Source organism: Scatophagus argus, chromosome 8 (genome assembly GCF_020382885.2).
Source record: "Scatophagus argus isolate fScaArg1 chromosome 8, fScaArg1.pri, whole genome shotgun sequence".
Lineage (NCBI taxonomy): Eukaryota > Metazoa > Chordata > Actinopteri > Scatophagidae > Scatophagus > Scatophagus argus.
In genome coordinates this window covers 6,677,618-7,242,971 of record NC_058500.1, presented here as the reverse complement: position 1 = coordinate 7,242,971, position 565,354 = coordinate 6,677,618, and the positions used below count along the sequence as shown (strand labels likewise).

The following is a 565,354-nucleotide window of genomic DNA, read 5'->3' as shown; positions in this document are numbered from 1 at the left end:
ATTACAGCTACACTTCTATATACAGTTATGGTTGATTTCACCCACCGGAGGCTAACAGAGAACAGTCTGAACTGCTGAGAGCTGAGCCAAGTCTGACAGGGTAAAGGCGGACTGAGGTGTGTGTCTGAGATGTACTAAAATGGCCAGTACAAATGATGAACCACATGCACGTTGGTAAAAATGTCTTTCTCGTTCTGGCGCTGCCCTCAGGCCAAACTTTACATTTTATGCCCCAGCAGAGTAGCAAAGTTCTTTCAGCATTTTTTCATGCAGGAAACCAATTTCATTTTCCGGTGTGTAATGAACATGCTGCCTCATGAGACTGATAGCATTGTTATGTTGTGAAGTGTGTTTTTTCTCATGCTGTTTCTGTTTCACAGCCATGATTTTATAACAGTACCAGATCACTTTTCATCATGTCGTGGCCCCTAGCATCCTGTCTGTCCTGTCATCTCCCCCAGGTGGGTGTCGACTACCCTCCTATCACCAGTTTGTGTGTACACTGAACTCCGCAGCCACCCCTCCGTGTCGGTCACTGTGCCGAAACCTAGACACCCTCTAGACCCCGGGAGCCTCTGTACACCCTCTGTACAGTTGTGAGAGGTCAGTCCACCATCACCACCCTCCGTCCGTCTCTACCGTCTCTTCCCCTTCCCCTACCCTCAAACCAACCCCCCCGCCTTCATCCTCCTAGCTTCCACACCCTTCCTCACCCACCAACCCCCATCCTCACCATGCAGCTATCCCACTGCCCTGCCATCTCGCAGCATTCCGCAGGCCGTGCACACACAGAGCCCTATTGTGTGTGCTGGGACACGGTGGAAGGCAGTATACAGTCAGAGCACCAGAGAAAAGGGATGTGTAGAGATGAAGTGGGCTCAGTATTCCTGCTGTACATTGATACAGATCTGTAGGTGAAGTTGCTCCGGTATTCAGCAACATAATTTTAAAGAGAGCCGTGGCAGCTGAATGTTGAATGTTTGTTCCGCAGCTTTCGGCTTGTTGTGTGATTAAGCGGCCTCAGCTACTTGTAGGATGATATAAATGGTGACAATGATTTCTTCAGTGTCTCTTCAGTATCAGTGTTGCCTCTACAGACAAGGCACAACCAACTGGTCTTCGTAGTCTCTTTTCTATCTTGCGCGTACCTATATATGATTTCAAGGTGGTTTGGCTTTCTTTCGCTATCTTTAGCATTTTTCTGTACCCAAGTCTCGCCATTTTTGAAGAGGAGCGATTATAGCCCACCTATTTCAACATCGGTACTATAACAGACTCTCAGTCATTCCCCAAGTTAAAGCCCCGTCCAACAGAACTGCAACTTGTCTTGTCTTTTCCCTTATGTGACACAGCAACAATGACTTGACCTGACACAGCAAACTAGACTCAGTGTAAGAGCAGAATGGCACTGTGTACTCCCTCCATTGTCTGAAGACCACAGATTGCCGGTTGTTTAAATTCCCGAAATGGTTTTGTTGCTGGACTCATCAGCGTCAGCAACGCTCCTTTTGGTGTCCTTTTAAAGTTGAAATATCTAAAACCAGACTGAAGACTGAAAACCAGGATCAACTAATTTCACTGTGCCAACCTGAGCTATGATGATCACTCCCTCAAGTCAAAAAGACACCGTGCAAAAGACGAGATGCCTGTTTGTTTCGGAGATCTGATTTGAGCCGATGCTGAGATCTGATCTGATTTCATGTTGGTCCTCAAACTTCCAACCCCTGCATTTAACATCACTCCAATACATCAGACAGCTCACAGAGCTGGTGGAAGAGGGCCAAGATGGTTGGTTCAAATCTTTCTTTCCTGTATGTGGAATGAGGAGGGGGGCTCTCTAGAAGGTCATGACCCTGGAATTACTGTGCCTCTCCTCGTGACAAAGACTCCTTTTCAAACTCACTCACCTGGGCTATCTAAAGAGAGCTACATGACAAAATAACACAGACGTTTCATCGCCCCTCTGGCTCAGCTTCACAATAGATAATTCTGGCATATTTGTGCTATTTTGTCAGGAATGTTGGCGGGAAGGTAAATACATCCTGCTACAGACCTACCGGACAATCAAACTGCAGGAGAGCACGTGATGTGCTGGCATGGACATAACATTAAACAGAATGCAGAAAGTTTAGTTCTTTCTCAGGGGAATTTCCTTTTTAGTCAGCCGTAGCAGGATTGTTCTGCTAACTGGATCTCACAGCCTGTTGCCAATGGTCTTTATCCAAACAGACAAGGTCCCAGAAAGTTTGACTGCAATGTGAACATGACATAACTGCACTGTTGATTGGTCAGCTCAACACTTTAAGGTTGTCCAAGGTCTGCAGATTAATCCCTAATCCAAGAGATTAGACTGAAACAACCCCACTGACCCAGTGTTGAGTTCCCATAACTTGAGAGTTTAACTGCAAGTGCCACTCAATTATTCTGGATTTACACTAGAATATTTTAGACATCTCATTTGCCAGTGCACACACGCTCTCTAAAAGCTCTGTCTAGCTCTATCTGCCAGGTGGGTAAAACTTAATAGACACAATGACAGGCTGACAACCAAAGCTGTACTTTTTCTAGAGTTTTTAACAGAGTTCCAACTTAGTTTAAGGATAAATCTGAATACTTGATAAATACTTGAAAATTTCCAGGGTTTAAATTTTCAAGCATTCTGACCCACACCATTGTTCACATATCTGAAGAAGGCAGTAGTATGGTTGGTCTGCAATCTGTTTCCAGAGGCTCAAGACATAGAATTTAATTTCCAGAATATAACATATTTTTAACTTATGTGTGAACAGCATAACATATTTGACTTTCAGTATGTACCACAAGTAATGTCTACTTAGGTTTTTAGGCTTGCCCACAGCAGAGCTTTTACTTATACCGTTATACTTATAATTCATCTGAAAGTTCTTCTACCAGTTTTAATTCATTCACACAATGGCATGTGGTTGAGTGAGAGCCAAGACCTGAGCTCAGCTGCTTGCAGCTCCTCTTTGAAAGTGAAGGTGCATCCTTTGGCCCGGCCAGGCCAAGCAGGTCACGGGAGGAAGGAGGGCTTGAGTTAAAAAAAAAATCCCTGGGAGTGTAGATGCTGCTAGATTGAGGGGAGGGAGATGAGGTTCAGGTTTCAGCCTGACAGGGGGTCTGGGGGAAGGACTGGTATTTTGGAATATACGAAGATCCATACAAGGCTCAGTGGACATAAAACCGCGGTGCTTGCCCTGACGCGGTGGGTGCAGAGTGCCAGCTGGGGCCCCGCGTTGGATTCCACTTAGATTTTGGAGGGTTTGACTGCATGGTGCCATAAGTCTCTGGGAACACACACTTTAACACACCACTGAGAGAAAGCCGGGTCTCGTCTGTCCCTTCACTTCTCACCCAAGCTCCTGCATGTCTAATATTTAGACATGTTCAGCTTTGTGGACTCAAGGACTGTTCTGCTACTTGTAGCATCCCAAGTTGTTTTACTATCCGTGGTCAGATGTCAGGAAGAGGATGACCGTAAGTTGCACAGTTTTTCTTGACTTTTTGAATTGTTACTCTGATGAAATTATCAAATTTTTGTCACCTTCTCAATCTTCTCTACCTGATGTTTTAGAAGAATAATGTCAAAATAAATCAGTGCCAGTGGTGTGATGTCGAATTGTCAAACAAAGAGGGTGAAGAGCACAACTGTGTTTTTTGCTATGGCCAGTTACATTACATGTTATTTACAGTGATGCAGTTGTTATTGTTTCCGATGATATGAGTGCATAATGTCAAACAGACTCGATCAGTGCTCATTCCAAGTAAGTTGGTCCATTTCTTTCTTAAGAGTAGGCGAGGCTGTCAAGGCACATCTGTGTGGGATGGAGGACCAGGTGAACAAGTGTCCGTTTGTCCTCACCTGGGTCCTGCTCCTCAGTCCTTCCTGCTGAATTTGCTCATATTGTGTCGTTAGTTTCAGGAGAAAATCTGAAATCCGCTTAATGAAGCTTAATGATGACTCAAATGCCTTAAATTACCTTTTTCCTGCCAAAATGCAGCAGAAATTTTCTTAAAAGGTTAGACTTGAGAAAAGCCGCAGTTTACCCACTTTTGAAGACATTAGAACATATAAAAACCTCCCCAAAAGGATTAGGCTTCAGGGCTCTCATGATGTGAAGTGACAGGGTCAGACTGCGCTTGACCCCCAGACTAGCAGGCTCAAAGGGTAGCAGGAAGGGTGCGGGACAGAGGACAGTTTGCACAGCAGGGAGTCAACAGATGAAGGACATATAGTTGTATTTATAGCAAAATAGACTCGACTATTTAACTTTTCCTGCTTCCGCTTCCCTCATTAAGTGAGCTTTTACCATAAAGCCACATATTGCAATAAAAGGAGAAATGGAGAAAATATTTCAGTTTTAAGTAGCCAAAGTCATTTCTGATCAGTAACTAAACTGCCCTGTAACATGTATGCGCTAAATACCACTTTCACAAATATGCTTAAAAAACAAATAACAACAGTTAGTAGGCCCAGCCCTAAGCTGCATTCATTAAACAAATCACTCATTCTTAATTCCCCAACGTGTTTGCACTGGCGCTTGACACAGCTATGGGATCCAGATGGAGAAATTTAGAAGGTCCCTGTGTTTACTTAAGGCAGCAGCTTGTCAATTGGGCACAGTATCCCTGTAAGAGAGGTTCATTCATACGAGCCGGGGAGCAGGCCTGCAGGTTAAATATACTCAGCCAACAACGTGAAATACCTCAGCTAGAGCTTCAGACACAACTGTTAACTGTGGCTGTTGTTGACATTACATTTTGTACTGCTGTAAAAAATGTGCACATGATGAGTTATTTTTTAAAGCTTGTAAATTATAACTGTAATCCACAGCTACTGATCTGACCAGTGTTTTGTTGTGTCAAACCAGCACCTGTTCATCAGCATCAAAGGAACAGAGCCACTAGAATTACACTCATATTACTTGTTCCTGTGCTGTTTATTTTTATTTTACATCCTGTAATACTTTGCATTACGTTGTAAAGTGTTCACAGCTTTTGTCTGAAACAGGATAACTTTTATCTTTCTCCGTCTTCTTTCTATGTTCCTCCCTTGCTTTGACTAATCACTCCTCTTCTTACCTCCATGCTGCTATTACTCCTCCTACTTCCTTACCTACTTCCCCCTTTCATCCCCTTCCTCCCTTAACCCAACTGTTTTTTCCAACAACAACTGCCATACCAACCCATAACAAACCGCAATACATCTCCCTGTCTAATTCTCCATCAAACCAACCTTTCTGTCTTCTCATTGCACTTATTTCTCCTCTGTCCACCTGCCACTTGCCCCCTGCTGGACCGCCACAGAGGAGGCAGGTGGCTGCATCCAGGACGGCCAGCAGTATAATGATAAGGATGTGTGGAAGCCCGAGCCGTGTCGTATCTGTGTGTGCGACAGCGGATCGGTTCTGTGTGATGAGATAATCTGCGAGGAGATCAAAGAGTGTGCCAACCCTATCATCCCATCTGGAGAGTGCTGTCCCATCTGCCCCGCTGATGCCAGTGCCCCCATTGGTTGTAATTTATTTATTCAGATACCCATAAATAAATTACTCTTCTAGCTTGCATTTATCTCACCCTGACAAACACTTTTGAATGGGGAACTGCCTCAGCATCCAAGTATTCTACCTGATCACAGCTGCTATAGTCACTGCTGATAGTCTCTAGATGCGATTTTAACAGTATTGGCTGCATTTTTAGTTTTAAGATTTGAGATTTATAAATGTTATTTTACTCAATCAGTTCCTGATGTTCCCTATTCCAAAGTGGCCCTCTACATGCTTGGTTTGGATGGAGACCAGATTAGCAACATTACCAGGAGGATCTCATTCCCATGTGGAACTGAATGGATCCTGAGATGTGTTGTCTGGATCTCACCCAAACCTGATGCTTCTGCTCATTTTAACTCATGACTAAGATGAAGCCGATGTTTATACTGAGCCTCAGCTCAATTATTTATTTGACCCATTTGGAGGTCTTCTACAAATTTAAGGCGTCTTCAGAGAGCTTTCTTAACGTTTTATGCATGAGGCCTTATGGCAAGACTCTACAGATGGACCTATCAGGGGTTCAGGGCTTGCAAGGACCCACTGTATTCCTGTGGTGCCCCCAGAGACCCCCTGGGATATGACAATTACAATTTGACTTTTTTTTTTTGTATTTGTAAAAGAGCATTTTTCAATCAAAATTACAACTTGACCAAAATACTTTTCCTGACATTTGAGTTCTTGCTCAGTATATTGACCAGGCCAAGAACAGCTTAGCGCAAAATCACTTCAACAATATTGGTGTGTAAAAAACACAACTTTAAAAGAAGAAGAAAATAAACTTAAGCTAATCTTTCTGATGTCAGTCGGACACAGTTTACTTTCCTTTGACTTAGATTCAGATTTTGCTGTAACGATTGGATCTGAACCAGCCCATGCTCGTTTCTGCTTCACCCCTTACGTCTCACCATTAATATAATCTGGATGGGTTCTCTGTCTGTTGGTTTGGCGAATGGTATTTTGATCACTTCAGCATTATTAGACTTCCATGCAAGAATCACAGGCTAGAATCAAATCAGTTAATTGTCTGATAAGATTGTCTGATATGTTTACATCTTTTAACATTTTGTTCTGTCCCCACCACCACCACCACCACACATGTCCATCTGCAACATCAGAGACGATTGGCGCTAAGGTGAGGCAGTGGGTTGTGGGAATATACTGCTATCCATTCACTCAACATGCAGCGATACAAAAGACATCAAAAAAATAACTTTTCCTGTTAAATTTGTAGCAATAAGTAAAGTGTTTCGGGCCTCTGGTGTAACTTCTTTCTTTTATCAATCAGGGCCAGAAAGGAGAACCAGGAGACATTGCCGATGTAAGTATGAATCCTGTGCACGCACTGACACTCCATCACTGTACAAAAAACGTCCACTCTAAACTTCTTACCCAGAACTTTGCCTTCATTTTCTTTTATTTAGACTGAATAATTACAGAATTTTATTCCAATGCTGTGCCCTTTTATGCCCATAATAATCATCTACTGACCACACATATTTCTCAAGATCTCGTTGAATTTGAAATTTCTGTTTCCACCTAGAGCTGGCCCAAGACCCTGAAACATATCACTTGTTTTGTTATCTTTAAATATTTATCAACTTTCACAATTCCTTTTCCCCTGATACATTTTTCATGATTACAGTAGTAATTACTCACTGATAAGAGACTAAGTGCAATGTCCAACACTTCCTCGTTAAACTTTCTGTTACATGAGGAAAAGCCCTGCATTCCTCGGGCATAATGAACCCCATCAAATCCTCTTAGATCCTCTCAGCAACTTTGCTTGCAAGTGCACATGTCAGGTGAACAAAGTAAGCCAAAGCAGAGGTTAAGAGGAGGTGATGTTGTTAGCAAAACTTGTCCTGTCAAATGAAATCCTCATCAGACAGGTGTTTTGTTTTTTTTTAACTTGATGTCTGACTCCTGCAAAGTTGGAATGTTCTCCTGTAATTCCAGCTGTTCAGAAACTAGTACAACTGGACACAACATGGAGGAGCTGTATCGTAATAAACAAACATTTATGACAACAACAACACTGAAACCTAAACAGCTTTTTTTTAATTTCACCTTTGTGCAGGTTGTAGGACCAAAAGGACCACCAGGCCCTATGGTAAATACTACACATTTTTATTCATTTTATTGAGATTTTTCATATATATATTATGTAGCATATTGGTTTTTTATATATCCAAGTACAGTTTGATGAAGTTGTTTATTGTTCTCTGATAATATTATTCCATCCTTGAATATGAGTCTCAACCATCCTGAATGTCTTCGTCACACAAGTATTTTTTGTTTTTGCAGGGCCCGCCAGGTGAGCAGGGACCACGTGGGGAAGCTGGCCTTAAGGGCGATAAGGTGAGACAAAAATCTGCGTCCGAAAAAAACACTCCCGCACTAATCTACTCAGAACATTAGTCAAAAGAAACTGTCTCATGTTTAATGTTGTAATGTGATTTCACTATTGGGCCATCTAATCTTCTTCTGGGTAGTCTGAGATTTCAGTGTTACTGCTGCTCAGGTGTAGGAATACATTCACTATGGAGCATCAGTAAAAATGTTTGTTGTGACAGACAATGGAAACAACAAACCAGTGCAGTGGTTGTAATGCAGTGGAAAGTGCTCTCATGCCTCTCTGTGTAATGCAGCTATCATTTCTGACTTTAAACTTCTTTAGTACTCCTGGTGACTTAGAGGAAATAATCTTCTCTCTTTTTCCCTAGGGAAATCCTGGACCTCGAGGAAGAGATGGTGAGCCTGGCACCCCTGGAAACCCTGGACCCCCCGGACCACCTGGACCACCAGGGCTTGGAGGAGTGAGTCTAACAGCACTTTTGCATGAACAGCATGAACAAGAGCTGATCAAATTAATTTGTCCTGCTCAGATTTAAGTCCCAACACCACAGTTTCACTACCACATCACACATCACTCAGTGATAAAAATCCCAGGTAAAACAAGAAGACTGATGTATAAATATATGGAGATGGAGATGACTTTATGGTAAAATGTTGATATAAATCACAAGCACTATCTGTGTCTTTCACCATCACGTTATCTCTCATTTGCTCTGATTGCAAAGCTCAGGATGAAGTGAACTGATGAATGAAAGTTTGAGCACTGAGACTTTACTGTAGCTATATTTGACTGGATCCATACAGCTCACAACAGCTTGAAATGAATCCTTAAAATTATTCATTTTTTAATCAAAGAAGAGGGAAGAAGGCGCTGAAGGCACACTTCAGATCTTCACTACAATATTCTTGTACTGCTCACCGTCATGGAAATGTAAAATGTGAAAAAGGCGCTTTAGCAGGGAGCAGGTGCAGGTAGTTTTTCCCTTTATGTTTGAATGTTGTTTACTTGCTGCTGTGTGTGATGGCCCCTTAGCTCAGGCACCTCAGTCAGGATAAACGACATAAACTGACCCTCAGTCTCTGCCTGTTTTGTGTTTGGACAGAACTTTGCTGCTCAGATGGCTGGAGGTTTTGACGAGAAGGCCGGAGGCGCTCAGATGGGTGTGATGCAAGGACCAATGGTAAGAAGTACCATGAACACTAATTAAATCTTACAGGAAGAGTGTGTGTGTGTTTGGTAAATCATTAATCTCTCACCATGACTCTATCACTGACATTTCGTTTGTCTCAAAGTTGCTGCTGAAGATCAGTGGTAAAAAATAAATTGTGAACACTCAGGGAGATGATCACAATGCTGCCACCTTGTGGTTCAGTAGTTTCACTCCAACACTGAGATTTTAGCTGACTTTAAAAAAAAAAAAAAAAAAAAAAAAAATTCAAGCTTGTTGCTGACACTAAATTGAGGAATGTTATGTTTTCTTTCTTTAAAAAGACTCTGTTGGAATAAGCCATATTAAAATATACCTTAAAAATGTTCGAACTTTAAAAAAATAATAATGATAATAATTACATTCTAGATATGAATGGTTTTGCAAATGCTTTGTAGTTATAGCAAGTATAAATATAAGATGTGTTTTTAATCTTCTGAGCACACAATGAGGTTTGCTTTTTTAGTTGCTTCATAATTTCATATTCTTCATAATTGTAATAGTTTTGAATGTTGAAGTTTTTTATTCAAGGCAATTATTTGATTAATTTGTCACATTATGCAGTAAAAACAGAACTGGTTCACTTATGTCTTGCATTTCTCTTGCAGGGTCCCATGGGTCCTCGTGGTCCCCCTGGACCTTCTGGAGCTCCTGTAAGTACCTTCATCACAGCACTGCATCACTATGTGACTGATCAGTGTAATCAGAGATGAATTGCTGGCATAAATAAAATAAATCCCAAAATAAACACTTTGCTCTGTCATTTGTACCTGTAGGGGCCACAGGGTTTCCAAGGTGGCCCTGGAGAGCCTGGCGAGCCTGGTCCATCTGTAAGTATTCTTATGTACCACAATGCACCTGTGTACCTGAAAGACTGACTTCATACTGTACCATTTGCATTTGCTGCAATGTGTAGGGCTTACTGAAGTCTACAGAAACACAAATATGCTGATTAAAAATAATATCCTAAGAATACTTGAGTTAAGTCTCTCACGCAGTGGAAATCATTGGAATAATCACCAAATGTTAGCACAGCAGCTACAAATTTAGTTCAGCTGCTGGACAGTCACCAATAACTTATCTGTCTTTGTATTTATAACAGGGACCAATGGGACCTCGTGGACCACCTGGACCTTCTGGAAAACCTGGAAGCGATGTAAGTGTCAAGACTTCATCCTCATGTGAAGCCCATAAATCATTCAAACATAAGCACAAAACTGACACTAAGCCGAGGTCGAAGGTCAAAGCAAACCACAATTCTGAGTGACACATGATAAAAACAAACAAACAAACAAACAAACAAAAAACAGTAACGACTATTTCACTTTATTGCATTAGTATTAATTCCTGAATACTTAGTCAGTCAATAAAGCGCATTGTATCATATGTACCACCAGGGGGCACTGTTTGTCTCCTAACAACACCTGAAAATGATGACTGCATTAAACACCAGGCTGCACCTGCATGCAGAGCAGCTCCTGTCCACTGCTCTGGCAAACAATCATGACACTTCTTGACTGTTTTTAGGGGGAGGCTGGCAAACCTGGAAAATCTGGCGAGCGTGGACCTGCAGGGCCTCAGGTAATTCCTCACTGATTATTTCATATTCAGATATACGATCATTTCATCTGCTGCTAAACCTAGAGACGGAAATCAGAGATGAGTTAAATATTCCTCGTTTATATATTTTGTCTTTGTACTTCAGGGAGCTCGTGGATTCCCGGGAACTCCTGGACTTCCTGGAATCAAAGGACACAGAGTGAGTTTTTAACAGCCCTCAAACAGAAGAAGCAGGAAAACTATTCTTTAACACACACTCACTTTTATCTTAAGTCTGACTTAGTCTTGAGGAGTCCTGTCATGTTTCTCTGTAGGGTCATTCTGGTCTAGATGGAGCTAAGGGAGAAACTGGAGCTGCAGGAGCCAAGGTAAAACATTTTAACCAAAGATAATCCAGATTATTCTTTGTTGTTGTTGTTGTTGTTTAGTAACTGTTTCCTTTGTTTGCTGATTACTTTCTCTAAATTTTCTGACCTCCGTCTCTCCTGTCAGGGTGAGGCTGGTGCTGCTGGAGAGAGCGGTGCACCTGGACCCATGGTGAGGAATACTGCATTAATCTGGGGGGTTTTTTAGCATAAAAGTATAATAATGACACTATAATAATTACAGCATAATATTAACAAAAAGGGATGACAGAAAAAATAAATGATAATAAGTTTATAAATTAAGGCTATATGTTTCACAGTGATCAAGATAAGCTGACCAACTGTATCTGCTGTTTACAGGGTCCACGTGGTCTGCCTGGTGAGAGGGGGCGTCCCGGAGCTGCTGGAGCTGCAGTGAGTCTCAACAGTCCTCTATATGCTTCAGTCCACTACGCATCAGCGCTTTTAGTTTGCTGCACTTCGTTTTGTTAGAACTTCAAATCCTTTAGAAATATATCAAGTCTTCAGTATGCTGTCTTTATTCCTCTTCAGGGTGCCCGTGGAAATGATGGTTTACCCGGTCCTGCTGGTCCACCTGTGCGTATCGTAGCCCTCACTTTGCATCCAATTCATCTAAATGATTTATTTTATTGCCTTTGATGACACAGTGACAAAGTGATGAGACACAAAGCCTAACTTGCAGATTTTTGTTCTGTCTACAGGGACCCGTTGGTCCTGCTGGAGCTCCCGGTTTCCCAGGATCCCCAGGATCTAAGGTTTGTACTGACCAACCTATCAAAATCCAGTATTTTCTTATGCAGTAAAATAAAGCATTCAAAACCTGGTGATCCAGTGAATTCTTCCTAAAGTATTTTTAGACAGTTCACTCATTATTCAGTAAGTTTAGATGGACTCAATACCCATAAACTCCTACATTCCTGGTTCTTTGAGTTACTTGGAGTTTTGCCATGATTGAATTCATTATTATATTCTACAAACTACTCTATAATCTTATCAAGAAAGAAAAGAAATGCATTCAAATATCCATGTCATATTCAGTTGACTTACTTAGGATAAAGACATAGATGAACTTGTGTAACAGAACAGACAGAACAGGTGCAAAACACACCATCATCTCCAGCTTTGCTGTATGGAGGTACACATGTTTGATTCACCGGTAAAAGAAATGGATGAATAAATTACTGCTTTCCTATCTGTTAATCATACATTTATTGTGTTCTGTCAGGGAGAAGCTGGACCTACTGGAGCTCGTGGAGCTGAAGGACCACAGGGACCCCGTGGAGAGGGCGGTACTCCAGGATCTCCTGGACCTGCTGGAGCATCGGTTCGTTTGTCACCTGAGTGATTTTGATTTACTGATAAACAGGACTTAACTGTTCTTACAATGTGTTTGTCAATTCATTGTCTACACAGTGTGACCCTTTGCTTCCTCTCTCTCTGTGTAGGGTAACCCTGGTACTGATGGTATTCCTGGAGCTAAAGGATCTGCTGTAAGTGCACCCACTGTATTAGAATACAACTTTACACTGTGTGTCTTTAGAACTCATAATAAGAATATGAGTTTATGCTGATATTCTGTTGTTATCTTTCTTCCATGAAGGGTGCTCCTGGTATTGCTGGTGCTCCCGGATTCCCCGGCCCTCGTGGCCCACCTGGACCACAGGGAGCTACAGGACCTTTGGGACCAAAGGGACAGTCTGTAAGTTGTGTTGAATTACTCTAAAACTCTGTGAAACCTTAATACTTGTTAGTGATGTGATTATTGTTGATTTATATTGTATGATTTATTGTTGTGACTCTCTTCCTTATTGCCACATTTAGGGTGACCCTGGTCTTCCTGGATTCAAAGGTGAAGCTGGACCCAAGGGAGAGCTTGTGAGTTACTCTGTTTTGACTAGATCATACACGCCGTAACCACTGTGAAACATCCTTTGTAATTACACTACAGAGGAGATTTACTTATTATGTATCTGAATTTCTCCAGGGTCCCGCTGGTCCTCAAGGTCCCAACGGCCCTGCTGGTGAAGAAGGAAAGAGAGGTGCCAGAGGAGAGCCCGGAGCTGCTGGACCAATTGGACCTCCAGGAGAGAGAGTGCGTAACCAAGATGAACAATAATACTGGCAACAAATGACATTGTGGATTTCTTGTCGCTGTTTAATGCACAATCTAATCACATGTATCTCTGTGATTCCCTGCAGGGAGCTCCTGGTAACCGTGGTTTCCCTGGTCAGGATGGTCTTGCTGGTGCTAAGGTGGGTCCTGTGTAAAATGGCACTTCTTTAACAGTCAGAACTGATTCCAGATCATGAACATATTGACTTAATCTGATCACTGCTGCACAAGAAAGATTCTTTTAAGTTCAAATTGATCTGCCACATTTGCACCAGATCGATATTTAACTTGGCTCATTTTGTCTCACCTTCTTCAGGGCGCCCCCGGTGAGCGTGGTGTTCCTGGTGCTGCTGGACCTAAAGGTGCTACTGGAGACCCTGGACGCACAGGAGAATCTGGTCTCCCTGGAGCCAGAGTGAGTCCTGCTTCTTCACTTAATCCAGAAACAGTCAGACCATGTTTCTTACATGTAACCCTCTTAATCTCAAACCAGATGGATATTTAGTGTGGTTAGTTTGGTCTGACTGACTTTACTGATTCTGTGCATTGCAAAGATTCGTGATGCTGACTGTTTCTAAATTTTGTGTGCCTTTCATAGGGTCTTACCGGTCGTCCTGGAGATGCTGGTCCTCAAGGCAAAGTTGGAGCTCCAGTAAGTACAATATTAATCCTTGGGCATTGCTTCCTGTTATGCCTGTGCCAGTATGCAGTTTTTCAGTTGTTAAATAATAGATGGCATTTTAAAAGATGCCAAGGAAGAATACACATTATTACCAGCAGAAGGAAAATCAGAAAATCACCACTGGAAGATACGCTGATGTCACAGTTTAATACATTTTCATCTCAGCAAAACGCACGAAAAGTGAGAATGAAAACATAGTAGCCATCAAAGTGGCTTAACGGCAGCCTTTGGTCCTACAAACAGCATTCTGAGATATAACAAAACTACTGTATGTGTGCTTACAACAACACAAAACGTCAATCACAACACTTAATTCACCACAGGTTCCAAGCCAGAGACAGACATTACAGTGTTACTCACATTTAACAGCTGTCATGATGTCCATTTAGACTTGAGAAGCCCTTTTTTTTTGCAGGTATGATAATCCTAATGTATGTGAGCACAGCATCACAATGACCACCCACAAGTTTCAACTCCCAAATGAACATCTGTTTTTACCTTGTGCCTTTGACAGGGTGCAGCCGGTGAGGACGGTCGCCCCGGCCCACCTGGTCCTCTGGGTGCCCGCGGACAGCCAGGAGTGATGGGATTCCCTGGACCAAAAGGAGCCAATGTGAGGTTTTTTTAATAAGATTTGAGTAGGAACACTAACGGTGTCTTCACTGTAACACACATGTTGCCAAAACCTGACGACATGCAGTCTAAATACATTCATGGGACAGGTCCGATACATTACAGAAGGGTAAATATCACTTTTAGCACTCTCTCTAACCATCATTTACTGTCATTTCTCTTCAACAGGGTGAACCTGGCAAGCCAGGAGAGAAGGGTCTTGTGGGTCGTCCTGGTCTGAGAGTGAGTGCATTTTCTTTTTCATTCAACCCTCATGCAAAACTCACAAACAGATTCATCATTTTCTGTCCCCAGATCATTTTGTAATAATTTAAATACTCCACTCTGAACAGGGTCTGCCTGGAAAAGACGGTGAGACTGGTGCTTCTGGACCTCCTGGGCCTTCTGTGAGTATTTCAGTGTACTCACATGTCATGAGAGATGTGTTACACTCACCTGATATGATATTTTCATGTTCTCTTTGTACCTGACTGACCACCTGTGTTTGACCCTATCACAGGGACCTGCTGGAGAGAGAGGAGAACAAGGACAACCTGGACCCTCTGGCTTCCAGGTGAGTTTACTTTCTCATCAAACCACAGATACACCAGTCTGGATAACAAAACGCTAAATTCAACATCCATTCCTCTGAGCTTGAACATTAGTGGGATTCATTTTCACTACAGAATCACCAGACGTATTGGTAATTACCTTGTTTATACAGACATCATATAATTCATCTCTTTGATGTTGTTGGACAGGGTTTGCCTGGACCAACTGGTGCACCTGGAGAGGCTGGAAAACCTGGAGACCAGGTGAGAGTTTACTCAGGATTTGGTGCTTTGGATTTGGGGTTCCATCAACCCTCTGGATCCAAACTAGGGCTTGTCACTTACATGCCAAGGGGTGTTATATCTGAATATCCAAACATTTCCTGCAAATGACAGCATGTGAAATAAGAAATAAAGAGTGTGAAAGACAAGTTAAAACTCTCTGGTTCTTGACAACATTGCTAACTTATTAGACAGCAATCACTTTTATTCTCCGCAGCAACAAGAAGGACCTATTTAAATATCCCAGTGCTAATGCTTAATGTTAACTGGCTGCTGCACACAGTCCTCAATATTACAATCTTTTTCTTATGACATTTTAAGTTAAAATGACTTTACACTGCAAATATATGTTAGGAATCAACGAGTCCTCTAGCAGTTCAGTATTACAGCTTAAGTCACATGGTCCCGTGTTCTGTATATTTAATTCCTCTCAGTTGTTTTTATATTAATCCGTTACATATTTTATTTCAGTCACTGTAAATCATATGGGTGTCACAATATACCCGTGATAATATCGTGTAAATCCCCAGCTCAGATCTTACACCTTGTGGAACTTTTGTTTATCAGCTCACTTGATTGTCTTTTCACTATCATTAAGTGTAAATATTATCTTTTCTCTCTGTGCAGGGTGTTCCTGGTGAGGGTGGAGCTTCTGGCCCTGTTGGACCCAGAGTGAGTTTCCATGTTAACATTCCATGTCCTCATTTCTAATGATTTCAAAGCAAAGAGTAATATATATGTAGCCTGCCACATGCGACTCATATGTGACTCACGCATACAACAAGACGCTGATTTTGTCATCTTGGTACTACATCTGACCCAACAAGCAGTCTTACTTTCCCACATCACATAACTGAGCAATTTCTGCAATTTCTCATTCCTCCTATTGATTCAGTGTCTTTTTGTCTGCTAACAGGGTGAGCGTGGTTTCCCTGGTGAGAGGGGAGGTGCTGGACCTCAGGGCCTCCAGGGACCTCGTGGACTTCCCGGAACACCCGGAAGTGATGGACCCAAGGTCAGTGCGTGACTTTGAAACAGATTTTATGTTTGTTGATGCTTTGCTGCCTTTCTTACTGCTTAATGAGTATCATCCTTGCTAGACTTTAGAGCAGGTGCTTTAATCACTCACTATCTCCACTGTGCCGATTGAAAGAACTTACAAGTGGCTCTGAGTTGGCCAGATTTATATTTGTGATTCCATCTAATTGTCTAGTTCTAATTCGTGAAAGGCTGAAATCTAAATTTTGCCACATGGTCATTATATATATATATTTCTTTTTTAAATTCAAGAACGAACAGGATGATTATTAATATTTTCTTGGCCACTAAGGATTTTCTCAGGATTCCTCGACTGGCTGACTTCCTGGAGTCTCTGTTGGTTGCCTGGCAACCTCATAGTGACAACAAAGAAGTTAGTCCAGGATGTTACTGTACCCAGCCAAGAAATAGAGTCTGGCACATAACCTGTAAAACAATGTGTCATTTTAAAACTTTGGGTTTTGTTCAGATTAAACAAACAAGACAAATAATAGCAAATAATGAACTTTAGAGGTGTTGGCAGGCCAATTTTATTATCCACTGACAGAGCCAAACTAGCTGCTTCTCCTGTTTCCAGTGCTGTGACCTTTGTTAAGTTCTTGTTTTCTGTGAAATTATCATGTAGTTTATATGAATAATTAATTATAATATTTAGGAATAATACATGCACATCAGACAGCTTATGCCGTGCCAGTAAAAAGAGGAGCAGCATGTCCTCACTCAGACTCAGTTAGTTCGTAGGAAATTAGTAAACATAAAAGACTTTGACTGATGACTTCTTTTGTAATTCTAAATCAGGGCGCCATTGGACCAGCTGGTGCTCCTGGCTCCCAGGGACCTCCCGGCCTGCAGGGTATGCCTGGAGAGAGAGGAACCGGTGGTATCCCAGGACCCAAGGGAGACAGAGTCAGTATTATTTTAGAAGTTCTCAAAATCTGGTTTTATTTTAATATTATGGATTATTTAATGAGCGAAACGATACATTTAAGAAACCAAATGTCATGACCAGGGGCCTCGCAGTTTCATGTATGATTAACTGCCAGTCTCCATCCAACAGGGTGACAATGGACAGAAGGGACTTGAGGGAGCTCCTGGAAAGGATGGTGCTAGAGTGAGTTCAAAACAAATCCTTTTTTCTTATTTTGCTATTACAGGATCTCAATGTTTTGACAGCCACCAAACAAAACATCAAATCACATTCAAACTCCATTCTCTATAAGTTGTTTCCTCCTCTTATCTGCTTATCTGTTTTTGTTTTTCTTCTCAGGGTTTGACTGGTCCCATTGGTCCTCCTGGTCCATCTGGACCCAACGGCGCCAAGGTGAGAATAACAATGTTGCCCTTAGGGTTTGTTGATGGGTAAAATTGTTTTAATTGATTCTGAATGAACAGAACACCAATTCACTTATTCGTTTAACACATTTGTTACTTTGGTTGGCTTGACTGATGGGTTCTCTCCTATCCAGGGTGAGACTGGACCCAGTGGCCCTACTGGTGCTCCTGGTACTCGCGGTGCTCCTGTGAGTACTTCCTTTTTGTCATATGCACATCATGCAGTATACACCAGAACTGATCAGCTGAGCTCTAAATGTCTAAGACCAATAGTAGGCTTTAGCCAGGAGTGTGATGCTGCTGCTGCTCATAAAATTACAACAACATAACAGGGAGGGTTAATAAGATGAATTTGTACAGTGTAGAGACTTGTGACAGCTTCTGTTAAAAAGCTTTTTGCATTCACAATTTTGATCCAAAAGATCCAAAACGTCTTGTTGTTTGGCCTTCTAAAAACTGACTTATATAATGAGCTAAAGTCGCCAGTTTTTATTAGGCTTGAATTTGTTGGTGCTTCTGGCCTGGAGGGAGAATAGAGTGATGACAAGGTTGCACTAAATTAATTGTCTGATTTGGTCATTCTTCTGAAATGTGCATATTTCTTTTTCATTTTATCTGTTTTTATCATAATCGTTATCAATACACAAAGTATGACAGACTCATTTGTAAAAGAGAAATATCTAATTGTGAAACCATCATCAATATCTCAACTGACAGCCTCTTCTGTCCTCTTGCAGGGTGACCGTGGTGAGCTTGGTCCTCCTGGTCCTGCTGGCTTTGCTGGACCTCCTGTAAGTAACCACAATGCATTTTGTTCAAGTGATTTTCTTTTAAAAAAATAAATCTGTTTGTCAACATTTTGCCAATACTACTGCTCCGTTTAAAATATCCAGGGTGCAGATGGTCAGCCTGGTGCCAAGGGAGAGCTTGGTGAGGCTGGACAGAAGGGAGAAAGTGGTGCTCCTGGACCTCAGGGACCATCTGGAGCTCCTGGACCTGTGGTGGGTATTTGAACTCAAAATAACGTCTTGGAAACCAGCTCAATGTATCTTGGGTCAGGTTTTTGGATCATCATATATAAAGTCATGATTAACTGTGGTTCCTCTTTTTCAGGGACCTACTGGTGTACCTGGACCTAAAGGAGCACGTGGTGCTCAGGGAGCTCCCGTAAGTATCTTTGATTATTGAATGTAGATACAGCTTATACATGACACACAGATTCATTCATCCATTCACTCACTGGTTCATTCATTAAAGAATGATTTAACACTGCAACAAGATCAAAAACACTTAACACATAAGGAAGATAAAGAGTGTAGAGCTGAAATAAGTTGTCGATTAATTGATCGATTAATTAACAGGACATTAATTGCCAAATATTTTGATCGTCCATTAATAATTTAAATAAGTTTCAAGAATACAGAAAACAATAAGCAGATTATAGATGATAGAAGCATTTGTTAGTTGCAGCCCAGAGGGAATGTACACTATATAGACAAAAGTATCAGGACAGTTTTGAGAGTTCATCTCCCCTTTAAAGCTATAATAGCTTCCACTCTTCTGGGAAGGCTTTCCTCAAGATTTTGGAGTAATCACAGTGGGAATTTTTGCTCATTCATGATAGGCCCCTTACCTCAACCCCTGAAAAACAGCCCCACACCCCACCTGAATTCAATAATAAAGAGGTGTGTCTGAATACTTCTGTCCACATAGTGTACAAGAATATACAGACATGTAGCCTACAGTGTGCACACGCATGAATGTTTTCACCTAACATACACAATATAGAGTTTACTGAACTCTTATTCTCTTTGACAGGGTACTACTGGTTTCCCTGGTGCTGCTGGCAGAGTTGGACCTCCTGGCCCTAATGTGAGTGTTTAATCTATAACAAATTCCAAGAAGGGAAATTAATTTGTGCAGTCAATCTCACATGATTTGTGAGTGTATTTCTGCTCTCTGCTCCCACTAAAATTCTTTCTCTTTCCATCACAGGGTAACCCTGGTTCTGCTGGCCCCGCTGGTCCTGCTGGTAAAGACGGACCAAAGGGTATTCGTGGTGATCCTGGTCTCCCAGGAAGACAGGGAGACGCTGGACTCCGTGGACCTCCTGGCCAACAAGGAGAGAAGGGAGAGCCTGGAGAGGATGGACCCCCTGTGAGTTTGATTTTGCACCTGACAAGAACTCCTAAGTACCTGTTACTGTTGTGAGACAGCATCCACTGTCAATCACCTGCTATTTCAGCCTAATATTCATGAATAAACTGAATGAAGCCTACTGCTTACTGAGAAACATGAGAAAATGTTCTGCACACTTTGAATTCAGTCTGTAGCTAAATAGTCTTTAATAGTAATTAATGTTAATCTCTGTCTTCGTGACTCTGTAGGGTGCTGATGGACCTTCAGGACCTCAGGGTTTGGCTGGATCTCGTGGTATTGTTGGTTTGCCTGGTCAGCGTGGAGAGAGAGGCTTCCCTGGTCTCCCTGGACCTTCTGTAAGTGGTCTCGTCAATAAACATTGCATTCTTCTGTTTCTATGGAAGTGTTATTGATTTATTTATTTTGTCCAATTACAGATAAAATAAATTAATTTAAAATGCACTATTTTTGATTTTTGCTCCGTTGCATCATCCTCTCTCTTTGTCTGTCACTGAATTTTCTGTCCACAACAATATCTGATATTTACATGAGTAATAGCCTGTCAACACAGAACAATATGAATCTGCAAATTAACTAGTAACTAATAAAAAGTACAGTATTTGCCAAATTGTTTTGGAGTGAAAGTATAAATTCTTTACCTTAGACTTGTAGTTGTTAGTTACAGTGAACAGTGATTGTTAGTTGACGGTACGAAAATTATGTGCCTTCATTGTCAAAAGAGTTATTGAAATGTATTGACAAGATTTTCTCTGTGTTTAGGGAGAACCTGGTAAACAAGGAGCTTCTGGTGGTGCTGGTGACCGTGGACCTCCTGGACCTGTGGGACCCCCTGGACTTACTGGACCTGCTGGAGAGCCTGGAAGAGAGGTCAGACTTACACGATAACAACAACCAATGGCAACAAATCACAATGCCAAGACATCAGTACTGCATGACTTTGTGGCTGTAGAACCAGAAATCATACTTACAACCACAGAATTCAAACAATGACCACATTGCATAAATATACTCAGGAAATAATATTCATCAATTAGAAATCATGTTTCCTCATTTCAGGGTACCCCTGGATCAGATGGTCCTCCTGGTAGAGATGGAGCAGTTGGAGTCAAGGTGAGAATCTTCAGCCTACAGTCACATAAAAATCTGAAACTAGTCTAACAAACCACACAGTTTGACTAAACTCCTAACCTGTAGAAATTGTTGTCATCCTGAGTCATCATCTTGTGTGCTCCTATAGGGAGAGCGAGGTAACACCGGTCCTGCTGGCGCCCCTGGAGCTCCTGGTGCCCCTGGTGCACCTGGACCTGTCGGACCCCTCGGCAAGCAGGGAGACAGAGGAGAGGCTGTAAGTAGCGTAACACTGTGTAAGGAGTGTTCAGGCACTGATCCGTGGATTTGATGTTAACATGAGAAAGAATCCACAAAACTGTTTCTATCTTTAGGGTGCTCAAGGACCTGCAGGACCCTCTGGACCCGCTGGTGCTAGAGGAATGGCTGTGAGTATCTTCATTTCTACCGGCAACAATATCATTAAGTTTTTCTAGATTTTAATTTAAGTCATTAGAAGTGCTACACATATGCAGCCCCACACTTAATACATGTTAAACTTTTACTCAAGGGACCCCAAGGACCACGTGGAGACAAGGGAGAAGCTGGTGAGACCGGAGAGAGAGGTCAGAAGGGCCACCGTGGATTCACTGGTTTGCAGGGTCTTCCTGGACCTCCTGTAAGTACCCAGAATCTAATAGTTCATCCCTGCAGTGTCATTTTTTTTCACTTAATTTCCCTTTATCGATATGTTTCGACCATCTAAACTGCTACTGTCCTGACAGGGTTCTGCTGGAGATGCTGGAGCTTCCGGTCCTGCAGGACCAAGTGGACCTAAGGTGAGAGAACTGAACAAAAGCATGAAGCAAATGAGAAGAAAAACTCTTTTTACATTTCCATTTCCTGCAGCTTTAACTTCCAAGATATGTGATGGTAATGAAGGGCACAGGTTAGTCTTTTTGTAATTCTCCAATCACCTGGCAAAGACGGGGACAGGAAAGGCCACGTTCTTTAATTACCCACTGCTGTGATAAGATGGGCAGCTGGGGCATTTTGTAATTACTCTCCACAAGGAAAAAAGAAGCAGGCAGACAGGGGAGACCTTGATTTGTGAAACCACTCCTGCTGAGATCGGAAATGGACTTCAGTATCTATTGTAGATTAGCTAAGCACTGTGCATGATAAGAAAAATGAAGGGAAATGTCATCATACAAATAATCTTCTTGCATAATAAGGCAAAGTGCCTGGAGGTGATTGGGATAATAGAGAGAAACTGCAAGCACATTTGAATTGCTTTATCAGATATTGTTTTCTTATCCAGACTGCATGATGGAGCTAAAAACATAAGCAATATAACTCTATACTATGAACAGAAAGCACAAGTTTAGTAAATGAATGTTTCAGATTTGCAAAGGCATGTTAGCATCTACTGGCTTTTACTTTAACACCCACTGCTTCTGTAGGGACCACCCGGACCCGCTGGACCTGCTGGCAAAGATGGATCAAACGGACAGTCTGGTCCCATTGGACCCCCTGGACCTCGTGGACGTTCTGGAGAAACTGGTCCTGCTGTACGTAATATGTCCTCAAAGTAAAATAAAATCCATAACTACAAGAAGCCTATTTACTGTACCCTCCCATCTTGTTATATCTGATTACATATTTCCCTCTGATCCACTTCCTGATTCCTCCTCCTTCAGGGTCCTCCTGGTAACCCTGGACCCCCTGGCCCTCCTGGTCCTCCCGGCCCTGGCATCGACATGTCTGCCTTCGCCGGTCTGGGTCAGACTGAGAAGTCCCCTGATCCTCTTAGATACATGAGAGCTGATGAGGCCTCCAGCTCTCTGAGGCAACACGACGTGGAAGTTGATTCCACACTCAAGTCCCTCAACAACCAGATTGAGGGTCTGCGTGCCCCTGATGGAACCCAGAAGAACCCTGCTCGCACCTGCAGAGACCTGAAACTGTGCCACTCTGACTGGAAGAGTGGTAAGTAGGGAAAAACAAAAATGATAGAGAGGGAAGAAAGTCTGCTGATGTGCTCACTTTGTGACTTAAACAAGTTAAGTGTTTGTTGCAAAGCATTAATAGTTTTGTTTTTCAATGTAAAGGCCTAAAAAACATGTAAAATAGCAGCAAACTGCTCACAGAAAATGTGACTATTGTTCATCTGGATTTAGTCCCCATCATAGCACTGAGACAGAATGTACTTGACTGATATTAACCAGCATCACTCCACCTAAGTCCAAAGTCTAATCAACCACTGAAAAACTTGAAAAACTGAAAAGCATGGCTGCATTTAGATTACATGCTGATGATGCTCTGCTGTACATATATCTTCTGTCTGATTATCCTGGGGCTGTGGCTTCACATACTGAACAGTGGTTGTTGTAGAAATTTAGAAAAAGGGTGGCCCGGTACATTGATAAGCTTTTGTAGGCTCATATAACTGATACTGCTTAAATTATCAAAATTTTACTTAACAAAGAGAATTTATTACAAAAAACTAAGGCAGTTGTCAGCCACAGTGCTTCAGTCTATATATCACCTAGAAATACTGATACTTACTTTCACAAGCTTGGTTTTCCCCAAAGGGGCAAGTACAACCCACTCAGCCCGCTCTTGTCAGATTTATGATTATGTTCCAGCATTACCCTTAAAATCCTGATATATATTATTGATATAATATGGCATTCCTTCATAATACATATATCATGCAGATATTGGGCATGAGTCACTACACAGGCTTACGATATATTTCCAGATTAAAATCAGAGTTTGCAAGAGCTGCATGTAATTTTTTCAGTTCCACTCCTTATTAACGCACTTTCCTCATCTTTCTAGGTGACTACTGGGTTGATCCTAACCTTGGCAGCACAGCTGATGCCATCAAGGTCTTCTGTAACATGGAGACTGGAGAGACCTGCGTCTACCCAAGCATCGCCAAAGTACCACAGAAGAACTGGTGGACCAGCAAGAGCAATGACCGCAAACACGTCTGGTTCGGAGAGACCATGAATGGAGGATTCCACGTGAGTCCACTTTTACAATACAGCACTTCAGATCATTTCTTTGCCCATAAATTAATTTTGAAAACAATCCTCAACATGAAAGCTACTAATGAATACACTGTCCTCTCTTCCATTTGTACAGTTCAGCTACGCTCAGGATGGCCCTGCTGCCAGCGCTGCCAGTGTCCAACTGACTTTCTTGAGGCTTCTGTCTAATGAAGCATCCCAGAACCTCACTTACCACTGCAAGAACAGTGTTGCCTACATGGACCAGGCCACAGGCAATCTGAAGAAGGCTTTGCTGCTGCAGGGCTCCAATGACGTGGAGATCCGCGCAGAGGGCAACAGTCGCTTCACATACAGCGTGTTGGAGGATGGCTGCAAGGTGAGGGTGGACACTTAGAAAATCGATAAAAATTCTATCTTTCCAAATTTTAGTAAGTAAGTTTAATATATATATATGTAAAATTGATGTTAACACATTTCTCTCCTCTCCAACCAACCAACAGAAACATACAGGCCGATGGGGCAAGACTGTCTTTGAGTACAAAACACAGAAAACCTCCCGTCTGCCAATCGTGGACATTGCTCCTATGGACATCGGAGGAGCAGACCAGGAGTTTGGAGTGGATGTAGGCGCAGTCTGCTTCTTGTAAAGTGGAATATCACAATGGCCCCCCAAAAACACAGGAAATAAATAAACTCAACCATGAAACATTACACACACACTTCCACAATAAAGAAGACTGGAAATTCTAAAAGAAAATTGATACTTTTTCTCTCACAACGAAGTGCTCTCCAAGTTGTACTCCCTGGATGTTAGCACTGAAGGGCACCGGCAATATCTGTACATCACACCAGCATTCTCTGTCAACCTGCATCCTGAGATCCAGTCATGTTTCCCATGGCCCACTGTTGACAGGAATGAGTGAGAGCCAGGAGGAAGAGGGACCAAGCGAACAAGTTATGGAGAACAGAAACATGACTTGATGTCACTTATTTATTGTCTAATCTGAATGGGCAGAGTTGAGGTAGGACTGGGCGGGTTCATTTTGTAAGTAAGACAAGCCCCCTTTCCACTACCGAACAGCCGCACAACCTCTGTCCCAGTCCTACTCCATCTCCCTCCCTGTTTCCCTCCTTGACACACAAATATGGCATTTTGAATCAGTGTAGACAAAAAATAAATACTCTTAGTAAGTAAAATCAAATCCAGGTGCTCCAGGCCTGTCCATCGTGAGCAGGAGCAAAACCTTTACTGTGTATTATAAATCCTTGGTTCTATTGTTGTAAAAGTCTGTGTTTGTAAACAACCAGATGGTTTTATATATATTTCCACATTATGTGTGTACATGTGTCTATATGCACACCAACACTTTTTGGAAAGTGAGGTTACATTTGGGATGTATGCTTCAATGTCCTGTACCCCTAGACTGCCCATCAGAGGAAGGCCCAGTTCTCATCCAAAAAAATTAGTTTTGCAGAATTGGAGTGAAATTTGTTTTGCTTTTTTATTTGTAGTCATCCAGATTGTTTAAAGCTACCTCACGCTGAAAAACAAAGTGAAAGTGTCAAGTTTAAATCTGAGCTGACCAAAAATTAGCTTTCAGGTGAATCTGGGGCTGAATGGCCATCTTTGCTTTGGGTTGCTCTCTCTTCAGAAGGTGCTATGAGTTCTGTAATTCAGTTTCCACCAAACACCGCCCCGATCCTAATTCCCACTAGCCTCACACAACACACTCACACTCCACCCTGGAGAAGGGGTGTGGGTTAAGACAGGGGAGACAGGAGCTACCTGGAGGCCTCCTCTGGAGTCCAGATCCCCCAAAGCTGAACATGGGACTCCGTGGGTGGCCGCTCAAAAACAACCAGGGTGGGTTGTCTCTGTGTGTGTGAGGGCGTGTACATTTCTTGAATTAATTTTATTATGATCATTTTTGTTTTTATTTTGTTACACTTCTAACTGATGTAAATTGGAAAATAAAAGGAAAACCGAATTAAGAACGAAGTTGATTTTTGAGTACTGAATAAAAACAAATGGCGTGGGGATGTTTTTACTTCTTTCAACAGAACCATTCATGTGTGCTTAAGAGTTTTTGATGTTAAACGTGTCGGTTACTCTTGACTGACTGCATCTGTCTGTGTGAGTGTGTGAAAGCTTAGGACTGTGATGCAAGTGTGCATTTTGATATGAGAGAATCTCATAACAAAAGTAACAAAGGTACTGTATTCATTCTGCGGTTTCAGGGTGGGGCTGGGCGTAGTTGCCTCCTGTTTTTCCGATCTACCGATAACAGGCATACATAAGAATTTTGTAAAGTAATGATGCATTTGAGCAGCTGCATCACTATTTGTCTCTGCTGTGGCCAGCTTCCTCTCTGGTCTGTCCTGAGTAATAAAAGCTTGACTTAAGCCCTCACAGTGACATACTCTTATTTAACATAAAAATTTCCAATAGCAAACCAAACAACACAATTAACAAAAGGTCTGCTTTACATTTCATACATTTGGGAAGAAGTCTAAGTAGCAGCTCATGTTGTTCTGCTGCAACACGAGCTGGCGTACCAAGTATACACAAAAGCTGCATTCCCAAAATGTCCCTTCAGTTGCTGTCATACCAACACTAACTAGCTATTTCTTGTCTCATTTGCTGTCTGATAAACAGTAAATTCATCAAATTCAGCACCACAAGGACTGTCCTATTTCAGTGTCTGGCTTTCATCACACAGATGTGAGTGTACTGTGTAGGGTTGCAAAAATGATAGAGTCAAGATGGCTTATCCAAGTAAGAAGAATGCATAAAACACAAAAATAAACTTTCTTCAGTTGTGGATGACACAATATGTGGGATGTCTGTCTGTCAATCAAACTGCGGCGTTGGAAAGCTACTGCTGTTTGAGCTTTCAAAACATTCAGACGGATTTCCGAACACCGAATACTTTCTGTATTTACAAACGCTTTAGAGCCATTTCAGCAACCACCTGCAATCGTTTCAGGCTGATTAATTCCTCCACCTCCTTTATACACTGCATTGTACTGAGAAGGGTACATCAACAGCACACTCAGAAAAATTAATCATATTTAGTTCCTCTTGTTTTGCTGCATCAATTCTGATCATTTTTCAGCTGCTCATTGAGATCCCAAACAATTTAATAGTGAAATGCTGAAATCGTTAATCTTCTCTTAAAGGGGAAATGTTTCAGTTCTGGAGCACAAATGTCAAATCTCATCATTACCGTGGGCTAAAGTCTATTTAGTATGTTTAGACAAATTGGGGGAGAAAAAAAAAATAGTGATAGAAAAGCATGAACTTTCTATACATTTATTGACATTTGATGATAACAACAATGACTTTTGAGTGTGTGTGAAGGTGGCTGAGCGTCGGTCAAGAGGTGAGCTCTGTAAAGAGCGACTGATTGGCAAAGTCTGTGGGCCTCGCTTGAGGGCGTGGCAGTAACGGACTGCCACTTAGGCCAAAATGGGGAACGCCAGCGCTCAAGAAGTAGAAAGGCACGTGGGTAATTCTTCCACTGGACCAACACTGAGAACAGAAAGAAAAATGTTAATTTGTAGGTGGTAGAGAACAAAGACTGCAACCAGTGTACTTATTCATTTATAGTTTCTGTGGGGTTCATCACACACAAAACTATTTATTTTGACGATGAGCTTGCTAACTTCTGCTTGCAACATGTCTGATGGCACTGACTGAAATGGCATTAAACGGATTAAACTGCCTTCTGTGCACATAATCCACTGTCGAAAAACAACGCCACTTTTAGTTTATACGTGTATAACAACTTCCAACAGCCCACAGTCAAATACAAAAACATTTTAAAACTAACATTATTGTCTATAGTAGGCAACAAAAGATTTTGTGTGATGAAAATGTAAAGCTTTTTAACTAAAGCTTTTTCTTAGTTACAGCTGAATTCGGTGCTTTTTGAGACATTATTTACTGCCCCATAAAGCAAAACGTTTTGACTGACCACAGTCAGCAGAGCTCCGTGCTGGAAATTTGGGTGGAACTGCATCAGTCTCGGCTCTGCACCAGGCTCCCCCTGAACAAAACCACTAAACAGAGAAAGACAAGAAATATCCATTACATGCAGATGGGCTATGCAATAGTGCAACACCAGAAAATGCAGTACTTTTGAGCTCTTCTAAAGCTACACAAACATGTAACTCAACCACACATGAAAATACAAACCATGGCAAAAGCTCAAAAATGGGGCTGGTTCTAGTCTTAAACACAGCTATGATTGCAGGCCTGTCTGCTGTCTGTGGATCACCTGAGAGAACAAATAAGGCAGAAACGAGTCGTTAAAACTCATAATTAAAATAACACCTGAGGTGAAAAGAAGAAAAGCAAGAAAGACCTTTGAGAAGCACCGCAAGCCTCTCTCCTGTTGGGTCCCAGGCCAAAGACTGAATCTCTCCACCAACACTAGCAGACAAATGAGACACAGGTGAGCAACACTGAATCTAATGTTTCATAGGAAGTCAAGCACCACTGTACACTACCTGTCTGCTGATTTGTGCTCATCAAATGTTGTAGTCCATTTAATGTTTTTTCAGAAGCTCATACTGTTTCTGTCTGGGCCTATTTATTACAGTTTTTTTTGTTTTTGTTTTTCTTTTGCTGTAGTTAAACTAATTAGTGATTCAAATTAGAGCTCTTACATGATGTCCCCCTCTGGTACGTTAAAGGTTGTCTCTGATAGGTCAGCCACCACAGCTGCTATCTGTGCCCCCTTTGATGTGCTTGTAGAAAGGTCTGCTGAATGACAGACATACACGTCAACATCTTTGGCAAAATATTACTCAACTCTTAAGCACATCAAGTTTCCAGAATGTTTTCAAGCACTATAGCGGCTTCTTCACACAACTTTAGAAGAAAACAGTTCAAGATGCAAATGAATTATGAGCAAAGCTGAATATTATGTCTGATAAGCAGTTATTTTGTATGAAGACTGAGACGGATAACCTGGTGGATCAGTGAAGGTCAGAGCATAGATGACCATCTCTCCCTGTACGACGAAGAGAAGCCGACTCCCATCTGGACTCCAACAGGCAGACTAACCAAAACAAACAAATTTGTGATCTCACCCAATTCATGTTTAGTTAGCTAACTGAACAATAACTTGGAAATGTGGTGTCAAGTTTTCACCTGGCAGCGCCCTTTCACACATGGCCAACGCTCACAGGTCCACATCCTGGTCTCCCAAACCCTGAAGAAAAGACACTTTACTTAAAAACCCTACTTCCTGCCTACTAATTATCTCATAACACCTGCTAATCTCCACACTATGGCACTAATCCTTCAAATATTCATAAAAGGTAAGCGTCCCCCCATTCTATACAGTAAATGGCTAGCTGGCAGCTTCACATGTGTTTCACTTGTAATGTTTATTTATTTATTTATTTTTACCTTTACTTAACCAGGAAGGATTTTGTGAAAAGTTTGATTTCTTACCTGAACAGCGCAGATGGTGTAGAAGCCAGGACATGGCTACCATCAGGAGACCAGGACAGGAAGGTGACCCCACCACCCCCAACACGCTGAAGTGGCACACAACTTTCTGAAGCTACATCCCAAATCTGAAAGATACAAGATCCAAAGGTACAACAGCCCATAACCAGTCTTTGTAAGAATTTCAGTCACTCACTTATCGCAACTGGACTTTAAAATGAAACAGCTGCCTTGTACCATCATTGCAGTGTCCATAGGTGAGGCTGATACAAGGAGAGATCCGCTTGGAGACCAGGCGATGGAAGTGACGGGAGAGTGACCGGGATGAGACAAAACTTGAGCACAACCAGACGACGGCCTGCATGTTTAAGAAGAGGAGCACAGCTTAAGAAGAGCATTTCAGGGTTCACCAAGTTCAATTTATTGACGTTTATATTTTGCCAGTAAAATAATTCCTAGTTATCAACTTCTTGACCTGGATCTATAGAAGTGGCAGAAAAATTATGGCGATATTAATCAGTTAGAAAATAACATTTTTAGGGAACTGACTTCAGTGATTTTAAGACTTTTCTAGACCTGCAGATACACTGAAGTTTACATACCTGGTTGACAGTGAGCAGGGGTCCACGTGCCAGACCAGTAAACAGTTCTGACATGCGACGGCGAGGGCAGACGCACACAGTGGCTTCCACTGCATAGCTGCAACGTTCCTCTGCAGACGGTGCTTCAGTGTGGGAGTTGTGGCACTGAGAGACACAGAACAAAAGGAAACTGAGCAGTGACAACAATACTGTCACAGAATGACTGATAGGTCAAAAAAACAGTGCGGCTCGACAAGGCTGACATGCTGTCACACTCACACACCCACTAGCCTGTCCTGCCCAGACATACAGGTCGATTGTGATTGAGGTCAGTGGTTCACTGCTGCATCCAAATACATTTACAGACTAGCACTGACATTTTGTTATCATGAATAGTGAGCAGATAAATAACAAAACGAGGGTGAGGTGAGTGCGCTGCTGTGTTGTTATTAACAATATGACTTTGGCAGTGGAGAGCAGCCTCTCTGCTGATCACTGAACAAGACGCAGAGCGGGCGCAGAGCTTTTGAGGTGAAACAGACGAAGAACAGAGTTATTTTCTTCACCACAGAGTTGGTTTAAGTTGTGCAGTGCGTGTTGGTCAGCCGATCTCATCTCTTAATGCTCATCGCTGCCGTTCTCTGTTAACATGCCGCGAGAGATGGTTTGGAAAACATTCACAACATAAGACGCTGAATCAAATTGTATCTATCAATTTTTCCCCCATCCCTAAAGCATGCAGGATAGACTTTATTCTACACTTCATAGCTGTACAGAATAACACTTCAGTGCTTAGTTACGATACCTTTTGGGGTTGTAGATCTTAATGGAGTCGTCCAGCAGGGCTACAGCAAATTTATCTGTATGAGGATGCCAGGCAAAAGCTCGCACCACACAGTCAGACCTGGGAAAACAAGAGGGATTGAAGGAAAGAACAAGAAAAGGCAGCAATACCTCACATATAAGAACTTGGAACTTTCAAATACTTGATATTTTTTCTTGCAAAAAAGAACTCAAACTATTAACTCAGTGATTAAATGGATACATTTTCTGTTAACTGACAAAAAGATCAACCATCTAATTGTTGCTCTATAATTTTATTAAAAGTAGTTCAATAACATGTCAGCTCAGCACCAGTTTCTTCCTAATAAATATCTTCAATCACTTGCACTTCTAGAGCAAAAATAAGCTACACATTACAAAGCTGATACTTACCAGTTCAGCACCTGTGAAAACTCAGCAATCATGTCCTCACTGCTCAACTACGACACAGAAGACAAACAGGCAAAACACATGTTAATGAATCACATCAAACATGTGGTAATTGTGTGTATTGTTGTCAACAACATATTTCACCCGCAAGCACAACTTACTGTGAGATGAGGAAACAAGGAGCCGTGAAAGGAAGAGACCTTTCGGAGCAACGCCAGGATACAACCAGAACTCACCGACAGCCATTTAGGCACTACAAGAGTACAAACACAGGAGAGTTAATGTGGACATGTAAGATCAGGCCATTTTGTGTTGAAATAAAATTGATGATTTTGGTGTCTCATGTACCTTCTGCATGTGAGTTGGTAATTTCATTGAGCAGCCCAGTGAAACCACCATCCCGCCTGAAATGGACAAAGAAAAGATGCAGAAAGGATCTTAGTGTGGGATAACTTAATGATATGAAGGTATAATGTAGAGTCTGACTAATACTACAGCATGTCCCCTTGGTTTGTGGAAGACTTAAATGTTATCTAAAAATATAAAAACGTTACATATTTCACTTAAATGAAAATAGAAAAACTGGTACCACATATATGTTGCCAGAAGTAGAAACAGAAAGGCCAAAGATACTTTTGAGGTGTTTTGTACAGCAGAGAGCACTGATTAGTTTATTTTTCAACTTCAAAATGTCAAACACAACAAATTCCATGGTCAAAACACTTAAAAAAGTACTGATTTCAGGCTGTAATAGCATAGCATTGTTATCACAGACTTGCCAGACTTGCCATGTCACACGTGAAATTACACTCAGCTGCCAGTTCAATAAAAGAAAACTAAAGATACTGCAGTCCAGTTCAACAGTCCTGCAATAAATTCCACCCTAAACTTAGGTTAAGACTTAATATCAGAAACACCTCTCTGTGCAATGTGATACAGTCCAACAACAACACAACTACAATCCTCCAAAAATGATAATAAAATTGAATCAATATAACTAATATTAACATTCGTGCGTACCATGCTGCTGCACTCCTCATCCACAGAGTTTCAGAGTGGTCCAGAAAGGCTGCCTTGCTGCTGCTTTCTGTGCGACTGTGGAGCTTCAGAGACTCTCGGGGGAAATACAAACTCAGAGGACTGGACTCCTGCGGAAAACGCACGACCACGTAAAATAATGAGCCTTTATGATGCCACAGTCCGAACAAATTTAGCGCTAGTTAACTGTATATCACTAACATCATTAGTGATTCTTTACCACTAGCCATATCCGTCAATTAAATGTTCAGTTAGTGACTGAGTTCAATGGAAACATGACTTTTCTTATGTCAGCAGCTTCGATTCAAACCTGTTTTGGTTGGTCATCAGTGGTGGTTCCTGATAGCAGCTCGTTGTTGGACTCACACAGAGTGGTCTGTCCGCAGGGCATCGGAGGGGGAAACAGAGCCAGCGAACACATCTTCACCGCGGTGAAACCTTGACACTGGCCCCTGGAAACACACCATGGGTCGGTCAGGTAAACACAGCAGGACTGAAGGAGCTAACGGTAACGCTACACACGTGTAAAAGAGTGGATAAACAACTGGCTAGCTAACACTAACGGTTAGAGTTAGCTAGCTAGTTCTAGCTAACTACTTCGATCTCGGCCTGGTTTTGGCAACAGCAACGTTTCACAAGTCGCAGAAATTACCTTGTAGTGTGTCTTGTGAGCTGTGGTTAATTATCGCGCGCTGTGTTTTCAAACAACAAAATAAAAATACATGCTACGTTGTTGTGACACTTGTTCGTTCCTTACTTTAAGTCAATCCCGCCGTGTGAACTACGGCAAACCAGAGGGACAAATAAACGGCAGTTCGGCTTCAAAGCACAAACAGGACAGAATCGATGTGCTGCCCTCTTCAGGATTTTGGGCGACACTACAAACACGCCGAGCCAAACAAGTACCAACGGTTTGCTGTTAGAATTAAAATAGCCTGAAATTCATGAAACATTTTGCTGTCATTCCCTCTTCACCGGCCAGGGCAAAGCTTATACTCAGTTGCACACCGGTATGCCTGGAGCCGGCGGGAGTCAGCGTGTCTTGCTCAAGGACACATCAGTAGCTGCACATGCGAATGCTGGCTGACACTGGACAGAGGAGCGTCTGGTTGGCTCAAACATAAAAATCAGTAAGTGAAATGCACCCACATTTTAGAAATGGAAATGATGGAAGTGATGATGGAAAATTTGATAGCAAATGCCGCGTGTGTGTATGTTTGCAGAGGGTGGTAGATGCGCCCCCTAGCGGCGCAATTCGCAGTTCCGTGACGTCAATTCAGCACTGGGAAGGAGACAGCTCCCTCCCCCAAAAAACCCAGCGCGCCTCACGTTGCATGGGTCCCCGGTTATTGATAACACAATTTGCCCGCTGGGATCCATCCCAGTAACGTGGAACTCGTGGATATAGGGATTGGAGATACAACAAACAGCGCGGACCGAAGAAAAACAACAATTTGCTCATTATCACCGACAAATAGAAAGCCGAGCCCACCCCTTCACTTGACAACGCGACATCCACCAGGCAGAAAGGTATGGGAATGTCAAACTACCCGGTTAAATGCTGATTGAATAAGAAATCAGGTATCACAGGACGGTTAGGCATGATGCCGTTGTTTGGTGCGGTATCGTTCATGCCGCTCACACTGCACCAAAGAACCGATGCTGCCAAGAAACGGATCGCCGTCGATGAATGCTAGAAAATCACATTTGTGCAGCGAGAAAGCCCGTAATATGTGATATTTGTGTTGATGCCAGCGCTGAGTAAATGTACAGACGCTGCGACAGTTTCACTTGGCATGGAGCATAGTAGGCATCGGGCTTGCAATTCATGCACGTCGGCTGTGATGCTGCTGAGTGTCATCATCACATCCTCGGTTATTTAAAGATTGATCTTCCTGCGTTTGTGTGCGTGTGTGCACCGATCCTTCGCACAGGCCCGGTGGTTGTTTATTGCCCGTTTTTGCACGCTCTCATTTCGATCGGCCGCCGTGGATCTCCTCATGCAGTGGTGCAGTGCAAGAAATGGAGTTGATATGTAAATCGGATACATGTGCTCTCTCTCTCTCTCTCTCTCTGCCTCTCTATCTGCCCGTCGCTCTCTCTCTCACACACACATGCAGACACGCACGCACGCACGGACGTACGTACACATCCACACCGACTTGGTTATGCAATTCGTCATATTCTTCAGAGGCGCACAATGCTCCCCACTTGATGCATGACGAACGACATATGGGAGCTGCTGAGTAGCTTTGCTCTGATCCTGTCGGACACCGATGCGCCTGAGAGGGACAGTTAAAGCACAGGTGACAGCCAGGACTGTAGACTGCACAACCTCCTCTGGTCGATTCATTCATAAAGCCCATCTCCACACTGGGTGATGTCTCCACTGGGCAGGCTGGTTCTCCCATTCATAGACACAGAGATGAGGCTTTAGTGCATGATTCAGACTGAATTTGGTGGTGGCTGAGTGGTCAAACTGGGAGACTGGCTGGTCCCCAACTCACAGCACGACTCTACTGTTTGTGGTGTTTGGCATTTCTTAAGTAAAAGAACGGTGAGTGCAAAAATCCAGTGACTTCTTAAAAGATCGAAAGCGACAGCAGAAGTGAAGGTAGCAGTCATTTGGGCACTGGACAGCTCCTCACTGCAAATGGAGCTGTCCATTTTACTCACAGAGCTGTCCAGTGCTGAAATTAATCCACGCTTGGTATCTTGAAAAGCGATGAGTGCACTGTTTACCTGTTAACTTGAAATGTGGCTACACTAACAATTATCAATCATTCTTGTTGTCATTAATCTTATGCCCCAGGCTTACTTCTCATCCTTCCACCCTCCATCCGCCCTAACCTACTGAGTTGGGCAAACCCCTGATGAGTGGGACCTGTATCCATGAGCCCCGTGCCCCTTCCCCTTCCCTGTCAGGCTTCAGTACCCCCATCTCAGAACCTCCCTATCGAAGACTCGATGGAGACACCCCTGCCTGCACCCCGGAAACGGACCTGACCCCCACACAGTGTGTCCTCCGTAACGTGCTGTCCATTGACACGGGTGGACAGGTTGCGCCGGGCGGCAGCAGCCCCACGCCCAGTGATGGACCCTCAGCCCACTTTGACAACAGCGTGCTAAAACTACATGAACATGAGGCCTGCCAATGTGGTGGCGGGGCAGAGGCCGGGCACAGCCCAGAGGCTGGTGCTGTGCGGAGCCAGTCGGAGAACATTCGGCTACAATCAGGAAGTGGAGGATTTTTGGAGGGACTGTTTGGCTGCCTAAAACCAGTCTGGACCATGATTGGAAAGGCCTACTCCACTGAACATAAACATAGCAACGAAGGTAAATTCAACACTTCTGTGCTTTGTGCTGTGTTCTGTTCAGTTCAAGTAAATGCTGTAGAACAGTGCAAAGTCAGACTAGTTTGTGACCTATTCATTCAGTATATATAATGATTATAACTGATGCTGCTACTACTCGTAACAATGCAGGTTGCCTTGGAAAATAAAGCGTGGACTACACATTAGTGGATAAAGTATTCAGACCCATTGTTTAAGCAAAAGTACCGTTACAGCAATTACAAAAATATACTTCATTACAGGCAAAAAGTCCCGCATCTAAAATCCTTCCTCAGTAAAAATAGAGTATTAGTATTATTAGCAAAATGTACCTCAAATATCAAAAGCAAAAGCAATTCCTCTGCAGAAAAAATGCACCCATGATAGACATTAAACAGTACATTAAGAGACTGTTAGTTTCCACCTCTAGAACTTGATCATTTTCATTGCTCTGTGGCTGTCACCATGTCCTGCTGGTGGCATGACTGTGTTTACAGTCCATCAATGAGTTTTCACAGCTGGCCAGCGGTGGCATCATGTGCATCTGCCTCCGCTGCAGGAGCACTCCAGAGATCTCGATACTTCAGTGGACCTCATGAAGAATTGATCTGCCTGTCTCTTTTATTCTGCCCAGCTCGTCTCTCTTTAGTGACTATGCTCTCGCAGTCATTTAAGCAGAATCACTATGACAGATGACAGACAGATTAGACTGTGAGGGGCTTGTCGTTTTCCCGTCAATTTTTCTCTTATCTCTGGAGAGAAATGTAGTGGTCCGCTGGATAAGTTGTCAATATACCATTTGTTTGAACATGTCCAATGCTTTGTATGCTGTAATTGTGTCCTACTAGCCCATTCTTATGGGCAGCATGGATCTAGAATTTGCTCAGCAAACCCCCTGACTCCTCCTTGTCCACATTGGCCAGACCACATGTTGACATTTGAAGGATTTGTAAAATGTGATGGATATAATTTGAGTAATAACTCAAGGGACGGTTCCAGCTCCTGTGTGAATTCTGTGTACTGCTTCATAATTTCACATTTACTCACAGAGTTTGTATTTGTTGACTTGTTGGTCTGCATTTAGAGTCCTGGGAGGTTCCTTTTGAGGAAATCTCCGACCTGCAGTGGGTGGGCAGCGGGGCACAGGGGGCCGTCTTCCTCGGCAAGTTCCACGGAGAAGACGTGGCTGTAAAGAAAGTGCGGGACATCAAAGAGACAGAAATCAAACACCTCCGCAAACTCAAGCACCCCAACATCATCACTTTCAAGTGAGGGAACTCATGACATCCTGCAGGGTCTCATATCATTTAATTGCACAAATCACACTTTGACACCTTTATGTGCACCTGTGCTAACTTATCTAATTGCCGTGCTTCCTTCCAGGGGTGTGTGCACCCAGGCTCCTTGTTACTGTATCTTGATGGAATACTGTGCTCAAGGCCAACTGTATGAGGTGCTGAGGGCCGGTCGTAAAATCACCCCTTCCCTCCTGGTTGACTGGTCCATGGGCATTGCAGGTGGCATGAACTACCTCCACCTCCACAAAATCATCCATCGAGACCTCAAGTCTCCCAAGTAAGTCAACAGTCTCTCCATAAACTGAGAAATTTCATGAATCCGTATCATTTACCTTTAAAATGACATGGAATCTCATCTTTGAAGCATGTTGATTACACACGATGACCTGGTGAAGATCTCTGACTTCGGCACCTCTAAAGAGCTCAGCGACAAGAGCACCAAGATGTCATTTGCTGGCACTGTAGCTTGGATGGCTCCCGAAGTAATTCGCAATGAACCAGTGTCAGAAAAGGTGGACATCTGGTAAGTCTGACAGACATTGGTGTAAGTTACAAATCCATCAGCTTATGGGTTTTTGCCATAATAAAAGAGCAGATACTCTATCAGTATATTCCAGTGTTTCAGAAACATTAATTCCTCTGAGGGATTTAAAGATCTGCTTATAGATATTGTGTGTGTGTGTGTGTGTGTGTGTGTGTGTGTGTTTCCGTGTGTGTCTGATGAATCTTGTTATGTAATTATTCCTCTGCTCTCTTTGGTTAGAGAGATCTTGACCTCAGTTAGACTTCTTGAATAAACACATCCTCACTTAACATTAAGGTCCTTTGGAGTGGTGCTGTGGGAGATGCTAACTGGGGAGATCCCTTATAAAGATGTGGACTCATCTGCCATCATCTGGGGTGTGGGAAACAACAGCCTTCAGCTGCCTATACCTGAGAGCTGCCCTGATGGCTTCAAGATCCTCCTCAGACAGTGTTGGTGAGTAATGCCTGGAAATGCACAGTCAGAAGAGGAAAGAGATGCAGATTAAAGTAGTAGAAGCACAAGTTGAGAGAAGATGTATGGGGATTGTATAGGTGTTTGTCTGTGGTTAAAGGACTTAATTGATTTTACAGTGCATTGTAAATGTACACAGTTGTCCTTCCCCTCTCGCATTTGCAGGAACTGTAAACCCAGGAACCGCCCGTCTTTCCGTCAGATACTCCTTCATCTGGACATAGCTTCAGCTGACGTACTCTCCACTCCGCAAGAGACGTATTTCAAGTCTCAGGTACAGCTACCTCTCTGAGTCTGAACAGACCTGTAGATGTACCAAATGTCACAAAAAGTCATACATTTAAAAGCACACAATCAGACATGCACCCACACGTGCTTGCACAGCAATCAGACATTAACTGCCATACAACAGAGAACAGGTGTTGAAGTTAGCCCTGGCCAGACAGACCTGGTTAACAGAAATGTGCTCTTATCAGGCTGAATGGCGAGAAGAGGTGAAACAGCACTTTGAGAAGATTAAATCTGAGGGTACTTGTCTCCACCGGCTCGATGAGGAACTGATCAATCGACGCAGAGAAGAGCTCAGGTCTGTATTTTTACTTTCAGATCTCACATGGTATCTCAGGGTCTCACATTGTACCAGATTAGCCAATGGTACTTTGTTAGCTTACGTGTATGAGGCCACTTTCACTCTATGCCATTTCATGGTGTCATTCCTTTGTCCGCCCCTGTGGATGAAATAAGTGCTTTGAGTGCATGCGTATTGTGGAGGATTTGAAATCTCTCATGCGGATGCACAATGACATCAGCAGCCTCTTTTCTTCTCAGGCATGCTTTGGACATTCGCGAGCACTATGAGAGGAAGCTGGAGAGGGCTAACAACCTTTACATGGAGCTCAGTGCGGTCATGCTGCAGCTGGAGCTCAAAGAGAAAGAGTTGCAAAGGTACAAATAAATCCATGAACACAGGGTAGATGTTTGTAAAATGTTAGCATATTTTACAAATTGATAAACCATAGTACATTTACACTTTGGTGTGTTTTGGTATTGTCTTCCAGGAGAGAGCAGTCTCTGGACAAAAAGTACCCAGGTTTGTTTAAGCACCACAGCTCCAGACAGGGCAGCTCCTCCAACTCCATGGACAAACTCATCAAGAAGAGAAATGTCCCACAGAAACTCCCCTCAGGAAAGAGGCATGAGATCTCATTTCAGCCATTATTTCATGAAAGATTCATACTGAAGTGGATAAATAAATATTCATTAGGTGTGTGGATTGTAGTTGTTGACTAATCCCTCCTACTCCTTCAGGCCAGATATCCTCAAGTCTGAGGTAATCATTCCCAAAATGGATTCCTCCGTGATGCAAGTCACTATTCCAGCCTGCCCTAACAGAAGCTCCACTTCTCCCAGCCGGTCTAGGAGGGTAAAGACCCGCCATCGCAAGCCTGGTAAGGGCAGCAGTGGGGACCTGGCTGGACTTAAGGCGAATCAGTCCTCCCCTAATAGGGACAAAACTGCCCAGGCTAACAGTTCTACCACTAACACCTCCAAGCAGCTCCTGGAGCCCTCTGCAGCCCTGCGGGGCTTCAGCCATGAGCAGCAGCAGAGGCAGCTGTCTTCCTCCAGCCCCGACCTCATCTGCACCACACTAGAGGCAGAGGGCCAGGGAAAAGGGGAGCCCTCTGTGGGCGGACTGGAGAGAGGGGGGAGCCTCAGTGCCTCTGCAGAGTTAGGGGGATCGGAAGTAGGGGGAGCTGGTCTTGATGATCTCATAGAAACTCCTCCACGCAGTGACACGCCAAGTGAAGATGCTGCATCGTTCCCATTCTCCAGCAGCCCAGACTCACCATGCGGGAGGGGGGCAGCAGCAGGGCGGGGGTCTCTGGGATCTCCACGTCTGCCTCTTGATGGGGAGGATAAAGAAGAGGGAGCAGGTGCCGTGAGGTTGCCCCGGGGGGCATCAGGAGGGATTGGAAGTCAGCACCTCACTCCCTCAGCCATTCTATACAGGGCAGCTATCACACGCAAACAGGTACAGTGTCGGATATCTGTTCATACTCCTCAGTAATCCTCTGGTAATGCTGATATTTTTGACTTGAGCATTTCTCCCGGTTCTGACCACAGAGGCGTGGAGTGTCATCAGAAGAGGAGGAGGGTGAAGTTGACAGTGAGGTTGAGTTACCACGGAGACGGTGAGTAACTTGCTGTCCTTCGTCACTGGAAAATTTCCTCAAGTCATCTTCCTTCTCTGACAAGCTGCTGATTTAGTCAGAGAAATTAAAATTATTTTGAAATTGCAACACTCTTTCACGTCATCAATCTGGTGATTTTAAAACCCAGTTTTGTTGCTCTTTCTTTTCAATCCCTCCAGACGCCCGACAAGCATCACCAAGTGCCAGTCGGTGTCTACCTTTAGCTCAGAGAACCTGTCGGTGTCGGATGGTGAGGAGGGTCACACCACCGACCACTCCCACAGCGGGACCCCCGATGTGGTCAGCACTAACACGGATGACAGGTTGGACGACCGCAGCGACGACCTCCTCTCACAGGGGTCGGAGATCCCGGCAGACAACACAGATCCTGCGCAGGCTTCCGACGGACTGTCGGAGCGAGACGGAGCGCTGGGCCAGGCCAAAGCTCAGCTGGATGCCGCGCAGAATCCGAATGAGGTAAAGCAACTCCGCAGAGGACTGCGTGTGTCATGTGTCAACTTCTTAGACTCATGCAAGAGCAGTTACTCAAAAACCAAAAATGGAAACAAACTGTTCTCAATATTTAAGTTGAAGTGAAAATTGTACTTAAGTTCTGATTTAAACCAGGGGTTCCCAACCTTCTGGCCTTTGACCCCTTACAAAAACAGAGTCTGACTCGGAACCCTCTGCCATATTTCAAATGTCTGAGTTCTCAGATGTTTCATCAAGATAACAGTCATAAGGTAAAGTTATCCATTATTTAACACAACGAGTAGAGAAACATCTAAAAAATGAAAGCAGATTTGTATATCAAAACTTTCTGTTTTCACAACCCCCTAGATTAATATAGCGACCTTTAAAATATAATTTAATTTATGAGTAGGATTTTAAGCAGGAGCTCAGCATCATTGTATTGGCACTTTCACATAACTAACGAATCTGTATATTTTCATGTCTGCTGCACGTCACGTGTAACATTGTTTTCCTCTCCGTCAGCAGACTCGGGCCCTGTGTGATGACTCTGACTGCGACAGTGCTGAGCTGGACCAGTCGGGGAGCGGAGAGCCCAGCCGTCCTCCCAGTGCTGGAGCATGGGTGTCGCCATCTCAGCCCCATCAGGGCTCTCCACAGGTGCCCCATACAGGACCTCCATAGATTACCGGACACTAGCAAAGACCTCCAGCTGCCCTAAAGTGAACAACCATCACAGGCGTACACCAATCTGTCAGTGCAGTACATTACTGTTGTCATGAGGGGTCACACCTACTACACCACTCAGACTATGACAAGTTGACTTATAGTGTCTCATAAGTTTGTTGGCTGGCAAACCTACATCAGATGACATAGGGCATTTGTCATAACCTGACATCAGATATTTTGGCAGCTTGTGACATCAGATAAATGTCATTTAAGTTCTGTAGGGGTTTTTTGTAGGCAAAATAGTTACCAAGGTAACCTTAGCCACAGCTCCAGTTCAGCAAAAACCCTTCCACAGTCGCACACGCACGCACAAGATACCACACTAGTAGTCCTTTAAACACTAATCCTCACTCTGGGAGCATCCTTCATGACACTCCACACACTAATGCATCAAATACTAATGAATAATAATGTAAATATCCGTTACATGCCACATGAGAAATATCTAACTTTATTTTATTTGTAAGATAAAAATGTAAGACTTAACGGTATGCAGCCCTGTGAACAAATGCATGACTACATGTTTATAATTTATGGTTTGAATGTGTCAGTTTTATATTTTGTGAAAGTTTACACTTTTTTAATCCTGAAAGTATTACTTCAGTTATTTTGTTTTTTGTTAATAAATGTCAACACTCATTAAAAAAAAAGTCTAAATGGAATGAAAACCTCACAAAGACATCGATCATGACGCATAATTAGGATTCTCAGTAGGAAATTTTGTTTTTAACCCTACTACTACTACTACTGAGTTTCAAATACACATAAGAGAAGCTTGAGGTTTCTTATTAAGCTTATCAAACATGTGATAGGATGGAGGATAGGGGTTTAAGAAAATACTTATGCTTATTATTGAGTATTACGATATTATACTTAAGTAAGATTTGTCCTCTCAACCAGCTACAACAGCAAAATTCACAAAACCACTGTATCAATTATTAATTTGTAGTTTAGATGTAAGGATTTGTAGCAGTGGTTCATTCTGTGCTGTGTTTAAACGCCCGACTGCTAGACAGCCGAGGTGCAATTCTCCAGCTGTGTGTCTTTCCCAGTTCAACATAACAATGTCACCTGATACAGGAAGCAGTAAACGCATATCGCCTATGTAAACACAACTAGCACAGGCCTATGAAATCAAATATTTCCCTCTTTCGTCTATCGCTATATATATATATATTATATTGAATCACAGTCCCTGTATGATAATATGCACCATATTGTCAGATTTTTGCAGATGCACAACCCTAACTGGGTTCACCCAAATTGCGCCTTTGCCATCACATACTTGTCTACCCGGTTCTGAGATTGTTGACTTTTTTGATTGTCTTTAATTTGCAGGAAGTTCATTTGAAAGGTAGTGCTGTCGGCTCAGAGAAGTGACATGCACTGGCATTGCAAAACATATCTCAGCAACAAACAGGTGTGGGTGCGTGAGTAAAAGATTTGGCCTCCTTATTAGACTCACGATGGAAATTTAAAAAGGTTACAGAAAAAAGAATCAAAATCAATGCAGAGATACTGTCTTCTTTATTTCACGGCCTCTACTTCTTTGTCAAAACCTGCCACCTACATTAGCCACAATGCAACTTGTACAACAACAACAGTAGTGTCGGTAGTTTGGGTGTGTGCATGTGTGTATGCTAGTAACAGCAAATGTGGCCTTAAGCCTTAAGGCCCAAGTAGGGATGAGAAACAAAAAGCAAATTTCTTTCTAACAGCACCCTCCCAGACTTGTAGTCTTGGATGGCTCAAATTACATCACCTGAGGCAGTTTAGTTTTACAAAACTGCAAAAAACTTTATACGACTTCCCCATGAACTGTAGAAATCTCGCGTATTATCAGTTGAGTTTGCCCTGAAGTAACGAACCAAACGGACCCTTAAAACTCACAATTTTGATAGGCTTCATAAAAACCTCAGCTGTTCCTCTTACCCTTTAAAATGACTGCAGTAGCCAGATAAGGAATAGAGCACTTCTCTGTGGTGGTTATGAGTAGAACAGTAAGTATCCTTTGGGTTTGAATGGAGATGTTTTGTTTTTATACAGCATTGCACATTGTACCTGTAACATAGGAATTATATTGAAAGCAAAATATTATGAGCAACAATAAATAATGTATTGGTTAAAAAAAGAATGTGTGATGTTTGTTTAAAAAGACAAGCCAAGTCACAGTTTGCACCATTGCAGCGTCACAAAAGACAACTGAATGAGAAATAAATGACTATTTTCAATGACTTAAAGCATGTCTACACTGTTCCAGTCATTTCTTAATTTTTTTTATTTTTTTAAAGATCCCCCACTACCAAAACTACACACTAAACAGACAGGAAAATGTTTTTGGTTTATTAATATTGTTAATAAATCTGGTCAGGGATTGATGACAGGGTTATTGAATTGCTTGTCAGTTGTCTTTATGAATAAGTAAACATGACAACATAAGAATGACAAAAGACTGTTTAAGCATTTCACATATTTTTTTTTTATTTCTGCATTTCATTTCTTCAACAATTTAATTGCACCCAGATCTACAATAGTTTGAAAACGTGCACGAAAACGTGAGTTTCTTCATCCTGCAAAGAATAATAAAAAATAAAATCTGACCCAGGCCAAAAAAAAAAAAAAAAAAAAAAAAAAAAATAGCAGGAAACTAGTGTTAATTCTATAATTATCCTTCTAGTTAATCATAATTTAATTCCTCAGCATAATATACTTATAAAGACCAATATGTCTGGTAGTTTTTGCCCCTTGCAGCATTCCCCAGCCCTGCAGTTAAAAAAAATATTTTCTCTATTTAAAACAAACATTTCAATGTTATTATCATCATCATCATTACTATGGTCTTCATAATTTCAGAGAAAAGAAAATATTTTCCTCTCATTCAGGCCCCTTCCTGGTGACCAAGGCCCACCCACCCTTATCAGAATCCAATACACAACAATGCTCAAAAGTCCTGATCGAGAAATAAAACGGATGGAAACACAGGAATGACACAAAAACAATCACTCAGCAAATTAGAGGTGAGACGTGATGTAGCTTAAAATTCTCCCCTGAACCCGCACTCAACGAGGTTTAAATTAACTTCTGACTAAAAAGTTTTTCCTGCATACATCTTCAACTGGAAATCAATTACACCCATTGAAACCCGTTAAACCCACAATGCCTCATTCAGGATGTACAGCTTCAAATAGAAGATGGCAAAATATCAATGACTTCTATTCTTATAAGGAACTGTGTATTAAATAAAAATAAATAGATATTTAAAAAGGAAGGGAAAGAACAGTCCATCTATGTTACTGTCTTTTTTTCTTTTTTCTTTTTTTTACATTTTCTAAGAAAAATCTGACATAAGAAAAAACATTATTTATGCCTTTTCAGATTTTTCTAAAACTTTTTACCTATATCAAGATCATACAGATATACAGTAAAATAAGAGGAAAACAATACAACAGAAGGAAGTCTTTAAAAACTATTTGCAAAGGGAATTTAAAAACATAATAAATAAATAAAATACCAATATAATGATGATGGTGTAATTACAACTGAGAAGGTTTATAACCAAAGCAGAGGAGAAAACAGTGAGTTTATAGTACTTGGTTTTTGCATTAAGTTCAATAAGGGACCTCTTGGTAAAAAGTAGGGGGAGGGGTTACATTAGGTGCTGATGAAGATCCTCCATGTCAGTTGGCTGCGAGTCCAGTAGCTTCAGAAGACAGCCTGAGAAGCACAAGAAAAAGCAGGATCAACCATCGACCTTTACATTTGATTTAAAATACAAACGGCTCATACAGCAAACTTAAACTGACACATTACCAGCGTCACGTAATGATTTGTAATGATGCAACAGCATTCATGTGGCTCAGTTACATCAGGTGTAGGGTTGGGCGCCAAGTACCCTTTCCAAATCAGAAAGTTGGTTGTGGGTGTGCTAACTTAACACAGCAATTATATTATTTAAAAATAATCACAAGGTGTGTGTTAATCACAATCACAAGGTGTTTATGTAAACCTTGACAGGCAGTCAGTGGTTTAATCCTTGTCTTAATGTAATACCATACTGTTAAAACACTTGATGTTACTTGAGTAAAGCTTTGCAAATATATTCAAGAAAATGTGCTAAAAGTATGCAAATTAAAAGAATTTGAAGCACTGTTATTTTAGATTATTACGACTTGCGCATTCATCTATAAGCAGGATTTTACTGTTGTAGTTGGTTGAAGTGGAGCTCATTTTGAATTATTTTGTATAGGACAGCAAATAATGATTATTTCCATTATGGATTAATGTGCTGATTATTTTCTCCATTAATCAATTTATCGTTTGGTCGTTAAAAATTCTGAAAATAGTGAGAAACGTGTTACAATCATCCAAACCTGAAAGTGACCCCTTCACAATACTTACAATACTTAAAAGCATTTAAAAGGAAAAACAGCAAATACTCACATTTGTGAGGCTGGAACTGCGAAATGTTTTTGCATGAAAAGTTATGATTACCAAAATAGCTGTCAATTAGAGTGAAAATAAGCATGTGGCCTGTTTTGATTCTAATCTGGTGAAGAGTTGCACTTCTCTAATAATTTTCATTTTTGATTTGTGTGCAGATTATCTTTGACTGTTACAAACCTCCTCCTGGAATTTGGCATTAACAAAATGTCACCCGGAAGGTTGAAGTCAGAGTGAGGAGTGAGGAGCTTTCACTTCCTCCTGAAATTTATTTTAATCCATTAGAATGGGACTTCCTGTCCGGAAAAGCTGAAATGGCCCATGTTTAATAATAAATACAAACCTATTTCATGCAAGCTACTGTCATTCAGAGAATAATGGTACAAGCTGAGAGGAAAGATGAATGTTAACAGCAAAAAACATATGCACAAAAGAAATAAAAATAATTAAAAATCAAATGATAAAAATCATGGAATAAATGATATGTAGAAAGTAGAGATAAAAGTGGTTAAAAAAAAAAACAATAACAAAAAGAGAGAAAAATTTTTTTGAAAATGTAAGTAGTAAGTAAGAGTAAAATAAATGGTTAAATAAAGTTAATAATGCCCAAATGTCACAGCTAAAACACTGCTGTGTTTCTGTGTTCCTGTGAATTTGCTGTTTGGTGACTGACGTGCTGCACTAGCATAAAACTTACCGGGCATTGATCAGGTACTCAGCCAGGCTGATACTGGCATGGGAGCCAGTGATGGTGACTTGTCTGTCAGTTGAGCCCTCCACAGGATTGGCAATCTTGATCTGAGCCCCTGACATCTGACGAATCTCATTGATCTTTGCACCCTGACGGCCAATAATGCAGCCAATGAGCTGTGGAAGAAAGAAAAAAAAAAAAAAAAGAGCACTACATCAACACCAACACTCACGGCACAATCTTCCTCAAAAACACAGTAAATAAGCAGAAAAAGGAAATAACTGTGACTTACATCGTTTGGAATGGTCAGCTCATGAGAGCCAGTTTGTGCAGAGGCATCCATCCCAGCTGAAGAAATGCAAAGAAAGAGTGTGTTGACTGGATGGATTATTACAAATCTACAGGAATCGCATTCTCTCCGTCAATCTGTCCACCTACCCTGGAAGCCCTGGTTGCTATGTGCAATGGGGAAGGGGCTCTGCTGCATGGCCAGCTGGTGAAGTTTGGTGAGCTGTTGAAACAATGGAGGAAAGGACGCGAAGACCAAACAAACAGAAATAACGAGTGAGGAACAAATCTACAAGACATTTCAAAGCTGAAATTTTGTAATCATTTCCCTTTTGCAAGTGGCTCCAGTGACAATGAGAGGAAAATATGAAATGGAACGAGAAACTTGTGATTTAGTTGAAAAGGTAATACATATATATATATATATATATTATCCAAGACATATAAAACTTACAAACTATTTAATAAGTATAACTTTTTGTAATTATTGAATGGATGTGTATCAGGCAGTGGTGGCTGGAAAAATAAGTCAGAGGGATGAAATAAGAAGGTGGCAAAGGTGGCATGGCTTCCCAGGACCGAAGTTGCAAACATATTGGATCACTTACAGAGGGCCCTTCACTTACATCAGGCTGTGGAATGGCGTGCTGCCCTTGGACAGCATATGCCTGCAAGGAGAGAACAGCACTTAGAAGGGCGTGGCAGTGTCACATTCAGCATACTCCAATATCCATCAGTCCTCTGTCCTTGGTGTCCCACAAGAACAAAGCTGGGCTACAGACAGCACATCCAAAACTAGAAACACAACCCATGTGCAATTTGCTTCAGCACAAAGTGGGAATATTTGCTCCGTAACAGTGGACACTGTCACGCCAAATAGCCCCACTGACACACACAGAGGAACAAACAAACAAATGTTTTCACTGTTTACCTGACCACCTGCAAAGATGACAGGAGAGCCTGAGGGTTTGGGTCTGTACGGGATGGTCACTCCCTTTGGTGGAGACTAAGAAGAACAGAAACATCCACTGCTGAACTACTTAAGTAACATCACGAGTAACACAGATAGTAACAGCCGATTAACACTATCAAGAACAATCATCACAAGAGTAAAAGCAACATTATATTAAATAAACAATACCTCAAGCATGACAACACAGATCTGCTTGACACACTCGATAATGGACTGTGGGGTCCCTGCAACGGTGATGGCACGCTCTGTGGAGTTGGGTAACATGTCCCCTGCTACTTGTACCTGAGCTCCTGCTGACTGCAAAGACACACAGCACACAAACAACAAAAGTTAGACACATCATGGATAAGATACAGGTTCAAATTTACAGAAAGAAAAAAAACAATATGATGTGTCACACCTCTCTGATTTCCTTGATCTTGCAGCCACCTTTGCCAATGAGTGAGCCACACTGGCTGGCAGGCACGACAAGGCGCATGGTGACTGGCGGTTTGCTGGTGGCCGTACTGTTAGTCATGGAGGTGCTAATGTCCTGAAGGGAAGATTACACGACGAGAGAGAAAAAAAGTTTCAAAACCTTGTCAATTTCATTCCAATAATCTATCTCAAACAAGATGTGGTGAGCAAATCTAACCTCCTCCAGTTTCTCAATGATCATGGAGAAGGCTTTAAAAATGGAGGTGGTAGGTCCTGCGAGAGTTATGATCCTCTCTGGACAGTTCCCCTCTGAGATGTTGATGCGTGCGCCACTCTGCACAAACAGGGGAAGAAAACAGGAAACATCACATCAAACACAGGAGTCAGAGTCAATTTAAATTATGAACATGTGGCCTCTTCTTTTAAAACAACAACAGTAATAAAAAAAAAAAACGTACCTCCTCTCTCATCTTCTTCACTGACTCTCCTTTCTGTAAGGAAACCACAAACACACTGTATTTACAAAACACAACACAGAGAAAAGGTGTAGACAGCGTCATTCTGGCGTTAAAAGCAACTCACCTTGCCAATGATGCTTCCAACCTCCTACAGAGAAGAACAAAAATACATGTGAGCGCAGGCATTCTTCACGGCCCCCAGCAGAGGAAACACTGACGTGGTTTGTACATTTTATTCTCAGTACGGCTTTGATTGTCCTTATCCACCTGTAAAGTTACTTTACAGCGGAGCTCAGGCTTCTTTATTAAACACTACATGCAGCCACACTCACCTTCCCATGCATGAGTAGTCTGATGGTTAAGGTGACATTAAGTCCTCCTTCTACCAGGCTTGAGTCCATTGCTGCTGCAGCTGAATCCACACGCTAAACTGGCCAGCAAAGTGGGTCTTTGGTCGCTGGGTGAATGTCTGCAATAGAGTGGAAAATGTGACCACCGCGGACAAATGTAGCTGGATACTGGAAACTACGAGGACAGCTAATTTTTTAAAAAAGCCTTGTTTACTAAAAAGCTGCTGTCACTGCAGCTCAATGAAGTGATGCAAACAGTGAACATCTTGCAGACTTGAGCTTGCACCGTACATTGATAACGTTAGCTAGCCACTCCGAAAGAATGAGACGTTTCAAACCAGCAATTCACCTTAGACTGGCCCCAGTCCACTCATTCACGTTAGCACAATGACCCACTGTCTCTCTGTAGCAATGACTATTTCCTGGCATTGAACATCTCTGGTGACATACCTTGTCGCTATAACTGAAATGCCTAAATACAAGCTGCCAAAACACTCTTTTCATATTATAGCAACTTTAAGTAGAGTGAGCATCGGTAGCAACAACAGAAGGCCCACAGCATCACATTAACAACGCAAAACCTATTTTAGGAAGAGCATCACAGCTAGTCACGCAAGCGAGATTTGATGGCTATATTAGCACGGCAACATTTCGAGCACAACTTCCAACATTCCTACCTACAAGGATAATATGATTGCTGGGATATTAAGCCACGGAATCTGCAAAATGTTCTAAAACCCACAATGGCTGGCTACAAACTGCATCACCAAGTTAAAATCAGCTCGGTAATTTTCCATCCTGGTCGCAAGACTTAGCATCGTCTAAATCCAGGAAATAGTCAGATCCCGCGGCCTACGGAGCGCACTGAGGCACGCCGAGTTATCCCGTCCTTCACTCTGAAAGGGAAGCAAAGAGGGGGGGAAAAACAAAAAACAAAGCCATATTTATGGAAGCCTTACCCGAACCGTCCCTTGAAGAGTGTTCAGGGGGTGGGTAGGGTGGCAAGGGTAGAAGGGGAGAGGTTCGGGAGGGAGTTTTAAAAGGATCCGGGGAAGAGGGAAGAGACACCGCTGTTCGATCGGACTCCACTCTTCTGCTTGGCACAAAAGGCAAAATAAATTCAACTTTGACCTCCCATCTGCCCCGCCCCTCTAACCGGGTCAACCCCGCCCACCCGGAGCGCTGCCCCGGCTCACGCTGCAGCGTCAAATCTTTGCTAAATTCGGGCTCGCTGCGTTCACCCCATTTTTAATTTAAGTTTTATTAAAGGATATCCTGAGTGTGATGATTGGCGTAGTATATGATGTGCTGCTGGATGGATATTAGCTGCACAATTCAGCTCAACACTGCGTACATTTCTTTAAAAACACGCAAATGTAGCAGTTTACTGGCTCCAAATCAAGCTATCATCGCTTTATTGTTGAAGAAGATATTTTAATTCATTGTTATTTTTATTATTCGCAATGTTTTGTAGGGCCAGTGGTACTCAAGTACTGTACTGCATATCTTCATATCCTGTCTGTCCAGTGAAAACCACGGATCTTTTGAATTACTTGAAAAGTTGGCTTTTTGGAGACACATGACAACAACAAGCCAAACATATGATGATCTAATATGATGAATTGCTGTAAATTAAACTACCCAACAGCATATAAAGTAGTTAAAATTAGCACAAGCACGAACTAACGGCTAACCACAGAAGTAAAATGAAACTGATATTCTAATGCACCAGTAACTTCAGTTCAAAAACATCAGATAGAAAAGTAAAACACTGACAGAAAACCATTTTTGTGCAGAATGAGTACTTTTAGTGCTTTAGAACGAAGTACATTAAGCTAATGATACCTAAATTCTTTTACTTAAGTATCTGAATATGTCTTCCAGCATTGTGCAGGACTGTGAACTATTTTTATATGATATTATAAAATATGTTATATGTTGTATGCTGTTCATAAATATGAACAGCATACAACATATCTGTACAACATACAACATATTGGTACAAATATGTCATAATTAATAAATAAATTAAATTAAATTAATCAAGTATAACTACATAGAATCTCAGATAACAATTTTAGTTAAATGAACCAAACTTATTATCCACATTTTGTCATTAATATTCTATTGAAAATTAAACAGTGATAGTTTCCAATTAATCTGTAGGCCTCATAATCGAAAATAAGTTCTTAAAGAATATAACAAGGGGAAAATACTTTTTAAGTATTTCCCAGTTAATAATAATAGCAGTAAGTGGCTTCTTATTAAATAAACTCTGGTAAAGTACAAATTATTCTTAATTTTAACATTTTAAATGGATGGGGTCTCAAAAATATTGTTACAATATTGTTGGATGTGTCCCCTGAAGCTTTGTTCTGCCACTGATAACACACTGCTGTAGTTATCTATTAATCCAACAGATGGCACCATAACTCTGTGAGTCTGAACTGAGACTGCTGCTGCCTTCTTTAAAAATCCTACATCCTCTCTAGAGGCGCTCATATGAAAATCAGTCAAAGCTGGACGAGATGACTGACGTGTCCTGACCCTAATGTTTAAAAAATGAAACATACTGAACAAGTAGCGCCAACCTGCTTTGTTTTAGTCACACAGAAAAATTGCTGTAATAGTCCTATTAGTTTTCTTACAGTACAGCTGGTCGGTAATTGATGGATCAAGTGCTGCTCGACATTACTGAAAAATCAGCCTTTGCTGTAATTGGTAAATTATCCACTGGGATATTTTAAATATAAACTTAAAATATAAATATCAGTCTGATGTTTGTGCCTCAAGGCTTTCACCCCCGTTGATATTTGAAAATTGCTGATACAGTATCAATATAGACAAAAGACTTCAAGACGTCACCTCTTGACCTGAAAATAATGAGCATCAGCTTTATTATTTTGTTTTCTTAAAATACAAAGAATATGATTGATGACTTTCCTCTTCATGATGGATTGCCTTGTTTTCTGCGAGGCTGTTGTTTTGTTGTTTTGTCACATGATTGATGGGATAAATGGGGATCTTAATTGTCTGCTGGTGTTTATTTTGAATTAGACGAGTAGATTCAAAGCCCGGGATTGTACAGTTAAAACCCTCAGAATCGTGGCGTTATTAAGAGGACCACATGAGCCAGGAAAGCAGAGGAGAGAGACATAATGGAGCAGTATAGCCCTATAACCATGTGTTCATGGTCTGATTGACAGAGTATTCTGCCTGAACTCACCCAGCACATGTTCATTAATCTGGTGCACATCAGAGCACCCACAATACAATTAGTCAATGGTCAGAACGGCTTGCTGTTGTCTGTAACCAATCTTCTATTCCCCTGAATCGTTAATCCTTTATAAATCCAATTCTCCATCAGAACTGATGTCCTACACAGCCTGGTTCACACACTGCTGTTTACACGAATGACTCATGAATCATGTCTGGCTCAGTTACATGGATTCAAAATCACTCTGCGTTCGATAGATTGCCTCCACACTGGAAGAAAATGAGCTCAGATATTCTGAAAGCAGTTTGTCTCACCACTTCCTGTTTACCCCCCCCCAACAAACAAGAATCCAGGCAGTAGAGGTTGGAGCTGCTTTTACAAAGCCATCTGCAGTGAACGGTGCCAGGCTTATAAGACTGGTGGATTTTTTTTATTTTAAATAGAAGCAAAGCTGACCAGATTTGGCCCAAACAGACTGTCATGCTCCAACAACAGGTAAAACATTTACTGTAAATACACTCCCTGCATGCTGCATAAACAGGGCTGATAGTTCATCCTAGAAGTTGATAAATTAAAAACACCTGCAGTTAAAAAACAAGTGTTTTTTTTTTTTTTGTCATGACAAAAGATGGTTAATGAGGGTGAGGAGGCCTCTTTCTTTGATCTGAAGAGCGATCAACGAGAGGTGGATTATACAGAGGAGAAGAGGTGCAAGTTCTTCAGCTTTTCCAGTCAGCATAGTCTCCCTGGCCTTTTATGTGTGCACCCCTCCACCACCCGTCAAGCAATTGCTTATATAATCATCTGCTTACTTTAATCTCAGCATCTTTCACACAGTTTTTGCTCTTTTTCACGTTTTTCTCTATTGCACCCCCCCTTTCACCAAATTCAATGCAACCTCACCGTGCTCTCTGTTTTTCTCCTTCACTGCTTTTATCTGACATGCCCACTGGCGCTCTCACTCTCTCTCCTGTCCCTCTTCCCTCCACCGGTGAGTGGTCATTGATTACTGTACATGGATTTTATGATGAATGCCACTCGCCCACCTAACATCCTCTTGTCAGCTGCCCCTGACATCCCACTGCCTCCATGCACTGCAGACTGTCTTTGCCAGCCTGTTCAGTGCTGTCAGTGTTACATTACCTTTCTGTGATGTGTGGGTCCATCTCTGGAATCGCTTTTCTGTTTTGGCCGAATTGTGGAGTGTTTTGATGGTGAGTCTTTAACTGGACTAATAACACGTATTTGCTGCACATGTGAGGACCGTGCACTTTTATATGGTGGAAAACACCGCTGTTTACTGTAGCAAAAGGGGCATTAAATCCAATTTATTATTTAATTTATCCCATATTCAGCTGTGAATTGTCTGCACATATTAAAGTAAATGATCCGGATTATCTTGTGAAACATGATGACACACTCAAAGCCAGAGAGATGGGGTATCCAATTAGTCATCTAATTAACAAGTGAATGTTGTTTTAAAAACCAAAGGTCTTGAAAATGGATGGTAAACAAAAGGATGCACCTCCAGTATAGCATTGTTTGAATTTTGCTATCACTCTTTCCATTTGTGACATTTGAAACAGAATGTGGCAGAAGAAAGGTTGGGATTCATGTTTGACGTAGCCGAGGGCAAGTTGTACAGATCTGTTAACTCACTAAAATGGAGATGCAGAGACGCTCAGTGGGACTGAATTCTCTCTGCAGGGGTGTGAACACAACCAAAAGCCTGTGCTTGCATGGTGACTGCAACGTCACTACCTTTCCGCAGCCATAGTTAGATGGCCCTGCAGGGTCACAGCGAGAGGTGACACGTGCCCACGTAATCTGTCCAGTCAGGAACCAGAAAGAATGTAGAGCGGCTGTGACTCCCTACTCTTATTTTAAGAGGATCTTCCCCAAATAGGTTGCTCCCACAGAGACAAATAATTGGCGTGATATCTTGGGGGCACGGGCATGAGGAGCAGTCTGCATTTTAATGCCAACACTCCACAGGAAGAACCCAGTTATGCATGCCAGTGGGCACGCTTTCTGGATCCTGTGCTGTTACAGATTAATCAGTTGTGTTTCATTGTATTTATTTATGATGCGAGTGCTTCATTGTTTCTCTTTATGTGTAAAACAGACCACACAATTCACTAACTGAACAGCTAATAACAGACTCTGGTGGTGGTTGGACAGATCTCACCCTGAGACAACATCAGTTCATGCCCTACATTAGTTTTATTAGCTCCTTGGAATGACTGTATGGATGGCTTGGTTGGTCACTTCATCACTTTGCTCCAGAATGAAATATGTCAACAACCATTGGAAGGTTAGATAAAAGAAAATATTGTGCAGACATTCAAGGTACCCAGAAGATGAAGCTTAGTGACTTTGGTTATCCTTAGACTTTTCATCTCCGTCATTAAGTTGATATTTGTCTTGACAATTATTTGTGTTGCCCTCCCTTAAATTTTCATGTCGTACCACCATTAGGCAATGCTTCAATGATTTATGACCAAAAATCTGCAAAACTGACACCTGCAGTTGTTCTTTGTATCCACTGCTAATTAACAAATATTAGCATGTTAACATGCAAAACTGACATGGTGAACCTAATAATCCTCATGTTTGATTACATTTGACATTAGCATTAGCACACAGAACCACTGTGTCCGGTACTTCACAGCGTTGCAAATATGGCTGCAGACTCCCTGTTGTTTTTATATTGTGGCTTCTGTCTCCATGGACTCTTAATGCAGCAAAAATGTATCACTAAATTAATCTAAAAATAATCACAGACCCAAAATGGCTGTCTTAAGCAGCCGTAAAATGAACGGGCACATACATCTTCCAGTAATGTGTTCTAATTTAACTGAGAAACAGTTTGTCAGTTCCGAAACAACTGCAAAATATGTGAATTGTTACATAAAACAGACTGTCAATGACAGATCGGATTGATCTGATGAAGCTCACAGCAGAGCTTGGCAGTTGATGGTGGAACAGCTTTCTCCCTCCTCCAAAACACTTACTATATATCATACACTACTCACTGGCCTGAGTACACACAGCGCGTTCAGAGACAAAGTAAACATCCCACTATTTTCACTCTGTCAGCCAACAAAGTGTCACGATTTTGTATGGGTTGCATTGTTGAAAAAAAAAAAGTTACAAACCTGATTTTGTCACATATTTAATATCAAAGGAGAATAAAATTGCAGTTCTGCATTTGGGCTACACAGACTAAAGTACACAAACAATGATGAATGCACTGTGAAGAAATTCCTATTTTATTCTCCATCAGGAACATAAAACACAAAAGAGGAAAAAGACATTTCATAGCAATAGTTGGTTATAGCTGGTTTTATCTTAGAAAATTAAGCAAAATGTTGTACTGAGACGGACTGTAAAAATCCCAGTAATTGGTTTGTTTTGCATTTACCTGACTAGATCTATCTTGACTTGTACAGGCTGTTGGTGCTAAGCTGATTAGACATGGTCTGCTTATCTCATAAGCCTTTCAGGAAAAGCTTTTTTGAAGAAAAAAGTGATGTACCACATTAAAACTCTTAAATAGTGTTGATGTCCTTTGCTTTTTAATATTTTCTACTGCAGCAAAGAAACTGTGGATCTCCGTTACTGTTTCCTTGGCAGCATTTGTGGCAGCCAAATTCTTTCTTCTGACTGTATGACGTACATGGGAGCGGACAGACCATGACCAGACGAACAGAACAAAGCTTTGAACTTCTGTTCAAGGCCTTATTTGTTTTTCCCAGGGGTCATTTTTGCTGTCTATAACAAAAACACAGCACAATGAGCTCCTGCATCCTATTATACCTGCAACCCTAGTATTGCCACATTATTGATCATTCATTCCCAAGCTGAGAAGGGAAAGAAGGATAAGACTTTATTGATCCCCAAGGAGGAAATTCAAGTTATAGCAGCACAGAGACACACACAAAAAAACACCTGAATCTCTAAATGAAATATATAGAAAATGAAGAGATAAGAGATTTAAAAATTATGTATCTACTACTGAAAGTGAATTGTGTAAATATTTGGGCAAAAGAAGTCCAGTACTGCACCTCCAGAAGCTGTGATGCATGAACTATGTAGGTACAGATATGAATCAGTACAAACCAAGATGATATAATAAATAATGTTATACATTATACATGTGCTGTTTATGTAATATGTAAGTATAAGAAGTAAAATATGAATACAGGAAACAGTAGGGCTGCAACTAATGATTATTTTTATTATCAATTAATCTGACCTTTATTTTCGCTCAATTGGTACTGAACATGTCATTAAAATAGTTGGATGGGCTTCTAGTTGGACGGTTGTGTTCAATCTGATAATTCAAAGTGTGTGTAAGCGTGCATGTGAGTGTGTGTGCGTGTGCGCATGTGCGTGTGAATCTGTGGACATGGTGGGAGGTGGCAGAGGAGAAGCTCAGTGTCTCATCTCACACATCCTAATCTTCACAGACATGTAGCCAGCTGATCTACTGGCTGTTTGAATGGCTTCAGTCTAAAGCCTGGTGGCACTGGGGGACTCAGACCCCTGCTGCAGCCCCCGTGTTTGAAAATAATGATGCAAAAGTTCCCATGGACGATGTCCCCCTGGAAGATATAAACATGGTAAAGTACATGGATAAAGTAAACATGATATGCAATGTGCAAGTAAACATGATAATGTGTCACATTATAAAACAACTTATCTTATCTAATCTTAAGGGGTTTGGAGCTGTTTCACCATAAATGTATCATTATACTAAAAATGGACGCCTTTTAATTACTCAGTCACCTGGAAACTCCTGCTCATGTAACCATGGCCAAATGAAGACAAGTGAACTCTTGCCTTGAAGGTACATTTATTAGCTCACTATGGCTGAACTGGGAATCTGAGCTTATAGTGAGTCTTGTTGAGAGACAATACGTGAGCAGATTACTGTCGGATAACTTAACTCAGCCCTATGGAAGAGGACAAGCTGAACAAAAAAGTATTCAGCTTACAACACATCCAGTGGCTGCCCCCTCTGGATATCCACTCTTGGATCAGATGCAGAGTTATTAGTCATGGTCTTATCCAATCAGCCATCCTTAATGCTTGTGCTACTGGGCATTACTCTGGAGAGGACAGATTGTCTTTTATTGTCAGTTAGATTTCAAACTGGAGATTAGTCATATTCATTCAGTTGCTGGTGGCACAACACTTTCTTTGTGTGTGTGTGTGTGTGTATCTATAATGTTTGCATCTGTGCCTCCGAACATCTGTGTGGCCATTATTCACATTGACAAACATTCACGAGTAGCCACAGCTTCAAAGATTAAAGGAAAAATCTGCCCTAAAATAGCCCTCTCACATAGTGTATTTATGTTATAAAGGCTAACAGCTCATAAACACACCAGCAGTGATGTCATCCATAGTCATCCAATCCAGCAGCTGCTAAACAGACAGTAAATAACGGAGCAACTGCAACCACCCATAACAGCATTTCACTAACTCACACATTTTCACACGTTTTCACTTTCAATATATTCACATGTGACATCTTGTAGTCAGACATGAATACATGAAGGTGTACTCAGAAAAAGGGTGGCTTTAAAACAGGCTTCGGGAAACAAAATTTACAGAAAATGTAATTAAACAGCACAACAATGAAAACAAATAGTTGAATAAATAAATAAAAAACAAGTACTTATTAGTATTCATTAGAGTAAACATGGCATTCTGTGATCAGTTTATTGGGTACACCTGACCATGAGTAATGTATTCTAATACAACAATCCTGTAATAAAATACTGAGAAGGTCAAAATACAGAATATAAAATTGTGAAACTGACAGGTGTTGATTCAATATGATAATTATTTAGGAGGCTGCAGTTTGTGGTTCTGTTAGGTTGTATTATACAGAGATGTGCTTTTAGCTCACCATCATTGACACGTGTGTCGATATAACATGATATAATTCATCAGCAGCACAAACTACATCCTCCAAAGTGATCATATAGTTGAACCAAGTCCTCTATAAAAGATTTAAAACCAACAAACAAAAACCCTGAACATCATAGCCAAAACTGATTTTCCGACCACTTGTGGGCAGTGAACACATCCTGTTAACACAATGTGGACATGGGCTACACTTGACAAACGGTTGCTTTAGGGATCACACAGCATAATCATTCATTTGGAGTCATGTTTCTGGCCACATGATAAATCTAAGTCCAGTATTTATTGTCCTTTTAACTCAGTGTTTGGTCTCCACCAGCTGCGGTGCTGAAAGAAATCCCTCACCAGGTAGCTGTCCACCACAGCTGCACAATAGGCCAAGTTTCATTCAGTTGTCACGCAATTGAATTCAATCTTAGAGGGGGGTTGGATGGAGCGCATTTATTTTTGAATGAATTCTCCCTTTAAAGCCTCTCTCTTCTCCCTGCTTGAATCATCAAAGAGCATCAGTCTTAAGAATAAAACACACACACGCACACGCACTGATGTTGCCTCTCAGTGGGCATAATGATTCACCAACCATCGTCTGCTCATGAGACCGTGATTTCGACTCCGATGAGTTCATTTTCGGAGCTGAGTGTTTTGTCGTGGGCCCTCGGATGCCCCCACCCCCACCCCCACCTCTCTCATCCCGCGTCTCGACGGACCAAACGCTGCTGCAGCAGCATCACCGGCAGCCTCCAAACTGCGTTTTCCCTGCCGTGATGGATCCCGCTGAAAAACCGGTGAGCTGCTACCAGAAGACTGCTGAACTGTGAGGAGGACCGACGAGCAATGACCACAGCGAGACCCTGCCGTACATCCGAGGGATAAGAAAAACAATACAAATTACATATTTCTGTCAGTGTTATAGGACCGTCTTGTTTACCTTGCCGACAGATAAACAGCCGGGTGACAGTGATATTACGGCCGACATGTAAGAGCTGGATAACTATTCTCGTGTGACCGACACCCATCTGCAGCTGATTCCAATACAATGAAAAAGGTAAGCTTGTTGACACGTTCAGGATTTTTACATCGGGCATTGCGGGTCTTTCAGTCAAACAAACTGAAGGCTCGACTGGAGCTCATCAGGCTGCATTGTTGCATCGTCAGTCGCCCCCCTCCGCCCGCCCGACCGACCGACCGCCCGCCTCTCATGAGTTGGAATTGACGATTTGCCTGCTTTAGGTCGGTCACTCTTTTCACCTGTCGACTCGTGAGTGTGACTGTGTAGCTGCAGGATGCCGATATGAGACTTGGAAATGTCACGTCAACAGCCTGTTCATATTTATTTATTTCTTTCTTTCTTTCTTTATCGTGAATTTGACTCTGGACTAGAGAGCTGGCCCCCAGCGTGCCAAAGCCAAAGTCAGTTTATAAAGGCAACGGCAAGTAACGTATTTATTTATATCTGAGACACAGCTTTTGTAGCCTGTGTGTGTAGTCTGCATTTGATAAAGTTATCAAATCTTTCATGGTTTCTGTAGGGAAAACAGCAAGTGTATTGAGAGTTTCGAAAGGGAAAAAGCACGTCTTTTGAGAACAATTAGGAGCATCTCTGTTAGCTTTTAACTCGGTGCAGATTTTTGAATTAATCACCACTAAATTACCATTTATTTGTGCAGTGGTTGCGTTGTTTTTCTCTTGACACCTGTAAAATCTCATACTACAGCGAAACCGCAGCAGCCTACTACTTCTGCCTCTCCTTTGAAGTTTCACCACTTTCACTCCTAGAATAATGGGAAAAATCTTCCACTTTTTTAGGTATCTAAAATGTTAGTAGCATGTGGCAAACATATTTCATGGGGCACCCTGTCCTCTGGATGGAGCAGGGGCTGCAGGGGCTGGATCCAGCAGGGGCTGGATCCCTGTGTGGATGGAAAGCAGCACACGTCTTTTCTGAATGATGCATTGGGTGTGTGTGTGTGTGTGAGGGGGGTCAGTAACCAGTTTGCATTGAGGCCTGTGTTTCAGTTGTTGTTGAACAAGAGTTCCTACAATTAAAAGCCCATTTTGTTAGTGGATGGCTGATTAATAATTCATCTGCAGCTCAGTGGGACCACAAATCTGTGGATGGCACACTGAAGGATGTCAGTGTGTAGCAGTGTACAAGCCTCTGGTGACGGTAGAGGAATGCTCGGACAGCCTGAAAGGTTTGCACATCACAGTATAGGCCTTTGCTGTTTTCTGAACCTGCGCAGGCTTTTAAACGTGCACAGGAATTGTTTAAACAGCAGGAGAATTAAAACAAGCAAACCCAGCAGTGAGCAGTACAAACAGAGTACTGGAAAAAGCTCTGGGTGTCCTGTATAAAACAGATCTGTTGGTGGTGGTGGACGGTAGGCTCTCACTAAGGTGTCAATGTCATATCTGCTGGCAGGGAGCCAACAGTCATGATGATACTGTACCAGAGTTTGAAGAAAAACCCAACTGGCTCTGTTCCAGGATGGTGGGTGTTTTTTAAAACTGGCTTAGTCAGGGCTGCTGCAGGGAGCGATTAGACAAGATGCTGTACAGTATCACGTACATCAGTATGACGTCAAAGGACACAGGACACAAGTCTTTTTTACACCAAGACCCTGTGGTGTCTGGCAATGACTGAACCTGTAAACCACACCGACAGTGATGTTGAATACATGAAGCTGACATTTAGATTGCTGTCATGCAAATTGTCTGGGTGAACATTTGTCCTTGTCTGAAAAGGCTGCATTAGGTGGGTTGTGTCTTCTGAAAGCTCTTCCCTGTTTCACCAGCAATTAGTTAAGGAATGTAACTCAGTACATTTACTTTTAATTTAATTTTGAGCCACTTTACTTGACTGATGTAGTTGTACGCTACTTTATACTTCTGCTCCACTGCACTGGAAGAAAATACTGCACTTGTTACTGCACTAAACTGAGTCAGACTTCCGGTACATTTTGGAGCACTTTTACATGATGACTTAAACATCCATCCATTTTCTATACCGCTTATCTGTCAGGATCGCGGGGGGGCTGGAGTCTATCCCAGCCGACTATGGGCGAGAGGCGGGGTACACCCTGGACTGGTCGCCAGTTTTCATTTAAACATCTGAATACTTATTCTACCACAGCTCATAACAGCAAATACTATAGGAAGAGTTTTCTATCTTCTGTTTCCAAAAAGACAGCAAAGAGAGAGTTAGGCTCTTGTGTGTCTATCCCGCTGTGTTAGAGCCTCAGCATTATAAGGCCTTCTGAAGTGTGACTGCCCATGCTGGGGCACATTAGCTGTACCATGAGGAGAGAAAGAGCAGAAATGTCACAAGGTATCGGCCTAATTGACATTTCAATGAACGTGGACAACAGTCTCTAAAGCCCAGTGTCTTTTCTTCTCTTCTTCTCTTAGTCTCCTATTTCTGTCTGTTTTTTTTGTTTGCTTTTTTTTTTTTGCTGTCTCTCCTCTGCCAATCTCATTACTACATCTGCTGTATGTGGTGGGAGTAAGGTCAGTTGACAGACACAAGGTAATTACAATATATCAGATTCGCCGCCCTTTCGTGTCTCTCGACCTGCTGTTTTTTTAGCGAATGATGTTGTGCTATAAACAAGTTAGCATGGATTTCTTACATACTTTCCTGTTGTTATGCCTGTTGCACTCAGGTTCATGTTTGAGAGGAAAATGTGTTTCCTGCCTGTTTGACTTCAAAAGCTGATCTCAGTCTGTTGCTGCTCCATATTAACATGAGCACCGGGCATCGGTGTAACTTCAGTTCAGACAGAAGTATGGCAGCCATGTGTACACTTCCTTCTTTACCACGAAGTGTCTTAGTGCTCCATCTGATCAGCTGTTGTCTCATCATCGCTCTCTCCAATTTGTGGATAAAGAGGACTCAAATGGAGAGCAGACTGGTACAGTTTCATCTCTGAGGAGAGCGGCTCATCTCACTCCACATTACTTCAACACATCAACACAGAGAGGTGTTATGACCTTGGCAACGCTGCTCTCAGTCCACCTCGTGCAGGAGCTGATGGAGTGTTTGAAGGTGATTAAAGTCTGCCTCCTCTGATGTTGCTCTGTGCTGCTGAGTCAGTGACCTTTCCTGCCATTAGGTCACGCCGCTAAAAAATCTCTCCTCTCCTCTCCTTCTCTCCTCTCCTCTCCTCTCCTCTCCTCTCCTCTCCTCTCCTCTCCTCCTCTCCTCTCCTCTCCTCTCCGGACGATTGTTTATCAAACCAAAAGACAAACAGTTTTCTGCATCACGTCAAAGTTTGTATCTCAGTCCTCTCTCAGTACTCATCAGAGTTGTAACATCTCACCATTTCCACTTCTTGTAAGAGCTCAAAATAGAAGCAACTGTTTTACCGCAGACCCCTGACAAGCATCTTGTTATCTCCCCGCATGTGTCATTTTACAATAAGTTCCTGCCTGGGCTGTGTCGCTGAATGGATCCTGTGACACAAATTTGCATGTTAAGCTGAGCGTTCCTCACCAGGGACAATTAATCAGCACACAGCAGTTAATGAGTCTGTGTCCCCTGGTGATTAATTGTGTCTCATGTGTCCAATGTGGGGAAGATCCCAGCAACAGCTGTTTGTTCACGTCAATGTTTTCATGGCAGACAATTATTTTTCATTCAGCATCCGAGGAATAATAGTTTTCTCGGGATATTAAGCATTGAAATTGATTTTAAATGCAATCGAAATTTGAACAAACAGTTGATAAAGATGCGGATTATTTGTTCTGCTTGCAGTTCACAATCAAACACAACTAAAAGCTAATTGTTATGGACAAGAAATAAAACAGCCTTGATGGAGCAGCAGCCTAACATGACTGAGAGGCATTTGTTGTGTGAAAGAAGAAGCAGTGCAGAAGAGCGCAGAGGAAGCTGTGGAAATAATGCAGGGTGATATTCAAAGCTCTGGGATATTTTGTTTTGTGACTACAAAGAGAATTTCTATTCTATAACCTTTGCTTGAATTTCTGGGGCAGTTCTTGGTGATCGTGTCTGTGGGTGGTTGTGTGTATATAAAAATAATTTTCAGACAGGGACAGAGCTCACAGGGTTTCATTGTAATATCTGCTGCCCTTGAATCACAAGTTGGCTTTAATTACTTCTGTGTAAATATAAGAAAACTGGTGTTCAAAACAGATTTTGCCATTTGGAAATGCTGCTTCCCTCTGGCAGGGGAAATCAAATGCATAAATTCACATACATTTTCCAGAGAGCTGCAGGATGGCAGAGAAATGTTCTCAGATTGACTTTAATGTGTTGATGGCCAAGCATGTGGGAACATTGTGGTAAACAAACATGAATGTGCAGTCAAGGTGGAAGGAAAAATTGTACTTTGCGCAAGGAAAAAGATCAATTCCTGACTCAAACTGCCTGCAGCAAGAGTCCCTCTCATTAACGGCACATTAAATTGATTGTGCCGTCATTAATTTCATATATTCTACTTGCTGTCTGGTGATCAGTCGTCAGTGTGCACAGACAGTAGGCTTGATGGGAAGTCAGAGAGCAGATCTAAGCCCTCTGAAGATTAACACCACAGGATGTCTGCCTTCTGGCTTCTGCCACCGATTACTTTCACTCAAACCGAGACCTGACCCCGGGTGAGCCTGTGTCGCAGCCCTGGCCCCAAACACCATATGGATACGGTATCACATGTTATCATGCTTGTTGCCATCTCGACTTATTACTCACCACACCAGAAGATTGTTTTCACCTTTTGACATACATGGATCCACATCATTTCATGCACAGATACCAGGATCAGGGTTCCACATGTCAGTAGAGATAAGTAGATAGATGACCAGTGGATATGAGCCTGTGGCTGAAAATTTTCATGCTGTAATTAAGCCTATTTGCTTAAAGAGATACTCCACTGTACTCATTTTCATTCCAACAGATACTAGATCTGAAAGATATAAAAGCAACCCCAAAGCCAGACTGTATTAACTCATTTGTTTGGGATTGTTCAGTAGTGTTAAGAAAGACAAAGTATCGCTAGTCTTCTGTGAAAATTACAAGTTTAGTTTTTTAAACTTAGAATGCCAACATTTTTACAGTTAAAATCCTAAACTGTAAGTTGACTTGACCACACTCTTGATCTAATGCTACAGCAAACATTCCCCGAGGGCATAACTTCCAACAGCTCGTGTATCTGTTGACTGTAAACCCAAACAAAACTATATTGTTTCAGTAAAGAGGTCAGTGAAAGGCTGATTTCTATCTGATTTCAAGCTACACACAGCGAGTACTTTCTCACACAACAGCAGGACACAGTGAGGTTGGTAGCCTTGCTGAAGTGTTGCCTGCAGCTCTTTAGCAGCTTACTGTAGCTGCTACATAAAATCTCATGGCTATTGTTAGTAGGCCTTCTCACAGCTGTCAAGCTAGCATGTTAGTATTGGGAAGTTGTGGCTGCACTTTCTTTGCAATATATCTGCCTAGCCTTGTGGGAGGACTCCGGTCATGTCCCATGAGAGCACGGTCAGAGTGTGCGCCCATAGGCAGGTATGTAGGTAGACAGACAGGTAAGCCGTCCAATGAAATGATTGGATTGGCTCACAGGCCTGTAACAGCAACATATACTGGATTCTTTTTTTGGCAAATGTATTGATTTGTGTATCAGGATGCTGAGAGATTTTCTACATAGGAAAAAGAAAGCCTCTAAACGGCCAACCCCAGCACTAAGGAAAGGTTTGGGTGGGGCAATTAAAACACTCTGTTAGGGTTAGATAAAGATCATTACTATTCAGTTTATTTTTATAGCACCAAGTCAAAACAAAGGTTATCTCATGACACTTAGAGTAGGTCAAGACCATACTTTTTAATTTAGTTTTTAATAGCGAGACCCAATATTCTCCCATGAACAAACACTTGGCAACAGTGGCAAGGAAGAACTTTAGCAGGCAGAAACCTCGGAGCAGACCCCAGCTGTAGGTGGGTGGCTATCTGCCTTGACTGGTTGGGCGGTGAGAGAGAGAGAGAGACAGAAAGAGAGAGTGAGAGTTAATAAAAATGCAAAAGATAATTTTGTGATGAGGCTCAAACTTTGATCTGATGCGCTACACGCTCATCCACCACCTCAACACTGTTAGTTTTAGCATCCCTACAGAAAGGACACATTAATTGTTTCATTGGCGCTGAGCATAGACACTGAATAAAAGTTGTGATTCAGTTCCAACACAGTTCCTACTGCATTGTTTAAAATACATATCCACCTTTTGAAAGTGCATCTCTATATCTTGGTGATGGTCAATGTGGAACTTGAGGTAACAGTTTTTCTTTGAACTGCACATATGGCATCCAAAAAATAACAGCTAGACTGTGAGAGTTCCTCACGCCTTTGTGATTAGCTGTTTCAACCCACATTACCCAGGAGCGGTTGTCAGAATTTTCAAAAAATGTAAGTATTCATGTGGTGAAAAATGCCTCCCTCTCATTATTAGGCCTTTCATTTTAAAGTATCTACTATTTCTCAAGGAGGACATCGACCTTTAATATGTTAATGTGTCTCTACAGCAACAGCAGTATCCTGGCAGTCAGTGTCCTACTCTCATTAGTTATTTATTAAAAACACACACACATAAAAGTGCTGCATGTGGAGGATACACATTAGCGTGCAAACAGCATCAAATTCAACAACTGAGAAAAACTTGCGTCACTTCGACAAGCCAGTAGGTTGACATGCACTTTCACGAACACATTCATACACACACATACTGTATGTACACACATGTACGCATTTGAATGGAGGACTTCAGGCAGGAATACTGCAGCTCTTTGTGGAATGCAGATTAAACTAAGCTTGAGTTGGAGACTGGGAAATCACACCATGGCTTTGCATTGATTTAATCCTGCCTGTGCGCAATGTCAAGATCTTGTATAATAACGTCATGTCACTTCCATAGCTTGAGATAACAGAACAGTTAGAAAACTGCAGCGATATCACAACTTCCAGCTGCAGAGTGCAGTAAGTGCCAAACCATCAAGAATACATTCATGTACCTTGTGACAGTCTTACATGAAAGTCTACTTATAATTTGAGATGCCAAGAACATTTTAGTGTAATATTATTGCTGCCTGGATTATGTTCAGTAACATTTTTCAGTGAAGGAATTCATGTTTTTGCACCACACTTAAGTCATAGTTGGATGATTGAGCTGCAGGACGTTGACACTAAAGATCATTATGATGTAGTTTAGGTAACAAATGGGCTTTGGGTAAGTTATGGGAAAGACTGAGGTAAACACATTGATCTTTGCCTATTGTTACCAATCACACTCTTTGTGTGATATTGAATTGCAGCTGATACTGTAGGGAAAACAAAAGAAGTATGTTGTCAGTCAGTGTGTTGCTGATACATTCAGTGTGAACATTTTGCAACTTTAGTTAACAAATATGTTAAGTAAACCTGCAATAACTGATTTTTGACCACTTTTGTTATGCAGGAATTTCTGGGACTACAGTACTTATTAGTTATTCAACTACTCTCATATTGTTCTTGATTTTTTCCTCACATTTCTCTTAATAACTACTTAGGATTTTTGTATTTTGTTGTTAAGTGTTTTGCACAATTTTTTTTTTGCAATTTATTTTTTCACAGTAAGGGAGGATGTGATTCTTTAAATGTGCAATAACAAGTTTTTGACCATTGTACTAAAACCACACAATATTGTGTGTTATGAATACAAAAGTGACATATCATCATCTTGTAATACTAGTATGGTGAATAGCATTTAGAAGCATTTAACTTTCTTTTAGCTTCCTTTTGTTCTCCACCAACCCCTGATGGAAATATCTTAGCTTAGCTATCAAATGCTCCTCTATGTCCGCCAGCTTTAGATGTTAGATGTGTTTGTCTGTTGTTTGGTGCTGGACAGACATGCAGTGAGTTTTTTTCTCAGTGGACCGGAAACCAAAACTTTGAGCTAAAAGACGCTATCGGCCCACTGTGACAGCTGATAATTTAACGCTTTGCTCATCCCCTTTAACATCCATCATTTTATGCATTGTAATTTTGTAAATACTGATCATAGCCCCTTTAATGACCATCAACTTGTTGTTGTTGAAAATATTTGTTTCTGCATTAGTCTTGAAAATATAGGTATATTTCAAACTTGTTTTATGTAGGAGACGGAGCTACTTGTGACCACCTAGTCAAACTTTCACTGTGTGTGGGCCTTGTAGGACGTTAATCCATGTTTCAGGTTTTATTTTTTTTTACGTTATCTGTTTTTAATGTGTTTTTGAAGTTGGTTTCTACATGTTTTGTTGGCCCTGTGTCTTGTTTACTACATTAGTAACTGGCAACCATGTTTGGTCAGGAGAGACTCTCGAGCGCACCCACACAGCCCCTTCACTGTCAGGGCCACAAACAGTCAAGAACAACATTCAACCTTGTGACATTACACACACGAATCCTCCCCTCTTCCCACACACACACACACACAAACTTTGACTGTAGCTGGAAGGAGTGATGGTGCACTGTGTCATTCTCAGTGGTGAGGCAATTTGAGGCCTGTCTCCCTTTTCACAGATAGATGCAATGTGTCCCCCAGGACTGCAGCTAAACACAAACACCCTCATGATCACTCACCCTCACTATAACCTTGAGGCTAAATAGAACAGTTTACCACATGACACAAGGTGTGCTACTATGTTTGTTTCTTAATAAAGTTTTGGTCCTCAGTGCATGCAGTCTATCATCCTGGATGCTGTCAGTGTATTAACTTCTACGTATACCTTTGCCAATAACCATACAGATATTTTTCGTCCAGACATCTGTATTAGTTGTACAAGCTTTCAGCCTAAGGTTGCTTCAGTTTGCCTCAGCACAATGTTTTATTCTTTGTTAATCCCTGAGGTATAAATCTTCCCAAACTGAAACGATAAACCATCTAGTGCTCTCTGTTTTATCTCAGTGATTAGCATTGCGAGAGATTTGCATGACAATGCGGTCACCATCTTCACACTCTTAAACTTAACAAAGGCATTAGCATATATTTTATCGTTCTCTGTTTCTATGCTGTCTATATATTATTCATGGTGCGTTCATATGCATTCTCACCCACTGCACAAAGTCAGACTTGTTGTGTTTAAGTAGTACTCAGGGTGGCATGAATAATTGCTAACACACGATTATATGAGATCTTGTCATACTGTCGATGCGTGTTCATTATGTCCTCACCACCTCATCATACAGCACACGGTATAACAAAATAAATATATAGAAGGTAAAACCAGGGGCGAACAAAATATTAGTAACCAACCACAGTACTTAACAGACTGATTTGCTCCTGTCTTATTATTATGGCTAATGGACATCAGTGCTGTGTGTTTTCACTGGATTTAGAGGGAAGATGCGTGATGCAATACAGCAACTTTCATTGCTCTGTCACTGCGTCAGGATTAGCCACACGAGTAGAGAACTGACTGCTGCAATTCCACTGCTGTCTTGTGTTTGTGTGCAACTAAACCTCACAGTCGCTGCAGCAGACTGTCTCTGTTGCTGAGATTTCTTCAACATGACTGGACCTCCTGCCTCATTGTCGTCCTCCTGCGTGGAGCGTCAGTCAGTGAGCAGGTCACCCTGAGCTGTCGGTTGTAAATTCGTGCTAACCGTAGGACAGCAGGAACAGACTCTCGTCTGGTCTCCATCCTCACCCTGCAAAGGTTATACATCCTTGTTTGTTTCTACTGGCAATGTGCCTTCATTGTAAACACCACTGTTGCATAATTCACAGCATGAGGGAGGCAGCTGTTCCTGAAGGCTGGCAGGTAACAGGGCAGCAAGACGCCCCTGAGCCTCGCAGGAGGCTGGAGGGCAAATCCCACATGACTCAGAGATTCCAGCCTTTGCCAAAGGAATGCTGTCTTTGATAAAGGAGATGCCTTCTTCTCGAATCCTATACATTTCAGTAGGTATTGTTGCAGGAACATGCACAGTCGGGCATTAGCGCCAGACTAATGACAGAACTAATGTTAGTCTCAGATGCTCCACCTGCACGGGGAGCATCTGTCTGTCATCACAAGGCTATCTCACTATTTATTAATCTGTTGGGGGTGGTAATGAATTTCATCTGGAGAGTTGCAAAGGGCTCCCAAAGGTCGCTGTTCGCACTTCGGCTTTCTCTATCTCCTTTATTGCTCCATCTAATCCTCCTCTGCTCTATTTTAATTTGTGTTTCACGCAGAAACTCATATGTACAGTAAATATCATCACGTTCTGCTGTTGTTACATTTGCTCTTCGTCATGCAAGCTGAGAAACTGTTTTAACTTCAGCCTTGGTTTGATCAGTCGTATTTGACAACCAAAAACAGACAAAATACATTAGGAAAATAATTTGCTCAGATCAGGACTACTGGGGCCGATCACTGATTGTTAGAAGCAGTACTGTGACAAAGGAGCTGCCTTAGACTTTACACCGAATTTACTATAGTAATCATGAAAACAAAGGTCACCTAACAAAGTAGTCATTTAAACCCAAACCCAACTCATATGCCCAAACCAAACATTAACCATTTCAGCACTGTCACATCGTAAATGTGACTTATTTATTAACATTTAATTGTAACCTTTTGGACGGTGCAGACATGTCTTCCTGCTGATTGGGGTGTCAGAAACAACCTATTTTGCTCTTTAATTTGGAAGACAGTTACAGTAACATGTACTCACTATTTATCCAAAATACTTTGCTTGAAATTCAAACATGGTTTACATAGTTTGGTGGTATATGGGTGTGATTCAATGGGCTAACACAAAGAAAAGATCCTCTCCTTTGTATTTAGTGAACTCGATTGAGATAGCATAGAACTGAACTGAAGTCTTTTCGGAATTTTTGGGGGCTTCGGTGTGCGGATGCCTTTTTCTACACACTAATGTTTAAATGTATGCACACCGTAATTGCTTTGACAAATCATAGGTTTTGACACAATATAAACTTTTAGTACCTGCAGTATTTGTAATGCTAAGTGAGAGCTCGTGTTGATGTTTTCTCGCGTGCCACTGGGGATTAAAATAACCAGTTTTTCAGTTGTCAGCTCGCAGGCCACATCCAGCCCAGAAGCCACCTGCCCGAGCTTACGTAAATCTGGTAAATGACAAATTATGTAAACAACACATAGTATATAGCTTTATGAAATAAAGTTGTTGTCAGTGAGTTAGCCATCCAGGAGAAAAAGAAACTCAGTAGTCAGACAGTCAGTAAACAGTCAGCCAACTGACCAACAGTGGTTCTTGTTTCTGCAGTAACAAGATGGATGTCTGGTTGTTGTCTGGGCTGTTTTGTTGTGAATGCTTAGCATGCTGTAGATTAGCCAAAATGTTTTAAAACTTGAGAGGATTGAGATTGAAAGAGAAGAGAGCAAGTGATTTCTGAATGGTGGAGGGGTTCCACGAGGCAAATATGCTCTTTGGTCGCTGTGTGATTGTTTCTGCCTGATCCTCCTGCATACGCTTGGTCACTGCGCAGCGTAGAGTCTCATTAGTATGGGTGTCAGTGCCTCTCCTTCAGCTGAACCTGCCATGCCACTACTGTAGTAGAGCTGCTTGCCTGCCTGCCGCATTGTCCCTGGATGGCCGATGTGAGTCTGCCAGCTCGGTCTCCTCCCAAGGATGACTGAAATGTGGGCAACCGTCAGAAGCTGAATGTCATGATTCAACCCAAGGAGATTTTTGTGTTGGGCAGAACAGCAGAGCATGTTTTATATGCATGTATAAGGAACAGGGGACATAAACAAAGCCTGCATTAGAGTAAAAACAATTTAAATGCGTATGAAGGGGAGAAGACTGGTCTTCTGGTCAGATTCAGTGTACAAATCTTGCTATTACACTGTATATGATGACTGGAGACTGCAGTTAGATTCCTGGCTGTCAGTTGCTGTCATACCCATCTTCATCAGCCCATTTTTCATGTCTTTCTCTTCGCTCTCAGCTCTCAAAAAAGGGCAAAATGCCCAAAGAAAGTCTGGATTTTTAGTACTTTTTTTATAACAATTTTTGATATGATCTCAGATGGAAATGGTTCAGCTAGTCTCAGATGTGGAAAACTGAAAGCCTGGTGTATTTGTTTGTTTAGCCTGACAGTTTTGGCTGTTGCTGCACTGCCTTTCTTAGAACACAGGTGGTGAAGTACAACACAATCTCAGGGCAAACCTGACAGTGAGAAGGAAAGTGACATCAGTGATAAGACCCAATACCTCTTTTGGAATAAAACACATGTTAGCGTGACGGGCTAAGCTTTTGGATCCGGGAAATGTCAACATAAACAGAGTGTGAAAAGGAGACTTTCGCAGCACACATTCCAAGAAAGCAGTGATGAGAACAGCCACGAACACCTGAAGTCGGCAATCTCAGATCAGTGTAGGGGAGCAAACCACACTGTGGGAGGGGAACAGACGTGCCTTGTCAGAAAATAACAAGAATCACTGGTGGAAAAGCCACAGAAATCTGCAAGCTGGCTCACAGAACAAAGGGGCCATCCACCTAACTAATCCTTGGGATACAGTCCTTGAAAAACTGTCAGTCAACACCGGAAGTCACTTTCTTACCTCCACAAAGAGATTTGATGAGCTGGTGGCTGCCGTATTTTATGCCTGTAAACTTAAAGGTAAAGTTTGACATTTTGGGAAATATGCCTTCACATATTGTTCCCGATGTGACTCTCATGTCTGTTTAGTTAATAAAAAACTACGATCTTCTCATCCAACTTTGACTAAGAATGCAAGAATGCGTGTTTTACAGAATGTCAAAATTCAAAGAACAATAAAAAGTAAATAAGACTGTGACGCAGGCCTGACATAGCCCCACACCTTGAGTATGCAACTATTGGGCCTATGAAAAAAAGGACTTAGAGTACCGCTGACGGTTAATAAAATGTATGAAGTAAAAACAACTCAAAAATATTCAGTCTTTGTCTCATCCAACAAACTATTTACTGAGCACTGTCAGACAGATGGACAAACAGCCTGCAGGGTTTTCATCAAGAACCTCATTGAGACCTCAAAACTCAGCCTCAAGGGCTTTCAAGTCCTTCCTTTTCAACGTCCCAGTGTTAAAGCATTAAAGTACAGTGAGGTTTATACTGGCAATGAACGGAAGGAAGGGATGACTGTATAAGCATGGAAAAGAGCTGAGCAGAGAGATGTTTATATATTCTCTCTCTGCAAACTCTGAGCCATTGTCCTTTGTCCCTCCTCGTGGCCAGAGGATAAACTCTCCTCTCAGTCCCTGCTGCTATGTCATCACTGCTGGCCTTCATTCAATCAGCGCGACAATAAGATAAAACTGCACTGCCTTTGCAAAGTCACCTGATAATGCAATATTCCGTTTTTAGCCTTCACAGCAGTGGCTCATCTATTCACGCTCATTGCTGTGCTTCAGATCGGCGCACAACACAAGACATCTCAGATGAAACTTGTTATTATTAGAGCTTTATTTCGAGGTTCATTGATGTAACATTACGTAAACTGGTAAACAATGCTTGGCTTTGTTGTGCTATGATTACACCAGGGACCTGCTGTGTGGTTTGCCATTTCCCACTAACTCTAACTTTAAGACATCACATTTCAGTCGTCATGGTTTCGTGGCCCCCCTCCCACCTGCTCCATGTAACATGCGCCACAGGAGTAAGAGTTTTTTTCCAGGCATGATTTGGAGACACTGACACCCAACCGTTTCGTTCCTCATGTGCTCACAGTAGGACATATTGACATGTTGCCTCGGTGTTTTTTGATAATGCATTTGGTCCTGGTAGATAAGAGGCCCATACATCAAACTTGACAGATCTGTCGAGCAGCAGCCTACCTCATCACTTATATTCTGTTATTCGTCCTATACAATTGTTTTTCTTTGGCTGCGGTACTCTGATGCATTTCTGTTTACCTACTTGTATTTTTCGCTCTCTGTTAGCAGTTTTTTTGTTAGTCCAGGATGCTCATTCTTTATTTATTTTCTCTCTTTTTCTCTCAAGTGTTTCTCATTGTCTCTGCCCTTGTTACTGTCAGTTCTTTCTCTTTAACGTTCTCGCCATCCTGGCACAGTCTGTCGCAAAGACTCCGTCTCAAATTTTAGTTTGACTCAGAAATTCTCGTCCTCTCCCCTTTTCACATTTCATCGTGGGTGGGTGGGGGGGTTAATGAATGTAGTTTTTGATGAACTGTGCGCTGCAATGATCGCTTCTCTCTCATCTTGCTGGTAGCAGGAGCCTGGGAGAAATGGAAAAAGTAAACAACCAGCCTGAAATGTATTTAAAGATTAGGGAGGCCTGCATTTGAAATTAGCTGTGTTAGCTGCTCCTGAGGGTAAACAGTGCGGGACAGGCCCATTTGTCACAAGCCGAAGTCTTAAAGGCAGAGCGGACTCGGCCGAACAGGTGTAGAACACAGACGAAATGCCAGCTGAAGTGATGGTGGTTGCGCTTTGGTGAGGAGGTCGCATGTGGTGTTAGTGATTCATTTGTGTTGGCCTCTTTCATCGACACGTGTTAATTTAAATGAGGCTGCCATTCCTGGTGCTGATGAAAATGAACATGGTGGTGAAATGCGCCAGTCAGTCTCATACTTTTAACGGTAAGGCTTAGCGACTAAAGTCAGCTCCGTCTCAACACTTTGATTTTGTGTAGGTCTTAAGGGTGTAGAGGCTGCACCTACAAAGAATGCACAAGGAAATCAATTCCCCCAAAACACATCAGCGTTGGTTCAGGCTGGGTTTGATTCATGGGACACCTCTTCTATTGATCGAGCCCGCTTTGTTTTGAGATCAAGGCCTGCCCCACCCTCCCCCGCGGCTCAACATGTGATCAGGATTTGCATTCAGCATTTCATTATCAAAGACTTTTCGGCAGTCTGGCACCTAAAATGCTGATCCCTGTTTCTGAGTGATGTATCCTTGAACAAAGAAACTGTAACTTTTGCATTATTTATGTGCTTGATGTTTGTATGCTAATATTGAATAGGCTATTTTTTTTTTTTCCCCCATGACATATGGCTGCTCTCACCCCAGTGGTTCCAGCTGACCGAGACCATTACGCAATCAGGGGGAAAAGGACAGCAAAGACAATTTTCCTTTTGTTCTCTGTTAGTAAATCTTTTAACGACGTTTTTAAAAATCGTGTATCCACAATTCTAGAAGTCAGCATGTAAAAATACGATCTACGTCTCAAAATCTGTTTATAGCCTAAAGCCTGTCATAGCTCCGTTCGATTAAATTTGACAGCATAAAATATGTTTTATGCTGTTTCTCCCCCGCTTCATTCATTTTCTGTCAAAACAGCTCAACTAAGTAACCTCTTTATCGTATCAGCACCCACTAACAGATTACAGACAACACAAAAATCCCTTATTTTTTTTTAACCAGCTGCTTATCACTTCGTGCATCATCCTCTGGTTCCACTGAATCTGCTCATCAGCAGACTCCACTGTAGGATGTTCATGAATTTTAAGTGTGCCTCCGAAGTAAATCTGACTAACTAGCCAGCCAACTAGCTGACTCACAGCGCAGTTATTTGATGTGATCAACCGGTGGTGCTGATGTCAGGAATTATTACTTGCAGCCATATTGAATGTGACAGTTTCTGAATCACAAAACACTTTTTTCCCCAGTGTCTAAAGCTTGAATGTGTTTCTCAAACGGCAAGATACATACACAAAACTTATACCCAGTAAACAAATGATAAATACTGCATGGAAGGCAAAACAGTCACGTAAATCTGTGCACACAGTGTGACATCTCGTCATAGATGTATTTCTGTGTGTTGTTTTTGTTTCCTGTTTTATTTTGGTACTCCTTTGGCCCATCAGTTCTTTACTTCCACTTCCTGCATTTGTTTAATGGTGAATGTATACCCTGCTTTGATTGGTTTCACCTGTGTCTCATTGCCTTGTCTTCTTTAAGCTGAACTCTTCCTCCCTTTTATTGCCAGTTTGTCTTAGTACTTCAGTGTCTCCTGTTCCAGCATTTGTCTGCCACTTTTTCTTTTGGCCTTTTCCCTTTTTTTTGACCCTGACTTTGCCCTTTTGAATTTGTTTGCTTGCTGGACTGACATACCGTGTACCAGCCCCTGGACATTAAAGACTGTGAGTTTGACTTTGAACCTATTTTCACGAGTCGTGCATTCGAGTCCTGTTCTGTGTATGGTTACCCGGCTTAACATAGTGACTATTTTTGTTTTTGTCACCCAACACCTGGGGCTCTCCATAGATATAAGATTTTATGCAGTTTTTACACGGCTTCATTTCCGTCACACATATGCTTTGTAACAAAATGCAGGCGAACGCATATGAAGCTCCATCAGCTCCAGTGTTAAATAGTTAATCTGAACACATACAGCCCCATATATATTTTATTTTGCTTCAGGAATTGCAAATGCATGTTTTCCAGATCTGATTCCTCTACATGACAGAATACATGCAATAAAAGACATTAATTAGTAATCGAACGAAAGCACATTCAGATACTGGAAGCAAAAATTGGCCTGTTCTTTATTTTCTGTACAAGAGGGGCTGTAAACATGGCCGAAGCCCAAGTGTGGGATAACTGCAGTAACAATAGCTGTCAGATTATTAGCTAAAGCCAATGCCACTTTGAGATTTCTGCACAGAGCCATTTCCTTTTCTTTGATTATTGGTGTTAAAGCAATAAAAATAGTTTCTCGCTATTCTTCAGTTTGTAATCTCCTCAATATCAAATCTCACTATAAGCTCATGAAAGGTCAAGGGTGGCGTTGTGTGGTCTTATCGTGAGATGATAATCGTAAATCCTGCAAAAACGGCTAAACTAATTGAATTCTCCTGCTATAGCTCTCGCTTTAGGCCTGTCCTTAAAACTAAAGCACCTTACCAATAACCGAAAACACTGATGTGGTGACAATGAACTGAAAAAACTGAGGAGCCGTAAAAACCACAACAATAAGCTGAGAGACACTGAAACACTTGTGAAACAGAGGGGAATTGTGGATGATAATTCTGTACTCTTTACCACTAAATCCATTCATGTCCACTAATTTATTTATGAGAAAATTCCAAACGTGAGAGTTCATTCTAATACAGTTTTACTTCATCAAGTCAAAATCAAAACAAGAATCCTTTATACTCGTTTTAAAGAACATTTCAGGAACCACACAGTTCGCAGTCACTTGATCATTTGATGTGAGTATGCCAATTATGAACCTTATGATGAATGCTTCCCTGCAGTAATTATAATACTAATTACAATTTACAGATGATCTGTATTGATTGTGACACCGGTCACTGTCTATTCAGTGTTTACTATTTCCTCTTAAAGCTATAACTCAGCAGCACAGACAGCAATCCATTGAGGGGAATGAGAGGAAGCGCAGCAACTATGCATCAATCGAACGATTAAGATTTCTCTCATGACTTATGTGGGTGCTACCGATGCAGTTGAGCATAGTCCTGACAGCAGCTCTTGAAATGAAAGCCTTGGTGATAAGATGTGTTACCAAATGTTCCTCATGAGTGTGTGCGTGTGTGTGTTTTGGTGCAGCTGGCCTGACAGCAGTATGATGGCTGTGTGTGATGAGGAGTGCTCATAGCAGGCTGACCAGAGTAATGAGAAGTGCATGGCTGCAGCTGATACTCCAGGGCCTGGCTCACCTGAAATGGATTCCCACTCACGCACCCACACAGCCGCAACCTCACCCTAATACAATATAAACTTAAACCATTTTAGAGGTCGCTCATAACACTTCATTTATCAAGCTTTTTTGACCACCTTGCCACTGTGCGTAAGATTTATGTGCGATGCAGTTCAGGCTCTAATGGCGTAAGCCCCTCTTCACTGTGTCAGTGATATTGACTGAGCTTTCCTAAAAGTTGCTGTGGGAAAATTGAGCAGTTTAAGAGCATTAGACCCCAAGGAGATTAATTCTCCTCTATTTATCATGTCTGTTGCTGTGTCGAAGGTTGCGTGTAGTTCCTGTGGTTCAGACTTCAGGCTGACCACTCAGGCTTGATCTCACTGTCAAATCAATAAGTTGAGCTGTCTCCCGAGTGTTGTACTCCAGAAGCCCCTTGGCAGACATTTGATCAGAGGGGGGATTGTCTTTAGTACAAGGACAGAAGGTGGTTAGGTGGAGTCTCCTTGTAGCTTGATGGGACTAGTATGTGACCGTCACCTTTCCTGTAGAAACAGGAAAACAAATTGCAAGGTGCTTCCGTAGTGCAGCCGTGTGGCTTCAGCTACAAGTGAAACATGAAATAGATTTAACACTAAAACACTAAAACACAGCACAGAGGTCTCCTGAAAGTTATCACCTTAGCAGTTATGCTCTTTTATCATGACGACCGCAAGGTAAAAAGTAGAAAAACGGCGTTGAAGTTACAAAATTAGTCTGCCAGGAATGTGACGAGGTTCAATTTTTTATTTTTCCTGTTTTGTTTCCTAAGAATCCACAGCCATTGTGTCGACGTGCTCACAATGACTACACTAACATGTTGATGTTTAGCAGGTTTGATGTTCATTTAGCATGTTAGCATGCTAACATTCACCAAGTAGAAAATACAGCTGAGGCTGAGAGGATTGTTGTTCATGCAGGTATTCAGTGAAATTTTGACCCGATAGTGAAGAGAGATGAAAAGATAAGAAATCATTAAAGTTTCTAGGCTTCATCTTCTGGGGATCAAGAACGTCTACATATTTAATGGAAATCCATCTAATAGTTTTCAGTCTGGACTAAAGTGATGTACTGTCAGGTTGACATTGTCTCCAGGGCAAAGTGTGTGTTGTTCTGGATACAGATGTCCGATGAACATTTAAGTCTTGAATTGTATTACTTATGTTACTTTTGTTAACGGTCCCAGTGCGAGGAGCAAAACAAACAATGAAATCGTCTTGTAATCACTTACAGTATGTCTACATGCTATTGTCATTTAAAAACTGTTGAATACACACTGAAGAGCTGTATCTTTGTATTTGTTCACATATCCCTTTTCAGTGTAGGATTTTAGTCTAATAATGTCAGCCTTATCTTTTAAAGGCAGTGACGAACTAGTGATCAACTTGATAGATGCGTTAGAGAATTAATGGATGGACGGATGAGTGTGAAATCAGACTTGTTTCAATTTGATCTTACTGCATGCTGCTGCCAAATGGACATTTATGCGAGAAGATCATCTTGTTCCATTAATAGGCTTTACATTACATGTGACAGCACAGCCAACATTACAAATAGCCTTTTTCAGGCAAAAAAAACGGTTAGAGACAGCATGATTAATGGAGAAGGAACTTGGCAGAAGACTAAGGTCCATCAGTATCGTTTCTTCATCCAAATAAATGAGATGCAGCTTAACTAGCTTAACAGTGCTATAGCACATCCAGCCAGTTGCTTATGACAGGGCTGAATCGTGTGTTTTCTGTCTCACCTGCAGACGACAACAACAGCCCTCTTTCTGTCCGTCTGATATTATAGCCCGAGCACTGATGCATGACATAATGTGACTATCAAACTGATGAAGTTATTCAGCTTGAATGGGCAAAGAGTATTGCTTTCATATCAGGTGCAGATCCCTCGAGGCTCAGAAGACCACTTTCCTCAGCTGCACCTGGATATGACTACACCGTTCACTCTTCAGCAAACCTCCTGAATAATTCTGGGGACAGTTTAAAAAAAATATATAAAAAATCCTGATTGAAGTGTGAAAACACCCCAACAAAACATGAAATATAACAAAGGCCCAGATGAATTTTGGCAGCCTAATTGGAGTCACAGCTGGTCCCCATGTTAGGTTTTCCACCACTGCCTCGATATGATTAATTTATTTTGCATTTGTAGAGAAGCTGCTGCATCGAGTTCACTGAGGAGATAAAAACAACAAGTCCCCCAAATTAAATGACAGAATACGATTGTGGTTGCCCTCGAGAGCGACTCCTAAGTGTTTTCTGATCCGAGACTCAGCAGAATGGCATCAATAATAAACACTTGATCAAGGTTAGGTTAATTAAGGTTACTTTTAAAAAGAAAAAAACACTGAATGTCAGTCGGAAAGAGGGCACAAACTGCGATCTCCCTCGTCAAAGGCAAATGTTTTATTCCATCCATTCCATTCCTCCCTCAGCTCCTCCAAGCGCGGCGATCATACTTGATTCGGTCACCTGTTATACAGTATTTATTGGCAATGTAGAGTTTCGTCCCAAGTCATATCACACATTGTAGGTGAGACTGGCAATGCTGCACTGTATCCTCTCTTCTTCTTTGACTGATCTGTTAGTGGCTCATGCTGTTACACTAGAGACAATTATTAGAGCAATTTCTGTTGTGTTCCTTTGTATTTTTTTTTTCCCACAAACACCCCAACAAATTCCCTGTGCTGAAATTTGTTTTGTTAAGGAAAAAAAAAAGAAAAAAGAAAATCAACAATGCTCTTCATTTTTGCCACCCGCAGCGCCTGGCTCGTCGGTTTGTGTCGCTGCTTCCTGCTTTCTTGTCCTTGTTGAACCACAGAAGTTGGTGCCATATATTTCTGTTCGTGATGTAACTGATCAGCGTGACGCCTTTGCAGCGCCTTGATGTTGCTAAGCGGTTTGCTGTCATGTCCTCTAGTGTCATGTGCCTCGTCATTGCAGTCTCTCTCTCTCATATGGAGGCTCATTGAGTCTGCTGTCGCTGACATCATTCAGCTCTGTTTATAGATATCTGAGCTAATGGAAGACACACAGATTAGATGGTTAAACAACTTCTTTATGCCCATATGGTTTTATTGTTTCTTTGTTTGTGATGTGCAGGAAGCAAAAATAAAGAAAAAGGAAAAGTGGACCTTTTACAAGTTCACTTGGCTTTCTTTCTTTTGGTCTGTCCACATGTACGTTTCCCGAAATGACTGATTTCATTTCCCAGGGTGCCTCTAGACAGTCCAGTAGGAGTGAGCTAATTTTATTTTGATTGTGTAATGGAGTGTAATGGAACAGAAAATAGTCACACTGTCTTACAATGTGGATTTTTGTATTTCAGTCTATCAAATTATGGTCTACTTAATCTTCTGTTGATGGAGAAATTAAATGTTGTGCCTTTAGTTATTTTACACTGTTTTCTTATGACTGATGACCTGTGCAGATGTTGAAGTCAAACTGAAAGGGAAATTTATTAGATTTATTTGGCGTTTTGATTTCATTTTACTTGTTTGGACAAACCTGTAATTATCAAAAAGGAGAAATGGAGGTTTTATTTATTTGTCTGCTTTGGTATGTTAGCATTTTGAAAATACTTACTGAAAATATTTTGTATTATCAGTTTAATGTCGATGGTCAGGCAACTAACCAGCTAGGAGAACGACACGTGGCTTATTTTGACACATCAAACCTTTTATATCAAGATTTGAGGGTTTGGTTAAAGGATCTGCCACGCACAGAGAAGATAACTTCATTAAACTGACAGGGTTCACATGTCTAAAATATAAGGGAGAGTCTCTAAATTGAGTTATTGCATACATACACACACACGCACACACACACAAAAAAAACTGTGCTGCTTTTTAGGTGCTGTACCTATTTTCCTACAGAGGAGAAGTCTTTGGAGGACAGTGCCTATTAGTGCGTGATTGACAGCAGTGGAATTTCTTATGTAATCCATGGAGGGACAAGGACATTGTTTTTGCTCGCTTTCTCTGTCATCTGAGTTTAGTGGCGGCTGTGAGTTTTTTCCCCTTTTGGTTCAGCTCCCAGGGCCAAATGATTCAGAGATGCTGTCACATGACACAAGATAATGAGTAGACTGCACTACTGCAGCATGACAGCGAGGCGGTCTGCTCGAATACATTGCGGCAAAGTGCGTCTGAGCATCCAAGGACATTGCTTTTTTACTTAAACAGTCGTATGCGTTGTGTTTCATTGCGTGCGTGCGAATGCTTATGTATATTTGGATTAACATACAGTAAGTATACTGTCTGTGTGTGCACCTGCTTGTACAAGTATGTATACAAGTGTATATAAGTGTATGTGTGTGTGATCTCAGAAAGAATACCCTGGCCTTGATACAGAATGCACTTTTATGCACTGCCAAGAAGACCTGTCAGTGCAGCTTCAACTTGAGAGTCAGTGTCCTACATCCATATGAAATCCAAGCTGCCTGTAATTTTTAGTTTGTTTGATCTGTACACCCTAGACATTGTTAGAATTGGAAGACAATGCTTGGGTAATTATCTCCCTAACTGAATCCAAAATCAGTTTCCAGATGTCCACCGCGTGCTCTCTGAAACATCTCATTTTGTCGTAAGCAGAGCGCACTGTGTGATGTGTTGCTTTGAGTTGTTCCCTGACAGACGAGTGCGGCTTCAAAGTTTCTCCCCACCGTATTATCGTCTTGCTTTTATGTACCGTTATGTATGTTTCATCTCAGACTGCGTAAGTTTAACCTCTATAATTTGCTGAAGTAGGATTTGCATTGTATGACTTTTCTCAAGCAAACGCCCTTTGTAAGGACATTCTGGGCCTTTTTTTCCCTTTTAAAATAGCAAAACCAGAAGAGGAAGGCGTGCGTTAGCAGAGAGAGGGTTTTATAAAACAAGACACCTGATTCTTAAGGCAGTGATTCAGCAATCTGATGTTCCCATGAATGTGGGGCACCCAGAAAGTGACCAATTGGGGAAAAAAAAGGGGTCAAAATAGAAGCAGAAGACCTTAAAGTATCCTGCCACTCGGGATCCTACACCTCCCATCATGCAACTCAGTGCCACTGAAAATATGCTGTGTGGTTCGCTTCATATGTTCAGATAAAGACTGGGGTTAGGGTTCTTTTTTCTGTAAACTGTAGTTTTTTTCTGTGCTCACAAAGTGATTGTTGTTAAACTAAAACTCATGAAGGTTTCAAACGCATTTGCAGGAACAGGCATTGTGTTGAGTTAAAGAAGCCAGTGAAGCTGAGGCGAGCCCTGACGTAACATCATGACCTCAGCTCTCTGTAAATTTATGATCTGGTATAACTACGACGATATCACTATGATGTCATCAGAGGTCATCTTTTTCAGAAGTGACAAAACTCCTCCGGAGGCAAGTATTTAAATGACTTCAGCATCTACATGAAATCTTGCATGAATGAAAGAAATTCATTCAAGATAGCACAGATTTCCTTTTTAAATGAATAAAGACCAATTCATTTTGACATTCTGCATAATATCTACACTGTAATTACGTAATTTCTACTACCATGTAATAAGGATAACATTTTGTACATTCAGCATCAGTCATCAGTTATGTATGTCTTTTAACGTTTGTCAAATATGCATAAATGTACTTTTGTAGAATAAAATTTTACATTCTTGGGGAAGGACATAATTAAATTTAAATGTAGCACCAGAAACACTATTTTGTTGGGTCTGATGGGGACGATCCGTATATACAGAGCAAAATTTTCTTTTTGAAAGAATTTGACTCTTAAGACCAACCACAACCAAGACTTTGTTCATTCCCGCCTAATGAAGAGTTGTTTGGGAGCCTTGAGCAACTGTAAATTTTAGATTACATGATTTAGTATTACTGAACATTACTGATAAAACATTTGTTTATATTTGTTTATATTATTATTATGTTATTACCCATAATTGGAGGGTCACAGAGGACGCAGAGGGCTTCTTCTTTATCATACCAGCCATATTTTTCTATTTACAACAGTTTTTAAGATTTTTGATGTTGTTTCCATCTAATTTTCAAGCCCTTCCTTCCGCACTTTGCTGTTGAGGTTATGTAGCATTACGCAATACCTCCTCAATCTTTAAAATGCCAACCTATTTTTGGCTGAATTGCCTGAATGCAGCCACGAGAACTATCACCACTACAATAAGTATAATTCCATGAACTGAGACAGTAGAGTGTAACACTGGCTCAGCAGCAGAAGGCCACTCGTCACAGTGTTTTTCCTGCATTTGCTGACGCTCCACTGAACCCTCACACAGACTATTGGGCCATGTTCTCATAAATGTGCTATACATGTCTGTGTTCAGCATCTTAGCCTTTTTCAGCACAGAAAGAGCAGGGAAAGATCAGTCTGGCCATTCATGTGTATTCAGGCAGAAGGAACAACAGCCGGGTGCATTCTGTAGCGACTACAGCGACTTCTATCTTCCTCTCCCCTTTTAGAAAGACCATGCAGAATTAACCTGCCTGCTCCTGCTCCAGTCTCACATCTCCGTGAAAAGCACCGGCGCTCACATATACAGTGTGAACACACAGTATACACGCACGTTTATGGCACTTACACAGCATGAGTACAACACGATGGCGCACGCACACAGCATGCGCGCACTGCATAAGTCCTCCATCATGAATATAGATAGTAATGAGCTTTTCTTCTGTGTCTGGGTTCATGCTGCTGAGAGGGGATTGTCCCTTATGGCAGCGGTGGCACTGTCACCAAATGAAGATATGCAGTTCATCTAAAACTGAATATCACCCTGGCTGGGATCCATAATTCATTATCTAAGTGAAGACGTGACTCTCATGAAGTGGATGAGATTTAAAGGCTCAGTGGCAGGGGTGGATAGAACAACGGCCCACACCAGGTGCCCTCATTCAAACAGCAGCTGAGATCACTCCCTCTGTCTCTCCCGTATCCCTTCGAGAGGTGAAGTTCAAGGCTTGTCATTCCAAGAGGTTATCTCTTGCTTCTAAAGAGCTGCCACAGTCCCTGTCATTCAGTACTTATGCTAATAAGCGTGAGGCAGCACTTAAAAGGTTTTAATTCTCGCTGTTTGACACTGTGCCATAGGTGATATGTCTAAGTAGCACAGTAGTAAGCAAAAGAAACATGTAAAGTGTCATAGTTTGCTCTTTTATCAATGCAATGAATAATATTACCGTGTTTTTTTTTTATGTTTTTCACAGTACAGTAGTGCCAGTATATCCTAAATACAAGACAATGTAGCTGTGTCCTGCCACGTTATGTAACAGGAGTCTACAGTCATGCTCGCGGCTCTGTGAGGCTGTTCTGCACTCGGGCACAGCAGTGCTTTGAGCTGCACGCTGACGTCAGTGTGGCAACGTGTTCACAGTGACGACGCTAACGTGCTGATGTTTGCCATATGTAACACTGACCATCTTCAATTCACTCAAGTCTGAGTCTAAAAGTTGATTGTGACCTGATGGTCGTATTAGAGGAAAAGTCGAGGGTTCACCTGTTCATCCTCTAACCAACAGATGTCAAGACATTTCAACCCATCCAAAAGATGGTGAGAAATTATAAATGAAAGCCTTGACCTGTTGGTAGTGCTGGATGAAAAGTCAGCAGGCCTCATCCTCTGCAGGTCATGAAATTTTCACAACAATCCATCCACGTCTGCGGTGATGTTTCTGCTAATAAAAGTTTATGTTCATATATGTATTTATACAAGATGTGCCGATTGCTTTTAACTTTACAGACTTTTAATGTAACTTTTCCAAACAATGTCGTGGTCTCTGTTTTCTAATACTCTTAGCCGAATATCGTTTTGCAAAGTCAGAAAGACAGAAAATGACAAAAACAACAACACCAGCAACGACAAAATCAAACAAACAAAACAAAAACATCACAACGCATGAATACGACACATGAATAGACAAAAATAACTGGCATACATTAATACTCAAACCAGAACAACATGGTACAGGATGCTGATGCAAAGTAATATGTCCCCATATATCAGTAACCATACATATGATTGTTTACTTGTCTGCAATGTCCCAGCCTGTGATCAATAAAGTATATCTATCTATCTATTACTTATTATGGTTAATGCCTTGATTTTCAATTGGCTGACGGCCTGAATTTGTTGTTATTAATTACTATTATTACTATTGATAAAATACTCTAACAAGCAGTTGTCATTTAATGTAAATACACACTATGTTCGTATTCATGACTGTGTGTATTGCCTGTTGCTGCTTCGATCTGGAGTTACTATGTTCAAATCCATTTACATAACGATTATTGAGCCTGCTAAAATCTGTGCCACGTTGGGTTATTGCTTCCGGGAACATTTACTCCTACCGCTATTACTTAATTAATTATGGAGTGGCTTTGTAGGCTAGATTTTAATCCACATCTCCCAGTACTTTTCCAAGACTGTACTTCATTAACCATAATTCAACACTTTAGCAGGTTAAATGGAGTAATATCCCCGCCTGTAACTGTAACTCAGAGGTTTTCTTCTGCCCTGTAGTGGCAGCTGCATCCAGTTTATTATTATGAATAATTCAAACGATGCACAAGGCCACTTTTAATTTAGATATTCAGAGCAGCTATGTTTACTGCGTCATCCCTTTCACAGTCAGCACTTTTGTATTTCCATTTTGTGCTATGCGCTCAGTGAGCGGAGGCTGCGAGAAAGACAATGAGTTGAAAGAGGGGGAGAACATGAGGAAGCATTAATGCAGCGGCACAGATAACAGTGTGCGTGTGTGTGCGTGTGAATGCACGCACGCCGCAGCTCTCAGGTAGATTGTTGTGAGATTTGTTTAGCCTGAACATCTGCTCTCTGATGTCACAGTGACCTAATGAAACGAACAGGGAAACAGCCAGGGTGTAAGCATTCACGCCGCTCATGCAATTCACAGCATCGCTGTGGCATATTATCTGGCTTTCACCCTGTAATTGATAGTCCTGCCCACAATTAGTGAATCGAATAGTAATTATACCTGCTGTTCTGTTTGAGCCATCTAACTCCAGGGGGTTAAAGGCAATATTTTCCCTGTACAACTCACCCTACAAATTACCATGATGATGGTACTTATAACACTGTACAATAAAATAAATGCACATTGTTATTGGCTGGCAAAATAATATATTGGCATAAGTTTTAGGGCCAAGTTATCTATAATTATTTGTTTTGTTTATCTCACACATGCAGAGAGTAACATTACATTGGAGTTTTCTGGGGGGGTCTGCTGTAAGAGATCGTAGCAGGCAAAGTTGGACACTGAAGGACTTCTGCTTCTGTGAGCATTTGCCTCTCACTGCAGGACATGTCAGTCTGCGCTCACAGCGTTAATTATCCAGAAAGATGGCTTTGGAGACAGGTAAGGGATATACAGGGTGGAGGCAGGTGATCCAGAAAACACACAACGCTAACCCACCACTCACTTCTCAACATGGATCTTGTGTCAAAAATGACTGGCCTATGAAGTATGAAGGAACACAGAGGATGCTGCGGCCCTTTTGTGTTGCCTTGTCTCCTCAGTGAACTGTGTACATTTTTACACGTAAAAACTGTCCAGTTTCACTTTCAGCCGGCCTAAAGAAAGACATGACTCATGTGGATACTGTTTGCACTTAGACTAAAACCATAATGGTCTGAGGCCAGGCACTGTGATGCATTTTCTCTATTCTGAATCAGCCCTTTTATCACAGAACATTTTGAGCTGTCATTATTTTGGGGAACATAAAGAAAAAGCTTGTCCTGTGAATAATTGATAACTAACTGCCAGTCTATAGTTTGTTTAGAGGACCAGACAAAAATAGCTAACTTGCTGAATGTCTAAACTGCTGTCATATCTTTTGCACCTAAAAAAAATGATTGGCGCAGTATATGCAGAGGATCGGACATAATTATCACATCCTCTATGGCAGAGAGCATGAAAGTTTCTCATTTTCTTCCCTCTTTGTAGGGATCATACATTTCCAAAAAAAACCCAAAACAAAACAAAAAACAAAAAACTGTGTCCTCTGCCTGGCAGAACTAGCATCATGACAAATAGTCTTGGCAAAGCCTTTGGCCCATAATTAACACCAGTCCAATGAGGAGCCATTTCTGCCTACAACCTGTCAGGCCTGTGCCCACAGTGGCCTCACACATCAGGGCCAGTGTGTCAGAGCAGATCTCCATTCACACCCAGTTCTGTCCTTATGAGGCTCGTCTCCCTGGCCTGCCTGTCTGAGCTCCCCGGGGTGTTGCCAGACGTACAGTTTCCACCAAGCTTCATGAACTATTAGATCAGTATGGTGGCCATCAGTATCACTTACACCCTTTGTAATATGTTGACAATATAACAGGTATTTATAGGCAGTATAGTCATTTCCCCAATGAAAAAAGATAAGGTAAATTTCACCTAGCCAGACAGAAAACCACCATGTTGTTGTTAAATCAGCCATATCCTCCGCCACTGCACTGCCTCTTGTGACAGAGTGCCTCTTTAGTATGGAGGTGGGAATGGACAAAAGGGACTTGGGAGCTGAGGGCTCAGCAAGATTTGTCACATTTTGACACTCGCTTTGCTCCAGTAACCCGTTTCACACTAGGTCAACGTAATCCACCCCATTTCTGCAGAGAGATATTTCCCCGAAGCAGATGGGATGATAGAGGTCGATGAGCGACTGGCATTTTTATGTGTCAACCAAAGCTGCACAGGTAGCAAGATTTGGCACTCGGGTGAGGTCACACCTTGTGGCCAAGACTCTTAAGTGTTGGGAAGAAGTCACATTAAGTGGGTTTGATTCGTGCATCGGATTCTATCCAGTAGTTTATTTTGTCTTTTCCTCTCTCTTGCAAGGCTATAAACATGAAGTCAGCATTTTCTATGAGATAACCTACTCGTCCCTCTCATTAACATCCATTGCTTCCCGTTAACAAACCAAATGGTACATGTTAAAATCTTAAAACAATAATCTTGAAATAAGAAGCAGAGTTTTTACTCTTCCTCAGCTCACACGTTCACACCTGGACCACACACAGACAGCGAGCTGCAAAGCTGAAAAAGTAACTTTGAGAAGCCGTCTCAACTGCATACTCCGTGGCATTATCACATCCCCTTGGGATGCTCTGATTAACTATTCCTAACCACAGAGATTTATGTGCTGCTTCTTTTACATAATTCCTTATCTCTGCTGCTATGAATTATTCATGTGAAACTGGAGACGTGAGAGGACATTGTGCTTCAGAAGGCTAAGAGATGAGCGAGGACATTTTGCCGTGGCTTTGCTGAAAGTTTGTAACCTGAAGTAAATACTTTGTAATTACACCGCTTGTCAGATGGAGAAAAAAAATAAAACGTCTGGTTCAGTCTTAAAATTAAATCATGACAACTTGAGCATATACAGATAACTTTAATTAATTTATTTGACAATGATGCTGAAAATAATGGTTAATTGTGGCAGCAAACGGGCACCATTTAAAGCATGTTTTTGTCATATTTCTGCTCTCAGTGACTCTTTCACTTCCCTTTTGCATCATGAAAGGCAGTTACTGATGTTGTCTTGTCCCTTCACGGATGTAATGTTATTTACAGTTGCAGCATGTGATGTTATAGCTTCCTTTCGTCATGGCCCTGTCTCTGAGGTGCATCTGCAGATACACTATATAGACAAAAGTATTCAGACACACCTCTTTGTGGTGCTGGTCTTCAGAGGTTGGGCTCGGCCCCTTACTTCCACTGAAGGGAACTCTTAATGCTTCAGTGCACTGACACATTTTGGACAATGCTATGCTTCCAACTTTGTGGCAACAGTTTGAGGAAGGTCCTTTTCTATTCCAGCATGACTGTGCCCCAGTGCACACAGCAAAGTGATAAAATAAAGACATGGTTGGATGAGTTTGGTGTGGAAGAACTTGAATGGTCCGCACAGAGTCCTGACCTCTGGAAGTGGATGAACTGGAACAGAGATTGTGAGCCAGGCCTTTTCGTCCAACATCAGTGTCTGACCTCACAAATGCTCTTCTGCATGAACTGGCAAAAATTCCCACAGAAACACTCCAACATCTTGTTAAAAGCCTTCCCAGAAGAGTGGAAGCTGTTATAGCTGCAAAGAAGTCTGTGTATTTAGAATGCAATGTCATTAAAGTCCTGTTGGTGTAATGGTCAGTTGGCCCAATACTTTTGTCTATATAGTGTATGTGAGGCGCAGTTGAAAGTGAACCTCGAGTTAAGAATTTTTCGTCACAGAGATGATCTGATACGATCAAACAGAGTTGCTTTTATCTTCTGGATAAACTCGTAGAACCGTCACATCAACTTGCTTCATGTTACAGAGGTGATCCTGCATCTCCCCTGCCTTTCTGATTCAGATATGCTTCGTTACTTTGTGCTTTGTGTACTTTGTGTACTTTGTGTACTCAAACTCAGTTTTGGTGAAGGTTTTTTTTTTCTTTGAAATCAATTCAAAGTCCTGGCTGTCAGAAAAATAGCCAAATGATTCTGGGTTGGAGCTAAGCCTTCTTTTGCCTTTCTACATTCTCAATCTCAACCTCTAAATCTTTCACTCCGACTGCTTTTCTTTCTGTCTGCCTCTCTCTTCTCTTTCTGCTTTATTTTTCTTTCACCATTTCTGTACTGCCTTGACAGGAATGTTGCTAGAGACCTTGAGGGCCTATTCATACATATACAATGACAGAAGGTTCACCAAGGTCTCCGGAGTTTAATGTGTTTGTGTTTAATCCTCTCAATTTATGCAGACCATGAATAGCTTTCAAAGTAAACTGTTTACTGTGCCTGTTGTTTGCAGTTTGATCTTGTGCTATTAAAGATGTAAAATGTTTGCCTAATGAAGCGAAAGATGTCAGAAAAACTGTGTTAAGGTTTAACACTTTTGAAGAGGACCAACCTCATGTCACATTTGCAACACTTGATGTTTATTTTATTTATTTATAGCTAAATATGTTACATCAGATGTAAAGCTATGTAGTTCTCTGTATTTAAAAACAAACATTGATTATTAGTTCAATAATAAAAAAAAAGCCTCTCACTTCTGTCATTGAGAATTGGTAAATTGATCCAATATTTGCTCAGGTGTTGTGTGTTGTGTACGGTCACTGAAACTGGACGTCTCAGTAGTTATATCTCTAAACATGCATAAAAGAATGAATAATCAGCAGCTGTTGTTTTCTAAAATATTGTATGAGGACTGAAATATTTCTTAAATGTTGAACTTTAACTCAAACCATAAACCTGATTAATTAAAACTCCACGTTGGTTTTTACAAGCAGCGATTCAGTAACAGCTCATTAAGCCCTAATAAGTTTGCTGCAGTGGTTTTCTTAAATCTATTATGCATTTAGTGTATGAAAGGAAAACTTGGTTTGTGTCTGTCTTAGTAGCATACTTGTCTGGCTTTTTGTATTTGCTTGGATGCTTAAGAAATTTTATTATTTCTGATGAAACTTTGACAGCATCTAATTACAGTCTTGCATCCTCTACAAAACAGTTGCAATACAGTGACTTTTGTTGGGCATTCACACATGTAATAGAGCAAGACTTTTCTAACTGTGTGACTGCACCCAAATGTCCACTTTTTTTTTTTAAATTGAAGTGACATTGGACACAGATACTCTGCTAAGTGTTGTTAGAGCTGAACATTGAACCTTTCAGCGTAGTCTTCATGTATTTATTTCCAAAATCAAATTTAGAGACAGCCTACCTGTTTCCCCTCAGCTGACTGCTGATGGCAACTTTACATTTAGGCTATAAACATGTGAGTCTTTCCGTTACTGTTATCTTACTCTCGGCAAGAAAGCAAAAAATGGTATTCACCAAAACCTTGAACTTTTCCAAGTGATTGTTTGCAACACACAAAAAAAGACAATATCACAAAGAGCTACGCATTCTAATGTAACCTAATACAACAACCCAATATCAAGGGCTTGATTAGTAGGACAAATATTCCTTTGAAAATGCTCTGTGTGTTATCCACAGTAACTGGGACACAGTTGTTGCTGTTTAACATGAAAAAATATGTTTGTTGTCGTCGTTGTTTTCTTTAATCGCTCCGTGAATTATTAATTTATCTGGTGATGTCTTTCAGCATCTGTGAATAGATATGTCAACATCATGAGAGTAAACCCTGAGATGTGGTTTCGTTGTTGCTTCTATGCACAAAGCTGCTATTGGATACAGCTGATGTGTCTCTGCTGCAGAAGAATTCCTTATTTAATTAAGCAAAATCAACAAACACACAATGATTTGTCCGTGCATCTACGTAACTAGATAAATGATCTGATAAGTGGACATAATGTGTTTCCTTTGCTTCCTTTAGCTCTTTACCTGCTTGCTGTGTGCGTTCTGTGCTGTTTTATTTGTCAACTGTTTTTCTTTTTGTTTGTTTTTTTGGGGGGAGGGGGTTCAGTCGACTTTCAAGCACTGACATCAGGTGAAGTCGAGTGTGTATGAAAAATAATGACGCATATGCAGGCCTTCACTCAGATGAAATTCATACCGAGAAGATTACAGCGACTGCTGTGATCTCCAGATCTCAGTGTGATGAAGAGACAAAACGGTATGACCTTTGACCCCATCAGCCCATAGGCACAAATGAGATACAGCCGGAAAGGATGGGGCATGTGATGTAGCTGTGTGTAAGCTGAGGTTCAGGCTCCACAAAGGCATCCTTCCTTATTCAGTGCTAACCTCCATAGTTGCCATGATGACAGCTGGTTTTCCTTGAGCTGATTGACAGAGAGGTCGAGGTTGATGGAGCTGTCCAGGGTCCTGACCTTTGGAGCTGGTGAGCAGTGGAGCATCTCTAAGCTCTCCCCAAAGTCTCTGTAAGCTAAGCAGTGATCACACACAGCTATTTGAATGATTTAATGTGAATGTAGTTGGATTTAGACCCATTCTTTATTCCATATTCCCATATTCATTAAAGTTAAAGCCATCCGTCTCCAGAACACCATGCTTCCTGTTTTTGCCTTCATCAGGGTGATGGCTGAGCCTGTTTTAAAAAAAGAAACAACATTGAAATTGCATTTTTTCTAAAACTGAAATGGTTTTACACATCAGCCAATCTGGTTGAGTGTTATCAATAATCATTTGTGAGAAGGAATAATGAAAGAAGACAGGATGGAATTAAAAAACAAACACAACTCCGTGAGTGTTTACTGACGTTTATGGTCTGTCTGTATGACTATATACTTACTGTATATAGTCATACATATATATATATATACTGATATATATACTGATATATATATACTGATGCACCTGACTTTTCCTCTAGCGCCACCATGCCATTTAGTGGCATGGCTCAACAATAATTTAATGGATTGCCACAAAGTCTGGCACACATATTCACTGATTCTTTTATGATCCTCTCACACTTCATCTAGTGCCACCAACAGGCCAAGATTTCAACTGCACAATATTTTGGTTTATTACCAGACATCCCCAAAGCTAATAACATTCCCAGCAGCTTCAGCTGTACTGGTGTTTGGTACATTTGGTAAATATCAGCATGCAAGCATGTTAAACCAAAATGTTAACATAGTAAGCATCATTAGCTTCTTAACACTGCGTTGTCATTGTCAAGAAAAAGATCATGTTAATTTTTGTGTACATTTCGTAGTAGTAATCAGTCACACTTTTTGTTAGTGGACTGAAAACAACACAAAGCGTCTCAGACACCAACCTAGTGAAGGCAAGATGGCTGAAAATGTTTGGAGTTATGGAGGCGAGTTGTGCTCCCTGTTTTAAGCTTAATGGACTTGAATTTAAGACACTGAAATTTAAAAACGGTTATCCCAGACATGCCCCTGTATATTTGAATTTGCAGACGGGCGTCAACGAATCGTATTCTTGGCAGAGCATCGGCGCCACAGATCTTGTGTGAACGACTCCTTTGTTGCTGCCTCCTTGGAGCGTTGTTCCTATTAATCAGAAAGCTATTTGTGATGCCGCATTAAACCCTCGGATGTCTAAAATGTGACAAATGATGATTACCTGGGGGGAAATCAATGATGATCACCACACTATTAATGGTCCCCCCACAGGAACAGCATCCATCGACGTACAATTCTGGTGAGATTCACCAGCGGAAAAGGAGCTCTAATTTGGAACAAGCTTTGTATCAGGTGATTCACTCAATCACTGAGGTCTGAGAAAGGGCCAAAGTAAAAAAAAAAAACAAATAAAACCCCACATTTGCTACGTCGTTCCTCTTTTGACATCAAACAGACTAAACAAAAAGAAAACAATACCTGCATTGTCTTTTCCAGCCAGAGTGAATGCAGCGTTCTGCAAGAGCAGCTTGTGAGTCAGACTGAATAGCTGATACAAAGAGAGAGAGAAGGGAGGGGGGGGTTAAAATATGTGATAGCGTGTGGATGCTGCATTACAGCGAGTTTCTTCAGGGTCAAAAACATACTCACTAATCACTTATTGCCCTTGGCCTCTCTCAGGTCAGCGAGGGGCCTTGAGCTCAGTGTCATTGGCTGCCACGTCTGTGCAGCCATGTGTTCGTCTCCTCGTCACTTCTCTCCGGGGCATAAAATCCAGATGTCACCTGCAATTTATGGTCTGCTTCCCACATATATGAATAAGTTATCACATGCGACTCGAGCTTGGAGTTGGTTAGATATGGGCTGTAATGTTTGTGTGTGTCGTGTTAAGTTCAGGGGTGGCCTTCACTTATGCATGAGGCGGCGGTTTTCCAGCTGATCACTGATTTGATTTGCTGTGAGATCACTCCTGAGATCTGTCAGGCTGCAAAAAATTCACGCTGGGAAAAAAAAAACAGGCCCTCGCAGTGAAAACATCTGTGTGCATGAGTTCTGTTCATCTGAATACATTTCATTTCACACTTTTTCCTATCAAATATTTAGTTTGTTTGCTCAACATTATTTATTTCTTTTTTGTTTCATCTGTTTTAGCTGCTATCTCTCAATGTGGATATCAATTTTCCCGACTTCTTATGTTAGATAAGTTATGTTATGTTAGATAGTGACTATTTGCAATGTTATCTTTGCAAGTAGTGAAACTAATGCGTGTAATACTACTCAGTTAATAATCAGTGAATTGATAGAAATGTTATCATCCACCTCATGTCCACTTGTTGAATATAATATTCATTATTTATTTATTTTGGTCTCCACTGACTCCTGCTCTACCATGATCACTGGCTAACTTTGTTTGGTTCTGGGCCGGTGGCAAACAGTGGGTTTATCAGAGCTGAAAACAGCTGCTGTAACATGTGGTGCCATTAAATCAAAATAATGAACTTAAAAAGACACAAAATGTACAAAATAGGAAGTTGAAAATTAAGGTGAACCTTCATAGGGCACCTTTAAGTAATCGACAGATAAAAATATAAGAGGAGGCGTTAATAGCTTCACCCTGAGTGTGACGGTTAAGTCGCAGTCTAAATAGCATGTATAGTGTGTGTGTGTGTGTGTGTGTGTTCTCTCTTTCTTGTTGTTCTGTTGATGAGCAAAGCTGATAGGCTGAACACCGAGGAGGTGGTGGCAGAGGTGTTAAAGAGGTTAGGAGAGAGTCTCATTGTCCTTCCACAAAGCAATCACAGGACCAGAAGAAGACAGTGTGTGAGAGAACAGACAGAGAGAGTGTGTGTGTGAATTTACAGTGTGTGTGTGTGTGTGTGCTAGACCAGTGTATGTGAGAGAGCCAGAGACAGAAAGGGAGGAGGAGATATAGAGAGAAATGGATATAAGAGAGAGGGAGGATATGAGGGGATGTGAGAAAGAAGGAAGAGAGGTGGCAGGCAATAAAGCGCCCCATCAATCTGGTAAATGAGTGTCCTTTCAGCAGAGGGTACTCTGAGAAATGCAGCCTGCTCCGTGTTCATCACTCACGGGTTCAGCACTTATCCACGCTATCTCACCCTCCGCTCTGACACTTCCTTATCGAAGAAAGTAGCAATTCAACAAATGCTCGGTCTATGGGTCACTCAGCCAATTAGACCTCATTCACAGTACGATCTTGACCACGCGCTACCTGGAAATATCGTGCCAGCATTAGGGACTCTGTGGTCTCATTTGGGTCAACCACTTGATAATAAGCTGTGCTAATCGATATTTTTGTTCACAACGAATTAAATTACTATGTGCAGAACTATGTGAATGTGCTATGTGCTCGTAGCGATGAACTCACAGAGGATTATCACCTGACTCTGCACTTGCTGTCAGTTCAGAGCTGTTGTTGTTTATGTTTACAGCTTGTTGTGCTGCCCATAAGTGGTCGAAAATAAGTTAATGCAGGTTGAACCTTTGACAGTCTGTGATTATCTTTACAGAATATTACCTTGATCTCCTGTAAGATCCTGCCCACAGATATAGAAATTAGAAACGTTAGAATGAAAACACAATTGAAACCTGCAGTAAAATATGTTTCTGGGCACTTGGAGGCAGCTGAAATGAGCTGAAACACCTTTAAAGTTTTAAGGACAACGCTATGCTTCCAACTTTACGGCAACAGTTTGTTGAAGGCCCTTTTCTATTCCAGCATGACTGTGCCCCAGTGCACAGAGCAAAGGTCTATAAAGACATGGTTGGATGAGTTTGGTGTGGAAGAACTTGACAGGCCTGCAGAGAGGCATTAGAAACAGTGCAGTGTAAATAAAGGAGAGGAGAAGAAGGCACACAAATGTAGCTGCAGATGGATAGCTTTCACGAAAACTGAAATCCCTGAGGAGCTTTAGACGCACATTTGGAGAGTTTTTATTGGAATTCTCTGCTAAATGAAATGTTCTGCATATTTGGAAGCTTTTGTCATTTATTTTTGTTTAAAGCAAAGAAGAATGTCGTCGTCAAGGCTGAGCTTTGTTGTTTGGACGTGCTTTGTGATGATATGATGCTTTGAGCGTAAAGCGAGCCAAGCGTTTGTCATTGTGGTCACGAGTATTGTGCCTCGTCCACACAATCCCATGGCTGTTAGCGGTGGTGACAATGTGTGAATCAGTAATACACTTCTGAGATGAATGTTAAGACTCTGCTCTGTGCTCACACAATGATGTGATCGTTTGATATCAGTGTCAGTCATAAAGTCATAAGGAAAGAAATCACACACAGATTAGAGCTCAATGAATGAGCGATGTGGCTGTTCCTGCTGTGTGTTTTGTGTTCTAATGTCAGGCTTCTATACAATATCTGCACATATGGGAGGTTGGTTATGTGGTGTTGTTTATTGTGCTCAGTCTCAATTTCAACTGCTGCATATTTACTGTATTTTCTTTTGCCGCCAATCTAAAAAAAAGTGACAAAAAATGTGCACCAAAACTGAATGAATGTATCAAATATCTCTATTCTGTCTCTTGGAAAAATGTTACCAGTGAACAGCAAGATATTTCTTTTTCACAAACATGACATGATGGTCTTTCTGTCCAAGAATAATCTGGACTGTTCACAAAAAAAATAAATAAATAAATAAATAAAAAAGTAAACAGCAGAAAGGAATAATTGTCCTTAATTTGTAAGTTTAATTAGTATCACATCTTTGAATAATAAAACAAATGGCTGTTAAACAAGTGGAAATTATACTAACAGTAGCTGCACGCTTAACAGCAAGCATATAATAATTGAAAAATAAGCTTAAACCACCAACAACAGCTCACTGCTTTGATTTAACACTACATATACACACTTATCGATGCCTCATGTAGCTCATAATGTTGCAAAATAATAACCACTCTAATCATGAGGAAGCCACAGTAATAGCAGCTTTAAATTTAGAGAAATTTGAAACTGCAAATGAATAACGACCCGACCGCCTCAGCTTATTGACCTTACACTGACCTATACAGGTAACACTGATGGGCATTTTTCTTCAGTCACTTAGTGACGTCAGCTCATGCAGATGTCAGTGCTCGTTTAAAATGTTTCACTGATAGCAGTAATTTACTCTGTGCTGTGACTGCTTTTAATAATCACTGTGATCCTGTGGCCTGCACACCTACAGACATTGATGTGTCTGCCCAGCAGCAGGCTCAGGGAGACAAGAATACCCAGGAGACTGGCCCAGCTCGACTCTCTGTCCTACAGCATTAAACAGTCCCACAGGGATGGACTCTCGCTTCCCCTCTGCTTTTCTTTTAAAAGCTGTTGTACTCGGCCATCTGGCTGCAGATGAAGCAACACAAACTTGTCCTCTGCTGTGGTCTGTTGTCCTTTTGGCTTCTGTTGCATCTTTAGGTCCCGAGTGAAACTAAACTGCGTACATATCTGTCGCCTCTGTAATCACCTTCCTTTCCAAAAAAAGAAAAGGAAAAGAAGACACTGTTATTTTATATTTTTGGGTTTAAGGATGGCGTCCACTATTTTTGCTTTCACTTGTCGATCCAATTAGTTGCCCATCTAACTTGTTTCCAAAATCTTTGCATACAGCAGAAATGTTAGCATTCTGTCAGACAACAATGCAAATTAGTTTTCCTTCTGATCAAACTTACAAACATGAGCACGTCTTGTCCTGCACCTTAGACACTGGAAAAGAAAACAGATATTCACAGAGGAAAAGTGCACTGCTATCAGTTTGCTGGCTAAATAGCCTTAATCAGTCAGTCAGTAGCATCACACTTTGGTCTAGATGCTTTTGCAGCCCTTACTCTTCAATGCCTCTTCTGACAACACACTCTCTACCCATGGCTCATACACCTCAGCACAAATTTGTTAAGCTTGTCCACCGTTGCCATGCTGGCGCTCAACCGGCCAGCTTCCGTCACTCAAACACGACCCTCCAGCTGCCATAAAGACCCTTTTTCCTCTTTTAATACTGCCAAACTATTAGCAGTACATTTTAAAAAATATTATCTTTGACTGCGAAAAGGATGACCGAATGTGATTCAGGCTAAAAAGTTCCTTGCATCGATTGTCAAGGCTTCACCCTGCATGTCGTAGTTCATGCTGACCCTGACAGATTCACTGGCCTGTCCCTCAAACTGTCTTCAAACTGAACTGCTCCACACGCGCTGATCCGGGTCTCCCTACCGGTCTTTCTTAGTGTCAACCAGGCTACACTCTTTGATTGCCTAAGGTGGTAGCAGTGATTGCCTGACTAGAGAAATTCTTGGCCAGAAGAATTTTGCGCCAGCCGTTGCCATAGCAACACCCTGTAGGCTTATGGGTAATGTACTAGCTGACATATTAAACTGAAATGCAATTTCTCAGAAACAGAGTTGGAATATTAGCATATAGAGCATAGAGTATATGTATGTATGTATGTATATGTAAGTATGTGTATAGCAGATGGCCATAACATAACCATCTTATGTTGTTTGCATATGCAAAGAACTTTTTAGTTTCTTAGCTTACTTCCTACACACACTTTACAATAGAGAAGAGATACTTTCAGAATAAACAGCAATCCCCATGTGTATTTGATACTGTTGACTGTGCATTTATTTATAAGATGTCAGACTCTTTGAAAATAACGAGTGAAACGGTAATCATTATTTCATGTTTTTATTCAATTTGTTCTTTAAGCTTTGATTCTAAAAGGCTTTTCTTTTTCATAATGTAACAGCCTTTCGCTTCATCACTGGGGAGGTTAAATATGTAGATGCTCTACTGTACTATAATCCCAGTGTGTTGGCAAGCACATCATGAGCTGTGAAAATATATATATATATTATATATATATATATAATATATATATATATGGAATGAAGCTGAGAATGGAGCTGAGTCAAGATGGTGTGTGACACAATTTGGATTATATTTGCAGACTCGTTGTTCTGCTGTTGCCAATGCACTTAGTCTATCTACTGAAATCTAAGTTAATGAACATCAGCGTGATCTCAGACACATGTAGATACAAGATACCCGCTTCTTCCAAGAGTCAGGAAAGAAAAAATAAATACAAAAAAAAAAGAAAAAGCTGTGTAACATACAATTAACCTCCAGCTGCTAGAAGTTTGAAGTACAGCATCTTAACCCACAGAAAGATGTTCTGTTTTCACTTTGTCTGTTCCTTAAGGCTTAACCAAGATGAAAGCATAGTCAAGGATAAATTATTCTGACAATGCGCTGGCTACATGCTGCCCATCATCCACATTTACTCCGCTTCATGTCTCTTGGTGTCAAGCACGCGATGGATAACAGACCAGCTAGAGAGAAATGAGTGATGAGCTTTGTCAGCAGTGAGATGGCAGCAGCAACAATGGAAATACTCCCAGAACTCTCCCAAGGTGGAGCAACCATGGAGTGCTTCATCTCTGAGACATGCACTGTCTGTTGTTGGCGAAGCAGAGTGTTCAGTCCATCATCACTGCACAAACTGTCTGCTGATGGGTGTTTACATTGCATGCATAACAATATCTGAAGATCTGTGGAAGATGATTGCTGGAGCTCCAACCAATCAGAGCCCCCACTGTCACATTTGATCAGACAAATTCCTGCACCGCGTGCTAGGACATTTCCCTCATTAGATAATGTCTTAGCTCGACTTTGAATCAGGGTGTTTGAGAAGCTCAGGGACTTCAGCACTCCTCTGGCCAATGACAAGGCATTGGTGGAATATATTAGTGAGAAGTTCATTATGACGCAGTAGCCAACAATCTGGACCCTGTGTCCCTCATAGTAAGGCAGATTAAGAAATTCACCATATGTTGCTGTTGCCAAGTGCAGCATTACAGAACTGCCCTTAGTCATTGTTTGACTTGACACGATCAGCGTGGACATGTCACGGTGGTGCCGTGAGCAGCTCTGTCACCTCACAGCAAGAGGGTTCTGGATTTGAATCCGAGCCCTTCTGTGTGGAGTTTGCATGTTCTCCCTGTGTCTGCGTCGGTTTTCCCTGGGTACTCCGGCTTCCCTCCCAAAAACATGGTTGTTAGGTTAATTAGCTACTCTACATTGCCCCTAGGTGTGAGTGTGTGAGCGTGTGTGATTGTCTGTCTTTGGATGGATGGATGGATGGATGGATGGATGGACAACATAAACGCTCCCCAAAAGTAAAGCCAAAGGATATTGATCGCCCCCTAATGGCAGGTTTCATACCGGTCAAATGTAATTTGAATTAGTTAGTTAGTTGTATGATGCTATAAAAGAGCCTGAGACGTCATGACTGACAGCTGAGTGCTGCTCCTGCTTCCACGGCTCCACCACCCGGTCTCTTCTGCACAGTTGCTGGCGTGATCGGTGCAAAATGGCAGTGCTCGTACACACAATATTTTGGCTTCACTTTTTTAAGGTGGGAGGAAGAGGAGACTTGTCTTCCATATATATATATATATATATATATGTGTGTGTGTGTGTGTCAACGGTCAAGACCTAAAACTACAGTATATTCAGTATTAACACTTAATAAATGTTGTCCTTTGGCTTCTTCTGATCTGTTACTTTCATTGATGGCAAAACAAGCTTTGATGTTCACTCTAATTAGACCACTTTGCAGTGCTTTAAAAAGAAGCCATGGTTAATATGGCCTTGGTGCAATCCTCACAACAGTCTCTTCTCCTGTGTGACTCTGAAAGGACAGATATTCTCCTCCACCACACCTCTACTCTGTCCTGCCTGATCACGGCTGCTGCATTTGAACCCAAAGTCATTTGTCGTAAACACTGAATCCTAAATCCTGATACTGTTGGATGCTCTAATCCCTTCACGTTACAGACAGAAAAACAGCATATTAATTTCATTTTGATTTTAGTGCTGGGGCCAATTTGAGTATTTAGGGATAGCTGCTGAGAGGAGCCTGCCCTGATCTTGCCTCCCATTGGATTTACGTGGGACCATCCCTGAGAAATCCATTTAATATGAAACCCCGGGCTGGAATATAATGCAGCTGAAGCTCTTGTAGTTTGTCATAATAGAGCTTTAAACCCCAATGCAGCAATATGTTGCTCTTTATGTCTGAATAATTGCAGAGTAGGTTAACATTCATGACATACTTATTTCAATTAACCTTATTTTTAGAAGTAATTTTGTCCACATTTGTATCCTATTAGTTTTCATTTATTAATAGGATTCAAATACATAAATTTCCTCTTAATTAATCAGTAATCCCTATTGTCTTTATGAATAAAAAAAGTGAGTGGACACAACCAACTGAGATCATTATTTTACTTTATGTGCATGTGATTAAATGATTTGAGGTCACTGTCCTGCTGCATGTTGGAGAAAGTCCAGTCCCACTCTGGGGGTCAGATAGCATTGAAAGAGATAAACCACACACAGCTCCCAATCAGATGGATAGATTTAATCCAGCCTGCAAAGAATTATCCCCAACAGTTCAAAAATGGGTTAGAAATGCAAGATACAGTTGTGCAGAGCATGGCACCAGACAGAAGATTAGTTTAAAACTCAAACAAAGCTCAAACAAAGCAATTGTACTACTTCCTTTCCTCTTTGCCCTTTCTGTTTCCAGAGTAGACTGAAGCGTTTCCTCTCTAAACCCAAGCCCTCGGGACTATTAAAGCTTTGACAGCATTTTAAACGAGCACTGGTGGAGGATTCACCCTGGCAGCTACTAACCTATAGCATGCAATAATTCCCCAGGGGCCCAGGGGCTGGGCTGAATATATGAGTTGCGTGTTTTAACATTGTAGACACTGTGCATGCTTAGGATGCATGACGCAACAGCACATGACTACAGTAACACGCATCTTATTGGGTGCTTTATGTCTTGTTTCGCCTCAGACCAATACAGTGTCAAAGTCATTTTGTCAGGGAGGGAAGTTCTCACCACCCACCCTACAGCTTCTGCTACAGTTCCGAGAACAGAAATGTAGGGAGATGCACACATTCGAAAATCAAGCCCAGAACTGCCTTTTGCTCTGGGGCCTGTTGTCTTATTAATAGCCTAGCCTTAATCGCAAGTGATGGTTGTGATTTCATCTCTACATTATTGCTTGGCAATCTAAGCCAATATTGGTGTTACATAAACCCATAAATGTTAACCCTTAGATTCAGCACCGTGGCATGCACTTAGTCCTGCACAGTCACTGAACTGGATCGCTGTGGTCAGGCAGTGTTGAAGTGCTGGCACAAGAGGCTACCAAATGAAAACACACAGAAAGGAACCAGTAGCAGCACAATGAGGATGGCAAATGGCCCAAGGGAAATATACAACCTCTCTCTCTAATTACACTTCAGTGCGTGCAGTGGTGAACGAGGGAAAGGGGTGCACTGGGATCGCTTTAATGGGCAAAGCACTGATGAGAATCCTATGAACGCCAAATGCTCCTAGCTCTGAATATTTCAGCAGGCGTCGCATTCCGAGAGCAACATCCCTCATGTTCAACAATGTGAAAGGAAGATGCTTTCAGATTTTGGAAGGCGTGCTTGCATGCCATCAACAAAGTTCCCACAGTTCCCTGACAAGCCAGGCAGTGAATGAGATAAGCAGGTGTTTTGGATAGCTCCTACCTACAGTAAATACCGGGGAGCAGTATGAAAGCTGTCAGCTGCTCTCACTTGTGCTGTAATGTAAAACCCCCATCTGCTTGACTATCTGTCTTTCTCCATAGCCTTACCGTACTAACTACAGCAAGCTCAAAACACATTCAGAACACCCTGAAGTCCCACACTGTTAACAGGCAGGACTTTACATCCTATGTACTGTACAACATCTGACCAAATTCTTTAAACATCAGCTGGTTGTATAAATGCCAAAATGCTAATCATTCATGAACTTCAATTTAAATAAATATCTTTCACTTGTTAAATATTACAGCTAGCAGATGGTTAGCTTAGCTTTGCTAAGCACAAAGGCTGGAAGCAGGGAAACAGCTATCCTGGCTATGTCTAAATGTAATAAAGTCCACTTACGAACACCTCTAAAGCTGATTAATTAACACATCTTATCATTTTTGATATGTATCAATATAGGTATGTATTGTAACATTTTATGTATTGAGACTATTTTCGGGAAATGACCAGGCTTAGCCAAGAAATAACAGTGATAAGTCATTCTGAATGAGCTTCAGTGATGGTTTTACATTGACTTGGTTGCCTTTTGGCAGATCCAGGCTAAATGTTTCCCAGCTCCTAGACTTTTTGAGTAAGCGAAGTCGATACATGAGACAGATACATAAAAATGTATGGTACTGATCTTCTCAACTCTGTCGAAAAACAAAGAGGCATATTTGCCAAAATATTAAACTGTAAGTGCTGCTTACACTTATATATATAATTTGTTATGTGATTTGTCATTATAAAGGCTTCCATAGTTGAGTTTAAAAAAAAAATTCTTAAAAATCCTAAATGCAAAATTATTGCTCTGATTCTCATTAAAAATAAGAATAAGTCTCTTAGTTATTTACAAGGCACATATGGAAACATATCAAGTTTTTGTAGGCCTTGTTGCTCTTTCATTTCCCCAGACAAGAAGATAATAACACTTGCAACAGTAAAGTACCACACTTGCTTTATCCACAGGAAGCCTGGATGACATAACTTTGTGACTGAAACAAGCTATTAGTAGATTCTCACCAGACAGTGGGGATAACGGATGGCGCTGGCTCATCTAAAGTGTTAATCCTGAAAAACACAGACCTTTTACTTGTTCCAGCTTGGAGAAAGAGCATAAAATTTTCACTGGTTATCAAATATTTTATTACATGAATCTAAAATTAGTCTACAGAGCTTAGGAGGAGCAGAAAATGGCTGATAAAATGCAGAATTTTAGGAAATGCACAGCTTATGTATGCAATCAGTAATTTTAATGTATTGTAGTGTAAATGTGCCATGCAAAAAGAGTGAATGACTGGGAGAAGCAATGAGGGAAAAAAGGTGATTATTTAAGGTGACTGCAAACGCCAATACCCAGCAGCTGTATATTCACCCTTAGAACAAGGAGCGAGACCCAGATCGATACCTCTCTGTTTCTTCGCCGTCTTTACCCTCCCTTTGCTCATCACCAGAAGCTGGAGGGGAAGTGCACAGCTACAGGAGACGTTTATTACAGGCCTGCTTGGTGGCTCTGTGGGACACAGTCTGGAAACTGTCGGTTCTGCTTGTTAGCAGGCCTTGTGTAGATCTAACAGGGGCTCTATGTCAGCACTGCTCTACGTGACATCGCCTCCCAATGGGGCAATGATGGGAGTTTCTGACAAAGTAGCAGCAATTTTACTGGCCCTGTGAGGATGATTGTTTTGTCAAAGTGCATTTATGTTCAGAGATCCATCCCAGTTTGTTGAATTGTAAACCTCTCTGTAAAAATAATCCCAAAAAATGTATTCATTGTAATGTGAATATTTTATATAGTTTTGATATTTTCAGATTATTGTTTTACCAAAAGAAACCCACAAAGCATCATTAAAGGGACTTTAGACTCTCAGTGCTTGTAGGGACGCACTTCTGAAGATCTGATTCCACATCTCTTCAGCTGGAGAATATTTGCTAGCTATTTTGTATGAGCTTGTATTGTCAGTTTTTATTTATATTTTAAAATATAGAGAATTATACAGAGAGAGAAAGACGGTTTCAGGCCTGTTAATGACCTTGTAAGAGACTCGATACTTTTATGTGACTGATTTATGCTCTGCGGCTCATGTATAATTGATTTCAGCTTTTTTATTTTTAACAGTCTATACCTTTTTAATACGATCCAATTACAGAAATTGAACATAACAGAATTTTGCAGAAAGGAAGTAAAAATACAGTGCCTAATTTTACACCCTTGCCAAGCAGCAGAAAACATGCCAAGCTTGTCCCGACTGTTTTTATCAGCTGAGCAGGAGTGCACTAATTATCAAAAAGATTTCTACCTTGACAGCTGAGTCATAGCTTAAAGGATGCTATAAATATTATTGTTATGTCTTTTTTGAAGATGAAAATTACTCCACCTGCAAAGCTGCGGCCTTGATAACATTTGTGCTTGTTTATCATCCGTCTTTGATTTTCATACACAATAACATGTGAAAGCAACATTGTATAGGAGCCAACTTAAAAGTCACATAAGTCACATAAGCACATATTACAGTGCACATGAATGAAGCTGGTACAATAGGACTGCTAGTTTTTGTGATATAGTCTGTACATCATCTTCAGACAGAGATTGATGCAGAATTATCCACTTTTGTGTTTTAAGTGACTCAGGATACCAAGGCACTTTTTCTTTCTCCAAATACCACATTGCATGGAGTATATGGGAGAGGATATTTTGAGGGATTTATTAAAAAATGTAACAACTGAAACGTCCACAATTTTACTAAATAAAAGGTGCAAATAACTTTGTGACAAGTGGGTATGTTGAGTCACATAATGGAACAGTTTTATGGACAACAGGTTTGAGACAGACAAAGTGAAAAATACAGAATAATCAAATAATTATATTTAAAATGGCTATATTCAATGTTTGTGTATGAGCAATGGATCAAATGATTACATGTGATCTGATAAATTTAGTTTTAATTTGACATAAATATTGACTGAGCGCTGCTCGCTATTGAGTCGAGTGTCTGTATGGGCATAACCTTGATGCTTTAGGCCCACTGCCTGATCACTACAAACTCTCCAAAATCACCTGTGCAAGATGACAGCACTTACATCCAGGATATTTTGGCTTCATTTTTGTACAGTGGCAGGAAGTGGAGACACATTGTCCATCTTTATATATGTCAGTGATATTATCAAGTAACTCCCCCCAACCTGCCCCCAAGTAGCCAGAAAATCAGTTACTGCAGGTTCAAGTTAAAGATATATTACCTTTTTCTTTTTTCTTCTTTTCTTTTCTTTACATTTGAAGCAGATTTAGGATTTGAGATTGTTTGAGTCCGCAAACATGTTAGCCAACAGGCTGCGGAGGAACTACAGGGAGAATCAATTCCACTTCATAGTACACCATTCAATATTCAACTGACTGAGTGCGTGAAGAGAAAAGCAATGTGGTTATTTAATATATACACAATATAGATATTGGATGATATATGTAGAGGCATCTTCTGTAAGCACTGAACTGTAGTTAATCATTGTTACAAATAATTACAGAAGTGTATTTTCACAGCCGTGCATGCACTGTAGCTGGTTTTTATGCCTGAGTGCAGTCTTGACTACAGCACACTCCTTCTGACCTGCTCTGACTCTCCATGGATAAAGAAGTTTTCTGTGTTACATATGTTAAAGCTTGAGACATCACTCTGCTTTTTAAGGGCCCAAGTGAATCAACCACCCAACCAACCACCAGTTTTGTACCTCAGACCTTAATAGTACTGTAGTGAGGCTTAGTGGGACGAGGCAGTGCTTCTTTGATCTGCTCTAGCTCGTGAGGCATTTGTTAGTCACTGGGAGACTTTGACTGCAGGCAGTAGATGGACAAAACATTTAGGCACATTCCAGAAGACTCAAATATCTAATATTAAGTATCTTTTTTAAAAAAAAAGAAAAAGAAAAAAGGAAGCTATTTTACTTTAATGATTTACTTTATTTTTCAACAATATTCACACTCAGCGTTTGGCTTCTCAAATTAGTAGTTACCCTTACTTCTTTAATAAGCTTTTAGTTTACTTTAGTTTCACTTCCACATACATGAATTTATTAAATTACTTGAAGACGAGATAAAAGACGTTTAACAACTAATTTTTTATATCTTAAAATGCACTACACTGAAAGTAAAATTATATGTGTTTTTTGATTTGCTACATAAATCCTCACTGCAGAGACATTCAGCCACAGCAAGGTTGCTCTTGTCAAATCTCACTTTCCATATTGTTTAATGGTGAATGTGGTTTTCCATCAACCAAATGCTCGCATGAGTTTTTGCCCTCCAAGTGACCCTTATGGAGCCAGAATACATAAACAGTTGTAAGATCACTCACTGCCTTCCATGAGTGGACTACAACTGCAACCAATATGGCACTTACGTATGAGATCATTTGAGGTTACACTCCTGATGATGCAGGAGATGCTGTCTGCATACCCGCTCATGTACTGTAGCTGCTGGTGATAGAGATGTAACACCCCTGTCACGCAGTGAATGTGCAAGATCCTCTGAGATAATTCAGCCAATAATCGCTTCCCTACAATGTGTGTGCGTGTACGATGTGAAGCAGGGACATATTTGCTAACATCACACACAGTCCAAGGATTCATTCACCTTGTAATCATGCCGGAACCTGCTGGCCGCCATCACACAGACAGACAGACAGACAGACAGACAGATGCACTGAGCCTGTGACAGAATTACATGAACTGTGAACATTATTTCTATCTCATCTTGCCCCTTGCGATGCTCAACACTTGACAGGATTTCGTTGGTGCGGTGGACAAGTGAGTGGGCGGTTAGCACGTTTTATGTCTGTGTGTGTGTGTGTGTTGGTGTGTCAGTGTGTAGGTGTTTGTCAGTTTGTCAGCTGTGGCGCCTACAGGACGTGAACACGTGGGGCTACAGTCAGCTCGGGCGGATGAATTACAGCAGGCTGCGTCGTTGTAAAAGGCTGGTGTATTTGTCAGCACACCGCTGTGCCCGTCCAGGAACACTGACTCACATAAGTGGCTGCTCTCACACTGTAGAGAGCGTATGGGAGGTCAGAGAGACGTAAGAAGTGGCAAGCCGACACAGTGGAACGAAAATGTGTGCAGTTAAAGTTCCATATTCAGCTCCTAGGCAAGATTTCATGCTTGCTGTGGGAGAGGGCTCTTACCATTGACTGATCAGTGAGTCAGTCCACTGTGATACAGACAGCATCTGTTAGAGTGAATTTAATGCCACATGGATTTCTTCTGTGTGAATTATGAGTTTTCATAACCTTGATGCAACATTTCTGTCTGTTCATAGTGAGCTTTGAGAGCAGGCCTGTGACAGGACAAGACAAGACAGTTACCCTAAAATATCTCTGTCTGTGTATGTGTTTATCTACGCTTGTGGTCATATCATATGTACAATATGAAGCAGTGAAAAAAATGGCCATTAGCTATACATCAGAACTGTCACCCCCTCTCGGCTCTCTGACAATCCATCTTCAAAATCTCCAAATCAGAAGCTCTCGCTACGAAATAAAATGAAAACATGCACACACATTAACAGGACAGTTAAGTGAAGTCTAAAGTGAATTCAACATTTATCTCTGCTTGTATCAAACGTAGATGCCACTGAAATACATCTATGAAGTATTCGCTTTTGTCCCAGAGTTTTTCCCTTTTCAGTGAGCATTAGGGAAGAGTTATTGTTCCCCGTTTATCCCACAGTAAGTGGATTCCAGAAGATGGCAAAGCACCAAAAATGATTTATAGGAATGATGGTTCATTTCCTGCTTTGGAAGAAAATATTGCTCCTTAAATATAAAGCCCATTTACATGCATGAGTCACAATACCTTTTTCCTATGCATTGTCAGCAGCGTAGCTCCAGGCTGTACATCACTGTGATGTTTTGGATTAGACCCCCAGCTGTCTGGTTTCTTACGGTAAAACTGTTCATGCAGTAAACTGAACAGGCCGTCCTTTTCAGTTAGAATAATATGTGATTTTATCTGTTTGTGTTCCATTTTATTCACTCTCATGGCTCTATTGTTCTCATCTGTTTAGTGGCAGCATGATGGTGGCAGTAAATCAAAGAAAGCTGAGTATGTATTGTTCAACTGTTAAAAGAGTCAAACCACATAAATCACAATATATTAATTATAAATGTATCATGCAGGAGTGTTTTTATTTAATTATTTTTTATTTAATACAAATGCATTAAACATAGACATACCTAACTGGGGGTTTGAGTTAAGTTTTTCTTTTTCCTCAAAATCAAACATTGTCCCCTGTGCACTTGCTGCTGGTGCGCCACCTGGTGGTTTGTTGTGTTAAGCAACTGCAGGACAAAAGCTCTGTTCTCCACATTACTGGCTGTGTTGTGCTGCCTCTGTGAAATGCAGAGTCTATATCGTCTTTTTTTTTTTTTTTTACCTCAATTACTGGTATGGAAATTCAAGGACACACTGAGATAAACACTTCTAAATGGGCTCTAACTCTAATGTTTTCATTAGCTTTAAGTATTGATGCACAGAACTCTCCCTCTGAGCCTTTATATGCAAATGGCTGGTTTACTGTCATGCACTGTTATTTTTAATCTCTATAAAGGGGCAAACACTGGTATATTTTTATTTAACATTCCTGGGAGAAATGGCCACTAAACTGTAACACAAATGTGGTTAATTTTTTGTTTAAATTTGGGAGTTTTTTTTTTTAAAACACCACACAGCTATCAGGATGCATTACTAGCAGCACCAATTAGAGATCTTTTTTAAAAGTGACTTGAAATCTGTGGTGTATTTATTTGTCTTTCTACGTTGCAGGATGAGGCCTTCAGGTCAGTAGACCCACGCTGATTGGAGACATGTTCTAAGGACGACATCTCAGCCACTATGAAAGGGTTAGGAGCCAACCGCAGTCGTCACCTGTCTGACTCGTGTGAACCACCGGGATGCCCCCAGAAACCTCTCTGTCCTCTGACCTCTGACCCTCACGGCTCCTTTCTGTTGAGCCCCACCATAAACCACTATGGCACTCTGGATCCCCATCTCCACCAGTACCCTCCCACCAGCCCCACCACCCTGACCCCTGACTGCCTGCTGCCTTTCAGCCAGATGTCCAACAGCAGCACGTTCCCTCGCCTGCACTTCGCCTCCCAGACTGACCAGGGTGACTGTTCCCAGGCCTGCATGGCTGGTGGTGGTGGAGTTGGGCATGGCAGCAGGGCAGGTACACTATCCAACTCTTTGTCTATGGGCATGGGCTTGGGTCTGGGCCTTACCGGCGCTCCTATGATCACTAGTGGATCAGCTACCATCTCCTCTGCAGCAGCAGCCAAGATGAATCGGTTACCCTCCAACCTTCTGGATCAACTTGAGAGGCACCTGCCCCTGCAGCGTGATGGCTTCAGTACTCTGCAGTTTCACAGAGGACGCATGTCTAAGCAACGCAGTGAGAGCCCAGGACGCATACGCCACCTGATGCACTCTGTGCAGAAGCTATTTGCCAAGTCCCAGTCCCTGGAAAACTCTGCAATCAAAGGCAACATAAATGGGCGCTCCGCTGGAGGAATAACTGGCACTACAGGAGCTGGTGAGGATGGTGGTAGACCAACCCGCAGGAGCAAAAGTAAAGACAGGGCTAAAACTGAGGGGCCAAAGCAGAGACCCCGGCCTAATGCACTAGGCTTCTGGAGCTCAGACGATGCCCTGGACACTGATACCACCAAAGCTGGCACTATTGCTGTAGGTTACCGCAACCCATTGAGCATGATGACTCTTGGCAGAGCGGTGTCGGACAGCCAGGCCAGACATATCCCACAGGGCTACAATACCATTTCTGCACATACTCTCAAGACCTCGAAAAGCAGCAGTGACCTCAAGTTTCTGGCATGCCCAGCGACACAGGTAGGATCCAAGGAAGAGGAGGGAAGAACCAGGGGAAGCAAGGATGATACACTGGTGAAGAGGGGCTCCTGGTCCACTCTCACCCTCAGCCAGGCCAGGCAAGTGTTGCAGAAGGGCTCTGCCACAGTCAACAGGACCCTTCTTAAATCAAAGTCATGCCACCAAGATCTGGCACAACAGTTCCTTCAGGTAGGAGGGCCAGTGAGTATTCATCTTCATCATCATTGCTTGTAAGTTTGCATGAATATTTTTATAATTTCTCCTTTGTTTTATTGATCAGTTTTAAAAACTAGAAGCTAGTTCCTGCTTCCCCTGATTGTTTGACTAGATCCTTATTCTGTTTATCATGTATTCTTTATACTCGCTCTTAATACTCGATTATAAATTCTTTCCATACATCATGACATTCATTTTTCTTTTTAAGTACCATTGTTGCACACGCTCAGAATCATACTGTAAATGTTTATGTAAAAAAATAAAAAGAGAGCAAAATCAAACACAAAATGAATCAAATGAAATGCATACTGTGTCCAAAGGGTACGTTTAAAATATCTGGATTACAGAATCTAAAATCTAGAATCTAAAATTCTCACATCAGTATGAATACGTTTTCTTAATCCAGGTCCCACTGGGGGACTGGGCAGGAACTTTAGGTCGTGGCCGTGCCAAAGGAACTGAGATCCCTTGTCGAAGGATGCGCAGTGGTAGCTATGTGAAAGCTATGGGAGACTTAGAAGACAGTGAGGACTCGGAGGGAAGCCCCAAACCTTCTCCGAAATCTGCTGCCCGTCGTCACAGCTACCTGAAGGCCACCCAGCACTCCCTGAGTGAGCAGCAGCAGCCACCTCCACCTCCACGCAAGTGAGTCCCAAAGCATGAAACTCCAATACGTCACACTGGAATTATGACCCTGATTATCATGCTCATTGTTGTGTTTGTGCTCTTCTACTTTACATTCATTGAAACTGAAATTAAACTGTGGAAAGAAATGTGTTTCTCATGCCCCCAGTGGTAGTCAGCAGGTGGCAGCATCTTATCACAAAGAATTGTGTGGATGTGCAGCAGCACACTCAATGAATTTATCCACGGAGGTGGAGATGTAGACTAATGACAGGCTACAAGAAATGACATACAGTAACGTCTTTAGCCATGTTTTCCACCCCTCCATCCACACGGACAGGCCTCGTTGCTACGCTCTCATGCGGGAGGATTATCTGTGGTCGCCTCTACAGAGTGCATGTTCTATGCAGCATCTGAGGTCAGTGTCATCCTTAGGCAGGCAGTGTGGCCCTCCACTCATCCTCACTTGCCCTTCCACCTCCACCCACCACCGATTTTTGCTTAACCCTCCCAGTACTTTTTTTCTCCGACCTCCCGTTCCATGTCTTACCTTGCAGGTACCCTGAGTGATGTGTCAGTACTTTATTCTCGCCTGCTTCCTCAAGCCTTATTTCCATATGACATGCAAATCTTTCATGAAAGTCACTCCACCACACTCTGCACAGTGCACACACATTTTCACTCACAGCAGGTGCCAAAAAGCCAAGCCAGAACAGAGGAAACTTCTTTCATAGATTAATCAGAAGGTGCATTTAGGAAATCATATAACAATTCATTTGCAAAAACATGACATTATTAAATTGAATAAATTCAATTGTTATTCCCTTCACTGCCAAATAAAAAAAAACACAATTTAGGAAAAGGTAAAAAATATTAGGATATCGTATCTAAACAACCCAACACTACTTTATTAAAATTTAAAAACTTAAAAAACAACCTTGAATGAGGGGAAATAAATGTAAATACAGATGTGTATTCTTGCAAAAGAACCCTTTAACTCATTTTTTCCTCTGTGCTGCTATTTTAAACCCTAGCACATATCACTGTTCACACATCTCAGTAATATTTAATTTTAAAACACCCAGGGGAACTTTTCAGGGTGTTATTTAAAGTCTCCCTTAGTTATCATCAATTAAACACAACCCTCACTTATTCCAGCCTCTGACTTCTGAGAGACTGATTGTTACGCTCACTTCCACAGCTCTCTGCCATCCCTGAAAGAGCTGTCGACGAATCGGAGCCTTGATAACTTGGACTGCCTGGTGAGCCCGCTGGAGGCCCCTCCACGCCACAGGAACAATGATTTCAGTCAGTCATCCGGCACACTGGGCAGAGGCTCGGGGACTCAGGTATGTTTATTATCCTATAAAATGTGTTTCCATTAATGTAGCCTGTCATATTATTATTACTTGACTATGAGTTTGGTCATGTCCGTGTTTCAGACAACAATCATGCTCAAGCAACGTTTCCATGACAGCAGTTTTTAATGTATGTTTTGTGGATATTATAGAAACATTCATATGTTGTGAAATGAAGCAGCTCAATCGATATTTTCTTGGATCGACTTGGTTTTACATTAAATGTGATCAATGTAAAACTCACCAAGCCGTGATCACAGATCTTCAAGTTCAAAGCTACCGTGAGAGGATATTTAGGTGCACATAATGTCTGTTGACACTGTAGAACAGTACGTGAATAAGTCAGCTGGGACAGTCTGGTGGAATAGAAGTGATGATTGAGTGTGTTTACAGAATGTCAAAGTGGTGCACATGATTCAGTGCAATGCTGAGGTGGCCTTACTGCATATCTTCGTCAGCACTGAGAAGCAGAACCACACACTAGACTGATGCAAACACTCTTTTATAGCATCCTTTTTAATATGAACTACACTCAGACAGAACAGTTTGTGTGAGTCGATTTTGAGTGATTATTATTCATCTTTATGCATGTTCATGTTTGCTACTAAAATAGCACTTGTGAAAATACTACTACTGGTTTTTCTTCTTTTTATGCCACATGATCAAACATTTCAGATGATGCAGAGTGTCGAGACTTACTCCCATCATATGATGACACAAACCCTGCACAAATAAATACTGAAACACAGCTATTTTGAGTGACTCATATAATGCTGATAAAAAATGTATACTGTCTCTACGCTAAAAGCAAAACATTGTATTAGATCTGATGTGTATTGGATTTTCTTTTACATCATGTCACGCTGAAAAGCAAAAGACCATCACACCATGTGTCCTTTAGATTTTGCAAAAACAAGGTACAGACAATGGCATAAAATAACTAAGTATTTCCATTTTCTGCTCGTTTATACTTCTACACCAGTACAGCTCAATGGGAAATATTGTACTTCATACCCTGCAGCTTTTATCTCCTGTTTACACATTGGTACACCAATATTAACAATCTAATGATGTAAAAGTATGTCAGTCACATGGACATTTTTTTGTGAAATGAGTGCTTTTAATGAGTATAAGTACATCTAAATGCGTATTTTTGCAACATTGCTTTTGCTCTTTTGCATGTGAGTACTTCCTCCACCACTGGGTACAGACTTTGTAAATGCATGTTTCATAGTCTGCCCTCTGCCCTCAGCGTGTGAGTCTGCACACGTTCTTTCAGGTATGTGGGCAGGGCTTCGGGCACTCAGTACCGTACTGTGAGGGGGAATCGCAGGCGGTGGAGGCTCTGGATCTGCCTGCGCCTACGTGCTTCCGGTCGCGCAGCCACAGCTACCTGCGAGCCATCCAGGCAGGCTGCTCCCAGGATGAAGATACAGCCTCTGTGGACTCAGACTCACCACCACCCACGACTGCAGGCTACAGCTACAGCTCCAACACCCGTGAGTACCAGTGAAGACAAGGTGGGGCAGAGATGGTAAAGAGAGTTTTTGATTTTGAAAAAATGATCAGCTGCAAGAGAGGAAACACTTAAATACAATCCACAGATCATTTTACTCTTCTTCACAAGAGCAAAAACGAGCATTTTGTAGGAAAATAAAAACTGCCTCTGAAAATGCAAACACTCTTTTAACAAATTTTCTTAAAAGTACACAAATGTGTGACATGAATTAGAGAAAACAGTTTTGCACAATGTTGATATTAAAAAAGTTGCTATATTTCTGTCTGAATAAGGACATTTGGCTTTAGCAGTCAAAGTCCTTGTCAAAATATTCATACAGCAACAAGGACGCAGAGCTAAGCAGCAACAGCACTCGTGCTGAATCAACGGGTAAATAACTGCAAGAGAAAAGCAAAATGTTTTCTATTTATTCATTTTAGTGTATTGTGGAAAGTAGATATTTAAGGTTTGACCACATCAGAGTGCATTGTTTTTCAATGCGTCCTTTGCAAATGACAAGCGTTTAGTTATCAAGCCTTAGTGTGTAACAGTGCCTCTGTTGAGCATCTCTGTGTTGTCGATTACATAAAATGCTGCTTTAGTGTTTGTCAAAAAGAATGATGGACGCTGTCACACAAATGCTGCAACATGAACTGAAAATGAACCATTTGTGTATTGTTTTGGGTTTGAGAGAAATGTGAAACTGCAATATTAGTGATGACTCAAAGCAGTGATAAAGTTACCAAGGTAAACCTCTCCAGATAACTTGAAGTTATCTGAGACATATTTATTGTTTTTGTGTTGAAGTGAAATGCAAATAGTTTGAACTTAGAAATGTCCACTGTGGATGTTGTGAATGTGTGAGGTTAACTGAACATTTTATATGACAAAACTATGTTAGCTATTCTTTTTGTTTCCGATGGGTGTAATTGTGTCTCTTATCATTGAATAAAATGGCCTGGAGCTGGTAGATATATCTAAAATCATAAGAAAATTGCAGGATTGGCTACAATTTGTAAATTAAAAATTAAACTAATGTGATATAAACAAGAGATTCACTGTATGTTTTTGCAAAATAGCAGTGGTTTGTATTCCCATGTTGCAGGGCATAGATGTGTGCCATGAAATAAAAATAAACTATTAACTAACTAACCATGGATCATAGTTAGAAGCATATTAAAGATTTCCGAAAAAGATCATACAAACCGGTGTTACGGACACAAGTCCAAGACTGATAAGTATTCTTTATAGGGTATTTATATGATAAATCTCAATTATATACCAGTTATTCAAGTGTTATACGTTGTTGCTTTTCTTTGTCTAATTGCATTAAACTTCCACAGCCCGTATGTGACTCATGCCTCACAAAATGCACATTTGCTGTCACCATAATTTTTTGTGTCTAAACGTAATTTTCAGATCAACCTGTTTTCTTACTGGCTCCTTGCAAAGATTTTTTGATGAACTATTAGGAGGAAGTCTCAGTATATTTATTTAATCTTAGCCGGGGTTTGGAGCTGTGTCCCCATGAATGCATCTAAATATTCTGTGTTCTGATTGCTTTTTTTATTTGTTTATTTTGTCGTCCGTAGAGGATTTTTGTCTTTACAAAAACATAGGTGGAGTTGGAAATAGAGCTTCATTTTTCAGATAACAGGCGGTCACAGTTTACTGAATATGTATGAGGTTTAGACCAAGACGGCTGTTTCCCGCGGCGTCAGAGGCTTAAAGAAACGCACCTACCGTGAAGACACTCACGACAACGTAGCACGGACACTTTAACCAATCACGTTCGTGTTTGATTAGCTCGAGGACCAGAGCTGTCCAATCATTTGCAGGAAGCAGTTACGGAGAAAACGTGGACTCCAATCCTCGTCGTCAAGGGCGTGTACTACAAATCTTTTCTTCACAGCGTCGCTGTGTATCTTACGGCAGGAGACAGTAGCCCGTCTGCATCTTGTCTGCCTTTCATGAATGACCAGAAAATAAGGATTTCCCGGTCAGTCGCCATACAGTAAGGTTCTTTCGCTTTTTCCTGACCCGGCGTTAATATTTATACTGTCAATTGTTTTCGGTTCGCTGCTAACCGAAAGCTAACGTGAGCTAATGCTGCGGTAGGTTAGCTAGCTAACGTGGGTGAAGAAAGGATGAAACCCTAATACTGGTTGTTAGCAAGCAAGCAAGCGAGCAGGTAGGGAGGAATGTGGTTGTTGCTGTTAGACTGGTGATAACGAGGGAGAAAGCTGTCGGTAGCAGCATCTCTTTTTTGGCTCGCTCGTATCTCCAGTATTTCACGCCTCCGGCCAACGTTACTCGAAGTTAAATGCCTTGTGTGATGAGCGTTTACTGGCTAGTAGCACAAGCTAACAGTAGCCGAGGCGTCAGCAGCCGGGAATGGACAGCTCTGGAGCCGGCTAGTTGGACCGTCTAATTAAACAGTTTATGGTCTGTTACAGTAGATAGCTATCATTAGCTAAATGAGTGTGTAATATAGGCGATCGTATCTTGCTAAATAGTTTGATGTTGAGATGTTTAAGTCTCGGTTAATTGATACGGATCATTCATTACATCGGAGGAATAAAGAATATCTCTGAAGTCACACTAATGCATCTTGGACTGACAGGGAATTTAATTTAATTAGCGGGTGATTTGTTTGATAATAGCTGTCAAATGAAGTAAAGTAAAATTACACGATTCTTCTATCTTATCCCGTACTGAACATGTCACAGTGATGTGAGCCAAGAGGCATGGAGGAAGCTATGAATCACAGCTAGCTGAACGTATCAGTCCATCTACGGTGTAAAGACAAAACTGACAATCCTTCCTACTACAGATTGTGATTTGGCTCGTTAGGTTACGTGACTTTCTCTGGAGCAGGTCAAAGTGCTTTTCCTTAAGCATAACACGCTGTTTTAGTGACTGCCAGGGTGTGAATAGTTCCAGTGTTTGCAAACCTGCCTTCTGAAAAGATTTTTACCTCAACTGCCGCAACTGCAGTGGCTGTTTGTGATCCACAGTGTCACATGCCGTTTTTATACAGCAGCTACCATGTGTTTAGACTGGAGGACACAATCAATTATTTATCAGCTTCCCGCCCTTTGTAGTGCAATTCAGCAGTTAGGACACTTCTCTGGGCTTTAAAAGGACCCCCTGACTAGAGAAGGATGTGCACTCTAAAGGAATGTAACATCAGAGGTTAAGGCTCACAACAGCGTTGCCTCTTCTCTGCTCACATAGTCTGTTGTTTATATGAAGAATCCAGCATGTCTTGAGAGTTTTTTGTTTTGACTAAGTTTGAGGAAATTGTTTTAATATCTTAGGTCTTTCAAAGTTTTAAATTCTCAAGACTAATTAACAGGCTGCTGGCCATCATCAGAAATGCCTGCTTTGGCAGTTCATTGTAGCGACAAGGCGTGTTCATTATATCTAGCAGCACATTGCACAAGACAGTCAGTCAGTCAGTGCATTACCATGGATAGACTGTGAGTCATCCTCCACTGTATTACACACTCTTCCTCTCACTGTCATTGATGAGGTAATCTCTTGACTGAATGGGCGAAGCAGCCATGGCTTCACAATAAGGTCAACAGCAGATGGGCTTCCTAATGATGTTTGTGGAGCTATTTGTTAATAAAAGTCCCTGTTCAGGCAAGACATGTTGGGGGGCAGCCGTAGCCTAGAGGTTGGAGCGGCTTGTGATCGGATGGTCGTCAGTTCGATTCCCCCACTGGATGGGCAGGAAAAATTTGGGTGTGTGGTGGAGTGATTAATGCGGAAAATTCTCACCCACTCCATTAGCTGGCTGATGTGCCCTTGAGCTTCATTGCTGGGTGTTGCATGTAAGGAATTAAAGCAGAAGACAAATTCAGTGTGTGTATGTAAAAATATATACACTGCCAATAAAGCGATTGTTCTTCTTCTTCTTCTTCATATGGTTAGACACTATAGTGAAGGCCCATCCCTCTCCTGCGCTAATGCTATGCATTGATTAGAGCACTACGTTATCATATGTGGAGACATTTATTTTCACATCCATAATGGTTCTGGCGGATACTGAAAAAAATACTCTCTGTATAACATCCTATTGTAGGTTTGTGACACACTAAAACCCAATTTTTGTGTATTAGTGTGATATTTTAATAGTTTTCTACTTTTATGAAAATGTGATAATAATTATTTTTTAGGACATGTTTAAGAGTTTTCATTGGCTTTCAGGGAAAGTCACTTCACTCATTTGTAGCTGTATGGCATTAGCCTGACTTATTTAAAAGCATTTAAAAGCGTTATTGTATCAGCATTAAGTAAAGGCTGCTCAGGCACAGTACTCTAGCTCACAGTTTTACACTCTAAGTGGTTTGACGTCAGAGGTACTTGCCACGTGTCTTTACATCAGCTGATTAAGCTGTGGCTGAGACTTACTCCTGTCCAGCAGGTCAGACTAAGAACCACAGGAGGTCCCAAGAATATCAGTCTATACAGCAGATGAGAATGCATAAAGCAAGACTCCAGCTATTAAAAATGTGGACTGAACTTTTGGAATTTCGATTATTACGTATCAGTTTGAATGACTGTTTTCAAGGCAAGCTGTTCTTTTCTTTCTGTGGACAATGTTACATTTACATTACATACATGTATGTTTGGATTACTAATCATAGCGGTAGATAATGGAAAACAAATAAGCTTTCTGTTAGTGAAATAATAGCTGTTTGTTTTCAAAACCTGTTGTTTTGTTTTTGGTGTTCTTACCCCTTTTCCCCTCAGTATGCTTACTAAATGGCAGCCTGCCTCCCTCTCTCTCAGCAGAGAGTTTTGTCTGTCATAAGGTTTGGCCACCCTGCCCAATGATTTGCTGGGTTTCTATTCACACCATAGAGCATGTTTGTCTTATTCATGAAGCCATTGTGGAATATTCATATCTTTCCATATCTGATTCTTGAGACCATATGTCAACAAAATCAAGTAGCAGCCCAGTGAGAACCAGATTGATCCGACTAGTCATTTTAATTTACACAGTGACTCTAATTTGCATGAAGGCCCTGTGTATAAGCTTGGTGCACAGCAAACCATATATACTGTCCTTAACTCGCTTCATACATATAGGTTATCCAACTGACGTGAGTTTCATTCTAAGACAGAGACTGAATTACATGTCTGCTTTTGCAGTAAAATGATCATAGGTGGTCAGATTTTAATGTGCAGTTGTTGATTTTTTTTTTTCTATTTTTTTTTTTTATTATACCCCTTGTTTGTTTAATCTGTTTGTCAGAGGCCATGCTCAGCCATGCGTCCTGGTCTAACCTTCAGTGTTTGACTTCCTCAGCCTGACATACTATCTTACTACAAGGCTGTTAATGTTGGACAGAGCCTCTGCTACCACCTCTTTTCATGATACTTCATGTCCAGATTTGCTCAATCGACAAGAAGATACAGGCTTTGTGCTTTGCTTTTGTCTATATTGAGATTGGTGCTTCAGTAGAAACTAATATTTAACTGCACTGTTTTCCCTCACAAAGAAGTTCACTCTGCAGCCTAATTAACACACTTGACTGTTAAGACATAATCACTCAAGAATGAGCTCAGCAGTAATCACGACTCCTCAAATCCCAAAGCAAAACTCTGAATAGTCTGGCCCAAAAGGAAAGAGCTAGTCTCGCAGTGCCAATGGCAACAGCATTGAAAATAGTTAGCCGTGTACGGTCCATTAGTGATCATCTGATAGCTCTCAGCCAGACCTGTTGATAGATCCAGAGCATATCCTGGGCCTGAGATTGCTTTGCTTTCATTGGTGATGCAATTTAGTTAACAGCTGATGATCATAGCTGTGTTGACAACATTGTAACTGATCTTAATTGTTTTCGGAAAAAGAAGTAGTATTTGGGCCCTACATACAAAGTTGTCAGCCATGTGGTCAGTAATTATTTAATCATTAAAATCTCACACAATCCAAAAGGCAAGTTTGAAAGTTGTTTTTTTGTTTTGTTTTTTTTGCAGCGCTGCCCATCAGAATGAAGTATAATAACAATCATTGTTTCATTTAGAAGCAATCAGAAGCAAAATACATTTATTTAATGAATAAAATGAGCACAAGTGTAGATTTAGATTCGTGCATTCCTTGGTCGGGCATTGACTGTGATAAAAGAACTTGACTGATCGTGATGACTGAAAATAGGATTTCCTTTAGGGCCATGGATGAATAAAATGATGAAGGGTTCAGCTAAAGGGTGTTAGCTGGCTCTGCCCCAGAGGTGCCTGAGCCTGGGTAGCTTATCCATCTCTTAATCATCTCTTGGCACTGTGCCCCTAGGTAGGAGATATGGAGCCAGCCATCACACCACATTTTGCACTAGAACTGTAAAATGCAAAATGAATTGAAATGTGCTCTTGGCTAAGGGTGTAAATAATCTGCAGTTAGCCCAATTCACTACACCTGGATGTAAACAATGTTTAGTCTGTTTGTTGTTGTTTCTCATAAATCATGCTAATCTAGAACTGAGGGACAATTGCACAAGTGTGGTTAACTGTTGATATTTGGCATAGAAAAGATGATCTACCGTGGAAACATTTATGATCAACTTTAAAGACGTGTGTGTGTGTGAGAAAGAGACACAGCGTAGCCTGGTAGACACAACAAATGGGACAGAGGTGTGGTTTGACACTCAGGGTGTTGCTGGCACATTAATTAACTTAAGGAATGCCATGCATCTGTGCTATGAGCGCTGCAAGAAGCGTCCCATTGTTTGGTACTAAATGTTGTGTTCCTGGTTGGATAACATTGTCACTGCAGGCTGGGACTGCATGAGCAACTTATAAACTACATGGAGTGGATTCCACAACCATGTTTGTGTATGTTGGTGGGATTTAATGAGGGCTTTACTGCTGCTGTGAGTCACAGACTGATGACGAAAGCGCAGAGCCCTCACAATTGCAGGGTGTTAGGTTGCTATTTAGATTGAAACCACTACCGGAGAGAATGAACACTACATTTTAATTTACCGATCCAAGAATTGCTTTCTCGGTCAGGTAATTTTAAATATATGTCTCATCCATCATGTGTGTCAGCAACGGTTGTAACTGGGTGAAAGTATTTGTCTGCAGTTTGTTTTGCAACTCCTCCAGTCACACATTGACAGTGTTTAAATGGCATCTGCCCAAAACTGCCACAAGATTCGCTCAATTCCTGAAGAAAGCCAGTGGTTTTTCCCTTGTTTCTTATGTTATTGTAATGTAGTTAACTCGGCATCATTCACCACAAACATGCAGTAAGACTGATGACATAAAAAAGCACCATTCTTTTTCCTTGAGTCAGATTGTCTTTGCCCACTGGTAATTCACTTTTATTTCCCTTTGAAAGAATTTGTGAATCCAAAGTTCAAATGTCTGTTTACAACAAGCTTGTTTAGCAGAAACAAGTTATGAGTACAAGATTTTACGTATCATTGCCTTTTAAGTTGACAGTTGCTTAACAGTTGATGTTAAGCTATCCATCAGTTACAGAGCAACACCCACCTGTTGAATGTGAATGCCATGTTCTCTCTCTTAGCTCTGTTTTTTTTTTGGAAGCACGTGGCTCTTTAGCTGTTAAATTCACCACTACGTCGACCAGCTAGTTGCTAACTGTGCCTACCTAAGGTTTGGTGCTGAGTAAGTAGTGTGCAGTGGGTTGCTAGGACGTTTTCTTTGTTTTAAAGAGCTGCCTGTGTTGATGGTGAGATGAGCATGTTGGGATGAGAGGGAACTAGAACAGCAATTGAATCTCGTTACAAATCTCCATAAAGCTGAGGATGGTTGCAGATTCAGGTGGTAGTTTCATTACCACGGTGACCCTTCTCATAATGTTTTGATAACAGACATACCTCCCAGTACCAATGCAGTCCTTGTAAGGTTTGATCAGGTATTGCAGTAGGGAGGTGTACACTTACTTAAGTTGTCAGGATAACAAAGTATTTAGCTTTGATACAATAGTGCTATTGAAAAAACAATACCTGTGCTGCTACGGAAAGTCACTGAACTCATGTGTATTTTTGAAAAAGTATTGATACTTCTATGCTTTTGTCAGTTACTTTATTTTAAACTGAGGTTACATTTGTGTTGTCAGTTATGCTGTGCAGGAAGTTGTCAACAGTGTTGTTAGCTTTTCATTTCTGACTGAAAAGTTTCCACAGCACGAACATTCCCACAGAATCATTTGTTGGAGGAACGTAACTTCCGTTTTGACTGGTGGAACTTGGAACCAAATGCCTTTTTGTACCATAATTCCACCTGCCAAAAATGTTTCCAGGCTCAGGAACTGAGGGCGTTTGCAACACTGAAAGTCAGTGATTGATTAAACACAAGCAAACAAGTTCAAGGCACGACCAAATGACACAGTGTTGGTTGAGAGGTGAATGAATGAGAGGGAGAGCAGTGATGAGAGAACAAAGTGAGTGAAGAAGAGAAATAAAACTTTCTTTGCAAATAATTTAATTGCTGTTAGATTCTGAAGAAGAAATAAATAAATCAAACCCTCAGTAGATTGTCTGCTTTTCAGAGACACAGAGCAATGCAAGATAACAGCATGGCAGACTATACTTTTACAAACCAAGTCTTGTCTCAGGATTACTCAGAATTAGTTTAAAGCAGTAGAGACTGGAGAGCACCTCCTCTTCTGGAAGAGATTCATCAGGTTGCATTAAGGTTTTTTAACTGAACTGTGACCAGGAGACACACCTTGCATTTCTTTGGCTGTGACATTTTGTGACATTTTCACATCACAGATGATTGACACAGGCATTAAGGTAAAACACGAGACTTAATATAGATGCCCCACATCCCCAAAAGTCACATATTGAAAGTTAGAAAATTCTGATTTAGGTACAGCACTAAATCTAGTGAAGCATGTCATGTAATAGTAAATACAAAAGAACAATAGGGTGTTGTTGTTTGCCTGATCTTTATACTTCTTCAGATGCAAGGGAAATGCAAATAGAATAATGCAAAATGGATTTTCTGGATCCTGAGTTCAGTTCCTGTGGCTTCATAGTGCTTGAAAGGCAGAGTTGTCCTATCTGACATTCCCCAGAGGGAAAGCACTGTGAAGGTGTGGCATGTTAAGGAACATCCCCAGAGACAGACTGACGTCAATGGAGTGCAGCCACCAGCAGGTTTACAGGAAACAGAGGTAGCTTTGAGTCCAGCCTGATAGAGGCAGCAATGAGGGCAAAGTGCAGGCCTGTATATCAGATAGGCCATGTTTATGGTTTTGTGTTTTGGCACCTGAAAGGCACCAGCTGGCTTTTATCTAGTTGAACAGTTTCTCAAGTGACAAAGAACAGGTTTCACATTCTAAGGTTCATGTTTTTTTGTCTTTTTTTTCTGTTTATCTCCTCCTTCCGTCTGCAGTCGGCAATAGGAAGGCTCCTCCCCCAGTCCCGCCCCGCACCACATCAAAGCCCCTCATCTCTGTGACGGTGCAGAGCAGCACCGAGTCAGCTCAAGACACATATCTTGATCATCAGGATCGTGGCAGTGAGGCCAACAGCCAGTCAGGACGCAGCAACTCCTCTGACAGTCTCTGTAGCATCCGTACGGGCAGTCTGGCTAAGGGGACCCAACCTATACCAGCCCCTGTCCCTGCTGCAACCCCTGCACCCGCTGTGGGATCTGTACCTCCTGTTCCAGCCCCTCGTGACCTCCCTCACACCACCGCTGTCGCCGCTACCACCACAACCACCACTTCCACATCTACGCAGCCACAAAATGACACCGTGAGCATTTGTGTCACCCTAGAGCAGCCCCCGACTGCACCCAAGAGGAAACTGTCCTCTATTGGAATTCAGGTAAGATAATTTGTATAGATATGCAGTCGTACTTGGAGAGGACTCAAGCCAGCTTGACAGGTGGATTTGATTGGTTTTCTGTTATTTTTTTTCCATTATTTTTCAGGTGGATTGTGTTCTGCCAGTCTTAAGAGAGGAACCAGTACCCCTGACTACACCCCTTAAGTTTCAGTCAATTGGAGTGCAAGTGGAGAACGGCAGGCCGTAAGTCTACTCTCACATTTGATGTAGCATTGATTGGTAGTCACAAGTGATCTGTTTATGTATTGCAGTCTTCCAAAGGATGCTGCAAAAACAGGAGGTACTTTAAAGGGTATTAGCAGAAAAGATATTAACCTGTACTTATGGGAATATTGCCCCTAATGGCATCATTAGGTCTATATGGAAGTACATATAGTTTTGATTTGATTGGCAATAGATCGAGCACCTGGACTAAGGGCAGTGCTGAGGACAACCAAATGCAAACAAGTTTTCACAGACGCAAACATTTATTCTTGGTATATGTCCCTTGGCTAGTTTGCTAGCTCACTTGCAGCATAAATATGAGCTCCTTGGCTTCAGCAGTGCTTGACTGAAAAAAACAAGTAAGGTGTTCTGTCAAACACTGACTCAAACCAGGAGTTGGCAATTTAGCCAAAAAATAATTGCAATCACAATCTAAATTGTAATCCTTTGTCTCCATTTTGAAATGTCTCATTGAGCCGAGCATTTGTAGCGTTTTTATAAATGTTCTTGTTGTTAAGCGATGTTTTATGTGTCTTAGTGGAGTGAATTACCCCACTAAACGGTTGTAATTATTTAATGTGTAATTAACTTACTTTTTTCTTCTTGTGGCAGCTTTTTCTGTAACTGACTGGGCTTATGATACATCTCACATGAATCACAAGCCACTGAATAGAAATGAATCTAAATCATACTTTGACCGACTTGATATCAGCAAATATCGTGTGCTGTTTTCCCTTTTCAAAGAATCTGTATGATATTGTATCAAGATAAATCTTGTGATTTACACCCCTTTCCTTTATAAGCATACAGATGAAGTGATACACATTCCTGCTGTCAGTGTCATGCTATTCTGCTGACAGTCAGTGCATCAATAAATATAGCACACACAAACAAAGGCAGTGAAAAAAAATGTAAGAGAGGAAACATGGATGTGAAAGATGCACATTTTAAAATATCTTAAAAAAATTAGCTTTGTAAATGTTGATCACAGAGGAAACACGTTTGTGAGACCTCAAGTTTACGCACAGTGTGTTTTTAGGGAGCGACACTGAATGTAAACATAACTTTTGTTGGTTCACAAGAACACTCCCCGGGTGCCTTTGATATCGTGACAATGACTCCACTACTGTTTCTCAGCCCTGGAGGAGAAACACTCCTGTCTGTCTGCATGCATGCGCTGTGGCTCTTCTACTGCTTTTTCCCCTCTGTAGCTGCACACACCCACAGTGTCCCTCTTCCCATGTGGCTGATGAATCTGCAGAGGGTAGCTAAGGTCATTCAGCAGCCAGCCAGGCAGCACAGCAGCAGCCCAGGGCACTGATTGATGTCCTTTTACGCTTGTTTTGACTGCACTGAACTGAACATGGCGAGAAACTCACCATTTAAACTATTTCCAGTGAACTGTAATTTCCCTTAATCACATTTGGTTGACAGCCTACTTCCATTTCTGCTGCTCATTATCTTGGAGGCCAACAGGCTGCTAAGATTTTATGTTGTCTACCTGATTTGTTGCTAAATCGCTTCTGCCGTCCTCAGTACTGTGTATTTTCCAACTCTTTGGGCTCTTTCGCAGATGACACTGCATCATCAGCAGGCATACTGTGCTGTCACTTAATAAAACCACCAACTCCAAACTGTTTCTTTGTTTTGACACATCACTTCACCGTCTTATTTATGTAACCATCTATCAAAGGCTTGATGTTTTATGCATGTCTCTGCAGTCTCAGCCGGGACAGCAGCATGGCCTCCAGACAAAATACAGAGACTGAGCCTCAGGAGCCCCAGGATACCACACCCACAAAAATCAACACAGGCAACTGCACTAACAGTGCAACATTGAACACCACTGCTCCCAACAGACAGGACAAAGCCATGGAACAGCAGCCCCTTAAACACACTCCAGCTTCCTCCAGGGTATCGACCTCGCCCCCAGAGACTCTGGACCCGGCTTTAGACCCCTCCTCGCTGCCGCCGCCAGATCCCAGCCTGGGGACTGGAAACTGCAGCGCTCACGGAGATGCTGTTCAGCCCACCGTGCCAACTTGCCTCCGAGACGGTAACTGGTTTCTGAAGCTGCTGCAGGCCGAAATGGCCCGCATGGAGGGATGGTGTCAACAGATGGAGCAGGAGACCAAAGACAACAAGCTGTCAGAGGATGGTAAGTGACAGAATTGAGTGGAAATCAAAACATTAAATCCTGTTTATACTGGTCATTTTATGCGTCCAGATAGAAGTCAGATGAGATTTAAGACACATGTTTGTTGAACTGTGGGAGCCACCTGAGAACAACAGCTAATTTCAGTGTAGCTTTAGCTACCGTTATCACAATGGACAGATGATGAGAGTGGTTATTTCAACAGCTTACTCCTTACAACTGCTTACTCCTAGAGGGAGTAACGATTACAAATGCATCTTTGAGAGATGGATGCATTTGCACATTTTTAACATTTTACTACAATTGATCTCAATATTTTGTCACTTAGATTTCAGTGTGTCATGATTGCTTCTTGGCTGCATTTTTGAGATCTGATAGCTGTTTGGGCAGCTTAAGCGTGACTTACACTTAGTCCCTTAAGTGTCTTGGACAAATTGAATAGCAGTGTTTTTCCCCTATAATTTTACAGGCCAGGCGGACTATCAAGCCATTCCCAAAAATAACGCCAAATTTTCAGTTAATCGTCGTTTGTTGAGAGCCCTGTGCATTTTATGTGGACTGAGCACTGAGCTGGACTCCCATTTAGAAAAAAAAATAGCCTTTTAAATGCTACATCACTTGTCAGCAACTGAGGCATTTTGGCCTTGTGTGCTCTGCTTAATTTGGCATGCAGTTAACACAGCGGTCATGTTATTGTTTTAATGAAACTCAACTCCTGGCATCTGCTGTGTGATGAAAAAATAGTGTGAAAGCATCCAAGAAGCAATCAAGATAAAGAGGGTTTGAGACTGGTTCTAACCAGATACTGAAGAGGCATAAATCCATTTGTCTCTAAATGTATTTTCTTAATACATCCATAACCCGCCTCTTCTGTCCCATTGATAACAGTAGCTAAAGTTACACTAAAACTGCACAGATAGCAGTTATTCTCTGTCTAATTATAGCAACATGAAACAACAGCTCCAGTGATTTCACACATACGATCAAATTAAAGGTCCACAAACCTGCCTGTAGCATCTGTCTGATCTCTGATCAGTTCATCCACTGATTGACCTGTGTGGGTGAGGCAGTGGCTTGACTAAAAGCTTGTGAAGTCCATAAAATATTCGTATTGCCCATAGTTCATCATGATGATGAATTCATGTGTTAAGTTAACATTATGGATCTTTGTACTACTGTAATTAAACTGCTAAAGGGCATAAATTGTTCTTGCATTTTCTCAGTTACCAAACGGCATCAGATGCAAAAAAAAAAAACAAAAAACCTCCTCCTGCTGGGCCATACAGAGGCCAACCCTAATTTGCATGTAGCCTTGAGAATAAAGCACAGTAAATAGCCTGTCAAATCTCACTAGCATGAGGAATTGATGCCCCTGTTAGTTTGGTTCACAGAGGGGGGATTGGGTCAGGCCTGGTCTATGTTGACCAAGGACAATGAGACAGAGAACGGTTTAGTCATTACTGCCATTGACTCACAGTAATGCTGCTCGTTAGAGTAGGAGGAAGCTTTTTTCTTTTAGCTGTAATAGAGCCACTGCAGACTCGTTTCGTTTTGTCTTCTCCCAGAATACCACTCAGGCTTTTAGGCAGATTTATCTCTGCAGTGTCTTAAATATGAATGAGCGAGGAGTAGACTAGCTGTAGAGGCTCCGTCAGATTATCTTTCCTCCTGCTCTCTGTGGACCTGAATTATGAATTTCCAATTACATGCAAATATTAGGCAGAAAATAGCTGAATAAAGAGTGATTTGTTACCCTCTCTAAGATTGAGTTAATTCATTACTTCTAAGGACATTATTCACTGTCACAGAATGTTAAATGGTTAAAATAAATATTTCATTGTCGGACAACAGAAATAAGCTCCACCTCCTCTTGATGCAGCACTCTGATGTGCTCATATACTGTAGAAGGCTTAAAGTGGTGTCTCCTTATGTCCTTTTTTGTCTTATGCATCTTTTTTTATTAGCTCAAAATGTTTCTATTGTTTAACCACTCGTTCTTCAGCTTGTTAACGATTCATCATCCTCCTCTTCTGTAGTGTTGGGGACGATCCGCAGTGCAGTTGGCAGCGCTCAACTCCTCATGTCACAGAAGTTTGAGCAGTTCAGAGGTCTCTGTAATGAGAACTTGGTGAGTGGCTTCATTACATCCTGTTGACCTACTGTCTTCATACGCTGCCCTTTAAACTTCATGTTTTTGTTGGCCTCCCAGACTCTTACTAACCCAGTTTTCTTTCATCGGCCCACATCATTTGTCTTCCACACATTAACATGCAAAAGTATTCTTATTACATTACATTTAGAAATGAAATCAAGCAGAAACGTAAAGTCTTTGAGGGTTTATCTAGTCAGAATTACTCAGTTGTTCTGTTGTTCCACCTTCCCAGCTTTCCTCTGCTAAAGGTCCAATATTGATGAAATTAATTCATCTCTGAAAGTTGTGGACAAAGATGTGATCAATCCTCTGGTTTGACTAAAGCCGTCCATCTCTCACTTGTCTATACTGTGTCGTTTTTCTCTCACTAGAAGGAAAACGCAAACCCAAGACCAACAGCACAGGATCTCGCAGGGTTCTGGGATCTGCTGCAGCTCTCAATAGAAGACATCAGCATGAAGTTTGATGAGCTCTACCTATTGAAAGCCAACAATTGGAAACTTCCTGAGAAACCGGAGAAGAAGGTGATGTTTGATTTTAAATTATCATTTTTCCTTTTAGTTACGACGAGTAACTCTGGTAGATTTGTTTTGATTATATGGGTGCTCTAACTGACTGGCAACACATACTTATCAGCTAATATTAGTAATAAATAATTTGATCAGTGGTTACTGTAAAGAGCTGATCGGATGAACACGTGACACGTGAGTTTCTCTGGGCTCAAACAGCATCCTTACAGAATCCTTAACCAACCAAGCTATGGAATAAACAGACTAGCAAATGACAAACTGAACCCAGCGCACAGTGGAGCGTGCCTTCTCATTCTGTTGCTATAGTTACAATCAGTGACTGCCGGCTACTCAGTGCAAAAATGTGAAATATATTGTAAAATATTCCCACAGTACCAGTCCATCTATCCCCTCTGTCACAAATGGCTTGCTGGCAGGACATCGTAAATATGTGGCACCAAGAGAGCACGGCAAATCCTTATTAAATTAGCTGCAGGACCGCTAGTTAGCTGTTAGCAGCAGGGTCCTGTGATGTGTTTGGCCAAGGGAGCTAACAGCTAATTGAGCTAATAGCTTACGCACACCAGGATTGAGAGTTTCTGTTCAGATGAGCACGAAGAGTTAAATGGTGAACTGCAGTTTAATGTGACAGTTCAGCAAGTTAACTGTAAATAAACGTACTGCAGTACTTCAGCTGAGTACAGTTTGGAGGCAAAAGTACTTTGAGTTTGGAGTTACAGACTCATTTGGTTGTAGTTCTTAATTTTATCCCAACTTAATGAATTCTTTATGGAGTACACGTGACAGAATATCAACACGATGAGAGGTTATATTTTCAGATACTACCACCCTGTACCTTATTCGTTTGCCTTCTTGACATGATTTTCTCAGGATGAAAACAAGCAGCTTCCATCATCGGTGCCAAAGAAGCAGTCAAAGCCCAAGCTGTCAGCAGGGAAGGACAGGAGTGTGGACTCTGCTGTGGACAAGCAGCGGCAAGAAGCCAGGAAGCGGTTGATGGCAGCAAAGCGTGCAGCATCAGTACGACAGAACTCTGCCACGGAAAGCGCCGACAGCATCGAAATCTACGTCCCCGAGGCCCAGACCCGCCTCTGAGAGAACCAGCACCAATCATCAAGGAATAATCCTGACTCACTTCAGACATTCATTGACACAAACACGCAGCAAGATCTGACATGAACACACAGATGTACAACAGATGCACAGAGGCCGATCCCTCATAGCAGCACAGCTGATGACAGGAGAAATGTGGGGATCACAGGGCACAGAAACAATCCAGAATAATGCAGATCATCACCCTCCTGCCATGGGACTGAAATAACCTTGACAGATGTTTATACTATTGTTATTATTGACATTATATAATAATTATTATCTCCTAAAGTATACTGTATCAGGACTGTCTTAAATGTGCAAGTATCTTGGATAAGGACATCCTGTACCTTGTGAGCTGAAGAATCTTGGTATCCCAGAAGTTTACTCTCTTTAAAAACTCCCTTCACTGCTGAGTCTACCGGCAAGTTGTGACTGCCTGGTTTACGAGCTGAGCTACCATCCACACACACTCAGGACACACATGCAGGTGTACTCGCCGTCCACAGAGTCTTCCTGTTCTCTATTTGTATTAGGCTGCCACTCGTCGGGTGTGGTGTGTACGCTTTACTGTGTAAGAAATATAAGATGGTGTTAATGTACTCAGAAGTTTAAAAATGCAGAGAACCAGAGGAAGGCAGTAGCATATATATTAGAAATATCACACTATTACAATGTTCATTTTGTAAATGTTGTATACCAGATTATTTGTTAGAAAGAGGTCAGTGTTCAGTACCAAGGTAGTTTTTTATAGATTGAGTACATGTACTGTCATGATATATTAGCACTTGATGCAATCATTCACTCCGCCTCTCTCTCTCTCTCTCTCTCTCTCTTTTCCTCTCCTTTTCACAAACGCACACTGCACAGTCTGTGTCTGTGAATAACCATTATTAAAGTCTTACATTTGCTTGTTTTTGTTGAAGGGATGTGAGGAATGACTGCCCAGCCAGTGAACTGCAGAGGAATGTATGAAATGTATGCATTTACAGCTCATGTCGACTTGATCACTGCACTTTCCATTCACCTCAGATCGAGTCTGCCCTCCTTTGTTTTCCTGATCATTCTGACTTTCACTGCATCCTCATGTGATGTAGGGGACCAAGACATTCACCACTTGATATGGCATTCCCATTCAACCAGACTGTGTGTGATAGGGTGGGGGTGTACTTGCTACTGGAAAGGAAATGGAAGAGCATAGCAATAATAAAATTGTATTAGAGCAAGCAATGTAGTAGGTACCCAGTCTTAAATTATTTAACTCCACATTTCCAGTATGACTTTCTTAGCATGAAGGATGAATGTTTATTTCTTTTACGAGCTGACTGCCCTTGAAATGACTCAGATCTCAGGTCAGAAACACTCAAACTGAACAGTAAAAAAAACTGAACAGTAAAATCCACTTTGAATGGATTTATTTATTATATAACCCTAAAATAAATTGGCTGAATGCTCTGAACCACTGTCAGGTAATTCAGCTTCTGGCCTGCTCAGTGTTGTGAGAAGAAAAAAAGAAGTAAAGTACAGGCTTAATTTTAACTGCTAAAACCAGCAGTTTCCTCTCCTCTCTAGCGGCTCGAACTCCCACCTGTTTGTTGAGAAAGAAAAACTGTGGTACATTTTTTTATTATTTAAATTTTAATGTCCTTTGACATGTTTTGAGACTTTCATCACGGATGAACATGTCTTGACTTCTGTAATTATAATAAGCAATGGTGCTGCGAGAGACTTCATATTGTGCCAACGCGGCAATGATCAACATTTCAGTGTCATTTGTTGAAACTTTTATTTAAAGTTTTTTTTGTGTGTGTGTTTGTTCAAATTTAATCCACTCATGAATTCAGCTGTCTCTGTGAGCACTCTCAGCAAATGTTTGTGTTTGCATCAGATCACTCCGAATCACGCTATGCCTCGTCTCTGTCTGAGCCCATGACACTTTGATTATGGGACTGGAATATTTTCCGTGTCTCAGTTTTCTTAAGGGGAAACACAAGTGCTAAGGGCACATGAATGGAGCCTGGCATAGCAGATACTCATGCACAAGTGTAGGTGTTTCTTTTTTTTTGTTTTTGTTTTGTTTTGTTTTTTTAAATCAAGAGCTGGCTCTCCCCCTACTGGTCAGTCCTTGCATGACACACCAGACATCTTCTGCTCCATTTTGAATTTTTAGTTAACATCCAACCAATGAAGTTGAACTGGGAATCCTGACACAACACCAAGTTGTTGATTTTCTTATTCTCTTATTTGTATTACATCAACAATGGACATGTGCATTTCATTGTCCAGAGAAATCATTAAACATCCCTTTGCTACATGTCCTGGTCATCATTCTTGCTGTCTTTTTTACTGAACTCATCCATAATACAATGGTAATATTAGCTGCTCAGTTAATATTACACACAAATGAATCATAAGCATTAGATTAGACCTTTCAATGTTAGTGTGTGATCTCCAAAAGCATGGCCTTCTGACATAAAAATATACAAAGATCCTTGCTGGTGAATTTTCAGTACTCCTTTAAATGGGTCTTGTAAATGATCTGAAACTTCAATCTGTGTGAGGCATTCAGGGTATGTACTGTGTGTGAGAGTTTATAACTGTTCCAAAAGGTGGAAAGTCCTCTCCTTTTTCATATAGTTTGAGATCCCTTTATTGGCCCACACTGAACTTTAAGAGAGCATGACCTGATCAGGGATCTTCAGACAGTTTGTTTACCAGTACTCCCTGAGTTTTAAAGGGCTACAAAATGGGCAAACAGTGACCAGAAGATGCAACTCTGGAGGCAGATGATGTGGATGGGCTATTCATCCACCGTGTGGACGCGGTAATACACTCCAGTTAAGTGATTTACAGAACTGTCTGAGTCCATGCCAGCTGTCACGAATACCTTTGGGGTAAAACTGTGGGTCATTGTGTATGCTCGATGGATGGGAACACTCAGAATCACAAGCCCATTCTGACTTAAGTACCCGCCCCCTGTGGCCATCTCTTTCTGGCTACACATCCACTCTGTCCTCTCAGAGATCCAGTTAGGAAAATGAGCAAAAACTATATAGTTCCAGACTATCTTGTACTGATGAACATTATTTTACAAAATAAGCACATATCTAACAGACAAAGGGTTGTTTATTGTAATGGTGTAATAGTTAGACACTGTGAGGCTAGCTTCTTTTAAAAAAAAAGTGATTGCAATGACTTATGTGGCATATTTTCTGTATGAAATAAACTGTAGAATTAAAGGGAAATGCCACTCAGTTTTGGAATGCATGTATGTTTTCCTTGGATATATATGTTTAAAACGGATTACCTCAATTAAATTGATGTTCTTGGATCTGGAGTAGGGAAATAGTGTCCAGAAAACCTCTCTTTGTGATCCCAAAGCCACTTTTGTTTCTTTTCTTTTCTTTGTTTTGTGCTCAGTTGTTTTTATTGTTTTATAACTTAAAATAAAACAAGCATCAGCCAAGCATTTTCATTTGGTCCCCCTCAGTACGTGGTCATAGAAAATAATACTCGTTCTATTAATAACAGTAAACACTGTGTAGAGACATGCACCGAAACAGCAAAATTATGTGATCACTAATGTCCACACTGCGCTTTTGGTCTGGGGATTTTATTCCAAGTTTCTTAGTTCCAGTTAATGAAAATTTAATGCTACATATGTTGGTCAGTGACTACTGACAGTTTGGAGAATGCCCAATCACTATGACATTGTTCCATAAAGAAATGCTTCTAATGCTAATGCTCTTGCAGTCAGATTTCTAAATCTTGTGGTCAGCCTTCTCAGAGCTGCAGAGGCTGTTTCAGTAGCATATTAAGGACTATGGGTTCGCAATAAAATATTCAGCAATCACATATGGGTGTTATGTTTGGGTATCCACATACTTTTGGCCATATACTGTAGACTGGTAAACCTCACCCCCTCACATTCAGCATACAGAAAAAGTGACGTATGTCCTCAACTTTCTGACATTGCCATAATAAATGAATGTAACTTTGGACTACCGTAAGGACAAAAGGAACAATACTGACTGATGTAGTGAACATGTGGCACCAGCTGACTGCAGATGCTTTTCTTTGTGAGTGGGTGAAAGATTCACAATGCAGTGCTCAATAAGAAAGGCCAGCGAAAAGGAGCAGGTTAGATTTAACTGCTGTGTCCTGTAATGTAACACAACATTGACTGCACCGCCAGGGCCGGCGGGGCGCGGAGCGCGCCTGGGGTGACATACTCCGAGCCAATACTTTGCGGCGTTCGCTGTTGCATGCTAAAAGTGGGAAACCTCAAACGTTAAAGTGTGGCTGTTGAACTGCACGATCAGGCATTGTTTATCGCTCTTATACTGCGATTGGTGCCACGTTCGGTTTAAAACGCCTTGCTAAAGAGAATCTTATCAATGGCGTCGGTTTATTCACTTCCCATAATGCGAATAGAAAGGTGTATAGAAAGTGTGAAGTCATACTTCTCACTGTACCTATGTTCCCTGAAGGCAACGTCATAGAGTAAGGTCCGCAGCTTTCTTAGTTACGCTGTCACTCATGATTACACGCCCCTCTAAGATGATGCCACGCCCCCCACGCCAGATCTGGGCCAAAAGTTTGAAAAGTCGAGTTCAGAAAGTGAACAAAAATTCTGAAAGCGACAAAAAAGATCTGAAACCTGAAAAAACACAAAATCTGCAACTGAAAAATAAGACCTCAAAGACTGAAATATATATGAAAGTGAAAACTGAAAATTTATTTATGTTTATGAATTCATTCAAAAGAATTTCAGAACTGAAAAATACTTTAACTTATTTTTAGATCGAGTACAATGTTGTATTTTTCAAAGTTCAAAATCGAGTTCTCAACTTTCAAGTTCAGATCTTTTTTTTTCAAATTAATGAAACTTTTGGCCCAGCATTGTGTTAAACTACAATTATGAGATACATTTACATTGCTGTAGTACTTCCATTTTATACTACTTGTTAAAATATTATGTGCTACATACTACTAGTACTTTCATTGGAAAGTAATGTATTACTGTCTGTGTAGAGTTGTAAAACCTGTAAAATTTAGCTCCATCTTGAAGATAGTCAAATTATGCTTGAAAATTAATGCACTGCACCAGCAATAATAATCTAATGATATATAAAAGTACATTTTCTGCCATAGTAATACTTTCTGTCCTTAAATTTTGCGCTAGTGACTCAGTCGTACTCGTATTGGAATAATTTTATTTTGTGGAATTACTAGGCCACTTTTTGTGAAGTAAAAGATGTGAACACTTGGACTACTGATATTAATAAGTTAAAACGTCTATTAATCGATTTCATTGCAGTTATAAATACTAAATGGGAGGGGTTAATAGATGGTGTAAGTTATTTTTGCCATTTTACTTAGTGGTGTTACTGAAAACAGATTTTTATAATATTCCAAGAGACGCTTTTAAAATCGTTTGTTTTGGAAAGCACCACCGGAAGCTCCACATAACGATGAACTTCCGGCAGCAGCAGCAGCCATCACCGGGTAAGAGGAGGAGGAGCTAAAACATAAGAGAAGAAGAAGGCGTCTTCGGCGGAAGAGTTGCTACTGGTGTCAGCATCGCAAAAACGAAAGAAATCTGCTATCTTTTTGCACCTGCTGCTTTGTGGTATGTTTACGCCGCTTTTGTTTTCCTCCCCGCTGTTCTATAGCGTCCTTTAGCTTTTCTCTGTCTTTGTAAACGACACTCCTTCCCCCTAAAAGCAGAAGCGATGAACTTTACAGGCCGAGTGTGAACGTAACATTTTAAGTGACAGGATGACTCAGTGAACAGGTTCTGCTCTACAGAACAGATGCCCTCCAGACAGAAATGTCGAGCTTTTCCTTTGCTCTTACTGTATAACTCTGACGTGATTGTACTATCGTGGTTTTTATTTGTTTCTTGTCTCCTCAGCAAGCGCCACTCACGTATATCTAATAGTGTGAGGGCAGGAGGAGGGTGTGCGTGGAAATAAGTGATAAGTTTAATCGCTACAAGCAGCAGATTACTCAAAGTAAAAGTGCCGAACAGCTCTGTCAGATTCCCACGTTTCCAGTTACACTCTACAACAGTTACTTAACATTTCTTAGTCACCTGTGATATTAAACTGAATATAGTCCGTCTAAACATGACCTATGAACATGTCAGCTTGGGCTTTGGTAAACTGAGATGTTATTTTCCCTTCTGTTTTCTGTAATGTTACAGAAATAATCCATTTCATCCATTTTGTGCAGGTCACCTCTTTGAATAAGTGACAGATGATTTAAGTACTGCTGAGTTTGTATTGAGCTCGTCATTGCCTCTCCGGCCATCATCAAAAGATTTCTGTATTCATTGTACGTCCTCAGCATCCACAAAGACGTTGTTCAGTTCACATTTTACCGTGTTGTACGAACACTTTTTGTGATCGCAGCCTGCTGTGTCATCAGGTGACATGATAGATATGATGATGACGATACAGCACCATCCTGTCCTCAACAGAGATGCTGACCTCATCTTACCAGTGACCAAAGCTCGCCGTCCCCAGACAAGCCGAGACAGGACAGCAGGACACAGATCAGACCAGTCATGGCTGCCAGACAGCAGAGATCAGCAGCTGCTTCAGACGGCTCAGCAGAGTCCAGGAAGACGGACCTCAGGACCAATGAGAAGAAGTGCTGTGAGTGGTTTGTTTCTCCTCTGTGTGTGTCCTGAAGGTGAAATGTTGACTCAATTTCTAAAGTGCTGACCTGTTCTGTATTAGTTATTGAACCCTGTGCACTCACACTATGGCATTATTGAATATAAGGCAATAAGACTGTGTTGTAAATGGTTCTTTTAATCACATTTTGCACCCTGTCGGCCATTTGTAAGGAAAGGTGATAAGATTTCAGCCAGCACTGATTGTAAAATGTCAGCTTTGACGCACCTTCTGTCATTATTAGTATGCGTACAGTGTGGGGGTTTGTTTGTAAAGGCAGGTAGAACAACGCGTTCCGGTGAAGCACAGTAACACTGTAAAAACCAAGGTCAACACGCAGCCAGTAAAAATGTGACAGAGTTTGGCAGCACAGTCAGAGAATCTTTATGCAGGAATGTTACCTGCTGCCATCTTAAACATCTTAAACTAAAAGACATATTTTCAATCTCGAGTCAAGTCCGGTCTCGCAAGGCCTTTGTTTTGACAGATTTGTTTTCCCTGGGCTGAGGATGGTCTTTCGTGGAACTGAAAGAAAAAAGGGAGAACAGAAATGCTGTCTGGATATTTTCCATTTCATTTCCCAAACAAGGTTACACTGGATTAATAAACTGGCTAAGCAGCAGGGTTTTGAGAAACATTAACCAGCCGACAAGAAATGATGGTAGCATGACGGAAACGTTCAACTAAAAGTTAACCAGCTGGTAGATGGGAACTGCAAAGGTGACACTGGATTATTTCACAGCCGTCCCTCTACTTGCTTTGTGTATACAGTATGCATAACTGCCCTTTTCGCAGAGGTGGCGTTGTATGTTTAATGTAAAAGTGTGACTGTTAAGCATGAAACAGTTTCTGAGGAGGATAAGGTCAGCTTAATAAATAAAATCTCTGGTTATGTTTATGTGTGCGTCCGTCTGTCTGTCTGTCTATGCATGTTTGTTGTGTATGCAAACTGCAGCTTGGGCCTCCTACATGACCAATTCTCCAACTATGATAGTAATGATTGGACTTCCTGCCAGGGGGAAAACCTACATGTCCAAGAAGCTGACTCGCTACCTCAACTGGATTGGAGTGCCAACAAAGGGTCAGTACAGGAGTGCAAAATGATTGAGTGATATGCATGCTGTAACCTTTGTTATATTCACAAGAAATACAGCCAGTCAGAGTCAGGTGAAGATTGGATTCAGTGCCATGAAGCGATTGCAAATGAAAGTATTTTGTGTTTTGTGTCTGCAGGTAGCTTAATTTATGTTACTGACTACTGTTACTGTTGATATTACTTTAGGGAAAATCTTGACTTGAGGCTATGCTGTGTTCATGTCGTTAAATTTATGCTGACACCCCCGATAGACATGGCTCTGTTTGAAGACGCTGCTGTTGTCATACAAGTGGAATTCAGAACCAGGAAAACTGGTTTGGCAGACTCTACTGAGATGAAAGCCACCGCCCTGAAAGAACACATACTGTAATCCTTTTAACATCCTTTGAATTCTCTTGACTCTCTCTCCCCGTGCAGTATTTAACCTTGGTGTTTATAGGAGGGAAGCAGTTAAGTCATACAAGTCCTATGACTTCTTCAGGCATGACAATAAAGAAGCGATGGAAATTAGAAAGTGAGTAAGAGAGTTTTCTCTTTATGACTCAGCCAAAACATCTGGTTGCTTTTCATGTAGGCTCGCCATGCAAATGCCTCTTTTGACTACACAGTGTTTGTTAAACAAATGGGTCTACAATCGTTACAGCGCGTTATGTTTGCGTTTTTATGCATCTAACAATTAACAACTTTGTTTTCCTGATCAATTTTCTCGTTTTATTTCCACAGGAAATGTGCCTTGGTGGCACTGGAGGATGTCAAGGTCTATCTGAATGAGGAGGGAGGCCAGATCGCTGTAAGGACACAGAAACTGTATCTGCATTTAGTGGTAATTAGTAGCACTTAATTGCAGTTTTATTTGGTCCGGATATCTTTTGTCTGTCAGGTTTTCGATGCCACCAACACCACCAGAGAGAGGAGGGAGCTCATCCTTAATTTTGCAAAGGATAATGCATACAAAGTGAGAGATGCATTTATGGCTTTTAGCTATCATGGTTTATTTTCACATGAATTTTGAATTGCTAATGATTCATGTTTTTTTGTAAGGTGTTTTTCGTAGAATCACTATGTGACGATCCAGATGTCATCGCTACAAACATCCTGGTAAATAATGCGTTTATGCCTTATGGCTTTATTATGAGCAGTTGTAAGCTGTCATGGTGAATCATCTCTACAAATGTCTCTTTCACAAAGGATGTTAAGGTGTCCAGTCCAGATTACCCTGAGAGGGACAGAGAAAGCATCATGGAGGATTTTCTGAAGAGAATAGAGTGTTATAAAGTGACATACCAACCTTTAGATCCGGATGAACACGATAAGTAAGAAGCTATTTTATTGAGGTTGCTACAAGCTGAATTTCTTAAACTTTTGCCCAGACATTGATTAACACCTCTCAACACTAAAATTAATCAAAGCAAACATCATTTAGGCCTAACTGTCAGAATGTTCTAGTCTTGTCCTTGTGCAACCCAGAATCCAAGGAAGGAAGGAATAAATAAAACAGAATGTGTTAATTTGCTCAAATGAAAACGGTATATTTAACATTTTACCTCATCAGCTTGATTTATTTTTATGCTTATTCTGAATTTTATGGCTGCCATGTGGAGACTGGGCAGCAAAAGGCAAGAAAAGGAAAAAAAAGTCTAGAAAGGCTCAGTCATGGATGAAACACATGATTGTATAAAGGATATTCCTACATGGGCCTGGAGGCACTTTGTAACACCGTTGTCAGTCATCTCGCTTTTTTTTTTTGCAGATGATTGATTTTTGTTTTCACTCACAGTGTCCCAACTTTCAAATCACAGTTGATTAGCCACAACATTAAATCCACAGAGAGGTGAAGTGGATCAAATTAATCATATGTTTACAATGCAGTATTCTGTGGTTAAACCTTGGCTTCTGGCAATCATGTAGATCTTCTTTGACATGCATCACCCACCTACACATTGGAGACCAAATACAGGCCCCCCTCCCCATAGGTGGATGCATCCAACAGATGCTCGATCAGGCTGGAATCTGGAGGAGTCTGCAGGCCGTTGTTGTGGTCCTTGAGACATTCCTGCGCTTTTTTTTTTAAAAAAATGTGACGTGCTGCATTATCCAGCTGGGGGAGGCTGCTGCTTACGGAAAGAGATATTGGCATGTGGGAGGTGTATTTGGTCTGCAATGTTTAGGTGGGTGGTGTGTGTCAAAGAACATCCACACGATTGCCAGAACCCAGAAGGTTTTCCTGCAGAGCATTGCATTGTAAACAGATGATTAATGTTATTCACTTCACCTGTCAGTGGTTTTAACCTTGTAGCTGTTGGGTATGTATGTGCGTTGTGTCGGTAAGAACATGTACTTATGTAGACTGTCCAGCAGGTGGAGACAGGGGGTAGATTTTAATCCAGATTTATTATCTGTTAATGAGTTAATGGTTTTTGAACTGCTGTATGGTAAATCCGAAAGTGTTATAATTAGATTTACGACTTGTAGTTCCAGGAAAATCCCTAATTTTTTCCTGTCAGCTGACTCAACTGTATTTTTGGTTTGTAGGTATCGCAAGAGTTTCTTTTCTTCATGAACTGATGTTAATGGTAGGAAACCACACAGTATGTGTGTAAAGTAGCTGGTGAGAACAGACCCACATACCCAACTTTAGATCTTTGTTTGTAGAGCGAAAGAACAGTTGTTTATCTTCTTCCAACTTGTGTAATATTCTGACTTGTGTGCTGGATGAAATATCAGGATATTTAGACTACAGCACATGAACAAGATATCCCCTCCCTATCCTTGAGTCACATTTCAGTTATCTTCTTCCTCTTTTCGCCCACAGGAACCTGTCCTTCATCCAGGTCATCAATGTCGGCCGTCGTTTCTTGGTAAACAGGGTGCAGGATTACATCCAAAGTAAAATCGTGTACTACCTCATGAACATCCACGTACACTCCCACTCCATCTACCTCTGTCGGCACGGAGAGAGCGACCACAATGTGGAGGGACGCATCGGCGGAGACTCTGAACTGACAGATAGGGGGAAACAGGTGCCTTAACAAATCGTCTCGCTCTTACATTATTAAACTTCTTAAAGATAGCAGTATCTAAAAGTCTTTAAGTAGTTTGACATTTTGGGAAATGCGCATATTTAATACAGCTCTTGTAGCTGTCCTTTAAATATTAAAGTACATCTAGCAGCTTAGCTGAGCAAAAAGACTGAAAACTAAGGGAAACAACTAGACATTTTTTATGGATTAAACAGAAGAAAGATGCAACATAAATCCAGTTAGGTGATGTGAATAAAATCCTGTTTCTATAAATCAGCCAGTTTGTCCACTGAATGACTTAAGTCCCTTTCGTAAATTCTCTTTGTCAGTTTGCAGCAGCGCTGAAGGGTTTCGTGAAAGAACGTCGTCTGTCTGACCTGAAGGTTTGGACCAGCCAGCTGAGACGCACCATTCAGACGGCAGAGGAGCTGGGAGTTCCCTACGAGCAGTGGAAGATCCTGAATGAAATAGATGCTGTATGTACTCTGATACATCAGAGAAGCGTCACACACACACACACACACAGTGAGGGTGTGTTTTGATTGTTTTCATCACTTTGTGTTTTAGGGAGTGTGTGAAGAGATGACCTATAAGACAATTGAGGAAACATACCCAGAGGAGTATGCCATGAGACAGCAGGACAAATACCATTACCGCTACCCTGGGGGAGAGGTAAAGGCCTTCTCTTTCCTTTATATTAAAGTGTACATATATTTGACCCCTCGCATATCATACTGTTTACTCATTTGTGACATTTGCTGACACATTAGAGGCTGTGATGCTTTTATCCGCCAGTATGTTTTTTAATAATAAACAGCAAAATTAGCCTCTAAAAAACCTGAATAAAACAGTACAAAGTCGAACTCTGTGTCATACGACATTATGAAGCTTTGCTCTCTGTTTAGTCCTACCAGGACCTGGTTCAGCGACTGGAGCCGGTTATCATGGAGCTGGAGCGACAGGGGAACGTGCTGGTCATCTGTCACCAGGCTGTCATGCGTTGCTTGCTCGCCTATTTCCTGGACAAGAGCGCAGGTGAAATGCACAAACAATAACATAATTCTACAATATACACTCGAGTCATGGCTAACAGCTATTTTATATCACTGTTTTAAAACTTTGATGGTAATTTTTCTCAAGGGATACTTATTGAACAGCTTAGTGAAGTAATTCAAGGTCATATTGTTGTGCTGAAAGATTGTGGCAAGTTGCAGCTAAACGAATCATTTCCGAGGGGGCTGTTGAAGACACACTGGTAAGATCCCCTGAAGAGCAATATATCAAGTTAAAACCTTAATGAGACGGAAGAGCTTCTGCATCCGTGATAGAAAGCTAACTAAACATAAATCGCTCCACTGAGGCATTGTTTTGTGTGACCTTGAAATGTGCTTTTCCACTTCATCTGCCAGCACTCTGTGGACTTGGATGGTGTGAATAACCGGGCAATGAAATGGGATAAGCTACTGTTTTGTTTTAGTCTCTGAAAAGATGATTAAAAAGAAGTGGATTTTGTACTGGCGAAAAAAAATGTGCTTATAATTAAATACACCGAGTAGAACATGTGTATGAAATAAAGCGAAATAACAATAATGATAACTGGGTGGTTAGAGTGGAAAAAGCCTCTCAAAACCAAATCCATAATTAGGCCTGGGCACACAGGGTTTGAGTCAGACAAGCAGAGGAAGAAGGAACTGCTGCAGCATCTGTTTAATGCCTCAACCACAACTAAAGCCGCCAGTGTGGGTGCAGCTCTGACTGGTATTTTATCCCACTGTATGTCCCCTTAGGACGTGTCTTAACACAGCAATTATGTCATGTACCTCAGTAAATCACAACATGAGCTTTACAGTTATCCATACTGAGTGATGCTACACGAGAGAAAAATCCCCTGGCATTTAGGTGGAAACACAAACATGACTGGGAGTAACCACAGCGCAGAAAGCCTCAGTGTTTTTGTTTTATTTTCGCTGGCACAGATGATCTACCCTACCTCAAGTGTCCCCTGCACACCGTCCTGAAACTGACCCCTGTGGCTTATGGTGAGTCGCGTCACTGTTCACAAGTATAGAGAAGCTAACTTTTTCCTTTGCCCGGTCGTGACGTGTTTTTCTCCTCTCTTCCTCTTCCAGGCTGTAATGTGGACATGTTTGACTTGAAGGTGGAGGCTGTTAACACTCACCGGGACAGACCATTAGTAAGCTTCTGACCTTTCTTATTATTTTGTGTCTTGAACCTCCTGTCGGTTTTCTCTGTTGGTAGCAGAGGATCAGTTTAAACCCTAAAGTCATGACTGGACAAACCGCTCTGACCAGAGCTATTTTTGAAAATTCAGACCAAAATTACACTCTGCTGTTTCAGCTTTCGGGAGCTCGATATCCAGTCTTCTCTCAGTGGTCCTGGCACCGGATGCATGAAACTCTGTGGACGTTTATGACTAAAACTCTGTGTAACACACAGAGAGGAATTTGCATACTTGTTGTATTCATCGGATATGTAAGGACACGTTTATAGTTTTTGGGATTACTAAATCTCAATAATTGTGAAAGTGGCAACGCGTGCAACATCTCTTGATTTCCACAGATACAGTTGGCCATAAAGGAATGAGGCAAGCCTTTAAAGAAATATTTTAACATTTTGGGAAACACGCAGAGATAAAAGATACCACTGTCATGTAATTGAAAATATGCTGTCAATGTGAATAAAACATTAAAATTCAGCCCACAGCCCCCGCTGCAGTTACTCAAAATTAAGTTTAATGAATGTGAGTTGGTGCAGCCCTGATGACAGCAGGCGGAGTGAAATTACAGCACAACCAAAACCGTGAGCTCTGTGGAGCCGAATGGGGGAGACGGGTGATGATCTTTGAGTTCATTTGTACAGGCGAGCCCTTTCACATTTCGGCCGCTGCTTCATTTGAAATAGCAGCTTTAATGTAAAGCCTGAATGTTCATTAATGACCACAAACAGACGTCATAAATCAGTGTGGTGACACACACACAAGTATTGTGCATTTTTTGTCTTAATTTCCTAATCAGACGGGCCCACATTTGTTCCTTTGCTGTAAAGTTTGATGAGTGCCAAGCATTGAAACCCAGACAGAGTGGGTGTTGCCACATAACCACATTTACTGAGGAACCTCTTGTTAGACGGGGTGAGAAACATCCTGCCTGCTGAGACAAATGTAACAATGGCCTTTATATTTATGGCTGTTTGTCTCAGTAGTAGTTTTTCATTGTTTTTGCTTTGTCATAGTCATGTACATGTGACACAGTGATTTCAGACACACAAAGAGGTTTAATTAGCATTAAAAATAACGTGTTTTTCCACCTTAACTCTTCTTCTTCAGAATAAAACCAGAGCAGGTGCTGTGTCGCCAGCTTTCCTGCGACGGAACAGCTTCACTCCGCTGTCCAGTCAAGACCAGATTAAACGACCTCGCCTTTACAGCATGGGCAACACTCCACAGGCCCGCACGTTCCAGGCTCACAAATTACCCAGCATGCAGTTCTCTGAGGCGTCTGAGGGGTCAGAGCTGCAACAGAGCGAGGTCAGTTCTGTGAATATTACAGTATGTAAAGCAGGTTTGAGGATGTTTTAAATGGTAAAACAGGATAAGGAGAATCTTGTACGAGGATTTGAGGGCTAAATCCAAGTGTCCACCCTGTGGACTTTTGAACTGGCCCTTAGCGGACTTCAGTCGTACACACTGTGACACGTTTACCGTCATGAGAGAGTACGTGACACTCAGGCTCTGGAAGCTGCTGGTGGACAGGCCTAAAGGCTGCAAAAACAAATAAAAATAAGGAATATCCACACAATCAACAAAGCTACATATTTTTGTACGACAGTGTGGTTGACTATTGTCTCTGTTGTACAAGATTCAAGTAACATTTTAGTAGTTTTAGAAGTACATACATTTATGTGTGTGTGTGTATGAAGTCTGCATAAAGTCCCCTTGTCAACTGTATGAAATGTGGGTGCAGATTTCACACAAACACACCCACAAAGCCTACGAGTCTCCAAGGGTGGCGACATTTGGATTCTTTTAGTCTTTTAGCTGAGCAAGTGAGTGACCATCCAGTCATCCTGATGTTATACACACACACACACACACACACACACACACACACACACACACACACACACACACAGCTGCCGCTGCTGCTCTGGGTGTACTTGGACACGCCCATCTCTTCAGCATATGGACATGTGGTGAGAAAAATGTTGCTTGGGCAAATAAGGACATAAAAAAATAATAAAATATATGCCAAGACCTCCAAAAACGGAAAACTAATGAAAAAATAAAAGATAAATACAGAGAAGTGAAACCCATTTACATAAAAAGTTTTACTTACAAATAAACTTTTTGAATTTTGCACCTCGGTTTTACCTCATCCGGTAAACTAGTTCTGCTTTTTGTAAGTTTCAGTGCTCTGTATACAAAATCCTACTGATGTTTTATATGTACAGTATGGAGGTGTTTACTGCAAACAAAAGCGTCCTTTACAAGCATCTTGGATTTGAAGGGATATTTTTTTTTCCCCACAGTGCTTCTTGCCTGTGTTGTTGCCCACAAAATGACCTTTATTAAATTCACTGTGCTTCACACACTGTAAAAGTAAAAGGAAAGGGAGTGTTTCACTCTGGCTGGTGACCTCACACTTTAATGTGAGCGCAGGTTCGGTCAGTGCCAGTTGAAATAAACCCCTCTTTCCTGTTTTGGTTTGATGTTTTCATTCATGCTGTCTACTTTCTCTGCCCTTCCTTTACAATCCCGCAGGACTTTGTGAACGGTTTCAGTGCAGCAGACACAGACGACTGTGTTCACAGCTAAAGAGGTATTTTCAGACTTTTCCTCACATCCAGTCATGCAGAACATCTGCACTCTCCACCTCATGTACCTCATACATTTGTTCATACATTTATCCCAGGCTTTTCTCCACATGGATGTCTGAACAGTCCTGAAGACCAGCAGTAAGTCCCAACCAGCTTCAGCCATTACATTCTTAAGCACTGTTTTATACACCATACCTATGTATCTATATGTGTGATCTTTTCGTTTTTGTCAGATAAGTTTATGTGTATGTTAGCGTGAGTGTGCACATACATACACAAACTCAATGCCTTTGCACACCAGCCTTCAGCTGTAGTCTGTGAGACCCTTCAGACACATACTGTAAAATCTGATGTGAAGACACTCTGAAAACCCATCCATTAGCTCTCAGCGCACTCCAAATACAGTAGTCTACAGTCACATTATGCTGTACACTTGGATTGTAAATGGTATACCTCACTGGAAGCTCATGGCTTCAGTTTTAGTGTAAGACTGTGCCTCTATGAAAGGAAGCCATGTTTTAGTTTTTCCTCAGATTCTCTCTTAAAGCTACCTATTTAGACATTCCCAGGTAATTTCCATCCTTCCTCAGGTGGTCTGACAAGATGTAGTAATACTTTTATTTTGACAGGTCATATAAAACATGTTAAATTGCAGCTTAGCTTGCAGTGTGAAGACACAAGCTGTAAAAAGTGATGAAATATTTCACGAGTCTTATAAAAAAAAATTGCAGCAGCTACTGAAGCTACTTTTCCTCCAAGACATTTAATCCCTTTTCCTCTTCAGTCATACCTTCCTGTATATTTTGCATTGTGCACAAATAATAGATTTAATGTACTAAGCAGACTACTGTGACGATTTGAAGCTGATCTTATATAAACTCCAAATACGCAAGATTGCAAATTGATGTAAATATTTCACGCAAAGTACCGAGAAGTTATTTTGTAGTGTTGTATTTAGTTGAGTTTTAATGCATTTCACTGTCTTCATAAGGTAAAGCAAATCAGTCGTGTACTTCTGATTCCGTATATTTAAGTAGAAATTTCATAGTAACAATATAGAAAACACTCATTCACATGACTTTGATTTTAATAAGGAATGAATCAGTTGTTGGTAAAAGTGCCTTTTTTTTTAAAGGACTGTAAGACTGTGAAAATAGGGATAAAGAATCTTTTAGCATGAGCACGATACACAAATGTCTGTTTTTACTTTAACTGAAGGATTGGTAATTTGGATGTGTAATAAAGCGCTTTAATTTTATTGCACGCTGTGCCATACGTGTCATTTAATAAAGTTAATTTTAATGCATTTTTTTTACATTGAGTTCTGTCACGTTAGATTAATTTGGTAAAGGATTGTGTATGAGCTCATTGGGAGCGTCCTTCCTGTTTGCTAAACTTCATATCCCGAACAAGCCAGAGACCCTAACATCACCAGAAAAACAAAATAAAAAAAAAGACAGCGAACTCAGTGTAAATTTCACACATCTTCCAAAGAACTCGGAGGTTTACGGGTAAGATGTGGTGCTCTCTGAATTATCTTCATCACTAATACAAATGAAGCTGAGATAGAAATTGTGTCCCAATGATGCAGCTTGTGCAACAGTGGACTGCGTTTGCTGATGCTGTTAATAAGTCAGATTTTCGTCATGTAACTGATCCAACGCTGACACCGTCTTTCTGCAACGCTGAGTCAGTCCTGGCAGAGTGAGTCATCAGGAAAACAGAAGAGGAAAGCGCCAAAATATCAGTTGTATTTCTGAAAATGTAATCTTCCAAGTTGCTTTGACGCCTGAAATGATCCTCGAATGAGAGGGTTCAGATAAAAAGCTCTGATTAATTTCCACACTGATTACAGATATTAAACAAATGTAGGCTTTGGGTATTTAAAAGGAAGGGATGTGCTGTACACTAATGCATCAGGGGGGAAAAAAAAGAAGAAAAATCATACTTTTTATGTGATTACATCCTTTAATTATAGTATTCAACTGGATTAAATTTTAGCTGTTCGGGTCCAACCAGATGCCCATCAGGCCGTCGCGGTTTGGCTCATAGCAACATTTCTAACATTGTCAGACAGGACTGCAACTCCACCAAGTTTCAGAGGCAGAGATTTATTCTGGTCTTAGCTGCTGAGACACTAAATCAATGCAGGGGTGATTTTCTAGCCATATTGGGGTATTGTCTTAAATAAAGGATCTGACACTGCTGCTGACGTGCAGTGACTCAAAATCATGCGTGCGTCTACAGGAAATCTGGCCAGGTTGTGGTTTAGATTGAAATAACCAGGGAAAAACGGCTGAAGTACAGATACAGTTCAGGTACTTTAATTTGCAGCCAATAAAGAAGTGAAAATATCTTAATTGAGAATGCAAATATTCTGGTGAGCTCTCACGTGCATCTGTGTTCAAATCTAACTACCAATAATGCAGTCTAATACAGCAGATTCAGGTTTAGGTGAAACTGTTCCAGAAGTTGATTCTTTGTCAATATAAATTAAGTGGACAAAAGAAGCCTCAAAAATGAAAACGTGAACACTAAAACCTTTGTGAAGGTAGATTTTAGGAATTTGGGAGCAGCTTTTTAGCGTTTTTAGCTGGTTGCACCTAATACTCTAGCAGCTTTGTGCGTAGTGTGTGTTAATCAGGCTTAGCTGTTTCCATTGGACCGGGTTTTGACATTCTCCCCATCAAACCCTCTGAAGCAACACGCAAACAGAGCTGCACTGCTGATGTGCGACGCTTCCTACAGCTAAACTTGGACAGAACTGAGGTGCTTATCACCGGTCCTCTTATCCCAAATACTAAGTGTACTTTTGAGGCATTATCGTTGGCTCTGAGCCAAGCTTTAGACAAAACACACACACACAAAGAGAGAAAAAAAAAGCTGGTGGGAGAAAATTATTCATGCTTTTATTTCCTCCCACTTGGACTACTGTAATCCTCGTTTAGCTGCCTCAACGCTGAGCTGTAACTCATGTTCAGCTGGTGCACAACACACTCTTATTAACTTTCCTTTTCGCCTGTCAGTTAATTTTATTTGTTTACTTAATTTATGTAATTATAAGCTTGTTTCTCTGTTTTCACTTGTACAAGCTGAACTATTTCTCCACTTCTTTTGCATAGTCTTTTAATTGTGTGCTTACTTAATTCAGCTCTGTTGTAATACTTTAGTTTATTTTAATAGCTTTCCTTTAGGTGATTTCTTTTTATTTATACATTTCTTTTACACTGTCTTTTAATTATTGAGCTGAAATTAAATATTTGTGAATTCTTGTGGCCATGGAGAGCACTATTTGTAATTTTCTTTTCTACAGTCTTTTAATTATCTCCCCGTACTTTGCTTTTTTTGTGTGGATTGTTGTTTATATATTTGTGATTTTTCACTATGCTGTCTATGGAAAGCCCTTTGTCTTGCTAGTCTGAAAAGTGCTATGCAAATAAAACTTTTACTAAAAACTTTTACTTTTACTATTGCTGTTATTAGTAAAAGTTCAGTGGTTAAAATCTGATTGGAGTTTTGTACCCTTAAAGTTGTTTTTCCTCATTATAAACCTTCACCAACTTTTCTAGAACTTTTTTTTTATTATTATTTCTGCTTTGCTGTTCAAAATGTATTTTAAAGTTTCATCTCGGGTTAATCATCTTGCACCGTGCAGCTGATGTGCCTGGTTGGGTTTATGGAGGATAAAATCTGATCGCAGATCAGCGTAACGCAGTTCACGCTGCACGCCCCGCCGTTTTGTTTTGGTCATCTGCGTTACGTTGTGCCTCCATTTGTTTTTCACGTGTGTAAGTGGGCTGTGCCACCCCGCCTCTATAAATCGCTTCGTCTGAGCCTCCTGGTGCCACTTTGTAATCAGCTTCAGAGGATTTGTTCACGCACGGAAACACGCAGACGCCAAACATGAAGCGCGTCGGGTTGAATATTCTGGTCATATCGTTTGCCTGCCTCGTTTCAGGTAAAGTGAAGAAAAATCAACATTTGGAAGATTGTGGTTGTTGTGATATTTTAACTGATTGAAGTTGATCTTCTGGAAAAAAAAAACAGCTCAGGTCGCAAAAAAATGTCCCCCGCCACCTGAATACCCGCAAACCAGACTGGCCCAGATGTACGCCGGCAGACGGAGCTTCGGCACCGGGGAGAAGGTTTACTTTGACTGCGCCGAGGACTTCACTCCATCCAGAGGCATCCGAGTCGTGCAGTGTGTAGATGGAAGATGGACCAAACTGACTCTAAAATGCGAAAGTAAGTAACACGTCTTGGCTTCTCGGTTCATAAATAAAAAGGCGATGAGACGGTGAAATGTCGTTTTTCTCGTAGGTGATTGTTTTCAATGAGATATTTGCACGGTTGTTTAGTGACGTGAATTGATTTAAAGGACCTAAAGTAGGCTTACAACTCAGACCCAGCCTGAGGCCCCCTAGTGGCCACATGGGGAAACTCGTGTTATTTCAGTCCAGTTACTGCGGTCACTAAAATTAACTCTCATGAGGCTTTTTATTTAGATTTTTTTTCTCCCATAAACCAGATTCACATTTTAGTCAAATTAGTTTGAAAACTGTGCTAATATGCCTGAAGAGGAAAAAGAGGACTGAAGCTCAATGGTTAGTGAGATGGTTAAAGCTGGAAGTTTTCTGTTCTGAAGCTGAGACAAGTTTGTTTCTTGCTGTAATTCTTCCTCCCATTCCGCTCATAAGGTCATGAAGATGTGTTTAAACCCAAACTATTATATAACATTATTGCATTACTTTTATGCTCTAACTTTCTGGCACTTGTTTGCTGGTGCTGATAGAACTAAAAGAAAAGCATGTGTCTTATCAGTAGGCAGTATCTCATTTGTATTGAGGAGGTAGACTGACTTTATAAAAGTAGTGTAGCTTTGCATGTATATTCTTGGTATCATATGTAGTGGCTGGTAAAGTTTACTCCTGTTGCTTGAATTTCATCACCAGTAAGTTAGTCTCAGACCAACACCCACTTTAATTTGACTTGAATGACTGCCGCACCTATTGGAAAATATGACTGTGCAGCTCATCTCTGGAGAATCCTATTCAAGCCAGTGCATGAGATATTTTTGACATGGAATGAGACAAATTAATGTGAGCTCTTCTGTGTAATGATGGGTCGGATGCTGCTACATATCCAGTGTAAAGAACAATTAAGCCGGCCAGATGTAACGGGGTCTTCAGCCTCAGCCTTCTGACAGAAGGACACTACATTACTGAGCCTCAGTTAAATTCACACATTTTACTGTTTGGAGAAATTTTTAGAAATTTCAATTTAAAAGCTTCCCCCAGATCCAAAAAAGAAACACATGGGTTAGAAAGTCAATTTTGCAGCCGCTTACTTCTCAACAACTCTGAGATGTTTTGCTCTGTAAAATGAAGGTGTCTCTGTCCTTTTTTTTTATTTTTTTTTATTTTTTTTATTTATTTATTTTTCCCCCTCCTAATCTGGCAAATCACATTTCATACCCGATTCCTGTTATAATTGACTATTCGCTCTGTATCTCCTTCCTAAGAGAAATCATGTGGCAATGCTGGTGATCTTCTCAATGGGCAGTTCGAGTACGAAGGGAACTCGTACATCGGGGAGAAAGTTTATGCTGTGTGCAATGAGGGGTAAGTTGAAACCTGAAAGAAATCCCGTCAACCCTGGCCTCAGAATTTGTGTTTTAATTGTACAGCATGTATCCATGTTGACAGATACACCCTGAAAGGACTCAACTATCTGGTATGCAAGAAGTCTGGCTGGACCGGTGAAGTTCCTGCTTGTGAAGGTGGGCAACGATGGATTAGGGAATTCTTACTCATTAACTGAAACCCATTCACATTCTTTACACACTGTGGTTACTCCACCTTAAAGGTTGAGCCTAAGTGGGTGGTGTATGACCATCTGAGTGTGAATGTGACATACAAAAGGTTATTTAGTTTACACCCTTAAGTCATTAAACATATTTTCCATTATACAAAGTAAGTTGCAAAAACGAAAATCTATTGTATATTTTTCGATGTTGAGCCGTATGTTTTAATTTATAAATCCGATCTTTAAATAAGCCTCTTATAGGCTTTATTTTATGTGTCGTAGTATTTACAGATCCTGTCTTAAGTTTTTCAATGAGGTGAACTTTTAAGGATCCATCAGAAATTAACAGAATGCTAATCAACATTAACAGAAATGTCTGATTTTTAGTCTCCACAGGCGCAGAGCCCACCTGCTCGGCCCCAGCAGTGGCCAACTCTGTGAGCAGTGGTGGAGATGTTTACCAGGTTGGAGAAAGTGTGAACTTCACCTGCCACCAGGGTTTCCAGCTAGATGGAGCTCAGCAGATCACCTGTGGTCCTGGCGGCCAGTGGCAGACTCAACCCCCTCGGTGCCTGCCCTCACCTGATGATAAACCTCAGCTGGCAGACAAAGAAAGTGAGTTAGAATTTCCACTGACCAGCTGGTAAAGCAAACTGTCATTTCAGTTTAGTAAAATGAGTTGGTGTAAAGTTTGTTCCCGAACTGACACTGTGTGCTTTCTGGATTAGCTTCAGCAGGCGAATGTGGTGTGCCAGCAACTGTCCGCAACTCCAACGCCAACCTTGCCGACAAGTACTTCGGAGTGGAATCCTTTGCTTCCGGTGACAGAGTCCATTACGTGTGCGACGTTGGATACGTTCAAGCAGGTGGCAGCAGATACCGCAAATGTGTCGCGGGAACGTGGACGCCGCTGCTGCTGAGATGTGAACGTGAGACCCTTTTTTTTTTTTTTATAATCCTTCAGTTGAGCCTTAATTTGAAGGCTTTAAGTTATTGCTGTTTTAAAGGATGATTCCAGTGTTTTTGCATGTTTAATTACTGCTGCTGTAATCATTTATCTTTCTTCAATCAGTTGTTGAAATGCTTTCTACCTTCGTGGCAGTCAATTAATTTTCAAATTGACTCAAGTAAACTTTATATATTTTTTTTTTTTTCCTAAGTCTCATTATGCAGAATAATGAAGTGCAGACATTTTAAACGAATGAGCCTTTTAAGATGCATTGCAAACATGACTGTAACTTCAGAAACAATTGGAGACTTAAACAATCGATGAATTTATCGACAGTTTAAATTTAGAATCGGTCATAGCCTACATGCTGTCGGGTAGTTTAATGTATAACAAAACATACTTTTAAGCTCCTTAATATGTTGTAAAAAAGCTGACACAAGTGTCAGAAGTAAAGAGTTTCAAAACAAAAACCCAATTGTAATATTTGTACTTAAAGACATGGAGTATTCATATTATAGTGTTATATTTTCTGGTGTAGTGAGATTATCCCAAACGTTTCAACAACGTTTAAATCCAGAGAAATACGTAATTTAATCACAGGAACGATCTATTTCATCGAGTGGCACTGAATTCAACACAAACAAAACTTTAAAACACTGGGCTGCCTTGACTGTTGACAAGGTCATAATGTTCTTAAACTCTAAAAGCTTTTCCTACCTTTTTCTCTTAAAGGGAAGCCATGTGGCTCTGCGGGAGAGATTTTAAATGGACAGTTTATATATACTGGAGTGGAGTTTGGAGACACTGCTACAGCTGTCTGTGATGAGGGGTAAGGAAATGTACACTGCACTGCTTCCTTGCATACTTCACATTTAAGATTTTGCATTCTCGATCACTGAAAATACAACTTTACATCTTTTTTTTTTTTTATTTATTAGGTATCAACTTATTGGACAGGCAACCAGAAACTGCTTGAGTAAAGGCTGGGATGGACGCGTTCCTGTCTGTGAAGGTGCAGCAAACTATTGTAGTATCATTTGTTAGTTGACCTTTAATTTCCCTTCCTCTTGAGCTGTGCCAACATTTCTGTATCGCTTCCAGCTGTGCAGTGTGAACAACCTCCAGAAGTGACGAATGCAGAGATGATTGGCCGTGAGGAACCACCTTACGCATACGGGAGTGCTATTCGGTATCGGTGTCGTGTGGGAACCCTTGATGGACCAAGAGAGATTTGGTGTACCAAGGATGGGACGTGGAGTTCTCCCCCTCCAACATGCAAAGGTCCTAGATACCATTAGTGACATGGTGTTTTTTTAAAACTGTTTATTTCCCTTTTCTGACGTAACAAGAATACAAACGGACTTGTTTCCTAAGAGAAATAACTGTTCTGTTTTCCTTGCAGAAATAACATGCCCATCTCCAAATGTGTTTGGCGCCATCTGGTTGCAATCTGCGTATGGGCTGCATCAATACAGGGCCACTATCTCAATTGAGTGCATGAGGGGTTACACACAGATTGGCCCACGCGTTATTACCTGTGGTAGTGATGGCCGATGGTCCCCTGGCCTCCCCAAATGTGCACCCCAATGTAAGTAATCAATTTTTGTTTTGTTTTTTTTGTCTTATGAGTTGCTGTCTGTGAAGGTTTTCAGTTATCCAGGTCGTATTTATCCAACTAGAGTTGAGTAAAGGCGTCTGGAATTGGTTGTAGATTCTTGAAGATGTCTCACTTCTCATCCCAAAGGGGTTCTTCAGTTCTCATAGGCTAGTGGGCAGAACCAGGTATTTGACCTCTGTGGGGTTATTCTCCAGGTCACTGATGCCACTTGGATCATAGATGTTTTTGGTTGTTCAACAACAGTCCTTAGGCTTTTTAGATCACCTGATGCCAGGTGTGAACGACTGTCGATTTGAGTCTCATAAGGCAAGAGGTGGAAAGTTTCTGGAGCTCCCAGGAAGGGATGTTGACAGCATTGTAAATAGGGCATAACAGGTGTCGCAGACCTCCTTTGAGGGTGGCTTTCTCTACTTTGACATAGATGTCCTCCCTATCTTACATGTGTGCATTTGTCATCAAAGGACCTACGATCCTTCAGATTTAAATATGTTACCAAGGCTCAACCTGTGTTGAGCAAGGAGGAAGGTTACTTAAAGGTTTAGTATAACCTTTACCGAACACCTGAAGGATCAAGGACACTTTTGACGACAGACATACGCATTTTAGATGGGGAGGGCAGGTGGTTTGAAAGAGCAGTAAAGGAAGCCAACTTTACATTCTTCTACAACAATTTATAGAAGTATTATGTATGTGCATGTGTGTATAGGAGTTGCTTAATATTAGAGCACCTTTTTAAATTATGACTTACTTCCTGTTATTTCAGCACGTCGTGCCTACTGGAAGAGACAATATGCTAGCTGAAATGTGAAACCACAATATTCCAGCCAACCTGCTTAAACCATATAACAGTTTTCAGGGGAGGATGGAAATAATGGCCTCCTAAGCAAAGCTGCACGATGGCTTCCCTCAATGAAAGAAATCCTTCTTAAAATCCACTTGTAATAATGCAGAATGTAGCGTTTATATTTTCTTATTTGCTCATAGCTTGTATGAACTCATTATACAGACATTAAAATATGTTTTGAAATGAAGCTGAAGTACAGTATGTTTATTTCAATAAGTGTTTTGGGCAGTAACAAGTACAAACTTTTTTTTTTTTTTTTCTTTCTTTTTTTTTTTTTAACAGTTGATAATGTTATGTGTATCATCTCTATAGACTAAACGGTGAGTGAGCATTTCATGAACAGACAAGCTACAAGAATCAGAACACCAATTCCATTCATTTAAAAAGACAATACAAAATCCAGACATTTCTTTACATGAGCAATAACAATTCAAGTGCAAATATCATTATCAACTCTATGATACATCATAGCAAACTCTCGTTAAAAGGCAACAATTCAGGGGAAAAAAAAAAAAAAAAAAAAGTATCAGGTTGTAGGATAGAAGCTGATTCTAGTTGGAGGGAGTTCTGGGTAATGAGCGCACATGGGCCAGGTGAGCATGCAAGGACGTTGCCTGTTTGTATTTAGTACATGGAGACACTGGAGACCAAATGGGGACATGTGACTGAATTCATATGGAGGAATTTTAGATTCTTCATGGCTTGGCTCAGCGTGGCCCTCAAATTTGACAATGTGCTCAAAATCCCTTTTGTGTCATCCTTAGGAACTTAAAAATACCATTTGGTACATGATATGAAGTTTACCATCTCACTTATTTACATGAGTGGGGACATAACATACTCCCCCCCCCCCCCCGAAAAAACCAAAACAAAACACATACATCTTAGAGCAGGCATCGACTCAATTTGTTCTCTGGAGGGTTGAATATACAGGTTAAGGGTCGGGTTGGGTTGGGTTTGGGGGGGGGGGGGGGGATTTAAGGGATTATAATTGTACCAATGTGACGGAGGTGGTGGTGATACTGACTTAAGAGAAATAGTCCCTAAATTTTGGGAAATACTTATTCACTTTCCTGTGAAGAGTCCTTCCTGAAGTTACTGCACCAATCCTAGAAACCGTGCAACACACAACTCCTGCAAAGCCACTGTTGTTGTACATTTGAACTTTTGTACTGTTTTTTTTTTTTTTTTTCTCTTTTAAGAAAATGAGTTGTAATATTAATTGGTGAGCATCTGAGGTTTACATATGCAAATTTTGTTACGTTTAAAAAGAACCCCCCCCCCCCCACGTTCTGCTCTTTATGCTAAGTTAAGCTAACTGTCTCATAGCTGTGGCTTCACGTTTACTTGATCTTCTCATCCAACTTTCAAGAAAGCAGATTTATTTTACCCTGTTTTGGTCGTTGTGTTGAAATCAAAGAATATTTTGTACACACAATACTTGGGTTTCATAAAGAAAAAAAATTGACAGAATTAATTTTTTTTTAAGTATTTCTCTAAGTAAGAGATATCTTCTGCCCTTAGTGACTGTGATAAATATTTAATACAATGAGTCTCAACAAGACTGCAGCCTAAAACACGTTTCACAAGCTTTGCTGGGGGGGGGGGGACTATCGGGTGTATTCAAACTTTAAGATGTGCTGTTTTTGTTCATTGCACTTTTGTTTTTTATTTATTTCAAAGGTAGGCTGATGCGTTCTAAGTTTAGTGCACAAAACAAAGTGACCCACCCTTCTTCTAGGCGGCCTTTGGAAGAGCTGTCTTCACAGGGACAACAACACTTGAGTGGGGTGTTTGAACGGGGGTACTGGGTGTCTTTGGATTTGAGATGGGCAGGACATCAAAGGCAGTAAGAGATTTTTGTTTTTCTTTTTTTTGAGTGGGGGTGGGGCTGCGTATGAAAATTAGGATCAAATAATTCAACCCTCGTCTAGTTTATTTTCATTATTTACAAGATTGAAATAAAAACATGAATATAACTGCTAGTCCACAGACAGGAAATGTGAGATTATCAACTTAATATGTCTAAAGTATTTCAGATGTGGAGCTTTGTTTATGTTTTAAACCTATAGATTATTAGTGTGTAGCGTACATTAGAAAGACAATATGAGATTGAAGAATTAAAGTGACCTTTTTAAAAGAAGCAGCAAACATAATGTCCCTCAAAGACATTTCTCTCTCTCTCTCTCTCTCTTTCTGAGACATGTTCTACTAGACATCACATTATCTCATTTCTACAGCTCTCACAATTATTTGTTATTCGTTTCCCAAATGTCCGCTCTGTTCCTGGAATGACAAACCACCTTTTTTTATTATTATTATTATTTTTTTTGTATTCGCTTTTAAGTTGGCTTTTTTCAAAAAAATAAGAGCAACAGAAATTAACTGGCTGGAAAACATTGGTCTAGTCTAGACAGCTGGAACAGAACATAGATTAACTGTTTTAACAGTAAAACGCTTGAAAACCGCTCTAAGAGCTCAAATATAGTGAGGCTTTGAATGATGCGGAACGCAGCTGCGACATGAGTTTAACAACCGCTCCTCCTCGAGGACAGCACACAGACACTGAAGATGGAAGCAGGGTTACACAACACTTACACAACACTTAAAGTCATACTTAATGGTAGGAGATGAAGCTGGAACTCAGACCGCTCATTTAAACAAACACAACAAGCTCTATCAAGCTCAAACCACGCACACGAAACGTCACTCCTACCGTCTGAAATGGGTGTTTGTCGTTTTGTTTTTTTTTTGTTTTGTTTTTTGTGGTTTCATTGCACAACACAACAGAAACCAAACCCACTCACATACTCTACATCCCCACTAAATGCCTGAGCTCAGGACTGCAGACCTGTGCTGAACAGAAACTGACATTAAACAACAACCCAAAACTAAAACACGAATGATTTTCAGTATTTCTCAGGTCTGCATAGCGTTTATTGTCAAAGCCTATGGAAAGTAAGAGAAGGTAAACATACTAGTATGTTTTTTAAGTCCTGTGAGAGTTGCAGGATATGGTCTGTAAGGTGGAGGGGGATGTCAGGGAGGAGGGAGGGGGTCATGATCTGGTGCTTCAGCATCTGTGTGACTTTTTACTTGTAAGGTCGCAGGAAAGCGGAGACTTTGCTGCTTATGAGACGTATGAAGGAGCGAGGAAGCATCTCGTTGGACTCCCGAGTGGTGTACTTGAAGTAGTTGTTTGGGTGAGCCAGCACATCAAAAAGAGTCTTAATCAGTTTTTTATCCTGTAGAGATGAACAGAAAGATGTAGAAAAATTTTTTACACCTGAACACATAATTTCATCTTCAGTAATTTGGATTAAGTTTTAAGCTCTTAGGCCATGCTGGAAAACAAATTACTCACCTGTCATATGACGACACTGACAAATCCTTTTAATATTAATGTACTGTGTGACTCACAAAAGTTCGTCAGTGACACCTTTGTTTAGCGTAATAATGACAACTTTAATTCCAAGTTATTGCGTAACTGAATTACTTCACCCAGGTGGTAATATGTAGCAACAATAAATGAAGTCATAAAGTAAAACTAAAAAGTAAAATGGCTAACCTTGAGGATTTCTTGATGGTTTTCTGATGCATACAGTCTTCCATCTCGCACTATGTCCTCTACGAGCTGTTCGTAGTCCTCTGGATTTAGAAAAACAACACAGGACACAATTTGTACAAATCACTTCACAGGTCAAAACAAGTTAGGTGGTAAAATAATATTAAGACACAAAAACCTTCCTTTGACTTTGTTTATTATGGCCTATGAGCCTCATTTATCTATCTAGGCACATCCAGGAATGCACATAGTTTTGGTTTTATTTGCCCTGGTTATTGAGATATCAAACTCTGAGATTTCTACTAAAATTATGTGGTGAATAAGTCTGTAGTGCTCAAAGCACTGAGAAATTACTTAAACAAATGTATGAAGCAACATAATTTTGCAGAAGCAGAATGATGTTTGTCTGTCAAAAGTTGTCAGAAAATGTTAGAAATTAGAAAAAGTTTCATGAAAAGACAGAATGCTTTATCAGTGTTGTGAGTAGAGCTATACTGATAACTCAGCTGGGCTGACATGGGCTTATTGCAGATATAACTGCATGTATGTCAGCTCACAACCAACAAGAAAATAGCAAGACAGATTTGCTTCAAGTAATTTAAAAAACTGTCACAATTACAGTTACAAAGTTTGTCCACCAGAGGGCACTGTAAAGTTCATTTTTCAACTGTAAAATGTTCTGCAGAGGACATCTAACTAGTGTTTCTGACCCCCATGCATGCCTGAGATCTTTTGGTAATTCTCAGCTTGAGGCTAAAAAACAAACGAAAGCAAGCTTTTGTAGCCAGGACCTCCCTTGGATCAACCTGCCAGAGAAGATCAGGCAAGTCAGCTCTTAATTTAAATATCTCCTCAGTTGTTGACACAACTGACGGATCCTCATCAATCCAGCTATTTAAACTTGTGAGCAGCACACACAAAAAAAATCCACCTCCCACCACTGCATTTGGGTGGAGAAGCTGATCTCAGAAAGTTGGACAAATGCAAGATTACTTAATTGTTTCCTGGGGAAGAAATTTCACTTGAAACAGCTTCATGAACACAGACACTACAATAAAAGCATATTAATGAGAATGTGAATCAGATGTGCAAACACCAACCTGAAATAACCCAAACTATTTGCATGGCCACTTAAGGATAGAAATGAGAAATGTGTATATGGCACTTTAAGTTAACTTTGATGATATTTTAAGTGTTTAATAGGCTGAGTCACAGATTTTCTCAGTTAGACATGATAGCTCATAGCAAAAGCCAGCTGGTGTGATAAATGAGTTACATACCGTCATAAGTAACATAGGGGATCTGAAAGCCCCTGGCACTGTTGGCCTCATTGGACTTGAAGTTAATCCAGAGACGTCTGGAGCGAGCTGTGAAGGCGATAGGTCGCTCGTACGTTTGACATGTCTCGTAGGTGGTGATAGATGTGGCTGACCCTTGCAGGGGCAAAGAAAGGACCAAGATAACTATCAGATTTGGCTCCTTTTTACGGCGCAGTTATTTTCGGTATAAACACGAAATTCCAGTGACCCAACAACCGGAAAGAGAGACACTCACAGTTCTTCCTCATAACCAGCACATCTCCACATTCATCCTCCGAGGGCAGGAAAATCTCTGGCACCACGATTAGGATCTTGCGCTTGCTGGGCGGGTTGATGTTCCAAATGCACTCCACATTAGCAGGGTAATTACCAGGATAGTTAGGTGACTCAATGTAGCCCATGAATTCACCCATCTCACCACCACATTGCCTGTCTAGACATACACAAACAAAACAAATTTGTTTCCAGCTCATGGTTTCGAAATCTGAAAACAGTAAATAGTAATTTTCATACTCACTCTTGCACTGTGAGACGCTTGTGGCACCATCAAAATCAGTGGTGGTGTTTCCAGGGCAGGAGATGCAGTAGTTCTGCCTAAACTCTGTCTGATACGTCCCCACTGGGCAGCGGATACACCTGTGTACCGTGGTGTTGTAGTAATGACCTGGAGAACACTGGACTGCAAGACAGGAATAAAGACAAGTTTAGTGGGGAAGATTTTGCAGATTATTTGGGGAGATTTTCCTCCTTTGGCTGTACAGAAAGAGCAGTTTACCTTTGACCTCACAATCATGGAAGGAGCTGGCACCTTCCCGCTTGGTGCTCAGTCCTCCCCCACAAGGAAAGCACAGCGTCCGTCCCAAATCCGGTTGGTAGGCGCCCTGAGGGCACGGCTGACAGGGTTTGAAGCCATCGCTGGAGAAGTACCCGGTTGGACACTGGCCTAGATTATTTGTAGAAATAGGGGATTAAGGACACTTCACAGGATCAGAAATACATGTTTAACATAACATCTAAAACATAAAACTACCTGCACAGGAGGAGATGTTTCTTGCCCCGACAGGCCCGTGGCCATCACTGCCAGGACAGAGGTCACAGGCCAGCTGCCCCTCCTTCTCCTGGAAAGTGCCAGGCGGACACAGGACACAACGCTCCTGCTCCCCGTGGTAGTAAGACCCCGGCGAGCATCTGACTGAGAGAATATCCACAACGGCTCCGATCAGAGATGACACACTTCATGTTTTTTGATTGGCATCCTCAAGCACAGGTAATAAATTAAATAAGAATATACACTCAGTGGCCACTTTACTAGGTACTACTAGGTAGTAATGTAGTATAATGTAATCCAATACAACATTCACACCAATATACAGTATATAGACAAAAGTATTGGGACATATCATTGAATTCAGGTTTAGGATGGGGCTGTCTTTCCGAGGTTGGGCTCGGCCCCTGACTTCCAGTGAAGGGAAATCTTAATGCTTCAGTGCACAAAGCAAAGCTCCATAAAGACATGGTTGGATGAGTTTGGTGTGGAAGAACTTGACTGGCCCACACAGAGTCCTGACCTCAACCCCATCCAACACCTTTGGGATGAACTGGAATGGACATTGTGAGCCAGGCCTTTTGGTCCAACATGTCTGACCTCACAAATACTCTACTGCATGAATGGGCAAAAATTCCCACAGAAACACTGGTTTATGTATTTATAATGTGATGGCAAAACAGTGGTTTTGGATTACACTGGCATGTGCAGATGTAACCAATAAATTAGTCTAATAGTTAGCAGTGATAGTGAAATAGTTGCAGTCCGGCTCTCTGGTCTTACCACATCGGCCGCTGTCCCTCTCCCAGCCCGGGCCACAGTTTTCCTGAACGGGAGCAGCCTGGGGAAGTTTTTGGGCCACCTCGTATTCCAAACCGGCAACTCGTATCAGAAAACGTTCCTGGTTGATGGACTTCTTCAGAGCCTTGATGTACGTCTTCACCTGCTTCTCCATGCGCTGTCTGAGGCAGCTGAGATTACAGCTCCCTGGTAAATAAAACATACTCTGTTTCTGTCACAAACACACAGCAGATCCTGCGTGTGTGCTGGACAAAATAATACATTTTTTGACTTAACTGTGAAAAGCAGCCGTTATTGTGTGCTGTACATTAGTTTACATGGTCCGAAATGTTGGCTGTACGGTAAAATGATCAACAAAAGCAGCACCTGTTGTCAAGTCTGTGCTTTAAGCGAGATGACTGACCTGTAGTGTCTCCAGGTTTGACCTCAGCTTCCAGTTCCAAAGTGATGCGGGTCACCTCTTTGTTAGAGGGGTTGCGAGCGCGTCGTCCTTTAGCTTTCTTAGAGGAATCACATTTCAGGTTGACAAACGTCACCAGGCAGTTGCTGCAGGGCTGCCCGCCTCCTGTGGACCACATACTGTACTGCATGACTGTATAAGACACATGGAAACCTGCTCTCTGGTATCTACAGTTCCTCTCGCTTGGAAATGGACTTTCCCATCATTTTGTTTCCAGCTGCACTTCTGTAGCAGCATCGTATACTTAAACTCTTCACGGTGTTTGATTATCTTTAATTATGTATGCCAGTGATGTACTGTGTTCATCTTGTTAAAAGTAAACCAACTGGGCAGTGAGAGGGTTAATGGCTTTTATTTAACTTTTATTTTTTCTGAGGAGGGGATAGTTTAAGGCTCACAGACAAACCATTTGTCATATTAGAGCTGAACCAGCTAAACTAGAGACTGAATTCCTTGCTGATTCATCATTTTTGATTGAAAAAAAATTGTAAAATGATAAACCCAAAAACAAAAAAACTTCTTACTAGATTTTCTGTTAACTGTTTTCTGTTTCGCTCTGGTGAAAGACTGACCTGGTCCAAGTGTCCGTCCCCTGTCCTCTGTCCTGCCGGTCAGCTTTGGGTGCAAGTGACATTTGGCGTTTTTAATCTTAAAAGAAGCCGTCTGCTTCACTGGAGGGGCCAGAGTCTCTACAGACAAACACAGCACAGTGGGTAGAAGCACAATGCAACATCATACTGCTGCAGACAGCAAAAGACAGAGTGTCTGTGCAGCTGGGACTGAAAACTGTTTGATAATGCATAGATATCTGGAGGGCAGCGAACCTATGCAGCTCTGACTGCTGCTGGAGTTGAGCCTGGCAGCGGACTTCCCTCTGAGGATGGGGATACCACAGCTGACTGAGTAGCTGTTGTCAGACTCTACAAGAGTTCACACGCAAAAAAAAAAATGTTTTCAATTTTGAATCAAAATGTTATGTTGTGTTTATTGTGTAATGTTATGTGTATGCACAAAGTTCTGTGATTGCACTGGGTGACATACCTGCCAAATAGTGAGCCTTCGAGGCACACGTGAGAGAGCAGCTCTCTTTCTTGCCTGTCTTGCTGCAGGTCAAAGTGGCCTTCGGTGCTAAAAGTCCAGGCGGACATCTCACCAGCTCTGAGGGGAGACGAAAAGCCCACACAGAATCACACACTGTTGACACAGAAAGCTGAGAGAGAACTCATCCAAGCACTGGTGAAAGGAAACTGAGTGTGTAACAGTGAAATAACCACAAGGGGGCAGTGGTGCTACATACCAATACAGTCTTTCTTGTTCCAGTGCAGCTTGTACCCTGGTGGACAGGTACACTCATAGCTCCCCTGGGTGTTGATGCAGCCATATTTACACCCTCCACGGTTTATACTGCATTCATCAATATCTGCAAATAAACGTATATAATATATAGATATTTAGTAGGTATCACTAAAATGACTAATTGCTCACAATGGGAAGAAAGGATTTTTATTCACAACGATAAAACCTTAAACACAGAGAAACAATGTGGTCTGTCCAAAAAGACACAGATTCAGTTTCATAAAATGAAATATGAACGGTTATATTAAGAAAGAGCACAGCTGTTAATGAGGAGATCCTGAGAGGTCAGTTCACTGATCCTGACACATTCCAGACTGATTAATGTGCTGGCGTGTAAACAGAAGCGATTCCTGGTTTTGATGTCGCCACATTCAATTTCATGGTCAAAACTTCTTTGCTCCTCGCCGAGGAAGACTTGTGGTGAGCTTGCTGAGCTAAAACCACTGAGAGCATCAGGGATCCAGATGCAGGCTGACTGCCATTGACGCCAGACAGAAAATTAGTTTAGTGAGTAGAGCTGAGGACACAGCAGGCTGCAGACAAGCGACGGCGACACCAGGAAAGAGACGCAGATAATGGCAGTGATTGATGATCTGGCCCGCTGATATGAAATGCTCTTTCTTGTCTCATTCAATTATTCACCCTGAATAAAAACAGTCTGTATGCCTCTGCGCTCGCTGAAGAAGATGATGACTTCATCAACGGCGCTCTGCTGATGTGCAGCCAGAGCTGCTTGGAAATGTTACGAGAGACGTGCTGCTTATCCACCGCATCAAAGCACTCAATTTAAAGGACAAAGAACTCTAATGAATATCTGATGGAAGCCGAGCTCATCCGCCAGCAACTGTTGTTTTGACTTCTTTGTTCCTCACATACTTCAAATGTAACCAAATATATGAATCCTGACCTTTTTCCAGATCAGAGTCTTTTTCTCAGCACGCTTTTACAGAAGAGAGCAGAGATGAGTCAAGAAAGAAAAGGACATAACAACAACACACACAAAAAAAGACAAATTGATATTTAGACTGAACAATTGCTTTGTGTAACGGAGAGGAATTTTGGGATGGGTTAGAGAGTTCAGAGAATGTTATGTTAAATTTGAATAACATTTCTGTGTTTATTCAACTCCCAGTTTAAACAACACTGTAACGTGACAGGGTTTAGGAGGAATTTTCCTGAAGTGCAACTTAGACAGCTCAAAGACCATCTTAAAATCTGTGTGATTTTGAGGAATTAAACTTTTTGGATATATATATATATTTATATATATATATATATATATATTTATATATATATATATATATATATATATACATAGAATTTCTATCAATACTGGCTGGATTCAAAGGAGGTAAGTTAAAAAATACTTACCAAATATTTAGTCACAATTGTTCAGTGTCTATTTTTTCTTTTCTTTTCTTTTTTTTATTTTTTTCCAAATAAGCAGAAATGAGCAGACTGTTTTGCTAGCCGAGAGGCTGAGAATGGCTGGATATACTCTCACTTGGGAGGAATGTTGACAGGCCTCTGCACAATGCTTGACAGCAGGTCACTGACCTAATTGGGTTTGTTTAGGGTGAGTCTATTGTTAAACACTGAGCGCAGCTTTCTGGATTGTTTGGCAGTTATATTTCGGTTGATAAACCACACGGGGGAATAACATAACCTTGGCTATGGCCGGGATTGAGAAAGTACAACATGGGAGCGCCGTAAATCTCTGCGGTTATCTAACAGTTCCGACAGCGTCGATGAAAAACGGGGGGGAAATCATTCATCAGCGGCTCTCTCAACAATGGTATAGAGAGTCATTTACGCCTGACCATCTTCTCTCCTCTCAGCAGCTCAGTGTGGCCTGATCGCAGTCCATCAAGTGAGTAAAAGCCTTACAAATCCAATTCTGTCCCACTGAACGTCTCAGACCCACTCGAAAGAGAGTTTGTGTAATTCTAACCATAAAGGGGATGAAATAAAAGCAACCCCTTACAGCATAATACAATCCAGCAGCATTGCAAACCATCTCTTCGACTCAGCCTCAACTAAGCATTTTATGAGCTTCAATACGATGGTATTTATTGCTGGGTGACGTTAATGTATCACAGATCTTCCTGCTATTTTGTCCATATCCTGTAATGTAGCGCTCGCACGGTAAGATGCCATTTTTTTTATCAGATTGTGACAGCAGAGATCCAGTCAGGACACGTGGGGAGAAAGAGGAGTATAATGTGCAACAAAGTTCCTCAGATGGACACATTGCAGTATGCATCCTTTTCTTTTTTAATTTTTACTACTTGACAAGAGTAACTAAATGCACTGCACACTAACGCTCTCTAGCGTCACTAACATTCCTCATTCTGCATTCTGTTGCAAAGTTCCTGATCAGCGGACCTGTCAAACTACAGACAAAAAAAAAAAACACAGAACAAATCACTGCGAAGCTATGTATTTCGAGTACATCTGCTGTCTGTCTCTCCCAGAACTACTGTGAGGCCCTGAGGCGCTGGAGACAGCAGCAGATTCTAACTGGTGATACACACTTCATCAAAGGGATGCTGCAACACCCTGATGTGCTCTGGCGGGCCTCTTGCTGCCTGCCAGGCAGATCTGACGCGCCCCCCACACACCTCCTCCTGGCACCAAAGGCTGCCTCTGCTATCTGTTCCACACCAGGGCACGTACAATAGGTACCTGCTAATGTTTGATGGACATGGTCATACTTCACCTTGAAGGACCATAACTGCAGCTTTTCATGTTTTAGTCCATTAACTATGCCACAAATAGTCTACACTTTATATTACTGTCAAGTGTAGTGTAAGTTCTTAGATTGATTTCCTGCCTTCCAGGCAGCTACCTGTTTCAGCTCATTTCAGTCCATTTAAAAACTTGCAGAGACTCAAAACTGGTTTGAGACAGAAAATCCATCTGAGTAATTTAGTTACATTCAGTCATACATAAGAATGCAGGTGCATGCAGGGACTTCTCCATGTTTTTATTTTTAATGATGCAGTGACATCCAGATTTATGAGTCAGGTGATAAAAAGATGAACAACATACTGACGCTGTGAAAACAGTAATATGATTGATTTGTTTCCTCAGCAACACCCAAGCCTCAGATGTTGAAATTAAAATTTCTTTTCCCTTTTCATTTTACTTTTTTTTTTTTCAAACAAGCCACTAAATGTTTATTTTCATACATACCCTTTCAAGATATTCCAAGTTGATTCATAAAGATTTTTATCTCACACATCTCTCTACAGCCGGGCTTGAAGCTCTGAGACAAACAGCATACTAACATGTTTACAGTGACAATCAGCTAACATGCCGGTGTTTAGCACGTATAACGCTAACCATGGTCAGCATGCAAGTTTTGCATACTAGCATGCTAACATTTCCTGATTGGAAGCAAACCTGAAGTAGTCTGCAGGGTGGATATGAACCTTTCTTTTTGAAGTTATTTGGATATAAAGCAAAAAGATTTTAAGGATTACCAAAGTTACTATGACTCATCCTGAGATAATTGTTGTAGGGACTCAAAGCCACAAAGATCAATGTCAACGGTGTTGCTAGAAGAAAAGTCAGAGTATTATTAAAATCTTCAGGATTCACTCTCTAGGTTCTAAACAAAATGTCATGATAATCCACACAGTAGCTGTTAAGAAACTTCAGCCTGGACCAAACTGGTAACCGACCATTTCAATTACATTTGCTATTCTTAGAGCCAAGCTGCTAGCATGACTAAAAACAGCCAATGCCTGAAATTAAATGATTTATCAGCTAAAACTGTCCGGTATGATCCTTTAATAAACAGCATATTGTAAAGAGCTTTCTGCTAGCTGTCAATAGAAATTTAAATTGACATTAACGATCTATTTAAATGTAGCTGTGTTTTTCCTGCCAAACATAAGAGAAAATAATTGCGGGTTAGCAAAGAGTGGTGGGAAGCGGAGGAAGAGTGATGGACGGGAAATCGTAAGAGACAAGGCATGGGGAGAGGGGAAAGACTCACCTCCGCAGTGCGCAAGGCCGTAGAGGACGTAGCCTTTATGACAGAGGCACTGGAAACTGCCGGCGGAGTTGACACAAAAGTGGTCACAGGCGCGGTCAAAAGAGCACTCATCAATGTCTGTACAGAGAGGAAGACACAGCAACAACAAATTACAACAAAGATCAATTTTTTCCAAACAGGACTCTTCCCTCCCTTTGATGGCACATTTCCCTGTTTCTCTCTTTTGTGCTGTATTGTATTCATTGTTTGTCACGAATTGCATTGGGTCAAGTCACAAAAACCAAAAACAACAACCAAAAGAAAGTCCTTTAAAAGAAAGACATCTTCAGTTTCTTGCTTGGTACTGTTGTTGACATCTTGGAGCACGCAGTTTTCAATTTCAAAGCACCGAAATGGAATTTTCAAAGTATTTTCAAAGTAACAAGCGTCCACAGCAGGAGTCAAAAGACAGTCTGCTCTTCACCTGATAATCGGAGCTGAAGTGCCACCCCCCCCACCCCCAACCTCATAGAACCTGCCAATCATCTTTGCTTTTCTCCTCTTAACCATAAAAGACTCGGTATCCTTAGAATTTCCATAATCTGACTTCTCCTTCTGTTGTTCTGAGGTCAGATGTAAAAAAATCACAGTATAAAAAAATCAACAATCACTGTAGTATCTGGATAAATAAATCAGAGCAAGCAGGTAGGAAGTAGCCCACTTCTAGGGTCTTTCTGACCCCATTGGCCCCATCACACCTAAAAATTCGCATTGCAGCAGCTCCTTCCTGCCTGCTAGTAGCGACTGTCTTATCTTCAAGTGTTTTTTGGCTCTTGCTCTTACACATGCATCCTGATGTCGCTTAAATGTCACAGGCTCAAAGACTATGAGGACTGATACACGAAGCTACAGGAGATGAATGACATTTGGTTTTAATGCGATCGAGGTTTCCTTTAATGTCAGCGATAATGTGTGTCAAGCCCAGGCAGCGCATGCTGGGAGAAAATGGATATGTGCTTTAACTTAGTTGGATGTCTAGTTGGCTAATTTAAGAAAGGCTCCCAGGATTTTCCCAGGAATATCATGCTTTCATCCACTATATCTAAGCCACCTCTGGGTTATGAGGCAAGGCCAGACGCCATCAAACAGACTAAGAGCAATTACAGGAGTTCAGTTAAATAATGGGTTACCTTGAAGAAACCAAGAAGACAGACTTATAAATGTCTGCACAAATCTTGCATAGCTGTACAGCATAAGCACAAAATATTCACATATTCACTCTGGGTGTAATGGTACAGTTGAACTCAGAGATTGAAGACTGTCATTGAGGTTAATACTTGGCAGGCCTTTTGTGAGAACATCAAGAAGATGAAAATGAGCTGTGATTAAAAGCTTATTACAGTAAGTTATCAGTTTACAAAAGAGCACACAAGCTTTGAAGGAGATCCATAGGTTGACGCTTAGACGTTTCAAATAGATCTACTTTACAAAAACAAATTACCACACTCTAGGCAGAACATCTAACAGAAGAAAATGATCTTTCAGAATCTGATAGACCGATTTTATACAGACAAGTCAAACGTAAGCACAAATAAAGATGAAAAACTTTTACAAGAGCAAACTCACACAGTGCTCACTGTTTGTCCCCTCTGGTGGCCCCAGGAGAGTCATAACAGCAGTGGTAGATGAGAGTAGCGTGGGTTTGCAGAAGTGATTGTTTTCAGCATATTAGGCACAAACTTTGCTCAGCACACTTTTAAGCAAAGAGTCTAAAATCCCCTGGGAATTAGGCGTGGTGACTGAGTTTGCCCTCAAAAAAATGTTGCAATAAGACACGCCAGAAGTCAATCTGCAACTTATCATTATACAGTTTTGTGCTGTGCCACGCCACACAGAAGATGTGTGAAGACATCTGGGACACAGGATATTCCAACCCTTATTTACCAGGCAGATAAGGCGAAGTATGCAGTGGGCGACTGCATCATGAAGTGATGTTCATGCACGGGTCCATGGAAAGATAAAGCAAGAACAGTGATATCGCTTGCACTGAAAGTAACAAATCAGAGTTGCTATCAATCGTTTCCCCTCCTTTGACTTTCTCACCCTGTCCACTCACTGCACCAGGATGTCAGGACTTCATCATTTCAACCTCCACTTTTGCTCCATATAAAATTCTAGCGAGTCAAATGAGGTTGACTGACAATAGCGAAAGGTCACTGTTGTTTACACAGCAGAAATATGAGCTCAGCCTTAAATGTTCCGTCTGAAGAAAACATGTGATCTGATGAACATCTCCCTGAGTGCCCTCATATGGATTAGGAGTGCGAAAGAGATGAGAAGGAGACTTTGGAGGGTGTTGAGGGTGGAGGAATGCTGGCAGGGGCTCAGCAGACATGCCCCATCCTGACTTATGGACCATGGTCCACTGACAGCAGGGAAACACCATGACTGTTTAAACCAAGATAAACCCAGAGTTCAGTTTACACATCTCAACACCTTGCGGAGACGGCAAACGTCTATTTGAGTCTTACTTAAATAGCACTTAAAAACAAAACTGCAGCGCTGTAGCACGGCATTAATCTCTTTAAGCAGCCAACTCTGCTCGTATGAGAGATGCATGGTGGGAAAAATGTAAAGTTGCACAGGCAGATCAGCCTATGAAAACTGATGTGTGAGGTGTTCTGTGTTTCTGCAGGGGTTTTCTCAACTCTTAGAAAATAACGCTGATTATGTCATGCTGACGTCAGCAAACTCATTCAAAACTGAAAATGCTGAAACAGTTCAAACTGAGTACATAAATGCTAATCACAAAAAATGTGAGTTTTACAGCAGATTTCATTTTGGGGGTCCCAATATAACAGCATTAAAAGTGAGTGGGTTTTCATGGGTTTGGCTTTTGAATATTTGTGTTTTCTTTTTCAATTTCAAGATGGACGCCAAGGACCTTTAATACCACAGTTATCTCTCCCTGTTTGTAAATGCATTGCTTAGAAGAAGCGAGCTCTATTCAGTTGCATTATGGGAAGTATGGGATCTAGTGATTTTGGAGCTTGACCCATACTAGGGACTAATAACCTCACCCTCTGCTGTTTTTCGCAGTGTCTCCTGTGAGGTCACCAGCTTTATGGAGGTGCAATCCTAAATCCATATAGTGCTTCTTTGACTTACCCCCTGACACCGGGAGTAAAACACCCATAATTATAATTATAAATGTAACCTTAAGTGAGTGCTGTTTTTTGACCCAAGGGTGAGGAAAATGAAAAGACAGAGAGCGGAGGATAAGGAGCAGTCAGGTGACTCAGTGGTGTGGAGTGTGTGTGTGAACCTGGCAACACCTCACTCAACAGGAGGTGAGCTTTATCACAACCCTTCTCTCCAGACATAACAGACAGCACCAAACAAGGACAACACTGTTCCACAGTTGCCCCCTGTACACCCAAACAGCACATGGCTGAGTTGGTTAAGGCATGGTGCCATAGTCAACAAAACAAGCTGTGATTTACATTCCTACATGCACAGGCCACATTTTCTCAGTTATCTGTGTTATTTGGGCAAAATAAACTTTGCATTGTTTGGCTCTAAATAATGAGAGTAAGGCAAAATAGATTTGAAGTGACAAGAAAGTGGCTGCAAAGCACAGTGACACAGTGTATATTTTCATTGACCACATGAGATGGTTATGTGCTATGTACAGAGTGGTGTGATTCAGTGCAGCAATTCTAAACCCATTGCATGACACTGATGTCTACCAGGCTGGATATTGATTGACCACATCAATACAGAAAAGAGAATTAAAAAATAGCATATCATCTGTTTTTCCACTCGGAAAGAGGCCGAGTTGGGCTCCGCAATTCTTGCCTGTCTGTCTTCTTTCACCAGATGTTTCTGTAGTGGCTTGATTCATCCAAGAACCAGAGGTTTTAGAGTTGGAACTCTAATTCCCCACACCTGTGTTCGGCCACGACAAAATCTTTATTTGTTCTGCAGCTAGTCCTCCCAGCTCCTGCTGAGCGATGACTACCACCAAATATAACAGACAAACAAGCAGAGGAGGCCTGGTTTGGTCTCTCTGCTGGCTGGAGGGACCACATTTTTGTGCCACTAGGTGGACATTTTCGGTTTACTATTCTCGCAAAACAATGTAAAAATCTGTATCTACAAGGAAAAAAAAAAGCGCTGAGGACATGCTTCCGGGTAATAAATTACGGGATAAAATACTTTATCTAAGTGGTGAAAAGTGGTCAAAAGGCTTACCTACCTTGACAAGTTCTTTCATTGGTCAGCAACTTGTAGCCTTTCTTGCAGCTGCACTCAAAGCTGCCCACCGTGTTTCGACACACGTGATCACACCCCCCATTGTTAAGACGACACTCATCAATATCTGTGAACAGAAAATCATCAAGAAGAGAGGATGTATAAAGTCACTCATTACAAAATATGGACATATATTATTATTAATTTGGAGTTTAGTTTGTCTCCACCTGACAAACTGAGGTCAGATGATCACGCTCAGTGTGTCTCTTTAACTGCTAAATGCTCCACCATGAACATGATGAGAACTGAACCAAAGCGGCAGGTTTTGGTGGAGAAAAAAATGAACAATAAAGACGACCAAACGATCTGTAGAGATGAGAGGGGTTCTCTGGGCGCTGATCACAGTACACGATCCTTTCCAAATACAAGCTGTCTTGTGGTCAACTGTTAATAAAAACATACTGATAATAGCAGCGTTCACAAAAGCCGATACAAAGTGTTTAATTCTGAACAGCGAGATGGAGATCTAAGAACAAAGTCAGGTTAAAAGTGCATCCTATTCAAAATAGGATGATAATGCGTTTTGCCATGACGGTCTTGCAAAAACTGGAAATGAGCTTCAGGGATTTCCTTTCTGGCAAAAATAAGTTTGCGTGTGGCTGTAATGGGATACAGCTCTCACACAGTCAAGCCTTCTGGCAGCGAGGCCTCTAAATCATCATTGTCCATCTCCCTCTTTATTTCTTTAGCCAATACCCAATCAATATATCATGTGTTCGTCCCTGCTTTTGATGGTGCTCTGCCTTGGCAAGTCTGGCAGTTGCTCTGATTGATTCTGAATCTTCATCACAAATGAGGTGTCTGTCTCTTGAGGGAATCTTCATCATCTGGTGGAAATATATGCATCAGAAATGGAATAAAATAATCCTTTCTTTGCTCCATCTTTGTCTTCTTAGTTCTTCTGAAGTGCTTGCCCTGCAGCAAGCTCCTGTCTTCTTGTGCCAGAGTTGCCTGGGTTTGTTTTCCTCTTGTTTCCTCTCGAGCCAGACTAATATAAACCAATGTACTTTTATCAGTGTTGTTAGTCTAACATTACAAGCCATAGAAGGATGACAGATTTCTATCCCTGCTTTTCGGGAAACACAGATTGTCCTCATTCTCTCCAAAGTCGTTTGCTCTGACTGACAGTAGTGCCTTTGTTTTCCTAATATAATTCTCAGTTTTACCGCTAAGTTTGGAATTGATTTTATTAGACATAATAAAATAAAAGAAAATCCTGCCATATTCAGGTTGTTTAGTTGAGTATGCCCTGCCAAAAAACTCAGAAATGAGGATGATGGTAATGTAGTGCAAAAACTGTCAAGAAAAATCTCAAAATATGCAGCTGAAAAACAGAAAATAGTGCAAGAATGGCAACACCAGTGTGGAGGCAGGTATTGTAAGAGCAACTGTGGGTGTTATACAAAGATAATGTAGTCTATAAAGAGAAATTCAACAGGGTGGTAAACAAAAAAAGCGCTAACAGGGAGGGTGGGGACAAAGTGCAAATTGCATGATAATAATCCCTGTGAAATGGAGAAAGAGGCTCCAGTGAGCCTGGCGATACGTCGAGTGGCAGCTTAATTTGGTGACAGTCGTAGTTCGAATGGCGATGCTTTACCTTTACAGGTCTTGCGGTCCGGCTGCAGAGTGAAGCCAACAGGACAGCTGCAGCGGACTCCTGTCACTGAATCATGACATGTGCTATCACAGCCACCATTGTTCACTGCGCAGGTCTCTGCAGGGAAACAAGCACTCACAGTCAGACAAACCCCATGGAAACACACACCGTAGATCCTGTCGTGACCTACTTATTTCTCCCCACCAAAACAGCATACATGCATACTGGTATTATAGTAAAAAAGGAGAAGGGACTGTATTATATTCAGCATTCGTTTTTTTTTTGAGTCAAACACGAGCGAGGAATAAGAAGCAGAGCAGGCTTTCAGGTCCTCAAGAGTACATACGAGTGAAAGGGAAACAAGAGTAAAGAACAGAGTAATAAATGCAGCTGGATGAGGTTAACAGTAAGAGAACTGAGGAGATGCAGGTGAATAATGAAAGGAGACAGGAATTAGGAAATTAGGAAATTTATTACAACCAAACACAGCCAGATCGAGTGTTTCACACATTTTCTCTACATTTGTATGCTTGTGCAAAAGTATGCAATTGTGTGCATGTTTGCTTTTCTTTGGTCAAGGTGAATTGCAACCTCTAAAAGTCCTTTATACTGCAGGGCATCTGTCTCCCCTCCATCGTGAGGGCAGAGGTCTGACTTTCAGACAGGTTTGGACAAAACCACCACGTTTTCCTGGTTTTGACAAAAACCTTCTAGGCATTTTGGGGATAAAAAAGCAATTTCAGCTACCTGGCTCCTGTGTTGGCTAGACTAATCTGAAATAGGGAGGTTCAGTCAAGACAGGATAGCTGAGGCCTCTTCTCTAGACAGTGACAAATTTCACAGAGACTTTCATTTTAAGAAACTGTAAAGGAGAAATTTGCTCTCACATGAAGCAGACCAGTGTGTGCCTTAATAGTTGTTGGCAGCTTTATAGAAAACTTCACACACTTCAGAACAAAAACAGATAAAAAGCGCTTTTTGTGACCTGGAACAATCACTTTAACTTGCTAAGGCAACTGGTCGTTCACACAGCTCATCACTTCTCTCTAAAGGGGCTGCAGGATGCTGGCTGGCAGCTCTTAGAGTCAAAGTCTTCACACTGGCAAAGAGATGGTGGCTCACACGTGGCACTAAGAAGGGAATGCAGCCGCACTGGTTTTATTCTTCTTCTATTTTTTTTTTATATGGAGAATGTGGATCCCTTTGGGGAAAACACCTAATCTTCTCCATTCAAATCGAAAACTGCACTGCCTGCAGCAGCCATAATAAAACTTTCTAAAGCGCTTTCTTCAAATTAAAAAAAAACAAAAAACACAACCCAACTCAAATGCTGACTGGAATTATGCATCAAAGCAAAACAGGTGTTTACGGTGATGTAATTTTCTGTTTTATAGCTGGTTCATAGGCATCATCTCAAAACGGTTCAGTGGATGTTGCTGCTGAAGGCGGATAATGCATTCATGCACTGGGACAAATTCCAGGTACGTATTAACGCACGGGAGGTTGAATACAGAAACACCTGGAAATAACTACGTCAACAATGCAAACACCACTATAAAAAAGGGTTACCTTATGTCACATGACATTTGGCAGTATTCCTGACCCCCTTTATGCTGTGTTCCCAGTGTACCTGTTCAACAGTCTCTCTCAGCCGGTCTCAGCTTGTGTCCGCTGCTTCCCTTTGTCGATACAATGCAAATGTGTTATATGCTTTTCAAAGTCAGCCTCTATTAGAGCTGTCAAATATTTTCAACCTAAAATGATGCACTTTAGCTGTTTAAAATTAAGCTATTCAACTTTCGAAAGAGGGAATAATCTTCCACCACATTAGAGCTGAACTTATCAGAAATAAAACACCCCTTTGCTACAGTCACGAGACTCGCTTAGTCTGGTGGCTAATGGCCAACTTTACATTGACATTGCTGTGCAGCTGACATTACAGACTCACATTATTGACTTGTCTACTCTTTGTGACTCTCTTCGTGATATTTTATAATGTAAAATTATACCGTAATTCCCACTTGTGATCACTGTGGCACCCAAGCAGAAGTTACATTTTGACAGTCTTCTTCAGAGCTGAAATTCTTTTCTGTGAGGTGTCTCCATTATTTGTCTACCTCCTTTAGTTGGCAGATAGCTATTCTGCCTTTGATCTTTTGCATGAGAATGACAGCTCATGATGAAGCATTTGGGGCGGGGGGGGCTTCCAGTTAATACAGCAGTCCCAACCCAGGCTTGAGAGTGTAGCACTGTGGGTTCACATAATTGCAAAGTGTGAGCAGAGACAGTTGGCAGACGAGACGATAAGACAGTGTCAGGACATGCCTCCAAAACGCTTAGTCAGGCAGCCATCTCACCAAACTGTAATGATCGTGTGCTAAGGGAGCAAAGAAATATTTCTGACATTATGATTTTGTGAAGACAGGGTAGAGACACACGCTCTGGTATGTGTGTGGGTTTGTGTGTTTTGGATGCACACCAGCCACATCTACAGTGCACCGGGGTTGGGACCCGCAATTACAGTAACAGTGGGCAGACTTTTGTAAATACTCTACAACGTGATGTGTTGGGTGTTTGGTCTAATGCTAAGCCTCTGCAGTATATGTTTCATACAGAGAGGTTTAGACAGTGTACATAATCTTTTAACAGAGGCCACAGGATTTCTAGCTGCAGCACTTCTTCACTTACATCACAGCTGTTGACAAGCAACCTCAATGCAGCTTGTCATCAGCCAGTTATGATGACCGCAAACGAAATACATCAATGAGTGAGTGGACAGAGTTCAGATGGAGAAGGCAGAGTTTCCCTGAGTGTTGATCACCAGGAATAGATGGCTTTGGCGAAGAAGACTGGTTTCTGGTTTCTCTTGACCAAACAGCAAACATGCAGCTGGTGGAAAGTTACTCAGAAGGTACAGCTGTTATTAGATAAAAACCCGACTGAAGCTCTGAGGTGAATGCTCTCTCAATAACTTAAAACGCACAATATGTAAATAAAAGTGAGAATAGTTTGTTAATGTCCTCTAGAGCTGCAACTGTGAAAGTAAACCACGGAACTCCAGTTCCAGTAAGCTACAGTAACACAGGTAATCAGAAAAAAAAAAAGATAACGCAGGATGCAAAGTATGTCTCTTGCTCCTAATGTTTCTATTTCTGAGGGAAAAGAAGAAGCATAAACTAGGACACAAAATCCTTAAATAGGCCAGACTGTTGTTTCGTAGCATGTGGGAAATGCAGTGCACATATAGTAGCAACAACTAGTAACTTAAAACTCTACTGTTTCCCTTCTTACCTTGAAAAGACTACTCCTCTGAGAGCCTCCTCCCTCAGTCTCTTACATGTTATAATTAAATCGTAAATCTCTTTGATGTATCAAGGTTTGATACATCCTCGCAGATTTATGGATTTATTTTTCCTGGCATCTTTGCCATATCTATCGCAGCGCAGCTCATTCTTAAAATTGGGCTTAATTGCCTTAGTGATATCATCAAAATACAAAACGTTTTTTAAATTTCTACTTCTGCCCTCACAATAGAAGAAGAAACTAGACTGGAATAACACAAATATATTCCTTGCAACTGATTATTTTCATAGTTTTAGAGATTACATGTGCATGAAAAAACAAGCTTAGAGGGATTCAGTGTTTTATCCTTTCGTGGACACGTTATTGGCTCCTTCACCAACTAATAGGCCGTGATGATGGAGTTTGGGAACAACATAACCCTAACCTTAATTTAGCTCTTTTCACTCGTATCACAATACAAATAAAACCAAATAGTTTGATCTGCCTACTAAAAGCCATCACACCATCAAATTTAAATTGATGTTGTGGACATTTGACAAAGGCTACCTGCATCTGTCAGCCAAGACAGTATTCAGATACTCTACTTGAGTAAATTTAACAGTGGATAAATGTAAAAATACTCTATTACAATGAATAGTCCTGCATTCAAAGTCCTACTTAAGTGCAAAATTATTATGAAAAAGAAAAATACACTTCAGGTATTAAAATACTCATTCTGCAAAAAATATCCCCTGTGGCTGATGTCATTATCATATACAGTATGACATTATTATTCTGTTGTAGCTAGTTACTGCAATAAGATTAATACCACAGGGTACAGAAACAATAATCAAAGTTCTGCTACACCAATTTGTGTTCATTTTTTGGGACTTTAACTTTCACTTCGCAGATAATTATGCCTCTTTGGGCCTCAAACAGTCATTTAAACGAAACCATCTCAGAAGTTCAGAGGGTAAATCGCGCAGACACTATTTTATCGTAACGGGTCACAAGTCAAAAAGGTAGGGAGCCACTGGTTAAGTATTTAATAATGTACTTCAGGTTTATGCGTTATGTTGTCTCTTTATATAATGGCCATGCTGCTGGTCAGGGGCTCCCTGTTTGCAGCTGTGTTTTGAAAAGGTGCGGTTTGACACGGGCAGCCGTTGTTATTGAGAGGGCATTCACAGAAGGAAGAGGAAGGTGGTGGTGGTGGGGAGGGTCAGAGGTCAAGGGTCAGAAGGATGATGCCCCTGCGGGGAGGGGAAGGGCCTGATCAGTGTCTTCTAGGTTAGCTTCCTCTACTTCCCACACCCGCAGACCCCCAGAGAGAGGAGTCAGAGGAGCACATATTTACCATTGGGGAACAGCTGTGGGGCTGCCTGGGACGGGATACTCCTCTCCCCTGCATGCACGCGCACACCCACACACACGCACACATTGTGAAAACACCAATTTAGTTCTCTGTACACTTGAATCACGCAGCATTGCATGCGTGTTGTGTAAATCTCGAGCATGTGACAAGAACTAATACAATGTGGCACATCCACCTTATTCTTACAGCTCCATGACACGTTCTGTGAATCATGAGCGGGACTTCCAGGTGTCTTTCCCTTTTCTTAGACAATTTGAAGAAATAAATGAGGTGGGAGCACAACTGCTCACACCTTAAATTGGATGTCATGGTCATAACTCTGTCTTCTATTACCAAGGGATGAGAGGGCAACCTGAAGAAGTGGCCTTTGTCAATGTATGGCAGCTAATTTGGCTGTTTTATTGATTTTTTTTTTTTTACTACTGATAATGAATCAATGAGCAAAAAAAAAACAAACTTGTGTCTTTTAAAGCAGAAATAACAATAACAGACAAGTCAATTATTTTGGATTCGTCTTCTTGTGGCAACTGTGCCGTATCAGCATTGACAGCATTTTATTTTTTTTCCATTAAACACATTTTGTTCAACTTGACTGTTGCTGCAGCAACTTGTCCCTGAACTCTGTAACCTTTCAGCTAATACTAAGCTAACGTAGGTTGTTGCAACTATCTGAGGCCACCTGTTGCTCTCACCTCTTGGTATTAGAAGGTTAAGATATTATCACGTCAATCTGTTTATGACTGACTCAGCAGGTTGACTTCCCACATTATTTCTTTCTCAAAAAGCCACAACAGAAAAGAAGAAACACTCGCAGCATACCGCTAATCCTGGAAGTTGTGCCTATAATGCTTGGGGCCAGGAATAAGGTGAATGAGAGGGGATCATGTCTCCTAAATTAAACAAATGCCCACTGATGCCCGCAGGAGGCGATAATGACATGACAGAATGACATTATGTAGTTACAAAAGGAAAGACAGACTCTTTTTAACAACTGAGAAAACAGCAGTGACTAATTTTCCAAATTTTAACAACAAACTGATGATGACAGGCCTTCGTCTAAAATGGAAAGGGTGACATCTCAAGGCAAAAGTATTACCTCGCAACATGCAGTCATGCAAATAAATATTCCACACAGTGCAGAGGAAGTGCAATTTTGTTTTTTGTGTGTGAGATGAGGCTTTTGCTAGTTAGTATGAGCGCTGCAAGCTTTGACAGACAGAGCAAGTGGCGGTTTGTGATGCAAGCTGGAAGACCAGGACAGCCAGACTTGTGACTACGCTTTATGGTGTCTTTTATGGTCAGATCATTTCAAAATTAATGACGTTAGGCTGTTATGTCAAGTCTCTAAGCACCGTCTGGGGCCCAACTGTATAATTTATGCGCTGCCACTAAAGAAAAAAAAAACAATTTCAAAAGCATTAGTTTGTTTTTGAGTTTGACTATAATTTATGTGAAATTACAACTTTTAAATTATTGTTGTTTATTTCATCAAAGTCTACAAGCCAAATTTGCTGAGTGAATCCCATTTCTACTGTACACTGAGTGTATATTTAGCTTTACACTAAACTACACATTTAGTTTAGCATGTGGACCATGATAGAGGTGGGTTGACGGATTGGGCCTTTAAGCTCATCGACAAAATGAAAGAAGGTAAAAGGCCTTTGAGGTTCTTTTTAAACTTGCAGGAAGAATTATTATTTTCATTATCTATTATTTACTTAGTTTACAAAATTTCAACAAACTGTGAAAAATACTTATCACAATTTCACACAGTCCAAACTGAAGTCTTGAGATTCATTCTTCTGACCAACCAACAGCCCAACACCCACAGACTCTTCATTTACTATCACTGAGAAAGAAATATTCACTGCATTTATGAAGCTAGCATTAGCAAACATTTTTCATTTTAGCATAAAAAAATAACTAAAATGGTTCATTGATTATCCACACAGCTGGCAACATTTTCTTTTTGATCGACTAATTGAGTTATTGTGGGCAGCTCTACCCTGCACCGTTCCATTTATGTTTCAAAAAACTTTATTTCAGAACAAAAATCACTTCCAATTTAATGTAAATAAAGAATGTGGCCTCTGAATTGGTCGATCTGACATCCGGTGGGCCGAAGCTCTTTCGAGGAAGCAGATGCTCAAATCTGACACCAACATGTCAACAGCACACAGCATGCACAGGTTACATCGACTGCCACAGTTCGACCAACATGTCCCAGTCCCAACATGCAGCATACAGAAGCAACAGTTCTCAGCAGTTAGAGGACAGAACACAGTGAGATACATCTGAATACACCAGCATGAAAGCACAGACCACCCGAAATGAGAACACGGTGTGTTTATGTTATGGACACATGCGTGTAGACTGCGTGTGTTTACATGCATATGATGCGTCCACGCTGCATACGCGCTGTATGTTTGGGTGGTTGTTTGTATACATTTATATATGCTTTCAGTTTGTATTATAAAATGCTTCTCTTGCTCTCTTTCTGTGTGTATGTGTGTGTGTGTGTGTGTGTGTGTGTGTGTGTGTCTGGCACAGTGTGGTCAACTCTTCAGATGATTGAACTCCAGAGCATGTCTGCATCTGCCTGCTATTTGTGCATGTTTATGATTTGCTGTGCTAACAACATGAATGCTTCCACATGATGGTTGCTCCCTTCTGATATCAGAACTTACTTGATACACAGACATTTAATGCACAAATAAACTTGGTTGTGTTACGCCTGTTTCAGTGAAAAACCTTACTTTAAAGTTTGAGTAGGCAAACACCTTTAACGTATGTGTGTGTGTGTGCGCTTGTGTGTATGAACGAGAGACAGAACAGTCCATGTGTGCCATATCTAAAAGCCCTGCCACCACTGAAATTCCCACCGATAGTATGCGAGGTATCACAGAGGTGAGATAGGGGGGATAAAGAACCGACACTTCCCAACAGAGCAGCATGTGGCGCGTCATTATAAAATGCATGACTGAGCCTGAATGAGAAGAGACACCACAAAATGAATGAAAATGTGGCAGAATGCATATGAAAACACCCCACAAGATGGATTGAACAGTGAAGCCACAGCACACTGAAAGAGCCCACTGACAGGACATCAGCTATTTCCTAATCATGTGCCATGTTCCTTTTGGATGAAGTACGTAGAGACTCAATGAATCCTAAATGCTTCCAAATCAATAGCGTGGCTAAACAGGGTTGTATTTTCTCTTTGTGTGGTTGCCATGGTTACTCTCTACATTCTATATATCATTAAATGTTTCAGAATAAAGTGGCTGAAAAGCAATTATAACAGTATGTGCCATGCGGAGTGTGTAAAAATATAACAACCCCACAAAGCTATTTTTTTTAACCTTTTTGTGACATTTAAGACTTCTTGAAACTTATTTCACAATGAGAATACAGGTACCTCCAAGAGAAACCATTTGTTTAAAGACTTGAAATAAATAAAAATGAAAATTCCTTCCTTCAAAGCATAGGTAGCGGTTGTACATGTAATAATATATATATATATATATATATATATACATATCTTATTTTATTCTATTTTTATTTATTTATTTTTTGCCAAAGAAATAAGGTTGTGCTATTTAAGCCTGGTGTACCAACTTCAAAAATCAGTGCACACTTCTACAGCTTTTAAAGTCTTACATAAAAAAAAAGTTTCATCATGCATTACTTTTGAATATTTTCTCATGGTGGAAACTCGACACACTTTCTGTCCTAGTGCAGATTAGTCTTAGCCTTACTGAAGGTCTTCCAACATTCTTGTCACTCACTCTGCTGTCAGTATTTCATTTGGCAGATTGTTTGCTTTATAGAGGTTTTTATTAACTAATAGAGTGTCTGGGAGATGGAGCGCCCTTGTGTCGACCGCAGAGCAGCCCTGCCTCCACCTCTGTAACTCCAGACTCTGAGAGGGAAATCAAAGATTTTAACTGGCTGACTGCTTCCTAATCTGGCACACCAAATGTGCATTTGCTTTGCCTTGGGAACAAGACAGGCTAAGACGTATAATTTGGTTGCGATCAACTTTGTGGCGTTCCCCCGGCCTAGCAGGGTACAGCAATAATGACAGGGTGGTTGACCAGACCTTGACACAGGTCTGGCTCTCATCAGGGCTGCGGTAATAAAGGGGATCCAGAAACACTGAGCTAATCAGCCGCTACCCAAACCAGGCCCTCAAACTTAACAGCCACTGAAACCAAGCAACCACCTCACCAGTGTGTTTTACAGACATAGCTTTTAATTCTATTACTATGTTTGTCTTTCTGACAATGAAAATATGTCCTATTTAACACTTTGAGGCTTCCATTACGAACTCAGGTTACTAACACTGCAAATGATACACTAAATTGGTTTAAATGGGTACCGTATACAGAAACTATTAATGACACTAAAGGCCTGTCTGCACCAGTGGTCAGTCTCAAATTTACACGTGAGCAACTTTATTGTTAATGTTCTATGATTGTTGATGAAATGTTTGTGCGGTTCTGCACAACCAAAGGCAATCCGAACGCATTCACAGAGACCTGTGCTTTAACTCTACTGCGCCTGCAGGTCCCATCTGATGGCAAACTGCCCTTCAGAACGGTTCAATATGCTTGAGTGGTTGAATGATTTTTACTCAACTTAAGTCAACCGAGGCAAACACTGATGAATGCCAGTGGAAGGTTAGGTCAGGTGTGCGAGTTAATCCCCAACGGGAAGCAGCAGAGGAATTGACCCAAGGGCTAACATAAGGTCTATGCCTAACTTCTTGGAATAGGGAGAGCTGTTGCACAGTGTCCAGCGAAAAGGAGGAAGAGGAGGACGAGGAGAGGGAAGAGATGCCAAAGCAGATGGTTACTGGAGCAGCAGCAGAAGGAGAAGGGAAAGCACAGTGACTGGTAGCCTTTTGTCCTTGTATGTCACAGATCAAGAGAGGGAGAGAGCTCAGACGTACAGCTACAGTAACAAGGCCTGTATTTAAACTTGCACTTTATCACTATAAACCTCATTTCAAATTTTAATTAAATTTGCTGTTGGAAATTGGATGGTGAGTTAATCATTTGTGGTTTTACATATTCTCATTCAAAAGCCATTATTTCTTGCCCTTGGTAGTTGTACTGGGGTGAGATGACTCACCTACACAAGTCTTTCCATCGCTGTGCAGGACAAACTTCATGTGGCACGAGCACTTGGGGCCGTGGTCGGTCTCCTCACAGATGTGCTGGCAACCTCCATTACCGTAGTTACACGTCACTATCAAAGAGCATAGTGTTGACGTAAACTGTACATACAGCTTAACACATGTTCAGTCACTTTTATACCTCTAATTGGAAATTTGACAGTACAGAGGTGACAACAAAGTGGTATGACATGCAACGCAAGGTGCCCAGCTCAGGACGCTCGCGGGACAGTACACACTCTTCCTCTGGACCATATGCTGTATTATGCAGACTGCATTTAGTCCTTCTACAGAGGACTTCAAGGAGACATTCTGTAAGTAAAGTGTCATAGTGCCGAGTTCCTCCAAATAAGTCTCAACATTTTAACAGTATTCAAAAGACATACCGGAAACTGTCTCCCATGACCGTAGGTGCACGTGAGTGTTAGTGCGTTGTTAGCAATATGACTGTTTAGACTCAAAAACTGAACAACATAACTATTATGCCTTCATTCATTCACTGTTCACAGTGCAGACTAAATGTCTTTATCCTTGTTCATAAAGAACTGCATCTGTGTTACAGAGGAACTGAGAGGTCACATTTTTAAAGTGTTCAGCAGCTGATGAGGTGGCCTTGAGCAAGAGGTCTGAACTTTAAAGACTCACTGTAAGTCACTCTGGATACTCCAGCACTCTTTATTCTGACACATGTAATTAATTCTCCAGATTTAGTGAAAACTTTATGTGAACACATTTTTTTTATTATTTATGACATTTGTAACATAAACAGTAAAAGCCTCGTGTCAGTTGCACATAAAAGATGAGAAGAGTAAGAGTTCTGGTTCCGATACTGTATGTGTGTCTTTAGGGCACAAATACATTTATGTGCTGGCAGGTGAAGGGAGCATTAACCTTGGCACTTTTAATACCTGTGATGACAGAGTGAAAAAGAGCACGAGCAAACCGAGGCTTCCACCGCCATCCTGTCTGCACCCTACCATCCCAGCGCCTTTTGCCCTTTTCCTGGGCTGTCACAGAAAAACTATAGAATAACACTTCTCCAATCCTTATCCAAACACAGACAAATCCCCCATCAGCCCTGGCCCCAGCTTTGACAGGATGATCTCCGTTGCACAGCAACAGGAAGTGTGCGCTGTCCATCAGAGCAGTCCCCTTCGAGTAACCTCCACACTTGCCCTGGTTGTGTAAATGATCGCTCCTTATTTGATAAACATGTTTTTCTTTATGGGGACTAAGAAGATTATTCATGGCTTGGTAATGCAACGTAAATGTCAGTAGCCTCCTTCAAATCTGTTGGAAGGTATTCGTGGAATGAGTGCAATTATCCATCATCGCCCGGTTTCCAACCCTGATCACCTTTTCATGAGGAGCCTATAAATCCTTCTTCTGGTGTGTTTCCTTGTGTGTGTGTGTGTGCGCGTGTGTCTTTCACAGAAGGGGAAGTGTGCTTGAGGTTGACATGACTTACATTTGCAATCCTTCATGTTACGGGTGAGCTGGAATCCAGGTCTGCACTCACAGGAGATGCCACCCTTCTGTGTTTCCCTACAGATGTGTGCACAGCCATGATTCTTGTCCATGCAGGTGGGTCCCTCCTTTGTGCCTTCTGGTTGTACTGTGAAGAAAACAGTGAGAGCAGAAGAGAAAGAGAGAGAGAGAGAGAGAGATTATCTCTTAACTGCCACACAGATTATGCACAGTTTTTAAAGGCAAAGAGCGTTCAGTAAGCAACGACTTTGGTTTTAAATTAGATATCACAGAGCTGGTGCGAGGAGTAAAAATGTTCAAATGCCTGACACGCATTCGTTCGGTCACATATATGCCTTCTGCAGGTGACTGACATGCCCAGTGCCCCTTTACAAAGATTTGAGCACTTGTTGGAACATGCTCACTCTGCTCAGGCTATAAAAAGGAGGCTGCCAACAGAAAGGATAAAACTCCCAGCAGGAGTTGATCCCATAGACCTGTAATTTTAATTGAGGTAATCCCCCATAAAGAAAAGAAAGGAGGAACACGCTGAAAAAAATTAACTCCTTGTTTAATCCTCACTGCAAAGACTAGAGATCAAAAAAAGCACTAAAAAAAGGGCATCAGGGCACATTTTCATGAGTCATCATGGTTGAAACACTTCTAATAACATGACAAACATCTAAAAACACAAAAAGTAAAGACAGTATTGAAAAAAGGCCTTTCATAATTCAAAGCTTTACGAAACACGGCACACAGAGATGCATAATTTCCGTGTGATGCATAAATGTTTGATGAAGAGGTACAACAGAGCCTGCTTCAGAAGACGTGAGACCCTCACGTCATGAACTGTTGCACAAATGAATGTTGTGTCCCCTCCGCTTTGCTCCGCATTGTAATAATACTGTTGCCTTTGCGGGAGAAGACAGATATTTGACTTATTCCTTGTGAAACCCTGCCACCACTGCAGATGTAGTGACAAACCCCAGCACTCTGGCTCATTAAAAACCAAACAGGACTCTCTCCTTTTACTTCTCTTCTGGCAAACAGAGAGGCAGTGAACAAGAAGACATGTCCATTAATGTCTCATTAAATCTGCCATCGCACTGAAGGGTGTTTGGAGGTCTAACTTTCTTAATTAGCCAACATTTTTTTTTTTGCTATAAATTTAAGCAGTTGCATATGTGTGTGGAAGTGTCAACACCTAGTTAAGCTCATACAACCTTGTGAACTCTTACTCTAGTGTCCAAATGTAGTGTGTCAGTTTTGACAACCACATGCTGTCATACAGTTTTGGTTCCTGCCTTGAGGGCTGCAAGGGAAAAACAATCTCAGCTTGACAGAAATGTTTTTCTTTTTCTTTTTAACACAATTCTATCCTTAATTCCTTATTCATGCACTTAAAATCCTGCCACCATAACCTACTTTAACTATGCCCTCTTGTTTTCCACACATTTTGCCAAGAGCCCAACGTGCCTTTTAGGTATTTCCACTCGTGGCTAAAATCTATTTTGAGTCTTTGAAAAGTTTTTACTTCAAGTAGCTGACAATGCGAGTGTGACAGATTATTCCGACCTCCTGGTTAAATACTTTCCATCACTTTAAGTCTGTCAACAAGTGTCACAAGGTCATACAATCCTCTCAGACTTTCCAGCTTTGAGCTCTTGTCGTTTTCGTCAACAGGGTGAGCTATCAGACACCAACGGCAGCAAAAGCCCTCCCAAAGACTCAGCGCTGAGCAAACACTGGGCCAGAGCTTCAGCTCTGAAGGTAAAAAGAAAAATGCACGGCAGGAGTCAGTGAAGTGACCATGAATGAGCATCAACAGAGCAGCTGCTGTTAAGTGCTGCAAATTTCACAGCGGGTCATGTGGATATTTAAGTAGGATGTGGAATTCAGTGGTCCCTTTTCTTGGTTTTGTGTCTATCTGAGGCCAGAGCAAGAAACAGACATCTATGAACTTAACAGAGGATTTAATTTCCAACTAAGTAACCCCAACAGACTAAAGATTACTTACCAAGGTTGTATTAAGCATCTCAAAACTCACCTCACACCCCCTCACGACCCCCTTTTTTATGCAGCCCCTTTACCCAAATGCTACAGACCCATCCATCAATAGCATGTCGGACTGGGGCCAGAACCTGGGCCTTCATCCCTCCTAGGACCAATAAAAGCCAAAGTGTTGACACAATGGCCCTTTTCTCCAGGCCAGGCCTACCTATCATCCACCGTGTGCAGTCCCCTCTAACTAGCTGCCAAAGGCCTCCAGTTTTTATCATTATTAAATGAGGGGAAGCAGAAAGAAAAACATCCTTTCATAAGGCAGTGGATGAGAAACTGAAGGAGAGAAATAAAATAAAAATAAAGAAAAAATAGATCATATATGCTGCGATTTGCTGGCCCACAAAACATAACTCTGTATGAATAAATGTATAAAAACAATCACAGATGAAAAAAAACTTGATGGGAACTAGATTCTGAAGTCTTGGAACTGAAATGGCGTGTTTACAAATGGCTACCGAGAAACTGACCACAACGGATATGGGTTTTTACACAGCTTAACACGAACAGGCGTCATCAAAAAAGAAGGGAACACTGCAATTAAATGCGAATACAAGTGCACGTCCTCTAGTGCATGTTGTGACCTCTACACTCAATAATAAGAGGTGATTCTGTTGCCATGATCTAATAAATGCATTTTTTTTGTCCAATATACAAGTCAACAGCATTTGTGTTAAAGGAATAGGTCGACATTTTGAGGAATAGACCTACCTGCTTTCTTGCTTAGCCTTAGATGAGTACATCAATATCACTCTAATGTCTACTAAATATGAAGCTAAGCAGCAGCTAGCTAACTTATCTTAGCATAAAGATTTGTTTAATCTATACAGAACATTAAAAAGTAAAAGCTTAACTTGTTTTCACGCGTTTTCGCATGGATTAAACTAACAAGATGTAATATATGCAGTAGCGAGCTTCACAGGTGCTGGTCCATCGATTCTGTTACCTTTGAACAATGCCAGGTCAGCTGCTTCTCTCTGTTTCCAGTCTTTATGCTGAGCTAAGTTAATATGACGTGAGAGTAGCTTAATATCTACAGTGCAGAAAGAGATCAAGCATATTCCCCAAAATGTCAAAAAATTCCTTCAATGAATCCAAATATCTTGCTATCATATGATTGCCTTTCTAAAACATTAAATTGCATGCCAAGAGTAATGTGAGCCAAAAAGTTTTTTAGTTTATTATTAAAATTAAAAAAGCCCCTGAAAACTTGGCATCAAATTATTTCTCTGTACCATCAAATATTCAAAAACGTCTTTATTTATTAAGTGTTTAAACTGATCTGCTCCATCAGATGCTTCACCAACTACTTTTAAATTCTGGTTCAAATGTTCCTAAATCCTGAATGGTGCACAGAAGCAGATGTGGCGTCACCTTTTTCCTGAGCTCAGTCAGGAGGTTTATTGAGAATCAGGACCTTTAAGAAAATGGCATGAGTACAGATATACTTAGCCAAGACTTATTTTATTAGATCTCAATATGCTTGTGACCCACTAAGATCTTAGTGAGCAGGCTAAATATCCATTGCTTACTTTTCCAGTTCAGAAACAATAGCATGTTCCTTTGGGATAAAGTGACCGCAGTAAATTATCTTTCAGTCTCTTGAAGCTGAATCAATTTGTAAGTCTGTCATTGAGTCAGTGGAACTTCAGCTTGATGGGTGAGATCTGCTACAGTGCCTGCAGGACACGGCAGGTCACATTACACAGCTGCTTTTCTGAAAACCAGCAGGTCAGGATAACAACTTCAAAAAAGTGAAGACATATAAGGATTTACTGATAATAGCAACTGCTGTGGCCAAGTCAGTGTAAATGGATGGCTGTGTGGAGAGACTCACAGAAGCTAAAATCGCTATCTAAGCCAGTGGCTGACAATTTAAACTGTATAGCTTGTGAGTTATGAAAGAACAAGCTGTGTCTCAGAACTCTCAGAACCAGATGAGCTCCTACTACACTGCAAGAAACGCTGCTGAAAACACACCTTTGACACAAGTAACACATCTGCATCGTGAACAAACAGATTCTTAACTAAAGCCTGCTTACCAAGGAAGCAAACAACAATAAACTTTCAGCAACAGGTTATGAATTTTAACATGTCATGAGGGACTGTGCAAAAGAAGAAAAGTTAACATGGGTGCTCCAGCTAAGATGCCGGCTCCTGTGATCCTCAAACAAAAGATCTATGGAGGCCACAAGTTGTTCACCACAGCCCTGCAAGTTCTCTTAAACCTGAGAACCATGTAGTGGAGAGACTGCAACAATAGGGATGAAGTAGTGCAAGGCATGCCAAGGGTTTATAGTCTGCTCTGAGTGGTTGGAGTAGTGAAAAGAGGCTCATGGCCTGCACTGAGCTGCTGTCATACGTCTCACAGGGGAGACAGTCCCCTCTTTGCTCAACGCTGGCTGGAGAACATTAAGCAGCTAGCAAGTGTTGGTTGGTTACAAACTGAAAAGAAGGGGCCTAAGCATTGGAGTCACCACACTATTAAAGCAGCATTCCTTCCTCTTAGATAATGGGCCCCTAAAAGTTTTAATAGGAGGATAAAAATGTCAGTGCATGAAAAGGAGAATGGGAAAAGGAGCTGAACCAGATTGGGTTGGGTTGGGCTGAGCTACAATGCAGATGGTCAGACAGAGCAACGGGGCAGCCACCTGAGTCAAGGAACAAACTCTTCCCCACCGATTCCATTCATAGAGAGCAGCTAGAATCTGTCTAAGCAGTGCTACTGTTTGGTCTCTTGTGAAAGCACTGATTTTCTCCAGCTCCCCAAGGTCTTGTTGAGACTGCTCATTTCACTCCCTTTTCTCAGAGAGAAGCCACTGAAAGCATAAACAACCAGAGAATGGAAAAGGCAGCAGAGAGCATTCAGAATGGATACATGTCAGTGCCAAAGTACCGAATGTACAACTTTTATTGCTATCCAAGATTGAAACAAAGCCCATACACCTAAGTGAAGTTTTCTAATCAGTCTGAAGTGGTGCACAGTTGAGACTACTAGGACTATTTCTGGTTAAACAGAATACAATAGGTATGCTCATGAAGGATTCTTCTCATGAATTTCTACTGCATTTTAAGTGTCTAGCGCCAATGATATATACCTTTGTGTACTGTAGAAATTCCATGTGCATTCAGGTATGCATACATGTATTAATACACTGTATGCGTTGACACACAGATTTATTTACATAATATATGCATGTTGCATGCGCATTTGTGTGCCCATCTGCGTCGCAGACAGTTGTGCAGCACCTGCTGGGGATGTGCCATTCTCCCCTTCATTCCATCTCATTCTACCAAGGTCACCTCACTGTACAACGTCCCAAAGGAGCCAGGCATCCTCCCACCAGAACAGACAACACAGGAGCAGAGCACAAGCAGAGCACAAGCAGAGCTTTCTTTAATGAAGAGATACAAAAGATATGAGATACCGTATGTTATTACAGAGCCACATTCTTTCCAAAATCAAAGGGAGAGGCAGCTGAAGAAGGTATCTGTCTCTGCAGAGCTCAGTCTGGCCCTCTGGTTAAAACCATGACAGCCAAATGTTAGTGGAAAAAACCCCATTGGCACTCAGGCAGTCTGCAGCAGCCCGCTGGGCTGGTCAGCTCAGAGACGGCCTTCGACACACCCACGAGCAGAAGGGATGCCCGTCTCAAAAGAGGAATGGAGAATTCAGTGGCAACGTTTCCAACATTTGCTAAAGCCAAAGCTACGGATGTATATTTGTTTAAAGGTGGGGGTGAAGAGGGTAGGGGTCCGGGGCTTGGTAAAGTCTGGACAAAGAAGGAAGATGAGGGAAGATAATATTTCCACCCAAAGAGCCCGGTACTTTTTGTCCTATAAGCTACTTTTCAAGGAACTATAAGGTTTCTTCAGCTCATCGTTGTCTGTATTTCCACCATCATCTACAGACTCACAAAGATACAACAAATTAGTCCACTGACGTATGAAAAGTGAAGGTCGTTTTCCACACAATTATTCTGCATGGCTGTAGAAGAACAATCGCCATTGGTTCATCTGTTGTATACTTTCTTCTTTCTTTAATTTGGACATTGGTCCTACGGTGAAAACAGAGGTCCTCCCAAGGTTTTTAGTCCCTGGGGAAAGTTCCTGCATTGGAAATGTGGCTTAGGAAAGAAACAGAGGGAGAGAAAGAGAATAGATGGTGGACAATGAAAGACAAGAGGGACAAGAAAGTGTCCCGTATGTCTTTGTTCCTGCTGCTGGACGAACAGAAGAGACTTAATAGGTAGCAATGGGAGCACAAGGCGTTCCCTTTGCTTGACTTCCCTAGAATAGGAAAAGAGTCTGGTTATACGGTTGGGCTGCAGAGCAATGGAGCAGTGACTTCTGCACTTGTAAAAACAGTACTGTGGCCAATGCACAGACAGACAGGCAGGCCTGCTGAGAACCAACAGGGGGAACATGTAAGAACCATGTCGACTTCTGCGCAGTCGGACAACCGCAAAAGACATGAACCCATAAAACGTACTTTCACAAATACAAATAGTCATATATTTATCCTTTCAGTTTTAAACATAGCATCACTGGAATGGTGAAAACTGGTCCTTCAGCAGTGCATTGCTTCATGAAATTAAAATGCACTCCAGTCTCCTAAATGGATATTAAACTTTTCTTTTTTTTAAGATAAAAAAAAAAAAATAAACAACAATAAAACAGGGTTCAATGACCCTGTGCCTGATTTCATACAGAAAGAATGTCATGGCTGGAGAGCAAAGCCAACTGAGAGTATGCATCCATTTATTATGGATTTGATCACATTTATTGGAAAATTCCTTGCATTGCTGTAGTTCTGGCCAGCACTGAAAACACATATCCTGAAGTCAACATGCCACAGGCTGCATCTAAATGTCAAATCAGACAGAACATGTCTGGATGTGCCTCGGGCAGGATTAAATTGAAAATTACTGAGTTTGTGTGTGTGTGTGTGTGTGTGTGAGGGAGAGAGAGGGAGAGATAGAGACACTATGTCCATCACGTCCATTGTTTTGTTCGTATTGGAATTTGAGAGAGAGTGAGAAGAAGAGATTGGCTGCACGAGGGGTAACAACCCCTTTGGGAAGCTAATGAAAGTTGTAAACACAGGAAGAAGTTCTCATTGATAAAGTAAACATTTCCTGGAAGGACAAGACCTACTGTACAGAGCAGGAGCAATGCTTGAATCGAAAGTCAGGTGATAAAAAACAACAAGGCAAATTTTTGGAAGAAGTTGTTCTATTTTTTTTTTTTTTTTTAAGATGGTAAAATAAGGAAATATTACTAAGGCAACAATGATTCATACATCAAACAAAACATATTGTATGTTGGTTGCCTCTCTGAACACTAAATTATTGATTTTGTGCTTATTTATTTATTTGACAGGGACAGCGCACAGTTAATTAGCTGTATTAGAGTTCACTATAAGCTAATATGCATCCACAGTCCCCAGGCAGGAGACAGAGACAACATATAAGTCAATAAAACTGACACTGCGGTATGAAAAAACAGAGACAAAGCAATACGTATTCACTATATGGCATCAAGACTCATCAAAACATTTTTAAAAAACCCATCAATCAAACTAAAATAAAATGTTACAACTGCAACAACAACAACAAAAACCAGATTTCCAGTTAATTGGGTGCCACTTCACGTCTGTCTTTACCATACATGTACCATCCGCATACATTTGGGTTTCTACTTCAGGACATATAAGTTGCCATATAAACTGAATAAAAGAGGTCCTAAAACTGGGTTTTAAGGGAACAACACAGCAATAAACAAATGGTGAAGTCTTCCTTCTTACTGCAGACCCTGCTTGTTGTTAATCTGTGTTCATCTGTTTGTGTTTGTGCACATCACCCAGATTTCTTTCAGCAGTGAAAGGTGACAGTAAGCCTCAAGGCTCATAATCAAAATTTTCTCTGCAAAGAGCTTCAGACACTGAAATGTAATCATCTGGCTGGTGTGATCTCTCTGACTCCTTATTGCTGTCTCACATTCTTCCACACAATGCCAGCTACACTCCATATTGATTGGCAGAGTGACAGGAAGGTTGATCCGCAGGACTCGACTTCTTGTTAAAAGTTCCATCTCTCTTTTCACAAGCTGAACTGCCGGTTCAACTTGTTCTGGTGTGCTGTCTCACAATGAATTCTGCAGAACTTCTGATCCGACTTCACCTTATGATCATCTTTTCTGTTTTGTGAACAAAGACAATAAGACTAAATACAAAAGTTACTATATGTGACTTGTATCAGTGCACACTTAAAGTAACTTCCTTACTGGATACTCAGAAATGTAAAGGACTAAAATTATGGATGTGTGGGTTGATTGGGCTTGAAATTCAAAAACTGCAATGTGCCAGATCCCATTTAATGCACATACACTATGTCCCTGTTATCTTCCTATATAAGAGAGACAGTAAATCAATTGCAAAGCAGTGGAACCCTTCTTGACCCAAATGGCATTCCTGTCAACCACTAAGCACCTTGGCTGGCCTTTCAAAGGCTTTATTTCTTGACTGGGAGAAATGTTTGGGTAGAATATATGAACTGCTACATTTTGTCCAGCTCGATGATGGAGCCTGCCTTTGGCCGGAGTTATTCCTGTTCAGGGGGGCAGGGGCCGATCTAATAAGAGACAGGCCAGCAGCAGCCTTGTCATTAGCTGAGAGGCTGGCAGACCCCTGCTGTCTAATTGGCACAAGCTCGCTGCTAACAAGGGCTTCCTACCGGCAGGAGAAACAGACCGTTAGCGCCATACACTGCAGTGACCAGCCCTCCACTGTCCCCAGAAAGACTCACAGAACTTGCCCAGGGAACACCTGACCTATTAACAAAAAAAAAATGGAAAGCTGATGTCTTTTTAATGAGAACAATAAAGCTCATGAGCAAACTGCACCCCAGGCTTTGCTCTTTAAGAGGAGCCTTGGCAGAATGGATGGAGGGTTTCATTTAAACAGACTGGGCTGGCAGATTAGATCGGTTTTAATTTTCAGAATGATTTTTTTTTTTTCCTTGAGCCACTTGTGCATAATTTTTCAGTTAGCGAAGAAAGTGATATTTGCAACAATCCTGCAGGGTTATTGTCCAATAATTCGGCAAGCCACTTCCTCACAACTTACATTTTCCTTCAGACACACACTGTTACAATAAGAGCAGTAATAATAAGCAGCTGAGCTGTATGCTGTATGCATGTTGTATGACAGAGCACCTCTCAGATGAATGAAGGAAGTTTGTAGATTTATAGCAGCTTTAATCTCAAAAATCAAAATGGGTCTCATCTGGAGGCAATAACGTCAAAATGAATATGAAAATGGGAGATTAACAGGAACTGAGGACATTTATCAAGCAAGACAGGCAGAGAGAGGAAGGGAAAGAGAGACAGGAGGAGCTAAGCGAGATCGGACGGGTGCTCACAGTCTGCTTCTGACAGCACTGATATCGTCATAGTGCTTTGAAACACACGATCCAGCTTTTCACTCCACTCAAATAACACTGCGTTTATGAAATGTAAACATAGACAGTTCACTAGGCCAGACTGATCTCATAAAAGAGACTTCCAAGATCCTCGGTTCACCGTCCAGGGGACTTAGGAACATCACAATCTAATGACTCCCAGCATAAGCAGCTATCTTACCAAAGAGAGAGGAGGGACAAGGAGGGCAGAGATGAAGAGACACTCGAATCTGCTGTACATGCTGTCAGAGGCTTTCTGAATGCGTAGTGCTGCTAACCCCAGGAACCAAAAGAGCTACAACACAGGCCCAGCCCCGAACTGGCAGCGCTGACAAATCTGTTGACAGCTGGATAATAACTCTTTGAATAAATGTGTTGGGTGGTAGTGATAACAGCTGCTCATTTTCTCTAATGTTGCCTTTCTGAGCAATGGATAAACAAAGAACAAAGAACAAAGGCACTGTGACAAACAAAAAGCAGAGCAACAGCACAACACAGAACAGCACAGTGAATAAAATCAAGGGCATTCATATTCTGTAGCCAAAATATACCAGAATGTACCTACCTATAAACCTGAATGTTTTTAAGAAATCAGTTGTGTCTGCTTCAAACTGTGCAAGCACTTGGACAATACTGCACAAAAATGCTCTTCCCTTCCCAAAGTTGAGTGATATATACAACTGTAATGCAGTTCTGCTTCATTCACTTCAACTGACAGCCAAAAAAGGATCTGGGAAAGCTGAAAAACTGAGCTTTTTTTGATGACATGAAATATATTGTACTTTGTGATTTTCACAAACTCGGGTGGATTCGTTAAAAAAACTACAACCACTGTGGTGTTGCTTCATAGACTGCTACAAGTCAATATGCATAACAGAAATATTTTCCTGACAGCATACTTGGTTTCAAACACAGCCATGATGTTATAAATGTATGTATGTCCACAGCGTTCTTGTGTGTGATGTGTATGCCTCAGAGCAGGTTGGCTCTGTATCTTCTCCTGTCACGTCTCCATCCCACAGGAATGCTCTATAAACAAGAGGTGTGTCTGCCTCGGGCTACACCTTTAATTGTTTTCTCTGCTCACAGTCCCCCGCAGGCCACTCTCATACCACCGATAACTTAAAATGCTGCCAAGCAGTAGATTGGTTCAATTTGAAAGAGAGGGAGGAAAAAGAAAGAGAGATTTATCCCACCTTCTTCTTTACCCCCTCAGACTGGAGACACTTACCTCTGCTCAGCTTTCATTTAGGCCTGTTAGGGCCGATCTCATTCTCAGTTTAAATCTGCACAGCTCATCAGGTTATTCAAAAACTCCTCAACATTTTGGATGTTACACAAAGATTCAGATGTGACTATAAATGATGAGCTTTCACCATAACATGCAGTCTAAATCGCTGAACAACATGTGTCCTACTATTTTCCATAATCCATTGTGTGTGTGTGTTTTGTGTTGGTGTACATGATTAACCTTTAGGTCGTTGGATACAGGTATGCTGGTTGTCACTCAGGAGGAATCCTTCTCTGCAGCGGCACTCGTAGCTGCCCATCATGTTGACACAAATCTGTTGGCATCCGCCGTTGCCTTCTGAGCACTCGTCCACGTCTGCCAGGAGACAGATGCACAAAACTAAATTAATACAGTTAACACTTCAAGACAGACAAAGACTACACAAATTACCATTTGTCTGAAGGTTGTCTGGGATCAAATCATAACATGTTTAACGGACAAGTTGCTGTAGGTCATAGTAAAACACAGACACACATTGCATCCACTTAGAATCATAATCATAATTACTCACTCAGTAACCAAGAGTACTTCTGAAAGAGCATAGATGCTTTGGAGGTCTTATTCGTGTGTCATATTTTATGTCATGTGATCAGTGATGAAGGATGTATTCAGATCCTTTAATTCAGATCCTTTTAAAAGAAAATTTCTGCTTTTCATTTTCGCAGTCATGCACTGAAATAACACAAGTATGAGGAAGAATTGTTAATAAAATGTCCAGAAAAGCTGACATTTATTAATGAATTATTATTACTGCTGCAATCAGCTTACCACCCTATATAATTCCGTGTAATTTCACAATTTCCTGTTCAAAATTCATTATTTGTTTTGTATGCAAAATCTTATATTGTAACATTATTAGTAACAAAAGCTTTTGAAGAGATGTAGTGGAGTAAAAGGTACTAGTGAGGTAGAAATTCCTACAAAAAGTATTTATCTTTATCTCTGTCTTTATCCAATAATGTTCAAATGTTTGAGAAAATTATTTTGAAACTATTCACATACATAACCAAGTAGGTAAAACAACCACAGAGGTTTTAGTTTTTCTTTAGTTTTAGTACAAAAGTCATGCAAAGTGAAAACTAAAAGCACAAAAAAAAGCATGTGTTTGGATGTTATGAAAAGCCAGAGGAGTTTGTCTTAAGCTGTGTGAGGAGGCAGCATCTGTCTTAATGGTTATCTGACATGGCAACACACCAGAGTTGCACTGAAAACCTCCAACTGTGCAGCACTAAGCCATAAAAATGCACATGCAGCACAATCTCCTGGCAAGTGAGAAACCCGATCCACCTGGGCCAGAGTACCTGCTGATGACGAGTGTCTGTCAGCCCCATGACGGGAGGAATGCGGGGGGGTGTTAGTGGGGATGGGGGTGTAGAGATGGAAAGAGGAGAGAGCCTTAGACATAAGGGGGGGGCTGGAGGGTAACAAGCAACCATATGAATTCACTTCAAGTGCACACAAAAGCAGTACATTTTACAAAGGTGTCGCCTGAGGCCTCGTCCTGCCACGGGGCGAGAAAGAGAAACTGACCACGTAAACGAAAAAATAAAAAGAGCTGCTGACTTCATTTCCACTGGTAATGAATTGTATACTTCCAGCTGTTCTCTCCTAAGAGCACAAAACTTTTTCCAGCTCATTGTGCGACTCGACCAAAAAAAAAAAAAAAAAAGAGAGAGACAAATGAACAGTGATGGAACGTCTATAAATCTTTTGATATATTTGTTTACTTTCAACATGAAAGTGTCTTGTAGCTTTCATTTGCGTGGCGCGACGCGGCGCTTTAGCGGCCTCGGCCTCCCCTGTGCATGACTGCGCTGGAGGTGACGCTCCATATTCCCTCCTCCCCCGGAGACCTGGACTCTGTCCCTCACTACCGACCACACTGGAACCTTATCCATCCCTCTGCTCGATGCATCAATAATCCGCTGTATACACAAGGCTTTTTTTTTAATAAACCGTCATGCGAAACTAATTTACTGTCTATTTGTCCAGTCTGAGAAGGCCTCTAGATTAAGTTTCCTTTCTGGGGAATTCTCAACCCGGCAGAGTTAGAAATTAAACTTCACTCTGTCCTCTTCTTTCTTCTTTTTTCACACAAAACTGCAGAGGTGTGAACACACACAAACTGTGCTCTCAAAGTGGCACCTGGTTAGACAGAATCCTCTGGCGTTGTTAAGTAGGTGAGTGGCAGGTAGCACTCATGACCCTCCTCAGCTTGCCAAGTCTGCTGTCCTGTTCTCACATTCCAGCAGCAAAATTGTCTCTTTCCTCTAAAAACAATGTGTCATGTCAGTTGAGGTCAATGGGAAAAGCGTCGCCCTGCAGCCAGGCAAAGCAGTGCATTCGCAGGAAAAAAAAAAGAAACGGCTCAGCGAAGTTAACATTTAGACTTTCGGTAAAAAGAGTTCAGAAAAATTCATTCAACTGTGTGGCTGCCTTGGTGTTAACCTCACAGACTGATCTCTCCATCATGAAAGTGTCAGGAACAGAGAAAAGACCTTAGAGCCGCAAGCAACCTACAGCTGCACCTTTGCAGATAAACTGTTAGCAGGCGCCAAAAACCCAAACTCCACAACTCATATGGGGAATCCTAACACACCAGTTAAAATTTCTCTCTCTCACAAACACACACACAAACCTGCAAAACTCAAACATGTGGAGCCTACACAAATACAGCAGTCCTCCACGCATGCACAAAATGCCCATGAGAAATGCAACCAGCCTCAGAGGGCCTGGGGGAATTCTCTTTCCATACCCTCAGCGCATCAATGAAGGTTTCATTTCCTGATTCCTTCATCCTTCCAAATGAGGCGTCGCCTGTCAGTAGATCTCTCTTGTTTAAATAGCTCCCATAATTGCCTGTGTTGTGTGCTGGGCAAGGCTGGCGTCCAAAGCAAATATTTCCAAGCGGAAAGGGTTCCTGGCATGGCCAAAAGAAGTGCTCATGTTATTTAGACTTAAAACATTTTTTAAAAATTCTCTTGAGAAGACGGAAAAAACGTCTTAATCAAGTTAAAAGGGCTGCCTCACTTCTGAAAAATGAGACATGTCTCTGCTCTATCCCTGCTTCAGTCGAGCAGACGAGGGGAAAAGGAAGGTTCAAACGGAGAGAGATTAAGAGATTGGTTGTGTTTGCGGAGGCCATGTCCGCTGGTTTCTCAGATAGCCTTGACTGTATATATAACATTTGGCCTTGCGCAGAGCTTTAGAGCCATGTAAACATGGTGGTTGCCTTACTGAAACTCCTGAACCCTTATTTTAGAGAAACGTTCAAGTCGTTTGCTGTCCTTTTTTTCAAAAAGGCTTAGTGACTTTGGGGGGCATTTATTGCTGACCCAGAGGTTTTTGTTGTTTTTTGTTTTTTTTTTGCCAGGGAGGGACGTGAAAAACCACTGCTGTCTGTCATCAAAGCTGCCCATGCATCCATGCCACTGCTTGGCTTCTGTCTGGATCAGACAAAACTGTCTCTGTGGTCTAGACAGACCAGAGACAAGGAGGTGAGTGGACGGACACTGGCCTCTTTGGGCAGTTCATTTACAGGAGTTGAAGAGGCACACACTCTTTAATAAGGCAGCAAATCACAGCCATGTGCAGCGACAGGCAGCAAAACAGCTGGTGGACTGCAGGGGCCAACTGTGCTGCTCTGGTAGATGAGCAGGCACCAGTGAGGAAGGAGTGGCACATGAACAGCCAGCTCCAATTAAAACAAGATCCTTTCTTATTTTAAAACAGGACTACAGGATTTCCTCTTTTTCTCTGTTGTTTCTGGAGCTCAGTGACAGAGCGCACTTCTTCACCCGCTTGCATGACAGCAACCTGTGAGAATAAACTGAGTGTTGCAGGGGCCTCAGCTATCAGCCAAGGTTGTATAAATTAATATGTTGTGGGAGGTCCTGATCTTTAAATTGCAGAACACACACTCCCTTAAATTAAAGAAGTGGTGATGACTCTTTAAAACTGAAAGTTGATGCACTAAGACTCAGAGCTTTGGACGATTTATTAGTTCCAGCACTTCCTGTCTGCCTGACCCACTGTGTTTAATACAGCTAACTGTTTCAGCTAACTGCTCACCAAACACGCATAAAATCTCTGGTTACTGTAGCATTTCAATCTTAAATCAGCAGTTAGAGTTTATTTTTATACAATTACATAAACAAAATTAATACAGCTTTGATTGAATGCAGACTTCTTCGACTCTGGGCCCGTCTCCCAGGTAACTGTTTTGGTAAATAAGCACAGATTCTGCCCCCAATCTCTCGAGTTTTTTTCCTAAATGAAAAACTATGAGCTAAGATCATGCTAAATGGCATTTCTCTGTTCCTCCAAAACATGTCTGGAAGTATTTTAAAAACAAGCCCCCAGGATAAGTGTTTGGGTGGACAGCCTTATGCCAAAGAGACAAGAGGCCCCGTGCTGACGTCTGATGGCTCCCAGTCTGCTACCGCTTATGCCCCTAAGCCCAATCTCAGGCTTGAGTTTCCCCCAAAGCCTTGCCAGTGGGCTCAGCTGGAATTGTTCATTTCATGGTGGATGGGACTGAACAATCCTGAGAGAAGAGAGAGAGTGTGTGTGTGTGTGAGTGTTGATACAGTCTTCAGGAGCCAGCTAATGCACCAATCTCAAATCCGTCCTTTAACTCATCACTCCAGCTCCTCTCCTCTGAACTGTGAAGAGTATCTCTTGTCCAAACCCGATCCCTGCATGTCACAACAAAAGTAAAGTGACTGCTAGCTGGGGAGACAGCGAGGTATTTGCATCTGCAGCAGGGATGTGAGTGGGGTTAGTGCTAAGCCCCGGCGGTGTCTGTACTATCCTGAACTCCTCTCGGTTTGTTGGGAGAGAGTTTACCAGATCATCATTTCCCCAACTCAAACCTACATATGTCTTGAGTTCTTAAAAAAAGAAAAGAAAAAAAAAAGAGCATCTCTTAAGAATAAAAAGCTTCCTGCAGAACTGAAGTACGAGGTTATCATCGCTGCCCTGGAAGATTGGCCAACGCACTTAAAAGGAATGCATTTAAGAGTGCAGCAGAGGCTGTAGAGCAAATCAGCGTGACGGTCTTTGATGACTGCTTTTTCCCATCAGCACTTGGTCAATAATACATCAGTCTGAAACCTCTTGTTTGATTAGCCAACCTTGCAATATGATCCCAAAGGATTACAAGAGCAGGGATACAGGATCAAGACTTTGCAGCAGATGACAGATGAAGCTTTTTCAGGGGGGCATTCATTCAATGTGATTGGCAAAACATAACAATGTCACAATGCAATTACAACCATTAAAAGTACTAAGTGGTGTTAACTTATGTGACATTTTCTTAGTCGCCACTTCAAGGCTGTTCTTCAAAAGCCCATTTCAAAGCTGTAATGACATTGCTTTTGTGTGATAGATCATGTTATGTCTTTGGGGAAGGTTAAAGTAAAAGGGCATCCATTTTCCCTATAGATTACACAGGGAATTGAGCTCTGCTGAATCAATACAAATCAAATCAGTGTTGGTCAATAGAAATTAAAAGAACATGGTCTGTTAAGTTGTGCGTTTTTTCAGCCCAAGAACTTCAAATAAGCTCTCAGGCAACCGGGAGCAACATGTACAATTAACAGAGCAGAGCATGATTGACAAAAGTGTTTCCTGTACAGCACGGGGAAACTTTGTAAGCTCCGACATCTGTAATGTCTATTTAAAGCTGCTGCTTTTGCATTTCACAGTGAGTCACATTCAGGCTGCATGCGATTGTGGCATTTCCACTTTATGGGAACATAAGAAATATCTTCATTTGTGTCTTTTAATTCCAGAGAGAGAGAATGGAAATGTTGTGACTTGTGGTTGCAAAGAGAAGGAGTACTTGTGCAGATGCTTATGATATAAGCTTCTTGAGAGAGTTTAACGAACTAGCAGTGATAAGCGGGTATTTGGGTTTCTGTAGGACCTCAAACAAAACACATAGGTCATAAATGTGGGGACGGTGGTGCTACAGTGGGGAACTAATAGCCTTCCTGCATCTGGTTTTCATTCTAAAGAGGATGTGTGTTTTGGATTAAATTGACATTGATTCCTCTGTTTTTCCTAAGACTCCAAAAATCCTTTACAGCCTCGCCATGAAAGAGGTGCGGTGATTAAACACCATCCCTCCCTCACCTCTGCAAGATAATAGTCATGACAGTTATAAAAGATGTAATCAAGTTCTTATATGCTTCACTTCTTCTCTTCTGTGAGTTTTGAGAGGGTACAATAGCTCCCTGTGAGGTAAATTATACAGTGAGCGACATCTCACTCTGCACAGACAGGAGCAGTGTGCTGTGATATTGCATTGCTTCCACCTTGCTGACTCGCTGACATCTTTGTGGGGTGTAGGGCAGACCTCAGAAACCAGAGCGTCCCCGATGAAGCGCACTAGGCAGCGTTCTGCTTCACGCTCTGCCGCCTCCTGCCACCGCCCAATGTCATTATGCTGCCAACACATCCAATTACAAGGAGTCGTGTGGCACGTGCGGGAGCGAGCAAACAAAGAGGACATCGACAGCGTGAGCTGGCCTAAATTGCGCCCCTGAGCTGACAGTCACACACATGCATCGGTGACTTAGGAAAAGCCTTAGACAGGTGACAGCAGGAAGTTATGGACACCTTGGTTTAATGTATACTGCGCTGGAAGAAATGAAAATGGATGTTACAGCTAAAAAGGTACAAACTCACTAAAGTTGCAAGGTATCAACAATTCAGCAGCCAATCAAATGTGAAATATGGTCATGATCTTATGGTGCAGAATAATGGCCAGAAAGATGTTTTTGCGGAACATTATTACATCACAATGAAGGTGACCTTTGACCTATCACTTCATGATATTTTATTTTTTTTTTACCTTTGTGTGAAAATTTGTCAGGACTACGAATTCTGGCTGAAATGCATCTTGTGATGTCACAGTGATCTTTGACCAGCAAAATCTAAATCAGTTCATCCTTGAGTCCGAATTTAAAGAAATTCCATTCAGGCATTTCTGAGATATTGTGTTCACTAGAACAGATGCACTAATGCGCAGAACCTGCAAACACAAAGCCTCTGGGCCGCCACTGTCGCTGGTGTGAAGGCATAATAAAGTAACTGGGGCTTTGTGGAAAAACAACATAAAATCCAAAATATCCAAAGTGAAGCACTTTAAAGATCTCAGACTCTAAACTCAGTGTGAACCTTCAAGGATCAGGTAAACGTCTCCTCCTCTACAGCCTCGGGCACATCTGGTCTATTAGGGCTCTGAGGGCCTGACCTCGTCTGGGAACTGGCTGCTTAGTTGCTCTGCACTCCAGGCCCAGGGGGACTAATCTTTTCTCAGGGGCCAAAAAGGGCTTAAACCTGGAAGAGGAAGCTGGGGCCTTAACATGAAACTTCTGCTATACCTTTTCCTCTCCTCTCTTGTGTTTGTGCTGAGGATTATTTCCTTAGCGGAGCAGAGTGGAGGCATTAGAATGAGTTAAATTCTCAAGAAAAAAGAGGACTTTAGACTCTTTTCGGGTCTCCTAGCAAGGGCTGGATTTGTACACAGCCAGATATATAACAATCTCTGTGTCTTTATGCTGTTTACTATGCTGGGATTAAAAACTTTGCACTCATTTAATAATTAACTGGATCAATATCTTCATAAGAACAAAGCTGAATTCTTCCCAGGCAGTCCCTGCCCTTTTTCATACACATCATTTGCAAGAAGATAGAAAAAAAAAAGGGCAGAGGAGGCTAAAAACTTGAAAGTTAGTTTGATAGTGTGTATTTCACTGACAAATTATATCAAAGAGATCAATGGATGCAATTCTGTTTGATGCAACAGCAGCAGCCACACAACCATATATTGCAATTACACACCTGCACGCAAGGCAGGAGCTGATCCGCAGCACAGCAAATGATCCACTCACAGCTGAACGCCATTGCTAAATGGCTTGGAAAATAGCCCTGCTTTACACTGTAGATATAAGCGCATGAGCGAGGAAGAGACGGAGAGAGAAGAAGAGAAAGAGACAAATACACAAAGAGCGAGAGAAAGAGAATTTGAGACACAAGGGCGTCGTCAAGTCTCAACAGGTTTATTATCGATCTCAAGATGTGAGTGTTTTCCATTCCAGTGTGCCTTAATCCCTCTTCATCTAGTAAATGTAGGATTGATATGAGTTTGTTGCCTTGTTTGCCTGCATGTGAAAGCCCTTTCACAAGTAATCTTTGTCAAGTGCTGATAAGTTTTTCTGTCATCACCTCACCTAAATGTGAAATCTTTCTTTAGCAAGCTGTCGGTTACTTTCCTCCGCAACAAATTCACAGCAGCTATGAGGGCGAGCTGCCGTTCAGCATCAAGTGAAATGCATCCTGCTGAGGTTGTAACCAGGAGGGAGATGTTTTCTGAGGAGCAGCAGGGTCTGACTCGGTTCAAAACAAAACAAAGGAAAGTAGGATGGGAGAGAAGAGAGAAAGACAGTATGGTGTCTATGTTTAGCAGCTCCCACCAGCAGAAAGTGTTTTTTTTCCTTCATTTCATTTCAACCTTTTAAGAGTAATACGTTCTCTGCGTTAATATGAATGGCATAGCGGTGAAATATTAAACCATGGGAAAGTATGGTCGGCTGACGGCTCACTCAGAGCTCCCAGCTCAGGGTCAAGCTCTTCATAAATTCAACCGTTTCGTCAGACTTATTAAAAAGCAGCTCTCATTTTTTTCTTTTGTGAAAACACTGATGGAGCCTACCTGCTATGAGGAATGAGGAAATTACTAATATCTGATGCAGCAGTCTGGTAAGAGCTCCATTCAGCCGTGGTACATATATTACCATCAATGATGTGACATTAGACGTGCGAAGAGAAGAATTTATGCGACTACATGGGTTATGTCAGGCTGAGTTTGAAATTTGACATATGCAGTTTAATGTACACGTTACCCACACGAAAGCCCTTCACACAAAGACATTTTCCTGCATAACTAAGTCAGCTGCAGAAAATGTAGAGGGAAAAAAAAATCGGTTTAAATACACACACACACACTTGGCCGTGTTAAACATCACCCACTCACCGAGACAATTGTGCCCATCATGTGCCAAGCGGAAGCCATCATAGCATGTGCACCTGTAATTTCCTGGGATGTTGATGCACTCGTGAACGCAGCCGCCGTTGTATTCAGTCGCACATTCGTCGACATCTGCAGAGAGAAGACAGAAAAAGACGTGAGAGCAGATCCTTCAAAACCTGAAGTTAACCACACCTATACATCCAGTTAGGTGTTAAAATGAAGGAGCTGACTTAAAAGGAATAGTCTGACATTTTAGAAAACACACACACAAGAATCACACACGAAAATCAATACCGTTCCCATATTCGTTTGATGAAAGTGGAGCTAAAGCTAACAGCCAGTTAGATCAAATAAGCATGAAGACTGGAAACAGGCTGAAAGAGCAAGTCTGACTCGGCCAGAAGGTACGAAAACGTCTCTACCAGCAACCCTAAAGTGCAATAATTAACACATGATATCTAACTGCTTTAATAGTACAAAAGGAAGACCAATTATAGTCACTAAAAGGAAAAAGGGTTTCAAAAAGAATGCATTTTTCCTACAATAAAAATGTTTGAAATTACAGAAGCACTATGTAATATGAGTATAAAATACCCTCACAGCAGGTTTTTTTCATGAGGCATCTCATCTTGAGGAAAAAGAATTTGCAAGAATTTCCAGGAGTGATGAAAAGATTTACGACGAGACGGATTTTGGACGAGAGTAGTAGAATATCCACATCTGTAGTTTTCCAAATCTTTTTCAGAATTTCAGGTGGTAACTCAGTTTCTATATGTCCTTTAATGACATGTTTAAAAGTGAAAAAGACCTTTTTCCTATTGTCAGTGAGAAAACAATATGCATGGTGGCTCAACTGAAACAAGCTGCTGGGTTCGACTTCCTGTTCAGTAGCTCTCTTTTATGATTTTATTATTAAACCTCTGAACCTCTCAAAATGTTAATGCCATTCAACTTATTGAGACTAACCTGAACTATGAGCACAAGAGTTAAGGAAATCTTTTGGCGGGTTATCTGCGGAGTAGTGACTTACCTACAACATCAGTGATGACAAGTCACTGCTCCCAGCCAAAAAAACACGTCCATAAATCGTAGTTTACACACCTTTCAGTATGACTTTGGTACGATTCAACCAACCAGCTGTAAATTTACTGCTCACTTTGCGTGAGAGAGTAAACAAGCATATTTTCCGAAATGCCAAAATCTGTGAGTGCAATTAAGCCGCTTGGTGGAATACAGAGGATTAAAACGATCACTTTTGTTCCATCTCCGCTTCCATAAGAGCTCTTATGAGGTAAACAGGGATGAGACAACAGCTGTGCTAATTAGCTCTTTCACCTGTTACTGATGTAACATGGATACATGCCAAAGCTTCACTGATAATGTTTTGTTTTTAAAGCCAAATGCTGAAATTTTATGCCATATTTAATAACCCAACATTTGACTAGTTTCATGCCAAGACATTGCTTTTCCCTTTGGAATTTTATTGTTGGCAGGACGTAAAAGCCTCTGAAACAGCTCTCTGTCCAGTATGGGGTACTAAAAGCTTTCTACTCAGACACGGAGAATGAAGTCAGTTGTAACATTTGCAGCTATAAGTACGTAAATGACTATTTATACAAAACACATACTTGGACAATTAAAAGCAAGAGGGAAATAAAGTTGTCATGGAGAATTAAACTATTCCACGTTGTCAGAAAGGAATCTTCATTAAATTAGTACCAATATTGCTGTCATTTAAGGATGGCCGGTCCAACAAGGAAATATCATAAAACTGTCTATGCAGTAGAAAGATGGAGCTATTGAGAAAACAGAGAAAAATGTCTGTGGGATACGCAGAAGACGGGAGCTGAAAGGCCAGGACGCATCACCTGGCATACTTTTGCTGGCAAATGAGCAGGCAGAATGGAGAGAAATTTAACACCGTTAATCTGCATACACTAATCACAGCGTGATGATACAAACCTGGTTGAGAATTGCGAGAAAACCTCCTTTTCATAAAAAGAAAATATCGACCATCAGAGCAATAAAATCGATTCAGCCCTAAACATCATCAGTCCTAGTGGCTAAAACTAAAGAACTGTGACACACAAAGGAGAATGGAGCCATATAAAGATAAAGAGAGACTGCAGATTGGGGTGACAGCCTGAGTGGAGTTGTCTGTTATGGTTATGATGATGGTTCAGGGGCCTGTACTGAGGAGACCCAGACAAGGTGGATTGAGAACACAGCGTACTTCCACTCAGCACTTACTGGTCCATTTATGGCCGATGATCCCGGCCGTTCGGCTCCTCTTTGAGGTCGTCTTATTCAGGGCTTAATTGGACTTGACAGCAGAGGGATGGGACTAAAACAAAGAAACACTCTTCTGCTCCCAGCTTCTCCACTTCCCACACATCTCTGTCATCCCGAGATCACACAGCGCACAATCACCCATTACTTCTCCATTCCACTCTAAACCTGAAACGCCCACCACATGATAACACTAAAGTGATTTTTCCCCCAGTAGCTTTGGAATCGGTTTTATTCTGTGCTCGTCACATCCTCTTGTGTTTTTTAGGCAAACATGTACACAAAAACATGAAATCACAAATTTAATTTTGAGGCCAAATTGTTAATAGGTGTAATAATTTCCCCACTGCGGACAGGCCTATCTTAACGTATCTTATCTTAATCAGATAAGTGTTATTGTTCAGCTTACTGAGATTTTAGTTCCTGCTGTTTTTACATTCCACTAACCTAGACAGCAAAATATTAATATTTTGAAAAAATGAATGAATGAAACAGATTTAATATAAATAAACGCACTGTGATAATAAACCTCTGCCAACCAGTCAACTTATACTTAAACTTATACTTTCACATCTGACCTTTTCATCAGTTCATCTCTGAGTCCAAGTGGAATATCTGTGCCACATCTGAAGAAATTTCCTCAATGTGCTCATCAGACATCACATTCACACCAACCGAGCAGACGGACAAACTACCCGAAAACATGATGCCTCCAGTCATGACTGTCGCTGGCATGGACACATAAAAAGATGGTGGCTTTGACAGAAACCTGCAAGATTTCACTAAATCCAAGTACAGAAGCCTTACACTTAGATTAAAAGCTCATTAGTAGGGGATCATTTTACAATTATAACATTATAAAACCTGTTTTGACGGCCACCTGACTATTGCAAACAAATAATCCCTCAATAACGTTCCCTGAATATAACACTTTATCTAAAAATTTAAATCTGAACAGTGGACTATAAAGATTAGCAGGGTGGAGAAAATGTTCAAAAAATGAAAACGCTTTCCTTTAACATTTTCTTTACGCTTCCTTCTGCTCTCTTTCAACACTGAAAGGTGCAGCGCTGTGCAAATGCGAGACAGTCAGACAATACGCTCCTCAAACCCGACCACCGGTTACTAAAACACTTTGTACTTCCTCCTTATTTTATGAATGTTGCTTTTGAATTTTACCAGCATATCTGTCTTGAGAAAACCTTCATTTCAATGGAAACCCAAACTTGCACATATTTTACAACAGATTCAATAAAGAACACGTTTATGACCTACAGGCAGAAGGCCATGAAAAACACTCGGTCAAGTAAATGAAAGAATAATAACACTGAGGAAAAAAATGACATTGTGAAATATGGTTTTGTAATAATACTAATAAAAATTGCGGGAAATAATGATCCGGAGGCTTTGGGCACATTGAAAAGGCTAGAAAAACAGAAGTATGTCTGACAGTCTATGAGGTCTGCCTCTGGCTGTGGAAATATCCCTGATTGCTTGCCAGGGCCTCTGACTGCTGTTTCAGCCGCTATCTTAATTCTCTCCTTTAACATGTGTAGGAAATTTACTGCTTCATTTCATCTTGTCACATAGGAGCACTCTGCACCTGGCTTTCCCCTTCCTCCGTCCGCCACTGTCTCCCTTGTCTCTCCTCCTTCTTCAGGAGAGTCTTGAAACTAATGAGTTATGTTGAGTGAGACAGAAACTCTTATCAAGTCTGTCACTAGCCCAGGGGCTTATGTTCAGAGCGATAAGGCAAATCAACGTGAGAAATTTGGCTTTTACTTCAATGTACTGTAAAACTCCTCCCTGTGCGCCCACAGACAGGAGCAGAAGTTCATGCCTCCAACCACAGGTGAAAATGAGCACATTAATCCAGTAAGACTTTTACCTTCACAATGTTTGCCATCCCCTTTATAGCCTGACTTGCAGATACATTTGTATGACTTCAGGGTGTTCTGGCAGATGGCATCTATGCTGCAGTTGTCAAGTGCCTCTGCACACTCGTCCACATCTAGAAAAGGAGGAAAGACAGAGGGGAGGGGTGGTTAACTGATGAAGCTGCAAAAGCTCTTGATGAGGTGTCATAGTCATACAACAAAATGCGGTTGTACAAAATGTAAAATTTGATTGTTCTACACTCACAGTTAAAAAAACAACTAGAAAGACACACACAGACAAAAAGAAAACAGTGAAAACTGATATAAATCAATTTGTTATATTGTGACACAAACAGATTCTTTGCAATTATGATAAATCCCCATTTGTTGATGGTGTTGCATTGCCCTTTAAATAATCTACTGAGCATCTGTGTGTGAAAAAGGGGTTGTTAAAGCTATGGTTGGTAAGTTCACATTCTTTGAATGTGTTCATTCAGTCCAATGGAATTACCACATAGCCTGCCTGGTCAGCCCGCGTACCTGCCTACCTGTGCACACTCTGCCCATGCCATCATTGTGCTTAATCAGAGTTTTCCACAAGGACAGACGGCTACATTGTTAGAGCTGTTGGCAAGCTAGATGCACACGAATGGCAGAAAAAGTGCTAGATGCTAGCTTGACAGCTGTGAGTACTAAAAATAGCCATACTCATTGTTTACATGTGTTTTCTTACATTTGAAGGAGACATAGTCATAAAAGGTAGTTAGAAACCATTAGTGACGATGACAACAATTCAACACAAGCAGCCTTCATTAGGCTAAAACAAACATTCCTGCTTTTAAAATGTAATGTACAGCATAAATCAAAGTGCAATGTTCAAACCCATGCTAACATTTATGCTTGACTGGTTCTAAACGGGATGGGCAGAGATAAAACAGTTCAGTATAAAATAGCCGTTATATAACTGCTGGATTGGGAGACTGTGAAAAGATAAGAATGGAAATGGATTTAACCAGAAGCATGATCAGGTTTGCCTCATGAAGCCCCTAATCCCACCAAAGCCCAGTTAACTAGCCCAGGTGTTTAGGATTACCCCCTCTGGACACAGGGGAAGGGCATTTTAACAAGGTTTACGTAGCTTCCAATATCCAGTCTTATCATAAGCCCTCTGCAGGAGCCAGTTGATCCCACTGGGAAATAACCTGCAACCTAAACCCCTGAGCTTAGCATATCTGCCTATTCCTGGAGGACATAAGGTCTGATGTAGAAAGGAGGACAGTGACGGTGCAGAATGCACAAAACTATGTGGAAAATCTCTGTCACAAAACTGAACCTGATATAAGGGTTTTGAACACCTTTAGGCAAACACTGTGAAACATCACAATAGCAGTTAATGAATGCTGGTACTACTTCAGAAAGAGTATAAAGTTACCAGATCAGACTTTATTTGGAGAGTCCAGTATTCTCATACTTGATACATACATGATGTGAGTTTAACATTACGCCAAAGTGTTTGCAGAGGTTCCAGTGACACTGACTCAAGTCGGCTGGAAGCAGCTCTGTTTTGTTCAAACAGAGCTTTGAAATCCCGCCGAGAAATTTGCAGTGGGACAATCTGTTTAGCCATGGTACATAACTTCACTCATCAGCACGTCATGTGCAGACATTTTATTTTAGACAGCAGAAATCACAGCTGAAAAGTCTGAAAAGACCTGAATATTATGGATATGGACCAATCCCTAATTTTTCATGTGTCTGAGCTTACAAACAATGAGAATTCCTTGAACCACTGTGAGCAACATCAGACTGTGGCCACACCAGTATCACACCTGTCCAAAACCTGAGATCATAACAAGCTAAATGGCTTATTAAAAGAATCAAATTACAGCAGTAATTTCCGTTAGATTACTTTTAATATAAGTGATCTGACCCACAATGAACCATACTGAACAATGACTTGAAACCCTGCCCTAAATAAACTGCACTGACTGCAGAACTGCTGCTGTGCTACTGCTGCTACTACTGTGAACTGATGTGTTTTTAACATAATCTAAATTATGCACACGTTAGCACAACGTGTGAGTGTGTGTGTGTGTGTGTGTGTGTAGATGGGGACATGTGGGTACATGTGGGCTGCAACTCCGGTGTGCTTTCCTAGCATTACTGAGGCACCATCAGAGGTCAGCATCACCATTCTCTGCAAGTCGAGTCCATGCATGGAGTAAAACTGAGTGGCGGCCTGCACAATATCGTGAGCAGTGCAGCTTTATAGTTGACGTCGTTTTCCTCCCTGTATTTAATACACAGGACTAGCATTTTGTGGACTGTAATGTCTGTGCTCTCATCTACTATCAGAGTACGCCAGGGTACGTTGTTATCATCACACATCGTCTCTCATTGACTCAGTTCGCAAATTCAAAGGCATATTTTTTGCTTCGCCAACTTTGTGGTATACTCACACACTTTGCAACGTGACAGGATATTGTCAATGAGAACTTTAACTTGCTCGGGGTCGGATTTCTTTTTGTGTGGCAGCTCTCTCGATCTTTTGCAATAATGCACCGAACCACATTCCCATCTTGCGTCTTCGTACATTTCCAACAGCACTCAAATGACTTTTCTGTTGAATGTGACGCTTCAGGTAGTCCAACTTCCATATTGCCGGTATTTTGTCCATGATAAGGGTTTAGAACTTAGCAGCACTCTCTCCGTCGTACCATTAGCTACTCTACGCTACGCTAACCTTCAAAACAGCGGCACGTACGCATAACGCACTATTAATGACATTGATTGGCTGCGTAAGTAAATGCGTGTGAACCGCATCATATCATTGGCTGGACAGTGTTAGTCGTTTTATCTGTAGTTACCGCTTGTTGCAACGTGTCACCTGACACTCACTGAGTTGCACTGCAAAATGGTACAGAATAAATTGGAATATGTTTATTTTATTTACAATTCAGGTTGGATTTTATTTTAATGCGCTGCATAGGTTTTCTGAGCGCGGAGAACACTGAAGCAGTGCGCGACTGCGCAAGCGCGCAGCTCAGAGGGAACGTTGATATGGACGAAACCAAGTTATGGTGACTTAAGATCCCAATGGATGCTATTTGTCTGAGAATATGGAGAGTAGGAAGAGGCACAAACTTTTTCAGAGAAATGCTGAGTGAGAGATTGCATTAAGTTGAGCAGAGACTAGCTTGACATCAAGACTGAGACTCAGCTCTAAATCTGTTAGCATGCTAACATTTTGGAAATTGAATTCTGACCTGATGGTGGTGCTGCTACATGACCAGTTAAAGGATTCCACCTGAGGGAAAGCTGCATGTCCTTACTGTGACAATCCATCCAGCAGCTGTTGAAACATTTCACTAAAAAACAATACTGCCAACATACTGGGGGTTCTAGATAAAATGTAAAGGGATCCCCTAATTTATTAGGATTCATCCTCTGGGGACCATCAACAGGCAAAATTTCATCTTACTGCATGCAGTAGTTAAATATTTCAGCCTGAACCAAAGTGTTGGACTGTCCTTTACCTTCCAGCTAACCTATGGTCATAAAAGCTTTACTAATAAGTACTACATGTCTAAGTCAAGGAGATAAGTTAAAAATAGCAAACACAGTCAACACGAACCATACAAATAAGGCGATACCTGCCAAGGTGTTTTCCACAGCTGTCATTCATTATTTGTCAGGTTTTAGCTTCTATATAGACATTCAGTATGAAGTATAGCACCGGGGACAATTATGGCTCCTCTCTTGTTAAGTTTTCACAAAGCCATTTAGTGATGCAGGAGCTCCCCGAGGCCCATATTGATTTATATTATGTGAGAACAATATCAATTCTCCTGAGGAGCTGCCTGGGTCTTTTTCTCTTTACAGACAGGATAAGAGCAGGGGAGGCTGTGTGAGGAAGTGTTTTTCAATAGAGGAGGCATTAATCACAACAAAATATCTGTCTTATTGTCAGGTTTCTTGGTGCCAAGTCTGTGTAGTAATTAATATTCATGATGACAGAAACTCAAAGAATCCTTCTTTTCATCTTGTTATTAATGTTCCCATCTGGAACCTCAGTTCACTTTATCTTTCCAGTGTGCAAGGCTGCTGAATCTCGCTCTTTTACTTTGTGACACACATAAAAAACACACACTCAGGCTCTCTCTCTCTCTCTCTCTCTCTCTGTCTCACGCGCTCACACGAATACACACCTGAAGTCTAAAACTGTGCATAATGCAAATAAACTTCCAGTTATATATCTGTTATGTATCTGTTTTGGTTTTTTCATATCAGATTTGCATCCAGTACAGTTTGATGCTGTTATTGCTTCAGGCAAGTACAAAAGAGCAGCACCAGATATTTGGCTGTTACGTATCTCTGATGTTATGTAACTGCCATGTTATGATATATAATAACTTCTGTGAAATTTAAAATGATGACAGGGATCAGTTTGCTATGCGTTTAGAATTTTAAATAAACAAAACAGCCTCTGTGTTTGGTAAAACCGCCGGAGAAATTATGCAACCATCTGTGCAAAAGCCGCTCCCTCCTCAAAAATCTGCAAATCTGCACTACAACTACATCTTTGTAGAAATAATACCTTTAACTTTTAACTCCTGCGGCATCATACAGTTAAAGCTTAAGCTAATCAAGAGAAAATGATGAAAACAAATATTCCCATTGCCTGCATTGTGGAAGCTGCTCAAAATAAAATACACACAAATTGGACCACAAACTACAATAGTCCATGTCTGTCAAAGCATTGTTTAAAGAAATCCATCCATAAAAGTTTCTGGGAACGTTCCAGCGGACAATTGGAGAACAGAGGCTATAATGCACGGCAACACGTCTTTGCCATGGAAATAAACATGTCAGAATCAATACATCCTTCGGTTCAGCCCAGAGGTCAAACCTCTAAATGCTCGAGATAAAATAACTTGCAGCGCATTTGGTAATGCTGCCCGGCTAATTGACTCATGCCCAAGATGAAAAGATTGGGTTTTTCATTGAGTGTTTCTTTCATTCTTTTGTGTTGAGGAATCACAGTTGTTAGGGAACAAGTTAAGGCAGCGGAGGATGAAGCCGGGATTCGAGACAAGGATGAATAAACAAAGTCAAACCATAAAAGCTAAAGAAGAAAGAGATGTTGGGCAATTCTCTGAGCAGAGTAAAGCCACAAACAGCTTGAATCTGTGTTTAAACTCACTGACATTTTCAGAATACTGAATTGAATGATTTTGTTGGACTAAACCAAGTCATACAATAATAAAGTTGTTGTTTTCTCTCCCCTGAAACTGACTCACTTCACGCTCTATTGTATGCTCAATAAAACTTTAAACTTGCGGTGTGTCCCTAAATACATCTCAATACATTGCTGCACGCTCTTGACTCAGCAAAACCGACTTTGAGTTTTTGGAGGGTGGAGGTAGTAGGACTGTGGGGCTAGCTGAGCATATAAATGGGAGGTATTGTAATTGTAATACCTTTGCCAGATAAAACATCCTTATATCCTCAGAGGTGGTTGTTAGGAAAGTTACTTTGAAAAGGCACCAGTCCATTTATTCCAAAGTAGTCCCTGTATGTAACTCAGAGCTGCCGGCTAAGGACTGCCGGCCATGGAGGTGAGACCTTGTCAGAGGTGCTTTTCCTCCCTGATTTATGGGCAGGTCCTGGGATAAGCAGTGTATTTAGCTGGGCCGGCTGGAAGGGTGTTAGAAGGAATAGGATTCAGAGGGGAGAGAGCGCGAGTGTGTGGGAGAACTGTAGGGCTGAAGGTGTGTAGTTCAAACATAGGGTAATGTTTACTTTGAGTGTTGAGACCCTCACTGTTTGCTTTGCCCCAAACCTGCCCCCTCCAACACATCACCTTTCCTTCAGATACAGAAATAGACTGAGTGGAGCTGGGACACCCATAGGTGTAGCTTTACTGCAGCCAACTTCAAAATTACAGTCAAAATTATGGACCAAGTGATGCATTCATTCAGTGAGAGCAGTGAAGTATTCAGCTGTGTTTTCAAGTGGGGTTTTTTGTTGTTGTTGTTTTTTTTTGTTCCACCCCAAGTGATTTGGTGCAACATCTGAGTGGTTGCGGTTTCACATTAGAGGCAAAACATTCTTTCATAACAAAAGCATTTTCAGATGACATCATGACATCTTTCATTTTCGTGAGCTCCTCACGGCTGAAGAGGAAGGGTGCTGGGTTCAGTTCCATAAAAAGGTGTTCTTGGGATCACAGTGTTTGTTATACTGTGTGTAATTACAAAGGAACAAGTATTGTAATTATCCATCTCAGAACCACACTTACACTATACTTAGGGTTGTGGTTGAGCAGGATGGGGTTAAGGTCATGGTAATTACTTTGGGTACAGAGCAGCAGAGCGTCTGAATGGCTCTACGGTACAAAAACACCTCTTTCAACTATTTGCTGTAATTAAACCATATGATGTAATGATGTCCAACTCACAAATGGGATTTACTGTACAACAAAGCAACAAGGCTGGAAAAGCGGCTCATTTTCCCAGTGCTGATATGGGATTGGTGGAACTACAGCATCCCCCAGACTAAATTGAGAATGTAAAAACAGCTCTCTAGTGTCTGCACCCTGCACAGTCAAACATCGACGGGATGCGACCGTAAGCAAAAGAGCTTTTGGTACAGAGGGAATCCAAAATCAGCACATTTATATCAATATTGTTATATACTGCCAATGCTGCTTTATTTTATTTATTTTAAAAAAGCAATATGTATACACACACATCACAGTAAAGTTAGCGTGCCAGTTGGTACATATGAAGTGTACTAATGTAATGTAATCTGTTTCTCGTCTTTAATCTGGTGGCCTGAGGGGCAGCGAGGACGAGGTTGTGGAAAGGACAGGAACCGTGGCCGGTCGTTGCAACATTATCACAGCACACTGTGAAAATGTCGTGGATTTCCAACTTGTGTAGGGCAGCAGACTGACCACCACCACCCCACCCCCCCCAAAAAAAAGGTTTTGATGAAATGCAGACGTCAACATTAACACAAAATTTAGCATCTCTCCCCACGCTTGCCTGGATCCCCTTCAGCTGATGAAGGGGCACACTGTTGGCTGGCCAGCGAGACTCTAAAAAGTTGTGAATAAAAATATCAACTGCTTCCATTCGGGATATTTACACTCATCCTTCACACACTCTAAATGTTTAGGAATCATGACCACTGACTGATCCTGTGCTTTCAGAAACTGTGATCACAGCTTCAAAACCCCGCGGGTCCCTCCCTGCTTATGTCCACCAACCGTGAAGCCTCAGATAAATCTGACGGCGAAGGGAAAAGGAACAAGAACATGCAAGCTGAGTTTAAGTAGAGACAACATTGTATTAACACGCTGAAACACATTAACTTTATCCAAATCTAAGCACAGAGCGTTTACACCAAAAGTTCACAGGAATTCAGATGTTTTCCTTTTAATTATTTTTATGTCCACTCAATGTCTTTTATTTACATCTTTAGTTTTATTTGACAACGACAGTAATGGCTGAAGCTTGTTGTGGTTTTATGGTCCTTAATGGGGCACTCTGCCAATCTCACACATGAAGTTCCGTTTACCGACGAGGGAGCACCACTCAGCCTGTTTCTAACAGTTTTATAATTTCGTGGAGGCGAGTTCTCCAGAATTTGAAAAATAACCCTGATGATGTAATCAAATGAAAGATGCTATAGAGTTGCATTACGGGAAAAATGGGATTTCATGTTTTTGAAGTTTCACCTGCACCAGAGGCTAAAATTCAGGATATCGTGACCTCGACTGCAAATAATTTAACCGTTCGTGTTTTAATATGCTTCTTGTGAGTTCCTCAGCTGTGCAGAGTGACAATATTAAATGGCTGGAACACTTCTTTAATTTAACATTAGAAAACAATAATATTGAGTTTTATTTATTTTTCTATTAGAATGTAAGCAATACATTTGAAGACATGGCACTTTCGGTTAAAAAAAAAAAGATTTCATTCATTTAAAAAAAGCAACTGACTAATTGTTGCAGCTATAATTTACATTTTTACATGCTCCCTGCTCTGCATACTAAGGTTTCATTTGTTCAGTCATCCATTGCACATTCAAAAGCAGTGCCTCCTGTCTATTAAACTATATTTTTATATATATATATATATATACACAATCACAGCTTCAATCTTCTACGACTGTCTGCTTCTGTATTACACAAACACTGATATATAATGAATGTTTCTTTTGCAACACATGAGATTTTTGCATCAGTTCTTCAATCTGTTGGTGCCTGCATAAGCATTTTATAGCATGTGCTTTCCAACAAAATCGACAGTGACAATGATGAGCCTGGAGACTGTGGAGTATGAGCAAGTCAACTCACCTACTGTCATTTATAAAACATTTCCCGGGCTCAGACTCTCCAAATAAATAAATAATGGACATTCTCTGGGATTTTGATCATAGACCAAGCATCTGGTGCTGTGCCTTTCCTTTAACATGTGTGGCCTTAATAGACTATGACTCACAGACCTCCAGACCACCTTCAGAAAAACACTTACTACAGTAATTAAGTGACTCATGTAGCAATACTACAGGAGTGCACAGAGAGGCTGACATCTAAGTGTCGAAGGTCTAATACATACCACATTGAATAATTGACCATAACCGGTAACCGTTTTCCCATTAGGAGCCAAAGTGACAAGAAATTCATTTGTACCTTTCAAGGGATTTTTCAACCTTCTTTACATTTGTCCTCCACTGTTAATGACTTCTTGGCCTCATGCAGCAACTTAATATATGGGAAGGGTGGCACTTAGTCCAGCTGTATACCTTATATTTATACAACCAGAGCTAACTGACATGACACTCTCCCCCCCTCTGTACACAGCAATTACATTCATTGGTGGTTGCTTTAACCAGATACAGTACCGACTATAAAGATGGCAATGTAGCAATTACAGCACAAGTGTGATATTTTTAGTTGTTTCCTGTCAAACTGAGGTATAAAGTGAATGGTTCTCTGTGTAAGCTGTGAAGCAGGCATTAACTACCAAAGCCCAGAAATGTGAAATTCAGCGGGCTGGAACTGGGTGGATATGTGCTTCATTTAAATGCTGTGAGACAGCACAATCACTTTATGCAAACATTTCACTCGCACAGACATGTGAAGTGTTTAATGACCTCTCCATCACTGCTCACACTGTATTTCAATCAGACTGCGTAAGGGAACACCACAACAGAAAATATAAAATCTGAGAAGCAACACTTTGCTGGCAAGGAAATTTCCTGGGAAATATTTGACACTGAAAACACATAAAATAAACCAATCAGAAATTGGACGAGCAGTCAGATGACTGGCATGGTGTGTACAATGTGAGTTGTAATGACAAAAAATGAACCTACTAATAGAGTTGAACAGCAGTTTGTGTGTGTGTTCATTTATTTGTGTATCCCACTATTCCTCCAGTCCCCTCCACACATGTTCCAAAATGGTTCAGTGTGCTGGTCTTTGCATGTGGTGTCTGTTATTGATCTTTGTTATCATTTCAATTCATTTTTAATGTTAAATAAATATTCAGCTGTTTTATTTTTTTACTTCTGAATCTTTTATTTTGAGATCTGTTACTCACAATTACTTATCTGCCATAACACACAAAGTGTCGATCTACTTAAAAGTTAAGGTTTTGCATCATGCCTAAAAACTGATCTGATCTCCAGAGAAGAAGTATTGTACTAAGTTGCCATTTTGAGTTCGTAGGCACCCAGTTAGTGGTAAAATGTGAAATATGAAAAGTGATTTCTCTCAGCGTGTGGTGGTGACTGCAGAGACCTTGCCTGTATGTTCTAAGTACTTTGCTCTCTTGGGATATTTCTGGACATCAGCCTTTGTGCAGCACAGTGCAACCCCCTGCCAACAGTACGAGGTCAAGGCTCCAGGTGACCAAGTCTCTTGTCAGGCAGGCTGAGCAGAGGCACACAGGGGAAGGACGAAACTTGCACTTCAACTGTATTCACACAGAAACTGTAGGGTTGTCTGGCCTGTTTATTTGTGCTTTAGACTGTTATGTAGTGATGGGAAGGAGTGGCAGTGGGAGGGGGTTAAACTTTGAATTGTGCAACTGAAATATTGTACAAATCATGCTTTTTTTTTAAAAAATTAACACCTGAAAGAGCAATCACACATAAGATATTGCACTATATATTATATTTATAAATATTAAAGTATTATTTTAGTTTTTCATTGTGTTCTGTACTTTAAGCAGTGAGTTACAGATAAAATATTGTCTCAGAGTTTGCATATCTCATACTTTGCTAGGACGAATTTCACAAATCTGTGTCTGAATTTGTTATGTTATCCTACACTTTTCAGCTAATTGATCACCATCAAACACATGATGTCAGAAAAGTAAACACACATATAAAGGGCAACCAATTACTGCATAAGCTGTTAGATATTGAGTACAGTTGGTTGATAATTATTGTGATTGATTGGTGGTGAAAAAGGTTAAAAATTAAAGTGTTGCTCTTATTCTGCTTAGTAATGGAAAAATCCAAGTGTTTTTTATTTACATTACAATCAATATGGAAAAATTGTGATGTTAACATTTATTTTTTCATTTTGTTGAAATGGGGCACAGGGCTAAAATCTCAGGGGTCAGCGGAGAGTCAAGCAGACATTTTGCTGTAACAAGTCATTATTTTCATTATCAGTTTATTTTGTTCATTGATTAACTAAACTAAACAAAACTGAAATAGTGATTAACTGCCATTATATTTTGGCAGACCACACTACTACACTTTACTATCATATATGACAAAGAAAAACGAAAAAGTCCTGATATTTGAAAAGCTGAAACTAGTAAAAGGTTTGCATTTTTGCTAGAAAAAAAACTATTTAGTAGTAGCAGATTAATTTTCTGTCTATCATTACAACTTGGGTAAAGCGATGGCAGCATTACGAGTGATATTTTTTTTCTTATATATGCCTCAGTCTGTTAGTCTTTCTGCTGCATATTTTCCCTAAAAACTTGGTTATGCATCAACACCTGAATCATGTGTAGAATGAGTAGAATTTTGGCTAAATTCAAAGTGTACCCTCTAATTAATTGGTGTCACATCAGCAGCTCTAAATAGGCTAATGTAATTAGGAAAACATAACGGTTGACATTTTTAACAATTAAAACCAAGTTACACATCTTACTCCCCCCATTTCCACCAACACATAACCACTTGCTTCGACTGAGCAAAGCACGTCACAGTCTGTTCATTCCAGCGATGTGCTTGTAATTCCAATTTAAAATTCAATTTTCCCAGGTTGTCCTCATCAGTTTAAAGCTGTATGAAACAATACACAATAATAAACTAACTTCATAAACAGCTTTTCTGTTCTTTTGAGCCGTAAAATTTAATTTCTTGCAATATTTCATGCACCTGGCAAATAGAAGCAGCCTGTTAAACTCGTGAAATGTCACACATCAATTATATAATACTACGGTATAGTAACTGCTATGCTCATTGAAAAAACTGGTTAAAAAGGATGTAATGCCCACAGAGCTGCAATTATTAGTTGACTAATCAGCCAAAAATGAATCTACAACTAGTTTTCTGATCAATTAATTTAAAAATGTTAAAATTCTCTTCTTCCAGGTGCTGAAATTTGGATAGTTAATTGTTTTCTAGGATGATAAACTGAATATCTTTGTGTTTTTGGACCACTGTAGGACAAAGTGCCCTGGGAACTCACAAAGGGCATCTTTTGCTATTTGATGATATTTTGCAAATGACTAAATAATTAATCAATTAACTAAAACAATAACTGGTTAATTTATAATACAAATAATCTTTAGTTGCAGCCATAAATGTCTGTATAATGGATGGTGTGATGATTTAAAGCAAAAGAGCGCCACCAGTATTTGCCATTAATCAGAAGTATGGAGCTATTGCAGTCTGCAATAAATATATATATATGGAGTTCACTCTGGGTGATTAAATACTGCACAGGGTCATATGGTTTTTCCCATGCTTCTGTCCATTGAGGAAGTCTCAAATTCATCAGTGAAGTCACCCCTCTTTCTACCCAGAATGCATTGGCCAGGACCCACCAAATAAATAACTTGGCTTTTTTCATCTGGATTCCTTGATGTATTGGGTTGGATTTTTCCATTACTAAGCAGAATAAGAGCATTTCCTTTCACTTCCAGCAATCTCTAAAGCTGGCGCTCACCATCAGGAATGTAAACACACACAGTCTGTAAACAAGGCTCTCTCTGACCCCCAACCCCCCTCTGACAACGCTGACCACCGCAGACCAGCCTAATGATGTCCCCCACTGACCCCTCCAAACTCTCAAAGAGAGACGCAGCCCTATTATTCAGCCAAGAGGTCAGAGGAGGGAGCGGAGATGAGGGCGAAAGAGGAGGAATGACGGTGTAGCGTCAGCCATGGGTCGAAGAAAGTACAGAGACTGAGATGACAGTCCCACACTGATATCTCCTCCTGAGACACAGTATCCCCAATCAGTGAGTAATGGAGCAGTGGTGGGGGTTAGAGGATTAATGATCTAAGAGCCATGGCAGCTGGCTGAGGGACGGCACTGAGGTTCCATAGCGAGCCATCAGCACATGTGAAAGGAGGGGGGGGGGCTCAAGAAGTGAGTTTAAAACTGGGGGGTCAGAGTACCGTCAACACTGACTCCATCCTCCCCCGAAACCAACAGGGATGTTGTCAGCACAGTGCCGCATCTGCACAGAGAACAAAGGCCACTGACAAGGTGAGAGGGGAAAGAGAGATGGGAGCGGGAGAGAGTTTTCTAAATTTAACCACAATGCCACAGTTGAGAGAAGCATCACAGGCCTCATTTGGAACATATTGTTCACATTAAAGCCTTGATAAATAAACAAGCTCCAAACAAGCTCTGCACTCCTCACTCCCACGTGTGAGGGCTTCACTGTCTTTCTTTACCGCTGCACACTGGTGTTGCATACAAAGCAGTCGTCCCAGCATTCGCAGACGAGTTTAGGTGATGTTAACTACATTTTTTCACTTCTTCTGTTGCACATGAAATCTACAGCTTCGTCAGCCCTGCAACTATTCTAAATGAGGTGACACACTGTGGTCACAAGGGCCTCACTAGCTGCTGATAAAGTGATTTTCTGCTTGTGGAAGGGAGTAAAGGTACCATGGCAGAGGGATGTCAACAGCTGATGGGTTCCCTCCAGGGAGCAGCAGGGAATCTGCAGAGTGCACAGGTTAGGGGTTTGTTTGGCTGCGACCTAACATTCGTACTGCATACAAATACGTAAAATAATGTTCAAATTCAGTATATGCATGCAGTGATGATGAGGCAGTCTTTAAATGAATAGAATTTTAGGAGAACTGAAAGGAGAAATGATCATAACGCTGACACACAATGAAACTATGCATTTCCAGGAGACTTTAAAACAAAAGTTTGACATTTTGGGAAATCATATTACATTACAGTACAACATTACAGGACGATTACTATACAGTATATCACTATCATATATGTCCATTAAATATGAAGGTACAGCTGACAGTTGTTGAGCTTAGCTTAGCATCAAAACTGGAAACAGAAGGAAACTGCTAGCTTGGATCTGTTACAAAACCCACCTAGCAGCCTCTCTAAAGTTCACCAATTAACTTGACTTGACTTGAACTTAATTATATTTCTAAATAGAAACAGAACTAAATAAACCTTTATCCCATACCTTACAACAGCACGGAATGAATTAACAGAGAAAGACATTCTCATTACAGAACATTTCTTAAGGCCAAAGTCTTTGACACTCTGTTGCAGAGGAAAATGTCTTGGTTTTACATTCCAGCGGTCAGGATGAAAGTGAGCAACTGTCCAGAACGAAGGCCCGCTGAATCGCCTTGGGTCACAGCTTGTGCCAGACAGCTTTGACTTAACGTGTGCCTGTAAACATGGTACTGGAAGCTGCAGCCCTAAAACTACACTAAAATGCTTCTATCAAGCTGCAGCTTGACCACATTGAAGGCAGGGAATTAAGAAAAAAAAATAGTCACAATAAAACTGAACCCTTCCCTGTTTTTAAAGGATTCTCTGTCTACAGTATAATAGAGCCTCATTTTGGGAAATGAAAGCACTTCTGCTCGCTAAGTGCAATCATTAATATCCAGTCTAAAATCACTCATCGCAGTCATACACATTCACTTGTCCTCACAACACACCCACAGATCAAAGTTGCTTTCGTGATTCATGCAGCATTGCTCTTGGACAGAATTGTTATCAAGTGTTTTCACCACTCAAGTAATGCCAAGATAATAACCTCTCGGCTCTCTCGGCTGCTCTGTAACAACATGTACAGTCATATTGGAGCACCACTTGTCAGGCAGATGCTTTCTGAGAGAGTGTCTGCTGAGTGGTAAAGTGAGGCTGGATTGATCCCCTCCACCCACTCATCAGCGGGTGACCGAGGGCTACCCAGAGGCTCAACCTGCATAAAAGACTCCGATCATAACGAGAACACGACTATCTGATACTGCATGCCGGCTGCAGAGAGAGAGAGAGAAAGGAGCTTGGCTCTTATTATCATGAGAAAGTACTTTTTCTTTAGGGTAAAACATTTATAGGTTGGGAGCTCATCTGCTTTAATTAGGCTTACATAGTGAGCAGTAACAGACAGGAGAAATTAAAGGATGACAGGTCACTTTGATCAATAAGTCAGCCAAATGGCAACATCCTGATTCACGACGTCCTTCAGAGTCACAGGACGTCTCGCTGAGGACAGAAGCATTTTTTTTTTTCCCCTGGCTGACTTGAATACATATTCCTTTTCCCAGCTGTTAAAAATTACCAAATTGCCAAAATTTGCGCTCCGGTACCTTGGCAGACAAACAGGGACTTTTGCGTGTGCTTGTTTTAAGGCACATCCAGTTTCTGAAGGGATAACAGTTCAACAAACACCACAGCAGGGCCTGTCGGGGCTCAGGCCACACACCACACAGCCCAAGAAACATGAAGGTGAAGGTGATGAAAAGAGGAAAGTTGTGTCAAAATGTTAAAGCGAGATGACTGGCCATGCTCACAGTAGACAGTGACACAGTCTGCCCCCAACCCCCAGCTCATTCTTCCTGCTAAACAGAAAACATTCATAGAAGTTCAAGGCCAAAGAGATAGACCGAAATAAAACCTCCACTTAAATGGTTCATTTCTGTGGCTTCACATACAGTTTCAAAGAACCGCCCGAATTACCACAAATATAGCCAATACACTCCCTCACTGTCCCAATTACACACATACACTGACACTTGCAACATATCCAGCCATCTATCAAGTAACAAAGCGGGGATGGACAGGACTGGAGAAAACGGCGAAGGGGACAGAGGGGAGGTGGGCTGATCTTTTTTTGTCGCAAAAAACATATAAAAAGGCACATGGGCTGACAGTGAGCTTTCCGACACAGTGGCTGTAATGCAGTCATTGCTTATGGCTGACAGAGAAAAAGCACAGCCACTTCATTAACTGCAAAGGAAAGGAAGCGAGGACAAAGCAAACAAAGCAAGAGTTGGGTAAAAAAGAAAAAAGAAAGGGGTGAGTGAGCGTTGGGGGTGGGTGGGTAGTGGTGGTGGATTTCTTCTTCCTTTCCACCACGCTCATAGCGGAGACTTGGGCAGCATCTCTAGGTGAGCTACCCCGTCACTTGGGCCTCATATTGCCAAGGCTGCTCGGTTCCCACAGTGTGTCCGGGCCCGAGTCTGGCCTTCCTCCCCGCTCAGGCAGCTCGGCGTCTTTAGACCCCCAGGCCCCGGAGCAGAGGTTACACCAACATAGCCAGCCACAGCAGCATGTCAGCCCCACACCAACCGTTGCCTTGGTGCCGCTGCATTAACGAAGAGCTCCTGACTCCGTCTGAGGGAAAGTGATTTGCCATGACGTCTATGGGTCCCCTCTTTCCTTCTCTTTTCCTCGCTTGTTGCTGCTCGCTCACTAAGAAACCTCCTCTCTCACTGTCTGTCTCCGCGCCCTTAATCTCTCCTGTTTCCCCGCTCTCATTTTTCTCTTCTTTGTCATTCTCTGCACCACATCCTCAAGTCTTCCCTCCCTCATTCCACTGCTCTTTTGCTCTTTTTTTCTTCCTGAAGTAATGACGGATGCCTGAAACACAGTGCCATGATTAGACTGACACTGATGAAAGGCAAAGACTCTTGTCTGCAACATCTGCGTTGAATAAATATTGCGCTGACAAATTGTGCGCTTTTCTAAAGAACTGTTCATCTCCCTGTTTCTCCAGTTTTAAATACTGTTCCCAGAGTGCCGACTTGCCAGTGCCACAGAGTCACCACCGACATTAAACTCAATATTTATTTTCAGTTAAGCACAAAATACGCTTGCAAATCACTTGAGAGCCAAGCACAGATAGTGTGTCACTGCAGAGCCGCTTGCCTTGCACTGACAGACAGGAACCAAGGGGGGAAAGCCTCTCAAGTGGTCGTCCACGGCGTTTCACTTGGTGACCAACAAACAGGTGCATGCCATTACAGACCGACACTCATAGCACAGCATTCCACGCTACAAGGAAGTGTGTAATCGATGTTGTGGAAAATAAAGTGAGAAAAAAGTAGTTCTAATTGCAAAATGTAAATATTGAGTTTTCCCACAAGTGGGGGCAGACCACCCAGGATGCAAAATAGTCACCCACCCCCTTTCTCTTTTTGCCTTGTCGACCGCCCGAGAGATGTCTTTTTGTGTGTGCGAAACATCACCAACCACAATCAACACCCCCACAGAAACCATGATGTGTCTTTGCATGCAAATACTTCTGGCAGCTCTGGCTTGGCATGTGCATTGTGGGAAAATTAAGTGATGAAAACCCGGTGGAGAGGGCTGAGTGGATCAAAAATTGAGTGTATAACACCATGTCTTTCATGTTCCTGCAAGGTGCCAGAGTTTTGATTCAGACTGCCCTTGTCTGCTCTGAATAATTTCTCACAAGGGAAGAGAGCAAGAGGGCAGCCGGCTGGGCAGGACGGTACTGTAGCTGCAGTGTCTGACAGACAAGAGACTCCCCTCCATGTGTGTGTTACAGGCCGGTGTCAAATACTTGTCTGGACTGTGACAAATACCGCCTGGTAGTCTCATTACAATTACCTGCTGGATTAAACATATCTGTTCACACTGCTGCTCCTGTTTGAAGACCAAACACAACTGCTGTTTTGTTTTGTTTTTCTGACCACATAAAACCTTCATCAAATCTCGTTATTTTTTTGTCTGCATAAATATAAGCGAATGAGCATACTGACCCAACAAAAAAGACAATTCAGTTACTGCAAATTTAGTCAATGAATCGCCTAAAGCACCTGCTTGAATGAAAAGAGAGCAACTGGTGCATCAAAGTATCTAAAAACTCAAAAAAATCCCTTCCCCAACATTTCAAAATACTCTGCTTTTAGCTTGAAATTCAAGCTTCATTTATTCAGACAAGTGTCATCATTACCAGCTTTCCAAAAGCACCTAACAACTCAGTTAATTAGGCACTAAGCAAAAAAAAAAAAAAAAGTAAAGTATTAATATTATAAAAGCTGCACATTACCAGCCACCAGGAATAAAATGCAAAGATAAACTATTACTATTTTTGACGTGAAAACTTACCTTGAGTGGGTTTACTTCCTGAAGCTGACTGTTGGACAAAGGCGACCAAGCAGAAACCTACAAATCCAACGCTTGCGCGTATCAAAGCGTGCATATACATGTTAACTTTACTGTAGTTGAACACTAGCACTTTGTAAGATCTGCGATGCGCAAGAGCACATACAAGGGTGTGTGCGTGGTATAAAGGTCTCTTGTTATTCCCTCTGAGCACCCGCTGATAGGATACTGTGCGATCCTTTCTCCTCTTTGCGCCTGCTTATTTGAGTTTCAAGTGATCGGGGTTGAGGACAGCCCGACAACGCGGAGCGCAGGAAGGCTTTTCTGTTATCATGTTTCGAGCCAGACCAATGTCAATTTAAGAAAGGGGGGAGAGAGAGAGAGAGAGAGAGAGAGAGAGGTGGTGGTGGTGCTGCTGGAAAGAGGGAGGGGGTGGGTGGGCTGGTGGAGTGGTGCGGTGGGGACTGAAAGGGGAGGAGAGAAGAAGAAGCAGAAGAAGAAGAAGAAGAAGAAGAAGAAGCGTCCGCGCTGCGCTCCGGACTCTTCTGCTGCTGCTGCTGCTGCTGCTGCTCCACTTCTCTGATTGGCCTTCACGGTTTTCTTTTTTGTTCTGTAGGAAATTTACACACAGGTGGTGTCTGGGCTGGAGGTGGACCGGGGCAGCCACGTGCACGCAGGCTCGTGCAGTCACCTGGACGGTGGCACCTGCGGGGTGGGTGGGTGGGTGGAGAGGGGGGCGTTTAAGTGGACGTGGTAAAAGAAATGGATGAAAGGGGGACAAGAGGGCTGATGGATTTCTAAATGACTCAGATGGGAAAAGTAACATCCTTGAGATTGCATTTTGTTGACTGTGTGTGTGCCAGGCTGCAGTTCATCCAGTCCGATTAACAAACCAATACGCGCCCATTTTCAGCGGGTCGTGGGTGCAGCATTGCTGAGATGCTGTCTGCTGTCTCACTGATGGAAGATTAACGTTCTCATCAGCGCGGTTTGTCAACAGCAAATGCTGACGTTTGGAAAAAAGTCAAATCAAGGACCAGACCTTTCAGGATTTTAGACTGAATTCTTAAGAAAATTTAATTTATATATTATATTACATATTTAATTTGTGGATAAAATATCATCAGATTAAACCAAGGCACATGGGCTGCCTACCACCCTCATTCTAAGGTTAACTGGGGCCCTTAGCAATTTCATATCCCCGCTATAGCTGGAACTGGATGTGCAAGAAGAACCGGAAACCAAGTGAACCCATAACTCGTATAGAAATATCCACACGACAGAAATTATATTTTAATAAAAATCCCTGTTGATTAAGTTAATATGTTGGAGGAATAAACTACACCAGCTGTTTAAAATAGAGTTCGAGATGAAATCAGTTCCTCAGGTATGAAAACTAACAATCAGCAGCTGTTTACATGAACACTGATGAAAGCATTAGAATAATCATCTGGTGTGTGGCCCAAAAACAACAACAAAAAAGACCTGAACACAAATTATATTCTGTGTCATCTAGTTCCAAAACCATAACCAACACCACATTATCTCCTTGTCAGTACTCAGTATCGAGTTTTTCCATTCAGGATATTCAGCTCAGCTGCCACATTTCGCTCATTGATTTTTGGCTTTTGAATGACTAAAGCCCTCCGCCTGGTGTCAGAGATCAGTATGTGTGAAGCATGTTGCAAAAAGTTTATCTTCTCTTAAACCAAAGCCAGGATGTTAAAGAGTGTTGATGCTGAATGGGTTAAAGACAGTTGGCTTTGTAACCGCCATCATCAGCCATCTCTGCGAACCGCTGATCATGAGGCACCGTGTGCACACCATTACTCCCAAGACCCGGAGAAAAATGTGGCTTGAGGAGTTACATGAATCAAAAGGGACCTCTCTCACATTACCGGGAGCGCAGCCCCATTGAGCGACCGTGCCACATTTCACCGGCAACGACACATGAAACATTTGTTTTCACTGAGCGTTCTGCAGAGGAAAAGCATCTGTACACTCACACCTGCTACCTCCTACTGCATTGTCACCTAAATTAATCAACTGTGTTCAAGCATTTGTGTTTGCGTTCCCATGTAGATTCTCCTCTATAATTATCACGCCTGCTCCCATGCGTGAATTTTTTTTTTTTCTCAATCAAATATAATTAGGCCCTCACAATGGGGCTGATTGGAGATAACGACTGTACATTCCTGAGACGACGCAGAGAATCTAAAACACACACACACACACAAACAAACAATCTGAAAACAGACTTATGGCTGGTGCCAGATCTTCTATCTTATCAGAATTTTGTGATTACCCTCACTTTAAAGATAACGTGTTAAAATTTAACTGCCTTGGGTTTGAGGACAAATATTCCATTTACATTGTAATGAAATAGTTTCCTCTGCCTACCCCAGGTTGTGCCAGACACTGAAGGCCTCAATAAATAAGAGATTCAGACAAGAGAATAACCTTCCGAGAATCCCTCTTCGCATCCACTGAGGAAGAAAAAACATGTAAATCCACAGCACAAAGTCAAGCAGTTCAGTGTAATTAAAATAACATCCGTCAGGGATATGGAAATATCCCATGTCCCTGTGTTCAAATCTCTGGGTAATTGTGAGCACTTGTATAACCAAATGAGCTCAGAGCCACTTGGGGAGTTTGAGAAAGTCAGAACACGGTTTGCCACCGAGTCACACTGGAGGATCAGTACACTTTTCATGGCAACACTTCATTAAAGACAGAGGGCTGTGCACGGGGCATCGCACTGTGCGCCAAACCAAGCTATTTTTACACACACAGACACACGAGGGAAGCCGAGTCCGTATTTAATTTATGATGCTCGTCATGAAAAGAAGTTCAGCTGCACACTGGGTGAAGAGGAGCGGGAGAGTGCGGAAGGTGTTGACAGAGCAGCCAGGATCATTTATAGCTGAAGTCAAATGAAGCTGTAATGTGGCCCTTTTCGGAGAGAAGATACTGCTTTTATGCAAACGTACCGGTGAGGTTTGCTGCAGAACGAACTGACCACACAACCTGCTGGGACTTGTTTGGCACAGAGAGTGTGGCCTTGTGTTCTCAAGATTTGAAGGCAGCATCAGTTTGTAACTTTTTCTTTTGAAGAGTGGCAGTCTGGTTCTATCTGTGTTTATACATGAAAAATGCATGATTATCACAGGTATGGCACATTTAAAAGTGCCACAATGGTTTCATCTCTAGCGTCACTTATTTGGAAGCTCCAGATTTCTCACTTTTCTGGCAGCAGGTTGTTTTAGACAGTGTCGTTACAGCCTACCTTTTTTTTTATTCTAAAATATTGAAGTCAAACTATGCTCAACAGCTGTTGCTGTAAGATAAACGTGAGATGGATGCATGTAGGGAGGCGTCTGTGAGACGCACCGCTGTACTATACTGCATGCTAATGAATCGAGGAGTTAGAAGCCCTGCAGAGAGCCTAATGCTCTCTTCCAGATGGTCATACACAGGGACACATCACCTCAGCTCCTCATTTACTTTCTTCCAGTCCGACATTTATGCTCCCCAATTGTCTGAAAAATTTATGTGTGAAAATGCCAAGGCTCAGAGCTCGTCTCTGCAGGGCCTTCACATGTGAGGTTACCAACACCACCGCAGGCCCAGCAGGATCTCTTGGTACTCACCATGCCAGCGCCACAGGGGAGCAGAGTGGCTTGCTGAGTTCCACACTTTAGTACAGGCATCTCAGCGAATGCTGTGGGCTTGCCCCAGGAATGCTTCCTGACCGCAGCCTCAGTCACTGGCACTAACATGGAGCAAGAGAGGGAGAGTGGAAAAGGAAATACAGTTATCAGGTCAGAAGAAAAGGAAGTGTCCAACACAGCCACTCTGGCTAACTGAAAGTCTTATTTTTGCCTGTCAGAGACCACGTTTACAGTATGGTGGATGAAGACGGCCCCAGTGGCACAAGAAGTATTTAAGTTGTGTTGTATTTGTAACATCACACCCCTGGAAATGTCAGATGAGTGGAAATCTTCCAATGCGTGTTGTCACCATGGTACCCTCAGGCTCCAGGACACGTTGGCTTGTTTTTTTTTTCTTGAGCCATAGTTACATTACCTGAGTTTTAATGCTCAGTGCTGGAGCATGGAGGTAGGCGAGATACGGACAGGCTCGTTAGCTGCGTGAGTGAGCATGCGGGTGCTGGAGGGGATACAGGCCTGTGCGCGTACTGAATCTGGTGTGTGTGTGTGTGTGTGTGTACACCTGTAATCTGGTGGACTCATCAAGATCAAGAGACAGAGAGGGAGACATTGTCCTGTTAAGATCCTAAGTTTAATCCTTACTGATGAGCCAGTATCATTCAAAGTATCAATCATCATCATACAACTAAATTGTATCAGTACTTACTGCTTATCTGAATGCACACACACACACACATGCACACCCACACAGAGCAGAGAGATAATACCCATATATTTTAAGTAAACTCTTTTGATGACACAGGACTGGGCTGGGCATGCTTAAACCCCAGCACACTCAGCAGTGGCTCTGTGCCACTTTGTCTCCACTAATCCTCTATGATCAACTCACATGTGGAGAAAGGGACGAGACTTTTGGCGGCCTCTTTCAGACAGACTCTATGTAAGTAGGTAAGTACAGAACAGGACCAGGACAGTGGGGAAGTCCCATGAGCTCACTGTCTAGCCTGATAGTGCAGCAGCTACGCCTACCTGCTCCTGCACCAGGGAGTGTCTCCAAGGAGCTTTATGGAGGTTCAGCCTGGCTGTGCGAGTGTGTGTGTGTGTGTGTGTGTGTGTGTGTGTGTGTGTGTGTGATAAAATACAAAATATCGCTAAACCTTCAACACCTTTCTGACCATGTTAAATTCCCCTTACCGGTTAAATACCACATTTTAGATCCCATTCAGTGATGATTATGTGTTAAGGTTCATGGTGACGCACTGATGAGTACAGTCTTCCGGCAAATCGCCCACATTCAGTTCTTACATTCCTTCCTAATACTGTGAATCATTTCCTCTGTAAAGAAGAAAGACAAAGCTATTTTGTTTGGAGAGATGAAAACTGCAGCTCAGGTCCAAGCTGAGCTCTCAGAGCCACACTGGTTCAGGCCTGGTCTGACCTCATGAGCAATGCAGAAAAAGGAAAATTATTTGTTCTTTCCTCAGACTAAACAAAGATCCGTAAAGAAAATCTAAAACGCGACAGGTTGTGTTTCTCCTACAAAACCCACTTTTATGACGTTTCATGGATGAACAGCTGAAACAAATTTTAATTACTGAACTAATTTAATTAAGGCAGAGGCAAAATCTAAATATCTTCCCACACTTTTAATCTCTGAACTTCTAAAAGACTTGGAAATATGAGGCAAATAAAATGGAAATTGAGTTAAAGTCATCAATTTGGGCTCTTTTTTTGACTCAGCATTTTTGGCAGCCCAAAAATGCAACCTTTTTTTTTCATTTGGCCAAACCAAAGTGGAAGATAATACAATTATTGTATTACAGTTTATTACACATTAGTGAATGTAAAATCTCACCAAATCAACAGCAGATGCAGTGTGATTCTCATTATTGTCCAATTATCTGGTGTTATGATGTAATATGACATATAAATAAGTGTGATGAAAGATTTTGGAAGTTTCATAACGAATCATCTTTAAAAGATTAGGGCTCATCAAGAAAACATAAAAAGTATGCAAACAAAACACATCTGTTAGTTACAACACAAGATGTGCCACGCGTTACTTTTCAATATTCTGTTTCTACTTTCCTCTATTGCAGAAGAAGAAAAGATTAGTCTGTTCGCAGTATCTTTACCGGCAAGTGACGTAAAGAATGTTTTGCATCTGCATAATTACATACTGCCCGATTTATGTGCCCCTTATGTGGCTGTATTTGTAGACGCACATGAATCTAGACTGCCCTCTAGTGGTTGAGCTGTTTCCGTCACTGTGGGGCCCCTGCCATCCCTCCACACTCTCACCATACCACAGGCCCCAGAGGATATTGTAATTACCACCTTGGTTAAAGGAAAGTGTGAGGGATATTCTGAGTCACTGGAAATATGAAAGGCTTCTTATTGTGAAACACTAAGAAAGCTTATATAAATGATCGTGTAATTCTTACAACTCCTGGCTGTAAACAGGAAGTCGTTTATACTGTTGCCATGGAGTCCATTCTGGTTATCACCTAAATGAGCCCCATTTTAGTCTAATTAAACTCCAATTCATATTTGGCAAATTGGCACCACCAAAATATGCTGTATTAGCCATTAGCAGTTCCCGGCTGCAACACGCTCACAGATGGACAGAATCACTGGATTACTTTGCTGCATTGTGATTATTAAAGGATGAAGAGTCATAAAGTCCGTGTCCTTCTTCATCTGAGATTCAGCTCTGCGTCCTGCTGAGAATGCAGGGAAGTGGGGAAGGTAAGCAGACTCATGAGGTATGTTTTTTACTGCTGCTGATATTCCGTGAGGCTAACAGTGAAAGTGACAGCAACTGTCACATCGACCTCGTCAGTCAGTGGTGTTGGCAGCATGACAACAGACAGAGCAGGTGGAGAGGAAAGATAGCTCACATACCAACATGCCACAGAGCAGCACAAAGCAGCCTGTGTTGGCTTGGACAGCTTCCTCTTCTGTTGGCTTTATAGTTTGCTAGGAGCTAAACTAATAACCAAAGACCAGTTATAATTTACCAACTACAAACGTGTAGTCTAGAAGTCCAACGAATAGTCAACTTTTCTGCAGGCTATGTGCATGTGCTTCATCTTTAAAACATTCAAAACAATATTGAATTCTTCTTCCACTTGGCTCTTGTTAAAGTTTCCCTCTGCCAGATTCTTATCTGAGGTTTACTTTCTTAGGGAAAAAATGTGTCAACATATCTATCTAGATCCATGAAAGTATTGGTAATAACGGATTAAAAATACATTCAGAGTAAAAAAAAAAATCCTGGGCGTGATTAAGACAATAAAGAGGTTAAAGGAATAAACAAAATGTGCAGAGCAGTTCAGGGCTTGGTCACAACCGACAGATGAAAGCACTTAATGAAGTCATTCAGAGGCGACACACCTTTATGTTGATGTAATTGCACAAGAACTTATAAGAGCAGCTGACAAAATGTTTATCCATTTGGACACACCAAGGTGCTCCACAAGAAAAATCCTGGTAACTTCTAGATGTGGTGAAGCGTCCAGTATTGTCTAAAATGTCATGTTCTAGTCCAAAGATGGAAAAAAATCCCCACTTGATTTAATCTCTCCTGCTGTGTTCCCTACAAATTCTCTCCACAGAAATACCTTTGAAGTTTAGCTTAATTTTCACATCAGTAAATGATCTTAGAGGCAAATTATAGAAAAAAAGCAAATTCATTTGTCTCTAAAAGCCTACAGTGTTTTTCAGACACACTGTCTGCTCATAAAGGTGTTGCATAAAGGCTAAACCGGGGGGTGAGAAAAACAGGTTGCACCAGTTCTCTCATCCAGTACATTAGATAAAGGTGCTGAAGCTGAGCTAGAACAACGGGTCCTCCATTTATGATTTGATGTGACACATGAGGGCATAAATTTCCCAGGCTACCACAGCTAAATGAATGACTGACATAATCTAAATGCACATTAAAGAAACTAGTGAGTCGTGGGAAACAGGAACAGCGTGTGATCAAACAATCATAACAATGCCTGCAATATAAAGCTGTGAGATCAGTTCCTGTACAACATGTACCACAGTGACACTAAACATGGCTGCTGTGTAAGAAGCTCGACAGTTTTGACACGCGTCACTATGCAGCCATGCAAACCACATGTTTCAGATTCTTATCACCTTTTAGCCACTGTCTATGCACTCTGAGCTACAGCAGGCTATGTTCTAGCAATGCAGCACATACTTTCTACATTATTATTCAGTTAATTAACACCGTCTCATTATGATGCCTTTGCGTTGACAAACCGTACTTAGCAAATGGGCTCACTGCAGTTCATGTTATGAACACAAAAAATTGAATTTTAGCCAGTGCTTAAATAATTCTTGTGGTCAACAAAGTCAAACAAAAAAATTCCAGGATATTTCAGGAAGTCTAAGTATCAACCAAAGCAGTGACCTTTTAAAGTATCGAAAAGGAGAACTAAGAGGGGAACTGGTATCACAGTGGTGTCACTGTGGCAAAGAATATCTTGTAAAAGTACAAAAGGTTCATACCTATAAATCAACACGTAAATGACAGAATTGAAAAACTCATTATTCCCTCTTAAGGTAACAGCATTTAATTTACACAAACCACAGCAACAGTGAGCGAGTCAGTGAATATTCAAAAACTTCTTGATTGCCAGTTTTCTGCATAACACAACTCATTTGGCTGTACAATGTGAGGGAAAAACACTGGACAAATGTGGACATGACAGCCAGTGTATTCAAGTCACGTCAGGCACTTTGATTATATAATAGCTTAATGCAGTAAATGTCAGTTCATAAATGTGTGGTTAAACTGCTTCCAAAAAGCTCTGTAATTTTCCTTTAAATACAGTATCAGAAGCAAGCCTGTGGTAGTCAGATGGTGCTCAGTCCCTGAGCAGTCCCAGCCTCTTAAGCGCCTCGCGGCGGTCATTTCCGTTTTCTGCACGAGGGCAGATCAGTACACTGATGCCCTGTGATCGAGGCAGCTTCTGAGAGTCTCCGGAGTGCTGAAAAGCAGGCAGAGACCTCCGCAAGTCCGGCTCTTTCCTGGTGGCATGGCCCAGCTGAGAACCCTCTCCTTGAACGCTTGAAAACTCTTTCCTGCTCCCCAGGGAGGCAGGGCGCGGTCGACTGTTACGCAGCTGGCTGGGGCTCTGCTTGTCGCTGACACCCTGGCTGGCCTCACTGTAGTCTTGACTATAGCTGCTTAGACTCGGGCCTGAGCACTCCAGGGTGGCTGATTTGGCACCGTTGACCTGTGGTGGGGTTAGCTGCTTGATCAGGGCAGGAGGTGTACGAGGAGGCGTACTCACCTGTGCGTTTGCTGTGGCACCTGAAACATCTCTGACAGTGGACAGTTCATTATCTGACACCAGAGGACCGTTGGGGTCACTGAAAGCAGCAGGTGCTGGGACAATATCAGAAGGCTGGACTATAGGAACTGCACAAGGACCTGATGGTGACACAGTTGAAGGAGACTGAGGAGGTACAGAGGCCACTGATGGGCTGCTGAGACGGGTGTAAGATGGTGTTGTAGGTGGTGTATGTGGAGCTGCTGGGCTGATTGGAGAAGAAGCTGCCCTTGACCTAGTCTGGGGAGAAAGTTTAGGGCTCAGGGTGGGGCCTGAATCTGCCTCATCACTTTTAAGCAGGCCAAGCTTTCGGAGGGCCTCAAGGCGGACCCTTTGGGGGTCCAAAATCAGCCGGTCGCTGGTAGCGGACACCAAATGTCCCGAGTTGCCATCGGCGACTGCTGCCTTGTGGGACTTCAGAATAATGTTGGCAGGAAGCTTCTTGGGCTTAGGGGCCACAGCTGGTGGACTTCTGGGCTCAACAGTTTCAGGATTAGAACCGATTTGGTGACCAGAGTTGGCAGCTAACAGCCTCGTTTCTGGAGCCTTGTTTGGAGGCTCCTGGGTCACAGAGGAGCTCACTGAAGTTGAGGCTCTTTGATACATCTGCCTCAAGTCAACAGTTGCTCTGGGCTTGTTACTGGATACGTCTGGAGACGGAGGAACGTCATTTGCCGTCTCTGGCTGTGGAGGAGGTGCTGGTTCATCCATGAAGTCTGAGGGAGGAGGGATCAGACTCAAATCTATCTCAGAGGCCTGAGTAGACTCACTCAAACTCGAGACAATCTTCGTATGCCCATCTTCATCCCTGGACAAACACAACCCCTCACTCTGAGGAGCTGATGGGTGGATGTCACACCCTGTGACTGATTCAGCGACTGAAGGTTTGGGCTGAGTCACGAGGTTCTCTGATGTTTCGAGATCTTTCGTGTTGGCTACAGAGGCAGGCGAGGGCTGTGCTTCTGAGGTTTCATTTGCAGTGTGGTGTTCCACTTTGTCCAACTGCTGGTCTTTTAAAGACTCAGACTTGAAACTGAAAATGTCTAAGAAACAAAAGTCCAATTACTGCGGTTAGTATTGCAGTTATTGATGTTGTTTTAATGTAAGATGTGCACATATACATACATATACGTAACCAGCTAAGAAAACATACCAAATAGAAGATTACATGATGTAAACATACCATTTATTGTCATCTGACTCTTTTTTTCTGCGTCTAACACAGAATCTGGTTCATCATTGGATAAGCCACTGTCCTCCTGCACCTCCAGAGCTTCGATGGTTTCCTCCAGATACATGAGACACGCTCTCTCTTCTGCAGATAAGTTCTCCATACTGTCTTCACTCTGCAAATGAAAAAACAGAAAATGTGAAAAAAAACTGAACAGTTTTCTCAACCTCCTCCATGTAACCCTAAACATGGCCATGAGAGACGGGACCAGAACAAAAGGTCTCAGTTGTTTAGTGTTCAAACAGCTGCAAAGGAATGACTAATTATAACACTCCTCTTGCCCTGTTCTTTGCCATCTTTCATTCTATACTGACCTGTCAGAAGAATTTATTTCAGGTGACTGCAGGTGCCGGTGAACACCTTGAGATCTTTGCCCCTCTGGTCCTCTTTAAAGAAAACTCTCTCAATAAAACCCCTTGAAGGCCACTCTCTGAACAAACAGGAGCACATTTCACCTGAAACAGATTCACTTCCTCTCGCCATCTCTCATTTGACCTTTTCGTGACGCACAACTCTCACTTCTTTACTTCCCCACTCCAACGAGGAACAGACGCGTTGTCAAAAGCAATGTTTATTCAGACCGTAAACTTGTGTATCAGTAAAGTGCATTGATATGTTGTGTTATGCAAAGAACATGACAAGCAGGGGCGATCTACAGCAGCTCTCACATATCCAGAATTCGTGCTGATCACACTGTCGCAGCTCCCGGCACTGTCCACATTGCTCAAGGATTCCATGGCAACGCCGCCTGGCCTTCGGCATCGCACAAGGAAGAGGATGACGGCGGGATCTGGACTCCACGGCCCCTGTTCTGATGAGTTAATATCGCCGAGAGTCGGTCTGAGGAAGAATCTGAAAGGTCAAGGAGAAAATCTGAGAACAGGCCAAAAAGAAACCGGAATGAGACATTTGGCGCTGCCACCTCTACACGACAAAATGTTCATTTCACTTTAAGCAATCTATCAAATACAAAAACTCTACTGCAGCCATTAAACACGAGATGAAGCCTTAGTTTGAGGCTAAAAATAGTTGACAAAATTAGTTTGTAAACATCACAGCAACAACTATTAATGCCAAATGTTTTCATTAGTGTGATAGATGAATGCCATAAATTACAGCTGATAGCTAAATGATCCTCATAATGTAATAGCTGTCCTACTTAAGATGAAATGTGCCGTCACAGTCACTGTGATATATTAAACATAACCAGTTATGCTGGAGGATTCATTACAGAAACAAATGGATTTATCTGTACCCATTTTTATTTACACATTAGACGTGGCCTGGATTAATCTGAAGACCACATATCATCAATGCTTTGAGGTGTTAAAGGGCAGTTTCACAATTTTTACAGTAGTCATGTGCCTGCTGAATATACTGAAGGAGGTTTTGCTTGCTGTTATTGTTCATCCTGTTTACATCTGTGATTAGTTAAAAAAAATATATATTAAAAAGTAGTTAAAAACCCACAAAAATGTATTCCAAATTTTTTCTGAAGCACATATGAGACAAGTCTGAGGGAGTCAAATTAAGCAGATATCTTCCAAAGTTAATGTCATTTTAATAAAACGATCCTTCTTTCTGTTTCTACAGACAATGACAGAAAAAGAGGACATGAACTGAACTAAAAATTAATAAATGGAATATATTTTTGTGCAAAATGAGTTAATAACTATGGATTTTGCCCCCCCCCCAATCACTTAAATTGCATTAGGAAGGATTTTTTTAATGGCCAGTATTGAGAAATGATCACAGGAAATCCAAACTTGTTTCAGTCCTATGGGCACAACTGTTTTAACAGACTTTAAAAAAAGACTTTTATTATTAAGTAAATGGATTATTGTGCTTTGTTAATACCTTAAGTTAACTTTTTCTGAAATGCAAACCATTAATAATTCCAGACCTCTTTCGTACATACATATTGATCTTGTCTTTTGCAGATGTGGCACAGCTGATGACTGGAAAGAATTACAGAGATTGTATTTTTTACTTTTATTCCTTCACCTGCTTCGTTTTACACAACTGTGAAATGAACCTTTTTAGTAAGATATTCATGAGGAAAGAAGTTACAGAAGTCATTAAATAAGTTGTAAGCGTTAGCTTTTCAATTTGTTTTTACATTAAAGTGACGTGTGATATATTATTATTCCTCTCACAATTTAAAAGTTGAATTCAGGAGCAATAAAACACATTCAGATCAGTACAGCTGGGGACTGGAGTCACTTCACTGACTTTATGACTTTTCTCTACTTGTGTTACTGTTTAACTAAGTTTTAGCATTATCCTCTAACAACAATATTAACCTCAACACTACTAATTCAATAATCATTTGCGTATCTTGCGTATCTGAAGCAAAAATAAAAAAACAAACATCCTTTAGCTTTAGACATGAGGATTTGATGCCTTTCTTTCTTTTTTTATCGCATGACAAAACAGGACATTTTGGAGACAAATGGATTAATTGAGAAAATAAACAGCAGATGATTCAAACAACAGAATTATTACATCAACAGATTTCTCAAAACAATTATTAGTAATCAAGGAAACTGATACTTGGAACAGTCAAATATTTGCAGTAAAAATAAAAGCACTGACGGTGAAGTACAGTTATTAAGTACAGTTCATTCAAGTGCTACACAAAAGTACAAAAGCTACTTTTACTTTACTTGAGTATTTCTATTTTCTGCTACCTTATACTTTCACTCCACTACACTGTGGAGGCGAAAACTGTACTTTTTACTCGACTAAAATTATTTGACCACGAAATATTTTATATTACTAGTATTAAAGAGTTTTTTTTTTTTTTAAATATTTTTCAAATTATTTATGTTATTGATGACTGAACAAAACAAACACTGAAGGCATCCAGCCATGGTTTAGTTACTTCATATCCTGGCCGTCACCGTGTCTGGAAATATTCGTCCCGTCTGTGAAGTCACCTGAGATGCTTCACATCATGGACAATTTGTGTAAAGACATCTGATATGGCGTGTTATGCTACTTCCTGTTTGTTATTCTGCGTATATTACAACTGACAGGTCAGGCATGAGGAAAGTGTGCCAGCCAAAAACTAGAACAAATATTACTGGGCACCTTGTCAACTGCACGGATACAGACGGGGGTTTTCAAAATGCTCACTAACAGGCAGCTGGTTTAGAAACAAATAGGACATTAAATTTATTAATTCATGAGGCCACAGAGCAAAGACCACCTACAGCAATTTTTTAAACCTCTTTACTTAGCCTTTAAAGTGCTTAAAGTGCATTACCAAGTGCCCGAAGCAAATATCATCAACAATGAAAAACAATTCATCAGCTCGGTTTAAGACTGCAGTGAATTTCGACTAATAATTTACACAAATGAAACTTACTGCACCCCAGGACAGAAGTGTATGTTGGCAAGAAGTCTGGAGATATCATATGTATCACGATACAGGGGTTACAATGAAATATACTGTGTTGCAATATATGTTAACAAGGTACGCAAGGTGATACTTCACAGGCCTGCGTTCTTTGTACTGGACTTGTGATGTGTGCTTACATCTTCCTGTCTCAGTTCATGTTGTTACACGGGAGTGCAAGAGTCAAATAGTAACAGAAGACGGATCACAACGCAGCACAACATCTAGATCCAACGTTTTGAAGAACTGACACAGTATCACAAAAAAAAAAATAAAAATACTGCAATACTCAAGCATATCAATCCCTAACCTGTTAGATGGCTTATTCGTCACGTAGCCACAGCTGCACAATAAAGTTCAGGTGTGTTCACAGACGCAACAGAATTAAAGTTTCCCTTCATGAGTCAGTGTCACAGTTTCTGTGAATTAACTTCCAAAATGATGCGAGTTAATTATGTATGATACAAACAATGTTTCTAGAAAAGAAAAATGGTCAAAAAAGGGGACAGCTTCATATATGTTTCTTTTAACTGACTGCATGCATATTTCACAACAGCAGCTTAAACAAAGTGAAGGATTTATCAATGCAAATGTAAGATAATGACAACTAAACAAGACTTCTCTGTGTTTTACTCAGGGCTTCGGCGACCATCAAGGACAGTGAGGTCATGTCCTCATTTGAGAGGCAGATTCAAGTCTTTTTAGACTGAATTTATTGAAATGTGACAGCTTTAACATGTGGGTGGTCACAAGATCACTGCAAAAATCTCCTTTGCAATGAGCCGTATTTTATTGTAACTTCAATCTTTAGACAGTTTTTTTTATTTATTTATTTACAACAAGTGAAAAACGTCTGCAGCTGCAGACAGTGAGACTGTGTAACTTCTTAACATAGTTCTTTTTAAAAATCGCATGCCTGTTTTTTGAAACTAGAAAAACAAACAACAAAGAGATATATCTTGGCATCTTGATAAAAGCACTGACATTTTGGACTTGTAGACATGACGACATCGTAAGGACGGTTGGGGAAAAACCTGATCACCCACACCCACACTCACATATGTTTTCTGGCAACAAAAGCTGGTTGACAAAGCACTGACTGGTGAGAACTTTAATAGCTGCTGATTACTGTCCCTCCCATTAGCCCATTCAGATCAGCAGAGCGAGAAACAAATGTCCAAGCTTGAGCAGCCAACACCTCTCAAACCTGAACGAGGTAACAAACCTGTAAGGCAGCAGTGGGAAAGCTCACTACACCCACAGCCGAGTCAGGATTTAATAGTGACAGGAATGTCACTTTGCTTGCTTCCACGTCTTTGACACAGCGCTTTAAATTCAGCCAAGTGCTCTGATGTGACAGGTCGATGAATTAGATAAAATTGCTTTGAACGAAAAGGGGAAGATTGACTCCAGGTGTTTAATGAGTTCACTGTGATCGCAGCTGCACAGTTTATGAGCCAGATTTACAATTATGAGCCATATTTACAATCCAAGAATCATCATTTATACGTTATTTATACTCTATGATGACAAATTGACAAAGCATATTTTTTTGGGGGGGGGGCTCAAAAAATGTGAAGTATGTATTCAAGGGTAGCCAGAGAACTGGTTTAATGATTAACTGTAAACAAAAGTTCATGGTGAACACCGGGTTGTGCAACTCACAATGAGCAGAAATATCTCATTAATGTTTAGCTGGCACCCACTACAGTGACTATTACTGACATTCAAGTGCAAATATTTGTACTTTCTCTTACTCAACCTCCTTTCACTCACCCACCAAATATCCAAAGATTAAACACCGATGATCGATGTGTAAGGGAGGGATTTTTAACACTTTAACAGGGAGACTTGACTAACTTTTCCCTCCATTTAAGGTTCCCCAAACTGCTGATCGGCTAAATAACATGGGGTGACACCATCGGTGCCAACACCGTCATTCCCACGCGTAAAACCTCGGCAATTATAAAACAAATATAAAAAGATGTAATAATGTAACTGGAGGTCTTACTTCTCCGACACCCACGAGTCTAAACAAGGATTACATTTTCAGACAAGCACTGAGGCGGGTTTTTGAGCAACTAACCAACCTTTTCCTCATAACTTGTAACTCCTGTGTATCCACGCATAAAGTAGAAACTCGCACTAACTTTGAAGCAAAACGATTTCCTGAAAACTCACCGAACACGTCAAGAGAAACCAAGTTTTCGGATGTCAATCCATCGCGGTGCTGCAGCTCATCTGTTCCTCCTGGAAGTAAAACTACACGTCGAGAAGTCAGTCACCAGGTGGGGGGAATAATTGCAGCAAGGTGAGCCAGTTAGCTTCCGGACAGGTTGTTGAGTGTGGCCAATCAGCGAGCGTCTGATCAAGAAGAGCCAATCGAATAGCAGCAGAGCACATGCGCGCGACCCGTATAGAAAAGCTTTATTAGAGTCATATTAAATGAGTTGTAGGTTACATATGGGGTGTGTGCTGATTTGGAATAATAAGAAAACCTTTTTCACTTATTTGTATTTGAAAAATTCACTAATTTATTTTCCTAATTATCAACAACACTATGACACAAGCCCCTTTCTTAAGCTCCTTAGGTGCTTTCAGGTAAATGCCAACAGCAGCATGCTAACAATGTTAAGCAGGTGTAATGTTTACCCTCTAATAGATTACATGTTAGCATAATGACCTTTGCTAAGTAGCAGTGGGCTATGATGGGAATGTTATTGGTTTTGTATTTGTTTGGCCAAAGTGCTGGACTAAATGAAATGTTGATCTGGTGAAGACCCTGACTGAAAAGCCAGATGTTACCAAAGTGATTGGAATTCATCTTGTGGGGGGCAGGAATTTCTGTACCAAAATTTCATGTTAATGCATCCAATATTTTCATGAATTCCCCTCAGGATGAATAAAGTATCAATATATCTATTTACGAAGATATTTAGATAAGACAAGAAACATCAACCTCCTGGAGGTGCATCAGTCAGTATTCAGAACCACGAATGTCTACACAAAATCTTGTGCCAGTCCATCTCTTCCTGTAAGTGTCGAGATATTTCACTGAATAAATTAACAGTTTGACTTGACTAGAAAAAAGGCTCAGGATCACCATAGTCATTAGAGTTTGTTCTCTGGGGACACTGAATGTCTGTAACAAGTAGCACATTAATTTGTCCTCAATAATGAGTTACAACCATTCATTAAGAGTGCCTTATTAGAGAGTGGTACCATAACATATCCTGTCCATGCTTGTGTGTCCTATAAACAAATACCATATGGCTTGTTTTCCCTGCCAGTTTGTTTGTGTTGGAGTTGGAGAACAAAGGAGGTCTGTCTTCTGACATCAACCACACAATCAGCCTGCAACAAGCTGATTTGTTTTCCAGGAACAGCAGAATACATCTGCAACTTGTGTTACATATCTAAGAAAATTCACATTCCCGTCTTCACCAGAAATCATCAGCATCATCTGATCTGCTGTGCTGTTGATGTTGTCATGTTAGCCGCTGATGTCACATTAGAAAAAGCACATGTTTGGCATACCAGCTGTCACGTCTCTGCATCAAAGTTATGCTGCAGCTGTAGTACAGGTTTACAATCACGTTTGGCACTAGGACACGATCTGCTTTCCAGCAAATAAAACATTTACAGTAATGATAATGCTTTCAAATGGTCTGAAGTAATAAGCTTATTTAGATTCATGGGAAAGTCTTTACAGTATAACAGATAGAATAACAGCAACTTCCTGTTTTCCAATACAAAATGTGAAATGTGAAAATATCACTTGCTGGTTGGAACCTTTTTAAAAACACAAACAAACAAACAAACAAAAAACATAAATAGGGTTTTACCATCTATTTTTAAAAATAACATACGTATGACAGCTTGTTGACATATTCTACAGCAGCTTGCATTTGAATTAAAACTGTAGTAGTTTCCTGCTGTTGGCTTCTTTCTCTTCAAAGACAACAAATAATGTCAGTGCACAACCTGGAGCTGGGGCAAGTTCAAAACTGTACACTGGTTGAATTGATCTCAGCTCAGTTATTTATTTATTTTTTTAAGAAAGTTTGAGAGTTTTAAAGTTTGTAAAGTCACGACAGTTTTAAATGATCTCGAGACCAACATTAAAGTAAAAACCAGTGAAAACCAAACATTTCTTCCATGTACATCCACTGACCCGGTTTGCACTAAACCAAGACACCGAAAAGGCATCGAAAAACAGCGTCGCCTCAGCTGCGGGTTGTCAAAATTCTCCTGGGGAAAAGCATGTTTCACAGTAAAATTAAAATCAAATCAGACAATGGACAAATTGTCAACGCAGACAGCATTTCTAACTGAGCCATTTATTAGTTGTACAATTATGAAAAATAATCATAAAAAAAAGACTGGAAGCCCAAGATTATTTACAATCTTTTTTTTTTCTGAAGTGAGGTCCCTCTTCTGAGTCATTGTTTTCTCAGCCTTTTTTTTTTTTTCTTAAATCACAGGGTATTTATTCACGATATGTTTAACTTTATAAGACATAGTCCTCTTCTCTCTTTTGACAAACGTCAAAAATTACATACGTACATACATACATACATACATATACCTGTATATATATATAGATATCTATAAAATCAAAAATCATTCAAGTATCAAAATACAGAATGCTAGATTCATGTACAATATCATTCTCATCATTGTTGTCATCAGATTAGTCCTGAAATATCACTCCTGATCCTCAGCAATGTGCAAAAGCAGAACGAGACCAGGCTGATGGCTGAAGGTGCTGACACCAGCGAGCCGAAGACAGTGTACCATAGAGTTATCGTACTGGCCTGACGACAGTTAAATCAAAACCACCTGACTATGTACCCATATACACATCGACCGACCAAGACGTACCATTAACAGTCAACATACTGGGAGTTAGCTAGGAGAAACATGCTGTGCCCTACCTGTTCTCTTGTGCAGCTAAAATCTAAATGCACACCAGCCTGCATGGCAGGTTTGGCAAATAATCTTGTCTAGATTAACAGAACAAAAGGAGCAGAGAGAGAGAGAACTGCAGTGAACCACACCTGATCCATGTCCAGCATTAGGACACTTAATTGTCCTATAAAACAATAAAAACATACAGAAAAGAGTGAAAACTTTCAAATCAAGTAAAAGCCACCCCGTTATATTATTATTATTATTGTTGTTATTATTACAAAACAGTCTTTGTAGTGTTAGTCCCTCTGCCCTTTGAGTTTGGTTAGACACTGTAACTCCTGTGCAAGATTCTTATTATTCTTCTTATTATTATTCATCACAGTTTTACATGTACAGTATGCTGCGGGTGAGAAACTGTTGGTCACGAAGAGATGCTACAGTGTGTGGATACAGGACAAATAATCCAGGAAGGAGTGTGTACCTACAGTGTGGGGTCTCTGTTGTACCGTTGTATTATTACAAAAAAAAAAACAACAACACATAGTGCAGGTATATTTCCTGAAACAAAAACTCTATAAGGGAGGCCCGATGGGTGTTATGAGGCAACCATTAATCTCTCAGGAAATACATGAAGCACGACAAATGCATCTGACTGGGACAACCATGGCTTTCTGACAGACAGGAAGCTAAATGTTTCCGATTCCGAAGCTGGTGAGGTCAGGTGGACCGTGCAGTGCTGAAACATTTGCATCTGTTTACGGTTCCTACTGTGGTGTGGACGATCCAACTGTTGGTGACATCTTGCTGCATGGGGAAGTGGGTCACTTTTCCAACAAAACATCCTACACATCATTCAACAGGGCTCATTTCTGTCCTTTCATACTGGCTGGGAGTGGCCACAGTGTTCAGCTATAGGGAAGGGAAACACAGACAGACACAGACACACACACACACACACACACACACACACACACACATTGAAGTTAACGTAAAGTAAAAATAACATAAACATAACAGCTTGACATGACAGATTTCTCTCTCCCTTAGAATGATTAAGTCTTTTCACCAGCGGTAGAGAAATATTAACCTGATGCGATTGGAAAAACAAAAGGCAACGCTGACAGGATGAACATAGAAGGCATTTGTTGTGAGAAAAGAAAAGACAGGACAGAGGACGATGCACTTATTCTTACACACTTGGGGAAAGGGTAAAAGTGCTAAAAGTTATAGTTAGTTCACTCCAGATGAACCATCGGGTTCAAATCCTGCTGCTCTGATTGCTAGAGAGAGGAGGGCGAGCCAGTCTCAAGAAGTCTTGGACCGTCTATTTTCTGGAGCAGCGAGTACCACTAATACGCAGGTCCATATCAGCCTTGTTGCCCTATCCTGTTGCCCATTTCCACCACTAGAAAATCCCCCACCTCACTGGCTCCAAAAGGACCTTGTCACAGTGCTAGGATCTTAGCCTCCTTTGGCTTCCAGCAGACTGCTGACAGTGAAAAATATCCCCCACAGTTAATGCAGTGTAACCTCTCTAACACCACAAACTCTTAATCCCTCTGACCAGAAACAGTCTGCTAAAAACCAGCACAGATTTATAGAACCAGTTTCTCAGCTTCCTCAGGAAACATGTCCATCCAGGTGCAGGATGCTTGCAGTGGGTCACTCTTGGCTGGGCTAAATGACATTTTCTCAGCAGCTGGAGAAGTCAGGAGTTGAAAGATCAGAGCGAAAAAGCCTCAGAGTGGCCGTCGCCTAATAGAGCAGGAAAAGCACCAAGAAAAAAAATAAGAGCTTATCACCAAGAGTCAACAGTGGGATGTTGACGGTGAAAAAGGGAAGCATTGTACACAGAGTTCAGGAAGAATACAAGGTAAACAGAGAGGAGAACAACAACGAACAATGAAGGTGAGTGGCAGGCTGGCAGTGAGAGTGATACCAGCTAGAAAAGGGTTGAGAACGTGGAAAGGCTGCAATAATAATCAACGAAAAGTGTAGAAGTGGTGCTTAAGGCGGGGAAGCAAAACACTTGATTAACTGCTGCAGGCTGTGTTTTCAGATGACGACACAAGTGATGGCTGAAGGGGAGACCAAGGAGGGCAGGGGTCCAGCCCAGAGAGGCAAGAGTCACAGTGAAAGGCACACAGAAGGAGGGGAAGGAAGAGGGGTGAGACCAGGCCCAGAGGTCAAAGGTCAGGAGGAAGAGGGGGTCCATTCAGAATATGGTGGTCTCATACTTAGTGCTGATAGTGCGCTTGGACTCCTTGGGGTCCACGAGCCACGTGGCACTGCCCTGGGACTGAGAATCCCCCTCCTGTTCCACAATGTCCCCCTGTAAACACAAACAGATGGTATCAAACTCTCGGCCTCTCGGCAGCAGCAGATACCATGCAATCAAAGCCTCAAAATCAACTCCAGATTAAACCATCTGGTTAATGTCTTGCTGTTTAGTGTTATATACACCTTATACACTACAAATACATACATCTCTGTTGTCATCAACAAAGAGATCTTCTCACCAACAGCCTTCTATATCTGGAGCTGACATTTACCTTGCTTTGTTAATTAACTTGATTTGATCATCTTATTTTTTTTTCCATTACAGTTTCACAGTCATTTCTGCATGCTGAAGTCTCTAAAGTCACATCCAAAACTCAGTAACAGACAACATCATCACAATTTTCATTTTACTAGCTTGTTCTGGAGTTGTCAACCATATCATATGGTCTAGATGAAGACGAGTCTGCTCAGGTTTCATGGAGCAGCAGATATTCAAATCGTCCATTCCTCTAAGCACTTTCAGGACTTCTTAAAAGTTTAGTTTTAAGATTTATTCTTGACCTTGAAAACAGCAGTTTACAAAATAATGTGAGTAATGGTATCAAGCACTAAAATAAGGTCAAAAATAAACTTTCACGTTTGAATTTTCAGAAGAACAAAGTCATAAAACTGCTGGCACCGAATGGGATTTTTTGTTAATGGAAACATTGCCTGTGTTACTACCAACATGCCACTAGAGGGCGCCGAGTCAAAACCAATACTTAAAAGCTTTCATCAGTGCCCATGAGGCTAAGTGCAGGAAAGTTAAGCTCATAAATATTGTTATACAAATGACAGGAAAATATACAACAACAGCAGTATATATAAACAAAGAAAAAAAATGGGTTAAAGACATACATGGAAGATTATGGAAAAAAACAGGAAGACAGTACAAGGAGTGATGTGTGAAAGGATGCAGATGGGACAGGGTGAGATGGGGATGTGAGGGCAGCACCTGAGCAGCAGGGCTGGCAGAGTGCAGCGGTAGGAAGGAGGGACGGTGGGTGGTGCAGGTGTAACAGTAACAGCAACGACTGTCGAGAGGAGGAGAGTCCTGGGAGAGATGAACACCGGCAGGGGGAGAGGAGGAGGAGGAGGAGAAGAAGAACAAGTAGAACAAGAAGAAGAAGGAAAAAGAGCACAAAGGAAACAGACAGAAGGAGGGGTTGAGAGAGAATAAAAAAGAAAGAAACTGACATAGATTTGAGTAGCATGAGACAGGAGGAGTCTGATCTGTTACAGCCAACACAGCTCAGGTGTGGGTGTGCATTTCTCTAGTGTACTCGATTAAATAAATGTTGAACATGTGCATATCTGGTGAGGGGAAACAGACAGACACAGCAGGAGTGACGGTAAAGATCACATTCTTAAATGATTTCGTCGAGTTCATTAAGGTGCAGACAGAGATGTGTGACTGTCACCTCATTGCAATTCGGCATGAGCTCTCTTCCTGATGGTTTAATGCTAATGGCCAGACAAACATCACATCAGCACAATGTAATCATAATAATTCAAAAAGCTGTACACGGATACAAATGTTTTGTGTCAAAAAGGCTAGAATTATATTTCACTAAAAACAGAAGTATGACCTGAGGTGTCAGGATGACTCAGTAATACAGTATATGCTTGACTGCATCACGTTTCGACCTGTGGTCTTCTTCAGGGTCTGTCTGTTTGCTATGACACGAGCCGTGTGTTTTTAAGTGTTTATGTGTTTACATTTTGGCAAACTGACACCATTTAAAGTATGCCGAGTTAACTATTTCCATTTCCTGTTTGTAATGTACCCATGAAAGCACAGCAAACTATCACCGGATTACTCTGACACTACAGAAAACTTTAAATTTGAGGATTCCCAGCCGAGTCCGGGAATTACAAGGAGCGTCTTTTTCTGTAATTTGTAAGCAGATTTAAGAGTGATGGACATCGGAGTCCATCTGAAACCGAAAATGTGTGTACCACATCTGTGTGTTCAGATGTTCTGAATGACCATAAAACTGAGTCCGAATTCTGACGGAAATCAGGCGCTAAGAGTTTTAAAGTCCCCTTATTAGCTCCATGAGCTGTGAATCTCGTCCCACTGCTGACTGTCTTGATAAGCAGGCAGAATCGGTGGACCAGACGACAATAATGAACTTCCTGCTGTTGCATACACCCGTCTCTTCCACCACAGTATCAGAAGGCAGATTAGTCTTTGTGCCTCTGTTGTCACTGAACAACTGAACATTCACACATGTATATATGTATAGTGTGTGGTCTACGTGTTTCATGTCCAACTCACCCCTGACTTCCGTACGCTGCCTCGTGGTCTGGGTACAGGTCGGCTGGACTTGGTCTCGATGACCTCTGAACTGGCTCCGACTGGGAGGTTCTGGTGCTGTTTGGTCCTTTGGGCCTGCAGAGCCAGCTGATAGGCTACCTCAAACGCCTGGCCAAGCGTCAGTATAATCTCATAGGTCAGGTTCTGTATGCAGAGGAAGAAAGAGGCAGAGCAGGTCTCTTTAAGTATTCTGGACTTCGAGTCTCCCAGGCTAAAAAAACAACACCATAATCAGTTTGCAGTGACAGGGCAAAATATAACAGAACAAAGTTTCTTTCTTCTTAAACTCCTTAAAAAAAAAAAAAAAAGCTGTGCATAACAAGGAGAAGTGGCTGTAAACTCTAAAGTGTTTTGCAGCAGCAAGCAGCTCCCTTCAGTAACTGAAATAGATACATCCACCGTAGCTTAGTATTAAAGCTGTTGCTGCACTCTATTGTTATACACTGACAGCTTCCACATATGAACAAGCACCCCAGACTAACGACAGAGGATTCAAGCTTCACACTTCACGCCTGAGGAGGTCAAAAGAGCAATCGCATGAATCGTGCGGCGGAAGCAGACACAGAACACGGAGCTGCGGATGTCCTTTAATGAAGAACCTGCCCTGAGATGAATACATTGTCTGTTTACTTCAAGCCTAGATGCGCCTCTTGCCTGACAGACGTGATCAGCTCTGTGTTCCCTCTTTGTGCGGTGAGGCTGGTGTCTGCTAGAGGCTGACAGCAGCAGGAAAACAATCATTCCAGTTTAAAATAACAGATTGCATTCCACGACTGTTGTGGCCTTTAATCGTTATCAAAGCCTCTTGTTTCAGCCTCTCAGAGGGCAGCACACAGTTTAGAGAGTCACTGTAACCCAGAGGAAACAGAGTACTGTTATGCTGGCTCTAGTCTGGAATGACCCTGCAGTATTATGAGGCAGATTAGGACGATAATCATTCAATCGGTGGGTAGGTGGGGGCAGAGCAGGTAATAGAGGGTTAGAGCAGGACTGTGTTTACGAGCAGGCAATCAGCTCCAACTGAAGCGTGACACCTTGGGGAGATAGGAAAGTCTGGAGATAACAGTGTTGACCGTTCAGGCTGTCACAGATACTCGACATAAGTAGGAGGAATTCATCATTCTTTCATCTTGTTAATGTTAAATCAGAAGTCAAGTCAGATTAAGGTGACATAGTTCACCCTGAGACAGAGAAGCCCGAGTGTTTTCAGTTGGTCACAGGGGACTGGAGGACGAGGGCATCCTTACCACGTCTATGGTGCTGAACACATGGCAGTAGTGGTGGCTGGTCTGCAGGTCCTTGGTGATGTAGGCAAATGTGCACAAGTCCTCTGGGTCTTGGGCTGCACACGAGATATTCCGGATCTCGTGCTCCGCGATGATGTTCTGCGTCGAGAAGAGAGGCAACATAGGACTTTAGTTTCTATTTGATATGATTATCACAACACAAACAGAACATTAACCCAAGCAAGACAGAGAGTCAAAGCTATGAGGGCCGCCATTAGGACAAAATCTAAATATGACAAGAAACGGGCAGTGAAGAGGAGACACTGAGGCATAAATCATGTTTCACAGCCATTGCAGTAAAGTGCAGCCATACAAAGTAATACCAAGCTCAGCTTCCAAGGCAGCCTTTAAGAGTCTTTTTTATTAATGTCAAATAAATGTCAGTATGAGCAGACTTGCTCCCTCTCAGAAAATACGAATGTGAACAAATCTGACATAAAACGGAAGCCATGACATTTACAGTCACAGAAACGAAGCAGTGTGATGTTTGACGGCGGCGCTCTTCATGCATGTGATCTCAAAATGTTACGAAAAGAAGACATACTTTTATTTTCAATGGGTTCAATTAGACGTGCAACCTGACTCTGAAGATTAAACGCAGTGTGTGCATGCAGCGGCTCACCTTGTTGGCTGCATCAATGAACTTCACACCCTTGTAGGTGATCGAGAGGACGATTGTAGGGACTTTTCTCATTTGTTCTGTCGACCTCTTTAGGAAGAAGAACACAGAACATTAAGGTGATTTACTGTTTTTATTCTATATGTGTTGTATGTCCGCTGTCTGTCCTTTTAGATTGGAAACATGTAACATACCCGCATTTTGGCACAGGCATCCTGCGTGGACTCGGTGCCCCGAAGATCCTTAATAAGCATGGAACCAAGATACTGCAAGGGAACAGAAGAGATGTTGATGTGTATCGCTCACTGAAAACCACATCGTGTACGAAGGAGAAAGGCGTGGACGTACACTGGCTTCATAGGCGCAGGATTCAAAGATGAGTTTCTCTGGTTGATGATGCCAGTTCTGGACCGGTGCATACGGGGCAGCCAGACTAGGTGGCCGCAGGGTCAGACGGGGCTCTCGATGCCGTTCTTCATACCATTCCTGGAAAATACAGGTATTATTATTAGACTGGCAGAGATAAACTACAACCACTACACGACATACTGGAGACCATAATGTGCTGATGAAATGAGGGGATACAGATCAACCCAAAACATACTTGCGATCTGTGTCGATCGCCGTGATGTCTTTGGGTGACATCAAAGTCAGTATCTGGCACTTTTTTCCTCCCAAGCTCTCCTGCTGGCAGCAGAGGGTCCATTGAGCGTCCTGTGTAGGATTCCATTTGACTGAGGGGAGACGAGGTCTGGGATCCGGGCAGGTCATGGCACTGGAGAGACAGGAGAGAGTCGGACACTGTTAGTTGTTGTAAGATTGCTCTTCATCTTTTGCAAAAACCTGCAATCTTTGCAGGCTAAAAACAAACAGACTGAGACGTGGCCCTCATTCATGCCTTCTTACCCCACGTTTCAAAATATTGGAAAAGAAAAAACGCACACGACTGTGAAAGCTACTCCTAAAGCCCTGCGGGTGTCTGAAGATACTTACCCTGATCTGAGACAAACGAGGAGGCTTGACTGGAGGCTCCTCATAGGGCCTTTCTGCCAAAGAAGCAATGATGCGTTTCCTGTGACCAAGTAGGGAGATCTTTAGCACCTGGAGGAAAGAGAAAACTATGTGGTGAGCATGTGGGGCAGCAATCGAGGGAGGCAGACCAAGAAGCTAAATACTCTGATGTTTAACTGAGCATTACAACGTTGCCTTAAGGCTTAAAGCCTCTAACCTTAAGTGGGAGCCTAAATGTTTGATTGTATAATAACTCTTTACATCATTGTTTTACTATTTTATTTTCTTGCCTTTATATAACTTTGCCACATTGATAACTTAAATGGTTTGTTTCCTGACCCGTAAACCTTTAACCAAGCGAAGCACTGGAAAACAGCTTCCCTCATAATAAACACCAAAGTTTTGTGTAATCACCTTGTAAGTGTGAGTTTCCTGTCTTTTAAACCTGAAGCTGGAGTAAACTGTCAAACTTGTCTCTTAGCCTGGATTTCCTTAAACACACTGTAAAACTAATTTCACCCTCCGACATTCTCCGTAGTCCCTGTACGTCACTGTGACTCACATTGACAATTTCCAGTTCCCACAGGTTTTTGACACAGTCTAGGGACCGGTAGCCACTGGCAAGGAAGTTGTGCAAGTACTCGTGCAGGCCCAGATTCTCCAGCCAAGAGGACAGGGAACTGCTGCCGTCACAGCCCAGCGCTTTCACCTGTAGGAGAAGACTTTATCATTCAATGATGCTTCCAAGGGCCTGCGAGAAAACGTGTTGGCACATATGCTGCATTTTTAATCAATTTCCATGCCTGACTCTTTGAAGAAACTCGACTTCAGTAACCTCAGTAACCCCAAACATGAATACTGGACGACATGAAGGAGGCACCAGACTATAGCTTAGATGTACTGCAGTGGTGAAAGATATATCTTTATATCTTTAACTTCAGTAAAAGTACCAAAAAACAATGTTAATAAACAAGTTACAAGTTAAAGTCTTGAACTCAAAATCTGACTTGAATAATAGTACACATCTATCATTACTTAAATGTACTTAAAATATCAAAAATAGAAGCACTCATTCTGCACAAAGATGGCTCATCAAATGTATTTAGTTACTTTCCACTGGTGCACTACTGCCTTGGTCTTATGGGGAAATTAGCTCTTGTGAGCCAACATCAGATGCAATGCAAAACACTGGATCAGGCTACACTATGCTGACATAATTACTGAAGTAGTGATCAGTGATTTGTCACCTTGGGTAATGAACGGGCTGCATGCAGGATCTTCTTTCTGTGGCTTGGGTCTATGATCCCAATCTCTCTCAAGTCCTGGTCCTCCATTACATTGCTTCCCTACAGAAGAAAAATACAAAAAACAGGATGTCTGGTAAATAATACGAGTCTTTCGAAATGAATCAACTGATCAAGTCAATCAAGTCAATTTCAGCCAAAACATGTTGCAACATAATGTAAGAAGTCATACATATAAACAAAGACCGTTTGGCTCCAATGTTACATCTAGTTTAGACAAATCGTCCACGAGAAGAGCCTATGCTGCAGGTTAAGTATTGATCACCAGTAACGCCACCATTGCAGAAAAGGGGTCATTTACTCTTGAGCGAGATCTTCAGACTCCTCCCTGGGACCCAACCTTCTGACTGCGGTACAGGGGGCCACGTCGATAACCCCTTAAATGAGATGTGGGGGGAGGGGACTGACAGGGATGTGAGTGGACTGTGGACGATGGTCAATCCCGTCTTTGGTTACACACAGTACCACCTCTGGGACCGTGTGGCAGGTAATGGATAATGGGAAAAGGAGCGATAAATCAATGTCAGAGCTGCAGTGCGGTCATTGGTATAAGATGGAGGGGTAGGATGCTACTGTGTCGATAGTTGACTGTAAGTGATGGCTGCGGGGTGGTGGTGGTGGTGGTGGGGGTCAAAACACCGCGACATGTAAAACAAGAGCCTCTATTTCCACAGTGAACATCGTTCATTAGCGTCATCCTTTCGGGTGATCTAATGGTCTGACAGTCAAACTAAACGAGTTATTACAAACCATTACAACTCAGGTGACCAGTAGGACGTCAGTAAGAGCTTCGAGTTCATTTTATTGACTGTAGAACAGTGATTCATAAATGCCATTGGTGCTCCTTCTAAAAACCAGGTCAGCAACTAAATCTCAAGCGTTTAAGTATCATGATGCTCCAAGATGCTACCTCAGGACTGTGAGGGATCAGGGCACATGTGGCCGACTCTTCAATACAAACCTCAAGTTAATCCTATGGCGTACACACAAATGCACACACACACACACAGCCGTAACAGGACAGAAGAGAGAGCTATGTGTAGGTCAAACCTGACAGTCTGTTTTTCATGCAGAGGCTGTAGATGCAAACAAGGGTTGGGAAAGATGAGCAGACAGGGGGGAGAGCCTGTCAGTGAGAGTAAAAACTGCAGAGTAATCTGCGTAATGCTGCTTGTAGGATCACGACGTTAATCACAATTTTGTTGAGTGAGTCAACGATGTGCAGTTTTACAACGATACAATAGTCAGAGTGCACATGTGGGTAACATGAGTAGTTTGGTTAAGGGAAAGAAAAGTACTGACAGGTAGAAATAAAGATGGGCAGGTAGAGATAGAGACAAAGGAAAGATCAGAAAGACAAAGTAAAAGAAATATGGACAATAAGAGAGACAGAAAGGCAAGGAGAAACGGTCAAACGAAAGGGAAGATGGACAGAAATAAGACAAAAAGACCAACCAAGGGAAAGATGGATGGACAGAAAGACAGACAGACAGACAGAAAAACAAAACGGTTACAGACAGAAAGGAGGAAATAAAGATGGGAGCAAAACGATTAGGGCAGGAAGTTACGTCGGTTGTAATGATGGTGAGCTCATATTTAGCACAAGACATTATGACGCAACTCTTTGCTCTGTTAATGCCTCGCACTAAACTGACAACTTAAAGCCCATTATCTCTGAACAGCAACACGCCCATCGCTGCCTCTCTGGCTGAGGATTGAAACTATTTGGAGAGCCGGATGGATAATAGAGCTTTCACAGTGCGTGGATCATTGCATTACTGTCCCACTGGAGATTAACTGATAAATGGCTCTGTGAGGGGAAATATAGCTATAACAGACTGAGTCTACAATCTTTGCCCCCATTTCCTCTGCGGTTTTCTGCACTTATTTATTCTGGTCGGTGTGTTTTAATGCAGCTATTTTATTTCTTATATGTTTCCAGTGTATGCTGAGAGCTTTACTTTGATGTTTTCAGTTGATCGAACTTCATAGAGTTTTGAGAGCTGCTGTTTATAATATCCATCATAAAGGTAAACACAGAACTAATTAACTGAATCTATTTTTGTACACAAAATATCTATTATTAAAAAAAAACCCAAAAAAAAACAAAAACAAAAAAACAAAGCCCTGCTGGATCATGTTGGGTTTGGTAGAGACATACATTAGTGCTGAAATAATTAGTCTATTCATCAATCAACTAGTCGATTCACATACAATCAATCATCCACTGTTTCAATTATTGATTGAATGCTTAAGGCACACGTCAAACAAAAAATGCAAAATGTTAACTGCAAGCTAGCAAGCGTTTCACAGATCGAGGACCTTTAGTTGCAGCCCTAACTGACAAAACTGGAAGCTGAGCCAATTTATGTGAATTTCTAGGATTTGTTTCAATCCATATTAGAGCAGAAAAGATAAGATTAATCCTTTAGTTGATCAACAGAGATGTAATGTGCGACTGTTCTGATGCGTCCTCGGAGGTAGTAAACTGAATATCTGTTGGTTTTAGGCTGTTGGCCCGACAAAACAAATTATTTCAAGATGTCACCTTGAGCTACAGAAGACTGTTAACGGAAAATTCATTGAATAATTGAGAAATTACCTGGCAGATTATTTGCTAATGAAAATGACTGTTGGCTGCAGCCCTAACCAGCATTTTCCTGACGTGACCCAGACCCAACTGAACGCAGTGACTTTAATATGAACCCTCGTCTGAGATGAAAGCTGCTTGAAAGGGCTCATCAAGTCTTTGAAAAGTAGCTGAGTTCATGAAGCTTCCATCTCCCACAACATAAATATTGCATTCACCTCTGCTATATCTTGATGAGCCATTTGTCTCCGCACAAAGGCTTTGAAAGCACACAGCGACTTGAGAGATGTGGTGGTGACAACTCCGTGGGGAAAATTCTGACTAATGTGGTCCCCTTTTTTTCCCTCACAACAGGCTGAGCAGGTCTAAAAGTGAGACTACAGAAAGCTTACATCAGCACAACAAGGGTGAGAAGGATACATCTAGATTGGTGCAAGCCAGGTGGATCTGTGTCTGGGCTTGTGTGGCCCATCCATCTCTGCTCTCCCCTGTCCTCTCGTTAAAACGCTGCTCTCTCAACAGCCTATCCAACAACCACAGCCGTCCCTCTGGTTTGAAAGCACTGTGAATTCAGGCTAGAGGCTCGAGGGCACAGATCGCTCAATCCTGACTGTCTGAAGGACGGCTCACGGACTGCACGGAAAAATCATAGTTTGTCCTCTTCAACAGGCTGTCAGGCAACTTGGGCCTGTGGAAAAACACTGTGAGGACACTGTGTGCAAAGATGAAAAAAAATCATTTAAAAAGAACCATCTATTCCATCCAAATCCTGCACAAATGTTTTACACAAGGGTAAATGGACAATAATTCACCACCATTACCCCAACAGAAAAATCAATGAATCCATTCCCAATCTTTGAGCTTCTAATGCATGAAGCCATTACTGAATATCCAATTTGTCTGCAGGCTTTGACTCTTTCCACAATAACAACAAGGACTGGAGAAAAGGGAGGAGAGTAACAAAAAAAAGGTGACACAGTTGAATTGATGTTTTGTTTTTTTTTTAAACAAAGTTCTGCTTCTAGTCAGCACTCAGTCACCTCCACTGACTTGAAACTTAAGGCAAATTTGCTCTTCTCTGGTTGGCTCCATGAATGCCAGCTTCATACAAGGTGACGTCCGCGCAGAAGAGCACTGGTGCCTCGAATACGAACTAACTTGGAGCTCTGTTGCCTGACCCTGTCACAGCTGACGACACAGCCACCAGAAGCTCTGAGGCAGAAGTCGAGAGACAAGGAGCAGTTTCATTTCAACGGGCGTAACTTTGTCAGAGCCAGCGACGACTGCAGAACCGCACAGCCACGCAGAGCTCGTTTCACTGGGACATTTACTCCACGAGTCGATAAAAAGCACCCAGCCTTTTTCAGCAGAGGCAGGTCTCTGCTTCGGTGCTTTAACACAATACAATCACTGCTGCTATTGATCCACTTCTAGAGCCTGCAGGGGAGACAGAGATCACAGCAGTCCGACTCGCAGAGTAAACACTGTTTAATTAGTGATCTCAGTCTACAGCTGACATGCTGTTTCTCAACCTCTGTTTCTCAGAGCAGCTCATACCCATGGGAAGATTAAAAAATGCCTTCAGATCATTTCAGGAGACCAGCACAGTGTGCTGCTGAGTGAAATTTTCCCATTTCATGATGAAAGAAACGTGACCCATTACCTTGCAATGGTGAAAATATCCGTAATCCTAAAAGTCTGAAAAAGTGGGCCAATAAATTGCGAAATAATAATTTTGATGGAATCATCAAAACTCCACCTCCTTGTAGTGAAATGTTATGTCATCACTCTTATTTTCAATTTGATCGGAGCTTTATTGTTGAAATATAGCTACTAAATTTAATCACACAATAATGAGCTATGTTAGCATGAACATGAGACTGAGGAAATAACATTTCATAATCATGCATTGGATGTTCTTATTTTACAAATTATTGGTTTTCTTATATATTTCACACAACTTATTAACGCGGTAGTTTATCTCTGAATTCTCTGAATTTAATATTGAACATTTTGGGTGCCTGAAGGCTGGTGCTACTAATAAAAACCCAAAACAACCTGTCTGTCAACAATGAAACAACCTGCTCCTGTTCCTTCCACTTGAAGACACAAGAGCAAATTAAGTGCAATTAGAAAAGTTTAGCCGAGACAAGGTGACTCAGAGGGTAATTCTCATTTCCAGCTGAGATTCTTAAGAAAGGTCAACAGTTACTGAAGGAAGCAAGTGCTCTTTAAAAGGTTACAGCTTCTTTTTTTTTTTCTAAATCCTCTAGTGATTTCAGGCAGCCAGGTGGTCTGTAAGCCGTGTTTAACGATAGAAAAATTGCCATCTCTCCGCTTTGAGGGAAAAAAAAAGACTCAGGGCTGAGGAAGGAGAGTGTGAAAGACTAAAAAAGACAGTAGGAAGATTAAACTCACAGAGTAACTTCAGAGGCTTTAACACGGAATTAAACCTGGGTGTTGATGACACCGGGTGAGAAGGAGGGAGGCTGATACATTGAGGAACACTCTACTTTCAAGTTATGTAAAGTAGATTAAAGATTATTCATTATTCAAATTGGAAACAGCTGGCTCATACAGCTATAAGATGAATCCATGCCATACACGAGCACTGAGCCTTAGTGAAACAAAATCTGCTCACTGGAGAAATCAAAGAAAACCTAATTTGCACACCTTAAATAGCAAAGAAACACTGACCCTGACACTTTCAACTCTGAAATACATGGAGACACAACAAGAGAAACACCTGACGAGAAGGATAAAGTGACTTCATCAGTGTTGTAATCGCCAAAAGGACGGTGGCTCATATTAATTACATGAAGTCTAGAGTCATCTGTCGACCGACCAACTATACTGTACACGTTGATATCAATGCAACTCATATCACTGTGTGGTTTGGTTTAACTTGGGACTGCGTTTCTCAGCCCGCCAGTCTGAGGAAATACGAGATACGAGGCAAACATCTGATCTTTTCCAGGCAGAGAGGAAACTTCTGTCGGATCATTACAACACCTTTGAAGATACAACATGCTGCTGGATAACAGGTAGGAAAAAAAAAATGATTGTGATTTTTCCCTTTAGGTTTGCAAAGGTAACACGATTTGACCAAATCAGGCAGTAAAAGATTTGACTCATTAGTCTCAATGATAATTTGTTGAACACACAAGACTGTACAGCAACACAAGACCGCAGATATGTTCAAGAAAGCAAACATGTTTGGATATCTGACTCCGGAAACTGAACAATACTGAGCCTCACCCACACTGTATGCACGTCTTCAGAAGGGTCACAGCTCAGGGACAAAAGGTGGTCTTAATATTGAGCCGATTGCTGAATTTGTACACAAATTTACCCTGACTTCTTCAGCATTACACAGTAAATGTTTTTGTCGGTGATTTGAGACTTTTGTAAAGAGTGAAGAAACCGTGTACCCTGTAGTGCTGTGGATCTGGATGAATCTGTGGTGATTTGCCCTTGTAGGTTTTTTTTTTAAAATTGAATGTTTGTGAGTTTTGTCTACCTACAGGTACATGAACGTTTTCTCGTCAAACTCTTGGTCAGGGAATCAAACCAAGTGTGGAGTCTGGATGGGATTAAAAACCAGCAAACACATGGCTTCTCATGCGTCAAACAAAAAGTGTGTGATAGGCTAGATAGATAGACTGCTGTCTCCAACATACACACTGGCTCGGCCTACCAGCTGGGTTTCTCATTCTCTTGCCTATCAGTCCTCATTACTGACAAAAGCAACAGAGCCGACTCACAGTGGCGTCGCACACTGTGTGCTCTATAAAACTTGTCAGCCTGGCAACAGCATCCCATTGCTCACCAAGGTGGTCCTGCGTCCTGGCCAGGCATCAGCTGCTTTTCATAGGCAGCCAGCCCACTGATTCTAAGTGACAGGCCACAACAGCAGCCTCCTGAGCTGGAGACTGAGAGTGCAGGATAAACCTGATTCAACACGCAACCAGACGTAATGATGTCAAAGTTGTTGTAAACAAAATAATTGACAGCACAGATCAAATTGGGTATTGTCTAGCTGAAGGGATGCATGAATCTAGCAAACATCAATGAATGTTCTGCCTTACAGCCTGTCATAAGAACGGGAGGAAAGGTTTCATCAGTGAATCAAGTAGTGAATATTGTGACTTTTATAAAGAATGTGATGTAATGAGTCATACCGAACTGTGCTCTGAATCCACCCACAATAAACAATAAAATCGTGTAACTCGTGAAAAAACAAGTCAGAGGATAAAGTGAGTGAGGTCATTACAGGATTTCAGCTAATTGAAGTTCAGACGAAGCTAATGGGATCATCTCACTGCTAATGGGTGCTGGCATCAATTGGATTAATGCACAAAGACACAAAATTAAGAAGGAGTGTGCAGTGGAAGACGAGAAAAAAAGATAACAGCGAGGACAGACATGAGACAGTCCAGAGCATTAGGGTCAGTTGAGGTCAGTCTGGATATAATGTAAGACACTCACCATGTAGTGCAGGTCGTCAAAGCCGTTCAGGAGTAGTTTGCTCTCGTACTGCGGCAGTCCCACATGCTCCAGCCAGTCTCCCACAGGCTGGTCCAGCAGGCGGCCCGCAGCACCTGCCGACAGGGGAAAGCGCTTCAGGAGGGAGAACCCTTTAAGCCGGTAGCAGCGGCACTCTGAGGATGAGACGTGGCATTGCCACATCATTCTCGGCCAGCAGAGCCGAGCGCACCAGCAACAGGAAGTCGGGGAAGACAGTGTTCTTTGTGGACTGGGTGTCAGCTCCCGCAGGGCAGCGGGGGGCTGAACCACACTCACTCAAGATGAATTCAAGTACCCCTGATCTCAGGAGTAGGGGGGGGGGGGTGTTAAAAGAGATATGAGCTGGTGGACTATATGCTAATATCCACCAATTTTTCTAGCAATGATAGTCAGCCAGGAAGATGCTGAAAACACATTCAGAAATCAACAAGATACTGCATCACTTAATTTGGGCAACTATAACAAAGCAGTTCATGTCCAACTTGCAAAAGCTCCAAAATGTCCCACATCAGGAGGTAGCAGTTTCTGTCCAAAAATAAAACCTTGTAGCTGATTTAGCTAAGATGCTAGTTTGAAACAGATGGGATCAAAGAGAAGGGATTTGTTTTTTCAGGGAAGGTAATGTGTTTCATCCACGTGAAAACTTCTTTCAAACTTGTAGTGAAGAAGCCGGAGACAGTTAATTACCAAACATGCTCATCCCTGATTCCCGGACGAAAACTACTCAAGCGTATAGCCCACAACGCGCAGTGCAAAGAGGAATCTACCTCACGAACACAGCAGTGTTTGCATAGAGAGTGGCGGGACAGACAGAAATCTGCAACACAACGGTCACGAGCTGAAACTGACTGAGGAAGAAAGCTGAGATGATCCCGTAAAAGGACAGATGACTGCCTCTACTCCTGTGAACATATCGGTATGTTTCAACTCACTTTCAATGCAAACAGCACGTATTACTCTCTGTCGTGGGAATCATTTTAAACTTGATAAATTTGATAACTGTACCTCAACCACAAGTAAAAGTTAACAGAGCAAATTACTTTCCTGCTCCTAAGAAAGAGTCAAATATGAGCTGGATATGTTTTGTCCTGTGCAGGACAACACATAAACAAATCTGTTAACTTGAAATGACAAACATCTCATAACCTGAAATGAATGAGCAGAAGCACATTTTAATGCTTTTTTCATCAGTCCTGTTTTACTGGAGATTCCCATGTCATAAATCCCATTTTGGTCACTCAATAGGCTTGGGAAAAAAAATCCAGTCAGGGATCCAATCAGCTACTTCAATGAGCACTTTGGTAATAGCTGGGCCCCAGGATGAACTCCTCTGCAGGAAAGAGAGTGCTAAAAGTGTCTCGTCTCAGTCTGCGAGATGCATCCAGCAGCATCCACTTCTGCGGTCCAATCCCTGCAGTCCAGTCTAGGCTGAGGAATGGACCACCCAACCCTACAGATGCCGAGGTGGCGTCCTTCTATTGTCCGGGCTGTTCACAATTCTGCTGCCTGCAATTCGTCTCTCCTCCCTTACTCACTCTCTCTCTCTCTCTCTCTCTCTCTCCCCTCATTGCATGTGCGTCTCCACTCCTCCCTCCCTCTCTCTGAAACACTGCAGGTGGCTGCTCTTTGTCGGTGCGAGCTACCGTTTCAGCTACAGATCTCCCACCCCTCATTAATCGCATTCTTTCCTCTGGAGCTTCTGCAGCTTCTGTATTTCCATCTTTTCTTTTAGTTTCCTTTGCCCTCTTCCACCATCTCTTTCACTTTGACGAAGTTGATCAGCAGAGACGGGAAAAGTACAAGAGACAGCAGGCACAGAGCCAATCAGCTGGAGACATCACTGCTCTCCAGTCAACCCTGAGATGGGCAAACACTGGACTGAATTAGGGTGGGGGTCGGGGATGCGGCTTGTAACATCACCAGTCCCCTGACAACCTTCTGATGGCAGCTTTGCTGAAACGTAGCTGGGGTATGGTGGCTCTGAGATTGAGGCTCACATACACAGAGGAGTGGATTCAGACGTAAAGCATGTTCATACCAGGCAGTCAGTGATGGGGCGCTAACTACTTTACTGCAGTGGTCTCAGCTTTCCTCGAGTGAACAAAGCAAAATGAGCTCATCCTCTGACATGCGTGCTGGTTAATATTTAAACAGCTCACTCCAGTGCAAAGCATAACAAACAAGAGGGATAAAATGAGAAGACGGACAACTTTTGCAAAGGCATGCTGTAGTAGATTCACTGCACTGCTTAAATATATTAAAGCTCTGGCGAAGTGTAAACTGGAGTTGAATGCTGAATAATGTGAAATCTGAAGGGAAGGAGTTGAATGTTCGGGTTTGCTGCTACAGTCCCCAGGCGCCATCCATCAGCAGAGATGACAGACTTTTGAAAAGCCTGAGGAATAACATGAGAGCAGGTACAGAATACAAAGATGTTACATAGTGAGCACCTGTAACGACAGATCTCGAAGGCACTTTGGTCTTAAAAATAAAAATACATCTGGAACCTTGCAAGGTAGGTTTATAGAGCAGCCTGGTCTGGTCCCTTTGGCTTAAAAGCAAGAGCAACCACTGCCTTGAAATAAGGACAAGCAAAACAAATCCACTCCTTTCTATTCTCTAAACAACAGAGAAAAGCTATTCAAATGCTCTCTTACCTTTTTTCTGCAGTTGCTAATGTTGATACCACTTCTTACGTACTCTATTACAACACACAAACTGTCTCCCCGATTTATACTTTTGCATCCATTTCTGTGTTGTTAATTAAATCGCAATTTGTTTTTGGGTGCCTCCTTCACTGACCATGTCTTCCAAGCACCTGTTTCATTTCATTTGAGGGCAATGATGCAGCTCAAATAGCTTACAGGATGATTACAAGGCAAATACAAGCAGTTATGGGGTATAGTACAAACCATGAATCACACACTTTAAATCTGCCCATTGAAATCTCTGCCCACGGCCAAATGTGTACTTTAGGGTTCGTGCATTCAAAACTGGAGGGCTCACAGTAAAACTCATAATAGATAAATAATGCAGCAGCAGTGAAATGTATTAGAAAGTGAAAACAGATAATCAATACCAAAAGCTTAAGAAAGTCTCTTCTCCCCCTCAAACTTTCAGCTTTCATCGACAATTCATATCCGAATTTTTCGAGGTGTTGAAACATAATCAAAATTTAAACGCACAAAAAGGCAGTAACGATCGTACTCTACCTGGTGTAGCGTATTGCTGATCTCTGGAGAAATCGATGCCAGCACCAATCAGTGTCATGATCTTCTCGATCTGAGAAAAGGGACAGAAGAGACAGATGAGAACCTGGAGGAGCCGTCGTAGTTCAGCCTCCACCTCTCACCAGCTAACATACAGAGAAATGGCCCCATGCCTTAAACAATAAGCCACCAAAAGTTACAGTCGCCCTGCAAAAGTAAATGACAGCATTAAGGCTAAGGTTAATGAGAGAACAGTCAGTCACAGTGGTTTTATAAAGACACATCGATAAAATAATTGAGGGGCATTTTAAGAAACTGTATTTCGGATCTCAATGCCACAGCATTACACTCATTTCTATTGGGTCTTTGCTGCAGGTTGCAGATGAGATGCTGCTACCTGCAGCCAAAACAATACCAATTTACTCAGACATCCCAGTCTCACAGCCTCAGTGATCACAAAGAAAAAGTCTGGGCACTTAAACTATGAGAAAAAGACACAGAAACAATGTGAGGGGAGTCATGCATTTCCTGTGTTTATAAAGCAAGTTCAAATATGAGCTTCATAATGTTTGCTCCAGTAACACTTGTAACAATTCCCTGTTGCTTCAAGGCAACCAAGGCTCTCAGCAAGAAGCACAAAAAGAGTTAAAAACACAGTGCGCTTGATAAGAGAGAGCAACAACTAAGACACCTAAATTCCCATGTTTTTGTGCAATAATTCCATGCATCTCAACAGAATGCACGTGAGCATTACGAAGGTGTCGTCTCCAAGCACAGTCCACGTGCTATGCTCCTGTGGACGGACACAGTCAGAAAACTGTAATTTCCTTTAAATGCATTCATAAAGACAGTGAAGCAGCTAATGGCCATTGAGCCACAATATTATACCTATCAAAGCACAGCAACATGGCTCCCCCTTTCAACCAATCCAGACTATGCACAGACATTGGGAGCACAGAAAATGAAATGGTGGAGGCTGACAGTGCTGCTATCATACCTGTCAGACACCGTCACTCCATCTCTTGTTATCGTTGTTGTATTTTCTGTGAAAAATTTTAACTAAAAGCACATGTTTTGCCAGTGCCTGCAGAATACTTGTCCTGGTCGCTGCTCTAAAAGCCACTAGACAGGTTATATGTCCCCATTAGGATAATCATTTGAAAGCGCCATCAGGAGACCAAAAGTCTACATTTGTTAAGTTCTCATCATCAATCTGTATGTGGATGTTCTGCTATGTAATTGGAAGAGAAATGTCAGTTAGAGGAGCAGAGACAGAAATCTTTAAAGAATGATGCGTCTATTTAAACGTGCTGCTGTTAGACTGGGTTGTTGATAGTAAATTCAAGCTTCTAGACTTGCTTAGAAGAAGCAATGAATAATCACTGAGATTATATCATCCCAAAAGTGTTAATGAAACCTGGAAAGATCCCATCCATTTCTACAAAGAATGTCCCAGGAAAGGATAGAGCTAACCCCCCAAAAAAAGGACCAGGAGATATTTATATGAAGGTGGATGTCTTACGCTGTCAAAGGAATTAGATCTTCGTTGTTTTGCAGTGGAAGAAGTCTCCGGTTTCTGCTAAGAGAAAGTTCAAGGTTTTGTTTTGCCTTCCTTCCGTGTACTTGCTTACACTGTGCCAGCTATTCTCTGGCAAGAGGATTTTAATAATCCTGTTTTACACACAGATCCTCAACACAGTTGGTACAGAAAACATTAAACTGAATGTAACTGAAACATTTCAAACGGAAAACGGGGCATTTCTAGGGTATAAGTAACGTGTGAAGATGATGAAGAATCCATCAGCCAAGGGGAACCTAAAGGTCACACTCTACTCTCTAGCATGTGGCACAATACATCACTCTTTTACACATATGTTATTTTCATGCTCCACATTAATCTGCACCTTGGAAGAAAAACACATATTTTCTAGCAAGAAAAGAAGGAAAGTTGAGGTGTGAGATGAAGGGCAGCTGGGACATCACATTATTTTAGTTATCCATCTGCCCAGTGTTACTTCTCCATACCGTTGATTAAAATACTGTGTATTGACCAGATGGTATATTAGTCACACAAGCTTGACAAATAACCTCCATCACTCAGCACCACATGTTCACTTCATCAGCCATTAAACATGAATGCTGATGGTGAATTGGCAGCATTTCTCCTACCTGAGCAGAGACTCAGATGAGTCAGCAAAAACTGGATGGCTACTGTTTGTCTGAGTGTGTCAGGCATTTTATGTTGCTTTAGAGAGGCAAAAAAAAATGGTTTTAACCAAACACACAGGTGGACAACAACAAATACTAGCATTTCTAATTGCAAATGCAGATAACCACACATAAACACACAGGACTCTACTATAAAAGCCAGACAGATGTTGGATTACCAGCTGAGACTTGGTTTCACGCTATGAGGAAAAAGTAAGTAAAAACTAAGTGCGTGGTGTCCTAACTTGGAAGTGGGTGTAGAAGGTTATAAGCTTTTTTCCTTTTCACTCTCCTCACCAAATTAAAGGAATAGTTTGACAATTTGGGAAATGTGCCTTTTCACATTCTTGCATTCCACTTGAGTTAGAAGGTCGATTCCACTCTTATGTCAGTATAGTATGGTACAGTAATATAAGGCTACCTGCTGCAAGTAGCTGACTAGCTTAGCTTCGCATAAAAAAAACAACAGCTCACCTGGCTCTGTCCAAAATCTACCTGCCAGCACCACTAAAGCTCACTAATTAATAAGTTACATCAGATTAAACAAACAAGATAAAATGTGTCAATTAATGAGCTCTAAAGGGTGGACAGAGAAAGTATTTATGCCACACTAAAGGTAGGCTGTCAGTTCATGTTTACCATACAGACATGAGAGTGGCAATCTTCTCACTGAATTCCCTACAAGAAAGCTAACAAATTTCCCCAAATGTTTAAACCTCCTTTAAGCTTGCAATAACTGTTGCTGTATTCATAAGTTGTGAATATAATATCGACATATTACGAACCTTTAAGTTTACGTAGAGAACTTGTTAGCCGAAATATGCTTCTGTACATATCTAGCCAGAGCCTGTCTTACCCAATGTGGGGCCCTAGGCAAGGTTTTATATGGTGCCCCCCTCCATCAGCAATTTACATATGCTTACAAAAGAAATCAAATAGCATTGTTTTTACCATTATCTTTAATTTAGTTTAATTTAAGTCACCCAATTTACATGTTTAACAAGTTACAAAAGAATACAAAAAAATCTGAAATATATTATAAAATATGTAATTGATTAATTATATGCAATTAATTGTAATTATTAAAATTAAATGGGCATTGCTTTACATTTGAATCTATGTTAGTTTTTTCATTTTAAGAGTAAATGGTTATAACTATTTTTAATATAATTATATAATTTTATATATATATATATATATAATTATTTTCCCGATTTGTGGCGCCCCCTGGAGGCCACTGCACTAATAGCATTTACCTATATTGCCTAATGGACCATCTGGCTCTGTATCTAGCAGTAACATAGTGAAATTACCATTCATTTTAAGGCATGGTTTTAGCCACTTAATGAACATTCACTCTTCTTCTCAATATCTGGCTCTTTAGCTGTGAAATGTTCCATTATGTTCACCGGCTCATAACAAACTGGTTGTGTCCGCTTATTTGCTGAGCAGACGGTGTACAGTAGTTTTTGGAGCATTTTGACCATGTTTTGAGAGTGGTAAGAATGAACCAAATCGACGCGGACAGAACAATGAAACAACGCGCTGAAACCTTTCCTAACTGCTCGTAAAGCTGAAAGGAGCTGTGAGTTTGACATTATCACATTGTTTCCACATGATCATTTGAATCTTTCATGACAAAAATCACCACTTACAGTCGAAACAACATAAATAGCTACAAGAAGTCTCTCCTAAAGTTCCTTCAACATTTCTTCACCAGAAATGTGACAGATAAAAAACTCACACTGCATCTTCATTTGATATTGAAAATGTCTTCTCTTTTCTTTGTCCTGAATTTATTACAAAGCCTCAGCACGTTACGTCTATGTTGCTGTCATAACAAGTTAAATTATTAGGCGTCAGTAGGACAAAGCCAATTAGAAAGCTGATGACGAATGCTGGTGTTAATCAGGGGTCCAATATGTAAGAGCACTCACACACTGAGCTGCTGTCGCTCCTGTGATAACAAGGATGGGGCAGTGCTCTGGTCTCATAAAGAGGCCGAGGTCTGTACTGAAGGGAAGATAATGGTCCTGTCAGCGTCATCACTCTTCAGCAATGGGCACAAGGGGGACAATAAGGAGCTGTGATCTCACCCTGACAGTTTTCTTTAGCTTGCAGCAGACAAGACACGCCTATGTACTTTTAAACATTGAAGCAGAGGTTGAGAGGTTGTCATATTACTGAGGCATCTGTAGACAACCTCAGTCTATTCTTCTGAATTTGCTGAGCTGCAGTGATTAAGAGGAAATAAACGAAAATTACTGTTGCATTTTAAAAACACAGACACCCAGCAGGGATGGTCAGCACACCAAGCTTTAACATGAAAACAAAATGCATGCGTATGGATGCAAAAACAAAAACACACCCAGCTGCATTGAGTCTCCATGTGTCAGATTCACTCGTCCAGTATAATGAAACAGGGAACGCTAGCTGGTCCATTGAGATTTAGAAGCAGCTACCGTGAAAGTCAGGTGTGATACAGTGTTGGAGCTGGACAAATATATCCCTATCAGGGGACATGGCCCAGTGATTTCCTCAAGGTAAAACACATCCACAACAAGAGAAAGCCTCAGAATTTCATTGTCAAGGACTAAGGCGCCTGATGCCAGGAGAGTTAAGACAAGAAACAGAGAGGAATGTGTTTTTGTGCTGCAGGATCAAATCAATACAAGAGACCTGAAATGGAGAGCTGCCCATTGTGAGCAGGACTCTCTATAAGTGAGGAGATACAATGAGGAAGGTCAGAAGTCATTGGTGAGGTGGAGGGTCAACAGCTGAAGAGCTAGCAGTGGTGAGAGATGGCCAGGGTGAGATTAAAAGGCACATGAAGCCATTTATCATGCTTCTCACAGCAGGTCTGCTGCTCTAGGATGACTGAGCAGGATAACTTGACTGCTATTTTACTGTGATTTGAAAACACAAAGTGTTCTTTCATTATCCGCCTTGAAAATCTTGAACAATATGCAACTAAAGCTCGGGGAGGGAGGATGGGGCTGTGGGTGGTTTTGGGAGAGCTAAAGGATGCCTGGCAGAGCTTGTTCAGGGTGAAAACAAAAGGCTGCTGCAGAGAGAGCGTGCCCAGACCACCCGCCTCAAATTGGCAAGCTGGCACCAAAACAAGGGGTTGGATGAAAACTATGGACTAGTGAATAGCATCAAGGGGAACACAAGCGCACCACTGTCTATAGCAGGTGCCAACACCTCAATGCCACAGTGGGACAAAGCACTGTCAGCACTCCCATCAACATCCTCTTGAAATAGCCCAAAGTCATCGCTGTATTTTAGGAGCAATATCCCCTCCACACAACTTTAAAACTTTGCAAACTCATCCCCAAAAGATGCAAAACACATTAGCTAAAATCCTTTGTAGAAGTTAGAAGAAACAGGACAGCCCTCCTCTCCAGTGACTTGACCAGAGAAACACTAAGTAGAGGCTGCATGCCTCAGCCCCCCTGTGGCTCTGCTATGTTCTCCCACTGGCGGGGATTGGAGAATAGATTTCCCCTGCTGGTTGCACTGAGTCGTGACAGACACCCACAATTTGGTTTGATCTTAGCAGATCAACAAAGTCAGACTTCTCTGTAACAAACAGCAAGGCCACTTTTGTCCTCACAAACAACAAAAGCCAACACCAAATCCGCAATGAGTTCAAGAAAATGACAATACAGGAAGGCGATAAAGAACAAAGAAATGCTGCATGAGCTTCCCTGTAGAATTCAAAATGCCACAGAAGATTAACTTTTTAACACTCCAAAGTAGAAGGACCATGCATAGGGGAGAGGCTTGAGCTTTTCCCCATTCCCCTGTGCTGTCTTTAGCAAATAAAGAACTGAGCTTCAATCAGTGCATACCAATGGAATAGGCTTCACAAGAAACATAATATCCAAAGAAATGCAAGACAGCATCAGTTATTTTCCCATTCAATTCATTCATGGCAGGTAGACAAGATTAATGAGCCTCCCGTGGAGCTGCTCCCTGTAAGGGAATCAATACTCACAAAAGCTGGTTTCATAGTGGCTACTGGATCTGTGGAGTGCGAATCGAGAATGAAGTTAAAAGTGAAATGGGGCAGAGGATGGCGGCCCTCTCCTCCTTTCTACAGCTCTCTGTCTCCCTTATTCTCCTCCCATCTGTGGAGCTCAGTTTGCTGGCCCACACAATGTGCCCCCTGGATTGTCATCTTCAGTCTGATCCCAAGGACCAAGACCAACCCGCATTTGCATGCGCTTTACACACCAGCACACACTCTGCATGTAGAGCAAAAACACACACACACACACACACACACACACACACACACACAGCTCCTTAAATGGAGAGATACACAGGCCAAGACCTCATGCAAGTCAAATCTCCTTGTCTTGAAACCAGAGGCAGTGTATCCAGGGGTGTGTGCAGCTCATGTGAAGAAAAGGACGGGGGTGCAGGAGTACGACAGATATAAGAAAGAATAGGGATGAGGGTGTGAGAACGGGAATATTTAGCAAACCAAATTAAAAGAAGAGAAAGATGTTTTTCTTTTAAAGCCATGTGTGTAAGAGCTGGGGGGTGGGCTTGGTAATGTCCTGGGACCCCTCGTCCAAATGCTGTCACACAGCTCAGTAGAGTATTCCAGAGCAGTCAGTCGTGACCGGCAAGATGGCTGCATCTCAGAGCTAGCAACAGCAAAGAAAACACTGTAGAAGGAGCAACGTAAGCCAAGGAGAAGGCAGAAAGAGAATAACTAGAGAAGGGAGGTTTCAGTTTTCATAGGACACTCCCAACATCATTAAAGAGAGTGCAGGCAAGGTTCCGCCCAATCAAACTTTAACTACTTTCCCCACACACTCCCTCTCATTTACTATGCACTTTACATTGGCAGTGTGAATATTTCCATTTCAAGCAAACGCAGGCTTATTCCCTGAAAGGAAGGGGAGAAGAAAGATTTGCGGTTCTTTCCCTTTGGTTTCAATGCAGAACTCCAAGGCATTTCAATCACTATTCAAGTGAGAAGAAATAAGCTTCTGAGTTCATTAACTGTGGCTCCAAACCTGGACAAAACAAACGGCCTTTCATTTAATTCATCTCATTACTATCAACTGAATCAAACTTACCCGATCTCATTCAGGAAATCGTGTCAAAAATGCTAAATTCTACAATCATTGCTATTAGAAAAGGTGGAGCTGCAAATGCAACCAGCTGCAGTCGGGCTTGCATTTTGTATACTGCAGCTAAAGGTTTTACATTACAAAATCATCCCAGCTGCCGTGTGCTAATGTGAGATCTGTTGGACTGGCAGACAGGTTTCTTCACACACGAATACACTCATCACAAGGAACCTGCACACGAGATCCATCAGAGGCAGAATTTGTGGTTTGCGGACTCCTCTGGGGCAGAATCAGAGTTTATTCTGTACTGACAGTACTGACAACCAGAGCAAAAAATAATGCATTTTTAAACCCAAACACATCATTGGTATTATCCCAAAACAATTTAATTTTGCTGCTGACAGATTGGAGAGTAAATAAAATGAATTCCCAAGGGACGAATGAATAATTAAAGATGAACTGTGATGCTCTTTCCCAGCAACCTACTTTAAGATCTTAAAGAAGCTTTAGGGCATTTAGAAGAACTTAAATCTGGCCAGCTCACTCAGCAACACAAACTTGCATAGTGCATACAGTAAATGAGGCCATTGCCTGAAGAGTATTTTCTTTTCACTGATAAGATCTCTTCTTCTATTGGAGGCCAATAATACAACCTGTTCTCCGGCCACATGGGAGGGCATGTCTGTGCAGGAGGACGGCAATACCTATCGTTTTGCCTCCTCCTCTACAGTTTTTTGCTTTTAAAACCAGATCAATTCTCAAGCTTAGTGTATTCGGTTCATCTGGGAGAAGACAACAGAAAAGCTATGGGGATTATTACTGCCTGCTGAGGGCATCGGAAAGAGCAGCAATCTCCAATAACAGTGTAATGTCATTCCTGCCTTAATCCTGTCACGCTCTCCAAGGCTGCATCCCTCAGATACAGTCTGAGTAGGAGAGGTGCTCGTTAAAGTGGATAATTAGTCTGTGCGACATGCCGCAAGCGAAGAAAAGGTCTTAAAACGAAATTAAAAGATTCAAGCACACTGACCTTATCACCTGCACTGTTCTGCCAAGGGAGGACAATGTCTGAGGAGCAGTGTCATAAATTTGCTCAGTGTTTCTATCATATCATTAGAAGTGAATACTTTCATTATTTACCTCTTTATACAACCATTTTAACAGCTGAAAAACAAACTTGTCACTGCCAAATACAGCAAATTTCCTACTGTACACTATAATGGTGGTGAGCACTTTACTATGGAACTTCATACAGGGAATTACTGAAGATTAGTTTTTATTTCTAGTCAAATAATACTTTCAATTTTCAGTGAGTGCTCAATTGGCAGACTTTGACAAGACTATAAACTAAAGTTATGTGGTTGATATTTGCTAACTTCTGGTAATGCTGAAGCAGATCGAGGCAAAAACATTCTTTGTAGTGCTCACAACTATAAAACCCCAGAAAGTGTACATCGACTGTACACAAGAATGAACGAGTCATACTGCCAAGGTGCTGGCTTCGCCTTCACCTTCAGGCCAGAAAAGTGTTTTGAGCTTTGACGAGCTCCTGTAAGAGGCCTTGTGTACTGGTCCCTTATCCTTCCATCTGAGTGTTGACAGAAGTTATTTCCAGAGAGAGCAAACATGAGGTCAGTTTGCTGTCATGAATAAATACCCTTCAAAGACATGCTCTTTAACTACAGCCTTGTACGACGGTTATCATCAGTGAGGACAGCACTGCAGCAACATCAACACAACAGCCGCCACAGTTTATGGCTGCACGTAACTGAAATGAACACTAAAGTCACACTTTAAAAGTCAGACTTGTAAATGAGCCAATTAGAGAAAAGATCTAACAGCAATGTCTGGTGCGAAGGTCATAAATGTTATGTGGCAATATATCAATAATACATCATTAAGGTTCAGTTGTGAAGCCTCAAACAACGTCCAAAAACAGAAAATCTCAGTACATCACAGCGTGATAACTGTATCAGTGCTGCTAGTCAACAACCTATCAAATCTCTGGTGAGATATTTTGTATTTCATTCGCTTTCCCCAAACAGAATCACATCCAAGAAATCAGTCCCGTTCTGCCTGCCTCCTAATACTGGAGAGGGTTAGTGAGGTGATCAAAGACGTGGACAATTCTGACCATCTGCAGACAAACCGCAGTCCAGAGAGGCCGAGATATCACCCTCAAAGCCACTATTAGCTCAGCTCTCCGTGGCTGTTCTGATGGGGTCACGTAAAGGAACACTAGGCAGCAATACGAGCTCCTCGTTTTGGAGGAAAAGCATTAGCAGTGCTATCTGAGACCATGATTTGGTCTATCTGGCATCATAAACGCAGCGTGTAAATCGTCTCTCGTGGACTAGACTGCACTGCGGTACAGCAGTGATTTGCCAAAGACATGTATGTTCTCAACAACAGAACTGGATCAGAATACTGAGAATGCAAAAGAAAATGACTGAGACACTAGTGGGCAGCTTATGTTAACACTTAATTAAGCAGCTTTGAGGATATCAATAATCCTACTCACAATAAGAGGATTGTTGTGGGAAAATGGTGAAAGAGTATAAAGAGGAAACCATGTTAATTGCTCAGGCTTGTATGACTGTATACCTCTGCTCATTCATTGTTATATGCGCCAGTCTCCCAGTCCATAACTATAGAAGTAATATTAAATAAACACGCTGACCTGACTGTGTGATGCAAGCAGCACAGCCTAGAAAACTAAAAAAAAGGAGCATTTCTGAGAAAACACTCAGTGGCATGTTGTGTTTGTATTACAGGTTGGCTCTACAGAGGCTAAAGTTGGTTTCTGAAGTTTTTGCAAGAGAGACGGACAACAGCTGAAGTGAGACAGATCCGCAGCTTGTATTTTCTCTCTGAATCTCAATTTCCAAATCTCTGTCTCTTGTCTTACTCTCTCAGCCGTTTCATCCCCATCGTATTGTCTCGTCTAATCTCTTCTCTCTGTGGCTCGACTTTATCTGCATCCCAGACAAAGCATGTGCTGTGCAGTGCTGAATGGAGGGGTATATTTAGTTATGAATATCCACCGTGATAACAAACACAAGAATTAAACCCCATTTAAAACCCATTTAAGAAAAGGTAATGTTTTGAAAAAGATGTTTTGGCAGAACATAAGCAGCTAAATTAAAAGTCTAAAGAAATGAACTGTGCTTATCTAAAAACCTTCCCTATTTTCATGAATAAACACTGTTTCCATCATGGCCACTGTGTTTGCTGAAGGTTTCTGTTCAAAATGAGGGCTCAAATTGCACAGGAGAACAGGTGGGCTTTCAGTTGACAGAACGTCAACAGAGTCCTTGTGGAGGTTCACTACAGTCCACAGAGTTGTTTACAGTTGATATCGAGGTTTTCATTCAATCAATTTTATAGTTGCAGACAAATATCCAGCGACTGAAGCCAAAACACAGGCTGACTTCGGCCTAACACAAGTGGAATCCTAGACAATATGTTCATACAGCTTGCACGTATTTGGAGTCATACTCACAAGCTCCTTGTATTTGGGTACATGTTGTTTCCATGAATTGGTGTCATTACATGGACAGGGCTTCGTATTGCATGTGTTCCACATAAAATTGATGTTTTTCTTCCTATGGTTTTCCATGACATGTTCCTGGAATCCTTATTGTTTTATACAGTATAAGCAAAAAACCTAAAGCAACAAAAGACCAAACACTTACCTCGTCCCATTCTGAGGTGAAAGAGGGAGATTTCTCAAGCCTCTTTTTGCCAGTGCTACAGTTGGAAACAGACTCGCTACGGTTTCCCAGTCCTCCTTCGTCCTCACTAGGCGGTGACACAAGCAAGTCAGAGTCAGACTTGGAGAGGCTGCGTGCCAGCTTCAGGTCTCCAGGTGGGCGCATCCTAATGGAACACCCTGCCCCAGCCCCTGAGTCCCTGGGCTCCTTGTTCACAGTTGCGTAAATTGCTTTTGGATCACAGTCTGTCAGAATGGCGGCCATGCTGGGACGGCTAGCTGCTGCTGCTGCTGCTGCTGCTTCCTCCTTTACTTTGGTAGGTTTCCTTGATTCTGGCTGGCCTTGGCTAGATGGCTGAACACCTGGAAGCCTGAAGGGCTCCTCACGGCAGTCGAAGACGGGGGAAGATCCGTGCAGGAGGCCAGTGAACTGCTCCGGGACAGCTGCTCCTTGATCCTGGCTGAGCTGGGAGTTATCTAGAAAAAGAAAGAGAGAGAGAATGGGCAAAGTCAGTGTAGAGAGTAGTTTGTGAAGGCTAGAAAGTGGACCTCTAACTGAGGGGCAGATCCTAAGAGCACAGCTAATAAGAAACCGCCCACATGAGCCCAGAAACAGATCTGTAATTGTTTCCTACCAGGAGTGACAGAGAGAACAAGAGGGAGAGAGGAGAAGGCGTATGTTGGCTGGAGAAATAACGGAATTCCAAACCCAGCTTGCAGCCGTCTGACGACTATCCGCTGGTGCATGCCTGTGTTCTCTAACAGTTAAAGCTAGTCATTCTTGTGACTAGCTTCACCTTACAGACCCACTTGTCTATGAGGGCCAAAAAATGACACAACACGAATAGTTCCCCCAAGCTACTGACGTAACTTTCATACAAACACTCACGTCATTCTTACCGCCGACTACGGAACACACAACAGACAAGTAACAGGCAAACTCTGCTATATCGCAGAGAGGAGTGAAACTTACATTGGCTGCCCCCTCCAACAAAAACAACTCCTTAATGAGACTGAATGGCAAGAGCAATTAAAAGCAATTAGATTTTCCTCCTACCTCGCCCTGAGGAATTACCGCCACCTAAGCCTCTTTTCTACAATCAAAGCAGCCACACGATGACAATGTGCAGTCCTGTAGTCATCTTCCTTTGCGCTGAGGTGATGCTGAGGTTGTTGTCTGTCGTGTGACCAGCAGTCCTCTGTGTTTTCTACCTTCTAATTCTAGACCCTAATGGTGGCTCAGGAATGGAAATTTGAATCACCCTATCCTCCAGCAGCCAGACTCCTGATAATTAGCCCTGTGACACATGGTGAAGGAGTGTGTATGCAGGTGGTGTGTGTGTGTGTATGTGTGTGCATATGGACCGCCTCTGCCAGGGTGACAGGGTCAGGGTGTTCGGTGACAGGGAATCTGGGCCAGTGACACCACAGGAAAAGTGGTGAACTGTTCCTACACTTTGTCCTTCAAAGAAGAGTCTCAGCCGATGTTCTGCTAACCATTTGTGGCCGTTTTGGCTCTGCTATCTCTCAAATTGCGGTTCAAAGACTGAAAGCATCAAAAGAGCTGACTGCAAAGGAGTCATATCTACAGAACATGAGGTAGGGGGGAAACGTACCACTCAACTGTTTCACACACAGACTCACTCTGACTTCACAAAACTGCCCCCATTAACATTTCAGGGGCCATTTGGTTGTGCCAAACAACGCCCTGAGCTCCCTTTACACGTTTCTAAACACTTTAACATCTTGCAAAAGTGTATATGTGGGTGTTTGTGTGTGTAATGAGGGGTGAGTGAGTGTACTGTGCACATATGTCAGGACCACAGCCAAACACCCACCCTTCTTCTTGGCAGCTAGGGAGTGTGAACGCCCAATGAGCACATCAGCGTGGTTCCAACAATCTCACATGGTGTTAACCCTTGCAGTTCTATTGTGGAAAATGTGCACACAGGCAATCTGGTGTTATTGCACCTCTCATAGATGGGTGAGGTCACCACAGAGGTGGGTATGTGTATTGGCAATGACAGCTTCATATCTTACTCATGATGTCATGCTTGTTATGCAGACACTGCAGTGCCTGTGTTGGCTGTCACTCCAACATCTACACAGTCCAAAGTCAATTCATGCTCTGCCTGTGAAAACATTGCTCTGTTTTTATTGTAGATTCAAAGACATTTTAACTCTGGGTCATGCGCTGCACAGAGTCAATAAGGAACATAAAGCCATATTGTCGATATTTGGAGATTTACAGTAAAGCAAGTACACTAATACCTCGACTGACAGTGCTGGTCACTAAAGAACAACAGTCCCTGCTGTCATATTCATCACTGACAAAACATCATGTAAAATGATGTGAAAGTACATGATATCATAACACCATAACTACAGCAGCTCACAAACACCATTCCTGCCTGTCGCCATCAAACTGTTAAACTCAGCACTGTGACGGACACACTCACTGTTTATACAATGTACATATTGGCTACTTTTACACATTGTACATACCTGTATTTTTAAATTTTCTTAAAAAATTTTTTGAATACAGTTTTTGTAAATACTACTGTACTTGAGATTTTAGTTTTGGTTTATCCTATTTATATACTCTGCACTTTTCTCCTTTCTTGGTCGGGAATACTGCATGTGCAATTGTCTGTAGAAACAAGAATTTCCCTCCAGGGATTAATAAAGGAATTCTGATTCTGATTCTGAAACAAGTGAACTTTGATACTTAAACTGATACATGTGGTTAAAGGAATGCTCCCTGCTTGTGTAATATGACAGTTGATGGAAGTGTTTTTGTTGCCAAACAGGTGCTTACCATCTTTAGCCTCTCTGCATTCATCTGTGGTACTGCAGTTCAGAACAGCATTATAAACAACTGTACATTTCTGAGGCAACCAGTAAAAGTTTTGAATGACCCATGGAGCGCTGCTCTTTGGCGAGAACCAGAAATAAAGGTGCTGCACAGTAATGGAGCTGCACATCCGGTATGAAAAAAAAGAACGACAGTGAAACTAAATGAGCAGTAGGCATCATATAAGGATATACAAAAATGTAAAACTAACTTCTTCACTGTTGATGAGCATAACTGTCTCCTATGGCAACCCAATAGTTACTATTTTCTGTGGAGAATCACTGCTGGTGAGAAATATCCCTCGGAAACCCAATAAAACACATGTCACAGAGGTGGAAATGTGCTTGGAAACATGATATTCCTGCTGAGAACAGCAACGTGTTTGTGACAGATGATAAACACTCCGGTATCGCTGACGGTGCTTATAAATCCTCCACCTGCCACAGAGAGCTGAGGTCCCTGACTGTCCACACAGGAAAGTCAGGGACCTCATCTTGTTTCAAACACATCCACATTCAGGCTCAGTCAGGGTTTATGTAAAACATGAAAATGGGAACTGTAGCATGCTGATGCACAAACAAAAACAGAAAAGAGAAGATGATATATCAGATATAAACCAGACTGGTGGTTTCTGTGGCTTTAGAAAGGGGAAGGAGACCACCACGTGAGAGTAAATATACACAATAAGAAATGAAAAAGAAAACGAGGAAGTGTTTCCCATTCCCCTCACAACGTGAGCCTTTTAAAACAAAAACTGTCAAACTGGCAACTGGCTTAGTTATTTTTGAGTCCTGCGGCAAAGCATGTTCTACAAATACAAGTGCTGCTTTTGCTGAACATTTAACATCGATTTTAATGTTTAAACTCATTATCGTTAATTAGGGAAAAAACCCACAGGCCATGTTGCTCACTGTGCCATTGTTTTGACTGTATGAGGTGGAATATACAGCTCTGAGCAGGACAGGGATCTGAAATGGGAATGTCACAATCTGATCAAGAGTTCTGTTTCATATTGGAAATGAAACGAGTCTTGACCACTTGCCAGGGAATGTCAATCAGTCTGCTCCCGGCGAGCCAAATCCGCTGTGCTGCTCGAGAATGCCAGTCACGCATTCCCTGGCAGTGCTAATCCAAGCCAGCCCATCTCACCCCGCAAACTCAAATGCATTTCTACCATTTCATCGACATGCTTGGCTTGTCCAGTTCATCTTTTCTTACCCACACAGCATTGCCAGCAGCAGTGGTCGTTCCTTATTAGGTTACTAAAAGCTGAGGACAGTGGTTAAACTCACCTCCCGGTAGCCGTGGACCCACTCGTCCAGGAGGGTGCAGGGTGTCTTTCGTCTTGCTTGGGGCTCTGAGGTCGTTTGGGGCAGTGAGTTTACGCTGAAGTATGACAAAAAAGGAACGAGTTTACTCAAAACACTAATCAAAACATACCTCCCAAACACACCCTGTGTTGCCAGAGAATCAAATTAATGTCTCCAGTTAGCCGATTAATAATCCTGCCTAATTATTCAGTTAGATTTACATGAAATAAAGATGCTATCTGACTGATTGCCTGCATGGCAGTACGGGTGGCGGGTTTGCCTGCATCATGATGTGGCTTGACTCACAAGGCTGTGGACTAGAGCACAAAGGACACCATGCTGCTCATTTATTATGATTAGGCAGCTGAGGAGCACACCTAATCCAATATGAGCTTGAAATAAAAGATGTGAGCCAATATTGTGGACAGCAGGTGGGGATGCAGGTGTGTGGCAGCAACAATAAAAGCTGTTAACTGGATGATAAATTGAAAAGGCAATAAAATAATGTATGATAGGACGATAAATAAAGCAGGCAGGTTATAGTTTAAGATCATTTCTGCCTTCTGCTGACATATGACTCAATCTGGGACTGTGATGAGAGCGTCATCTTCATTACATAACCTGCTGCGGTCATATGGTCATGCTCCAGATGTGCAACTCTCAAAACTCCATGCATTTCGTATGCTTTTTGTACAACTTGCATGTGCAGAGGTTTTACAAAAGGATTTGACAAAGACTGTACTGTATTGCTAAAACCCCTACATCAAACAACAGCTCAGGACATCAAAGATAAGAGAGGGATGAAAGGAAGAATGATATAATCACCTGAGGTAGGACACTATTGGAAGACTGTGAAGTGGTGCTCTCATCTAAGGGGACAGAAAACATGAGTCAGGACACAGATGATCAAATATTAACTTGGCCCATTCAGAGCTCAATTACTCAACATTTCTTCAGACAATGTATTTCCAGTTCTGACTGTCAGGAGAGACATTACGCTGACAGGAAGTGAAAGTGACGTATAATTAAAGCATGTATTATGCAAGGCGACACATCGGGCTACGAGTCAGACATACTTTAGATTAATCTCAGATCAGATCAGATGTAAAACAAATGGAAAACGAATCATTTAACATTTCTGTCCAGCTCAAGAGCAGAAGAAAAACTGTGAAGAATCTCTTTTTTTTTCCTGACACTGTCATTAATCCTTGTAGGGGGCACATGATGACATCAGCGATTTAATTCCAACCTTTCAACTTGGTGAGGTTTTCTAATGGTGCCACTGAAGCTGACCAAGCTGGAAGGCCTGAGGGAAGGTTTTAAAACATCTACATCAACAGCTAGGGATCCAAATGGCCTCCTAATTTAATCCCTTTTAATCCAATTACATGCAGTGCCATTCAACAGCAATGACTACAGAAGGGGTCTGCTCATGTAAGGCACACACAGACATGGCAAGGGTTGACCATGGGTATGTGTGCGTGTGCGTGTGTGTGTGTCTGTGTCTGTGTGTCTGTGTGTAGGCCATCTTGCTAGTTTTAGGAAGTATTTTGGAAAATGGCTGCAGTACTGCCAGAAATGAGGGGTGCAAAGTGGTAAAGTGAGGTTATGTAATTTATACAGGAACTAAAACCATCAAAATTTCCAGTAAACAAATGAATATTTTTTTCATATAATTACTTCCCCCTTCTGGATTATACTTGGAGCACACGCTTACCTTTATTGGAATGGGATTCCTGGCTGGGCGGCGGGACTTTGGTCTGTGCAGTCAGTAACAACTCGTATGTGTGATCTTCCTCCTCCTCAACAGGCTCACCTCTCTCATCAATACTGCTGTTTGTATAAAGGGCCTGCAGAAAGACACAAATAGAGTAGAGACAAGAAGAAACTGAAGGGACAGAAGGTAAAAAGAAAATATAAATCAACCTGGAGTGACTTGCTCTAAACTGTTCACCGGTTTCCTAGGATATGAATATCTCCTCAGTGATGTTTGGTATTCAATGTTTTGGTATTCAGAAACTTCCTTAATGTTACTTCAGCAAGTACATTCTCTATGGTCAGCCACATTCTGAGGCCAGACGTGTTCTCTATTTTGTCTTCAATCCTTTTCCACTTCACTTCTCCTCTTTTGACGCCCCCGCTGCCTGTATCTCAAGCCGCACTAACATGAATATTTATTAAGAAGTCGTTTGATTTGAGCAGCGGCCGTGAAGAGCAGTCGTGATGGGGTCGTCGTTAAAAAGCACTGGCCTTCTCAGTGGTAGATAATCGTTTTCCAGCACTCTCTGCAACAGTATAGCTAGAAACCTCTAAGACTTTCAAAGGCAGGTGTGCTGCAGCGACCATCCTGCCCTGAGCCTCACATGTAGCATAATGAAAACAATACAGATTGGAATCAATGGCGTTCCGACAGCAACACAATTCTCATAGATTTATGATCTTAGCTCGTCACTTTTGAGCTCACCTCCTCCTCATGACCAGGGCCAGCATGTGATGAGTGGACCAGGCGATCTTTCTGTAAATTGTTACAAAAATAAGAGGCAGTAAATACACAGTCGCTAATCAATGTATCACTAGTTTATTGCAAGTGCTAAGTTTAAAAAATTGTATACACGCTCTGTTCTACAGGAAGTGTGACACTAGAGGGGTTTGAGACCCAGTCATGTGCACAGAGGACCACTATCACCCTCTAGTGGGAGTTTTGCATTTCAACTCCTGTGACAAGCTGACCATTTTTGCCTGTTTATGTGTGTTTGAGTTAAACTACTGCTGACCTTGCCAGCTTCACTGTCTGGCCGTCCAGAGTCCCTGTCAGAGGACTTGCCGCTGGTGAGACTGTCCAGGGAGTGGCAGGAGGTGGCTTCGAACAAAGCCTCGTACGGGCTTTCCTCCTCAGGTCCCGGGGCCAGCCCCGAGATCAACTCACTCACCTTCTCCAAATCACCTGGAAACACAGATCAAGATGTTCATTAGGCACACAAACAGGTTAAAAAAAATTCTCAGCTGAACAAACTAAAAGATTACCCTCAACCAAGTTTTTCTGCTCGACGTTTCCTGTTTAAACTGCTGAATCACTCCTACAACAGTTTAAAGATCCAACTTTTCTAACATCTGGTAAATCTTACTCTTTTTTCGCGGGCTGGGACTCTCTTGAGGCGGAGGAACTGGTGGAGGGGGAAGGTCAATGTCAGGGGGTTTTCCAGTCATGTGACCTGCAATAGACAAACAGGATATTGTATCATCATTGGTCAATGTGAAAATAAGATGATACTTCCCACCACAGTTTGGTCTTTACCGAGGATGAGAGAAGCTATCTCCCTGCTCTTCTGGGACGGCATGTCCTTGACAGTGTCCAGTGCCGTCAGGCCCTTTTGGTCGACAATGTTCACATCGATACCTGATGAATGACACAGAACAGTCAAGTGTTACGTATGGATTTTTCTAAAATGTGACTAAAATGTTTACGTGACAGCGAAGCCCGACCTGCACTGAGGAGTTTCTGTACCACATCCGTCTTTCCAAACAAGGCTGCTTCGTGGAGAGCGCTGCCTTTCTCCGTCTGAGTAGAAAACGAAAGAGCGAGAGGCACAGAGAGAACTGAGACAGACACCAATGTGTGACATGAATATGATTATTATGAAAGAGTAGTTTAAATCAAAGTGCATATTTGTTTCCTTCTGCTATCGGCAGATAACTCAGACCGTGTTAACCCTGCAGCAGTCCAGTTCCAGCACACACATGTTAGTAAGATAAACAGTGTATGGTGACTGCCAGATTTATGCCCACCACCCGGTCAACTTCTCTACTGACAATTATGTGGTTGGGAAATCAAAGCATTTTCCAGCTCACAGGGCCATGCTAATTGAAACCTGCAGGATGTAAGGCCTGAAGGACACTGGATAGACTCCACATCCTTGATTTAGAGGAAAGGAGGACAAAGTAAAGTGAAAAGCATCTCTAGACAGATGGATGGCACATTTTGGTACAGAGTCAGCACCACAGGGTCTACCAAGGGGAGCAAGCCCATCTCTGCTTTGATACCACAACAGTTCCTTTGCAAACTGGGAGCTTAAGAGTTTTACATTTAATCTCATAGCTTTAGTAGGAAGTGGCGAGAGGAACTGCTGCAAGAAAAGATTAAGTTACCCAACATGATTTGGGCCATGACAGCATATTAAGAAACACTTGCAAACCAAAGCTTTTAAGTTCACACATACACACATACAAAAACAGACCTCGTAGTTTATGTCCATGCCAGCATCCAGCAGCACCTCCACCACAGACAGGTGTCCGTTCCGAGAGGCCAGATGCAGCGGTGTGTGTTTCTTGGTGTTGCAGCTAAGCAGGTTAGGGTGTGCACTGAGCAGCAACTTGACTACCTCCAGGCGGCCATATAGCGCTGCCAGGTCCAACGGAGTCTCGAACTTGTTGTTCCTCATAGTGGGGTCTGTCAGCTCCTCCAGCAGCAACCGCACCACCCCAGAGTGGCCATACTGGGCAGCACAGTGCAGCGGTGTCTCATTGTCATTGTTCTGTAGGTGGGCGGATGAATGAGTGAGAGGCAGCACAGGAAAACAAGACTACAGATATACACAGGAACAAAGTGACATGCAGATAGAATAAAGAAGTTCAGTAGAGAAAGGACATGGGCTGAGTCATGTTTGTTAATGGGCAAGAATAGGTGACTCATCGTAAGGTTAAACCAATCAGTGCACAGAGATTGCCACATTAGCCGATTATAATGTCATGAAAAAGCACCAACCACATGGAAGCACATAGTGAGGCCTTGGGATGGGGGGGGGGGATCTGGCAGAAAGGGTAGATGGGGGGGTCCCTAACAGGCAGACCTGCATAAACTAATGAGGACAGGTGCCACGGGCGGCAATCTGTTTCCTGAGGGGCAGGAGCATCAAGACAGGTGAGGAATTGGGAAAGACATGAGCAACTTGGACAAGAGGCCAGAATGTCAGTGACACTGCAACAAAGCGTGAGTTATGCCCTTTCAAGATTGGCTGTCAACAACACAGCAACCATTTAATTGTCAAAACAGTGAAAAATGCAGTTTCTCAGGGTGCAAGTAACCTATATTATCTGACCAACAGTCCAAAAACCAAATATATTCAATTTACATACAGCAAAGAAAAAAGCAAATTCAAACAATTCAGTAATGAGTTACTATAAACACACCGATTCATTTTCTGCCGATCATTTCAACAGTGCTGAAACTAACTGTTCCACTACTACAACATTTATGCCAATCTAATACAAGGTGGCTTGTATAATTGCCAAACAGTAATGTAAACTCAATATTTCTTCTCTGACTCAACAAAGTGGAGAGAAAATAGTGAGGTTAGTAGTAGTAGTGAGGGGAGAATAAAATTTAGGATCAGAATAAAAATCTTATCAACAAGCATTCATGAAGCAATGTCCTTTATTGTAAAAGTGTTCACATTATGGTGATTTAGTAAGTGAAAATGATCTCATCTTTTGGCCATATGCTTCACAAGTCTTCACTGTAGAACAACAAGCTAACAGACAAGCAAACAAACAGCAATTACAATCAGTAATTACAATGGAAACTCAGTAAGTGGTGGTTATTGGCTCTAATGACTCACATGCAGCAACAAGATCAATGTCTAATAGACCCGAGAAGCACCAGCACTGCTGATGATCTCTATCACGAGCAGCCAGCAGGGGGCAAACCCTGCAAACCAGGATCTGAGCTGAGATGATTGTTTCTCTCTCTTAGCCAGTTCAAACAACTAACACAAAGTGAAAGGATGGACAGTCATAATTAAGACTGCATTACTGCACTGCTGGGTTGTATAGAATTGAGAACACAGTGAGGCAGAAAAAAAGCCCCACTTTGTTGTTGTGGCCGAGCAGAAAAGACCTTTAAAAGCACTGCTCATAATCTCTCAAGATGTGACAAAACTGCAGACATGTGATTCTTGGCAATCTGCAAATGAAATCTTTATAACCTTCCTGTTCTAGCTCCAGTTCTCCCTCTCCAGTACATTCACATATTGTGTGTAGATGGGTGTAGCCAGAGAAAGGACAGCTATTGTGGAACCACATGCTCCGAGAGTCGGTCAATCCAGACACACAGAGCCACCTACAAAGGCCTGACAGCTGGCATGAGAAGCCCCCACATGGACACGCGTGATGCCCGTTTGGGCAACTCCCAGAGGAACGTGCCAGCTGTGCCACTGAAGACAGGATACAGAGTGGAGGGGGCAACAGGGTAGTTTTAGACAGGTGTCAGGCACTTCTACAAAGACCTGGCGCCAGATGGGATCAGCAGGTATCTTCTTCATTGTTAGAGAGGTGAGTTTTGTACTATAAAGGCAGAACAGGTCACAGCTTGAGCAGAGAGAAAGAGGGGGTGGGTGGGGTGGGGGCGGGGGAGAGAGCTGAGAGAAACAAAACGACACCTGCCTGTCAAAAGAGGGAGCTCAGAGGCTGGCAGAGAAAAAACACAATCTTGTTTTAACTGAACAAAACACATGGAAAAAAAGGGTTTAAAACAGCCTTCCTCTGAGAGATAAAGAGGTTTTCACTGCCTGTGTGGTTTCATCAGTTGAATTCGGGATTTCTGTTCTTGTTTCTCCTTTCAACAATACTCTCTTTGGCTCAAAACAAACTCGCATGTCCTTGCAGAGAAAAGGTCGGACCATAAAAAGAGCATGCATTCTTTCATCTGTGACGCACCATTGAGCATTCGACACAGCTTTTTAAAGAGATTTTGTCTGAGTATTTAGATGACTTCAGCAGGCCAACATATACTCTGGGATTACATCAGCATGATTCACTTCCTCAGATATGCAGGTCTCCTGCTTCAGTAGTAATCAAAGTAACTCTAGCATACAATGATTTACACAAAGCATCCAAAACAAGAGATTATAACAATGGGGCACTGGTATTTTCGTAGACGTGTGCGTATTGAAACGCAGTGCAATAAAAAAGGCCTAGTGGACTGACAACTTGAGCTGAGTGTTTATGATCATGTTAAGACCAAGTGTCTCCCCTGGCACTGCGGTGGTCAGTGGTAGCGACGTGTCGGTCAGCATCTGATCGCATTAAACACAGCTGACCAGCCACTTGACTCACTGAGAGAAAAGAAGCAGCAATGAGATATCGAGCCCTGCCTCCTTTGATGCAAGCTATGCTTCACAGGTTATTCACACTGTAGAGCCTCAGTGGGAGCTCCCAAACACCCGCCCCAAACACTCCCAAAACCACATCCTTCTATCATATTTTGACCAGGGTTTGTCTTTTGATTTTAGGTTTGCTTTTTGGCAATTTTGTGATATTTTCAAACTGCCCTGTGCAATATACTCCATGTCACTATACACATACACCTACCAGATAAGTCCACACATTTGTGCCAGTTCATTCATTGAAAGCCACTGAAAACAAAACAAAACATACTTATCAATACAGAAGCCACAACTTGAAAAATCGAGCCAACAGCTACTGCAGGGAGGGAGGAGCTGCGTGGTTTGATATTCACAAACACGACTACGAGACAACAAATCTCTGTGAATAAAGTGATGTAAAAAAAGAGTAAATGCAGCACAGGGGGAACTAAAAATGGGTAGCCTGGTTTGAAACTAATTTTAGCACACAGATAGCCCTGCAGTAAAACAAAATTCCCATTTCAAAACATTTGACACTTTTATATTCTCATATAGGAAGGAATCAGCTTTATCTCCACTGTACTATCACAGCCCACGCGAGCAGTCAGACAGTCATATGCTCTGAAGGCTATAACACAAAATGGCACCAATGACTAGCAGCCACGCTGGGAAAGAGATTAGAATTCATAAGGCACAGCCAAGACTTCCTGGACAGTAGATGTTTTTATGAAAATCCTGTCCTTGCTGTGCTGCAGACGGCATAAAACCTCATCCTGATTTGAACCTCAGCATGTCAAACAAGAAGAGATTAAGATCCCCACTGGTGTCTGCTGCTGATTGATAAACCCTGTCCTAACCAACAACATCTGGAGATTATGCTCCATTGTGTTTTGAAGCTGCAGAATGTTCTGAGGGAGGGCTGGATGGTGGTGATGGTGGTGGCGGTGGTGGGGGGTGCACAGTGTCAGAGAGAACGGACGATGTTATGATTCTCACAACCTGGGGCTGCCGGGGAGATGGTAACGCAGTTTGACTAGCAACCTTGAGTCACGTGACGTGCAGGCTGGCAGCAGAGCGAGGCAGCGGTTACGTCACCCTGGCCCCCTGGTAGTGATAGTAGTAGTGGTGTGTGTGGGTGGTGGTGGAGGGGTGGGCAGAGCAGCTGTTGCAGCTAGCGTGCCAAAGGGCTGCCCATGCTAGCTGCATGCCTGTCTCCACTGTCTCAATCCTACTTATTTTTGCACAAGAAACAGAAGAAGAAGTAGAAGAAGAACAACATTGTCACACTCATGATGTCAAACTGCTGCACCTGCAACACAGCGTGGACTACAGAGCCAAACATTTTGTTGTTGGTGTGGATGTTTTCTTTTTCGGAGCAGGGAAAACGTTTTAACAGAACAAATCGTATGAGATTTTTGATTATCTTATCAGGATCGACCGTGACCGGTATTGCGCTCACTGACTCGAGTCACTCGATTAGTCAGCTGACACACCAACTCCAACAATAATAATAATTTAGTTCCTCCAAGTTATATATGAAGCAAAAAAGACAAACATTTACTGTTTGCAACTTCCCAATGTAATCTTTTGATGCGTTTCTTTTTTTATTATATTAAATTGAATATCTTGGGGGGGCGGCACAGTGGTGCGGTGGTTAGCACTGTTGCCTCAAGAGGGTTTCAGGTTCGAATCCCGGTCTGGGCCCTTCTATGTGGAGTTTGCATGTTCTCCCTGTGTCTGCGTGGGTTTTCTCCAGGTACTCCGGCTTCCTCCCACAATACCAAAAACATGCAAGTTAGGTTAATTGGTTACTCTATATTGCCCCTAGGTGTGTGTGTGTGTGTGAGAGTGTATGGTTGTCTGTCTTTGTGTCTTTGTCCAGGGTGTACCCCGCCTCTCGCCCGTAGTCAGCTGGGATAGGCTCCAGCTCCCCCGTGACCCTGACGGATAAGCGGTATAGAAAATGGATGGATGGATGGATGGATGAATATCCTGAACAAGAAATCTGTAAGACATCACCTTGTTCACTGAAAAAATGTTGGGATTTTTTTCCTTTCTGGTTGTTTAATTGCAGCTTTCATTTGATTGCAGCATTGTAAATACTCCTCTTACTGCAACAATAATATAAATGCTGGCTTGCAGGTCTTGCAGTCTTGAAATGTGATGAATGTCTAATTGGCTTTCTGCCGTACAATGTACTTCTCTGTTCAGTGGACTTTCCTCCTTATAATGGGTAAGATTACTTTTTCCCCTTCATATTCCACTTGATTAAATGGGAAACACTTTCCAAACACAACCAACTTAAAAGCTTTAAAGATCTTAGATACTATCTCTGCTCCTAAACTCTCCTCCTCCAGTAACAAATGGCTCCAACAAGCCACAGAGGACACACCCTTAAACATGCAAATGTGAATGCATGACAATTGAGTAATCCCAACCCTTGTGTTAAATAACAACACAGCCCCTCAAGGGCTCATCAAATGTGCTTCACCCATTTCTTGGCACGACAGAGACAAGAACAAGTCTTGGAGGACGAGCAGAGAGCAGAAGGTAGGGGGGGCCGTGATGTGTTGTTGAGCTGGACACTGAAGTGACAGACCGAGGGGATAAATGAGAGCGCTGGCAGACTGCGAGTATTGTGCCTGGAGGAAGGAGGGGAAACTTTGCTCCACTGATAATGAGGTGACCGAGTCCGAGGAACTTCTGCAGCTGCCATCAGAAACCTTTCCTATGTCAGCCCTCTGAGGTACTGCACACTAAGGCTGACCGAAAGATGTAAAGTCCATCTCCAGCATACGACTGCCCAAAGCCAAAATACTACTTTATTAACATGATATTAGAAATATATACTCTGCTTTTAATAAATGTCACTTACATGATAACTCTTGAGCATCAATTTCATTCTGTTTGTTCAAGGTAAGCTACAGTACATGGCAAAGCATCTGATCCTGGATCAGAGGATCTCAACTGAACATATATTGCATTAGACATGTGACCTATATAGAAGGATGATGCCTGGTTGAGAGGTAGCGTGATATGACTCTGGGCAGACCAAGGGCTATTCCCTATCTTATAGGGTAATACACAGAATGCATGGTAATTAATTAAAAAGAGGTCAATGGAGACATTCATTAAAAGGGTCTCAACTCAAGCCAGGCTTCCTAAGCAATTTTAAATTCAAAATGCTAATTAGATGATGATAATGACTGGGTAAACCTTATGCCATCCTTTCTTAGAAGAAGTTATTCTTCTCAACAAATATAATTATAATCCTGAAGTGTGCTAGTAAGCAACTAATTAATATGTCATCCCCAAAGTGTTACCCAGTAAGTGTAGAAAAGTTTAAGTTGGAATGAAGTCCAGTTGCCCCAACTTAAGCTCTCCTACACAACATGACCTGGATGACTACACAGAGACTACAAAGACATGTTACCCAGTAAATTTTTGAACAATAAGAACTGAGTACATGTGACCGCAATATTCAGATGGTGGGGTCAGTTCAGATCCGGTTCTGTGGTTAGTGGTTGGCATTGCCTCTACTGAAGCATTTGAAACATCAAAGTGGCCAAACCACCCAGGACAGTACAAGAAAGAGAGAGCAGAGAGGTAATGAATAAACATTAGTCTGGCTGGCTCCAGGATGACAGAGAACTGAACCCAGTCCAGGCTGATGCCTTGAGTGTCCCTGAAGAGATCCAGTGAAGTTTCAAATGTCCACAAATGTGCTGGACCCCCTTTAAACCCTCATCACACACCTTTCATGTCTGGCTAGCTCCCTCTGCACAAACGCTACAGCTCTTCACTGGGTCACTCACCACCACTGTACGAACGATAAGCCGTGACACGGTTACTATGACAACGTCACACCTCTTCCTGTCCTCAGCAACGCAAGCTTTCATGCACAAAGTGGGAGGTGGGGAGAAGAGGAGGAGGAGGAGGAGGGGCAACTACACCCATTTACACACTCACACAGGCAAGCATGGCATAGACATCTTTCTTTGATGCTGATGCAAAGAGACTGGTACACTAAAAACCCATCCTCCTCATGAGATGGCTCTCTGGTCTGTGAGTGTGATGAGAGAGAAGGCAGGATGTAACCACCCCACCCCACCCACATACACACACACACACACACACACAGATGCCCACTCAGTCACATGATGCCATCAACCATGACCACAACCAGGTCTAGAGCATCCACTGCATTGATGTTTCTGATTTATTCATAACAAGACTTAAATTATTCATGCTCATGACCAGGCAATGGCTACCAAACTATCCTCAAAGTGTTTACATTAAGACATCATCCATAATCTCAGCAGACCACAAGACTCAGCGTTAAATCCACTAAAAAGACTAAATGAAGAAAAGGGAGCAAGACAAAACAACGGCAGGAAAATTCACACTCCGATATATGTATAGCAGCATTACAGAAAGCCAGCCCTCCCATCCAAATACTAAGAAGATTAGAGCAGGGGAAATGTGACAATGTTCAAAAATAGTGTACAGCTTTATCTACAGGCCAGGGTGGGTTTCCAGCTCTGCCAACTGAAAATGCAATCATGGAGCCAACCAACATCTCCACTGCTCAGTGCTCAGTGAACAGTGGAGGGGTAACACCGTCTGAGACACTGCCAGCTCTGCAGTGTCTGCAGTGATTCAGTGGTGGACAAACCGACAATGCTGTCTCTTGAGCTACACTGATAGAAGAACTGACTTTTTATAGCTGCTGATTGAATCAATAGAACAGGAATTATGAAACTAAATGTGCTGAGAGTGCTTGAGAGTGTTCGGGTTTGAACAAATTGAGGAACAAATGAAATTAGGACTGACGTGCTTTCACAACCTTTGATAGTCTCAATACATTCAAATGCGTATAAAAGAACATTTTGCTGGTCCAAAGAATTGGTTGCTTTGATACTTTAGGTTTTGTAGCTATAGGTCATATTGTTTATTGTTGTATAAGTTATTAATATAGTAATGGAAATCATTTATTTATTTTCATTTGGACTGATGAAAAAAAACATTAACTGCAGCACTACAGAATTCAGCAATTGGCACTATCAAAAACTATCAACCATTATCCAGCAGCCAATACTACTTCTGATAAAGCAGTTGTAGCTTTAATTAATGGAGTGGTTTGTACAACTCATTATTTTCCACATGTGTACTGCTTCAGGCTGCATATTATAAAAACTTTCATATCAAATTTGCTCAATTTTAAAACACGCCAAGAAAAAAAACAAAAAACAAAAAATACAATCAGACTCACGAATCCCCTACAGCGGTCCTCAGACGACAGGCATTTACTGAACTTGCTAGGACGAAAAGACTGTTACAGCTTTGTAACATGTAGCAAAGAAAAGATCTTCTGGTGTGGAGGCCATGTTGCAATGCGGTGACACCTACGTGAAGCACACTATCTCAGTAAAGCTGGGGATCGAGAGTGAACATGAGCTGAAAGCCAGAGGACAGGGATCTACTGATAGAAGGTGAAATTAAAAGCCTCCCCCATATCGCCGCATCAGAGTGGCCCCCGCGAGCAGCAGCAACAAACCAAACCCAAGCACAGCAAGCCAACACAGCAGGAAAGCAAAGAAGCACTTCAAAAGTAAATGTAGTTTCAGCAGCACTGTGTACACACCTTGGCATTAATATAGGGGTCAAAGGGCCCACAGCGTTTGAACTCTTTATGGTCTACAGAGCTCTGGGAGGGAGAAAGAGAAGATAGGCCGATGGTTTTGGTTCAAACAAGCAATGAACAAATGAATGATGATCACAAATGAGTCAAGCTGATTTAAAAAAAAAAAAGAGAGAGAAAAAGTTGAGTTAATGAACAATCAGATGTCATGAACAGACAGGGAGAAATGACACAAAATGAGACAAATTAGATTTTTCGATTGATAAAAAAAACAAAACAAACAAAAAAAAAAACAACTGTGGTTCAGATCACATTTGTGGCACTCATAGTGGGTCATTTCTCCTCATCCCAAACAGGACAGGCCAGAGATGCTGCCAGTCTGGAGTAAGCAACCAAACAAAATATGAAACACATGAGTTAAAACAGTTAAAATGGTTAGGGCAAACAAGCACTTCAAGTATCACAAACTCATGATGCACTGATGTTAATAAACTTTAGTCACAGTCTTCAGTTTGTTCAAATGGAGTATGGAGCATGCCATGCTAAAGCAGGATTTGAAATATCTCTATGTGGCATTTCATTACTAAAAACGACTTCCTGACTAAGTGGAAAAATTGATTGACTTTCTATGCATGTTGACTAAACTGTCATTTTGAAACTACTACAGGTCAGCAAATGACCCCTTAAAAAGCTACTGGTGAGCTTCTAAAACATCTTCAGCGGACACAGACTAACATCCTCCAACAAATTCTGAACAGATGAGAGGAACAAATCTGTGTACTGCTGACAAGACAACGATATTATCAGCACTGGTTAATGTGTTTGAAAACTTGAACTTTGAGAAACAGAGAGACCAAAACACACACAAACACACACTCAAACACAGCAGATGAATGAATGCAGTGCCAGACCTGCTCGTTCAGTTTGGGGTGCGAAGGCCCTTGGTGAATGAGCAGTTTGACGATATGTTCATCTCCCTTCCATGCAGCCAGATGGAGAGGGTAGCAGCCCTTGTTGTCAGCGATGTTGGTCAAGGCCTCGTTTCGTAGCAGCGCCTCCACCACCTCGCTGCAGATGGAGGGAGGGACAGGGCAGGTCAGAAAAACCACACTAACAAATACACAGGGCCTTAGCCAAAAGCCAATCGAAAGCTTTATCCTCCCAAAGGGAAAACTGTCTGTGATGGCAGATCTCATTTAATGCAGGGCATAAACAAAGGAGCTCAAACAGGCATTTCTCCTACTTCTAACCAGAGTTAATTATCAGTGACCTACCTGTGTCCATTAAGGGCAGCGTGGTGGAGAGGGGAGTATCCAGTGCTGTCCACACAATTCACATTGGGGCCCCTCCAGATACTGTTAAGAAGAGAAAGGATTGTTAGGCAGAAACACAACAAATACACACTCACATCAAACAAACACTGCCTATCCCTCTGTAAAGTCTCCCACTATGGGTGTGACTGATTCTGTTCTGATTGCTATCTCAGGGCCCCAGTCTCTCACAGCAGCTTGTTCACAACACAGCCCAACCCCACCTACACACAGGTGGGGGTGTACATTCATGCACTCTCTCTCTCTTGCTCTCTGGACAGGAATGAAGAAGCACGGGGGCCTCCAGCAGCAGCAGCAGCAGCAGCAGCAGCAGCAATGTCAAACAAGAAAACCAGGAAGGAAAAGAAACACTTTTCTCACCACTGAGCAGCAGCTGCAATGAGCCAAATACAGTACGTCTCATTTACAGTAACTCCACACAACCTCAGCCTGATTATTCAAGTCCTAAAGCAGAACAGGCCTTTGTTACACAGTGTCAGCAGTAAACAAAGCAAAGCTAAAAAGCACTGAAGAAGCTACAGTGTATGGTAGCCCAGCACTCTTATTCACTTGAGCTGAACTCAGCTGTCAGCTCAGATTGGCTTCTTTCTTGTCATTTGCAAAAAGCACTGTGGTAAGAAGGAAAGAGAGCGATGATAGAGGGTGAGGGGTAAAGAGAGATGGAGGGAGAAGTTTAAGACTGGTGAGACAGAATGCCAGAGACCTAGGATGTGAGGTTCTCTGAAAGACCTTAACGCATCCTAAATAAATCATGTGACAAGGAAATCCCAGCACTAGTGAACCAAATATCTGAGACCAGAGTCATTTGGCAAACAGAAAGGGAATGGGAGCAAAACCACTGGGCCTCACAGAGAATCAATCATGAATGGGAAAGAAAAACGAAAAAGAAATCTTTTTAACTTTTTTTTTTTTTACTATTTGCTTTGCCCTCGATATAATATAGAAAACTTTTTCAAAACCAATGCAAACTACTGATTTGACAGTAGGATACAAGCAAATAATTTCTATGAATAAAGCCTTTGAAAAGAACTCAGAGGCAGAGGCTGTTTGCAAATCTTTTCAGTGTAGATAAAAACAAAAACAAAAACAAAAACATCAGCTCCAGGACTTGAACACACTCGCAGCCACAATATGAACTGATCCATGGCAGAATCAGTGTGTAGACAGCAGGATGATCAGCCTCATCAGCAGCTTCAGTGCTAGGGTGCAACTTTGCTTCACGCACATGGCCCGTTTTTGTCACAGTAATGGCTGTTTTGCCCCCCCTAAAATACATCTCCCATAATAGCTCTCAAGCAGTCTGCAATTACACAGTCAGAGCCGTCTCATTAAATAAGTGTCTTAGTGGGCTCTATAGCCTGCAGAACAATGGGCCTGACAAGGCACAGACACACAGGGATGCACCACTCTAGTAGTCATAACCTAAGCCGTTTATTTCTTACAGCAGGCCTTCTGGGACTCATCTTGCCAAGTTAGGCACCCACGAAGACATGCAAGATCAAAAGCAGGCCGTGCAAGGAGGAAATACTCGAGCATAAAACTGTGGTGGGAGGAAATGCTGGGCACTGTTAAATTACTGATAAAGAGCGGGGTAAATGTGTGAGCTACGATTATGTCCACTCTTAAGGCAGCACACATATACACTTCCTCTCCATTCCTGCAGAACGAGTAACAAATTTGTAACTGAGAGTACAGCAATACTAGCCTTATTGTGCCTGGCTGTTCAACACATCAAAAGGGAAAACTGAGACAGACCTCTCGTTGCTGCCCCAGATAAAGAGTTATGTAATGGCTTACAGCAAAAAACCCATAAACAAATTAACATAAACATGAACAGAGCAGCAACTACGGCCGGAAAATCTAACAAATTCAGGGATAGGGCAAAAATGACTATCAGAGTAATTCAAGAAGGCATACCATGAACATAATTAACATGATTCCACTGCACTGATTGTCATGTCATGCAAGTGAACATTAGGACATTTGCTCTGTGCTTTAAAGACATTGCAGCATGTATGACAATCTATGTGTCAGTCCATATATGGTGGATCAAAGGCCGGATTTTTAAAATAAATAATTGGAAAACAATAATTTCTCAACTTCCTTATTTTTGTGCAAGATAAAAATCCACTAAGTCAGATGAGAAGTTACAAGATTTCCCATTCAAAGTCATCAATTCTAAAGAAAATCTAGAATAAAGGCTAAAATGTATGTCGCCTTTGCACATTGGTCCTGCTTGGCAGTCATGACTCTGATGTGCCATTGCCAGCAGTTGTGTACTTCTTATATTTTTCCACTCAAAGTGTCACAGTGTTTACATTTGCTATAAGCAGAGCTGCCTGCAGTAGCAGCTTTAAGTCCAGTCTAAGTGTTACGTCCTCGTTTTGGCAGCATGGCACTCAAGGGCATGAGTCAGAGTGGTGCTCGACAATCCACTTCATCCTCTTACTACGGCTCACAACCAACCTAACTGAGTGACGGGCTTAGGCCCATAGCAGGGCAATGGGCAAAACAGAGTTGATTTGGTTTGGGAGGGGGCACATTCATGCAAACTGACTGAGGAATTCCTGTTTGAAAGGCTGAGCTAATCCTTAATTTCCCTGAGGGAATATCAGCGGGATGAGGCTGGAGTTTGAAAAAGATTCTGGTGGGCTGTAATTCTGTGTTGTACAAAGCCTGGCCAGCACGACAGGAGGAAGGATAATAACATTTTCCCTCTTTTATGTACTCTCTGCATTAGTCTGCTGACGTTAGTCACACATACTGAAGGCATTTTAAAAAGACAGTCATTTCCAATATATGTGCGGGCTTAAACATTAATCTCCACTGTGTTTTATTCTGAAGTCCAAATGCTCAGTGAAGCTCAGTCATTAAATGCACAGAACATCCAGGGGTTCACTGGTCTTCAGCCTTGATTCTCGTACCAAATGACTAAAGCCTAACTAAGTGATGTGTTTGAATGTACCTGTCAGTTTGATTAGATCAAATTTGTATTGACCATTTGATAAATATTCACTTAAAAGCAGGGATGCATGGTACTGAATATGATAATGATCAAAATGTTCACCTACTATTTTGCTAGCTAATATGGTCATGAGAAGAACCAGAAAAGCTAGTTGCATTGCACTGCAGAGCAAATATTTTAATGCATGATATGAATCAAAGGTATTCAAAGTAAATGCTTCTGTTTTAACACTTTCCTACAATGATTCCAGAGGAACCAAAAGTCATGATATATGATTACACATTTATCTGCTGGGCACTGGGGAATAGGCCAGGCAAAACTCAGTCTTGGGTTTAAGCAAATAAGAACCCAGGTAAGTGTGAACCTGGTGTCAAATAAACAGATTTGTCCTGCAGCCTATTAGCAGTGCGACCACACTGCCAGGGATTAGTCTAGCCCTGGGCACTGAGCCCAGCAGTGACTGGCGCACGTCAACCACCGTCAGTGAAATTAGGCTTAATTATGCATACTGCTGGCAGGGGCTGAGACCAGATGCTCCACAGCCAGGCGGACGACCTCAGCACCTTCTCCTCAGCAGAGACTGGCTGGAGTACCTGCCAGAGACCTCCAAGCCTGCTGAGGAACACTCTGACTTAATGTGCGAAAATCTCTGGCAAGACACCATGCTGAGACCAAAGAACTAAAACTGTAATTAAGTAGTGCATACCCATCATGATGGTTGTGACAGACGAAACTAAACAAAAAACAAATTAGGTGACAAACTTCAAATCTATAACAGAGCTGTGATAAGGCTTTCACAAGTCCATGACTAACATGTCTTGAGATTATTTCACAAGAGAATTTCTTGATTGTGTGCTTATCTCTGATTTTCTAGAACTCCTAATAAGCCAATATTTCACTGAGGTGATACAGTTATCAGATAAAGCAAAAAAAAATAAATAAATAAAGTCTATAGCTTCAGATAGCTGTTAGCATGCTAACATGCTCACAATGACAATGCTAACACACTTAAGTTGTTAGCATGTATAATATTTGTGTTTTCACCATGTTAGTTTAGCATGTTAACAGCTAATATTTTCTATTTAGTGCTAAACACAATGCACTGCTGGGGCTGATGGAGGCATCCTTAGTTTTGCAGGTAGTTGTTTATCTTCTATGGTACTGGAGTCAAATGATGACCTGCTTGAAAGTCAGGGAATCAATTGCAATCCTTATTACAATTCATCCTGGGACGGAAATGACTGCCTGAACCAAATTTCATAGAAAAATTCATCAAAAATGTTGCTTCACCCAAAACCACAATCTGTACAAACTTTCTTGGCGATCCATCTAACAGCTGTTGAGATTTCAGTCTGAACAAAAGTTTTGGACATAAAACTATTGCTGAATGTTTGAGGTAAGCACTCCTTAGAAATGATCAATAATGAAACTGGCAGCCCTAACCATTTCAGAAAATCTTTTTAAAATGATGTTACAGTTAACATGAAATTGCATAGGATCACAGGAGTCATTGTCTTCAATGTTTAACAGAACCCGCAGCAAACGACAATGAGTAATCATGCTCCAACAAGCAAACAGGAGTAATCAACAGAGTGGCTAGCTAGCTAACCTCCTTCCTGACTCTCTGAAAAACCTCTGGTGTAAAGGGGATACGATGCCTTTAACAAAGCCAGTCCTCACAACTCATACACACCACAGCAAGCATTTCGTGTTGCGGCAGGAGGTGCAAATAAACTGCATATGCCAACAGACTATGATCAGAGCAGTCCAATAGGCTCCAGCAGAATCAAAATGATGGCCATGAAGAACAGTGGTAGCAGGCTGAAAAGGTGGGATGAATATACTACAGGAGGAAGGAACAAAAGATGTCCAATTGGGTGAGAAAAAACAGAAAACACATTCAGTCACAGCCTGCCTTGCAATATGCTGGCATTCCCACGCTGACTTCATAGCAGAGGCCACAGAACAACTAAACATTTCTCACTGCTTTACACCGGCATCCCCTGAACATTTTTCTTGAAAGAACAAGCTGATGTTCAGCCTCAACTGAAGTCTTTTGCCGAATGCATGGACAGTTATTTTCAGTTCTGCTGACAACCCACTTCTGGAAATAGCACATAGCTTCTGTCTGATTTATTTGGCAGTTTTTGACAAATACTCGTCAGATTGCTTACAACATTTCACAAGCAAAGTCATTCTTTAACTCTGAAAGCCATTTTAAGGTTATGTTAAGTTTTTATAACCACAAGAACTATGCCACACCTTATTTGAGATATGCTGTGTGTGTTTGACAGTTTGGTGCAATTTTGCTCGATCATGCTCAGGCCAATCCGGCCCAGAATATTTTCTTTTGTATGGTCTGCACAAATATCAAAGCAAAACGGAATCACACATTTTAAGATCTGGGCTAATTTGTTTCCTGTTTGAACATATTGGGGGCAGTGCCATTCACTCCGGTTCCAAGTACAACATGTTTGAAGTCTGGAGGTGGAGTAGAGGTAGTGTGGACTCAGCAGGTGGGCAAGACTGCTGAGAGCAGCAGAGCGGGAAGGAAAAGAAGACGCCAGCCAGTAGGCCAGACGCAGGAAAATGTCTGGGCCGGGGTGTGCTAACAGCCGGCTAACACAAGTGTCTGCCCAGGTTGAGAGGGTGGGCCTGACGTCTCTGGTCGCTGTGGTACCTCTTTCAACAAATGGGTTCAAAAACAGACACCACACAGAGATACCCCACAGCCTCAGCAGCCTTATCTTTTCCATGTGACCATTTGTTATTGTAAGGTTTTTAGTGAGTGGGGTGAAACACAGTTCACACAAACATGCACACAAAAGCTAGTAAATGCGCCTGTGTCTTGCTGTCCTGTTCATACATAAGCAACATTCTGTTTTTTTTTAATACTGGAGGCACGGAAGAAGGACACTAGCAGCATGGCAGTTTCCTTTTCAGTAACGAGACAACTAAGAAAAGCTAATGTGTTTTGACAGTTAAGCACTGTGTAATACTGTGAAAAGCGCTATTAACATTACTGTTATTATCATCATTGCTTGGCATCATAACAAAATAAGTTTTTCTATTTCAGAAAACGTTTCTTCAACAAACTAATTAAGCTATTCTTAGGCTACCACCACTAGTTTAAAATAAAGATGGCTACATACTGCATTGAAAGGACACCAGGTTTGTCTTCACACACACACACACAGACATATGTGGAATTCATCACTGCTACAAAGTGCCTTCCTGCCTGCTTTCTCAGACTACACAAACATGGCCCGTAAACATAACGCGCAGAGCAGAGCATCCCAAACTCAGTTGCTCCTGGAATGCTAACATGGTGGTGTTGGATTTCCCAGCTACCACTGCTCCCTCTTGGGTCGAACCAGCTAAAGTTTCTTTCAGTTCAGAGGTCAACAATTGACAAAATGTGACTACCCAGTCTTTAGCTACCTTGGAATGATCTGAGGCTCTTGTAAGTACTATAAAAGTGATAGAGGCTGCTTCGTTAACACTACCGGCCTCCGCAAACAGCAGGTAGTGACACAGTTTGCATGAACTTTGACAGCGCACTCATGCTGTGAGCCTGTCATCTGCTGATACACAATCTTAAGTCCTACACTCCACCTTCACGCTCAGCAAATTCTACATGTGCAAAGACCTTAATAACAGAGAAGCTCTGGGGATTTTTTTCTTTTTTTAAAAGAAGGACAATATGTGCTACTTCTAATGCAGCAGATAGACGTCTTGGCTGACACCACTCTAACAGCATGGGTCTGCTTTGGATGAGCCAGAAACTGTGGATGTAATGGGTTGGAATGATCTGTTGTTGTGCCCAGATCTCTTAAAATGCTAACCAAGACATCAGACTGATAGAAATGCTTCCCCCACTAGCATTAAGAGAAAGGAATAACATGCTATAGAGAAAAATAGTTCAAGAGGCCTTAGTGAATATCTTAAACTGTCTTTGTCACCAAATACTGTACAAACCTCACTTGTATTAGCCTACAGGAAACATTAGACTAAACGAGCAGGGTGCTCTAAATAGGTGGTCCAATTCTATCTGATGACAGCTCAATTTTCTTTGTAAACCTAAAAAGTAAAGAAAAGCCCCAGAGTGGTCTTAAGGGACTGATATGAATATGAAAAGCCATCATTCAACGGTTTGTCAGTGGGACAAAGGAGATGGCTGCGAAGCTGGGAGACAAGCCCTCATTTGGCTAAGCTCTCAGAGCGTCTGTCCAGAACTCCATGCATTCCTGTGTTAATTTCCCCTCAGAGGGCAGGCGCTCTCTCTGCCAGGGACTTGTCTTACCTCCGGTCAGACCGGAGCAGCTGCCTGTGTTTGGACAACCCGGGCCAGGAAGTACTAGTAAAGGGGTCTTCCTGTAGACTCCCGGGATCCAAACGGATCGTGGGGCCCTAGCAAAAACTATGATATGGAGAAAACACTGACATATAGAAAAACAAAAGCATGCCCTAAAATAGGCATCTATATGATCTAAATAGTTCCAGCAAACAGCACCAACTCATCATCCTTACTTCTGCCCCAAATCACCACTGCATGGTGGCACGATTAAGGCTACACCGTGACCTTCCTACTCAAAGAAGCCCTGCCCAACCCATTTTGGTGATAATGGAACACCTCGGAACAAATGTTTGGGGGCGGTGGCGGTGTTAAACATGCCGGGGTCAGTGTCTATCCCTTGGCAACCACTGGGATGCAGCCTCATGGGAAAGCAGACATTCTGAAGAGCAGAGCTGCACTGCCTGGTTACAAAAACACAGCAAGTCTTGACATGCATCTCATTCCAGAGCAAGAACGCCAAAAATCTCATAGAAACACACACAGCACACCTTCAAGAAATAGCAATGAAGCTGACTGGGTAAATCATTCATCTGCATAGCCTGCAGTTTAATCTATATGATAAACAGGCAGCTGTTATCGATTATCTCTATGAAAAATGTCCTGTTACAACAGCAGGAGACACAACAAGTTTAACTAAATGATTGTTAAAGGTACAGGACAACTAAAATTACATGACTGTTTCATTATACAAGTGGACGTTAATGAGCTTGTAATAAAGTGGAGCTCAGCAGGAGTGTGAACAACCGTTAGTTGGCTGTAATGTCAACATGTAGAGAAACATAATTCCATCTCTACATTTTGAAGTAGATGTCCACATGTCGTCTTTACATGTCAACATGGAAAGCGAGCATGTACCCCTCCCTACATGGGGACATTACAACCAATGCAGGCTAACATTTGTTAGAGAGAGATCCTACAGATCAAATCTCCTCTGACAGGATTACAGGTCAACACTTTCTAACAATGGATGACGAACAGGTTACAAGGCAATTCTGGTCAAGGAAAAGGGAAAGGAAACACAAACACACACACACACACCAAGCACAGACTGCAGCATTGTACTAATTTACTGCAATGTCCATAAAATGTATTGATATTCTCATTCTGCAAATTGAATCAAATGTCATAAAGAATAGCAACAATCACCCAGGCTTCCCTGTGGTCCCTAATCCTGCAGCTTGTTAAGACTGTGTCCTGTAAGCTCAGGTGCTCACAGGCAACAGGCTTTTCAAGTTTATGCACCACTAGTTAATTCATTTCCTGCAAAGTCTAGCCAATAATTTCCCTGAGCTATCATTGCCAAACATTGATTGCTCAAGTCAGGATAGATGACACAATGGGTTCTTCAGTCCGCCCACAGATCTGTGAGAGAGAGACAGGGCCAGCTCTGACTGCATGACATCTTTAAATTGGATTTCCGATTATAAGGGTTTAATGTAATTACTTTGAGTACATTGTCCCGTCTGCTCTGACTAACACAGTGATGCATCACCTCGAGCTTCGCCGTAACACTTGTCCCTCCAAAGACGGTGGCTGGCATGGGGCTCCCAGAGGAGCAACATTATATTTTGACTGACAGACTTTCACCTGCATGTGCTCAGCATTAAAATAAACATGCAGAGAAGCCACTTGTAGGCTTCTGACATGCAGCAGCTTTTAAACTTATTAAGATAAACATTATACTCAAGCTAAGTTTAAGAGCTATAGTTGACTTTTATATATAGGAAGACATATGTATAAAGGCCTATACAGCCTTAAGGAGTCGGCTCTTCAAGACTAAGCTGTCCTTTTCCTTTCTTGGTGCGTCATAATATACATACAGTACAATAGTTGCACATAAACTGTGGATGCATTATGAAATGTATCACATGGTCTCAGAACAATATCTTTCAGGCCGTGCAAATTCAGCACACCTGCCGTGGTAAACCTTTAATTCAGATAATATCTGCAGGACAAAATGAAACTCAGAACTTATCAGATGTGTTACATCCTATTGTTTAATATTAACCAACAGCCCTCCTCTGCCGGAGTTAAAGGGATGGTACATAGGAAGAAGGCACGGCCAAGCTGCCTCTTAATAACAGTGGGAGGAATTTAATAATAAACAAAACAGTCACTGTGCAACTAAGACCAAAGCCTTTTCCAGTGTTTTTCATTAAATGCATCCTGTTCTCTAGACCAGTACTCCAAATGACTTTTAGGCAATCGATCTGAGAATCCACTGACAGACTACAGTATGTGCACAGGTGGGCAAGGATGACAGGTACTATAAAATACACTCACTCTACAGTTTGCTTTTTTTTAAAAAAAAATCTCAAACTCAAAACATACACCCAACAAAAAAGCAAGACAAAAAAAGCATTGGTGATTTTAAGCAAAAGCCTCTACAGAGCAGATAAACCGTTCTAACCTTCCATGGGAGGTTTTTTTCCCCATGTGGCAGGCCACATTAAATGCTCATCTCACCAGGACTTCCACCTGTGGCCACTGACAGGGATGATATCCGTTAAACTTACACCTCATAGCTCAAGTGAGGAAAAAAAGGTCGCTGTGTAGTTACCTAAAAAAAAGATTTCCAAACAGTATAGTTGTGCCCCTAAAAAAAGCATGAAACAGCCTATTACAATTGGTTTTCTACTCCACGTTCACCAGTGAGTGTTCAGGTCTAGACTGTATATAAGCAATCAATAATATATGTATATTAGTTTTTTTAAAAGACCCTGACCTGTTTTGTTTCAAATTTCCGTAGGTAAGTTGCACAATTACCTAACAGGCCGTTTATGCACATTACAGTAGAGCTGGCAGAGGCACAGAGCAGGGAGCTAACAAAGAAGCATGCCACGGCTTCTGCGCTGCACTGCTTTAGGTTGTGTTTATTTGGCAATGCGTAAAACATTAAGCTACTGTGTGTAACTAACCAAGAATATTTAGAATACTACGCTGTGAGCAGTAACAGTACATGATCAAACGTCTCCCATTCAGTTATAGCTGCCCCTTCTTCCCTATTCCAGAGCCTACCTGAGCAGACTGGAGAGCGTATGAGAGGAGGCGCCGTGCCCGCCGCTGTTGCCGCTTCCACCGGTCCCAGATGACCCGCTGCCGGTGCCAGCGGACTGTCGCTTTCCGGATAAAAGCTTCTCCACAGCGGCCAGGTTTCCCGTCCTCGCCGCTTCAAGAAGTTCCTGCTCCTTCCCCATCGCGGATCCCAGTAAAAATATCAGAGGAGGCGCGGGGAAGAGAAGGAAAAAAGGGGGGCTTGGTTGCGGGAGTGAAATTCCTCTACGACCCCCCCTCTTTTTTCTCCCAACCTCAAGTTATTCCACAGTACTGCGAGTGTGGCGAGGAAACAAAAGCTCCCCCCGCCGCCGCTGGATCCGTCCGTCCTGATCCACGGTGCCGCTGTCGCTCAAGGGGGAAAAGTTTCGTTCAGCAGCACGGTACAACCATCGAGCAAACTTCCTATGACCAGTCCCCTGAGCCTCGTCCGTCACTTCCTCGAAACTGCCCTTTATTTCTGCCTCTCCAATCCGAAAACCTTCAGACACACACACATACAGAACCTCCAGCGCCCCCACCCTAGCTGCTTCATAGATGATGTGGATGGGTCTAAGCAAGATGGCGCCCGCACTTCATTGCGTGTTATAATGGGGGGCAGACGTGCGCGATCGTATCCATCCAGTGTTTGACATGTCTACTCTTCAGTCACATGGAGAGTTCATACCCTAACCCTTTAATTATTTTATTGTTTTTAGTCATTCGTTTACATATTATATACCATAGAGTGGTTCAGTTAGTTAGTTGAAAACCTAAATCAGAAAATGTGCAGTCACCAAATCCAACAACTGTGAACTATCAACATTTACCAAGAAGCATTATTGTATTTTTTAGCAAAGAGTTACCGTCATGGGTGTGAACAGGAACATATACATTTGTAATTTCCCAGTTATGGGACTAATCTTATCTAATCTTATCTCATAAAATGTTATGGGTTGACAGCATAGATAGTCTATGGTTGATATGAACAGTAGGGATACTCTTAATTGTGATTTAACTCGATACTGTAGTTGTAACATCGTTTAGAACTTGTGCATTTAAAGTTAAATCAGAGTAATGTGTTTAAAAAGTTGCAGTTGTTGCAATAAAATACACAATAAACGTCATCTTTAATGCTAACGCTTGGTACTGCTCAAGTATCGCTCTGTTCATCGATGCTAGCAGTGTCTATAAAGTTTGTTCAAAAGAGGAAACGGAAACACGAGCACTACCAATAAGCCTGTAAAATTAGCATTTGATGCTATCATTTATCTTCGACTCTAGCTGCTTGATTTGAAATCATTATAAGTGCGGTAATGCTAGTGTTTTGTGTTAGCTGCCTTGCTGGCTATAGTTAAATACTAAACCGTCGCTAACCAGGTAAGGTTAGCATACCTCCGCCGTTAGCTTGGCTTTTGCTGCTGTTTTGTTGACACCTAGCTGCAGAGAAGGTAACTTTATGTGTTGGCGTCGCATTTCCATCATCTTTCTGTCCACTTGTGACTATTAACATGAACCAGAATACTTTTCAGCTACGTATATGAGTTAAATGTTGCTTGTTCGAGCCTGGCAACATTAAATAAACCAAGATGTAAACTGTCTAGCGTTAGCCAAACCAAAATCAAATGCGTTGTTGAAATTACAGAATCCGAAGCTGTTCGCCAGTGTAAGAGGGACTGAGTGATTATGGCTGACCCTGCGAGGATCAAAGCTGATGGTGTACCTGAAAGACCAACGTCTGCTAGCGAGGAGCATCCTGACGTTACACCGGAGGAAACTGAAGAAGTGCCATCCACATCGAAACCAGATGAAAACAAAGAGTCGTCCTCGCAAGAGCAGCCCAAACAGGAGCTTAAACCCGTAAGTTCTGGAGCTTTATTTCTATAATATCAGAGGAGGAAGTGGGGCTCATGTGCAAGACCTCAAGTTGAATCTCAATAAAACATCTAAAGCTAGAATTAGATCAGAGATGAGTATTCAGGTGAATATCATCTTGACTGTATATGGTTTTTACAAAGGACATGTCATTATTTTTAGCTGCTATAAACATGTTTGTCTTCCGCTGTGAAGGAAATAGCAGGAGGGGAAGATGAGGAAGAAGGAACGTCCGGCCAACCTCCTTCCAAAAGACTGAAGGTGGAACCAGAGAAGAAAAAGGAGAAGCGCCACAAGGTTGATGAGGATGAAATACAAAAGATGCAGTAAGACTGACATTTTTAGCAGAAGATCATTCTAATCCTAAAAACATCTGTTGAAGTCTCATCTCAGTAAGCATCACCTCCTCCTGTTCTTGTTGTGTCTTGCAGGGTATTGGTGTCGTCATTTTCTGAGGAGCAGCTGAATCGCTATGAGATGTACAGACGTTCTGCCTTCCCTAAGGCTGCTATTAAGAGGGTAAGTGCTTATTAATACCGACAAGGGTTTCAAATTTCAGAAACTACTTTGTTAGCTTGACCTTGTTCTTTTTAAAATTTTCTAGCTGATCCAGTCCATAACAGGATCATCGGTGTCCCAGAACGTGGTGATTGCCATGTCTGGTATTTCCAAAGTGTTTGCTGGGGAAATTGTTGAGGAAGGTGAGTTACAAAACAGAGAACATTCAGAACAAATAATAAATATTTTTAGATTTGTACTTTTCCCTATAGTTTAAATTGTACTATCATTTAGTCAACTAGTTTGTCTCCTTACAGCATTAGATGTCTGTGAGAAGTGGGGAGATACACCACCACTACAGCCCAAGCATATGAGGGAAGCAGTGAGGAGGCTGAAGAGCAGAGATCAAATTCCAAACTCCAAGTACAAGCACATCCTCTTTCACTGAGGCACCTGTGCTTTCAGTTGTATTGGGACTGCAGACGACTCAAAAGTGGTGCCATTGTCTCTGAAAACTTTGTAGTGATGTCTCTGTAGGCATACTGCAGGTAAATAGACACTGATTGTTCTGTCGTAACAAAGCAGCCTCAAAGTCGGAGACTTCTGTGTTACAGAATGGTCAGTTGTTAACATGAATGCTTCATGCAACACACAATTCAACTTGTGTAAAATTGTGTTCATGTATTAAGGTTGTAAATAACAGTGTGTTTTATACTCTTCAAATGTTTCAATCTTCTTCCTCAGTCAGTTTAAAGAATCAGAGAAGTTTGGATGAAGGCTTTTTTTTTTTGGAAGTTCAGTGTGAGTGAGTGTTTAAATCATGAGTGTATGCATTTCGTTTCTTCTCATAGCTCACAAGCACACATAAAGTATTGATTTCATCCAAATGTTTTGGTGCTTTTTGAAATTGTAAAATCCTAAGGTTTTATCACTGGATGACTTGAGAATTGGTTTAAGGTTATAATTATATGCAACTTAGTTGGATTAACATGAAAAAGTTTCAGGCAAAATTTGTCTCATCATCGAGGTCCTCTGTGAATTAATTTAGTTTGCCTGGCAATATGAAAATAAAGAACTGTGTTTCAAGTTTTGTTTGGAAATCTGTACTCTATAGTGAGATTAAAGTGAATTAAGAATCTCACTACAGAAATAACCGACTTTAAAGTCCAAGTTTCTGTGTATTACAACAACAAAAATGTGGATGCTGGAACAGATACTGTAACACGGAAACATGGATTTTCTATTGAAACAACTGAAATGTGTTCAGCAATTAATCGTTTATTTTTTCACTTTTAAAATATTTTCAACATACTAGCTCTGGTTCACAGAACCAATTTTATATTAGTCTCAATGAAGTGATAAAGACAATACAAAATTCAATGCAACTCTACACAGCTGACAAAAATACTGTCTCAATACAGGGTCTCAAACAACTGCGTTACGTAGGAAGATTTCACAAGGACTCATCTGCAATCCTTTGAGGTGATTTACATTAAAACGAGTGCAATTTCAAGTGAATTCATCACACAAGTGCAAGTAATTCACAAGGCATAAACTTTTACATCACTTCAGTACATGCATCTGCTTTCCTGGTGCGGACATTTTGCCAGGTCATTCGCATGAGTGGAACGAACTCATTGGGAAGTGAGTCACTTCCTGTCCATTTCTTCCTTTCTGCATGGTTGTGAGCAGAAGGAACTCAGCACCAGTTTTACAGCAGAGTAGGGATGCTACTTAACACTGAGGCCTGACTAAGGAGGGGGGGAACTGGATAAATATCATAGCTACATGTTGCGTCCAGCATGGGAAGTTCAATTTCGTACCACTGTATGTTTTTGTCTACTAAGGCCATGCAAAAACAAACACCAAAAGCTGAGAAGAACTCTAACTATAAGTGATAATGAGGTTAAATGGCAGTATCTCTGCTTTATTACACTAATAGAGTGAGGACATGTTGGTCACATATGCAAGTTAGAAGAAAACATTACAACCTGGTAGACAGGTAAATCAATTTTCTGTGACATTGGTCACAGTAAAAAGTGAAGAATCCCATATCAAAAATGTGTAGTGTTACCATTCTTTGTCATGTTTTTGGTTACACCAAAGCTGTCGTTCTATTGCTTAAATATCTTACATTCCTCTTGAGGAAAGCAAATCTGTCATTCATAGCTTGCAAGGCAACCAAAGTAAAAAGAAAAAGAAAGATATTTTGAATAGAGGGTGCTGTGGCAGGTTACAGCCACCAGGGGTCTCCCAAGCACACAATGGGACAATGATGAAGTTGTAACAGCTGTGTAACCATAAAGCTGGGCAACATACTCCAAAGGCTAATCCACTGATTTAACAACAGAACATTTGTACTTTAAATGTAGCTATCCGAGAAGTAATTTTCATTAAAAACATTCATAAAATAAATGGTATACTGTTAAACAGTCATTCTAATGAACAAATGCATCATTGTTTGAATCCATGCATATAACAGGTTTATGCATAGAAAAAAAATTGAATGGCAGCAGGTCTGATAGATACAACTTCCAGCAGATCAGGATTAACAGTGAAAAGTTTCAGTTTTTGTAATGAATTTAAATGACAAACTGTTTGAGCATACATTATCAGTACCACAGTTTGTTTTAATGTCATTTTCTTTGATTGATATGGCTTTAGTAAACTGTAAAATAACTCTGGTCTAACATAAAACACATGCTTTGACAAATCTAAATAAATATACACATTGACTGTGCTCAGAGGTAATAATAACACTAGCACTCTGACTTGTTTCCTGGCAAGCTACAAAACAAGTTTGAAGGAGATCGAGTATTATACCTCTGGTAGTTGGTATAATCCAAATCTTCTTTAAACCAGAGATTTAGAGTAAAAAGACTAACCCAGTTACAATACTGAAGCTACTGTGCAACCTGCTCTCCACGACTGGGGGGGAGAGGTCGAAAGGCGTGTTGTCTGGAGTGGACAGTGAACCACGGAGCACACTGTTTCACAGTACAAAAGAAGCATGATCAACATTTCACAACACAGAGTAAAATAACACTGGGGAATGATTAATCCCGCTTTTTGAGAACGTAGAGAACTTGATAAGAGTGTGTAACCATTCCACCTTGGTGATAAAGCAAGCGAGGTGGAAACAGAAATGCATCGGTCTCTCCATGAGAGCAGTGCACTTCTACTTTCTTTAAAAACAAAGTGCATTGCTTTCCCTACCTTTCACAACACATTTACAAGTAACAGCTGTTAATAATTTTTTTTTTAGAATACTTTTAAATGAAAACAAGCACACACCTAATGGAGGTAACTTACATTTGGATGTCTATACTCTTTATGACTATGCTAGGTGTAATTTAGCACTATTCACAAAGCATGCTTGACAGCAAGTTGTGTTTCATAGAGGGAGCGCCTGATGGACTAGCAGCTGTCTGGCAGTGTCGGAGCAGGTGAGAGAAGGTTTTGGCAGGTGCTCCACTCCACAGCATTTCCGTAAAACAAATAACTAGCTGGATAGAATTAAAGCTCGATGATGTTTACTTTTGCATGCTGTGTGACAAACACTAAAACCACATAATGAGTTTGCTGTCCACACTGATTTGGATGAGAAATAACCACAATAATCTGAGGAATATCTAGACTGCCAGATAAAAAGCAGTACAGTTAATGTTCTTATAAGTTAATTTACTATGTGCCCCTTTTCATGACTGTTACAGGGGCTCTCTTGTAATATTACCAGTGTGATACAGCAAGTGGGATGTGATCCAAAGCCACAACTTGGATTCATCTTCTTTTCAAACATGTCCAATGGCCAGACATGCTTTAAATGAGTCTTGCTGGTTCCTGCCATTCAGCCTGATACATCCCATCACTGTTCCTCGTCAGGAGCAGCGATACAGTGACTTGAGAGGTAAGAGACAGAGAGGCTCAGAGGGTAAACGTGGGGTCATACTTCTTGACTTCCAGAAGGAGGCGTTCTTGTTCTCTGAGGGCCTGAGTGAGAGCAGCCTGAGCATCAGAGAGCTGTGACTCCAGGGTTTGTCTCTGTAAAAGGATTATTGGATTGGTTAGCTTTGGCTACAGCTAGCACATGCCTTGGCTAGGTGCTACAAGCCAAGTGGGTGGATATCAGATTCTGAGAGAGAGCAACAGGTGTTATTACAAGATCACACAATCGTGTGTACTTGAACACATCTCTGTGCTGTCCATCTTAGAGCTGACCAGTAACAGGACACTAGTAGTCCAGCTGTACTTCAGATAGACAGTACAGATTACTGTGAAATTAAACACGAGTAGAACCTGTGAACCAAAGTGAGCTGAGGTTTAAGTGTCTTCATCTGACCAATAAGAAATTAAAGAAACAATAAGCTCTGTGAAAGTAATAATCATAATACAGAACCATAAGCAGCCTCACGGGCAAAAAAGCATTGATATTCATCCGTACACAAAGAGGTCCTTTTGTTTGCTGTGAAACAGACAAAACCAAAGCCACCACTGACACGATAATGTACTATGTTTTTGAACACGTTACCGCAAGTGACTGGGTTGAAATTGCAGCACAATGACAAGTAACTCTTACTTCAAATATGGCTTTAAAAACATGCTTTTGGTATAAAGAAAATGCTCATACATGCCAAAGTTGGTCAATAAATTAACAGTGTACGACAGTATATTTCACCATAAGCGTTGTTTTAAGAGGCCTACTTCCTTTGCTTCATTTTTAATGTCAAATGTATAAAAAAAGAAACCCTGAGTTACTACTTTTTTTCATAAAATGTACCTTGAGATATTTAAATAGGATAACATGGCCACACATCTAACACAAAAAACTTTTCTAGTTTAAAAAAACCACATGTAAGGTTCATGACCTCAGTATTTTTACATGTCCGACTACACGCTTGGCTGCAGACATCTGAAACATGTATAGAGTACCATACTGCTTGGGCTTCTACCTCGTTCTGCTGTCGAATGCAGGAGGAACCGTTTTGCTTTTCCAAGCCACCGAGGGGAACACCTGCTGAGGCTCTAGGGTCCGTCCCTTCAGCTGCAACCAAAAAGGAAATGGTACAGGTCACTTTCTGTTCGTGTTTCTGTGAAGACGTCACAGCAGATGCTGGCAGCTGGAGCTTTTGTGGTTTTACAGTTCATGATCCTGCTGATATTTGCCTGTATCCACGGTACTGACAAGCATTAAACATCTGTCATAGTGCACAAAGTTCAAGTTCAAAAACAAGTTATTTTTGTGAACTTGTTTCCTTGAACTTTATTTCTGACCTGTAATCCACCTGTGGACATTTCAGTTATTGTATGGACAAGATCGGACTGATACATGCAATTTTATTATGAATTGGCAGATTTTTTTCTTCTATTTTGTTGTCTCTGTATATTTGTCCTTATTTTGCCAACAATGTTGAATTCTTTTTCCAAAATAAAAGATATATAAATAAAAAAAAGATATTTTCCTCACTCACCTTTGAGCCTCATGATGCCATCTTCACTGCGTTCGAGGAGCAGCTGATCCACAACGAATGAGGCTGGGACAGGTTGAGGGGCTGTGGGGTAGATTTTAGGGCTATCATCCTAAGAGAGACAAAAATTATGATATTAATATTAATCACATACCTCAACACTGTAAATTCAAAATAAGTTGACTCCAAATCCAGACACTACCATTGACCCACCTTCATCGTGATGGTGACGTTGCTCATGTGCAACTTCATAGGCTGACCATCAACACTGAATTCGTCTTCGAGAAAAGGGCCGATGTTAGCCACTGTGGAGGCTAACAGCTCTGCCTTGCAGTCTTGCACTCTCACATCCAGGAAGCCCAGTGACTCAGCCAGAGCAGAGTGTCGGGCGGCAGATGGACCCATTTCTGCTCGCATGCACACAGCAGGAGAGCTCCTGCTACCCTGCTTCTGGACTGGCCTGCCTGGAGCTTCAAAGGTGAGAAGGTACAGTGAAGAGGGAATAACACGTTTGGGGGACAAGTAATATTTTAGATGATCTCCTTGAATAAGAAACACACATTCAACTGATTAAAAGGGCTTCATACGTCAAATAGGTCATCAGTGGAGTCTTGTCATTTGTGAATTTTTGCCATGTGAGAGCATCAGATGGACCTAACTCTTAACATGCTTGTCCTTGCAAATTTACTGCTGCATTTACAACACAAGCATTAGTGGGTCCTGAGGTGGGAAACTGGCAGTAAATAATTCCCTAAATATTGATATCTCCTACTAGCACATGGCTCCATGCAGGAAAAGAACATTTCAGGGACAGACTGCATGTGTGAGAGGGGTTGTTGTTTAAAACTGTTACGATAAATATTTCAATATTTCAATAAATATTTAGATAATACCTGAATTTTTTGTTAGTTTTTAAGCTCTACAGATATGCCATTCAGAATTTTATAAAATTAAAACCAATCCAGTCCAAATAAGACTGACTTTAATGGGACATAAATGGAGAAACATGGAAGGAGTGGTAGCACTGATGAGCAGATGCAAATTACCTTTCCGGTGTTGGCTAATAGAAAACAAACTGCATAGAAGCAATATTCCAGGTTACCTTGTATCAGCCCAGCCAGCAGGTCTGATACCCTGACAGTGCCCATCTGCACAGGGCTCAGATTCTGGACTTCTACAGCCACAACTTGGTCTTCTCCCTTTACCTCCATGGTACAGGCTGTTTCACTCAGGATCAGCAACAACACTGAGGACTGAAGCAAGAGCAGAACACAATGAAGTCACTTTTAAGTTTTTGAGTACATGATTTTAATTATTCTTTGAGACATTAATTTGTTCAGAAAAATAATGTCAATTCAATGACAAATTCAGTCTATCCATGAAATCTGTCATATGAGCACAGTAACCCACCATATCCTGAGATACGTCCTCAGTGCTTTGGGACAGAGAGCTGCTGAGGTCAGCTGATGAACCTCCCTCTGTCCCAGGAGCTGGGCTACCTCGACTGCCAGCAGGAGTGTTGTTGGGACGCATGGACTCCATACCTGACTCTGGAAACAGGATACAAAACTTATAGGAGACATCACCTGCACAATTTAGAGAAATTCCTTGGTAGTATTTTCAGTACCTGTGTCCATAAGAACAAAAAAATTGTCGCTGACATCACTGTCCACGGAGAGATTTTCATCAGGCAGGCTGCCATCCAAGATAGCGCTATCAAAGGAATGCTGGGAAGGCGACTGCTTCATGGTTGGGTGGCGCAGGCTGCCAGCCAGAGAGGGGGAGGACTCTTCAGAACGCTGGACCTGTTCCCTTTGCACATACACACATAAACACACACACACACAAACACACAGTCGTTAAGGGACAGCCAGTAAAAGCATGTGGTGCTCAGTTTGGGTTCCACACGCACACAAATTATTATTGTGTTGCAAACAGCCCAGTAGGAGAGCGTTAGCACCTACTTTGCCTGCGGACTGAACAATTTGCTCATCCCTGAGCCACGACTCAGCATGCTAAAGGCGTCTTTCGTAATTGAAAACGCCCCTTTGGTCAGATCCAGCGAGGCACTAATGGCATCTTTGGTCACATCCTTGGTGACATTAATGGCGCTTGACAGCTCTCCCTCCAGGCTGAAGGTTGATGGTTCGCGGGAGAGGACAGGGGAGTGCACAGGTGAGAGTGCAGGTGAGAGAACAGGGGTTTCCTCCTGCGTTGTGAGACAATCCAAGCCCTCCTCCACGGCCTCACATGCCTCCTCCACCACCCCGTCTTGCTCATCCTGATCAAAAGCGTCGTTGACGGAGGAGATGCCGTTTTCTAACCCGCTCTCCTCCACAACCACATCTGCAGAATGATGAGCGGGGGAGATGTCAGAGTCCGTAATGCTGGGACTGTCTGTCTCTGGGGTGTGCGGGACCTCTTCCTCGGGCTCTAAAGAGACTGGAGGCAACAGGAGGCCCAATTCTGCAGAGTCCACAATGAGGGAAAGACACACTGTAACAGGTTTTGTCTTCTGGCCATGAGCCTGCTTGACATCTCGTACATCCCGGCCCATCTCTGCCCCAAGTCTAGCCATGGCATCCTTCATCCTCAGCAGGGCAACATACTGGTAGTGGTTGAGCCACATCTTCACTGGAGTGATGGCATGGGCCAAGAGGTGGACAGAAGCAAGTGAAGCCTCTTCCTGCTCGGAAGAAGGCTGGTGGGCTCTGCTGGGACTGGAGGAGGAAGACGGTGAACCATTGTTAAAGGCAGAGGGCTGACACATCCACACAGACATGGCAAAGGGCTCAACAAAAGGCTGGGTTCTGCCTTTAGGGAATTGCCGAGCTCCATCAAAACCTAGAGACACACGAGAAAGACTGAGAGACCACACATCCTGGGGTCGAAGCTGCTTCATGTTCAGAGGCTGGGGCTCCGTCTCTTGAGAGTGCTGGAGGAAGGTGGATGGGATCGGGTGGAAGGCACTCTGGTCTCTGGGGTAGGGGCACGGAGGTGTGGGCTGGAAGAAAGAGCAGCTGGCGAACTTGTCATAGGTGCTGTTGAGGTCAGCTCTGGACCCGTGAGGGCAGTGGCGGGTATTGCTGAGTGCCATCTGGGGTACAATAACAGAGAGGGACTGTGGACGCTCTGGATGGTCCAATATGGAAGAATCCAAGGGGATTATCAGCTACAGAAAGCAACAAGAAAACAGTCATATAAACCAGCAATTTACAAACATTTGTATAAAAGGCAGCAGGCACAGACAAAGGGCTACAAAAACATTTTAACTTTAAAACCATCAATATGTAAAAATCTTTGTTTATTCACCTTGAGCTGAGCTGCATCAATACGAATGTCGACATGCTCGTCAGCCTTGCTACTATCTTGCAAATGGTAGAAAGCTTTGACCTGATCCAGGGTGTGCAGCAGACCCCTGGAGAACAGATTGATCCACAGCACGCTGGCTGGGTCTACACAGAGCTGGAGGCTGTTCAGCTGAGCATACAGGTTTGAGGTGGGGACTGGAAGAGCGGGAAAAAGACAAGAGTTGCTGCTACAGGATATTCACATGCGATCATTTGTAACTACAGCATCAAGTACAAAACCAATCTGAATATTAACAAGGAATTAAGTAACAAAGTCCTGTTTTCAAGACAAGAATAAATTCAAAAATATTACGCATGATGTTGATGTAACAAGGCAGAAGCAGAATATCTATAGTTCATATAAAACTTTACGTAATAAAAAATAAGTCTAATTTTAGACCACAACATGCAAGTAGAGAATACATACATTATTTACACAAATCTAAACCTTAGATGTAAATATAATATATACATATATATATATGCATACAGTGTATTAAAAAAGAAAAGAAAAAACAACTGCATGATACCTGATAAACTGGGGTTGTCAGGAAAGTAGTACTCAGTAAACTGCAGATGAACTGCTGGTATGTTGTCAGGCAAACGTAGAGCTTTGCGATTACAGGATAACAAAGATTGAGTCTTCTTGTTTTGACGGCCTCTTGTAGACACCTAAATGTTGAGGTGCAGAGGTTAGAAGGGTAGAATTTGATTTTTCATTTATCTGTTCCACTCAAGACACAACAACAAAGAAAAGGAACTCAATAACTCAACAAAAGTACAAGAATGTGGCACATAACAGAACTAAACCACCTGCGACTTCATAAACTGAAGGTGGAGACCCAGACATGTGCAGGAATGTCCCCTGGGTGTCTTTTTTCTATCAAATGGGGAACTAGTGTCTTAAACTTAAAATAACTGGAAGTGTGATATTCTTTCATTATGAAAAGTGAGAAAATTCCAAAGTGAAAATGGAGAAGCAGCCTGAGAGTGTAATTTGCAGCGATGATGATGATGGTGGTGGTGGGGGTGTCTCAGCCTCAAATGAATGGAACTGAAGTGAACTGATTGATTACACAAAACTGTGTTACACACAGCATTGTGGAAATATAACATATAATCAATCTGATCAAACATATCAGATAGTTAGTCTGAAAGAGACTTCTGTTCCTTCAGTTTGGCCTGTCAGGGAGATGCCCCTAGGGCTCCTCACCTAAAAGCCGTTTTTCTAGATCGAAGTGACCGCAATTGATGAGCACACCGAAGGCACACGACGCCCATGTCAGATAGTTAACTGTAAAACCAAAGTTTTGGAGAGGAGCCACACCTTATTTTCTTAAAAATGATCCTAATCCCGAGTGCGCTGAAGAAAAATCACAGTCGGGCTTCATCTTGATAGTAACTGTGTCAAATCTTGTTTTCATCAACTAATCGCTCTATTCATGGTTTACACACACACACACACACACACACACACACACACACACTATCCACTACTTGTTATTTCATATGGTAACAGAAGCAGTTATGTCATGAATGAAACATCTTAGAGTACGATTTCATGTTTAATTTATTTAAGAGACAGTGAAAAAGGGGTTGCTGATATTGTCATTTTGTATGATGCACTGTAGATCAAGAGTTATGTGGTTGTTCAATTTAAGCTTTTAATATGATAAAAGCCCCTGTTTTCTCGGCATTAGTAGCATCTATAATGACTAACTGCAGTCATTATAAATAAATCCAAAACCTCTGATGCTTTATCACTGTTACAATTTCTAAACGCAAAGCGACTTCTAGCTGTGTCAGATACAATGCCTGACTGCTCCACTGCTTCTGTTAAAGCGGTAAATCAAATCAGCTGATGGTTAAAGCTTGCCTGGTGAATGTCCACATCATCGATCCTGACCACCACACAGCTAGATCGCAGCCTCTTCAGAGATGAACCCACGGTGGCAGAGTTCCTGCTGGACCCCCGGTCTGTGTCAGAGGGGCTCGACTTGGGACTAGACTGTCCATCTACAGTGGGGACATGGAAGAGAAAACACTTTATTACAAGCAGAGATGACTCACTCACAGAAGAGCAGGTCTGCCTCTGAGTTAGACCATGACAATGGCGATCAGGATTAATTCCACAGATAATAACCTCAAAATGTTACTGTCTTTTGTATTTTTATGACAGCTTTTATTGTTTCCTGGTTGTGTTGATGGAATCAATATATCTCTGCATGATTATATCTTTGTTTATCCATCACAAAAGAAACAGATTTCCAAAACCTTGTACATTAATTCTGGATTAATACCTTGAATTATCTTTGCAGGGGGGTCTTTGGATGACTGGGGCACCTCACTATGTGGTCCTGGGAGCCAAGAAGCCTCTGCTCTCCTCTGATACTCCTGCAGCAGTTTCCCAGCCCACTGGGCCTGAGCCTCCATGGCCCCACTGTGGCGTTCCCAGTGTTGACATCCATCAGCTGTTAGAGCAGCAGCAAAGATGATTAAGCAACCATTCTAGGCCTAAAACCAATTTCCTGTGAAGAAAACCTGACACAAGTTTGCTTATATTTGTTAATCTTGACATCTTTGTTTATCTGTTTGCCTGTATTGTCCTTGCAAACTCAGCCACTTTTTTTAAAGTTGCTATTCACATTTGCTATGCGTGCATATACACAAACACATTGTGTGTGGTTATATATAGATTCTGCACTTAAAGTTGTTCTCTGTCTATCCCCCAAAGACTGTATTTTTTAATCAAAGAGAACAGCAAAATAAAAGCTTTTTTCCAACTTTGTTTAATTGACCATAATCAGCTTTAGAGGAGACTCTGCTGTTCTACATTCTACACTTGAGGAATTCCACAAAGAATAATGGCACTGGACTCTCCCAGGCCATTAGCCTGCTTGAATAGTAATCCTCATAACAGCTAGTCATGAATGAATGAATGAATGCTGTGGTTACAGTGGGAGCAGGACAGAGCCTGTGGGTAAACTGCAGTGAAAAGCACTGAGAGAAGGGCCCAGTCATCACACTCACCAGGTCTGTGGACAGGATAGTAGTCAAAACCCAGCTTCCTGAATGTCAGCTGCATGGCGCCTTGCAAGCCTGGTGGAGGAGGCTCATCTGTGCAACATCACATGATGTTGTTAAAAAAAACAACAACTTAAGTAACTATCTGTGAAGTGTTTAATAGTATTTTAGGGATTCCTCCAAGCACACAATGTTGGCTTTGGCTTCATCTTGAAGTAAATCAGCATTTCAATTCACAAGGGGTGATTGGTAAGTTCATGGACTAAGAAAAGACTAAATTTTTGTGTAATATTTGTGTTAAAGCATACAGTACCCCCCACCCCTCCACACACACACATTTAAACAGTGGTCATGAAGGATACAGATTCTTTCTTTGTAGAAGTCAGTTTAACAGTAGTGATTATGTCATTATTACTGTCACAATGGCAACCACTGAGCTGATTGTTCCTCATATTTGTTCCGAGGATGCCTCCAAGTCCTCATGGACCTCCCTGGATGACGAGCCTGTGAGGCCGAGGTAGCGGACGACTGTTCAAAGGCCAATGACAGTGCTGAACTGCAATTTTTGATGACCCGAAAAAGAGATACCACAAAGGTTAATTTCAGACATTAAGCATATTCACTCGAAGAACTGGACCGCACGATCATGGAACAAGAATTGTATAACTCAACGGCATAAACTTATCAATCACCCCTCATACTGTACTTGAGTTACAGGACAATAAAGATGACGTGGTGGGTGAGTTACTTCCAGCTAACCTTCATCCATTGAGGAACTGTCATTACATATGTGTAAATCCAAGCGGGATATGAAGGTGTGGTAAGAAGACTCCTTGACATCGTAGAGATCAAAGTACTGACTCATGTTGCTAGGGGTGCCAGCAGGAGCAGGCGGAGACTCTGTCCAGAGGCTGTGGAGACCAGGAGATGGAGGAGCAGTCTAAAAACACAAAAGAGACAAAAACGTCATTTACTAATTACCATCATTTGACGGCTATAAGTCTGAGTTTGTGCTGAAAAGACTGCACCATACCAGGAATAAAGGCTGTTTAAATGTGCCATACAAAGGCAAAAAAGAAGAATTATTTAGATGAATAAGGCACATAAGTTTTAAAATTAATAATTGCCTAAATTTTCCCTTAAACATATGAAGTCTGCATGGTTTTTCTTCATAGTGATTTTTTTCCATAACACTGATGAACAGGAAGGAGGCGGGACCTGTAGGGATTCAGCAGTCCTGCTCTTCCTCTGCTGGGCAGACTTCTCCATGGCCTCACTGAGAGATTTGGCATAATGGATGATGGCCTTGAGCTGAGAGTCTGTCAGGACCCACAACAGGTCATCCAGAATGAAAAGAAGCTTGGATGCCAGCACATTACAGTCCTTTATCTAGAAGGCAGCAAAAAGATGGCAGCAGTTTAGTTGAGGTAACTTTTGTGATTTCTCAACAGTTTCACAACAGAAATGTAAATGAGTGGTAGCCACGCAAACCCACTCTGCGTTTTAGAGCGATGCGAATGCGACCCTGGTTGGTGATGAGACGTAACGGGGTGCTACCAAGGTCCTGGTCGTCACTCTCAATGGCATCTGCCTCAATTCGTAGACTCTGCCAGTTAATTTCTTTGAATGTCAACACCTGGTTGAAACGATAAACACACGAAACCACCCAGCTGTGATCAAACACAAAAACACCTTCTGTAAAGGGAATGATTGGTATTAGTGTGGCAGAGCCAGAGACTGAAAGGGTAGAAAGGGTTAGGTTACAAGACCTCATTCTGTTTCTTTGTTAAAAGTACTCAGGTACTCAGATGGCATTGCATACAACATCCAGACAGAGCATTGTCAACGCTCGATGAGGAGGGGGATAAAAGTGTGCTGCGCTGTACCTCTCCTCTCTTTGGGTCGGTGACGCGGGTGTAGCGGAGGTCGCTGCGTTGCCATTTGGGGTTGAGGCTGTTGCCTTGCAGCTGCCAGAGCTCGAAGGAGGCGTGGAAGGCACGAGCCTGCACCTTGATGGTGATGGAGTTGATCCTAACAGACATGCCCTCAACCACTTTCTCTGCAAAGCCGTACTCGCTGTAAACACACAAAGTCGGCGGGAGTGACTGGAAAATGTCCACCATATACACAACATGGGGTGCAGCATAGCTCTGTTTAACACGTGATGTATGCTGGCTTACCTCTGGCCTGCTGTGATAGCTATAGGAGAGGGGCCATTGGGTGGTCGTGGCTCCTCACATGTCCTCATTTCTACTTCTACCTTATCCAAGAACTGTACAAAAGAGGAAGCAGTAATACTCCGCACACAATTGAGCAAGTATAAATATGAGAAGTAACCCATCATTTCCTAACAATAACGGGGCAGAGAGCACAGCCTACAGAGCACTATGACAAAACAGTAAAATGACTATGTACCATAGCTTATTTTTGGATTGAAACATGAAGGGAGAAGTTTTTTGTTGCTGAAATGTGCAAGACCTCTGGAGAAGGGCAGAAATTCTTACCAAGCAAATGGGGCTTGTTTTTAATTTTGTCCATTGTATCTGAAAAGGAGAGGACAGCAAAGCCCACAGAGTCAGTCACAAACACTTGCCACAGCAATTCTGCTCTGCTTATTATTCACTGGGCACAAGGACGCAGTGAACATCAAGCTCCAACAAAGTGATGCAAGAGCAACAACAATAACTGCCAAGCAGTAATATCTGGAGTCATATTACCATTTCTGTTCCACAATCAAATATCAACTCAGACTGTCAAGTTATTATTACCTTAAATCAGATAAACTAAGCAAATGGGAATTAAAGATTGAATTCATTATTAGACAAACAAAAAAAAAAGAAAAAAAATACCCTTAATGTTCAATTTAAAAACTACTGCTATAATGTAAGATAACAGTTAGGAATATTTTGGTCTTCACATTAGAGCTTTTATTAAAAAGATAAGTCTGGACATTTCAGAAAAGATGGGAAAAAATGACAACACAACAAGTGCATGTCAGCAAGCAGCTGCAAAGCAGAAGTTTTTTCTCTGGCTCAGCAGTTAACTGGTGGCAACGCCACAAACCTCATTTATAACTTACACTTTAAAAGATAACACTACACACATTTCTAGATCAGTCAAACTGAATGACAAGGAATTCGCTGTAAAACACGTCAAATATTATTGGGGAAGCTGTAAAAAATATGTTGTGAATTGGGTTTGAATATTTCAGCCAGTAAAACAAGCATAATACATACATACATAATATTATTATATGGAATACTTTCCTACAGTGTTGTAAAATGTTTGCTTCCTACTTCAAAGCTACTTTTTATCGAAACTGAATGAGAATTTGAGGTTCAAGATATTGATATGCATTGTGTAGAACACACTTCAGTAACAAGATGAATAATCTCACTGAATTTTTTAAGACATCGTTTTAAACACGTAGTATTATTGGGATTATTTGGCAACACAAACCAACCATCCTGACAGCTCTATAGGCACCAGTCAGTATATCTCAGGATCACTCCAGCCTCCGGCCTTTCGTGTCCCTCTGAATCGCAGCTCTCTATCATCAACAACAAGCACTGGTCTGAAGGCTCATAACGTTGCCAGCCGTGCCTCCAGCAGTGCTTATCTCTGAAGCACTGACACTGCTCATTTCCTCTACGACTCCATGCAGTCAGGAGCAAGCTCTTTGACATTAATTAACAGAGAACCTTTGTTTTATTGCATTATGGAGATTTTTTCCTGTACATTTTGTACCTGAATAGTCTTAGAAAGGGAGACAGCCTCACCCATTAGACCAGCCACACAATCAGGTTTGACTAGTAGGAAACATACCCTGATGGCGGCTTTGTTGCAGTAGACCCGTGTGACAGCCAGCCAGGTAGGCAGGTCAAGCATGTTCTGCAGAACCTCTTCATCGAGCTCGAGGTTGGAGAGCTGGCCCTCCCCCTTCAACGTGCTCAGATTGATTTTATCCGGGGACAGATTCTTGGTGAACCTAAGCAAAGGAACCAGATAAAAACGTTAAAATAAAATGTTTTAGTTGAATACTTGCAGTCTAAATCGGGAGGAGGTTCATAAAACTTTTATCGGGGAAACACCTGACATCATCAGCATACGTCACTGATGATCTGGCTGACAGAAATAGCCTAAATTCAATTATGCAGCTTGGCCAAGATGTTTTTGAAGTGGTTCAACTGAATGAGTCATCCTGGAAAACCATAGCAGCCTCCTTACTAGGATCCCACAGCTGAACTCCCCATTGAGGTTAACCTCTCTGAGGGTACTTACGTAGCGAGCCAGCAGGCCAGAAATAAGATGACCCCACACAAGGTAGATATGGTCTCAACGGGAGCAAATCAGTTCCTTAAGTATCACAAACACCAGGTGACTGAACACTGACATGGCAAATCCCAGAGACATTTCAGACATCGACCAAGAGCCGACAAGTGACAAATGTCAAGCAAAACGGCTTCAGAGTGTGGCTCACAGTTTGTTAAATGAAATTAAAGAAAATAGCACAATGACACATGAATGCCATTCAATTTGTCAAAGCATCTGACACAGTTAGGCTCAATATCGTGCTGTACCTGATAAGCCAGTTAAACCTTAATCTTCTCTTTGACATTTGGGAACAAAATAACAGCTCAACACTTGACTCCGGAAAATGAACATCACACACCCTCCAAGGACTTTTAGTGAGTCAAGCTCAAGGTGCAAAACTAGTTCACATGCCCCACAATACAAAAAACAGATATGATTCAAAAGTACAACAATACGCATTTTGATACAGTTTTCTTTGGGACTGAAGGAATATAAAGAAGCGACTTTAATGTCCTTCATTATTATGACCTACATTAGAGCTGCATAGTGGTTTTAATTTTTATAAAACTAGGAATATAGACGAATTACTGAGATTAGTGTGGTTCAGAGAGAACAGAAATTCCAGAGCTTTTCAAAAGGAAGAAAGAAGTCATTGTGCAAACCTTTCCAAAAGCACAACTGTTTGGTTTTACAACTGAACACTACTCAGATCATTCTGAAAAGATTAACATAAAGGAATTACCTCTTGAAGCAGTCACCTTAAATCCAACAATCCTTCTTTGGCTAAACAATTCCGCTATATGTTAGGTTTAGTTTGAGTTTGAATGTTTACAGCAAAAAAAAAAGGAAAAAAAAGCATAGAATGACAGAATAAAGTAGGTTAAAAAGATACGTGAGGAGGTACTTGGACTGTAAAGCAGACAAATATTAAAACCCTTTTAGCACCATAATAATAGATATATTTATTAAAACGGCTGGTCTTTTTTGTCTATTTTTGTCAATAATTGTGTCATATAATTTGAAATACACATAAAATACACATACCGGTGTCACCGGTGATCCCCGTGGTTTTAAAAGGGTTAATGTGTTTGCATGTCTACCTACCAGGTATGTGACTAGTGAGTTCTGTCTGGTGCAAATAATGAATTATTCATTGACACAACCAACAGAGGGGAGGAGAATCTGATTTAGTCAAAGAGAAAACCTCTGATTTAAGTATTATGATCAAATTAACCTTTACCCCATTCTGCTGGGGCAAGAGAGACCTTTCAAACACATATCAACATTGCTCTCCCACCCAAATGTATTTCTTAACAACTGTCAACAGTGCCAAACCATCAGCAACAGAAAATACACCGTGTTCTGACACAATAAAACCAAAAAGGAGGCAAAAGAGCAGGCCCTGAGAAGAGACATCACATGTAGACGATCTGAGACCAAGTATTGAGAAAACAAAAATCTAATGAAATACGATGTTTGTTTAAGTATAGCAGGGTGCAAGATTGAAAAAATGTTGCTGTGAAATGATTAGGATGGTTGAAGCATTGCTGTCGACTCTGACAGCAAACCTCAGATGAGAAAATGCATTCATCCAGGTGGAGTAGGCCAAACAGCCTGACACACACACCTGAATGAACTCAAACTTCCTCAGATTTAGATTACAGCAAGAACAGCCTTTTAGTAGCCCAAAAACCATACCTGCTTTTAGGACATAAGGATATAAAAGATAAAATACCTGCTCCATAATAAAAGCCTTTTCTTTCCTTCTGCTTGTGGAGGTTCATTTTTAGACTGTAAATAAACAAATGTAATTGTTGTATTTAGGGCCCTGGACCGCTAAGTGGCAGAAAACCACAAAGAAAGAAAGCAAGGGGGGGTATGGGTAGACCTCCTACAACATTGATGAGATATAAGGTCAATTGAATCTAAAGTAATAGCTTATGACAGAATCAAGAACATGTGTACAGATTAGTAAAAGTAATACAGTTAACGTTAAATGTTTCGGTCATGTTGAACTGGTTTGCTGCGTTCACTGTCCCCGTCAAGACTCCTCACGTTATTCCCATGTAGCGTTAAGCTAACGTGGTAACCGCTGTGGAAATCAATGTAGCTACATGTACACATCAAATACCAGCCAACTAACGCTTGCTGTGTTGTAGGTAGTAACGCTAACAGCATTACCCAGCTGGGCTAACCGGCTAACGTTAATATGACAAAAGATGACTCTTACCTTGACAAGTGCTTCAGAATTTGCTTTTTAATAATTCCGGCCATTTCAATAAACGTTTGTCTTATACGATGCCAGCCCCTCTAAAATAAACATATACTAGCTTACAGGGATCTCTACACTGTACACAGCCCTGGCTTTGTGCATCTTTTTAGCCGCTGTTGGCACAGCACAGCACAGCACAGCACAGCCTAGCTGCTACCTCGCTAAACACCGGACAGCCACTGACTGTCTTCCAAACACACACACACACGATATTCCGCGGAGAAAACATACCTGCTCCAACGGCACAACGACGCCATCTGCTGGATGTTCAGGTGGACTGCAGTCAAATCCTGGGCATCACGACCACATAATTAATTAAAATAAAAACATATCTGTGTACTGGTTACTGCAAAGTGATGGATGTGAGTCACTTGCCTGATTTAATCAGGCAGCCACACGTAATGTTAGCGTTCTGTTAATGAATATAGTCTATGCACAGCTATTTCTATTTCAATATCCAAGCATCCAATGGGGTTTTATTATATTTCTAATAACACTTATGCCTCTGTTGTTAAGACAGTATGACAACCTGAGTTATTTTATGTGAAAAGACCTATCCCGCACCTTATAGCATATATACGTTCTAATATTAATACATGAAATAAATATAAATGGCATGTTTCCATCATATTGTTTTACATTGTTTTTTCATCATTTGAGGCATCCTGATATTCACATCGCAGTGGTAATTGGAAAAGTGCATTAATTTGCATTTTCTTTTGCGTGTGTTTGTGAAAATTAGTACTACGTTTGGATTGAAACCTGTCTACACAGACAAGCTGGTAACAGTCAGTATTACAGAGTAAGAGTACGCCAAAGTTTCTGTTTCTCTGGGTGTGTGATGAAGCTACGAACTTCTGCCCTGGGGTCCCTTAAAAGTCTTATTTGGCCATGTACAATAAATAGAACACACCACAAAAGAACAATGAAATGCTGTTTTTCCCTTGTGGAAATAATATTGCTAAGGAAACAACAACATTTTCCCCACAATATTTGTAAAATAATTATTAAATTTATCAGAAGAGAAATGTTATTTCACGGGACTTGAATTCGTGCACTGTTATAATCATAAATATATTGTCATTACCATAATATACAGCATAACTCTACACCTACTACATACACATACATGTGAAGTACAGCTCAATGTGTTCTTCACCGGGCCGATGGCTCATAGGTGGAGGCACAAAATACAATCATGTGACATGCGCACTCGGCCCTGTTATTGAGTTTGTTATGACAAGCCGAGGCCTCGGACTAAATTAGAAGCAAAGCCCACGACTCAGTCCAGGCGAATCCGCGATGGAGGGCATGGACCTGGACATAGACCTGGACCAGGAGCTCATGCAGAAATTCAGCTGCATGGGTACAACAGATAAAGATATCCTTATATCGGAATTTCAGAGGCTCCTCGGGTTTCAGCTAAACCCCGCCGGTTGCGCCTTCTTTCTGGACATGACAAACTGGTGAGCTCGGTGACTCGTTTGGCCTGTGCTTTATGTGTAGTTTACGATAGATAGTAGATGCAGCTTTCTACCCGGCGGTGTCATTAAATTTCGTTAGGCAAAACGGGAGAGGAAGTATTATCCTTCACTGTGATATAGTGGTAGCGTTTACGTGAGTTATGTAAACGTGAGTGCAGTGACAGCTAACGACGTTGTAGTAACGTAACCAGCGTTAGCTGAGTCACCGTGTCTCCGACTTTTGATTGCCTGTCAGGGGCACAAGCGGAAGGCACTTTAACCTATGTTACATACCAGTTAAAAAAATTTAAATAAATAAACTGAAGTTGGCAGAAAAGTTCGTATCGGTGACACTGGCGTGGTATTTGAGTCAAAACAGTAGTTTTTACGTGATTGTTTCTCATGGTTGTGAAGGCTGCTGACGGGGGTTAAAGCTAAGTTGCAGCTAACTGAGTGGATAATTACAAGTTTGTAAGGACTTTGTCACAGTCTGTTAAACTGTTTATTCTGCCCAGCTATGTGAGGATCGTGTAATAGACTTTTACGTTTTCGGCAGCCAAGATGTCGATAACGCTACGCCTGACTCTCCTTGACAACCACAGTGACGGGGATCGCGACTGTTTATTACGTAACCATCCAACATGACGCCCACAGAGTGCGGCTCAAAGCTCACGCAGCAGTTGTGCAAGCCTGGTAAATCTTTAGCTCGCTGTTCAGGGACAGAATGTATTAATGTGCAGTTTTCACTAAACAAAATGCAGTTTTTCGGGGGTTAAATGCCACTTCCTCCGCCCAGTGACGGTAAGCAGGGGAAAGTCCTTGGGTTAAAATGAAAATGAATGTGTCTGGGACGGGAAGGTCATTCAGAAATGTTCCTATAAATAAAGCTTTCTGCGCATATTCTGCATTAAGCCTGTGCAGAACAGAGCCAGTGTCTGTGGGCAGGGCCGGCTGTAGTAGTATCACGTGATGTCGTGTAAGAGCTCCTCTGCAGCGAGCTTTCTAAAAATAAAAACTGCTGCTTTATGGATGACCAGCATGTCAGGGGAAGCACTCATTAGCCGTCTCTCTGGGACTGTGAATATCTCGGCTGTTTGCCCACTATATGAGCGTTTGATCCACTCACTGCAAAAGCCCACAAAATTATCTCATTAAGAATGTCATATTTTTTGTAAAAAAACAAACAAAACAAAACAAAAAATACACTGTCTGTTGTAGAAAGAAAGATATTGTTTCTCTCCTGGACCCAAATTTGTGCAATTAGTAAGTAGGATTAGTAAATAGAGTTGAGTAATTAATTTATTTAAAGAAAATGATGAAATAATCAGCAGATCAGTGAATAATAACAATAACATATTTAGCTTTACTTCATTCATATCTTTAAAAAACAGACAAAACAAGCAAGGGTTTACGCCACACAAATTAAATGTTACACTTAAATTTATGTCTGTACCGATCACCTGGATTTTTGCCTTCTGTTGGCCACAGGAATTTACAAGCAGCCATCGGGGCCTACTATGACTTCGAGAGTCCTAACATCAGTGCGCCGTGCATGTCGTTTGTGCGGGACGTGACGATTGGTGAGGGCGAATCGGTTCCGCCGGACACACCTTTCACAAAGACCTGGAGGATACAGAATACAGGTAAGTCTGCTGGAATCAGAGGAGTAATAAGACAGGGCGCAGAGCTGATACCAGACCTCGTAAATGAAACGTAGTTACACTCACATGTCGAGTTCAGCATAGTCGTCTGTGTGTCTTCCAGGTGCAGAGTCGTGGCCTCCCGGGGTTTGTCTGAAGTATGTCGGGGGAGATCAGTTTGGTCATGTAAATATGGTGATGGTGCGATCTCTAGACCCTCAGGAGATGACTGATGTTAGTGTGCAGATGCACAGCCCCGTGTCTCCTGGCATGTACCAGGGCCAGTGGAGAATGTGCACAGCTACTGGACTTTACTATGGAGGTGAGGACAGCAAAGTTCACGCTACAAATCGACGTGAACGATTTGTCAATTACTCCATTAATTGATTGACAGAAAAATAATTTTTTAACTTTTCTAAAAGTTCTCTGCACTCTATTGTACTTTGTGTAGCATGTGTTAGTTTATTTATTATATGTTTAGTCTATTTTTCCCACTAACAGCTAGGCCTTGTTTGGTTGTTTGTTTACTTACGTTTGACTAACCTACACTGCTGTAATGGGCTACTGGATGCTTGAATTTCCCTCAGGATCAGTAAAGTATCTATCGATCTATCTATCTATCTGTCTAAAAGTTAATCTTTTTCGGTTGTTTATCCAACAACTATTTCAAACACTTTCTGTTTCCAGCTTCTCAGATGTGACGATTTGCTGCTTTTCTTTGTCTTACAGCCTTGTAAACCAGTGTTTTCTGAGCTTTTGTACATTCCTGCACCCCTTCAGATATTCAGCCTTCAGCTACAAACCCCTCTCCCATATGATTTGTTTTCATGTCTGTCACACTTACTGTAGCCATCTTTTTATATGCTCTGAGATTCCCCTTTTCAGTCAGATAATCGTATGTTTTAAAATGTCTGCGAATATACAGTCAAGTAGTAGGCAGCAGCCGTTACTGAAGATAAAGTGCCAGATAATTTTGTATGGATTTCCTTCAGCAAAAACTCTCGAGAGATTGGATCACCATTCTATTAGCACACGCAAATTAATTTAAGAGTCATTCTTTAAATTGATCTATGTCCTCCTGCAAGTTCAACGGGTATGATGGATCCCAACAGGAAGTCCCTGAAGACTTGCCTACTAAGAAATTAATCAGCGGAGGGACACTCAATTAAAAAATTATAGTTGGGCTTAATATTTCATTTAGGTGTTCATAACGATAATTCCACACTTAACACCATCAGTCAGTGAGCAGCTTTAAGAGGGAAAAGAACTGCAGACCTGGAGAACATAAAGGCTTTGAGGATATTGTGGATGTGTGGTCCAGCTTAATTTTACATGATCTAAATGCTGTTTCAGAGACTAATGGGAGTTTTCAGTCTTGACATCAATTTTATTTCTCATTATACAACACAGGATTGTAGCTCAAAATGATAGTTAATATAATCTTTGACTAGATAATGCTGATTTTTACTTTAAACTCTACACTTTTGGGACACAGGTTGGCGTGTGGAACAGTGTTAGAGGCTGTGTATACCATAACACGCCGTTTGTTTCTTATGACAGACGTCATTTGGGTGATCCTGAGCGTGGAGGTCGGAGGCCTCCTTGGTGTCACACAGCAGCTGTCCTCTTTCCAAGCGGAGTTCAACACTCAGCCTCATCGCATCGTGGAAGGAGACTACAACCCCTTCGCCTCACCAGAGAAGAGCAAGTGCCCCAACAGCAACAGCCTCCACGATGCCAGCGGTCATCGGGTCGCAGAGGAACATTGGCAGGCAAGGCCCAACGAGCTGCAGCAAGATCAGAATGGACTTTCACACAACTCTGTGGATATAGTAGCAAACCGCCTACAAAGCAATCTATCAGTAGTCTCTTATAACCAGGTAAGACATGTCAAAGGGAAAGGGAATTCTCCAGAGTGAATTGTGGTTGGGGGGGGGGGGGTTGTTTTCTTCTGAAATTTCATTTGTCATTAAAATGACAGATGAACTTCAAAACTAGGCAACATCAACTTTAATCTAAAAAGCTGATGTTTATCAGGTAATATTTGCCAGGTTTACAGTGTTGGTTTAGCTTGTTTTAGCTTGCTATCATTTGCTTAATAACACTAAACTCAAAGTACAGCTATGCAGATATTATACTGATATTTCAGTCAGAACCAAAGTGGCAGACCAGCAGACCAGCATCAGCATTTGTAAAGCGGGTGACGCTGCTACTTTGGCTAATATCTAAAATGATACTATAAATGTTAACGGCTTTAACCACAAAAGAAATACATGGAACCACTGAGTTAGACAGTGAAGCTAACTCATTGCTCATTAAAAGATGGTCTAAATCTGTATATGTGTATATGTTCCCACAGTCAGGGTGAGATATAAACTTAAAGCATTTAAATTATTTCTTTATTTATGACATTATACAGCCACCTAGCGCTGCAAATAATCATCATTTTTATTCCAAATGAATCTACAGATTATTTTCTTGAGTAATTGATGAATTGTTTTGTCTATAAACTACTTAAAGCCCACGATGGCATCTTAAAATTGCTTGTTTTGTCTGTCTCACAGTCTACAGGTCAGAGTTTCAACGTCACATAAGAAAGAAAAGCAGCAAATCCTCACATAAACTAAACTTAATCAAGTATAAAAAAAACCCTTTAGATTACATATAATGAAAAGTCTATACAATCAGAGATAAAATGAAACTGTATGTTAAAGTCTTGATTTTTGTCTCGTTTAGCCAGTTTTCTCCATATCTTCTCTTTGTTTATTTCACTCATTTCCCTTCCTCACAGGGTATACAGGAGCCCTCTCCTTTCGGGAACTCTTAAATCATGGGACTTGTCACAGTGCAGCAGCACCAAACCGTACCTCTGGAGACTTTCACACCAATAAACGAGAGGCTTTATCAGTAGCTGGCAGGGAGTGTGGTAATTCAAAAACACTTTATGCAAAGTCCGGCTACACTTTGAGAAACCAGAGGCCAATGTTCCTGACGTGCAGCTCCAACAACATCCCACAGCCCACTGTATGCACGTGTGAATGCTAAGTTAAAAAATGAGTGTTTCGAGTCTCCTGAGTGAAATCTTTTCTTTTTCTTTCCAGTTTTTTTTTTTTTTTTTTTTTGTTAGCTGTCAGAGTGCAAATGAAATGATGACAGGAGAGTGTATTTGTGAAACTGTGTGTATATGTGTGTGCATTGGAGAAAAGCCATTTATTTTGCCAACTGATTCTCCAGTTTCTGCTCTGACTCTCGGTATATTGCTTTGTTTCCCTCTGACTAAATTTAGCAGTATGAGCGTCTCTGAAACAGATCAGTGGACATCATTATTTACTTTCAATCTCTATTTTTTAAATACACATTTTATACGGAAGAGAACAGTGATGTCTCTCAGAATTATATCTGACACTCATTAAAAAGCCAGTTTTTCAACATGGTTTCCGAATTATGGGCAGTCATTTCTCCGCGAGAGGGACTAGGCCGTTGCTCTACACAGAATTATTCTGCGCTTTGCAGATCAGCATTGACAAACAAAACTCTTATTTACTGTAGAGCTCCCGTTATTTGGCCAAGTAAAAACAAATCGCCTTGTACAATGAGCAGATTTCTTTTTATTTTTTCTAAAGCTAGAATTTAGAGGCGACAGTTTTCTTACATCTTCTGTAAATGAAAGCAACAAAAACAATTATGAAACTGAATCTGACGAGCATGAAAGCTCTAAGAGTCCTGCAAGACAGTGAATGTTTCTTCTCACACATGAAGTAGAGTCACTGCTGGCACTTGACAGATACACCTCTATGAAATAGTAAAGAAATATTAGCAGAATATCTATTATTTGTAATAATGCAGTATCTATTTCCAAGCTTTTATTTAGCTTTAAATGCTTGTATTAAAATGAAATCGAGGTGGGCGTTCCAGCCAAACAAATTACATCACAATCAGTTTAATCAGACGATCTGAACTGCCGTTTTTTTTTTCCTCTGTTTTGAAATGCCCTCTAGACTATAGCCAGACCTGAAATATGCTGGTCGTACCATTAAAACGCAATATTGCTTTAATTTTTTTTTTCTGCCATTTTTCTAGCAATAAACTGCACTGTTAACATCCCTCAAGGAAGAGACACATGAAGTAATTCACCCAATCAGCATGGTCGATAAGGTTTAGTGAAGTTTGGAAACAGAATTAAGGAGGGTTTACGATGTACCTGAAAACGCAAGCTGAATACGTCAGATCGCCCACCCAAAATGAAACAAGACGAGATGACAGGATTAAGCCAGTCTACGCCATCAGACGCTGAATTCAAGCCATATGTACAGCAGCAGAGACATATCTTTATGAAAACATAAGATTTTCTTTGTCACCCTGCTTTGAATTTCCACTTTAAAGCTGTCCTGGACTGGCTTTTAATGTGTTGAGTTGAATGTATTTGATGAATGTAGAAGAGGATAATGTTTGTTAAAACATGTTGATTTACCCAAAGATTCAACATTGTATATTTGCATTGAAATATCAGTTTTATCAGTGGAATTACTTTTCCTGTCTCTCTTGTTAAAGTTACTCTTACAGAAAATTCCACTTTCTTAAACAAATTTGATCACGTTTGATCGTTTCCGATGTAAACAACATGACCACAAGAGTATGTTGACTATGAAATGACAGAATCGTGTGAAGAATTGCTGCTGCACATTTACTTGCACTAACTGGCTCGTCTTCACTCCAAGTAATGCAACCTCCACGGCTGTGCGTACTTTCCTCCTCCACAGGTACTGTTAAGTCCTCAGGGGTTTATCAGCTCTGTGATTTTATCTTGCACCCACATCTAGTGAATTGGACCACCTCATCAGGTAAACGCCCTTTTCATTAAGGCACTAACTGTAAGCCCCAGGGTTACTGAGCTTTGGCAACATGACAGTAAGACTACAACATGTCACACAGATCCCTGGCTTCTTTGCTGTCCCACAGAACCTGTCCAAAGTGTCTCTCTGCCGTCAGTTCATGAAATGCAAAGTGTATTTTACATCATCAAGTTTCCACTGGACCAGATCGCAGAATGAATCAGTTGGCATCAGACTCACACAACAGCACATTTATGAGTGAGGAAGCGCAAACAGATGGTAGCGTTTTCCCTGTGTGTCTGATGAATGTTTGTATGATTAAATTATCACTGAAAACTAAAATTTGGAGCTTTTTGTCATGTTTGTGCAGAAGCATTCGTTTACAGTTTCAAATACTCAAAACACCAGCTTTTATATTTTCACCGTGTGTTTTCTTCTTAACACAACATCAGTTATGGTTAAACTTCTCTGTATGTGATGTTTTAGGGAAATGATGCATTTAATGGGAGTTTGGTCAGTCTATTATGAATTTACATGGACTTTTTTTTAGGATAAACAAACATTTAAATTTAATACAAAACATACAACAAAACACTGCTGCATAATGCATTCATTTATGACTCTAATGTGCTGTAGTGTGTGTGTGTGCACAGTTTGTATAAGCTACCTGCTCTTCCTCATTGCTTTTTTCAAAACATCCAAGCCAAGTTTCTATATTTGCCAGCTGCCCACCAGATAAAAATACTTGGACTTCTAAATTACAAGCAACAAGGCTAACAGGGTCAAAATTGTTTGGGGTGCTTCGCTTTTCTGCTGTCAGTGAGTACTCAAAATACTTTCCAAATGATAAAACTGAGGAAAACAAAGGTGAAGAAAACACCAGTGTAGTTCAGCCTTCAGCCTGATGTTTCTGACGTTTTTCTCTGTTTTGCACTTCAAGGAGGTGTCAGATTACATGTTAGCCTGCAGGTTTACTGGTCCGAGGAGTCTTACCTTATAATTGGCCCGACTGCGTTTGTCAACGGTTCTGTCCAGCAGCAGTCTGCAGAAACAAGCTGCCCGAGGGAGCGACACTCACTTGACATTTGCTCCGGTCGACTGCAGCACGTCTCACAGAGAGGCACAAGAGAAATGTTAAACGTAGCACAGTAAACACAAGCTTGGCTGCTGAGGGACCCCCTGTAAAGTCGATGTAGCTCTAAGCTGTGTTTCTACAATCTTTTAAAGATGATTTATGTGGGTGGATACTCAGGCAGCAGCTCTTCAGAATATTTCAACACAACCTCCCAAGCATTACTGTTAAGCAAACATTTACACACTTGCTTTTTCCCCTCTCTCTGACTCTTGTACTCGCCCCGTGTACCAGTTATTCAACTTTTCCAATAATAGTTTTGTGCCTTTTAAAACAACTCTAACCATTATTGTCCTGTGGTTGATTGAGCGATAATTTGATGACTTATGACTTGAGTTCTGGATCCCCTGTATGCTTACACAACCAGCCTTTCTGGTGTCATAAGGAACTACATACTGTACAGAGATTAAGTAATTAATCTATATTATCTGTCTTTTAGTTAATCCTGTATCAGTCTCCATCTAATCTTCTCTATAAATGTGGTCGCCAAAAGGCCCAGTGCTGGCTGAGTAGTAAAGATGTTTGCGACCATTTCTTCACTTTGATGTTTCTCTGGCTTGACTGATGTGGTTCAGTACTATATGCAAACAGTGTGCTAATCCTCTGAAAGCAGAGCGACTTGACACTGAGAAAAAGTCAAATGCAAAATCTTCCTCGATAAAGTCTGTTTGAACTTTCTCTGGTCCGTCATTTTGGGCCTCAGCTGTTAGATTTACTCCAAAATAGACACAAATACCTGTACCTTCCTATACCTTTCACATGGAATAATGGGTCAGACTAGATCAGATAAAATTAGATTTCTCGAATCCTCTGGCCTCTTTAGTATTGTGGCTTATGTACACAAAGTTTGGATATTACTCTTAAGACTGTCATTCTTGCAATGGAAAGGAAGGGGGAAAAAAACTCAAAAGGTGCCCTGATAGCTTCTCCCCAGGCTGTTAAGACTCAGTAAAATGTGTTTACTTAAGGAACTCTCCATCTGAATAATGCCTCGAGTCATTATTATGCACGTAGAGAAACCTCCCTCAATGGGACACACCCTTTCTTTCAGAACTGTCACGAAGGCACTGTGTCCCTAACAAGTCAAACTGTTGCTGCTTAGACCAGGCTGGAGTGGACAGACGTGATCCAGCCCTGAGTGCTGGACAGCAGACAAAACCTACAAAGAGCACATCCACGCGTGAGGGTGAACGACTTACCATCTCCACAGGACCCTGGCATCAGTCCACACCAGGCACTGGAAATCCTACTGAATCCACTCTTGTGAAACACTGACAAGGTAAGACTGTGACGCTCAAAATACTTCTACTACAAGTAGGCTTACCAGCACATGATACTGCCTGCTTCTGACACTGCTTCTGTTACCAGTAAAGTAAGAAGTAACTGATTACTTTACTTGAGTAAAAGTAGGAATACTCTGGGGAACAGCAAGGTGCTTTTTCCTCTTGTGGGTTCAAAATGTGGAACTTCATACCTTGAAGTGGATCCGGACTGGGATCATTTTAGAAACAATATTTAAAGTGAGTACAGTCATGCAGTCCACAGTGGATCCTTTGAGTTTTATGGTAATTTTACTGTATCGCTCTGTGTGAATAGTTTGTCCCTTGTGCTGTTTTGTATGTGTTTTAGTTTAATGATCCTGGTCTTGGGTCATACTGCCATGACGTACTGAGATTAAACATTTTTGTAACATAAAATGAAAGTACAATGCAGGATAATTTTTTTTTGTACCTTTATAGTCCATCTATTACTGCCGTTGCTTTTAGTTAGAGCTGTCTCATGGATGTTAGTGACTGTAATGCATATATTTATGCTCTCTCTACTTCCTCTACAGTTTTAGTTTTCTTTAAAATAATGTCTGGCCAACTTTATTTAAAGTGATGCATTTCACAGTGGGATGCAGACAAGAGCCAGTTGTGACTATTGACTACAAAATAGATTTTTACTCTAATCGTTTGCCTTCATTTTTTGCCCAGCTATTTTCTGACAATGTACGTATGAAAAAGAAAGGGCAGAGATGAAAAACTACAGCTTTAAGTATCTACTAAAGGGCTCTCATATCAGTTTGGCTTCAAATAATAGCTGCCTTCATTTAGGCAGCACAGAAAGAACACACACAAAAAAAGAGCGAAAGGATCATCCAGAAGAGCAAGTTTTTACTGCTAAACATTTAAACTGCTGATGCCCTGAGGCAAGGAGGTAATGGTGGAGACAAGACCATGTGTGTTCTGACATCGAGGCCGTGCACTTTGTTCACACGTTAGTCATGGAAGTATTTTTCTTTTCCAATTGCTCCTCCTGTTTTGACAGTTATTAAATTCATGGTGAGCCCGTATTGGTATCATTTCTACATTAAATAAAATTAATCAGACCTCTAAAGATGATATGGTAAATAAATTGTTTGCGACAGGCCCTAAATCACAAATATTGATATATTCTTTGCCTCCATTTTCTGCTGCAAATGTGCTCAAATCATTTTATCAGTTGTCATTTATTTATAGCTCAGTTTCGTCACAGCAGTCCAGCTTTTGAGAGCTGCCTTGTTTCTTATCACGCCACCTCGCATCATGTGCCATTGTTTTGGGAAAAGTTTTGGACTAAAGTGTGGCCTTGCACAATACTTCATGCTTAATGTTTACCAAATGGTCGTCCGTGAGTAAAAGTCAGTTTAATGCATTCAGAGTCCAATACGATGCAGAACTTTTCCTTCATATCTGTTTAATTTAAGGCTGTGGATATGTTTGGTCATGTATTGTGAAGTGTTTCATTATAAGCATTTTTATTCACTCTTAATTGAAACAGGTGCATTTTATAAATTTTTTGCCAAATGAAACACTGGCACCACTCCCAGGAAGTTGAGTTGTTCTCTTACTCATACCGTGATGAATACACTCCAACTACTTATCATGTATCCACTTACATGCGTCCCACCCTTCATTCTGAATTCTATCAAACTTTCTTTTGCAGTTAACTTTGGCTGACCTGCTGCACTTGATGTTTAAAAGGCACTGAACGTTACATAGCCAAACAACTCCTTTACCATGATCCCATGCATTTTGGAATCATGGTAAACGCATACAATTTGACTTGCACTTGGAGTTTCAAACAAAGCTTTGATCTTCATTTCTTTATTTGTATTTACTATCTAGAAGGTGGAGTTGATTGCTCTCTGATATTGTTGAATGATGTTGAAAATAATGGAAGATAAGGACAGAATGTCACACAGGCTGAACCTGCTTGATCTGAATTTTTCCAGAAACCTGCAGATTCACAAGAGAACCTAAAACAGAAAGTTCAGTTACTTTAAAACACACTGACAAGACAAACAATGGCTTCATTGAATTTAACTCACAAAGGCTCCAGTTAGCAGAGTTGAAATGACAGATTACTTATTTCAAAGTAAGTCCCAGCAAAGTAAATACCACAAATGTCAAGTTTACTTTTGGACTGCTACTGTTTAAATATTGGGCATTTGGGTATGGTTTCATCAAAGCGTCAGCACAACACAAGGCAACATCACTGTTGAAAATGTCACGCGGGGCGTTAATCTGTCATGACAGCAAAGACACCTTTTTATGTGTGTTCTTCTTCATTTTCTTCTTCCAGCATTAAACGAACCTGAGCATGGGGAGTCCCGGCTGTACCGCACACTCTCCTCTCTACATCAGTCACTCCCACCACACTGACAACAGGATGGCCTGGCTGGACGAGGCTGAAGACATCAAACCGCCTCGCAGCTTGCTGGGGCTGCCTGAGCTCAGCTGGCAGGGGGTCTGCCTCCCCTGCTGCAACAGATTACCTATAGAGGAGAACCCCTGGGTGCTGAAGGTCACAGAGGCCCCCACTGCTGCCGCTCCTCCCTCCAAGCCTCTGGAGCAGAGTCTTGCCAAGCCCAGCCAAGCCCAGGACCCCCAATCTGGGATGGAGGCTCAGGCGGAGGAGCGTTGTTTGGAGCAGGTCCAGTCCATGGTGGTGGGAGAAGTGCTGAAGGATGTCGACACGGCTTGCAAACTGCTCAACATTGCATCAGGTGGGACAGAATACAACTGGTTAATGTTAGTTATAATCACACAGAGACACATCAGTGTTGGCAGAGGTTGCAGTCTAATAAAATAAACCTGCAGAAACCATCATTTGTTTGTTTGCTCTCACATCTCATCACATCATACCTGCCCTGCCCACCTTGTGCAAATGCTTCTGTTGACAGATCATCTTCTCTTCTTATGAACTGAATCTTTATTTAGAGTCTTAAAATCACACACTGTTTTGCCTGACTGTTTGCTTTTATATCAGCTTACGGAAACTCATGATACATGTTGCATTAGTATCATTTTTTAAAAGACTTAAGAGTGTTAACTCACAGTAGGAGCGTAAGTATTGTTATATTAGAACTTACAAGATCGGGTTTCTTTTTGTAAAACATCAAAATTTAAGAGTTTTTATCCATTTTTATCCAAGCTACAGAAATGCTGGATCCCATTTCTCATAGTACAACCAATAGCATCTCTTTGTTAAACTCAAGGTTTCCAAGCCTAAAATTAGATTGTGTAAGAAAAATCAACATATCCACGGAGGAGGAATTTTTCAAACTGCGCCCACTGGTTGAGTAGTGCTCCAAGTGATGAGTAAAATCAATCATTTGGTCCTTTAAATAAACCCTAAACTGATTTGAATCTTTTAGTCTTTGTTTGTATGTTCTTATTTGGTTAATAGATCTTCACATTTCACAAAGTCACTTTTTCTTTCATCACATCAACCTTTTTAAGATCAGCGTCAACTTCCTCCTTTTTTTCTCTAGCATCGTTACTGACTGTAGTAGTCATTTTAAGATAATTCCTTGCTGTTCTGAAAAGTTATTCATTATCACATGCGTACTCTGACAATGTAATGGACAGATGTGCATTATCAACAGTTACTATCAGAAATATCATGTTAAGTGTAAAATAACAGCTTCATCAAGATTTGTTGAGTGTTGTCATCATTTAAAATCCGGATGCTGACATATTTTCACCTGTGGGTAGCTGTGTAAGGCAAAACGCCGTGTCCCTCTCTTGTTCTTCCTCTTCAGACCCCTTGGATTGGAGCTGTGTGCACGTTCAGAAGTGGCTACTCTGGACCGAGCACCTGTACAGGCTGCCACAGGTCAGCACAATGTTTCAGGAGCTGACCGGCAGGGACCTGTGCTCCATGACAGAGGCAGACTTCAGGCAACGCTCCACGCAGTTTGGAGACATGCTGTATGCTCATCTGGACATATGGAGATCTGGTAAGAACAACAAGAAAACTAGGAAATTAACCAACATCAACCCTGCTGCTGTCAAATTAAGAAAGGAAGCAAATACCTTGTGCGAAAATGTAAGACCTGGCTTTAAGTATTCTGTGTGGTGTAAACTGCTATGTTATTGGGTTTTTCTTTCCTTTTGTCTGTTTCTTCAGCTGCAGCAATGAAGGAGCGCTGCCCGCCAGAAGACAGCAAATCTGGTAAGCTTTTAACTGATTTCTATACAATTAAAGCTCTGAGTATAGCTGCATGTGTTTTTACTGATTCACTGACTAAATTACTGTGGGAAAGGGAGGTGAAGTGAAAATTAAGTCCAGTTTCTGAAAACCTCTCAGCAGCTGATGATGATTTGTGGTCAGATGTGGTGTGTAACTACCCCAGTCAGCCCATCCACCTGTGGCAGTTCCTCCGAGAGCTGCTCCTCAAGCCTCATAACTACAGCCGCTGCATCCGCTGGCTTAACAAAGAAAAAGGTGAGGTTATAGAGAGTCAATGAAAGCTTCGTAAGTGCCTGTGACTTGGTGAATAGGTGATTACAGTGACTTTTATGTGCTGCAGGTTTTTCATGTAACAGGTCTTTCTCACTGAAAACATTTTGATGTCCATGGGAGGAAAAGGACAGGCGTTAACTAATAAAAATGAATAATAGCTAAATAGAATTCAGCTATTCAGGCGTCGTTCTGGCACAATCTTTGCTGAGTATTGTGAATAAAGATTTTAGGACATTTGAAACATCCAATGCTACTGGAACATCACAAGTGGTCAGAGAACTGTTAGCAGCCAGCTGAAGTATAATCCAGTCTAACTTTACAATAAGTGTCTTTTCAAGTTGAATTTCATTTTGTACAGTTTAAAATAACTACTTTTCATATAAAACTTTAACACCCTATATTAAGTCCTTTTATTTAATATTTAGACCCAGCATAGAAACATTTAGACCCAGTGTCTAAATATTCCTGTTTGTTTTTATAACACACTATAATGTGGTTGTGTGTTGTTATGACGACATTTGTAGGGGTTTAGTAACGTACAGTTTTTTTGTCAGCAATTAAAACATACATGCTAACATGCTAAACAAAAATGTCATCATGGTAAACATTGTGTTTGCATGTATCAGCATGTTAGCATTTTTAGCATTAGGCTGTCAATTCTCTTGTTTACACCAGAACTCAAACTGATTACTTTTTCTTTCTTCTATCCAAAGGTATTTTCAAAATCGAAGACTCAGCTCACGTAGCCAGGCTATGGGGCATCAGGAAGAACCGCCCGGCTATGAACTATGACAAACTGAGTCGCTCTATACGCCAGTACTACAAGAAAGGTATCATTCGAAAGCCTGATGTGTCGCGCAGACTGGTCTACCAGTTCGTCAACCCTGTATGATTAAAGAGGACCGGCTGATCCAACAAGCTCAGGAGGCACCAAAGATATGCTGGACATACCGTACAGTAGAAGTAACATGAACTCTAAAGCTTGTTTGTTCATTCATTGTATTTGATTTAATTTCAATTGTAAAGACTGCCTACTGAACTATGCACTCCTGCCTATCATATCCTTATACCTTGTTATTCTTAAAACTGGATTTTATTTAATGTGTTTGTTGTCATTAGAGCTCTTATCTTTTATTTTTATTTTATTTTATTTTTTTTTGCTGTGATGTGTGGTTTCCCAAAAAGTTAGCTACACATTCCATCTTCTATGGAGTCTTTTAAAATAAATAAATAAGCAATATGCTTATTTATGTTCTTGCCAAGAGTTAGATGAGAAGACTGATACCACTCTCATATCTGTATGATAAATATATAGTTGGAGTCAACAGCTGGCTAGCTTAGCTTAGCATAAAGACTGGAAACAACCCGTCTGTTCTGTCCAAAGATTTTTGCCTATGTCCAGGTCTAAACTTCACTTGTCTTTGCGCTAAGCTAAGCTAACTGGCTGCTGGCTACAGCTACATATTTAGACGTGTGAAAGCTGTCAGTCTTTTCATCTAACCTTTGGCATGATAACAAATAAGCATTATTTCCCAAAATGTTAAACTATTCCTTTAATCTCTCCTATAAATTCTCTTTTTCTCTCCCTCTTTCTTTTTAAACAACTAAACTTCCTGTTATTTCCATTCATGTGTCAAGAATATTTGGAGGTTGCAGCGCAATACCTAAGTAAGCAAATGTTTTATTAAACCTGCATTGATGGATAGTCCATTTTATTTTTACAATTTTATCTGTTGGTTTATGTTCAGGATCTACATTAAAGCAATAAATTACCAAATGTTGTCTCCCGTTAATGTAGAAACATGGAATAGTATAATAAATGACTCAAAATCACTTGTAGAGGCCATGCAAAAAAGACACGGACGCTAATTCTTTTTTTTTTTTTTCAACAAATTTGTTTTCCTTTCAAACCAATATCGCAATATTGACACCATCACAACAAATTTGAGTCGGGTTTTTCATCACTATCGTCATTATTAATCTGTGATCATAATCATCTTTATGCATATTTAAATGAACTTCTTGTTACATCAAGATGAACAGGCACTACACCAGTTAGGAGATAAAAGTACATCACTAACTATGAACATACATCTTCTAGACCGCTAGTATAGGGTTTCCACAACATGAGCTGCTGTCCCCTGTGTGCATAAGGAAGAAATCATCAACATAAAAAAGCATTTACATGTACACCTTTTCACTGCCTCAACGTGGTTAGGTCTCATTTTCAACTCAACACAGTTGTACAGTTACAATAGAATATAATCTTTAAATTACATCATCATATACAAATCTGAGAGCGTGGGATAACGTCACGCTTTATGATACACTGACAATTCCATTGCAATGAAATTCATACGATATGGTACCTATTAATTATATGGTTTCCATTGCTGTTATTTTAATGAAACACATTTACATGTATAACACTACATTTTGTCTTAATAGTCAATCACTTGCATTTTTTTTTTTAAACATTTTTTTCTGTTACATTTACACAACTCATACACACTGGATGATGATGATGTTTTCCCCCGAAGTATTAACCTGGTAATGTGGATTATGTGTTTGAACTCTTGTGTATTGCGTGTATTGTGTATTAAATGCATCTGTGTTTGTTTGTATGTACGTGTGTGTGTGTGTGTGTGTGTGTGTGTGCGTGTGCATTAAGAATGTAGGACAGTTTGATGATAGGAGTCCTTTTTGCTATGCTGGACAGCTTACTCTAAGACACAACTTGTGAGCTGGTAATGTGTTTCTCCTCATGTGAGACCCAAACCTGTCAAATCCTGTTCCAGACACAGAGCTAAACACATCTGACTGCTGTTGGTCCAGTGACACTTCAAAACTTCAGGACAGCTAATAAAACATCTCTCCCATCTAATCAGAGATTTGGGTGCAACTCGTAGCGAGATAACTCGCGGATCAACATCTGATAAATTCCTGCCACAAATTCAGTTTCTATGGTGCAAGTTTTAAAAATAACAACGTAAAGCAGTCAGGGTCATCTTACACCCTGTGCAGTACGTGTGACAAATGTATTCCCTGTGTCACTGTGAGTGTTCTGCAGACAAATGAAGCTTGGGTGGACTGGGAGGCAGCTACAAGTTGATCTTCACTGAAGCTGTTTCACATGTGATATGTGAAGTTATTGCATGGAGAGAAAAATACAGAGTTGATGGTAGTGGGTCATTCTTTGGCTCAGCAGGTAAACGGGCCACACAACTAATGCTTTTTGCTAGCTAGGGCTTTAAACGACAGCGGAGAATCATGTTTAGACAACATGCGTTCCTTCAAGCCCAAACACTAGTACATTCAAGTCCTGTTGGAGAGGCTTTTATCTTCAGACAACCACCTGTAGCACAGTTACGCATTGACATGCCTTCATTGGCCCTTCGCTCTGGAAGAAAAATACCTGGCAAAGGCATCACTTAAAACCCTCCTCTTATACTGCAGTGGCGACATCAAGAAGACTACTTGATCCAACTTTGCTCTGAGAGGAAGTATTACTCGTATTTCTTGTTAGCAGTAGTAGATGAGACCTGAATTACTGAACCAAGAACGAAAGCTTCTGCAGAAAGTGCATCCTTTCCACAGATTACATGATACTGTTGAAGGACTTGTGAAGCTAACAAAAAAAACAAAAACATATGCTAAACAAACAAACAAAAAATCGGTTCATGAACAAGCTTCCGTTCATGAAAACAGAAGCATGTGATGCTAGAAAGTGAGCTCTGCATTTGTAGTTGGAGTGTTGCATCAAGTTGTAGCCTAAACGAGGCTGCAGGATTCAGGGAATGCAAGTTGTTGCATAGCACATGCTGCTATGCAAGTTCAGAAACAGTTAAAAACACATATCACTGCACACACTGGAAAGAGGTTGGACCAAATCACAAAGAAAAACAAAAAAGAAAAGAAAAAAACAAAAAGAAAAAAGAGGATACTGTCCGTGATACTTTAAACACTACACAGCATTCCTGATGTAAGGATGACGACTGACCACGCACAGCATTAGAAATGCTACACAAAAATGGTATCACACTGTATATACACAATGCAGGTTAAAGAAGCTTGTCTTTGTCGAATGGGCGTAACTGATTATACTATCTTCCCATTTTCACAAAAGAACAAACTGCAGTATACTGCAAGTTTAGAGAAGCTGCATTATACTTTAAATACAGCTACACAGAGAAGCAATGTGTTCCTGCACTGTTTTGATGTTATAGTTGAGTGTGTATATACTGGAGTAACTGCTGCTCCTGTTTTTAAATGTGTAAGTCCACCCACCCCAAATGCTGGATAAAATATATTATACTGATATATTGTCTTTTAGGTTACTAAGTTTTTATTTAGGCAAGACTGCTTGGCGCATCTGTTGGGCAAGGGATGTGTTGCTCTTAAGTCTCTGGCTATGTGCGGTGCAATTGGAGGGGACAGTTCAAGCTGCCTCCAATGGCGTGTCCTTGTCCAGTAACATGACTAGATCGGCTCTACATAATTGGCTGGGTAAAGTCCCTCTCGGCCGTTGTCCAAACGACCTCTACACCAGCCTTGCTCGTCTTCATCTTCAGTCTTGGTCAGTTCATCACCTGTGGAGGAGAGACCACCGTTCAACACGCAGTCCTGTTTCAAATAGTGAATGTAGATCTGAAATCAAAGATACACTATGTAGACAAAAGTATTGTGACACCTCTTTATTATTGAATTCAGGTGTGGTATGGGGCTGCTTTTCAGGGGTCATTAAAGTCCCTGTTGATGCAATGGTCAGGTGTCCCAATAAAGTTGTTCGTTGGAGAAGGTGGATATGACCTTTGTACCTAAACAGTAAATACCAATATACTAGTAGCACTTTGGAAGAATGATTTATGAGTGGGTCCTTGTTTTGTTTGTTCACATGAATGCACAAGAAGATGCATAAAATGATAAAACTCCCATCCTTGGCTTCACTCTATTCCACTCATCTACAGGTAAAATGGTAAATTGAAAAAGAAACGCAGCCATGTGCCGACAAAATGTGAGAAGGAAGAAGACTGAATTCAATTAAACACGTACGTATGATTTCCGTGCAAATGTTTTCTAAGGAAAAAAGACATTCAGCATCTGGTGAGTAGCACTGGATGTAAATAGAAACTTTGTTTGTTTTCAAGAAAACTCCTATGACACCTCTTTTTAAGAGTGGACACACAAACTCTAATAGGATTTAAATACAGGTGTCACCGACAGATGACCTTTAAAAATAGGATCTGAATGTGGAGTGGGAGACTCAAGATGAAGATGCACAGCTGTGGCTTCTCTAATGGTCATTTTTCTGTGTAAAGCTTGTCTTTAAATTGTTAGTCATGTCACGGTGTGGGGCTCTGAAGCACTTTTTCCCACCATTTCCCAAACAGCTCGTGTTAATTGATGGCAAGTGCCTGTAATTTGTTTCCCATGAGGCTTATTATTGACTAATCACTGCTATCTTCCATACAGGAAGGGCACTTTAAAAAAGAAATCAGGACAGTGTTGGTGATTTTTGACCGCCTGTGTGATGTGTGATGATGTCCCAGGCCCTTTTTAGACATTAAATGATGATAGACAAAATCATACATCCTGTGTGGTATGATCACTAATAATTACCTGCTTTGAAGGAGAGCTCATCCTGTTCCTGGCCCTCATAGTCATAGAGAGCACGGACACGGACCCCTTTCCCAGCGCTGGAATCATCTTCAAATGAATTTCCATTGCCACCGTTTTCATTGCCCGAGTACGTAGTGGGCTGCTCATCATCGGACCACTCAGTCGAGTAAGCTTGGTTTTTATCATAGCTGCTCACACTGGAGGACAGAGAAAACGCAGGGTGAGATTTGATGTTGAAATGAACCCAGAAACATAATAATAAAAGAAAAAGTGTCTAATTCTCCCCACAACCCACAAAGAGAAAACCGTGGATGAATTGATCGTGCTGTGCTAACAAGTGTTGTCTGTACGGCTCATTCGTCTGTGTCATAGATCTAAACGAATGCATCAATAAGAATGCACTGAATGCAAAATTTATTGAATTTATTGAACTGACCCCACATACACTGTAAGTACTAACATCTGCAGCTGAAAACATCCCCCCAACAAAATGCACTTTGTACATGTACAGTGTCTTCACAAAACAGTAGAAGTGTACAAGTGACCTGGGAGTGGGAGCCACAGAAAGGACTGGGAAGTGAAAACGTAGTTAAGAGAAAGACTACCACATCGTTTTGGTCTTTGGAAGAGATTTGTTAACAAAAACATGAGTAAAAATACCACAAGTCCTGTTTTTTTATCATTAGAACTTGACATGAAGAAATATTTGTCCTTTTAAATGACAACATTTGTGTGCTTCAGAGTAACTCATTTGATTGTGAACAACAGTTTCCTTGAACTTACCTGCTACGATCACCAGGTGGAGCCACATGGTCAGTGCTTGGAGTGGGTGGGGCTCCGTCTGGTTTCTTTTTCTTTGGAGGAGCGCTGGCCTGGTCTGGGTTGTATTCCTGGAAATGAGGGGAAAAGAAACACATGAAAGCAGAATCCAGAAATAGTAAATGAAGAGGAGAGGTCTCTAATGTTCTTGTATGACACTTTAATGTTGTACCTCAAATGCAGGCCAGTTCATATGCATCCCAGGACCGTGGTTGTTGCTGAACCACTTCAGGTCCTCTTGTGTGTTTGCAGCAAGGATCGTGCGCTCCAGTTCTCTGTATATTGTGGCATAGCTGAGGAGAGAGGAAATGGAACAAATAGTGACAATGAAAGTGCCAGACGAGACCTGGAAGTGTTGCCAATTTGGCAACAGAACCCACACTGTAGTTCAAAATCTGGGCTGAGAGAGATCCAACACTGGGTCATGACAAAACTCGAGTGTCTCCCTGAGTTTTTCTACTGAAGCTGAAGCCCACAACAGCAGAAGTATTTGGCCAGAATAAGCCTCATAATCTTTTACAAGGATATAATTGCTTGTGTTGCTACAGTTTTTACAAATCTCTGCAATGTGTAACAGACAAAAAACAGCAGTTTTATTACCTAACATTCAAATATGCTGCAAATATGCAATCAGCAAATATTTTTTCTACATTCAGTCTCAAACGTCATCTAGCACAATGAGCACAACACCATCTAAATTTGAATATTAACTAAATGTTTATGATAATCATACTGAAACCAGAAAATAAGCACATACTGTAATGACATAGTCTACATTCTGCAGTTTTCAGTGCAAATTTATATATGAGTTACTGTAATTGTAGGAAATAATATTCATTCACAGACTCTAATATACTGACTTTGTCTTCTTGTAAGAGAAATCGGGTGATAAATTCTGAGAAACCTCACTGCCGCAAGATAAAAAGAAAAAAAAAAATGTGCAGGCTCATTTAAATCCATTTTATGAGCTGGAAAAGTACAAGTTTATACCAAAAAAATTATTTGATGGTTGGGGAGGAAAAGGGCAATGGAGTCAGATTTTGGTCCCTTCCAATGCTGACTCCACGGTTACAGCCTTGCCACATCCAGTTATTACACTTGGATCAAGTCACTATAGACACCCACAAAAGGAGTTTCGAGAAAAAAAGGAGCTTTCCCATGTTTTCTTCCCAAAAAAACCATCAGTTCAGAGAAACACAAGTGAGGTCATGGATAGGTTGGTTCAAAACCTGAAAATCACTTTGTAGTGGGGCCCACCTTTGTTGTCATATGCAGGTTGAAAACAGCACATAATATGACAAGCGCTCACTGTGAACAAAAATCAGTTTGGCGGAAATGTCTTTGACTGAGCCCTCAGTTCATTAGTGCTGTGAGACTGAACGCTAATGAGAAATGCATGCCTGGTTGAGAAGCATGTGGAGGTTAATCAATCTGAAGTGAACGGTGCTGAAGATGACACAACAAATCAGACTAATCTGTGGTAAATTTGTTTGCAATGCAATTATTTTTGATTAAAAGTAAAGGTACAGAATGCAAAAAAAATGTCACTGATTCGCTAAAATTACATCTGAACGAGAAAGAATGAACTACTCTTGATAGAAATGGGACCAATACATATATAAATACCAGTTTCTAAGGTCTGTCGTACCTTGCACACAGTATTTTACTGAATGACATATCAGAGAAAACACAGCAGTTCTATGAGCCTTAAATAAAAGCAGCTCCTTCAGCCTGGCTAACCTTGGGTTCTCGGTGAGGTTAAGATGGCGTTTGATGTCCAGCAAGGCCTCTTTGAGGAAGGTCAGCCTCTTGACTTCATGCTGCTGGCACTGGTCAAACACCTGCTCCATGCTCTCCATGTATGGTGCAGTGCACTTATTCAGCTCCTCCAGAGACTTCTCGTACTTTTCTTTAGCCTGAGACAGAAAACACACTGACAACTGAAGCCTCTGTGGAAAAAGAACCCAGCATGTCTGAACTATTATTTCTATTTCAGTCTTATTTGTAACTTTGTACTCTGTAAAACTTGAAATGGCCCTTTAAGCTTGGACAACTCATCTGTAGAATATATTGTCGTGCTGTGACAACTAAACATCTGTTCCTGTAAACAAAAATATCCCATTAAAAATACGAAAACCCACTTCTGTCTTGACACTACATACATCTATCCCAACATAACTTCTTAAATTGTTCCTTCAATAAGAGTATGTCAGAAGCCTCATCAATAGCAATTTTTAGTTGAATGTGTTGTGCTGCTCTTTGTCAGATATGCCTGAAACATCTCTTGAACGGCAACCAGCTAACAGAAGCTTTCGAAACTTGCTTTGCCTCGGTTTTGTCATCTTTGTTCCAACTAAACAGACTACAGGATTTTAAGTGCTTTGCTTGTGTTCCTAGCCTTTTCTCACCTTTTGCACATCCTGTTTGCATTTGTCCACCTTCTCGTGGAGTTTCTTCTGCTGGTCTGGCGTGACAGAAGCCTCAGTCTTGCCGTTGGCCTCTCGGGTTGCAGCCAACTTCTCTTCCTTGCAGGCCATGTGGTACGACTTCTTGGCTGCCTCCATCTGTATGTCCAAACACAGGCATTGTCAGCATCTCAAACACATGATTTGATCCGACCAAAGGAACACAAGGGAGACACATTTAGTCATCCAAAAGTAGGAATGACCTTGTCCAGACAGGATAAAGTGATACGATCAGCATATAATGTATAACTACATGAATATTCTTATGACAAACATACAATCAGGTTACTACTTGCGCAGATCTTTTTAAATATCAGTGCACAAGTCCAAAAACCCAGTCACACCTGGACTTAACAGAACCAGTCACCCCAAAGCGAAAAACAGACTTCAAATGGAATGAATAAAAGAAGATTCAACCATGAACACAGAGCTATACAACAATTCCAGGCAGCGAAGTCAGTATCTACAAAGTGTCTCCCTTAGCTGGAAATCACGATTTGGTCTACTGACGGTTAATTACAGACTGACTCTGCTGAGTGTTTCTTTGAAATATCACATGAAAATGAATTGTACTTAAAGCTGTGAAATATGCCAGCAACACATCAGAAATCATTAGTGCAGCCTACCTCACTGCTGCGGCTCTGTACAGCTCTGCTCAGAGCTTTCTTTTTGGCTCTGTTTATGGTCTCTACCAGCTCTTGAGGGAAAAATCTGGCTCTTTAGTTCAGGTCAATTCCATCTCGATTAATAAAAAAAAAAAGGGTTTAAAACAGACCTGCGCATTTATGCTGTGCATGCAATACAACTGTGCTGCTTTTATTTTGAAAAGCCTGGTGTTTTTATTATTTACGTGTGGATGCACGTATCTGCGTCTGTCGGCATTAATTGCCCAGCCCTGGTTTAAAAGCTGCTTCAACAGACTGGTGTTATTGTGTGAACTGCAAGTTTCAAACAGTGGAGAATGACAGATGAATCTGGAGACGTTACAATTTTGATATCACAAAAAAACGCAGCATCACAAGAAGGGGCTGTGAGCCAGAGGGAAGCAGGAAGGAGCTCCTTTGTATCTTACAGTCGCGAAGTGAATACAAATAGTTCTGTTTTCACCGAGAACAAAGATGATGATTCATATAAATTGCCTCTCACCTCCTTGAGCTTTTTCGCCCACGGTTTCTGAGCCTTCTTGAAGCCCTCTTCTGCCTCCTTGGCCTCTTTGAAGCCTCCGATCATTTGCTTGTGATAGGCTTCCTTCTGCCAGTTCTTCACTTTCTCTACGTCATCGTTCAACAGGCCGTTCTTCACCTCTTGGTGAAGCTCGCTCACCTTCTCTGCCTCGGTCATCAGAGCCAACCAGGCTCTCTCCACAGAGCCGTACTGTGGGCCTGGAGATTAAAAGAAAAAAAAATGAAAGTGATAACTTGTAGAAAATTGTTACCAGAGGGCAAACTGTGTAAATTGAGCTCTGGCAAATTGAAAGACGGTGTAAAGTAAATGAATTTGTTGAGCTATTCATTTTGTTGTCCCAAATGCTGACCTTTCTCAATGAGCTGCCTCCATCTCTTGGACCATGCAGTTAGCTGATCACCGTAGGCTTTTTCTATCTTGGCACGTTCCTGCAAGCAGCCCATAAGGTCATTGCAGAGCCGATGGCCGTCATCGAATCTCTTGACAGCACGTTTGTAGTTCCCCACCTGAGAAGAGAGCGACAAATAGCCTTAAGGAACACGAAACATAACTACAAAATGCTTGTCAAAAAATGCATCAAATTCAAGATGCATATGATAAAATGGGAGAAAATTCAAGGATTAGAGTAGCAGTAGAGTAGAAAGCTAACAGGCAATTGTGTCCTAGATGATTTTTACACAATGAACAGTATCTCTTCACCATTTTCTTTGTGTGTGTGTTTGTTTTGAAAGTTGAAGTTTATGTAAATATTAGACTGCTTCAGTGAGGTTTCGCTTTAAAGGTTCTGTCACCATTTATACATTTCAGTTTATCTTTCACTGGTCATGTTTTATCTGTCGCCCTGCGGTTGACTGGCGAGCAGTCCAGGGTTTACCCCACCTCTCGCCCTGCTTTCAGCTGGGACAGGCTCCAGCCCGCCACCCCCCCACCCCTCCCCCCAACCCTGCATGGATGAAGAAATATAGAAAATGCATGGATGGATGGTTTATCTAAATGCTAATTGTGGTTAGTGATTAGATTCTGGGGTCAGAAAACAAGCTAGAAGGATGGTGGCTGTAAGTAGCATGATATCATTTATTAGTTTCTTCAGAGATCATAGAAGCGGTATTTGTGTCATTTAATCATTTTTAGACATCAGCTAGAATATTTGGACATTTGAACATTTTTCCTCAAAATGTGCTGCTGTGTAGAAATCCAAAGTGGGGAGATGGATATTTACAAAGGACCACCTTTACTGCATAGGGAACACAAAGGCATTACCTTTACTTGCATTTGTTGTGCACATCTTACATTTTATGAGGACAGACATTTTGGCCTCCTGTGATGCATGCTGTCCAGCACTATTTTGGACATCTACATGTACGAACATATTGGCTGGCCAGTTTTGACATATTTTGAAACATATCTTTAAGCATATCCTGAAAAATACATTATGTTCAGTTTATTGTGATACGTGATATGCTGCACCATTCATAGTGAGAAGAGTTACATGTTTTTGCTATCCGGCTCAGTCAAACACACTGCTATTCAAAGTTATTTTCTGTCCAAATGAATATGCTGCCTTCTCTTTTAGATCTCACCACCTTAAGTGAGACCGCCTTAAAAAGCAGCACCAGGCTGCTTGTCTCCGCCTATCCAGTGCCTGCAGGGGGCGTGAGCTCATGGTGCATGATGAAGGAAGGGTAGTGATGGGGGAGGGGGGTTGCTCGTGCCTGTGCATGTGTAGTTATGCAATGACATAGGCTTCTGTTTGTGTGTGTGTGTGTGTGTGTGTGTGAGTGTGTGTGTGATGCTTTAATCCTCTTGAATGGTGTAATGCCAACAGACAGATTCTCAGGGATAGATGACGAGGTAGAGACAGAAATACATAGAAACCTCAGACTGCGTGTGCAAATACATGCAGTCATCAACACAAAGACACAACTCATGGAGAGCCTATCAGCTGTGTTGCCTGGTTGCAGAGCTTCACTGTGATTGGTCCTGACAGGAGCATGCATGTGTGGTTACTGTTTGAGAGGAGAGAGCTGCAGGGACGCAGGAAGACAGGTGTGAGCCTGTATGAGTTTTGGCCTGTGTGACAGTCACACCAACAACAACACGCAGGTGGACTGGGTCTACATATGAAAACACATTTGAGCTCCTGTATTTGCGGCGTAATTCAACATTGTAGAGATTATGGCAGCTGTGATGCTGCAATGCTGGTGCACTGATGCTACAGGCAGGTGCGTGTGGTGAAAGGCTGCCTCAGAGTGGCTGATGACTGGGGCTCTTTGTGTCTTTGTGGCTAAGGGCCCTGATACAAAGGGGACTCTGTACTGAGGGAATTCATTAACGCTAATTTAGTGTGCATCCACACACACACACACGCATGCACACAAGCACAAATGCACACATTGCCTCTCAGCACAAGTAAGGATGGATAGACCTTGTATGATGTTTGTGTTTGTTGTGACGTGTCTTGTGATGACACAAAAGAAAATGTAGTTTTAATGGTGGTGTTGAAGGGGCAGGTTCACATCTGTTACCCACGTCTTTAGTAAAGCAAGACAGTATTTGTTATTATTTATAATTCATCCATTTCTTCCATTTAGTTTGTATCTGCATAGGACATAGTAATGGAGGCTCTATATGAAATTGTTCCTTACGTTATTGTCATTTTGCTAAGTGAACATATGTATGTTCTTCTCAGTTTTTCATTGCCCGTCCTCTTGTCAGGCAATGGAAAAAGGCGGAAAAATGCAATGCAGAAAAGTCAAATTTATTTGACTTTGCAGGTTATTTTTCATCATTCCAAACTTTCATGTTTTGTTTCCTGGCAGGTATGGGCTTCATGAATCAAGATACAAGAGCAGAGATTAAGACTATGAAGACCCATTTAGTTACTTATAAATACATACATGTGCATGTTGACAAAATAAGCCAAAATAAGACAATCCTTTTATGTTAAGCACACTTTCTTCCTTTTTTTAAGCTGAATTTGTCATGCATGTATGTGTGTATTAAGCCCCAGAAAAAGAACAAATACACTCAGAATTTGTGTACTTTAACTAAATTTGATGATATTTTTTTAGCACTGTGAATTATAAAATATTTGCATAAAATATTTATATATTTATATAATATATATACTGAAATATCATTTCTGCTTAATGAGGTGAAAGAATCATTAATCAGGTCAACTTTAAGAACTTTAATTAAGTGAAGTTCACTTAAAGCAATAATTCCACATTTTTGGATATATGCTCATTGACCTTCCTGCTATTGACATCTGTTAAATGAGAAACAGCCAACAGCTAGTCAGCCCAGAGTAGCATAAAGTGCACAAATAAGGAAGATTTGTCTATTAATTTTAAGGGTCAAGTCATACTTAAGTGTATTTTCTGCATTTTCTTCATGCCAGAAATGCTGATAACAATGTCAGGACCCTCTGCATTGAACCTTGATGGGTATCAAACAGCATTGCTATTCTAATTCTCCTGTAAAACCTCAGGGGCCCTAATCTCATTTTCATGGTTTCGGATGGGCCTCAGAAGTCAGAACAATACAAGGAAAAGGGGTGGTAAGGGCTTGGGGACAAATGTTTTTTCCTTCAGAACAGACATGATGGTTTGTCTGACCTCCCAGAAGCTGTCCATGGTGTCGTCAGCACCTGCACTTTCATCGTAGGAGCCTGACATTTTGCTGGATGTGGCAAAGCACTCTAATGACTAAACCTGTCCTCTGCAGCAGAGCTGGGTTCCTCATGCACTGTAAGAGACAAAGAGAACAACAGGAGTGTGAGACAGGTACATTACATGACACAGATACAGACACAAAGCAGTGCATTGCAGCATGCGAGCAGATGTTAAAGGCAGAACTTGGCAACACTATAGCCTCTGTGTAAAAAGCAACGAAGCAATTTTCCCTGGCAACTGAAGGGAACCTTTCAGAGTGAGGGTTTCTAGTTGAGACGTTTATAATAATGAGATAAAAATAGTCTCCTTTGCCATGCATACAGCATCGTGCCCTGAGGAAGGAGAAGGGGCATCTTATATTAGCGTGTCCTAGAAAAAGACACCAGAGAGAGTGGAGCACCACGGCCATCACACAGCTCTGACCCCGAATCCTTCCACAGTGCAAGTACTCATTCTGAGACTCAACACACACACACATGTATATATATACACACACACACAGTGCAAATACTACACTGTGCACAACAGCCACAAATGCATCTTTTGTGTAAATGTGTATATCACCATTATTTTCATTGCTGTTACTTTATTACTGTTATAAATATTTGATTTTGTTTTCTGTTTTCACATGCGTACATAGCAAGTTTTGCACGTCGTCCTTTCTCCTTGTCTGTTTCTGTAAACTGTATCACTGTCTATTTAATCCTTTCTCGGTAATAACAAAGAAATGTTAAAATGGGAATAAAAAAGTTTCGTCTAAATTACAAAATAAACTGGTTTTCTGATGGAAATCTGAGGGGAAAAAAAACCTTAACCTAAAATCGAATGAAACAAACTGAAAACTTGAAACAAGATCCACACACCTATTTTAAACCTTACAAATGTCCCTTAATGACGAGCTTTAATCTCCTATTACTTTGTGAAGCCTTCAGGACACACTTCCTGCTGGATTTCCTCAACAATTTAAGGTGATTTATATTTATTTGTTTGACATCTGGTCGATATCTTACCACCATGGTTAAAACAGAAGAGACCCTGAGATGCTGTATTGGTATTGAACTCTGTTTGAAGCCTAATCCATTTTGTCCACATGAGTAATGGTTTTCTCTTGACAGAGAGCTCCTCATTGCACTGCTACAACCAATTTGACAATACAGGATGTTGTATGTGCCTAATAACAACAAAGCTCTGTTTCTGATGTCCCTGCACTGACATGCTTTCTTGTTCTTAACAATGAAATGCAGCAGATTGTGGTTCTTATCTAATTCTGCACATGGCCCAACAGTTCAAAATGCAGCTTTATTATGGCTTTTAATTAAAACGACAGAGCAAAATGTTATTGAGAGCACAGTGTAATAAATGATCGATTCTTAATATGCATGCACAGTCCACATTAAGTGTTAATTGTGATAGCAGATGAAGCGTGACTCCTGGCTATTTCAGTTTATAAGCTGAGTCTGCACTCCACAATCTGCTGCATCACAAGGAAGATTTTGTTAAAAAAAAATTACCATAACGTTCACGCTTCATCCTTCAACTTCCTTCCACAGTCAGGTGAAAACTACTTCCTGCAACATCCCTCATTCCTGGAGTGAGTCATGAAAAATGACTTTCTGCATGAGGCTCAATTCGAACTGGTCTGACCCCACTTTTGCGTATACAGAACCTAACAACACAATTGTCAGTGTGAGAAAAATAAGAGTCCTGAAACGCGAAGGTCACCTGATGAAGGGATAGCATTTTCAGTAGCAACTCCTGCCACATGTCCCGTCTTCATAGGGGCCCTAGTGGACATCTGTAACCCGTGTTACTGGTTCAGAACAAGCAATCCATTCCTTCTCAGACAGCGTTTCTGTAAAACACTGACTGATTTAGACAAGCTGTATTTTATCAAAGGCCTTTTTCTGTGCTGCCCCATCACCAGCCATCACAACAGCCTGTGGGGCCCTTCAGAGTCTGAGCTTTCAAACACTACTGCCTATTACAAGAGTGCCAACACAAAATACCAAAGAACTATGATTCCATGATTTAGCATTTTGACCGTCAGCATCAGAATCAGGGACAACTTGAGTTTTTCACTTGCACTGGGATCAGAAGCAAAGTATTTTTCTGGTAATTCAGCTTTTTCTTTTCTGAAAAGATGGCTTCAAGGTTGAGAGAGTAGAAGAATAAAACCATGTTTTCTGAGCGTATATCTTCCTATTAAACCTCCAGGGTTTGCTACAAATGGAACATGTTTCTATTTATAGGGGGAGGGGGAAATCACTGCACGTAAAGGAATACTGGTGGTTTTGCTAATCCAAAAGCTGACATTCTCATCTAGATGAGATAATATGATCTGTAAGTACAGTGTGGGCAATGTACGGAAGTTCAACTATGCTTCGAAGTAACATGTTTCCACTAAAAAAACATCCCTAAACAATGACCATCATCACATCATTTAGTGGTAGTTCTTTTATTTATCTCTTTTATTATTCTTTATTTTTCTGTAGATATGCTATATATTTCCCTTTCATTATTTGTAAATATTTCTATATATTTCTGTAGCATATTTGTGGAGTGAATGTCAATGGCTGCTGCAACTGTGAAGTTTCCCAAGCTGGGATTAATAAAAGGTATCTATCACAGCTTCATCTTTTGAATCTTATTAGACATAGCTCCTGTTGGATTCCAAAGTCCTTCTTGAATGTGCTTGATTTAAGACAAAATCAGTTTGAGCCTTTTTGTACTCTCAGCTGCACCTTCCCCAGACTCCACACCAGTTGGGACATACTGTCAGTAACCCCCTTAAACCCCAGTTATCCGCCTGCATGCTGAGAACTATATCAGGAGATAGATACCACTCTCTTGTCTGTATGGTAAATAAGAAGCTGCAGGCAGCAGACGGTTAGCTTAGCGCAAAGACTTGGACCAGCTTGGCTCTATTTAATGGTAAAAATATCTGCAAACCAGTGCTTCTGAAGCTCACTAATTAAGATGTTTCATTTGTTTAATCCATACAAAAAATGAACTGTAAAAATGACAACTGGCTGTAGTTTCATATTGGTCAGATAGATAAAAAATATCAAATGGAAAATTCAATGTTGAAAGTATAATTGAGGATTATATTCTTCTGGTTTTGTACTTAACCATATATGTACATGTTTAACCAAAGGGACCCACTAACATGCTCATAATAAGATCCACTTGCAAGGTAAACTGACGTATATTTGTTTCACTTCTTATAGGAACCTGTGCATTTTCTGCATGCCTTGAAAAATTCCAGAAAGCATATTTGCTGCTTTAATGACAACAGTGCTTCCACTTAGTGGCACTAGTCTGATTTAGTCCTCTGAGAGGACTAAATGACATGAAAACTAGCACTGTCACAATCCATCAGTTTGCTTGATCCATCGATTCAGTGGCAAGAAAAAGACAATGACGATATTTACCACTCTCTCTGGAATAAATCAGTCAGACGCGTGGAAATATCTTGAGTTTTGGAGAAGAAAAATACACTGTCAGGAGACCAGGAAATACATTGAACCCGGATGGACATCTTACTCTGCTGTCTGCTTAATTGTGGCTCTCACTATTAGCTGCTTTGTTTCAGTATGGTTAGGCTTACAAACACGCATGCAGGATGAAATTCAACCGTGGGCCCTGAATTTAATTCAATTGACCATGGCAGACTCGCCAAACATTGTATTATTGTCCAAAGAGTTGATATAATGTTGTATCGGGATGAAACCAGTGAGTTACACCCCTGAGAAACACTTGACTACGTGATGCAAGAAGGCCCCTGCAGCTAAGCAGCCCTAATGTAGCGTGTCTTAATCTCAGCAACAAAGAGACACCACTGGACCAGCGACCCGTCCATCAGCCCAGTCCTCCAATCAGCTTCTGTGCCTGTGACTATAACACCTAGTGACATCAAAGCCAGTTAAGCTCCAGCTCGGTGCCAGAATCCCAGCTCATAACTAAACCAACATGTCCAGAATCTTAGTTTAACCAAAGCTCACACTTAAACCAACAAAACACTTGATGATGTTTAGAAAGCATTTGGATTAATGGCTGACTAGCCTGTAGTCAGACAACTCTGTAGCATGGACATGTTAATGAAGGTGAAAAGACAATGAACACGAGCTGGAAAAGCTTTTAAAATTTCAAATATTTAAAAAAGGAACTGGCACCGAAATCCATATTGGCACAGTTTGTTATTTCTTAGGACAGTGTGGAAATATAAGCTTACGCTACAGTTATTGAGGTCAGTGCACCTGAATGACTGTGAACACACCTCCCATTCCCCTGTGAGGAAGTCATAGTAAAGACTGAATGCTGTTTCAGGGTTTAGCCTAACATATATAAGATACAAATGGGGCAGAATAACAAAATAAGCCAGTATATAATGCAAAGAAACACACTCAACATTGCATTCATAAGTAAACAACAGCTGAAGACACATTCATCCATTTGGATGGGTCTGAAACTGTCAACAACACTCACTGACCAGAACACTTGCTGCTGTCGAAGCAATCCCTTTTGTAATTTTAAAAGTCTTTTAGGAGTCTGTCGTGGTTGCAGAGGCGTATTATTGTCTCAAGCTGACAAAATACCACAATTCAAACTTCTGCATGTTTGAAAATAACTCAACGTTCTTCTCTGCACATTCACTTACCATTGTTGTCTCCATTATTGAAAAAGAAAAACAATCCCGAAATCTGAAAACAAACGCCAGTCCTTGTGGGTGTATGATTTTTTTTTTTTAGTCCAAATATGTCCTTTACAGTTTGTAGGTTGAATGGTTAAGGTTGTGTCGCAAACGTTATTTTTGCAGCTTTGACCTCTGTAGCCAAAGTGAACCCAGAGAGGACGATAAGTCTGACCAAACCAGCGTGTCTCAGAGGCTGAGGGATAATCCCGCAGTGTGCCACTTGAATGGCTTTAGAGGGGGGAGGGTGCTAGCTAGGAAGAACAGTAAATAAGCAGATAGGACGGGTGAGACGGGGGGACAAAAAGTGGAGGGTGGAGTGACGGACATTGAGAGAATAGTTTAGTCTCTTTCTGCACAAGGCCACATGCATTAGAGTTTGTGACAGAAAAGGTGAGATGTTAAATATTTCATCACAAATGCAATGCTGGCACATTCAGCGCTAAGGTGCTTGATGAACATGAACGCTTTAAAGAGAACCTCTGATCAGGTGAGACAAATGTTCCTGATTCTGTCAGGCGATCCAGTGCTGACAAGCCTTTTAAAGCACTGAATGGGAACCACAACAAACTTTTAAGCCTGTTACAGTAAGAAGATTTCAGAGAGATGAACTAACTTTACTCCAGTACACTTCTAAGCTCACTGTGTCCTGACTGATTGGACAACAGCAATCCAAAGACAAAACTGCTGACCAAAACATGATTTAGGGATTATTTGAAGTAAATCGACTACAGCTTGGCTCCAAACTAATGAAAATTTTGAGAACTAACTCTGCTAAAAACCTTCAGCTTTCTGTTTTGGTAAGTGCAGGGTGTCCTTCTCTTGCACTGAGGGAGTGAAAGGACACACAAACAGGGAGACAAAGGGAGGTCTTTCATTGAGATATGAGCGAAGAGAGAGTGACAGCCAGAACGAGCTGCAAGGAGGACGAGAGGAGGGAGTGGCGAGATGAAGAGTGAGATGGATGTGACAGTAGCAAGGTGAGGGAGGAGAGATGAAGGCTGGGAGAGCTCAGAACAAAGCGTGGAGGTGGTCAGACAGCCCGGCCGTGTTCCCCAGCGGAATACGAGGAGCCACAAGGCCAGAACGGCAGCTGAACACATCAGGACAGAGACGTGATTCATCTCACGGTGCAGCACGGAATAAGCAGGCTGTTGGATGTTGCCAGGAGACAGAGCTGCCTTGTGCAGACTTCACACACGCCATAAGAGCCGAGGCCGTCATTAAGCCGACCATGTGATCGATGATTTAGATGGGAGCGAGAAGGCTGCATCGGCGGCACGGTATCAGCTGTCCATCCCACAGTCTACAGGTGGGACGTCCTCGAGTATGGACAAGCACTGGCACACACGACAGGGGAAGTGTGAGTGCATTGTGAGCCCAGAGACCTGAGGAGGAGGGACACGTTCAAAAAAGTTGCAGTAATCAGATGAAAAGAGGCAGAGCAGTGGAGATGAGTGGAGAGACAGGAAGCGAAGGAATATCAGTCAGGATGGAGGGTGAGGGTGGGGTTGTGCTGTGTTTGTCAGTTGAGCATGCAGTGCAGTTAGGCCCCCCCTCACTGGAGGGTGGAGTAGGAGAGTCAAATCTGAACTGACATGTTGAGCCAGACAGGGGAGTCTGCAGCAGAATTTAGGAACAAGCAGCCCTCATCTTCTCTTTCTTCTCCCTCAGTTAACTCCTATCCTGCACATCAAGAGGAAATCCCCTGAAACAGCCGAATATGTAGTTTTTTTATTCGTTAAATACCATTGTGATGTGCAAAGCAAGTGAAAAACACCGAGTCTGATACGACCAAGGAAGATAAACGTGCTACCCAAGTGGTTTTCCATCATAAGGAAATATGCTCAGTGTAAACAAGACGAGTAAACAGCGATGATAGCAGCTTAGTGAGGCGGTACTGAGGCACAGTGGTGCTTTGAGATAAACGCTAACATAATTTATTTTAGCATGTTAAATATTTGAACACAGTATACAGCCTGACGGGAAGAGTATCAAAGTACTGGTCAAATTAAAAGTTTGATCGTGCGATGTTGCAAGATAACAAATTAATTAATCACCAGTTATGATATTTCATCCTGAGGGGGGCAAAACTGTCTACACCAAATCCAAATTCATCCGACAGTTGTCGAGACAGTCCCCTACAAAACAAAATGTCAGCCTGCTGGTGGTTCTATAGTGCAACTGCCATTAAAGTAATTAACATTAATCCTCTAAGGATGTTGAGATATTTTGCTGAAAAAGTGAAATGTTTGAGCAGCTGGCGGTGCTGGATGAGAAAACAGGAGATCAACTCACTGGGACTATTAATGTCAGCAAATCTGAATGATCAAACTCACTTTCATACATACAGCGGTGGAAGAAGTACTTTACACAAGTAAAAGTACCAATACCACAATCTGAAGATACTCAAAATACACACACAGATACAAATAAATGGTTTTATATATGGTATGGTATTTTCATATATATTTTTATGAGATCATATTTTTTTAACTAACTGTCAAATAAATGTCCAGGAGTAAAATAAGTGAAACATTTTCCTCTGAATAGCACCGGAGTTGAAGTATAAAGTATGATACATAAAATGAAAACGCTAGTAAAGTACAAGCACTTCAAAAATGAACTTCAGCACAAGACATTTCACCACCACAAGAGTGATCCCACTGGGATTATAACCTGCAGCAAGAAGTCACTTTCAATCATAAGACTTATCAGACAAGCTGCAAATAAATCTGTCTTCATAACAACAGAGCAGCTACTGATCACACACACAGTTCGGGCAGATTCGTAATGTGTCTACAAGAGACAGACATTGTGGAGACTGCAGGCTAGCTGTGTGGGTCATGGTTTCCAGCGAGCAAACAAGCGCAGGATGACTCAGCTATCTAATCACGAACGTCTCCAGAGGTGCTCTGGCTTGCAGCACAAAAATCAAGTTTCTGCATCACCGTGTGTATGTGTGTGTGTGTTTGTGTTTGTTTGTTGTGCTGGGGTATTCCTGCTGCTGCTCATTTTTGATCAATATCTATTTGGTGTGACTGCGTGAGTCAGCCAGGTGTGCTGTTGCTGCCAGACCAACAGATCACACATCAGTTCGTCAGCACTGGGATGTAAGTAAGAAGACAGACAACAGTATCATTAATATACATTGATTTCTGTAGGGGAATGTTGTCTTTCTGTTCCCCCACCCCTCAGGGAGGTCAGAGGTTGTGGTCAGCTACAGGTCACATGGAGCTGGAAGGGACTGAGCAGGGTGGATGCTGACACACCATGTGGCCTGTCATCTGACAGCCCGTAAAACAGTTTGTACTCTGCTTCTATCTCCAATATCTGGTTTGATACAAGGACTAACCAATGACAACAGTGAGGTGAGGAAATGGCCTGTGACCATGAAACAATGTTGTAGTGATGCCAAATGAACATAAACAAGGACTATATGTGAAATATTTTGGAAAACTGAACTTAATGAAAACCCGTCACGGTTGTTTCACGTTTTCAGTCACGGGAATTGCAATGAATCGATAAATGAAACTCTGAAAAGACAATAAAAAAAGATACCTCTTACAAGGAAGGGCGGGGATGAATTTTGTCTCCCGTCAGGAAAACCGAGCATCTAACAGGTCCCAGTACAAAATAATTGGCTGTTACTTAATAATACTTTAATAATAATAAATTAAAGAAACATCTGGCCTAAAAGCACTGTGTGGGCATGAATGAGCCTTGTTCAGTTCAAAATATGAAAATAAAATAGCCAACCTGCACACTTTGTTCTGGAACAATCACTAAAAAAAGCCTACAGCAACGCTAGCAGCTCAGTGAGGCTGAGCCATGGTGTTCTGAGCTAAATGTCAGCAAGATAACATACCCACAATGACACCATGTTAACAGCTTCTCAGTTAAGCTGTATTATTAATATTTGCTAATTACGACAAACGCAAAGTTGGCTGATGGGAATGTCTTCAGTTTTACACTTTTTATATATTATAAACCAAAGCACAGGGCAAAATCAAAATCTGAATGATGATGGCGCTAAATGAGCTGTGCAAAAGTCTTTATGTGACAAAATGTAATGGAAATCTACTATATGGAAAAAAGTATCCAGACACACCTCTTTATGATGCTGGTTTTCAGGGGTTGGGCTCAGTCCCTTACTACCAGTGAAGGGAAATCTTAATGCTTCAGTATACCAAGATATTTTGGATGATGCTATGCTTCCAACTTTGTGGCAACAGCCAATGGCAGGCCCCTTTCCACCTCAGCACGACTGTGCCCCAAGGCACCAGGCAAGATCGACAAAGACATGGCCAGATAAGTCTGGTGTGGAAGAACATGATTGGACCGCTCAGAGCCCTGGCCTCAACAAACCGGAACGCAGACCGTGAGCCAGGCCTCCCTGTCTAACATCAGTGTCCAACCCCACAAACACTCCACTGCATGAATGGACAAAAACTCCTGCAGAAATACTCCAAAATCCTGCTTAAAAGCCTTCACAGAAGAGTGGAAGGTCCACAGGCACAAAGGGTGACCAACTCCCCACCAATGTCCATGCACTTACTATGCAATGTCACTAAAGTCCCTCCTGGTGTGATGGTCAGGTGTTCAGATACTTTTGTAGTGTACCTCTAATGTTCACTGAGACATTTCAGTGAAAAAGAAAGACGTCTACCTGCAGGAGGTGCTCAAGCAAAGTTCAAAAGATAGTTGCAATGATATCTCACTCTGGACCAGTGTTGACCGACTGACCAACCGAGTGACACAGCTAGCATAGCTTAAAACTAAAATATCAAGTTTAAGCTAAAAGTCTCAGCTTTTAACTATGTCCCTTTGGTCTAGTTTTCCTTCCTCTGCACACCTGTCCACTGCCCTGACTCCTACTGAGTCCAACTTTATTGTAATTTCAAATATCTTCGTATATAAGAAGATTTTCTCTTGGTAGTTATTAAGCTCCTGTAAAGTTCAATACTGCACATCCGAAATACAATGTGAGTTTATATTAATAATGGTCAGACCTACTTTAACTAGCAGCAAGAGGCTGAAAGAGATCTGCAAGGACTTTAAAGAATCCCTGAGCAGGACCAGTCAGTGAGCTATAGTCATAAAGACACGGCTCACTGTCTCTCTGACCTTGTTTACAACTGTTAACTACAAACTGGGCACTCAGCATCAGTCTAATGTTACACAGCCTTTATTCAGGCTTGTTTAGAGCATTCCAGTTCAAAGAAACTCTCTCACGTCCCATCGGCTGGCAAGAGTGTGTCAAGGGTTCAAGTCGTGGTGAAAGAGAGCACTGCAGTATTTATCATTATATTAAAAAGCTATATTGAAAAATAAATCGCTACAGAATAGTGAAGATGGTGGTGGCATAAGGTATCAGTTTGTTTAATACTTTGATTTAGGATCAAATAGCTACCAAATGTAAACATGCTATGCTAACACACTAAACAAAGACAGTGAACACTGACGTTAGCATTTAGCTAAAAGCATCACTGTGCCTAAGAACAGCTTCACAAAGCTGTGCTGTTTAGATGTATACAACACACCAAACTAACTGAAAAAGAAATATATGATTTCTCAGAGATAACGCTTAAACAAGATTGTTGGAATTAAACTGTCTATCTAAAAGATGACTGCTCTCGTACTTATGTACGTACACAATAAATAATCTATTGAACCATCCATGCCAGGTGATACTCTTTGATCGAGAACAGATGAACAGTGAGAGATCTCAGACAGCTGAAAGGAAACATAGGGACAGACAGGCAGTCAGACAGACAGACAGACAGAGAGACAGGAAAAGACTGTTGAATGAATGGATTTAGCCTGGATCCATCGCCAAATTTGGCTGTTAAGTGGAAACACACATGTTACAATAATCACCACCTATAGACATACACACACACACACACGTTTCCATCACTTTTGGGGACATTACATATACTTACACTCATTTCCTGGAGGCTTAACCATGACCTAACCATAACACAAACATGACTTGCCTAATCCTAACCCTTACCATAATCTAACCCTAACCTCAAAATAACATTAAAGCAAGTCTTTAATGATGTACATTGTGGAGACTTGCATTTTGTCCCCATAAGTAAGGCGAGTCCTCGCAGTGTGTCCGTGTACAGATTTTTGTCCCCACAACTACAGGGATATGCGTACACACACACACACGTAAACAAGCATGCACACAAAACACACACATTTTGCGACTGAGTTGTGATTTAACACAGCGCCCTGAGTGCTGCTGCAGTGGTTATGTAACTATCAAGCCTCTCACAAGCCTCCTGGTGACAGTGTGCTGAAGACGGGGGAGTGTGGGGGGGGGGGACCAGAGAGGCAGAAAAAGAAGAGAGGAGGGGGGAAACAGACATATTGTGATGGGAGGTGATGAAGGAATGAACTGCAGACATGCAGCAGTGGCTGTGAGATGGAGCAGAGAGGATGGAGGCTTTGGTTCCAGTCCAGTTTTTCCTGGTGTCCAGGCAGGCAGAAGCAGCAGAGGAAGGGAGGGGGTGAATGAGAAAGGCAAGTCCATCTGAGTACGGTTGCTCTTCAAAAACACACCAGTTTTCTGCCTTCTTACTGTGTAGCTGCCTGATGCTGCTCTGAATACTGATGGGCTGCCTTCGAACGCGCTGCCCGCATGTGTGTGTGTGTGTGTGTGTGTGAATTCATGAGCTATGCACAGAGTGGGAGGAGGACTTATTGAAAAGGAAAGAGTACTACAGATTATTTCAGCTGAAAAAGGTATCAAACAAAACCAACTAATGTTTTCATTTTAAAAATGGAAGAAAAATACATTTTTAAAAGTTAGAAAGAGGAGCTTAAATCTAATTTGCTCTTTCAAAAACAGCTCCAAAAAGATCATGTGGTCCACTTAAGTAAAAGTTACACATGCAACTGCTAAATGAAACGCTGTTTTCATAATGACATCATTTGGAAACTTCATGTTCCTGATGATAAAAACCTTTCCTTTGTTTGTACATGGAGGGAATGGAGGAGGAGGTGGACCAAACACTGAACACTGCCATCCACAGAGCCGTGAACTGGAAACCCCACGACCACCAACACAGAGAGAAGCTATCTAAAAAGCAAAATGGTGTGTCTGACAATCAAACAGGAGAATACAGTAAGCAACTCCAGCCCTTAGAGAAAGGTCAGCTGAATATCCAGTCTACCATCACCTTACATCTCTGTTTATACAAAGTTCTAACACCCAGAGGCCATATGGGGGAAGCAAATGACTGACTCCGCTGAGTTCAGTGGCAGAACTGGGGACTCAAATCAGACCTGAGCTGCAAAAACTAAGGGCTTGGACTCACAACTGGCTCGTTTGTGGTGAGAGTCAACTCACAGCATGCAAGCAAATTAACTGCTTGAAGACATAACTCAGCACCTGGAAGGCAAAACTAAAGACTTGACCAAGTAAAACCGCAGTATTTCAAACAAATCAGTGTATCTTACTTGTATCCATATCACACTGAGAACTGGCACATCCCTGTAGTGTTTATCTGAGGCAGTTTTGACAACAGAGATTGCCAGTTTGCCTTGGAGGGTAAGTGATGAATATGTCTAATCATGAGCCGAACTGGTGCTGGTTGTTATATAAAGAAGGAAGGAAAATAAATAAGTCTGCTGCAAATGTTTCATATAAATGAGCCACTAAGATTGGACGGATTCCCTAACTGGCACAGGGAGGGAGCAGTGATGAACTCTAAATCTGACTTCAAGAAATCAGAATATCATTCTCCTACCTTCCACATTTTAATAGCAAAGTGTGCAGTGAAGTGTGGCTGGAAATGGTTTTATTTGATTACTTGCTCTTTAGACATTATTACTGGCTATGCTGCAACTCAAGGTTGTAACACATAAATTCTGCTTCCTTTTCCTCAACGGAGCTGTTTTTCTGTAATTGTTTTATTGCAGATGGAGTGTTTTATCACCTCAAAAACCTCCCGATTCACGATTTTCACTACAAATAATTGTGACTGGGTAACGATTTGTTCTAAATCAAGACTGCAGTAAATCACCTACAAACACAATCAAGTGATCTTTTGATCAATTAATAGGTGGTATCAATTGTGTTTATTAAACCATGCCATGTTTATAATAGATATTATTTTCTCCTTGGTTAAATGTTATAATATGAAAGTAGAAAGAAGCAAAAACTATGAAATCACCTGATCTGTTGAGCCATTTCTAAAAAATCAAAGATGCAACATGATATCAGTGATGTATTTGTGGAGGAAGGTGTAGTCCACAGAGCAGACAATAATGTCTCAGAAAAGACTACCAGGTATAATATTACTGCTGTTGATATTATTTTCTTTGCTGCTGTATTTCTTTGTGGGGTCTTGGGGGAACTGCTGCTAAACCTTAGAGCACATTTTGTTTACCCAGAGTATAAACACTCTGGTTCTGTTCTTCTGACCAAGCTTTCTCTCTCAGTCCAAACTGCACAGGATCCCTGGGGAAGCCTTAGTGAACAGGACCGTTATGATCTGATGAGCCTTCTTGCACGTACAAACAACAGTCTGTGATCACCAAACAGCTGCTTAACCTGTCTGCTGCAGGGAGGCTCTGTCATCAGGCCCACGAAGAGATCAAACGTGGGAATCAACAATAACCCCTGAGTTATCACTCTTCCCCGGGACACATCAACAGCTATTCTCACTGAGGTAATAAAAGTACATTCGGGGATAATAAAGACAGACAAAAAACAGTGAACTACTGAGAGAGTCGAAGTGTTATTGCTGCGCAAAAACACTACAGATCAGTGGATACGAGAGAGAGAAATGAAATGCAACCCTACAGGAGAACAATTCAATTAAAAAGTCTCAAAAAAGAAACAAAAATGACCCACTTAGTCCACTGACAGACTGGAATACCTTCATAAAATATTAACAGCATTGACAAAGAGCTATTAATTACCTCAAGTGGTGTGTTTAGCATTAAAAAGGTCCTTATGTCATTAAGCTCCTTTTGCATTAGAGCACCACACTGGATTAAACGCAAACTCACCTTCTCCACCAATGGGAGGTCAGGTTTCCATAAACCTCAGAGAGAGCTGTTGGTCCCCTGCAGGAGATCACCTGTGCAAAGAAAAATATGAGACATCGCAGGGTCAGCGCATTGAGAATCGAATAAAGGTAAGTTTAAGGTTGCTAAATTGCTCTTAACAGGAATATATAAATGGGACTCAGCCCAGTGTGTTCTGAAACACAGTGTCAAAACATCAATTATCTTTACACAGGCGAAAACAAGAAACATTAAGAGATTAGCTGAATTCATTTCGAACTGGCTCAGTCGAGGGGAGATTAGTAAACTGTGACACTGTGGGAAGCAGAAGATTTAACAACCTCAGCCCCCCGGGTTTCTTTACAGTTTTACACTGATACACAAGCGATTATAGATAATTAATGCTGACGGAATTACAAACCAGCCAACGTTAAGGTAAGTAGGGTAATTATGAACTGCATGGTCTAAATGGAGCGAAAGGACAACGACTTTGGTGGCAGCAGACAACATATTACGAGACAATCAACTAATAATGTGTGCATTCAGCATTCATTTTTAATAAGTGTAACCTTTCCACTGTTGCTAACACAAATCTCAACACTTACTGCTCACCCACACTACAAAACCTTAAGCAACAATGTACTATAGCTACTACCTGTATATCAGACAGGACTACTAATGTTCTCCAGTATCAACTACAGCGACTGAATATCACCAGAAGTACAGACAACAAACTTCAAAAGACTAAGCATCAATCACCTAATGTACACATACTCAGGTTTAAAGACGATAACTGGTCTGAGAATACAATTATCACCTCATACCTCTGAAGCACACGGACAAAAACAAGATCTGATGCGACTTATACACTTTCTGCATTCATTCAGTTTGTTTTCAGTCGTTTATGCAGTATGACTGAGCGTTTCTCCCTGCCTGCCTCACCTCTCGCCCTGCACCTCATGAGCAGCATAAGCACTTTACATAGTGGATGGATGGATTGAATTTTCAGTCAAAACCGCGATGAAGCAGCCCACCCATCAAATGAATCAACCTGAGAAGTGGGCGCCGTGGGACGCCTGACAGCGACGGCCCCCTCCGACACATTCTGGCACAAATTCCACTTCAAAATGCTGAGTCACGGTCACTTTGTGCCACTGCTGTTTTTCATCTGACTGCTCATAATTCTGAGGGAAACAGACATCAGCAGTCTCCCAGTGAACAAAACCCAGCATGGACTTTGAATCATTTCACAGACGGCTGCAGTTTGGAACAATCATTGATGATCTCGATTACAAAAAAAATTAATTGCTTGTTGAAAAAAAAGTGCCAAAAATTAAATTGAGTTCCAGCTTCTTAAATGTGCACATTGGCTTGTTGTCTTTATTGTGCTTAATAACAAATTAAATATCTGTGTGTTTTAAACTGTTGGTCAAAATAAATAACAAAAATAACACATTTGACAACATCAGCCTGGGCTCTGACATTTTATAGTCTGAATTAATTGGTGAAACAGCTGTTTGTTCCTCTAGTTTATGATCAAGAGTTTCAGTCCAAGTAAAACACAGATATGGCAATGAACTCCTTTACTATCCAGTCAAGATGACAACATTATATCCTCCTCTCTCCATCTGCCCGTTGTATGTCTGAACATACCCATGAGGAACACACCCTCTAGTGTTCAAACCAATGGCCTGAAACAGCCGCGTCACAGGTGCGCTCAGCTGTAACCAGGTTGTTTAATCATGTGTTTGCATGTTTAACCAAACTCTGGTACAGGACTCCATTTTGAATTGCACCGAAAAGATCATGACACGTCCTAAATCAGAGCTCTGTCTCAGGATGGGCCTACGTGGTGATGATTCAGGGAGGACAAACAATGCGGTGACCGAAAGGCACCGGCTAACGTGAACCTCTGCTGGGCTACTAAAAGAAATGTACTTGTATGAGAAGAAGGCTGGTGAAACAATGTCGACTGGTATTTATCTTATCAAAGATAGTCTTTATTAATGCTAAAAGCAGCTATCAGATATCACATTTAGTGGATTTATTATTCCATGAATATTTTATAAAATAAATCAGATCTTGCTTCAGTTTATCTTCAGTGGCATTTAGTGTAAAACCGGATTCAAATCCAACTCTACAACTCTCTTTCTGTGAGATTCTTTTTGTGGTGCGAAACGCTTTTTGATAATCTCCAGTGTCATCAGTCTTTCACCCAGGATAGAGTCTTCCTGTGTGTGTGTGTTCTCCTCTGCACTGAGAAAAATGAAACACTCCAGCTGCCCTTCAGACTCTCTGTTCTTACGCTGCCTTTTTTTTTTTATTTTATTTTATTTATCACACCTTGTCAGACGGCGTTATCTCCTCAGCAGCAGCCTTTAACCCTCTCATCCACAGGCGCATTACAGAGGAGACATATATCTATTATTAAAAAAAAAAAGGCCCAGCTGTTTGGCACATTGTCCTCTCTTCCTCACACATGATGTCTCAGGACCATCCCCAGACACTGTCAATGTAACACAACAATGACAAAGATCACCAACATCAGTCCACACCACGTTTCTCCACGTGAGACGTGACGAGAATCACATCTAGCTAATTTATTTTTTTGGAACTACTTAGATGGTTGTTTGCACCTTAAATTAGACTTGCACATATCAGCACTCTGCACCAGCTTCTCTATTAGTCCTCACACTATGCTGATGCACTGTAATGAAACAAGTATGTGTGGGAGGGAGCTCTCATCTGAACCAAAACTACTGCTATGTGTTAAGGAAAATTTGTTTTAACTGGCCTGCAATGTGATCAGCACAAAGCAACCGTTGTCAAAATCCCTGCACCCATTTCAGACAACTCACATCAAACAGAAACAAACAAACAACCAAATGCTTAAACTGTAGTGTTTTCCACAAATCCCACGCTGCTGTTAATCCTTTATGGGTTAATGTGGCCATGACCAAAAAGAAACCACATCTGAGAGAAGTCTGTTTAAAAGCTACCTAAAACCATTTGACAAAACTACCTGAAACCATTATTTTCACTTCCCGATTTAAGCTTGCAATATACAACCAGTGTGGTCCCTGTGGTAGATCACACTGTCACAACTGTTTTCTGTTCATGGTTTAAGACAACCACAGATCAGGCCAGTGGCTGCATGAGTGCAAATGCTAATTCCTGAGCAAGAAGACACTACCTAATCATAAACAAGTCAAGCACGGGAACGCAAAGCTGACGTTAGGGTAGACACACCGTGAGCACTGCAGGAAGTTAGAGGCTTTAGAAATAGAAACACACGGCCTCAAAGGGAGGAGGAGGAAGAGTAGCCTGCTTATTAATGGCCTCTCAAGGACACAGACAAGCACAGATTCAGATGCAGACAAATGGTAAAGTGATTAAGTTTCAGTAATGATGCCAAAAGGATTTTTTTCTCCCCTCTTGTGACTTCTTACGCCTCACATGTGGCAGATTCATCCATTTGCCCATTGCCCACCTGAAATTGTCTTGAACTGGCATTTTGAAACCAAATCGACAAATCGAATCAGTCGACAGGATTATAAATTTGCTGTGACATTAAATGCCGGTTCTCAGTACATGTTTCAGTCAGTACCAAAAAAAAAAAGGGTGCTGAGGACCAAAACCCAGTTGTATTAACAACTAGGACAAATTTAAGCCTAACCAGGCCACTACAGATCAGTGGCTCCCAGCCTGCTGATGAATCTGAAGGGTCACAAGATGGATTAGGGGGATATGAATGAAAAACAGCACTATGTTAATTTTTATAAGACTTATGACATGAATCATTTGTTTTCTTGACTTTTGACTCACATGAAATTGTGAATATTTTTATCTCGTCACAGAAATTCAATTAAAATTCAAATAAACACACAAAAGTCACTTTTTATACAATTTTTTTATGGTTTGCGGTCACCCCCACATGGCGCTTCGTTTCACAAGCCATAAAGCCAATTTAATCAGCACAACCTGGAAAGAATATGAACTTTGATCAAATAATCTGCCGCGAGGAGCTTCCAGTGATGCACTTTTAACTTGTCTCTACCATGAAGAGTAAGGAGTAAATAATAAATAATAATAATAAATTGCAAGCACTCTTTAACTTCTCCTTTCCGCAACACAATTGGATTAACCCCCCCCCCCCCTACACACACACACACCCACACACCCCCGGACAGTATCATCATCTCTTCCCTGCAGCCTCGTGTCAGGCTCTCTTGGGGGCACCTTGACTGCTGACAGACATGCACTCCAGCAGAACAGTGGATTCAGCACCGCGGACAGCTCCAAAACGAGCAGGGGCGGACGCCAGCCAGATGACCTGTCTGTCATCTGCTACGTCACTACTGTCATCTGCAGGGTGAGAAGCTGCTGGCTCTGACGGGGGGAAACAAACAAACACGTAACAGCCCTTTAAAACAGCCACGCATCCTCTGTCTGATAGTAGCTCCTGGGCACAGCTGGATGTTTCTGGCAGAGGACATAATCTGGTTTAAAAGAAGTGACGCTACCATTAACCAGCACCGGAAACACAACAATAAAAGCATAAAGACAGCATCTCCTGCCCGCCGTGGTGGCTATGGGATGCATTAGTCAGCTGTGAGCCTGGATGCATTTCAGCTCGAGGACAGATTTGATGAATGATTAAAAAGACCACATGCACCTAATCCCATGTAGAAAAGAGGATGCTCCTCCTCTGTGGTGCCGTTGGTTTGTCAAAGAGAGAGAGAGAGGGGGGAAAAAAACAATGACGCTAGCGATGGCTCCTCGCTGCGCTCTGACAACCAATTACATAACGTCAGAGCGGAGTGCTCTCGTTCACATGCGCGTCCATTTCACCGAGAAATCCTCAAGAAAAACAAAAAACAAAAAACAAAACAACATTCCTGACTCCTTCCGTGTGTATTTTCATCGATAAAACCCATCATTTATTTAAAGTGGTGACGATAAAGATATGTCTGATCGACGCACTTAACACTTCTAATCTTGTTTACTCATTTGGCGCACGGAAAGGGACGTAAAATGGCAATCCAGCCCCAGCCTTGACTACCACCACCATCACCATAGTGTTTTCTGGCAATTTCTGAGCTAATTCTGTCGAGAATGTTTAAGCAAGATATGCAGATTGCACCGCTGAGACAATTTGGACACTGAGGTCAAATTTGCTCATCTTTGAAATTTGAAGGGTAACAGAAACACCTGCATAGTAAAAAAAAATAATAATAATAATAACAAAAACGAAAGGAAAAAAAAACAAAAGCCCAACAACACCCATTTCAAAGTAAGTACAAGACCACACAGAACCTCTCAAAAACATAGTTTCGCTGAAGAGCAAAGGTTGAAATTGTAATCCAAAATGATGCAAGATGCTCCTATGCAAACAACGGTACACCATATAAAAATGACGCATACATAATTCACAATTGCTCAAGCTGTAGCGCTGCTAATGAATCTGTACTACTTGGTCGGTCTCGCGGCAGAGTGGGGATGAGACATGATCCACACGATGGGAAACGATGCAAGATTCCTTTATCCCTGCGTCGCCCTTTGCTAAAAAGGATGCTCAGCTTCTCTTCCCTGTGCAGCAATGTGGCATCAACACGGAGCAGACACACAGGCTGACTTACCAGAGATGCTGCCTGCTGCCGAGGTGCGCTACCACCTAACAGACTAAGCTGCAGTTTATTCAGTATTTCCCCTTGCAGTGACAGAAGGTGACCCTGCGTTCTCTGCAAGTCTCTGCATCCACTAGATCACGATGCACGCAGCAAGGGGGAGCTCCACAGCACAGACGCACGTCGGGGGTAGGGTGGGAGGGTGGGGTGGGGTGAGGGGTGGCCCAGCGATTTCCTTTCAATGGACAACAGAAATAGGCTGCAGGGGAACGACTGAGCTAAAGCAACTTAGAAACGGGACGCTTCTAATTCTAATCTCTACATTTGACCCAGGAACTTGGGCGGTCTATGCCAGATGAAGCACCTGCAGGTGGGAGTGGGCCATTTGCATCTTTTTAAGATTTCACGAGCTTGAAAGTTTTTGCGTGGATCGTATTAGACTCTGCGCACAACGTTTTTCCTGGCAGATAATAGACGATTTTCAAAGTATAATTGCAGTTCATGTTCATAATTTATAATGGGGAGAGCCCCAAAAGTGACATCTACGTGTCCAACCAATAAGGAGGGCGAATGGTGAGAGGAGGCGTCATCGCTTTTCTTCCTCAATCACGCCCACAGAGCGCCACTCACTGCAGGAGAGGGGGAAGACATGGAGTGTTTTTGTCCTTTGGCTGCCAAGCTGAATCCCCATCCATGCTTTCAAATAGGTCTGTCCGCCTGCTGGTGTATACAGTTGTGCACAGTTCTTACTGTTTGCACCACAATGCTCTCTCAGTGTCAGCATGACAGGAAACTGTTTCACTACACTCTGGGGCCAGAAGCATTGAACAACCACACCAGAGGCTCACCTGAGGTGAGCAACAGTAAGATCATGCTGGACACGTGACGCTGAGGTCAAAGAGGAGTTTGAAATGTACGTTTGGAAGTCAGCTCTGTGTGTTAGCTTGCTAAAATATATGATGGATTGTGTTATAGGCTGGATCATCAATGTGAGAATTTCACCAACATTAAAACATTCACAAAAGGGCCCAGTGACTGCATCGCAACCGTCTTTCAGTGGACTAAATAAGACTGTACAGTAGAACAAATAAACGAAAGCACAAATGCATACTACCGAGCAACAAAATCAAACTTACATAAATAATTTTAATTAATTGAAGAGACTAAATGTCAGTTAAATCTCCTATACAGTCGGAGCCATAATCTGAATTACATGTGTTTCCCTTTAGCAGCTTGTGCAACTTTCAACAGTCTGGGAAATACAAAAGTAATTCATGTCAGATTTAAGACTTTGACATGGCTGGTCAATGATGACTGGGTTTTCCCCACATGTCCTCCTCTAAAGCAGAACCTGCTGGACCCACTGACTACAGGTAGAAGGACTCCTTCCTTCCAGTTAAGCAGCAAAAGAGGACAAGAAAGCAATTTTGCTAATGCACTGCAGTTAGAAAGTTGGGAGCTGCTGTCAAACAAAAGTCCAAAAGATTGAATAGTGACTGGCATGACCAAGAAGTAGGACCTGGGGAAGTTTCATCCTGTAGTCTGACAATTGTACTAATTATCTAGTTCCCTACAAAAAGAAATGAAATGAGAACATTGATATTAGATATCAGCAAGCAATCCGTTGGGTCAATCAGGAGGAAAAAACAAATATTGTCTCAGTGCAGCACAGCGTCCTGCCAAAGCCACTCATTATCTAACACAAACAGGGTGAAGGGAGATGCTTTTTGTTCTGTGGGGATGAGGTTACTGGAAGAGCAAACACTGTAAGGCAGATCAGCCGAATCCTGGTTTTTGTATGGGCAATAATTTTTTATCTTGATGATATAATGAAACTACCATCAATGCAGACTGTTTATTTGATCACTCCAGTCGTGCACTAAAGCACCAGTGTTCATTATCAGAGCTGATCAGAGCATAAATCCTTTTTCGCACAGTCACACATGTGCATGACCTCTTTCTCTTTTTACAACCAACCTTTTGACCCCTAGCCTACATACAAAAATATTAAGTGATCACATGCAGATGATTTAATCCAGAATCTATATTAAACTCTTGGCACTATCATTACCTTCCAGAAGTGAAGGCTGAAAAAATTAAATCTGTGGAGGCTTTTCTCTCTTCCCTTCCTCCCATCCTGCTTTGATAAAACAATGCAACCTCCATGCCTCCTCTTCTCCGCTGTGATTAAACTGTGCACTGTTGAGAGAAATGTAATCTCACTGATTATAGTGATTATATTGACAGATTGTTTGTGCTAATCAATGTTAACAAAAACCAAAGCAATCTGAGGAAGGAGCCTTGAAGGCTGCAGCGGTTTTGGGATCGACTGTGTCTGGTTTACGGTTTATTTTGGTCTACTGATTGGTATCAGCGGACAATAAATAATGTAAGAACTTTATATTATGGCATACCAACTAAACACACAATACTGTTGTAACTGAATATCCAACATTTACATGTTTTTGAGAAAATACAAATTTTACCCATAACAATGCCCAGTTTTTAGCTCTTATGTGTAGTGACATCTAGTGGCAACAGACTGACGGTGCAAAAACAATGACTGAACCTGCAGCAAACACAGTGAAGATACAACGAGACAAATTTTACTATAGGATCTAATTCTGTTTGATAAAAGTTATTTTATACGAGACGTGTTGTGCATACAGGCCTTAGAAGAATAAGGTTTCATCGTTATTTTCTTTCGTGTGTGGAGCAAGCTTTGCGATATAGCTGCTTCCGGGTAAATTGTGATATAGTTCAAAAAGCTTTGGACAGCAAATGCATCACATGAGTGGAACTAAATATTCCCAATATGTATGTCGATAAAAATGATAATATACGGATAGTACAAGTGTACAAGTACACGTCGAGGCAGAGTGTATTTTGGGATATAGCATTTGTGTGTAATACCACTTTTATTCTGACGGACTCGGGCAGGAAGTGGTACTGTTGTGGCTGAAGACGAGCTCCCTGCGAAATCTAAGGTAACGTAACTCTCAAAGAAGACTCTGCGCGTTGGACACTGAGTGGAAATTTCCTCCAATATTTCGTAAACGAAAAACAGGTATTCTCTCTGTCGATAGAGCTCGCCTTGATGCAGAGGATTTGTTTCAGCATGTATGTGCGATAAAAACTAGTTGTCAGTAACAGTGTCACCTACCCGGCGCAGCTAACGGTGATGTTAGCTGTGTTTACTAGCTTGCTTAGCGCTCCTGAGGTTTGTAGCCGTTAAGTCTATGTGGAGTTAGTATACCTGACTGCAGTTCTTATAGTTTAATTTAGGTTAGTTAGGAAGATCCCTCTGCGGTAGTCAAAAGAGCAGATAAGAGCAAATGTCAACAAGCCGACTGGCCCCAGCAGCAAGAAAAAGTGGCTTGTTATGATACTTGCTAACCGAACACATTAACTTTTTATATCGCACTGAATTGTTACATTAGCTAAACTGGCACGGAGCGAAGCAGCTTGGTTTGGTAACTTATTTGCAACAATATGACCTTAAATCTTCCTTGATTGTAAATGGAAATTCTTTTATTTCCACGGTCCCTCAGATTTCTCGCTGATTAGGGAGGGGGGCGATACCATGTGGGAGTCACATGAACGACGAGGATGAGGCATAAACAACAAGCGGGCAGCGTAAGAAAAGAGTCGCTGCACGGTCTCTGCCACAGGGACGGGGTTTGCTGCCTGTAAGGGCCCCGCAACAAGCAGCCCCCCCCGTGTCCTCGCTTCCTGAACATATGCAATGAACAGCACAACTCAGCCTCCTGCCATCGTCGATGGGGATGTGGCAGTCGGCTATGTGTTGGTACCTTTTCTTCTCATCACCACCATTGGAATAGCTGCAGCTGTGGTAAGTCGTTTGACATGAGATGACCAACACAAAGCAAAATAAAAAGGCACAGTAGTCGGAATTAAGAGACCTTCTTGTACACAATTTATGTAATAATCGTCGTTTAATTTGTTTCAGGTCATGTATATACGCAGGAGAAGGAGGTAAGACCTTTAATCTGTATACCTTCATTTTATGGTGCAGTGCTTTGTGATAAACTGGATTGCTTCACTTCTTTCTGTTGATTAATTAAATGATTAATGAGTATTCATGATTGATTTCATTTTGTCTCTCAGAATTGATAGACTCCGTCATCAGCTGTTGCCAGTTTACACATATGATCCTTCAGAGGAACTTAATGAAGCAGAGCAAGAAATGTGGAGAGAAGAAGACACGAGGGTATGATGCACCAATTGGCTTTCAAACTTTTGAAGTTTTGAATTTTCTGGGACACTTTTTACCTGCAAGTAGGACAAGTTACTCTGCTACTGTGAAGAAGATAGGCCTTCTTTTTAATTGTAGACAGTTTGATTAAGCATGGCAGATGCTTTCATACAACTGACCACAATTGAAACTAAAGACATATCTACTGCAACCTTGTTTTCTCACAACGCATTTTTTTGTCACTTTTGCGGTTGTCCTTTTTTTGCATCATTCACAGCAGTTCCTCAATTGGTTAGTGACTTCCTCCTACACATGGAAAAAAAAACTACAAAGTGTATACTAGACAGTTGTAATAGTTGTAGTAGTATAGTGGAAATGTTGCTGTACTTCATTTTATTCGACCTGTAATCCCTCAAAAAGCAGTCAGTGGCTAATTTCAGTTCCAAACATGTCTTACCTGCCTTGGAACCTTCTCCGATGCTACTGGGAAGGAAGCTGCCGGTCCTACTGGTACAAGGAATAGTCTAGAATTAGAAGAGATAGAAATAGATGGTTATGGATAGAATACAAATATTTAAATGAAAGTTACAGGCCTTTTGGATTCCTGTCAAAATTCATGCATTGAGCCATGAGAAACACCAGGTGGCACTATTGACCAGGGACAAAGTTGCTCATCACTGTTGTTTTACTTAACAGTTGTGAAGATGTGACATGTGGAGAACAAAGCCATAAGTCAAGTTCTGTATTGGTTTAAGAGGCTGTTGTCCTTAAAGGCTCACTTCACCCAAATCACTTGAATTTGTTTTTGTCCACTTACTTTTACTGGATTACTACTGACCCTGACTAATCCAGTGCTGAGAAAGTGTCACACACTTGCTGTTTTACATATGCTATTGAGAACGAAATCCTATCCTATTTAAGTTATGTCTTTTAAAAATGAGTATTCTAAACTAAACTTTGCATTTTATGTCCTCAGATTGTACAAGGTTGGGCCAGAAGTTATTCACAGCGACGCCCTCTTCTGACCAAAGACGTCAGTGCATGATGTTGGCAAACCATGGCACAGAACATTTCCAGTGTGGAGACAAACATCAGTCATTTCTGAAGTCATGCACAAGACTTTCTTTGTGTTGTTTGTCTTCGCTACCCTCTGCCGTTATCTCTGAGTACATCAGCCACAGTCAGCATCTTTGTTCTTTCCTGTTTTATGTACAGACAGAGTAACATCTGTGCTCATCTGTGTGGGTCTGATGCCAGTCCTGTGTGCCTATCTGACGCAGTACCTTAAACTTATTTATTTGAAATTATTTATTCAGACATTTGACTGTGGTTTTCAGAGACATGACTCAAAGTTCAGAAAGGTGGGATGCATTTTAAAAATACAGCTTCTGCCTGGTTTACTTGGTTGTTTACATTCACAGTGTTGTTGTGGGTGGCATGTGGCAAGCAGTTTTGTTCCTGTGGGTTGCAGTAGGCAAATCTAGCAATTAGAATTTAGGGGCTGTGTTTACAGTGTGGTAAGAGATGACTGTTCTGCACTAGTTAGAAAATCATCAATCCCTGTAAGAGAATTTGTGATCATTGCCTTGATAGGTTGTTGTGCACACCTTGTTTGCAGTGCTTTAATAACAAACATTGCTTCTTTTATGAACTGCATTAAACTCCCAACAGTCACATTTGCTGACGTGACATACTGCAGCATCACTCACAAAAAGAGTTTCAAATTCAAAGTTTAATATAGATAAAAACGGAATTAGCTTCTTATTCCAGTTTTATTCCAGTTTCTTTTTGAGTCACACCCTCTTTGGTTTTAATTAGCTGCCACAAGATCCGGATATTTTTGCAGTTGGCCAAATCCTGTGACTCTTATCAATGGCATGAGAAACCAGATATGGAAGTAAATAACACCATCCTCCTTTCATCCCCAAATGAGTCGTGACTAGTGCCCTAAATATGTCCTGTCTACAAGGCATGGCACCAGTACAGATTTACCTCGAGCTGAAGAGTCTGTTCAGATGAATGCCATAGGTCTGACTGTATCAAGCACTCAGGAAACCTCTTTTTTTTTTTCCTTGATGGGTTACAGCCTTTCCAGTCCTTTATTTGCCTTGCATCTATGAATGTAAACTAAATACGAGAGAACTGTTGAACTGTTCTTACAGCTGAACATGTATGGTAGTGATTGTGAATATAAATGTGTTGGACAGATAATAACTAAACTAAACTTCATGGTTTCAGGTATGACATCTCATCTCAGAATGAGCTTTCACATGGATGTTTTCTATAGAACGTGTTCCTTGGTGCTCCCCGGTCCTCTTTGCATCTCACTCCTCATAGTCATATGACATTTGCACTGGTCAAACGCCTGGTGAATTTAATGGAACGCTCTGATTTCAAGTTGCACTTGAAAAGTCAAAGAACTACTGCTGTAAATGTGAATTTGGTTATAAAGTTTCACTTTCAGTCTGTTGTGCCAGTTTGTTTTTGGCTTTGCGGGAGAATTGATGGGCTGGTTTAAACCTTGAACATGTAAATGATGTAATCTCAGTTTGTCTTTTGTGTTGTAATCGTTAGTCGCAGTTTATTTAAGGAGCCCACATGCTGTTAAGAATATTACAAACGTTAACCTCCATGTGTGCTCGAGCCTTTGGCTGAAAATGTGATGGATAAAAGCTTTGCAAAGAGTGACAGAAATCTGACAAAGAAAAATTCTCTTTATTGACCATTTCTGATACAAATTGTTGTAGGGCACCATAGAAATATAGACATTGTACATTTATATACGGTGTACATTAAAAAGAATGATCCCATCCTGTTGAGTTTACAGTATGTAAATGAATAGATGCAAGATGTTGCTATGTAAAATGACTGATACTGTCAAGAGTAGTTGGAGGATGCTGAAAAGAGACATGAAATGACCATTGTAGGAGTATGTCGAGAGTGGCTGTGTGTCGTAGTGCCAGACACACTGAGGCCAACAGAACGGTTAAGTGGAAAGAGCGCCCAGTCTATCACAAACACACAAACATTTGTCCATGAAAATCTGAACCAATATTTCAGTGCACCAGAAGATTTTTTTTTTAAACGGATAAAAACACACCTGCTAATCTACCACAGTCAGCGAACACAGTTGTCAAGCTGACAGGTCTCCCTGACTTGCTTCACACATTTAATACAACCTGTCTGCAAGCTCCGGTTATGAACGAGCGAAGACGTGCCGCGTACGCACACACAAAAATCACAAACTTGATATCTTAAGATACCTCAATTACAGTCAGGTTAAAAAAAACAAAACAAACAAAAAAAAAAAACATACACAAACTTTGTAATAACGACATCTTGCCAACTCATGCTAGAGGTTACATTTAAAAACAACAGAAAACCAGTTAAATGCAATTATATGGTAAAGTAAGCCGTTGAGTGAGGTATGAACTTCCAGGCCTTGTATCACCTGCTTGCAGTTTTCCGGGTTTCGTAACTGAGGTTGTAGCAGCTTAGGTGTGTGGAAAAACCCAGTTAAGTGGACTGTGACCGCGGGTTCCCTGACACTTAGAAAATACACAAAACATCTTATTTCTTTTTCCTGTAGCAGACAGCATACAACACACATCTTCAAAAAGACTAAGAAAGTATATTACTGTACTAAGTGATGACAGAAGGACCAAGCTAGATGAAGCCGTGAGAGCTAGATGGAATGAGAATAAGAAAAGAGAAAAACGTACAGCCCTGTTGGATAGTAGTGCCACCAACTATCCTCTATTACAATCAAACTCCTTGTTTGACCGATTGCAATTTGCCTTTGCGAGTGATTGAGTGAGCGCTTGGAAACTGAGGACCGTGTGAAGACAAAGACGCCAATGTAACAGCATTTGAAAAAAGCTCCCTGAAGAAACGACACTGATGCTCTCTCTCAGCCTAGAACTCTGCCAACCGTATCCTTAAAAACACACATTATACCAAAGAGATTTGAGTTTTATTATAACATGAAAAGCAGCACACTCATTTTTTTTTCTTAATAAACGGCATGTAACCCGAAGGAACAAAAACAGTAAGTCTGATCAGACTATTCTGATTACTAAACGATACACTTAATATTTCCCCCTCTACACGCTGAGGACCGCAAAGGAAGTCTGAGTGGAAGTAAATCTAAACTGTCCTACAGGAAGTGGAGAAAGGTAAAGAGGACTCTGCTCTGCCGGTGCGAAAAGGGCAGGTGAAAGCAGTTAAGAAATGAAGGAGGGGAAAAAAAACAAAAACAAAACCAAAAAAATCCCAAACTTCTACCATCCGTTACCTATTCTTGTCCTAAATGCTGAAGTTCAACTCCATCTATGATGCAAAGGATAGGTTAACCACTTCACACAATCACTCAAGGGAGGAAAAAAAAAAAAAAAGTATAGGCAAAATTCACCTTTGTCCAGTACAAAAAAAAACGGAGAAACTATATGCCCTACCATCTCAGATGCGGGTATAACAAATAAGTAACCTTTAAGCAGAGAAAATGTCCTATAAACCATCTTTAGGGGAAACCATGGAAACGTCCAGGCTCCTTGGAGCACACTTTTGTCCAGTATAAAAGACTTGTGATAACATGACATGTAGAGAAAAGGGCTGTTACCTTGTATGTTATTCTTAGATCTATGCTTTGAGCAAGGTCCATCGTTCTATCCAGTGCTGTTGCATGATATTTGTACTGTGTTTAACCCCTCTTTTTGGCAAAGGGGGGCTTTGTCGTGAACAGTGGTCATGTGGTGGCACTGGTGTTGGAGATAAAGCCCAGTTCTGGTTAACAGTAAGTCAGTATGTTGAGTGAGGTAGCATGCGTTGCGGATTACTGGTCCTCTTCTTCTTCCTCCTCAGATGATTCCTGGGATGCCTTTTCTTCCTTCTCCTGTGACAGGAAGGAAGAAAGAAAGTACGGTCAGTATACTACGCCAGCAAGGAAAATGCCTCTCAAGCACCATCAACATACAGCAACAATAGCTGCCTGTGATTCATGCCTTAACGTGACTGTTTTTACTTTTCATAGCCACGAGTACCAACATGAAAAAAAAAATACATAAATGTTATTATAAATCTCTTTGATAAACCACTGCAGCATGAAGAACACCCAGGGGAAGGGTGAGCCATCTGTAGTGGAGTGATTCATAAGCGCAGTGAGTCACAATGAGGCATCCTGCTTTTGCTCTCTTGCCTTTCCTCCTTAGACTCACTCAGCCCAAGATGTTCATTCATAAAAATGAGAGGGGATAGTTAGGAGGGTAACTTTGGGTCATTCCTTTCTGTGACTAATTCAATCCAGGCTTGTTTCAGAGTACGCCCTAACCACTCATGCACATGACAGAATGTTACTACAAAACCACAATTTCTTCCGAGATTAAACATGCTTTTCTGACTGGCTGTACACAGCTTGCCGGCTCATTCTTGCTGTCACAAAAAAGTTGGGCTGTCAGTCAACAACGTTAGGAGCACTTAAAGGAGAAGACCATCATGCAGGTTCAGATTTGCCCTTGCATGGGGCTTTTTTTGGGAGACTAGAGACCTTATGCAACAGCAAAGTTTCTCTAAATGAACGCACAAGAACTGAAATAGCTGTGATGAGTAAAAAATGACTCGTCTGAGAGGAAGGAGGCAGACGAGGGAATTAGGAAAATGCAATTTCGCCTGACAGACAGTCACACCAATCATAATTCAATTGGAGAGAGGAATGGTTTAAACAAATCGGAGCACTGATGCTGCACTGTTTGACCGGGGACTCTTACCTCCTTCTTAGGTCTTCCCCTGCGTTTCCCCCCTTCAGATGGGGCTGCTGTTGCCTTCTGTGAAATAGCAAAGAAAAAAAAGTGCAAGGTTAAAAAGAGCCATGGGTGGGGCACAGCAATACAGTTTGTTGCAATCCTCAAGCTCGGTGACCTGCTGATACGCTCAGTTAAAGCCAAAACTTTTCAAAACACACTTGCAGAGAGCTCTGCTTCTAGCTGCCTGCAGATGGCAGTAGTACCTCTGTAATGAGACAGACGGAAAGGGGGCATTGGGTTCATTGGCTATTATCTGGAAGGCCGACAGGAACTGCACACAGGGCACTCCAGTTCGCTGGCCACCTGGTCTGAGGCTCAGAGACAGCTGGTGGAACTGAGCAGAGACACAAACCCTCCGCAGCTTGGCCCTCGCCGCTAAACCTATATCATACGTGTAATGTGCGCTTCTCTCTGCCTCTCTGGCTCTCCCTTTCCCGTACATAGCAGCGAAGACAGAGCGCACGGGGGAGCTGGAGGGCTGGGGCGAGGGAGAAAATCAGTTGTTGCTATGGAGACGACAGGCAGAGAAGAACTAGGGCTTGTGTGCTGGGTGGGGGCGGAGGGGTGCTTAGTGTCAGCTTGGAAACAGTCTTGCGGCCTCTGCACCTGCACCACACTGTGCATGACAAGCTGCAGGAAGCAGGAGGACAGAAAATACAGAGTGAGCATCACTCAAAAAAAAAATAAAAAAAATAAGGCAGTAAACCAAGGTCTCCATAATGGGAAACCCTAGCCAGGCTATTTCTGACACCAGGAGGGGAAGCAGCTAACCAATATATCACAAGTAACAGCAGGACGTAATTCTGAGAGGATGGGGTTAGCTACCGTTGAAATGTTCATCAGCCAGAAGGAACCGAGGGTTACGAAAAGGGAAGCGCTCGCAAGAGATGACGAGACAACGAATGCGTCGGCATGGACGTCGGCCCTGCTCAGGATGCACATTAGCTGTTGCTGAAATCATGACTCACCGCCATGTAAAAACACGACTGCAGACAGCATTGACTTACTTTGCCCTTGCCAGTTGTCTTGTTTTTGCTGCCCTTCGGCCGTCCTCTGGGCCTCTTTGGAGTAGGGGAGCCACTTGGTTCCTGACAGGCAAAAGAGTGAACGTTAAGACAGCATACAGCAAAAAATATCCGTGTAATATTTTAGTATTTACAACATAAACATTTGAGTTTCTTTAAGGCACAGAACATTATTAGGAGCATCAGATAACATGGACATTGATACACTTCCACATGCAGGCTCATTATTCAAGGTCGGTGTGACAGACATGCGCGTTAAAGGCTTGACAGGTGGTCAGAGCCACAGGTTGCCACGGTCTGACATGGAAACAACCTGTTGTGTCAAACTGTTCATCAAGACAAAATGTAAACATTGGCTGACAAACAGTACCATGATTAAACACATGGCATTTAGAAGGCCAGAAATGAAACAAAAACCAAGACGCAGAGAAGGGGAATACCTGAAGTAGCACTCTGGGGATTACCATCAACTCCCAAATGCAAGGTGAATTCAGCACACGCCATCTTGTTCATGTGATAACTTGTGGTTGTAAGCCATGTCATGGCAGACTTGTCTCCCATTACATTTCTAGAGTGTTTACAACCGCAGCTCATAGCAACCGAGCAATTCAATACTAAAACACTCTGCGCTGACTGGCAGCTTTATGGGCCATTCTGTGCTTCCACTCTGCGATGTCATCCATTACATGACGAGCAGAGGTGGGCTGTGAGGAGGAGGGGGTTAAAACCAGTTTAAAGGTGTAGGGTTACAGGTTGCTTACAAACCGGTGAGACACACAGGAAGTTTGTTGCAGGGTTACTACATTTACACTGATAAAGGGGTGAGCAAATGGTCACAAGGGCTCGCTGCTGCCATATCATGATTGTTTGAGGGTTCAGGTAGAATAGCAGGGGGCTTATGACATGGATATGCATGAGCACCTCACCTGCAACAATATCTACCAGAGCATCAGCTGGAACAGGTGGGCTAAAGGCTTGTTTTGTTTCTGGTTTTACACTTTCCATCACCACCCCCCTCACACCCCCCACCCAACCACAATTTACATATTATTGTTATGTTTAGGTTAGTGGTGCTTTCATGACATGCAAATCTGACAGGACACTTTTCACAGAAAATGTAAGCAAAGGCACGACTTACGTCAGAGGTTTTTACCTGGGGCTGCTTGCGGGGTCTTCCACGCCCCCTTTTCTCTGTTGCCTCCTTCTCCTTCGGTGAGACTGTCCCCTTGTCGCTCATGTTTGCTTAGCTTTTTCAGACCTAGGACGTAAATCACACCGGTCAGGCTTAGTGCAAGACAAGGCGTCCAGTTCACACACACACACACACGGAGAAACATACAAGGAGCAGTTAAACTCAGTGACCGCAACAACAAACCACAAACGACCGGGCCGACCGCGCACCGGTAACGCGTTTGACTCAATTAATCCGCATTTATTTCCAGGTCTATTTCGGTCTCATCTGCGCTCCATTACACAGCCGACGCTGCCTCACAAACAAGGGATTGACATGAAACCGGCTCGCATGATATAGCTGGGACCCCGTATGCGTTCGCAGGCCGCACAAATCCGCTAAAAAACACCATCCGTTACTGAACCCGTCCGTGTTTAGAGGCCCGTTTGCTGTAGTTGTTGTGGCCAGTAATCGGGCCTTGCATGAAACTATCCCACGGCATGTCTGCACGCCGGGGCCGCTGAGAGATCCCCATCGACTCACACACACACACACACATATACACACACACATGCACACAATGGCTGGTGTGTGCTCGGTGGGATTTGCAGGCTAAATGTAGCCTGCACTGACACTCGCGTTATTCTTTTAAAAAAAAAAGGGGAGGGGGGGCACAAAAAATGCAAGCGAGTGAACTGGTTGGGTTCGTTAGCAGCGTCGGCAGTGGCGGCGAAAGCCCGGGCCAAAGCAACAAAAGACGGGCTTCACCTTTAAAGCATGCAGCCTTCTCCTCGCCGGAGCTCCAGCTCTGTAAAATGCATTACAAATCGGCCCTGGCTTAGTGAGCATGCAAAGTTTCGTGCGCGTTTTCCTGCACTCACCTCCGTCGCTCGGTTATAGCCCTGTGCTGTAAATTTAAGACGAAATGTTTCCTTTAAGCCTGGCTGGTTGTACCCGGTTAAAAGCCTTGCGCCGATCTATAGGCTACAGCTTTTATTCGTCAGACAACACACAGCCCGCCCCTTTCCAAATCCCAGCTCATGCAGCGTTTTTAAAAAAACAGTTATGAGTTGTAAAAGGAAGATGACAGATTGAAAAAAAATAAAATAAAGAAATTAGAAAAAAAGAAATAAACTTTTAGATTATTTACCAGCAGGTCGAGAAGTTTGCTCCTACGACGTCCTATAAATAGCACGTGTGTCTTGTCTCTTGCAGATAAGTGGAAAAAGGCGCCAGCCAGAAGCAGTTTTGAGGCAATTTAAAGAGCCGCCCTCATGGGAGCTGAAACACTGGAGGGCGGAGATATGATAAATGGGCCACCAACACTACTAGAGGAGCTGAACCCCCCCACACACACTCCTCCTCCTCCTCCTCCTCCTCCTCCTTCTTCTCCTCCTCCTGAATCCTTATATCCCCCAGGTTTGCTCACCAAACACCAGAGAGCATGTGTTAAAGTTGCAGAATAAACTTTCGGCAACATGAGAAACTTATAATTAAAATAAAGTGTATTTCATCTTGTGTGCATTTGCTCAACAGGACACACCACATTCTCCACAGTGATGGTGAGCGAACTATGACCTCCCCCAATGTAAACACAAGCTGGGTTGAAGCTCAGAAAGGCATCCCATGTTATTTTCCTCCTTTAACTTTACCTTTTAGGAGGTGGAAGAAGTATTCACATGCTTTACTTGAGTAAAAGCAGTAATACCACAGTGTAAAAGTGCACCATCGCAAAATAAATCACACTTTAAAAATGTTGATAAAAGTAAGTAAGTCAGCAAAATAATTTAGCTTATCAGAAAAAAAATAGTGTAGGCTTATGCAGACAAATGCCCAAGTCAATGTTGTGATTGTTTAGATTGTTTGTTTAGATTTTATTTGTTGTTTAGATTTTAAGTGGAGTTCATTTTAATCCGCCATCTTATTTTGTAAAGTGATCATATCTTTCCTGTCTACAGTCTTAACTGACAGCTAAATATTGGTATCATGGAGTTAAAAAGTACAGTATTTCCCTCTGAAAGAAAGTGAATTACAAAGTTTATGAAAAATTGTGAAAAAGAAATTGCAAACAAAGACATCCTTGGCTTCCATAAGTATCTCTAAGCTGTACTTCCATGAAGTATTTAGGTAGCTTAGGAGCACTTAATGTACTGTAGAAATGCAGGTAAACACCAGTGTGCAAAGTAAAACAAGTACAAGCGTGGCTTTAAAAAAATTGCTGCCATTTCATATTTATGCAGAAGCACTTTTGCAAACAAACAAACAAAAAAAAATTTATTTGGCAAAACGGTGTGACTACACGCACATCATTTTCATAAACTGTTCTTAAAGACTGTAAAGTAGGTAAAGACTTTTTACTTTTACATGCTGCTCCATCTGCCTGGAACTTCGTGTCGTTCATTAAATTTGGTCTCTTTTTGTTTTCTCTCTTTTTGGAACTTTTCTGTAATTTGGAACAGTTCTGTAACTCCTTAAAATGAAGCAAAGTATACAGATAAGCCATTGTCAACTGTTGCATTCTGGTATGCCCATGAGTTGTAACCAAGTTCAAAACCGAAATCAACCAAGAAGGGATTATTTCAGTAATTTTTGGAAGCCTAAAGGGGAAATCTTTTCTAGTTTAAAGCTTTTCAATTCTTTTTTTTCCAGCTTTCCTGTCCTATGAACTGTCTCACGACCTCTTTTACTTATCTTGTGACCCCCGCAGGGGTCTCAACATCCAGTTTGGGAACCAGTGTTTGAGAATCTTGGTGTGTTCGTAAAGTTATTGTTTTTTATTGGTCTGATTTATTTTTATGATTTCAGCTTTTTTGTGGCGTTAGGGTGTTTTTAGGCTGTTATGATGAAATCTTCTTATCTGACTGTATGAGAAGTTTTGTGGTGTATTTTGTGTTTTCTGTTATTCCCCTGTTACTGCTACCTTATCTTGGTCGGGACACTTTTTAAATAGTTTTTTTTTGTTTATTTCAATGAGGCTTCCCAAGTTAAATAGCAGGTTAAATTAGAAAAAAAAAACCAAACAATACTTAATGATAGTGAGAGACTTTACAGAAAGAACATCATATTGGATGAAGTTTTAATGACTGTGTGAAAGACTGAAAGGAGAGTAAAATTTTACAAAAATGAACAGCGCTAAAGCAAATCAAGATTACTCTTCCGTTTTTTTCTTTGCTAATCGTTCACTTGAAATGGACATGGAATTTGTAGATATTTGAAGCTTTAAATAACATCTAACATGTGATTTGTATAGATTACAGTTTATTGAAGTTTATTAAACACACCATAATATTACATGTAAGTATAAAGACATTCCCACCTTTGTGCATAAATGAGTTTATGCGCCTTTATACCATATGGCATTATTTCTTCCTAATTGCGTCTCTGAGTCACTTTATGATCACCTTTCCCTGTAGACGCAGGTGGACCCTTCATGTTACTCCCACTGGGTGCTGATTTCACTATTTAGCATTTGAAATAGATAAACACGATGCGTGCTGCAGGGGCGTGGTAGATACGGAGGACACAAGGCGAGATGATATAGAGACACTCCAAGCTGTGCTCTAATCAAACCGCGACTTTCACACAAGGTTCCTGATGTAAATGAACCGCCCATCTGGACTTGATGGGTCCTCTACTATGCAATTGAAAACAGATACTGAGAATGCAGAGCGACCTTAAAGTGGTCGAAACAGCCCGTTTGCCGTCATCTGTGTGTATTTCACAGCTCCATCTGTTTTGTCAAGATTTACCTTAAGTTAACTTGAGATTGAATAAACCCATTCAATATGTTTTTAACCCTTAAAGGTTTGTCATCTGCAAAAACCGGATAGATATCAACACACTGTACGCATATGATGAGAAAAGTAGGAGTTTGCTGAAGAAGGCGATTGGATAGCGCATGAATGGAGAGAGCGCGTTTCTCAATGAGTCCAATGTTCTGCTCAGCATGTGCTTGCCTTGCATGCCACCCCCTTCCCTCCCCATTTCTCACTCTATTCACTTCCTTCCTCTCTATCTTCCTCAACTACTTCAGCCCCATCCCCCACACCCCTCACACATCTTTGCCATATAGCCGGCCCCTCAGTATGTGGATGGAGACAGGGAAATAGGTCCTGTGTGTGTGTGTGTGTGTGTGTGTGTGAGAGAGAGAGAGAGAGAGAGAGAGAGAGAGAGAGAGAGAGAGAGAGAGAGAGGAATGTCGACCTTCTCAACCACTGGCACCACCTGGAGACCGATGAGGGGACTGGATAATATGAGTGATCAGAGGTGATGCAAAGCAAAATTCTATTCAGTTGTGAATCCTGTCATATATCAAGGAGGGTGGTCTTTAAATTTCAGAGCATAATTTTCCCTGTCCACATTAACATTTGAGCAATTCTCATAATTTTATGATTATCTTAATTTTTTAATCATTCAGAAACCACTGGGAAAAAAACTCAATGTATCATCAATGTACATTTATAGGTCATGGTCATTGTCTACATAAGAGTCCAAATTTTACAGGATGGCGCTGAATGCCTTAGTGTAATCAATTTCTTAGTCAATTCTCCAACCGTTTTCCCCCTCACTGTACTCTCATCATGTTGTGGTTGGATTTTGAGGAATGAGAAACTTACAACAGGATAATGAAACTGGATCACTTAGTGAATTTGTGGTGAAACGACGCTAAATCAGAGCGCTGCCCTTTATTGCGGACTAATGTGTAAATGTTTTCTCGATAGCACTGACCAGATCAAGACAACCGCCAAACAAACCGGTAAGTCGGTTTGACTTTAAATGCTAATCAAAACACGTCCACATCAGACGCCCCCTTCTGAGGCGTCTTCTGGCTCGTGAACTCTGCAGCAGCTCAGGGCAGACAGAATCCTATTAACCACTTGTGGGGGGTGGTGGTGGTGGTGGTCTTGGCCCACTTTGGCATGCTCACCCCTCCCCCCACCTATGTCCTCCTACCCCCTTTATTTTCCCTCTCCCCCCCCCATATGCTCATCCGTCTTCCCCTCTAGCACGCTCTCCAGCTCATTCTAGCATCCATTTTTAGGCGCTGTGTAAACCGCAAGAGCGCTGCAGCCAAACCAACTAACAGATGTGGACAAAACATCCTATTCCTGCCTGCGCCTGGGTTTCCCCCTGCCTGTGCTTCTGTTGGCCCTGGATGAGCCTGAACATGACTAACACACACACACGCCCCCCCCCCCCCCCCCCCCCCCCCCGTCCTCTAAAGAGGGGCTGAAGGAAAACGAGAGCGAGACAGAGAGAGAAAATCCACCGGGAGGGGAGAGGAAAAGTGTGGGAGCAGTTGAAAGGCAAGGTGGGCGGAGATGGGAATATGTGTGTGGGTGTCTTTTATACTTCTGCGAGGGGGCGGATGGAGGTTAGTGGGCGGAGGATGGGGCCCGGCTGATTCAGTCCGCTCATGAGTAGTATCTGACTCACACAAACACAGGAAGTAGCGCGTGCTGCTTGTTTAGTGAACACAGCACTGTATTTATGTGATACTCCTATAAGCGGGGCATAATGGGAGTTCTTACACTACCTAATTTCACCTCCGTCCATCGGTCACTGAGTCAACGCTCCACTCTCCCTTTCAAATAGTTTCATATCCACATCCTGAGATTTTTGGACCGGGATCCAGCGGGTGCATCAGTCATACTGTGACTCAAGCTTGTGAAATTTTTAAGGACGAAAACAGTGCCATATTTGAAACTTCCTTTGGCAGCAACAGCCTTGACATGCCAATAGGTCTCTTTATGTTCATTTCATTTTTTTTTTCATTTCAATTAGAATCAATAGCTCAGATAGAAAACACATACTTTGTCTCAGTTTCTTCATCTTCTAATTCATTCTAACCGTCATAATCACACGCATTCTAAGCAATCACATATATCAGAAATCATGCAAACAGCGGAGCATTTAGCACTATAGCATTACTACCATAAAATCTATTCATCCCTGGAGGCAAACACTTCTTGCTCGGTGCCTCTACAAGGAGGTCAGAGGTCAGGGTCGATTACAGTGCAGCACTCCTCAGACTGATGGCAATTATGTGAACTTCAGCAGCTTGTAATATTTAATGTGTATTTTTTTTAAACCCTGCTTTATATTTGTTACTGTGTGCCGTCATCAGAATTCAAGCCTATTTTGTTTCATAACCTTTCATAAGGTTTCATAAGGCTCAAGTTGAACTGTTTCAGTACCTGAAGAGTAATTTATCTGTAATCTTGGTTAATGTGGGGCAGTCTGCTCTCTGTACCAAAAGGTGGCAGACAGACATAAGATTTTGCAGGCCAACACCATGAGACATCTTTGAGAAACAACACCATCTTGTGGTGACACTTGTACATGAACAGTACATATATGTTGAGTGAGAAGAGAGAGAGAAAGTATCACCTATTCACCTCATTCCATCACAGCCCACCATGAACAGATTTTCTCTGGAGACACACTGTGTAGACAAAGGGAAATCTTAATGATTCAGCACACTGACACATTTCGGACAATGCTATGCTTCCAACTCTGTGGCAACAGTTTGTTAAAGGCCCTTTTCTATTCCAGCATGACTGTGCCCCAGTGCACAAAGCAAAGCTCCATAAAGACATGGTTGGATGAATTTGGTGTGGAAGAACTCGACTGGCCCGCACAGAGCCCTGACCTCAACCTCATTCAACACCTTTGGGATGAACTGGAACGGAGACTGTGAGCCAGGCCTGTGAGCCATCAGTGTCTGACCTCACAAATGCTCTACTGAATGAATGGGCAAAAATCCCCACAGAAACAACAACAGCTTGTGGAAAGCCTCCCCAGAAGAGTGGAAGCTGCTATAGCTGTAAAGAAGTCTGTGTATTTAGAATGTGATGTTATTAAAGTCCTGTTGGTGTAATGGTCAGGTGGCCCAATAATTTTGTCTATATAGAATATGCAACTCTGGTAAAGTGTTGTATTGATGTTCATAAGCCTCCACAGCTCTCAGTGATAAAATTCATCTCAACTCAAAGATGTCTCCAGGCAATCAGGCACAGTAGTACTTCTGCCCAGTAGAGGGTACTCTTACCCCAAAGGAAGTCGCTCAGCATGGATTCCTCACCTGAATCTGAGGTGTAGCAGATTTGCTATCACTGAGAAATAAAGACAGTGCAGTAAGTATGAATTAAATTGAACTCAAATCATTATGGCAGTGTAGGTCCATGACAACCCATCAGAAATTTGCCGATTTCAAAAGATGTTAATATGCAATTCCGAGTATTCCAAGGACCACAGTTTTACAGGTGTCCCCAGTTTTCTCATGAATTCTCATAAAATGTAGTACACATACTGCATTTATACATTTACAGTACATACATACGGCATGATTTAAAACCTACCCTCTAGAAATGACAATCAGCAGCAGCTGAATTAAGTTACCACTTAATTCAACTGACCCTCATCAAGACTAAATCCAGAAGTAGAGAAAGCAAAGGAGCTCTGTCACTGTGACAGATGAGCGTGTGCTCAGAGTGGTTGGGAGCAGTAATAGATGAGAGTCACCTTGGTGACGGTGCATCTGGAGTTTTAGAATTCACACTACCCCTCTCTGTCTTACCTGATTGATCAAAAGGGAAAAGGCCTGCCTGCCCATTTCAGGGCTGTCACATCCCCGCGTGGCAGCTGTAGTCCCGGGAGAAAGCAGCTGGCCTGGGCTGCATCTCTGCTGGTTAGTTGTGGAGGCGATCTGTGTGCAGTTTTATCACAGTTTTTTATTTCCACGGGGGAATGGAGAGAAAATTCTCTAAGCAGAGTGGTGATGTGATGACCACAAGAACAAACAAGAGCCAGGTTTTACAGTTAGAGAAAAAAGGTTTATGCGCTCTTCTACATAAACAGGTGCTAGGCTCAGTTGCAGAGCCGGGTCACTTCAAGATCTGTCTTATTGATTGCATTTTGATTGGCATTCCCGTCTGGTAAATCAGAAAGAGGGCACCCATTGCCTCTCGACTAGAGGGAACCGAATTTGTATGAACAGACTGCAACATTTCAAGAACAGTATGTTCATCTTAACTTGCTAAAAACTCTTTTAATTGAAAGAGTATTGATTTAGTGCTGCCCAAGAACACACATATACTATACACATATACAACACTGTTGGATGCTAGATTCGCAGTTTTTTTGTTTTTTAATAAAAAGGATCAAAAGTCGATGCAGCAGAACCAAAGATATGATCTTTTCAATTCCACACATGTTGCATTATCCACAATGCCATTTGACTGTCAGCAGTTTAGTGGAGATACAGTGCAGCTTATGCTAGTGCAGCGGCTTAGGTTGTCTTGAGATGTTAGCCTTGAGCATCGATATGATCAGCAGCTACAGAGTTCTGGTAAGCAGCTCACTTCTTTCTAACTCCACACCCACAGTTTCTTTCCCCCCTAGTTTTCAGACTTGTAATCTTCAGCCCGACCAATGCTGCCTCAAGTGGTAATTTATAAAACTTTGCTCAGCTCCCTCTGGAGCCAGGAAAGGCTTTCAACTTTTCAACTTGTAAACAGACTTTAATGTGGAAAATCCCTGTTTGTATAAAATCCACCTTTTAACCATATGATGCCTTCTTCTGGTAAATAACACATCAATTTTTTTGGCCTTTTTCCGTGTCGGGACAGGTTAGAAAAGAGGTAACGAGCACCTTTTAGATAAGCAGATTGTACTTGGAGCCCAGAATCCAGCTGTTGTAACTGGGGAGTCCCATAGTGATGTCTGCAGTAATATCAGTTGACAGATCCCCTGTCTGACACCAGGATGTCCGTCTCTGGCCTTGACCACATGGCAGTGTTCGGTATCCTGTGTAAGCGGGTGTCGGATGGACGTCTATTGATGAATGATTAGAGTTGCTGAAGATGGACTGTGGCGCTGCCACCCGTGGGGGTCTAGGTGAGACAGATGGGCCCATTTGTAATGCAGAGGGGGCCCCACAGCTGCATTAACTATTAAAGTGTGGTTATATGAGGGTAATGGTACGCTAGCAGCACTGAAACAAACTACAGCAAGAGAAGGGGCAATCCTAACCCTGATTCTGCATATTACAGAGTCCATTTCTCCAAACTGACTGATTATGTGCGAAATGTTACATATGGTTGAACAGGGAAATACATGAAAACAATAAAATCTGGCATTAAATAATTATATGGTCAACATATTATATGATGGATGCCTGACATGATAGGAATTACACACTTATTCTCACCTAAGGGAACACTCCACCTTTAAAATATAACTTGGATTTAAAATGAATAGACTGTTGAATGAGTGCTTAAGCTTTAATGCCATGTGCTATTGGCTATTGTTTGGTTTACTAAATGATTCAATCAAAACTGTTCACAGCTGATTACCCCACCGATAAAGCACATCATTGTCTTAACCACACACACCTTTTAGGTCTACTCTGTGGGACCAAATAATCCCAACCTCAGATAAAACAGTGTAACAAAACTTGGCACAGTGGCCCACCTTGACAACAAGCCTGAAATGATATAGTTACCACCAGTCTGCCTCACAGCATGGCCAGTTAATGAAAGAAAGACCCATTATGTAGGGAGGGCAGCAAATGTCCAAGGGGCTTCACCTTTGGCTGGCTCTGTTGTTTGTTTTTACTTGCCAACAGGCACTGTGAGGAAGTTCACTTGTAAAACTTCCTATGGATTGTCAATATCTTTATCTGTGCCCCTGCTCTTACCTGTATAAGTCTTGAGTGTGGCAAAAAGAGGAAAAATTGATTCCACTGTACCTTTCCTGTTCTCATTTTGTCACCTTGAAGCCCATCTTGTAAACGTACCCTCAGAGTCGATTGGCCTGAGGGATGGAGCAGCACAGGGAGTAGCTGGGAGCAGGAGTGAGCCATCTATCCTTGGTACCTGGGAGATGCAGGGGGGCAGGGCGGCGGACCACCTGCCTGCTGAATAAATCATGGCTTAGTCCATTCTGCAGCTGCAGTCCAATTAACCAAAGGGGACCCTGTGAATGCAGTTAGGTGCTATGATTAATTACACAATACTGACAATACACGCCAAATCTCACAATATCCCAAAGGGCAAACACCAAGCATGGCTTTACTTTGCAGATTTTAGCTTTCTTTAAGTATTGTTCCCTTTGAATGTACAATGTTATTACTGCAAGTTTTTACCATTTTACTGACATGCAGCACCTAATGAAGTCCATAACCGGAGACTACTCCATGCCTGAAAGTAGCAGAATCTCTCATACAAACCTAACACTAAGTATGTACATATGTCAGACATACATAAATCATTTGATTAAAACAATCAGCACAGAAGATTTTCACCTCTTAGGGTAGGGTGCTGCTGTAATTAATTATTATTAAGAGCGCGCATGACAGCATCCTCCAAAGCTGCTACACGTACAGTGGTTTCTTACGTTACTTCTGCAAAAATCACAGTTTATATGTAACAACATGATGGGATTTACCATTGCTAAGCAAATATTTTCTGCTCAACAACTTTTTTATACAGTTTCGCTTGTGACCCGATACAATCATAACGCGTCACTGCATCCTCCTGTCATAGCCATGAATGCAAACAGCTGAGCCAACTTCAGCAATTCGCTAAGTTCGTGAAGTATGCTTCTAGAAAATTCAGAAACCTCTCGGAAACACACAGTACAATATGAGTTTTCCCTTTGTCAGTCTCTACCCCCTACTTAGATGTGTCACTTCTGGCTTCGTCACACACAGCTGTTCTCTCAACCAAGTTAAAATAATCTGAGTGGTGGCAATTTCGAGCAGTGCACCAAGCCAACTGTAGTGCTTCCACCTAGTTGGGTGGCAAACAATGGCACAGGCAGCACAGAGCAGTTTAACCGAAGATCAAATGTGGGCACCTTTAGTCTTACTACTCCAGCTCATTTAAATAGTGCCTTTAATTGAACATAAAAAGGCAGAGGAGAAGGTGCAATGGAAAGGTTAATGAGACTGACACAAAGGGCAGACAGCAGAGGAAGTCTAGCCTTAAGTGTCATATCCCGCTTTCATCAAAGCCCATACAAGGAGCCAATTAGGCTTGGTCAGTAATTAAGCCAATTCCAGTGACAGGCTGTGGCCTTAGCTTTCTGAGGGATTAAAACCTTCTCCAAGACAACTGCTGGTAATAACCTCCATCCTTCTATCAATGATATGGTCACACTGACGTTTGACTGCTGCCACATCCAATAGAAAGGTCACAGAGGATGTAACAAATGAGAATAGAGGAAAGGAAAGACAAGGAAGTAATTGGAGGAGGGCCTGGTCAGTGGGAGAAAGACTGTCCAGCCATCGCTTACTCTTTACCAATCTCCATTCAAGATATTGCAGAGCAGAAGATAACAGACCATCCCTTTCTATTTCCAGCATGTGCTGCTGCTTTCCCCACAGCAGCAGAAAGAAGGTAAACATGGACGTGACATTTCCAACCTACTTCAGCTTAAAGGTTACATCCAGTTTTATAGTTTAAATAAAATATTTCTTCAAGAAATGCAGAGTTTGTATGGGCCTTCCAAATGGTTTGGAATAAGATGGATGTTTTTCATTCAAACAGCAAAACAAATACAATTAAAATCTGTTTTTATTCCCAGCAGAACATGTAGCAAGGAAGAAACAACAAACAACACCAGAGGATAAGTAAAACATATATTCCTTTGTTATTGCATTTGACCCACAGGACTCGATTTAGCATTACTTTAATTTCATGACGATATCTACACATGAATTACTTTGTGTCTGTTAGCAGTGAGCTTGTCAAAGATAGTAATACTTCAATATTTTTTTGATACCATGTGTTAAATATCCACAGTCAGTAGGAGCGTTAAAATTTCTGGCGTAGTTGGTAAGCCTGAGTTGGCAGAACGATGTTAACAATGATCAAATGACTACATGAACAACAATCACAGAAAATGATCATCTGCAGACAAAACGAGTCACTAGTTGGAGAAAATATGTCTCTAAAATACAGCTAAAAGAGAGTGAAGACATATCGACAGGCACATGACTCCAAATTCTTTTTATTTTTGTTAATTTTTAACATATTTAACACACTAACACATTACAATATATTTCTTTTCCATTTAAAACATGTTGGCATTTTATGCCAGACTATTTCTGGCTAATTTAGCTGTTTCCTCCTGTTCAAGTCTCTTCCTACAAATTTAGTCAGTTCAAGCTATACTTGAATTAATATTTCATGAATACTTAAAATTGTCAGTATATGTGACAGACATGGTTAATAGTCTTCAGAGACAAATTAAGGAAAAACTCAGTCTCAGTTTATATATTTCATTTCAACAGCAATCTGAGCAGAGCCATTTCAGAAAAGAGCCTGATCATCCACTAACTGGTTCGGTGAAAACTTTTGATTTTCTTTATAAAGCACTGAGTATTTGCATACACTGCAGAGAGACAAGTGGGGATATTAGACAGTCTTGTCTCAGCTGGATGGGAACTGGCTGCAGCAGTGAAAACGTTTCATTACTGTACAGAAGCGGCTGTGAATAAGCAAAAACTTGACATTACACAGTTAATACTGTGTTAGCAGCATGCCCTTTGGTGGACCTGCCATTTCAGAGCGGATTTTTACTTTTTCTGTTTCAATTTGTGTTTATTGCTGTACGAAAGCTGTTGGACACAGAGGTTTATCAATTTCTCTTTAAACTATGGTCTAAATGTCAATATATCAAAGAATATGGTGGTCTAATATTTTGTCAGAAAATGAAAAAGAAAGGATACATTGACATTATTCATTTGCAAAAGCATTTGCAAATGAATAAACACATGATGGTTTAACAACTAAGACTTTACTAATTCATATTTAATGATACTGCACATCCTCACAGCCTTCAACCAATAAATGACAGCATGTTTTCCAGTGAATGCCACATTTTTTGGTTTTACCTCAAATGGACACCACTACTAAAATATCATTACAAATAGAAAAACACACCACATAAAACAAATGCAAATACCCCGATGAAGTGCCAGCCAGAGAAAATTCCAGATTTTTACGGTTTTCATCGTTTCATAGTGGCGGACTCAGGTTGTGTGAGGGACAGCAACGACAAAATCTGTATGCGGTGGGGCATCGGTGCACAGAAGGTCATGATGTATTAATAGCGAAGCAGTTACAAAACCTGGTTAAGATCGTTTTATTATGTGACTCATAATTACTACACCACTGCAATTGAAACAATCAGGGAACCACTAATTATTTAACGACTTCAAGGGACATGGAGGCCAACTAATCGTCTTGCATACAGGGCAGACTATATGGCACTGCATCACATTTTCTCCATATAAAGGGCACTAAAACAAACAAACAAAAAATCCACCAGTGATCTCATATATTATTTATTTGTGGCAACTTTTAAAGATACACACATGGATGCTTACCCCCAGTAAGCTCAGGTGACAGCCAGTTAGAGCTCTCTTGAAATCCTTTGGGGGACCAGCAAAAGCCAAAGATCAGAGAGTTGTTTTTTTCTGTTGCTGTTGGCTAATAATAATCTTTGTGAATAAATATTTTCATGTGTAAATATCTTGCAGGTTTACCTCTCTCTCAGACGGTTTGCAGGTTTATCTGCCGTATACCAAACGCATTTTAGCTGGTTTTAATCCTCATAGAAGCAGCTGTGACAAGAACACAAACTGGGTTTTCCTCAATACTGTAACTGCAGTTTTTTTTGATGGGCTGGTGAGGAATATTTTGAGCAAAAGCAATTAAGATAAGCTGGAATGCTGAATGTAGTTTTGTGCATGTTCAGACCAAGCCATAACTCCTAAAAAAATCTTCTTTGTGACCATGAGGGTACATCTCTGCACAATTATGGGATGCTACTGCACTTACATTTGCATCCTGACAGTAGCTAAATCTTTGTATATTTTTCTGACATAACCTCAAAGGCTTTTTTGCCCCTGTAGCTGGCCATTGATAATCCTGTTGAATAAACATAATTTCAATGTGTAAATATTTTCGTGGGTTCATCTTAGGCTGCCTCCTCTCCCACATGATACAGGTTCATCTGCTATAAAATGCATTGTAGTTGTGTTCTGACTGCAGCTGCTTCTGAGGATTAAAACCAAACATGTCTTATCCTGCACGCTGTGATTGTAAAGGAGGTTTGGTGGCATTTTCCAGATAGGGTGTCTCAATGTATAACAATGACTCTTGGCCGTCGCTGCAAACATTTCTCTGAATTGGATTATATTCACACAATGTATGGTAGGCAACATTCCCATCCTAGATAAACTGTAGCACTGGATAAAATGGAGGTCGGGGGGGAAAAAAGCACATCTCTGAGGGCAGAAGTGATAATTCATCCTAAAATAAAATGGGAATTCTGTAAGAGTTCAATCTGCTCAAAGAATAGTTCAACATTTTGAGAAATGTGCTTTTTTTTTACTTTTGCTATCTTAGCTTTGCGTAAAGACTGGGTCCCTTTGACAAAGTAATAAGACGTGTAAAGTGGTGAGATTTAGAGGTGAAGGTAGCTGAATTTCATTACCTAAAGACAAGACTGGGTTTGCTGTTTTTCTTTCCAAACTTTATGCTAAGCTAAACTGAGCTAACTGGCCTCCAGCTGTAGCCTCATATTTAACGGGCAGATATGAGAGTGTTATCAACCTTCTCATTGAACTGCAGTTCTATTTGGGCAGAACCTTTTAAAGTTTGATTAGGGTTGCAGCTAACTATTATTTCCATGACCAGTTGATTGTTTTGTCAATAAAATTTCCCAAAGGTACTTGACAATCTCCCAGAGGCGTTCAGTTTGCTGGTTTGGTCTCACCAGTTGTACAAAACTCAAAGATAATCAATTTCCATTTACAGCAGAAGAAAAGCAGCACACACTCACATTTGAGAAGCTGAAACCTTGAAAGGCTTTAAAACAACAGGCACGGTCCATCTTTTAGGGTCTCCTCACTTGTTATGTCTTTTCTACGCTGTGCTTGGTAACGCTTGTGTTTTGTTTTGCTGCAGTGCTGTTTTACACAATGCTGCCATGTGATTGATTGTTAGGCTCGATCCCTGTAAAGTCCTTTGAGACATACCGCGCTCATGACGAATGGCAACAGAAAGAAACTTAACATTCTTTGTTGCGAGCTGAGTGAGACAAGTGAGTTACAAATTAAACGTCATGTGCTTTGACAAATAAACCATATATAAACACGTGTTGAATCGCAAACACTAGCACTAGAATTGATGATAATAGTGCTGCAACTAAACCGAAATGTATTTTTAAATAAACTAAACAAAATGGAGGACACATTGCAGCACAATTGCAAGAATAAAAGGCATCTACAGACAGTGAGAAAATATCAAACTCACTGCAGGTCACGCTGTGGCAGATGGCTGTAATAAAGTCCATGTCGCAATCTGTTTCGAACTCTAAACCAATTTTAAATCATGAAAACATGATTTTGCAAAGTGAGTTTGAACTAAATTCATCTAATTCATGTAACAACACCTTTCTTTCTTACTATCGATAAGCAGTAATTAGGATGTTGCTGAGGGAAGCCTCTCAGTTAAGAGAGTAGAATATGGTCATGCAGAACAGGACATTAATAAGGGCTTTATAATGGTTAATAAAGAGACTGTGTGCTACTAATCTAAACCAATCAGCCACAACATTAAAACCACTTGCTTAAACAAACTTGCCAAAACAGCTCTGAATTCCGGTGCATCCCACAGATTCTTGATCAGGTTGGGATCAGGGCGGTCTGTTGTTATCAAAATGTGACGGGATGCATTGTTCAGCAGGGGTGAAGCTGTGCTTACAGGAAGAGCTGTTGGCATGCGGGGGGTGTATTTGTTCTGCACATGCTGCTGCTGGGTGGTGCGTGTCAAAGAACATCCACATGAATGCCAGAAGCAAAGGTTTCCCCGCAGAACATTGCAGTCAGTGCTTTTGATGTTGGTTCTGATCAATGTACATGCTAATAAACAACTAGTTAATGGTCAATATGTGTCTCATAATCTAAAGCGCTACCAGCTGTTTTTTTAAATTACCTGCCCAGTTCATGCAATTTAAAGCTGAGGTTGATAAGACCAGAGGAACCAGCAAGAAGAGCGAGATTTTCCAAGAATCTAACAAAACACTGACTACACTGATTATCCTGTAGTTCCTGCTGGGAGATATGCGTGAGCGGTGAGTTTCTAGTCTAATAAATACAAAATTAAGCAACTCTGTGAACATGCCAGCAAAACAGCCATCACAGACAACACCTCAAGTCTGAGAAGCAGAAATGTCTGTGAAATCGCATCGATGTCACTGCTATTATCAGTCTAATATTGCATATCAGACTACCTTCATTCACATGTAAGAAAACACAGGACAATATCACGATGAACCTCTACAAGGACGTGACTATCACCTGTAAAGGCAGCACATCAGTACTGGGAAATTTTGGCTGCACCTTCTCTGTCTTTCTTGTGCGAAGAGTTGCTCATAACTCTCGCCTCAGCCTTGTGGAAGACTCCGGTCATGTGCAGTGAGAGCATGGGCAGAGCGTGCACGGGTACACATGGAGGTTAGGCCATCCAGTCCAGGGTAAGTAAGCCCAGGCGAGTGAGCGAGTAAGTGATTTTCTACAAATATGACAAAAAAAAACCCCGTAAAACAACTTCCCAACCCTTGCTTTAACATTTGCTTCATGAATGATAGCAGTGAGTGGCCTTCTACAACACTAAAGCCATTTCAGTTTGAATAGTGTAGCACTGACAAAAGATTTGATCACATTCATCTCATGACTGTCAGCTTCCATCTGAAACAGCCCAAAAATTTACGGGGTGCAGAAGGTCCTTAAATGTTATTTGCTGCCGAAAGCTGGACAAACATGTTTAATTCCACATTTGACAGAAATCACTTGTGATAGTGAGGCTATGCATTATTTGGAAAGGCTGAATGACTTTTTCAGCTTGTTACTCTGCTGGATTTTGTCGATCTGAATGCACAAAAAGGGGGATAATGAATGAAAATGTTAACTGCTCATGCTGAAACAATAAACATTTAAAAAGTGCTGGGCCTGAACAAAGTAACTGGCAAGCGCACGCACCAACACTCATAAAGAAAAAAAAATAAAGAAAAAAATTCACATCTATAACACCGGTGAGGTTACTTTACTGTTAAGCAATGCTTAATGCTGTGGAGGCCATCTGCAGTTACATTTACATCTGTGGAGAGCTGCAGTGTTGCCAGGCAGGACAGTGGTTCAGGCCAGACAGATCCCTGGCCCGACGCCCAGAGCTCTGCTGCTCGGTCCCGAGGCTCAGACTGCCTACCCCAGCGTGGCTCCTAATGTAACCTCGACCACAGTTTCCCAAAGTATGGATGCCTGTGTTTATGTGACAGACATATAAACACATACAATGTAGCACCACCAGCCAACTTCTCTAATGTTATCATTTCATCTCATGAATTTCTTGTCGATGTTTGGGTTACGTAACATGCTTCTGATCCATCTGCGATTACAGTAAGGTGCAATCGCAGATGGATACTCTCATCGGCCGTTAACGCAGCGCTGCCTAACTGCCAGCTTTGTTTACAAAGTGATCTATTAGATTTAAGAGTATTTTTCAGTCTTAAATGTGTCACTTTCACCCTACCATGCAAAGATGGTGTGTGTGAAAACACATCTAAAGATAGCACAGAGAAAAGTCACGTACATCTGTATGTTGATGTAGAATGTGTTAAAGAAAGATGCTAAACGTTTCTCGTTTACTTCAGCAACATAATAAATAAACGTCCTGAAAAATGTTGCTGGTCAGGCAAGCTGCTCTTTATTTATTTAGGAGAACAGTATCATAGTCTGTCTGCAATGACTCACGGTAACATGTATAATGAAAGCCCAAATTCGCGACAAAACATTAAAATATGATGAGTGGCCCCTTTTGATTTATTAATCATAAAGAACACATTGCGAGACCTGTTCCATCTGTTTGTAAACACCTACATCTTTGAACGTGTCAGCCCTAGAAAAACGTCTCGCACGCGTCTCGTCCTCAGCACCACGAAGCACTTGTCATATTTGCTGGGAAACTGAACGTTATTGAAGGTCTTGTTTGTGGTGCTGTGCTGAGTTGCAGCTCTCTCGGTGCTTTCATTAGGAGCCCTGTTAGCTGGTCCCCTCAGCCCGCACTGCATCACCGCCCTAACAGGAGATATAGATGGCCATAAATATGAGCGCTCATACCGAATACCCACAAATAACAGCATCTCATCTGCTCTGTATGAGCTTCTTGCCACTGCGAGTAACCGCCCACCCCACCCAGGATAATGACCTGTTTCACTTCAAAGACATAGCAGAGCACAATTCATTTTGATTTACTCGTTACTTGGCTTTAAAACAAGGGCGTGACTCTGCATTTACAGAGGCTGAATCACTCTCTGGATCCCTGAGTCTATCGCTGCAGTGCCACAGAAGAGCTAATCAAATCCTGTTGGGCACCCCAATCTGGATGGATCACGGTTTGGTGGTGGTGGTGTTGGTGGGCAGACAGAATTATTCATAGACCACCTAGCTGGTATGACTGACCAAGGTGAAAACAGGTAGATATTTATTCCAACCCAGATTATTTATTAATCCTGTCGTGGCTTTCAAAAATTCAATAATTTCGCTTTATTTTATATTTTGTGTTTTGAAATGTAGAAAACTCGGTTATATTAAACACCAATATGCCTCCCAGTATCTGATTGTGTTATTTTCCAAGTGTGAATACTCTTGGGGGGGAAAAAGGCAAATGTATTAAGTCTATAGTTGTTCCGGTTGAGAGGTGAGAAAAACAATATATGCTGAAACTCATCTACAATCTCTGACATAATTAAGAAACTGGCCATTTGTTCCTTCAGCGTTTTGTAACCGAGTCGTGAATTAGTGGTTTTTATCTCCGCGAGTTTAAATCAGAGCTGCAGTCTGGCTGTACAACATAAAAATGAAATAGCAATATCATAGCCGAGCATAGTCATCGCATAACTGCGTTACCTTGTGAACAGCACAGGACAAGCTGTTTCAACGCTTTAGGAAAATAACTGCTGACAAGCTTTTCATTTTTGACAGTTTCTCATGAATTTTGCACTAACAAGCAACGGAAAAAAAACAACAACACGAAGCTGTCCAAAGTTGTTTATCGGAGTGTTTTTTTTTTTTCCACTGCGGCCACAAAGATGTGAGTACATAATACTGTGACCAGATGATGGGATGTTTCTACCTTAATGGCTTGTTGGAACTGACTACACATGTGGACAAGCAAACTCTCCTCGTGTTATACAATCCAAGAACCTTTTCGACGTTGTTTTCAGGCTGTGTTTTGGTATCATTTATTAAACAATGAGCCACACTTCATTCAGGCTGTACATTAGGTATCAGCCATCCACAAAGGCCTACAGTGTGTGTGAAAGGTGAGCACAGTGTGTGTTCAGGGTGTTTGAGTTACACACTGTCATACAGGCAGCGCTGCACATGAGAATAAAGAGTCACAGTCTGCCACCTGCAGCTGTCTGATCTCTCATTCCTGCTGATTGTTGCACATTTCTTACCATGCAGATTCTGTGCTTTTCCCCCCAAAAAACATGTCAAGGTGAACACAATGTGTCCTTAACCAACTGAAAATGACTTCTGCAGTGTCGGCACACCTGCTAATAAGGCACCCTTTTATTAAAGTCTCCCTCCAGTCAGAAACATGGTTTTCTTCTTGTTCCTGGTGTTGGATTTTTTTTTTTTTTTAGCTTCACTGTGTAGAATGATGTAGTATGTCTGACATTACAAGGCTGTTTTCACAAGTGTACACTTTTTTTCCCACACTCACTGAAAATCAGATTTTATAAGCATGATTTGTGACTTCATAAATCCTCATCCAATATTCAGCATACACACGAGTGGTGTGGAAACACACTCCAGTGCAGATCCACTCAGAATGGACTTTACAGTAAAGTAGGAGACATCTTGCGTCCAGCAGATAATGAAAATTATTTGCATATTCATATCTTATGGATTTTTTTTTTTATGAGGGAAAAGCAGTAAGTGTCATTTTAAGGGTTTTTAATGTGGTAATTATTCTTTTTTTCCTGCAGAAGTCATGTCAGACAACATTAGAGAAATTTCAGTGTGCCTTAATACATGTGTGGAGGGCATCTTTAATGGTTAATGAATCATTTACTAATTTTATAGATCAATTATGAGCCATTAAAAACAACTTTCAGGTTGCCTAGTTGGGGAAAATCCTCCAGTTGCAACTGCAGAATTGATGGATTATTAAAAATAAGAGCCATTATCCTTTATGAATAACTTAGTAACATTTAACTGCTGACTTGATAACTTATGACTGTGTATTAAGGGAACATTAGCATTAGCACTAAATATAAAGTTATTAGCAAATATTTTATTAAAACAGGACACGCTGAGAATCTTTATTCCGACAACAGAATGGGAACTTTGTAACTTGAAAACGTAATGTCTTGACATATTTCACTTTTACGGTCGTGCTCTCTCTACATTTTTACAATCTTAAGTGTCAAACTTTGCACTGGTCACAAAATGAGACACGAAAAATTAAAAACAATCAAGTCTGCAATTCTAAACGTTAATAAATAAGCTTAAAGCTTTCACTGGTCTTCATTTATTAATATTACTACATTATTGGGATGTTAGACAATATTCCACCAGGTCTGCAGTTGTAAATATTGTTATTAAAATCTTTTCCAAAAGTTTCATTATTAGTCCAGCAGCTCACTGATCTGTTCACTGGTCTTAGAAATAAGAAAACAAAGTTTGATGTCACAAGAGAGAGAGAGAGAGATTTTTTCAACCACCTGATAACCCGAAGGTTGTTCTTAATAATGGATCTACAGTCCATTAGCAAACCATTTAGTCACAGTTAATAAAGTACCAGAAAGTGGCACAGACAACACGTAAAAATCCCCAAAATGCTTGTGTTACTTCGTTCCAGCGTTGAGGACTTTCTGAACAAAGCGAGCTCAGACTGAAGTGCAGCTCCAGGTGGAGGCGGCTGGATGGGCTCCCTTCATTCACTCATTACTGGACGAGCGCGCCGCGCCGCGACTGATTAGACTGATGAATCAATAAGTGCAATCAGCACAGTAATGATAAACATATAAAGAGAAGCGATTCCAGCGAACAAGTCGAAATTACCCGGGGGATGATCCGAGGTAATCACTGAACGGTGAGCAGTAGCCTGGTCCGTGTGTGTGTGTGTGTGTGCGTGCGTGTGCGCGCGCGCTGCGTGCAATTTCTCCTGCAGAACTTAAACGACTCCTGAGGTATTCACACAAGCACACAGACAGCAGCGAGGAGCGGCCGCAGTGGACTTAAACAAGCGCTAGTCGGCGCCTTAAGAATGAGATTCGATCCTGTGTGTGTTAAACAGTGAATCTGGACCACACACTGCACTCAGAGGACCTGAACCTGGACAGGAGTCTTAGTGAATCCTCAAGCCTCAACCAACAGCACTCACATCTACGAAGGATCAGATACTAAAAACCACACACAGCTGCAACACACACACACACACACACACACACACGCTTTGTTATTGTGTTAAAGCCGCCCAGTGAAGCAGGGGTGCGTCAGTGCGTTACTGTACATGATTTCAGTGAATAGTGACTCCATCCTGAATGCAGACATCAGGAGCAGTGGGAGCCAAATCCAGGAGAGCGTTACAATATTTTTTACACCTCAGTCTTCATAACTGCAGGCTGTGATCTCTGCAACATCTCTGACAACAAGGAGCCAGCAGGCTCTTTTCAGATTCCCGAGCTTCTTCATCATCCTCTGCCTGCATATGACAAACGACAAAACTCCTGAAATGACTTGTCAGCCGCTTCAAACTGGCTTTCACGTCAATCAGCGGTTTTAAAGCCACACCGAGAGAACCTTTTAAACTGGAAACCTTCGTCTTTTTTTGTTTAATTTGTTTAATTCTTATTTAAAGAAAAAAAAAACAGCCTCGACCTCAGGGTTAACTTTCTGTCATGTGATTATCTGATTTCAAAATGCAGCTGATTTCGATGTCATTTTTTTCCAAGCATCGATTTTACGCATTCGGTTCCTGTCTTCCCCTCCTTTATTTTGTTGTTGTGGAATGCGTTAGCAGCAATGTCAGTGCAAGACAAAGCCTGCCTTTGGTGAGGATCTAATTTGTAAAGCTTAATTAAAAGCAAAAAATAAAAAATAAAATTATCTGAAAAAGGAGAGATCGTTTACAACCTTGCGCGGTGGGAGGGAGGGGGGTTGTGCAGTCAGACAAGAAGAAGCAGGAGTGGAGGGGGGGGAGAAGAAGAAGAAAAGTCGGAAATCTCTGCAACCCCTGGAGTGTCATTCAGCACCAGTCGCTACTGGACAGCGTCTGAGCAGCGGAGTTGATCGAGAAACGGGAGATTTGTTCCAGCCTCGAGTCTGGGAGTAACACCGCATCTGCACAGGACGCTTTTTCTCTCCTCAACACACGCACAACTAACAACACTTACTAATTAATACTGGTGTTTTGATTCCACACATCTCCTTCTTCTTTTTTTTTTAATTGTTTTTTTAAAAATTTGAGCCGCGTTTGTGGCGCGTTTGGCGAGCAGCGTTCAAACAGGAGGCGAGCGCTGACTGGAGCTGGCGCTGCCAAACAAAGGCGCAGGAAGAAATAAAAATAAGAACCGGACGGCATCAGAGATCGCAGAAGTTCATCTTCTCCACTCTGGGCTCACTTACATCGGGAGGATTTAAAGGTGAGAGTTTTTTTTTCCTCCCCCGTTCTTTTACAGTGTCACATCGGGGCTCGGGGGCTGTTATGACAGGCGTGCATCACAGAGTTACGCAGCTGTGCTGTGGCTCCTGTCTGAGAGTACGATGCACAAATATCGCAGTCTGTTTGTCCGCCAGGCTACTTGGAGGCACATTTTGCATGCTTTAAAAGCTACGTGTGAACAGTTTTGATTGAGCTCAGTCGCGCACGCTGACTTTACAAACCCCCTCTCTGGTAAATATTGGCGTGGACGCGTTTGTTGAAAGGGTCTAGCCCTGCCGTGGAGGGCTGTGGTCCCTCTCTGATCAACACACTCAACAGATGAATCCCCTTTGCTGAAAGGCTTCGGGAGCAGGAACGAGGCTGACGTTTCTCATGGAGCTGAAGGGGAGGGGGGTCCTGACATTACAATGAGCCCCTTCATCATCAGCTGTGTCTATAGGAGCCCCCTTCTGCAAGCCCCTCGCTCCTTTCCGCTCCACTTGGCTTGCTGCTGTGCCTCACACACACACACAAGCAAATCCGAGGGGTCCACAGGTTTACTCAATGCAAAGATGAGGATTTTAAATCAATTTAATTAAACGGTGAATATAACGCGATGCAGGGGCTGTTTTCGCACACGAATCTGCGATCTTTCAGGGGACTGTTTGCGTGAATGTGTGGCAATTCATGTTTGCGTTTAATCATGTTCAAGTGAGACATGACGCCCTGGTGGGTCATATGGTTTGGTGACGCCTCACTTGATGATGCATCACTGTCAGAGAATGCATTAATTGATGCTCATATTTCTGCGGCTGGTAGGCAGTTTGTTTCCTCATGTGAAGCATTCAGAGAATACATTTGATACATTTCTTGAGGAATGTCTCCATTGATGTGACCGGACTGTGCAGTTTTCTTTTGGATTCACCAGTAGAGAAAGAAAGAATCTGCCTGCTCGGATATCCCGGAGTGATGTGATTCAAGACATTTAAAGATTTCCATGCACTTCCGATGCCAGGCAGAGAGTTGCAATGAATATGCTACTTTTCATTCAGTGTGTGTTTTGCTGGAGGTTTGTTAAGTTCCACCCGATAACCTGCTGGGTCTCCTGTGAGTCTACATCTACTTCAAATGCATTACTGGATTTTAACTAGCGTGAAATGAATTAAGTGAGGTGATACCCTCCAAATTCACAACCTCATTTGATGGCAAAAAGCCCAAAACCCAATCAGCGGCAAGGTGATAGCAGCCCACAGAAGCGTTTTCGCATTGTTGGTCTTGAAAGACCAATCAGATTCTCCCTGAACACATCTTGAAAACAGCTGTGCTCACACAGAAATGTTACACCGAGCCACTGAAAATTTAATTTGCACCATTTCATTTTGTTTCAGACAAACTGATCTTTTGAAGCCCCCAAACAAGTGCTTGCAGATACTAATCAGAAATAACACTTTTCCTTCTCTCCCATTCCTGCATGAACTCTCACAGTGAGAAAACTGGTTCACAGGATCCGTACTGCACTAATTCTCCACCCAGTCTGAACCCTCTGAGTAATATCACACTGTCTGGAGTTGTAGCTCTCCATCAGCAGTCACAGTATGTAAGCATTAGTAATTATCCAGTAGGGGAAAAATAGTTTTCACAACCTTCATGGCACCTTATTATTTACCACAGTAGATAAATCAATTCTGGTATGAAGTCAGGTGGATTGCAGATGTCTCATCACATTAGCAATAATGGAAATGACCAGTTTACTGGTAATTTGAAGAACCTGAACTGTGTTTAAATCATGTTTATCAAATCAGCACCTTTTACATGGTAATCCAAAATAATGCTAAATTACAGTCCACTTGCTGTCATCCAGAGGTAGAGACAAACTCTTTTCGCTTCTTTCATTTCCCTGTTCTGGCTTGGTGGCCTTCATTAGAGCATATTTGTACTTCATTACTCTGCTTTTACTGAATTTCCCTCTTGTATTTATGCTAAGCTTCATCTGCCCTGCAGTTACTACTACATGCTTTTATAATGTTGCATTTGAGGAAGAAATAGAACCCTCTCTAAATTTCCTGAAAGCCCTGAAGCAAGCCCAACACATCTGAAACTGTGCACCACCCCCCCAACAAGACCAACCAATTAAATGGCTGTGTTTGGTTTCGGATATTGAGGTTAGGGTTCAGGCCATAGTTCATCTTAGGGTCTGCCAATCGGAGGTGGGATTTGTTGGCAGCCTGGGAGGAACTGCTGCCCCAGAGGCCCAGTTCAGGGAAGGAAGCAATTACGCCACAATTTATTGTCGACACTCCCCAAAAACGCTGGCATCATAAAATAAAAACAACTGAAAATGTGTCCTGATTGAAGGGGATGCCTGCACATTTAAGAGTGTACCTGCAGTAATCAGTAAGTTTCCAAAGGCACAAAACATTATTTAGTGTTTTCCCTCATTAACACGTTTCTCCCAGAAACAAAAAAATACATCTCATTACAATGCAAAGCTTGGAGAAGCTCCAATAAACAGAGTAAGAGACTAACTGTCAGCACAAAGCCTGTTACTTTTAACCTTTACACCCAAATGAGTTTCCTTGTACTGTAATCTGTTCCAGACCTGATAATGTTCCCCTTATACCCCAGAAAATCATCCAGGATATGTTTACTGTCATTTCCTCCATCTTTTGTAATTCATTTTCCATGCTGCTGTGAGTTCATGTGACATTATAAGAACAAGGCGAGATAAATTATTCTCCTCTGTCGGCTTTCTCCTCCTTTTTCCTCTCAGGCCGAGCTGAAAATGAGAGCATACTTCAGCGTTGAAATTCACAGGCATCCAGCAGTGGAGACAGACAGTCAGTGAGTCAGACAGACAGAGAGACAGACAGATGGAGAGTCGTTTCTTGGCGTGTTGGAGAAGTTTTGGGTATCCATTCCTCTGTTGTTCCTTATCACTGCTTCTTGATCATGGAGTGTCCACATTCCGCATCACCTCCTCTGCTTTCTCCTCCTGGCTGCCCATATGTTCATCAGCAGGCCGTCTGTGTGGCCTTGCTGCGCTGACCACAGTCTGACGATCTCCAAAACAACTGCAGATCCATTCCTCACACTCTCAGTTCAATCCTGTTTTCCAAACTGCTGATTCTTCTTCTCAGTGATGCTTTTAACAAGTTTTCCATTTAATAAGGCTTAGTCATTCCTGCCACATGTGTCCTTTGGTAAAATTTCTCTATCGGAATCTCTGGAAGTTTTTTTGGACAAAGTTTAAAACGTTCTTGTGTAAAAACCACCATGCAGTAAGTAAACTCTCTTATCACAGAGTGAGTGCATGACAGCGGCAACACGCCTACAGGTTGAACATCTTCATTAGAGGCCTGTTGACACTAATCAGAGAAGACATCCACTAGCACTCTGGTTAATTTACAAGATTTACAACGCAAACATTGAAGCAAATAATCTTTCGATCCCAGCCAGAGATATTTGACAAGGTGTCGAATTAATCTTAGTTTTTATCAGTTATCATGCCACATGCTGTACTCAGCAAAACTGGCTTCAGTTCACATTTTAATCCTCTTGACAGGCAGAATTCATTCAAAGTCAAAACCATAATGGATCATTATCACCAATATGAGACAGTGTAATGTTCTGTTCTAACCTAAAGATTCACAGAGGTCAAAGAATTAACAATAAATATTCAAACAGCAAACAGCACAATAAATAAGCATTTCTGTCACTCTGACACACTAATCTTTGCAAGTTCCTCTTTGTATTGGCAAGACATTTGTTCATTAAGCTAGATGATTATATTTAATCACCCAGTATGTTGTAATCACTCGACAAGATAAAGCTACAGGAAACTCAAAATCAGGCATTTTAAACACATTTTAAATGTGTCAGTGACAAATGACATTGCTTCATCTTTAGATCAGTGTATTAATATAAATTTACTGTTTCTAAGTGGCTCGGTTTTGAACAAGCGTGAGTGATTTGGTATCACATGAAGAAAGTTTCCAGGTATTGTACACATGCTCTTCCCTGGGCATCGCTTTTGTTCCGTAACTGGCAGATTTGTTGATTATTCTTGAATTGGAATGTAATTTTACAAGAAAACACTGTAATTTGGCAGAATTTTCCAACACAGAAAACTAAATCAAACAACTTATTATAAACACCAGCGATAATGGACATTTTTGTTTTTCAGCCAATACAAAACAAACTGGTTTCGTTTAATGGTCATAGGGGGGGACATCAAATGGCGATGATAGCATATGTTAGCATAGCACATAAAGCAACAAACAATTACAACATCACACAAATTTAACAGTTAAAGCTGCAGCTTTGAGTGCACATTAACATTAAAAAGGTTGTGAATATATTAATGAAAGCGTACATCTCCTTCCCATAAGGCTTAAATATACACACGCATAGTAATTACACGGACATGGAGTGGCTTACATTAACATCACACTGCTGCCTCCTTTGCTTCCGTCAAACAAGAATCACAGTAACCACTGGCAGGGCTTCGTCACTTAAACAGCAGCATGTGTCGTTTTTGGGCATTTACTGAAACAAGTAATGCTTTTGTTTACTTTGATAGTCTTGGCAATTGCTTTGTGTTGTTTGATGCTGGTAGAATTGCTAAAAAGGTCCTTTTTCATGCTTGTACGCACTGCCAGGAAAATGAACCAAGTAAACAAACTTTTCATTTGGCTACCTGTTGGGTTGAGTGTGGCTCTGATGTGTTTCTCTTCTGGATTGTTTAGGCTCCTCTGACACCCTTTATGGCTGTTTTACTTCTCTGTTACAGGGCTGTACTCAGGGGTTAATACACTGCCATAACTCAGACGAACCCTGAGAAATGTGAATTTGTTTTTGTGCGACATTTAGGTCATTTATGTACAGTAGTGGTGTTTTGGACTTTCATCAGAAAAGGCAGACTATACAACTCTGATTTCTAATAGATACTTTGTTAATATTATATCTAATTTTTTTTTCAGTAACTTGTCTTGAATGTCTTGTAGTACATGCACCTTTAAGTTTCCTTTCCAAATCTAGAAGGATTCTGTTGCTTTTGGTCACATATTATATAGTGATATATAAGAATATCCTAGTTTTGCCAAATCCCTGCCTATTGATGTTCTAAAAAAAAAAAAAAAAAAATAGATACCAGCATTCATGTGTGACAAAGGGGCCCACTTCTGCATTTTTCATTGACATCCAAGATGAGGCATTTTCCCACTTTCTTTGTCAATGTTAAGATCTGCCCACTACCTATGAATATGTATGAGCATAACAGAAGAGATATCTCAAAACACCCTGAAAATAAAATCTTTGTGCAATCAAACTTCAGAGCTAGTCAAAACAGTATTAAAGCTATTATATCACAGTCTGTATGTGACTTTGTAAACTTAAATTATTTGGATTTTCATAAAGACAACTTCACTGCTTATTTGAAAAGGACAGTTTTCATTGTAGTGTGTTTGACAATGTGGATTTGCAATGACGGAAATATCTGGTATTGAGCAGAAATGTACGGTTCTACAGCATAAAATTGTTGCAATGACTGGAAAAAATTATCCCCACTTTTCCCATAATGTATGACTTCAGGGCCAGTCTCTTTTAGCTGCAACAGACCACTCCAGATTAGTTCTTGTTCTGCACACCAGCGCCTGGCAGAAATCTCTTGCCAGCAGCAGTGGGAAGGCAAAGCTGAGTTCCTAAATCCTGCAGTCAACAGCCACCCAACTCTCTGTGCGCTACTCTGGCCCTGATTACAATTTGTGTGCCACAGCGGCTAGCTTCAAAGAAAGGGCCACATGGAAATATTCAATTATATGTGCAGTTTGACTGAATGAATGAGTTTGAGTTTAATTGTAATTTAACATAAAGTCAGTCATACATTTAAAAAATATAATCTACATTTGGTCAGTGATTATGATGTGACAGGTTGTAAAAACAATGCAAATCCTGTAAAAACCCTGTGAACCAACACAGTTATCGCATTTTGCTCCTGTTCTTCTCCTCAGTGAATGCTTATAGATTCACCATTCAGATCCAATTTTCTCATTAGCCTGCCAGTGCCTTAAAGAAAGATGGATGCAAAAAGGGTTTATCCTATAACCTACACAAGACCAATAAAGGTATCACTGTTGGCAGACACTGGACATGATTAATTGCAGTCCCATGCTCTCCTTGTTTTGCTCGAGTCCACAATCGAATATGAACAGAGCATGAGAGGAAGCTTAGAACAAATATGAGGAAGCATAATGTCATTCTTTGTCAGGAAAATGCATTAACATATTGACTTTGCAGGAGTGTGTGTGAGTTATCTCGGGTCAGCGCTGATTGGCTGGCACAGATTAGCTCAATCACAGTAAGACATACTATCAATTAAAAATGCAAACAAAAACAATAAAAAAAAAGCACAATGATGTTTTATTCAACATATCCTGCACTCATTGTAAATACTGATGAATGCAATAATGTTGCGCTCCTAGAAATGTCAACCAAGTTGTATTTAACAACATTAAATTGTAAAGGGAAACTTCCATTAGAGGCTTTACTTGTCTCACGTGGTTGTGTTTTGCTTTATAATGGGCCTGCAGGGTTACTACTGTGCACCACAGCCCCACTTAATGGTTTGCTGATCTGTTAGAGCCCATTACTCAGAGAATCCTTGTCATTGCCCTTGCCCTTGCTCAGTACCACACTTCAGCACACCGGTAATGAGATGTCTGTATTTACACCAAGACCTGATTACTAATGCAGAGGCTGCAAAATGGGATACCATGTCTACCACTCCCAGCTTTCATGTCTGACACCTGTAAGTGGGGAATTAAAAACGGTTACTCATATTGCAAACATGCAGACACACAGAGCCAGTCTGCCCAAGCAACGGCCACTGTCTCCTGAAAAAAAGAAAAAAACTCTGAAGCATAGTAAATGAAGCATATATACTGTATATAGACAAAAGTATTGGGACAGAATAGAGTTGGTCCCCCCTTTGCAGCTATAACAGCTCCCGCTCTTCTGGGAAGAGAAGAGTCATTTTGGATTTTGGAGAGTTTCTGTGGGTATTTTTGCCCATTCATGCAGAAGAGCATTTGTGAGGTCAGGCACTGATGTTGGACCAAAAGGCCTGGCTCACAATCAACAAAGGTGTTGGATGAGGTTGAGGTCGGGGATCTGTGTGGGCCAGTCAAGTTCTTCCATACCAAACTCATCCAATCATGTCTTTATGGAGCTTTGCTTTGTGCACTGGGACACAGTCATGCTGGAATAGAAAAGGGCCTTCAACAAACTGTTGCCACAAGGTTGGAAGCATAGCATTGTCCAAAATGTCTTGGTATGCTGAAGCATTAAGATTTCCCTTCAGTGGAAGTCAGGGACCGAGTCCAGCCTCTGAAAAACAGCTCCATACCACACCTGAATTCAATAGTAAAAAGGTGTGTCCCAATGCTTTTGTCCATATAGTGTTTGCTTTCTTGCCAGGAGCTCATGACTGAAGATCACTGAAGAATGATGCTTCTCACATGTCTGTAAGATAACTATGAAGCTAGTGGCCCTAGCCAGCTAACCACCATGTCAGAGCTTTCCTTTAACCATTTACTTTGAGTTGCATAAACATAGTCAGAAAAACATTTCTCATGCCTTAGCTTTCACAGGCAGATATTATTAATTTATTTATTATAGGAGTACCTGATTAATATGTTGACAGCGCATGCTCAGTATGACTTTGTAGACATTAAAAACTTCTCCTTATTCTCTTGATAAAAACGGAACCAGAATTGAATTGCAACATCAATGCATTGTTGGAAATGATGCAAAACGTCATGACAGAGACATGTCCACCATTTGCCTGTATTACACTCTTTTCAATAAACAGAACATTCTTGATTACATTTAAATGAATGAGTATTCGAATCTCCTGGATATTTATTTTCTAAACTAGTGTAGAAAATGAAGAGCTAAAGTCATTTGTAAATGTAAAGAAAAAATAATTGTACATGGTTAAATAAAAAAAAAAACTATTGCCTTGTTGTATTTTCTGCGGGTTTCCACTGTGTTGCTGTCCACGTCTGCGTGTGAACACACAGACGTGGACAGCATCTTCAATGAGCTGTTGTGAACCGTATTTGTTTCACGACTTGAGATACCTCGGAGTCCCTGTCTCCCTTACACACTGTGTGCTGTCTTTGTTTACAGCGCGGCTATAATGGGGGCTCTGTTGACTTTCCTCAGTCAATACAAACACTATTCTGGACCTTGGCTGTTTCATAACTTGGTGGCATGAAGTAAACAAACGCACACACACGCACACACACAGCGACACTGCTAGAATGCCTCGGGCTGTTCTTCTCTGGATGTCTTATCCATGTAGAGAAATATTAGTACATGGCATGGAGTGTATTTGATATATTGGGATGTTCCACTACATTTAGTTCTACTTGTACCACCAACATGCTGTCGGCTTTAAGGATAAGAATATATGGCTGCTTTATTAAAAACGCCAGATGAAAGACAAATATTTGAATTGGCATCAGCTCTGGAATTAGTGTTCAAATACTCAGCTGCTGTGGTCTTTTTAGGTAGAACGTGGCATATATGGTTTTACATATATATACATATATATATAGTTTACCAGTTTGCTTGGTCACCAATGGGACAAAAAGCACACACAGTTCATCCAAAAGTAATATTTGCACCATCAACTCCTGACTCATAACTGGCAGCCACTCCTCTTTTGTGAAGTAGTTTATAACGTGATAGTGGAAGTTAATTAAAAGTTGCTGCAACACTCTTTGGCTCTCGGCTCCCTCAAAGGTAAACACTGTCAAGGCAGCTTGCTCTTGGTCAAGAGCACCGAAATCCATGCAAAAGAATTAATTCTGTTCCCCACAAGCAACAAACAAGCCCCCACAATCCACACTCTTTGCCACCATCACACCCTCCTGCACTCACACACACACACACACACACACACAGGGGGATGTCAGAAATGTCCCTTTTACTGCAGTCTGTGTTTTAGACCGACGAACTGACTTCCTGCATTCACTTTGTCAGATTTGTTACCCTGCTCCCGTTAGCCCTTTTTTCCATCCATCGATTCTGGTGCCGTGCATTTAATTCAATCTCCTCTTCCATCATGTCTGCATCTGGGTCCCTACTCAGTTGCCCTGTACCTGAACTGTGACAATTAGCCATTTGGATGAATGGTTACTTTAATGATCTGCACATTTCTCCATACTAATAATATATGAGAGAATAAAAGATTCCATGAGAGATTCTTTAGACTAGGGGCTTAACAAGTCCAGCTATTTTACCGACTTAATGCCGCATCCAAAATAGCATCGGCTCACAGAACCTCTAATTAAGGGTTGAACAAAAGGCCATCCTTCCAGGTGTACTGTGTGGGCACTCTAACAGCCAGTCTTTCATCACTGTGTATTAGAGTGCAACAGCAGCCACCCGTACAGGCTCGATTCCGGCTTTCTAATGAAATGCTCCATCTCTGTCATCAGACTGCCATTTTCACGATCTATTAAACCTCATACATTCATCGCGCTGTTATGCATTATGTGTCTTCTTGACTTCTGGCATCTTGCAGCATTGTTTCAATTACAAAGAGCAGGGAAGCCGTTGCTGGAACTTCATCAGGAAGTCATATCATGGTTTTTCCATTTTATAGGTTATTTTCCATGGAGTTTAAGATTACTTCCTGTGTAATTTTCCACCTTGTGTGGTGGCCTTCCCTGTACAAATTAAAGTAGAATCAGTGGCTGGTGAGTTTGTATGCATATTGCTTAGTTTTCTTTGATGTTAATGTGTTTCCAGGGTTTCCTATCCACCAAGTGTGACACATAACACACTTCATCTAAAGTTGCACTTCAACATAAATGGCCACAGGGCTGAATTCTGGAATAATCTCCAGCAACAGAGTGGTGGGGCTGCATGTAATGGCACATCTCAGATGTTTATTGGAATTTAGCTTACTGTATTTACCCACAGGGCACAAAATAAATTACTGCATGATCCAGGTACTTTCCAGGTAGCTGGATCTTCCAGTGTAACAACAAAGTGTTTGCAAGGCCCCAATATAGAATTCAATAAATATTAAGTTATTTTATTGAAGCTAAATTTCCATATATGGCTGATATGACAACAACTTTAATTTATGTACTTTAGGTTTAATTTTTCTGAAGTACTGTACTTCAATAGAATTTTGAGGTACTTGTACATTACCTGTACTTTTCACAACATTAGATTTATTTGACAGCTCTAATTACCGGTTAAAACGAAAACAAACTAGGGGTATCGTGATATATTAATACTGATGATATGAAGCAGGATATTAAGAGATATCATGTTACTCATACACATGTGATAACATTTTAAATAGGTTGAAAGACAAACTGAATAAATCCTATCAGTGCTTAAATACAGTGGCATACGTCTAAATAAATAATGAAGTGTGAATTTCATCAAACTCAACTGTTCTGTCAATTGTGGTGCTGGGACAATGAGACCACACAGCATAATGTTTACTTTGCAATCTTCCAGTATTTTAAGATAGTGAGAGCAACTAACAGGTACTGCATAAAGTGTGTTTTCATGAACGCCTGAGTGAAGTCAAACACTTTCAGTATCCTCCCCAATCACAGATCGCTGAACATTTATGACAAAGAGCTGGAAGGCTTTCCTTTTTTAAGAGCAGTCCAGTATATCCCTCTGCACACAGTTCAGCACATTCTGACAGCCATCAAAGGAAGATTTAAAGCCCTGGTCGGGGCAGATAGTGGCCTTGTGTTTTAGTAAGTATTCAATATTCATTTACATTTCAGATGTTTTGATTATTTTTGCAGTTGCTGGATTCGCCCAGCATTAAAAAGTAAACATGAAATGATCCTTAGTTGTTTTCTTTGTAGTTGATCCCCAGAAAATGAATCGACTATTTTCATAATTCCAAGTTTCCAGTCATTTTTCAAGGAAAAATTCGAAATGCTCTCTCTTCTAGTCTCGCAAATATGTGGATTGCTTGCTTTTCACATTTTCCATCATTTTTTGATAGAATATTCTTTGGGTTGGTGATGGACGACAAGCACTTCGAAGACATCGCTTCCAGCTCTGACAAATTGTGATGACCTGTTTGTTTGAAAATTAAGAGATAAATCAAGAAAATAATTGGCAGATTAGTTGGTAATGCAAATAACTGCTCACAGCCTGAACAAAAACCTAAAAAAAACCTTTTTACTCTTTAAGCATTATTTTGAGTGCTTGAATTTATTTTTCTGGTAATGATAACATTAATCTTTGTGAAACAAACAACCACTTGCAGTATTGACATCATGTGTTCCAGTTTGTTACATAACAGCACATTACTGGTCTGCACGAGGCTTTCATGGACATACAGGCGTACCATCAGAACAACAGATGGTTTAAAAAAATTACCACTGAGGACGTACTGCAATCATTATATCCAAATATTTATCTTTTAGAGGGTTGAGCTGAATTATTAATGATGATATTGTTTAACAAACTCCATCAACCAAAGAGGAGAGAGGGTTGCCTGTTCCCTGGAGCTTATTGAGTGGGATGCACAGGATCATTAGAGGCTAATGTCAGTCTGGTTGAGGATAATGAAAACATACAACCTCAAAGGACGACATGGCGAGCTTAGAACCCGTGTGGGATTTTCCTTTTATATTTTGTGCAACAACAAATTATTTGAAATTAATGGATGCTACTTAACATTCAGATCATGACTATAATTACGCATCTTTCCAAACCAAGATAAATACAAAATTCAGCTATGCTGTACTTTCACTTGGTTTCATTTTAATCAGTCTGAGACTTGGTGTGCTGCACAATTAAAGAAAAAAACAATTAGAATGCAATGTCATTAAGGTCCCTGTTGGTGTAATGGTCAGGTGGCCCGATACTTTCATCCATATAGTGTAGCAGTTCAAAGGTACTATTACCTTTATGTGCATTCACTGGAGCTGAAATGATAAACGCAAAAATTATCCAGCAACTATTTTGATTAATGACGAATAATTTCTGTTGCTGTCCAAGAAAAATGTGCGACATTTGCTGGTTCAAGTTTCTAAAATATGAAAATTTGCCTCTTTTCTTGTTTTGTAAATTATAAACTGTGTATCTACTTCAACATGTGACTTTCAGCTGTAGGAAACTGTAATTTTCTAATATAGATGAGGTAAGAAAATAACAGATCTATCGACAATGAAATAATCAGCAGCTGAAGCCAGTACATTTTCACTGAGCCACCCAGCCACCCCAGACCAATCTGCTTAGCCAGACAGCCCACAGGAAATATTTTCTCCACTGACAGTCCTCTCATCTCCTCATTGTCTCGAGATCAAAGGTACTTTCAGCAGCGCAAACATATGGCTTAAGCAAAAATAAATCGCTGTAAAATCCCTTTGCTTGTCACATGGAACATGCCTAATCTACTTAAAAGAAGTTGATAGACTGTTAATATAAACGAGACTGCTTGGCCATCGGAAGATCTGTCTTCATTAGGAGCGGATCTGGAGAGAGTTTCTATTAGCTCACTATCAAGATGGGGAGACTGTGAGGAGGAAATTACGCATGTCACAAGACAAAGTGCGGGCGGCCCACCGCAAAGCCCAATGGAGGATGAAAAGCCTTAATCAAGAACACAGACTACCGTTGACAGGGCATCATGATCGTCCCATGCATCTCAATGTGGGAGATTACATGCAGCCTCTGACAGACTGACACTTCCTCTGTGAGTTCCTGGTTGAAGAGAGGAAGGGATGGCACAGTTCCCCTTCCTCCCCTGTCCTTTCCTGGCTTTGTTCGACACTGTTAAAGGTATTTCCCAGATTTGGGTCATCTTTTTTTTTTTTTTTTTTTTGTCTCATCTGCAGGGGTAATAACACTTACTGTTCTTTGAAAGATAACAGCCGCAGAGTGAACCCCGAGAGAACCTTATGCATAACTTGCCAACACCGTTTGATGATAAATTAGAACTAAAATGGAGCCAAAGAGTTTATATCTGAGGATGTTTTTCATGTAAAACCCTTAAATTCAATGTAAAGGTCACGATCTATCTGAATGAAAATTCTCACAGTTATGTTTTTCTCATCTTGTCCTTGTAACATTACTGTTATGAACCTGCTAGTCCACAGTGCCATTAAAAACATCTGTTTATTTCAGTGCTTTAAAGTATTTGAATTAGTCCGATGCCTCTGTGGTTGGCTGCACTATAACAAGTGTTGCAGGGCTAAAAAGGGCTCTCGATAGGTAAGAAATTGGTTTCTGAAAAATAAAATGTAATTATTTTTGTATAACCTTCCTAGTAAGAGTTCACCTAGCCTTACTCAAGATATGGATTTAAGTTACAATAATGCTTTTCATTGTGCAGATGAGGAGTTCAGGGCTTAAGTACATGCTTGATGCTGAAGGAAAAACAAAAACAAACAACGAACATTGTCTGTGGGTGATTGGCGACCAGTCCTTGTTCTTTTGTCATTGTTCTCCTTAATGGGGCACTGGCTGATAATTAACTTGATTTAATAGCCCTGGTCCTCTAAGGGAACTGTGCTAATTAACAAACAAGGAGCTGATATTTTCATCCTGCTCTCAAATAAAAAGGCTGCTAATTGTTAAATCCAAACCTAAAGCTCTGAGTGTTGTCCGTGTGCTGTATCTGAATCAGTGTCTTTGCATGTCACGCATCTTGCATAAAGTCACAACACCGATATTATTACTTAAATAAAAGTACTCATCTCCAACACTGGAACACTGCCAGACTTAGGAGGGACAGTAAAACAGAAATATACCTAAATCAATGCAGCAGAGCTTGAGACATTTTTATTTTTATTCCAAGCATCCTTCTTCAAAAGCTGGTACCTACAGTACCCATGATGCATCTGGACTGATGACACTTCAGTTGAAGATTCGGGAGTGTTATGCTTGTGGCATAGGAGCAACTGAGTGTTTGTTTTCATAGGAACAGTTTCAGTTGAAATGTCTGTTGCATACGCTGCCTAAATGTGGATATAAAATGTACAAGGATTCTCAATATAATTTTGACTTGTTCACCACCAGGAAATCAATAAAAGTTGCAGTTGAAATATTGATTTATTTTACTCTGAAGTTATGAATTTTACTAGCTGCAACAATTTTATTAACAAAATAATAACCTCAGTGTTGTTTCAGGCAGCAACACTAGGCTGCTTTGCAATTTGCTTATTTTTTATCTGTTTAGCCTCATTATAAAATACATCTCCAGGATATGAACTGTTGATCAAACAAAAAAAAATATGAATATGGTACTTTGGACTCTGAAACTGTTGTTTGTGTTGAAACTGTGTTTTTTTTTTTCTAAATTATCATATTTTCCTCATTATTCAAAGTTAAGGTATAATCAAATAAATAAACAAATACTGGAGTAATCAATGCTGAAAATAATTATTATCATTGCATCCATAAATTCAAAAATTCATTGACAAATGACTAATCACTAGTTATCAATATCCGAATCTTAGGTATACCTCATCATTTACTAAGAGAAAAGACAAGAACAGGAAGCTTTCTTTTTATTTTAATTCTCAGTGACTGATCAGATTCAGACGAAGGACCAAGAGAGGATGAATTTAATGTGGAGAGGACAGTATCTGCAGCAGCAGCATCACTAAAACCACTAATAACAACACAAAGGAAAGAGCTCATAAAACTGGATACACTCTATAGCTGTATGTACGTAGGCAGGATAGAAAAGCAATTAAAGCTGTTATTTGGAGGCGAAAACTGTCACAGGATGCACTTCATTGGACATACATACAAAGTGAGGCTCAAAGTTGCCACTGGAGAAAATGCTCACAACTGCTTTTCTCACCTTCTATACTGTTAATGAGATACGGAGCTAGCTTGGAGCATTGCTCCTATTCATCTAATTACAAGGTCATTTAACTGTCCTACTAAATGAATGTTTAAATAAAGGTTTACAATCCGTCATCAGAGATGTTTAAAACCTACTGTAAACACTTAATTTGGATTATTTGACTAATAATTTAAGCAATGATGTAATTTTCTTTATTATTTCTGTCTTCTCGCCTATTTAAAGGTTAACATCGATGTGACGCAAATGTGCCAAATTTAGCCAGAAGGCTGATTTTCACTTGCAGGTTGACGTTAAGCATTAACTGAAACATCCGAGTGAGACAAAAAAAAAAGAAAAAAGAAAAAACGATGTCAAAGCCGACAGGACGCAGCATGAAGTGATGTAACTATGTCACATCTCGAGCAGTTTTAAGCCATATCTCACCGCGTGTTGTAATTCCTGAATGTTATGCGTCATGCCTGGCATATCAAAGGCGATCATTCAATGCAGCATTATCTGCTTCTTTGCTATTGTAGATTTGCTGCATATTTCAGCTTCTGCCAGAGGTTATGTAATGAGTCTTGTCGCCAGGGGTTGTGCTGACACAAGGGACCCTGCCCTCGTCTCTGAGTAAGTGCCAAGAAAGAGAACCTGGGGTTATAAGGAGGAGGCTGTAAATGCCTGCTCTCTAAATCCCAAAAGCTTTATGTGAGATCGAATGATCAAGAGTGAATACAGCAAACAAGTGCTACAGTAGTCGCAGGACTTTTATTTGGATAAAGAACTGGAGCACCACATGACAGGTGTAAGAGGTACTTAAGAGTTGATGTGAAGTGCTTGTCTATTTTGCGCCTTAAGTGACCTTTACAGTAAAGAGCCTGCAGAAGTAACAGAGGTTCAGTGTTCCCGTAGGCGGTCAGGCTGTGGTTTTTTGGGGGAAACATATCAGCACAGCACAGCGACACGTGTCATCCTGATTGGTTGGCTGGGATCGGTGACAGGGCAATGTGAGCTCAAGCTAGTCTGTCGCTCGTCTCGATACCAGCCGTCTACAGTGATTAAAAATGGCAGTGCAGTGAAACCGTCAACCACAAAGGGCTCTTTGGGGTATCATGTCATGTTCGGTTTTAGGCAGATTGCTGATGTTGAGCTTAAAAAAAAACATTATGTTGCTTTGTCTTGTTCTCATGCTCGTTTTGCAAATGCCGAGAGTGATTATGTCTGTCCGTGGGACTGATTGTGAGAGTTTCTCTGTGGAGTGGCACTTTGTTAAGTCTTTCTTGTTGTACAGTCTAATTATATCAACCTGATCATCTCCTGCATTTACTGGCTTGGGTTCTCGTATTATCTGTATTTGGGACACCGAGCATCTTGAGCTTACTTAGGGTCTTGTTGGCTAAGCAGCAGCTCTCCACTTCAGGAGTGGGATCAGCTCCTCAAGGGTGCATCAAGATATATCTTTTGCTTTGAAGCTCTGAGGGCTGTACAGAGTTCATCCAACTGCCAGTTTAATGGATTGAGTCTGGCTTTTCAGAGGTGCCACAGAGACACAGCTATTTGCCGTGCTGGCTAAAAGTCGAGAGACAGGAGAAGCTGATCTATCCCCTGCCTGTCTTCCTCGCTCTCTTATTCTCCTGTTATCAGTTTGCTTCATTTATATCGAGGCTGATATTTTTTGATTCATTTATTCACTGGGAAACAAGTAAGCAAGAAAGGAGTTTGAAAGCACTGTGGCTGTCGCTCATTTCAGCATTAAGGTTCAGCCTCAGTGAGCGTGAAGTCAATACCGCATAGATTAGCACATTCAACCTTTCTGAATTTTTTTTATCTCATTTCATGGTCACAAATTTATGACTTCTCAAACACAGCTCTGATGTAATACAGTAAGAGTCTGGGGGGTTGCAGCTCAGGACATCCACATTTTCCACTTCTTACGAAAAGCCATACAGTGTATTTCACACTGGAGTGAAACTGTTACAAATAGTCAACCATCTTTGATAACACTTGTTAAGGGCATTAACAGTGATTTGGGAATACAGCAATGAATTGCAATGAACTTTTACTGTAATAGAAAGTGAAGGCCAAAAGAAACATGAGATGAAAATTGGAAGGAAATACTTAAAGTAAACAAACTGTTTCTTCAATCACAGCCATATTCTGTCAAATTAAGTTTTAAAAGCCAGTTTTAAAATAGAAATACTACTTTAACAAAAATTATCTAAGAAACATGGCGAAAAAACTTGTAGAGCGGTTAAATGGATTTTATTAACATGTAATTTGCATGTTAATAAATTACATTAATATAATCCAGTTGGCTTAATTTTAAAGGTCTTCCATTCATCCAAGATTTTACTTCCTTGTATTACTTCTCATGCTGTTTAATGTCGCGATCATCCGTCCAACAAGGCTCCTTATTTTTCTACATGTATTTGCGAACAGAACAAGAATGGGCTTTGCTGACGGTGCATTTGAGTGCCCCCTGCTGGAGCACAAGGTATGGCCTGCTGTGCTTATATACTTTATAATTTGAAGAGATCATTACAGATCAATTATTTAATTTAACCCATGTTCAATGGTAGTTTGAATTTCCAAATAAATAAATAAATAAATAAATAACAGCATTCACAAAGCCAACTCAAGCTGCACTGCTATGTGCACCTTAATCTCTCTACTGGTCACTTAAACACACCCTCCCAATTTGGCGGTCTATTTAAAGAGTAACTGAACTTCAATTTCCACTGAAAAACAACGACTGTCAATTTAATGAAAATTACTGATTGATTCAAGTATAAATCTTGACATTTTAGAGGAAAGTATCTGAATTTTCCGTTTTGTGTTATAAATGTGCATGGTGACTGCCCTCTACAGGCCCTCTTGAAACCCAACTGACTTCTGTCAACGGCCGAGCTGGAGGCGGGTGACGTTTTGGAGGCAGCCTATCTCACCAGTCTGTTTTGGTGTTAATTTTATAGTTACTTCTGTGTTTATAGTATTCAGCAGGTTAGTTAGCGACTGTAGACAGTTGTCAGGCTGCAGGCTAGCTTCAGCTTGGAGGCTAACTGTGTGTTTGATTTAGCATCATTTAATTTTAATTTTAGTGTTCATTAGCTAATGGCAAGATGGGTCAACCCCGTTGCTTTGCAAAAACACCACCGGGTTGTGAAGTCTCCTATCCCCCCTCCACCCCTCAGCGCACTGCCACCCTGTATCAGCACTTCACAGCCGCACCTCCACCCCAGCATCCACCTGCAGGCTCCGGCTGGGGGCTTCAAATGTTTTCTCAACCCTCCCCCCAATATCTCATGTAAACATATCTGTGGGGAGTAATGAGGTCGGAGCCTAAACAGCAAACATGTTCCGCTGTTTTGATCAACATTTGAATCATGAGTTGTCTGACTGAACTATAGCTGTGGCCAGAGCAACAGCCTCCACTGATCAGAATAAAAACAACATATATGGAAAAACTGCATCACCATAAAGGAGCAGGTGCCTCGAGTTAAACCTCTCTGAATGAACAATAAAGTTTATGAAGCCTATAAAACTGAATAACATAATTAAAATATCCCTATGTTGCAGTATATATATAAAAAATCCACATTATGAGTCATACAAATTCATCATGGACAGAATGGCAGTCATTTGGAAACTGCTGGATGGGTAACACGATGCACGGGGAAGAAAACTTCCCTCATACAACAAATTTAACAGTGGAGAAAAAAACATTAATTACGACAATTTTAATGCACAAAGTACAGGATGTTGGCAAATGTTAAAAGTGCTGCTGCGCCTGTTTGGGCTGCCATGAATGCCAGGAATCATGAAATTTTTACAATAACAACTGGGATTGATGTTTCAACAGTCTTCCCTCATAATGTCACCATTAACACTGCAAAACAAATTCAGCAGAAACTTCACAAACACCAGGATGAAGTCCAGCAGCTTCCATGAACTCCACACACACAAAACCCCATGAAACCTTTATGAGATGGTCTAGAGTGCAAAGTGCGGAGCAGCAGAAACCCACCTCCTTCGCCAGCTGGAGGCTTTCTTTTTTCAAGGAAGGTTTAACAACGGCCACAGTATGTAGAGGTATGGCAGCACTCAGAGGACTGGAGCTGCTCTGAGGGAAAATGTCTCACTGGGTACGTGCTTTTCATATATTTCTGTGTTCTAGAGTATTGCAATCGTCTCATTATGAAAGTGCGATGGTGATTCGAAATGGAGCCACTTTCATGTAATAACTCCCAATGGCAATCTTGCTTTACATTACTCTTAAGACTTTGAACACGACGCCAGTATGAACCTGACTGTCTTCAGATCAATGTAAATCCTGCCTACAGACAAGGTTAAATGCAACCTCAGAGTTATACATTTTTCATTCAAGCGTCAACTCATATGATCAAAGAAAATAAAATTGGTTTAATAAGCTAGAAAACAGTGTGAATAAGCCAATTTTACATAGTCGGTTAGATTCTTCTCATGTCAGATCAGGCTATGAAGGCGTTTTTTTCCCCTCGTGGTGCAAACCGGAACAAAAGAGGTGACAGAAAACCCCAGACCAGCTGTCTGCCTCCTTACATTTTCAATTTTCAGTCATGCTAACTGCCTGGATGTATGAATGAATATCCAATATAAGGGTTTAAATGTTAATTAAACCAGAGTCCCAACTTAATGTCTTGCCAGTCTGCACTTGTTCACCATCTGACTTCATAAAGCAGGCAAAGTGTGTCGGAAACCCAATCGGCAGAATAAATGTTCACACGGTATGTTTCTGCAAACCAGGGATAGGTTAAAACTTTACATTTGATATATTGAAAATTTACATTCATTTACGTTTCAGCTTTGTTGTAACAACTCTGTGCTTAAGGTCTGGTTGGTTTAGGCATTAGAAAAACTTCATAATATACATTTTTGGTGCCACCAATAAGGCCAGCCATCCACTTCCTAACAAGGAACTTGTGTAATTTTCATGAAACCTCAACATGATATGACACTTGTTGTTGAAACGTTGGTGTGACCTTATGAAACACACTAAAGTAACATCCATGGTTTGCAGAAATGTATAGTGGCAACATTTTCTAGCACCTGGGTTGCCGAATTCCCTCATAAACGATTGAATGGACGAGAAAATAAATTTGAGAACTCAGTTCAACACTTAAGCAGATAAATCTGATAAATCTTGTTATGAATTTAAAGTTTAAATAAGGGATTTCAAAGATGCCACTGGGTCAGACAACCTATGGCTTTTATGCAGGTCACTCCAAAATTACTTGTTGGCCAAAGGACCCTGCTCACTTTAAGTCCAATAAATCATATCTTAAATATTTTAAGATAAGATAAGATAAGATAAGATGAACTTTATTGATCCCGCTGTGGGGAAATTTACTTGCCATGGCAACTCACAAGAACAGAAAAAGAGTGCAAAAAGCAAAAAGTGTGCATCAACAGTTACAAAAAAATATTTATCAAGGTTAGGGACTGTATACATATATTTTTTAATTTAATTTTATTTATTTATTTATTTTTGCAGTAAATGTTGCAGCCGCATGGAGCTCTTCATTTGAGCTTTGTCTGAGTAACCCAATGGATGAAAACACCATAGCTCAAACTCTGTCAATATGTGCAAATTAATCCTCATGTATAAAAGGCAAAAGAATCCCCAAATTGGACCCTTGAGTTAAGAGTGTAAGAATGCAAAGAGCATCTGTGAAGTGTGTTTTTGTTTTAATAAGGAAGGAGAACAGACAGGCTTTTTAAATTGGGTCCAAAGCAAAAACACAACATGTTGTCTAGCCTCTTATAGCTGGAGTTACAGGCCTGCTTTGACTGCACTGACTGGAGTGTCTTCGAGGCTGCAGCCACAGACCTGGATGAACTGACCGACACTGTGACATCCTACATCAGTTTTTGTGAGGACTCATGTGTGCAGACCAAAACCTTCTGCACATACAACAACAACAAACCATGGTTCACCAATAAACTCAGGAAGCTGCGCCAGGCTAAGGAGGAGGCCCACAGAAGTGGGGACAGGGCCCTGTACAAGCAGGCCAGGAACACACTGACGAGGGAGATCAGAGCTGCAAAGAGGTGCTACTCTGAGAAGCTGGAAAACAGGTTTTCAGCCAACGACCCTACTTCAGTGTGGAAAGGCCTGAGAGACATCACCAACTACAGGAGCCCATCCCCCCACCCTGTGGGTAACAAAGGACTGGCAGAGGAGCTGAACAGCTTCTACTGCCGTTTTTCACACCCTTCTCCCACCCCATCCACAACACTCAACCTCTGTGCCATACCTGACACCTCACCCTCCCCCCTCAACTCAGACCTCCTACCAGCACTGAAGGTCAATGTGGAGGAGGTGCATCGGCTCTTCCAGAGGCAGAAGACCAGGAAGGCTCCAGGACCTGACGGAGTGTCCCCCTCCTGCCTGAGAATCTGCGCTGACCAGCTGGCACCCATCTTCACCCAGATCTTCAACAGATCTCTGGAGCTGTGTGAAGTACCCTCCTGCTTCAAACGTTCCACCATCATCCCAGTCCCCAAAAAACCCACCATCACGGGGTTGAATGACTACAGACCCGTCGCCCTGACGTCTGTGGTCATGAAATCCTTTGAGAGGCTGGTGCTGAACCACCTGAAGTTCATCACAGGCCCCCGGCTTGACCCCCTGCAGTTTGCCTACCGGGCAAACCGGTCGGTGGATGACGCAGTCAACATGGGACTGCACTTCATCCTCCATCACCTCGACACCCCAGGGACATATGCCAGGATCCTGTTTGTGGACTTCAGCTCTGCATTCAACACCATCATCCCAGAAATCCTCCGCCAGAAGCTCTCACAGCTCACAGTGCCGACCTCCACCTCTCAGTGGATCTACAACTTCCTCACTGACAGGAGGCAGCAGGTGAGGCTGGGGAGCATCACCTCCAGCACCAGAACCATCAGTACTGGCGCCCCCCAGGGGTGTGTTCTTTCCCCGCTGCTCTTCTCCCTATACACTAACGACTGCTCCTCAGGGGACCCGTCCGTAAAACTACTTAAGTTTGCGGACGACACAACTGTAGTTGGCCTCATCAAGGATGGTGATGAGGCTGCCTACAGACGCGAAGTAGACCAGCTGGTCCTCTGGTGTGGTCAGAACAACCTGGAGCTTAACCCGCTCAAGACTGTGGAGATGACAGTGGACTTTAGGAAGAACCCACCCACCGTACCTCCTCTTACCATTCTCAACAACACAGTGTCTACTGTGGACTCCTTTAAGTTCCTGGGAACTACAATCGCCCGGGATCTCAAGTGGAAGTCCCACGAAACAGACTGCAACGGACAATCAGGTCTGCAGAAAAAATCATCGGGGCCGACCTGCCCTCCATCCAGGACTTATACCAGTCCAGGGTCAAAAAACGGGCAGGAAGCATCACTGCAGACCCCTCACACCCTGCACACAAACTGTTTGATCTGCTTCCCTCTGGTAGGCGTTACAGAGCTCTGTATGCCAAGACCACCAGACACAAAAACAGTTTCTTCCCCCAGGCTGTCTCCCTGATCTCCCCATAAACCACCTGCCATTGTGTGAACCATCACACTGTTTGCACTACCTCATTCCACTGTTTGCACTACATGTATATATATATATATATTTTTTTTTTCTTGTAAATATTTTATTCTTCTTTTTATTATTATTATTGCTTTTTTGTATTTTGTATGGTGCACAGGACAGAGAAAAATCCGGAGTCAAATTCCTTGTATGGTCACACATACTTGGCAAATAAAGCTGATTCTCTTATTATAGAACTCAAAAAGTGATAAATAAAGGCCTAACAGCTTTAATCAGCTGTCAGTATGGGGGGGTGTGAGGTCATGAATCCTCCTCCCACTACTTAGACACAACTCACTCTGTTCTCCCACTTCCTTTGACACTTCTCACTCTAAGTCTAAATCCTTTTTTGACCGCCGCCACCCCCACCAACCCCCCCCCCCCCCCCCCCTTATTTTAACCTACTTCTGCTCATTGATACCCACAATGCGTAAATTGAGGGAGGCATTTCAAGGTTGTTTCCATCTTTGATCGTCGCACGGTGGACCCCATAGGAAATATCAAATATTAAAGCAACAGAGCTCCTCAGTAGTGCACACTTTGAGACGCTGCATGCCATGAGAAGGCATAGCGTGACGTTCAAAATGCAAAGCAGCGGCGCTACCGACTCTTCCAGTGAAGCTCCCCAGGGATTCCTCTTTCTACTACTTTGAACAGTTTGGTGTTTGAGCGCATGAACATTCTCACAACTAGAAACAGGATAACAAAGAGTGTAATCCAAGCATGTCAAATCATGTGCCATGAAGGGCACAGAGTTTTCAAGTTATTATACCTGCCTGTTTCACTGAGAGGATGAAGAGATGAGGAGAGAGGTGGAACTAATTAACCAAATCATTTGGGATTGTGTTCACAAACACCCAGAAAATGTCAGCGAGCTCTTTAGCATGAAAGTTTATAGCGAGCAGTTCTGGCTTAAAGATGATTTAGGAAAACTCTCTGAAAAGTCAAGAAGTTTTATCTCAGTGAGGTTTGCATGTCTCTTGCACTGTGAACACACACACACACACATCTCAAAACTATGACCTCAGTTTACTATTTTATTTCCTTGTGTGGAAGTATGGTTCTCTGAAGACGCCTCAAAACATGAGCAGCAAGTAACCCAATTAGGTGATCATGTTGGTAGGCTGGTCTGAAATGAAAGAGCACTGAAAATCTGGATAAGTATAAAGGGGACAAGCACGTCTCCCCTGTGACCCTGTTTGCTTCCAGAAGCACGTTCCTGCCATTATTGCTGGTGCGTGATGGCAAACGAGGCTTCATCAGAAGCTCAGAGTAGGCGATCCTCCTCCTCCTTCCTTTGAGGAGCAATGAGCAATCAGAATCAGCCATAAAACACCATCAAAGTATAGACCATAAAGGTCTGTATAAGTGTTCTGCATGTTACAAACAGTACGAGTACTGCAATGAAGTAACAGATGAAGTGCAAAGAAATACATACTGAATAATAATATACATCCACGGGGGTGGATGGATTACGCACATTATATGCTATATACACATTTACATGTACATAATGCAAGGTCTGCAGGATTTATATTGATGGTTATGTACAGCGAGCAGGATACACTGACAGTTGCAGAGCATGATGATACATACATTGAATACTGTGAGTGTTTTCTGATTCAAGAGGCATTCAACACACACTGAAATCTGAATGCCCACATCTCTGCATGTGGCATTCCGGCCAGATTTTAAAAAGGTCTACACACATACATCTCTTCAAGATGGATGCACACATCCTAACTCCTTCCAAGTGTAAGTATGTCAGCAAGCAATATGCGGTAAGAACCACTGCCCCCTGCGATAATGACAACTGGAGACCCTGAAATAAGCAAGAAGCCCGGAAAAAACAATAAATGCTTCTGCATACTAATAAAAATACTTTGAATGGCAAGTAGAAATGAGGATAATAGGATACAAACATAAAAAGCACTTGCACATCAAATCCCACGCTACAACATCTTATAGAACTATTTCTATGAAGAAAGTTCAAATGTAGGAATACAAACCCAAGAAGGTTGTTTCCTTTAAAATGCTGTGATTGGTTAATGAATATGTTTTCTGCACATGCACCGATGCATAACTGCATGATGGGAACCTGACACCTGCAGCCTTCATTTGTGCGGATCTGATAAATGTATCATTAGACTTCTATCAGTCTCATGGTTTGAGGTGGAAAGGCGTCACAAGTTCGACTGCATCGTTTCTCACTTTCGGCATAGCTGCGAGACCACATAAACATGTTCCTAGTTGCTCACTGTCTGGTGTTGCAAACGTCTCATTTGTGATTTCAACAACATGAGCGAAGTCTGTTGTATCCATCACTGCTGCTTCACTGGCTCATAAGGTGAGCACATCCTTTGGCAATTAATTCATTAAACCTATGCAGTAGTATTAGTGGTGTAATAGCTCTGATTCATTTAATGAGAAACACAAATTCATCTCTAATGGGATGAATATTAGCAACAAATATATGCACAGTCTAACTTGTAGGACTTCTCCAGCTTCATGTTACTCTCAGGGGTTGAATCACTTTCGTATTGGTCCTGCAGTCATTTTCTCTTCTCTTTATGAAGAGCCACAGATCAGTTAAAGTCACCATTTCTGCCATAACATTTACAAGGACTTATCTTATTACTTATCTTACTTTAGTATGTTTTTTGGTTAGGATTTCACCACTGGCACTTGAAAGCTTTGTAAATGAAATCAGCACCCTGTTGGCCTTCGGAGCACATGATTTGACACCTTTACGGAAAACTGTGATGTCACCGGAACATGATGCTTTCAAAGGGTTGTGGATATTTCACTTTCTGGGTCAATGCTTCTCGCCTCACTGAAAAGCTAAAAAAAAATACATTCTTTGTTTTCACTTCAAGACGTCAGAGTACCTGAAAGAGCAACTTGATCAAATGATGTTTTTTGTGGCTGTTGAGTTTATGTGCACAGAAAGCTGAATTTTTTTCAATGCCTCTAACATAAGTCATTTGGAAGTCATCTAGCAAAACAGCACCGGAGTTCCCTAAGAACATATTGCAAATATCCAGAGAATACTCTTCTTGTTTTCCATTTTTCATCCTCTTGTGTCTCTGTGACAGATAAGGAAGAAGTGACCTGACCCTCATTCCAGCAGCACTCTTGGAGATGAGAAAAGCTACAGGGGTTATGAGAGGTCATCTGACAGATCCACAGGGAAATGTCACAACGAGCACATTAGCTCCCGGTTCTTCTCATATCAATTGTCAAATATGAGTATGCTAATCATCAGAAAGCCATACTAATAATGTTCCCTGTTACAGCACGCCATGGCAGGCTCGTGCTGCTTCTGCAGAATTCTAAGAGAGCTTCTATCCCTGCAGTATGCCTGTGTGCATGTGGTTTCTCCCAGCACATGGACATGCTAAGGCTGATAGGATCTGATGAAACATTAAAGTTTCAGAAAGGGTTTGTGGTCTCTGTGGAGAGGGAGCAGATGCTGAATGTATGTTCTATGATTTAAATCACATTTCCAAACCCTCTGGGCATTGAACCAAGCACGGAAATTGTGGAATTTTTGAAAAAAGAGGACAAGGACAAGACGCAGTTACCATATGGATAACTCACCAACATTTATGATGTGACTTCCTGGTAGTCTTTATCGAACCACCACCAGGGTTGATTAAACAACCAAGGTTCATTCTGAAGAACTCACTGCATATCAAGCAACTACTGCCAAAACTGCCAAGGCTGCTTCAGAGACAGACACATATTTAAACAGCCGTGTGCACACGTATTTCCACATACAAATGAATGAATTTAGTGTTGCTTGTTTAAGTCAGTATGAGAGAGAGTTTGGGTGAAACTTTGATCCAAAATGCATTATACCCCAAAGGCATCACATTATATTAAAGTTTAAACCCTTAAACCCAGCAATGTAATGTCACATGATGTAGATACACTAAGAGTTTAAAAGAGGCACAGATTCAACTGCAGCAAATAAAGTAACAGGCTCGACTGACACTCTACACAACATTATATATGTATGAAAAAAATGATTAAGGCAATGAGATTATGTGAAGTTTGGAAACAAAAGTAAGAGGTCATTGAATATTACTCTTCATATTTAGCCCAAAAAGTAGACTGGGGTTCTAAAATCGTCAGATCGCCCACTGCGGGTTCCACGACATCTCGCATGAATTGCTAAAGCTGTGAAACAATACACCTCTCACCCCACTGCACAACTTGTCCCTGAAAGCATTTCGGACAACACAAAGTTAACCTTGTGTGTTGCAGCTATCCAACACTACTTGCTCAATTTGTCCTCCCATCCTGTGGTAGAAGAGGGCAGAGGTAAGATCACAATATCTACTTAAAGGTGCGACAGGCTGTGTTTCCACATTATTTATTTGCCTAAAGGCCCTGAGGAGGAAAGGGTAGTCACTGGTAGCATACTGCTTACTCTTGCAGGTGCTCCCTCAGTGAAAAGAATAACTGGAAGTCGTGCAAAATGGGAATAAAGTGGACCGTTTCATCTGTATTGTTTTTGTATTTGATCGTGGCTTGTGTGCTTAGATAGATATTGAAGCCGAGGAGAGATACACACACACACGCACACACACACACAGTTGTCTAAAGCTGCATTTCATTCAGGTGTGCTGGTTGACTGGGCAAGCATTTCGTGTTTGTGTTTGTTTGTGTCTGCCACAGGATGGTTGATCCATCTGCTGCAGTCACTGAGACTGATGGTGAGATTCCAGTGGCCAGTGGAAAGTGACAAAAGAGGAAAAAATAACTGTGGTCCATATGCTTAAGGACAAGAGAAGCCATTAAGAGCTGAGAATTACTAAGCACACTCACTTCAAAGAGATGAACAACGATGCTCGGAGCGTTTTCTCTTTTGTCGTTGTGCCCATCTTGTCTCAGACTTTCAGTAGAACATTAATAAAGTGCTGGAGAACAATGCAGAGAATTGAGAACACACACTGTACCATAGGTTATTGTCTATGAATTTAAATTTTTCTTACAGTGTATCCATCAAGCAGGTTTACTTTATGGTCTTAACATTAATTCCTTGTCACTGATAGAATGGCTTCTTCAACCTTGTTGCACAAAAACTAAAGAGAGCCCTGATTATGCTGATTATGTTAGGACATTAACATGATTACTGTAATGTGGAAACCTTTCTAACCCCCACGGCAGATACAACATCATAGACCTTTAAAGGGAGCACTGCAGACAGAACAGGTTTATTCTCTGCAGTAATTAGAGCTGTTCAGAAATGCAGCCTAGTCTTTAAGGAGAACGTTTCTTAATTGCTACCTTTGTCGCAACATTGCTGCTGTTTGAAAGGATAATAACAGCCGGTCAAAGTAATTGTTGCTTTATGAATTCATTTGTTGAATTGTACTGGAACGTTCCCCCTAGAAACTGGTTATTGTTCTGCACTCAAAGCGGTTGCATCCCTGCACAGATGCTGCTAAATTATGTTGTGTGACCAAAAAAAAAAAAAAAGAAATGCTAATACACTCCAGCAAGAAATCAACATCATTTGAAGAAGTGAGGGAATAATTTGCAAGGAGTCAAGTGATTTTGGATTTCATAAATTGCAATTCAAACCTGGAACCTGGTTCTTGTCGTGCATGTGAATTACTGCAACTAAACAAGGAAAAACAACAGGTTTCCTTGTGAAAGACAAATGGAGACTGTAATCCTGCTCTCTGAAATTGATATGCTGGACACTGACAATGACTACCATGCTCGTAGTTCTCCTTCCTACTACGTTTCCTGTCAGAGCCGTGGAGATAATGCAGCTGTAGACGTTATTTGGCCTTGCTGCGATCATGTTTTACTAATCGACAAAAAAAGCAAAGATAACCCGGATGTTTTGATTGTCCTGTGCGGTCAGAAAGCTGGGAAGGACCAACCACTTTGCTGTAAGATACATCATCATATACCGTGGTGGAATGTAACTAAGTACACTTGCTCAAGCACTGGACTTAAGTCCAAACTTGAGGTACATGTATTTTACATGGGTGTTTTCTTTTCATGCCACTTCTACTTTTACTCCACTACATCTCAGAAAGAAACAGCATACTTTTTATTTCACTATATTTACTTTCAAATAATTGTAAAGAAAATAAAATAAAACTGTCATGAATTAAGCCACCCAACCGTTTATACAAGTACAGCAGAATCTATTAGAATCATTTTTCATGATAAAACGTTTCATGGTTCCAGCTTTGCTGCTTTTTCCTTTAATTACCATTATTATTACTAATGTTAATAATTCTGATATTTGATAAAACAAGTACTGTGAAGGTGCCACTTTGGGCTCTCGGTCTGTTGGATTTTACAAATCAAAAGGATGAAAATTATCATTAGTTCCAGACTTGTACAAATAAATAAATATCACCTCAACCAACTACAAGTCAAGTCTTGCTTTTATGTTAATACATGAGTAACAATGTTGTAATGATAAAATAAATGATAGTACAAGAGTCACAGGGGACATTTTTCTTCACTTTTGATACTTGAAGTACATTTTTTCTGGCCATACTTACATTCTTTTACTTCTTTTACTTCCACACTCAGAGTACTCTCTGCAGCCTCCATTAGGCTTGTGGCAAATTATGAATATCTATACACACATCCCTGCACAGTGATCTTAAATTCTCTTCAGTCTTTTTAAGGAGGGTTTATGTGCACTTTTCTCAAAAAATTGATATATTAATTAGAATGTAATATCCTGGTCTTTTTTTAAACAGATGACATGTAGGAAAAAAGAGCAGAAATTAATTTGAGGGAGAACTCATTTTCTATGTCACTGCGCACCACGTTTTTTAAAGTTCAAACTATTCCAGACAGAAATGATCAAAAATCAAAAATAATTATAGTCGATGCCTACCGATAAAGGTCTCCTTTGGTCTCATGGATTCAATCATATTCAGTCAACAAGCTAATGGTCAGAAGAGCTGACACGCTTCCTCTAAATTGTTAGTTTAATTTGACCTGTTCACTCTCATTATATTACTTTTCCCACAGAAAAGAAGCATAATGAATGTCAAAGAATAAACTGAATGTCACTTTAATGAGAGAGGAATCCACAGAATTCACACTCCAGACCAGATGTAAAAGCTGCCATACTGTACCGACAGGGGTATCAATCTCATCATCTAACTCTTGGCAAGAGAGTATTAATAGATTTCCCAAACCTTCCCAACTCCCAAAACTATTTCTTGATATATGTATTCAGCTGTATCCCTACAGCAACTTCACAGCATCAGCCTACATATAAAATGAGTGTAGTGGTAGTAGTACTACCTTCCATCCATCCATTTTCTATACCGCTTCTCCATCAGGGTTGCAGGGGGGCTGGAGCCTATCCCAGCTGACTACGGGTGAGAGGCAGGGTTCACCCTGGACGGGTCGCCAGTCAATCGCAGGGCCGACACACAAAGACAGAAAACCACACACTCTCACACTCACACCTAGGGGCAATTTAGAGTAGCCAATTAACCTAATGTGTATGTTTTTGGTATTGTGGGAGGAAGCCGGAGTACCCAGAGAAAACCCAGGCAGGCACAGGGAGAACATGCAAAGTCCACAGTAGTAGTACCTCTTACTTACAAAACCTGAGAAATAATATTTACAGTAACATTAAAAAAAAAATAAAGTAAATGGGGCCTCCTGGGACCTTAGTGGACTAATCTGACCCAGGGTCTTCATCACATGTCATCCCTTGTCTCTCTTTCAAGTTTTTCTGTTTCTAAAAGTTTAGTTATTAAGGATAAAAATGAAATCAATGAAATCTAAAAAGCCATCATTACATACACATGTCAGTCAGTAAATATATAAATAAATATTCCAGCCCTTGATATGTAGATACATTCAGAAGGGTGAGCCTTTACTCCAACTGCATGCCTAATCAACATCCACAGAGAGTGTTCTGGCTCATTAAACAGGCTCTTTGTGCTGGCATTAATAATGCAGAGGCAATGTGAGAGCCGTGATGTGCTCAAAGACCTGCCATCTCGTTAATGCACCATTAATCACGCAGGTTAAGACAACAGCCTTGGGGGCAGTTGACCCTCCCTCTCTTTAGGGGGTGTGGTCACAAAACTCAGCACCCGCACGTCTTGTCCCTGACATCGATTCCACCTCAAACAGGGTACTGGGCGAACCAACATGGCATGAAATGCATTCAGATAATAGAGACACCCCTTCGTTTAAGGCACATTATTTCCATTTAAACCTTGCAGTAGCAAACTAGCAAGGTGAGGTGAAATTAGCACCTTGAGAAGAGTGCATAAACAACATGGTGAGAGTAGCCCTGAATTTAATCCCTAATTCTCTCTGCGTATATGTCTGTGTATAATCCTTATCGTGCTACCTCTTCCTGTTTCACTCAGAATTATCCGCATGAAAGTGAAGGCCCACATCCTCAGAGGGAGCTTCCATCTTTAAACACTGCATGAGGCATGTGGCTAAAAGATTAATTCTACAGAAATGGTTCACCAAAGACAACAAACACCAAAGAGGGTTTGCTGGGGCTATTATGTGTTTCACTGCTGCTTCCAACGATTATAAAACATTACAAAACAACAAGGTGAGTGCATGAGAGTAGGTTGTATAAATAATGACAAGAAGCGAGCAAATAAGCCCAATCATCTTGACTATATAGTTATATTATATATTTTTCTGCACCCACATGGCCATTGCCACACTTTATCGGACTACATTTCCCTCAGCGGCGGACAGGCTGCTACTTTGAAGGCTTTTCGGACTTGCTTCAACTCCCTTTTCCTCCCACCTGCTTCTTGAACGGAAATCAATGTTCCAGCCCTTACTCCTCTCTGCAGATTGCCTCAACCAGGGCAGAGTCTATCAGGCACCAGCAGACTGACATTTCCCTCTAGCTGCCGCACCTACGGGGGACTTCATAACTGACTCAGCCCCCCTAGGGATGGATAATCCCGGGCTAAAACCCCCAGTTTCTGTGATTAATGATATGTCTACTGGTTGTGACCCCTGTTCTCTTGCTGTGATGCCTCATGTCGAGCCCAGGGAGCTTTGGAGAGCCGACAAGGGAGACCTGTACAATTATGCACTGGCACAGCAAAGCAGCCCCCTGGCAAACATAGACAGAGCTTGACAGGACCTTTATTAGCGACAAGACATGCAGTGCATATACAGTACAGTATGCTAAAGAAACAAACCCAGAGTGTAGCACACAATCATTTAAACACTGTGTAAGGGGTTTGCTGCGTTCACAAATAGTGTCAATTTATTCAGAATGTGAGCTCATGCCAATTTTGTATTACATACACATACACACATACATACTGTACACAACATATTTTAAAGCTACCCTGTGGAGTATTTCCTATCAAACGCACTGCACTGCATTGTATCGTTCAGGCCTAACAAATGCGTGAATGCATTTCTTTCCTCATAAAACATTTGCAAAGCTGATGTTTGGAATATTTTCGGACCTGTATTGTTTGCATCAGTGTTTACATCAGCAATCAGTCCTTTCTTCGCCACTGTTCACACGTGTATTTTTACATTCTGTGACGCCCAACTGCCACCAGCTGTCGATCGGTGTGATATGTCATATAACTTGGAAGGTATTCAACAGTAATGTGCACCACCTTCCTGTACACATACATATGCATCCCTGCACACTAGTGGTGCAAGATAAGTCAGACCTGTGCACCACTGTTGATAACCTGGTTCAGTCCCTGGAAGTAGTGGTCTTGCTTGGATTTATTGAACAGAATTGGTTGTGCTCCTGAGTGGGATCCCAGTGAGGAATTATCTTCCTGTAAACTGGTTTAGTCAATAGGATCAAAGAGTGACCCAAGAGATAACACTGACGACTCTGTTCCACTGAATGAATTTTGGAAAATGGAAATCTTTTCTTTTGTGCTGCTCAATAATTACACAGCTGTTCACAAGCACTTTTTTTTTTATTTTGGGCACATACTTATAAGGCATGACTCAAAACAAATGGAACTTATGACTCTAACCTCTAACCAGCGAATCGTCTCATCCGGATTATTTTAACCACATGAACGCTTTAATTATTGCTCGGCAAGGTACTCGGACTACTAAGTTTCGCACAATTTAGAAAAAGGAGGATAAAGACAAATGTTTGAGTGGTAAAACTGGGGTGATTCTGAAATCCTGTATAAGTTTGAATACTCATCTCCTTCGAAGTGGAAAAAGAAAAGTACTGGTTTCAGGTGTCATCATTTCACTCTTTAGAAGCTAATCTCCTAAATAAGTTGACTTCAGTGTGAAACTAGTCTAATAAGCTGCTGCAATAAATCTCTTCCAAATGCACCTTAGATTACCACACAGACAGCACCTGATGGGCTTAGCGGCTTTTGTTTTTTCTCATCCAGAACCAAAAGATGAGCGTACAGTATCACTAGAAGACAAATTATGCTCCAGCACTAATCTTCACCACAGAATCAGAAAGTATCCAGCTGTCCTATATTTTACAAAGATACTCATACAAATCTTTTACATGATCCCTTTAATGGATCAAAGTCATTTTTTCAAAGCTTTCTCTTCAGAAAATCCCAATTGCTCAATCAGACACCTATTTCCGCCGAGGAGCCTCAAGTTAATGACCCTGTTTCTCATCTGGACTCCTCCCTGTTTCCCTCCGGCGTTCAGGGTGAATGCTTAATCTTCAGGGGAAGCTGTCAGAACATGATGAATGCGAGCAGTAGACTGGCTCTCAAAACCTGCATTAATTTTTAAGCATAATTACTGGAACAAAAAATTTTTTAATTCAGCTCTGTAAGATGACTGCAGAGGCACACGCAAGACCTGGAAACATGCACAAGGGTCTGCTGAAACAGTATTTTAGCATTGATGCTATGCTACGCTGCGAACACAACTGATGAGATTTTGGTTGCAAAGTCAAAGACGGACTCTAAACAGAAAAGAGTTTTCACAAAAATGCTTTGCCTTGATCTGCAAACACAGATGGCAGTGTTGCAGGGCCACTACCCAGTCCAACTCTGAGCTGTGGTTAGCAATCAATGTCCCATTCATGCTGTGCCTCATCTCCTTTGATCCAAGAATTAACAAGACAGATGAAAGGAACAATTATCAGGTCCCACGCTTCACTTAAAGGACTGCCTTACACAAAGGTAGCTTGGTTTATGCTAAGCTCTACCACAAAAAGAGGTTTCCATCCTCCCACTCTGCTAAGGAGAATTCAACGAAAGAGGGGAGAGATAAAGAAGACTAAGGAGGCGGTGATAGAGCAGGGAGGGGTGAATAATTAATGGGTTGTATTCAATTGTAAAAACCCAAGATGCACACAGCAAATATGTAAATATGGATACTGCAGAGAGCATAGCATTTTAGAACCCAAGTATGTCAAAGGATCCTGAATTGAATGTGCCTTCTTTTATCCCTGTGAAAACGACGTCTGAGACCTTCGACACAGGGATTTAACAGCAGTGAAACTATACAGGAAGAACCCTGGAATAAAATGTTTTCCTGCTGAAAGCCACAAGGGAAGCACAAGGCCATGCCCAGAGTGTCTACTGTTACTGTGGACTGACATGGGAGATGTTCTTTCTATTTTATTGTCGTAGGAGAAGAGCAATGAGTCATGTCAACCTCCAAGTTCTTTAATATAACAGGCTTGTTTTGTGGTTATTCATCATTGTGATGATGTCCAGCGAACACCTTCTTTCCACTCATTTAACCACCTCTCTCTCTATAGATATATATATCCATATATATATATATATATGACCATCCATATTTATTTTTCGGTTAGGGTTCTCTTTATTAAGTTACAAACAGAAAATACAGGAAATATGTACACAATTTTCAGAACAAAACGGCTTCTACAGGCAAAAGTCAGTATTTTTGTGTGACCTCCCTTGGCACTGAGCACATCTTGAACTCTTTTGGGAAGACTGTTTTCTAAAATAATCCTCTGGTATATTATACCAGACTTCTTTCAGCATTTCCCAGACTTTTTCCTTTAGATTTAGGCTGTCTTTTTCTATTTCTTTTTCTGCCCAGGTGATCCCATGCTGCATTCTATAATGTTCAGGTTTGGACTCTGCGGAAGCCAGTCCATAACTGTCAGTGTTTTATCAGCTGTTTTTCTCCAAATATGATTTCACTGCATTGGCAATGCGCCTGGGATCATTATCACGCTTAAAAATAAAACCATTCCCAATCAGGCACTTTCCAAAAGAAATGGCACGCTGAATTAAAACCTGTCTGTACTTTCAGCATTCATGATCCTATCAATTCGGACAATATTGCCAACACCAGTGGCAGAAGTGCAACCCAAACCAGGACAGACCCTCCACCATGTTTCACTGGTTTCTTGGCTGCTACCCTTCCGCAAAGACCATTCCTGATCAAACTTCTTCGGACTGTAGAAGGGTCAACTTGGCAGGTCCTTGCTGGACTTCTTCCAGTCTCTCAAAGAAGAAACTCTGAAAAACCTCTCATGAAATTTTGAAAGTTTTCTTGGCCATTCAGTCCTTTCTTGGCCCTTGACCCCTCCTGATTCTTTGAATTTCTTTAAAACAGCTTGACTGCCACATTTTGAGTATCCAGTTTGTTCGCTGATTTCCCTTTGAGAGTGGCCTTGCTGATGCAAAATTAGGATTTTATTTCTGTCAAATTCCGTGATCTTTGGCATTTTCAATAGAATGATGTGACGGAAAGCTGGTCTTGTAAATATTAGCAAGCTTCCAATGAGTTACATTGCATACAACATGTAATGCTTGAGCATGTTTTGGACAAACCTGGTGTAACTTTTTCACAGCAGTCATTTTGAGAGATTGTGAAATAATTCTATATGGTCATTACAGCATTGCTAAAACAACAAATCTAATGGTGTCTTTTGCACAGTAGTGTCCGCATGACTGCAGCTAATTATGTTCATTAACAATTAATCTGCTGATGATTTTCTCTATTATTTGTTCTGTCATTTGGTCCATAAAATGTTAGAATATAGTGCCATATTTCTAAGATATAAACTTGAAATTGCTTGTTCCCAAACATTCACATTTCAGTAGATGGAACTATGGAATTAATTGGTATTTTTACTTTCAAACTGAAACAGTTATCAAAAATGTTGCAGATTCATTGTTTTTCAACTAATTGCTGAACCACTGAACTGTTTCAGCATATATCAGATATATCTTGCAACCACTTTGCAAAGGTGTAATTTTGTTTTCTAAAGACTGACGTTTGAGAAAAATCAAATCCTTCTTGCATTCATGTTTCATTTTTCATAGAAGTTTTGTATCATGCAATAGGACAGGCCATCATCACATCTCATTTTGGCATTTTCAGTCACCGCAGCTCTTAGTTATAGATTCTAAGCTCCCATAAACTCTGAGGGCAGTTACTTCACTGTCCTCAAACAAGCTCTGTAGAAGAACAGGTCAGAGGTTTCTGATAGCAGCCAGATCAGAACAGACAAGCCCTGTGGCTTAGCTTGAGGCCACTGTCAAAAGCCATGCGCTGGACCTGCTCTAGGAAATATATGTATTGTGACTGACTTGAGCACTTCTTCAGTCTGAAAAGCTTTTTTAAGGTCATATTTCAGATTTCGTGCTCAGAAAGTTAAGTGAAGTGTATTTGCATAGTCGTTAATCACAGTTATGGCCTTGAAAGGTCTTATAATAGTTGGATAATAAAACGGTAAATGAAAAGGACAACCCCTCCATACCATACCAACAGTAAAGTGCAGTAAATAACTGGTACTAAAACATCAAGTATGGCCCAAAAAAAGTAAAGGAAGAGGAGACTGCCAAGGGTATATTGACGCAGATTAAGCATGGAGAACATCTTAAAATGGCTTTTGTGGTTTGCTTCCATTCTATGCACAGTCGTGTGATTCACAAATCCTGTTTCCAAGCTACTGTAACATTCATTTGACTGTATCAGTCATCACACGCTATTTTCCTGTAGCACTGTACTGTACCTCTCTAATGGTTTGCTAGACTCTTTCTGCCAAGATGCACAGAATACGGCTTGGAAGAAGAAAAAAGAGAAGTGGCAGATTTTAATAAGAGCACACTGGCAACCCAATTAGAAATGATGCAAAGCTTACAACCTAATACCCTTTGATTCACTGCTTGTACTCCTGCATTTAACTCTCAGTTCCACTCCTCTTGGCATACTCTTAACATGCTCTTTCAGCCACACTCAGCTGCCCAGCATTCACATTTGACAAGAAGAAGGGGGAAAAAAAGTCACTTTTATAAAATCTTTAGTCTGGGGATTAAATCCATGTCATCAGACCAAAGGCTGACTTGGTACCCTTTGAAGCTGGATAGATGCCTCTAAGAAGGGATGAATGGTAAAATAAAGGAGAGATTTCTTGTGTTGGCAGATAGCATTACACAAGCTGGGCTCTGCTCTCGACTTTTTTAGTAACGATACTTGCCAAAAAGGAAAGATGACAGCACGAGGAAGTGAGTGCGCTTGATGCTGACAGGGACCTTTGATACGAGGGCCAAAGAGTGTGCGGCCCGACGCTCCAGCAGCTCAACATCAATCTACCACTGACCAACATAGTGCACCATGGAGTTACTGTATCACAGTAAAATGCACTCTGTGAGAGCATTTTGTCCACAGAGGCCTGAGCAAAGGAAATCACTGTGGAAGAGACATGCAGGTTACATCTTTCTGGGGATGGTGTATGTAACCCCGGTTATTTTAGTGCGACCCAGAATCGCTTACTGCCCCTAAGATCAAAATGGTGATTGTTCCCCTCAGTGTGCCTCAACAGAACTTCGACAAGCTTAGCCTTACATTTGAGTTTAGTAGATTGATTGTTATTCTATTGACAGAAAATGCATTGCCAACTATTGCAATAATTAACTGATCATCAAGATTTTATCACAAAAATGCCAAATGTTGGTTCCATTTTGGCTTCACAGTTGTGGATATTTGCGCAATATGATTTTTAACTGAACATATTTGAATTTTAGACTTAGATTTTAGATTTAGATTTTTCTGACTTTTTACATACATTCATCAAGAAATATGTATATATTTAAATAATCAGCAGACTAATTGACTGGAAATAACTGAATCTGACCAACATGTATCAGCTGTAAGTGGACGATGTAGGAAAAACTAACTGAATACCTTGTCAGTAAACCTTGGGATATATGATATGTGTTATAAATGTTGCTGCAAATTGGCTGTGTATGGAAGGTAACTGTAATGTAATTTCTAGGAAACATGCTTGTTTATTGGCATTTCGTCCTAAACCTGACCAGACCTGCTCTCTCGAGCTCTGATCTCCTGATGCTCTTTTTCAGCCACCACTTTCTCCAGTCCACAAAACAAGTGCAGGTATTCAAGAAACAGTAAAGTAAAAAGAAATGTCTGTACTGGAACAACAAAAATCAATGAAATCACTAGAAGCTAAGACCTTGGTGAAAGAGGAAACTGTAAAACTAATAAATATGGCAATAAAGCAACGAATACAACAGAAAAAGAAATCAGAATTACTGTAGTACCTTCAGTTGAGCTCTAACACAGAGGACAAATGACACAAGAGTGTCAGTGCTTTGCTCTGTGCACTGGGAGAAAAACATGTTATTAAGGCCCTGCTGCTGTGACCTCCTGACACAATGAAATCATTCAGGGTGCGCTCCATTTGGCCTTGCCAACATGCCACATGCCGTGTAGTGACAGGGGAGGGGAAAACCAGTGGACTACAAATGGCAGGTATTACAGTCCTTATAGGCTGAAAATGAAATGAAATTATTAAACAGTGCCAGGCGGTCTGACTAAAGCGCATGCACTTCTTAGGGGAAAGAAATTCCATTAAACATCAGGCAAACATCATAAAAATCAGTTAGAGCAACATGTTAAAAACATTGTCTATAAAACCACAGGCAACCATGACTGAGATCAAGACATTTTTTAATCTGTCAACCATGTGAAACGTCTTTAACAGTGTTTGCCATTGTTTCTGGCTGTCACATATAACATGAACCATTTTGTGAGCCAATTGTAAATGGTGTGGAGACCACACCCATCTGACATAGCCCAGCATTGTGCCAGTAGGAAATGCCATATATCAGAAAGTGATGTTTTATGATCTCCACCTGTAACAGCACCAGCAGACACAATGTCAAGGTGTTCAACAGTGTGATCATGGCAGGGATGTGGAGTTCTTCCTCTTTCAATTAATAGAACTCAGTTTGCTTACTTTTACTAGGCCTTATAAGTAAATCTGAGATCTAGCAGGTGAAGCAGACACAGTCACTGTAAACAGACTGCCTCCCACCCTGATTCCTCTTTGGAAGTTTTGGATCTCATTTTGAACTGGGATTTTGGCTGGTGGACACAATCATACATCTGCTGTTTTGATATTATAGTAAAGATTTAGATCCTTGTAATGCTCTTTCATCTTCTCAAATATAATGTTGCCTGCGAGTCCCTCAGAAGCAGTCAGCTCCTGTCTGCATCCCACGTCTGTATGTAAAGAAATGCAGAAGAGAACTGAATGGCGGTGTTCTCAGGATAAAATTCCACTTTATCCATTCAAGCATGCCTCAACATTGAAACCCTCTTTGACAGGGTGGCAGGAACCGGAGGGATGCAGTATTCATAGCTTCTGTCTCCAGGAGCGGAGATAAACCCGGGCTATACTTAGAAGCTCAACGTGTGATTTGAAATATGTGATTCTTCACAAATACGTCTTTGCCCCCCCATTGTCACCACAGAGGGAGGTGCACTTGGAGCATTCACTTTCTGTGACATGAGTGTCTCCCCTGCAAACTCAGAAATGGGCTCAGCACTGTTAGCCAGATATGACGGTGACTATTGGGACAATGCTCTTAGGGAGAGATTTACAAGAGCGCTCTACATGTCAGCTGCCACAGTCTTCCTCCGTTTGGTTTCTGTGCAACAGACACAAGAAATGTTTCATTCGAGCTTCTTGTGATCAAGAAATTTGCTCTACGGGATAAAATGTACTTAGTAAATACTTGTATACCTCTAAAATGATTTATAAAGTCAGCTCTTACTGCGATAAACACATTAAAATGTTTGTCTTTCCTCTCGTTTTGACTTCATGAGTCATTCCTGTCGTCCTTCATCTCCCCATGCATGACATCACTTTATCGATCTGCAGGACACAAGTGTCACAGCATCATCGGGCTTGACTATCAATCAGTTCGATCAGTCGCATTCATTTTCACTTGGTTGGGAACCCTGGTGAATGAAATGCCACACACAGAGAAACTGTCCCGTGTTCAACATCTACATTATTGTTGTACTAATGCGGTTTAGACTGGTGAATCTATATTAGTGTTTCTTTCTGACTCATAGTTTGCCACAAAGCAAACAAGCAGGGCTTTATAAACAACGACAATCTACAGCATTTAAACGAACACAATATAGCACGATGAAATGAGAGATTATTTTGGTTATTTGCTATCTGAGCATGTCTGTAGCCTAGTTTACTTTACTGTGGCTGAAACTTCACACTGTCCTCCCCTTAGGTCTGTCTCATTTTGCACGTTTAGTACATTCTGATTGAACCACTCCGTCTGGCTCCTTAACAGCACAGCTCAAAGATTGCCGTTGTGAGTTGTGTGTCTTAAACTGTGATGCCACATGGAAAAAATAGTTCAAGCAAAGTGGGATGCAGAAGAAGCCTCAGCTAGTGTCTCTCATTGCATTTCTCTCTTTTAAAAAACAAAATTCCTTGCCTTGAATTAGAAATAAAGGAAACGCTACGACAAAGTCACATCTTTCCTCCACGCTATGATTCTTCTAACAACAATCGTGCATATGTTGGCAGATCCTTGAAGGATTTTTTTTCATGAATAATTCACATTTTGCATACATGCAGTGGGGAGGAGACATGGTTTAAAAGTGCATATGGTGGAAAAGGCGTCATGTAGCACAGAACCTATATAAAGAGGCATTTAGCTGAGGCAACACTGCATCCAACCACAAGTTCACTTCAGAGGCAAAAGAAGGGTTCCAGCTGAGAGGAACATATTTGTTCATACACGTAAGATAGTATCTTTTGATTTCTGTCTGCAAACACTCTATACTGATAGATTTGTTAATTAATTAAAAAAAGGAAATTTTTGGACACCATATGATTGGTAATGTATAGTACAAACAAAAAAAGAAACGGGCTTGTGAATCTTTAATATCATTATTATGCCTCCGTGACCTCTTTAAAGAGCTGTTTTGTCTTGTTCTGCATTTTCACTGTTTGGCGTTCTCCACAGAAGTCTTGAATCATCTATCCTGTTAGCCCAGGGCAGTAACACAGACTGTTTGTTAATGAAATCTGCATTTTGCATGAAGAAAGTGTTAATGAGTGAATGTGAATCAGGCCTAATATCTCAAGCTCTGGTGGAGCGAGCTAATGGACGCTGTCCTGGAGAGGGGAGAGAGGGTAATGGAGAAGGGGGGGGGGGGGGTTAGCTTTGAGGTGGGTGCCTGATGTCCTCTGTGGAGATGAGATGAATGCAGATAGCCCAGTATTCAGAATTACAGTGCATGTAATGAAGCTCATCCCCCTTTGCTTTCCGTTTCTCCCAAATACTTCCTAAGCCCTGCACCTTTGTACCCTTGTTTTTTGTCTTCGCTACCTTGAATCTGACTCATCGCACAGGGAACATTTCACACAGCATTAATGTGGCACTGACTCAGAGTACGATGCATCCGCTGTGATTTCTGTAACATTTGCGACAAAGGTTATTCTTTACTCTTTAGAAAAAAAAAAAAAAAGCTCCCACGTCTGAGATCATCCCGTGTTGTGTGGCACAGAAGAGTTGAAGTGGGGCTGGGGGATGGGGGCAAAGACACTGCGCGAGAAGAAATGAAATTAAGGTATTAAATCCCTTTGTGTCTGATTACTGAAATTTAACTCAAAAGTTCTAATTCAGTCAAATCTGAACACACAAATGTGATACATATGTTTTTAGACTTAGCGTGACTTATACTTTCTGAGGATGTCCTCAATCTGCTTTCCATCATGAATAAACTGCAGAGAAAAGAAAATGATACTCCTTATGGTGAATGGGATGCATTATGTAAGGCTTTTGGTCTGATGTTTTCTAGACCACTCAGAGCACTTTACAACTTTACAACACATGCCAGCTTCACGCACACATTCAAACACCGATGGCAGCGGCGCCATCGGAATATTCATGTGTACATCTGAATATTCATGTGTACGCTGCCAACAGGAGGTGCAATTTTTTTTATGGTTTTCAGTGGTGCCAGTTTGCAAACAATGTAAACAAAAACTGGGCAAAAGAAAACCTTAATAACAGCTCCCAAAGCTTTATGGGAACTGTAGTTCCAAAAACATAGAAGATGACTGTCGTTTTTTGACTGGACAGATAAAGATAATCAGCCCTTAACGACCACACATACACAGCAGCCCCTCATGTCTCCATTTGCATGTACAATTAATCCAAGAAATATTCACATAAAATTTACATTAATATGTCATAAAATGCATTTCATTATCTCCATCTACAACATACTGAGGTGTAAATAAATTGCATTTTTCTTAAATGACATAGCCAGAGAGTCACTGCTCTTACAGGACCTTGCACTACCCTCCTCGCCAATGACGAAAGGATTCCCCACCCCGATCACTACTGCCATTATTATCTAGAAGAATAGTCGCAGTGGTCACTTTGATGTCAGAAAAATGACGCGACTCAAAGTGCAGTGTGCAATGAATCACTAATGCAGCATTTTCTAAACTATTTTTTAAACTATTCAGCTCTATTTTTATTTCTCAGAAGCAGTTGAACTTGCACAATTGCTACATGAGCTAAATTTCTGTATCAAATCGAAAGCATCAAAAAAAAAACCAAAACAAAACAGTTATTTATCCTATCAGACCAGCAGACAGACGTGCAGGCAGTGTAACACGCTCTGCACTGAGGACTTTATCTCCATTCTCCACTGTGATCATATTGGTCTTTTGGGCCTAAGTATCTCCTCTGCTGAAGCATAGCGGCCAAAACAGCAGTTCCCTGTCGGATTAGGACATCACTGTCAGACGGTCCCAGTTACACTCTGACAGACCTATTAGCAGCACGCATGTCATTGCGAGGCTTTGCAGAGACGACAGGATGTAAAATCGAGAGGTGTGTCTTCTTGCATTTCTTTGATGCTTTGAAGAGTTTAGAGAGAATGAATGAAACATCAAACTATGACAACATCAAATGTTAAAAGAACGTGTAGAAGTAGCACTTTTAGCGCCAGTATTTTCTGTACATTTGGCATTTCTGGAAAGGGAAGGTGCCTTTACACAGTGTTCGATCATTGTGGATGGAGATATCAGCCGCAGCAAGTGTGGGTGTCAGGTTTTCTAGCATTCATTGAAATTCTTGTTGAATATGAGACCCCAATCCAAGACATTTGCTGTTGACATTTTCTGTTTAGCCAAGCACCACATATAAAGATGGGCCTGATGCTGTATAAACAACAGCTGAAATGTTTTTCAGTTGCAGCGCAGTTGCCAAAACAAAATATTTGCACAATCTTATCAGGAGGTGGAATTATTGACAGTGGAGTGAGACCTGGACGAGACAGCAAGGGACCACTGTGGGAGACCACTAAAACACCCCTGTTTGTCTGGTTGAAGTAGTCTTGCAAAGGAAACACACCAGCAGAGTTCGTGGTGACAAAAGAGGATACAGTGATTTAATTCAGACAGGAAGTTTAGAGTTTCAACATCACAGCATAACACGTAACACCACCCTCCTGTTTGGCCACTTTAACCTGGATCAGAGTTGGTAATCAGTCTGGGGCCATCTGGTCTGCTCCGATGGTGATTCTTGGCTATCAGAACTCACTACGTGCAACATGTACTTTACAGTGGCTGCAATAAAATGCAGGTAGTCTTCACTCACATGCAAGAGAGATCTACTTCCCATAAAACCAGATGTACTATGTTATACACACACACAGCATGAAAACGCGGGAATATCTATCTATCTGTAAGACAAAATGATAGTCACAAACTATTCCTTGGTGACTCATCCCTTCTTGTGATGGCTGGCGAGTAGACAAAGACAGCTCCCTAAAGGGCATTAAACTTTTCCATGCTCATATCAAATTCAAATAAATTGCAGTTAATTATTCTACAAAATCCAAAGACGATTTGGGAGACAGATTAAAAAAAAATAAATAAATCAATGACTCCAAAAGTGCCTTTGACAGACATAAAATATGATGATTTGATTTCCCCGTGACTTTTAAGAGAAAATGAAATTACTTAAAATGACTGTTTACTTCACACTTATACCTTCTGCTTCCTTCAAATGCAAAACATTTTGTAAATTAACTGATCATTTTTGAGATGTTAATTGGCGAGATTGCTTTACTGCCTATTTACTGTTGAAACTCTTATTAATTACAATATAAACAGTGACGAACGGTTCCCTCTCGCTCAACCATGAGAATGCACACAAATGCTGACAAAAAGTCACATCTGTCTCGTAATTTCTAGACACACTGCAGTAAACACACTGCTATATTTAAAAGTTTACTCCGTAACAATGTGTAATTCCATCTTACTGAAACTCTCAGTGGGATAAAACCTCCAGTTATGTCAGCCATCAGTGTGGCAGTGCACACAGCAGCAGGGGACGGTGGTTGAGTGCAGAGGAAGTCGGAGTTCCTCTTCGTCACAGTGATGGGTAACGGTTGCTGTGTGGATTCTGCAGTTTCCCCCAACTCTCAGCAGACTGCTGATGTTTATCTGCTCTGCCCATCTGGGCCTCGTGACTGAACATCTGGTAAAGCTGACACTGTGCATGCGGTGCTTCACAGAGTGATGACAGTGAAGGGGCACTGCTGTCCACCCCTTCTACTAAAAAGATCTCGAGAGGCAGGGCCGACTTCATCTCAGAGATGTCAAGGCTTATTGTGAGAACCTGACTCAATTACCAGAGAATTGTCCAGCACTCAAGAGGGTGCGCTGTAATTATCCAGACTGTGGCTTTATTAGTTTGTGATCACAATGATGAAAGATATGCTGATTTGAAATAAGAAGCACATTCGTGCCTGCAGCTGTAATTTTCAGCCTCAGGCAAACAATACTGTTAGCAATGAAATTTGACTGAAATTCAACAGTCAAATTAAAAAGCTATTTTTGGGCTACGGATGCCTCAAATTCTTTTTTTTCTTTTAAAGTAGAGCATTGAGTGCTCTGGAGGATCATTGTGGTCCATACAACATGAACCATTTTCCTTGTACTTGGAGTTTTTTTTTTCTGTTAATGGAGGTTAAAAAGCAGATATCCCTCCTCCCAATCATTACCGAGGCATTCCTCTGAGCAGTTGCAGAAGATTTCCTTTCTACCCATTTGTCTGTTTTCACCTCTTATACGAAAGGCTTACCCTGTGTAGCCGCCCTTTTCTTCTCTTCTAGGATTTCCTCTAGAATGATATGCTTTACAGTGGACTGGTAGTCCTCCATCCATTATGGATGCTGTGTTTTAGGGGATGATCTGTACAGGATGATATAAATATCTTCTTTTGGTTCCCAGCAGGATGGGAGAGGAAGCACAAGTCAAGCCACTGTGTAGTGTTAGAGTAGGGCTTCTTTACTATTTGATTTGATGTCCAAGGGGGAAAAAAACAAAACAAAACAAACCTAACTTCCTGATTCCCTTTCTGGCTACATTTTGTGATACTGTATGGTTTAAACGAACAAGCTAAAGTGTGTTTACTGGTAAACATTTAATGCTGGTAGGTGGAAAAAAAGCAAAGATGCACATTTAAATAGCAGAAAGCAACGTTTTCTTTAATTCATGAGTTGTGGCAAATCCCTTGAAACCTTCACTCCAGTGAGATAGTTCTACAAACATGTACTCAACATCTGATTAAAAGATGTTGCAATAAAAGGCCATTACTGCCAACCACTACACCTCCATCCCCTTTAAAATAATTGCAAAAAGTCTTCTGGGAAGCTTCTGCAATGTAGCACAACTCTGTATGTTACAAAATAATATAAAGTAAAGCAGCATGAAGTAAAGACCTAGTTTGTCACTGTAGAGGAAGTCAGCCTACTGTTAAGAGAACGTGCACGCATATATAGGATACCCAGTACCAGTGCTGATACAAGTGATAGGACAGTCAACAAGGTATGAGATGTGCAGAAAGCAAATATGCTCATCACTTGCAGATTAATGTTTTTTTGATTATCCAAATCCTATGCTCTTAATTTAGCACTATATTTCATAACCTTTTGGTAAAACACCCAGGAGAGGATCTACATGAGCAGAGCAGTGTGAGGTTATGAAGTCTATGGAATGGTGCCAAGCAGCAGCAAATCAGTTATGCTCAAGGCACATAGAAATAATTCATTGCAGTGCTCTGAAAGCAGTTGAGGCATGGGTGCAACACAGAACAGATTTCCTGCTTGGAGAGCTGGGTCCAACGGATTATTTCTGACTGAATTTTAGGGTCCATGCACTAGTTTCGGAAGTCTCACTGTCCAGTGAATGCAAATCTGCTGCGCAAGTCTGAATATAATGTCAATTAAAATATGGAGAGCATGACATAGCAACTTGTCTCCTATTGTCTTAAGCAGGGCTCAGTGGGAGATTCCACAGTAAGGACAAAACCTCAGCCATGCTAGAGACTGCTACAATGCAAACCTACGAAAAATAATTAAGACATGTGTTGCCAATCAGATCAAGACGATTTAATTTTATCTTTCGCTCCCCTTTTTTTGTACAAAATACATAAAGCTGCTGTTTCTGTTGTTTTCTTAATGTCTGACACTTCTCTCTTTTTGCAGGAACCTGCTGTACAGCCTACTGGGTCCTGTCTTGTCTTCTATCTGCTCGAAAGACCAAGTGGAAAGCTAAATGCACCTGAGCGATTCTGGAGAGAAGGGAGAGTAACTTCACACCTTTGTTCTCGCCTGACGAGAACACTCTGTGGACTTCCGTCTCAGCTCACCCTGTAGTGTTTAGATACTGCATGTAGCCACGGCTCTCAGGTGCAGGAAAGGAGTGAAACACAAACAGGAAAGAAGAAAGAGTGCGAGATAAAGAGAGCGAGGCTGTATAATTAGTATTACCCAGTTTGTGTCAGAGCTAGAAACCATGAGAAGAGGCTTCTGAAGACGACTGCGCTCTGAAAAATACTGCAGCTTACCTTCAGGACATTTGTATGTGTGTGTGTGTGTGTGTGTGTATGTGTGCACACCTCTTTCATTTTCAAAGGACCTGAATTTGTATTTGGATGCGGATTTAGCCTTTCATTATGACTCTGCGAGGAGGCTTTGAGAGAGCGTGGATTGGCACCCACAGAAGTGTCTGCTGGGTGTTGCTGCTGGCTTGTTACTTCTTGATCGCCTTGGCAGCCAAACCCAAAATGCCCGGCCACACACACCTCAATTCAATACGCATTGATGGGGACATATCTCTGGGTGGGCTGTTCCCAGTGCACGCCAGGGGAAATGAAGGGAAAGCCTGTGGAGAGCTGAAGAAGGAGAAAGGAATCCACAGGCTGGAGGCCATGTTATTTGCCCTGGATCGTATCAATAATGACAATGAGCTGCTGCCTAATATCACCCTGGGGGCGCGTATCCTGGACACCTGCTCCCGGGACACCCATGCTCTGGAACAGTCGCTGACATTTGTTCAGGCACTGATTGAGAAAGACTCAACTGATGTCAAGTGTCTCAGCGGAGGGCCGCCCATCATCACTAAGCCAGAGAGAGTGGTGGGAGTGATTGGTGCATCTGCCAGCTCCGTGTCAATCATGGTAGCCAACATATTGCGTCTCTTCAAGGTCAGTCTCTCACACAGCATGTCCTTCTTATTTCACTCTGAGCATGGTTGCACAGCATGGATGATTTATAGAATTCCCTAAAGCATAAAGCCTGCATCATATTTTTTCGGACATTAGGCTTTCTGTTGAGAATGTTGGAAACAAAAGACAAAGTTTAAATGTTAATCTTATACCACATCAATATCACCACACTGTAAGAAAAGTTCACTTAAACGGAGTAAACATGGACACACAAACACACAGTCATTTGGCATTTCCCACTCCATCTCCTTACTTCCTTTCTTTTGACCTTTTTATCTTCCTCAGCAGATTAAATCACATTTGTTTCAGACTTATTTTGCCCCACTGTCCAGAAAACTAGGCACTGATCAGTACACCATAATTCTCCTCACTAATGACACTAATATGCCAAGAGTCCTTAGTGTTGCCTTCTTCTAATTAATTCAAGGAAGCCATGCATGGAACCATGAGCTCATTGCACTTCCATTGCATATAGTGCATAAAATGCTGCATTGTGCCGGCTCACCAGAGGCAAATGTAATATGCAAATGAGAGCACAACATAAACAATATATGACAGGACTTTTGTAATACCTGCTCAGTGCTGTCACACCAAACTACAGGGCACCACCAAGCTAATGAGCATCAGGACCGTGTCAAAACAGGCTGTCTCTTTTCATGATATCCCAATAATCACGTCAGACTAGCTACAGTGTTTATTGTAAAGACAGATAAATGCCTCTTTTGGGCTCTTTCGGCTTGACAAACTTGTCGTGCTCAGTCAGTCAGAATCTCTTTGGGCTGATTATAAAGTATGCAACGCCCTTACTTACTCTCTGTACTGAGAATATCACTAGAGCCTCCACTGGTGTTCCAACATTAAGAAATATAATATGTAGCCATTGTTTTATTTGCACAGACTTCATATTTTAAAAAGGTCCTACAGATGATGAGGCATGAATCACCAGCTGCGTGTTAGCCTGTCTGCTACCATTCTGGGGCCAACCCCTTTTTTGCAAAGAAGTGGGTGAACTATCTAACACAAATGTGGCATCGGTGTCCGGCCGCCACAAGTTCTAGTCGACTAAATCCACGAGAACAGACCTGTCATACAACTTTCACCACCAGGGAAATGCACATTCTAATAATCCAGTGAGCCAAAATGTGATTGGCAACACATCTCACACAGGAACTGTCTTATTGCTCAGCACTGTAGAAGAAGCAGTCATCTGCCTGCAAACACAAGTTGGTCAGTGCACTGCCCTAGCACTCGATGTCACATGTCAATATCCTCTCAACACTGTCTGAGCACAAGCAGGAAGAGATACACAAATATATCACAGAAAAGTAAGAAGTAAGAAGAAGTAATCCATGCCACCTTTAGTCAACCCTCAGTGCACAAGACACGAGTTGCAAAAGCCCCAAAAATCTGGAATGACTGTCACAGCTTATGCTATTGCACAGCTCTCCACCCCCAAATTTTCCACCAAACAAGGCTGCCAGACTCCTTGTGGAGGCCACATGAATTGCCAGAGGAGAACCTGTCCACTCACAGGCTTGCAAGACGTCTTCACACAGCTAATTGGCAAGCCTCTGTTTCGGCAGAATTTTGCCAGTGAGCTGTTGTGTGCTCCAACATGCCAACTCCTGCAGTGGGAACAAATTATTTAGTTTTTCCTTTTTTCTTCTCTAAAGGGCATTGAGCTGCTTCATCCAAGACTCCATGTTCTTGGGAAAAGAATGAGTTTTGTGTGAGCATAGTGCTACTCGGATTCTGATAGGCTGAACAGCTTAGATGGATTGAAAGGGCTCACAAATTATTCACCCTCTCGGTTGAGGTCAGAGCAAGCAGAACTCCTTTTTTGATGGACAATGGCCTTAGAGGTATCTGCCCAGTGGGCTTGAAGAGCCTGCTTGACAGGGCCATGGGCAAATCCCACTGAGGGACTGAGAAAATCCTTTATTTCAAGAGAGGGTTACTAAAAACTCCTTCTCTCCAAACCACTCCAGGAAAAGTCATGTATGCAGCTGCAAATGTAGCTGAAACACATACTTTGATATTTGGTACTGACAAAGAATTCTCCAGCAGAAGTAGCAGGAAAGAGTTTGCGCTTGAGTTCCTTCACCAACAGCGGAAACTTATCTTAGATCACGCAAGCATTAAGCAGCCCTGTACCATGCTGAGTACAATCCTAGGCTCTCCACTCTGTCCCTGTCATGATAGAGGAACTGAGAAGTACTGGGAGCAGCCATTAGCTGAGCATGTTCTGCACATCACAGCACTGCTGCAGCATGACTATGGCCTGCTCCTGTCTGACTCTGCATCAGCAGTGGGATCAGATGGAAAGAGCACAGAGCAGGCTTTTAGGTACTACGTGGAAATACACTCACCTCCGGTGGCTAAGGCTTTTACACACATTTCAGATTTAAAAATTATCCGGAAGTCTTCCATCATAGACACATTTCAGGTTTGTTTTGGAAAACCAACACTGCATGGAAGCACAGCCATGATAAAACATGTAGATTGGTCATAGTATATGTGTAAATAAATGTAACATGGAAAATGCACCATTGTCAGAACATCACGCTAGGGTTTCTCTGGTTTGAATATGTAACGCTGTGATATTGAATTGTACAGTGTTGCCCAGTCTTTCCTAAGGCTCAACTCATTTGCAACCATTTTTTGACAGCACATTTTGGAACACCTCCAATCAGCTAAATGAACAGTGAATCCATTCATGCAGCTAAAATCTGACAGACAAATGCTTCATTAACCCTGTCTAAAAACTCACAGTGTCACTGAACTGAAAACACAGTATATAACAAACACAGGGCGGCTTCTCTGTGGCATGTATTTTTCTTTCCTTCTTTAAAATTCTTTCTCTGTTCAGTGTTGTTTTGATAACCTTACACCAAATGCCAAGTTGATAGCATTTATCGCAAAGAAAAAGCAAAAGCGGTCACAACACTGGTGCCAACCTTTCTTAAAACATAATTTTGAGACATTTGGAAGTTCAAATAAACACAGTAGAGAACTGGAAAGCTTTAAAGCTTTTAATCAATGTATCTTTTGTTTTGTACTCGACAGGCGGAACAATTTTTCATGAATCACACTAATAGGGAAACAAGACGCCATGGAAATGTGATTTGTATGGGGCCCAGATGTGGCCCCAGGTGAAAAGAATAATACTGGGTTTAATATTTTTAATAATATTAATACTACACGGGGTTACAAGATGATATTGCATATGCATGAGGGAGACCCTGGACTTGTATTTCAATTTGCTGTAGGGAACCAGATGTAAATCATTCCTTGTTTTACTTAATTTGTACCCTTGTTACTCTAATTTTCCCTTCAGGATTTAATCATCATGTGAACAAATATAATAATGTAAACAAGTTGATAAAATGTTCCCACTGTGCTTAATTTAGCTCATCATCTCCATCCACCATCTTCTGTTTTACACAGTTGCATTATGTCTGAATTTACTTGATTGCTCTGTTTCATTTAGTGTAATTGCTTTGGTATCCGGTTCAGAGGAAAAGAAAGGAAAAATTTGTTGACTACATTTTATTTTTGTTACAAACCTTATTATTTTAACAGTGCTGCAAGGTAATGTAATACTAGTTCAAAAAACAAGAACCCACAGCACATATAGAACCTCTCTCAGTGATGAAATGCAAGCCAGAGGGATGATATAGAGAATTGGACATTAAGATGGTCAAGTTTTCATTTTCTCTCAGCTCAGGAGGAAATGGCCTTCTGGTGAATTAGGATTAAAGATGTTGCTCTTCCTCTGGTAGTTGTGCAGAAAGTATAACACTAATAAGATTAAAATATACTAAATGTGCCAAAAGTAAAAGCACTCATTATGCAGAATGGCATAATTTTGGAATAATCAACATTTTTGGAATAATCTAGGTCTACATTGCATTTTTATAATTATTGATACATCAGTGTGTTCATCATCATCATAATGCTGAGACTGGTAAAGGTGACTTAACTACCTTATACAGTTTATCTTCCCGTGTAGTTTGTAGATTTCGCCATGGAGTTTTAATCGAAATTTCCCTGTTTTGTTCAATAAACTAATTCTACAAGTAACTAAAGTTGGCAAATAAATGTAGGAAAGTTAAAAAGTACAAAACTTGCCTATGGACTGTAGCGTAGTAGAAGTACAAAGTAGCAAATATACTTAAGTACAAGTACCTAAAAATTGCACTGAAGTACAGTACCTGATCTCACTTTACGCCACAGGATTTTACCTTAACATGTCACTGTTAGCTCCACTGTGGCCTTGTTGAACTAACAGTATTTGAATTTCAGAGTGCAAAAGTGAGCAGGACCCATCAGAAGCTCTGCACTCTGCTGCAAATGAACGCAATCCTCCGTTCTTGACATAAGGATATCGACTAATAAATAAAGCTAAGGTTGTACTCTGACACGGCACGGCCCAGCAGGTTCCGGCTCTTTTCTCCATCATTAAAGTCACATAAAACCATAAGCAGGACTCCCTTGAGTGGCAGGGAGGATTTCACTGCTCACCACTTCCCTCTAATGACTTCAAAAGTCAGGCTTGTCTTCTTTCAACCTCTCAACCGGTGTCTCTTTCCCCTCACCTGAACTGTTGGCTTAAGACTAAACTAAAGATGATGATGAGTCATTTTTACATATAATACAGTTTTGTAAAGCAAATAAAACATTTGTATGAGATGGTCAGTAGCTGTGGCTCTAAGCGCTTTGTGCTGGTTTGTTGCGGTTTGCTGAGTTGTTTTTTTCATAGTGCATTTTTTCTTTATTTTCTTGGTCCAATTTTCATGTTTATTTAAAACACACAAAGACCACACATATGAAAGCATACAACATAAAGACAACACACCACCAACATAACTTCTATCCTCACTAGGTTTTGTGAGGAGAAACTTGAAGAATTTTGTTTTCTGACTGTAATTAGCTTCATGCTCGCAATTGTTTTTTCAGATCCTTACTTTTGGGCTTTTTCCTTATCCTACTCACAGTCTTAGAGTGGCTGAGGACGAAGTGTTTACTCAGCACTTCAGAGCAGGAAGGATTCCGTCCCCATGGTGTGTCATGAATATTTTACTATATTGTTACGTAATTTACGCCCAGGGATTGGGGTTGAAAGCTCCCTCTCTGCATCCTCTCATCACTGGGCCCAGCGCTTGGTCTTTTCTCATCAGTCAGGTTTTTATACTGCTGTATAAGCAGGGGCATAGTGCAGCAGACCTCAAGGTAATTAGTCGTTGGTTGCTTATAATACTCGAGACAGACTGAGTGTAATTAAAGCCCCAGGCTTTTGATTGTGTCTCTTAAACCTCACTGAAAGCAGTTATACTGCCTGGCTTGAGGGGTATTGCTGCAGCAGGAAGAAACTGCAGGCACATGCACAGCGTTTCAGGTATCAAAGTTGACTTGCTGAGACAATCATAAGCTGTCAGACAAAGGGAGGTAGCTTGGGGAACTTCCACACAGCAACTCTTTAAATTAGGTACAAGCAGGCACTGCCAGTCTGCAGGACTAAGACTTTCTTCTGTAGAGAAGTGAGCTTGGATCTGTGGAGACAGATGGAGGGAGGAGAGCAGCGGTGGTAGCTAGATATACTCTGTGCAGAATAAAGAGGGTTAACTAGTTGCCTGTTGTGTTGTCTGTGAAGTAGAGACCTTGCATCCACCTCATTAGAGACGGAGGCCTCAGGCTCAGTGCCTTCCTCCCCCTCAGGATTTCACTGTGTTGAGACAGGGCTCTTATTGGATTACCCCATCAGCCTACAGTGAGGATACACTGAAAGCTTTAGAAGCTATGGAAAAACATACACACATCTGCTTTTTACTTTCAGTTGTTGATGGTCAAGCTTGAATTCCCCTCGGGATCAATAAAGTATCTATCTATCTGTCTATCTATCTATGCATTCATCTAGCCATAATGGTAAATATCATGTTCTGTTAGGCCTATTATCAGACCTGAATCCAAAATTATGCAGCATTAAAATAAAATGTTGTATGTAGCTACAGAGATGTGTTTCAAAGGATACAAGTTGCAGAGTTTGGTGATAGTTTTGTGAGTTCCTCACAACATAGAACCTCTTGTAACCCTATACAAAGCCATTTGTATAGCCAAAGCCAAAGGCTCATGTGAAAATATTTTTCAGTGCATAACATAATGTCTTCTGAATTACTGCACTTTGCCAGTATAGATGATGTGAAAGGCTCAACCAGATGTCCACTGACACACAGGAATAAAAATATAAGGGGGGGGGAATTCTGTAGTAATTGTTCAGTTCAAAGGGACTTTCATGCTTCCCAGGGCAGTTTAGGAAGATGCTACACTTTCTAGTCCTTTATCAAATCTGGGCAGTGCTCCTAGGTGTGTACTCTGTCACCTTCACAGAGCCTCAACACCTTGGAGCTGTGTGGTAATTGAGGAAAAAGAGGTCTACTCTGGACAGGGGAATTGATTCTGTCTAAGTCCACTCCCTGTCTGTGCTAAGTGTAATTTGGTGCACTCTCCGCTACATTAGTTCATTTGTACAGCCCATTCTCTGAAACCCACCCACCCATGCCCAGCAAATCCCATGTACTTGCTGAAAACTACACCTGCAAAGCCCAGCCAATTCGGGAAAACAGGGAAGCGAATCAAATAAATGCCTAAAAAAACAAGCAGCAAGCAATTGTTTTCAGTGAGTTCACAGAACAGTGGGCTTCCATGGTTTTATCTGTGCTCCTCAACTTGACTTTTACAACTGTGCAGTACAAATCCATGAACCCGTCTTGCTCGACCACAGACTGCAGACGTCCCCCATCTACCAAGCTCTGGCTACAAAGAAGCAGCTCCTTTAGTTCAGGATTAGTTCCAACTCGACTCACTTTGCCCACCCAAGCCCAAGCGGTCAATTCTCAGGACAGCCTTGAGAGACGGCTGCCCAGAAGCTTGCCTTTCATTCTTGGCACGATTTTATCCCCTTCCTCCTGCTGTTTTCAAATCCCTCTGCAGGCGACCCGAACCACTGCTGGTAATCACCAAGCAAAGTGACAAAAAAAGCTACTGTGCGGCTGTCTCCTCTTGTGCGCTCTCTTTCTTGATATGTTAGGTTTCACTTAAATTAATTTTTGCCATTTAATTAGTGTGCAGTAGAATGCCCGTTGAGAGGATGCTGGGAGGAAAGGGGGGGGGGGGGCTTTTCTTTTTTGAATGTACGATTTTATTCTGTTGAGCATTTCTGTGAAATTCTCAAAGCCAAGAGGGAACGACAAGAACAACAAAAACACCAACAGGGTTTGCTTATGTTCTCTGCGTTGAAGCTGTCAGCACACTACAGTAGTTGCAATTCTCCAATCTCAAACAAGATGTGCATCTGGTATCCTGCCCTGAATTTTCTATAGCAGTTAAAAAAGGAAAAAATAAAAAATAAAAAAAATCACATCTTCAGAACAGAATACAACAAACAGAACAGCCATCAGATGTTTCCTTCAAAACAGCGTGGGATTAAAGGCTTGGGGCTGTCTCACCTACATAATCTCACCATCAGCCCACCAATCCATCACTGTCCTGCTGTGTGAGAGGCTGTGCTGCTTAAAATTTACTCAGGCTTAAACAAAGGTTTGAAACCACAAGGAAGAGAAAACACTAAAACTTGAGTAGCTCAAACAGATTTAAATTAGAAGCAATCAATGCCGCCATGACAGTCTCCATATTGATTTTGTCAGAGTGATTTTTTTTTTTCTTTTTTTCTTCAACTTGAGGAGTCAAAGTAAGTGTCAGCCGGTAAAAAATGAGTGATGAACAGAGACCTCCATGATTTATTCATTTAAGCAAAGAAGGCTCTGTGTTCTGTTCTTGACTAATAAATATAAGAAATACGAGCAAGAAAAGGTCAGTATAATAAAAAAATCTCATATGACTACTGTAATGTTGCCTGAGATCTCAAAGGGATTGTTCTGTCAGCCTAATGCCAGCCGATATCCTCAACCTACCCTGCAGCGGGGGACAGGAAGAGAAAGTTCGGCTGCCTTCAGGCTAAGCGGCTTGGACATCATCCAGCCTTCCAGCACATGAGACAACATGGAGGGCCCCCCCATGAGTCACTGCTGTGTCACACAAAGACACTCGCTTTCTGGTCAGAGGAAGTTAGGATTTACCATGAAATCAGAACATTCAAGCTGTAATTTTGAAAGAAGCAGGGCTGAGGTTAGTTTCAACATTGTGTTAATGAGAAAGATACTGTGTTAGGTGAAAAGTCATTGGTTTTTATGCCGCATTAAGAAAGAAAACCCTCCATTTTCTTTCCTACGTGCTAAATGGTGTGAACAAAGATTGTTGTGCTACCTTATGTTGAAAGGCATATTTTGGTCCTTTTGGTCTTTCTTCTTCCACTCATATTTGTGTTCAGTGGACACGACTGCCCATACGCATAATGTATTTTGCCTGACAGAAGAAAAAACGAGACTAAGACTCTACGGTTATGCTAGAATGCTCCGTCACGGCCCTAACATGCCGATGTTTAGCGGACCGTGTTCGTGTTCAAAACTTGGCTTACCAGGTTAGCAACATTTGCTAACTGCCATTAAACACAAAGTTCAGCTGAGGCCAGAGGAAAAGTTAATGGACCGCAAAAGTTATTAAAGGTCCAGTAGCTGTTGAGACATTTAGACAAATTATCTGGAATTATCTGGGAACAATGAATATCTGTACAGCATTTTGAACAAATAGTTCCAGTAGATGCTGAGATATTTCATTGAATAAGTAAAAACTCTGACCAGCGGGTGGTACCAACAGGAAATGTCAGGGGATGATCAAAGTCATGTATGATTCATATTCTTCAGGACAGAAATATCTGTACAAAAATTCATATCAATCCATCCAATAGTTGTTGAGAGAGTTCAGATCACAGTGATTGACCATGTGCCATATGAACCAACCCTGCAACCCTTCATCCAAGCTACAAGTGCGCAAAAAACTGATGTTAACCCGCCACAACAGTCACGAACTGAAACAGATACTGGAAGAGGGTTGTATCGCCTACAATCTATTACCCAGGCTGTCAGTCATGCTTGCTATTGCAAAAAGATACAGGATTAAAACATAAAATAAGCACTTGCTAAATTTTGCTTTTATATTTAATTAGAATGTCGTGCTTCTATTTATTAAACAAATATAAATTCAGAAACTCAGAAATGCAAGGGCTGACAGGCCACAATCCTATCAATTTGCAGCAGTGGTTGCATTATTTATTGAGGATGGTACTGGTGTCATGAATTTCTATATTATTGCATTCTAAATTATTTCTATTGATTTCCTTGGCTGAACTCACTGAAATTATCATTGAAACTAAACTCACCCAGAACTCTGAGAAATATATAACATGAATGTGTTATATCATGTTGAGACATAAAGTTGCATTTACTTCTTTAAAGCTGTGGATCGGTGTGAGGAGTAGGGTTCTGATCAGCTCATTAAAATTTGATAAGCAGTTCCTTTAGAAGTTTTGATTTTGGGGGCAAGAAAAAACAATTATGTGGTTGTTTTTTCTATTTCAATTTACTGATGGAGGTAAAAATGGGCTGACAGAAAAAAGAGCATGTATGAAATGACATCAGCGACTGTGACAGCTGTTATCAATGTATGCTAATAGCAAGAAAAGAGGACATGAGATGAGGAAAAGCAACTTTATGATGGCAGAACAATATTTATCTATTCAGGTTGTTGAAAACATTCAGTCCCTTTGCTTCCTGATATCTATGGCTCCAGTACATTTCTGAGGCACCAGATGGCCCCGCTAGAGTCGTGAATTTGTTTACATTTTATTCTGTTTTGATAGTCATGAACACTCCCAGTTTTCTGCTTCTACAGCAGTGCAAATGTGGCGTACTGGTAGTGAAAAAACGGACTATTTGGATGACTTGTGGCTGCCTTTTTTTATGAAATCACTTAATATCTAAAAGTAGTGTCCAAAGAGACTGGTTGCAAACACAGAGGCAGAATACAGAAGCCAGTCATGCATGCTCTCCAAATATTTGTACACATTCACATTACCAGCTGGCAGAGGAGGATCAATTCTCATTTACAGGCTAATTATTGTCTCCAGAGCTCAGCAAAAACGCAATAAATTCTAACAGACTAGCTGCCTGTTTGTCACCATTCCATCACCTTGTTTCTTTAACCTGTAATCATTAAGCCATCAAGATATGAAGACTTTCCGTTACAAACACTCACTTGGATATTGACCGAGCAGCTTGAATGTGGCGCGACAATGTCCCTCATTTCCTGACATGTTTATCTCGTCCGTCTGGGGCTGAATGTAAGTGTTTTTACTTGTACGGTGCAGAATTGGAACATACAGCCATTGATTTTCTTAAAAAGGTGACATGTTGATATTAAACGTTGGGTGAATGTGTTACCTCTTGTCTCAGATTCTGGCCCAAGCTTTTCATTCGTGTACTTGACATTTCAAGTCTGCACTGTAAGACCTACATGTCGTGTCGTACAACAACTGTAAACATCTCTGCCCTCTGACTTTTTCTCTGAGGATTAGTTCAGAAATTGTTATGACATGACGTATCAATAGGAATTCAATCTGTGAGTGTGTGGGCAGTTCAGTATAATCTTTCTTAAAGGAAAAAAAAAACAGACTCTTTGCCCTGTGTTAAGCAGTCCTGACAATATCAATAATAATAAAAAATAACAATAGTCATATCTCATGATACCACCCAGCCACAGATTCTTGAGAGGAGCCAACACTATATATTGTTGAAGTAGTGTTTTGTATTCTGATGTCCTTTATATTTGTCACTGCTGAATGCATTACCATTAGTCATACAGTTAAATATGCAGTTTTCACTCTGATATACACACAGATGATGATGATGATGTACTTTCAGGCTAACTCTCAAGTATCATAATGATATTAATGGTGTAATACTTTGGATGCTGGTTCACATTTGATGGTTCATATTTGGTTATATAACTTTAATAGAGTAGCTTTTAATCCAAACCACATTGTTTTTCTAATCTTAACTATGTAGTTACTTAAACCCAAACTGCAACCTTCACATAAAACTAAATAAGCAATTTTTGTGCCTAAACTTAACCAGAACAGAAAACACATCTTTATGTTTTTCAGAAGGCTGAACGGCATACACTGACTTTAATTTGCAGTGTGGCTAAAACATCTCGTTGCCATCTCGCATGTCACAGTCCAAGATGCACATCCAACCACTTCCTGTGTGGATTTTTGCAGCTCACTTAACACCATCACACTATTGACCTGTTTGCTTCTGACAGAGAAGCGTGATGACTAGTGATGTATCATTTTTTGAGAGGACGGGGAGCTACGCTTACAAGAATGTGTGGTTCACCTGTTCTACCCTGTTGGCCTCCCCAGTAAAACCAAGACATGATCCAGCAATGTTGTGAGCTTCACAACATGTCATGATTCATGGTGAATGAAATGTCAACAGAGCTGCAGTTTAATCACATTAACAATGTCGCATTTCTCATTTTATTGCGCATGACTTCATAAATCAGGGAGAGGATTCACTACTCTTTACAGTACAACTTCCTGCCTTTTGTTTGACGCCAGATTTACTGTCTTATGTGTCTCAATGACACTGCAAAGTCAGTAGAAATGGTAAACCCCCAAGATCCCACTGAGCCCTGCCCCAGCGGTATTGACATGGGGATGAATACAGTGAGGGGATGGACTTGTTCCAAAGTCATCCAAAGGTGTTGTCCCATTAGATTTAAATGATAGCGCAGTTTGTGTGTCACAAATCAATACCTGTGAATGAGCATAACGAATTAAACTCTCTACACATTCTGTCATTGATACGCCGAGAAAACAAGTCGTTGACGGAAATTGTCTTTCAAGTACCTCAAGTACTTGAACATTCATTTACAGTATTTCTTCTTTGTGTTTGTCTCAAAAACATTAAGTTCTTTCAGCACAGAGCAGTTTGTGCTGATCTTAATATAATATAAAACAAAGTTTTTCTTTTTAAACACATATTTTCTGTAACTGAGAGTAATAGCTCTCATGGTTTTATAACTGAAAACATTCCTCTCTATAATTGATTAAGCAGCCAAGGGGGGGAAAAAGCTTCGGATAATTATATTCAATTAAAGGAAGCAGATAATTATGGCCAGTGTAGGTGTGAAAGTTAACTTTTACACAAAAAGAAATTAGTTTCAATGGTGCTTAAAGTATTCTAGATAAACCCTGAGGAAACTACAGCTTTAATCAGTGTGTGTTTTCTTCCAATTGGATCACCTGGACAGGAAAAAGGTCGTGGCTGAAAAAGGAGAGTAGCACAGTCTCAAGCTATTACCTAATATTGTATGAAGACATGAAGTGAATTAGAAAATTTGCCACAATCTGAACATTTAAGAAAAACAAAAGGTTCTCATAAAAAAAAAGCACGTCCTTAGAACCGGAAATGCATTCCCTTTACTCCTCGAGAACAGATTACCTGTGCAGACAGTGACACTGTTTTGTAAAAGCCATTACCATCAACTCAGTGAACACATGACCTGCGTGCGTTCTCTTCTCACAGTTAATCAACTAGTCAGGTTTAATGGAGGCATCAGATCCTGACACACACACACACACACACACACACCGTCAGTGAGTCTACAGCTGCAGCAGAGTGCTTTTAAAAAAACAAAAACAAAACAACTTTTTTCCCTCACCTTTGGTAAATGTTTTAAAAGCACAAACGATAGCTTTGATGTAATGTGTTTATAGGAAAAGTGATTGGGAAAATAGCTATTAAAGCAGCCCTGAATGTGTTAGAGCTAACAACAGCACAACAAAACATTGCAGACTAATTATTTTGGGGGAATGCTGTGCACCTTACTCATATAGGAATTTGGGGAATGGATTATTACATTGAGGCACATTATAAAATTCCACTTTATTCTTCACATATGATAAAAACAATCGGATGTAAGTGGAATTTCACCTGTTGGTCTGACAGCATTGAACAATAACATTTTTCCGGACCAAATCTCCTGACTGGAGATTGAATTGAATCTATTAAAGGCACAAAATGATGAAAATCGTCCACAGGAATCTCTGTGAATTACCCTTGTCAGACATGCTGCTCTTGAGTTTGTCAAAGGTAATTTTCCACTACTGTGAGAGCCACAATTTCTAATTTTTAGTTTCTAATATTGATATTACATGACATACTATCACTAAAGGGAATGGGTTCTATGTGGCTCAGTATCGGCCTACTACAAATTATAGACTGCTTTATGTTGAGCCTTAGAGGGAGGATCGGAGGTAAGTGCACGTGTCCGTCATCTGCAGCTTTAATGGACATCAGAGCTGTACGAAGCCGTCAACAGCCATACGTTTGTTAAGTGCTGTGTCATGTCAAATGTAATCTCAGCGTATCTGGCAGATTTCTGAAGTCAGCTTACACATTACCACCAGGAGTTAACAATGAACTGCAGTAGCTTTAATAAAATAATTAATCAGCTGTAACTTCGAAGCAGTGTGACAACGGTCTGTAGAGTTTTGTGATTTTCAGCAAATTTACTTATTGTTATGAATATTTCATGCTGCCGTCAGTCATTGCAAAAGCTACATCAAGAGTATTACGCTTTCTTATTTCCATTTGCAGGTCCTAAACTTCAAAGATCTGCCTCAGGTGAAAAGCCTGGTTTGCTTACACATGGAGCAGTTGGTTGTCTGTTGGCATCAATGTCAAAGCGCACAGAGGAATGACTGGATTGAAACACTCAGGCAATCAGCCTGCACTGCTTACAGACTTTTAGCTAGGCGCAGCTTGATTTTGAGCAGGAGAGACTGCAGGCACTCTCGCTCAACCCACTCTGTTGTCTCCTTACTGCTGCACACTGCTGCATGCGCTATCAATGCTTTTCACCGCCCCATTTCTCTTTTCTGCAAGTTAAGCTGAAAAAAAGGGAATCATGAAATATTTAAAATCCAACGATTGGGGTTTGCAGAGGATTGCCTTTTTTCCTCTCCGAGTCCCAGAGAAGCTGTACATGAGGGTTCAGGTTGACCTTCATGTAATTCAATATAAAGGAATACAACTTAATTGGACACACATGGATATGAGTAAAAAGGGCCAAGTTTAGATTTAGAGGGTGTCCATTGGTTCAGGTAATATGATTCGAGCCAATGAGAGTGGGCTGTCTCCCACTTGTTTACATCAGTGTTTCAAGTGTTGAGACACCGCTGCCAAAGGATTTTAGTGAATTGCTGTCTGTGGGATGGGTTGATTAAGCAATCTATGCAAATTACATGTGATTTGCATTACCTTTTGTGGCGTTCAGAACAGTTTGTTGTCAGCAATTTAAATGCCTTTAAACATTAGAGATAAGGCCACCGGAGACACGTGACACTCCTAATACTGTGTCAACCCTCAGCGCATAAAAATGGATTCAAATGGAACATTTAGTGATGCATTTCTTTCCTTCCGTGTTAAGTCGACAGTGCCGGAATTTTGTCCTGCGAACTATGTTGTGGTGTTCTACTAAAATCTTTGTACTTGACCTGATCCAAAAACTCACTAAAAAGTACTGCAATAATTATTTCTTATGGTCTGTCATAGAAAAGAAAGAAATAACCTCATTACATCTTTTTTTATTCAAGAATGTGGTCTTAATAGCTGTGTAATAGATAATTAAGTGGTACTACTCAGTTGCCTTCAAGTACTTAAGGGATATTCAGCAGGGGATTCAAATCCCATAATATTAAAAGGACAGATAAAACTTACCCTAGATTTATTTCTGAGTTACAGAATGACAACACACGGTCTACATAAGTTTGAGTTTAGTAACTTGCCATTGGGTTATAACCATTTCTTGACATTGGGATGTTTTCCTCCCATATCAGTTTAAAAGCTTAAAACTTTTTTTTTTTTTTTAAACAATCTTGCTCATTTGATTTTGGTCATTCAAGACACATCAGATGGGGTATGGCCAAAGCACACAGATCAATAGTGCAGTCAGAGGCTTTAAAAGCTGGCAGGATGAATGGGTGGCAGAGTGCTTTGAATTATTCAGTGGTGCTGTGGATGTGTCAGTCTTTTCACACTGACTGGATTGTTTACACAGCTACATTCACAAGCGCAGTGACCGAGATCTAAAATATCAGAACGGACATCCTTCACTCCTAACTTTTCACCTGTCCAGGTTAACACCCGGAGGAGAAATAACATACCCATAGTGAAATATTTACGAAATATGATTTCTGATGGGAGACGAGCTATTGGCTTTCCTGTGTTACAAAGAAAAAGTTAAAGGTTCCGTCTCTTATGCAAAACATACCTGATACTAAATTGCATTCAGCTTTATTACAGCAATCAGTCGGCAGGTCTCCCCCCCTCTAATGACAGCAATAAGCAAAGCACGGCGACAAACATGAAAATGGAGCAGAGCCCATCAGTGAATTCTGTTGCAAATAATGTTTTAACTGCGTTTCACTTTATAAATGCCTGGCAGACTATTACAGCGCTGAAGCTACATTTCAAATAATGGATGCAATTAATGATCAATTTTCCAGCCATATGTGCATATGTGCGTGATGTACTCGTATAAATACACAGGAACACACGAGTGTTACTTTAAAGCGGACCAACTCAAATGAGTTCAAATACTGAAGTTAGAAGAGATTGCTTCTTGTTGTAACACTTCCATCAGTAAACCCCTCATCGCTTAATACACAACATATGGCAGCTAATTTCTGCCTGTCATCACACGTGCTGGATCGCATGCACACACGCATCAATGCATTGTTCAGCCTGAGCCGAGCTGTGGAGAATAAATGGACAGTGTAGGAGAGAGAGAGAAAAGGTGGATCTTAGCGCAATAAAAGTGGAAATTCCCTTTAGGTAAGTGCAGGTAAAAGCTGAAAAACTGGAGAGATATTCAAAGGAAAAGAATATGTTTAGTGTTTGGAAAATAGACTACATGCTAGCACAGCCACCCACATCACAGTGAGAAGAAAAACCTGTGCACTCTTTTCTGTCAGGTGTAAATACTTCCTCTTACTCAGAGCTACCAGACCTTCATGATGATCAACACAAGTGCAGTCACAGCTCTGAGGAGGTAACAGGTGCAAAATAAACACTCCAAAGGGCACAGAAAATTATGTACATAAATATTTATTTCTGTAGTCTTAATTATGGAAGTGCAGTTGACGAACTCTTTCTAAGTCTTGAATGTCTTCTGAAGCAGTTCTTCTGCATAGACACACAAATGAAAGATATTTTTCTGGCATAAAAGGAAAATGTGGTCTGTTATTCTGGCCCCAATTGTGGATATTAGAAACTGTGTGTGAATTGTAATCACACAATAATTAGTTTATGTGTTACATTTACAACACTTTTGTCATACTTGACTAGAACTGTTCTTAAATCTGGGGAATGTCGGTCTTCGACTTTTCTGGTGAGTTGGAGTTGACTAAACTAACCGACTACATTTTTTTTTTAGGTTTTACAAACTGTAAACATTCTAGATGTACGCAACAAGAAGATAAAGCCCCAGAGGTCCTTCTGTTTCCTTTTGAGTTGAACAACCAGGGCGATACAGAAAAACTGAAAAACATCATGAATGAACTGAAGATTTTGTACTTGCAAACAGCCAGTCAGATTTTTTTTGAGCTCATTTGATTCCCCTGGCAAATACAGTTAGTATCATCAGCAGCCATAAGTCATTTTCCACTTCTAAGAAATGGCAGAAAGTGAAGCGCTTTGTAGTTGAGGAAGGAAACAAAAACGGCTTTAAGTGTTTGAGCAGAAGAGGGAGCCCAAAAGAAAAAAAGAACAAAAATTATTTGGATGGTTTTTGAACTTGTTGAGCTGAAAAAGTCTGGCAGGAACTGAGAGAAACTTCAAATAATAAATTAGAAGTTCTAATGAAAGAGTAAACGAAGGCAGACTCAGAATCAACTCTAATCTTGACTAAATGCTGGATATGATTACTGGATGGCTCTTAATAGGAAACACGTCTGATAGTCAAAGACACTGACAATGTGACTTTCATTGACTGACAGGTTCCTAACATACAGAAATAATCATCTCACAACAACGAGAGGAGCTTTCGCTCTTCACTATGTAACCTTCTCTTCAGTCATTTTAATGATTCTTTTTCATATACTGCCATCTAATTAGTGTTTGCTCGCTAGGCATGTAATAAAGATTACGCAACATGCAACATGTAAGGCAATCAAACAACTGTTGTACCCAACGAAATGCAGTGCAAATTTTAAACCAATATCCACAAAACTGGCAAAAGAAAATGCAAATTAAAGCGTATTTCCATCCACTTCCATTAGAGGTCGTTTCATTGAAGTAAACAGCTGGTGGCACTGATTCTCCAGTCTGGTGCCATAAAGCATTAAAGTAAAATGGAGAAGATCATCTAAAACAGTAGAAAACAATGAAGAAAATGTAAGTTCCTCATCATCAGGGTGCCCCTATTCCCTAAGTCTGTTTCAGCTGAACTTTGTCTCACTTTGGTTTCATTGCTACACCAACTTTCAACTGAGTCCAACTTTTTTATTCACACGCATGCCCGTGTGCTCTGTGATTGGATAGGACACATGTAAGTGTATGAGTATAAGAATGCATGTAACCCATCGTTGCTTCCTGTGAAAGCTGATGCTGAACTATAAATCAAAATCTCCAAGTGTCTCCACTGAGACTACCGGTACCAGGAAGTCCAGCAGGGTCTGCAAAATACTTGGACTCAGGAAAAAGCTCAAGTTTACTATTACTTTTTCTGCTCATGTGTTATACGGTAGTGGAGTTTTGTTTTCTGCACACAGAACAAATAAAAAAAAATGGATCACAGTATCACTGAGTGCAATAAATCAGTAGTGTCCACACTGATATTATGTTGTGTTTATTAATCAAACAGAAAGTGTTGTGAGGTTATTGTTGCATCCATATAATTACTGTACCATTGAAATGAATTTATTTGATGAAAATGCTTCGAGAGAAGATCGGCCAACACAGAGATGCACTCAGCTCTACTCAACACCTGTTCCTGTTTATTCCAAAAGACTGAGACACTCAGACTTGTCAGCCGGAGCTCGGGGAGACCAGGTCTAATTAGCTTTTGCTCCTGAGCCGGGAACTCCAACCTCCTTCTCCCAATTCCAAAACCACAACTATACCTCATTTTCTGAGACTCCACAGCAGAACAGCAACTATCAACTTCTACTTTTATTATCTATCCATGATGGCTCTTGACCAATTATAAAGTGGTTGGATAATGAGGTGCCTTGGATGACGGGGAGATTTTCAATTGTTTGTCACCTGAGGCTATCTTTGAGGAGTTATTTGTCAGAAAAGAGATGAGTGGAACAAAAGAGCACCAAAGAGGAGGAGTGAAAGTGAATGAGTGTGATGAGATGGAGAGGCTCCAGTGGAAGAGGGGAGAAAGGGCGCCACACTCACCTGCAAGCCTCGAAACTCTGCTCAAGTGCTGAAAACAGCCCGTGAAATAGCTTCGCTTGGTCACGTAACCCCCAAATTATTTGGAGAAAAAGAGGTTGTGAATAATGGCGTGTATTCTACCACCTCCTACTAAAGTGCTGAGCGATAATGGCAGGGAAAACATACAGTAAATGTGGGCAGAGTCTTCAGGCTTTGCTTCTGTTTGTGTTTATCAGGCATCCACAGATCCCTTCCAGTGTAGGCGTCTGGGGTAATGGATTAGAGCACTGGTGCCAGAGATATCATGGTTGAGAAAGAACTGCATATTTTAGAGTTTCTTTGTCTCCCCTGCGAGGCCTGTGTATTTCACTGGTGAGTTAGACTGTTACTGATATGCCCCCTGGCACAGCGGTCCAGCGTGAGTATAATTCAGTGCAACAACACTGGCAACTTGAGGGTGAGGAAGAATGAGGGGCGGGGCAGGCTTGCTATGTAGGCAGGATTTAACATTAACCGTAGTTTGTGGCTGCAGGAAAACTGACTTTTTTGCATACAAGCTGCAATCAGGTGCAGCAGTATTTAATAAAAAAATACTACTAATAATACCTGCCAATATTTCAGTGATGACTTTAGTTTAAACCATTTAAAAAAAAAATTAAAAGATGTTTTGGTGCTTCAGATAGTGTTGTTTGTTGTCATGACCGGTTAGTGGCATTCGCGAGAACAACTGCAGACCTGTGAATACTGAATGACAAGCAAGTTTCAACACCTCATCTCTGAGTCATTTATGTTTCCATGCACACATTTCTGTTTACAGACAGATCCTATTTTAAGTGAATCAGAAACACGTCGATGGAATTTACCAAAAACATAGAAATGTGTAAAATTTCCACCACACTACACCCGCCCCCCCACCCGAATGCCCTGCGCGTGATCTGTCACGAGTGTTCATTGATAACTGCAATCATCTCTCAGCCATCAATTTTAAAATAGGTCCTCATGGATGCAACAGATGCGAAGATGAAACACTGATGAAACAATAATGAGATGCTCACTGACATCTTATTCTCATTGATGCTTCCTGAAATCCTGTGATGCATAAATTGTTCCCTTGTCTCCAAGTTCCACGGCTTCATCTAATATGATATGATGATGCTGTCAGCTTGCATTCGGTGGCTTTACTAAAGAAATTTTCATCGCTCATCAATATTTTCTGTATGTCAGTATTACTTCAGTTACTCAGAAGTCACATTTGTACATACTTTAAGTGAGCTGAAGAACTAAATCCATCCTAGAAGGGCACCCAGACAGCACGTACTCTCGCCAAAGCAGGTAGCTGCGCAAAGCTGCAAGCACAACCACCACACGTCGGGATACATTTCCAAAAGTAGGCCTATTAGAATTCTGTCAAAATGTGGTTGTGAGTAGCTGAAACATCAGAATCACCTCTCAGTCATCACTTAAGACCCACAAGAAGTGTGTGGTTGTATCTGCAGAGACTCTCCATGTGCCCATATTTTCTTCTTCTTATGATCATTATTATTATTATTATTATTATTATTATTATTATTATTCTGCTGTGTTGGACACGTTTCTGAACATCAGCCTTCAAGTAGTGGGATTTTAGCCCCATCCAATATAATAAATACAGTGTGCAGGGATGTGAGTTTGGACTATAGGCTAAAAATGTAACATTCAGCATCCAGCATTACATCACCATGAAATAATCAGAAAGGAGCGTTTTATTTCTCTGATTCACTGTTTTGTTGTCGCCAACGACCTCTCTTCATTCACAGATGAGCAGGAGGGGCCAACGGTGCAACCGACTCCTTCTGCAAAAGTGAAAAATAATTTGTGCATCCACCCCATGATTTGAATCCACTTCAAAATTCAAAGCGTTTTTCCTCGGCCCATGCTACACCTCCCACCAAGCTTCATGAAAAGTAGTTTTTCTGTAATCTCGCTGACAAACAAACCCAAAAAATTTGTCCAAAAAAAAAAATGGCTTCTTTGGTGGAGGCAATTATCTATTTAAAATATGAAGGTATCTGGGTAGAGTTTATTACTCCTCTGTATCACTGTTTAGATAGAAAAGTCCTGACATAGTAAGTGCTCACATACTCTAAGTCCTCCTTGTAGTCCTCCTTGACTGACTTGGATGCATGAATGGAGGCCACATGACAGAGCATCACAAATTCAACTGAAACCTACAAGAAATTTCAATGAGAAAGGCTGTTTGTTTTCAAAGCATCATGTGTTTGGCTTGAATTTTCATAATCAGTACAGACCTTTTATCTCTCCAGAGTCTGTCAGGCAGGAAAGCAAAAGGTCTCCTCGTTTCATATTTCGTTTGTTTATACTGCTTGTATTTCCACATCGCAATTAAACTTTTGGAAAGCAGTTGCTTATTTACACATCCAGCAGACACAGAGAGACATTAGTATTTATTTTGAGGCAAGTTCACCCTAACCTGATCAATGAAAGACCAACATTCACTCTCCTTTTAGCTTTGGTTTGCTCTCCACCGACCCCTGTGGGGAATATCTGGCTCTTTAACAGCTAAATGTGTTCAGCAGCCACTTGCGCTGGTCAGGTAGCATACAGAGGGTTTTGAAAGCTTTGTCTGTGAAAACGGCTGCCTGCTGCCTCTGGAAACAATGCTGATGAGAGCTGTGAGAGAATCAAAACAGACAAGTGGTGGGCTGTAAAAACCAAAAAAGAGCTGAAAGCTCTGTACAGCTGAAGAGCTGAGCTGGGGAGCCGGCTGATAATTCTCCATGGGTAATATAAAAATATTGATTATAGCAGCTTTAAATTTGCTATGACAGGGTTTACAAACAGCTTTAGTCATACTGTATCAAGCTTTGTCTTTTGAATTGTGAATTAGCGCCAGATCTTGGATTGGAGTGGGCAGGCGATGCTCATATCTAATGCACTGTATACTCATCCTCCATATGTGTGTGTGTTTTTGCTTTTCTGGTAAATTGACCACTGTGCACGTTCATCAACACAAAGGAAGGTTGTTGAGTTCTTGAGTTCAAAGAAAAGACTAAACAATGTGCTATGGGCTTATTAAAATATTGACTGAAAAATACTGATTATAACAAAAGCAGCAGACTTTTTCTCCTAGATAAAGCAAAAACCGTCAACAAATTGGTGCTGAGAAACAGGCTTATACGGATGGATGTTCAGTAAGTAAGAAAGTCCATCATGGGTACAGACCTCACTGACACGATGAATAAACTGGAGGCTTTGCTAAGCCCAACACAATGAAATTCCAGCTATCCTGAGACACCCAGTCCATGTCTATGAACCAGAGTTAAGCAAAAGGAAAGCTACCATTAATGCTGAACTAATTAACACGACAGGACAGCAGTGATCACTGCTCAGTGGTTGACTGGCATCATTATTGAATGAACTGAGGTAGGAAATCACTACCAGCATTAACTCTGACTTAAAACAGCTGCTGGGCTACCGGATGCTGAAATGGGCTGAACACCGAAGTTATGCACGCGCCAACAGATCGGCATCAGATGTCTCCAACAGACCCCAATCGCCCAACTCCAATAAATCAATGAGCTGGTCTTTAAAATCTAACAGCGTGGCTCCTTGCGGCTACATTGCCACATGCCACTGTAACTAATTAAGGCCCTGCCAGTGTCTCTTGTGCCACCCACTAAGAAGCCAAGAGTCCAGAATTCGGATTACTTTAAGCCAATGGCCTTTCATTATATCAAAGACTCACTCAGTCAGAAATTCCTGCTTCAGGCCTTGGAAACTGCTCATTATCCCGTCTCCTTCCACCACCAGTCATGCATGGAGCGTGTGTTAAAAACACTGGAACTTGTAGAACACTTTCCCTTGTACTTATTAGACAGCAGGGCCAGACAGTTTCACAGGAGCTTTGAACAAAAAGATGTCTCTTTTACAGGAAAGACAGCTGGGAAAGACATCAGAAGGTATTTGGAAGGTATTTATCTTAGCCTAAAATCCAGTCTTTTTGTTAAGCTAAATTAAAGGCTGCTGGCTGTAGCTTTATATTAAACACACTGACATGAGACTGGTTTCAAACCTTTCACAGCAAGAAAACACAAAAATGTACCAAAGCGACAAACGTGATCATGCTAACAAAATATGTATGATTACAAATAATGATTACAATAAGAACCCTTTACAGTGAAGACCAAAAACGTCTGATAACAAAAAGACTGCATAAAGACGCAGAAGGTTTTGGTCTGCGCGCACACAACACAACACCACTACATTATAGACTTTAAAACAGACAATGAGTGATATTAGCAGAGGATCGATTGGTTTCATGTCTAAGGCCATTTCGCATTCTGTGTAACACCTCAGTTGCCAGCTTGCAACTGTGTTGTTTATAATTAATTTCAAAAGTTGCTTTTGTAACTTTCCCCCTCATATAAAAATGTTGTTGTAATCTTGATTATCTCAGGGTGTCCGCTATGCTTGCTGAGCTCATATCTCAAGTGAGAAAACATCAGTAAACATGCACCAAGAATTACAGCATGCTTGAATCCTCACACAGACAGAGCATATGAACTATTAGAATGAATATCACGACACTGTCTATTGTTTGAGGCCATTTCCAGAGTGTTTCTTGCAAAATGATGAGATTTTTGTTTTGTTTTATTGTGCTCAGATTCATTAGGGTATCTTGAGATCGGAGCTCTTTCTTCCAAATTCAACTGTTTCTGAGTGAAATGGAGCATTGCAGTTGTTCAGACAGAACAAAGCAATCATGCACTCCATCAGGCGATCTGTATTAGATCTTACAGTCACCAACCACATTCACAAAAGTCAATGAGTCTGTAATCTGACAGCACAGGCTCTCATTTTGCTGATCATTCAAGCCAACACCAACACCATCATTGCATTTGCTTCTAAAGGAGCGTGTCAGGTGGTGTCAACCCACACATTATCAACGCAGTGTACAAGCTGAAGATTAATTGCACACCAGGTATTTAGTTTTTATCCTCCCAACCAAATCCAATAGAGTCCAGCTTTGGATCTATATCCTGGTCACCGAGCAGATGTCATTGATTTATAACTATCTGCTGAAAACACTTAACATCTTTACTACTCATCACAGACACATGAAGGGGTTGCTTCTCATTTAATCTTTGTGTAAAGCCTTTATATAATCCAATCATGTTTAATCCGTCATTCACTGCCACTTCACAGTCTGAGAAATGTGGGCACTTGACTTCGTTGTAAATTGCTTTACTTTGGACACACACAAAAAAGTGAAATAGCTATAAAGTACACATCAGCGAATAATTAGCCATTTGCTCCTTATTAGGATTGACACCCTTGACACCTAATACAGCATCCAGTGGTTTTAACAGCAGGCAGATTATTTGTGTCATTGTGAATGGGACACGCAGTTTTACACTTTTACAAGACAAATGACATCATTCTGACACAATATTTGATTATTAATCTGTTGTAATGTCTTGGCATGGTTTTTACCCATGTTATAATTATGTTTATTTAATAAACTTACAGTCTGTTTTGAAGCTGATACTAAAATTAGTGTTTTCTCTTCATGAATAATAGATCCTATTTTAAATACCATGTGCCTTTCAATTCTTCAGCGGACACACGCTTAAGGACATTCTTCTTCCACTAATGTGTTTTCTGGGTTTTAGGACAACATGTGAATTGTATCCTGAGTCCAAATTTTGTGTTTCATTGTGAATGTCAGAGAAAATTCCACAGAGATTCAATGAAAAGACTGAAGGAGGTGAATGGGGATTATACTACAGTGAGGCTGAGTGTGGATTGATAGATTTTATGCAATCAAAAGCATAGGGATACCCTGTTGATGAATCAGATGGGCTTATGCGCAGATGAAGCATAATAAATTCAAATCTCTCTCATGCTTACCGGAGAGAATATATGCTTTTAAATCCAGGAAGGAGACATGTTGGAGGGTGTTTTGTGTATTCAAATGCTAATCTTGATTCAAAGTTATGATTCAAACAGTTGCTCCTTTAAGACAAACACATAGAATAGATGCGTGTCCCCGAATGCATGCCAGTGGAAAGTGGAAAGTGTGCATAACACTGGAAAACCTCTGCAATGCACACATGAAATGAAACGTATTGCCACACACACACACACAGCACACTAGAAATGTTCATCCAGCTTGAGAAATGAATGACACACCTTATTGAATATGAACTGATATGGTCTCATTTGTCAGGTTTTGATGCTGCTTGTCATTCTCCTCATCTTTATTATCATCACTTCACAATATACCTGCCCTTGGCTCTGGGCATCCGTTGGCATGGCAGCATGCACCATCTCCGTTGCACTGGCACCGGCAGCAGAGCTAATGTTTGCTTCACCAGGGCTCATTAAGCTGAGACGCAGAGTGAATACTGTTAGCAGCAAACACTAGCAGCACTTTAATCTTTCATGAAAAAAGCAGTCGTTTCATTTTGTTTGTCAGTGCCCATTGGTTGACTTTGCTTTATTTGTGTTTGTTCTCTCTCCTTGCTTCTCTTGTGCAGTAGCATTGAAAATTAGCTTTACGTGGCAGCTTCATGCTAAAAGTCAAGTGGAATAGCACAGGAAAACTAACTTCTATGTTTGTATGCAACTGGAAGAAGCACATAATATGAAATGTAAAAGTTTTTTAGGGACTTCGTGTGAGTGTTATCTCTAAAAGGCACATTCCTCATATTGTTGTTATTTAAGCTTCAGCTGCACTATACTATGGCGTCTTTAGTCCACACTAGCTGCACAGTTGGTCTTTGAGGTAATTGCTAATGTCAGCATGCTAACACACTTGCAATGACAACTTACTAATGACTGAAAGGTGTAATATTTAACATGGTCACTACCTAAGTTTAACACATTAGTATGCAAAAATTACCACTAAACAAAAGTTACAAGTAAGGCTGATGGGGAAGGGAACGTTATTAGTTTTACATGGACGTGATCATAAACTTATGCACTGGACAAATTATAGTTTGGACCTGTTAATGACTACAGGCTAGATAAAAAGTAAGGGTCAGCAAAATTACAATTCATCCCGACACATGAATGTCTGTACCAATTTCGACAGGAACCAATCACACAGTCGTTGAGATACTTTAGTCTGGAACAAAGCAGTGGACCTACCGACCCAACACCAGCAGACAGGCTGACATGGACAGAGCCACTTCACTGCTTTAGCTGTTAAAATGTATAGTTCAGACATTTCCATCAATGTGAAACACAGTACAGTCTTCAATCAAATCCAGTTCCAGTTCCAATTCAGTTACTACAAATGTAACATATAAAAGAAGGAATATGAAATGTTTCTTACTTTTAACCTAATAATTTAATTATTCACCAATATTATTTGTCTTTAAGAACATTGTGGATCATGATATTACATTTATTGGACAGTTAAAAACTTGTCTCTGAAGCGTTACAAAGTTTGTGACATTATGTTAGGCAGTGTCAAACTCACACACAAACCAATCAAATCAATAAGATGAATATTACATACATATGACATATACAAATATATCATACATACAACATATGATCACATGAATTTTGTGAAGGTGCATCTGCACAGTGTTGTCTTCAGGTCTGCCCATTGTTCTGATGGCCCATTATATCAAAACTCTCAATAGTCTGAAATGCCCATTTTTTTCAGACAGTTATTTATCTCCAAAACAAAACCCACCTGGCTTGTTGTTCCAAAAATACACACTCTCCCTGCAGTTTTTAAGGGCTAGGGAATGTCACTAAAAGATATCCTTTTAAGGGCAAAACCCTCACCAATTCAGCACCATGGAAAGGGTCGGCAGTCACTGAACTAACAACGGCTTTTGGGATAACAGGCTGTTTGGACAAACAGGCTTTTGGTCCAGAGGGACATTATTGTACACTAAGAGGTGCCATTTAATATCTGCCATTATTACCTACCCTATCTTCAAGAAATAGCTTGTGGTTTTGCACATGGTGCTATCGTTTGCTTTACTGACTTTATCAGAAGTCCAGAGACAGTAAACAACCCTAAATAATAACTGAACTGCTGAACATCTCTTGGCTTAGGGAGCAATATAAGAAATTACCTTTAAAGTCCTTCATTTAAGTTTGGTGCCAGAAAAAAAAAGAATTTTCTTTGGCACAAAAGCATCTTATCTTAGCCCATTACTCAAGTAACAGTAAACAAGTTTGTCACAATGTTTAGTGCTGAATATTCTCCTCCAGTGTTGAAAAACAAAATGACAGCATCATTGTTGTCATTTTAATACAGATTTGTCTTTAAGAAATTATGTAACTATGTCTATTATGAGAATGGGTCTTATTTTACCTTTTTTTTGACAAAAAACCTACAGTATTCCATGAACTTCTCAGCAGAAGTTTCACACCTCACAAAACTTAAACCATAAATGCCCACTAGCCACAAAAGGCTCTCAAGATGACGATCTTAATGTTTCAGAAGGCGTAACACTGTGGGGCATGATACAAAAGTTATTTCACTAAATTAGATACAATTTCATCACTGTTTACACACCTAGGGCAAAGGAAAGCTTTAAAATTCAAAATGAAGTCAATAGAAATGTAGTAACAAGTAGAAAAATGAAAAAAATGCAGATTTATAAACGGAAAAAAGCTTTGAAGTGTGCAGAAAAGCAATTCTGATGTTCCTCTCTGACACAAATGTGGATTGGCAGTTTTTTTCTGTCAGTATTTCACTTAATAAAAATACTTCATATAGCAAAAATAAGTTTGCAAAATGCTGCACAGACAAAAAACAAAAAGTGCTTTTAACAGAAACACAAATTTTGTAACTTCAGCATTTCCTTCTAATGCCCCGACTTTTCCTCATCCAAACTCAAAAGGCAACAGAAGTTACACGATTTCTGCCCTGTTTTGGACAGATGCCCAGGAAAGTTACAACAATGACACTGATGAGTAGACATGCTGCACCTGCAGAGATAAATGAAGGACGAGCAATGGCGTTTGTTTCCCAGTTTCTCACAGCTGAACAGATGCTGGTGAATACTACTGACAGCATGCTTTACAACTGGTTGAATAACATGACAAAAACAGACGTCTTGCGGGAACTTTGTGTGCAAAAGAAAATCACATTTCTTGTTTTCTTCTTATTTCTTGCACCTGCAACCTACCAAAGACGATAAATCCTGAGTAAAATAATTGTCAGCAGATAAACAAGAAAAATCTATCTGCAAAGTTTAAAGAAGGTTCAGTCATTAAAACACAATAATTAGTTGTTCCTACACGGATAATCAGCTCATTTCCATAAATTAATGTTTCCCTTAGTGTTATTGATGAACGTACAGCAATGCTCAACAAATGTGAGCAGCGCTGAATTATGATTTGAAATAAATGCACAGTCATGCCTTCCAAGGAAGGGATTTATATTCTCTGCCCTTCAGCTGAAATATCCGCTGAGCTATCATTTGTTTTTCTTCCCTCCCCAGTGCACTATTTACCAGCTGGGAGAGAGTAAATCTCTTCATCTAAATCAATTAATCAAACAGCAAACTACAGTTTACTGGAGAAAGACGAAGCCTTCATAATCGTTTAAGTGTTGTCAAACATGAATGCGATGGAAAATTAAATTAGACGAGGTTAAACACTGTAACCTTAAACAAAAATTTAATTAATTTGTTTTCTGAGGTGAACAGAGTCATGACTGACCTATTTTATGTGTGTTTAGTACTTTTTATTCCGATATACAACAATAACAACATCTTCCACTCAATGCAAAGAAAAATAAATTCATGGCACAGTCACGCATATCATTAGTCCCAGTATCTTCTACCAATCCAACACCAGCTGCAAACACACAGAGCAATACTGGTCAAGTGCTTACACTGTGGCACCAAGTCATCAGCACTGGGCAAACTTGCCAGCTGGTTCATGTAGAGGCAACTGATGTACTTACTAGCAAAAAACACAAGGAGTGTTTCCATTTCCCAACAGCTAAAACAGAAATACAACCAGAATAAACATCTCAGGTTTCACTGTATGTTGAGGTCATTTTCGGAATATACATCCTATATGCACCTGGCCAGTAGCCTATAGGAACTAGGACCCACTGTTGCCACAGAAACAGCCTGATACAGACTCAACGAGGTGGTGGGTTCGTTCCACAGGGATTTTGGTCAGTGCTGACTCCAGCAGATTCCTCAGAAACAAATTCACACACATCCTGTTTTACCTTATCAAAAAAAAAAGTGCTGTGTTGTGTTCATTGATCTACCTTCAGAAGATATTTAAAGGGTTAGCTCAGATTTCTTTTTTTTTTGAAGTGGTGTTGTATGAGGTACTTGTCCATAGTCAGTGTATTATCCACAGTAGATGGCAGTAAGCTGCAGCACAGAAGCTAAGCAGTGTACACAGAATATTTTCATCTCTTCTGTTTTTATGCTGATTCTGTCTTTTTACGGGAAGCACACATAAAAGGTGCAATACAAATAAAGTTTAATATTAAAATGCATTTTTGCTGCTGCCATTGCTCAGCTTCTTACATCAGTACTCCTGTCTGCCTCTACAGGCTGGGGGCGTGCCAGCCACCTTCTACTGTAGCTAATACACTGACTATGACTAAGTACTTCATACAACACCACTTCAAAAAATCCAAACGAAACCCACTTGAATACCACTGTAATATAATAACATCATGGAGTATGTCTCATGTTTAATTTCAGGGGGGGAAATACATATTTATGGTATTTCAAGAAATTACTCTGAGGGTACAAAATGCTCCTCATCATGATAAACATGAAGAGTTCCTGAGGGTTTTGGGGGGGGGGGGGAGAATGAGTCAGCCATGATGATAGGCTGGAGCACCTGCGAGCCTGGTGGGAACCGAGATACTCATCTCCCTGAAGAGCAATCTAACATGTTGAGCATAAAATAGAAGGACAGTTCTTTTACAATTGATAAGCTGCACAACGGACTGAGTGAGGATCATTCAGTTTATTTTACTGTACTTCACAAACTAAATAACACAAACTAGTGATCTAACCCTTAAAATATCCATGACCCGGGAGCATTATCTCAGAAATAATCTTTATCTTTTTCAATTTACTCACTGTCAGTCTGCTTACAGCTGTGTCAGACATTTGCTCTTACTGTGTGACGAGGACTGCATTAAACACACACACACACACAGCACATTATTCGGCTGGAGGTATCCCTTTTACAAGCTTGGACTGTGGCCATGAAGAGATTGACCAATGCTTCAGCAGCACAAAGGCTGAAAAGCAGCTAATGGTATGCCACTCTTTCTTTAAATGGATATGTCAATTCTTAATGAGATACAGTAGTAGTAGAGGATATGATTACACAAATTACAATATGACACTGCTGGGTGACATTTTGACATAATCCTGGGAACATTCGAGTAACTGAACAATGTAATTCATGTTGTTTAGTTTAGATATTTCTAGCTGTCTTTTATAAAAGAAAATAAAAGACGGTAAATATGCAAGAAATACAAGAAATTAACTCATGCTAATGATTTAGTATTGGGACAGTGGACAGTGTTAACAGGAATGGTTTTATTTTGAAGTTGCAAGGAAGTACTTGGACACTCTGTGTTAAGGTCTTCTCTGTAATAGCTACTGCAGCATACTGACCACTAAAAATGTTGGAATACAACCCATTTTGGTCATCCCGCTGGCACAGAGTTAATGTCAAACGTCAAACTTTGACAAAAGTAGCTATGACTAAATTAGCCCTGCTAATAGTCAAGTGTGCAAGTCTCAAAGTGGGGATCAGAAACTTCCATGGCTCCTTGACCTGGGACAAAATCCTATTCCAATTCAAAGTCTAATTTGTGTCAGTATAGAGGTCCTTGATGTGAAAGAGTTTGAGAACCACTGGTGGAACATCTGAGACGTGTCGTTTTCATGTGCTACATGGAGGCTGAATAGCAGCAGTGTTTGGCACGCTGGCATATGTCAGCTCAACATGAGTCAGCAGATAAGAACCAGTACATATGCATGTACATGGTATGACACTGCAACATGAGTGACAGCTTGCCTATCAGTACCACAACACAGTTTAAAGATGGGGGCAGTTCCAGCTTCTTCTATGGAAGGATTTGCTGCTTGACTTGCTGATTTGACTGCTGGTCAAAATTTGTTGACAAACAGTCATGAAAATAATCAACAGATGAACCTAATGAAAATAACTGTGAGTTGCAGCCTTCTATCATACCATTAAAAATAACAAATGTGTCTTACATATTTAAGAGGATCTTGGACATTTTTAACATTCAGACAAATGTCTACATGTCAACTTGATACGTAATAATCATTCAGACTGGTTGTGTACACTTCTGATATAGGGTTGTCAAAAGTACTGAAGAATCATACTTTTTAGTAACCTATGTTTAAAATAATACTTTATGTGCATTTGAAAGAATCAAAAGTACTGAAGATGGAAAAAGAAAAAGTCAGGTTTTCAGATTTTAAGCCAAAGGCTGCACAGATATTAACATTATTACAGATGTGCTGGCATGGGCCCTTGGCAGCTAGGAGGAGAGAGAGAGAGAGAATTACATGCTGTGGAAGTCTTGCCGCAGTGGATAATGTCGATAGTGTCTATCATCTTCTCTATCCGCAGTGTTTACCCTCTTACAAGAGGGTCTGTCACTCAGATAGTTGCACAGATAACGTATCGAAAGGAAATGAATGCGTGTGCTTCATTTTGTCTAACCCAGGGATATTCTTATCTAAAAATGTGCTGCAAGAGACCTTATGATACACAGCATGATGGAAAAAATGCTAAAATAAATAAATAAATAAAATAATAAGAGATATATTTTAAGTCGCAGTCACAAGGGTATTACCAAAGTTCAGATGACAGCAACTGCTACTCAGGCAATTCTTTGACTCTGCATGCTGCTCTTGCTGGAATTTAAATCTCTGTTGAAGCTGAGACCTAAACCTTTCAGATGATGGGGCAGCGGCCCCGCTGCTCCCATTATTTAGAGGTTTTCAAACTCACATGATTCTGTCTGGGAAGTCCCATTAGTTCAGTTATGCTTGAGATATGTGGCTGAGAGGACGCATGTCCAGGAGCCCAGTTTGACACTGTGTTGCTTTGATCCAACAGCCAGTCTTTCTAGCTGTGGGTGCTGCTGTGTGAAGCATCAGTCCCACATAGAATAACTTTAAGGCCTCGGCTGCAGGAATCTGTGCCCCGAGGCTCAGTGCTGCGACAGCAAAGGCCGAATTTTTCAGAAGATATCCAATATCAACTCCAGAGTACAACAAAGTAAGCAGTCAGTGTCCACAAATTTAAACGTATCACAATACTCTGCCCTAAGACACCACGCTTTATAAAATATTGCCTTTTGGGAGGCATCTGTTGCCATTTCCTCTTTCTTACTAACTGCCCTGACGTCACCTCAGTTAGCTGCTGTTCCATCCTGAAAAAACGTTTGCCCTGGGTTTACTTTCAATATTTTAAGACAAACTGACATCCATTACAGCACGTCCTGTTAAAAGTTGAAACCTTTGTGATTTTAACTAATAATAATATAAGTATTTTTTATTTAATTTTAATTAATGAGTGCTACACCTGCCATGAAAATTTACAAGCATGGCAGAGCTTGTTCCTTACACCATCAAACTTGTTTTTCTCCATATCTATACTATGTCACTTTGTTTCTCTTTTTAGCTGTAATCTCAGTTGTCAAAAAGCTGCTGTTATTACAGATCTGTCTGAACAAACTGTAGCCCCTCAACTCACCCATAGACTCGCCGCTCTGTCTGACGTTTACCCACAATGGTCTGGGGATTATGGAAATACAATAATATCCTTATCTAGACATATGGAGTTAACCACATGACACCCTGCTGAGAATGTCATCTGTTCCATGGCTGGATCTTTTAGTTATCATCCTTGTGACAAATTTCTGCGGGATTGTGAATAAAGTTTACTTTACTGAGAAGTTCTAATTTTACTTCAGCTCATGTTAGTCATTTAGTCATATGAATTATAACAGCACCATAAATACAAGGCATCTAAAACAACAGTACAATATTTGAAAAATGAATTTTAAAGAATATTCAGTCTTTATAGATCATTATTTTACAATAGAAACATAAATGCCACATTCCATCCTAACGCAACAGTTTCTCAGTATTTTTGAACACCAACTAGCTGATTTGGACACATCATAGTCTTATTTCAGATCTCAGAATCTCTCACGAAGGGATCTCTGCTTATTTGGTTCATGCCACCAGTTTGCTTAGTAAATAAATAACCGCATATCAAATTGCAACGTTGTGTATTGTAATTACAGTTCATGTCACTCGGGTTTGTTCTTTTAAACTGAATGTATGAGGGACAGTAATTTGACAGTGACAAAAAAAAATGAAACACTAGAAATCCATGGTTGAAGAGACAACATGATGCTGGTAAGTGCTTACCACTTTTGTTTAAAACGTTAGCTCCACTGTGTCTCCTCCTCCACTAATGGCTCCAAAACAACTATCTAAAAGTGCTGCACTTAAATACGCTGAGCCAGAGAGGACCTGCTTAATCATTTAGGAAAAACGAAGAGTACTTTCTTGTTGGTAAGAATGATAATGAAGTGCAAAACCCCCTTGCAGTTCTTTTTTTTTGTTCTGGGAGTGTCTAATGAGAGAGGTGCCCTACTTTAACAAAGAGTCTATCTTTTGCAGCGCACACAAAAATCCAGACAAGACAAATATAGATAACATAATTAAATCAAACAATGTGGAAAGAAAATAGGAGCTCAGTTAGATGGGGAGCTCAAAATGGTGAACTGGATACTGAATAGCAAAGCCCTGGAGACATTCGAGACATACAGTCAGGATGATTTCTGGGTGATGGTAGATTGTTATTTTTGTGGTCGGTGCGAGCTGTGGTGCTCTGAGCGATTCAAATGGGGGTTTGACATACTCCATTTTTAATTAACGCTCACTAAGTAAAAGAAAAGGAATGCATCATTCTCATCTTTTATCTTCTAAACTGTTTATGTTCACTCTTTTAATTAGTCCAAATAAAATCACGTATTTCCCTGAGTGAATCCTTACCTTGATATTTTAGTGAAAGATTCACTACTCCTTAGTAAAGCAGGTTGTTTTTGCGTTCTGAAAAACAGACAAGGACAGTATGTCTATTGCTATTATTATTTATTCATCAGTTTATATCATTTTCATTCTTTATATGTGGCATAAGGAACTACAACTCCGATATTACTGTACAATTTTTGAAGCATTATTACAGCTAAAATAATCTTGAATGTATATATGCAGGAAAGCCAAAGCAACAGCCTACCACAGCATGTTGAGCTGTTTTATTGCACATGTATAGTTGGACTTCAAAATGTCCTTCAAAATGCTGCTAAGGAAAAAGTCCATGTAACTGGTGTATAAATGCTAAATTAATTATATAATATATAATGATTGACATCAATGTAATTATACTAAATATGTACACATACCTCTTCACTTTTCATAACCACTAATTGGTCGACCTTGAGTTTTAACTGATCAAGAACGAACCTGTTTTAAAACTGCCTGTGACTGTATGTACACTGTACAGTCTTGAGTATTTATTAACATCATTAAATATAATTACAGCTATGGTATATGCTTTGTTGTAGGTCATTCATTAACAGTTAAAGATGCTACATCAAAGTTACAGTAACAAATGTTGAAAAATACATTACAAACCATTTTAATATCTTTATATTTGCTCACAACTTGACTTGTTAGCCATTTATTAAGGTTTTAAACACTATTTGTAAGGGTGATTTGAGGGTTACAATGTCACTCATGTTGGTGCAAAGTATAAATACAGGGACAATGTCAGACAGCATTTATGTATTTTTTTTTTCCACCAAGGACAGGACTCATCATTCATAGAACCCCATTTTAAGAATTTGGAAACACGCACACATAAGCTACCTCAGCAAAGTGCACACAGTGGATTGGATCTCTTTCCAGCTTCCAAGTCTCCATGCATTTTGACATTTGTAAATACACTTGCTTAAGTCACTTTTCTGTTGACAAAATAAAATATGTAATATGGAATTTGAGTGGCAGACGTAATAACAGATTACAGTGAACACCTGTAAGCTCTGCGACCTTGATCGCTGCCTCTTTGTGGCAGGTGCCATCCTTGCTGTTATTAATAGAATAGCTGCTGACTGCACTCCAGCAGGTCGTCTATGTCGGACTTATTCAGAGGCTCTGATCGCTCCGAGCTAATGGCTTTCATTTGGACCTGACAGCTTGGTATTTGCAAGCCTCTCTTGAATTGATAGATTGCATAATTTGGAGTCATTTGTTTACCAAGCCTGTCTTGTGTGAGCTATTTCACCTCCGTAGAACTGTAAAATACCAGAACAGGAACTGGATGTGATTAATAGGACGAGTTGTAATGTTAAAGTTGATTCTTGTAAAATAATACTTGTGTGGGCTTTGTTTTCTCCCTGAACTCAGACAGGTTTTCTGGCATAAATGTCAGCATTATATCCATACAAAAGAAAGTTAATTAAAAGTCTCGAAATGAACGCGAACATCATCTGTCAGTGGCGGTGGAAATGTTAGATGCAGCTTGTATGCTACAGTCTGATTGTTCCTCATTTATGTCAGGTGTTCCAGCTCACCCAGGGCTGTTGTGATTATGTGAGAGTGCAGCATAATCACACTGACTTGCATGGCAGTCTCCGCACAGATGATAAGCTAATCAAATCCCCTGCCCAAGTAGTCCAGAGGGAGTTTGTATATGATGGCAATCTGTGAGCATCTCTAGCAGAGAGCCAAGGAGGTTCGGCTGACACACGATCAAAGGAACCAGACTGTCTGCTGTAGGGAGGCAGAAGAGATGGGCTAATCGTCACAAAAGAGTCACAGTCAACAGTGGTGAAAAGAAAGTTCCATGAGTCATAACCTTCAGCATTCATACCGCATGTGGCATCGATCAGGACAAATGTAAATTTGGAAACAAAGTGAGTCACAACATAATTCTTGCTACCCAAGTCTGATATGTTTTTACCGACAGCAGCTCTGTTAGGTCAGCTTGATTGATCAGTAATTTTCATGCAATAATTGTTGATAATTGTCATTACATGTCATGCATGGATTTCACGTGAAACACAACAGGACCAAAGACTTTCACTATGGTTCCTTTTCATCAAGAAAATCGTTGGAGTCTAAATGTCAAAATGACTTCCACAGTGCCTGCAGGAGCACACAGAACTGATTCCCATAACCTAGACTAATGTCTTTTTTATGGGCGTCCTTCATGTCAAGGTAACCAACAGCATCTGGCTTTATGGGTGGAAAGACACGCATCAGTCTAGAGAGAACAGAGTCCAGTGAAGGCTGGCAACATGGCTGAGAGTACATGTCTACAGACAGAAGCCCAACATGCTGTGATCTTTTCCCTCGAGAGCTGTTTTTCACTTTGCCTTTGATTTTAGGTGGTCATGTAGGTCAGTGGTTCTCAGACTTTTCACATCCACGACTCCCTAAACTGACACAAATTAGAGCACATACCCTCACTGGGTTATATTTTTCAAAATGTTATTACAAAAAGTATATGAAACCCATGACCAAAACAGTCATATATTCTGTCATTGTGTTACTTTTGGATACCATTATGTGAAAATACATTTTTTCCCAAACATTGTATATGCACAGCAGCTTAAAGCATGCATTAAAAAATAGATACATTTTTTTTTAAACAAGAAGACAATCTGCACACCTCCACATCTGCTTCTCCTGCTCGCTCACAGATGTTGCAAAGTCAAATTTAAGACAGAATCTGGTTTAATCTGTCCATTTTTCCATGTTCAATTAGCAGCCTATTAGTTCCCCAAAGAATTCCATTACAGTCACCATTAAACTAAATGTGGTTAACAACTTTTTTGTTTATGAAAATCAATATCTCTACAGATTGCTACCCAAAAAAACAGCATGATAATAATGCACAGATGGGACAATGAACACATAACATTTCAGTCAATTGAAGCTCCAGAGAAAGAGCAATCAGGGAGACTATACATCCTGTCATTCACTCCTCTCACACATACTCATTATTTCCTGCTGTTATTGGCTGGGGCTGTCAATCCAGGTCTCAGCTGTTCCCATCAGCTGCTCACAGTCCAGCAGCACAGCGACACACCTCCATTGTTAGCCTATCATCTTGCCGCTCTCTTTTCATATACGATTCTCTCTCTGCTTTTAGCACTGCACTGCCCAGTCTTAGCAGATCATTTCTGAGCCTGTTTAGTCTCAGTTCAGTCTCAGCAGAGTCATCGGCAACCACCATTTGCCCCTGCTCAGGGCAGACTCCCGTGGATTGCAAAACCTCCCAGCAGAGTCCAAGCGCCAAAGACTTTCTGACAAGACTTATCTATTACATATCGTCTGTTGTAATAAACAATTATCTTTGACTTCATTCACTCGTCTCTCATGATTGAAACGGCTGTTATGGTGCCAAATACGTAAGAGTATATAACAGCGGGGAGCATCAATACAACAGATCCTCTTGTGTGTGATATAATGCCAAAAATAATAACACTGATTGCCTTGTCAGTGATTTCTTTTTTCTGGGGAGTCCGTATGAAAAAGATACGTAAGTGAGTCCTGATATCCACTTGTGGGAGTAAACAAACAAGACGTGTACAGATTTATTAAACTAAAGAATCAATCAATTTAAGTAAAATAATCAGAAAGAAAGTTTTTTTTTCCATGTTTCACGTTACGGTGTTCACACGTCGGCAGCCATGTATTGAGAGACAGATGGATGTCTACAATAAGGGTGACAGATTGAGAGCACATAAATATACTGCCTGATGCAATCAAAGGCAATATATGTCTTATTTTTCTTTGCCTTGCTCTCTTCCCTTTAGAGATCAAAAGGTAAAAGCAAAAGCACACATAAAGCAAAAAAATAAAGAGCAGAAAGATCTTAGCTTCCTCATCTCATATTTGTTTTGGCAGTTTGCATTTCATTTTGTTGATCGACAACTACCAGTATAAGTGACATGTGGTATTACTTGCCATTTGTTGGGAGCAGGGTGCCATTTTCAAGCTGTGACACAGTGTAGAATGTAATGTATTACTGCAACCCAGGAGCATGCATATCTGCTGAGCTCGAAGTGCACACAGTCACTCATTACGACTGAAATTTATGTTGCTATGTAAATAATTAAAGAGCCGTGTTTGTTCTGCAGTGCTCAAGAACATGTGGAGAGTGGGTATCTCAGCGTGAGCTTGTTTCAAGGATTTCATTGACTTTCAAGGAATCTAATCATTATGTCTTTCTGGCTTATTTTTGGTCAGATCAGTGCAATATGTGGGAGAAGAGGTAAGGCAGAGAGAGCCTGATGGGATCTGTAAAATTGGCAAAGCAGTAAACTGTATAGGACCTTGATGGATGGCTTGGAACAGAGATGCAGGGTAATATTTTGGGACGGGAAATCTCATTTTCTCCAAGCAAGCTTAAGGGAGCACTGAACTCAATCAAACATAAATGTAATCAAACATGTCATCGCTCTTTGTAGCCATAGAGGAGCTCTCTGACCACAGACTTACAGTACTCTCACTCTCCATTCCTCCCTCGCTCTGCCTTTCATCACTCCATAAACAAAGACACAATAGTCTGTGTGGCTAAGGTCATTGTGAGGTTATAGCAAAAAAAAAATACATGATGGAACCACTGGTCTGTTAAGATAAAATATCTTTTTCAGTTTCATCTTACTGACTGAAACTCACATTAAATAAAAGGACGTAGTTCAGACATAGTTCTCAGACTGAAAACTGAATCAGTGTGGTAGTGGTGTGCTAGTGTGTCTGTCCTTTACATGCTTAATGATACAGAGGATCCAAAGAACATATGGTTTTTCAGTGCCTGAGATAACAACATTAGCAAGGACATCACCTCCTGGCTGACAAGACCCAGACGGGCTGCTGCTGTCGATATCTAGTATACGGGCAATTCTTTGAGCACCTCAGCACCGAGTATACATCATACCTCTGGGGAAAACAGAACCATAGGAGTGTATTGATTAACAGGCCCTCCATTTGTGAGGCACTACCAGCGCTGAAGTGCATTTTCAACGCTCGGTAGGTGCGTTAGGGATATGATGACAAGCAGCTGATTGCTATTCCAGAACAACGGTGTTTGTTTTGGGGTCCAAGTTGTTGGAAAGCCATAGATTGTTATATTCTTCTGTCTCCTCCCCATTTTCACAGTCAAAGCATCCGACACATGATCGTACATGTCTGAGAGCACGTGTGAAAACATGTCTTTCGATGGGGAAGGATGTATAATGGAAGCCCATTAGAGGGTAGCTGTGGGTCAGCAGCGGGTCTCAATCACATTGTGGGGTGGGTGGGTGGGGGGTATCTGAAGGTGAAGAAAAAAATGGTTTCTTCAGCCCACTGCAAAAACACCTTGTAAAATGTCCTTTTGCACTTTTTTCACCATGTGTTAGGAGATGGGGAAAATAAAGTGTTTTTGAGGATAATCAAGGAAGACTTGGATTAATTGTTTATACTTGGTCACTCCAACACACTAAGTAGAATGCAAAGCACGGACGAGACACGTCCAGTGTAGATATCATGTTAGATCTTGAAACGCAGAATAAAACTGTATATTTTCTTGATTTAGGGATGTACATGTACCGTGCATAAAGGGACTTGATTTAAATTATGTCTCCCTGACAAACACATGTAACTATTTAGACCATTGCTTTTCTAAACAAAACCACTTAATTTCAGTACATTGGCTGCTGTGAGCATTTAATCTGTGAACACTCACTTCCTTCATAGTCTAACTTCTTGGCTGGCAATCAACAAGCATGACTCATACATTAGGCTGTGGCAGAGTGGCATGAATACTATGTGAGTAATCATGAAGCCACACTTCTGAAAAGACAAAACATACATTTTCATTTCAATTTAACTAGAAAACAGAAGAGTCAAATTTTTTGCATCTTCATCCTATAATGTGTCCATCTATATTTATTCACTCACTTATTTAGCTGCCATCAAGAGCCTGTTTACCAATCACATAGCTCAAGCTTCCTTTTCCAACACGGAGACAAGTTGTACGATACTTTCAGGAAGCTGTTATTTCCAACAGAGAAACTGAAAGAAAGAAACACACACACACACACACACACAAGAGCCTTCACTGTCCTCAGACTGTACACTGATCAGCCACAACATTAAAACCACCTGCTTAATATTCTGTTGGTCTCCTTTGTGCAGTCAAAACTGTCAGAGCTGGTTTTGGACATAACCAAAACAGTTCAGTCAAAGGAAGGGACACAGGATCTCTGGGGGTATTTTGTGGTACTGGGATGTTGGATCCTTTAGGTCCCATGCATTGAGGATGGGACTGTGGATTCAGCTTATTTAATCGCATCCCGCAGATTCTCGATCAGGTTGGGATCTGGAGAGCCTGCAGGCCATTGTTGTGGTCCTTAGCAGTGTGGACATTCCTGAGCTGTTTCCGAAATGCGATTGAATAACGTTAACGTTATTCACTTCACTCCTCAGTAGTGTTTATGTTGTGGCTGATCGTTGTATACCGTAGATGCGATGGGCCCTTTAAGGTTTTAGTCACTGGTCGGACCCCCCCACACACACAACTGTACATCGAAAACAGATTTTTAAGAGAAGAATTTGCTCAAATTGCAATTCCTCAATGCAGTTGCATGATAAATGATGTTTGCCAATGAACAATTACCATATCAAGGGATATTAATAACTGAAATGCAGTTGTGTGAACTGAACAGAAGTAAATATTCAGAAATTCACACAAAGGTCCTTCCATTAAGGATCAGCAAGCTATAAAAACTGGCAGGATTATAGCTTCTGATTTCTGCTGCAGATTTTCTATTTACTGATGTAAATGTGTCGAAAGCAAAAGTAATTTTAACACAATGACTGCCTTAGCTTTCACGAAAGCGCTCGTGGTTAATAACCCTGCTTTTGAAATTATAGGTAACAGAGTGTGTCTCCTGCCATTTCCCCATATTTTGAGGCTGTGATTATGAACTGTGGGTCTCATTCCAAGTAATCAGCTCTATCCTTAACCAAAAATGAAGTCAAAAGTTAACAAAACACTGCAGCTTTGTGGGTTTTATTTTCTTTCTTGTGTGCTCTGTATTAGGTTGCCCACATTTACATATTTAAAGTGCTCTGAATTTATGATTTCCATTGCTAGATCTCAACACCTTGACAGGACTATGCGGGTTTTATTTTTCTTAACTCCCACTGATCACATGCAAACATTTCCTGCAGTGTTGCCATCCGGTAAAATAATTAAAGGCAAGTAAATGATCCTTTGGTGAAGAGCTGGGATGCTTAGAAACTGCAAAGGCTCCCTACTGGATGGAACATTTCATTTGGTTTAAGTATTGATAAGACAGGGCTGTGACGACTTTGAGGTGATTGATTTTGGTTTGAAGAAAAGGTCATCTTTAATGACTTCCAAGTGCTTCATGCCATCCCTGATCCATTCCAACATTAGACAGGTAAATATCCCACAGAATACTGTGTAATCAAAGTGAAAAAGGATTTAACTAGAGCTGTTTTATCCTCCAGATATTGTACTGTAGGTACGGACATTACTGTAGCCTGAGCTGTAGAAATTTCATACAACAATTTTCCAAAGTGTATTAACACCCCTAATGCTACAAAAGGTAAAAGTATGCAGTTTAACAAGCTCTACTGAGGGCTGACAAAATTCTGTGACACGATATGGACCTCATCAGTCTCTGTTTTGTTCCTGAATGAAGCACTCAGACAGTATTTTTTTTGGTGGGAAATAATCAGACACTTGCTTGTGTTGCAACTCAAGGGGAAAAAAAATACCCACCAAATAAGGAAAATACACCAGAAGGACAAACTTGACTCTAATTGCTACTGTACCATTTTAGTTCAGATAAGGACAGACTAGCAACTCAAGGAGAAGAGTTTTTCTAGAGTGTGAATGTAAGGCAAAATAATAAATCTACCAAAACAAGAACAAAAGAAAGAAAACAGCTGATTTGAACAGCCTTTTCAATGAATTAAAACCATCACTTAAACATATTTATACTGTCTATAAAATATTTGATACAAAAAGTCCAATATTTTTCATAATGACACCAAAATCTGACATTAAAAAAGGGCACAAGGCAATGCTGCTATGCAATAAAATGATTTATTATACATTATACAATGATTCATTTCTATTTTATCATGTACCTTTATAGAGGACAAATCTAACCTACAACCACTATGTTTCTAATTAATTAATTAATGCAGAGCGTTGAGGCACTGGTTGGAAGTGTCTGGTTGGAGGACATCAGTGAAAGCTCTTGAGCTGTTACCTGCCAGAGAAGGCACAGAAATGTTGATGTGATAAATTTTCTTCAGGGACTACTTCAGCCCTGTTGTGCACACAGGGTGCAGAGGTACTTAAGGAGACTTTCCTATTAACTGAAAGTCCACTTGTCTCCATCCTCCATTCTCAAGTATTTAGATCATACAAGTGGGGCCACAGACCATACTGCGATGGCTTAGGGAATGTTTGGGACTGAATATGATATTGAAGAAGAGTGCTAAGTGTTCTTGTTTGTCATGTGAGGCATGGCATCAAAGTATTATTACAAAGAAAGATGAATTTGTACTCAGCACCATGATCACTGCACTGCTGTGTGACTCTACACATTCTCAGATATGGTTTAGACTCAACTCTCAACAGATCAAAACAGCCACCAGCCTAAAGGCCTGACATCAGTTCAGTCAGTACTCACAGGACTCAGCTGTTAAACTGGTGCTGGGCAATATGGACCAAAAGCCATATCCCGGGATTTTTAGGTTGACCGGTGATATATGATATATACCGGTATTTTTTGCAAAAGTGTGTTGAATATTCAGTTTTGGCTCAATGTCACACATAAGTTGTCATAAACACTTCTATTTAATTCAGTATAATTCACTATAATCAAATGGTATTATGATTTGAGGGAAATAGCTGCACTGGAGACACGCAGCTCTCATCTTCCAGTGCTCTATAAAATGTATCATCACGCACATATATGGTTCACAAGTGCGACTTGACCGCATGTCTGTGGTAAGGCTGAAATGCATGAGGTGTGCCAACCGGTCAGATAAATTCTGTTGAACTGTGATGTACACGTCTGGTAGAGCTTCCCTGGAAAGCAGCTGCGGCTAGGTAACTCGTACTTGGGGTTGATTTGGAGTCGTTTTAAGTAGTTTTCTAATTCCATCATGCTTTACGGTTGCAATAGTGGCCATATCTTTGGCGATGTAGTGGGCCACCGCTTTCGTAATATCTCGCCACTTACGGCTTTTCTTATCGCAAGGCACGACACAGTTGAATGAATCCTGCAAAGAACTCTGTGTTGGGGTTGACTTTACAGGCTGCACGGGCTGGGGGGCTGCAGTCACTCCTCAGTTGGTGGAGGTTAGACGTGTTTCTACCAATGGAAGATAGTTGCTTATGACAGGTTTTACAGGTGGGGTTTATTCGGTCCTCGTCTGAAACCTTAAACCCAAAATATCACAGTATTACAGAGCCTTTGTTTGTTCTCTTCCTAACTAGCTTCTTTTTTATTTTCTCTCTACCTTCTATGTTCCGTTTACAAAGCTCTGTTCTCAGGACTGCACATCACATACTCCATAAAGAATTTTAATACAGAGAGTAAAATCTCTCAGGGTTTACCATTTGCTTGCTGTCTGTCAGGTAGCAGGCTTGATAAGCTGGGACAACTAGTTCGTACAGTTTATTCTTTAGTTCTGAATTTGCACCATTGCAAACCGTTCCCTTTTTGTATACTCCTGGACTGAAAGTGTTAAATAAGGTCAGGTGGTGCAATACAACTAAAAGACCGCAGTAGTTCTTCCTCCATTTTGAACTGGTTCCTCTCCGCTTCAGAAGTCACTGGTCAATTTCTATTTAAATGAATTGATTTTCCTGCAAAATTTCAACATATTGAACGATGTTGTGACCAGGCGTTCATTCTTTGTAATTTTGTTGGTTTTGTAAATTATTATGATTTAACCTATTAAGAGCATATTCATGGTTCTTGAGCAGGTTAAAATGAACCATTTCTGTATATTACAGAAGGAGTTGTGATTAACACAGACAATACAGCATATACCTGCTTCAGCCCAAGAAGAGTTTTTCCCCCATTCTTAGTGGGTCGTCAGAGTCACACACAGATATCACAGACTTTCCATCATACCATGGCTCTATTTATAAGCCTCCCCATACACTAGTTCTACTCTCGAGGGAGGTCATTAATTTGCCTCTCTGTCAGTGGTATGCCCCACAAAAAGTCCATCAAAACTTGCAGGCTGCTTATCTATACGGCTACATTTGCTAAACCAGAAATTACAGTCCTGTGAATTCTCATTAGAAAGAAGTTGTTTAATTACCGTGTCATGACAAATGCCGTAAGAAGCCCATAAGACAGATGACCTTCTTATTTTTTTGTTTCTTGCGTTTTAATTTCAGAAAAATTTAATTATGCCACAACAGTGTTCAGAATGATATAACACTTTTGATCTGTCTGCTCTGGGAAATAGAACAAAACCACCTTATCTTAGTGGCAAAGCCCGGTGCCATGCATTAGTGCTAGAGGACAACCCACCCACTGTTTCTAAAACACTCCACAGTGCTGATGCTTCATCAATATTCTTCATTATTTCCTTTCAGTTCAGCAGAACAGTGATAAGATGTGATGGACAGAACAAGGTGGAGGACCAGATGTTTCGCAGTGGAGATAAAGTAGTCTCTAGATAAATGTAATACAGTCTGTGACTCTGATAACCTCAGGTTCCTTCATGTGTGGTTGTTTGCTCCCTACTCCTGCCTCAGCATTTATCAGTGGACTTCAATAACAGCTTGACCCCTTGACCTGCATGAGCTTATATCGTGCTTTTCATTTCAGGCATAGTGCCATGGTGGCTGTGAAAGGTGTTTAATGAACTGTCTTGTAAGGAGAAGGTTGTGCTTGCCCATCAGCACTCATCCCTCCTCCCTATTTCTGCATCACTTTCTTATTTACAGCCATATCTCAGGTGCTTTTTGCTGAGCTAGGGTGTTTTTCCCCGAATTGGAAAGCCATAGAGGTGTGAATAGTTCATCTTTAGAGAGATACATCATTTGTTGGGATTTGCATGTGATAGAGGAGGGAGTGAAGAACACAAAAAAGTATTTCAATAAGACAAATTTGTTGATGCATAGAATGAATAAATGTTTTGTTGATGCTTATGCTAAATTGGATGAATATCCTAAAATATTTTGGCTGGACCACATAATTGCATCTATTGGTCTTCATCTCCAGCCACTGATCAATGATTCTTTGTTGGAAGCTGTTGCGAGTGCGTTAGATCCGTTCATTGTTGATTTGTTCAATATTGATCAGTCTGGGCATGAATAGGAGGTGTTAAAACGGAGAAAATGATTTTCCTCTGCGCACTGTTCAATGAATGTATATTCCTAATATTCTTTTTCACAATTAATGATTTCACTTTGTTCCCTACATGTCTTGATTTCGGGACTACAATGGACTGATTGCACAGGAGACATTTTGACACAGCAGGAGAAACACAGGTGGACTTGGTAACAGTAATGATGGGCCAGTTCTATTAAGTGTAACAGAGACAGTGAGCCAGATGCACAGCAGCAGGACCTCCTCTTAGTGGAATGCAGCATTCATTAATACATCTGTGAGTTTCCTGCTATGACATGTCAAAATGTCTGCTCTGCAACCAGGCCATTATGGGATTATGAGATACAGAGCACTGCTGTAATGGATACAGTATACTTAAGAACATTGTAAGTCAAACGAACACCCAGGACTGAACCTGATAAAACAGACAGGTTTCAGATGAATGGTGGCCAGTAAAAAAGATTTTTATGTGCTTTTTAATTCAAAATAATACTGTTCCTGTTCTCAGAGGCTGAATGGAATGTTTCTCTTTTTCTATAGGGCATATCTTTGGATTAGACAATTGTCTGGTAATTGTAGAAATCTCATACGTGAAGTTGGAATACATTCAAGAGCTAATTGCTTGGGGACTTGTACAAAATGTGTTCTGTAATAACACACACCCACATCAACTTCTTGCTTTGTTCTTGTTCATCGTAACATCATGCATGACAATGAAGTTGCTGAAGAGTGCTGAGCTTTCCATTAAGAAAATGTATGTATGAACTCTGCTCAGTGGTTACTAATAAGATATTTAACATGTGCCTTAGGTTTAAATAATTACATCTTTATTGGCCGGTGTACGGATTACAACAACAGTAAACAGTGAACCAGGTAAAATGCAAAAACAAGAATAATATGATTTATATCTGAATTAATGATCTAAATGGGTGATGTATGACATTCAGCTTGTACTGATTGGAAGAATTACTAATTGGAATGTTATAACCATTATCCCGCCCTAACATGCTGCTTTCAGCGAGAAGTGTTTTAGTCAGTGCCTCAGAGGATGGTTTAGGATGTTCTGTTCATCAGCAGACAAATTGATTATGTGTATAAATCGATTTCTATGAGGCCATTGATGTTGTCTAACCATACTGTAACAGTAGACGCTGCTTCTAGAACAACCACAAAGAGCTAGGGATCGGTATTGTTAAGTGGTGCTATGGCAAGCATTATCAGTTAATAGCCAGTCTATCCGGCCCCTCTGTGGCTTAAAGTTTAGACTTTGTCACTACAGGTTCACAAACTGCACATTGACATAACCTGTGCTGAAATGTCACGTCTTCCTTCCTTTCTTCCTTCTATCAAATTTTACTTTATAAAAAACGAGCATACTACGAGCGTTACTGATGTTAACAACACCGGTTAACTGTTGCATCTAAGATGTTATTGATGAATGTGATTAACGGTTTCAAATGGCATTCACAGAAAATTAGAAAATATTTTTTGGACAATTAACCTTGTAGGCTAAGTTGTGCTCAATTTTGATTATTTCTTACTTTTAGACTAGTTGACTTGTGTAGGTTAAAACTTCCTTTTAAAGAGCAGGGAAATTAGTTGTCTGGAACATCCCTAACTGAGACCAAATATTCAACTGATATCTCATTACACTGAACTGCCAACTTCATCAATCACACCACGCTTGAATTCACCACGCCATATGGGTTACAGCTGCTGCTGTAGAGATCCAGTCACATGTTGCATTAAATCAAAGAACACTTGCGGTGATTGGCTGCTGGAAAAAAACACACAAACAGTCTTGTTTTTCTGAGAACAAATAGAATCAAATGCAGGCATCGATTGACTAGAGAAATTTCGATATTACTTGGCAAGTTATTTTGGTTGACACCTTAAAAGTATCAAGAAACGATACGATACAAAGGGCCATCACAAAGCATTCGGATTGGTTTAATTCATGGTATGCCCAGGACTGTGGCTGTATTAGGCAGCTACCAGGTCAGAGACACCTACATCAAGTAACTATTTATAGCTAATGGTTGCACAGTTGTATTTGACAGAAATGGCTCTTTGAGGAAACTCTCAAACAATCTGAAAAGCAATGTGAACCCTGCTGACACATCTACCTCTTGAAGAACATTAAATCTTAGTAAGGGCAACAACTACCTGAGAAGATAAACCGGTATCACTAAAACTAACATTTATGCCTCAGGCCAACATTCAGTGTCTATGCAGGAGGTTGTAAACCCTTTATGTAATAAGGAGGCCAGAACAGAGTTCACATCCCATCACAGACATGCAATTAACACTGATGTTTTTTTTATCCCTAACCGTAGACTTCAAGGTTATAATGGCCACGTTCTACACCTGCATTCATGTAACTACACATCAATAGCTGGAAACCAAGGAGCTGAAGAATAAACCAATGATTACAATTACTAATTACAGTGCAACTTCATCGGTTATCCCGCTCTAATGCCATGCTGTGAAAAGGGTCGTGAAAGGGTGGTTGTAGCATCTATATCATCCATAATGTGACACACATTCAGCTGCCAGTTTGTTAGGTACACCTAGCTAAAATGAATGTAGTTTAATACAACAGTACTGTAATAAGTAGATTATGTATAGTTAATAATTAATGCACGAAAACTGCTTTACAGAGGTGTTGACCGACAGGTGTTTTTACCCTGATTGATATAAATGGATCTCACAACCAAATCCACAAACCACTAATATAATTCAATGAACAGAAATGGAATAAATAAATGGAGAACTTATGCCGATCTGACATTCAGAGAAACAAGTGATGTCACTACAATGATGAAGACATTTCCTCAAAAAACTTTGAGTGTGTTTGTTCCTATTTTATTCCTTTGTTTGGTGTCTCTGAAAGAAGTTCAGTTCATAGGTCATACAGAAATCGTTCCATATGTAGTCGAGGGAAGGGCAAAATGTGGAGTGATATTATAAATATATAATAAGCACTACTTGTTAGTATCTCCCAGTCTGGGCTTCCTCCTGCACATTTAAGTAAAGTTCACAAAGACCTGTAGGTAGGAGGACCACTGTGTTCAGATGATTTTCAAGTTTACAAGCACATTGTTTCATCTTTTCCACTCTATCACAGGTCACAACTTCATTCAAAATAATAAAGTGTCCCACACTTTAAACACACCACGCAAAGAAACAGTCTCTCTTAAACCAATACCCAAATTGCAAAAGGTTTTAAATTACTGCAGAGAAAAACAAACACAATTAATGTAATGCTTAAAGAAGTTGCCCTGAGAAAGCGTTCCCACATTTACGGAAGTAAATTAGATAAAACTATGTTGTTTGTTCCTTAACTGATTTAAAAGTCGCAACATAAGGTCTGTAGTATTAATCTTTGATAAAATCAGTGCAGAAACATATTACGCTGCCTACCTCATCTGTTATATTTGACCTCAGCACTGCCCTTATCTTGCAGGAGGAATTCTGTGGTGAAAGATGCAAGGCAGGAAATGATGGAAATACCTTACATGTTGCTGAAAAAGCTGGTTCTCCACTGATGGGAATAATTAAGTGAAAGCCCTATCCTGATTTGGTTTTCCACAGTTTTCTGTTGGGGTTTACATTCCCCTGCTGACACAGTTTTATTAAGAGGTGCTTGTGCCTGGCTTACTGGTTGATAGAAGTGAGCTCCAATTTCTGCTCTTCACGTCAACAACAACACTTGTTTACTTTGTTCACTTGGGATAGGTCTTCACGTTACAGCCTGGATTCAATTTTGCTTGGCTTTTTATTTTGCCTTCGTGAACAAAACAACTGGGCACCAGTGGTCTCCCTGACCTCTATTTGTTTTACGTCCTCGCTCTGACTTAAGCCATTCTATCCCCAACAGATTCCTTTCTCCTCCACGGAAATGGCTTACCGACACGTTTTGCATTTTTACCCAGTTATGAAGGTGAAACAAACTGGCTAATCAGAGCATGCTGGGAAGCTTAATGAATAGAATATACTGCCTTAGACGAACACAAACATTTGAACCAATATACATACTTTCTTTTACGTTTATTTAAGGCTCTAAATCTATTGAAAATTTTAGAGCTGAAATAGCACTTGACTCCAAAATAGTCTTCATGGACACCTTCCCTGGGGTGGGCACACTCTACCTAACCCACATAGCCAAGCCGGGTACAGTTTCCCACTGCGTGCATGAAAAATGAGGAAGTGGAGAATACAAGATCATTTGCTCACATGTGCGGATTAACGCCCACTCAGACAGCCAGTTATTTTCAGCAACTGTTGTTATGATGAAAGTCAAGGCAAACTGCCACGTTGACTTCGTTTGTATAAATTCAATATGATTCCATCTCATGAGACATTCCAGGAGGCTTAAAGCCAAAAGTACAAAGGTGAAAGGCATCATCTGATGTGGTCAGTGTTTGTATTTAGAGTGCTGCAGAATACTACTCATTTTAATTCTGTACACTGAACCCAATAGAAGAACCTGGTAAGAAATATAACTGTGATGTATGCTGCTGTTAAAGATGCTCTAGTCTAGTTTTGAAGTATAGCAGTATAGCAGGGCAGACCCAGGACACAGCTTTGTTTTTATTTTTTATTTTAAAATACTTTTTTCATATGGTTGAGTGTACCTTAATTTAAGAGTTTAACCATGCCCCTTCAAGGCTGAGTGGCTCGAAAGTCGATGGCAACTTACTTTTAAATGTTTCTTTCAGAGGCACAGTCATATTAATTAACTAATTGACATTTTTCATAATAAAACAGATAGGCTAACACAGCTTCTCTATTCCTCTCTATGCCCCATCCACCTCTACCACATACTACCCAACTTGATTCCTGAAGCAGACTAAGCAACAATGAGAGACAGAAGGAAGGAGAAAAGATTTGGGACATACCCTCTGTAAATAAAGCTGATGATGTAAATGAGCAAATTCTGTTAGTGGCTCCCTGTGGTCCACCTGCAGGGAATACTTATCTCCATTCCCAATCACTTTAAATTGTGATGTCTTCCCCTATTCTAGATAAGATGAATGTTGTCATTTTTCTGCATACAAGGTTGAATTCTGAATTATTCATGGGTTCCATCTTCCCATATTAAGAGATGGTATCAGTGGGAGGAGAAATAAAAACATCATGTATTTTGCAGCCCCATCTGCCACAGTGCATTTCCTAACTACCGCTAGGGGGGTAGTCAGGAAAATTTTAGAAACTACAAACAGAAGGTTTAGAATATGAAAACCAGTGAGACAAATAGTTCTCATTCTTTTGAATATGTCAGTCAAGTATTTACCAACAGTGCTGCTACATGCATAGAGGTGAACATGCAACACTGAAATTAAATATCAAATAATATTCCAAGTCACATATGCTAAATTTGTAACAGTTCAGTGGCTCAACATAGTCGGTAGGATTCATTTTCTACAGACTCTGGATTTCAAGTACAAGTTTATATTTACAGGAATCTGTTCAGTAGTTGCAGAGATACCTCAGTGTTGGTCCAACCAACCAATTAATGGACCGAAAAATGCTTGTTTTTTTGTAAAGCGATAATAGACATTTTAGTAACCACACTGTTGATAAGTGGTGAATGTTTCAGTCAACATACTAAATAATAAATATAATAAAATACACAATAAAAATAGCTTCTATTAAACTAATCAGGAAAAAATTGTTTGAAATACAGATCCTGTTATTTACAACCAGAAACCGAAAAATGGAATGAACAAGAGGTCTTCTTTTGCTTCTGTAAAAACTTTATTATTTACTAAATGGATCCAAATACCAAAAAGTTTGCTATTTTAAGGCTCTGGTTTCCTGAAAATATTTTTCTTGCAATCCCGTTGTATTAGAAAATATATTTTCTACTACCTTTCCATCATAGAATATACTAATGTGGAATAAATTTCATGGTTCCTGTGCAGCAGGAAATGGAACTGGTTAAATATGCTATATTTGAAATTAAGCATTAAAAACAAGCCAATTTGAATGTGTAGGAAGCACTTTTTTTCTTTCCAACATATTTTCCATCAGGTTAGGGTGTGAGCTCAGGAAAACACGATTTGTTGCAAACTCATTATTTTTAATTAGCTCCATCCTCTCTGTCTGTCTGTTATCACCAGTTTTACCGATAACACTGCTGTCTGTCAGCAAATGTTTGTGCTGACAGTTTTTATGGACACTGCCAACAAACTGGAGCCCAGATACAAAAGCTTTTAATGAAATGACTTCGGCTGGATTTCTTTAAGGTCATAAATCAGGAATACAGAAGAATGAATCAGACATAAAGTTATACAGTGGAGTTGTGAACTGGTCTGGAGGGGGGAAACAAGTCTGCAGAATCACTGATTCATGCCCTGACTGCTTCTGGTGCGGCTCCATCAAACACAACTGGCAGTGCTCAATGATGTGAAGGATTGCAATAAATTAAATGTAAAATTCTTGAAGAATTTATGGTTCATATCCAGGAACAACATTGCACCCCAATACACTATAGGTTTTTGTGTGGACCACTGACCTCATGGCATTTATGTCACTTTTAAGATTGACCTAGATCGATGAATAAAGTATGAATCTGACATAGCGTGCAAGACTCGCTCTGAATCTTCACCCAGAAATATTAAATCCATTCATATCCCAAGGCGCTGCTGAGAATTTCCCTTTTTTCTTCATTGATGTCTTTTTAACCAGTGCAGTAGAAAATGTCTGTTGCCTCGGGAGAGGAGACAGAGGAGGGCACCGGTTCAGGGATGTTTAATAGGAAAGAGACACCCATTGTATTAACTGCAAATACATCCAGACATTTCATTAGGTTTCACATTTATTAATCATCTAATGTAAATCTCCCAGAGCTCTCATATAGGAGTATAGTTTAATGATAATTGATTTAAAAAAAATTGGTCACTTGAGATGGAGAGGGATGTTTATGTTCACATTCAGAAAATTTCAGTGTTATTTTTAAAACATTCAACCTTTTTGTTTGTTCTTTTGTGTTAATTCAGCGCAAGCAGAGGGAGGCTCAGTTGAACCTGAGCATTAATTGCACTTTTGCAACTTCCTTTCAGATTTTTGTGGTAATGCATTACATGACAGTGCATTATGTTTTATGCAGTGATTCATTAATCACAAATGTCACTTAGTTCAAATCTCACAACACTCTCAACCTTGAGTAGAGATCATTTGCATGTTTAACGCAAGTAATAATCCAATTTGTAATGAGATAATTAATCACAGTTGCCACTGCCCAAATTAATGATTGCCACAGCTTAGAAATAGAATAACAGTCACGTGAAAAGGGTCCTGAAAGTATGAACAGTATGGAGGGGGGTTGGCTTTCCAAATAAAGGATGAACAATAAGTGCCAGGGCCCATCAGATATTTAATTCAAATGCATCTTTTTTAAATTTGTACCAAGGCAAAGTATGAAAAATGAGCTACCTATTTCTGACAAAAGGTTGAAAATGAAATGGAACATCCCACGCCTGCAAGAAGGGGAAATAAATTCTTATCTAGTATTGCCTGTCTGTTCTCTTATTCCACAGATACAAAGATTTATGCAAACTGTAACAATGCAGAAATGGCTGCTGGCTACTGTTTTGCCCTGCATTTGGTGTGTGTGTGTGTGTGTGTGTGTGTGTGTGTGTGTGTGTGTGTGTGTGTGTGTGTGTGTGTGTGTGAGTGAGTGAGAGAGAGAGAAACAGAGTGCACAATTGAATAAACAAACAATGACAAAAGCAGTTGTGAAGACGGGTTTGTACATCTTAACACAACAGCAAAACTTGTAAATCAGGTCTTGGAACAGTGAAGTGTATGAGACCCGGGGATGTTTGGTGCCTGAATGCAAACTAATCAGCGAGGCTGTTGTTATGCACGCTGAGAAATAAAGTAGAGCTTTAACAACATCGTACTATTTATCAATTAAGTTCTAACCCTCAAACATGGAAATCTGCTGTTCTGTGTAAAAAACATGCAGGCGCACCAAAGGCAGAGATATTTCATTGGTATTGCTAACTGATATGCTGATTTGGATCTGTTTTCCCCTAACAGCAAATTCACTTAACAATCTAAAGTTTTCTAGAAACCCAGCGTTGTTTAAGACTGATTTAAAATTCAAAACAAAAGATACCTTGAAGTCTACCTCTAAGGTTTATCTGCTAAAACCCAATGTAAGAGTTAAGACAACAGTAACATTAATAACATCACTGATCAAATTTGGTGAAGCCACCAACTGCATTTCAAAACACTGATTCAGAGGATTTTATATTTTAGATATGAGTTCAATTCACTTTTTCATGTTGAGGCACACAAGCTGATATTCTATTTTATTTTTTAAATCAGAAATTAAGCTGTGAACCTAATATTTTTGCCCATCATTAAATGAAGCTTGCAAATGAATCAAAGCAAAGATTAGTCATTTCTAATGTACAATAAAACATTAAACTGCAGCCAAACACTGGTGTACCCACAGGAAAGGGAAATATGTAGTAACTAATGATGTGATACAAGCAATAATTTCACAGAGAAACTGTCTACATTAATGTTCGGCAGGAAGGGGAAAACAGAAAATAAAAAACATTTTCTATTTTTACTTCTTATATTTGTGTCCAACATGTCTATCAAATCCCAGAGTTCCATTTGGCAGGTGATTCATCAAAGACTTAACAAATAAGGTTCTTATTTATCATACGAACCTCATCAACAGCATGTACGAACATCAGCCATTAGCTGTAACCTGTAAACACGAGTGTCACACTTATGGATCTAAACAGCATGAGTGCCAAGTCGAGAGAAGCAGGGAATCGTTGAGAGGTGGCATGTTATTTTTGGTCTTTCGTGGTATATTAATGAAATACATAATAACGCTGCCAATATGGTTTGCTTGTTCTAGAGAATCCTTTTTCCTTTGCTGGTTTGGATGGGCTGAGCAACTGCATTGCAATGTGGTTTGCTCCAGTAGAACAGTAGTTGGTAGATATTATTGGCTATTTCTTAGATAATTGTGGGACTAAAAAAAAATACATAAAATTGTAATGTGAACATAAATACTTTTTAACATATTTTACATATTTTTATTAATCTCAGTTCATCTTACAGAATAATAATGGGGTGATAAACACCCCCAATTATATGAATCCCTTCAGTCAGAACTGTTGGTGTGTCTGAAATCACTCTTTCATTCCCTGTTTAGAGGACATGCAGTATTTTAAACTACAGTTAGCCGAAAAATTGAGCTTTTGGACACTAATGAGCGACCATTTCGCATCACTGAGAGGTGTAGCTTTGCATGACATTCAATGTTTCTATCCATCAAAAATGAAAGTATGACTTTTAAAACATATTTATTAGTAGTATTAAACATACTATTTATATAAAAGGTAAATATAGTGCACAAACAGGTAGAATATAGGGGGTGATTTCTGACAGTTTAATTCTCATACACACATACTTTGATGCACACACAACATCCACATTTTTCAAGCATATCACTGTCAAGCTGTCAAGTTGTCAGTGGACTTTTACTGAAGCTGGCAGCAGTGCCAAAGTGTTTTAACACAGCTCTTTATGTCTCCGCTTGGCTTCCATCCATTGAGAACAATAAACATATTTGTTGACAGTAATGTCGAACATTTTCTGTCTGTCTGGACCCTTAGAGACTCCTGAATCTATGAAGAACTGAATTTTATTAAGAGCATAGAGGTTGAGGGATGTACACTGCTGACGTTGTGCCACTAGCCAGCTAAACCTGCTGAATGCAGAGAAGGGCTGTCTTGCTTCAGTTAGCTTTTAACGCAGCTCGTGAGTCATGGAGACAGAAAAACCATGTGGTGTTCTTGATTTAATAACTCGTGTTCTCAAATTACTAATTTGAGTTCTCAATTTAATAATTCATGCTCTTCAATTAGTAATTTGTGCTCTCAATTTATTGTCTTTCACAACGAGAAAGCCACAAAGCCACTCACACATAAGGCTTTTTCCATACTCCAGCTCTGAGACAAAAGCTGCCATGTTGCCAGAGCCACACACATAAACACACTTCTCCAAAATCACTAAATACCTTTGTTGCATGTTGAGTAAAGCCTCTCCCACTTTTTCATTTACAATATCACAGAGTCTAAAATGTGGCAGATTATTAAATTTTACCTCTTATGTTCATGTCACTGTGTTAGGAGCAGAATGAATGAGCTGTTGAAAGTGGATAAATATATGGATGACAGAGTAACTAAAAATTATTATTTTACAAATTTTTGAGCTGAACGTTTCATTAATCCTTTACATGGCTATGACAGAACAACTGTAGCAAGATAGCAATTTGTCACTGCAAGATGTAATCCAGCCATAATCAGTGATAACAGTTTGGACATTTCATGCCATGGGCTGAAGTTGGCACATTATTGATCAATAATTAGATTACATTATCAAATGGCCGGCTGTAATTTGCATCTGATACACTATAATCGCATTCCAGACAATCTCAAAGAGCACATGCACAAAAAATGAGTTGAGGTTTGCATGCTGTCAGTGGTTCCTGCAGTGATGTTGGAATGGCACAGTTCGGTTTAGCACAGTCTGGCACAGTTTGGAAACAGGGTGAAGGATTCCTGCATTTGTTAAGCATTCAAATCCACATTTGGAGTTAAAATTTTATATTATGATGGACATGTGGCAGATCAGACACAATGCAGTCCTATGCAAACAATTCTAAAGACACTATTCATGAATTGTAGAGGCAATACTAAAGAGATGCAAAAAGGGGAATGGTAAGAAAGATTAATTTGATGCTACCTGGCAGAAAAGCAGACCAGAGTTGGCCCAAGCATCTGTGCTGAGCTATTACTGTTCACTTTAGTCTCACTATATTGGTCTCTGTAACAATAGGCTGAAAAACTTCAACTTTATGACTCAGCAGGTTAGTTTTGCAGTTAGTCAGTGTCAGGACATGATGTAGAGGAAGCAACCTCTTTTACTTGGCAGAAGTGAGGGGAATTTGAGGTGCTATATGTAAGAATTGGACACCTGATGAACTCATAAATAAATGAGAGACATTATATTGCCAAAGTAACTGCTAACTGTAGATGCTAATAGCCTAGCTAGTAAGGTGATCCAAGTCAAGACTGGGAGCTGGGACCAGGAGAGCTGGTCAATTTCGTCATGATGTATTATATCACTTCTTTGGACAACAATAGGTTATTTGTTGATAATTCAAGTCTGCTATGATATGATTTTGATGCCTGGGATCAATATGAGATAGTACCATGCGTCCATTTAACACAATAAGTTACAGAGGAAGCTGCGAGTCACTACACTAGTGACTAGAAGGAGTGACTAGGAGTGTGTACATTAGGATTACATTGTGGAGTTGTGATGTCATTTTTCAATCTTAATCATCAATATTTACTCCTTTTCTGACTAACCTCCTGCCCTGTTAGCATAATTTATTTATCGTAAGTAAGTATGGCAGCACAGTATGCGAGTATGCAATAAACAAAAGGTAAAAAGAATTATGGTTGCATTGCTTTTCCTAGTTCACATACATATCTTTGAGCTGTTATCAATAGCCAGCATTAGCTAACTGTCGGTTGTCATCCTTACATAGTTCATGGTTTTAGCTTAATCTGATGTGCTATGAAAATATCACATACCACAAACTCCACTCTTGAGTTTTATGTCTGTTGTTTTGTTGTAATTTGAGATTAAATATCAACATGTCACACACAGTAACAGCAGTCTTGCATAAAATGCCAAGCAAGATACATGTGTTAGTTCAAGCAAAGCCTTTTCTGTCTCCATATATTGAAACTTATTTACAGGAATTATATATTGAAACATTTCCAGAACTTGATGAAAGGTTTTGATTTTTCTTCCCCAGCAAACAGTACAGATGTATAACATTTCTGTACAGTTCTAATGAGCATCATTACTCCTGCGTTGATGCAGTGCCAAATGAGCTCATTGAATTTTTAAAAAGGCACAGTTATTTAAAGCAAGTGATTTGAACATTAAATCTGCATCAAAAATCTGCTTGAGACTCACATCACAGCAATTAAGCATATTTCCCAAGCCCATTAGCAATTAAATGGATAGTTCTTGGGTGAGGGATGCAGATTAAAGGTAAACTTTGGGGGTGGAGGGGGGCACTATGTATTGGTACTCTGCATGAAATGACAGGGTCACAAAAAGCTCACATCAGAGGACAGGAAGATCAGCTGCATAAACCTTAGCTTGAACAGATGGTAAGCGCATGCAGCATCACTAAAATGAAGCCATGAGAATGGTTCTGAAGAGCCTCCTAAGATCTTAACCACTGAATCTGGCTGCCAGTATAGTGAGCCATCCTCAATTCAGTTGCACAGTGCAGCTTTCACACGTCGAACCCCTGCCAAGATATTCTCTCCTTGCTCGCATATGGGACATTCGCTTTTCACAACACAACACATGCCTTTATTTTTTCCCTCCCAATCCCTCTTTCTTTTGATTCTCTAGAGGGAGATCAGAGGAGGCCTTTGCTGAGGAATTTAATTTCTTGAGTCAATGCTAAGAAGTGACTGCGTTCTATTAGAGGGAGCACACTGTTCAGGACTATCGCTGTAGTCCAGTGAGCAGGAAATCTCGCCAACACAAACATGATAAGCTCTGCCTGTCCCGGTTCTTGACAGAATGCTGAAATTGTGTGATTGTTACAGCAGTAAAAATCCCTCAGGTGAAAAATACAACACAGAGTAGCTTCACTGCAGCTCCCACTTATTTGGCAGATATGGGACTAGATATGTCAAGGAAGCATCACAATACATGACAGCAGAAAAATTAAAAACACACACACAAAAATGAGATATTTTAAACCAGGGCCAAAACATTTACTTTGATATATATAGTACTGCATGATTTTCCTAACAAACATTCTTTTAGAACAATTTTTTTATTACTTTGTATGTATTCAACACACATTTTAAGCTCTAAGAAAGGATTCACTGTCAGCTAATAATTGGTGCAGAACTAGCAGGTACAGTCATGAATGTCAGCCAGTAGTCTTGATGATGATGATGTCTGTGTTTTTACGGCCCTCTGGGAGGAAAGTTTATATAATGATGCTGACGGGTGACATGGGAAGAAGAAGCCACACACACATTTCCATACATGTGCTATCACCTCATGTTTTATTCCTAAGAAGATAGTTACCCTGCGAGATTAACAAATAAAAGCATATCTATCACTCTGACACAGAAACTGAGGAAGCGAATTGTAGGTGCAAATGGCTAAAGGACTAATTTTCACTGTGCAGCTATGTGCTAGAACACTGAAATAATCTATAACCAGCCATCATTAACACGTTCCAAACACCTTTGCACAACACTTTACTTTCAGTCTGCTAGATCCTTGCTTGTGACGTAAAGCAGTGCGAAAAAAAAACAAAAAAAAAACAGGTTCACACTTTCACTTCTAAGAGTGAGTGAAACACAGGGAGAAAAGTTCTGCCTAACATAATAGGCTGGCTCGAGGAAATTCAATCGAATGCAACTGGACGCTTTTAGTCCAGTTGCATTCGATTGAATTTCCTCGAGATAACCACGACCTGGATGAATGAGAATATTCTCGCATAATAGGCTGGCATAAAATGAGCAAACTTGGGAGTCAGGTGTACCTTAGGCCTGCTGTTACCACCAGGTGTTGAATCAAGTCAGCTGACGGATGCCAGTCCACAGGGTGTACACTCAACACGTGTGGGAGACCCCATCAAGGTCTGTGTCTGTAAGAGCATCCCATAGGAACACATGCGTGAAGCGTGTCCACCTCCAACATCGATGTCATTCAGTACTCGCGGTTCATGAAGCAGTGAAATTTGCACAAGCAATTCAAGCTCAAAATAAGGCGTGCAACGCAGAAATGCTGTGTGGGCAGGGCACAGAGTGATGGCCTGGGACAAGTGAGTCCAGCAGGCTGACATGCAACGTGCACACACACAATTAGCACACATACACACACATTTTCCAGTTCAGCCTTTTGTCTTCTTTGAAATGGAATCAAGTTAACAAGGTTGTATCTGAGTGGCATGTTTGCCATATCACAAGTCATTACTTCTATTGCCAAGCCTCCACTGAAGCACAACTCAAAGATACTACAATAACATGACACAAGAGGACATCTCTTACATCCACTCATTACAAGTTGTGCACTCGATGCCCCTTGTTCTGGATCCTCGTGGCAAAAAGAGAATCAGTGTTGAGTTACATGGGTTGTTATGAGCTCTGAGGTCATGGGTACAGATGGAACAGCTGTGCTACTAACACAGGCTACAGCGAGGAGCACAGTAGTAGTGGAATCAGTGCAGTGCTACAGTGGACCACATCAAAGGCCTCTGCTGTGTGAAGTGAGGGAGGGAGGAAGGGATGATTATCGCTTCCACAGCAGTCTGTCTGCAGTCAGTGGAGCAAATATTGGTAAAGACAGACTTTGGTGGATAAAGTTTACTTTGGTAAGGTATTGCTGGATGCAAGTACTGTAATTGGATAGGTAAACAGAGCCCGGATATCTCAGTACAGAGCATCAGACTTTTAATCTGAGGGTCCAGGGTTCAAGTCCCTGTTGGGGGCAGCCGTGGTCTCGAGGTTGGAGAAGCGGATCGGAGGGTCGCCGGTTCGATTCCCCCACCGGACGGGCAGGAAAAATTTGGGTGTGGTGGAGCACATCATTAGCTGATGTGCCCTTGAGCAAGGCACTTAACCCCCAAATAAGCTCCCCGGGCGCTTGATGCTGCCCACTGCTCCTGTGTGTGTTTCACTGCATGTAATTTAACTGGTGTTGCATGTGTGTGTTCAACTAAGGATGGGTCAAATGCAGAAGACAAATTCAGTGTGTATATGTAAAAATATATATACTGTTAATGAAGCTGATTCTTCTTCTTCTTCTTCTTCTTAAGGAGGTAACATTTTTGACAAAACCTGCTATTTTTATTTTCAAATTTCGAGAAAGTCATGCATCCAAAATAATGTCCTGACATAAGGCAGGTTCCAATATTTTTCAGTGCTATATTCAGCTTAACCCTCCATCCCTCTCAGCAGGGATGCTCAAAGGTGACAGTATTTGTCAGAATCCCCAGAGCAACACAGAGGTGCCATGACAAACAGCATTTGGAAAGGATGAGCAATACATCATTCACATGTCAGTCATCAGACGGAAAGGCCCTGTCAGAGTCAGATATTCTGATTTCCTTTTGATCTCACTGAAAAAAAATGTGTCATTGCAATTCAAATGTTAATGAAAGAATTCAACATAAGAAAAACAGCATAACTTAAAGCACTGGGGAGTACCGGAAGGTGCAAGTTTTATAAATGTAAAGTTTGATCATACTATTGCAAAAACTAAGCTACACCTCCAAGCGGCATTTTATTTCTTTTATTGGCCAACATCGCTTGTTTATGTTACTTTCAGCATTTGAGTGTGAAAATAATATTTGATTTCTTGGATCAAGATGTTTTTGAAAGGCAGGAACGGCTGAAAGGACAAGCGGTCTACTTCAATATGGTGCTGCTTCATGCACTTCGCAAGACTGCCACTTTCTTGACGGCTGGGAATCAGGACAAAAAAAAAAACTGTCTCAGCATCAAAAGTGTGTCCATATTAAGTTAAACCATGAAACACATTACTGAATGTAATCATATCTGGTCAGCTAACTTCTTAACTGAGCGGCACAGAAGCTATAGTACGATCACAGAAACTATGACAGCCGTAAATCTGAAACAACCTGAGCAAGCAAAAGTTGAGATTACATACCAAGAGTTTAGTGCTTAAGGAGGCCTCTGAAAGAATATGTTGTGAAACTAAGAACAGAAGAAATTAAACCTTTTATAACAGCAGAACATGAAGAGAAGCATGACTCCTCATCTGTAGCTGCTTTTACATCTTACAAATGCATTTTTAAACAGATTTATCAAAAGAATATTCTCATTTCATTTAATGATTATGAATGAAATCTGAAGCATTTTACCATCAGATCAATACGTCTGACTGGCTGGAGTTTTCTAGCTTTACCCATTAAAAAAATAAAGGCTTTCATTTCAGACAGAAATGCTGAGATTTATTGCAGCTGAGGAGACAAATCATCTATTGCTTACGTGTTTTTCAACACCAAATACATCTCACATTATGTTAGTGACAAGTGTGAATTCATGAACAGATTAGTGTTGCTTGACTGGCATGGAAAATACTTCTCAGAAAGTATTGTAGCTAAGCCTGTGATTATCAGGTCTATTTAAAGCAACAGCGTGCCAGCTGTAGAGGGTGAATAACAACCAGGGGAGCAGTTGAGATTTCAGCAGATGTTAGGTGTCATATTACAATCATGCATTTGTACAAGAAACTGCAAGGAACCTTCCTGCTGTGTGGATAATTCATTTTACAAAGCATATTATTCAGTGCATAACAACATCTCTCGCTGTCTCTTTCGTGCTCTCCCACAGATACCTCAGGTGAGCTATGCTTCCACGGCCCCGGAGCTGAGCGATAACACCCGCTACGACTTCTTCTCCCGGGTTGTGCCCCCAGACACATACCAGGCCCAGGCCATGGTGGACATTGTCAAAGCCATGCGCTGGAACTATGTCTCCACGGTAGCTTCCGAGGGAAACTATGGAGAAAGCGGTGTCGATGCGTTCATACAAAAGTCGCGAGAAGACGGTGAGTAGTAGCTTTTGACTTTTTTTCCCCAATGCTATTAGCAAATAAAGCTATAACAAACCAGTGAACAGAAACATACATCTCTCAATCCTCGATTAGCTCTGCCAACTTACTTTTAAGTCAGTCATCAGATCATCACAATAATGCTATGTAGCTGAATATAGAGCTACAAAAAAAGGTTGAGGGCATGACTCGTCAAACATTCAGGACAGTACCATTTTTTGCAAAATTCAGTTAACTTGAATACAATCAACAAATTAGATGTTTCAAATATTAAAGACTGAGTCTTATCAGTGCAGACAGTACAATTTGAAACGAATGTCATTGTTTTAGCCAGTCCTACCTGAGGTAGGAGGTTGCTGTCGCGGAGGCACTATAAACACAGCTTGGGAAGATGTTTGACACTGACACTTCTTGGTGCAACCTGCACTTAAAGTATACTTAAGTATCCTCTGCATTACCTGATTAACAATGCTCTGGAGAGATGCAAATGACTATTGCATTTTTTTACGAATTAGAAATGATTGATGCTGAAATCTGAATTCTGTTCCGGAAATCTGACTTTTCACTGAGCTGCCAACTCAAACCTCCAGGGAATACATCTATACAAGAGTACATACAGTACATGGAACTGAAGTAAATTGAATTTGATTTTCAGATATTGAAAAGCTGTGAGAGTGTGAAAACGAGGCTGCACAGCCAGCCCAGAGCAACATAAGGAGTTGGCATTGTACAGTGCTGGGAATACAGTCATTTTGGCGCAGGAAGCTGCCGGCTCACGCTCAGTCTGACCCCTGACCCTTTCTGAAGCAGAATGTAATCACTACCGACATGTCCAGTACTCTCTGTGCCACAGCATCCCATTTTTTCCTGCCAGCTCTAAGCTGCTGCCCATCATCAGTTGTCCTGGAAAAGCACCAGCAGCAGATTACTCCTGCAGAAACCTCCAGTCTGTCCAGCTCAAATGCCTATTTGCCTAAAAGTCTATGCAAAGAGGACTCAAAACCCAACACAACAATTCCAATATGATTTGAGCTTTCTCTCTCTATATATCCATTCTTTAATTTTTCCTACTTTAAAAGACACTGCTGTTTAATGCTAATTAAGTTTTAACCCTGCACATGAATTTAAATAGTTTGGTATGTACCTCAGTACCTACAGTCATGTAGAGATTGGAGTCATCCTTTACATGGGTTAGTGGGTGGAAAGGGATTCCCAAATGAATCCTCCACAAACTGGCATGTAGTTTAAAAAGTTGAAATCCAAAGTGTCTGTTGTGAAACTAAGAACAGAAGAAAGTGACAAAATGTCAGCTTAGTTGAGAGTGTGATTCGCTGTACTTTTGCATTTTAAATGTTTAAATCTTTGCTGAATGGGAATAAAATCATTAGAGGCATCTATTATAGGTGGAAATATCAAGCGAGTCTGTGGCTGTAATGGACTGAAAGAAAACCACAAGCCAGTGCAAACAATTCAGCATCAAAATAAGACTTTGATTAGCATTTAGCGATGTCACACATTAACTAGAAATTCGAAAGACAAAAGAGATGGCAAGATAAGGCTTCTAGCTTTGAATGTCCCAACACAGAAGCTCGAATATCTGTCTTTAGAGACTTTTGTTGCGGTTTCTAAAAGCTGTTTACCAATGTATTTTTTCAGGAGGGAACATGAGGGAGCACAACAGCAGAAACAAGCTTTTGGTTGTCGAACACTTTCTTTACCAGTTGATTGATTTAACTACCTCACAATAAAACACAGCATGTCAGGCAAAAACTGTCAACCACGCAGGCAAATCATTGTTTAGAGACAAACGCTGCAATCTTTTCACTGTCTCTCAGTTGTAAAACAAAAATTTAGACAAATATCTGTCAAATCAGCCAGCTGACAGCTCCTTTACTTGTGGGGATTATGAGCGATTTTTTGCTGAAAATTTCCAAACGTCTGTTTTCTCCATGCTGAAGGACTGTCCGATTCCCAAGAGCTGTCTTCCAATTCGACATTTGATTGATTACACGCAACAGACATAGAGGACAAGCAGGCTGCTCTGTCAAAATCAAAGCCACAGGTATTTGGCTGCTAAATGAGTTCTGCAGTTGTCTGCTCACATAATGAAACAGCCAGATCAGAACTGGCCAAATGTTCTATCTCATTAAACAGCCAAAGGCCACACTGAGCAGCAGTCTCACCCATGTAATGTCACTGTGGCCCTGTTTTCACTGTGCAGTTTTGTTTTTTGTTTTTTTGTTTTTTGTCGATCAAAACTCATTTGGGCTTTGAATGGCAGTTTGGAAATGTTGAAGTAGGATAAGTTAACAGTTTCTTTAGCTTTATTGAACAAAATCTCTTCGTAAAATCCAACAGGTACAGAAGAGACCAATGAAGGGGCCACAAAGGTGTTCATTTCCTAGTTACATCTGTACTTTGAGCACTTCCTACATTATTCAGGTCTCTATAACTTATTCCGTGTCATGCTCCAAATCGCGAGGTAACATAACTCTGCATCACCTTTGCTGAGGACACATCGCTATGAGCATTTACCATCCCCACATTTAGTCCCACGTATGAGAGACAGCAGAAACAGCTAACAGCAGCTCGATGCCTACTTTCCATAATGCAGGGTGAACACATTGTGCAGGAACTGCCAATAATATGACAGAAAAGTAACATCTCAGCAAGCCAGGCTAATGAGCTTCCACCTTCCAAAAGCTGAATGCTGCTAAGGGACAAATATCTTCCATTATAGGCATGTACAGATGACGATCTTTCGACAGTGGCTCACTGTGGAACAGCATTAGTTCCCAAATGTCAGTCCACTGTTGCCACTGTAAATGCCCACCCTCATTAAAGTTCAAACACTGTTTAAACAAACGATATCAAAAGAATTTTTTTTTTTTGTCTTTGCAATCATGAAAGAATATGCACAATAACTGCAGTCATAATAGTTTATATTTTCTTTGACAAAAAAATGCAGGGTAAAATAAAGTTCTTTGAAAGGACTTTATCTTTGAGATTAGCACTGTATTTGTTCAGTAGCTGAGATGCTAACGCTAAGGAGAAACAGACCGCTGTGTTGACCCACAAACCATATGCTTGTCAGGTCCTACAGTCAACACAACACAGCTGGTGTTTCTGTGGCAACAATATTTTTTCAGCACTGTCCACAGCTGATCTCAAGCTCATTAATGGACATATTTTTCATTTGGCCTTTTCTTCACAGAAGAAAATTTTGCAGTTTAACATTTTTGTTTAATGCTAGCTGGGGGACAAATCTAAAAATTTGTCCCGTAGTGTGACAAAAAAAAAACAAAACAAAAAAACTAAGGCAGAAAAATCAAGATATCAAAAATATTCCAGCCATTCAAATATTCATTTACTTTTACCACATATCTGTTTGCTTCATTACAAACTGAAAAAGAATCATGAACATCTGACATTCAGCAGAGGAAATAATCCTACTTATATCCTGATTATGTTTAATTTTAGATTTCTGGTCGAATAAACATTTTCAAAAATGATGTTAGAGTGTGTGGGGTTGGTGGCAGGGATGCTGAGGTGCTAGATGAGAATTTGATAGCATTTGATCCAGGCTCACTGGGATTTCAAGTGGAAACAGAATTAAACCTGAAACTCGCACAGCATTTGATCAGACTGGCTGGACCCGAGTTTCTGGATTGTCGAGTGGAAACAGTTTGACATTGGAGCAGTCGATATGTCAGGGGAGGTTGCAAATAACCTTTAGTGTTTCTGTGAGAGCAAGCGTGAACTTGAGCTGGAAAGAATGAGAATAACAATTAAGACAATTAACGAGGACTGACATGCTTCTGCTTAGGTAACCGTGTCTTTAGTACATGAAGTCTAGAACATGGTTCTCATGAGTTAAAAGATTTTTTGGAATTAAAGTGTTTTGAAGATCAGGACTGGCAATTTTGCTCCTTCTAAATGCAGCACACTTTTAGTTATCAGTAAAAATGTGTAACTATGAATGTTCAGACTCTGAATGAAGACAATGTGTTCTCGACAGAGTTTCAATAATCCTGGTAGTGTTTCTGACAAAAGGTCTTCTGCAGTGTTCATTTTAGAACAGACTTTGTTTTTGTTCACCATGTACAAGGCTCTTAAATCCAATTGGAAGCAGCTTTCTGTTTTTTTACAAATCTGTTCTTCAGCGGAGACAAATCAGAGGATAACAAAGCTGTAATACATTAGTGTCATCGTGTCCATTAGAAGTTACATCGTCGTGATCTACATTTCTTTCATGACTCTTGCACTTGCTTTCCTAAACAAAAGGGAGATGTGTAGTCTACTATGAGGAAATGATAACCTAATTTTCCCCTTGCATGTTGCCATAGTGAACTGCCTTACAAAACACTGAAAATGTTGGCAAGTTACTGCTTGCAGTTACTGCTTACTGCTTTCCCCTTCTTTTATAGGAACTTTGCGAATGTCTCTGGATTTATCTGGACAGTGAAGCCACAGATCTGTTGATCTCAAATTGGAAATTTACATCACAGATTAATCCAACCGCAGTATAATACAGTACAATGTAAAATTGAGTAACTTGTTTGTAATTTTATTGATTGAGTAGGTCGTGATGAAGGATGTAAAGGCACATTTATGATTTTGTTAGACTCTAATGCCCTAAAACTATTTGTGGTCCTCCGTCCAGAAACACCTGTCCCCTGAGTGATAACACTTCCTAGACCAACTGGCGTCCCACATACACCTAGCTCTAAAATGGCTCCTATATGTACATTAAAAGAATAGTTATCAGTTTAATATCTGACCAGTATTGCTTGTGCCTGCTAGTGAGGGTAGCCGCATGCTGCTATACGATTATTTAACGGCCCAATGGGAGCAGCTGCTGACTCAGATGCAAACACAAAGTTGTAAAATTCAGTAAACCACTCCGCTCCAGTGTTGCGGTCAGCACTTGGTTCGGTTTGTCATTTGCTAAAAGTCTTTTCATCCCAGTCACATTTTTTGCCTTCCCCAGACCTGGGATGAGGGGACATTGCTTGAGCCCTGCAATATGCTATGGCCGAGAGAAAACATCTCTCTGAGCACCCTTATTATACAAAACCCTTCACTGCACCCAGAAACCATTTGTCTCAGGGTTGACCAAAGTGGTCCACCACCAAACCAATCAACCATCAGACTAATGCTGGTGTTCCTAGAGCCAGAAGACCCAGTGAAAGTGAAAAAACAGAAGAGGGAAGAGATGCATAAATGTTTCATGTTATAGACCATGCAAGCTTCACAAGTAAGAACCTGTCTGCCTTGGTCTCAAATCTGTGTCAGCTCCTGAATATGCGCATGCTAAATACTGTCATGAGGACAGTCTAATAAATGGCAATACATCAGACATCATTTCATCAGCAGTTGCTGCACTGTCACTGAAATGTTCCACCTTCGAGATTTAAAACCGTTTTCAGAAAGCTGTGTTTTCATTTGGGTCATTCCTGTTTTGTAACAATATCCATCAAACCAACCCTTGGGATAAAAGCTGGACTGTCATTATGGAGGATAATTGCAGGGAAAAAAAAGGAATAAAACAGTTTTTCAGTGCGATGTCTCGCTGTTGTCACCCCTGAAATACACTGTCCTTGATGCAGCAGTCACTGCTCCCTCAGTAGATTTCTTTCTGTTTATTCTTCTCTCTGAAAAGCTGCTGTGCCCCTCCAGTGTCCTTATTAGAGTGTGTATGGTGCTCTGCAGTAATGGAGGATGACATTCTGTGTCATTTTAGTCTCACCTTGTGAAAAGTAGTCAAATGTCAAAATTTTTTCCAGAGGATATTGCAAACCTTCCTCATGTATCCCTGTGTGGAATCAAATTCAGTGGATTTTACAGACTCAGGTGGTGGCACTCCTCAAGTATCTTTATTAGCTGTAATTACTTTATCATTTTCATGAAGTAGTCTCAAATTTTTCAAATTTGAATACTGACAGTCAAATATTGTTATATAAGTTCAGTTCGATTGATAATTTCCAAATATAAATCAGTTTTTCTTGTCCTAAATGACAGTTGATGCGGGACAGGAGGAGCAGGAGGAGGGCACTGATAGCACACAGGGTTGACACGGAGATTATGCAAATGTTAGAAATGAGGGATGCATGGTGCACCCTTTGTCATGAGGGAAATGTCAAGAGGAATGATTTGAATACTCATTAACCCAAAACACTCAGTGAAAAATGCTGTCTGAAAGAGTTTTCAGTAATATTTTTAAATGTTCTGTATGGACAAACAGAATATTAATTTTAAGGTATCAAACCAAACAGGGTATTGCTTATTGCACCTTATGAGCCTATGTTACTGTAGCTATTATAAAGATTTCACAATGATCGGGCACTGTAGTCTGTGTAATTAATTGATTTCATATGTAAAGCCTTATTCTGCCCTTATGAAAGGAATTACCAGAACAGTCCGACTAGACAGTCCTGTCTAAAGTAGTTTATTTTATTGTTCTAATTATACTCTCTGTGAAAGGAACAAAGGAAGGAAGAAAGAGAGGAAGGAAAGAAGAAATGAGGGAAGGTAGGAGTTCATGTCCCCTTTGGTTCAACATGTCAGACACAGGAAATCCCTGTCAGAGCTCAGACAGCTGCTCCTCTTGCCTCACTGAGTCCTGATGGATTCTGTGTTGGACTTCTGAGGGTTAGAAGAGATGTAAGGTGAACCACCTGCATCGTTGGTAATACCCCAGCACTGTTCACCTGCTGATATTATTCATAATACTGCACGGCCATCCGGTGACAATTGGCACCAGACAGTCTGTTACATATTTTTTTATATATTTGCTCTAGGGCACAGAGCACTTCGTGACTTAAACAGCTACATATTGATAAAACAGAAAAAGCCAGAAATATAATAAGTATGACTTGACTAGAAAACAAGAGCAAATGTTTGAACTTGCATGATGTATTTTTTTTCCCCAAGACAATGACAGAACAATCATTTAACTTTTGTTAAGCTTTAACAAATAGAGAAATAAAGAAATATTTACTAAACTCAAAGAGTAACATTTTGATTCAATTTCCCCCTTTTTATCACCACTTCAGTCACATCGTTAAGCTACTCTGCCCATTTATCACTCTTCTTTTTCCATTCTTCATTACCTTGTTTGATTAGCAGTTTGCATCATTTCACAAACTGTTTTATATCTTTAAAACTGTCACATCTACATTTCTAAGGGTTGCTTTATGATCCTTTCAACCACCTGGAACTTGGTTCCTCAGACAGTTTGAAAATCAATGAAGGGTTTTATCTGCAGGTGTGCAGAGAGAGAAAGGCTGCCACAGATTATTTGCATAATGTGCTTTATCTCATCATGTCACAGAGACATGCCAACACTGCATGACAGAATGTCCCAAACTTTCCAATTAGAACACGAAACTCAGATCTGCAGGTTTGGTGTATCTCGCTGGAAGTTTCTCTCTAAATCTGTCTGATCCTGTGTTAAACGTCAGGTTGACATTTTTGCAGTTTTCACAATTTTATCAGTGACAGGTGATTAGGAAGGTTAGCTAATCTGGAAAATGTGAAAATAAGACACTGTGTATTTGTAGTTACATAATGAAGTTGTAATTCACTGAAGGAACAAATGTTCGTAGAGATATTTAAGCTTGTTCACTTTGAGGCCAGATGCTTTTAAACCACTGCTTTGGCACAAAAACAGTTTAACAGCAGGGAGCATTTATCTTAGGATTGTTCAGTACAGTATCTTGAAGAAGTTGTAGGAGGAGCAAGGCTGGTCTGGCCTCTGGGGCTTGTCTGAGGCAATATTAAAGGTGAACACACTTTATCACAAAATGGATGAACCCTCAGGTTGTTGGATTGTGCTGCATCTTAGGGGGCATCTGTGAACCTTGGTGCAGACTGATGGTGCAGCACATTTTAGAAATAAGACAGGGCAGTGAGTCTGCGCTTGAAGTACATGAACTATTTGAAAGTCATTTCTGAGAATAATAATTAGTCGAAAACAAAGTTTGAGCTCTCTTGCAGAAACTCCTGGAAAATTATTTTCCCTCTATTCAACAAGAGAGGTGAAGTATCCAGATTGGTGTTTTGGTCATTAGTTCCCCTAATGGCAAACCTCGCCCCATGCCTGCTCATGAACAGTTGAGCCTTTCGTGGACGTCCCTTTCATACACTGTCATGATACTACCTGGTACCAATGAATCTATTTACCTGTGAAATGTTCCATCAGGTGTTTGTTTCTTTTTTTCTGAGCAGTACACAACTTTCACTGTCTTTTGTTGCCCCTGTCCCAACTTGTCTGAATTTAATTTACACGGTAGTGATGATGTAGTGCAATACGATGCACCAATACTGCACGCATACACATATGCACACATATTGCCAAAAAACACAGCACTGACCGTTAATACCGCTACAGCTCTTTGTCTGGGACCACACAGAACTTGCTGTTGGCAGTATCAGCAGATTGCAAAGAACAATGCCGGCGATGCCAAGAAGCTATTTATCACATCAGAGGCATTGTTGTGATGTGTCAGGGGATGGAAAAAAAATGTAAATTCAGGATGTCAACCAATATGTTACTCCTGTTCTCTCAGAAAAATATGCTAGCTACTGAAGGTAACATATTGAGCCTGACATTCAAACATCACAAGCAGTTTCAGGGAAGTCTCCAGCAGGTTTTTGACAACGTGAAAATGTGCACCTTAAAGCCTGCTGCAGTCATGGCTCTTCGACCATGCCCACGTCTGATTAGACAGCAGCATAAATGTCTGCTGTGCCTCATATAGTTTCTACGCATCAGCTAAGGTTTAACAACATTTTCATCTTGAGAGCTTTGCCATGTGGATTCTACTTAGTGAGAGGAAAGTCCCACGGTTGTCAGGTGAGTCACTTTAGCACAGTTCAGAAAAGCTCATTTCACAGTGCTCAGAGAACTGTCTTTGATTTATAAATCATCTGCGCTTAGAAAGAAAATGTCATTCAGTCATTTTGAAATCTAATTTATAGTCGCCCCAGAACATGTTGTCAAGTATCTATTTTTTTTTTTTTCCCATTCAAGATCTGGCAACTGAATAGACAACATGCTCTCCAGCAAATGACACGCAGTTCTTATTCTCTCCTCGAGAATATAAAATTCATCACCAAATCAAATTAACTGTATTAGAAGTATCTTCGGGTCAACTTGCCACTTTTGCACATTGGTGCAAAAAACTTGAACTGGAACTGCTATTAACACAGCTCAGAACTTTACAGCTGCCGAAAAATGGGACAATGTTGGATTTCTGGAGCTCCTGCCGACGCAGACGAATCATCTGTGCTTACACCACACAGAGCTGAAATTATTATTTTTTTTCTAATGTGATAAAAATAAAAAGTGCTGCTGCTGTTTGCTGCAACAACAGTGTTTCAAAGTATATTAAGAAACAGGAGTTTATTTTACTTGAGATCTGACAGATTGAAGTTCCTAATAGGCAATATTTGGTGCAAATATTCAGTGTTTTAACTGAATTGCAAGTTCTTAAAAATCCTATATTAGTATAATACCAAATGTCTTCTAAAGTGTAACTTTAGCACACTGTTGTTGAGTGAACATACAAAACATGATAACATTGATAAATAAGAGTATTATGTGTTATCCTTTCAGATTGTTAAAACCAAATCAATTTTGATTATGGATTTACATCAAAATGCTGCATTTATTTTTACTTTATTCTACCTGCATCGTTTACAAAACACGGAATCAAACCTAATCACAGTTTCTAAACGTCCTTCAAAATGATAGTGTGCTTTCCAGTAAAAATGGCCTTATTAAAAAACACATTGCAGTGGAGGCACTGCGTATTTACAGCATTCACCAAATTGAACGGACACTGTGGGATGAATAATACGTACAAAATAACATGTTCTGTCACCGCTGCCCTCTTGCCCTCCATGAGCATCCCCTGCACTGTGGGGATAAATACAGAGTGGGTCCATTTCCCTCCGGGACTTCACAGTCTGCTGATTTCAGAGAGCAGAGTTGCTGACAGATGTACTACCAGGACTGGTTGCCACTTGGCTTAAGAAAATAGCCATGCCAACAAACACTTTCAGTTGATCTATCAGCTTTAAGGCCAGAGTGCAACTACATTTTCACCCTGTTGTGTTCTCATATATACTTTCACAGAGTGTTAGCCGATTCATCAATACAAGCTTGAGTGGATAATTTTTGTTTCGGAGACCAAAGATTGGTCCCAAGCACTTCATAAGGCTCAATATTACAGTCAGACCAGCGTACAGCACCTCCGTAGTCACTTCGCTGCTCACTTTCTTTACTTTTATAACAGTAAGTTGTCAGCCTCAAATGAATTGCCTCAGCTCTTGGTGCAGAATTTTTTTTCAAAACAATACTAGCATCTGTGCTAAAGGTGACATATTCTAATTCTAAATATAGTGAGTTCAACATTTTTTTCCTCACCTTGGCTGGCTAAATGAACTTACAAACAGAAGTTCACATGGGAAGTAATGAACTCACTGATGCTACAAGACGGGCGAGCTAACAGAATGTTTCACGCTTAAAATAAAAATCCGCCCTTTAAACAAACGGTCTAGTATTGTCATGTATGAGATGAAGGAGGGGGCGCTATCCAGAAGCCTCCATTAAAGGGTTGCAAGGCAAAAAATTTTGACCTGACTCAACTAGTACTGGACAGCAATGCAACATCTTCTGGTATTGCCAATGAATACACGCATTTCTGGTTGATAACTTGAACATTTATACTGTACAATCGTGACATGAAAAGACAAATTACCTTTCCAGAGCAACAGAATCCTTTATCATGGTTTCATAAACCACAGTTCAGTGTTCCGACACCCTAAAAGTCTTTAAGCTCGTGTATCTGATACTCACATTTCATAGTCATACACCTCAACCAACGCAACCCATTTTGGCATTTGTTTAATGCGTTGCTGTTTTCTATCTAAACGCCCACTCAGCTCCCCCGTTTCCAGCTTAGCGGGCAGGTGAATATGCAAAACAATCTGCTTTCAATCTACTACAGACATTTCTGAATTTATCACCTAAAAGTATTTTTCTTATCTTAATAATTCAGAAACATTAACTCAAATTTTAAAAAACATTGCTATTTAATTTGAATAAAAAGTAACTCTATTACTGTATTTCATCTGGACTGAAATAGAGCAGATCCAGTTTGTTAAAGATACTGGCACCTGAAATCAGTTGTTTATAATTTATTGATGAGATATCAATGACATATTTTAGCACAATAGCAGAGATTAGGGAGCATTTGACAGTAATGCAAGAGACTATAAGAATCAAAGCGTTTGTGTGTAACATTAAGAAACCGGTAGTTCAGGTAAGTTGAAAATAAACCTTTGTTAGATGATTATTGATCACCCCAGTGATATGAAAGACTGAAGATATTTTTGTTTGGGGTATTTTTATTTTAATTGAAACAGTGGCACACTGATTTCACAGAAAACACATTCTGTAGGAAGATGCATCGCAGTAATCACAGTCTTCTTTAATCTGATCTAATTTCACACATCACCATGCAGATGTCTTTCTTATTAACATCAGAGCATCTCCCCATGAGTAAATCTGAAACCCATCATAAAAGACTACATGGCAAGCTAGAAAATTGCTTCCTATCATTTTGTTTCATCTTACGCTTCTTTGATACACAAATATTCAGCAGAACCACTTTCGTTCAACAACACTGGAGAGAGCCATTACAGAGGAAGTATACAGTTAGTTTTTCTAACCACTAGGGGAAAAAAAACTACGAAGGCTCACATGTTCTCCGCACTGATTGGCATCCTTAATGTCCATGACCGGTTGGCTATTCTGAAACCATATTTTGTAGACTGGCAGTTATACTCAGAATAAACATTTATGTTTTATTTAGAAACAGGGAAGCGATGGTGCAGTTTGCTTGTCATTCCACCTGTGAGTATTCTTTTGAGTTAAAATCAACATACTCTGCGGTGCTGAAGTACACAGTACATGTAGTAGTTTACATTTCAATGTCCTCATACAAACGTAGAACTGTATATGAAGAGAAAAATGATGTTTCTTATTTTGAATTGATTTTGTTTGCTACTTAAAAGTGCTGATACATTTTAAAAAAGTCTCCATTCTTGTTGATGTTAGCTTCCTGACACAGGTTGGTAAAACTTTATTTAATCTACAAACATTCTGATCAGACTCTGATTTACACAGATTAAATGAAAATATGCAACATTACAGATATTTACAGAATGAATCCTATCTATTACTTTTAGCTGAAAATACCTATTTTAAGCAATTACTACTCAAATAATTTTTAGCCACACTAGTAATGTAGCTCTATATTTAGAGTTGGAGCATAATACAGAAAAACTCAAATCCACCACAATGTGCACACTCAAAAGGCACCACATAATAGACTCAAAATACAAACTTCGTAAAAACAGAATCTTTCCAGTAAGGTCATTTATATCTCAATGTTAGTGAATTTCATTACATAATCAAGGGCTTTCTGTTTATCTGCTCAAAGTTTACGAATCACCTGCTCTAAATAAGCTCACATTGGCAGAGCAAAGGCAGGGAGCATGTATATGTGTGCTGCTCGGCGATACCTGATAGGAGAAACTCGACTCTCACCAGCCTCACATTAAACCACATTTCAACCTTATTTTCCCAGAAGTATGTAACAGCGAACCCACGACTCATCACTTGATCCATCCCAAAGCTGGTGTTGGGTGATGTTAATCTGTAGACTCAGCAAGTCTCTGATAAGTTGTCCAGGCTGTGCAGAAAATGCCCTCAGACACATCCATGCGTTTGAAGATACACTGTACACACACAGTTCTTATAGAAGGACGTATTTGATGAGATGTGGTAGATAAATGTTACAGATGTGGAAAATGACACAGATGTTTGGCCTAATAAAGACAAATTACAGTGCTACATAAGTAGAATTGGTCATTCATTTTCTGCCTTCTAGTATGAGAGCCATTCATGTGGTCCAAATAAATCATTTCTACTAGATTTTGATGCAAGTACTTCTTACACATGACATATTTGTTCACGTGTGTGGTTCTCTACATGTTGCAGGCAGGGCAGTAAGGTCAGTGACTGAGCCATCCTCATAGTACTGCAGAAAAGAATGAAACGCGGTAGTTCAGGATATCTTTGTGGCTCAACAGTCTGCAATAATTATAATGGGATATTATACTGTAATTGATCCCCTGGGGAAAAAAAGAAATTCATTTCTTTTTATCCTCTCAGGCCTGCACAGTGAGGTGAGAGCACAGCGATAGAACAGCGCCTCAGGGACCGTGGGGGGGGGATTTCGTGTCTCGCTCCAGGACACTTTAGCGGGGTGGTTTTGTTGGAACAAGGGGAGTGAACCTCAGCCCTTTCTGCTACGGGTCAGTTTCCCCTCAGGATTCCACCCACTCTCTCTACCCCGAGTATTTTCACTCCCACTTGCAGCTACGTTTCTGAAAAGAGAAACACAATCTATTGATAATGTACCAATATGAAAGCATAGCACACTTCCTGCAGTTCATCCAGAGTAACATTTCGCAAGCAGGTATTTTTACATGTACTGTTGTTTTTCTTGACTAAAATCAATTCCATTTTAGTCAGGCCCCCCGCTCAGGGGCCTGAGCGTGTCCCAGCATGCATTGGATGAAAGGCAGAGAAACATTGGACATGTTGCCAGTTTATCTCAGGCCTATGATCAACTGATTTGCATAAATCATTTGGTATACAGTTTAATACATCAGAGGGGCATATTATTTATCTTCCTATTTAGTGCTATCTACGTCACCCTGTTTTTCATTTCTTTCATCTCATCTGAGAGTATCTGTATGATGTGAACCTCTGTGATCACACTACCAAGCCTGAGCGCTGCAGGTCTGTACATAAGACTACTGGTACAGCATATACAAGACTATCAACAGATTTATGGATCAACACTGCCATTCAAAACAGATGAGAATTCAAAGATCTGCGCAGCTCAAACATGGTTTCTAATTATTAACTGACTGTGTCTTTTCACTGCTAAATCGTTTGCTGGAATTAAAGTAGCAGCTGATGTTCTCATTTAACGTTAAAAAAAAAATGACAAATTGAATGAAAACTACGGCCCATCTGTACTGAAGAAACAACATTAGTTTTAGCTCTCAGTGTTTTTGTTGCTAGTAATATTCTCCAGCTGCAAATCAAGCTTGCTTGTGTAGGTATTTCGGCTAAGGGCATCTCCCAAAAAACAGACTATTTTTATACGATCACCACAATGCCCACCTGGGTGTGTTTTGTGTGCTTCAGCGCTACTGTTCACCAAGCACACGAGCTGTGCTGCCATCAGCCACAGTGCCAGGGAATATTTAATGTTTATGGCAGCGCCGTCTCTCCCAAGGATGTCCAATGAGAAGGAGTAGTAGTGTTCTGAACTACTGGGAGAGCAGAGGGTGCGGCTGACAATGTAAGACACTAGAGAAGGGGGCCCGCAGTCTCCTCAGCAACGGATATTTTTAGAGGTGGTTTTCAGACGTGGCTCAGATGTTAACGGTGGTATGAATGTTGGGAGAAATATGTTGCTCATGAAGTTTTCAGCAGTATCTGCAGAATAAAGGCTGCTTCGTCACGGGGAAAAGAAGACCAAACTAACTAAACGTGAAGATTAATTAATGTTTTGATTTATTTTTCACTTTGTGAGACCTGAAGCACAACCAAGTTTTTCAGTTTGGTTTCCACAAGCTACTGATTGTTAAACTGTAGAGATCATTTTCAGCTAATTTATAAATAATTTATTACTATAATTAATCAACAGACAATCCTGTATGTGTCTGAAGATACAAACAAAAAGGGAAATGTTGTTTTTTTTTCTTCTTCTTTTTTTTTTAAAAGGCTGCTACACATTTGTAATTAATTACTTGGTAACGGTCTCTCTCTATGTTCCTGTGTTTATAAATCAACATTAGGTGGGAGATGTTGGTCTGATTCATTTTAAGAAAAGTCTTATGAGAAGCTGTGTGCAGACACAGGGTTTATCTCCCTAATTACATCCTGTCCAATGGCAAAATGAAATCCAGCAAAGTGTTTTACTGAAAAATCTGATTCCTTTGAAGAGACTTGTTTCATTTGCTTAAATTAATATAAAATATGTAATGAGCAAGACCTATAATTACCACGACCAACTAAAATCCACTTAGGTTGTATGAAAATGTCATTTTGGTGCAGCCTAGCATAACTGAATCAGCATGAAAACAATATATTCATTAAGTTTGCATGTTCACACACAGGTGCTGTATTTACCTGTGAGTGAAATGAAACAAAATGTGTGTGTGTGTGGGGAGGGGGTTAAGATTAGCTACAGAGCAGCAAAACAGAAATTCATACTTGGAGCAGCTGGGCACTGAGTGTCTTCTTTTGTAGCTGCTCCCTGTCATGGAGAGAGAATTGGAGTCCTCGAGTCAAGGGACCATGTCTTTGACCACTCTGTTTTTACAGAGGAATGGAGGGACAGATGCATGGATGAATGGGTAGTGTTAGCAATAAAACAAATTGCCATGTCTACCCGAAAACTAAGAGAGTCACATCACTGGTCCCGTGGAGGGGCCTGTTCTGCGTGCCTCAACTCCCAAGTCGGGTTCTTATTCCACCCTGGTCCTCCTGGTATTCACTTCGGAGGTTAAGAAATGCTACAGCCAGCTGCCAGGGATGTGAGAAGAGAAGAAAAGGAAGGGATGAGTGCTCTGCTTGCACACAGCAGATGTTAGGGGAACGTGGGGACTGAACTACTAGTGAGGAAAAGACATAGAATCTAATGATTGATAGAGTCTTAGAGCAGAGAAATGCTGCTGTGTAGGTGCTAAATTTCCCATGTGTCTGTCTGCGTGGTTTAAGCGCGATGACACAGTGAGGCAGACACTCCTCAACAAGGTACACAAACACTTGCATATGGTGGGGTTTCTTTTTCTTTTCCTTTTTATGCAGACTTTCCTATATTTTGTTTACCTTGTTGTTCAATAAACCACCTGCAACCAGTATATGTATAAGCATACAGCTCAGTGTAGGCTCACAACTACAACTACAGTATGTGTACACAAAAAGACAGAAATAAACACATGCATCAAATTTTGCGTGGTTCTGTTTTTTAAATCTCAATCACTGTGCAGTTGGTACCACATGCAGGAGCCTCATTTCCTCTCCCATAGTTAGTCCCAACTAGACAAAGATAACTCCTTAATCCAACATTTACATATCAATAATTTTCCCTGCAGTACAAGTCTTAACACCTATCAGTGAAAAGAACAGAAAGGAGGCGGTGTAATTTCACAGTGTGCTGCACTGGTGCCTGTCCAACCATGTCACAGAAGCTGCTATTAGTTGTGACCACTGTGTACCTTTGCTTTGTAGCATTAAAGTGTCAAATGTACCTTTAGTGGTGACATTTTCAATCACCATCATTAGGTGTCAGAGACCCTGTTTCTGTGGCTCAGAAGAAATTCAGCACAAAAAGCTTTTAAATTATAAGCTTATATAATGAAACTTAAGCTTATAAATAAAGCATCTGTTTTTAATTCGCCTTAGTTTTCCTATCTCCACCTTATATCTCCACAGTATATGAAGAATGCACGGCTTTAGTTAACATGTATTCAAGTCATTAAATGTATGGTGAAAACACTCTTGAAGAGAAGAAAGGAAGGGATGAGACTCTTGAATGATGGCATCGGTGTTAAGTGTGATATTGTGTGGTAAGTTTTAGGAATGGAAAAACAAGTAAACTGCCTGGAAACAACAGACATGGGCCAGCAAACACAAAGGAATGAGCCAGGATTTTCACAATCCAGCCCATGACACGCATGACCACAGGAAACGTACAATATACATGCAGCCTCTCTGAAAAAAAAGAAAAGAAAAGAAAGAAAGGCAGCATAACCACGGGTTTGGAGAAAAGGGAAACATCATTAAAATCTTCCACAGTGTACAATCAGGACAATAGTGCAAGCCACTGACTGAAGCCCCTGACTGACTTAACCGGAAGTGACTTTTGTACCCGTGAGCAAAGCAACCCAACATCATTGTTAAGTTAATGGCATCCTCCTATTCTTTACTCATATTTCCAGTTTCCAAACCTATTAGTTTCTGAGCAGGGGCTAGGCTTTGTTTTATGGTGTGAGTCTGGCTGCCATGAACTGAACTAGAGGGTATTATTCCTGCATTGATTGTTCACTAGGCTGGCTTTGTGTTGTGTAACGGACGGGAAATTCATTAGCATGCACATAACTCTCTGTGGCATTTTGGCAGGGTGACAAAAGAGTTATCCTGAAATGTTGCGTTGGGAATTAAAAAGCCTTAGCTTGTTGGTAACCACGGGATACCCACTGCCTCCTTTAGGCTTGTGTTCAACACCAGAAGATTTCTAACAGTGCGAGGAGTCTCTTAAAACTGATCTGTGGGGAATTACGGTCGTTGTAGGTTTTGGTCTAACTAGCTAAACAAATCAGTCTCACTAGACGTAGGTTAACTGGCGTGTAAATTGACTGGTTGTGTGCCTCTTTCATTGGAAAGAAACTCAAATTTAGAAAAGAACATTTAGTATAGTACTTTATAAGTTGAACACAATGAAACAAGGCAAATGTAATAAGACAAATGACTCTGAACTCAAATGGAACCAGTTTTCAATTACAAAATTTATGTACCTCCAAATGTTACCCAATTCCCCTGGACACACTGGCAGTACCATAAACTGAATTGATGGGTTTCCATGTCTCAAAGTTGCCCCTTGTGGTGCAAGGAAAGATTTTTTTTAATACCTTGCATCACTCATGCTGGGAAATATTGCACCTGTACACATTTAATAGTACATCTGTCATTAAGAAAAATGTCCAGGGGTTTATGTGGGGTTAAAACAAAGAAGAAAACATTTCAAGACTCCAACAAATGTTTCTGGTGACCAAGAGTTTGAAATGGTCACACCTGAAACTGCAGAATTAATATGCACTTAAAGTTAAAAAGTTTGCTGATAAGATATGTTCAGATGTTTCACAGAAGAAAAGATAAAGCTGTTTCATTTGAAAACTTTTCCCTTTTGTCTTCGAATTAGGGGGTCTGTGCATTTCCCAGTCGGTGAAGATACCACGTGAACCAAGACCTGGAGAGTTTGACAAGATCATTCGCAGGCTGAGTGAGAACCCGAACGCTCGAGTAGTCATTATCTTTGCCAATGAGGATGACATCAGGTGAGAGCAGTGGAATTCTAATGGCTGTCAGTTAATAGAACTTTCAACCTGACTTATCTCAACAACCATAACCACTGACTGACATTTCCTTTGTATAACTTACCTGACGTTTTTTTCTGGCTTAAAATAAAACAGTTTTAAAGATTTTTCAAAATCTCCTAATGTCTGAAATGATTAATGCTGTCTAGTAATGTTTTTACCTGAGGCTTCCTGTGGAAGCTGGCATTAAAATGTCATAAACGTCTCTTGTGTATATAAAGGAATTGAATTGCCTTGTCCTTAAATTACTGTCTGCTACCCACATATTTATGTCTATGAGCTATGAGGAGGAAATAAGATTGGATTTTGGTCTATTCACATTTTCTTAGGCCCTGTCACTGAACATATTGCCACATAAATTACAGGAAAAGTGAAGTAGTTTTAAAACATTAAGACAACAAAAAAATGCTGTGATCTACTATGTTGAGATGCAAATTAACTCAGTACATTTTTTTGAGGTACTTGCTCTTTCCTTGAGGATTTCCATTTTATGCCACTTTGGATATATTTCGTATATATGTTGTATTGAGATGCCTTACAGTGAAAGGTGTGTCTAATTGTACCCTCCTACTTGTTCTCACCGACTAAAAGCTTTGTCATCCAATTTCACATCTAGCCTGCTGTCCCCATCTATTCCCCCATACTAGACAAAAGCACAGTTAACAGCATCTCTGCTCTCCTTATGGGGACACAGGTGTATCACTTAAGATTCATTAGCTCTTATTAAGAAGGATGGTCTGCATTAAGAATGAATTAATTAGATGCAGGCTGAATCAACACGCACAGCACTGTTGTGACTTTGAAAGGGAAAATGTTTCCCAGCAACCAGTATTAGGCCAATATATTCCTAGTGGAAGTGGGCAGTGATTTGGGGAGACCTCCTGATGATGACCAGGGCAGAAGTCCCCGTGCTCATTGGCTTAATCCGGTCCTGATAACGGGTAATAGTCTGGATATATAGTAATTACAGAAAGCCAAGGGGATTTTAACGCCGCATGCCTGCTCTATCCTTGAACCCAGTAAGTGTGAGTTGGCAGCAGCCGAATAAGAACCCAAAATTGTCTACTTATAGTGTAAGAGATTTGAGCAGTGTTGATGAAGCCCTATAATGTGATACTTATCCAGTTACAGAAATATACTGCCTCTTCTCAGTGTAATAAAAATACAAGAAACAATGTTGGTGGGTTAGCTTTTCGTAATCTAGCCAGCTATGTAGGTTTCTCCTCTACTGCGTTTCATAGCATGTGTGATGAAATGACATCATCTTGTACTGTGCTCCAACTATGGGAAAATGAATTCCTCCTTCTGATTTTATAATATAACATTAATTGGATGTGTCACTCTTCATTTCTTTATCACCTGCACTTTTAACATTATGACTAAAACAACTTTCATTGTAGTTATAGTAATTCTTGGGATGCAAAATAATTTTAATTTCACTCATAGTAAAACACACAAAAAAAAGTTTGTGATTAATCCTGGGCTGTCAAAGGTAAGGGGAAACGTGCACGCCCATCCACGCCCCCGGACACAACACCTTCATTTCTCACCATGTTATTACCATATCAGACTCGTCAGCCTGTCCAGGCATGTCTCCATTATGTATTATCTTCAAAGTAGGAAAATTTATTTCTTGTATTTTCCCCCTACGTGAAGCACATAATTACATCTTGAGACATGTTCATTTCATTACATTCCTGGAGACCAAACTGTGAAAAAAGTGGTTGCCTTTCAAACATAAATCCTTAAGGTCATAAAACTAAAGTAAAGAGACATAAAGTAAGTTGGATGAGTCACTGCACGCCCACTTATATTTTACAAAAAGAAGCTGCTGTTATTCTTTTACAAGGTTATTCCGTCCTTCTTCTCGCAACAACAAAGTCTTATGCAAGTTGCAATGTTAAAACATGCAATGTACAGTAAAAATCTGATACAGTGTGAGGCTCAATATGATGGTTTGATATTTACTTTTTTGTTCTAGCATCTTTAGGGTGACATGAAGGTCGGTAATGCCTCACACGCCAGGTGGCTGTGTTTAAATTTTATGCTGCTGTGCTCAAACTATCTTGATATAAGTCTGCTGCTGCAGCAGAGCTTGGAGGCAGTTGTTTTACAGCTCCCCAAACTTACTTCCACTGGCAACAAGCCTGGACAAATGTGGCAAGGGTGTCATTCTGCCACAGCAAAGAAGAACTCCACTGCACTGGGAATGGATAGTGTGTCTGAGGTGGCTTTTCAATTCTGCTAAAGTGCCTCAGTGCAACTTTTTCCAGATTCAGAATAGAAAATTCATGTCATGTAATCATCACCTGTATGGCAGCTACACTTTGTCTTTAGGGTGCATTTAAATAGGAACCTATTTTCCTAGACAGTACATCACTGTGTGTGTATGAAATATATAAAATAAATTACTGCACATCGCTCTCCTTATCCATCCCAAAGGCGGCTCCTTCAAGCAGCTAAGAAGGCCAATCAAACAGGCCATTTCATCTGGGTAGGCTCAGACAGCTGGGGCTCCAAAATCTCCCCAATACTCAACCAGGAGGAAATGGCAGAAGGTGCCGTCACCATCCTACCCAAACGGCAGTCCATCAAAGGTATTCATGACACACTTCGTACCTTTACCTTACACAATGCTCGTAATGGTTTATTGTCTTACAAAATGTCTTTGTCTGTGAAATAAAATCTAAAATATTTCCTGCACGAATCATATATCCCTTCTAAATGCAACATAAATAACTTTTTACAAAAAAGCTTCAGATTGCCATTGTGTTTTAGTGAGTACTGCCTACGTCTATGGGTTACAGAATATGCATTCATCAACTACAGCATAATGTAGCCATGAGAAAACATAAAAACAGTACATTATATCCTGTTTCAATGCCATTAAATAATTACATACTCCCCTATGGCTTCTACAAAAACAGGTTTAACAATAGCATATGATAATACAAAGTTGGTACAGTGAAGTGATAATCTTTTACCTTTCCTTTAAAAAGTTAAACACTACTTAGGCACACTAATCTCATCTGAACTGTTTACCTGTTTAGTAAAGTGCAAACCAAAGGAAGGCTGAGCTGTCAGTAAACACTCGGCTCATTTGTAATCATCACCAGTGTTATCCACCAGGGCCAAACGAACTTACATTTTGATTATAAAAGGTTCAAATGAACAAGGACCTTAACCTGACACACAGCCAGCATGTAAAAAAAGTGATGAGTTTCATTCTAACGGCATCTTATTTCATTCAGGTTTTGACCGCTACTTCATCAGCCGAACGCTAGAGAACAACAGACGGAATATCTGGTTTGCAGAGTTCTGGGAGAATAACTTCCAATGTAAGCTCAGCCGGCATGCTGTGAAGAAAGGATCCGGCATCAAAAAATGCACAAGTGAGTCTACACCTAATAGCAGAGGAGGCACTTGGTCAATGAAAGGCACTCAGTCAGTGATGATATATACTGACTGGGTCTCCTGTGAATACATAATGTGCATGTGTGCTTGGACGGTATAGGTAAATGTATTTGTCATCTGGGAGGAAACAATCATGCTCCACTAATTTCCGTAAATGTGCAGATAACTGAATGGGAATCTCTAACTTTGTCCGAAAGAAATTAATGTTCCCATTACTTGTCTGTTGGCTAGTTCAATTTGCAGTGGGACGACAAGAGCAATCACAAAAAAGCTCCCACACAGCATGTGCTGAAAATATAATCAATAGCAAATCCAATCAGCCTATTAGAGGCAAGATTTCAGCTCATTAAAATCAGGGGGCCTCTCAGGCCCATCTCCTTCCCCAGCATGCAGTGCAGCATTGCATCTCAAATAGTCCAGACTGACTGTCTGAATGAAATAGACTGACTGATTTAAAGCTGGCACTGGGAATGTTTCAAAATAATGCGTTCCTCATGTATCTGTTAGTATCAAGCAACATAAAAACTAAAACTGGAGAATCTTTTCTGTGACTGAGACTTCAACTGACCTGGAGTTAACTGATGCTGCTAATGTTAGAACCCAGTTCACATAAACTGTTACTTACAGCACATAAAAAACATAATTCAGTTAGACACGTTATGTTGAAAAAGATTCTCGCTTACTGCTGGAACACTGAGTGAGTGGCTATGGTCTGCTTTTATTTTTGAAAAATTTGAATGTTGAAATTCTAAAATAATTTTAGAAATTACAAAAAAACATTTTGTTTGGAAATACACTATATAGACAAAAGTATTGGGTTGCCTGACCATTACACCTACAGGAACTTCAAAGACTCTGTGTGGGCCAGTTGAGTTCTTCCACACCAAACCATCATCCAACCATGTCTTTATGGAGCTTTGCTTTGTGCACTGGGGCACAGTCATGCTGGAATAGAAAAGGGCCTTCAACAAACTGCTGCCACAAAGTTGGAAGCATAGCATTGTCCAAAATGTCTCGGTGTGCTGAAGCATTAAGATTTCCCTTCACTGGCTGTAAGGGGCTGAGCCCAACCTCTGAAAAACAGCCCCATAAAGAGATGGGTCTGGATGCTTTTTATTTCCTTTCTAGTTTTAATTACTTTTGAGAGAATATTTGGGGGATGATGGCAAAAGAGTTAAGTCTGGTAAAAACATTATTGAACAATATCAATATTGTCTCATATTCAGGTGTCACTGTCGGAATGATTTGGAGTTATAATAACATTTTGTTACTATAATAATTAGATTTGACTTTCTAATCCATCTAATCCTGCTGATGCAGAATTTGCCACCTCAAAATATCACAAAATAAGAAAGGGGACCTACTAAATTGGCACAACAGATGAAAAGACAAAGCTAAACAATTAGGCAGAGATTCAATTATCACCCCTCTCAACAACAGGGTGTCCCTTGACAAAAGAGAGAGGTGCTTGCAACAATCTACACAAGCATGTTTGGGGAGGACATGTATTCTTCTGCAGGCCTGTATATCAGCTGTCACGGTGGCTGCTCTTGAGCTAAATTGCAGCAGGTCCTTTTCTTCAACCAAGTAGCCTCTGGGGCACAGTAAATTTTAACAGGCAAGAGGTACAATCATTTCACTAAGAGTCTTATGCAAGCACCATCACCGTCCTCCCCATTGTTCCTTTTGAAAGCATGGTCATTTCCTGTCTCCGCTTCTGGTGTTCACCATAATACCGTATTGTATAGACCATGCATAATGTGTCAAGTAGCAAGATACAAGCAAATTACAGGAGAAAAGTATCACCTCAAACCCCTTTCTGTTGTTCCTTTGATTAAATTTTATTAACATAGCCTACACAATGTCGGCTGTTAATAATAGCACACTTAATGGTGGGAGAGAGTAAATTCCTGTATGAAAAATTTGTCAGGGAGAGCAATCAACCACCAGTGACTGCAAAATGATATTAGTACTAACATGATTAGACGGGCATGTAATTATTCTATTTGTGTGATATCAAAGCTTTTAATCGCACAGTGCAAGTCACTGACAACTGATTTATGTACCATAACAGCAGGGTAGTAACAGGTCATTTTCCAGTACTGAGATATTAAAGAGTATCTGACTTGGACAGCAAGGAAAACAACAATAACACAGGGTGCAGATGTATAATTCACATCCTATTGCAGCCTCTTCCTCCCAGCGTTCTTGTATCTGCTGGCCCAGAGGCCAAGATTTACTTAGTAGCTTCAGATCTACATCATCACCTCCAACCCCAACCCACAGGTCATTTCAGCTCTCAATACTCTCTTGAGTATGTTTATAAATGACGGGAGCTTGACAGGCTTGCCTTGGCTCTGAGCACAGTATAGCACCACTATACTGTGAATGTGTTAGAAATTGTAACATAAATTAGGTCACATTTACTAAACATTTGTATAAGCTACCTTTATTAATGTTTCAAATTCAAAGACTGCTGTGTTTTCATGCTTAAAAAATGGACACAACCAGTTTGCCCTCTGCGCCTTTAAGACCTCTTTGCCAGCATCATAATTGGATCACATCAGAGGTTCATAGCAAATACAAACAGAGTTTTACCTTGCGGTGCAGAATTCAACCGTTCTCAAGTCTCGAGCCATTTGATCTGCTCAGAGCTGTCACTGCACATCACACTATTTCACGCTACCGCACCATTTAAACATGATCCTATTTTGCAGAGCAGGATGAACAAAAATTTGCTGATACAGAGAACTTGAAAAGAGAGACAAATCGGTAATAACAGAAAAACGTTGTACAGTGCCATGGCATGAGATTCTCCTTTCTCATCACAGTTGGTCAGTAATGAGCAGGTCAGACACATCAGTCATAATTACTTCAGGGTGAGCCAAATACACTTGCTAAAAATGCTACGGCATAAAAGCATGACAGCAGACTGTTCAGTGCTGCTCTGTTCTACAGCTACTTTGAACAAAGCACCATTCAGTCTTCTGGCATCCTATAATATGAAAGACTTCAGAAGTTAGAATACAGAGTAGAACAATTTGCCAACAGTTCAGACACTGCAGCATTTCCTGTAATTAAAGTTTTTCTGTCTCACTGGGCTGTTGGCAGAAATGACAGTCTCTGCAGGTGCAGTGCTTCTTATTGACAAGTTGAGGTACGCATGCTGGTTTTAGTTATTCTGCTGCTTTGCATCCCTGCAGACATGAGTCATCAAGGCTACCAGGCACGAGTACTTGCCAGCTCGATTATCTGATGTCCACTGCTCACTGAAAATATCATAAGCAACGTTCTACAGATTTTAGATTCTCTTGAGATGCAGTGTGAATGTAAAGGCTCAAACCATAAGCCGGACAACAACAAAGAGATGTTTCCTTCACTATCTAGAAAGAAGGACTGACCAGCAGTGGTTTAGAATAATTACTGCATATAATCACGCTGAGCTAGTCAATTGTTATCATCAATTTCTTAGCAAGACATTTCCGAAAATGAAATCTTGTTAGAGCAAGAACAATTCATTTGCTATCCAGAACTCGTAGCTGCAACAATGAGCTCACTTAGTCTGACCAGCTGTGTCTTTGGACACTATGATGACAAGCTCTGTGGAGCACTGTGCTCTATTTTTGTCCCTTGGGTGATGCTGCCCAATCATCTTAATTAGACTAAGAAAATAGGAGGAGTTTGTGATAGTTGTCAAGCAACATTTGTCAAATCCCTCGCTAAGGCCACATTAGGAGAACATTTTGACTGTTAGTTCAGAAACTTTCATGCCAAAAAAACATGGGAACAAAGTTGGTCATCACCCAGAGTTTGTCCAAACCAAAGAGGCTGACAGCACTGCGTTACTGCATGGTATTCTTGTATAATAATATTGTGGCACAGTGTGAGCACATTAAAATAATCAATAAAACTGAACTTACACTGTAGATGTGAAAGTAAATCAGAGACAGGATTAAATAATACACACACTTGAACATGAAGAGAGCTGTAACTAATGATTATGTTCAGAGTAGTTAATTATATAATCAATCAGCACTTTGTTCTGTGGAAATAGTGAAAATGCCCGTTGCTATTTTCCAGGATGCAAGACAATTGTTGCAAATTGTTCACACCCAAATATATTTACTATAACATAGTAGAAAACAGAAGGAGCAAATCCTAACATTTAAAGCATCATCTTTAAACTTTAAACTTTATTGAAAAAATAAAACAAAACAATACTCATTTCAGCTCTGTATATATCAGATGTTGCCTATAGTCTGTTGGGGAACAGGAAATGTTAGGGCTATATGAATCACCTTTTCCACAGAAATCTGTGAGTCAAACAATTACAAATACATAGAATCAGGTACTACCTGGACTGTACTACCAGTTTCTGAAAAAATACATCCTTCAATATCAATTTTATAAAATCCAAGTTAATAAAAAGAAAATTACATTACACGTCATGATACAATTACTCACCTCAAAGGATAAGACCTTGGAGGAGTTGGAGAAACTGGTTTTACTCTGCACACTACGCAACCTGGATAACAAATCAGATCCTGGTACAAGCATGCTGCATGTTTATCAAATTTATTTTTCCTTAGATATCAAAGCGAAGTACTGAATGACCGGCATGTTTTTGATACTTCATATCATCAAATCAATTTTGGTGGTGCCATTAAAGATGTGGTACCCAGCCCTATAAACGAACATACTGAAAGGTGAACACGGTATTGTCCCCCCCACGACATTGACCTACTATGTCAAAATGAACTACGCCCTACCAACAGAGAGCCATCCAGTCTGCTCTATCATCTAAGCACATTAGTTGGACAGATAGCCTATAATTTGCAGCATCGCAAAAGAAATGACTGTGTGCACATGTAACGAAATGAATTCATTTTTGTGCTACTCTACCTTGAATGAAAGGGAGGCAAGAAAGAAACAATTTTCTTCCATTCAAAGGAATATTGTGAGCAAAAAGCACACAGTGTGACCTGGAGCTTTCTGGATCATTGTGTTCTTTCACAATTTGAAGGTTTGCCTTGATAAAAACCTCATAGGGCACTGATAAAAGCATACAGTGGCATGGTTTCATAACGTCAATGCTTGTTTTGCCTACGCGCCAACCTTCCTGGAGCACATCTTAGCATATCTTTTCTCCACGAGACCAAGATTGAAAGGAGAAAACTCTTCAAACATGCGGTATGATTAAAAATCACTGTATTCTGGCATTTCTTAAAGTTTTTGATGATCTCTTTCATTTCTAAAGCCAAGAAGGTCATTAACCACTGCCGGTTTTAACATTATCATATCTGCCTTGCACTCAAACTTGCAGCAAACTGAGCAATACATAACTGGGGATTCATCCGCATCTTTCAACTCAAAACAAGCATCCTGCTGCAGCGTTGAGCTACTCAGCCATCCCAGGCCTCTTGCTAACCAGCTGTTAGCCACATGCTGCTAGCTCTCTTCGGCTACACCTAAAGTCCCAACTTTTGAGCCCTGCACTGGCCCGCCTGACCTGCACGTCCTTGGACAGCAAGAGAAAACTGGAGCATTAAAATAAACCCAAACAAGCTCAGTTTTCAAAGGACTTTTAAGCTGTGCAGTGCAAACCTCTCAAACGTTGCCACTAATGAGCCAAATGTAAAAAAAGCCACAGAGAAAGAAAAAGAGTGGTTCAAAGATAGAGAGACATTAAAATGTGACAGGCTGTAACAGCTGCAAAAAGATACAAACTGCCATCCATACTTTACTTTGCCTGTAGCACCTATTTACAGAAAAACTGTCTATATTCAAGCTACTTAAACATTCAGTGCCTTGTCATTGATGTTAAATTGGGCAAACAACGGGGAAGCATATAGATAACAACAACAAGACAAACAAAAACTATTCATCTGTTTAAGGCTAAAGCACTGGTTAAAATTAAGTGTCTCTGCTGAGATAAGAAGTGGATGCCAGACATCTTACAAGGCATGTAAACAAAACATGATTGCAGTTTATCAGCTTCATGTCCGTTTTTGGTTATCTGATCAGGGTGCACAGTTTACATTATCTCGTGTTGTGCTTGCTTTGCCACAGTCTGCTGTATGAGACAGTGGAAAGGCCAAGCATTTGCAACATGGAAATTAAGAATAACTGAAAGCAATGGCAAAAAGAACTGAAATAGTGCCACCCTGATGACACTAAGCAGAGCATTGAAATTATATATTTATTCATTATCATTTCATAATGTCAGTGCAAAAACAACTCTGTAGGAGTGAAGAAAAAGCCTGTGATAGCATCGTGGGGCCAGTTTTCATCAGAGCACATCCATTTGCACACCAAACTGATTAAGAACATTTATTCCACTTTTCCACATTATGTGTTATTGACATGAGTCATTATTCAGACTCACACACTTTCAAGTCCTTCTTTGATGGTACAGATGAAATGGGGTGCCGGAATACAAATTATCCAATTTCCCAACACTAATTTCCCTCAAGCAAAGTAGAGTTAAAAATCAGGGGATTTCATTATTCTAAAAAGCATCAACCTTCAAATGAACCTCTGCTACAGGATGCCAGTCTTTGGCTGTGAAAAGCGTCAAATGTTGTCAAACGAAGAAGAAAAGCGTCAAATGTTATCTGTAACTTCAACAATCACTCATCTTCCTGTTTCCTGACTGCAAAATATTTCATTTCCAAGGGGGATTCGCCTGCAATGCTCTGTAAGTCACATGCTTTTAAAACTTGAGCTATGAGTCACCTTCAGGGAAATAACACTGCAAACAACTAATTTCAGATTGCAAGAATCTACACAGTAATCCTTTCGCATTCAGTTGGAAACAGGGAAATAAACAACACTTTAAAATGGAGGAATGGCTGTGTTAAAATTGGTTGTAAATAAACCAAAGTTAAAGCGTCCACATGTGGAGTGTCTGCGTTTACTCACTCCTCCTAATCCCAGCTGTACAAGCACTAAAAACTGTGATAGAAGAGGAGTGTGAGATCGTGAGAGTTTGTCTCGTTCCTGTTCTGCTAACTCTCTCACATTTTTGTTATTTTGAGATCTTCAGCTTGTGTGGAGAGTACAGATAACTTTATTTATTAGGAGGTAAAAGCTGAACAAAAGATCAAGTAGGTCTACAACTGGGTTTTATAAATGTTTAAAGTTCTATCTTAAATATTTAAAATTTAATAATAAAGACAAGAACAGTAACAAAACATAGCCGTCAAACAAGAACAATGTTCAAATGCATATAACAAGAGTGATGTTGGCTCTTTTCAGACATGACAAACGTAACATTTTTGAGTCGGTCTGTGAAAGTGGCAGCTTTTTCCTCAGACACAGGTGTCCTTTTAGTAACAGCTCCTTACGGTGCAAGTGCGAGTCTCTAAATCAGAGAAAAGAATCCGTTATGGTGGATGATGTGTGTTTCTGAACTGTATATCTAATCTAGACGTGCAGCGGATGCACTTGGAGATCACAGATTGTTGCATCTCAAGTTATTTTTCAAGGTTTATCCTTTCTTGCGGTTCGATTGCTGTTGGAGTGTTTTACTTGTTAATACAATGTCCGTCCATTACTCTTTCTGCTCAACCTATCTGGCGTGGGATCAGCTAATAAAAGGACTAAGCTGCTAATTGAAACCTTGCTTGGCAGTTAACACATTTTCAAAGCATCAGAACAACCCCGGCTATGATTAATATACACCTGTCATAACTAATTACATTAATACTGAAGAATGATTAGGTCTGTCTTGCTGTGTCTTCCACTCCCCCTCTACCACTCTATCACGCTCTGTGCTCGTGATTAATGGATGCGAGGCGGCACGTGACTTTGCGGAGATAAACACTACGAGAGGACACAAACGCTAAGAAAAGGTCCCCCTCCTTATCATAACACATTTCCCATTTCTGTTTGTATTAAGGAACCATTATTAATTGCCTCTTTATAATTATCTTTACATGATGCCAAAAGAATTGCTGCTAACTGAACTGAGAGTTTTGTGAATACTCTCGAGTGGGTCTCATCAGTGAACGGCAGACCATAATGAGAAAGGCTGCACATGTCACCATTTTGTATTTTCGTGAGAGGAGAGCCTGTGATTGATGTCTAGAAGAAATAGCGTGTAATTAGTGGTTAACATGCACAATTCAATGCCAGTCTCTAAATAAATATGGTGGGGAAAAAGATGGGCTCACAATTGAGTAATCAGGCCTCTTGAAAGGCTATCATTTGCCTGATTTTTACATATGTAGCAATCAATGTTTTGTTCTTACGTTTCTGATTGATCGTAGAGCAGCTTTTTTTTTTGTTCTGTCATTCAAATGAAGTATTTTAGCCTTGATTGCCTCATAATTGCAATGACAGTAAAACACAGCTTCAAAACATATATGTCATTAAATTGGTGATCATATTTCTTGCAGCATTTATGAATTCATGCGGGACTTAATTTAATGAATTTTTGTGCTGTCAATGTTTTGTTTCAGACCACGAGCGAATTGGCAAAGATTCGACCTACGAACAAGAGGGGAAGGTTCAGTTTGTGATCGACGCAGTTTATGCCATGGCTCACGCTCTACATAACATGCACAAAGATCTGTGTCCGGGAAAAGTCGGCCTCTGCTCCAAGATGGATACCATCAACGGCACACTGCTGCTCAAGTATATCCGCAATGTCAACTTCACAGGTGTGTACTCGTAATCCCACCTTGGCAGGCTCACAACTGCACAGAAACCGATGTTACTAGTGATATTTAAGAACAAGTTTCCGGAAAAACTTTGTCAACAAGTATTCTGCAAAGTGTGCATGGTATCACAAGAAATCAACTTATGTGTAACAAAGTAACCTTAGAGCACTGTGTCATTCTGAGGCATTTGAGTGGTGGAAGCTTAAGCAAATTATATGTCCTATTTTTAGGTTAACCATCATGCTCATGCAGAGGCTCTGCAAGTATACAGTGGTCTACAATTATCAGGCTACTGAATGTAAATTACTCCCAGCAAGTATAAGAGGCTGAGATCCGTGGGAGTCTTGACAGTCAGCAGGAGAACAGCATGTTTCATCATAGCTGATGATGTGCAGGAACTGTGCTTTGTGAGATTTTGTGCCTTATCTTGTCAGCGTTGAGTTGCCCACATAAAAGGTCTCCCACTTGAAGTGAGCTCTCTGGAGCTGAAAATTATATAAAAATTAGAGGGGAAAGACCGTTAACATACAGCACCAGCACAAACAGACATCAGTAGTTTCCCAATGGCTGTCTCGCTCAGTATGCATATGTTTAACCTAGGATGGTCAGAGACTTATGGGAAATAAAAACTGAAAGCAAACACTAAACGAAAACCATTAGATGACCACCCTTATCCAAACATATGACACATGAAAGTTCAGGTTTTTTTTGCTTCTTCGTTTTTTTGAATAAAGTTTTTCTTACCTCAGGAACAGAACCTTTTTTAACCCCTTGATAAGAACAACTACAAAAATTAAATACAGAATACAGAATGACTGGACTGCACTTACTGTGCTCGTGTTGATGCATGTGTGCCCTGACTAAATTATTTAAATATTATGATATCGGTCTCTTTCGGTATCTTTCTGCCTCAGAGCTTTGTTGGCTTATTGTTTTATTATCGGCTTTTAAAGGGTGCTAAAGGGTGCTTATAAGCATTTATAAGGTGCAAAATTCTGGTTTAAATTTACATTCTGAACATGTGCATGATTTCACAAGAGTAACTTTGTAACATAGCAACAAGTGAGATGCATTTCGAAAATTCTGAAACTTAAACGTAGGCCTGCATGTACATGAATTTAACCTGCTGGCTTGTGAAGAAATAATAAAAATGTATGCAGAACAAGGTCTAACTTAGGTGAGCTTTAATTCTTATACCAAGTTGAGCTAATTATACATCAGATGAGTCGAGGGTCAGCATGATCATGCAATCAAGCAGAACCAATCTGACCCACTCTGTGCTCACAGGTGATTATACATAATACATATACTTATTTCTATGACAATTACAGAGTGTTAGAGCCCCCTTGCCATAGTGGGAATAATTTAAGTATTTAACTATAAACTCTACCAAGTAGTAGTTAGATCGGAAGCAGGCAAATGAGTCAGTTTTAACGACAAAATATCATATTTTTTTTTTTGGCTGGGATGACTCATGGCATTTACTTCCTCAGAGGTGGTTTGGTTTATGGATTTATATGTGAGACTTTTAAAGCGCAGACAAAGTAATAATGCGGCAAAGAAACACAAATATGAATCAAGCATAGGAGTTTATAAAAAAAAATAATGTAGTCAATGTAACCTTTATTGTTGGGTAATAAAAGGTTAACTTGACTGTAATGTTGGCAGCAGTTAGTTTCCTTCCCTAATGGATACTGAAAGGAAATCACTGCAGCACTGAGCTGTATTTTACTGTATGTCTCATCTTCAAAGTCAAAACACTGTTTATTTGATCCTGAGTGCGCTTATTACTATGTAAGCAGGTCAGTACTCATTTGTGTAAAAGCAAAAACAAATGAAAAAATGTTCTAAGTTTTAGCAGAGTATCCTGAAGTCGTATTTGTTTAGTTTTAGAGGATACTGTAGATCAATTCTGCAGCACTGGAGTCAAGCTTTTATCTAAAATACTGTATAGCAAGGCTTGTGTTACCAAACTAAACTGCAACTCTTTATGCATGCCTTTATTCATGGTGTTACATTACTGGAAGGCTTGTCAGCACTGAAGCCATTGGGGTTTCAACAGGGATAGCTAGAAAATCAATGCTGCACATTACCGGAATACTGCCTTGCTTTTAAGAGTCTTTGGGTACAGAGGAATGGGGAATTTAAAAGGTTTGTAGGAAAACAGCAGGAATGTCCACATGATCCCAGTGTATTCTGGGAATTGCCTACAGACATCCATGCTGACTAAAGGAAAGAGGAAACCGAACCACTTTGGATATTGTAGAGGCAGTTGATACTTATTGATGCATGGCATTGAGATTGTTATGCCAATGATGCTGAACAAAAACTGCTGCTGGTTATTTTCAGAAATAGTTCAAACTCATTGGTACTTCATGTTCATTTTGCCGAGTATGTTTTAGTTTACAAGGTAACCTTCCAACACTGGTAGTGAAAATATGTTAGAGGTGTTGTGATTACAGGTTGGCTGTAACAGAGTTATAACTGTCACAAATCGGTCGGTTGTAACTTGAGGAAGCACAGGAGCACATATTAAAGGTACATTACATGGACAAAAGTACTGGACCAATTGACCATTACACCAACAGGGACTTTAATGACATTGCATTCTAAATACATGAACAGCTTTGCAGCTATAACAGCTTCCACTCTTCTGGGAAGGCTTTCCACAAGATGTTGCCCATTCATGCAGTACAACATTTGTGAGGTCAGGCACTGATGTTGGACCAAAAGGCCACAATCTCCGTTCCAGTTCATCCCAAAGGTGTCCACACCAAACTCATCCAACCATGTCTTTATGGAGCTTTGCTTTGTGCACTGGGCACAGTCATGCTGGAATAGAAAAGGGACTTCAACAAACTGTTGCCGCAAAGTTGGAAGCATAGCGTTGTCCAAAATGTCTCAGTGTGCTGAAGCATTGAGATCTCCCTTCACTGGACACAAGAGGCCGAGTCCAACCCCTGAAAAATGGTCCCATATGAATACTTTTGTCTATATAGTGTATATAGTAGAGTAATTCGGACAGAGATTATAAACAGTACATAAAAGATGTTAAAAAGATGTTATGGGCAAATAGGGGGCTCTGTTTTGCACATAAGTTGTCTTTGTCTCTGCTCAGACCAATGCAAACCATTACATCAAGCTAAACATAAATAAAGAGTGCGTATACTGCCTCATGATGGATCTCGCCTGTCCAGGCAACGAGGAATGTTAACCAGTACAACAAACTGTGAGGGTATGATGTAGTTTGAGACTTAACTATTAAAAAGGAATGTGCAAAAGATAATCAACCTCAGCACTGGCCTTTAACTCTGCCCAATTGAACGGCTAATAACCATGTAAGGCTTGGCCTCGATTCAGAGTAGAAACAAATTACAGTCTCTGACAGCTCTGGATCTTGGTATTTCTAAAGTACAGCTTTGCATTTATGTTGTAACTGTGTTGATTCTGTTTTCTTTCACTTGTATTGTGAGGTTTTTAGCAAATGCCCTCATTACTGAAGCTGCCCTTGCACTTCTAAAGTTCAACAGCAGAATCTGTATCTTATTTTGATCCATTTTTATACAACATTTGCAGACACATTAGATTTCTTGTGGCTTTTGGTTAATGGTAATGGAGAGGTCTGTAACTATGACATTCTTGATTTTGTTTGATTAGATTATCAATTCTGAAGAGAGGCAAAGTAGGACAAATGCGTCTCTTGGAATAAACCAGCCTTTTAAAAAAAAATACAGAATAAAAAACTTAAACAGGCCTGGAATTTCAACTAAAAGAGTAGTCACGGCTGGAAAGACTTAGACAGCGAATTGAAATTGCATGTCAGTTATCATCCAGAGTCTGCTCATTTCTTGTTCGCCCAATAAAGCCCAGTTGTGTTAATTCAGCTCTCAAAGGATTATCATCAGAATTAACAGTCTTAGTCTAACACGCATTGTTATGAAGTTCAGCACACTTAAAGTTAAATAAACAGACAGTTTCACAGTGGCTATTTTAGTTTTAGTGCATTTGTGCAGAGGCGCGGCTGTTGATGTTTTCTCCTCAATGCATGGCTTTCATTCCTAACACTTGTCTTATGCACTGTTTTCCTCAAAAATGTAACCTGGTTATTAAGCAGTTTGTTCATTTTTGCTGGCGGCACATGAAACTTGTAACACATTTTTGCAAGTTAAGAAGTGAACATAATCAATTAAGGCAATCAAAATAATAGAAAAACGCATACCACTCAATTCCCTGTACTGCTGAGATGAGCAAGAACATCTTCATAATTGCAAATGACTGCCTGCTGTTGTCTTCGACATGCCCTCTAGATAACGCAGCAGGATGACGGTAATGCAATTAAATCTTGTAGGTTTTGACACATACATATGAAGAAAAGAAAATTTAAATCTGGTCTCATTGCCTGTTTGCAACTCTGACTCACAGGTTCAAACAACAATCACCAATCAATACTGTGACCTACTAAAGGTCACAGTATTAAAACAAAACGCTCAAGTAAGTTATACTTTTTATTCCTATGACAGGAAGGAGGAGGATAGTGTGGTCAATATGAACAACTCTCTCCCAAATGCTGGAAAATTCTGAGTTTAGCATCTAGACATGATGTACATCCTTTTCCTATTACAGAAAAATTCAGCCAATGATGTAGCTCTTCAATGTTTTGTACACATTCATTTTGCACTTTTAAACCCCCATTTCAACATGTTACAACTGCTGTGTATTAGGACGCTGAACTGTAGAAAACAAATTTGGTGGGAGAAAATAAACAGACATGGGGATGTTATTTTAGCACTTCCTCAGAGACGGTCCTTTTTCCTCAGAGCTCTGCGGTGGGCTCTCGTCACTAAATCTGTAAATCTCTGTTCCCTCACATCACAATTTTATAACAAGTTGTGAAGCCGGCGAAGGGTCTGTAGTTTGGCTCAGAAACGGCCAACAGAGGGATGAGAGAGAGACCTCAAAGTGGTAATCAAAATCAGTGCTGTCATTCGTTAGCACTCTGAGAGGGGACCTTGCGGATAACAAGCATGGGGCAATAAGCAGAATGAAGGAGTGTGAAATGATATGGGAACATGAACAGACAGCAGTCCTGGCTCTCCTCAAAGGACCAGGACAACATGGCTGTCAACATCTATTTTGCTCCCATCATTAACACTATAACGGCATTGGCTTTAAGTCCCCTCACAGCCTCATTTCATCTCTGAGCACTATGAGGATAACAGCTTGAGTTTGCACTGTATTGTTCACCTTTAAGTAGAATTCTGCCCTTTAAAAAATAATGAACTTTTGTCCCCCACCTCATCCTCAGGAATCGCTGGCACCCCAGTGGTCTTCAACGTGAATGGAGATGCTCCTGGCCGCTATGAAATCTACCAATACCAGATCACAAATACCACCACCGAATACAAGATCATCGGTCACTGGACAGATCAGCTCCACTTAGACGTATGAATATTTTTATTACTTGAAAATGTGTATAAAAGACTGTATGCATGAATTTCTGCGCAATCCTGTTTTGCTGTTTTTTGCATAGTCAAAATGATTCATCAGACATTCCACATTCTGCTGTGTAGTATCTCATTAGTAAGTCAATTCATTTATTCCTGACAAGAAAATGCAAACAGCACAAGGCAATAAGACTACAATCTGTAACCAGGTGGAAAGATGGTGTGGCCATGTTTCACATAGAACAATATTAAATAGATAAACTAATTGATATTGATATTTACACCCTTTATCAGTTTGGACCAAGGTCAACACAGTCTCAAGGATTACTTTCTCATTTGAATTTATTTTCCTCCTGCAGTGTCAAATTAGCCTCTTTATGCCTTAACTTGCAACCATATTGCTGTGACATTTACAGCAACTGTAAAGCAGAACTTATTCACCTTCTCATAATTTATCACTGCTATAAAAGAACATGCTGAATGCATGCAGCCGAGAATAACATTAATAATAAATCTTCTTACAGGCTGGATTTAGAATTTACAAACATATCAACTAACAAAAGCTTTAGCGTTGCACAGTATTTCCATTTCCGTTTGCACGCACGTTTATACTCTACAAAGCAGATAAAAGAGAAAGACATCGTTTTTCATTAACCTTATTTTGACATTTGCCATCGTAACACGATACACCAGTTCCCTCTTCAACTTATACACGAGGCACAGTGTTGCATATGCTTACATCAAAATTATTCTGTTTTAGATGCCAAAACTTTTGAGGAACAATGTATCATGCATCAGTTTTGTTGTGATGCATCAATTATACATGAGCCTCTGGGCGATCTTATTTTGTTGACGCACATAGTGTAGGTATGGTCCTGAGTTACTGCTGCACACAGATGTACTTATCAGCTTGGCCGACATGAAAGAGACCCACAAGGAAAATCAAGAATACCAAATGGACTTTTGTTAGACACAAAACCAATCATATAAACCATCTTCAAGTTTGTTTAAAAATGAATATAAGTGAATATTCTCCATCCTTTTCCACACATAATAGAGCCTCTTAAGAAAACTGCATTGAAATAAAATGAACATGTGAACTGACACAGCACTGCACTGTGTTGAGACTGCAGTACCAATCAGCTTGACTCTATTTATTTATCTTTCCTACACTAAGTGCAGCATGGAAGTGCTTGGAATTAATTAAATATTAAACTTGCTTCTTGTTGAGTTGTAATTCAGTGAGTTTACACAATGATGTCTTGGTAGAAAGACTGCGGCTAAATGGTGTATTTCCAATTTACAGGTCTTTTTCTTTCTACTTCTCTGCATGTGCAAACTAATCTGCCAAGTGTTAATTGAATTGTGTCCTCATGCATGTAGCCTGTTGTTTAACATGTAACTGTGTTGCAGTATGTTGTAAATTGTGTTAATGTTCTCGCTGCAATGACTTGCACAGTATTTATTTAACTTGCATTTCAGGGATGTGAGTATATGAGCACAACAGTGTTACCATGGTAAGATTGAATCATTTTTGCAAATTTCTCCCCACTCTTATACATTTCCTTCCAGACCAACGAGATGCAGTGGCCCGGTGGGACCCAAGAAGTACCCTCCTCTATATGTAGTCAACCCTGTCGTCCTGGGCAGCGCAAGAAGACCGTGAAAGGAATTCCATGTTGTTGGCACTGCGAAAACTGCGATGGTTACCAGTATCAGGCAGACACCTATACCTGCAAGATGTGTCGCTTTGATTTGCGGCCTAATGAAAACCACACTGGTTGTGTTCCCATTCCAATTGTCAAACTGGAGTGGAGCTCCCCATGGGCAGTCATCCCTGTCCTCATCGCCGTCCTGGGCATCATGGCCACTCTGTTTGTGGTTGTCACCTTTATACGCTACAACGACACACCGATTGTTAAGGCATCGGGTCGAGAACTGAGCTACGTGCTGCTGACGGGTATCTTTCTGTGCTATGCTACAACATTCCTCATGATCTCCACTCCTGATGTGTTTATATGCTCCCTGCGAAGGATCTTCCTGGGCCTGGGTATGAGTATAAGCTATGCAGCACTGCTTACCAAGACAAATCGGATCTACAGGATTTTTGAGCAAGGCAAGATGTCAGTCAGTGCCCCTCGATTCATCTCCCCGGCCTCGCAGTTAGTCATCACATTCAGCCTGATATCCGTGCAGCTCCTTGGGGTGTGCATCTGGTTTGGTGTTGACCCATCGCAAGCCATCATCGACTATGAAGACCAGCGTACAGCCAATCCCAAAATGGCCCGTGGTGTTCTAAAATGTGATATATCAGACCTGTCCCTCATCTGTCTGCTGGGTTACAGCATGCTGCTGATGGTCACCTGCACAGTTTACGCCATCAAGACCCGTGGGGTTCCAGAGACGTTCAACGAGGCTAAGCCCATCGGTTTCACCATGTACACCACCTGCATTGTATGGCTTGCCTTCATCCCCATCTTCTTTGGGACCTCACAATCAGCTGAAAAGGTAAGTATTCCATTTTAAAAGAGGTGGGAGTATAAAATAACCAACCAGTTTTCTTATTTTTTTCAGATCAGATGCCAGTGCAATGGCTCAGCTTTCAACACTGTACTGTACTTACAAAGAGTACCATGGCATATAGTCAGTTAAATCCGTTTGCACATGTTGGATGTCAGCTTTCCATTTGGAGTTATTTTATATTTCCTGTGTGCCTCATTGTTAAGAAAATGGCCACTCAAATTATGTTTGTTGTGTAGCATTAGTCTCTTGTGTTTGTGGAAGCTGCCACTATTCATCATGAGATGATGGGCTTTGTGCTCCACTGTGGGGATTACAAGGCTTTTAGAGCCGACTTGTGAGAATAATTCATTCACCTCAAGTTTGCTTGGATATGTTTTCTTTAATTGTGTTTCCGTGTGTGTGATTGATTCAGCCTCTCTTGGTGGGAATACCGAGTAGTCAATCACTACGCATTCATACACACAGAAATAGATAACGCGGGTTTGTGAAGTAGCTTCAAAATTACTGTGGCTGTTGATGTTTCTTGTAAGTAGAAAGTGAATCGCAAATTACCTCTTACAAGTGCTAATTTTGAGGTTCCTCAGCAAGGATGTACTGGGAGCAGAAAGCTACTGATCACGATAGAAGCATCACTATTAGAATGCTATAGCGCTGCACAGTCACAAACTTAATAGTAGACTTTATGTTGCTAACAGCTTCAAACAGCATGTGTTAAAAGGCCAGGTAATGGACATTTCATTCCAGCAAAGTGATAGTAGAAGCAAATTCCTAAACCTCTTTATTGGACAAATGTAGCGCATGGAGGTTTCCCTTTCAAATATGTAGTTGTAGTGAGCCAGTAATATTATAAGCAACCCTTCAACAACTTTTGATAAAAATAACACAAACTATAACTAGAAAACTGCGTCATCCCCTCTTTGTCGTGCTTTCAGTCTTAACCTGCCACATGAAATAACACATTAGGAAATTTTAATCATGGAGATCAGAGTTTTTTCCTCACTGTCTGCCAAGTCCAATGCTTTAAATAACACACCAATGCATTTGGAATAAGCTTGTGGCAGATTTGAGGATCCATCAGGTGTTCCTTTGGAAATGTTTCATGAAAATTTGGTGAAAGACGTTTCGCACCAACAAACAGAAAGCCTCTCATGCTATCCAGTAACTTGACTTGCTATTTTCTGTGCTTTGTTGCTGACGGAGTGTAGATTGTGTTGGCACTACTTCATAGGTTGTGAGGATTTCCGGTTTCTGATGAAAACAGCTTTTGCCAAAGTGTGGCCAATAAATGAGCTATCCCATCGGCACCATTAAACATTAATCCAATTCTTGTTAAATGTCATGTATTTGTTTATTCATTAACAAATGTAGCTGCTAGCTGAAAACAGTATGTTCTAATGGACTACCAGGATATTACCCCTTTAAACTGTGTTGTCCCATTCCAAAGAAACACTGACACTAACTTACCTCTCAAGTGACTGTCAAACCAAATTAGTTAATAAGCCTATTTTACAGCACAAACTGTGACTCATCATACTTAGAAAAGCACAGGTGTTACTAATAACATTAACAATGGCTTTGTTCTTGTCTAGTGTCCCAGTAAGCCGTGACAGTCTGACAGTAAGCCAGCACGCACAACACTGTGAAATACTATTACACCTGTGTTTTTCCTTCTGCTTATGTCTCAATCTGAAAAATGTGGGTAATAAAATAACTGCAAATAATTCCATGAATTTATATATCCTATATTCCCAAAAACAAAAACTTGGCAAACTGTGGGGAGGCGTTCCTGTTCACATGCTTTGCGTATAGGTAGAGACCGCTCTGGCAGCTATCCGGACAAGGTATTTGATACCTAATGACAAAAAAGGAGCAATCCTGCTTCAAAGGAGCTTCATAATGGTTGAGCCTGGTGAAGTTTCTGTCCCCAGCCCCGTCCCTCGCTGTGCCGATGGAGCAGATTGGCAATCATATCAGCGTGTCAACTAAAATTTATGTCACCGGGGCCGATGGAAGCGGACAAGGGTCTTGGCTCCCCTCACAGAGTGACTCCTCTCTGTACTCCAGAGGGGTAGCAATATTGTTCCGAACTCACCCCAGGCCACGTGTAATCTTCTCAGGAGATTACAACACTCCTCCTCTATCACCAAGGAATGCTCATGTTCTGCTCTCAGCATGATGGAATACAATACCCTATCACTTTCATTTTGCACCAACATCTTTTTTTTTCTTAACTGACATGGCTTTAAGGGTTTAATTTGTGCAAGACTTCCCTATAATTGTTTTTCATTACATCAACATGTATCAGTCATTGTATGAGAGGTCTTGCTATTTATTTTATTTCAAAACAACTCCCTACCTGTGCACAAACACTCAAATGGCTGAAAACCATATACTGGATGTCATGATGTAATTTTAAATTTTACACATCGTGCCAGATTAAACACACAGTGTACAATTTCTGCTGCGAAGGGTCTCTCAATCAAAATGAAACAAAAAACATAAGTAGTGTGGAATAATGGGAGCTGTTATTTTCACTGATGATCATCAACCACCACTACGGATAAAAATCCTGCATGACTCAGGTAAAAATTTTCATGGACGAGGTGATGTTTTAAGGTTTTATTTATGTCTGACGTCTGCCATTTTCCTCCCTCACTCTGGGATTCACTCCCAGAAGTTATAGAAACAGGTGACCAAATTACTTCATCATTACCTTAAATAAAATTACAAATTTCTCTGGGTTTTAACATTGTGGGAAGAATGTCAGCACACAATGCAACAAAATATGCCGAAGGTCTAGACTTTTTTAGACATTTTGATGCAAAAAATGTTACATATCTTCAATACTAGCCGATATTTATCTAAAACCAAGATGGTCATGGTGCTGTAAAGATTTGTAAACAAAATCTTTCAAAAGCATCTTGAAATGAGAAGATAAATGTTGTAAAAGCTCACATACAAATAACATATGTCATAACCCCATATTGGAAAAATGTAATTTATAACTGTTGACATGCTAGTGGTTCAGGGCCCTGTGGGCTATGCCCATGCCAAACGACTCAGTCATTTGTGATGTCTGCAAATGTAATGTCAGACAAAACCTCAGGCAAATCTGTTTGAAAGATGTCTGCCAGCTGTGTTCCCACTGTACACTTTTTGCCTTGTGTTCATCAGCGCTGTAGGACCTCAGCAATTTCCATCCAAGATGCAAATTCTACGGCTCTCTTCTCCCTCTGTTTTTCACTTTGTGTTTATGACACTGGAGTACTGCAAAAAGAAGGAGTAGCATCACTGTAGACAAGTCTTCAAATTCATAACTTTAATGACTTTGTGAGGTTTATTATGGGAAGTACACTCTGAATTTAAGGAATCTGGGGTGATGTGATAAGTATTTTATATATGTGACGTGTGATGTGACAATATCAAATGATCTACAATTAGATTTTTTTTTTATTTTTTTTAACAGTCTCTGCGCTGACTCACCACATTCCCTGCATTGGCAAATCAGAGATGGACTGTGTCTGAGCTCTGGGATGATTATCATAAATGAAAAATCACTTGCAGGCACTTTTAATATGCTCTAGGATGTTCCTCTCCGCTCCATAGCTCTTGCCTGTAGCTATACTGTTTATCTGCTACCCAGCTGTGAGTTGCAGCTGTCACTGGCTTCAGAAAGCATACAATCCTTATGCTGTTGTCTAAAACCTCAGGGCAAAAACATCCATAGACAGACTATGTAGACACCCATCGGGGGGCACTTCTATTGTACGTTATAAATAAACAAACACAGCAATGAAAGCGGAACTCGGGAGTGATGAACCAGCACATAAAATGAATATGAGTAAAGGGGACTGTATGCCATCACCATGTTTCATATGATGATTATGTGATACCGTGTGCTGTGCCAATTTAGGCTCTGCGAAGAAGCGGTGATTTGCATGATATTACTTGAGCAATGCAGTGTCTGTTCTACATGCAAGACTAAAAGCCTCAGTCTACTGAAAGCAATCATATGCTCCAAAAACAATTCTTCTTACGGCAGGTTTAGTGGCAAATTGGCTCTCAGAATAAAATATATGAATTTGTTTTTCTTTGGTGGACTGATCTCTGTGAAAACTGTGCAGGCACAACCTCCATTATTGTGTAGTCCGTTTGACCTCAGACTCGACTAGAACAGACTAGAACATCACTATCTAACGGTGAGTGTGGCCTCAGCAAATTTGTTTGTGATGACAGCTTGTGTTTCTCTCCGCCATCTCTTCCACAATCCAGATGTACATCCAGACCACAACGCTGACCATCTCTGTAAGCCTCAGTGCATCAGTCTCTCTGGGAATGCTCTACATGCCTAAGGTCTACGTGGTTCTCTTTCATCCAGAGCAGAACGTACCGAAGCGCAAGCGAAGCCTGAAGGCTGTGGTCACTGCAGCAACCATGTCCAACAAGTTTAACCCCAAAGGTGGCCTGAGGCCCAATGGAGAGGCCAAGTCTGAACTCTGTGAAAGTCTTGAAACACAAGGTTGGTATCATGCCAGGTGGAGCAAGCAAGAAAAAGAATGAAATGTGTTCCAGTGGATAGCAATTGAAGAATATGCATGCTGACTCTAAAATTTGTGAATAGTGAGCTCTTACTATGTGAACAAAATTGATTTCAGTGTTGTTTCCACCTCAGTGGTTCAGGAAATTAGCAACCCCTACACTAGCATACGAGACACTAGTTGGCATTTCCGTGCCAACTAAAGTGTTGCTGTACTATTGTAGATGACATAAACAGAACTGTATGAATAATTAAAACTGATAGGAGTGATTTTATCTTCAGCCTCTAGCTGGCATAGACTGGGGCGTTACAATTTCACTTATCAATAAGAAGGTACAACTAATTCTTATAGGCTGCAGTGTATTAATATACAGTATATTACTCTCCTCAGATTAAGCAAGATCTATAAGTTTTAGATGTTACATATATGCTCTATAGGAACTGCAAAAAAACACGTTTGTAAAAGGCAGGAGGTAACTTTTTTGTGCTATGCAGATAAGTCTTTGAATACATGGAGCAGAAAAATAGTTCCATTCTCACTAACTCTCACCACACTGGATTTGTGAATCAGGAGGTGTGACAGAGTGCCCACACTAGTCTGATTTTGAAAGGGACAAAAAGAGACGGGTAGCTCAGTGCTGGGAAAGGAGGATATTTCAATCACCAAGATAAAGTGTATGAGTAGGCAGTCCCTGTGTGGGGGCAGACTTAAATCCAATCAAGCAAGCCAACATGTTCTGATTACTCAAAGTCCTGATTTGATACCGAACAAGCTGAACACTATAGAATGATGTGTATTAGAACTAAAAGTCCTGTGCCCACACTTGCACGTATGCCTTTTTTTTTTTCAACCTCAGAATGGAGTGGTGATGTCTTATCCAATTATAGAGCCCATTTTTAAGTGCTGACTCTCACCCTCTGCTTTGAACTGTGACTCTAACAAGTGCTCTTTGTGCTTATGTGTCAGACTGTGTTGAGGGAGGGGAGCCCTGTGAGGGACTTTAGACTCTCAGGTAACCTGATTGGACAATGGCTTTGCCCTTTTATTAACTGTGACCACTTTTATCCTTTTCATTTCTGCTAATGTTCACCACGACACCCTTGCCTGCCTATAGTACGCACAAAGCATCCCCACTGCCCCTGGCTAAAACACAGCACCCTGAATGACACATGGCAATAATCACACCCTCACAAATCCACCCTTGACCAACGCACATTAACGTGGATAGACAATATTTTTGTGCAGTGCTGTAAAATGGCCAATCACCATGGCAAAGCCTGTTAATGTGGGGAGATGACACCACTCTGCCTGAGTGCAGGAGACAAGCGATAGCCATGTGTCCCCTGTAATTTGTTTCCCTGTTGACAAAAGAAGGAATTTGTGGTAATGGGACAATAACAACAATAAGAGTGAACAGGAAAAGACAGATTGGTCTGCCAGCTCCAATTCTTTCTGGACCATCTATTCTTTATCTTGGCCTTGCAGCTCATAAATATTCAAATAAGGTTCATTTATCAATGCTTCTCTTGGAAAAGATGCTTTGGATGAAATGGCAAGAATACCGCCCTCGTTCACACACCCAACATGGCAGTGACAAATATACAGAAACATTTACCATTACACATCTCTCTCCTCTACAGCACTTTTGCCCCAACTCTGGCTTTCAGCTGTCTTCTGAATGGATTCATCCCCTCTGACATATTCAATCAGCCAAGGCTGCTGTGGGCAGATTGGCAGATCGGTGGTGTGATTACCACCACCAAGCATGCTTGCTGAGGGCAGTTTAAAATGGGGGGGGGGGGGGAAATGACAAGAGCGTACACAATGACACACACGTGTGCAAAGAAGCATGACTGCACACAGGTACTGTATGGTATGATAGTCATGTTTGGCCAGCAGTTTGGGCTTGTTATGATCACTGTGGTCTGTCTGGTCATGTGTCTTACCTGTTTTGTTTTGTTTTTCCACACAGCTGATAGAAAATTCCAGTAAACATGAATAAAAGGAATAATGAGCACCATCATCAAACACTGATGACAACACTTTGAGTGCCAAGTCAGATCACATATTGTCTTAATAGCATTTTACTATCTAAGACGCTTTTCAACTCAAAATATCAATACGCCGACTGACTGCTGCATGCTCTGCTTGGTGCACAGAGAAAACTGTGTTTGCATGTGGTTAAAAACTTGCATTTGAACGGTTACTATTGCATTTTACACCACTGGTGTGATCTGCTTGGTGACTTTTTATGCTGCATTTTTTTTTAAATAACAAAATCTAAAGATATAATCAGCTGTGAGGAAAACGTAGGACAGAGTGTTCCCTGATTGAACTGACTGCACTGTAATAGCAGCTCCTGACACTGATATGACCACTGGCACTGCCTATGAGTCTGACTGCATCTGCATCACTGTCTTGACAAATATTTCATGATGCTATGTTGTTAAAATGTCTGCAGTGTTACCATGGACTACAACCAGCGATGATTCACTCCAGCTCCTGCAACAATACAGTTGATTTTTTTTTTTCTTTTTTTAGATTCTGTATAATTTGTTTTTAGGCCTGATTAGTTCAGCTGAAAATGCAATGTCAACCAGCTGTCAAGAATTTTGAACAAAAATCCAAAATTTTCTGTTTCCAGCTTCACAGCATAATCGTTCTGAAGATGTCATTTGAGCTCAGAGAAATTGTGTTGGTTTTTTTTTTTTCCACACTTTTGTGACCTGTCATAGACTAAACAATTAATTGATGAAGTGAAAAACAATCGGTAGATTTATCAGTAACAAAAAAAAAAAAAAAAAATTAAATGTAACAATACAGCAGATATCGCTCCTGTAAAAACAGTGTATACATTACAGTGTTCTGCTGTTGTGATTGGTTCCACCTGCACTCGTTTGAAGTCATCCATAAATAGAACCCCCATCAATCTGCACTCCATCATGTGCTCTGAAAAAAATCGGTTTCACGCCTATTTGAATCTGACAGTAATGCTTTTTTGTTTTTTTTAACCCTTTCCTTCTTTCTCCTACATTTTCACTTACAGTGTTGGCCTCCAAGCAGACATACATAAGCTACAGTAACCATGCCATCTAAGCCAGAGATCACTGATGGAAGTGGAGTGCAGGCCTGCCTGAGGAATAATGGGGAAAATACTGGAGGATTTCCAAGCTGCTACAGCAGAGAGAACTGGGGTGGAAAGATGGGAATTTGTCACTCCACAAACAGAAAGGATGTCATATTTTTCTAGGGAATCAGGTAAAGGCCTAACAGCTAAGTTTATGAAAAATTAAAAGATCAGAAGGAAGGAGATGGGAGATAAAAGGGAGATTGGACAGTTAATTTTCCTCTTCCCACCCTTTCTGAGACACAAGTGACGGTTGAGTGGTGACGTTTCCAGATGCAGGGTGATTGAACCTACAGTATGTTTTCCTTCTGAAGTGTATAGCACACAGTTTCAGCCCTCTCTCTCCGAGGCTGAACCGTTTGTCTCATTTCAACAAGAACAGGGGAAAAACTTGTTTTGTTTTCGCTCAAGTCAAATGCAGTTAAAAGATGAAACACTATAAAAAAATATATATAGTCATTATTTTTGGTTATTATTGAGGTTGAAAGCTGCAGTACTCTTCAAACTGTACATGCCTTACTACAGTACATTCAGTATTCCTACAACATATCTGACACCGGGAAAATAAAGCAGTGGGTCATCCCAGTTTCTTTTTCTTAAATAATTGTTTCATAATAACAATGATGATGATGATGCCATCATCTTGGCAAACCTAGTGTACAGCCCCAGAGCATGCTTGTGGGAGCATCACGTGTACTGTGCTGTGTTGTCAACGTCTATGGAATGCAACATTTGTCATGGTTGTCATTCACAGTGGAGATGTCATTTTGGACCATTAACCCACTGGGTAACCCTCTGCTAAACAAAGAGTAATTTCAAACACACAAAAGGAGCAAAACTGAAAACAAATTGACATGGGAGACCTTTATCGCTTTCATCAAACGTCAGCCGGGATTTAGAGAAATGTCGATGCACACTTAAAACATCCCAGATTTATTGGCCCTTATTTATCATGCGCTTGTTGAAGTCTTCACACATTCAAGCACTTGGATGACTGTGAGAACCTGACGCTGCCCGATCTGTTAAACTTCCATCCCAGCCAACCCTTATTACCCTGTTATGTATGTGTTTTTTTGTGTTTAAATCTAAAGAATTTAAACATATATTTATTTATATATAGCAGTTGTGGTAGGAAGGAATAAAAACAACACAGCTGTCTGTTGTTGCACCAGATATTATTTTTAAAACCTGACAGCACAGTATGACATGTTTGCATATAGGACAGTTTTACTTGGGACCGCCTTTGTTTTGTGGCAGATGAACAGGTAATCTGTGTTGCTTGGCAAGTATTTTGTCCTCCTCTGAATCAAGATATTTGAGGCTACACAGTAAATGATTAATATGAGTTTTAAAAGTAATTTGGGTATAAAATTAGGCTCATGCAGTGAGTCAGCATGTAGACCCATTTGGAGAAGGTTTCGAGCCCAGTGCCATTAAACAGCCAGAATGTTCCAAGATAATTGGGCAGTTGATATGCATAACATTTTATAAAGATATTTTTATACATATCAGTGATCCTCAACTGGCGGCCTGTGGGCCACTTCCAGCCGACAAAAGCTTCTAATCCAGCCTGCAGAATATTAATGAATTCAGAAAACGTGCAGATCTAATGTTACTCACCAGTTGAGGACGCACATTCTATCGATTAGTGTGCCGCAACAAGCCAGAAAGTCCACAATTCATAGCACACCTGTTCTATGTAATCAGACTATTTTCTCCCTTATCTCCATCCTCTCTACTTCATGGACCAACCATCAAACTACCCCACTCTTTGGAGCTGGCAGCAGCACACTGCCCTGACCATAGGGGGTAATTACAGAGCTGATCACCAAGCTTCTCTGCTAGATGCAAGAAGCATCACTTAATTTTGTATTGAGCACCGACTCCTTGGTGGAAGTCTGAGAGTGTCACCTTGTATGTCTGTTTATAGTGACACAGATTAGTAAAAAGCAAATTAGCAAATTAATGAATTAGTCAGTCTAAATAAAGTTAGTGTGCAACTGTTTTGGTAATCAAGTAGTTGTCCCAGTTTTTAAGCAAAAACAGCAAACTTTTTTTTTTAACATTTGAAATTCAAGACCTTGGGCAAACCCCATTGTAATTGTCAGATTTTCACAAATAAATACATGAATTAGTCACATAATTTAATAAAACTAGACTTACAGTTACAATAAACCTTCGGCAAGAGTAGCTCAGTGTGGATTCAAGTGAGAATTAACACTAATATCTTTAGCTCTGTGCAGGTTTGTATGATTGGGTCTTAATGACCTCACCAACCCCTTGAAAAATAAGACACTAATTTCCAGCAAACATGCACAGGAATTAAGTACACAAGCGAATGGAAACTAATGTTAGCATCTAGCTAAAATGAGAAGAGAGTTTAAAGTAACATTAGGGTTGTGTTCGTCAGGTGGACACCAACAGGATACCCATGTTGTTCCGTGTCTGAGGGATGGGCAAGTATCCAGTTTTTTTGCTAACATGTTAAACCCATTTTGTCTCAGGATTGTGATTCTATGTTTGCTTTGGGAGTCTCTATCTTGCGGTCAAAAGTCACATAAGGCATCTTTAAATTTCTGCAGTCAAAAACAGGGATGTATTGGTGCTTGATACATAAGGGCCAGTGCCTTCATTCTGTGCCTCATATCCATGAAACTACTCCTGCCATTTTTTCCATGAATCCCATCATGGTGTTGTTTTGCATTCCATCCATTCTGTGTTCAAACATAATGAAGAGATGTACAATAAAAAGTGTGTAAACTCCATTTCTGTCTGCAGTCTCTAAAGTACTTGTCATAAACAGTAACTCTGGAATATGTCTCATTGAAAATGTTATCTTCAGCGATGCAAAAATATGTATGTTGCATGTCAAAACTCATAACAAGTCATGTGAACAATGTGAGAGAAAGGTATAATGTCCAGAAGGAAAACTACTGCAGAAGATTATAAATAACTAACATTTTGGTTTACTCAATGATTCTCTCAGCTCTCAGCTTCAACAAAAGTCTAGGGTGTTGACGCAAATGTTGTTTTCTCATCATTTGATAAAGTATTGTTTGTGGGATTGTTTGTATTTGTGAATATGATAATTTGCTGCTTTTTCTTTTGCCACAACCCCCCTTCCCTTTATTTTTCTAAAACACTTTGTCTGTGTTACAAAATAGAATATGTAAGTGCTGACTGAAATTAAATGGCAAGTTAATGTACGTTATTAAAATGGATTGATCATGTCTGCTTTATGTACTGAATTATTTAAAAAAAAAAAAGAAAGAAAGATAAAAAAAGAATTACAGTGCCTGGATATTTATGAATTATATATAGAAAAAAATTAAAATGTGTAGAGCATGTTCATTTTTATACAAGATGTTTCTAATAAAAGACTGTTTTGCTAAAAAAAAAAAAAAAAGTGTTGCTGCTTCTTATTAGTCCACCTGTTTTGCTAGCAGTTCAATATAAAATCATATATTTCACCTTTAATCGAGACAAAGAAATGTTTTCCTATCAGGCCCAGGCTACAATAACAATCATCATTATTAATAGTCCTTATCAATACATTCTGAAAGCTCTGTACTTTCAGCTGTCATGTAGATGCACAGAAATTGTGGTATTTCACATGTGAATAAGTAATGAAGTGATCAGGACCTTTGAGCAGGTATTTTGAATTGTG

The 565,354-nt window shown here is 41.0% G+C and overlaps 18 protein-coding genes and 1 long non-coding RNA gene across 48 annotated transcripts; 10 read left to right on the top strand and 9 right to left on the bottom strand.

Annotated features, from left to right (window-relative positions):
* The first annotated feature begins 7,540 nt into the window (after positions 1-7,540).
* LOC124063349 (collagen alpha-1(II) chain-like) lies at positions 7,541-26,419 on the top strand. The gene is made up of 50 exons (XM_046396916.1): positions 7,541-7,677; positions 7,872-7,925; positions 8,291-8,383; positions 9,026-9,103; positions 9,739-9,783; positions 9,907-9,960; positions 10,233-10,286; positions 10,658-10,711; positions 10,836-10,889; positions 11,005-11,058; positions 11,183-11,227; positions 11,416-11,469; positions 11,608-11,652; positions 11,778-11,831; positions 12,302-12,400; positions 12,522-12,566; positions 12,677-12,775; positions 12,898-12,951; positions 13,061-13,168; positions 13,276-13,329; positions 13,506-13,604; positions 13,788-13,841; positions 14,386-14,484; positions 14,673-14,726; positions 14,837-14,890; positions 15,004-15,057; positions 15,245-15,298; positions 15,944-15,988; positions 16,233-16,331; positions 17,153-17,260; positions 17,412-17,465; positions 17,622-17,675; positions 17,821-17,874; positions 18,424-18,477; positions 18,580-18,687; positions 18,800-18,853; positions 19,505-19,558; positions 19,682-19,843; positions 20,074-20,181; positions 20,606-20,713; positions 20,903-20,956; positions 21,084-21,191; positions 21,289-21,342; positions 21,465-21,572; positions 21,679-21,732; positions 22,357-22,464; positions 22,594-22,882; positions 23,738-23,925; positions 24,047-24,289; positions 24,414-26,419. The coding sequence occupies exons 1-50, from the start codon at positions 7,555-7,557 to the stop codon at positions 24,558-24,560; spliced, it is 4,203 nt and encodes a 1,400-aa protein (XP_046252872.1). The 5' UTR covers positions 7,541-7,554; the 3' UTR covers positions 24,561-26,419.
* A 793-nt stretch (positions 26,420-27,212) lies between these two features.
* Positions 27,213-33,083, bottom strand: aaas (achalasia, adrenocortical insufficiency, alacrimia). Of its 3 annotated transcripts, none has more exons than XM_046396923.1 (17): positions 32,963-33,083; positions 32,516-32,657; positions 32,188-32,315; positions 31,516-31,571; positions 31,329-31,420; positions 31,171-31,217; positions 30,761-30,859; positions 29,977-30,120; positions 29,612-29,732; positions 29,378-29,502; positions 29,072-29,132; positions 28,889-28,979; positions 28,585-28,681; positions 28,281-28,348; positions 28,112-28,193; positions 27,891-27,975; positions 27,213-27,445 (listed from the first exon to the last, which is right to left on the bottom strand). In XM_046396923.1, the coding sequence occupies exons 2-17, from the start codon at positions 32,624-32,626 to the stop codon at positions 27,290-27,292; spliced, it is 1,563 nt and encodes a 520-aa protein (XP_046252879.1). In that variant the 5' UTR covers positions 32,627-32,657; positions 32,963-33,083; the 3' UTR covers positions 27,213-27,289. The 3 variants fall into 3 exon arrangements, with proteins under 3 accessions (XP_046252879.1, XP_046252878.1, XP_046252880.1); XM_046396922.1 differs by having other exon boundaries at positions 32,858-33,017; XM_046396924.1 differs by having other exon boundaries at positions 28,585-28,678; positions 32,858-33,017.
* Positions 32,567-43,458, top strand: map3k12 (mitogen-activated protein kinase kinase kinase 12). Of its 5 annotated transcripts, none has more exons than XM_046396919.1 (14): positions 32,567-32,683; positions 35,018-35,541; positions 36,622-36,805; positions 36,921-37,112; positions 37,200-37,358; positions 37,656-37,814; positions 37,998-38,106; positions 38,309-38,418; positions 38,661-38,777; positions 38,891-39,025; positions 39,141-39,864; positions 39,957-40,024; positions 40,204-40,501; positions 41,021-43,458. In XM_046396919.1, the coding sequence occupies exons 2-14, from the start codon at positions 35,079-35,081 to the stop codon at positions 41,177-41,179; spliced, it is 2,877 nt and encodes a 958-aa protein (XP_046252875.1). In that variant the 5' UTR covers positions 32,567-32,683; positions 35,018-35,078; the 3' UTR covers positions 41,180-43,458. The 5 variants fall into 5 exon arrangements, with proteins under 5 accessions (XP_046252875.1, XP_046252877.1, XP_046252873.1 ...); XM_046396921.1 differs by having other exon boundaries at positions 32,567-32,713; positions 41,024-43,458; XM_046396917.1 differs by having other exon boundaries at positions 32,567-32,713.
* A 221-nt stretch (positions 43,459-43,679) lies between these two features.
* Positions 43,680-49,959, bottom strand: LOC124063546 (poly(rC)-binding protein 2-like). Of its 2 annotated transcripts, none has more exons than XM_046397309.1 (13): positions 49,801-49,959; positions 48,824-48,960; positions 48,616-48,639; positions 48,492-48,524; positions 48,251-48,367; positions 48,017-48,148; positions 47,785-47,913; positions 47,575-47,649; positions 47,252-47,311; positions 46,794-46,866; positions 46,648-46,703; positions 46,362-46,531; positions 43,680-44,938 (listed from the first exon to the last, which is right to left on the bottom strand). In XM_046397309.1, the coding sequence occupies exons 2-13, from the start codon at positions 48,890-48,892 to the stop codon at positions 44,902-44,904; spliced, it is 975 nt and encodes a 324-aa protein (XP_046253265.1). In that variant the 5' UTR covers positions 48,893-48,960; positions 49,801-49,959; the 3' UTR covers positions 43,680-44,901. The 2 variants fall into 2 exon arrangements, with proteins under 2 accessions (XP_046253265.1, XP_046253266.1); XM_046397310.1 differs by having other exon boundaries at positions 47,270-47,311; positions 49,801-49,958.
* Positions 49,960-58,707: 8,748 nt separating this feature from the next.
* On the top strand, positions 58,708-130,833 carry dlgap4a (discs, large (Drosophila) homolog-associated protein 4a). Of its 4 annotated transcripts, none has more exons than XM_046396706.1 (12): positions 58,708-59,040; positions 108,856-110,127; positions 110,561-110,799; positions 111,119-111,196; positions 111,980-112,127; positions 113,389-113,635; positions 123,013-123,449; positions 123,556-123,653; positions 125,396-125,832; positions 127,866-127,957; positions 128,353-128,505; positions 129,382-130,833. In XM_046396706.1, the coding sequence occupies exons 2-12, from the start codon at positions 108,925-108,927 to the stop codon at positions 129,604-129,606; spliced, it is 3,357 nt and encodes a 1,118-aa protein (XP_046252662.1). In that variant the 5' UTR covers positions 58,708-59,040; positions 108,856-108,924; the 3' UTR covers positions 129,607-130,833. The 4 variants fall into 4 exon arrangements, with proteins under 4 accessions (XP_046252662.1, XP_046252661.1, XP_046252663.1 ...); XM_046396705.1 differs by lacking the exon at positions 58,708-59,040 and adding an exon at positions 74,916-75,078; XM_046396707.1 differs by lacking the exons at positions 58,708-59,040; positions 111,119-111,196 and adding an exon at positions 74,916-75,078 and having other exon boundaries at positions 108,856-110,139.
* Positions 130,834-135,097: 4,264 nt separating this feature from the next.
* On the top strand, positions 135,098-146,501 carry pfkfb2a (6-phosphofructo-2-kinase/fructose-2,6-biphosphatase 2a). Of its 2 annotated transcripts, none has more exons than XM_046395597.1 (17): positions 135,098-135,235; positions 136,088-136,265; positions 137,242-137,367; positions 137,800-137,896; positions 138,106-138,172; positions 138,263-138,337; positions 138,424-138,480; positions 138,571-138,695; positions 140,195-140,402; positions 140,732-140,878; positions 140,970-141,074; positions 141,308-141,437; positions 142,379-142,441; positions 142,532-142,596; positions 143,749-143,949; positions 145,183-145,240; positions 145,334-146,501. In XM_046395597.1, the coding sequence occupies exons 2-16, from the start codon at positions 136,175-136,177 to the stop codon at positions 145,234-145,236; spliced, it is 1,611 nt and encodes a 536-aa protein (XP_046251553.1). In that variant the 5' UTR covers positions 135,098-135,235; positions 136,088-136,174; the 3' UTR covers positions 145,237-145,240; positions 145,334-146,501. The 2 variants fall into 2 exon arrangements, with proteins under 2 accessions (XP_046251553.1, XP_046251554.1); XM_046395598.1 differs by having other exon boundaries at positions 135,128-135,235; positions 136,036-136,265.
* Positions 146,502-149,036: 2,535 nt separating this feature from the next.
* On the top strand, positions 149,037-154,641 carry LOC124062720 (complement receptor type 1-like). The gene is made up of 11 exons (XM_046395599.1): positions 149,037-149,196; positions 149,286-149,483; positions 150,760-150,859; positions 150,944-151,017; positions 151,431-151,658; positions 151,772-151,972; positions 152,725-152,821; positions 152,931-153,004; positions 153,094-153,273; positions 153,395-153,580; positions 154,374-154,641. Exons 1-11 carry the CDS (start codon positions 149,142-149,144, stop codon positions 154,409-154,411), a joined length of 1,431 nt encoding a protein of 476 aa, XP_046251555.1. The 5' UTR covers positions 149,037-149,141; the 3' UTR covers positions 154,412-154,641.
* Positions 154,642-156,125: 1,484 nt separating this feature from the next.
* scube3 (signal peptide, CUB domain, EGF-like 3) lies at positions 156,126-226,192 on the bottom strand. Of its 3 annotated transcripts, none has more exons than XM_046395596.1 (23): positions 225,838-226,192; positions 208,229-208,351; positions 204,055-204,180; positions 195,192-195,326; positions 184,201-184,347; positions 182,690-182,806; positions 177,536-177,583; positions 172,897-173,013; positions 171,241-171,363; positions 167,004-167,120; positions 162,942-163,064; positions 162,686-162,802; positions 162,469-162,564; positions 162,217-162,333; positions 161,588-161,749; positions 161,167-161,370; positions 160,369-160,530; positions 160,114-160,281; positions 159,856-160,017; positions 159,574-159,771; positions 159,300-159,452; positions 158,023-158,102; positions 156,126-157,699 (listed from the first exon to the last, which is right to left on the bottom strand). In XM_046395596.1, exons 1-23 carry the CDS (start codon positions 225,935-225,937, stop codon positions 157,547-157,549), a joined length of 3,048 nt encoding a protein of 1,015 aa, XP_046251552.1. In that variant the 5' UTR covers positions 225,938-226,192; the 3' UTR covers positions 156,126-157,546. The 3 variants fall into 3 exon arrangements, with proteins under 3 accessions (XP_046251552.1, XP_046251551.1, XP_046251550.1); XM_046395595.1 differs by lacking the exon at positions 225,838-226,192 and adding an exon at positions 210,677-210,974; XM_046395594.1 differs by lacking the exons at positions 177,536-177,583; positions 225,838-226,192 and adding an exon at positions 210,679-210,981.
* Positions 226,193-234,068: 7,876 nt separating this feature from the next.
* On the bottom strand, positions 234,069-241,823 carry LOC124064007 (specifically androgen-regulated gene protein-like). Of its 2 annotated transcripts, XM_046398183.1 has the most exons (4): positions 241,666-241,823; positions 236,753-236,936; positions 236,037-236,199; positions 234,069-235,896 (listed from the first exon to the last, which is right to left on the bottom strand). In XM_046398183.1, the coding sequence occupies exons 2-4, from the start codon at positions 236,819-236,821 to the stop codon at positions 234,386-234,388; spliced, it is 1,743 nt and encodes a 580-aa protein (XP_046254139.1). In that variant the 5' UTR covers positions 236,822-236,936; positions 241,666-241,823; the 3' UTR covers positions 234,069-234,385. The 2 variants fall into 2 exon arrangements, with proteins under 2 accessions (XP_046254139.1, XP_046254140.1); XM_046398184.1 differs by lacking the exons at positions 236,753-236,936; positions 241,666-241,823 and adding an exon at positions 236,399-236,741.
* A 1,985-nt stretch (positions 241,824-243,808) lies between these two features.
* On the bottom strand, positions 243,809-304,114 carry LOC124064005 (ankyrin repeat and SAM domain-containing protein 1A-like). Of its 8 annotated transcripts, XM_046398180.1 has the most exons (28): positions 303,209-304,108; positions 292,812-292,892; positions 292,449-292,605; positions 291,541-291,603; positions 282,993-283,289; positions 282,241-282,316; positions 282,053-282,154; positions 281,883-281,969; positions 281,532-281,701; positions 281,222-281,272; positions 280,475-280,607; positions 279,583-279,626; positions 278,740-278,833; positions 274,577-275,070; positions 265,106-265,162; positions 263,587-263,656; positions 260,336-260,448; positions 253,201-253,299; positions 252,516-252,662; positions 251,936-252,043; positions 251,547-251,717; positions 251,291-251,428; positions 251,137-251,208; positions 250,946-251,032; positions 250,285-250,422; positions 248,999-249,181; positions 246,636-246,730; positions 243,809-245,307 (listed from the first exon to the last, which is right to left on the bottom strand). In XM_046398180.1, exons 1-28 carry the CDS (start codon positions 303,385-303,387, stop codon positions 245,304-245,306), a joined length of 3,510 nt encoding a protein of 1,169 aa, XP_046254136.1. In that variant the 5' UTR covers positions 303,388-304,108; the 3' UTR covers positions 243,809-245,303. The 8 variants fall into 8 exon arrangements, with proteins under 8 accessions (XP_046254136.1, XP_046254135.1, XP_046254137.1 ...); XM_046398179.1 differs by lacking the exon at positions 243,809-245,307 and having other exon boundaries at positions 245,361-246,730; positions 303,209-304,110; XM_046398175.1 differs by lacking the exons at positions 243,809-245,307; positions 246,636-246,730 and adding an exon at positions 247,092-247,771 and having other exon boundaries at positions 303,209-304,114.
* Positions 304,115-304,417: 303 nt separating this feature from the next.
* Positions 304,418-306,682, top strand: taf11 (TAF11 RNA polymerase II, TATA box binding protein (TBP)-associated factor). 2 transcript variants are annotated; one of them, XM_046396617.1, is made up of 6 exons: positions 304,418-304,603; positions 304,869-305,083; positions 305,294-305,424; positions 305,530-305,617; positions 305,703-305,799; positions 305,914-306,682. In XM_046396617.1, exons 2-6 carry the CDS (start codon positions 304,910-304,912, stop codon positions 306,042-306,044), a joined length of 621 nt encoding a protein of 206 aa, XP_046252573.1. In that variant the 5' UTR covers positions 304,418-304,603; positions 304,869-304,909; the 3' UTR covers positions 306,045-306,682. The 2 variants fall into 2 exon arrangements, with proteins under 2 accessions (XP_046252573.1, XP_046252572.1); XM_046396616.1 differs by having other exon boundaries at positions 304,419-304,674.
* A 172-nt stretch (positions 306,683-306,854) lies between these two features.
* Positions 306,855-324,222, bottom strand: uhrf1bp1 (UHRF1 binding protein 1). Its single transcript, XM_046396614.1, has 21 exons — positions 323,980-324,222; positions 321,261-321,423; positions 319,940-319,978; positions 319,616-319,707; positions 319,322-319,511; positions 318,931-319,071; positions 318,654-318,824; positions 318,195-318,375; positions 317,442-317,528; positions 316,712-316,882; positions 316,288-316,427; positions 314,942-315,083; positions 314,374-314,567; positions 313,026-314,233; positions 312,689-312,873; positions 312,472-312,611; positions 312,164-312,314; positions 311,275-311,531; positions 311,065-311,173; positions 310,546-310,637; positions 306,855-309,637 (listed from the first exon to the last, which is right to left on the bottom strand). Exons 1-21 carry the CDS (start codon positions 324,021-324,023, stop codon positions 309,521-309,523), a joined length of 4,014 nt encoding a protein of 1,337 aa, XP_046252570.1. The 5' UTR covers positions 324,024-324,222; the 3' UTR covers positions 306,855-309,520.
* A 1,014-nt stretch (positions 324,223-325,236) lies between these two features.
* Positions 325,237-330,558, top strand: LOC124063552 (protein ILRUN-like). The gene is made up of 5 exons (XM_046397324.1): positions 325,237-325,487; positions 326,973-327,127; positions 327,249-327,446; positions 328,685-329,004; positions 329,916-330,558. The coding sequence occupies exons 1-5, from the start codon at positions 325,324-325,326 to the stop codon at positions 329,949-329,951; spliced, it is 873 nt and encodes a 290-aa protein (XP_046253280.1). The 5' UTR covers positions 325,237-325,323; the 3' UTR covers positions 329,952-330,558.
* Positions 328,491-333,266, bottom strand: LOC124063553. The gene is made up of 2 exons (XR_006844118.1): positions 332,950-333,266; positions 328,491-328,911 (listed from the first exon to the last, which is right to left on the bottom strand). It is a non-coding gene; the product is annotated as an uncharacterized LOC124063553 (long non-coding RNA).
* A 703-nt stretch (positions 333,267-333,969) lies between these two features.
* On the top strand, positions 333,970-340,491 carry LOC124063709 (SAM pointed domain-containing Ets transcription factor-like). The gene is made up of 6 exons (XM_046397635.1): positions 333,970-334,367; positions 336,695-337,118; positions 338,157-338,354; positions 338,525-338,569; positions 338,705-338,842; positions 339,574-340,491. Exons 2-6 carry the CDS (start codon positions 336,713-336,715, stop codon positions 339,750-339,752), a joined length of 966 nt encoding a protein of 321 aa, XP_046253591.1. The 5' UTR covers positions 333,970-334,367; positions 336,695-336,712; the 3' UTR covers positions 339,753-340,491.
* Positions 340,463-372,132, bottom strand: LOC124063708 (protein kinase C and casein kinase substrate in neurons protein 1-like). The gene is made up of 11 exons (XM_046397633.1): positions 371,979-372,132; positions 366,343-366,413; positions 352,566-352,695; positions 349,298-349,454; positions 348,910-349,145; positions 347,707-347,862; positions 347,039-347,214; positions 345,471-345,591; positions 345,263-345,369; positions 344,480-344,676; positions 340,463-343,449 (listed from the first exon to the last, which is right to left on the bottom strand). The coding sequence occupies exons 3-11, from the start codon at positions 352,623-352,625 to the stop codon at positions 343,340-343,342; spliced, it is 1,320 nt and encodes a 439-aa protein (XP_046253589.1). The 5' UTR covers positions 352,626-352,695; positions 366,343-366,413; positions 371,979-372,132; the 3' UTR covers positions 340,463-343,339.
* Positions 372,133-374,811: 2,679 nt separating this feature from the next.
* On the top strand, positions 374,812-378,645 carry smim29 (small integral membrane protein 29). 3 transcript variants are annotated; one of them, XM_046396934.1, is made up of 5 exons: positions 374,812-374,953; positions 375,518-375,819; positions 375,937-375,962; positions 376,095-376,197; positions 377,159-378,645. In XM_046396934.1, the coding sequence occupies exons 2-5, from the start codon at positions 375,712-375,714 to the stop codon at positions 377,225-377,227; spliced, it is 306 nt and encodes a 101-aa protein (XP_046252890.1). In that variant the 5' UTR covers positions 374,812-374,953; positions 375,518-375,711; the 3' UTR covers positions 377,228-378,645. The 3 variants fall into 3 exon arrangements, with proteins under 3 accessions (XP_046252890.1, XP_046252889.1, XP_046252891.1); XM_046396933.1 differs by having other exon boundaries at positions 374,882-375,033; XM_046396935.1 differs by lacking the exon at positions 374,812-374,953 and adding an exon at positions 375,058-375,186.
* A 233-nt stretch (positions 378,646-378,878) lies between these two features.
* On the bottom strand, positions 378,879-385,481 carry hmga1a (high mobility group AT-hook 1a). 6 transcript variants are annotated; one of them, XM_046396938.1, is made up of 5 exons: positions 385,327-385,481; positions 384,144-384,263; positions 382,988-383,068; positions 381,945-382,001; positions 378,879-381,073 (listed from the first exon to the last, which is right to left on the bottom strand). In XM_046396938.1, exons 2-5 carry the CDS (start codon positions 384,240-384,242, stop codon positions 381,014-381,016), a joined length of 297 nt encoding a protein of 98 aa, XP_046252894.1. In that variant the 5' UTR covers positions 384,243-384,263; positions 385,327-385,481; the 3' UTR covers positions 378,879-381,013. The 6 variants fall into 6 exon arrangements, with proteins under 6 accessions (XP_046252894.1, XP_046252897.1, XP_046252892.1 ...); XM_046396941.1 differs by having other exon boundaries at positions 384,159-384,263; XM_046396936.1 differs by lacking the exon at positions 385,327-385,481 and adding an exon at positions 385,058-385,307.
* Positions 385,482-406,480: 20,999 nt separating this feature from the next.
* grm4 (glutamate receptor, metabotropic 4) lies at positions 406,481-564,981 on the top strand. The gene is made up of 11 exons (XM_046395769.1): positions 406,481-406,907; positions 453,148-454,148; positions 515,507-515,723; positions 533,804-533,939; positions 536,421-536,575; positions 537,230-537,370; positions 545,855-546,055; positions 551,361-551,497; positions 553,072-554,007; positions 558,295-558,541; positions 561,607-564,981. Exons 2-11 carry the CDS (start codon positions 453,618-453,620, stop codon positions 561,654-561,656), a joined length of 2,751 nt encoding a protein of 916 aa, XP_046251725.1. The 5' UTR covers positions 406,481-406,907; positions 453,148-453,617; the 3' UTR covers positions 561,657-564,981.
* The last annotated feature ends 373 nt before the right edge of the window (positions 564,982-565,354 follow it).

What these genes read in the sequence shown, in the direction of transcription:
- pfkfb2a (XM_046395597.1), top strand. Translation starts at nt 136,175, where the DNA reads ATGGCTGCCAGACAGCAGAGATCAGCAGCTGCTTCAGACGGCTCAGCA. An exon ending in TCCTGAATGAAATAGATGCT is followed by an intron (nt 140,879 to 140,969) that starts GTATGTACTCTG and finishes TTTGTGTTTTAG; the next exon opens with GGAGTGTGTGAAGAGATGAC. An exon ending in ACCGCTACCCTGGGGGAGAG is followed by an intron (nt 141,075 to 141,307) that starts GTAAAGGCCTTC and finishes CTCTCTGTTTAG; the next exon opens with TCCTACCAGGACCTGGTTCA.
- smim29 (XM_046396934.1), top strand. Translation starts at nt 375,712, where the DNA reads ATGAACAGCACAACTCAGCCTCCTGCCATCGTCGATGGGGATGTGGCA. An exon ending in TTGGAATAGCTGCAGCTGTG is followed by an intron (nt 375,820 to 375,936) that starts GTAAGTCGTTTG and finishes AATTTGTTTCAG; the next exon opens with GTCATGTATATACGCAGGAG. An exon ending in TATATACGCAGGAGAAGGAG is followed by an intron (nt 375,963 to 376,094) that starts GTAAGACCTTTA and finishes TTTGTCTCTCAG; the next exon opens with AATTGATAGACTCCGTCATC.
- map3k12 (XM_046396919.1), top strand. Translation starts at nt 35,079, where the DNA reads ATGAGTGGGACCTGTATCCATGAGCCCCGTGCCCCTTCCCCTTCCCTG. An exon ending in AGACGTATTTCAAGTCTCAG is followed by an intron (nt 38,107 to 38,308) that starts GTACAGCTACCT and finishes TGCTCTTATCAG; the next exon opens with GCTGAATGGCGAGAAGAGGT. An exon ending in CCGCGCAGAATCCGAATGAG is followed by an intron (nt 40,502 to 41,020) that starts GTAAAGCAACTC and finishes CCTCTCCGTCAG; the next exon opens with CAGACTCGGGCCCTGTGTGA.
- LOC124063708 (XM_046397633.1), bottom strand. Translation starts at nt 352,625, where the DNA reads ATGTCAGGCTCCTACGATGAAAGTGCAGGTGCTGACGACACCATGGAC. An exon ending in AACCTCACCGAGAACCCAAG is followed by an intron (nt 345,592 to 347,038) that starts GTTAGCCAGGCT and finishes CTCTCTCCTCAG; the next exon opens with CTATGCCACAATATACAGAG. An exon ending in TGAACTGGCCTGCATTTGAG is followed by an intron (nt 345,370 to 345,470) that starts GTACAACATTAA and finishes CCTCATTTCCAG; the next exon opens with GAATACAACCCAGACCAGGC.
- LOC124064007 (XM_046398183.1), bottom strand. Translation starts at nt 236,821, where the DNA reads ATGGAATCCTTGAGCAATGTGGACAGTGCCGGGAGCTGCGACAGTGTG. An exon ending in TCAGCACGAATTCTGGATAT is followed by an intron (nt 236,200 to 236,752) that starts GTGAGAGCTGCT and finishes TTTCATTTGCAG; the next exon opens with AGTGAAGACAGTATGGAGAA. An exon ending in GAGTCAGATGACAATAAATG is followed by an intron (nt 235,897 to 236,036) that starts GTATGTTTACAT and finishes TTTGTTTCTTAG; the next exon opens with ACATTTTCAGTTTCAAGTCT.
- dlgap4a (XM_046396708.1), top strand. Translation starts at nt 108,925, where the DNA reads ATGAAAGGGTTAGGAGCCAACCGCAGTCGTCACCTGTCTGACTCGTGT. An exon ending in CAGCTACAGCTCCAACACCC is followed by an intron (nt 113,636 to 123,012) that starts GTGAGTACCAGT and finishes TTCCGTCTGCAG; the next exon opens with TCGGCAATAGGAAGGCTCCT. An exon ending in CTGAGAAACCGGAGAAGAAG is followed by an intron (nt 128,506 to 129,381) that starts GTGATGTTTGAT and finishes TGATTTTCTCAG; the next exon opens with GATGAAAACAAGCAGCTTCC.
- taf11 (XM_046396617.1), top strand. Translation starts at nt 304,910, where the DNA reads ATGGCTGACCCTGCGAGGATCAAAGCTGATGGTGTACCTGAAAGACCA. An exon ending in CCAAACAGGAGCTTAAACCC is followed by an intron (nt 305,084 to 305,293) that starts GTAAGTTCTGGA and finishes TCCGCTGTGAAG; the next exon opens with GAAATAGCAGGAGGGGAAGA. An exon ending in TGGGGAAATTGTTGAGGAAG is followed by an intron (nt 305,800 to 305,913) that starts GTGAGTTACAAA and finishes GTCTCCTTACAG; the next exon opens with CATTAGATGTCTGTGAGAAG.
- hmga1a (XM_046396938.1), bottom strand. Translation starts at nt 384,242, where the DNA reads ATGAGCGACAAGGGGACAGTCTCACCGAAGGAGAAGGAGGCAACAGAG. An exon ending in CCCAGGTAAAAACCTCTGAC is followed by an intron (nt 383,069 to 384,143) that starts GTAAGTCGTGCC and finishes TTTGCCTGTCAG; the next exon opens with GAACCAAGTGGCTCCCCTAC. An exon ending in GGGGAAGACCTAAGAAGGAG is followed by an intron (nt 381,074 to 381,944) that starts GTAAGAGTCCCC and finishes TTCCTGTCACAG; the next exon opens with GAGAAGGAAGAAAAGGCATC.
- grm4 (XM_046395769.1), top strand. Translation starts at nt 453,618, where the DNA reads ATGACTCTGCGAGGAGGCTTTGAGAGAGCGTGGATTGGCACCCACAGA. An exon ending in ACAAAAGTCGCGAGAAGACG is followed by an intron (nt 515,724 to 533,803) that starts GTGAGTAGTAGC and finishes TCTTCGAATTAG; the next exon opens with GGGGTCTGTGCATTTCCCAG. An exon ending in CCTCACAATCAGCTGAAAAG is followed by an intron (nt 554,008 to 558,294) that starts GTAAGTATTCCA and finishes TCCACAATCCAG; the next exon opens with ATGTACATCCAGACCACAAC.
- uhrf1bp1 (XM_046396614.1), bottom strand. Translation starts at nt 324,023, where the DNA reads ATGGCCGGAATTATTAAAAAGCAAATTCTGAAGCACTTGTCAAG. An exon ending in ATTCTGAAGCACTTGTCAAG is followed by an intron (nt 321,424 to 323,979) that starts GTAAGAGTCATC and finishes TCCTTTGCTTAG; the next exon opens with GTTCACCAAGAATCTGTCCC. An exon ending in CAGTTCCTCAATGGATGAAG is followed by an intron (nt 317,529 to 318,194) that starts GTTAGCTGGAAG and finishes GATGTTGCACAG; the next exon opens with ATGAGCCTCCTCCACCAGGC.
- scube3 (XM_046395594.1), bottom strand. Translation starts at nt 210,874, where the DNA reads ATGGAAGTTGGACTACCTGAAGCGTCACATTCAACAGAAAAGTCATTT. An exon ending in GGACCGCAAGACCTGTAAAG is followed by an intron (nt 171,364 to 172,896) that starts GTAAAGCATCGC and finishes TTCTGTTCACAG; the next exon opens with ATATTGATGAGTGTCGTCTT. An exon ending in GAACAAGAAAGACTGTATTG is followed by an intron (nt 162,803 to 162,941) that starts GTATGTAGCACC and finishes GTCTCCCCTCAG; the next exon opens with AGCTGGTGAGATGTCCGCCT.
- LOC124062720 (XM_046395599.1), top strand. Translation starts at nt 149,142, where the DNA reads ATGAAGCGCGTCGGGTTGAATATTCTGGTCATATCGTTTGCCTGCCTC. An exon ending in ACAGCTGTCTGTGATGAGGG is followed by an intron (nt 152,822 to 152,930) that starts GTAAGGAAATGT and finishes TTTATTTATTAG; the next exon opens with GTATCAACTTATTGGACAGG. An exon ending in ACGCGTTCCTGTCTGTGAAG is followed by an intron (nt 153,005 to 153,093) that starts GTGCAGCAAACT and finishes TATCGCTTCCAG; the next exon opens with CTGTGCAGTGTGAACAACCT.
- LOC124063709 (XM_046397635.1), top strand. Translation starts at nt 336,713, where the DNA reads ATGGGGAGTCCCGGCTGTACCGCACACTCTCCTCTCTACATCAGTCAC. An exon ending in GCCAGAAGACAGCAAATCTG is followed by an intron (nt 338,570 to 338,704) that starts GTAAGCTTTTAA and finishes AAAACCTCTCAG; the next exon opens with CAGCTGATGATGATTTGTGG. An exon ending in CTGGCTTAACAAAGAAAAAG is followed by an intron (nt 338,843 to 339,573) that starts GTGAGGTTATAG and finishes TTCTATCCAAAG; the next exon opens with GTATTTTCAAAATCGAAGAC.
- LOC124064005 (XM_046398175.1), bottom strand. Translation starts at nt 303,387, where the DNA reads ATGGGGAAGGAGCAGGAACTTCTTGAAGCGGCGAGGACGGGAAACCTG. An exon ending in GCATGGACATAAACTACGAG is followed by an intron (nt 282,317 to 282,992) that starts GTCTGTTTTTGT and finishes TTTTCTACTCAG; the next exon opens with ACGGAGAAAGGCAGCGCTCT. An exon ending in TTGACGACCTGCACTACATG is followed by an intron (nt 253,300 to 260,335) that starts GTGAGTGTCTTA and finishes TTTCTTCTGTAG; the next exon opens with GGAAGCAATGTAATGGAGGA.
- LOC124063349 (XM_046396916.1), top strand. Translation starts at nt 7,555, where the DNA reads ATGGAGGAGCTGTATCGTAATAAACAAACATTTATGACAACAACAACA. An exon ending in CCGGTCCTGCTGGTCCACCT is followed by an intron (nt 11,653 to 11,777) that starts GTGCGTATCGTA and finishes TTCTGTCTACAG; the next exon opens with GGACCCGTTGGTCCTGCTGG. An exon ending in TGTTGGAGGATGGCTGCAAG is followed by an intron (nt 24,290 to 24,413) that starts GTGAGGGTGGAC and finishes ACCAACCAACAG; the next exon opens with AAACATACAGGCCGATGGGG.
- aaas (XM_046396923.1), bottom strand. Translation starts at nt 32,626, where the DNA reads ATGTGTTCGCTGGCTCTGTTTCCCCCTCCGATGCCCTGCGGACAGACC. An exon ending in TACCAACTCACATGCAGAAG is followed by an intron (nt 31,421 to 31,515) that starts GTACATGAGACA and finishes GTACTCTTGTAG; the next exon opens with TGCCTAAATGGCTGTCGGTG. An exon ending in ACACCATCTGCGCTGTTCAG is followed by an intron (nt 29,133 to 29,377) that starts GTAAGAAATCAA and finishes TCTTTTCTTCAG; the next exon opens with GGTTTGGGAGACCAGGATGT.
- LOC124063552 (XM_046397324.1), top strand. Translation starts at nt 325,324, where the DNA reads ATGGAGGGCATGGACCTGGACATAGACCTGGACCAGGAGCTCATGCAG. An exon ending in CTGGAGGATACAGAATACAG is followed by an intron (nt 327,128 to 327,248) that starts GTAAGTCTGCTG and finishes TGTGTCTTCCAG; the next exon opens with GTGCAGAGTCGTGGCCTCCC. An exon ending in CAGTAGTCTCTTATAACCAG is followed by an intron (nt 329,005 to 329,915) that starts GTAAGACATGTC and finishes CCTTCCTCACAG; the next exon opens with GGTATACAGGAGCCCTCTCC.
- LOC124063546 (XM_046397309.1), bottom strand. Translation starts at nt 48,892, where the DNA reads ATGGACTCAAGCCTGGTAGAAGGAGGACTTAATGTCACCTTAACCATC. An exon ending in TCTGTGTTGTCATGCTTGAG is followed by an intron (nt 47,650 to 47,784) that starts GTATTGTTTATT and finishes TGTTCTTCTTAG; the next exon opens with TCTCCACCAAAGGGAGTGAC. An exon ending in ATGTAAGTGAAGGGCCCTCT is followed by an intron (nt 46,867 to 47,251) that starts GTAAGTGATCCA and finishes TTGTTTCAACAG; the next exon opens with CTCACCAAACTTCACCAGCT.